At 45.1% G+C, this 576,716-nt stretch overlaps 1 protein-coding gene across 1 annotated transcript; it reads left to right on the forward strand.

The window, feature by feature from the left end:
• The first annotated feature begins 63,088 nt into the window (after positions 1-63,088).
• LOC143791853 (uncharacterized) lies at positions 63,089-302,493 on the forward strand. The gene is made up of 19 exons (XM_077279269.1): positions 63,089-63,110; positions 99,248-99,319; positions 149,710-149,829; positions 176,203-176,247; positions 178,701-178,745; positions 180,534-180,578; positions 182,012-182,056; positions 185,565-185,609; positions 188,218-188,262; positions 196,956-197,000; positions 198,270-198,314; positions 233,785-233,832; positions 253,856-253,900; positions 261,660-261,740; positions 274,288-274,332; positions 275,900-275,932; positions 282,401-282,486; positions 292,772-292,843; positions 301,958-302,493. Exons 2-18 carry the CDS (start codon positions 99,289-99,291, stop codon positions 292,841-292,843), a joined length of 921 nt encoding a protein of 306 aa, XP_077135384.1. The 5' UTR covers positions 63,089-63,110; positions 99,248-99,288; the 3' UTR covers positions 301,958-302,493.
• Positions 302,494-576,716: the final 274,223 nt, after the last annotated feature.

The raw sequence follows: 576,716 nt of genomic DNA on the forward strand, positions 1-576,716 counted from the left end.
AACCCCAGAGCAGAGACTCAGAGGCCCGGTACCGGGTACCCCTCGGCCCTGCGGCAGTGGGGGCGCCACATGTACTCTGACCATGTCTCTGTGGGAGTACTTTACTTTGAAAAATCCTCTGAGGGGGTGCTCTTCAAAATAGCCTTTGTGGGTGTACTCTGCAAAACACCCCCAAAACATTGTGAGTGGAAAATAGAACAAAGAAACTGCGATGGAGTGGATGCGGCTCGTATACTTCTATATTCAGCTAAAAGTATGAACAAGTCCTGTCAGATAAAACCACCTCTACTTGTTCAGGCTTCACCATTCATCCAACGGTACTCGGGTCTACAAAATTACACAGAACGTCTGTCGCCTGCTTGCACAGGAAAGTGCTTCATTTGGGCACATAGCAGACACAGATTGGCCAGGGAGTCTCTCTCCCTGCAGCAGCTACTTGACCACCACCAGCAACACGGCCACATCTCCTATCTGATGCTCTCATTGTTGTCAAGTAAAAAAAATTGAAGATTATTACACTGCCTGTATACATAGAGAGAGTGGTCAGCAGACTACTGTTTTCAGAGTACCCCCCAAATAAACAGTGTTGGCTACCTCCTCCTCCTACTCCTCTTCCACCTACAAGGTCCTCTCCACCTTATCCTCCATTTGGACCTCCGGTTCCTGATTCAAAATTATAATCTTTTATTTTATTCTCAGTTATTTTAAATCATTTTCCTAGCCACACTTATTTTAAGGACAAATGTCCTGCTCTTATCCCCATTTAGCTTCTTTTTGCCGCAACTTAGACTTTGGTCCAACTATTTTACAGCCATTTTTCAGCACTGACGTTCGGGTCCCCATTGACTTGAATGGGGTTTGGAGTCCAGATCAAGTTAGAGTTCTCAACTGCACCTTTCAAAAAGTCAACCAGAACCTGAACATCAACAGATTTGCTCATCATTAGATCTTTTATATGTGAACATAAAAACCTGTGCCGATTGACGAATTAGCAGGTGTTCACTTTTATAAACCATACATTTGTATGTTACAATATGTAATAACAAGCATATCAGAGCATTTTCTATAAATGTGATATCCTAAACTTCTGACCTATTGGGGGTGTGTGAGGTCTTGAGTGGAGAAATTTTCATCTATGTTATTATATTACTACAGTACTAGTTAATACTGTCACCTAGTGTACACATACACAAAAAGCTCATGTGAATATAAGTCCTGTCTTTGGGATGCATTTTTTTTACTGTTAAACAAGAATATGACGACTGTCAGGACATTGTCAAAATAATTTGCTAAATATTTACGCTGCTTAAGAAATTTCCTAAGCTTGTCCTAACATAGGTCAATCTTACACATTATATATTTGATAGGTCCTGGTGCCAAGTTGCTTTCACTCTCTAACTACAAATACGTCTACTTTGGGGTATTACATGAAATTGATTGATGTTTTTCTTTTTTATTATACAACTGTGATATATAATGGTAGATCGGCTCACTCAGCTGCTTAACGAAGTAGTCACAGGAATGGTTTTCGCTAAAATTTTCAACTGGTTTATTAAAACAGGCTTCATAAACCAGTGCAAACCAAATAAATAGCCATTCAGTCTTCTTGACATAAACAAAAAGAATAGCACTCACTGTAGTCCTTATAGTGGGGTTCGCCCACACAGGAAACAATTTTCAGCTCTGTTTACTAAGGCTGGGGTCACACTTGCATGTGCAATGCGAGAAACTCACGTGAGTCTCTCATCAATACCCGCACTGCCGCCAACACTCGGGACCAGAGCAAAAAAATAAAACTGTTCCAAAATTGTGCTGATGTAAATTAGACATGTGGAAATGTTACTTATTATGTATTTTGTGTGACATATCTGTGTGATTTAAGGGCATGAAAATTCAAAGTTGGAAAATTGTAAAATTTTCGCCAAATTAGAGTTTTTTTCACAAATCCTCATAAAGGGACAGTGGTCAGAATTGTAAAATTTGGCTTGGTCATTAACGTGCAAACCACCCTCTAAGGGTTAACAGAAATAAACACATGAAATAGATCACTCTGTTTGTAATGACTCGATATAATATATGAGTTTAATTTTTTGTTTTGAAGGACTGAAATAAATTAACTTTTTAATAATACTCTATTTTAGTGAGTACTTATGTGTGTGTCTATCTATCTATCTATCTATCTATCTATCTATCTATCTATCTATCTATCTATCTATTTATATACACACTACCGCACAAAAGTTTAGGGTCACCCAGACAATTTTGTGTTTTCCATGAAAACTCATACTTTTATCATACCTCCTAACTTTCAAGGAAGGGAAAGAGGGACAAATTTTAGGCCACACATCTGACCACACCCATTTCACAACTAGTCACGCCCCAACCACACCCATTTAGCACTTCTGATCACAATGTTTCGTAAACAATAATTACAAACAAAAAAACATGGCCACACAGTGCTGCATACTGTATAATGGCCACACATGATGCTCCATACTGTATAATGGCCACACATGATGCTCCATACTGTATAATGGCCACACATGATGCTGCATACTGTAAAATGGCCCCAAGTGATGCTGCGTACAGAGTACTGGCCCCACGTGATGCTCCATACAGTATAATGGGCCCACATGATGCTGCATACTGTTTAATGGCCACACATGATGCTCCATACTGTATAATGGCTCCACATGATGCTCCATACTGCATATTGGCTACACAGTGCTCCATACTGTATAATGGCCACACAGTGCTCCATACTGTATAATGGCCACACATGATGATCCATACTGTATAATGGCCACATTATGCTCCATACTGTATAATAGCCCCACATGATGCTGCGTACTATATAATGGCCACATGATGCTGCGTACTGTATAATGGCCACACATGATGCTCCATACTGTATAATGGCCACACATGATGCTCCATCCTGTATAATGGCCACACATGATGCTTTATACTGTATATTGGCCACACAGCGCGCCATACTGTATAATGGCCACACATGATGCTCCATACTGTATAATGGCCACATGATGCTCCATACTGTATAATGGCCACACATGATGCTCCATACTGTATAATGGCCACATTATGCTCCATACTGTATAATAGCCCCACATGATGCTGCATACTGTATAATGGCCACATGATGCTGCATACTGTATAATGGCCACACATGATGCTCCATACTGTATAATGGCCACACATGATGCTCCATCCTGTATAATGGCCACACATGAGGCTTTATACTGTATATTGGCCACACAGCGCGCCATACTGTATAATGGCTACACATGATGCTCCATACTGTATAATGGCCACATGATGCTGCATACTGTATAATGGCCACACATGATGCTCCATACTGTATAATGGCCACACATGATGCTCCATCCTGTATAATGGCCACACATGATGCTCCATACTGTATATTGGCCACACAGCACTCCATACTGTATAATGGCTACACATGATGCTCCATACTGTATAATGGCCACATGATGCTCCATACTGTATAATGGCCACACATGATGCTCCATACTGTATAATGGCCACATTATGCTCCATTCTGTATAATAGCCCCACATGATGCTGCGTACTGTATAATGGCCACACATGATCCTGAGTACTGTATAATGGCCACACATGATGCTCCTTACTGTATAATGGCTCCACATGATGCTCCATACTGTATAGTGGCCACACAGTGCCCATACTGTATAATGGCCACACATAATGCTTCATCTATATATATAATTGTCTAAGGGTTTTTCTGTCTGTCTGCCTGTCCTGGAAATCCCGCGTCTCTGATTGGTCGAGGCCGCCTGGGCCTCGACCAATCAGCGACGGGCACAGAATCGACGTAGATGTCATAATGGAAATCCCGCGTCTCTGATTGGTCGAGGCCGCTAGGCCTCGACCAATCAGCGACGGGCACAGTATCGACGTAGATGTCATAATGGTTGCCATGGCGACGATGATGTCATAAAGGTTCCCTCGACCAATCAGCGACGGGCACAGTCTGCTGCGAATTCTGGAATCATCATTGTCCATATACTACGGGGACATGCATATTCTAGAATACCCGATGCGTTAGAATCGGGCCACAATCTAGTACTCTATAATGGCCACATTATGCTCCATACTGTATAATAGCCCCACATGATGCTGCGTACATTATACTTGCCCCACGTGATGGTCCATATAGTATAATGGCCCCACATGATGCTTTGTACAGTATAATGGCCCCACACGATGCTGGGTACAGTATAATGGCCACACATAATGCTGGGTACAGTATAATGGCCCCACACGATGCTCCATACAGTATTATGGCCCCACACAATGCTGGGTACAGTATAATGGAAACACATGGTTACCCCACAACCATCATTGCCTTCTCCATCACTACACACACACCTTTCACCGTGCACCCTCGCAGCAGCCGGCAGCTTCCACTCCCACGGCACTGAATGGTGTCATCCAGCTGTGCCGCTGACTGCTCAAGTCACTGCAGCTGTGATACGCCACTGATAAAGACCTCTCCATGTCTCCTGTGCCAGTCAGTGTCAGAGCGAGGAGCAATATCTGCTCCGATCCGACACAGCCAGCGTCCGCTCCGTACACCTCGTACACATGCGACTCCGCTCCATACACCTCGTACACACACGACTCCGCTCCATACACCTTGCACATGCGGCTCCACTCCATACACCTCGTACACAAACGGCTCCGCTCCGTACACCTCTAACACACATGGCTCCTCCCCATGCACCCCGTACACACACGGCTCCACTTCGTACATCTCGTACACACACGGCTCCACTCCTTACACCTCGTACACACACGGCTCCACTCCGTACACCTCGTACACATGGCTCCGCTCAGTACACCTCATACACACGGCTCCTCTCCATACATTTCGTACACACACGGCTCCCCTCCGTACACCTCGTACACACACGGCTCCGCTCTATACACCTCGTACACACATGACTGCGCTCCATACACCTTGCACATGCGGCTCTGCTCCGTACACCTCGTACACACACGGCTCCGCTCCATACACATTGCACATGCTGCTCTGCTCCGTATACCTTGCACACACACGGCTCCGCTCCGTACACCTCATACACACACGGCTCCTCTCCATATATCTCTTACACACACGTCACCACTCCGAACACCTCGTACCCACACGGCTCCGCTCCATACACATTGCACACGCTGCTCCGCTCCGTATACCTTGCACACACATGGCTCCGCTCCATACACCTCATACACACACGGCTCCTCTCCATATATCTCGTACACACATGTCACCACTCCGAACACCTCGTACACACACGGCTCTGCTCCATACACATTGCACACGCTGCTCCGCTCCATATACCTTGTACACACATGGCTCTGCTCCGCACACCTTGTACACATGTGGCTTTGCTCCGTACACCTCGTACACATACGATTCTGCTCCATACACCTTTCACACTCTGCTCCGATCTTCACACCTCTTACACACGTGACTCCGCTCCGTACACGTCTTACACACATGACTCTGCTCCATACACCTTTCACACGCTGCTCCGCTCCGTACACCTCGTACACACACGGCTATGCTACATCCACACTGTAAACACCTCCTGACCTCACACATACGCTTACCCTCGTCCAGCATCATGACAACCAGCAGAGTCCTGTACACGGAGTTCCTCCCGATCATGTGACCCCTGACTCCTCCCATCCTGTGACTTCATCACAGGTCCTGTGCGCACAGAGCAGCCAATATGTGGTGTGCTGCTCTGCGGATGCAGGGACTCAGGAAGCTGACCGGGTGATATTACACACCTCCCAACCAGTGCGGGACAACTAATGTCCCACCTGGTATCGCGGGGCTGACTGTCAAAATCGGGACAGTCCCCCTGGATCCAGAAAGGTTGGGAGGTATGCTTTTATTAATCAAATTAGCTGCCAAATGAATTTAAAATGTAGTCCAGATGGGGGGCGTGGCTTGGGACTGCTATGGAGTAGAAGTGCAGCACTAGGGCTCCTGAAAGTCACTTCTTTATATCTACCAACATTGTCTCTTAAAGACCTGATACTTCAAAATCATCGATATCTCTGCACCCAGGGCCTTGGTAGGGCCACCTGGAGCCTAAAATTGCTGCATTTTTAATCAGCCCAGGCTGAAAAATAATCTGCCACGTTTGGGCCTACCACGCCACAAATCCTCACCACATGGCGATTCCTTTCCTGTTGGAGATGCCCAGCAATTAACAGCCAGACTTATCAACCATCCCTGCTGCCTAAAGCCCAGCTGAACTTCCCTGTATAGGACCACTGCCTTCTCCGCTCTATTGTTCCAGTGGTTTGGAGGCACAGAACCGGTGAGTGGCCCAGGCCTGAGTTGCGTCCTTTCGTCTGCGGCAACCTCCCGGGACAGAGCAGTAAAGTGAGGTGCCGTTGGGCTTCCACTGCGGACCAATCACCCATCCTCCCCGGCTCAAAGAAGGAGGTAACAGAAGAAGAAGATCTGCACTGGTCAACTTACCCGCGGACTCCGGTCCTAAGTAGCGCCTGTATCGAGCTGCGGGAGGTTGAGAGTCCCCGCTGTGAGTGGCGCGTCACCGGCTTCTCCCTGTTTGTGGGTGACGTGAAGGATGGGAAAGACCGGCGGCTCCCGATCATCAGTTTGGGACAGCGTTGGGTATCCTTGGGCGGCCACCACCATCACCGCAGGAGTGGTGGGAAAGACGTACAGTTACATAGCAGCCAAGGCAGGCTTCATTTTCCCCAGCACTACTCACTGCTGCAGTTACGGCACAGGGCCCTTTGGCGCACATAAGGTAGAGTGCTGGGGTCGGCTTCACCCTCAGCTTGCTGAGGAGGTCTGCTATCAGTCTCTGGCAGGATTTAATCCAGGTACTTGATTCCTTTATAATAATTGATGTGGAAACTTTAGGAGCAACATCTGCTATACAGAGAAGCATACATCTTCCTTCATTTACAATCTTTGCTGCAGATCTATATAAAATTGATAATTTTGGATGAGAACAAATAATTTCGGGACTCTCTTTTTGTGGGATCTAAAGAGTCAGACTGTATTCTCTACTGTTAAGGTGCTTAGTTTTATATAAGCATGCTCTATTCTTTCGCATAATAGCTCTCTTTTGACTATAGTGTCTATCTGTGCAAACTACTTGGACCTAACCATATACTGACTAGTGACATATAGTCATTTGCTTTGGTCAATTAGTTAACCTTTTACCTCTGAGGCTGGTTTCACACTTGTGTTTCGATCTGCAGCGTTTTAGCGCTAAAAAACGCATACGTTTTTTTTCTATACTTAACATTAAAAAACGCATGCGTTTTTTAGCGTGCGTTTTGATGCGTTTTCGACAACGCATGCGTTTTTTGACGCGTGCGTTCATTTGCAGAAATGCAACCTGTAGTAATTTCTAACTGCGTTTGTTTGCCGCAAAAAAACGCATGCGTTTATTTGTGGCAAAAAAATGCATTGCTGTCTATGTAAACGCATGCGTTTTTAAGCACATGCGTTTGCTTGCGTTAAAAACGCATGCCTTTTTATAGAAAAACACAAGAAAAAACAAGAAAAAACAAGAAAACCCTAACCCTAACCCTAAACACAAGAAAAAACAAGAAAACCCTAACCCTAACCCTAAACACAAGAAAAAACAAGAAAACCCTAACCCTAACCCTATGGTTACAAGGGATCCTAACCCTAACCCTAACCCTTAGGTTAGGATCCCTAGTAACCCTAGGGATCCTAACCCTAACCCTAGGGATCCTAACCCTAACCCTTAGGGTTAGGGTTACGATCCTAACCCTTAGGGTTAGGGTTAGGGTTAGGATCCCTAGGGTTAGGGTTAGGGTTAGGGTTAGGATCCCTAGGGTTACTAGGGATCCTAACCCTAACCCTAACCCTAACCCTAACCCTAACCCTAGCTATTTCTGTTTTTAGTGGGATTTCTAGTTGATTTTGATGATTGGCAGCTGTCACACACTTCTCAGCATGCGTTTAAAAAATGCAAACGCAGGAAAAAAACGCATGTAAACGCGGCAAAACGCCACATTTTTTTTCTGCATGCAAAAACGCATGCGTCTAAAAAAAGCGGCGTTTTGCCGCGTTTACATGCGTTTTTTCACCACATGCGTTTTTTTTAAAAAACGCTGCAGATCAAAACGCAAGTGTGAAACCAGCCTAAGTGTACTGTGGAACTTTACAAGTTATTTGTTGGCATAAGCAAATGCTTGATTCTATGCTGATATCTATTATTGCTATTTTCACAGTTCTAGCTCTCCCTTCTTAATAACTAAAAAACAGACATGGAAAGTGCTCTACCTTCATATGCTCCTTTCTATTGATCCTACAGCGACACCTAGTGTCCATACCACATAATTTGCTCTAACTCCAACAATATGCGCAAATAAACTTTCTTTCTCTTGTGCAAGCTGTGTTCACAGCATCACACGTTATAAGAAGCCTCATCATGGTTAAATCACAAAAAGAACGTGAAAGACTAGCGAATACAATATTGCAGATGAACAGAAAAAGAATACCCATGGAGACCTTGACAAATATCTAAAGAAGAAAACAGATTATTTTCATGCTCCTGCAAGACGTGCCCTTAAAAAATCTATCTCACTTGACAATATGGACGATTCTGATCTCAGTGGAGCAGACTCTGACAGCGATTCCGCACAGGAAGATGCGGCGCCCATTTCTAGAGCTTTCATGAAGAAACTAATGGCCCAAAATATGAAACCTCTTCTTGAGGAACTGTCTGGAATGCGCTCAGATCTCCAACAAATGGGCCAAAGAGTTGAAGTGTTGGAATCTGCAAATTCTGATACAGTTGATGCTTTAACCTGCTTCCACGATCAAGTCCTTAAACAACAACACCATCTCAACGTTGCTTTACTAGCAGCTGAAGATCAGGAAAACAGGAGCAGAAGGAAAAACATCCAAATAAGAGGCATCCCGGAATACTTCGCACGAGAAGCTTTAGACAAAGTAACTAAAGAAATTTTCGCCAATCTCTTGGGTCAAGAAAGAGCATCCACTATTACAATCGAGAGAGTGCATCCAGCTCTGAGACCTAAGCCAAAAGCAGAAGAGCCGCCCAGAGGTGTCATTTGTGGCCTTCTCAGCTATGTTGATACAGCAGCTATACTAGCAAGTGCCAGAGAACAAGAGAAGATCCTATATGACAACTCCCAACATCAGCTTTCTCAAGTAATCCAAAAAAGAGAAAAAAATCCAGCTTCCAAAAACTTACAAATTTATTAAGGATAAAAGGCAAAGTCCAGTCCAATCCAATAAATTACATAGTGAAGAGTAGCAAGCAACGCGTTTCGAACAATGGTATGTTCTTTCTCAAAGCTACTGCATACATGTGGCAGCAAGGTTAAATACCAGCTGCCACCAATGAGAATTACTCTGTCGATCACATGATAAACAGAGCAAATCATCTAGTTAAAAAACTTATATTTACAAAAAAACAAAAAATAACTTTAAGCAACATACAAAAAAATGAACAAAGAAAAACGCAAGAAAAACATAATACATATAATAGTTGCAATTTAGTAGTGGAACATGATCTCTCTCCGCGCATTCAGACCTGCAGGATGGCAGGTATTCAGGCAAAACATCCACTATGCTTCACGGGTCATTAAACGTCTCTTGAAATCTCCCCCTCTCGCTGATAGTTTAGGCTGCTTTCACACTAGCGTTGGTACGGGGCCGTCGCGCTGCGTCGGCCCGACGTACCGACGCATACTGTGAAGAAAATGCCCGACGTTGGCAGCGGAAGCATTCTTAAGACGCTTCCGCTGCTTCATTGTAAGGTCTGGGGAGGAGGGGGCAGAGTTTCGGCCGCGCATGTGCGGTCGAAAATGGCGGACACGACGCACAAAAAAAGTTACATGTAACTTTTTTTGTGGCGGCGGTGCGTCAAAACACGACACAACCATCGCACGACGGTTGCGACGTGTGGCACTGCGTCGCAATGCATCGGTAATGTTAGTCTATGGGGAAAAACGCATCCTAGTGACAACTTTGCAAGATGCGTTTTTTCTCCTAAACGACGTATAGCGACGTGCAGCCAAAAATGCTAGTGTGAAAGTAGCGTTAAGTTTCTCATTGCCAACGACTCGCAGAGATGCCGTGCTCCTCTGATGACAGGTAATAAAGTGCTTAGATGCAAATGACATAGATCGATTATCATTAACAGAAATAATAATATCTGTAATATGTTCAGAAATGCGAGTTTGGAGCATTCTTGTTGTGCATCCTATATAACTTAAATTACATTCTATACATTTGATCATGTAGATTACATCTTTAATACTACAATTAATGAACTGTTGTATTTTGTATTGCTGTTTACCTTCACTATCATAGAAAAAATGTGCAGTGTTAGAATGGGCACAAGTTCTGCATCTGGAAGCACCACAGCGATAGAAACCATTATAATGTAACCAGGTGCACAATGGGTTAACTGAGTTGAAAAAACTTGGAGAAAGAGTATCTGAGAGAGTGGTGGCTTTTTTTGCTACTACTTGACACCCTGACGATAAAATGGTAGAAAGTGTCTCATCTTCATACAGAATGGGATTATTTTTAAGAATCAATGATTTAATATTGTTGTATTGAAGACTATATTGAATAGAGCAAATCACTTTTTGGTTCTTAGTATTGCTACTATTTTTTTCTTTTGGTATTATCATATCACATCGTTTTTTCTTTTGAACAATTTTCCTAGCCCTATTTAGCGACCAATTAGGATATCCCCTCTCTTTTAACTTTTCACAACATGTATCTATCTCCTGTCTTAAAGCCACAGCATCACTACAATTTCTGGTGATTGTATTTAATTCACCTACTGGTATTGACTTAAAAGTGTGACTTGGGTGGCTACTAGAAGCATGTAAAATGCTGTTACCAGATAGAGGTTTGTAATACGTAGAAGTGGTGATGGTCTCATCAACAGTACCACATAGTGCAAGATCCAAGAATGCAATCGTATGGGGATCAGTACTGCATGTAAAATGAAGATTAAGCGCATTTGAGTTAAAATAACTCAGAAGCTCTGGTATGGCAGATACATTACCACTCCAAATAATGAGTGTATCATCTATGTATCTGCCATACCAGAACACATCAGACAGAAAAGGGTTATCATTAGTGTTGAGCGATACCGTCCGATACTTGAAAGTATCGGTATCGGAAAGTATCGGCCGATACCGGCAAAGTATCGGATCTAATCCGATACCGATACCCGATACCAATACAAGTCAATGGGACTCAAGTATCGGACGGTATCCCTGATGGTTCCCAGGGTCTGAAGGAGAGGAAACTCTCCTTCAGGCCCTGGGATCCATATTAATGTGTAAAATAAAGAATTAAAATAAAAAATATTGCTATACTCACCTCTCCGACGCAGCCTGGACGTCACCGAGGGAACCGGCAGCGTTGTTTGCTTAAAATGCGCGCTTTTACTTCCTTCCGTGACGTCACGGCTTGTGATTGGTCGCGTGCCGCCCATGTGGCCGCGACGCGACCAATCACAGCAAGCCGTGACGTAATTTTCAGGTCCTCAATGCCTAATTCTAGGCATTCATGATTTTAAAATTACGTTCCGGCTTGTGATTGGTCGCGTCGCGGTCACATGGGTGACGCGACCAATCACAAGCCGTGACGTCACGGGAGGCAGGAGACGCGCGCATTTTTAAAATTACGTCACGGCTTGTGATTGGTTGCGTGCCGCCCATGTGACCGCGACGCGACCAATCACAGCAAGCCGTGACGTAATTTCAGGTCCTGATGCCTATTTCTGCATTCAGGACCTGAAATTACGTCACAGCTTGCTGTCATTGGTCGCGTCGCGGTCACATGGGCGGCACGCAACCAATCACAAGCCGTGACGTAATTTTAAAAATGCGCGCGTCTCCTGCCTCCCGTGACGTCACGGCTTGTGATTGGTCGCGTCGCCCATGTGACCGCGACGCGACCAATCACAAGCCGTGACGTCACGGGAGGCAGGAGACGCGCGCATTTTTAAAATTACGTCACGGCTTGTGATTGGTTGCGTGCCGCCCATGTGACCGCGACGCGACCAATGACAGCAAGCTGTGACGTAATTTCAGGTCCTGAATGCAGAAATAGGCATCAGGACCTGAAATTACGTCACGGCTTGCTGTGATTGGTCGCGTCGCGGTCACATGGGCGGCACGCAACCAATCACAAGCCGTGACGTAATTTTAAAAATGCGCGCGTCTCCTGCCTCCCGTGACGTCACGGCTTGTGATTGGTCGCGTCACCCATGTGACCGCGACGCGACCAATCACAAGCCGGAACGTAATTTTAAAATCATGAATGCCTAGAATTAGGCATTGAGGACCTGAAAATTACGTCACGGCTTGCTGTGATTGGTCGCGTCGCGGCCACATGGGCGGCACGCGACCAATCACAAGCCATGACGTCACGGAAGGAAGTAAAAGCGCGCATTTTAAGCAAACAACGCTGCCGGTTCCCTCGGTGAGGTCCAGGCTGCGTCGGAGAGGTGAGTATAGCAATATTTTTTATTTTAATTCTTTATTTTACACATTAATGTTGTTTCGATACCGATACCCGATACCACAAAAGTATCGGATCTCGGTATCGGAATTCCGATACCCGCAAGTATCGGCCGATACCCGATACTTGCGGTATCGGAATGTTCAACACTAGTTATCATCATAATACAGAAACAGTTCCTCCCAGTAGGACTTAACCAAATTGGCTATCGAAGGTGAGTGCTTACCGCCCATAGAAACTCCCTTACATTGAAGATAAAACTGTCGATCAAAAGAAAAATAATTATGATTCATCAGAAAAAATACAGCTTGCATTATAAAATTACATAGATCATTAGTGTAGCTACTGTATTTATCTAGATGGAATTCTAACGCCTGAATAATGACATTCTGTGGTATAGACGTGTAAAGAGAAATGACATCACACCCAATCCAATGGAAATTCTCCTTCCATGTAATATTGGAGAGTTGATATAAAACATCTTTAGAATCTCTCAAAAAACCTGGAACTCGCATAACTAAAGACTGCAACAAAGAATCCACCCATTGACTAAGGTGCTCAGTCAGAGATCCTATACTATAAATAATAGGACGCATTGGAGGGGGTACAATTTCCTTATGGACTTTGGGTAAACCATATATAGTGGGGATGACAGGATGGTTAACTTTTAGATATTCCATCTGTGTTTTAGTCAGCACACCCAGTGCTACACCTTCATCCACCAGACAAAACAGCTCTTTTTTAAAAGAGACTGTGGGATCTGTGGATAATTTTTTATATGTGGTTTTATCATTTAATAAATCATTCATCTGATTTCTATATGTAACAGTATCCATCACCACAATTAGGCCACCCTTGTCTGCTTTTTTTTACAACTATTTCTTTCATATTTTTGATCTCTTGAATAGCTTTGCGCTGCTTATAATTAAGATTGCCAGTATGCTTTTTCAAGACCTGGCTCTCTCTACTTTAGTGAAGAGACAGATTCTAAGGCCCCTTCTCTCAGCCTTAAAAGCCAAAAACTTGACTTACAAATGGCTATTCCCTTTTGGACTGGCAGTAAACATAGGAGGTCGGCAGATTACAGTTCGCACTCCGGAGGACCTACAGAAAGCCTGGGAGTCACTGGACATCTCGCCAATTGACCTCCCCTCTTGGATGCCTGTTGACGCCAACTGGAGTCTGCCTCTGCTTACGAAACCACAAGAATGGTCCATAAAGAAGATGCACACTTCTCCTAAAGTCAAGAAACATGACCCCAAGAAACACCCTCCATGATCTCACATTATCTATAATGTTTCCCTCGTCCTCTTTTTCTTTTTTATGTCCATGGACTTCTGGGTATTTTTTCCCGGTCTCTATGGGCCTAATTATCATTAGGATGTTCTATTCTGCAATGTTACGTTTTTATTCTTCATTCTCATATTTTGTTCACAGCTTGGACTACCTCGCCTAAGCTTGGGTATGCTAACCCCCCCCCCCCCCCCCCCCGGCGTTAGGGGAGCTGTTATTTGTAAAAAGTTAGATGGTTATGCTGTTCTTTTCTTTTTTCAGGTACCCGGTTGAGACAGATTTCCTTACAAGACATGTCAAGTATGAGTAGTCAGGTGAGTTCAAGCTCCATCACTTTGGCTTCCTTTAACGTTAAAAGGCTAAACTCCCCTGCAAAGCGAAACCAAATCCTTACGATCTTAAAAAAACAAAACTCACAAATTATCTTTCTTCAAGAAACCCATTTCAAACTTGGCAGAAACCCCAACACATCCTTTTCCTCCTATCCCATATGGTTTAATAGCTGTAGTACATCCTCCTCTATGGGGGTTAGTATAGCATTAAGGAAAGGACTTCCATTCTCGCTCAAGGATAGCTTAAGTGACCATGAAGGTAGATATACAGTATATTTGTAAAAGGGATGTTAGCTAACACAATGGTAACTTTTGCCAATTTATATGCTCCTAACAGCCACCAGGTCCATTGGATCACAAAAACACTTGAAGTGCTACAACTATTTAAAGAGGGACTTCTGATTGTAGGAGGCGATTTCAATTTAACTTTCAACCCTGAAATAGACTCATCTAGTGTCTCATCACCTATTTCCCAGGGTCTAAGAAGAAAATTTCTAAATAACTTGAATTCATTACATCTTATAAATCCCTGGCATATTCTCCACCCTACCACAAAGGACTATACATTATTTTCCCCTCCCCATTCATCTTACCACCGAATTGACCTATTGATTCAGTCTCAGTCCTTGTGCTTAATTAAGTCTGCCAATATAGGATTGATCACAATTTCTGACCATGCTCCAATCTTTATTGCTATCACCATAAAATACCTTACCCTGTCCCGCAACATCCTGGAGATTAAACAAATCTTTATTGGACACCCCACAGAATCTTGAAAAAATAAAATCCATCATCTCACACTACTTTGAAGGAAATATCACGGAGGACATACTTACACCTAATATCTGGGAAGTGCAGAAGGTTGTACTCAAGGGTAAACTTATTTCTATTGGTTCTTATACCAAGAAACAGAGAGAAAAAGAGATTATGTCTCTTTTACACCAGATCGGTACCGCAGAGCGACTCCACAAAAGGTCCGGCACACAAAAATCTCAGGACCTCTCCTCCCTTTGCAGTGAGTTAAAAGATCTACTCAATGTTAAATCTGCAAAGATATTTATGCACTGTAGACATAGATTCTACGTCCATGGGAACAAGAGCAGTAAGCTTACTTCCCGATTGTTCAAAAGCCGAAATGAAAATAAATTTATAAAGCGTATACAGACAAGTTCTAACTCAAGGGTGGATAGGTCTGACGAGATTGCGGAGGAGTTCAGACTTTATTATGAATCCCTTTATAACTTAGACACGCCTGATCCTATGAAGTACCAATTGGCCGCGGTGGAAAGGATCCAGAATTTCTTTGCCCCTCTCTCCCTCCCAAAAGTTCAGTCCAAAGATTATACAGCTCTTCTCTCTAAAATCACTCCTAAAGAAGTTAAAGTCACCTTACAATCAATGGCTAATAACAAAACGCCAGGTCCAGATGGACTCCCTGTGGGTTACTATAATAAATTTTTGGATTTGCTCCTCTCTCAATTAGTCTCTCTACTTAAAGGTACCGTCACACTAGGCGATATCGCCAGCGATCCGTGACGTTGCAGCGACCTGGATAGCGATATCGCTGTATTTGACACGCAGCAGCGATCTGGATCCCGCTGTGAAATTGCTGGTCGCTGCTAGAAGGTCTGCACTTTATTTGGTCGCTAGGTCGCCGTGTATCGCCGTGTTTGACAGCAAAAGCAAGGATACCAGCGATATTTTACACTGGTAACCAGGGTAAACATCGGGTTACTAAGCGCAGGGCCGCGCTTAGTAACCCGATGTTTACCCTGGTTACCAGCGTAAAAGTTAAAAAAACAAACAGTACATACTCACCAGCGCGTCCCCCAGCCTCTGCTTCCTGACACTGACTGAGCGCCGGCCCTAAACTGAAAGTGAAAGCACAGCGGTGACGTCACCGCTGTGCTGTTAGGGCCGGAGCTCAGTCAGTGTCAGGAAGCAGAGGCTGGGGGACGCGCTGGTGAGTATGTACTGTTTGTTTTTTTAACTTTTACGCTGGTAACCAGGGTAAACATCGGGTTACTAAGCGTGGCCCTGCGCTTAGCAACCCGATGCTTACCCTGGTTACCCGGGGACCTCGGCATCGTTGGTCGCTGGAGAGCGGTCTGTGTGACAGCTCTCCAGCGACCAAACAGCGACGCTGCAGCGATCGGCATCGCTGTCGCTATCGCTGCAGCGTCGCTTAATGTGACGGTACCTTAACTCATTCCTGGTAGGAGATACCCCATCTAAGCAGACATTAGAGGCTCACATAACCATTATCCCTAAGGAGGGGAGAGATGGTAGCTGTCAGTATTCCGGGTTTTCTAAGTCACCTTGTGAATGATTTTGCCCTTTGTTAAGATGGAGTTTGCTGTTTTTGTCTGCCCTACTTCCTGTTCGTTTGTTTAAAACCTGGTTCAGGTGTCAGCCTCTTTGCTGGAGCATTCTGATTCTGTTCTGCTTCAGCTCAGCTGCTGGTTCTGAGTGTGTCTCTGGCTCTGGACATTTCCTGCATATGTAAGCTACACTCTCTATGTTATCATTAGTCTGCTGACTTGGAACTTAACCCTCGGTTCACTCCTTCTGGTAAGAACTGTATTTTTGGAACTTTGTTTCGGGACTGTGTGTTGCTACTGTATTTAATCCTTCATTTACTCCCCCCGGTGGGAGCTGTTGGAAACAATACCAGTATAATACTTAAATGTGAACCTGTCTCTGAACTTACCCGTGTTTATGCCACATCTGGGATCAACTTGTGAACTAGTTTCTGGACTTACCCGTGTTCATGCCACACCTGGGATGAACTTGTGAACTTGTTCTGGACTTCCCTGTGTTTACGTCATACCTGGATTTGACTCTTTCTGTGCCGACAGTGTTTGGATCTGCAGCACGTCACCTATCACACTCACCTTGCTGAGGACTCTGCCTTAAGAACTTCGCCGATTTGCTGTATATGTTTCAAGGACTTGTTTTCATTCCAGGACACTGTGGGTTATCAGTATATTGTTTTGGGTGTTATTGCTGTTGTACAAATACACTATTTTGCACTTAAGAAACCCGTCACTGTCTGTTCATTGCCCCACGCTATCAAAATCCTTGAGTTCCTACAATAGTATTACAGTAGCTTTTGTGGTAATTACAGACCTATTTCGTTACTCAACACAGATATAAAATAATGGGCAAAGATCCTTGCTTCAGGAATCAATACCGTTCTGGACTCTTTAATCCACCCTGATCAAGTTGGTTTCGTTAAAGGCCGAGAGGGTAAAGATAATGCAACAAAAATTCTCCTAGCTATTTCTCACGTGGGGCACTCTGGTATCCCTCTGACCATTCTATCAACAGATGCCAAGAAGGCCTTCGATAGAGTCAGTTGGCATTATATGGTATGCACCTTATGGAAGTTTTGACTTCCCCCCTCCTTTTGTCGATGCCATTTTGACTCTATACTCAACTCCAACCGCAAAGGTCAGAGTAAATGGGTTACTTTCAGACCCCTTCGCGATTAGAAATGGCACCAGACAGGGCTGCCCTCTCTCCCCTACCCTTTTTGTGCTGGTAATGGAGACCCTGATTCAGGAACTAAGAAAGGATGCAGCGGTTAAAGGTCTTATAATAGACCATTCTGAATCTAAGACAGCAGCCTTTGCGGATGACCTTTTACTTCTAATCTCGAACCCCAAAACAGCTTTCCCCAATCTCCTGGACTTGCTTGAAGAGTTTGGAATTGTTTCGAAATTCAAGGTCAACATGAACAAGTCCAAAGTTTTGAATATTTCGGCAACGGAGGCAGTGGTCTCGGAACTTAAAAATGGCCCTCTGAGAAACTGAAATACCTGGGTGTCTTCCTAACGGCAGATCCCTCTACTCTATACAAACATAATTTTCTCCTTTTACTAGATAAATTACAATCCTTACTCAAAATATACGGCCTGCCATACCTTTCCTGGATTGGCAGGATTAATATAATTAAATCCTATATTCGCCCCCAAATTTTCTACCTTGTGAATATGATCCCCATACCTCTCCTTAAGTCTTTTTTCTCAATTGTAAATAGACTGGTAGCTAAGAGAGCTAGACTCTGCTTCAAAATCCTCTCCCTACCAAAAAATGCTGGAGTTCTTGGCCTTCCCAACTTCAAGGCATTCTACCACGCAATCCACATGGCCCAATGGATGAATCTGGTTAAACCTAAGCCCGACCACAAAGCCTCTAACCTTGAACTTATTTTGTTAGGTAGAAAAGTGGAGATCTATCTATGGACCTCTTCTGTTCCCCCACCCCAATCAATAGATGCAATAACTAGCAACACTTTAGCTATTAGATGAGCCCTTATCCCTAATAAACTGCCACAATGCCTTTTTTTTAGATAAAATCCCTTTAAAAATTATCCCCTGGCTCACAGACTCAAATTATGTCGATGCCTTTGATTTATAGGATGCCTTGCCTAACCTACCAATCTCGCATCTTCTCTCTAACCAGATTCAGTGTGTGGATGCTTGGCCATGGGAAGCCAAAAAATGTCCTCGCGACTTCCTACAAAAACACCATGTACAACATGGATAAAGAAAAACAACTCACACTGGCGTTCACCACGCTTGAGGGTAAAAGGTCGGTGACAGGGAAAATGGATGGAGGGTTAAACGCCCTTAGCTGCTGGGATCACAAAACAGGATCTGTGCCTATCCTGGAGAAAAAGTAGAGGATAATCATAAAAGGACGGGGTGATGCCGCGATCAGGGGTTAAATGGATGTGACAAGGAGTGAATAAAATCTATGAAGAAATGCCCAGATCATGTGTGCAAATGTTCATATACATAAATGGTGCGTAGCGGGAAAGTGCTTACCCGACAAGTAGATACGCTTGTGGTCCCAATGTGGGACCCACAGAGTTGCCCAATCCGGCGACCGCTTTTGGCTGTTGCGGCATGTCCGGGGAATAAGGGAGCAGGAGTGTGTAGCAGCTGACGCGGTACCTGGGAGCCCCGGCCGAAGGCGTCCCTGGCAACCACAAGGAAAAAGATGGCTGCTAGCGCCGGCTCGCGAGTGCCTGTACTGTGACGTCACAAGAGGTACGGAGCAGCGTTGGGGCCAAAAGGAATGACTAACCAACGCGTTTCGAAGGTTCTCGGCCTTCTTCGTCAGGGTTACCGTGTGTCATTCCATCTTCTCCCTTTATACGCTTAAACTACGCCGCTACTCCGCCCACAACTCACCTCCCCACTAAAATAATTTGGGAACGCTGTGCGGGATCCTAATCGCTATAGTAGGCTAAGCACTGCGGACCAAGTAAATCAAATTTGTTATATCCAGGACGTAGCCAATTTGGACCTCTCAACTTGGCCTTCACATTAATACGTGACTATGTGTTTAAAATTGAATACTTTATTAAAGTTACATAATTAAAACCTTAACATTATAAACTATATGACACTCTTAGTGAGTGGATTATTTTGCTTGTCTTAGGTAGATATTGCCTACAGGCAAGCGTAAAACCAACAGTTAAAAGGGTAAGTAAAAACTCCCTGGAAATTAAAAAAGATTAAAAAACTTGAATGTGTGGAGGTACCTGTCCAAGAGACCGATTATTTCCGGGGTGGATAGCCTGACGGCGAATCTATCCCGGTATGTGGATACACATCTGCAAAAGTGCATGCTGCTCATCCCGGCATATTTGAAGGACACAGGGCACGTGCTACAAGTCCTAAATACTATCACGTGGAAACCACAATATCTGCTAGCAACCTTGGATATAAAATCACTATATACCGTGGTTAACCAAGAAAAAGGATGCCAAGCGGCAGGGTGTTTCCTCCATAAACTGGGGATATACCAAGATGATCAGATCCAGTTCCTCCAAGAGGGGATTACCTTCATCACAAAACATAATTACTTTATGTACGAGGATAGATTCTTCCTGCAAACATGGGGGACCGCGATGGGTACGCGGTTTGCGCCCAGTTTTGCAAATATATACGTTGCCAAGTGGGAGGAGTCCTACATATACAAAAATGGACATTTACATGAAGGTCTGATCCTGTGGCGAAGATTTATAGATGACGTGATAATCATTTGGGACGGCTCAAGGAGTGCATTGGAATTATTCTTATCTAACCTAAACATCAACGACTTCGGCCTCGAATTCACGCCTACTATAAGTTCCAACAATATCAACTTTCTGGACCTCTCTATATATATCGAGGAGGACCAATTACTTACTAAATGTTATCGGAAGGAAGTTGAGGCGAATAGCTATATCCATCTAACTAGCTGTCACCTGCCTATTTGGCTTAATAATATCCCCAAGGGTCAGTTTACAAGAGTCCGACGAAACTGTACAAATATTAAGGATTACGAAAATGAGTCAGAATACCTGACACAGCAGTTCGTGGATAAAGGATATTCCTCAACTGCACTGGAAAGAGCCAGAAATCAGGTGAGAGATATACCAAGAGACTCGCTGATAGATGGAAACAAAACCAGAGTGGGGGAGACCAGGAATATTCCAGAACAAATAAAAACCTTACCAATTATTACTCAATTCCACACTGGATATAGAAAATTTCAAGGCATCATACGCAAACATTGGGCGGTCTTATTAAGGGATAAGGTGGTGGGGGAATTTTTACCACCTTGCCCCAAGTTCATCTTTAGAAAAGCCCAAACCTTGGGAAACCTTCTTGCCCCAACAAATAAACTGGCCTTCATCTACATCTAACACCAGAATTCCCTCAAGCTCTAATATGGGGTTTACACCTTGCGGCAGATGTTTCAGTTGTATTAATACACCTTTTAAGAAAACCTGTCAGGTGCAATTCAGGGACACCAGTAATAAGAAGACTTTTAGTATTAAAAATAAAATCTCCTGTTTTTCCACAGGGGTTATATACATCATCATATTTCCATGCAATAAATTGTATGTCGGTCGGACCAAGAGGGAGCTCAGGATACGGATCAAAGAACATCTTACCAACATTCAAAAGGGATATTTGGGACACCCCTTGTCGCGACATTTTGTGGAGAACCATGGAAGAAAGATAAAAGACATATACTTCTGTGGAATCCAAAAGATCCAACCGAACCCAAGGAAAGGAGACTTCCTCAAACAGATGTCGAGAATCGAGTCTCAATGGATATTTCTACTGGATAGCCTATCCCTAAGAGGTCTCAACCATGAGTTAGAATTCTATGCCCCCTAAAGTGGGCGTCGTGGTCATAATTGATTACAACTTAGTAAAATATATGTACGCATAACGTTTCTTGAAACCTTTGGGGATAAGTAGCAAGGATTTTTTCATATTTGTAATCCTCCCCGTGGTCCCCCTCGCTTCTTCCCCTATGTAATAGACACGTAATCTATTCCCCCCTTTTTTAAACGGATCCTTTTTCCCTCTTCTCCCTTTCTCTCTTTCCTTCCTTTTCCCCCTCCCTCTCTTTAGTCCCACCCCTTCAGTAAGGATGAACACACACAATACTGAGTAGGGGTGGTAGTCTAATACCTAATATATGACGGTACTGATACTACCCTAGGTGCCCTAATTGGGTAGCCATTATTAATAGGCAGAACAATAGGGCCATGTCCATTGGACAGGTACCTCCACACATTCAAGTTTTTTAATCTTTTTTAATTTCCAAGGAGTTTTTACATACCCTTTAAACTGTTGGTTTTACGCTTGCCTGTAGGCAATATCTACCTAAGACAAGCAAAATAATCCACTCACTAAGAGTGTCATATAGTTTATAATGTTAAGGCTTTAATTATGTAACTTTAATAAAGTATTCAATTTTAAACACATAGTCACGTATTAATGTGAAGGCCAAGTTGAGGGGTCCAAATTGGCTACATCCTGGATATAACAAATTTGATTTACTTGGTCCGCAGTGCTTAGCCTACTATAGCGATTAGGATCCCGCACAGCATTCCCAAATTATTTTAGTGGGGAGGTGGGTTGTGGGCGGAGTAGTGGCGTAGTTTAAGCGTATAAAGGAAGAAGATGGAATGACACACGGTAACCCTGACGAAGAAGGCCGAGAACCTTCGAAACGCGTTGGTTAGTCATTCCTTTTGGCCCCAACGCCGCTCCGTAAATCTTGTGACGTCACAGTACAGGCACTCGCGAGCCGGCCCTAGCAGCCATCTTTTTCCTCGTGGTTGCCAGGGACGTCTTCAGCCGGGGCTCCCAGGTACCACGTCAGCTGCTACACACTCCTGCTCCCTTATTCCCCGGACATGCCGCAACAGCCAACAGCGGTCGCCGGATTGGGCAACTCTGTGGGTCCCACATTGGGACCACAAGCGTATCTACTTGTCGGGTAAGCACTTTCCCGCTACGCACCATTTATGTATATGAACATTTGCACACATGATCTGGGCATTTCTTCATAGATTTTATTCACTCCTTGTCACATCCACTTAACCACTGAGCGCGGCATCACCCCGTCCTTTTATGACCATGTACAACATATTATTTCAAAATTCAAGTCTGAAGTCAAATATAACACCGATTGGCTCTGGCTTGAATTTCTTGTCAGGCTTAAATCCCTGCCACCTAAACTTATCTCTAAACTATACGCCAACCTTATTTCTCCCTCCACCCATTTCAAACCGTTATATCTATCCTCATGGGAAACAGAACTAAATTTGTCTTTGTCTATCGAGAGACAAGACAGGTTCTGGGTAATTCACATGGTTTTTCAAGATGTATTTTGTTACAGGAAAACACCTTTAAAATCCTTTCACGCTGGTATAGAACCCCTGAAAGACTCCACCACCTAGGCCTGTCTGATTGGAGATGTTTGAAGTCAGTGGGCTCCTTTTTCCACATCTATTGGCAGTGCCCAATAATCTCTGAATACTGGGATGAAATATTTAAGTACCTCTGCCGGTTGGGTATAATTAGAAAAAATTTTACTCCCCAAGATGTCCTGCAGTCACTCCCCACAAACTCTTATAACCCTAAGAAGCACAACCTGCTCCCTCTATTGATAGCCGCAGCAAAACACTTGATCTCATTACATTGGAGACAAATTGTCATGTCAGACGCTATTCACACTAGGGCATCCGACAGACAGCGGTAATTCCACATTCGTCCACTATACGCTCAGTGGCGCCGGCTAGACTTTATCCAGGTTGTCCAGGGTTAATCTAACTGGTAATCGGGTTGGAGGCTGGGTCACGCCCATGGCCTTTAAATAGTCATTCTGGACTTTGGGTGTCGCCGATTATAGCTTGTGTCTTGTGCCTGGTGATCTCGGTCTGCAGTGGTGGTCTAGGAGAAGAAATATCGTATCTGGTGGTGTATTATCCTTTGTCATATTTCTCCTTCCTATATTTGTATTTGTTTTGCAGTGTGCACGTTATAGTGTTTTCCTGTGTTTCTGCGGCGTGGTGCATTTTTTGGTTTTCCCTGTCTGTGCTTTCTGTAGGGGTTGGTGTGTGGTCTAATCACTGGGTGGCAGGTGGAGGTTTCAGCTTAGGACTGAAACAGGAGTCAGGGTCAGGCCTGGCGGCCCAGACAAGCACACCATCAGTGTAAATTCTGGGAGAGGGACAGACAGGGTTTTCCCTAGTCTGAGGGATATCGCAGGGCAGGGGCTGACTGGCCCAGTTGGCAAAGAGGCAAATGCCCCCTGGGCCGCTCCCCCAGCAGCTGTTCAGGGCCGGCTGCCTGGTGGTGGCTACAGCCACACAGCAAATTGTGCGCAGCCATGTCTGCTGTACTGTGATGCGGCTGGCAGCAGACACAGCCGCATCACAGTTAGCGCACACGTCTGTGCTGGGGCCAGGAGCTATGCTTGGCTGTCACCTTGACGGCTGCGCAGCTACTGCTCCCTTCATGTTCTCTATACTTCCAGGTTAGGTGTTGGGCATGCGCGATGGCGTCCTCACGCACACGCTGACATGACCCTAGAAGCAGAGGCACTGCAGGGGAGCGACTGGTGAGGTAAGTATGAAGAACTTTTTGGTTTTCTTTATAAAATAAATTTAATGGTGTGTAACTGCAAGTTATGAAGTGGGGGGTGTAAGGAGGCTGCACATGATGGAATTTGGGGGTTAAAGGAGACTGCACATGATGGAGTGAGGGGGTAAGTGGGGCTGCACATGATGAAGGTTGAGTGGGGCTGTACATGATGGAGTGGGACTGCACACGATGAAGGGGAAGTGGGGCTGCACATGATAGTTTAGTGGATAAAGGAGACTGCACATGATGAAGTGGGGAGAGTGGGGCTGTACATGATGGAATGGGGCAGCACATGATGATGTGGGGGTAAGGGGGATTGCGCATGATGAAGGGGGAGTGGGGCTGCACATGAAGTGGGGGTAAGGGGGACTGCACATGATGAAGTGGGGGGTAAGGGGGACTGCACATGATGAATTGGGGGTTAAAGGGGACTGCACATGATGAAGTGGGGGTAAGGTGATCTGCATATGAAGTGGGGAGTAATGGGGACTGCACATGATAAAGTGGAGTGTAAGATGGACTGCACATGAAGTGGGGGTAAGGGTGACTGAACATGATGAAGTGGGGGGTAAGGGGACAGCACATGATGAAGTGGGGGGTAAGGGGACTGCACGTGATGAAGTGGGAGAAGGGGACTGCGGGACTGCACATGATGAAGTGTGTCTGATGGGGGACTGCTCATGATGAAATGGAAGGCGGATAGGGGGCTGCAAATGATGAAGGGGCACTGCAGATGAAGTGAGGGGGTGATAGGGGACTGCAATGAATGAAGTAAGGGGACTTCAAATTAAAGTGGGGGAACTGCAAAATGATAAATTCAGTGTGAGGGACAGGGGACAGCAATTTAATTGAAGGTGGGGGTGGGGAGAGCAAATGATCAATTGAAGAGGGGGTGGGGAGAGCAAATGATCTAGGGGAAGAACAAATAATGAATTTTAAGGGTGGGGGAGTAAATGATGTATTGAATGTGGGGTAGAGCAGTTGATAATGAATAGAGGGTGAGAGAGAAAGACATGACAATGAATTGGGGCGGGAGGGGCATGTAACTATAATGAATCGGGGTTAGGGTTAGAGTGGTAGGTACATAGTGGGGGGCGTTGAGGATGAAGTGACTGGTAATGAATTGGGGGAAAGAGTACAGGTGCTAATTAATTTATATATTAAATGGGGAAAGTGGCTATGCACAGATAGAGGTGCAACAGTGGCGGATTATAATTTATATTTGGAATGGTCGGTTAATAATAATAATGATAATTTTATTTCTATAGTGCCAACACTTTACATTTTAGAGGGGACTTGTACAGACAATGGACATTAAGCATAACAATAAACACATAGATCAACAGATACCAAAAGGAATGAGGGCCCTGCTCGCAAGCTTACAATCTATGAGGTTGCATAATAACCAATTATATATTGTTTGTGGGTTCACCTCTGTATTCAGATGTCTAGTGTACACCATGTTCCAAATTATTATGCAAATTGGATTTAAGTGTCATAAAGATTTAATTGTTTTGTTTTTCAAATAAACTCGTGGATGGTATTGTGTCTCAGGGCTCAATGGATCACTGAAATCAATCTTAAACACATGTGATCGTTAGTTTTCCAGGTGATTCTAATTAAAGAAAAACTACTTAAAATGATGTTCCACATTATAAAGCAGACCACAGGTTTCAAGCAACATGGGAAATAAAAAGGATCTCTCTGCTGCTGAAAAGCATTAAATAGTGCAATGCCTTGGTCAAAAGCATGAAAACATTAGATATTTCACGAAAATTTAAGAGTGATCATCATACTGTGAAGAGATTAGATTTGTGACTGAAACAGAGCACAGACTGAGTTCATGCAGATAAAGGCATAATGAGGAAGATTCCTGCCAGACAAATTCATTGGATAAAGAGAGCAGCTGCCAAAATACCATTACAAAGCAGCAAACAGTTATTTGAAGCTGCTGGTGCCTCTGGAGTCCCTCGAACCTCAAGGTGTATGATCCTTCAAAGGCTTGCTGTGGTGCATAAACCTACTATTCGGCCACCCCTAAAGAGTGTTCACAAGCAGAAACGGTTGCAGTGGGCTCAGACATGCATGAAGACTGATTTCCAAACAGTCTTGTTTACTGATGAGTATCGAGCAACCCTGGATGGTCCAGATGGATGGAGTAGAGGATGGTTGGTGGATGGCCACTATGTCCCAACAAGGCTGCAACGTCAGCAAGGAGATGGAGGAGTAATGTTTTGGGCTGGAATCATGGGGAAACAGCTGGAAGGGCCCTTTAAGGTACCTGAAGGTGTGAAAATGACCTCGGCAAAGTATATAGAGTTTCTGACTGACAACTTTCTTCCATGGTATAAAAATCAGAATTGTACCTTCAGGAGCAAAATTATCTTCATGCATGTCAATGCACCATCTCATGCTGCAAAGAATATCTCTGAGTCATTGGCTGCTATGGGCATAAAAGGAGATAAACTCATGGTGTGGCCACCATCTTCCCCTGACCTCAACCCTATAGAGAACCTTTGGAGTATCATCAAGCAAAAGATCTATGAGGGTGGGAGGCAGTTCACATCAAAACAGCAGCTCTGGGAGGCTATTCTGACTTCATGCAAAGAAATACAAGCAGATACTCTCCAAAAACTCACAAGTTCAATGGAGGCGAGAATTGTGAAGGTGATAACAAAGAAGGGTTCCTATGGTAACATGTGACTTGGCCTGTTAGGATGTTTTGGAGGTAAATAGCTTTTTTGTTCAGTGAATGTGACCTCTTAATGCTGCAAATTCCACAAATGAGCATTTTCAGTTCTTTAAAACAGATCAAATGTTTAGAAATTCTACTGTGCCTAATAATTTGGAACAGTGCATTTTGAGTTTTTATTCATTTTGGAGATTATACTGTTATCATTGGGAGGTTTCTCCAATAAAATTCGATGTATACTCTAACGGGTGATGACTTTTATTAGACTGACTGTCATTTGCACCGACCATTTAGGAAAATCCGAGAAAAATATAATTTGCATAATAATTTGGAACATGGTGTAGAAGAAAGGGAAAAAGTGGGGAATGTGGTCTGGAAGCCGTGCTCTAGGCAACTGTGTTATTTTATGCAGAGACGAGTGCTGACTGGAAGAAGTGATGGCAGTCTGTGCTGGATGAAAATGAAAGCAAAGATGAAGGACTTCAGCTAGAGACATCACTAGTGAGTCAGTGTATTACCTGTACACTGACACTATACACTGTATACTATACACAAAGCTCATGTGTATAATGTCACTGGCAGTGGTGATCACTGTATTACCTGTACACTGACACCTTATACAGATCTCCTGTGTATAAGGTCACCAGTGATCACTGTAGTATCTTTACACTGACCATAAATACAGAGTTCCTGTATACAATGGCACTTAGTGTTGTGCTTTTTTTAAAATTAATGATCAGTATTGTAGTATACTAGTAGTAAAAGTTGTACACTCCCTGACAGAAGTAATGTCGCTTATCCATGTTATGTAAATAAAAGCTTATAACCTGATGTTAAATTCATCCATTGGTTGTATAAATTATTATTTTGAAAGCTGAAACCTTCCAAAATGTGGTTTAGGTTAAGAAAATAAATTGACATCAATGCAGAAATATTGATCAGTTAATGGACACAGAATGGTCAGATTTTAGCAACACAAAAGTTTTGTCACCTGGTCATATAATGCACCCAATCCTAGTTTACATCCTTACCTGTGCTCAGTAAATGATCGGTTATTTAGTGTGTGTGTGTATAAAAAGAAACCTAGCACCCCAGACCTTCACTTGAACTGCAACTTGAGCTCTTGACAACATGCCAAAAATCCACCCTGCGACCAAAGCCTGGATTATCAAGAGGCTGAAGACCAGATCCACTGCAGAGGTGGCGGGCTCCTTTAATGTGTCTCAGCGTCAAGTACAAAGAATTAAAAAAAAGATTTTAAGAGACTGGAGATGTGTTTTTCAAGTCCAGATCCGGCAGACCCCGCAACACAACTGCTCAGGAGGAATGTTTGTTGGTTAGAAAATCCAAAGCAAGCCCCTCTTCCACAGCAGCAGAGCTCCAACAGGTCTGGTCACCTCAAGTCCCTGTGTCAACTAGTAAAAGTTAAATTCACCGCACGTGACACGCCTTGTTAGCAAGGCGCGGGAGCGCCGCTTGTCATAACAGACACTGCAGGTCCACACTACTGGACAGGATCTTCCATAGGCGGACATTTAGATTACAATAGAGCTTATATTGCACCGCTGGGACTTTCCGCCTTCTCTGTATATCACTATCTTAGCTGGAACAAGCGATTACGTGACAAAGGCTCTGGTTGAGCCGAAACGTTGTATATAAAAAATCACAGATGCTGTAATATTATGTTACGCTCCCAGTTTATGTATAATAAATTTATACCAGACTTTGCATAAGAAACCTAGAGAGAGTGCAGTGAATTTAACTTTTACTGTTATTCTGGGCCATTGGTCCAGAATAAGGCTGAGTGCACACCTAAACCTTTACCTGTGTCAACCAGAACAGTTTGTAGGATTCTGTCTCAAAATGGCCTCCATGGTCGAATCAGTGCCCAGAAGCCAGCACTAAACAAAAGGCAAATAAAAAACCATGTGGCATTTGTAAAGTCCCACAGCCTGCTAAATAGATGGACGCTGGAAAAGTAGCAGAAGATGGATTTCTCTTCAGTAGAATTACACCACAGCTGCCACAAACACTGCAGGAGACTTACTGGAGCCAGTATGGATCCAAAATACACCCAGAAGACAGTTAAATTTGGTGGTTGAAAGATCATGGTCTGGGGTTACATTCAGCATGGGGGTGTGCGAAACATTTGCAAGGTGGAAGGCAATATCAATAGCCTAAAATATCAAGAAGTATTAGCTACCTCTTATATTCCAAATCATAAAAGAGGTCAAATTCTGCAGCAGGATGGTGCTCCATCTCATACATCCATCTCTACAACAAAGTTCCTCCAGGCAAAAAAGATCAAGGTGCTCAAGGACTGGCCAGCCCAGTTACCAGACATGAACATCATTGAGCATGTTTGGGGAAGGATGAAAGAGGAAGCTTGGAAGACAAAACCAGAGAATCTAAATGAGCACCACAACTTCATTCACCAATGTTATGCAACATATATTTGTATTTTAAGTTAATTATTTGTCTGTGGGCAACAAAAATTTTGTCTTGCCAAAATCTGACCATTCTGTGTCCATTACCTGATCAATATTTCTGCTTTGATCATTTATTTTCTTAACCTAAATCACATTTTGGAGGGTTCCAGTTTTCAAAAGAATAACTTATACAATGAATTTAACATCAGGTTATAAGCTTTTATTTACATAACACGGATAAGCGACATAACTTCAGGGAGTGTATGGTGGCATCATTGGTCTTTGTATAGAATGTAGTTTCATGCAGAGGTAATGGTGATATTATAATATTATGTATTCTCTGTGTAGTGGAGATAGTACTAGGCACTGTATAGCTGTATTGTTGTGTGTATGTTTGTAAGTAAGCTCCGTTATGGCACCATATCTAAGCAGTAAGCTTGGTTCTGGTACTCTATCAATGTAGTAATATAGATTATGGTACTGTATGTATGTCGTAATCTCAGTTCTGCTCCAGTTTCTATGTAGCAGACTTGGTTCCATGTAGTAGACTTATTAAGCTCGGTTCTGCTCCCTTATCTCTGTAGTAAGGTCGATTCTGTTCCCATATCTCTGCAGTAAGCTCGGTTCTGCTCCCATTTCTCAGCACTAAGCTTGGTTCTGCTCCCATATCTCTGTAGTAAGCTTGGTTCTGCTCCCATATCTTTGCAGTAAACTCGGTTCTGCGTCCATATCTCTGTAGTAAGCTCGGTTCTGTTCCCATATCTCTGTAGTAAGCTCGTTTCTGCTTCCTTATCTCTGTAGTAAGCTCGTTTCTGCTCCCATATCTCTGTAGTAAGCTCGGTTCTGTTCCCCTATCTCTGTAGTATGCTTAGTTCTGCTCCCTTATCTCTGTAGTAAGCTCGTTTCTGCTGACATATCTCTGTAGTAAGCCCCGTTCTGCTCCCATATCTCTGCAGTAAGCTTGGTTCTGCTCCCATATCCTTGCTGTTAGCTCGGTTCTGCTCCCATATCTCTGTAGTAAGCTTGGTTCTGCTCCCATATCTTTGCAGTAAGCTCGGTTCGGCTCCCATATCTCAGAATCTAGTAAGTTCGGTTCTGCTCCCATATCTCTATAATAAGCTCTTTTCTGCTCCCATATTTCTGTAGTAAGCTCTGTTCTGCTCACATATCTCTGTAGTAAGCTCCGTTCTGTTCCCATATCTCTGGAGTAAGCTCAATTCTGCTCCCATATCTATGCAGCAAGCTCCGTTCAGTTCCCATATCTGTGTACCAGCCTGTTTTTAAAGCCTGTTATCTCTACTACTTTAATGCAGTGGCCAGATATAAGCAGGGAAAAGGAGGGCCACCGCAACTCGAGGGCCACTGCCTTGTGATTGCCACCCAGGCTGAAAATTGCCAGCCAGCCCCTGTCGCAGGGGCCCGGGTAATCAGCTGTAGTCTACCCAGTACCCGCATGACACAAATGTCTCCCCTTACCCTGAGTGAATGGGTAAACAAAGTTCAAAATATTTATAGGCTGGAGGAATAAATTATGGCTTCCCTGGCAACTCTATTCATCCTGTCCCACATGACTCTACCAAACGCACCTCTTACTGTAATCTGACGTTTTGCATCAATCTATGTTGCCCTAAAGCCGCAGTGATTGGACCCGAACTCTAGGTTAGTTATTCCATTTCAGCTAAGTTCTCATTATATTTTCAACTACTTGCCATGTCTCTGTCTCGATTATCATTGCCTCAAATGTTCTAATTTGTCTCAACCCTGTAGACGCTCAGGATTTCTTGTTCCTGATCTCTTGCGCTGCTAATTTCAGTTTATTTTTGCTATTTTTTATACCTGAAAGTTGTATTTTTTTAGTTAAACCTATTTCACGGACTTATATCTGTTGTTCTTTCCAATCAACGGCGGGTCTGTTCAATCTCGCTGTTCCATTATCGTGAATTATTGGAGATGTAAGTTCTTATATGTTTTTGTCTTTGTAATTTTAAAAATTCTAAATAAAGAATAATAAAAAAAAAAATCTAGTCTAGACATTGACAAGGATCGCAAAAAAGATATTTTTTTAAATAATAATTTTCTTCTTCAAACTTTGATTTCATCAAAGAATGCTCCCTTTGCAGCAATTGCAGCATTGCAGACCTTTGGCATTCTAGCAGTTAATTTGCTGAGGTAATCTGGAGAAATTTCACCCCATGCTTCCAGAAGTCCCTCTCACAAGTTGGTTTGGCTTGATGGGCACTTTTTGCGCAACATACGGTCAAGCTGCTCCCACAACAGCTCAATGGGGTTGAGATATGGTTACTGCGCTGGCCACTCCATTACAGATAGAATACCAGCTGCCTGCTTCCTCCCTAAATAGTTCTTGCATAAATTGGAGGTGTGCTTTGGGTTATTGTCCTGTTGTAGGATGAAATTGGCTCCAATCAAGCGCTGTCAACAGGGTATGGCATGGCGCTGCAAAATGGAGTGATAGCCTTCCTTATACAAAATTCCTTTTACCTTGTAAAAATCTCCCACTTTATCAGCACCAAAGCAACCACAAACCATCACATTATCTCCACCATGCTTGACAGATGGCATCAGACACTCTTCCAGCATCTTTTCAGCTGTTTTGCGTCTCAGAAAGATTCTTCTGTGTGATCCAAACACCTCAAACTTGAATTTGTCTGTCCATAACACTTTTTTCCAATCTTCCTCTGTCCAATATCTTTGTTTTTTTGCCCATATTAATCTTTTCCTTTTATTAACCAGTCTCAGATATGGCTTTTTCTTTGCCACTCTGAAGGCCAGCATCCCGGAGTCACCTTTTCACTGTAGGCATTGACACTGGCGTTTTGCATGTACTATTTAATGAAGCTGCCAGTTGAGGACCTGTGAGGCGTCGATTTCTCAAACTACAGACTCTAATGTACTTGTCTTGTTGCTCAGTTGTGCAGCGGGGCCTCCCACTTCTCTTTTTACTTTGGTTAGAGCCTGTTTGTGCTCTCCTCTGAAGGGAGTAGTACACACCGTTGTAGGAAATCTTCAGTTTCTTGGCAATTTCTCACATGGAATAGCCTTCTTTTCTAAGAACAAGAGTAGACTGTCAAGTTTTGAGAGTTTAAAGAAACCAACAAAGGTAGTGCTCCAGATTCTCAACTAGCTCAAAGGAAGGTCAGGTTTATAGGTTCTCTAATCACCAAACTGTTTTCAGCTGCGCTAACATACATGCACAAGGGTTTTCAAGGGTATTCTAACCATTAATTACCCTTCTTACACAGTTAGCAAGCACAAAGTACCATAAGAAAACTGGAGTGATGGTTGTTGGGAATGGTCCTCTATACAGTTTTGAAGATATTGCATTACAAACCAGACGTTTGCAGCTAAAATACTCATTTACCACATTAACAATGTATAGAGTGTATTTCTGAATCATTTAATGTTAGCTTCATTGGAAATAACTGTGCCTTTCTTTCAAAAATAAGGACATTTCTAAGTGACCCTAAACTTTTGAACAGTAGTGTATGTACATATACACTGCTCAAAAAAATAAAGGGAACACTAAAATACCACATCCTAGATATCACTGAATGCAATATTTCAGTTGCAAATCTTTATTCATTACATAGTGGAATGTGTTGAGAACAATAAAACATAAAAATGATGAATGTACTGTAAATCAAACTGAATATCCCATGGAGGTCTGGATTTGGAATGATACTCAAAATCAAAGTGGAAAATCAAATTACAGGCTCATCCAACTTCAGTGGAAATGCATCAAGACAAGGAAATGATGTTCAGCTGTGTGTGTTGCCTCCAATTGTCTGTATGACCTCCCTACAATACCTCGGCATGCTCCTGATGAGGTGGAGGCCCTAGAGGAGATATAGGAGGATGCAGAAGCAATAGAGGAAGTGTTAAATGTAGAGGATTGTCCTGCAAGCCTTGGGGATTACAATAATTGTGGAGCAGCGACAGCCTCCACAACCACCAGAGTCACCCAGTGCCCAGTCAGTGAGATGTAACGCCCTTGGCCATGCTTATTTGTACAAATGTCGGTGGGGAAATGCACCCTGGCAGACAGAGATTTAGAAAAGGAACGGGTGATGTTGTCTGCAACATGCTGGTGTGGTGCAGGCACAACTTTCTTAGAAAAGTAATGGAGACTGGGCAATTGGTACTGGGGGACTGTGACGGCCATCAACTTTTGGAAACCATCTGTGTCTACCAGGCGGAAAGGTAGCATTTCCATGGCCAACAGATTGGAGATGGTGGAATTCAACCCCTTAGCTTTGTTATGCGTAAGAGGAAACAGTCTTTTACATGACCACAAATGTGGAACTGTTGGCTGGCTGCAGTGCTGAGAGAGGGCGGAGTACGGTGAACTGGACAAACTGCTGGACTGTGAGAGAGGTGCAGGTGGAGATGTTACGGTGGATTGAGAAAGTTGTGATGTGATCATTTCTGAAATCGGTCAAAAACAGCAGCCATATCCACTTCCGTTACAGCTGATGGTGGGCTCTAAGTCAGCGTGACTGGAGCTGATAAAGAACCTGAGTTACTGTGGTCAAAGACCTGCGTCTCAATAGCTGGCATGATAACAGAGGAGGAGGAAGAAGCAGCAGATGTGATTGATGGGGTGGCTGATGGTTGTTGAGGTCCACTGGTCCGCATTTTAGCACAGTGGAATTCCCAAAGTAACGCATGTAGATTGCGCATTTGAAGGTTTATACATGTAGTAGTCAAATTATTGCACCTTTTACCTCTGCTCAGTTTTTCTTTGCAAAGTTGGCAGATTATGTGAGTTGGCTCATCCTTTGCAGTGTTAAAAAAGGCACAGGCTAGGCAACCCTGGCCATTCCTGCGAGCTGCAGACCCATGGATGGTGCTGGTCACAGCTACAGTTGTGGCGGAGGATGCATTGCTCGTTGTGGCTGCATCACTACGTGTCTGCGACATACAACGTGATGTAACCTCCTAGTCTTCCTCCTCAGATGACCTACTCAGCTGTGTGCCTCTATGTTCACGCCAACTTGGATCTTACACCTCATCATCATCCTCTGTGTTATCACATTCCTCGTCCTTGGAGGCACACTCCTCCTCTTTCTGCCCTGACAGCACAGTACAGTCGGCGTGAGCCTCAGATATCTAAGTCTCATCAGGATCACCTCCCCTTCCATGGGTTAACTGTTATAGTTTCCAATGGCAAGGAAACATCAGAAGCATAGAATAAACGGACAAGCTCTCGGGTGATGGAAACTAGAGCTGACCGCGATGCTAAACCTACACACCACACTAGAAGTAGCCAGGGGGCATTCCTGCGTTGTCTCTAGATGCCGCGCGCCAGCCGGAGAACTAACTACCCCTGGTAGAAGAAAACACAGTCCTGGCTTGCCTCCAGAGAATGTCCCCACAGGAGATAGCAGCCCCCCACATATAATAACGGTGAGAGCAGATGAAAAGACACACGTAGTATGAAAGCAGATTTAGCACAGAGAGGCCCGCTAACTAAATAGCAGAAAGATACAACAGAGGACTTCGCGGTCAGCTGCAAAACCCTTCAAAACACCATCCTGAAATTACCTTAACTCATGTGACAACTCATGCCACTGGAGTGGTAATTTCAGCCCAACAAGAGCTTCCAGCTGCAGAGATTCACATAAGTGCAAACTGGACAAAACATACAAAAATAGACTTAAGGACTAAAGTGTCCAACTTAGCTGAGCAGAAAACTGGGAGCAGGAACATGCAACAGAATCACTCTGGATACATTGATGGCCAGCATTAGAATGACTGAGGAGCAAGGTTAAATAGGATACTCCCACATCCTGATAGGAACAGGTGAACTGAGAAGGCAAAGCTTGCAGGACACCAGTACCACAAGAGACCACCGGGGGAGCCCACGAACCGAATCACAACAGTACCCCCCCCTTAAGGAGGGGGCACCGAACCCTCACAAGAACCACCAGGGCGATCTGGATGAGCCCTATGAAAGGCACGGACCAAATCAGAAGCATGAACATCAGAAGCTGTAACCCAAGAATTATCCTCTTGACCGTAGCCCTTCCATTTCACCAGATATTGAAGTCTCCGTCTGGAAACACGGGAGTCCAAGATTTTCTCCACCACGTACTCCAATTCACCCTCAACCAGCACAGGAGCAGGAGGCTCAACAGAAGGCACAAGTGGTACCTCATACCTCCGCAATAATGACCGATGGAAGACATTATGGATAGCAAAGGATGCTGGGAGGTCCAAACGAAAAGACACAGGGTTAAGAATTTCCAAAATCTTATAAGGACCGATGAACCGAGGCTTAAACTTAGGAGAAGAGACCCTCATAGGGACAAAACGGGAGGACAACCACACCAAGTCCCCAACACGAAGACGAGGACCAACACAACGATGGCGATTAGCAAAACGTTGAGTCCTCTCCTGGGACAACTCCAAATTGTCCACCACCTGCCCCCAAATACGATGCAACCTATCCACCATGGTATCCACTCCAGGACAATCCGAAGACTCCACCTGACCAGATGAAAAACGAGGATGGAACCCTGAATTGCAAAAGAAAGGGGAGACCAAAGTGGCAGAACTGGCCCGATTATTAAGGGCAAACTCAGCCAACGGCAAAAAGGAGACCCAGTCATCCTGATCAGCAGACACGAAACACCTCAAATAAGTCTCCAAGGTCTGATTAGTACGTTCCGTCTGGCCATTTGTCTGGGGATGAAATGCAGACGAAAAAGACAAATCAATGCCCATCCTGGCACAAAATGCCCGCCAAAATCTGGACACAAACTGGGATCCCCTGTCGGAAACGATATTCTCCGGAATACCGTGCAGCCGAACCACATTCTGAAAAAACAGGGGCACCAACTCAGATGAGGAAGGCAGCTTGGGCAAGGGCACCAAATGAACCATCTTAGAAAAGCGGTCACACACCACCCAAATGACGGACATCTTCTGAGAAACAGGGAGATCAGAAATAAAATCCATAGAGATGTGTGTCCAAGGCCTCTTAGGAACAGGCAAGGGCAACAACAACCCACTAGCCCGAGAACAACAAGGCTTGGCCCGAGCACAAACATCGCAAGACTGCACAAAAGTACGCACGTCCCGAGACAGGGAAGGCCACCAGAAGGACCTAGCCACCAAATCTCTGGTACCAAAAATTCCCGGATGACCTGCCAACGCAGAAGAATGAACCTCCGAGATGACTCTATTGGTCCACTCATCCGGCACAAACAATCTACCAGGCGGACAACGATCAGGCCGATCCGCCTGAAACTCTTGTAAAGCACGTCGCAGGTCTGGGAAGACAGCAGACAATATCACCCCATCCTTAAGTATACCCGTAGGTTTAGAATCACCACGGGAATCAGGTTCAAAACTCCTAGAAAGGGCATCCGCCTTCACATTCTTAGTACCTGGCAGATACGAAACCACAAAATTAAACCGGGAGAAAAACAACGACCAGCGCGCCTGTCTAGGACTCAGACGTCTGGCCGACTCAAGATAAATCAAATTTTTGTGATCAGTCAAGACCACCACCTGATGTTTAGCACCCTCAAGCCAATGACGCCACTCCTCGAATGCCCACTTCATCGCCAAAAGCTCCCGATTACCGACGTCATAATTTCGCTCGGCGGGCGAAAATTTTCGAGAAAAGAACGCACAAGGTCTCATCACTGAACAATCTGAACTTTTCTGCGACAAAACCGCCCCCGCTCCGATCTCGGAAGCATCAACTTCCACCTGAAAAGGAAGAGAAACATCAGGCTGGCACAACACCGGAGCAGAAGAAAAACGGCGCTTAAGCTCCCAAAAGGCCTCCACAGCAGCAGGAGACCAATCTGCAACATCAGCACCCTTTTTAGTCAAATCAGTCAAAGGCCTGACAACGCTAGAAAAACCAGTTATGAATCGACGATAAAAGTTAGCAAAGCCCAAAAATTTCTGAAGGCCCTTAAGAGAAGTCGGTTGCGTCCAGTCACAAATAGCCCGAACCTTCACAGGATCCATCTCAACAGAAGAGGGGGAAAAAATGTACCCCAAAAAAGAAATCTTCTGAACCCCAAAAACACACTTTGAACCTTTAACAAACAGAGAATTGGTCCGCAAAACCTGAAAAACCCTCCTAACTTGTTGAACATGAGATTCCCAGTCATCCGAAAAAATCAAGATATCGTCCAAATACACAATCATAAATTTATCCAGATATTCACGGAAAATATTGTGCATAAAAGACTGAAAGACCAAAGGGGCATTTGACAGACCAAAAGGCATCACCAAATACTCAAAATGGCCCTCGGGCGTATTAAATGCGGTTTTCCACTCATCCCCCTGCTTAATTCGCACCAAATTATACGCACCGCGAAGATCAATCTTAGAGAACCACTTCGCCCCCTCAATGCGAGCAAATAAATCTGTCAGCAATGGCAAAGGATACTGATACTTGACTGTGATCTTATTCAAGAGTCTATAATCAATACAAGGTCTCAAAGAACCATCGCTTTTAGCTACGAAAAAGAACCCCGCTCCAAGAGGAGACGAAGAAGGACGAATATGTCCCTTTTCCAAGGACTCCCTAATATACTCTCGCATGGCAGCATGTTCAGGTACAGACAGATTGAATAGACGACCCTTAGGAAATTTACTGCCAGGGATCAAATCTATGGCGCAATCGCAATCTCTGTGAGGAGGAAGAGAATTAAGAGTAGATTCCTCAAAAACCTCATGATAATCAGACAAAAACTCAGGAATTTCAGAGGGAATAGATGAAGCAATGGAGACCAAAGATGTGTCCCCATGATTTCCACAATAGAAGCACAAATGATTTTTGCGCCTATAAATCTGTCGTTCGCTTCTGGACAGAAAGCTATCACATTGCATACTCTGTGGTGCCTCTTCAGAAGACACCGCCAACTGGTGCACAGGTTTGCGTTCCCGTAAACGCCGATCAATCTGAATTGCCATTGTCATGGACTCATTCAGACCAGTAGGCGCAGGAAACCCCACCATGACGTCTTTTACAGCATCAGAGAGACCTTCTCTGAAAATTGCCGCCAGAGCGCACTCATTCCACTGAGTAAGCACAGACCATTTTCGAAATTTTTGGCAATATATTTCGGCTTCATCTTGCCCCTGAGAGAGGGCTATTAGGGCTTTCTCAGCCTGAATCTCCAAATTTGGTTCCTCATAAAGCAACCCCAAAGCCAGAAAAAACGCATCCACATTGAGCAACGCAGGATCCCCTGGTGCCAATGAAAATGCCCAATTTTGGGGGTCACCCCGCAGTAAAGAAATAACAATTTTTACTTGCTGGGCAGGATCTCCAGCAGAATGAGATCTCAGCGAAAGAAACAATTTACAATTGTATTTAAAATTTAGAAAACAAGATCGATCTCCAGAAAAAAACTCCGGTATTGGAATTTTAGGTTCAGACCGAGGAGCATGTAACAAAAAATCTTGTATATTCTGAACTTTAGAGGCAAGATTATTCAAATTGGTAGCCAGACTCTGGGGATCCATATTTCAACAGATAAAGTCTGAGCCATTCAGGGGTTAAGAGGAGAGGAAAACAGGAGACTGCAATTAGAGCTGGAGTGCAACTTCAGAGGAAGGAAAAAAAAAAGGTTTCACACAGTTCCTTTTCTCTCCTGCTTCAGCCTATAGATTAAACATTTGGGCTGGCCATACTGTTATGGTTTCCAATGGCAAGGAAACATCAGAAGCATAGAATAAACGGACAAGCTCTCGGGTGATGGAAACTAGAGCTGACCGCGATGCTAAACCTACACACCACACTAGAAGTAGCCAGGGGGCATTCCTGCGTTGTCTCTAGATGCCGCGCGCCAGCCGGAGAACTAACTACCCCTGGTAGAAGAAAACACAGTCCTGGCTTGCCTCCAGAGAATGTCCCCACAGGAGATAGCAGCCCCCCACATATAATAACGGTGAGAGCAGATGAAAAGACACACGTAGTATGAAAGCAGATTTAGCACAGAGAGGCCCGCTAACTAAATAGCAGAAAGATACAACAGAGGACTTCGCGGTCAGCTGCAAAACCCTTCAAAACACCATCCTGAAATTACCTTAACTCATGTGACAACTCATGCCACTGGAGTGGTAATTTCAGCCCAACAAGAGCTTCCAGCTGCAGAGATTCACATAAGTGCAAACTGGACAAAACATACAAAAATAGACTTAAGGACTAAAGTGTCCAACTTAGCTGAGCAGAAAACTGGGAGCAGGAACATGCAACAGAATCACTCTGGATACATTGATGGCCAGCATTAGAATGACTGAGGAGCAAGGTTAAATAGGATACTCCCACATCCTGATAGGAACAGGTGAACTGAGAAGGCAAAGCTTGCAGGACACCAGTACCACAAGAGACCACCGGGGGAGCCCACGAACCGAATCACAACAGTTAACGTCTGATGACGAGGGTCAGGATGCTATTCAGACCCTACTTTGTCCTGCCTCGGATCCTGGCTAAAAAAATTTGGGCATTGGTGCAGATTTCCTCCTCTTGAATCTTCAGTACACTTCTGATGACCATTTCATAGAATGTGTGAACAGCTCTTCAGACTCACCCATCTGTGTTTCCGTACAGTCAGTTGTACAGTTGGAGAGTTGTGACATGGGGGGAAGCAAGGGGAATATGGTTGCCAGCTCTGTGGACTGCACTGGGTGTAATTTTGAGGTGGAGGAAGAGTAGGAGAGGCTACTTGAAGCTGCGCTTGCTATCCACTTGAGTATAAGCTCTTTCTGGGCCTCATCAACAAGGTGAACAGCTGTGCTTCTGTCAAAGAAAGGTAGTGGAGTAGCCCATTCAGTAACAGAACTTGTCATATGTCTTTGCATTGGACGTGACTTTGTTGGTTTACTAGCGCTTTTTCTCAGTCATGTTGCTCAGATAATGTGGTAAGAGCACAGTATTAGAAACAAAAAAATAGATTTTAAACTCTATACCACCTCTGGAAACAGCTGAATTTCAGCAACATTAAATTCTAAGGTGAAATATGGCAAGCTGCTTCATGTTAGTCACAGAAGAAAGAATTGTTTGAGTGTGGATGAGGCCTGTATGACAAAGAAGATATGCTACAAACAATTTGAAAGTTAAATGTCCCCTACAATATGAAGTTAGGAACACAATATTTTTTGGTGGCTTCAGGATAAGGACTCTATAACACACTTGATGCTGCAAACTATTTGAAAGTCAGGTCTTCTACTGTATGACACTAGGAACAGAAGAATTTTTTTGTTGTCTCTGGATCAGGCCTCTGTAGCACAGTAGATTCTGCAAACTATTTGAAAGTTATGTCTCATATTGTATGACACTAGGCAGAGAAGAATTTTTTGTGGCCTCCATATCAGGCCTCTATAACAATCTAGATGCTCCAAAATATTTTAAAGTCAGGTCCCCTACTGTATGATGTTAGGCACACAATAATTTTGAGGTGGCCTCTGGATCAGGCCTCTACATCTTAATTTCAACCCACAAAATGACAAAGCGTGATACGGCAGGCTGTCTAACTTTTTGCAACTGAAAAATTATAATTTTTTTTAATGTGCATTAGGTCTGCAGACAGTTTCATATCATCACAGCACTAAATGACAAGGTGGGATACAACAGGCTCTTTCACATGTAGCTAGTTAAAACATAATATTTAGAATGCTATACTCGTGCATGGAGCACAATAGAAGCAGTGCAAAAGACATTTGTGCGATATGTGCCCTGCTGGCTTTGTCCGTGGACCTCAGTAATGGCAAAAAAAAATGCTGGAAGGTAAATTTAACAGCCACACTGGATACTAGCTAGCTACACTATCTGACTGATATACAACCGCCTAGCTAACTAGCTAAAATATGGGATACAGCAGGCTGTTTCACATTTAGCTAGTGAAAAAATATTATTTAGAATGCTACACTCGTGCATGGAGTACAATAGAAGCAGTGCAAAACACACTTGTAGACTATGTGTCCTGCTGGCTTTGTCTGTGGACAGTCAGTAATGGCAAAAAATAAAATGCTGAAAGGTAAATGTAACAGCCACACTGGAGACTAGCTAGCTATACTATCTGACTGATATACCACCGCCTATCTAACTAGCTGAAATCTTGCTGCTAACAGTGCCATAGTCAGGAGCAGCCTCTTTGTGCTCTTACAGTGTCAAAATGGCGCTAAAACAAGATGTCCGTTCTTTATATGGAGAGGTACATGTGATTTTAGCAGCCAATAATACAAGCCATGTTGTCCAGACATTGTGGGTGTTTCCTGCTCCCTGATTGGCTAGCCGCAATGTGCTTACATAAAGTTAGGAAAAAAAACCTACTGTTTACAAGAACGCCGCGCCTCTGAGCTCTGCAAACCCCCTCCCCTCATCAAACACGTGCCAAACGCTTGTGATACACCACTATTATCATTGCTAAAGTGCTGAAAATACTTTTGTGGCAACGCAAATATTTTCCAGCACTTTTTACCAAATATTACTGACTTTTTCCAATTTTATAAAATTTTGCTCGTGTTTCCTATCACAAATCCGAATGTGCCATATTCGTGCCGAATTTATGTTCAGTAATCTGGATCAAAAATTGATCAAATTAGAGGGAAAAGGCCTAAATAAAAGGCAGCATAAATGCAATAATCAGAGAAGATTGTCATTGTGGAGTTTACTGCAGACACCTGCAGAAAACAAAAGACACAGTATTTATGCAACGTGTGAACCCAGCCTTATAGACATCAAAAAGCCAGATATTGTATAGTGAATCTTACATAAAGCTGAGGTTTTGGCTGCTATGACTGTGAATAAATGAACAAAATAAATCCACAGGTCCCAACTAGAGATGAACATGAAGCACAGATGACGTCACTCCTGCCATGGCTAATCAAAAGCCACTTTGGGGACACCAGAAGGTAAGAGATTCGCGGCCTCCTTTCCAGCCGCCAGATACCACTGACCTTTATGTTGAACTGGAGTCCCACGAATCGATCCGCTCATCTCTAGTCTCAAATGACCTGAATATAGCAGGACAGTCCCGGATTTGGGTTTAAGCCCTGCAGTCTCAGGCAACTGCTGAATTTCCCTCTAGGAAATTTACCATTTCTTTCTGCTAAGATAGAAATGGTAAATAGACATGGATTGGGCTTTGGTCAATGGTGTGGTTAGAACGTGCTGTGCTGCTCGTGACACATAGTTTGTCCTTCTTTCTGTACTGACAAAGCTGGGAGCTATGCCTCAGTATTGTACATGGGAGAGAACCTGTGACAATTTCTGATGCCTTAATAATAATTCTAAGAGAAAACAAGAAAAAAAGCTGAAAATGGAGTGCTTCTGAGGAAAGAGTAGGGTAAGAAAAACAAAAGAAACACAATAGATGGATATCATGAATGTGAACAACCTGGTTAAAGCTCAATCAGTCTGTTGCTCCCAGGTCCTGACTTCTTAATGAGGTATTGTGTTGCAAGATAGTTTAAAAAAATCTAAAAGGAACACTAGCAGGAGAGTACAATAGATCTGTAAGGTGCTGGAGGGTGGTAGCCATGGTCGAGCTACTACTTAAGACGCCCTGGCACTTTACGGGGTGCATCACACTTACACACCTCTCAACCATCCCGGATCCAGCGGGACTGTCCCGATTTTGACAGTCAGCCTCGCGATCACGGGCAGGACATTAGTTGTAATATTACCCGGTCAGCTCCCTGAGTCTCTGCACCCGCAGAGCAACACACCACATATTGGCTGCTCTGTGTGCACAGGACCTGTGATGAGGTCAAAGAATGGGAGGAGTCAGGGGTCACATGATCGGGAGGACCGCCGTGTACAGGACTCTGCTGGTGGTCATGGTGCTGGATGAGGGTAAGCTTATGTGTGAGGTCAGGAGGTGTTTACAGTGTGGATGTAGCAGAGCCATGTTTGTACGAGGTGTATGGATCAGAGCAGCATGTGAAAGGAGTATGGAGTGATGTATTGTGTGTAAGAAGTGTATGGAGCCGTGTGTATGAGGTGTACAGACTGCAGCCGCATGTGTACGAGGTCTACGGATCGGAGCAGCGTGTGAAAGCTGTATGGAGCGGAGCCGTGTGTGTAAGAGGTGTACGGAGCAGAGCCGTGTATGTAAGAGGTGCACTGATCGGAGCAGCGTGTGAAAGGTGTATGGAGCAGAGTCGTGTGTGTATGAGGTGTACGGAGCAGAGTTACATGTGTACGGAGCAGAGCCGTGTGTGTACAAGGTATACGGTGGGGAGAAGAGTGTGCAATGTGTATGGAGCGGAGTCGTGTGTGTGTACGAGGTGTATGGAGTGGAGCCGTGTGTGTGCGAGGTGTACAGAGTGGAGTTGTGTGTGTACGAGATGTATGGAGAGGAGCCGTGTGTGTATGAGGTGTACGGAGCAGAGCCGTGTGTGTACGAGGTGTACGGAGCAGAGCCGCGTGTGTACGAGGTGTAGGAGCGGATGCTAGCAGTGTCAGATCGGAGCAGATATTGCCCCTCGCTCTGACACTGACTGGCACAGGAGACACGGAGAGGTCTTTATCAGGGGCGTATCACAGCTGCAGCGATGTGAGCAGTCAGCGGCGCAGCTGGATGACATAATTCAGCACCAAGGGAGTGGAAGCTGCGGGCTGCTGCGAGGGAGTGCGTTAAAAGGTGTGTGTGTAGTGATGGAGAAGGCAATGATGGGGGTGGGGTAACCATGTGTGGCCATTATACTGTACCCAGCATCATGTGGGGCCATTATACTGTACAAAGCAGCATGTGAGCCCATTATACTGTATGGACCATCATGTGGGGCCAGTATACTGTACGCAGCATCATGTGGGTCCATTATACAGTATGGAGCAAAATGTGGCCATTATACAGTATGGAGCATCATGTGTAGCCATTATACAGTAAGGAGCATCATGTGGGGCCATTATACAGTATGGAGCATCATGTGGAGCCATTATACAGTACGCAGCATCATGTGTGGCCATTATACAGTATGGAGCATCATGTGTGGCCTGTATACAGTATGGAGCATCATGTGGAGCCATTATACAGTATGGAGCATCATGTGTGGCCATTATAAAGTTTGGAGCATCATGTGTGGCCATTATACAGTATGGAGCATCATGTGTGGCCATTATACAGTATGCAGCATCATGTTGGCCTATTATACTGTATGGAGCATATCGTGGGGCCAGTACACTGTACACAGCATCATGTGTAGCCATTATACAGTAAGGAGCATCATGTGTGGCCATTATACAGTATGGAGCATCATGTGGAGCCATTATACAGTACGCAGCATCATGTGTGGCCATTATACAGTATGGAGCATCATGTGTGGCCATTATACAGTATGGAGCATCATGTGGAGCCATTATACAGTATGGAGCATCATGTGTGGCCATTATAAAGTTTGGAGCATCATGTGTGGCCATTATGCAGTATGGAGCATCATGTGTGGCCATTATACAGTATGGAGCATCATGTGGAGCCATTATACAGTATGGAGCATCATGTGTGGCCATTATACAGTATGGAGCACTGTGTGGCCATACTTTTTTTGTTTATAATTATTGTTTATGAAACATTGTGATCAGCAGTGCTAAATGGGTGTGGTTGGGGCGTGACTAGTTGTGAAATGGGTGTGGTCAGAGTGATCAGAGGCGTGGCCTAAAATTTGCCACAGCTGCACGCGCCACTAACTTTGTCCCTCTTTCCCTTCCTCAAAAGTTGGGAGGTATGCACTTGTAGGCCGCAGGCCTCAGCTGTCTCCACATCTTTGGTTACAGGAGCCGCTGCACACAGTTCAGGGGACACCAAGTTAGTCTTAAGACTCAAAGTTTATTGAACAGTTCAAGTACATAACCCTCCATTTCATGTTTCAGTAATACAGTAGATTTCCTGCTTTACTTTCCATTCTTCCTGAACTATCCCTACATCTACTGATCCTGTCAGTCCCACAGTATATCCGATATCTGTTACATTTCCCTCATGTGTTTCCACGTTCATCTTCCTCTGTACGGAAAGGATTAAGGTGCTCTCCATAGCACTTGTCTTGAGCTTTAGGCTATGTGCACACGATGCATTTTTGATGCGTTTTCACAGTGTTTTTTTACGCTCACAAATGCTCCAAAAACGCAATGGAATTCTAAAGCAAGGTAATTCAATGACAATCCTGAAGTGTTGTGCACATGATCCATAAATCTCCATCCGTATTTGCTGCATTTTATTTTCTGTAGCATGTCAATTCTTTTTGCATTTTTGCAGCATTTTAGACTCATTGGTTTCAACTGAGTTAGTCAAATCTGCAGCAAAAATGCCGGTATTTGTTAATTTGCTGCAGATTTGCTGCCAAAGATGATGCGATTTGTCAAAGAGAAATGATGTCAGAATGAGGAAGAAGAGTGTGTGGGCGGAGAATATGTGTGTGTGGATCGACCCCCAAAGGGCAGTGGGGTACTCGGTACCGGGTCCTTCGATCCTCAAGGGGGATGTCACGGTGGCTGACCCGGTCCGTGGCCCTCAGGAGGTCCGTTGTAAATGGGGAAAGGTCTTTAAAGGGGAAGTGTTCGTGACGCCACCTGTGGTATTTGGTCAGGGTGACCGACACTGCTTAGGGGTCCGCTGGGGTGATGTTATGGCAGCTAGATGGTATACCTTCCCACAGGTGAAGTGTATCCCCAGGGCTTCCCAGTGTGTTGATGGTGGATGGTGTGAGGTGCAGTGAAGAACGAGGACCCAAGGTTGCATTCTCTTTACCTTTTTACTGAAGGCTTCAACATCCACAGTCCAGAGCACAGACCACAGGGCAGGCAGAGTCCGGCCGGTTTGGAGACAAATCCAGAGTCCAGGTGGAAATCAGTAGCCTTCCTCTAGCGCCTGGGTGTTGTAGTACCTTACTGCTGAGCCTCTCATAAGGTCCTCACAACTGTTGTAGATGTTCTAGATGTTATGTCTCTTTCTCTGTCCCCCGGATAGGATAGGACAAACCCGTATGACCGGTAGCCTGAGGCTTTTTACAGGGACTCTAGCACGCCCTGGCCTCTCGTGGGTGCCACCGCGACTCCTGGGTATGGGGCGGATCAGTAACATGAAATTAGCTGTCCTGCCGGTCTCTGGAGCAAGGCATAAAGGACTGTTGCTCCCTTGGTGTTCCGGCTACCGGATCCTGTGCCTCAGAAGGAGGCAGCTTGCACAGGGCAGAACTCCTTCTGGTTTCCACTCCTTTTGCTATGACTTCGTTTCTCACCCTCTACAATACAGTTCTCTGTTTGTGTCCTTTCTTAGGGGCTGCCGCACTTGGGGCAGGTGCAGCTCCGTGTCCTTCCGTCTAAGCCTCTGACAGGATCCCACCCCTATATCACATACAGGGGCGGATTATAATAGGGTCAATTTGGGCGGTAGCCCAGGGCCCAGCGGTGTGGGGGGGCCCTCGGCTACCTCTCAGATTGCCCGCCGCCAGTCAGGGCATTACTGCCCTGACTGGCATATGGGCCCGGTGGGCAGAGAGGGGGCCCGCATCGGGCCCCGTCTCATCTGCTCACCGAGCCCCTACCGATGCTGCGGCAGTTTCACCTATTGACGTGCGGGCACATGCCCGCACGTCAATAGTTAACAACAGCTGCCAGCCAATTGGAGGCTGGCAGCTGAATTCGGCTGCAGGTGCAGCACACACGTCGCCGGCATCTGACGTCATTGTCAGTCGCCGGCGAGTGCGAGCTGCTGGAGGGAGCTCGCCGCTGGAGCATGGACAGGTGAGGAGAGCTCAGTTTTTTTTTTCTTTGCGAATGGCCAGATTGCTGGACACACTGGGGGCAATGCTGGAGAGGAGACACTGGGGCAGATTGCTGGACAGACTGGGGGCAATATTGGAGTCACTGGGGCAGAATGCTGGACACACTGGGGCAGATTGCTGGATCATGCACTGGGGGCAATATGCTGGACAGACTGGGGGCAATATGCTGGAGACACTGTGGGCAATGCTGGACACACTGGGGCATATTGATGGACAGATTGGGGCAATATTGGAGACACTGGGGCAGAATGCTGGACACACTGGGGCAGATTGCTGGACACACTGGGGCAGATTGCTGGACACACTAGGGCAGATTGCTGGACACACTGGGGGCAATATGATGGAGACACTGGGGCAGATTGCTGGACACACTGGGGCAGAATGCTGGACACACTAAGGCAGATTGCTGGACACACTGCGGGCAATGCTGGACACACTGGGGCATATTGCTGGACAGATTGGGGGCAATATTGGAGACACTGGGGCAGAATGCTGGAGACATTGGGGCAGAATGCTGGAGACACTGGGGGCAATATGCTGGACACACTGGGGGCAATATGCTGGACAGACTGGGGCAGAATGCTGGAGACACTGGGGCAGAATGCTGGAGACACTGGGTCAGAATGCTGGAGACACTGGGGGCAATATGCTGGAGACACTGGGGCAGAATGCTGGACACACTGGGGCAGATTGATGGACAGACTAGGGGCAATATTGAAGACACTGGGGCAAAATGCTGGACACACTGGGACAATATGCTGGAGACACTGGGGCAGATTGCTGGACACACTGGGGGCAATATGCTGGACACACTGGGGACAATATGCTGGACACACTGGGGCAAATTGCTGGACACACTGGGGGCAAAATGCTGGACACACTGGGGGCAATATGCTGGACACACTGGGGCAGAATGCTGGACACACTGGGGCAGAATGCTGGACACACTGGGGCAATATGCTGGAGACACTGGTGCAGAATGCTGGATACACTGGGGCATATTGCTGGACAGATTGGGGGCAATATTAGAGACACTGGGGCAGAATGCTGGACACACTGGGGCAGATTGCTTGACACTCTGGGGCAATATGCTGGACACACTGGGGGCAGGACTGGAGGCATGGGCAGAATGTAGATACAGGGCATGATTGGAGACACGGGGCAGAATGAAAGACATGGGGCAGGATAGGATCATGGGGCAGGATGAATACAATGGAGACAGATAGGGCAGGATGGGGAGATCATATGGGGTAGAATGGATACTCATGAGGGCAGTATGCGAGAACATATGGCTGGAGCCAGGAATGAGATACACGGGGCAGGATGGGGAATATTATTACCATAGGGGCTAATTAAGGGATATTATTACTGCAGTGATGTATTTATTTTATTTTTGGAGTATATTGTTTTAAATGGGGGGGCGGTCCTGTTACTGTGCAGAGTGACACTGTGTCGCCTTTTTTTCTTCATGTGGTGTAATGTAGAAGTTGGGAAAAATTAAGTAATGTGTTCTGCAAGCGGAGCTTTAGATAACTGTGTTATTTCCTGCAGAAACGAGCCCTGGCTGGAAGAAATGATGGCGGTCTGTGCTGGATGAAAGATGAAGGACTTCACCTAGAGACGTTACTGGTGAGTCAGTGTTACCTATACACTGACACTATACACTGTATACTATATACAGAGGTCCTGTGTATAATGTCACCGGTGATCACTGTATAACCTCTACACAGACACTGCATACTAAGTATAAATCTCCTGTGAATACTGGCACTTAGTGATAGTATTGTGTTTTTGTTTTTTTTTTATCACTGATCAGTATTGTAGTATTCAGTCACTATGTGGTGGTAACATGTGGTCTGGAAATGGTGTTGTGGTATTTGTCCCTTGTATGTGCTATTTGGTCACCATGTGGTGGTAATATGTGGTCTTGACATGGTGTAGCGGTATTTGTTCCTTGTATGTGATATTATTGGTCATTTTAAAAATTGAAAAATAAATCAAAATATACCTAAATTGTATTGCATATTTTAACAAATATTTAATAGGTTACAGTAGAGTAGGGCCCGGCCAAAAGTGTCTACCGTGTTATGGTGGCGGCTTACAAAATCTTTGTCACATGACCCCGTCACATGACCCCGTCACATGACCGGGGGGGCCCCACAGTGTCTGAACAGCCCGGGGCCCTGGCTACCCTTAATCCACCCCTGATCACATATGTTCCACTAAATCAAAGGGCACTTTGCATCATATACAACAAATAGATCTCACAAACTGTATGTGAGAACAAGAAGAGATCCCAAAATTCATTAAAAAAACATATTTATTGATAAATAGTTAAAATACATAAATATAAAACCAAGCAAAAAGTACTGTAGGGGACACCATAAGAGTCACCAAAAAACATGGGCTACAATTCAGGTATATGGTATCTATAAACACACAGAGTGGTACATAAAATGCAATTAAATGTGGGATACAAAATTCCCCTGATGAAATATCTGTTAATCTTGCCTGAAATAGGCCTAAGTATACCACCTACATGTAAAGAATGTGAGAACTCGCTCAAAAAAATGCAATGGATGGAAAAGGTCAATTAATAACACAGGTCAACAAAAAAATTTTTTTTTTCTGGTGTCCAAAATATTTTAATGAATTTGGGGTATTTTTGGGGTGCTGATTCTGAATATGCTATCAGTTTTGCCAGATTGGCTCAAGTTTTTGACATTTTTGGTATCTTATTTATAGCACTTGTTGGTAAATGCGACGCATCATCTAATTAATTTCTTTGGATTAGTACTTGAACTGAGCAGTTCTCAATATAGTTTTGTGTTAATTAGTGTTCTAAAAGTTTGTTCATAGCTTGATTTTTGCACTAACTTTATGTTGTTGTCTGTTTTCCAGTGAAAAGCATGAACTCATCAAGAAGAAGTTGTCTTAACGATCCAGACTCATTCTAACCAAAAAATCATCATGATGACTGTTATTTCTGTGCAGTGCAAGTGCAAGGATTCAATAAGCGTAAGAAACGAAAATGGGAGTAACATGGAATCTGCAAGAAGGCCTGTCCCTCATTGTGAAGATGTGCCTGTACCTGTGTTTACCATAAATAACAGTCATCATGATGATTTTTTGGCTCTCTCCACACCATTGGAACACCAAATTTGAAGCTTTTTCTTTGTCCTTTGCTCCATTTTCGTAATAATTCGATACATGCTTTGCACACTATGTGTGGTGCCCAAAACTTGTCTTGGTCCCCAAGCATAACCCCAAAATAGGCAAAATACACTTTTTTTACGAAGTCTGTTATGTTTCTTCTATGTTTTGGCAGTGTGTATTCACCACAAATGTAACAGAATGAGTCTGGATCGTTAAGACAACTTCTTCTTGATGAGTTCATGCTTTTCACTGGAAAACAGACAACAACATAAAGTTAGTGCAAAAATCAAGCTATGAACAAACTTTTAGAACACTAATTAACACAAAACTATATTGAGAACTGCTCAGTTCAAGTACTAATCCAAAGAAATTAATGAGATGATGCGTCGCATTTACCAACAAGTGCTATAAATAAGATACCAAAAATCTCAAAAACTTGAGCCAATCTGGCAAAACTGATAACATATTCAGAATCAGCACCCCAAAAATACCCTAAATTCGATGAAATATCTTTGGCACCAAAAATGCTGTTGACCAGTGTAATACTTGCAAAGTAGTTTGGTTACTACCACACCAAGCTCAGTAGCTTAAGGGTTAAACAATCCCCCTTAATAAGTACTCCAAATATTTTAAACTATCATCCACTATGATCCATTCTGAAGCCATTGCTGCTAGTTCCCAAATGGTCCCCTGATGAGCCCCTGTACCGAGGAAGGGGCGAAACGTGTAGGGATGGAGACATGGGATATATTATGTCACATTTATTCAGATAAGTAATCTATTTTGACCATAGTTTGTGCCTGGTATTTCGTGGCAGGATTATGCTAAGCGCTATAATATGTAGCGCGGTAGCCACGAGAGACCAGTGAAACAGTTCATGTGCATGAGGATTCTGTTTATGTTTGCTACATTGGGAAGGAGACATGGGACACATTATCTAATATATAATTGCCTAGAATACTACTTCCTGCAATTTGTGCCAACTTCCGTGGCTTTGTCCGGAGCTATTGTCCGGAGCTATTGTCCGGAGCTATTGTCCGGAGCTATTGTCCGGAGCTAATGTCCGTAGCTAATGTCCGGAACTAATGTCCGGAGATAAGTGACGTCACCAGTGTCCTACACCCAGGCAGAGCACAGTGGCCCCAGGCAGAGCACAGGGGCCCCAGGCAGAACATGGGGCCCCAGGCAGAGCACAGGGGCCCCAGGCAGAGCACAGGGGCCCCAGGCAACATATGGGGCCCCAGGCAGGGCACAGGGGCCCCAGGCAGAGCACAGGGGCCCCAGGCAGCATATGGGGCCCCAGGCAGAGCACAGGGGCCCCAGGCAGAGCACACACCAAATCGGAGGCCGAGGGGCCCCGCCAACCAAATCGGAGGCCGACGGGCCCCACCCACCAAAGCGGAGGCCGAGGGTCCCCGCCCACCAAATCGGAGGCCGAGGGTCCCCGCCCACCAAATCGGAGGCCGAGGGTCCCCGCCCACCAAATCGGAGGCCGAGGGGCCCCACCAACCAAATCGGAGGCCGAGGAGCCCCGCCCACCAAATCGAAGGTCGAGGGGCCCCGCCCACGAAAGCGGAGGCCGAGGGTCCCCGCACACCGAATCGGAGGCAGAGGGACCCCGCCCACCAAATCGGAGGCCGAGGGGCCCCGCCCACCAAAGCGGAGGCCGAGGGTCCCCGACCACCAAATCGGAGGCCGAGGGTCCCTGCCCACCAAATCGGAGGCCGAGGGGCCCCGCCCACCAAATTGGAGGCCGAGGGTCCCCGCCCACCAAATCAGAGGCCGAGAGTCCCCGCCCACCAAATCGGAGGCCGAGGGGCCCCGCCAATCAAATCGGAGGCCGAGGGGCTTCACCAACCAAATCGGAGGCCGAGGAGCCCCGCCCACCAAATCGGAGGCCGAGGAGCCCCGCCCACCACATCGGAGGCCGAGGGGCACCGCCCACCACATCGGAGGCCGAGGGTCCCCGCCCACCAAATCGGAGGCCGAGGGTCCCCGCCCACCAAATCGGAGGCCGAGGGTCCCCGCCCACCAAATCGGAGGCCGAGGGTCCCCGCCCACCAAATCGGAGGCCGAGGGTCCCCGCCCACCAAATCGAAGGCCGAGGGTCCCCGCCTACCAAATCGGAGGCCGAGGGTCCCCGCCCACCAAATCGGAGGCCGAGGGGCCCAACCAACCAAATCGGAGGCCGAGGGGCCCCGCCCACCAAATCGGAGGCCGAGGGTTCCCGCCCACCAAATCGAAGGCCGAGGGTCCCCGCCTACCAAATCGGAGGCCGAGGGTCCCCGCCCACCAAATCGGAGGCCGAGGGGCCCAACCAACCAAATCGGAGGCCGAGGGGCCCCGCCCACCAAATCGGAGGCCGAGAGTCCCCGCCCACCAAATCGGAGGATAAGGGGCCCCGCCAACCAAATCGGAGGCCGAGGGGCCCCGCCAACCAAATCGGAGGCCGAGGAGCCCCGCCCAACAAATCGAAGGCCGAGCGGCCCCGCCCACCAAATCGGAGGCCGAGAGTCCCCGCCCACCAAATCGGAGGCCGAGGGGCCCCACCAACCAAATCGGAGGCCGAGGAGCCCCGCCCACCAAATCGAAGTTCGAGGGGCCCCGCCCACGAAAGCGGAGGCCGAGGGTCCCCGCACACCAAATCGGAGGCAGAGGGACCCCGCCCACCAAATCGGAGGCCGAGGGGCCCCGCCCACCAAAGCGGAAGCCGAGGGTCCCCGACCACCAAATCAGAGGCCGAGGGTCCCTGCCCACCAAATCGGAGGCCGAGGGTCCCCGCCCACCAAATCGGAGGCCGAGGGTCCCCGCCCACCAAATCGGAGGCCGAGAGTCCCCGCCCACCAAATCGGAGGCCGAGGGGCCCCGCCAACCAAATCGGAGGCCGAGGGGCTTCGCCAACCAAATCGGAGGCCGAGGAGCCCCGCCCACCAAATCGGAGGCCGAGGAGCCCCGCCCACCAAATCGAAGGCCGAGGGGCCTGGCCCCGCCCACCAAAGCGGAGGCCGAGGGGCCCCGCCCACCACATCGGAGGCCGAGGGTCCCCGCCCACCACATCGGAGGCCGAGGGTCCCCGCCCACCAAATCGGAGGCCGAGGGTCCCCGCCCACCAAATCGGAGGCCGAGGGTCCCCGCCCACCAAATCGGAGGCCGAGGGTCCCCGCCCACCAAATCGGAGGCCGAGGGTCCCCGCCCACCAAATCGGAGGCCGAGGGGCCCCACCAACCAAATCGGAGGCCGAGGGGCCCCGCCCACCAAATCGGAGGCCGAGGGTTCCCGCCCACCAAATCGGAGGCCGAGGGGCCCCGCCCACCAAATCGGAGGCCGAGGGGCCCCGCCCACCAAATCGGAGGCCGAGGGTCCCCGCTCACCAAATCGGAGGCCGAGAGTCCCCGCCCACCAAATCGGAGGATAAGGGGCCCCGCCAACCAAATCGGAGGCCGAGGGGCCCCGCCAACCAAATCGGAGGCCGAGGAGCCCCGCCCAACAAATCGAAGGCCGAGCGGCCCCGCCCACCAAAGCAGAGGCCGAGGGGCCCGGCCCCGCCCACCAAAGCGGAGGCCGAGGGTCCCCGACCACCACATCGGAGGCCGAGGGGTCCCGCCAACCAAATCGGAGGCCGAGGGGCCCCGCCAACCAAATCGGAGGCCGAGCGGCCCCGCCCACCAAAGCGGAGGCCGAGGGGCCTGGCCCCGCCCACCAAAGCGGAGGCCGAGGGGCCCCGACCACCACATCGGAGGCCGAGGGGCCCCGCCCACCAAATCGGAGGCCGAGGGTCCCCGCCCACCAAATCGGAGGCCAAGGGTCCCCGCCCACCAAATCGGAGGCCGAGGGGCCCCGCCTACCAAATCGGAGGCTGAGGGTCCCCGCCCACCAAATCGGAGGCCGAGGGTCCCCGCCAACCAAATCGGAGGCCGAGGGGCCCCGCCCACCAAATCGGAGGCCGAGGGTCCACACCAACCAAATCGGAGGCCGAGGGGCCCCGCCCACCAGATCGAAGGCCGAGGGGCCCCGCCCACCAAAGCGGAGGCCGAGGGTCCCCGCACACCAAATCGGAGGCAGAGGGACCCCGCCCATGAAATCAGAGGCCGAGGGGCCCCGCCCACCAAAGCGGAGGCCGAGAGTCCCCGCCCACCAAATCGGAGGCCGAGGGGCCCCGCCAACCAAATCGGAGGCCGAGGAGCCCCGCCCACCAAATCGAAGGCCGAGCGGCCCCGCCCACCAAAGCGGAGGCCGAGGGTCCCCGCCCACCAAAGCGGAGGCCGAGGGTCCCCGCCCACCAAATCGGAGGCCGAGGGTCCCTGCCCACCAAATCGGAGGCCGAGGGGCCCCGCCAACCAAATCGGAGGCCGAGGGGCCCCCCGCCCACCAAATCGGAGGCCGAGGGGCCCCGCCCACCAAATCGGAGGCCGAGGGGCCCCGCCCACCAAATCGGAGGCCGAGGGGCCCCGCCCACCAAATCGGAGGATAAGGGGCCCCGCCCACCAAATTGGAGGCCGAGGGGCCCCGCCCACCAAATTGGAGGATAAGGGGCCCCGCCCACCAAATCGGAGGCCGAGGGGCCCCACCAACCAAATCGGAGGCCGAGGAGCCCCGCCCACCAAATCGAAGGCTGAGCGGCCCCGCCCACCAAATCGGAGGCAGAGGGACCCCGCCCACCAAATCGGAGGCCGAGGGGCCCCACCCACCAAAGCGGAGGCCGAGGGTCCCCGCCCACCAAATCGGAGGTCGAGGGTCCCCGCCCACCAAATCGGAGGCCGAGGGGCCCCGCCAACCAAATCGGAGGCCGAGGAGCCCCGCCCACCAAAAGTAAGAGCGGCCCCAAAAGTAAGTGCGCCCCTGGGTGCAAAAGTAAGTGCGCCCCCGGGTGCAAAAGTAAGTGCGCCCCCGGGTGCAAAAGTAAGTGCGCCCCCGGGTGCAAAAGTAAGTGCGCCCCCGGGTGCAAAAGTAAGTGCGCCCCCGGGTGCAATAGTAAGTGCGCCCCGGGTGCAAAAGTAAGTGCGCCCCCGGGTGCAAAAGTAAGTGCGCCTCCGGGTGCAAAAGTAAGTGCGCCCCCAGGTGCAAAAGTAAGCGCGCCCCTGGCCCCGGGTGCAAAAGTAAGCGCGCCCCCCTGTCCCGTGTGTGAAAAGTGCTGCTGTAAAGCTGGTAGCGCTGTTCAAGCACCATGTATTTCCTTCAGGAAATGCCCATCTAATATATAATTGCCTAGAATACTACTTCCTGCAATTTGTGCCAACTTCCGTGGCTTTGTCCGGAGCTAATGTCCGGAGATAATGTCCGGAGCTAATGTCCGGAGCTATTGTCCGGAGATAAGTGACGTCACCAGTGTCCTACACCCAGGCAGAGCACAGGGGCCCCAGGCAGCATATGAGGCCCCAGGCAGAGCACAGTGGCCCCAGGCAGAGCACAGGGGCCCCAGGCAGCATATGGGGCCCCAGGCAGAGCACAGTGGTCCCAGGCAGAGCACAGGGGCCCCAGGCAGCCTATGGGGCCCCAGGCAGAGCACAGTGGCCCCAGGCAGAGCACAGGGGCCCCAGGCAGCATATGGGGCCCCAGGCAGAGCACAGGGGCCCCAGGCAGCATATGGGGCCCCAGGCAGAGCACAGTGGCCCCAGGCAGAGCACAGGGGCCCCAGGCAGAACATGGGGCCCCAGGCAGAGCACAGGGGCCCCAGGCAGAGCACAGGGGCCCCAGGCAGCATATGGGGCCCCAGGCAGAGCACAGGGGCCCCAGGCAGCATATGGGGCCCCAGGCAGAGCACAGGGGCCCCAGGCAGAACATGGGGCCCCAGGCAGAGCACAGGGGCCCCAGGCAGAGCACAGGGGCCCCAGGCAGCATATGGGGCCCCAGGCAGAGCACAGGGGCCCCAGGCAGCATATGGGGCCCCAGGCAGAGCACAGGAGCCCCAGGCAGCATATGGGGCCCCAGGCAGAGCACAGTGGCCCCAGGCAGAGCACAGAGGCCCCAGGCAGCATATGGGGCCCCAGGCAGAGCACAGTGGTCCCAGGCAGAGCACAAGGGCCCCAGGCAGCTTATGGGGCCCCAGGCAGAGCACAGTGGCCCCAGGCAGAACATGGGGCCCCAGGCAGAGCACAGTGGCCCCAGGCAGAGCACAGGGGCCCCAGGCAGAACATGGGGCCCCAGGCAGAGCACAGGGGCCCCAGGCAGCATATGGGGCCCCAGGCAGAGCACAGGGGCCCCAGGCAGCATATGGGGCCCCAGGCAGAGCACAGTGGTCCCAGGCAGAGCACAGGGGCCCCAGGCAGCCTATGGGGCCCCAGGCAGAGCACAGTGGCCCCAGGCAGAACATGGGGCCCTATGCAGAGCACAGGGGCCCCAGGCAGAGCACAGGGGCCCCAGGCAGCATATGGGGCCCCAGGCAGAGCACAGTGGTCCCAGGTAGAGCACAGGGGCCCCAGGCAGCCTATGGGGCCCCAGGCAGAGCACAGTGGCCCCAGGCAGCATATGGGGCCCCAGGCAGAGCACAGGGGCCCCAGGCAGCATATGGGGCCCCAGGCAGAGCACAGTGGCCCCAGGCAGAGCACAGGGGCCCCAGGCAGCCTATGGGGCCCCAGGCAGAGCACAGTGGCCCCAGGCAGGACATGGGGCCCCAGGCAGAGCACAGGGGCCCCAGGCAGCATATGGGGCCCCAGGCAGAGCACAGGGGCCCCAGGCAGCATATGGGGCCCCAGGCAGAGCACAGCGATATTTTGGACCACTGTGCGGTGTTTCAGACCCCCTGTGTGATGTCTGGGGCCCTGTTCTTAAGTATATTAAAGATTAAAGTAACGTATATTAAAGTATATTATAGATCAAATTTGACACGTTTATGAGCACCATTGAGTGATATACTCAAGAATGACATAATTTTTCAACATTTTATGGTTTCAAACTGTAAACACTCAGAGTTTTTTTTACTTCAACCAGAAAACCTTAACGGTTCATAAAAAACTTGACTGTTCAGGATATGATAAAAGTCATAGTATTCTGAATCTTTAACTTATAAAGATACCTTTACATGGGGTGATTATTGGTTCCAGAGAGGCTTTCGGCCGATAATCGTACACATGGCTGGTGACAGGACAATACAATATAAACGTTCAAAGGTAAACACTGATAACATTAAAATCTAATATATAATTGCCTAGAATACTACTTCCGGCAATTTGTGCCAACTTCCGTGGCTTTGTCCGGAGATAATGTCCGGAGATAAGTGACGTCACCAGCGTCCTACACCCGCTCAGGGTGGACAAAGATATATGCCTTCGTGGTGCGTGGCACTTTTCTGATTGGTTGCCGCCTGCCGCGAGCGACCAATCAGAAATGTGCCGTACTGTCAAGAATTGTCAAGAGCTGGTGAGTGCAGCCATTTTTTGTTCTTTCTTACTATTATTTATTAATTGTATTATTCTTACATTTGAATAAATAAAGTATATATGGATTCTAGACTCCCGATTCTTTAGAATCGGGCTGCCATCTAGTGTTATATACAGGTCCTTCTCAAAAAATTAGCATATAGTGTTAAATTTCATTATTTACCATAATGTAATGATTACAATTAAACTTTCATATATTATAGATTCATTATCCACCAACTGAAATTTGTCAGGTCTTTTATTGTTTTAATACTGATGATTTTGGCATACAACTCCTGATAACCCAAAAAACCTGTCTCAATAAATTAGCATATCAAGAAAAGGTTCTCTAAACGACCTATTACCCTAATCTTCTGAATCAACTAATTAACTCTAAACACATGCAAAAGATACCTGAGGCTTTTAAAAACTCCCTGCCTGGTTCATTACTCAAAACCCCCATCATGGGTAAGGGTACTGTCACACAGTGCAATTTTGATCGCTACGACGGCACGATCCGTGACGTCGCAGCGATCGTATGATTATCGCTCCAGCGTCGTAGACTGCGGTCACACGTTGCAATCACGGCACTGGAGCGATGCCGAAGTCCCCGGGTAACCAGGGTAAACATCGGGTTTCTAAGCGCAAGGCCGCGCTTAGTAACCCGATGTTTACTGTGGTTACCAGCGTAAAAGTAAAAAAAAACAAACCGTACATGCTCACCATCTGATGTCCATCCGGTCCCTTGCCGTCCGCTTCCTGCTCTGACAGATCCGGCCGTACAGTGAGAGCAGAGTGCAGCGGTGACGTCACCGCTGTGATCTGCTCTCACTTTCCGGCCGGCAGACAGTCAGAGCGGGAAGCGGACGGCAAGGGACCGGACGGACATCAGATGGTGAGCATGTACGTTTTTTTTTTTTTTACTTTTACGCTGGTAACCACGGTAAACATCGGGTTACTAAGCGCGGCCCTGCGCTTAGTTACCCGATGTTTACCCTGGTTACCAGCGAACGCATCGCTGGATCGCTGTCACACACAACGATCCAGCGATGTCAGCGGGTGATCAAGCGACGAAAGAAAGTTCCAAACGATCTGCTACGTCGTACGATTCTCAGCAGGATCCCTGATCGCTGCTGCGTGTCAGACACTGCGATATCGTAACGATATCGCTAGAACGTCACGAATCGTACCGTCGTAGCGATCAAAATTGCACTGTGTGACGGTACCCTAAGACTAGCGACCTGACAGATGTCAAGAAGGCCATCATTGACACCCTCAAGCAAGAGGGTAAGACCCAGAAAGAAATTTCTCAACAAATAGGCTGTTCCCAGAGTGCTGTATCAAGGCACCTCAATGGTAAGTCTGTTGGAAGGAAACAATGTGGCAGAAAACGCTGTACAACGAGAAGAGGTGACCGGACCCTGAGGAAGATTGTGGAGAAGGACCGATTCCAGACCTTGGGGAACCTGAGGAAGCAGTGGACTGAGTCTGGTGTGGAAACATCCAGAGCCACCGTGCACAGGCGTGTGCAGGAAATGGGCTACAGGTGCCGCATTCCACAGGTAAAGCCACTTTTGAACCATAAACAGCGGCAGAAGCGCCTGACCTGGGCTACAGAGAAGCAGCACTGGACTGTTGCTAAGTGGTCCCAAGTACTTTTTTCTGATGAAAGCAAATTTTGCATGTCATTCGGAAATCAAGGTGCCAGAGTCTGGAGGAAGACTGGGGAGAAGGAAATGCCAAAATGCCTGAAGTCCAGTGTCAAGTACCCACAGTCAGTGATGGTGTGGGGTGCCATGTCAGCTGCTGGTGTTGGTCCACTGTGTTTCATCAAGGGCAGGGTCAATGCAACTAGCTATCAGGAGATTTTGGAGCACTTCATGCTTCCATCGGCTGAAATGCTTTATGGAGATGAAGATTTCATTTTTCAGCACGACCTGGCACCTGCTCACAGTGCCAAAACCACTGGTAAATGGTTTACTGACCATGGTATTACTGTGCTCAATTGGCCTGCCAACTCTCCTGACCTGAACCCCATAGAGAATCTGTGGGATATTGTGAAGAGAAAGTTGAGAGACGCAAGACCCAACACTCTGGATGAGCTTAAGGCCGCTATTGAAGCATCCTGGGCCTCCATAACATCTCAGCAGTGTCACAGGCTGATTGCCTCCATGCCACGCCGCATTGAAGCAGTCATTTCTGCCAAAGGATTCCCGACCAAGTATTGAGTGCATAACTGAACATTATTATTTGATGGTTTTTTTGTTTGTTATTAAAAAACACTTTTATTTGATTGGCCGGGTGAAATATGCTAATTTATTGAGACAGGTTTTTTGCGTTATCAGGAGTTGTATGCCAAAATCATCAGTATTAAAACAATAAAAGACCTGACAAATTTCAGTTGGTGGATAATGAATCTATAATATATGAAAGTTTAATTGTAATCATTATATTATGGTAAATAATGAAATTTAACACTATATGCTAATTTTTTGAGAAGGACCTGTATATTCAGTTGAACGATTGGATTGTGGTTGTAGTAGCCTATGTCTGTAAGTCCCTTATGAGAAACCAGTGAAATTTCTCATTCATTTGAAGCTTCTGTTCATGTCTGCTATGTCTTGACCAGGTCATGGTAAATATATTTTGTTGCTAATGATGGCAGCCGAACAATTTAATATGCACAAGAGCACTTTATATATCATTATTGTGGTCTCTAACTATTAAATTCTGGGAGACCTCTGCTCCTCTCTACCTTCTATTTTTTGCGTTGTACAGATTGCAGTGCGTATGTATATTTATGACAATACACAAGAACAATTTAGATCATATTTTTGTTCCCTAAGTGTATAGAGGGGATTTATAGGGCACATCCTACTGTGCATTATTCTGTGCATATATCATAGCAAGTGCAGCAATATATATTGAGCTGCTTTTTATATATTAAATTTTTTCATTTTTGTATTTTTTCACATTCACAGCGTGACCTAGGTTCTGGTTGTGTGTATGGTGTTTGGGTTTGGGCATGGGTAGACGTCAGGGTCCGACTAGGGCCAGAAGGGACAGCCGACGTTGAGTGGGGGCGCCACATCGAATCTTAGGGTGCCAACCTCTGCTGCCAGGAAGATGTGAGCCTATTAGGGAGAATAATAGGGACTTAGCCAGGAATATATTTCTTTAGTAAAAGAGTTCCTGTGGCACTCCGGCTGTAACAATACTCCGCCCAGGCCTAAGGGTTATGGTACTGGTAGTTATTATTTACTTATATTACTATCTTTTAATCATGATATATTAAAGATATTTTTAAGCATTGTTTTTTCTTTTTTTTGGTTGCCCGAGTGAAGCACAGCCAGCTTCTGCCTAACTTCCTATCCAGACCACCAGTTTTACCTAATTGTGAAGAGTGCCCTAATAAATAGGAGCATAGCTCCCCCTGGTGGACTGGAGTATGAAATGTGTTGCATGTTTGTGATATCTGGTAAAGAGATCTCCTTTATTGCCTCCAAACGTAACATCACTCCCCCCTAGAGGAAAATGATATTACTGCAACGACCAGGACCCTGGGGCACTGCATGTGTCTCTATGTGTCAGCGGAGAATATGTGTGTGTGTCTCTGTGTGTGGGTGGAGAAAATGTGCGTGTGTTTCTGTGTATGGGTGCAGAATATGTGAACACGTCTGTCTATCTTTGTGTCTGTCTGTGTGTCTGTACCCATGCAACATATGTACCCAGGCATCGTATGATGGGACTACTACTCCCATCCGGCTACATGTTTTGTCACAAATAACAGAGACAGCATGAGTTGATGATGGGAGAATAGTCTCATCATCCTACGCCTGTGTTCAATTGTAGAAAAAGAATCCAAACATTTACATATTCACATACAAAATACATAATCACCGAACACCTAATCCCCGATGCCCGTGTCTCCTGCAAACAATCAAAATTAATAAACCATCATTACTCACCTTTCCGCATAAGCCCATTTAATACTGAGTGTCCCACGTCAATCCCACCCTGCTGCCAGCGATACACTGACAGGGGGGGATCGCTCCAACAGTGTATCACTGAGCTACTGTGAGAGTTCACCGGAGTTCATCAGCTGATCAGCTCCGATGCTCCCACTTACGGCACCCCTGCGTGGGAAAGTTCTCACACAGCGGTAGTGCCATAAGTGAGAGCACCAGAGCTGATGAACTTTGGTGAACTCTCACCGCAGCTCAATGATGCGCTGCGGGAGAGATTACCTCCTGTCAGTGTATAGCTGGAAACCAGGAAGAGCGGTCACATCCCCCAATGTGACTGTTCTACATGTGAGATCGCCGTGGGACACTCTGTATTAAATGGTCTACATCGGACAGGATAGTATCATATGTTGGTTTATTATTTTTTGATTGTTTGCAGGAAACAAGGGCATCGGGGATAAGGCGTTCAGTAAGTATGGTAAATTTAGAGTCAGTAAAGGAGTCTGTGAGGTTATTTCAAATAAAGTACTTTATTATGGCCGTGTCTTTATTTAACATGTAACTATAGGATTTGTAATGGGTAGTTGTCTTATAGACGCCTCTGCATTACTGACCTGTGGGCTTGATGTCACCTGACAATACAAAGGTGACATCAGCCCCACACTTGCCACTGCTACTGGGCAAGTGGGAAGAGCGAGGCTAAGTGCCATAATTGGCACATCTATAAGATGCGCCAGTTCTGGGACGGCTGAGAGCTGATTTTTTAGCCTGAGGGAAGCCAATATCCATGGCCCCTTCCCAGGCTATTAATATCAGCCCACAGCTGTCTGCCTAGCCTTTGCTGGTTTGATTTTATAGGGTGACCTGTAAAGGCTGAGCAAACAGTTGTGAGCTGATATTAATAGCCTGGGAACCTTTGGATATTTGCTCCTTGCCAGAATATTAACATCTGCCCTCATGAGAGAGAATCAGATCACAGTAAACTGACACTCAGCTCAAACTCTGATCAGAGTTTGGACTGAGTGTCATTAGCATAATCAATCCGATTCTCTAACATGAGGGAACATATGTTCGTGTGACTGCAGCCAAATGATAATGTCCTGCTGATAAAATTGGGGTTTTATCAAAACTTCACAAGGCAGCCTAGTAAATGACACCTTGCTGGAATCAGAGTCCCTGTCTCTACAATACAATGTTCTCAGATTAGCAGGTAAAAACCTGGTGACAGATTCCCTGTAGTTTCACAATTTACTGATTTATAGAGATGAGAATGCACATTTTTAATGTCCCCTTTTCTTTTGTGTTGTAATGAAACTGGGACTTTACGAGTGCAAAAGTACAAACTAAAAACTTCCCAATGGTTTGTGTGGGTGATGAAATTAAATGTTATATTGTGGACTAGATTTTGCTGCTGTGATTCATTGGTATTCATTCTCAATAGATTCATTTTTTGTCACCTTTGTTTTTTAGTTTTGGCATACTGATGACTCAATGATGGCAAGAACATTTTTGTGGTTTCAGTAGGACATAAAGGAAGTTGTGTCTTGCAGGCTTCTTGGGTAGGTTGACACGACAGTATTAAAAAATCGGTCAGTTACATCTAGAAAATTAGGACAATGTCTGTGTGCTGCCCATATGCAATTTGTTAATTTACTTAGAGGCTATTAATTATTTCCAGGACCATTTACAGTTTCCTTTTACAGAATTGCAATGTATCCGTAAAAATTGTATGCTGTACTGTGGCATCCAATTTTTTTCTTCCACTCATAGACTTGAATGGGTGATTCTCAACCAATTTCTGTAGAAATATCTTACATGCTGCAATTTTTTAATACAATTTTTTTTAATCTGCACTGCCTCCTTGAATAACATTAGTCTGACTGTGATCCATTTATTTAACAACGGTTTTGTAATTTCAGTCCTACTCATTGCGAACACCGCTCTGATCCTCCCAGAGTCAGACCATCTCACTGAACTGCCTTGTGCAACACTTCCAGCACTGCTACATCCTCCTGTTGCTGGATAGTCTCCACTCGGCATTAGAGAGGAACAGCCAGACTCTGCAGGAATTCAAAACCACTGTGTTTTGCAGAGTTTTGCTTCCCTGACCTATCGCCTTCCAGCAGTAGATATATTAGGCAGATCTTAGCTGTAAGTCATCACCAGTTCGCCATCAAGGTGCATTATTGTTTTGACTTTCCTGTTACCGATTTGGACTGTTTACTCATTTATTATGATCTCTCTGCCCAGAGTCTGGCTTCATATTTTGAACCTGTGCTGCCTGACGTTTCCGCGGACTGTCTGACCACATCTCTGTCTTTGCCCTCTGTGCTTCGTATTTCTACCTTTGACCCGCTGGTCAGCTGCTACAGGTCCAAGGACTGTTCTGGAGTGGGACTTGATGAGTGCCCTAATGGCCCAAGCCAATACTCACCATCAAATAATCTAGTGAAGAACAGGTAGTCACTTACTTACACCCCTCCATGGAAAGCCTGGCCAGTGGCCACACCCACCCTCATCACACTTTATGTCATAATAGAACCTTTTTTTAAGTGACAATGAATGACCCTTTAAAGGGAACTTGTCAGCTGTTTCATGCTGCCAAAACCACAGGCAGCATGAATCAGAGCCTGGATGTTCAATTGCAGTCATGTATATTTTTCTCTTAAAGAGAAAGCTGTCAATGACATTTAGTGGTTCTGCGCAAAGCTGACGGGGACCGATGCCATACTATTCTCATCTACGGATATGGATCCCAGCTGGTACCTATAATGATACTTTCTCTGAAACCAAAGCATTTCAGGGAATAATATACCTGACTGCAATCATGTTGCCAGGTTTTGATTCATGTTGTCCCTGGTATTGGCTGTTATGATCCCAGTGGTAGAGGATCTCTGATATTCCGGCAAGATAGCAAAAACCTAAATACTGCTCTAGGGAGGTGGGAACTGGGCTAACCGCATACCTGATCCTAACACACACAACTAAAAGCAGCCGGTGAACGTGCCTACGTTGGTTTTAGACGTCTCGAGCCAGCCGGAGAACTGACTACCCCTAGAGGGAAAATAAGACCTCACTTGCCTCCAGAGAAATTGAACCCCAAAGAGATAGAAAGCCCCCAACAGATAATAACGGTGAGGCAAGAGGAAAACACAAACGTAGAGATGAACTAGATTCAGCAAAGTGAGGCCCACTAATCTAGATAGGCAGAAAATAGATAGTGGACTATGCGGTCAGCAGAAAACCCTACAAAAACATCCACGCTGAATATTCAAGAACCCCCACACCGACTGACGGTGCGGGGGGAGAATATCAGCCCCCTAGAGCTTCCAGCGAGCCAGAAAATCAAATGTAAGCAAGCTGGACAAAAATACAGGAAAATGCAAATGATCAAAAGTACAAAACGGACTTAGCTTTTCTTGCATGAGACAGACTGAAAGGAATCCGGAGGAGACCATATAGGTCTGGATACAATGATGCCAGGCAAGAGACTGAGTCCAGAAGAGACTTAAATAGGGAACACCCGCTGCTTAACGATACAGCTGGAGCTCAGGCCTGCAACAAGACATGCCTAACACAATACCGTTAGTGACCACCAGAGGGAGCCCAGAAACACAGTTCACAACAGTACCCCCCCCTTGAGGAGGGGTCACCGATTCCTCAGCAAGACCCCCAGGGCGATCAGGATGAGCAGCGTGAAAGGCATGAACCAAATCAGCCGCATGAACATCAGAGGCGACAACCCAGGAATTATCCTCCTGACCATAGCCTTTCCACTTAACTAAATACTGGAGTTTCCGTCTAGAGATACGAGAATCCAAAATCTTCTCCACCATGTACTCCAACTCGCCCTCAACCAAAACCGGGGCAGGAGGCTCAACAGCAGGAACCACAGGCACCACGTACCGCCGCAACAAGGACCTATGGAACACATTATGAATGGCGAATGACGCTGGAAGGTCCAAGCGGAAAGACACCGGGTTAAGGATTTCCAAAATCTTATAAGGACCGATAAAGCGAGGCTTGAACTTAGGAGAGGAGACCTTCAAAGGAACATGCCGAGAAGACAACCAAACCAAATCCCCAACACAAAGTCGGGGACCCACACCGCGGCGGCGGTTGGCAAAACGCTGGGCCTTGTCTTGTGACAATTTCAAATTGTCCACCACATGGTTCCAAATCCGCTGCAACCTATCCACCACAGAATCAACCCCAGGACAGTCAGAAGGTTCAACCTGGCCCGAGGAGAAACGAGGATGAAAACCAGAGTTGCAGAAAAAGGGCGAAACCAAAGTGGCAGAACTAGCCCGATTATTAAGGGCAAACTCGGCCAGTGGCAAAAAGGTAACCCAATCGTCCTGATCAGCAGAAACAAAACATCTCAAATAGGTCTCCAACGTCTGATTAGTTCGCTCGGTCTGGCCATTAGTCTGAGGATGAAAAGCCGACGAAAAGGACAAATCAATACCCATCTTAGCACAAAAGGATCGCCAGAATCTGGATACAAACTGGGATCCTCTGTCAGACACAATATTCTCAGGGATGCCGTGCAAACAAACCACATTCTGAAAGAACAAAGGAACCAAATCAGAGGAGGAAGGCAGCTTAGGCAAGGGCACCAAATGGACCATTTTAGAGAAACGGTCGCACACCACCCAGATGACAGACATCTTCCGAGATACCAGAAGATCCGAAATGAAATCCATGGAAATGTGCGTCCAAGGCCTCTTCGGGATAGGCAAGGGCAAAAGCAACCCGCTGGCACGAGAACAACAAGGCTTAGCCCGAGCACAAATCCCACAGGACTGCACAAAGGAACGCACATCCCGCGACAAGGAAGGCCACCAAAAGGACCTAGCCACCAAATCTCTGGTACCGAAAATCCCAGGATGCCCCGCCAACACTGAAGAATGAACCTCAGAAATAACTCTGCTGGTCCATCTGTCAGGGACAAACAGTCTCTCCGGTGGGCAACGATCAGGTCTATCAGCCTGAAACTTCTGCAGCACTCATCGCAAATCTGGGGAAATGGCAGACAAAATCACTCCCTCTCTGAGAATACCAGCCGGCTCCGAGACTCCCGGAGAGTCAGGCACAAAACTCCTAGAAAGTGTATCAGCCTTCACGTTCTTTGAACCAGGCAGGAACGAGACCACAAAGTCAAAACGGGAGAAAAACAATGACCAACGAGCCTGTCTAGGATTCAGGCGCTTGGCAGACTCGAGGTAAATTAGATTTTTATGATCAGTCAAGACCACCACACGATGTCTAGCTCCCTCGAGCCAATGACGCCACTCCTCAAATGCCCACTTCATAGCCAATAACTCCCGATTACCAACATCATAGTTCCGCTCAGCAGGCAAAAATTTTCTTGAAAAGGAGGCGCATGGCTTCATCTCGGAGCCATCAGAACTTTTTTGCGACAAAACGGCCCCTGCACCAATCTCAGAAGCATCAACTTCAACCTGGAAGGGAAGAGAGACATCCGGCTGGCACAAGACTGGCGCTGAAGTAAACCGACGCTTCAGCTCCCGAAAGGCCTTCAACGGCCGCAGGAGACCAATTAGCAACATCAGAACCCTTCTTGGTCATATCCGTCAAAGGTTTAACCACGCTAGAAAAATTTGCGATAAAACAACGGTAAAAATTAGCAAAGCCCAAGAACTTCTGCAGGCTCTTAACAGACGTGGGCTGAGTCCAGTCATGAATGGCACGGACCATGACTGGGTCCATCTCCACAGTTGAAGGGGAAAAAATAAAACCCAAAAAAGAAACCTTCTGTACCCCAAAGATACACTTTGAGCCCTTCACAAATAGAGCGTTTTCACGCAGAACCTGAAACACCATCCTGACCTGGTTCACATGGGACTCCCAATCATCAGAAAAAAACAAAATATCATCCAGATAAATAATCATAAATTTATCCAGATATTTCCGGAAGATGTGATGCATGAAGGACTGAAACACAGAAAGGGCATTAGATAGTCCAAAAGGCATCACCAGGTACTCAAAATGACCCTCGGGCGTATTAAATGCAGTTTTCCATTCATCTCCCTGCTTTATACGCACAAGGTTATACGCACCACGAAGATCTATCTTGGTGAACCAACTGGCACCCTTAATCCGAGCAAACAAATCAGACAACAATGGCAAAGGATACTGAAATTTAACCGTGATCTTATTTAGAAGACGATAATCTATACAAGGTCTCAAAGACCCGTCTTTCTTGCCCACAAAAAAGAATCCTGCACCAAGGGGAGAAGAGGATGGGCGAATATGTCCCTTCTCCAAAGACTCCTTTATATAGCTCCACATCGCGGCATGCTCTGGCACAGATAAATTAAAGAGTCGTCCCTTAGGAAATTTACTACCAGGAATCAAACCTATAGCACAATCGCAGTCCCTATGAGGGGGAAGGGCACTGGAACTGGCCTCATTAAATACATCCTGAAAGTCTGACAAAAACTCAGGGATCTCAGAAGGAGTAGAAGAAGCAATAGACACCAATGGAGAATCGCCATGAATCCCCTGACACCCCCAACTAGACACAGTCATAGCTTTCCAATCTAAAACTGGATTATGGGCCTGTAACCATGGCAGACCCAAAACGACATCATGCATTTTATGCAGTACCAGAAAACGAATCACCTCCTGATGTACAGGAGTCATGCACATGGTCACTTGCGTCCAATACTGAGGTTTATTCTCTGCCAATGGCGTAGAATCAATTCCTCTAAGAGGAATAGGATTTTCCAAAGGCTCCAGGACAAAACCACAGCGCTTGGCAAACGACAAATCCATCAGACTTAAAGCAGCACCAGAACCCACAAAAGCCATAACTGAGTAAGAAGATAATGAACAAATTAAAGTCACAGACAGAATAAACTTAGGCTGAAAAGTACCAATAGCGACAGGATTAACAATTTTTTTTAAGCGTTTAGAGCATGCTGAGATAACATGTGTTGAATCACCACAGTAAAAACACAACCCATTTTGACGTCTATGATTTTGTCGCTCGGCTCTGGTCAGAATTCTGTCACATTGCATAGAATCAGGTGACCGTTCAGACAGCACCGCCAAAGGATTAACAGATTTGCGCTCCTGCAAACGTCGATCAATTTGAATGGCCATAGCCATTGAATCATTCAGACCTGTAGGGATAGGCAACCCCACCATAACATCTTTAATGGCTTCAGAAATACCATTTCTGAAATTTGCGGCCAGAGCACACTCATTCCATTGAGTAAGCACGGACCATTTCCGAAATTTCTGACAATACACCTCAGCTTCGTCCTGACCCTGAGAGATAGCCAGCAACATCTTTTCAGCCTGATTTTCAAGATTAGGCTCCTCATAAAGCAAACCAAGTGCCAGAAAAAACGCATCAACATTTATCAATGCAGGATCTCCTGGCGCCAGAGAGAAGGCCCAATCTTGAGGGTCGCCGCGCAAGAAGGAAATTACAATCTTAACTTGCTGAGCGGAATCACCAGAGGAACGAGGTTTCAGGGACAGAAACAATCTGCAATTATTCCTAAAATTCAGGAACTTAGATCTATCTCCAAAAAACGGCTCAGGAATAGGTATTTTTGGTTCTGACATAGGGTTATGGATAACAAAATCCTGAATGCTTTGCACCCTAGCAGCAAGCTGATCCACACTAGAAGTCAGAGTCTGGATATTCATGTCTGCAGCAGAACACCAACCACTCAGAGTAAAAGGGGATGGAAGAAGCTAGGCAAACTGCAGCAACAAAAAAAACCCAAAAAACTCAGAACTTCTTTTTAATCCCGCTTCTGCGATGCATTAAACATTTTCTTTTTGGCCTGGCATACTGTTATGATCCCAGTGGTAGAGGATCTCTGATATTCCAGCAAGATAGCAAAAACCTAAATACTGCTCTAGGGAGGTGGGAACTGAGCTAACCGCATACCTGATCCTAACACACACAACTAAAAGCAGCCGGTGAACGTGCCTACGTTGGTTCTAGACGTCTCGAGCCAGCCAGAGAACTGACTACCCCTAGAGGGAAAATAAGACCTCACTTGCCTCCAGAGAAATTGAACCCCAAAGAGATAGAAAGCCCCCAACAGATAATAACGGTGAGGCAAGAGGAAAACACAAACGTAGAGATGAACTAGATTCAGCAAAGTGAGGCCCACTAATCTAGATAGGCAGAAAATAGATAGTGGACTATGCGGTCAGCAGAAAACCCTACAAAAACATCCACGCTGAATATTCAAGAACCCCCACACCGACTGACGGTGCGGGGGGAGAATATCAGCCCCCTAGAGCTTCCAGCGAGCCAGAAAATCAAATGTAAGCAAGCTGGACAAAAATACAGGAAAATGCAAATGATCAAAAGTACAAAACGGACTTAGCTTTTCTTGCATGAGACAGACTGAAAGGAATCCGGAGGAGACCATATAGGTCTGGATACAACGATGCCAGGCAAGAGACTGAGTCCAGAAGAGACTTAAATAGGGAACACCCGCTGCTTAACGATACAGCTGGAGCTCAGGCCTGCAACAAGACATGCCTAACACAATACCGTTAGTGACCACCAGAGGGAGCCCAGAAACACAGTTCACAACAATTGGCAGCATGAATGGTGTGACAGGTTGGCACTAAAGTAAGATTTTGTTCACTTTTTACTGTGTAAATTCCAGGTTACATTTTTTATCTTAAAGGGAAACCTTGTTTCTCATGTGTTTCTTTAAATGGGTAGGCCATTTTATTTGCATTTCATAAAATGGGTTGGATACATGATTTTGAGGAACTTACTAATATATAAGGATTACAGGTTCTCCTACTACACTTGTTAAGGCAGCCTTCCTTACAGAGTGCACATCGATCCTGTTCTTAAATTGGCAGTTGTAGGAGAACCATGTGACCCAGCCTGTCAATTAACCTTTTTGCTGTATTTCAACTGGAGGAGGCCGATGGACAGGTCAGATTACATGTGCTACTCACCGGTGTTGACACCAGGACCAGGCTCTACATTTCCCTCCTGCTTTTCTATGCATTGGGAGACTATGGCAACCTGGCACACTTCTGTGGCCTTATTGACCCAGCCCTTATATTCTGCTTCAGGTGTATACAGGTAGTTGGCTTCCTTGTTCTTGGATCCCTAGTACTTGACAAACCTAGCACTGTTATATCAATGGTCAACTTAACCTTGAACTCTGTGAAAATCCCAGCTCTGCTATACTTGAGGTACAGTTTTGCCACTGAACCTCCTGTGTTACTTGCTCTCCTTCTCTGGGTTACCATCACTCAGTTGATTCTGCTACTACAACACACTAGTTGTCTTGATTTCAACTCAGCATATCCAGTTGTTCTGGTTCCAGTTCTGCTCCTCCAGTTGCCATTCCGCCACATCTTACTCCATTGTTCCAACCTGATTACTTTGTTGCCTCAATACCATCTGTCTACTGTATATGAGAATTGCTCTTTTGGAACAAAGGCTTTAAAAATTCAAATCTCCAGATTTAAAAAAAACATGCTTTCCAATCAAATTCCATTTTGAGATCGAGAGCTTTGCACTCTGTGAAGAATGCTGCACTAATAAGACATACAAAGGAGGAACACCTATAATGAAGACATTTTACTAAGTGCTAAAAAAGTCATGTCCCAAACCCTTTGAGGATTTCCATGTCACTTGCCTGTTATTATAGTGCTTTGGAACAAAGCACTATACTGTTGTTCCACCGTGGTAAACTTCTTATTATAGTGCTTTGGAACAAAGCACTATACTGTTATTCCACCGTGGTAAACTTCTTCTTATTCTTATTATTCAGTCCGCACGTAATGCGGCCCGAACCGCTAAACTCACAGACTCCAGTGAGGTGTCATTTCGAAGCCAGCGTTCCTGAGAGGTGTGCTAAGTATTTTTCGTGCCGATCGGATTTGTAGTTTTTGCGCAATTTGTGTTTGAAAAAAGTCTTTCAATGCGTTTCAATAGGGAAATTGTCCCATACGTTTATAATGGGCTGGTTTCTGAGGCAATTTCTAAAAATAACTGCCACCTGGCTGATTAGCTCATTGATATGCGCAGTCAGACACAGTTACTATGCCAACGCCTATGAAGTCTACATCAGCTCACCAGGTCACAAATTTTGTCAGATAATATCAGCTCTTAAAGTGACAGTACAGCACAATTCCAAACCACTATCCTTAGTCTTATGATTATTAGACTGTGGCCCGATTCTAACTCATCGGGTATTCTAGAATATGTATGTCCACGAAGTATATTGCACAGCCACGCAGTATACAGTGCAGAGCCGCGCAGTACACAGCGCAGAGCCGCGCAGTACACAGCGCAGAGCCGCGCAGTACGCCGCGCAGTACACAGCGCAGAGCCGCGCAGTACACAGCGCAGAGCCGCGCAGTACAAAGCGCAGAGTCGCGCAGTATAAAGCGCAGAGCCGCGCAGTACACAGCGCAGAGCCGCGCAGTACACAGCGCAGAGCCGCGCAGTACACAGCGCAGAGCCGCGCAGTACAAAGCGCAGAGTCGCGCAGTATAAAGCGCAGAGCCTCGCAGTACACAGCGCAGAGCCGCGCAGTACACAGCGCAGAGCCTCGCAGTACACAGCGCAGAGCCGCGCAGTACACAGAGCAGAGCCGCGCAGTATACAGCGCAGAGCCGCGCAGTACACAGCGCAGAGCCGCGCAGTACACAGCGCAGAGCCGCGCAGTACACAGCGCAGAGCCGCGCAGTACACAGCGCAGAGCCGCGCAGTACAAAGCGCAGAGTCGCGCAGTATAAAGCGCAGAGCCGCGCAGTACACAGCGCAGAGCCGCGCAGTACACAGCGCAGAGCCGCGCAGTACACAGCGCAGAGCCGCGCAGTACAAAGCGCAGAGTCGCGCAGTATAAAGCGCAGAGCCGCGCAGTACACAGCGCAGAGCCGCGCAGTACACAGCGCAGAGCCGCGCAGTACACAGCGCAGAGCCACGCAGTATACAGTGCAGAGCCGCGCAGTACACAGCGCAGAGCCGCGCAGTACACAGCGCAGAGCCGCGCAGTACACAGCGCAGAGCCGCGCAGTACACAGCGCAGAGCCGCGCAGTACAAAGCGCAGAGTCGCGCAGTATAAAGCGCAGAGCCGCGCAGTACACAGCGCAGAGCCGCGCAGTACACAGCGCAGAGCCGCGCAGTACACAGCGCAGAGCCGCGCAGTACAAAGCGCAGAGTCGCGCAGTATAAAGCGCAGAGCCACGCAGTACACAGCGCAGAGCCGCGCAGTACACAGCGCAGAGCCGCGCAGTACACAGCGCAGAGCCGCGCAGTACACAGCGCAGAGCCGCGCAGTACAAAGCGCAGAGTCGCGCAGTATAAAGCGCAGAGCCGCGCAGTACACAGCGCAGAGCCGCGCAGTACACAGCGCAGAGCCGCGCAGTACACAGCGCAGAGCCGTGCAGTACACAGCGCAGAGCCGCGCAGTACACAGCGCAGAGCCGCGCAGTACACAGCGCAGAGCCGCGCGGTACACAGCGCAGAGCCGCGCAGTACACAGCGCAGAGCCGCGCAGTACAAAGCGCAGAGTCGCGCAGTATACAGCGCAGAGCCGCGCAGTACACAGCGCAGAGCCGCGCAGTACACAGCGCAGAGCCGCGCAGTACACAGCGCAGAGCCGCGCAGTACACAGCGCAGAGCCGCGCAGTACACAGCGCAGAGCCGCGCAGTACACAGCGCAGAGCCGCGCAGTACACAGCGCAGAGCCGCGCAGTACACAGCGCAGAGCCGCGCAGTATAAAGCGGAGAGCCGCGCAGTACACAGCGCAGAGCCGCGCAGTACACAGCGCAGAGCCGCGCAGTACACAGCGCAGAGCCGCGCAGTACACAGCGCAGAGCCGCGCAGTATACAGCGCAGAGCCGCGCAGTACACAGCGCAGAGCCGCGCAGTACAGAGCGCAGAGCCGCGCAGTATACCGCGCAGAGCCGTGCAGTGCACAGCGCAGAGCCGCGCAGTACACAGCGCAGAGCCGCGCAGTACACAGCGCAGAGCCGTGCAGTATACAGCGCAGAGCCGCGCAGTACACAGCGCAGAGCCGCGCAGTACACAGCGCAGAGCCGCGCAGTACACAGCGCAGAGCCGCGCAGTACAAAGCGCAGAGTCGCGCAGTATACAGCGCAGAGCCGCGCAGTACACAGCGCAGAGCCGCGCAGTACACAGCGCAGAGCCGCGCAGTACACAGCGCAGAGCAGCGCAGTATACAGCGCAGAGCCGCGCAGTACACAGCGCAGAGCCGCGCAGTACACAGCGCAGAGCCGCGCAGTACACAGCGCAGAGCCGCGCAGTACACAGCGCAGAGCCGCGCAGTACACAGCGCAGAGCCGCGCAGTATAAAGCGGAGAGCCGCGCAGTACACAGCGCAGAGTCGCGCAGTATAAAGCGCAGAGCCTCGCAGTACACAGCGCAGAGCCGCGCAGTATACAGCGCAGAGCCGCGCAGTACACAGCGCAGAGCCGCGCAGTACAGAGCGCAGAGCCGCGCAGTATACCGCGCAGAGCCGTGCAGTGCACAGCGCAGAGCCGCGCAGTACACAGCGCAGAGCCGCGCAGTATAAAGCGCAGAGCCGCGCAGTGTAAAGCGCAGAGCCGCGCAGTACACAGCGCAGAGCCGCGCAGTACACAGCGCAGAGCCGCGCAGTACACAGCGCAGAGCCGCGCAGTACACAGCGCAGAGCCGCGCAGTACACAGCGCAGAGCCGTGCAGTATACAGCGCAGAGCCGCGCAGTATACAGCGCAGAGCCGCGCAGTACACAGCGCAGAGCCGCCCAGTATACAGCGCAGAGCCGCGCAGTATACAGCGCAGAGCCGCGCAGTACACAGCGTAGAGCCACGCAGTATATAGCGCAGAGCCGCGCAGTATACAGCGCAGAGCCGCGTAGTATACAGCGCAGAGCCCCGCAGTATACAGTGCAGAGCCCCGCAGTATACAGCGCAGAGCCGTGCAGTACACAGTGCAGAGCCGCGCAGTACACAGCGCAGAGCCGCGCAGTATACAGCGCAGACACACGCAGTACACAGCACGGACACGCGCAGTACACAGCGCAGAGCCGCGCAGTACACAGCGCAGAGCCGCGTAGTATACAGCGAAGAGCCACGCAGTATATAGCGCAGAGCCGCACAGTACAAAGCGCAGAGCCGCGCAGTATACAGCGCAGAGCCGCGTAGTATACAGCGCAGAGCCGCGTAGTATACAGCGCAGAGCCACGCAGTATACAGCGCAGAGCCACGCAGTATACAGCGCAGAGCCACGTAGTTATACTGCCCAGTCACGTAGTATATTGTCCAGTCACATAGTATACTGCATATCCCTGTTAAAAAAAAAAAAAAGAATTAAAATAAAAAAGTTACATACTCACCTCCTGGAGCGGCCGGTATCTGATGGTTGTTGCACCTCCTAGAGCGGCCGGTACACGATGCTTGTTGCACCTGGAGTGGCCGGTACCCGATGCTTGTTGCGCGCTCCGGTCCCAAGAGTGCATTGCGGTCTCATGAGATGATGACGTAGCGGTGTTGTGAGACAGAAAGACGGAAGTGCCCTTAGACAATTATATAGTAGATTACCCCGCTCACCAAATCGGACCCCGAGGGGCCCGGCTCACCAAATCGGACCCAGAGTGACCCCGCCCACCAAATCGGACCCAGAGTGACCCCGCCCACCAAATCGGACCCAGAGTGGCTCCGCCCACCAAATCGAACCCAGAGTGACCCCTTCCACCAAATCAGACCCAGAGTGACCCCTTCCACCAAATCGGACCCAGAGTGACCTCACCCACCAAATCGGACCCTGAAGTGCCCAGCCCACCAAATGAGACCCTGAGGTGCCCAGCCCACCAAATCGGACCGAGTGACCCCACCCACCAAATTGGTCCCTAAGGTGCCCCGCCCACCAAATCGGACCCAGAGTGGCTCCGCCCACCGAATCGGACCCAGAGTGGCCGCGCCCACAGAATCGGACCAAAAGTGACCCCGCCCACCGAATCGGACCTAGATTTACCCCGCCCACAAAATCAGACCCAGATTGACCCAACCCACCAAATCGGACCGCCTGAGGGGCACCCAAGTGTGAAAGTCTTGCAGGGGCAGCCCGGGCACCATTCCAAAGCACTATCTGTAGTTCCTTCAGGAAATACCCATCTAGTTCTTATTATTATTATTCAGTCCGCACGTAATGCGGCCCGAACCGCTAAACTCACAGACTCCAGTGAGGTGTCATTTCGAAGCCAGCGTTCCTGAGAGGTGTGCTAAGTATTTTTCGTGTCGATCGGATTTGTAGTTTTGGCGCAATTTGCGTTTGAAAAAAGTGTCTCAATGCGTTTCAATAGGGAAATTTTCCAATACGTTTATAATGGGCCTGATTTCTGAGGCAATTTCTAAAAATAACTGCCACCTGGCTGATTAGCTCATTGATATGCGCAGTGAGACCCAGTTACTATGCCAACGCCTATAAACTCTACCAGCCCACCAGGTCACAAGTTTTGTCAGATAATGTCCGCTCTTAAAGTGACAGTAGAGCACAATTCCAAAACACTATCTGTAGTCTTATAATTATTGCCCCGCTCACCAAATCGGACCCAGCCCACCAAATCGGACCAGAGTGCCCCCTCTTGCCAAATCGGACCCAGAGTGGCGCCGCCCGCCAAATAGGACCCAGAGTGGCGCCGCCCAACAAATCGGACCCAGAGTGGCGCCGCCCGCCAAGTCGGACCCAGAGTGGCGCCGCCCGCCAAATCGGACCCAGAGTGGCGCCGCCCGCCAAATCGGACCCAGAGTGGCGCCGCCCGCCAAATCGGACCCAGAGTGGCGCCGCCCGCCAAATCGGACCCAGAGTGTCGCCGCCCGCCAAATCGGACCCAGAGTGGCGCCGCCCGCCAAATCGGACCCAGAGTGGCGCCGCCCGCCAAGTCGGACCCGGAGTGGCGCCGCCCGCCAAGTCGGACCCAGAGTGGCGCCGCCCGCCAAATCGGACCCGGAGTGGCGCCGCCTGCCAAATCGGACCCGGAGTGGCGCCGCCCGCCAAATCGGACCCGGAGTGGCGCCGCCCGCCAAATCGGACCCGGAGTGGCGCCGCTCCCCAAATCGGACCCAGAGTGGCGCCGCCCGCCAAATCGGACCCAGAGTGGCGCCGCCCGCCAAATCGGACCCAGAGTGGCGCCGCCTGCCAAATTGGACCCAGAGTGGCGCCGCCCGCCAAATCGGACCCAGAGTGGCGCCGCCCGCCAAATCGGACCCGGAGTGGCGCCGCCCGCCAAATCGGACCCGGGGTGGCGCCGCTCGCCAAATCGGACCCAGAGTGGCGCCGTTCGCCAAATCAGACCCAGAGTGGCGCCGCCCGCCAAATCGGACCCAGAGTGGCGCCGCCCGCCAAATCGGACCCAGAGTGGCGCCGCCCGCCAAATCGGACCCAGAGTGGCGCCGCCCGCCAAATCGGACCCAGAGTGGCGCGCCCGCCAAATCGGACCCAGAGTGGCGCCGCCCGCCAAATCGGACCGAGTGGCGCCGCCCGCCAAATCGGACCCAGAGTGGCGCCGCCCGCCAAATCGGACCCAGAGTGGCGCCGCCCGCCAAATCGGACCCGGAGTGGCGCCGCCCGCCAAATCGGACCCGGAGTGGCGCCGCCCGCCAAATCGGACCCGGAGTGGCGCCGCCCGCCAAATCGGACCCGGAGTGGCGCCGCCCGCCAAATCGGACCCGGAGTGGCGTCGCTCACCAAATCGGACCCGGAGTGGCGCCGCCCACCAAATCGGACCCGGAGTGGCGCCGCCTGCCAAATCGGACCCAGAGTGGCGCCGCCCGCCAAATCGGACCCAGAGTGGCTACAACTACCAAAACAGCGCCTGAGGGGCACCCAAGTGTGAAAGTCTTGCTGGGACAACCCGGGCACCATTCCAAAGCACTATCTGTAGTTCCTTCAGGAAATACCCATCTAGTTTTATTTTATTCTCTTCTTGCTTGTATCACTAAATATCAAACTGGAGCCCTTAGATAGCAACAGTACAAATCAAGCTAAATTGTAAACAGATTAACTTTATTGATAATAATAAAAATGTTGATAATAATGAAAATGAACAATAATAATTTTATTTATATAATGCCAACATATTCCTCAGCACTTTACAATTAACCCCTTCACCCCTGGAGCTTTTTTGTTTTTTCATTTTTGGTTTTTCGTTCCCCTCCTTCCTAGAGCCATAACTTTTTTATTTTTCCGTCAATATGGCCATGTGAGGGCTTATTTTTTGCGGGACGAGATGTACTTTTGAATAATTCTATTGGTTTTGACATTTTCCAAATGGAAAAAAAATTACAAGTGCGATGAAATTGCAAAAAAGTGCAATCTCACACTTGTTTTTTGTTTAGCTTTTTTGCTAGGTTCACCAAATGCTAAAACTGACCTGCCATTATGATTTTCCGGGTCATTACGAGTTCATAGACACTAAACATGTCTAGGTTTTCTTTTATCTGAGGCTGCCGTCACACTAGCGAGTTTTACGGACGTAAGAGCGCATAAAATACGTCCGTAAAACACGCCTAACAAACGGCCCAATTATTCCCAATGGGTCAGGTCCTATCAGCCGTATATAACGCATCCGTAATATACGCCTTTCTACGGCCATACAAAATCGCAGCATGCTGCGTTTGTCAGCGTATTGTGCAAAAAATACGCCAATGAAAGTCTAGGGGGGCGAGAAAAATACAGATTTCACACAGACCAGCAGTGTGACTTGCGAGAAATACGCAGCGGTGTTAGTGAAAAGCTGGTAATTCAATTACCGGCTTTTCATTTCTCCTTCCCCAACCCGACAGGATATGAGACATGGTTTACATACAGTAAACCATCTCATATCCCCTTTTTTTTGCATATTCCACACTACTAATGTTAGTAGTGTGTATGTGCAAAATTTGGGTGCTGTAGCTTGTAAAATAAAGGGTTAAATCGTGGAAAAAATTGGCGTGGGCTCCCGCGCAATTTTCTCCGCCAGAGTAGTAAAGCCAGTGACTGAGGGCAGATATTAATAGCCAGGAGAGGGTCCATGGTTATTGGCCCCCCTTGGCTACAAACATCTGCCCCCAGCCACCCCAGAAAAGGCACATCTGGAAGATGCACCTATTCTGGCACTTGGCCACTCTCATCCCACTCCCGTGTAGCGGTGGGATATGGGGTAATGAAGGGTTAATGTCACCTTGCTATTGTAAGGTGACATTAAGCCAGATTAATAATGGAGAGGCGTCAATTATATCACCTATCCATTATTAATCCAATTGTATGAAAGGGTTAAAAAACACACACACACGTTATTAAAAAGTATTTGAATGAAATAAACAAACAGGTTGTTTTAGTATTTTATTGCTCTCTCAATCCAGCCGGAAGACCCTTGCTTGGCAAAATAATAAACCAACAATATACATACCTTCTGATGAACTGTCAGCTCCCACGAAGTAAATCCATCTGAAGGGGTTAAATCATTTTACAGCCAGGAGCTGCGCTAAAGCACTGCTCGTGGCTGTAAAAACCCCGGGTGCTGAAAGGAAAGCTGGGTGATCTGTACTTACATTGAGTTGCGGTGAGGCGCCCTCTGGTGGATGTTCTCATGAACTGCAGCCTTGGAAAAGTTCCCACACTCGAGTTCATATGAGTTCATCCACCAGAGGGCGCCTCATCGCGACTCAATGTAAGTACAGATCACCCAGCTTTCCTTTCAGCACCCGGGGTTTTTATAAGGAAATAGGGGGACACAATAGGTAGAATGTACACACGTGGTCAAAATTGTTGGTACCCCTCGTTTAATGACAGAAAAACCCACAGTGGTCACAGAAATAACTTGAATCTGATAAAAATAATAATAAATAAAAGATCTATGAAACTGAACAAATGAAAGATGACAGTGTGAGTATGCCCAATCTCCAGACCTGAACCCCATTGAACAATTTACATTTTACTCAAAAACATAACTATAAAGAGAAAAATCAGACAAAACTGAACATTTTGCAGTGATCTCTTAATTTTTGCCTAGACATTACCACAATGAATTTTAAACAAAACAATTCAGATGCAGTTGAAGTTCAGACTTTCAGCTTTCATTTGAGGGTATCCACATTAAAATTGGATGAAGGGTTTAGGAGTTTGAGCTCCTTAACATGTGCCACCCTGTTTTTAAAGGGACCAAAAGTAATTGGACAGATTCAATAATTTTAAATAAAAATGTTCATTTCTAGTATTTGGTTGAAAACCCTTTGTTGGCAATGACTGCCTGAAGTCTTGAACTCATGGACATCACCAGACGCTGTGTTTCCTCCTTTTTGATGCTCTGCCAGGCCTTCACTGCGGTGGTTTTCAGTTGCTGTTTGTTTGTGGGCCTTTCTGTCTGAAGTTTAGTCATTAACAAGTGAAATGCATGCTCAATTGGGTTGAGATCAGGTGACTGACTTGGCCATTCAAGAACATTCCACTTCTTTGCTTTAATAGACTCCTGGGTTGCTTTGGCTTCATGTTTTGGGTCATTGTCCATCTGTAGTATGAAACGACGACCAATCAGTTTTGCTGCATTTGGCTGGATCTGAGCACACAGTATGGCTCTGAATACCTCAGAATTCATTTGGCTGCTTCTGTCCTGTGTCACATCATCAATAAACACTAGTGACCCAGTGCCACTGGCAGCCATGCATGCCCAAGCCATCACACTGCCTCCGCCGTGTTTTACAGATGATGTGGTATGCTTTGGATCATGAGCTGTACCAAGCCTTCGCCATACTTTTCTCTTTCCATCATTCTGGTAGAAGTTGATCTTGGTTTCATCTGTCCAAAGAATGTTCTTCCTGAACTGTGCTGGCTTTTTTAGATGTTTTTTAGCAAAGTCCAGTCTAGCCTTTTTATTCTTGACACTTATGAGTGGCTTGCACCGTGCAGTGAACCCTCTGTAATTACTTTCATGCAGTCTTCTCTTTATGATAGATTTGGATATTGATACGCCGTCCTCCGGGAGAGTGTTGGTCACTTGGTTGGCTGTTGTGAAGGGGTTTCTCTTCACCATGGAGATTATTCTGCGATCACCCACCACTGTTGTCTTCCGTGGGCGCCCAGGTCTTTTTGCATTGATGAGATCACCAGTGCTTTCTTTCCTTCTCAGGATGTACCAAACTGTACATTTTGCCACTCCTAATATTGTAGCAATTTCTCGGATGGGTTTTTTCTCTGTTTTCACAGCTTAAGAATGGCTTGTTTCATCATGGAGAGCACTTTTGACCGCATGTTTACTTCATAGGAAAACCTTCCAAATGCAAGCACCACACCTCAAATCAACTCCAGGCCTTTTATCTGCTTAGTTGAGAATGACATAATGAAGGGATTGCCCACACCTGTCCATGAAATAGCCTTGGAGTCAATTGTCCAATTACTTTTGGTCCCTTTAAAAAACAGGGTCGCACATGTTAAGGAGCTGAAACTCCTAAACTCTTCATCCAATTTTAATATGGATACCCTCAAATGAAAGCTAAAAGTCTGAACTTCAACTGCATCTGAATTGTTTTGTTTAAAATTAAATTGTGGTAATGTCTATAACCAAAATGAGACAAATGTTGTCTCTGTCCAAATATATATGGACCTAACTGTATATACATATATATATACACAGTGTGGGAAATAAGTATTTGATCCCTTGCTAATTTTATAAGTTTGCCCACTGATGTAGAAATGAATAGTCTATAATTTTAAGGGTGGGTTAATTTTGTCTTATCGGAGCATGCTCGGGTGTTATCCCAGGATCTGGGCGTGCTTGTATATTATGTTCGACTCCCTGCGGCTACATGATTTGCGGCTGTTAGACAACCTCAACAGATGCGAGTATTGCCTGTTCTTTTTGGGACAATTAAATCAGAAATGAATTAATCAAGATAAAATATAAAAAGCAGTATAATTTAAACCCCACTCCACCCCATCAAAAAACAAAAACTACAACCTTTTTTTGTAGGACACAGATGCTGTCTTTTCTTTTTAAAGTTCATCTTATCTTTAGATAGCTATAGATCTTATCTATAGATGAAAGTAAGTAAAGTGCCTGGCATATTTTATGACTCTTCTATGTTTCCAGAAATGCAGGAAACTAAAGGATGCTTTTGTACATTCCAATCAAGAACAGGAAGACTCTTATTAGTAGGCTTTTCGTCAATGACAAACCTAGCACAAGGACGACTTTGTATTTTGTCAACCATAGAATGTTTTATAATACATATGTCATTGCAATATAGCTTCTATCACTAAGCACCAGAATCCGTCGTTTCCTCAGCCCACAATCTACTAAAACTCTTGTGCATGCCCTCATCATCTCCCACCTCGACTACTGCAACATCCTCTTCTGTGGCCTCCCCGCTAACTCTCTTGCACCACTCCAGTCTGTCCTCAACTCTGCTGCTCGGCTAATCCACCTCTCTCCTCACTACTCCACCTGTTTCTCCTCTCTGTAAATCCCGCCACTGGCTCCCAATTCCCCAAAGAATCCAGTTCAAACTACTAACACTGATCTACAAAGCCATCCACAACCTGTCTCCTCCCTGTATCTCTGAACTAATCTCCCAAAATCTTCCCTCATGTTATCTTCGATCCTCTCAAGACCTCCTACTCTCCTCCACACTTATTCATTCTTCACACAACTGCTTCCAAGATTTCTCCCGAATATCCCCCATCCTCTGGAATTCCATGCCTCAACATGTCCGATTATCCACCACCCACAGATCCTTCAGACGGAACCTGAAAACCCATCTCTTCAGGGAAGCCTACAGCCTGCAATAACCATTCTACCACCACCCGAGCTTCCGCCTCACCACCACCAGAGCTGCCTCTTCACCACCACCAGAGCTGCCGCACCCCCGACCTTCTGTCTCTTCCCTGTCATGATCTCAATGGCAAGAGAACATAGCATAAGCATATATAGGAACTAGCTCTTGGAAGATGGGAACTGAGCTGACCATGAACTAAACCTAACGCACAACTAGCAGTGGCCGGGTAGCATGCCTACGTTGATTCTAGATGCCCAGCCCAGCCGGAGGACTAAATAAAGCTAGCAGAGGAAAATATTAGTCCTAGCTCACCTCTAGAGAAATACCCCGAAAGGAGACAGAGGCCCCCCACATGTATTGGCGGTGAGTTGAGATGAAATAACAAACGTAGTATGAAAATAGGTTTAGCAAATTTGAGGTCCACTTACTACATAGCAGAAGACAGAAAGGACACTTTCATGGTCAGCTGAAAACCCTATCAAAAACACCATCCAGAAATTACTTTAAAACTCTGGCATTAACTCATAACACCAGAGTGGCAATTCCCGTTCACAAGAGCTTTCCAGACACAGTAACGAAACTACAGCTGTGAACTGGAACAAAATGCAAAAACAAACATGGACAAGAGTCCAACTTATCTAGTAGTTGTCTAGGAGCAGGAACAAGCACAGAGAGGCTTCTGATAACATTGTTGACCGGCAAGCAACTAACAGAGCAGCAAGGTTATATAGCGACTCCCACATCTTGATGGGAACAGGTGAACAGAGAAGATGAAGACACCAGTTCAATTCCACCAGTAGCCACCGGGGGAGCCCAGAATCCAAATTCACAACAGTACCCCCCCCTCAAGGAGGGGGCACCGAACCCTCACCAGAACCACCAGGGCGATCAGGATGGGCCCTATGAAAGGCACGAACCAGATCGGAGGCATGAACATCAGATGCATTCACCCAAGAATTATCCTCCTGGCCGTATCCCTTCCACTTGACCAGATACTGGAGTCTCCGTCTGGAAACACGAGAGTCCAAAATTTTCTCCACAACGTACTCCAACTCACCCTCAACCAACACCGGAGCAGGAGGCTCAACGGAAGGCACAACCGGTACCTCATACCTGCGCAATAATGACCGATGAAAAACGTTATGAATAGAAAAGGATGCAGGGAGGTCCAAACGGAAGGAAACAGGGTTAAGAATCTCCAATATCTTATACGGGCCGATAAACCGAGGCTTAAACTTAGGAGAAGAGACCCTCATAGGGACAAAACGAGAAGACAACCACACCAAATCCCCAACAGAAAGCCGAGGACCAACACGACGGTGGCGGTTGGCAAAAAGCTGAGTCTTCTCCTGGGACAACCTCAAATTGTCCACCACCTGCCCCCAGATCTGATGCAATCTCTCCACCACAGCATCCACTCCAGGACAATCCGAAGACTCCACCTGACCAGAGGAAAATCGAGGATGAAACCCCGAATTACAGAAAAACGGGGACACCAAAGTGGCAGAGCTGGCCCGATTATTGAGAGCGAACTCCGCCAATGGCAAAAAAGCAACCCAATCATCCTGGTCAGCAGACACAAAACACCTCAGATATGTCTCCAGGGTCTGATTAATCCGCTCGGTCTGGCCATTCGTCTGAGGATGGAAAGCGGACGAAAAAGATAAATCTATGCCCATCCTAGCACAGAATGCCCGCCAAAATCTAGACACGAATTGGGTCCCTCTGTCAGAAACGATATTCTCAGGAATACCATGCAAACGAACAACATTTTGAAAAAACAGAGGAACCAACTCGGAAGAAGAAGGTAACTTGGGCAGAGGAACCAAATGGACCATCTTAGAAAAACGGTCACACACCACCCAGATGACAGACATCTTCTGAGAAACAGGCAGATCTGAAATAAAATCCATCGAGATGTGCGTCCAAGGCCTCTTAGGAATAGGCAAGGGCAACAATAATCCACTAGCCCGAGAACAACAAGGCTTGGCCCGAGCACAAACGTCACAAGACTGCACAAAGCCTCGCACATCTCGTGACAGGGAAGGCCACCAGAAGGACCTTGCCACCAAATCCCTGGTACCAAAAATGCCAGGATGACCTGCCAACGCAGAAGAATGAACCTCAGAGATGACTCTACTGGTCCAATCATCAGGAACAAACAGTTTATCAGGTGGGCAACGATCAGGTCTCTCCGCCTGAAACTCCTGCAAGGCCCGCCGCAGGTCTGGAGAAATGGCTGACAATACCACTCCATCCTTAAGGATACCTGTGGGCTCAGAGTTACCAGGCGAGTCAGGCTCAAAACTCCTAGAAAGGGCATCCGCCTTAACATTCTTAGAACCCGGTAGGTATGACACCACAAAATTAAACCGAGAGAAAAATAATGACCAGCGCGCCTGTCTAGGATTCAGGCGCCTGGCGGTCTCAAGATAAATCAAATTTTTGTGGTCAGTCAATACCACCACCTGATGTCTGGCCCCCTCAAGCCAATGGCGCCACTCCTCAAAAGCCCACTTCATGGCCAAAAGCTCCCGATTCCCAACATCATAATTCCGTATGCGGGCGAAAATTTACGGGAAAAGAAGGCACAAGGCCTCATCACGGAGCAGTCAGAACTTTTCTGCGACAACACTGCCCCAGCTCCGATCTCAGAAGCGTCGACCTCAACCTGAAAAGGTAGAGCAACATCAGGCTGACGCAACACAGGGGCAGAGGAAAAACGGCGCTTAAGCTCCCGAAAGGCCTCCACAGCATCAGGGGACCAATCAGCAACATCAGCACCCTTCTTAGTCAAATCGGTCAATGGCTTAGCAATATCCGAAAAACCAGCAATAAATCGACGATAAAAGTTAGCAAAGCCCAAAAATTTCTGAAGACTCTTAAGAGAAGAGGGCTGCGTCCAATCACAAATAGCTTGAACCTTGACAGGATCCATTTCAATGGAAGAGGGGGAAAAAATATATCCCAAAAAGGAAATCCTCTGTACCCCAAAAACACACTTAGAACCCTTCACACACAAAGAATTAGACCGCAAAACCTGAAAAACCCTCCTGACTTGCTGGACATGAGAGTCCCAGTCATCCGAAAAAATCAGAATATCATCCAGATACACAATCATAAATTTATCCAAATAATCGCGAAAAATATCATGCATAAAGGACTGGAAAACTGACGGAGCATTAGAAAGACCAAAAGGCATCACTAAATACTCAAAGTGGCCCTCGGGCGTATTAAATGCGGTTTTCCACTCATCCCCCTGCCTGATTCGCACCAAATTATACGCCCCACGAAGGTCAATCTTAGAGAACCACTTGGCCCCCTTTATGCGAGCAAACAAATCAGTCAGCAACGGCAATGGGTATTGATATTTAACAGTGATTTTATTCAAAAGCCGATAATCAATACATGGTCTCAAAGAGCCGTCTTTTTTTGACACAAAGAAAAAACCGGCTCCTAAGGGAGATGACGATGGACGAATATGTCCCTTTTCCAAGGACTCCTTTATATATTCTCGCATAGCAGCATGTTCAGGCACAGACAGATTAAATAAACGACCCTTTGGGTATTTACTACCCGGGATTAAATCTATGGCACAATCGCACTCTCGGTGCGGAGGTAACGAACCAAGCTTGGATTCTTCAAAGACGTCACGATAGTCAGACAGGAACTCAGGAATTTCAGAGGGAATGGATGATGAAATGGAAACCACAGGTACATCCCCATGAGCCCCCTTACATCCCCAGCTCAACACAGACATAGCTCTCCAGTCGAGGACTGGGTTGTGAGATTGCAGCCAAGGCAATCCTAGCACCAAATCATCATGTAGATTATACAGCACCAGAAAGCGAATAATCTCCTGGTGATCCGGATTAATACGCATAGTTACTTGTGTCCAGTATTGTGGTTTATTATTAGCCAATGGGGTGGAGTCAATCCCCTTCAGAGGAATAAGAGTCTCCAAAGGCTCTAAATCATACCCACAGCGTTTGGCAAAGGACCAATCCATAAGACTCAAAGCGGCGCCAGAGTCGACATAGGCGTCCGTGGTAATAGATGACAAAGAGCAAATCAGGGTCACAGATAGAATAAATTTAGACGGTAAGGTGCAAATGGAAACAGATTTACCAAGCTTTTTAGTGCGCTTAGAGCATGCTGATATAACATGAGTAGAATCACCACAATAGAAACACAACCCATTTTTCCGTCTAAAATTCTGCCGCTCGCTTCGGGACAGAATTCTATCACACTGCATACTCTCTGGCGACTTCTCAGTGGACACCGCCAGATGGTGCACTGGTTTGCGCTCCCGCAAACGCCTATCGATCTGAATAGCCATTGTCATGGACTCATTCAGACCCGCAGGCACAGGGAACCCCACCATAACATCCTTAATGGCATCAGAGAGACCCTCTCTGAAAGTCGCCGCCAGGGCGCACTCATTCCACTGAGTAAGCACAGACCATTTACGGAATCTTTGGCAGTAAATTTCCGCTTCATCTTGCCCCTGAGATAGGGACATCAAAGTTTTTTCTGCCTGAAGCTCCAAATGAGGTTCGTCATAAAGCAACCCCAAGGCCAGAAAAAACGCATCCACATTGAGCAACGCAGGATCCCCTGGTGTCAATGAAAAAGCCCAGTCTTGAGGGTCGCCCCGGAGCAAGGAAATCACAATCCTGACCTGCTGTGCAGGGTCTCCGGCAGAGCGAGATTTCAGAGACAAAAATAATTTGCAATTATTTCGAAAATTCTGAAACCCGGATCTATTCCCCGAGAAAAATTCCGGCAAAGGAATTCTCGGCTCAGATACAGGTGCATGACAAACAAAATCTTGCAAATTTTGTACCTTCGTGGCGAGATTATTCAAACCTGCAGTTACACTCTGAAGATCCATTACAAACAGGTGGACACAGAGCCATTCAAGGGTTAAGAGGAGGTAAGAAGCAGCTAGACAGCAATTAAGGGCTAGGCAGCAAAACTCTGAGGGGAAAAAAAAAAAAAAAAAAAAAAATTTCCCTTCAACACTTTTTTTTCTCCTGCTTCAGCCCAAACAATTAACACTTTGCGGGCCGGTCAAACTGTCATGATCTCAATGGCAAGAGAACATAGCATAAGCATATATAGGAACTAGCTCTTGGAAGATGGGAACTGAGCTGACCATGAACTAAACCTAACGCACAACTAGCAGTGGCCGGGTAGCATGCCTACGTTGATTCTAGATGCCCAGCCCAGCCGGAGGACTAAATAAAGCTAGCAGAGGAAAATATTAGTCCTAGCTCACCTCTAGAGAAATACCCCGAAAGGAGACAGAGGCCCCCCACATGTATTGGTGGTGAGTTGAGATGAAATAACAAACGTAGTATGAAAATAGGTTTAGCAAATTTGAGGTCCACTTACTACATAGCAGAAGACAGAAAGGACACTTTCATGGTCAGCTGAAAACCCTATCAAAAACACCATCCAGAAATTACTTTAAAACTCTGGCATTAACTCATAACACCAGAGTGGCAATTCCCGTTCACAAGAGCTTTCCAGACACAGTAACGAAACTACAGCTGTGAACTGGAACAAAATGCAAAAACAAACATGGACAAGAGTCCAACTTATCTAGTAGTTGTCTAGGAGCAGGAACAAGCACAGAGAGGCTTCTGATAACATTGTTGACCGGCAAGCAACTAACAGAGCAGCAAGGTTATATAGCGACTCCCACATCTTGATGGGAACAGGTGAACAGAGAAGATGAAGACACCAGTTCAATTCCACCAGTAGCCACCGGGGGAGCCCAGAATCCAAATTCACAACACTTCCCCATTATCCCATAGAATGTAAAGGTACCTTCACACTAAGCGACGCTGCAGCGATACAGACAACGATACCGATCGCTGCAGCGTCACTGTTTGGTCGCTGGAGAGCTGTCACACAGACAGCTCTCCAGCGACCAACGATGCCGAGGTCCCTGGGTAACCAGGGTAAACATCGGGTTGCTAAGCGCAGGGCCACGCTTAGTAACCCGATGTTTGCCCTGGTTACCAGTGTAAAATGTAAAAAAACAAACACTACATACTCACCTTCGCGTCCCCCGGCGTCCGCTTCCTGCACTGACTGTGAGTGCCGGCCCTAACAGCAGAGCGGTGACGTCACCGCTGTGCTGTGCTTTCACTTTACGGCCGGCGCTCAGTCAGTGCAGGAAGCGGACGCCGGGGGACGCGAAGGTGAGTATCTACTGTTTGTTTTTTTACATTTTACACTGGTAACCAGGGTAAACATCGGGTTACTAAGCGCGGCCCTGCGCTTAGTAACCCGATATTTACCCTGGTTACCATTGTAAAACATCGCTGGTATCGTTGCTTTTGCTGTCAAACACAACGATACACGGCGATCTGACGACCAAATAAAGTTCTGAACTTTAACCAATGACCAGGGATATCACAGCAGGATCCTGATCGCTGCTGCATGTCAAACACAACGATATCGCTAGCCAGGACGCTGCAACGTCACGGATCGCTAGCGATATCGTTTAGTGTGAAGGTACCTTAAGTCCGCAAGGACAGGGTCCTCTCCCCTCTGTACCAGTCTGTCATTGTAAATTTGTTTACTGTAAACAATATCTATAACTCTGTACGTAACCCCTTTTTAAGGTACAGCACCATGGAATTAATGGTGCTATATAAATAAATAATAATAATAAGCATGTGCAGATGGCTAAATATTTGTCATTTGTATTTTCTGTCAACCTCACTGAATTCCACTACATAGCAAAACCTACAACCTCTTCCAATACACCCATGTATACATGTGACTAATTGGCTGAAGATTTTGATAATCCAAAATTAGCACAAGCACATGGTTTGTAGATTAGATTGTACTGTAGATTAGACATGATGTGCAGAAAAATGTCATCTTGTATAAATGCTGTTTTATGGAATATTTTGGCATGAAATAGCATTGTAAGATAGGTAAAACTAGTTTGAGTTGTACATGGGGAGCTTTGGAATCTTGGAAAGAGAGGCTGGTTGTGTAATAACTAGAGATGGATGAAACAGCATGGGGTCACTCCATTTTTGATAACCAGCCAAGCTAAAGCAGACAACTAGGGGGTGGTATTCTCAGTCTGGGAAGGCCCATGGATATTTGACCCTCCCCAGCCTAACAATTGCAGCCCGCAGCTGCCTCAGAAAAGGCACATTCCTTAGATGCGCCAATTCTGGCACTTTGCCCAGCACTTCTCGCTTGCCCTGGTGCGTTGGCAAGCAGGATAATACTTTAGGCCAGCGTCACACTAGCAGTATTTAGTCAGTATTTTACATCAGTATTTGTAAGCCAAAACCAGGAGTGGGTGATAAATGCAGAAGTGGTGCATATGTTTCTATTATACTTTTCTTCTATTTGTTCCACTCCTGGTTTTCGCTTACAAATACTGATGTAAAATACTGACCAAATACTGATAGTGTGACCCCGGCCTTAAGGTTAAAATCAGCTTTGTACAGTCAGCTGACATGAAGCCCAGGGGTTAGTAATGCAGAGGTGTCTATCAGACGCCCCCATTACTAACCATGTAGTGAAAATTAATAAAGATATATACAGGAAAAAGTCCTTTTCTTGAACAAAACACTCCCCAACAAATCACTTCTTTTTCCCATTTATTAATGTGAAAATAAGAATAAAAAAATCAAAGTAAGCCTTACCTGTCCACCATTAATTCACAATGATAATGTCCCACAACAAACATCAACTATGCTATATTTGGTTGCATTGCTGAACGTTGACATGAGTAGCCCAGTGTGGAAGACAATATGGCCTTGTTGTGAGCGCTTGTTTTTTTGCGGGACAAATCGTCCTTTTGAACAACACCATTGATTTTAACATATAATGTACTGGGGGAAAAAAAATTCCATGGGCAGTGAAATAGCAAAAAAAGTGCAATACCACAAATTTTTTTCATTTTGTCTTTACTATGTTCACTAAATGCTAAAACAGACCTGCCATTATGACTCTATAGATCAGTGTGAGTACGCAGATGCCAAACATGTATAGGTTGTTTTCTATTTAAGTGGTAAAAAAAATAGTAAAAGAAAAGTGCTTTTTTCTAAGACTTATAACATCTCCATTTTTCAGGATCTTGAGTTTGGTGGGGGGTTTATTTTTTGCATGCCGAGAACATTTTTAAAGATACTGTTTTGGGGTAGATACTTTTTATTAAAATATCGATACCTAACATGTCTATTTTTTTGTAATTATTTTGTTTTCAATGGGCAAAAGGGGTGATTTGAAATGTTGTGTTTTTTTAAATGTTTTCATATTTTTAAAACCTTTTTTTTACTTATTTTATTTAATAGTCTCCTTAGGAAACTTGAAGCTGTGAACATCTGTGCTATACATAGCAGGGCTTCAGCTCTGCTATGTATAGCAGAAATCACGATCTCCAGTGAACATTGGTCACAAACCGGCATTCACAGGAGTATTGTAATGACAGTCACGGGGTTCTTCTGCAGAAGCCCAGCTGTCATAGCAACCAATCGGCGCCCATGATCAGGGGTGCCGATGGGTGGCCGGAAGGACACGCTTCCAGCAGGAGTGTGTCAAGAGATTGACAGCCGCGGATGGAGCGCCGATCCACAGGCAGGGGCTGACTGGCCCAGGTGGCAAAGAGGCAAATGCACCCTGGGCCGCTCCCCCAGCAGCTGTTCAGGGCCGGCTGCCTGGTGGTGGCTACAGCCACACAGCAAATTGTGCGCAGCCATGTCTGCTGTACTGTGATGCGGCTGGCAGCAGACACAGCCGCATCACAGTTAGCGCACACGTCTGTGCTGGGGCCAGGAGCTATGCTTGGCTGTCACCTTGACGGCTGCGCAGCTACTGCTCCCTTCATGTTCTCTATACTTCCAGGTTAGGTGTTGGGCATGCGCGATGGCGTCATCACGCACACGCTGACATGACCCTAGAAGCAGAGGCACTGCAGGGGAGCGACTGGTGAGGTAAGTATGAAGAACTTTTTGGTTTTCTTTATAAAATAAATTTAATGGTGTGTAACTGCAAGTTATGAAGTGGGGGGTGTAAGGAGGCTGCACATGATGGAATTTGGGGGTTAAAGGAGACTGCACATGATGGAGTGAGGGGGTAAGTGGGGCTGCACATGATGAAGGTTGAGTGGGGCTGTACATGATGGAGTGGGACTGCACACGATGAAGGGGAAGTGGGGCTGCACATGATAGTTTAGTGGATAAAGGAGACTGCACATGATGAAGTGGGGAGAGTGGGGCTGTACATGATGGAATGGGGCAGCACATGATGATGTGGGGGTAAGGGGGATTGCGCATGATGAAGGGGGAGTGGGGCTGCACATGAAGTGGGGGTAAGGGGGACTGCACATGATGAAGTGGGGGGTAAGGGGGACTGCACATGATGAATTGGGGGTTAAAGGGGACTGCACATGATGAAGTGGGGGTAAGGTGATCTGCACATGAAGTGGGGAGTAATGGGGACTGCACATGATAAAGTGGAGTGTAAGATGGACTGCACATGAAGTGGGGGTAAGGGTGACTGAACATGATGAAGTGGGGGGTAAGGGGACAGCACATGATGAAGTGGGGGGTAAGGGGACTGCACGTGATGAAATGGGAGAAGGGGACTGCGGGACTGCACATGATGAAGTGTGCCTGATGGGGGACTGCTCATGATGAAATGGAAGGCGGATAGGGGGCTGCAAATGATGAAGGGGCACTGCAGATGAAGTGAGGGGGTGATAGGGGACTGCAATGAATGAAGTAAGGGGACTTCAAATTAAAGTGGGGGAACTGCAAAATGATAAATTCAGTGTGAGGGACAGGGGACAGCAATTTAATTGAAGGTGGGGGTGGGGAGAGCAAATGATCAATTGAAGAGGGGGTGGGGAGAGCAAATGATCTAGGGGAAGAACAAATAATGAATTTTAAGGGTGGGGGAGTAAATGATGTATTGAATGTGGGGTAGAGCAGTTGATAATGAATAGAGGGTGAGAGAGAAAGACATGACAATGAATTGGGGCGGGAGGGGCATGTAACTATAATGAATCGGGGTTAGGGTTAGAGTGGTAGGTACATAGTGGGGGGCGTGGAGGATGAAGTGACTGGTAATGAATTGGGGGAAAGAGTACAGGTGCTAATTAATTTATATATTAAATGGGGAAAGTGGCTATGCACAGATAGAGGTGCAACAGTGGCGGATTATAATTTATATTTGGAATGGTCGGTTAATAATAATAATGATAATTTTATTTCTATAGTGCCAACACTTTACATTTTAGAGGGGACTTGTACAGACAATGGACATTAAGCATAACAATAAACACATAGATCAACAGATACCAATAGGAATGAGGGCCCTGCTCGCAAGCTTACAATCTATGAGGTTGCATAATAACCAATTATATATTGTTTGTGGGTTCACCTCTGTATTCAGATGTCTAGTGTACACCATGTTCCAAATTATTATGCAAATTGGATTTAAGTGTCATAAAGATTTAATTGTTTTGTTTTTCAAATAAACTCGTGGATGGTATTGTGTCTCAGGGCTCAATGGATCACTGAAATCAATCTTAAACACATGTGATCGTTAGTTTTCCAGGTGATTCTAATTAAAGAAAAACTACTTAAAATGATGTTCCACATTATAAAGCAGACCACAGGTTTCAAGCAACATGGGAAATAAAAAGGATCTCTCTGCTGCTGAAAAGCATTAAATAGTGCAATGCCTTGGTCAAAAGCATGAAAACATTAGATATTTCACGAAAATTTAAGAGTGATCATCATACTGTGAAGAGATTAGATTTGTGACTGAAACAGAGCACAGACTGAGTTCATGCAGATAAAGGCATAATGAGGAAGATTTCTGCCAGACAAATTCATTGGATAAAGAGAGCAGCTGCCAAAATACCATTACAAAGCAGCAAACAGTTATTTGAAGCTGCTGGTGCCTCTGGAGTCCCTCGAACCTCAAGGTGTATGATCCTTCAAAGGCTTGCTGTGGTGCATAAACCTACTATTCGGCCACCCCTAAAGAGTGTTCACAAGCAGAAACGGTTGCAGTGGGCCCAGACATGCATGAAGACTGATTTCCAAACAGTCTTGTTTACTGATGAGTGTCGAGCAACCCTGGATGGTCCAGATGGATGGAGTAGTGGATGGTTGGTGGATGGCCACCATGTCCCAACAAGGCTGCAACGTCAGCAAGGAGATGGAGGAGTAATGTTTTGGGCTGGAATCATGGGGAAACAGCTGGAAGGGCCCTTTAAGGTACCTGAAGGTGTGAAAATGACCTCGGCAAAGTATATAGAGTTTCTGACTGACAACTTTCTTCCATGGTATAAAAATCAGAATTGTACCTTCAGGAGCAAAATTATCTTCATGCATGTCAATGCACCATCTCATGCTGCAAAGAATATCTCTGAGTCATTGGCTGCTATGGGCATAAAAGGAGATAAACTCATGGTGTGGCCACCATCTTCCCCTGACCTCAACCCTATAGAGAACCTTTGGAGTATCATCAAGCAAAAGATCTATGAGGGTGGGAGGCAGTTCACATCAAAACAGCAGCTCTGGGAGGCTATTCTGACTTCATGCAAAGAAATACAAGCAGATACTCTCCAAAAACTCACAAGTTCAATGGAGGCGAGAATTGTGAAGGTGATAACAAAGAAGGGTTCCTATGGTAACATGTGACTTGGCCTGTTAGGATGTTTTGGAGGTAAATAGCTTTTTTGTTCAGTGAATGTGACCTCTTAATGCTGCAAATTCCATAAATGAGCATTTTCAGTTCTTTAAAACAGATCAAATGTTTAGAAATTCTACTGTGCCTAATAATTTGGAACAGTGCATTTTGAGTTTTTATTCATTTTGGAGATTATACTGTTATCATTGGGAGGTTTCTCCAATAAAATTCGATGTATACTCTAACGGGTGATGACTTTTATTAGACTGACTGTCATTTGCACCGACCATTTACGAAAATCCGAGAAAAATATAATTTGCATAATAATTTGGAACATGGTGTAGAAGAAAGGGAAAAAGTGGGGAATGTGGTCTGGAAGCCGTGCTCTAGGCAACTGTGTTATTTTATGCAGAGACGAGTGCTGACTGGAAGAAGTGATGGCAGTCTGTGCTGGATGAAAATGAAAGCAAAGATGAAGGACTTCAGCTAGAGACATCACTAGTGAGTCAGTGTATTACCTGTACACTGACACTATACACTGTATACTATACACAAAGCTCATGTGTATAATGTCACTGGCAGTGGTGATCACTGTATTACCTGTACACTGACACCTTATACAGATCTCCTGTGTATAAGGTCACCAGTGATCACTGTAGTATCTTTACACTGACCATAAATACAGAGTTCCTGTATACAATGGCACTTAGTGTTGTGCTTTTTTTAAAATTAATGATCAGTATTGTAGTATACTAGTAGTAAAAGTTGTACACTCCCTGACAGAAGTAATGTCGCTTATCCATGTTATGTAAATAAAAGCTTATAACCTGATGTTAAATTCATCCATTGGTTGTATAAATTATCATTTTGAAAGCTGAAACCTTCCAAAATGTGGTTTAGGTTAAGAAAATAAATTGACATCAATGCAGAAATATTGATCAGTTAATGGACACAGAATGGTCAGATTTTAGCAACACAAAAGTTTTGTCGCCTGGTCATATAATGCACCCAATCCTAGTTTACATCCTTACCTGTGCTCAGTAAATGATCGGTTATTTAGTGTGTGTGTGTATAAAAAGAAACCTAGCACCCCAGACCTTCACTTGAACTGCAACTTGAGCTCTTGACAACATGCCAAAAATCCACCCTGCGACCAAAGCCTGGATTATCAAGAGGCTGAAGACCAGATCCACTGCAGAGGTGGCGGGCACCTTTAATGTGTCTCAGCGTCAAGTACAAAGAATTAAAAAAAAGATTTTAAGAGACTGGAGATGTGTTTTTCAAGCCCAGATCCGGCAGACCCCGCAACACAACTGCTCAGGAGGAATGTTTGTTGGTTAGAAAATCCAAAGCAAGCCCCTCTTCCACAGCAGCAGAGCTCCAACAGGTCTGGTCACCTCAAGTCCCTGTGTCAACTAGTAAAAGTTAAATTCACCGCACGTGACACGCCTTGTTAGCAAGGCGCGGGAGCGCCGCTTGTCATAACAGACACTGCAGGTCCACACTACTGGACAGGATCTTCCATAGGCGGACATTTAGATTACAATAGAGCTTATATTGCACCGCTGGGACTTTCCGCCTTCTCTGTATATCACTATCTTAGCTGGAACAAGCGATTACGTGACAAAGGCTCTGGTTGAGCCGAAACGTTGTATATAAAAAATCACAGATGCTGTAATATTCTGTTACGCTCCCAGTTTATGTATAATAAATTTATACCAGACTTTGCATAAGAAACCTAGAGAGAGTGCAGTGAATTTAACTTTTACTGTTATTCTGGGCCATTGGTCCAGAATAAGGCTGAGTGCACACCTAAACCTTTACCTGTGTCAACCAGAACAGTTTGTAGGATTCTGTCTCAAAATGGCCTCCATGGTCGAATCAGTGCCCAGAAGCCAGCACTAAACAAAAGGCAAATAAAAAACCATGTGGCATTTGCAAAGTCCCACAGCCTGCTAAATAGATGGATGCTGGAAAAGTAGCAGAAGATGGATTTCTCTTCAGTAGAATTACACCACAGCTGCCACAAACACTGCAGGAGACTTACTGGAGCCAGTATGGATCCAAAATACACCCAGAAGACAGTTAAATTTGGTGGTTGAAAGATCATGGTCTGGGGTTACATTCAGTATGGGGGTGTGCGAAACATTTGCAAGGTGGAAGGCAATATCAATAGCCTAAAATATCAAGAAGTATTAGCTACCTCTTATATTCCAAATCATAAAAGAGGTCAAATTCTGCAGCAGGATGGTGCTCCATCTCATACATCCATCTCTACAACAAAGTTCCTCCAGGCAAAAAAGATCAAGGTGCTCAAGGACTGGCCAGCCCAGTTACCAGACATGAACATCATTGAGCATGTTTGGGGAAGGATGAAAGAGGAAGCTTGGAAGACAAAACCAGAGAATCTAAATGAGCACCGCAACTTCATTCACCAATGTTATGCAACATATATTTGTATTTTAAGTTAATTATTTGTCTGTGGGCAACAAAAATTTTGTCTTGCCAAAATCTGACCATTCTGTGTCCATTACCTGATCAATATTTCTGCTTTGATCATTTATTTTCTTAACCTAAATCACATTTTGGAGGGTTCCAGTTTTCAAAAGAATAACTTATACAACCAATGGATGAATTTAACATCAGGTTATAAGCTTTTATTTACATAACACGGATAAGCGACATAACTTCTGTCAGGGAGTGTATGGTGGCATCATTGGTCTTTGTATAGAATGTAGTTTCATGCAGAGGTAATGGTGATATTATAATATTATGTATTCTCTGTGTAGTGGAGATAGTACTAGGCACTGTATAGCTGTATTGTTGTGTGTATGTTTGTAAGTAAGCTCCGTTATGGCACCATATCTAAGCAGTAAGCTTGGTTCTGGTACTCTATCAATGTAGTAATATAGATTATGGTACTGTATGTATGTCGTAATCTCAGTTCTGCTCCAGTTTCTATGTAGCAGACTTGGTTCCATGTAGTAGACTTATTAAGCTCGGTTCTGCTCCCTTATCTCTGTAGTAAGGTCGATTCTGTTCCCATATCTCTGCAGTAAGCTCAGTTCTGCTCCCATTTCTCAGCACTAAGCTTGGTTCTGCTCCCATATCTCTGTAGTAAGCTTGGTTCTGCTCCCATATCTTTGCAGTAAACTCGGTTCTGCGTCCATATCTCTGTAGTAAGCTCGGTTCTGTTCCCATATCTCTGTAGTAAGCTCGTTTCTGCTTCCTTATCTCTGTAGTAAGCTCGTTTCTGCTCCCATATCTCTGTAGTAAGCTCGGTTCTGTTCCCCTATCTCTGTAGTATGCTTAGTTCTGCTCCCTTATCTCTGTAGTAAGCTCGTTTCTGCTGACATATCTCTGTAGTAAGCCCCGTTCTGCTCCCATATCTCTGCAGTAAGCTTCGTTCTGCTCCCATATCCTTGCTGTTAGCTCGGTTCTGCTCCCATATCTCTGTAGTAAGCTTGGTTCTGCTCCCATATCTTTGCAGTAAGCTCGGTTCGGCTCCCATATCTCTGAATCTAGTAAGTTCGGTTCTGCTCCCATATCTCTATAATAAGCTCTTTTCTGCTCCCATATTTCTGTAGTAAGCTCTGTTCTGCTCACATATCTCTGTAGTAAGCTCCGTTCTGTTCCCATATCTCTGGAGTAAGCTCAATTCTGCTCCCATATCTATGCAGCAAGCTCCGTTCAGTTCCCATATCTGTGTACCAGCCTGTTTTTAAAGCCTGTTATCTCTACTACTTTAATTCAGTGGCCAGATATAAGCAGGGAAAAGGAGGGCCACCGCAACTCGAGGGCCACTGCCTTGTGATGGCCACCCAGGCTGAAAATTGCCAGCCAGCCCCTGTCCACAGGTGACTGTTAAAGGCACATGGCAGCCGATTAAATCAGCTATCATGTGCAGAGAAAGATGTGGGCTTAGTGTTGGAGCCTGTATTAAAATCCGAGACATGACATATGATGTAAATAAATGTCATATGTTGTGAAGGGGTTTATAACTAAAAAACTATGAATACACATTAGCTTTAAATCATAAAAAACAGCAATGGAAAAAAGTTATAAATATTCAGCATGTGTTACATAGTCTGCAGCATTGCCCTAGCCTCAAGAAAAAAACATGAAAAGCTAAGAAGATAGAAAAATGTGCTTGGTCTAATTTCTATATTGTACGTTAGAAAAGATTGACAGCACAGGAAGTGGCAAAGTTGGAGTGTAAGAAATGAAACTGAGGTTACATTTTCAGTGAATTGAATAAACTTCCCTAAGTGATCGTGTTAGCATACAGTGATTGGTCATAGATTCTTTTTGTTATCAATACATTCCTAGTTACCTTAATAATCTTGTAATTTATTCTAATGCACTCTGGTGATTTCATGCATGCTAAAAAATTTGGAACTAAAAAGGTGCAAAAGTGGTTAAAGACAGGAAAAAAAATACCATTTTTGACTTGCGTAAAGTTTATTTTCGCAATTTTGATAAACTTGGCACAAAAACATCAGCGAATACCAGAAGAAGGAAAAGGGAATAATGCTGTAGATGTTACAGATCACAAAAAAGTCTTTGGCAGTTGCAGAATAGCTGTTTGTGTTAAATGGTTTAGCTTGTATAATATTTTGTATCTGTTTTAGGTTTTTATATATAAGTTGGCCTATCTGGTAGAAATTGAGACCTTTAGTTTTAAAGGTATGTGCACACGTTGAGTAAAATTTGTGCACCATTTCGGCATCTAAGGAAAAACCCAGCGGCAAAATCACACGTTTGCCGCATTTTTGGTGCAATTTTGCCAGTGTTTTTGACTGATTTGAGTGAAGTTAGTGGTGAAAAACTCACAGAGATTTGACTTGCTGCACCAAATCTGCAAGTCAGAAATAAGCAACATGTGCATGACAAGTCAGGTTTCTCATTAACTTTGCTGGCATCAAGATTGCTTCAGGTTTATGTAGAAGATCAGCAAGGAAAAAATGCACAAAAAATTTACCAAACCTGCAACATGAACACACAGCTCCCCCTCATAAGCAACATGCTTGAAGGTAAAGCTCTGGAGAAAATATGACTTAATCCTTCCTGTGGCTAATCAGACTATACACTGCTGCTCACACCCGCCTATGTGGTTGATCAAGATGTTACTTATGATTGGTTGAAAAGTTTCAGTTACATAAATTAAAAAAAAAAGCCTTTAGGTTTCAGCGCTCAGTAACAACTCTTATCTCTTGTAAAGGAAGTTCAGTGGCTTGTTTCAAAAGAAAGCAAGAATTCAAGATGACACCAATTATTTCATTTTTGTATTTAGGTAAGCATAATTATAATTCATTGTTTATTATAATTCTGAACTAACCCTATGGTAAATTAATTGTAACATATGGTATGTCTGTAAGTTTGATTTTAGTAATGTAATTTTTTTTTATTTTGCTTTGAAGATTCTTAATGATACTCGATATGAGTTAGTTTGGGTAAAATATGTTATCTACGTTCCTACAGTGATGGGGCATCTTGTACTAGATAAACCTTTCTGAAGGAACCTTGATGATCTTGCATTTGCCTTGTGAGTTTTCTGGTAGGCAAAAAAAGACATCAAATTTGTTATTTGAAATAGGCCCCAGTATTGTAGATTTGTAACCACCGCATCTCAGAGAGCAGAGAGACCACCAGGAAATATTATATTACATGTACAATAAATCAAGAAAGGTCCCAAACAAGCACATTCATATTTACAGAGCTTATAATGAAATAAAGCATGCATATTTGTCAATTTTATGAATCAATTTGTATAGGTATGTAGAGAAGTGTATGTTATAGGGAACCTTATAACAATTAGATTCCTAAGGAAAATCCACTGTATATATAAGATGGTGTAGCATCAAGGAATGGAAAACAGGATGCTAATTACAGTATGCTACTAATGAGGTGGAACCTGTTAGTAGCAGTCGCGTCTAGTACACATAATATATCTGAAATATAGTACGAATAATATGTAAAGACTAGATGGGGGCCCGATTCTAACGCATCGGGTATTCTAGAATCTGTATGTAGTTTATTCACAAAGTTTTCAGAATAATGCAATTTACAGTATTATTGAAATCCACCGCACTCCCTGTGTGGAATATCTTAGAAACAAAAGGATTTTTTGAAATTTGCTAATTTATTCAAGTGAAAAACAGAAAATCAAATGTGACAGATCAAATAGTAGGCAGTATAAGCGACTGAGTGATTGACGTTTCGACCCTCCCGGGTCTTACTCTAAAGTCGCACTTAATCCAGGATTTATGAGTGGCTCTTATGGTAATGAGGATGTTATCCCTGTAGTGTCAAGGGGCAGGTACAGTCTTTTTGATACCAAGTATGGCCTGATAGTTGATTTTTCTCTGAGTATGACCTTGCTGAGGAATAGCAGCGGTGCATCAGCGTCTTGCTGCTGTTTGCATACACGATTCAAATAGAAAGTTGGTATGTCACTGGAGACAACCTTTTTTGCAGGTGCCAATGTATCAGCCTTAAATTGCTGATAAGTTGTATGTGGTTTAATGGATTTGCCAGTTCTGGATAAAGCCTTGTAGAGGGGTAACAGCGGCGCATCTGCGTCTTGCTGGTGGACATGTAGGCTTAGTACCCTTAGTGGATGGGGGATGGCGCTCCTGCGTCCTGTGGGAAGGCATCCAAAAAATCCTTTTGTTTCTAAGATATTCCACACAGGGAGTGCGGTGGATTTCAATAATACTGATACTAGACCTTACGGTCTGTCTCACCAGCACCCCGATCTAAATTTAGAGTGCAGGCCAAATTATATTTACATTAATGCAATTTACACACAGGATTCGGCCGGCTGGCCGCGAGCATTTAGCGAAGCGTGGTTCAAATTGCCACGTAGTATATTGCCCAGCCACGTAGTTTATTGCACAGCCATGTAGTATGTAGCACAGCCCACGTAGTATATTGCTCAGCCACGTAGTATATTGCCCAGCCACGTAGTATATAGCACAGACACGTAGTATATTGCCCAGCCACGTAATATATTGCTCAGCCACGTAATATATTGCTCAGCCACGTAGTATATTGCCCAGCCACATAGTATATTGCTCAGCCACGTGGTATATAGCACAGACACGTAGTAAATAGCACAGACACGTAGTATATTGCCCAGCCACGTAATATATTGCACAGCCACGTAGTATATAGCACAGAGACATAGTATATTACACTGCCCATGCAGTATATAACACAGGCTACGTAGTATATAACACAGCGATGTAGTATATTGCCCAGCCACGTAATATATACCACAGCCACATAGTATAAAGCACAGTCACGTAATATATTGCACAGCCACATAGTATATTGCACAGCCACATAGTATATAGCACAGAGACGTAGTATATAACACAACCCATGCAGTATACAACACAGGCCACATAGTATATAGCACAGCGATGTAGTATATAGCACAGACACGTAGTTATTGCCCAGCCACGTAATATATTGCACAGCCACATAGTATATAGCACAGAGACGTAGTATATAATGCTGCCCATGCAGTATAGAGCACAGCAAGAGTGCATTGCGGTCTCGCGAGATGATAACGTAGCGGTCTCGTGAGACCGCTATGTCATCATCTCGCTAGACCGCAATGCATGGACCGGTCACCGGAGCGTCGCGAGGAGCGGGAAAGGCCTGGGCTGGATCCGGAAGGTGAGTATATAATGCTTTTTTATTTTTTTATTATTTTTAACATTAGATCCCGCGCCAATGTCGCCGATTGGTCGCGGTCAGCCAGCTCAACCAATCAGCGAAGCGTGATTTAAATCCCGCGCCAATGTCGCTGATTTGTCGTGCCAGCTGGGTGTGAGCAATCAGCGAAGTGGGATTTAAATCCCGCGCCAATGTCGCCGATTGTAGGGAGCGGCCATTTCGCGGCCTGACTGTGCCCGATGCTCACAAGAGTGCATTGCGGTCTCGCGAGATGATGACATAGCGAGACCAATGATGATGACGGCCGCGACCGATCAGCGACGCGGGATTTCCGGGACAGACAGACAAAGACAGACAGACAAACAGACGGAAGTGACCCTTAGACAATTATATAGTAGATAAGAGATGACAGGAGGAATCATGCCCTAGAGGAAGGGACTCAACCCAGGTCATAAAAATTAAAACCTCATTACATTACATTATATAAAAAGATTGGAGTATACCTGCTGGCACCTATAGCAATAGGAGAAACTTCGAAAAGGTGCAATAAGAGATGACAGGAGTATGGTAAGGCAATAATATTCTAAGCGTGCTCATCACTGTGCATTTCCTTCTCTTTTTCCCTTAGCATAACAGTTTACGTGACTGTTCATATGGCTGTGTTTTTTTGCGGACAGAGAGGTTTGCAAAAAATAACAGATGTCCAAATTTGATCAGTGTCATGTGTCAAAATTACCCATTCAAGTCTACTGTATAGGTCAGTGAGAAATCATTAACAATGCAGATTTTCAGAATCGGATCAAAAACTGATGAAAATCGGACCTTAGTTTTGCATAACAGAAAAATCACTGGCGTCTGAATGAGGCATAGATCAGTTTTTTATTTTGAAGAGTTGGATATATTTTGTTGAAAATCCAAATATAAAGGTAAAAAAAATAAACATTTTTGATGTAGATGCATAAGTGGAGATTTTGGGGTGAAAACACTAACGAGCATAGAGCATGATGCAATTCACGGAGTATTGAGGCCTGCTGGAACAATAATAACACAACTATAAAACGGAATCTGCAATGCTTTGTAAAGACTAAGGGTGAGCCCTCAGAGAATGGTGGGTTCAATATATTCCTCTCTGACAATTTTTGGTTTTGTTTTCAACAGCTTAACCCCTTAGTGACAGCCGAAAGGCCTGGAAAATCTCTGGGTCTTGGCTACTAAGGGTAGCCGAGACCTGGAGAATATGATTCGGGTCAAGTTTTACCATCCCCAGTCACGTGATCGCCGTTATTCACCAAATAACAGCGATCACAAAAAAGTCAGATTTTCCATTCATTTCTCTCTCCTCTGATATGATCTAGCATGTCAGAGCAGAGAGAAATGGGGTACCCTGATCCCCCCGGTACTTCTGCCATCCCCGGACCCTCCAACTCGATCTTCTGGCCCACCACGTCATCTTCTTGGAAGAAAATGGTGGGGGCATGATTAGTGCACCCGCCTAAATCTGCCGGCCCCTACCTGGCAACAATAGGAGATTTTTCCTATTGGTTTATTTTGATCATTGTGATAGACCCTATCACAGTGATAAAAATAGAAGAAATAGTAAATCAACCCCCCTTTAAGACCTCCTTAGCTAGATAAAAATAATAATATATATTTTTTCCATTCTTTGCAGTTAGGGTTAGGGTTGGGGTTAAGGTTAGGGTTGTGTTGGGTTAGGGTTGTGTTGGGGTTGTGCTGGGGTTGGGGTTGTGTTGAGGTTAAAGTTGTGTTGGTGTTATGGTTGTGGTGTTGAGGTTATGGTTGTGGTGTTGGGGATAGGGTTGTGTTGCGGATAGAGTTGTGTTGGGGTTGGAGTTGTAAGGTTGGGGTTACAGTTGTGTTGGGGTTACAGTTGTGTTGGGGTTACAGATGTGTTGGGAATAGAGTTGTGTTGGGGATAGAGTTGTGTTGGGGATAGAGTTGTGTTGGGGTTGGAGTTGTGTTGGGTTGGAATTGATGCTGGGGTTAGCACTGTGGTGAGGGTTAGGGTTGTGTTGGGTTTATGGTTGTAATTAGGGTTGGGATTAAGATTAGAGATGTGTTGGAGTTAGGGTTGGGGTTAGGGCTATGTTAAGGTTGGAGTAAGAATTGGGGGGTTTCCACTGTTTAGGCACATCAGGGGTGTCCAATCACGACATGGTGCCCGCCATCGATTGCAGTCAATTTTGCATTCAAAAAGTCAAACTGTGCTCCCTCCCTTCTGAGCCCTGCCATACACCCAAACAGTGGCTTTCCCCCATGTATGGGGTATCAGCATACTCAAGAGAAATTGCACAACAAATTTTGTGTCCATCTTCTACTGACACCCTTGTGAAAATAAAAAAGTTCTGTCTAAATTAAATTTTTTGTGAAAAAAAGTAAAATTTTCATTTTTTTTCTTCCACATTGCTTTAGTTCTCGTGAAGCACCTGAAGGGTTAGTAAACTTCTTGAATGTGGTTTTGCGCACATTGAGGGGTGCAGTTTTTAGAATGGTGTCATTTTTTGGTATTTACTGTCATATTGACCCTCAAAGTCACTTGAAATGTGAGGTGGTCCCTAAAAAAAAATGGTTTTATAAATTTTGTTGGAAAAATGAGAAATCGCTGGTCAACTTTTAACCCTTATAACTATTGATGATCGAATAGCTTTGGTTAGGAGGTTATCCTAATAGCTATAGTGCTTACCGAATAGCTGGATCAGTAGCCTGGATACCTGGAGTACTCCTGACAATCAGCTGTTCGGCGCCACAGCTGCATGTGTCGTGGTTGTGTGACAGTCACAACGCATGCATGGAGATCCTGTTTGGGCTCTCCTTGCTAGGCTATTAATATCAGACCTCAGCTGTCTACATAGCCTTTTGCTGATTATTAATTATAAGGGGACCCTATGTAATTTTTTTAGGGTCTCCCATTTTAATAGCTAGTAAAGGCTAAGTATACAGTTGTAAGCTGATATTAATAGCCTGGGAAGCTCTATGGGTATTACCCCTTCCCTGGCTATAAACATCAGGCCTCAACCATGGCTTTCCCTTTGCTGGTTATGAAAATTACGCGGGAGCCCACACTATTTTGTTCATAAAAATTATCTTTTATTAAATACATGTACAGTAAGCTGCACACACACTGCACTAATTAATTGTATTCATCACCTGCATCTGTATATCTACCTATTCTATGTGTTTTCACTGAATGTAATCCATCTATTCTATGCTGTCGGCTCCTGCTGATATTTTACCCTATGTGTCGCTGACATCTATATTGCTGTGTATTCTAAGTAGTGATGAGCTAATGTACTCGTTGCTCGGGTTTTCCCGAGCACGCTCGGGTGACCTCCGAGTATTTGTTAGTGTTTGGAGATTTAGTTTTCATCGTGGCAGCTGAATGATTTACAGCTACTACCCAGGCTGAGTACATGTGGGGGTTGCCTGGTTGCTAGGGAATCCCCACATGTAATCCTGCTGGCTGGTAGCTGTAAATCATTCAGCTGCCGCGATGAAAACTAAATCTCCGAGCAGTCATAAAATACTCGGAGGTCACCTGAGCGTGCTCGGGAAAACCCGAGCAACAAGTACTCGCTAATCACTAATTCTAAGTGTATATATCCTTTCTATTCTAACCTGTCACTCTGTGATTTTACTGTACGCGGCACATGAATTGATTGCTTTTCAAAGGACACCGGTACATAAAAATCGGACAGCACTCGCATGGTCCCAGTGCTGTGTGATTTTTTTTTTCTTGCACCCATATGCTTGCATTGGCAAGTCTTGGCCAAGTCTTGGTGACAGACGCAGCATGCTGCGATTTTACACACATGCCAATACGGCTGAGAAAATGAATGCTGATGTGAGCTGCCCCATAGATTAACACTGTCCTGAGTGCTATGCGATGTTTTCTCATATAGCATTCAGCCGTATTCTATGGTAGTGTGATTCCGGCCTAAGAATGACACTGCCCCCAATAACTGCAATTTGCTACTGTCATTGTAAGAGGGTCTTCAGGTCAGTTTTTACCATAAGAGTTTGGCCAATGTCAGTTTTTACCATCAGAGCTTCATTAAATTTTTCTCCAATGAAAAAAAATCTGGTGGAGGTTTCTCAAGCTCTCTCACCGGACAATACCAAGGTGACAACCCCCAAAATATGAATCCCTCTTGTCACTGCCACAGGACAAGTGGGAAGAGCCGGGCAAAGTGCCAGAATTGGCGCATTTAATAGATGCTCCTTTTCTGGGTTACTGTGGTTTGGTATATTTAGGCTGGAGGTCAATATCCATGGCCCCTTATCAATCTGAGAATACCAGCCCCTAGCTGTCTACTTTAGCTTGGCTAGTTGTCAAAAATGGGGGGGAACCCCCACATTTTTTTATTATTTATTAGTATTTATTATAATTTATTGAAATAATTTTAAAAAACAGCGTGGGGACTGCTGTATTCTTGATAATCAGCCTTGCTAACGTTGACAGCTAAGGGTTGCAGCCAGCAGCTGTCAGTTTTGCCTGGTCAGTTATCAAAAACACAGGGGAATCCACACCTTTTTTAAAAAAATATATATATTTATTTATTTATAGCGCAGGCTGGTGAATACTCCCATCAGCCGTCACCTGCTCTAGCTGTTATTTGGGACAGCAGGCGTAGGCTGTTGAGAGTAGTAGTACCATCTGCCGACACTAGTGACCGGAGGTAAACTTTTTACTATCAATCACAGCTGCGGGCTCACACTGTCATTTGACAGCATGGGAACTACAGCTGTCTGACTGGCAGTAATGATGGACCAATGGAAAAGTGGGCACCGCCAGCAATAATGGAAAGTAAAAGGGGGGTGCAACCAATGGCGCTCAAAGAGCCAATATTGGAAGGAAGAAGGAAAGCGCCTAATGCAGTGCACACACCAAAATAACTAAAATAACAAGGCTTTATTAGAAATTAAAGTGCCAACAATACATTAAAAACATTTAAAAACATAACCAAATGAATGACTGTAGAGTTATCATGGACAGACACAATAAGGCAAATACCCAGAGGTGATATAAGAAAATCAAACAAGAATAAGACCAGGAATAAGACAATAAGAAATAAGGTGAATACAAATAATTTTGTGTGAACGTGGATCACAGATATTGACTGAAAAGTGCCAAAATGTCAAGTCACTACAAATGACAGAAAAATTGTGAATTTTAATATCAATACTAAAGTGACATGACAAGACAGGCATTAATATGCACTTTGTAAAAAAAAAAAAAATTATATATATATATATATATATATATATATATATATATATATATTTTGTGATGCAGAAGTAGGATCATATGCAGTGAAACGTTAGTGCTTAGTGACCCAAGCAAGTTCAACCAAAATGTTCCTTTATTGTGTCATCCAGACCAATGGAAAATACAGAGTACACAGCTTCTTCACACAGTCCATTAGAAATACACAGTATGGCTTTAGTTTCCCTACACAGGCCAGACTTCCCTTTGTCCAGTTTCTCTGGGGCAACCGCACACTGTTACCAAGTCTCTTTACTCACGCCGTGCACCACACGCTATCCTCCGGATTGCAGCCTAGCAAACACAAGACAGCCCAGGACGCAGGGTGTCAGTCTCTTTGGTTCCTCTTGCCCCTGTGTTGTTTCACACAGGGAATGCTCTGCAGACAACTGCTCTGTCTGCTTCCAAGACCAACACTGACACACCTCCCCCTCAACTACAGGGCTTTTTAATCAGTCACTGCTTCACAATTCTAATCATAGCCACACCTGTGACTGCCATATGCCCTCATGGCCTCACTATGCCTCTGTGCGCATTCTGGAGAGCACAAACAGCGCCCCTAGCGGTAACAGGGGTCACTGCCTCACATATCCTCCCTCTTGTTCATACCTGTGGGGTTGAACATTTTTTACCCCGTATGGGCGTGAGACAGGGCATCTGCATGTCCCTGTGACATCTATGCCTGACACTACACTAAGAAACCAAAGTAGGGACCGGGACCAACGATCAGCGCATGCATCCCTCCCCTTTGCATTTCTCCTCCATTTTTCATTACAGGACCACCCACCCGTTCTCCATTACAGAAGCCAAGCCCTCTTTTCTGATTAACTGCAGATTTCGGCCAGTTTCGGGTGGTCTCAACCTTGTTTATTTTGGGTTCACTTACCCTGTGGGTCATTCTGTCACCTAAGTATCTGCTTTCGGTCCCCTGGTACCATTTCCTCTGTACCTCAGTGACTATCACGCTGTAACGCCGCAGACCGCGCTGGCAACTCTGAGCATATTTTTGACTTTAAGCAATAACCTTCGGCACTCAGTGAGAACAATTTATTGTTCAATATGCAAAATGAGAAAAAGAGGCAAAAACATCCACCAAATACAAAGGAAAAAGCAAAATGTTGGTATGTACAGATATACTTCAGCCGTGACGTTTCTGCAACAGAATGCCTTTCTCAAGCCAAATCTGTATAAGGAGGTATAGCGGTGTAGGAATCACCATGGCTGTAAAGCCTGTAAGTTCTGTGTGCCCTGGTGCAGGGTTGGACAGCTGGAGACCCTCTGTGGGGGGTATTTGGTGGATGTTTTTGCCTCTTTTTCTCACGTGCCGAAGGTTATTGCTTAAAGTCTACGATTTTTCCTTCAGAGCACCATTTTGCATTTATACAGTGAGCACCCCCTATATACTATATAACTCTGAGCATATGTCTGTACTATGTCGCACCCGAACCTGAGCCTCCCGACACTGCTGTCTAGCGAGTGCTCTATCTAATTTACCCTGACCCCCGGCCCCATCCTTGACTGGTGTCAGAGGGTTCCTCGTGCGCCTGTCCCCAGTTGCCTCCGCAACCATACACTCCTGGCTCTTCTAATACCTGCATGTTTTATACCTGCATCTCCGTGTGGGACTCTGGATCTGATCTGTCCCGACCTTACAAGGGAACACCTTCAGGGTTCAATGGGGTCCCCACAACCTCTACTTCCACAACCTCTAGGGGGAGCCCATCAGGGTTACACTCTAACCCTAAATTGGCGACTCCTGTGGCAGACCTCTTACGATGTTCAGGTTCTACACCCAAAAGGAAATCTTCAATTTCTCCTGCCATTACCTCTAAGGGGAGCCTATCAGGATTACACTCTGTCCCTAGGTTGGTAACCCCAATGGCAGGTATCTCAATATCTTTGGGTTCTGCACACAGCACAACCTTTTTCGTGAGAGGGTTGATCCTGGTCTCCCACAGGGACCAAAACAGGGGCAAATCTCTCCCCAACAGAGCCCCATATGGAAGGGTCTTTGCCACTTCCACCACATGATTAATGTCCCCACACGGTGTGGAAAAATTAACCTCCGCGGTCGGGTACTCCCGGATTTCCCTGAGGATACCAATCACCTCCACTTTCGGTACTTTGGGGTTGTCCCCGGCAACAGAGTCACTTTACTTCCCGTGTCCAGGAGAGCCTCTGTTCGGCACCCATTCACTAGTACCTGGCACAAATCTGGTTCGCTGCCGGCTGTGCCCATAGTGGTGATACAGACTGACTGGGCACACAGACTCCTGACCCGTGTTCCCGCAGTCCATGGGCTTAGATGTCACCGAACAGTTGCTAGCCCCATGCCCAGGCTCTGGTGTAACATCCTGAGTGGGTTTGTACTGTTCAGTCAATTCTATCAGCAGTTCCAGGGTGCCTAGGTCCCTCAGCCCGATCCAGTGCTGCATGGCGGCTGGCAGAGCCCTCACCATCCGGTCAGCCATGATTCTCTCCATCATCTCATACGGGGAACAGAACTCAGGATGGATCCACTCCTCCACCAATTGCAATAAGTCATTTGCTTGAAACCTGGCAGGCCGAGTCTCTACATAGTCATAATCCAATGAAAAAGAAATATAGCTGCACTGCTCAATTCTTCCAGTAAAAAAACCTTTGTCCTTTATTTCAACAATAAACTGTGGACATGGTTTGAGAGGGCAGGGCAATAGCAGAACAATCTGGTGTTGTTAATGGACTACGGCCGTTTCACGTATAACACACTTCAATGGGTCTAGATACAACTGATGGTAAGTAATTTCCTTTTTATACATTGTCACGTGACCTCTTGAAAAAAAAACAAGATTAAAACATGTGCAAAACATGAACATTGAATTAAAAACAACCACCAACCATAATTTCCACCGATCACAAATACAATCATTTTTGAAAAATTATTCTTGAAAAAGAAATCAGCAGTTATAAAAAACATGAAAAGTCCAACCTCTCATTGAGACCTATGGGGCCTTGCGCATTTGTTTTGATAATCCATTTTGCTTCCTGGCGTAATAGTATCTTATTATGTTCCCCACCATTTTTAGGGGGTTTAACTACTTCTAGCCCGGCAAAACGTAAACAATGAGGATCCGAATTATGCGCCTCCTGAACATGTTTGATAAAACGCGGCGAGCCTTTTCCTGGGGTAACAGAATTGTAATGTTCACGAAATCTTACAAACATAGATCTTATAGTTTTTCCAATATAAAAAATAAGCATGGACAAAATATCACATAAACCACAAATTTAGTCCTACATGTAATGAGATCAGAAACTCTATGTTGGATGTGTCCCACTTTTACAAATGGACCTGTCAAGTGAAAACGACAAAAATTGCAACTCTCGCATCTGAATTTGCCTTTTGGGGTGCCTGCAGTGAGCCAGCTACTCTTCTGTATGCTGTCTATACGATTCCGCACCAATAAGTCAGATAAATTATTTGTACGTCTATATGCGAATCTAGGTTTAATCATTCCAGACTTAGTTAGATCACTATCAGTTTGAAACACATGCCTATCAGTTTGAAACACATGCCAATGCTTACGAATTGACGCATGCAATACTTTATCTAAGGGAGTATGTTTGAAATTAAAATTAAATAATTTTTTATCAGGTACCGAGGAAAAACATGCGTTTCTTTGTTTAGATCTACCACATAATTCTTTGTGTGATGTCACTCACACGTAATTCAGCCTTGTTCAACATATCTAAAGGATAGCCCCTATCCAGGAACCTACCCTTTAGTTCTTCAACCTGTTGTTTAAAGCAAGCATCATTATTATTGATTTTCCTCAACCATAGCATTTGGCTAAAAGGAAGACTTCTCTTAGTATGGTCAGGATGGAAAGAGTCATACCTCAACAGTGAATTCGATGCAGTAGATTTTCTATGCACTTTAGTCAGTAAATTCCCATCACAAATATTGATCTCAACATCAAGGAAATTCAATTTATCATGCCCAAAACACGCAGTGAATTGCATATTCTCGTCATTGGTAGTATTTAAGTACCTCTCAAACCGTGTCCACAGTTTATTGTTGAAATAAAAGAAAAAGTTATTTTTACTGGAAGAATTGAGCAGTGTGGCTATATTTCTTTTTCATTGGATTGCAACTTTTGTTTTTTGAAGCCAGCACACCAAGTTCCATGCACATTTGCGGGTGAAGTCCTCGATCCAGCTGAACTCGCCGCACCAGTGAGTACACGCTTCATATCTTAGTGCTTTATTCTTGTTTTCATTGACCGAGTCTTTACATAGGACCACTGGTACACCCAATGATCGCCCCTTACCTTTGGGGTCTCTTCAGGACTTTGCTGTTTGCCCCTCACATTTGCGGTCTCCTCTTTACATCGCTGAAGCTCTGCTAGCTTCCTCTGCAGGGCCTCCTGCTCCTGCTGCTACTGCAGCTCCTGCAACTGCAGCTCTTGCTGCTGAAGAACCTCTTGCTGCAACCGCTGAAACTGCAGCATCTCTTGTTGAAGCCTTTGCTGATTGAGCACAACCTGCTCCAAAACTTCCTCCATTTCTCCAGCAGACTTGCACAACAATCTGCAGCACTCTCTGGGGTATGCCTTAGTTCACATGGCCTGCATTCTTTCCACCATATGTGATGCAGTGGTAGGACCATACCAGGGGTGGACTGGGCTGGGTGGCAGGAATGCATGTGCCCCCAGGCCGGTGCCTGAGCAGCTGCACAGGGCCGCTGGAAGACCGGCAGCGATTTTACTACATAGCGCACCATCCCTCCAGCCGGCCCTTTAAATGGTCCTGTATGCGCGCGTTTAGTTGCCCGCACTGACAAGGGCCGCGGCGGTCGGCGTCAGGGCGGGTCACAGGAGCAATGAGCACGGCCTTGGTCCTTGTTCCTGCGTGTGCTGAGTGTGCTCGTCTGCTGCTGCTGCCCTTGCCAGCGCAGGGAAGCAGGAGACCCCGCGTGCACACGGAGATATTTGAAAAGGCTGGCACGCATAGGGCGCCTCCACCTGTGTCTGACGCTGGCCGGCCTGAAGTGAGCCAGCGTCAGAAGACTGCTCTCACCAATGCTGCCTGGGATCCTCTACTGCTGAAGCTGGGACCCGACCCACCTCAGCCCTTTATCCTACTGACCCCCCCATCTCAGGGACCTGGGTAAGTCCCAAGATGATTTTTTAAATGTGTATATACAGCAGTTGCACCTATATAATGTGTAAAGACTGCTATATATACATTATATAGGTGATGCTGCTGCTGATGTATATAGATTATATAGGTGACACTGCGGTGTGTGTCTATATATTTATAAACACACACCCGTACATATATACACAGCAGTATCGCCTATATAACATATATACACATTAGTAGCCGTATTCACTATATAATGTATATAGACTGCTATGCATACATTATATAGGTTATACAGTGATTATATACAGCAATATCACCTATATAATGTGTGTGTATATATACATATATATATATCAGATTATATAGGGAATACCGCCATTGATGTGTATATTCGTTATATAGGCAATACTGGTGTATGTGTGTACATACACGCACATATATACACAGCAGTATCACCTATATATAAAGTATATACACATCATTAGTGGTATTGTCTATAGAATGTATATAGACTGCTGTATATACAATGTACAGCTGTCTATAAAAATTCTATAGGCAATACTGCTACTGATGTGTATATTCGTTATAGATGACACTGCGGACGTTGTATGTATATATACAGTACAGACCAAAAGTTTGGACACACCTTCTCATTTAAAGATTTTTCTGTATTTTCATGACTATGAAAATTGTAAATTCTAACTGAAAGCATCAAAACTGTGAAATAACACATGTGGAATTGTATACTTAACAAAAAAGTGTGAAACAACTGAAAATATGTCTTATATTCTAGGTTCTTCAAAGTAGCCACCTTTTGCTTTGATGACTGCTTTGCACACTCTTGGCATTCTCTTGATGAGCTTCAAGAGGTAGTCACCGGAAATAGTTTTCACTTCACAGGTGTGCCCTGTCAGGTTTAATAAGTGGGATTTCTTGCCTTATAAATGGGGTTGGGACCATCAGTTGTGTTGAGCAGAAGTCTGGTGGATACACAGCTGATAGTCCTACTGAATAGACTGAGCTGCTTTTTTCTTGCCATAAAACAAATTCTAAGTAAAGAAAAACGAGTGGCCATCATTACTTTAAGAAATGATGGTCAGCCAGTCCGAAAAGTTGGGAAAACTTTGAAAGTGTCCCCAAGTGCAGTTGCAAAAACCATCAAGTGCTACAAAGAAACTGGCTCACATGAGGACCGCCCCAGGAAGGGAAGACCAAGAGTCACCTCTGCTTCTGAGGATAAGTTTGTCCGAGTCACCAGCCTCAGAAATCGCAGGTTAACAGCAAATCAGATTAGAGACCAGGTCAATGCCACACAGAGTTCTAGCAGCAGACACATCTCTACAACAACTGTTAAGAGGAGACTTTGTGCAGAAGGCCTTCATGGTAAAATAGCTGCTAGAAAACCACTGCCTGCTAAGGACAGGCAACAAGCAGAAGAGACTTGTTTGGGCTAAAGAACACAAGGAATGGACATTAGACCAGTGGAAATCTGTGCTTTGGTGTGATGAGTCCAAATTTGAGATCTTTGGTTTTAACCACCGTGTCTTTGTGCGACTCAGAAATGGTGAACGGATGGACTCTACATGCCTGGTTTTCACCGTGAAGCATGGAGGAGGAGGTGTGATGGTGTGGGGGTGCTTTGCTTGTGACACTGTTGGGGATTTATTCAAAATTGAAGGCATACTGAACTAGCATGGCTACCACAGCATCTTGCAGTGGCATGCTATTCTATCCGGTTTGCGTTTAGTTGGGCCATCATTTATTTTTCAACAGGACAATAACCCCAATCACACCTCCAGGCTGTGTAAGAGCTATTTGACCAAGAAGGAAAGTGATGGGGTGCTACACCAGATGACCTGGCCTCCACAGTCACCAGACCTGAACCCAATCGAGATGGTTTGGGGCGAGCTGGACCGCAGAGTGAAGTCAAAAGGGCCAACAAATGCTAAGGATCTCTGGGAACTCCTTCAAGATTTTTGGAAGACCATTTCCGGTGACTACCTCTTGAAGCTCATCAAGAGAATGCCAAGAGTGTGCAAAGCAGTCATCAAAGCAAAAGGAGGCTACTTTGAAGAACCTAGAATATAAGACATGTTTTCAGTTGTTTCATACTTTTTTGTTAAGTATATGATTACACATGTGTTAATTCATAGTTTTGATGCCTTCAGTATGAATTTACAATTTTCATAGTCATGAAAATACAGAAAAATCTTTAAATGAGGTGTGTCCAAACTTTTGGTCTGTACTGTACATAAACACACACATATACCCAGCAGTATCACCTATATATAACGTATATACAGTAGCAGTATTTCCTATAGAATGTGCATAGACTGCTGTATATGCATTATATAGGTGATACTATAATTATATACAGCAGTAGCAGTATATATAACGTGTATATAACGTGTATCCAACATTTGCAGTATCATCTGTGTAATGTATAGACTGCTTCATATTCGTTATATAGGTGATACTGCTGTGTATAGTCGCAGTATCTATCTATCTATATAATCGTCTAAGGGTCACTTCCATCTGTTTGTCTGTCACGAAAATCCCGGCCGGCCGCGACCAATCATCGACGGGCATAGTCCGACCACGAATTGGCCCCTCCCTACTCCCCTCCAGTCAGTGCCCCCTCCCTACTCCCCTCCAGTCAGTGCCCCCATAGCGGTTTAGCAGTCCGTTAAACGGACTGCGTTACACGGCGGCATAACACGGTGTAATGCAGTCTGTTACCGCTGCTACTAACCCTGTGTTACCAACTGTTACTATTGATGCTGCCTATGCAGCATCAATAGTAAAAAGATCTAATGTTAAAAATAATAAAAAAACAAAAAATCGTGCTATTCTCACCTTCCGGTGCCTTTCCCGCTCCTTGCGACGCTCCGGTCCCAAGAATGCATTGCGGCAATGACCGGAGATGACGTAGCGGTCTCGCGAGACCGCTACATCATCACGTGTTATTGCTGCAATGCATTTTTTGGGACCAGAGCATCATGAGGAGCATCGGTAAAGGCCTGGGCTGGATCCATGGGCCGCAGGAAAGTGAGTATATAACTTTTTTATTTTAATTCTTTTTTTAACAGGAATTAGGTGCCCACATTGCTATATACTATGTGGGCTGTGTTATATACTACATGGGCTGTGTTAAATACTATGTCTCTGTGCTATATACTATGTGGCTCTGCAATATACTACGTGGCTGTGTTATATACTACGTGGGCTGTGCAATATACTACGTGGCTGTGTTTTATACTGCATGGGCTATGTTATATACTGCGTGGCTTGTGTTATATACTACGGCTCTGTGCTATATACTATATGGGCTATGCTATATACTACGTGGGCTGTGCTATATACTTTGTGACTGTTCTATATACTATGTGGCTGGGCTATATACTACGTGACTGGGCTATATACTACACGGCCTGTGTTATATACTACGTAACCTGTGTAATATACTGCATGGGCTGTGTTATATACTACTAGAATACCCGATGCATTAGGATCGGGCCACCATCTACAGTGTGTGTGTATATGTGTGTATATATATATATATATATACTTGCAGTAACAAGACCACCTGTTCCCGGCGCCGGCACCAGAGAATCCTCACAGTGCTCACGATATGAGGATTCACACATAGTGTCTGTAGACATGTAGCTTAAGATCCGAAAACCCCTTTAAGGATGGGTCGCTACTCATGGGCCACTGCTGTGTGCTTGCCCCCCAGGCTAAAATTTGCCAGCCAGCCCCTGGACCATACGCAGTGAAACGTTAGTGACCCAAGCAAGTTCAAACAAAACATTCCTTTATTGTGTTACTTCACACAGTCTATTAGCAATACACAGTAAACGGCTTCTTCATCCAGACCAATGGAAAATACAGAGTACATGGCTTCTTCACACAGTCCATTAGAAAAACACAGTAAACGGCATTAGTTTGCAGTCCTTACACAGGCTAGACTTCCCTTTGTCCAGTTTCCCTGGGGCAACAGCACATCGTTACCAAGTCTCTTTACTCATGCCGTGCACCACACACTATCCTCCAGATTGCAGCCTTGGAAACACAAAACAGCCTGGGATGCAGGGTGTCAGACTCTTTGGTTGCTCTTGGCCCTGTGTTGCTTCACAGAGGGAATGCTCTGCAGACAACTGCTCTGTCTTCTTCCAAAAAAAACACTGACATACCTCCCCCTCTACTACAGGGCTTTTTAATCAATCACTGCTTCACCATTCTAATCACAGCCACACCTGTGACTGCCATACGCCCTCATGGCCTCACTATACCTTCGTGTGCATTCTGGAGAGTACAAGCAGCACCCCCTAGCTGTAACAGGGGTCACTGCCTCACTATATATATATATATATAGATATATATATATATATATATATATATATAGATATATATATATACTCCAATTACAAGGAAAATCACACTGAAAATAACATGGCCATATGCAGGGCTGCAAAAGGATACTGTTGGATGATGTCACTGAATATATAAGAAAATGAAAGCATAACATTATTCAAACAGTGATATCATGAAACAGGTATTAAGTGCATTATTAGAACATATATCCTATAAAAAATGCAGCCTGCTCACAGGACAAATGCAGCAAAAACCACACATGAAAAATACCACAGAATAAGTCAATAAAGTTCACATATTAGAAAAACATATTTACCGCAATAAAAGTAAGTTGTGTCTGCCAGACCCAACGCGTGTCGCTACATGCAGTAGCTTTGTCAGGGGAGACTTCAGGGAGTGACAATATAATGGTAATATTAATTCTAAATCAGTACTCTGCAGACCATTTGTTAGGCATTGGGATTCTCCTGCTGCACGGGATAGATCCCAAGCATTGCCTGATGCTGTGGTCTCCCATTCAGGTCCAGCTGAGGAGTGCTGCTCAGCCGAAACATCGGTCCCAGCATCTTACTCAGGCTCATGAAATTCACTTGGTTACTGCTGGTTCTCCAGCCATGTTTATGGGAACCAGTGATATTCTGCTGCAGCCTTGCACTCCGGAGTCTAAGTCCATAGATCACCTTACTGAGCATGTCCGTGATGTGGCGTCTTCTCGTTGGTGGTCAGGCGTTAGCTGCTCTGGTGATGTAGCGTCTCCAAATTGGCCCTCGGACGATGTCACATTCGGCTGGGTGTAAGTATTTGGGGTGGACCCTAGGGTTTAAAAAGCTCTCAGTGGTGCACTAGTATCACTTATGTGTGGTGTTTGTTAGTGGATACTCTACCACTCTGTTTGCACGTGACACTCTATACACTGAGAGTTCTTACGCTGGCAGGTAGGTCTAGGACTGGGTAGCTACCCCTTGGCTTAGCATCTGTTTCCTCCATGTGTGCGGTTAGCACAGCTGAGTTACAGAGCAAGTCCAACCCTCAGGCCACACCTCTCAGGGGAAGCGTCAGGGCTTTGCACCTAGCATCACATTAGTTCTTTCCTTTGGCTCTGCATCTACTTCATTCTTGTGATTGACAGAGTTTAGTTGAAGAACGAGCGCAACACACGTGCTATCATCCCTGTGATGTTTAACAGGGTATAGTACTGAGCATATTGAGTGCAGTACCTCTCAGGGAAGTAACTGAGCTTGGTATAGTTCTGTTCATACTGTATGGAGTTAGCGCAGTCTGATTAAGGTACCGCTCACTGCTTCATTCCACTATTGTTCAATAGCAATAGCAGCAATTATACATCTCTGCACGGTGGACCCCAATTTGCGATTGCACTTTATTATTTATTTTTATTTAGTGCAATCCACCAACCCTAACAGTATGTGTGTACTGGGCAGGTTCTCAACAGTGATGCTCTTGCTAATTGTTGTCATTCATTTTCCCTGTTCATTCTCACGCGGACCAGACTGCCATGACCTCGTCTTCAATCCATAACTTGTATCTGAAAAGTATAACACAGAAAAATGTGTTGCTTAATACTTTTCCAGGACCCTCATTAAATTCTACCACCTCTACACAAACCATATAATATTATAACTAGTGATAAGCGAGTGTGCTTGTTACTCAGGTTTTCCGAGTATTCTCGGGTGTTCTCCGAGTATTTTGGGCGTGCTCATAGCTTATGTTTGAGTCACCTCAGCTGCATGATCTGCAGCTGCTAGTCAGCCTGAATACATGTGGGGATTCCCTAACAAACAAGCAATCCCATTCCCTAACAAACAAGCAATCCCATTTTCCCTAACAAACAAGCAATGCATTTGTTCAGGCTGTCCAGCAGCAGTAACGAGCACACTCTCTCATCACTAATTATGACCAGTTACCTAGATAGTAATAATGCCTTCTCTGTAACAGTGCCCTACTTTTGTACCCCACATGATAATAGTGCCCCTACACAGTGATAATGTTCCCTCTGCACTTCCTCATAGAAATAATGCTTCCCTGTGCCTTCTTAGGATGTGTGCCCATGTTTCATTTTTTATGCCGTTTTTTTGCCACAGCGGAAACGCTTAAAAACGCATTCCCATGCAATCCAATGGGATTCTGCAGTTGCTGTGCCCATGCTGCGGATTTTCCCGCTGCGGAATCGCATAGCGGTAAAATCCGCAGCAAGTTCATTATTTCTGCGGAATCGCGGCGATTCCACCGACTTAGATTGCACCATGCCCACCATGCGTAAAGTGAGCGCTTCATGTGCGGATGGTACCCAGGGTCTGGAGGAGAGGAGACTCTCCTCCAAGCCCTGGGTATCATATTCCTGTAAAAAAACAGAATTAAAATAAAAAATAGAGATATATTTACCTTCTGATGGCCCCCGGAGTCCTCCCGGCTCTCAGCGGTGCAGGCGGTGGCTTCCATTCCCAGGGATGCATTGCACGAATCACCTGAGATGACGTCGCGGTCACGCGACCGTGACGTCACAAAGGTCCTTCGCGCAAAGCATCCCTGGGAACAGAACGTAGTGGGAGCGTCGCTGAGGAGATCGGGGGCCGTCTGAAGGTGAGAATAACTATTTTTCACTTTTTAATTATTTTTAACATTCTATCTTTTACTATTGATGCTGCATAGGCAGCATTAATAGTAAAAAGTTAGTCACACTTGTCAAGCACTATGCTTGACAAGTGTGACCAACCTGTCAATCACTTTTCCAAGCGATACTTCAAATCGCTTGGAAAAACGCTTGCAAAACGCTTGTGTTTTGCGGGAAAACGCATGCGAATTCCGCATGCGTTTTACTCACGGCAGGGAGTTGCGGAGGTGCTGCAGACATTTCAGCAGCATTTCTGTAACATGGGCACATAGTTCTATAGTCCACTATAAAAATAATGTCCCCCTGTGCATCCTTTTAATAATAATTTGCCGTCAGCCTCCTTATAATAACAATCCGCCGTGACCCCTTATAATAATTACCACAAACCTTCTTATAATAATACTCCAGGGAGCGTTATTATAATAATAATGATTCCCGTATCTCCCTATCATAATAGTGAATTCCCATTGTGCCCCTTGAAAAAATAAACACACAAGCTTTGTCCCATTAAAAATAATTTAAAAAATGCACATATTTGGTACCACTACGTTCGTAATAGTATGAAATAAATTAATCCAGTCGGTAAATGGCGTAATGAGAAAATAAATCCAAGTGACGGTGTTTTTGGCCACTGCAAAATTGCAATAAAATACAATAAGAGGCAATGTAAACATCGTATCTACCCCAAAATGGTAATAGTAAAAACGTCTGCTTCGCACAAAAAAAAATGCACTCACACAGCCCCTTATCTCGAAAATTGAAAGTGTTACATGACTCGGAAAATGGCGACACAAGAAAATTTATGAATTTCTGATTTTTTTTCACCATTTTAATAAGAAAAAAAACTATTCATGTTTGGAATCTGAGTTCTCTTATTGACCTGGAGTATCGTATTGACAGGTAAGTTTTACAAAAACAAACAAAAAACAATTGTGAAATTACACTTTTTCAATTTCAATGCAATTGGAATTTTTTTCCCGTTTCCAAATTATCTCTCACAAAACAAGCCTTCATACGGCTATATTGACGGAAAAATAAAAAACTAATGGCTCTTGAAAAAAGGGGAGGAAAACTGAAAAACAGAAAATGGTTACAGCATGAATAAGTTAAAAGAACCTGTCAGTAAGAGCAACCCTCCTAAGCCATCCATTTGGGCATGCAAGTCATAAGAAGCTGAATAAAATGATACCATAATTTCTGTGATGTGATATCTTATTTCAAAGAAATGCATGTTTTTCTTATCTATAAATGAGTTGCTAAGCTCTATGGGCCAGACGCTGATCTGTATGAGAATCTGTCTACAGAGCTTATTGTAAATAAAAAGGTGTGATGTGTAATGACTGTTCTCTGTGTGTGATTATAAGGGTATGTGCACACGTTGCGGATTTTGCTGTGGATCCGCAGCGGATTTGAGGATGCTTATCTGCAGCTGCTTTCCATGCGTTGTACAGTACCATGTAAACGTATGGAAACAAAATCCGCAGTGCACATGCTGCAGAAAAAACTGCGGAAACGCAGCGTTGTTTGTTCCGCAGCATGTCAATTCTTTGTGCGGATTCCACAGCGGTTTACATCTGCTCCTCAATAGGATTCCGCAGGTGTAAAACCACAGATGGAATCTGCACAAAACCGCACAAAAACGCAGGTAAATCCGCTGCAAATCCGCGGGTAATCCATAGTGCGGTTTACCTGTGGATTTTGCAAAAATAGTGCGGAAAAATCCACACACCAATCTGCAACGTGTGCACATAGCCTAAGGGTTTGCTCACATCTGCATATAAAATCGATGAGTGCAATGTGAGAAAAAAATGCATTGCATGTTAGGCCAGTCTCACACTTCCAGATAATTCCGGTACCAGAGAAAACGGTACCAGAGTTATCCGTGTCCGTGTGCTCACGTGGCACATCAGTGTGGCACACGTGCGGCAGCCGTGTGCCGCCCGTGTGCCACCTGAGGACCACACGGACCGTGCAGGAGAGACAGCGCTACAGTAAGTGCTGTCCCCTGCATGTGGTGCTGAAGTTGGCATTCATCTCTTGTCCCCTGCTGTGCTTGCAGGAGAGAAGAGATGAAAAATCAATTTTTTTTGTTAAAAATAATGTTTGGGGGTCATAGGGGTGGAGCCGCATATTCATCACTGTAATGAGCGGTACCACCTGACCGCTCACACAGGACAGGCTGCCGGCGCTGAGAGGAGGCATTGCGGGAGTTGGGTGAGTATTTCTCTGCAAGCGGGCGGGCCCACGGGGGGTGGGAGGCGGGAGGTGACCCCCAAACTTTATTTTTAACAAAAAAAAAAATATTTTTCATCTCTTCTCTCCTGCGAGCGCAGCAGGGGACAAGAGATGAATGCTGCCTTCAGCACCACAGGCAGGGGACAGCGCTTAACTGTAGCGCTGTTTCTCCTGCAGCGGTACGTGCACACGGAGGAGAGTGCACACTGTTCTCCATGTGCATGTGTGTGGGATGCTTTGTGGACCGTGCTGCCAGAGAAAAACGGACAAGTCTCCGTGTTTTCAACATGGACACATGGTCCGTGAAAACATGGAGACATGTGCATAGACCCATTCATTTGAATGGGTCTACGTGTGTCAGTGTCTCCGGTACGTGAGAAAACTGTCACTACAAATACCGGAGACACTGACGTGTGAAACCGGCCTTAGGCAGTGTTCATCTGCAAGTTTTTCTTCATCTGGAATTGGTATAAGGAAAAAATTGCAGCATGCTGCATATGGCCTTGTGAAAAATGTAAGTCAATGTGTGCGGGAAAAAAGTTGTACAGCACACGGACCATGCATGTGCCATGCAATTTTTACACACCCATCTCATCTCAGGAAACCCGACATTTCATCAGCCGAGTACAGTAGATTCACAACGTGAACCATCAGAATAGAATAGATAGATAGAAAGATTGAGATATATAATTAGTGTAGTGTGTGTAGTTTACCGTACATGCATTTAGCCAATAAATAAATATATGAAAAAAATAGCGTGTGGTCCCCATTATTTTTATTAATCAGCTGAAGGAAAGCAGACAGTTGAGAGCTGGCCTTAATTGTCTGGAAACGGTGAAATAATGGAGCTTCCCAGGCTATTAATATCAGCTTAAAGCTCCAGCCGTATACTTAGCCATTCCAGGTTTTATAAATGACAAAAAAATGACACAGGCTATAAACATCTGCCTCCAGCTGTCCGCTTTCCCTCTGCTGGTTAATAAAATGTTGGGGGATGCCACGCCTTTTCTTTTTCCAAAAGGAATTTATTTAGTAAAAAAATGCACAGTAAACTACACACAAAGCAATAATTATATATCTTTCTCCTATTTCTGTCTCTCTCTATCTATCTATCTATCTATCTATCTATCTATCTATCTATCTATCTGTGTGTGTATGTATGTATGTATGTATATATGTGTATGTGTGTGTATGTATATGTGTATATGTATATATATATATATATCTTGAATATTTCTTTGGAAAACTATGTGTAAATGACTTAGAGAATCGCTCTATGTAAAAGCTCAGGATAAAACCGCATTGCAATCACATTCACATGTAAATCACATGTAAATCAGATGCTAAGTTTTAAAAATCAGATTATGCTCACATGAAAAATGCATGACACTTGCATGACACTCGTCCGACTTTTCAGGAACAAAATCAGACCAATTTTAAAAATGTTAGTGTGTCGTTTTGGGCGTGGCTGAATATGGCCGAGTGAAGACGTGCTTTTTGCTTCTCCTAACCATCATCCACCTAGCAATCAGTTCCAGTACCTCAGCATCGGCAAATCAAGGGCTAAAAAACAAGGACCCTGTCCTCATTCCATTCTGCATCCCCCCAGGGCAATATTGAGCCTTTTCTCATAAGGGCACAGAGACCGGACTGGACACCGTCTCCACCATCTCCCCTGGAACAGAGGGAGTCTGGAGGTCCTCACACGCAGACTGCAGTGTCTGCACTGGAACCCGGAGTAGAGCCTTCAGATCTCCAGGTAACTGGGAGGAGCAAGGAGGGTCTCCGTCAGGATCCTGCATGCAGCAGGGAGATCCCGGAAGTCCCCACTGTGCAGGGCCTGGAGGACATGGTGCCATTGCAAGATGGCCACTGCAGCAGCATTGCAGGATGTCACACACAGTGTGCAGGAGATGCTGATGAGTCAGAGCCACTGACTGCCTGATGTGCCCTCTCTGGCACACTTAATGAGGGCGTTGGATCACAAAATGAGGAGGATATGGAGTAAACTGGGATGTGGGGTGAGCAGAGGATTGATTCCCTTAATACTATAAATCTGAGACTGCAATATCAGGGGAATATACAGTCGTTGGGGTCCCCCACTTCTATGCTGGGTGAAACATCTAGCTATGCCCAAAACACCTTACACCAGGAGTCTCCTCATGCTCCCATCCCCACAACTTCCTCTCATATATCTTTTGATGAATCAAGCTTACTCACCTCAGGAATAAGGGGAGTGCAGCATTGGATGCAGATCCCAGATGAGACTCGTTCTGCTTCCCCATTAAAATGGTCCACGGGCTCGTCATGGGGGGACACATCACCACGTTCAGCAGAAAGACGCGAGGTGGTCCTAAATACTCTAAACAATGGGGTTACTATTCCTTTAAATGCTGTTGACATTTTACTAATTCAACAAAACTCTCAACCCTCTGTAACTATGAATACAGAGGGCAGGACATTAGCCTTCTGCATGCCTAATCTTTGCAACTCCACAACACAAAATTAATTCCATACAGAAAGGCCACCACCCCTCAAATACACCTATGGTGATGACAGGCTTGCGTCCTTAGCAGATTTATGGGCTCTTCTCCAGACATTCCCAACTAAAAGTGACATTTCAACCCTGACCTCTCAGGTGGTGGAGAAGTGTAAACAGCAGTTTGCACAATTCAGGTCAGATTTCTCATCTCTTAATTCTAGAGTCGATGTAATAATCCAAACTCAGGAGAGCAATGTATCAGCTATACAGGTCTTACAGGATACTGTGCACACGTAGTCCTTGCAATTATACTCACTTCAAGAAAACCTCGATTATTTAGAAAACAGAAACAGAAGAAATAATCTCCGCATCAGAGGATTACCAGAATCAGTCAATACCAAAGATATGCCATTTATACTTTTATCTATTTTCAACAACCTACTTAGACATCCTCCAGGGACCCCAATAGAAATTGATAGAGCGCACAGAGCCCTGCACCCCCCAAACCTGGATCAATCTCACACCAGGGACATCATTTGTCATATACACTTCTATGCCATTCTTCAAGTTGCGAGGAGGAAGGCCAATCTCACGTACCAAAACAAATCTATCAGAATTATGCCTGATCTCTCGTGCCATTCCCTGGCCCATGCTCAGCACTTAAACCCTTGCTGAATGTCCTGTGAAAAAAGGACATTCCCTTTCATTGGGGTTTCCTCCTCTCTCTGTCTGTCCAAAATCATTTTTTGCAGTCACCTGAGGATCTACCAACATTTCTATCCAGCTTGGGCTTGCCTAAGGTCGTTGTGCCTCACTGGCCTACTTTAGGATTTAACTCAGCTGGCCCTAGAGGCAAGGAAGGTACACCTAATGGTCTTTCCACATATTCATCCGATTCTTCGTTTCGTCCAGGCCTACCTTCCTGAACGGGGCGCCAGGGAGCAGGCGGCCATTCTCCTTTCGAACATCAAGATGCAAGAAACGTTACTCGACTTTGAATCGTCTGTGGTAAAATAACATTCAAAACTCCTTTCTCTTTTCATTTCCATAGAACCTTTGGATTCTGGAGGTTTAATTGGACATATGGTGCCCATAACATGTTTATAACCGTTAGGTTTAAATTGCCGATTACTATTATTATCACTTTTTTGTAGCAACTGACTTAAGGAGTAGCTATATATGATATTCAGCTTTTGTAACCCCCATATAGGGTGGGAACCTCTGACGTGCCCAATGTGGGCTCACACACTCCCGGTTTGGAATGTTTCCTATATAGTCTTTTTTGCAGAGGCCTTTTTTCTGCTCATATTTGTCATTTATCTGGTTAAGAATTTTTCTTCCCTAATCTTTCCAGCTCTTTTTTTCTTTGACCATGAGGACCAGGCAGCTTGGCCATCTTACATGATATCTATAGATGAAGAATCTCATATTGGTTATGAATGTCGGACCTAAATATCACTTCTCTGAATGTGATAGAATTTAACATGCCTGAAAAACGCATGCAAATCCATCACCACTTTCATAATAAAAAGGTACATATTGCATGTTTTCAGGAGACACATTTTAAGACAAACCATGCTCCTACAATTAGACACAAATATTACACATCTGGGCACTTTGCTCATAACCTGAATCTTGCTCAAAAGGAGTTGCTATAGTGATTCACAAATTGTTAATGCATTAAGTCATTAATTGTGTGGTAGATAAGGAGGCAAGATATATTATCTTAGTGTTAGTTATACACACGTGGTCAAAATTGTTGGTACTCCTCATTTAATGACAGAAAAACCCACAAGGGTCACAGAAATAACTTGAATCTGAGAAAAGTAATAATAAATAAAAGATCTATGAAAATGAACAAATGAAAGTCAGACATTGCTAATAAAACTCATGAAATAAGTCTGGACAGAAATGATGGCACCCTTAACTTAATATTTGTTGCACAACCTTTGAGGCAATCACTGCAATCAAATTATTCCTGTAACTGTCAATGAGACTTTTACACCTCTCGACAGGTATTTTGGCCCACTCGTCAAGAGCAAACTGCTCCAGTTGTCTCGTGTTTTAAGGTTACATTTTCCAGATGGCATGTTTCAGCTCTTTTCAAAGATGCTTAATAGGATTTAGGTCTGGGCTCGTAGACGGCCACTTCGGAATAGTCCAATGTTTTCCTCTTAGCCATTCTTGGGTGTTTTTATCTGTATGTTTTGGGTCATTATCCTGTTGCACAGCCATGACCTGCAACTGAGACCAAGCTTTCTGGCACTGGGCAGCGCATTTCTCTCTAGAATTCCTTGATAGTCTTGAGATTTCATTGTACCCTGCACAAATTCTAGACACCCTGTGCCACATGCAGCAAAGCAGCCCCAAAACATAACGGAGCCTCCTCCATGTTTAAGAGTAGGGACACTGTTCTTTTTTTGATATGCTTCATTTTTCCATCTGTGAACATAGAGCTGATGTACCTGGCCAAAAAGTTCCAGTTTTGTCTCATCTATCCATAGGATATTCTCCCAGAAGCTTTGTGGCTTGTCAACATGTAGTTTGGCAAATTCCAGTCTGACTTATTTATGATTTTTTTGCAATAATGGTGACCTCCCTGGTCATCTCCCATGAAGTCCACTTTGGCTCATAAAACGCCGGATGGTGCGATCTGACACTGATGTTCCTTGAGCTTGAAGTTCACCTTTAATCTGTTAGAAGTTTTTCTGAGCTATTTTGTTACCATTCATATTATCCGTCTCTTTGATTTGTCATCAATTTTCCTCCTGTGGCTATGTCCAAGGAGGTTGGCTACAGTCCCATGGATCTTACATTTCTGAATAATATGTGCGACTGTAGTCACAGGAACATCAAGCTGCTTGAAGATGGTCTTATAACTTTTACCTTTAACATGTTTGTCTATAATTTTCTTTCTAATTTCCTGAGACAACTCTTTCCTTCACTTCCTCTGGTCCATGTTGAGTGTGATACACATCCATACATCAAAGCCTCCTGATGATCCGTGAAGGTGAAACGCGTAGAGGCGTACTATGACATCTTGAGAACGATGAGTATTGCTCCTAGCTCATTGCTCCACTGCATTGTTATCCATGTACACTGACAGATTAGTTTACGTAATAACTACAAATGAGGCGGGTATCTCTATATAAATGCGGTATATCTCTGGTTATTGATTAGGGTGGCCTCTTTAAAATAATGTGCATATCATGATGACCTGTATTGGTAATGCAGTATCTTTCATCTGTCTATGTATCTTATGTGTACATGGTTAGTTTGTTTGTGCTACTGATCATTTAGTCAGTGCATACATTTATTTCTGCTTTGCTTGTTAGAGTATATCATTTTTGGCATATATATTACTTTTTGTGCCAATTTTTCTTAGCTACCCATAGGGAATTCTAGGGATAGCCGTCGCTGAGTGGGGGCGCCGTTTCCGATGCACAGTAGGGTGCCAACCTCCACAGCAAGGCAGGTATTGAGGCTAGGGAGTAATGTAGCTAGGATTTCTTTGTTCACTTTTAGCACTTTATTCTGCACTGTTTTGCACTTTGTATGTCTGTGTCTCTCACCCTATCAAAATAAATACTAAAATGTTTTTGCCTTATTTACCAATGGGCAATTTTGGTTATTGATATCTATCTACCCAATTTTTTCCTGTTGTATATCTGGGAGCCCGGCTGCGACACATTTGTAGGGCAGCAATAGGAGCTTTAGGGTGAGTCGTCGTTGCGTGGGGGCGCCAATCTCGGCTATGTGTAGGGTGCCAACCTCCACTGTTAGGTAGTAGGCATTCAGGGTCCCCCTAATAGGGTATATTTAGAGAGCATGGTTGTTAGTTATGTTATGCTTGTGGCTGTGTCTATGGTTTTAACCAATAAAAGTATTGTTTTATATAGTTAATTGAGGATTATAGGTTATTTGGTTATACTCTGATACACACCATGTCAAGAAACAGCACAGTGAGTATCTGTAACCCTATATGCAGGCCCACTCACTGATTCCAAGATTGTAGACACATGTGATGCTAGTTAGTGGACACACTATGACTTAATATGTCCCTTTTGTCACATTATTTTCAGGGGTACCATCATTTCTGTCCAGGCCTATTTCATGAGTTCTATTTTTTTTTTATTCTATGGAAGCATGGTTGAAAAGCAATGTCTGACTTTCATTTGTTCATTTTCATAGATCTTTTATTTATTAATACTTTTGTCAGATTCAAGTTATTTCTCTGACCATTGTGGTTTTTTCTGTTTTCAAACAAGGGGTACCAACAATTTTGACCACGTGTGTAAATGACCATTTATTTACAATCATAAATTTATATACCGCTAATTAGGATCAAGCCAATTTCATTGATAAGATAGCAGACAATGCCCTTCCATTAATCCAGGGTGCCGTAATATTTTGTGGAGACCTAAATGATACCCTTGACTCGGTGTTAGATAATTCTAACGGTAGATCGCATCTCTCTTATGCTGTTAGAGCCTTTTTGCAAATGCAGCTTTATGACATCTAGAGGCTCCAGCACCCATCAGATAAAGATTATAGTTTTTACTCCCAACTGCATGATTCTTATAGTAGGTTAGATTATACCCTCCTCCAACAAAATGCATTACTTTGGCTTTCAGATTCTTGTATTGGTAGCACATTTTGATCAGATCACAAACCTGTATATTGCTCACTAAAAGTACCATCCCTTACCAAAACATCAGGATCTTGGCATTTCAAGATATTATTAGATACATTTTGTGTCTTAGATATACTAACCTCCATATTTAACTTTACTGTTGATCATGGAAATGATGATACAGTCCCCACAATTAAATGGGAAGCCCTCAAGTGTGTACTTAGAGGGGTATTTAACAAACATGGGTCCCAAATCAAAAAAGAAAGAGGTCAGGCAATCAAACTAGCCTTACAGAGAGTCACTAATTTGGAGCTGATTCATAAGAAGGCCCTCTCTACTGCAACCCTCAGAGATCTTCTCAAAGCAAGATTAGAAGCAAAAAATGTACTCAATTCTTCATGTAGATATTTATTTCAATTATGTTAAAGTAGGTTCTAAAAGTTTGGTAACAAACTAGGAAGAATGTTAGCTAAAACCCTTAATGCTAATAAAACCCAAAAACAAATGTTCTCTGTATTACAAATATTCAAAATAAATTAGTTCATACCACATATAAAATCGCAGCTGTCTTCCATTCATATTATTCAAAGCTATATAACTTGCCTACATCTGCCCTACACACGGGAAATTATATTAATACAACATCCCTTTCTAAAAAATTGGAGAAAGAAACAGTAACATTTCTGGTAAACCCTTTTTCACATGAAGAACTAGAAGCCTGTGTTCGAGAACTTCCTAGCAATAAAAGTGCAGGGCATGATGGTTTCTCAGCTAAATTCTATAAAGTATTCTTTGAACAATTGAATCCGTTATTATTACAATTGTTTAATTCGATATCAGAGTCTACTTTCTTTCCTTCCAATTCCATAACAGCACATGTTGCAGTCATTCCAAAGCCAGGGAAAGACTCCAATTCATGTAGTAGGTATAGGCCCATATCTTTATTCAATGTAGATTTAAAATTATATGCCAAGTTTTCACCAATAGACTTAAATCCCACCTACCTCACTTAATACATCCAGACCAGGTGGGGTTTTGTTCCAGGAAGAGAGGCAGGAGATCACACTTTGAAAACAACAGATATTATCAACCATACACACATTCATAAAACCCCTTTACTGATCCTATCACTTGAGGCTGAAAAGGCTTTTGATAGGATCTCATGGTCTTCTCTCTCTCAAACCCAGATGCACATCAGATTGGGTCCTGTATTTACTTAAAAAATCTTAGCCCTCTATCACTCCCCCTCAGCCCAGTTAAAAATGAATGCCTCCCTTTTGGCCCCTTTTACTATAAAGAATGGTACATGACAAGGCTGCCCCCTCTCCCCAATGTCGTATATCCTGATAATGGAGCATCTTATGGAGGCCATAAGGGCTAATCCTGAAATACAGGGCATCAAATTATCTGGCTCAGAGTATAAATGTTACGCATTTGCTGATGACCTGCTAATTTATTTAACTAGTCCACATATCTCGCTTCCTTTTCTGATGTCTGAGCTGACACTTTTTAGTAGCTGGTACAATTTGAAGATCGACCTCAAAAAATCTGAAGCCATGAATATTTCCCTACCTTTGCAAATGGTGAATGTTCTGAAATCTAATTTTCCATTTAAATGGCCCTCAAATAATCATATTAACTACTTGTGCACCATTATTGCAAAAGATTTCTTAGCATTGTTTGAATTCATGAAGGAACGACCTATTTTGTCTTTTGGAACCTAGCTTATTTTAAGGGATATAACTTTTTTTTCTGTTGATATAGCTGTAGAATGACTTGTTTTATTGAATTTATTACATAACTTTTGATATATTAATTGATTTTAGTTTGTATCAGGCACAGGGTGTAGAGATCAGTGTCGGACAGGGACAAAAAAGCAGCCCTGCCACACAAATCCCAAAATCTCACCAGCCCACATACTATACTCCCCCCACCCACAATCAGTGGATTTTGCTATACTTTGTCTTGCCCCTCAACACTCCTCTTAAGGTCTCTTTCACACATCAGCATATCCTGTACGTGTGGTGACAGTTTTCACACATACTGGAGACATGTACACACGTAGACCCATTCAAATGAATGGATCTGTGCACTTGTCAGTGAGTTTCCAGGGACTGTGGGTCCGTGTGCCCCACACGTAGACATGTCCAGTTTTTACCGTCAGAACGGATGGCAGAACATCCTGCACACATGCACATGGAAACACACATTGATATCCTTCGAGTGACACGCATTGGCAGCGGGGAAGAAGCGCTACTGTGCGCTGTTCCCCGGTGGCAGGTGCTGAAGATGGCCTCATATTTCTCCCCTGCTCTGCTGGCGATCGGTGCAAGCAGAGGAGAATGATGAGTTATAATAAAGTCAGAAAAATGACAGCAGGTAGGGGCTTTTGGGACTCTTACTCCCATCATCCAACATCTGCTGCCGCTACTAACAGTGACAGCAGGAGCGGATGATCAGGGTATTCCTCAGCCACCGCCTGTTCTCTAACGAAATAAATGAATTAAAAAACTGACCTGGGTTCCCCCCTATTTTCTTAAACAACCAGGCAAAACTCACAGCTGGGGGCTGCAACCCTCAGCTGTCAGCTAAAGCAAGGTTGGTTATCAAGAACCAAGGGGTCCCCATGATGCTTTTTTAATTATTTAAATAAATAATTTTTAAAAAAGGCGTGGGGTCCCCCATTTTTGACAACCAGCCTTCCTAAAGCTCATAGCTGGAGGCTGGTATTCTCAGGCTGGTAAGGGGCCCTTGATATAAACCTCCAGCTTAAAAACAGCAGCCCACATCTGCCCAGAATAGGCACCAATTTTGGTGCTTTGCCTGGCTCTTCCCACTTGCCCTGTAGCGATGGCAAGTGGGGTTAATATTTGTGGGGTTGATGTCACCTTTGTATTGTCAGATGACATCAAGCCCAAGTAAGTGACAGGGAAGGAGCCCCTGGTCCCATGATAACAACAGTCGTGACACTGATTTTTTTTCCCCGGACCAAGTTGGTCGGAGGAAATCGCGGCACACACACACACACACTAAGAAAAAAGTATTTTAATTAAATAAAGAAACACACAGGTTTTTAATATCTTTATTGCTTGCTCAATCCAAGTGAAGCCCTCATTCATCTGTAAAAAATCCAAAATAAAAAAGCAACAATATCCCGTACCTGTCCGCCGTACAGTCAAGTCCCACGCAGTAATCCATATCTGGGGGCATATTTTTTTCTTTCTTTGTCATTGTTATGTTATTATTTTCTGATGCATTTTATTACAATTTTCCTGATGTGTTACACGCAAATGTTTCGTGAATTCACAGTCTCGCCGGCAGCTCAGTAAAATTCTAACTCGTGCGATATGCAAGTGAGCATTTCTGCTACACACAGGCTATATGATCAACGCCTGTGTGTAGCAGAGGCGATCAGTCAACTGCAGCTTCTAGTCTCCCGTGAAGACTATTGAAGCTTGTATAAAGTTAAAAAAAAAAGTTTTTAAAAATAGAAAAAAAAAAATAAAATAAAAGTTCAAATCACCCAAAAATAAAATAAACAAAAGTTCAAATCACCCCCTTTTGCTCCATTCAAAACAAAAATAATCAAATATACACATATTTGATATTTCTGAGCTCAGAATCGCCAAATCTATTAATATAAAAAAAAAATAACCCGATCGCTAAATGGCGTAACAAGAAAAAAAATTAAAAATGTCAAAATTAATTTTTTTCGGTCTCCACTACATTGCAATAAAATGCAATAATGGGCGATCAAAAGAACATATCTACAATAAAATGGTATCAATAAAAACGTCAGCTTGTGCACAAAAAATAAATCATCACACAGACCCAGATCACGAAAAGTGGAGATGCTACTGGTCTCGAAAAATGGCACCACAAAGTTTGAATTTCTTTTTCACCACTTAAATGAAAAAAAACCTAGACATGTTTGGTGTCTGTGAACTGATAATGACCTGAAGAATCATAATAGCAGGTCAGTTTTAGCATTTAGCGAACATGGTGAAAAAAACAAAACACAAACACGAAAATACCTCCGGTCATGAAGGGGCTAAAACCTTAAATAGAAGAAAAAAGCTATGTGCACATGCTGTCTTTTAGAGTTTTCGCAGTCAAAGCGTTTGAGAAAACATCCGGAAGCATTTCCTGAAGTGGGTTAACCCTCGCAACTGCTCCACCTCCAGCATCTTTTACTCCATACTAAACCCTGAAGCAATTAAAAGAAGTGACATGCTCATTCTTCAGGAGGCTCCTCCCCACTCTGTAAATATGACATCTTCCAAACTGAAGCCTGTATTTCACAAGATAGAGAGACACTAGTGGCAGTATAGCCTTCCAAAAAGACTCCTGAGGTAACTGTCAGCCAGTGTTTTCCACAAGTGGCTTCATCTTGGGAAAACTTGGTTGCACTGTGAGCACAAAGCCTAAGTGAAGTAAAGCATATGTTCAGTCATTATGCTAATGGTGAAAGAGTTTGTCACTTCTATTGATATATTCTGGGTTTGCGAACCCTGAAGTGATTAAAAGAAGAGACTTAAGATGGAACATGTGCACAGCAATGTCATTTTCAAATTGTTGTGCATTATGTTCATTTTATATGGCCTGAAAAAGACATGTTGTATAGAGACTGGGCAGAAGCCACATGAAGAATGAGCATGTCACTTCCTTTAACCCCTTCACCCCCAAGGGTGGTTTGCACGTTAATGACCGGGCCAATTTTTACAATTCTGACCACTGTCCATTTATGAGGCTATAACTCTGGAACGCTTTGACGGATCTTGGCGATTCTGACACTGTTTTCTCGTGACATATTGTTCTTCATGTTAGTGGTAAAATTTATTCGATATAACTTGCGTTTATTTGTGAAAAAAATGGAAATTTGGCGAAAATTTTGAAAATTTTGCAATTTTCCAACTTTGAATTTTTATGCCCTTAAATCACAGACATATGTCACGCAAAATACTTAATAAGTAACATTTTCCACATGTCTACTTTACATCAGTACAATTTTGGAACCAAAATTTTTTTTTGTGACGGAGTTATAAGGGTTAAAAGTTGACCAGCAATTTCTCATTTTTACAACACCATTTTTTTTTAGGGACCACATCTCATTTGAAGTCATTTTGAGGGGTCTAAATGATAGAAAATACTCAAGTGTGACACCATTCTAAAAACTGCACCCCTCAAGGTGCTCAAAACCACATTCAAGAAGTTTATTAACCCTTCAGGTGTTTCACAGGAATTTTTGAAATGTTTAAATAAAAATGAACATTTAACTTTTTTTCACACACAATTTATTTCAGCTCCAATTTGTTTTATTTTACCAAGGGTAACAGGAGAAAATGGACCCCCAAAGTTGTTGTACAATTTGTCCTGAGTACGCTGATACCCCATATGTGAGGGTAAACCACTGTTTGGGCGTATGGCAGAGCTCGGAAGGAAAGGAGCGCCATTTGACTTTTCAATGCAAAATTGACTGGAATTGAGATGGGACGCCATGTTGCGTTTGGAGAGCCCCTGATGTGCCTAAACACTGAAACCCCCTACAAGTGACACCATTTTGGAAAGTAGACCCCCTAAGGAACTTATCTTGATGTGTGGTGAGCACTTTGACCCACCAAGTGCTTCACAGAAGTTTATAATGCAGAGCCGTAAAAATAAAAAATCATATTTTTTCACAAAAATGATCTTTTCGCCCCCAATTTTTTATTTTCCCAAGGGTAAGAGAAGAAATTGGACCCCAAAAAATGTTGTGCAATTTGTCCTTAGTACGCTGATACCCCATATGTGGGTGTAAACCATTGTTTGGGCGCATGGCAGAGCTTGGAAGGGAAGGAGCGCCATTTGACTTTTCAATGCAAAATTGACTGGAATTGAGATGGGACGCCATGTTGCGTTTGGAGAGCCCCTGATGTGCCTAAACATTGAAACTCCCTACAAGTGACACCATTTTGGAAAGTAGACCCCCTAAGGAACTTATCTAGATGTGTGGTGAGCACTTTGACCCACCAAGTGCTTCACAGAAGTTTATAATGCAGAGCCGTAAAAATAAAAAATCATATTTTTTCACAAAAATTATCTTTTTGCCCCCAATTTTTTATTTTCCCAAGGGTAAGAGAAGAAATTGGACCCCAAAAAATGTTGTGCAATTTGTCCTGAGTACGATGATACCCCATATGTGGGTGTAAACCATTGTTTGGGCGCATGGCAGAGCTTGGAAGGGAAGGAGCGCAATTTGACTTTTCAATGCAAAATTGACTGGAATTGAGATGGGACGCCATGTTGCGTTTGGAGAGCCCCTGATGTGCCTAAACATTGAAACTCCCTACAAGTGACACCATTTTGGAAAGTAGACCCCCTAAGGAACTTATCTAGATGTGTGGTGAGCACTTTGACCCACCAAGTGCTTCACAGAAGTTTATAATGCAGAGCCGTAAAAATAAAAAATCATATTTTTTCACAAAAATGATCTTTTTGCCCCCAATTTTTTATTTTCCCAAGGGTAAGAGAAGAAATTGGACCCCAAAAAATGTTGTGCAATTTGTCCTGAGTACGCTGATACCCCATATGTGGGTGTAAACCATTGTTTGGGCGCATGGCAGAGCTTGGAAGGGAAGGAGCGCCATTTGACTTTTCAATGCAAAATTGACTGGAATTGAGATGGGACGCCATGTTGCGTTTGGAGAGCCCCTGATGTGCCTAAACATTGAAACTCCCTACAAGTGACACCATTTTGGAAAGTAGACCCCCTAAGGAACTTATCTAGATGTGTGGTGAGCACTTTGACCCACCAAGTGCTTCACAGAAGTTTATAATGCAGAGCCGTAAAAATAAAAAATCATATTTTTTCACAAAAATTATCTTTTTGCCCCCAATTTTTTATTTTCCCAAGGGTAAGAGAAGAAATTGGACCCCAAAAAATGTTGTGCAATTTGTCCTGAGTACGATGATACCCCATATGTGGGTGTAAACCATTGTTTGGGCGCATGGCAGAGCTTGGAAGGGAAGGAGTGCCATTTGACTTTTCAATGCAAAATTGACTGGAATTGAGATGGGACGCCATGTTGCGTTTGGAGAGCCCCTGATGTGCCTAAACATTGAAACTCCCTACAAGTGACACCATTTTGGAAAGTAGACCCCCTAAGGAACTTATCTAGATGTGTTTTGAGAGCTTTGAACCCCCAAGTGTTTCACTACAGATTATAACGCAGAGCCGTGAAAATAATTTTTATTTTTTTTCTCAAAAATGATTTTTTAGCACCATGCTTTGTATTTTTACAAGGGTAACAGAATAAATTGGACCCCAAAATTTGTTTTCCAATTTGTCCTGAGTACGCTGATACCCCATATGTGGGGGGGAACCACTGTTTGGGCGCATGACAGAGCTCGGAAGGGAAGGAGCGCCATTTGGAATGTAGACTTAAATGGATTGGTCAGCAGCCGTCACGTTGCATTTGCAGAGCCCCTGATGTACCCAAACAGTACAAACCCCCCACAAGTGACCCCATATTGGAAACTAGGCCTCCCAAGGAACTTATCTAGATGTGTTTTGAGAACTTTGAACCCCCAAGTGTTTCACTAAAGTTTATAGCGCAAAGCCGTGAAAATAAAAATTCTTTTTTTTTTTCACAAAAATGATTTTTTAGCCCCCAGTTTTGTATTTTCACAAGGGTAACAGGATAAATTGGACCCCAAAATTTGTTTTCCAATTTGTCCTGAGTACGCTGATACCCCATATGTGGGGGGGAACCACTGTTTGGGCGCATGACAGAGCTCGGAAGGGGAGGAGCGCCATTTGGAATGCAGCCTTAAATGGATTGGTCTGCAGGCGTCACGTTGCATTTGCAGAGCCCCTGATGTACCCAAACAGTACAAACCCCCCACAAGTGACCCCATATTGGAAACTAGACCTCCCAAGGAACTTATCTAGATGTGTTGTGAGAACTTTGAACCCCCAAGTGTTTCACTACAGTTTATAACGCAGAGCCGTGAAAATAAAACATCTTTTTTTTCCCACAAAAATGATTTTTAGCCCCCCAAATTTTTATTTTCCTAAGGATAACAAGACAACTTGGACCCCAGAAGTTGTTGTTCAATTTGTCCCGAGTACGCTGATAACACATATGTTGGGGTAAACCCCTTTTTGGGCGCACGGGAGAGCTCGGAAGGGAAGGAGCACTGTTTTACTTTTTCAACGCAGAATTGGCTGGAATTGAGATTGGACGCCATGTCGCGCTTGGAGAGCCCCTGATGTGCCTGGACAGTGGAAACTCCCCAATTCTACCTGAAACCCTAACCCAAACATACCCCTAACCCTAATCCCAACGGTAACCCTAACCACACCCCTAGCCCTGACACACCCATAATTCTAATCCCAACCCTAATCCAAACGTAAATGTAATCCAAACCCCAACCCTAACTTTAGCCCCAGCCCTAACTTTAGCCCCAACCCTAACTTTACCTCCAACCCTAGCCCTAACCCTAACCCTAACCCTACCCCTACCCCTAACCCTAAACGTGACTGAAATACGTGGCACTGAAATACGTGGCACTGAAATACGTGGCACTGAAATACGTGGCACTGAAATACGTGGCACTGAAATACGTGATACGTGGCACTTAAATACGTGGCACTGAAACACGTGGCACTGAAACACGTGGCACTGAAATACGTGGCACTGAAATACGTGGCACTGAAATACGTGGCACTGAAATACGTGGCACTGAAATACGTGGCACTTAAATACGTGGCACTGAAATACGTGCAACTGAAATACGTGGTACTAAAATATGTGGCACTGAAATACGTGATACGTGGCACTGAAATACGTGGCACTGAAATACGTGGCACTGAAATACGTGGCACTGAAATACGTGGCACTGAAATACGTGGCACTGAAATACGTGGCACTGAAATACGTGCAACTGAAATACGTGGTACTAAAATATGTGGCACTGAAATACGTGATACGTGGCACTGAAATACGTGATACGTGGCACTGAAATACGTGATACGTGGCACTGAAATACGTGGCACTGAAACACGTGGCACTGAAATACGTGGCACTGAAATACGTGGCACTGAAATACGTGGCACTGAAATACGTGGCACTGAAATACGTGGCACTATGACTGTCAGAAAATGTTCATTAAATGGTTAGGGGTGAGGTTAGGGGTAGAGTTAGGGTTAGGGTTTGGATCCCTTTATCACCTTGATGGTGGTGGTGGCTTTTCAGTGTGTTTTCTGTTTTTTTTCGAAAAAATGCATGCGTTTTTAACGCAAACAAACGCATGTGCTTAAAAACGCAAGAAAATACTGCAGGTTGTATTTCTGAAAATGAACGCATGCAGAAAAAAAACGCATGCGTTTGAAAACGCGACCAAACGCGTACAAAAAAACCGCATGCGTTTTCAATGTTAAATATAGGGAAAAAACGCATGCGTTTTTTTGTGCAAAAAACGCTGCAGACAAAAACCCAAGTGTGAAACCAGCGACGCTTTTTATAGCAAAAAAGTTTTTGCGTCTCCACATTTTGAGACCTATAATTTTTCCACATTTTACTCCACAGAGTCATGTGAGGTCTTGTTTTTTGCGGGACGAGTTGACGTTTTTATTGGTAACATTTTCGGACACGTGACCGTTTTTGATCGCTTTTTATTCCGATTTTTGTGAGGCAGAATGACCAAAAACCAGCTATTCATGAATTTCTTTTGGGGGAGGCATTTATACCGTTCCGCGTTTGGTAAAATTGATAAAGCAGTTTTATTCTTCGGGTCAGTACGATTACAGCGATATCTCATTTATATCATTTTTTTATGTTTTGGCGCTTTTATACGATAAAAACTAAAATATAGAAAAAATAATTATTTTGGTATCGCTTTATTCTCAGGACTATAACTTTTTTATTTTTTTGCTGATGATGCTGTATGGCAGCTTGTTTTTTGCGGGACAAGATGACGTTTTCAGCGGTACCATGGATATTTATATCAGTCTTTTTGATCGCGTGTTATTCCACTTTTTGTTCGGCGGTATGGTAATAAAGCGTTGTTTTTTGCCTCGTTTTTTTTTTTTTTTCTTACGGTGTTTACTGAAGGGGTTAACTAGTGGGGCAGTTTTATAGGTTGGGTCGTTACGGACGCGGCGATACTAAATATGTGTACTTTTATTGTTTTGTTTTTTTTATTTAGATAAAGAAATGTATTTATGGGAATAATATATATATTTTTTTTATTATTTATTTAGGAATTTTTTTTTTTTTTTTTTACACATGTGGAAAAATTTTTTTTTTACTTTTTTACTTTGTCCCAGGGGGGGACATCACACTGAATGATCTGGCAGTGTGCACAGCACTCTGCCAGATCGACGATCTGCTGTGCAGGGCTGCAGGCTTACCAAGTGTCTGCTCTGAGCAGACACTCGGTAAGCCACCTCCTTCCCTGCAGGACCCGGATGCCGCGGCCATCTTGGATCCGGGACCTGCAGCCAGGAAGGAGGTAGGAGACCCTCACAGCAACGCGATCACATCGCCCCTCCCTGCGCGATGCTTCCCTATACCGCCGGTACACTGCGATCATGTTTGATCGCGGTGTGCCGGGGGTTAATGTGCCGGGGGCGGTCCATGACCGCTCCTGGCACATAGTGCCGGATGTCAGCTGCGATATGCAGCTGACACCCAGCCGCGATCGGCCGCGCTCCCCCCGTGAGCGCCGCTGATCGGTGATGACGTACTATCCCGTCGGCGGTCATACGGGCCCACCCCACCTCGACGGGATAGTACGTCAAATGTCGGGAAGGGGTTAACAGCTTCAGGGCTCTTTCACATGTCCATGTCTCTGGGACGTGTAGTGACAGTTTTCACATGTACCATAGACACGTACACACGTAGACCCATTCCAGTGAAAGGGTCTGTGCATATATCAGTGTGTTTCCACGGACCGCGTGTCCTTGGGCAAAACACGCTGACATGTCTATTTTTTACCATCAGTATGGGCCGCAAAATGTCCCGCACACAGAGAACACACATGGATGTTATCCACGTGGCATGCACCGGCGACAGGGAAGAAGCACTATAGTAAGCCCGGGTGCTGAAGATGTTCTTATCATTCTCCATCTGCTCTGCCGGCGATCAGCGCGAGCAGGGGAGAATGAGGAGAGTTATTTTCAAGTGATAACATTGACAGCAGCTGGAGACTGATGGGACTATAACTCTCATCAGCCTACACCTGCTGCAGCTAATAACAGTGAAACAGGAGCGGCTGATGGGAGTATTCATCAGCTGGCTCCTGCGCTATAAATAAATAATTAAAACAAATCCAGCTTGGGTTCCTCTCTTTTTTCTATAACCAGCAATGGAAAGCCCACAGCTGTCAGCAAGGCTAGTTATCAAGAATAGAGGGGTCCTACACTGTTTTTCTTACTATTTAAATAAATAAGTAAAAAAAACAGCGTGGAGTCCCCCCATTTTTGACAACCAACCTTGCTAAAGCTGACAGCCTGGGACTAGTATTTCCAGGATGTAAGGGGCCATTGATATAGGCCCCCAGCCTAAAAATAGTAGCCCACAGCTGCCCAGAAAAGGCACAGCTATTAGATGCACCAATTCTGGCGCTTTGCCCGGCTCTTCCCACTTGCCCTGTAGTGGTGGCAAGTGGGGTTCATATTTATGGGGTCGATGTCACCATTGTATTGTCAGATGACATCAATCCCATGGCTTAGTAATACAGAGGCATCTAAATGGCATCTATCCATTACCAGCCTGAGAATACCAGCCCCCAGCTGTGAGCTTTAGCAAGGCAGGTTGTCAAAAATGAGGAGGACACCATGCCGTTTTAATTTATTTATTTAAATAATTAAATAAACAGCGTGGGGACTCCTCTATTCTTGACTAGCCTTAACTAGCCTTGCTGAGGCTGAAAGCTGAGGGTTGCATCCCCCAGCTGTCAGTTTTTCTTGACTGGTTATAGGAAGTAAATTGCCCGATCTATCAATATAAAAAAGTAATTAACCCGATCGGTAAACGGCATAATGAGAAAAAAATTTAAAATGCCAGAATTACCATTTTTTGGTCGCTGCTACATTGCAATAAAATGCAATAATGGGTGATCAAAACATTGTATACCAAAAGTGTATCAACAAAAATGACAGCTCGGCGAGCAAAAGATAAGCCCTCACCCACCTCCAGATCATGAAAAATGGAGACGCTACTCAGAAAATGGCGCCAAGCTATTTAGGTTTTTTAACAAATGTTGGATTTTTTTCACCACTTAAATAAAAAAGAACCTATACATGTTTAGTGCCTGTGAACTCATAATGGCCTGGATAATCATCCTGGCAGGTCAGTTTTAGCATTTAGTGACCATGGTAAAAAACAAACAAACTGTGGAATTGCACTTTTTTTTTTTTGCAATTTCACAGTACTTGGAATTGTTTTCATGTTTTCCAGTACACAATATGTTAAAACCAATAAAGTCATTAAAAAGTATAACTTGTTCCGCAAAAAAACAAGCCCTAACAAGGAAATATTGACTAAATGTTATGGCTCTGGGAAAAAGGGGAGCAAAAAACGAAAATGCAAAAATGGAAAATGGCCTGTGGGTTAAGGGGTTAAAACCTTGAAAAATTAAATCCGCCCTTACCTTGTCAAAGAATCTGTTTAAAAAGGGGGTCATCAACGCAAGACTCAACAGCATCTCCCCCTTTTCTATTGTTGTTACCACCTTTTCCTTTTCTTTTTTATAAACATCACTCCGCCCCATATGATGACTACAGAGGAGAGATAATGATTACTAAAATGCTCATATGATAGTTACTCGATCTAAGGAATTCCTAATGCTAGAATGCTCGTTTTGAGTAACGTGCATAAAGGAAGTCAGTGGGAAATCTGAGCATTATTCCTGCAGACCCTACAAAGAGGTTTGGGGGCTGTGAAAATGTTGAAATGGATGGAAAAAGTGATGAATGGAAGAAGAACAGGATGAGGAAGACCTCTGGAAGCATCTTTGACTCCCAGATAGCTGCTGTGAACAATGGTATTACACTATTACTCCACATTAAGGAATGACAAAAAACATTTTGGAGTTTAATACCACCGTTATGTACCACAGAGCACGTAATACTGTATGAATGAATAATTGAATGAAGGATAATTTTACAATGCTTTTTGGGAGTTTTATATGCCAGCAAAATGCACCCCAGACCACGGAATACTGTATGGGTGAGAAACTTATCCTAGCTAAATTTTTTAATGCTTTCTTAGAGTGTTAGATATCACAAAAATGTACCCCAGAGCACAGAATACACTATGGGTGAGTAATTCAGCCAGACTGAATTTTTATTCTCCGCTTTCCTGGTTTGAAAAAGGCATATTATGGCCGAAATGTTGCATCATCTACCTCATTTTTGTACTTTTAGTCCATTTTTAAAAACATATGGCAAAAGCTTTGTTTTATCTCTATGAGAATTCTCTGGTGCCTTGGATCTTTCTGAAATTGTCTAACACCTGATGATGTCACACAGTCATCCAATCACAGCAACGCAACAACCAAGATGGCTATGGCATTACAGTGATGAAAGGCAATTCCCGCATGCTTATTGGCTGTGTTACAGGTGCCAGACATATGGGGAGAGGATTCAAGTTTTAAATTGAGCACCGCCGAATACTCGCCGAGTGACGAGTACATTTGAGCACCCAGAATCTCAAGTGATATCTAAGTATCACCGAGCATGTTCTTTCATCCCTAGTTATGAGATATTGCAATGGGAGCAAACGTGACTAAATTTACAACTGGACACGTATTTTCAATGCCCCTCATCAAATTGCCAATATGCTCCTGTTTTTTCTCTATCTCCCTGTGGCCCCTGACTCTTTCCACTCCCAGTTCTGGACTAATTCCCACCACTTATGCCCCCAAGAATGGACTGACCATATCTATATGGTGCCAATACTTTCAGCCTAAGTCCAATATCCTTTTGGTCCCACCCAATGCTGGGGCGTATCACCTTTATTTGCCGTAATTGCTTGTCATAACGAAGCCAAGCCTGGACCCATATGTCCTATGTGTTTCCTTTTTTAGATTCCATGGAGCAAAAAATTAGAGAACAGTTCTTGTTGACAATTTAAAAAAATTGAAAAAAAAAATGTGTGGGGGTCGGCTCGTAGTTTTCATAATCAGCAGAGGGAAAGCCGACAGCTGGGGGCTGATGTTAATATTCAGGGAAAGAGACAACATTCACAAAGGTTCCCAGACCATTAATATCAGCTCACAGCCGTAAATGTCACGTTTTCTGGTTATTAAAAGCCCCCCCCAAAAATGATGTAGGGTCAGCCTATATTTAATAACCAGCTAAAGGTTGATATTAATAGCCTTGGAAGGGGCCATGGATATGGGTCCATCCCAGACTAAAAATATCAGCTCTCAGATGCCTCAGATATGGCTTGTCCATAAGATGTGCCAAATTTGGCACAAAGTTTCACTCTTCCCACTTGCCCTGGTGTGATGGCAAGAGGGGTGATTGATGTCACCTTTTGTATTGTTAGGTGACATCACGCCCAGAGGCTAGTAATGGAGAGGCGTCTATAAGATGCCCCCATTACTAACCCTATTGTCATATTGTATAAAAACACACAGCCAGAATAAAGTCCTTTAATTAAAAGAATGACACAGACTCCTTTAATTAATCTACAATGGGTATGGAAAGTATTCAGACCCCTTTAAATTTTTCACTCTTTGTTTCATTGCAGCCATTTGGTAAATTAAAAAAGTCAATTTTTTCTCATTTATGTACACTCTGCACCTCATCTTGACTAAAAAAAACCAGAAATGTAGACATTTTTGCAAATTTGTTAAAAACGAAAAACTGAAATATCACATGGTCATAAGTATTCAGACCCTTTGCTCAGTATTGAGTAGATGCACCCTTTTGAGCTAGTACAGCCATGAGTCTTCTTGGGAATAATGCAACAAGTTTTTCACACCTGTATTTGGGGATCCTCTGCCATTGTTCATTGCAGATCCTCTCCAGTTCCGTCAGGTTGGATGGTGAACATTGATGGACACCCATTTTCAGGTTTCTCCAGAGATGCTCAATTGGGTTTAGGTCAGGGCTCTGGCTGGGCCAGTCAAGAATGGTCACAGAGTTGTTCTGATGCCACTCCTTTGTTATTTTAGCTGTGTGCTTAGGGTCATTGTCCTTTTGGAAGGTGAACCCTCGGCCAAGTATGAGGTCAAGAGCACTCTGGAAGAGGTTTTAATCCAGGATATCTCTGTACTTGGCCACATTCATGTTTTCTTCAATGGCAACCAGTCGTCCTGTCCCTGCAGCTGAAAAACACCCCCATAGCATGGTACTGCCACCACCATGTTTCACTGTTGGGATTGTATTGGACAGGTGATGACCAGTGCCTAGTTTTCTTCACTCATATCGCTTAGAATTATCACCAAAAAGGTCTATGTTCATCTCATCAACCAGAGAATCTTATTTCTCATAGTCTGGGAGTCCTTCATGTGTTTTTTAGCAAACTCTATGTGGGCTTTCATATGTCTTGCACTGAGGAGAGGCTTCCATCGGGCCACTCTGCCATAAAGGCCAAACTGCTGGAGGGCTGCAGTGATAGTTGGCTTTGTGGAACTTTCTCCCATCTCCCTACTGCATCTCTGGAGCTCAGCCACAGTGATCTTGGGGTTCTTCTTTACCTCTCTCACCAAGGCTCTTCTCCTACGATTGCTCAGTTTGGCTGGATGGCTAGGTCTAGGAAGACTTCTGGTGGCCCAAACTTCTTCCATTTAAGGATTATGGAGTTCACTGTGCTCTTAGGAACCTTGAGTACTGCAGAAATTCCTTTGTAACCTTGGCCAAATCTGTGCCTTGACACAATCCTGTCTCTGAGCTCCTTGGCCAGTTCCTTTGACATCATGATTCTCATTTGGTCTGACATGTACTGTGAGCTGTGAGGTCTTATATAGACAGGTGTGTGCATTTCCAAATCAAGTCCTATCAGTTTAATTAAACACAGCTGGACTACAATGAAGGAATCCTCAAGGAGGATCACAAGGAAATGTACAGTATGTGACTTAAATATGAGTGTCTGAGCAAAGGGTCTGAATACTTATGACCATGTGATATTTCAGCTTTCTTTAATAAATTTGCAAAATAAATTTGCAAAAATGTCTACATTTCTGTTTTTCAGTCAAGATGGGGTGAAGAGTATACATTAATGAGAAAAAAATGAACTTTTTTGAATTTACCAAATGACTGCAATGAAACAAAGAGTGAAAAATTTAAAGGGGTCTGAATACTTTCTGTACCCACTGTAGATTAAACCATACTTACATCTTTGCCCAGTCCACAGAAGCTAATGTCTCCTGTAACAGAATTAAAATAATAAACAACAATATTCCTCACCTGCCCGCACAGAAGATCATAATCCACTTGTCCTGCTATATCTAGATAGCAAGCTACATTGTTGTATGATGGTACTATACAGCCTGTTATCCAGCAGAGACACTGAGCAGTATGTGCTACAGTTGCTCAGTGTATCGTGGTGTACTCCTATGCTCTGACTGAGGTCACTGCGAGTGTGAGAAAGTTCTCACATTGCGGTGCCATCAGAAAGTTTCTGGAAGTTCACGGCCAATGAATTCAGTTCAACTCACTGATATCAGCACAAGCACCATTAAAACTTTTTCTATGGTGCTCGTAATGACGTCAGTGAGTTGAGCTGAGTTCATTGGCTGTGAAAACCCAGGACCTTTCTGACAGCATTGCTAGCATGAGAAGGCTGCTCAGTGTCACTGCTGGATGGCAGGCTGTATAGTTGCATCATGCAACAATGCAGCCTGCCATCTAGATGTATCAGATCTAGACCTGTCATGGAACAAATAGAATATTAGTGTCTCCACAGACAGGTAAAGAATATTGTGGTTTATTATCTTAATTCTTTTACAGGAGACTGTGGACTGGGTGATGACGTAAGTATGGATTAATTTAGGTTCATTAAAGGAGTCTGTGTCTTTCTTCTAATTAAAGAACTTTATTCTGGCTGTGTGTTTATTTACAATATAACTATAGGATCAGTAAAGGATAGGGGTCTTATAGATGCCTCTCCATTACTAACCCATGGGTTTGATGTCACCAGACAATACAAAGGTAACATTAGCTCCACAAATATGAACCCCACTTGCCACAGCCACAGAGCAGATGGGAAAAGTCGGGCAAAGCACAAGAATTGGCACATCTAATAGATGCACCTATTCTGGGGAGCGGCTGTAAGCTGTTATTTTTAGGCTGGAAAGGCCAATATCCATGACCGCTTACCAGCCTGGGAATACCGCCCCCAGCTGTCTGCTTTAGTTTGGTTGGTTGTCAAAAATGGGGGGACCCCACGCCATTTTTTAATTATTTACTTAAATAATAAAAAAAATACGGTGTGGTGACCCCTCCATTCTTGATAACAAGGGTAGCAGCCCGCAGCTGTCACTTTTGCATGGCTGGTTATCAAAAATACAGGGGAACCCCAAGTCATTTTTTAAAATTATTTATTTATAGCGCAGCCAGTGGCTGATGAATACTCCCATCAGCCGCATGCTATCGCTGATAACAGTTGAATACAACTCTTAACATTTTCCACTCCTGGCACTGATCGCAGAACGAGCAGGGAACTGCAATGTGAGCTGTCTTCACTTCTGCACCCAGAGACGGGGAACAGCACAAACATTACTGCTGATTCCCACACTGATGACACAGTGACGTAATTCATGTGATATCAGTGTGCATGTGTGCGGGATGTTTTGCGGCTCGTGCTGCTACTGGAAACACTGACATCTGAAAGAGCCCTTAGTGAATTCGGTCACTTAACGAACTTGGCCGACGTTTGATGATTTTTAGGAAAAATATTAGGGAATCTAAACACAAGTCCGAATAAGCTAAGTTTGTGTCGAATTTAAGATTGGCACATGTCTTCAGAGCAAGTTCGTTCATCTCTACTTAGAAAGCATCATCTATGCTTTTCTTCCTCCTCTATTTTTGCTATCATCTTTTTTTATACTTGTCAAGATTAAATTTCTATAGTGGCAGTAGATAAAATATCATTTATTCGTCCTTCCAAATTTTTTCCTTTACCTCATTTTTTAAATGTGCCCCCAACGGCCCCTCAAACATACATAAACTTCCCCTTTTGCTCTGTCATCCAGCTTCACTGCATATGTTTTTTTCCTTCTCTGTTTGAACTGACACTGTTACCTCTCCCTGTGCCAACTCACTTTCTGGGCAAACGCTACCACCAATACTACCTATCCCTGCTGAGCTAACCTGATCTGCTTCCCATGATGAAGTTGGGGATATCGTGTTGTACGGGTCAGATCCAAAACGTAACAAAAGCTCCCTCACGTTACCTAATAGCTACTTAACCCTTGCAATTTCCACCTTGTTCACACCGCCAATGTGAGCCACCGAAGGAAACTCTGACTTCCCTCCTTTTCCCAAACTTGACAAACTAACATTCTGCAATGGACAATCCATAGAGCCATACTCACCAGGCTGTGCAGGTGCTGTGAGCCTGCCAGCCACAGATCCCACTTCCAGACACTCTCCAATAGTTTGTCCCGCATGGCAGCCTACTTCCTCCTACAGCCCCAGGCTAGCTACCATGATTCCTCTCAGGCAGTGGGTGCCATCCAGATGGGGGGTTAAGGCGTCTCCTGCCCTGATTTTTCAGGTGTCTTCTGGAGTGGTCCAGCTCCAAAATACTTCTCAAAAAACTCTATTTGCACATACCCTTAATTGCTATAGTTATTACTAGCTACATTATTTACAGGAGTTAAAGCCAACCAGAAGGGAAGAGCCTTTTCACATCTTAAAGGAAATCTGCACCTTTCATTAGGATGTGAAGAGCAGTTCCATGACGGGAAGTGTTTAAAGAACAAAGTGGAGGATGTAACTGAAAAATCAGCACGTGGAACACATACTCTTATGTCAATGTCTGCCATAAATACAGTGAACTAAAATATTCATTTTGTGCAACCTATCCATACAAAGTTGTTGTTCTGGAGAAATTCCAAAAATTTAGATGTGTGTTCACATTTTCACGCCACCTAGTTACAAGTATTGCAAGATTAAGGGCAAATTAGACTATGTTCCCAAGATGAGCTTTTGTTGCGCTTTTGTCAAAAAGGCTGTGTCTTACATTTCTGGAAAAGTGGATGGGATTTGGCCCACCGTGCTTCTTTTTAAGGCTATAAATCCAAAAAATAGACTGGAAGCTATATGTCATAAAATTACATGAACATTTTTGTTGATACAATATTAAATGATTCAACGTAAAACCAGTTAGTATGGGGACAGCAATATATAAAAAAATAGCCAAAAAAAGGTACACAAATTACAGGTGAATCATCACCTTTAAGAATGGAGCTGTTATTAGAATTAAAGTGAAGATTAGATATTTATAAATTTGTGGAGCAATGAAGCTTCCAACATTTTTTTTTATATATCATACATAGTGAAGTAGTCAAAATATAACAAGCCCCATAACAGTGTTTGTAATATCCTTAGATATATTCCATTATCAATCCCTATAGTAGTAACTGCCTCCACGTGATTCAGCCACAGAAAAAGTATGAAAAAGTTTTCAATTAGTGCCTAATTATGATGTATCCATAAAAGGGGGCATGATAGTAAGGAACAGGGATAGGAAACCTTAAGGAAAGTAAAGATAGTAAGTACTGTACCTTTAAATGACTGTGACACCCCTGACGCACGTTTCGTGTTTAAGCTTTTTCCAAGGGAGTGTGCATGGAAAAAGCTTAAAAGCGAAACGCGTGGAGGCAGTTACTACTATAGGGATTGATAATGGAATATATCTAAGGATATTATAAACACTGTTATGGGGCTTGCTATATTTTGACTACTTCACTATGTATGATATACAAAAAAAAATTTGGAAGCTTTATTGCTCCACAAATTTATAAATATCTAATCTTCACTTTAATTCTAATAACAGCTCCATTCTTAAAGGTGATGATTGACCTGTAATTTGTGTACCTTTTTTGGCTGTTTTTTTGCATATTGCTGCCCCATACTAACTGATTTTACGTTGAATCTTTTAATATTGTATCAATAAAAAGTTTCATGTAATTTTATGGCATATAGCTTCCAGTCTATTTTATTGATTTATGTAATGTTTGGAAGTGCCATGGATCTAGGCATGGTATATACTCTTTGAGGTTTCTTTTTAAGGCTGCATAAACTCTTCTGCGGTGCGTTTTTCAAATTCGCATTGCGTCAATTTCTCTTGCAAGTAAGCTGAATTTTTGTGCGGATTTCACCCCAGAGACTTACAATTAGATGCGGAAAATCTGCGTTTCTGCCACGGAAACACATAAAAACCGCACGTAATCTGCACCTAAGTACCTAAGCATATCAATGAAGTTTTGTCAAAGCAAAAAACAAGAAGTATCAAATACAAAGCAGCTTTATTTAAAGTATGACACCAAACTGACAAAACACATGTTAAAGAAAGCGATAAAAATGCATATAACCTACTTTTAACATAAAAAATGCGCCCAAAGTTCATCATGGGAACGTAGCCTAAAGGGCTCATTCAGTCACGCGTATAATTGGTCTGTGTTTTGTGTGTATGCAAAATGAATAGTGTATGGACAGGACACTGACCAATGCAAGTCAATGCAGTAGTTTGACATGAATGTTTCTACACTTGGACTAATGATGATCTGCATGGAAAAAAATGTCACATGTAATATTGTGATTCATATTTCTGATCAGATTCGCCCATTATAAATCAGTGGGGTGGTAAAAACAATCACATATAGTTACTGTCTGTATGGCATCCATGTTTTACAGATCCATTGCAATGATTAATATAAAAAACTGTATTTTACACTTTATTATAGGAGTTACACAGGACTTTGCTTATTTTTTCTCATGGGGCTAAGAACTTAGGTTGTTGCTAACTATCTGCCTGTTCTGCCCGACGTCGATCTTTGCCAGTTCTCTGCCCTCTCCCTGTATTTTACAAGATAGAGCGAAAGACACTTTTGTCGGCATGGCCCCTGACAATATCGCGTGAGGTAAATGTTAACCAGTGTTTTACCGAAGCAGCTTCACCTGTTCACAAGGCCTGGGTGAGGTAAAGCACTTCTTCAGTCATTATGTTAAAATGTTTTTTTCTTATTTTATTGTTATTTCTGTGAAATTAACCAGTTGTGTTATCTTTCGCTAGGTCTTCTTTTCCTTGAAGTCTCAGATTTCTCACATGTAGAAGGCTCTTTAGTCTCTTCATCAACAGTGGATCCAAATGTGGCGAGCATTACAACTGAGTTTCCTGTTTCTACAGCTGACAGTAAGAAACTAAATACATCATAAGTTAAGAGTAAGACCGCGTTCACACATTGTGACCATGGTGCAGTTTTTTCCAGCAATCTCACTAGAACTGTGCTATTATTCCCTTGCTTTTTGAAAATAGCATGAAAACAATGCGTTTTTAACATGATTGTAAAAAGAAATGGAACACCGCCGCCATGTGTTATCGCAGTCTTATGCTGCATGTAGATGACTAATAACTGGCAAATTAGTGTTTTTAAGAAAGATCGTTGCAAATAATCTGTCATGCCGGTGATCACGTGTCAAATGAAAAACATGTTTGGTGATTGGATAGTATATGCCAGCAGGACTGAGCTGGGACTAAATTTCAGCCTTGGCATTTGAAAGCACACCTGATCATGAGCCCCCTCAACCCATTTTTTTATCAGGGTCTCTATCACAAATATGATCCTCCCTGAAGTTGGAGGAAATCAAGATTAACTGCAAGACCAATAGTACCAATAATAGTGCTATACTCTATCGGGTCAAATAACACACCACATAGTACCAAACATAGTGAAGCAGTAGTGCCACCATATTGATCATTACTATTACATCTTTAAGAAGAAGAATTTGTCTACAGCGTTGTAATATCAGACAAATAATACTGCCAGACCATAAGGACATATTACCAGAATACAATAGTGATAATACTAGCATAGTGATCATTAACCTAAACTATTGTACTAAGTCTAAGATATCCAGTGAATGATAATGGTAGATACCAGTGACTCATCATTGATGTTCTTGATGATTGTAATAATTTACTTTCCCTTTAGCATTTGGCCTAGAACACCACAAACACTCCTTCCATCCATGACTCATTATTATTATTATTATTATTATTATTATTATTTGTTATTATTTATTTATATAGCACCATTGATTCCATGGTGCTGTACATGAGAAGGGGTTACATACAAGTTACAGATATCACTTACAGTAACAAACTAACAATGACAGACTGATACAGAGGGGCGAGGACCCTGCCCTTGCGGGCTTACATTCTGCAGGATTATGGGGAAGGAGACATACAGACATCTGTGGCCATTCAAGCACTTTTATTCCATTCCGCCACCTCTACACAAATGATATAGTGCTATAACCAGTGCCCTAGACAGTAATTATGTCACCACTGTTCCTCCTTATAACAATAATAATACCCAACTGCACATCATAAAAGTAAGGCCCTTCCATGCATTGTAAAATAATAATGCCCTCTTTGGCCTCCTTATAACAACTTTCCCTCTGTGCCTCCTTATAATATTGATTTTCTATTGTATCTTTTATCATTAATAATCCTCCACTGTGCCTCCTTATAATACTACCTTCCCCATTATGCCTCATAATAATGACCACCGTGCTTCCCTATAATATTCACATCTCCCACTGTGCAACCTTATACTAATTAGTCTCAGTTGTGTCTCCTTTTAAAAATCACCCCACATTGTTCATGGCCTGTGTCTGCCAAAGGATTAAAAAAAAAAAATCTGATACTCATCCCGGCTCCATTGCCGAGAGGTGATGGGCTTCTCCACTGCAGGCACTGGACTGGTGTAGGGGGCTCAATGAAGTGATGTCAGTCCACTGAAGCATCCTGTGACCCTTGTAAGTTACTAGAGAAGGGAGCTGATGGCTCTCTGCTCAGCTACAGTTGCTAACAGTATCTACGTCCTAAGGATGCTGCTGTCTGTGCAAACAGGAGATTTGCTGCTAACAGCACAACACTTTATTGGGACAGAACAGTTGCGTTAGTGATCGTTCAATTCCTACATGTATCCTTCTTCATTATAGATAATGGAGTGTGCACATAGGTCAAGTACTTAATGCAGGGGAGGGGAATTTTTTTTCTGGCAAGGGCCATTTCGACATATATACCATCCTTCAGGGGCCATGCAAAATTGTTAACTTGAAAAAAAATGCTATATTTGGTCAGACATTTAATTAACTCACCCTTAATGTGTTGGCTGAAACGGCTTCTCTTTGGCGCAGGGGTGATGTTAGGTGCTATGGATGATGTTGCTACTCGTAACTACTTTACCAGATTTGCATTGTTCCGGAGTGCAGTAAACTCTCTGTGATGATAAGTTTTGTAAAGAATTTGCAGCAGTAAGTCATACCAGACACAGAGGTATATTGCATTGCATTCTCTTCAAAGCGGAAAATTAATCACTGCTCATGTTACATTTATAGAACTAAAGCAGTGGGAGGTCTGCAGTGTACATCACATAAAAGACACTGAGACAGCTATATGTACATCACATAAAAGACACCAGTCTGGAGAATATACATCACACAGGAGGCACCAAGACTGTTGTATGTACTGTACATCAAATAGGAGACAGCAGGGCTGGAGTATTTACATCACATAAGAGGCACCAACATTGCTAAATATACATCACATAGGAGACACCAGGGCAGGAGTATATGCATCACAGGATACATGGAAATGTGGCACAGAAATCACATGAGACATGGGGCCTGCAGTGTAGACAATTACAGGAGATATGGAGCCTGCGGTATAGACATCACAGGAGACATGGGGCTGAAGTATAGACATCACAAGAGGCATGGGGCTGAAGCATAGACATCACAGGGGGCATGAGGGCTGCGGCATATACATCACAAGAAACTTGGGGCTGCCACTGTTGTTTTCTGTGCGACGGGAGCACTAACTCCACCCACAAAGTATGTCCTGACGCTGGCCAGTAATCCTTCATTGAATGTGCTGCAGTGTTCAGTAGTGGAGACTGCGTGTGTGTGTGTGTGCTCACAGAGCAAGAAGAAATGTAAGCACAGCAAACCTCAGGAATCTGGCCAGGAGTTGGAAAAAAGGTCATCTTGGGCCTAAGGTTTTCCATCCCTGCATTAATGGCTGATCTAGGCTTTTACTTCCAGTTGAGAAGTAATGTGTAACACACATAGCATAACACTGCAAAATATCCAAAGTTCTCACTTAGTATGGTCAAACCATTTCCCATAAATATGCATGTGAATATTAACAAACCATTTCCCAAATAATGACCTAATATAAGGTCAATACTGCAATACAGCACAGTAATGTTGCTATACATTGCCTAAAGAATGCTACATAGTGTCCTTTTAGGAGTACCACTTATGTGATTACCCATACAAGACCAGCGAGTTAATTAAAACTGTCTTTAAATTATTATTATTATTATTTATTGTTATAGCGCCATTTATTCCATGGCGCTTTACAAGTGAGGAGGGGTATACATAATAAAAACAAGTACAATAATCTTGAACAATACAAGTCATAACTGGTACAGGAGGAGTGAGGACCCTGCCCGCGAAGGCTCACAATCTACAAGGGATGGGTGAGAATACAGTAGGTGAGGATAGAGCTGATCGTGCAGCGGTTGGTTGATCGGTGGTTACTGCAGGTTGTAGGCTTGTCGGAAGAGGTGGATAAATGAATGCAGACACAATATTTCAGTCCATAACAATACTGCACATGTAACAGAGCCAGCTATAATGTTCATATAATAGTTAAAGCTCTAATGTCTATATACAATTTTTAAACTCACTTTTCCACAGTTGCTATATACACTGATGAGCAAAAGGGCAACAATGTTTTGAACTTTTGACTTTCTGGCTCCATATCTCACCATCCACTACTGATTTGCACATGAGACTACCATCAATATATGTATTTATAAATTATTTTTAACCATCTTGGCTATCTCATACATAAACTTCATTTGCTGTAATTTGATGTAATTTGAAGTAATGTAACTGCTTTATTACTGTCTTGCTCCTAAAAACCAACATTTTAATTATTATTATTTTGTTAATATTTTATAAATCCATCTTTGCCTGAAGTACCTGAATCCTTCTGCTCATGCTCTTGATCAAATTGAAGCATATCTCGACTGAAATCTAATCCCAGGTTTCTTCTACACATTCCCAAAGTTTGTGTATACTGCTCGACTCACTTGGTAGAGAAGATGTCTAGCAACAGATCCATAGAGGTAAGTGTTAAAAACAACTATTTATTTAAAAAAAGATTATTTTTTGGGTGTCATAAAAAATTGTAGATAAACTTGGCACACACGTGATGAGATGCAGGTGAAAATTTAATTGAAGGAGAGTACATACAAGACGTTTCGGTCATAAATTAGACCTTCATCAATGTACTAAATAAAAGAAAATTGATAACAAATAAATAAAGTATATACAATGAATTATACAACTGGTAATCTTATATAGGTCTCAACAGAAAAAGGAACAGCGTCGGACATAAATACAAACTTTATAAAGAATATAGCAATTCATTGCGGGATATGTTACCGTACTCTCCTTCAATTAAATTTTCACCTGCATCTCATCACGTGTGTGCCAAGTTTATCTACAACACTATATGGTTTGGGCACCTACTTGTGCACCACAATTAATAGAAGTGCCTACGGCTATCTTTCACATATGATAATAAAAAATGCATATTACTGGGAATGCACCAGACTGACGTGTTTTGAACCATGGTACTATTCTATGACTAAGAATAAGTACCCTATATACTCTAGTATAAGCTGACTCGAGTATAAGCCGAGGCACTAAATTTTACCACGGAAAAGCTTGGGTAAGCTTGTTGACTCTAGTATAAGCCGAGTATGCATTGTCCCCTCATCCCTGTCCTGCTATGTGTGGGTCCCCCTGTCGCTGTCCTGCTATGTGTGGCTCCCCCCATCGCTGTCCTGGTATGTGTGGCTCCCCCCGTTCTGTCCTGCTATGTGTGGCTCCCCCGTCCTGTCCTGGTATATGTGGCTCCCCCTGTTGTATGCATGGCTCCCCCGCTCCCGCAAGACTCCCCGGTCCTGCATGGCTCACCCCCCGTCCTAATCGCCCTCCTCGTGCCCTCGCTGCATCTCTTTTGTCCCAGCACAGCAGGTCTCCTGTGCTGAGCGATCACGTGGTACTGCTCATTAAGGTAATGAAAATGCTCTCCACACCTATGGGAGAGGAGATGAGTGCATATTCATTACCTTAATGAACGGTACGATGTGACCGTTCAGCACAGGAAGAGCCACCGGCGCTGGGACGGAGATGCAGCGACGGCGCAAGGAGGTTGAGTATGATGTCTTCTGTTAGCCGATCCTGCCACTACTACGCCGCTCCCCCTCCCCCGCTGGCTTTCTGGACAATGACTCATGTATAAGCCGAGGGGGGGCATTTTCAGCACAAAAAATGTGCTGAAAATCTGGGCTTATACACTAGTATATACGGCCAGTCTGGTGCTTTCCCAGGGATATGTATTTCTTACTAACATGACACAATTTATTTATTTTTTTAATTTTTTTATTCATGTTTTGAAATAGTTGTTTTTAACACTTACCTCTCTGGATCTGTTACTGGACATCTTTTCTACCAAGTTATCTTCAGTTCCTGCTGCCGACACAGGCTCTCATGTACCTGCACTACCAGGGGACTTCAGTTTATGGGTGACCTTGATAAACATTTTTTGTATGTGAATGCTCGACTCACTTGGGTATGTATACAGCTTTTTTTCAACTCTATCCACAAGTGTTTCTTTTGAGTTGAGGTCTAGGGACTGTGGGAGCCAATCCAGCACTTCTACTTTATTGTCATTGAACCATTTATTCACCAATCTTGCAGTATGATTTCGGGTCATTGTACTGCTGGAACACTGTCATCCTTTTCATACCCATAGTACTCGAATGTACAAGGTAACTTGTCTCGTAGGATACTCACATATTGCTCATCATTGAGAGCACCATCAATTCTGTTGAAGTATCCAATGCGTTTGGCTGTGAAAAGAATACATATCAGGCTTCCTCCACCAAACTTGACAGTTCCTTTAATTTATTTATCCATTAGCCCTTTTTTCTCTTGTGTCTACCAGAACCCATTTGCACCCATCAGAGCCTGGTCTATTGGCTTTTGTCTCATTGCTCCAAATCATCTATTTCAAACCTTTACTGTCCACTTTTTGTACTTTTTTTTGAAGCAACGTTTCTTTTGACGATATTGAAGAAGAGGCTTCTACACCTTTTTTCGGGCCACTATTCCAGACTTTTGTAAGGTGCATCTCACAGTGCTTCTATGGACATCTATAATCTCACTATTACGAAGCATATGAGCCACCTACACTGCATTGTTTGTCTTGCCAGAAGTGATAGACCTTGTGATGATCTACCTCCGATATTTTTGCCTGGACATCCACTTCTTGACTTTTTAATAGATAGACTTCATTTCGTATTCTGCCAACTGTCTGTAATAATTATAGGGGATAACTCAGGAGACTCTTTGCATGGAACAAGACAACTACAGGACACAGTTTTATAAGTGGTAAAGTCTATATTATCACACGGTGATTGAAACAGGTGCAGAGAGTAACTCAAGTCCACAACACTTGGTGTAAATATTAAACGCAGCTTAAACAGTCTATAGGGAACTTCAGAGGAAAATGCAATCACGCAGAAAGTCTATGAAGCACAATTATTCTTGAGGATACTTGACACGAATAAGTCCTTGTTTTAGTCCAAACACAGATAGCTATGCTTATAAGGCAGTTCATATAATATCTTAGCACAACCAGGGAGGCCTGGGTAATAGTCTCAGGTCTTTGCAGAGCAGCAACAGCTTACATGTCCAGCAAATGCAGATGGAAGTAAACATGAGCAGCAGATGAAGGAGGATTACTGGAAACTGGTGTATGCAGCAGGAACACAGCAGAGTAGCAGGATCACCACACAGGTTCACAGGAGCAGGTATACAGCCAGGGAGTCAACAGGGTCAGGAGCTGGATGCAAGGCAGAATACTCTAGCACAGACTGAAGGCTGGGGTGGAGTTTTATAGCAGGAAGACACAGTGCACATGAGACCAAAGACGCCATCTTGGAAAAGGGCAGTAATGCACAAAAGGTAATCAAAATGTTCAGAGTCCTGACATTACTCCCTCCTTAGAAGCGGCTTCAGGATGATCCTGGACCTGGTTTCTCAGGGAATCTCTGATGAAAATGAGAAATCTTCTGTTGGGCATTGATGTTTTCCACAGGTTCCCAAGAGTCTTCCTCAGGGGGATATCCCTGCCATCTTATCAGATATTGGAGCCGATTCCTGCGAATCCTGGAATCAATAATTTCCTCCACCACAAATTGTTCTTGCCCATCAATCACCACAGGCTGCGGAGTTGGCACAACATGTCCCTGGAAGGTATTAGGAGATACAGGCTTTAGTAAAGATACATGAAAAACTGGGTGTACCTTCATAGTCCTAGGCAGCTTCAGCCGGCAGGCGACAGAGCTCACATTACCATTTATCTTGAAAGGGCCAATGAATTTCTGTCCATGTTTTTGTGAAGGAACATTTAACTTCAGATTCTTAGTTGCTAACCACACGGAATCTCCTACCTTGAACATGGGTGCAGGATTACGGAATCTATCACCCGATCTCTTATAACGTTCTTGAGCTGTGGTCAGGGATTCCTTCAGAACCTCCAGATTTTGCCTCATCGCAGTCAGCCTTTCCTCCACTGACGGAACCGGAGAATTAATTGGAGACCTAGGTAAGATACATGGATGATAACCCAGATTGGCAAAGAAAGGTGTAAATTTAGTGGAGGCGCTCTGAGAATTGTTATATGAAAATTCGGCTAACGGCAGCAACTCCAACCAATCATCCTGGAGATGGCTGACATGGCATCTTAGATATTGTTCCAGCGTCTGGTTAGGTCCGCTCAGTCTGACCATTTGTCGGTGGATGGTAAGCGGAAGAGAGACAGACATTACTATTGAGTGCAGAGCAAAACCCCTTCCAGAATCTTGAAGTGAACTGTACTCCACGGTCAGAGATGATCTCATCTGGGACCCCATGCAACCGAAAGACATTCTGTATTACCAAGTTCACTGTATCTTTAGCTGAAGGGAGGCCGGTGCATGGAAAAAAATGAGCAGCTTTAGTCAGGCAATTAACTACCACAATGATTGTATTCATGCCCCCTGCTGTAGGCAGCTCCACAATAAAGTCCATTGATATAGACCCCCAAGGGTGGGACGGAACAGGTAATGGTTGTAGAAGACCTGTAGGTGCCACATGAGGAGTCTTGTAACGAGCACATACCTCGCAAGAGAGAACATAGTCCTTGGTATCCTTCAGGCAAGTTGGCCACCAGAAGAATCGGCTCAGGAACTGTTGTGTCTTCTGTACCCCCCTGTGACCAGCCAACTTGGAGTCATGTACCAACTTGAGGATCTGCAGACAGACGACCTCAGGAACGTAGATATGTCGATCTCTGAACCACATGCCACCCTTAAAGACAAGATTAATATCCACAGGTGGGTTGGCCAGAAATACATCACAGTCATAAGCCTCCCTGGACTCCTTCCACAAGTCCTGATCATGGATAACTCAGATGAAATTGGCATCAGATAGAATGGTCTTGGATGGGGCTCCAGGTACGGAATCCGCAGCATGGATTAGGGATAAAGCATCAGCCTTCCCATGCTGAGAACCTGGACAGTACGAGATAACAAAGTTAAATTGATTTAAAAATAAGTTCAAATGAGCCTGACAAGGAGAAAGACATCTAGCGGATCTAAGGAACTCTAAATTGCGATGGTCAGTTAGCACTATAATCTGTTGTGCAGGTCCTTGCAGATGATGCCTCCATTCTTTGAAAGCCGCAATAATAGCCAGCAATTCCTTGTCTCTCTCGTCGTAATTTTTCTCTGCTGAGGTTAGTCTATGGGAAAAGAAAGCACAAGGATGTAGCAGACCCTTCTCTCCAGTTTTTTGGGAGAGAATAGCCCCCAAAGCATTATCAGAAGTGTCCACCTCCACGATGAAAGAAAGTGTTGGATCTGGGTGTATCAACAGCGGTGCTGAGGTGAAACAGATCTTAAGCCGATCAAAAGCTTCTTGAGCCTGTGATGACCACTTAAAGGGCTTTTCCTTCTTTGTCAAGGAAGTAATGGGATGGACAATATCAGAAAAATTTCGAATGAAGCGTCTGTAGAAATTTGCAAAACCAATAAAACATTAGACCTCCTTAATGTTCTTGGGTACCGGCCAGTCAAGGATAGCCTGAATCTTACCAGATTCCATGTTCAGCCCCTGGGGAGAGATGATATAACCTAAGAACTGTATCTCAGAATGATGGAACTCGCATTTCTCTGACTTAATATACAGATGGTTCTCTTTCAGACATCTTAAAACAGTTTTGACATGTTCTTCATCTTCCTGTAGATAGTCAGAAAATATTAGTATATCGTCCAAATAGATCACCACAAACTGGTCCAAAAAATCTCTGAAAATGTCATTAGCAAGGTGTTGAAACGTTGCAGGGGCATTACAAAGCCCGAAGGGCATCACAAGATATTCAAAGTGTCCATACTGGCATCTGAATGCTGTCTTCCACTCACCCCCTGGACGAATAAACACCAAATTATAATCCCCACGAAGATCCAGTTTAGAGAACACCTTAGCATGGCGGACTCATTCCTTTAATTCGGGAATCAGAGGCAAAGGGTAACTGGTTCGTATGGTTACCTTATTGAGTTCCCATTAGTCAACACAGGGTCTCGGTCCCATCCTTCTTTTTTAGAAAAAATATAGGTGCCCCTGCTGGTGAGGAAGAAGGACGTATGAAGCCTTTGGCCAGATTTTAATCAATATACTCCTTTAAGGCTTGAAGCTCAGGTGCCGCCAAAGGGTATACGTTACTAAAAGGAATAGCTGCACCAGGAAGCAGCTCAATGGGACAGTCATAATTCCTGTGTGGAGGAAGTTCTGCATTCTTCTTGTCACAGATGTCAGAGAACTCTTTATATGCTGAAGGTAAAGTAAATACCTGTACAGGTGGTTCCGTAGCTGTGGACTCGGGGACAGCTTCAATTAACGCTGAGTTGCTCCTTGTTGGAAAGATAATCTCCTTGGTCTCCCAGTTGATAATTGGGTTCTGAGAATGCAACCAAGGAATGCCTAAAATCACAGGAAAATGAGAAGAAATTAGCAAGAAAGAAAGTTGCTCCTGATGATTAGGCTCCAACAAAATTTCATGGGGTACGGTCTCCTGATCCACAGGCCCAGAGATTAAAGTTGACCCATCCACTGTTTCCATGGTAATTGGAGAGGCTCTTTGCTGAATTTCAATACCATGTTCCTTGGCAAATGCAATATCCATGAAATTGCCACCTGCACCAGAGTCAAACATAGCTGCACTGGAAATCCACTGTCCTGAACACAGGATCGTAATAGGGAGAGAACAGTGAGAGTTCTTTTCCCTAAGCTCCTTTGGGGGTGAAGTCATAGAAAGTGAATGGAATACAGCGTTTAAAGGCAGGCTACATTCAGAGATGTCACATTCATCATCACAGTTGTCATATTCTCCTACCGCTGCTAGCACCTTGTTAGGCCACCTGGGACACTTGGGGAAGTTGATTAAAAAGTGGTCAGACTGACCGCAGTAGAAACATAGACTTTCACGAAGGCGATGCTCCCGGCGCTCATTACTCTCGCCCCTCTGAACGGAATTAATTTGCATGGGCACCTCCTCCACCTCCCGTGAGGTTTTACCTGCAGGCTCTTTGGAAGGAAGGGAAAAGTTAGAAATATGGTTATATGCAGCAAACTTCTCCTGCCTACGCTCAGTAAGGCGAATGTCTGTGCGCACACAATGCTGTATAAACATTTCTAGCTCTCACGATGATTCAGAGCGAGCTAATTCATCTTTTACAATACTAGACAAACCCCTTTTAAAAATAGGCAATTGTGGATAACTGTCCCAATTGGTATCTACCGCTAATCTCCTGAATTCAGTAGCATACTCAATAACAGAACGTTTAGCCTGGCGTAAAGACAATAAAGCAAATTCAGCGGTTGCACGGCGATTAGGATCATCAAACATTAATGCCATAGCGGCCAAGAAATCATCCAAGTTATTTAACCGTGGGTCACGAGACTCAATCATCGGATTCGCCCAGGCGAGCGCTCGTGAGTAGGGTTGAGCGACTTTCATTTTTTTAAGATCGAGTAGGGTTTTGGGAAACCCGATTTTGTCCAGAGTCGAGTCGAGTGCAGTCGGCCGATTATCGCTAAAAGTCGGGGATCGACCGAAACACGAAACCCAATGCAAGTCAATGGGGAAGCATAGTCGGCAGTGAGTGGAGGCCAGGAAAACACCTACAGTGCCCATTTTAATGCCAAAAACATCCATTCTTGTTTCTGAAGCTTGCCAATCTTAATTAACTGTATAATAATAGTTGGGCATAAGGAATTGGGGGAAAGTTGTGGGGGGAGTAGGGCTGGCTCAAGTTTTTCGTGGGCCCAGGAAATGCGGACTACGTCACGGCGGTGTTGCAGGGAAAGGTAAGTATTTAAAAGTTGCAAGTGCTGTGATCCTGAGCAAGCAGGGGGGGCCCACTCGTTCGCATTGCCACTGGCACAGGGCCCCTCAAAGTACGGCGGTGTGTTTGCATGGCGGGGGCGCCTCCCACCAGCAGCGACACTTTTGCGTACTCTGAGGGGCCCTGTGCCAGTGACGTCGCCAACGAGTATGCCCCCCCACCTGATGAAGGAACCTGCACTTTCATCTGCACCTTCCTCTTTGTCCCTGTGTAAGGTGGTATAACATGCGGGAAGGGGAACCTTACTTTCAGCAGGGTCAGATTCTGGCTGTGTAGAGTACAAGGGGAATGTAGTGGTCTAGGTCAATGTACCAGCAGACTCATTTAGCAGTGGCTGGGCAATGGGCAGGATGAGGAGGAAACAGATATAGGGCCAAAGAATAAAGTAGGCTACATGCAGTTCAAAATTGGTAACAGGACTAAACAGGCGGCATTGCTTTGTTCAGTGGAGTAGCAAACCCAAGAGCAGCAGACACTGTTTCAAGGGCCTAACCACACTAGTAGGCCAAATGCAGTTTAATATCTGATAGTATAGGGCGAAAGCCAGAATGTGGAAGCTCAGCTTTGTTCAGTTGAGGACAACACCAGGGAGGGGCAGACACCTTTAGTAGGCCGGAAAAGCCTATTGCATTTTTTAAAATGGTAATTTGGAGCAGAAGGTTGAAGCTCAGCTTTATTTAGTTGAGGGCAACACCAGGGAGGGGCAGAAGCCGTTAGTAGGCCCTAACCACCATTTTTTTTTTTTTTAAAACCACTTAATGAGAGCCGGAAGGTTGAAGCTCAGCTTTATTTAGTTGAGGACAACACCAGGGAGGGGCAGAAGCCGTTAGTAGGCCCTAACCACCATTTTTTTTTTAAAACCACATAATGAGAGCCGGAAGGTTGAAGCTCAGCTTTATTTAGTTGAGGACAACACCAGGGAGGGGCAGAAGCCGTTAGTAGGCCCTAACCACCATTTTTTTTTTAAAACCACTTAATGAGAGCCGGAAGGTTGAAGCTCAGCTTTATTTAGTTGAGGACAACACCAGGGAGGGGCAGAAGCCGTTAGTAGGCCCTAACCACCATTTTTTTTTTTTTTAAAACCACATAATGAGAGCCGGAAGGTTGAAGCTCAGCTTTATTTAGTTGAGGACAACACCAGGGAGGGGCAGAAGCCGTTAGTAGGCCCTAACCACCATTTTTTTTTTAAAACCACTTAATGAGAGCCGGAAGGTTGAAGCTCAGCTTTATTTAGTTGAGGACAACACCAGGGAGGGGCAGAAGCCGTTAGTAGGCCCTAACCACCATTTTTTTTTTTTAAACCACATAATGAGAGCCGGAAGGTTGAAGCTCAGCTTTATTTAGTTGAGGACAACACCAGGGAGGGGCAGAAGCCGTTAGTAGGCCCTAACCACCAATTTTTTTTTTTTTAAAACCACTTAATGAGAGCCGGAAGGTTGAAGCTCAGCTTTATTTAGTTGAGGACAACACCAGGGAGGGGCAGAAGCCGTTAGTAGGCCCTAACCACCATTTTTTTTTAAAAACCACTTAATGAGAGCCGGAAGGTTGAAGCTCAGCTTTATTTAGTTGAGGACAACACCAGGGAGGGGCAGAAGCCGTTAGTAGGCCCTAACCACCATTTTTTTTTTAAAACCACTTAATGAGAGCCGGAAGGTTGAAGCTCAGCTTTATTTAGTTGAGGACAACACCAGGGAGGGGCAGAAGCCGTTAGTAGGCCCTAACCACCATTTTTTTTTTTTAAACCACATAATGAGAGCCGGAAGGTTGAAGCTCAGCTTTATTTAGTTGAGGACAACACCAGGGAGGGGCAGAAGCCGTTAGTAGGCCCTAACCACCAATTTTTTTTTTTTAAAAACCACTTAATGAGAGCCGGAAGGTTGAAGCTCAGCTTTATTTAGTTGAGGACAACACCAGGGAGGGGCAGAAGCCGTTAGTAGGCCCTAACCAAAGTTGAAGGCCAAATGCAGTTTAATTTCTGATACTATAGGCCGAAAGCCAGAAGGTGGAAGTTCCGATTTAGACAGTGGAGGACAATTTGAATTAGGGACTGCAGACAGACTTAGTAGGCTGTCCCCTGTGGACCATGCATCCACCACATTAACCCATTGCGCCGTAATGGACACGTAATCTTCCGTGGCCATGCCTACAGGTCCATGCGTCTGTTGTCAGGTGCACCTTTGTACTCACAGATTGCCAGAGTGCATGGACAATGCGGTCTTCTACATGCTGGTGGAGGGTTGGGATGGCTTTTCTCGCAAAAGAAGTGTCGACTGGTTAGCTTGTAGCGTGGTACAGCGTAGTCCATCATGGCCTTATTAATAGTAAATAAAATATATAACTAGGCTCTATGAACTTTTAAATAGGTTCCAGGGGTACACGGGCAGCATTGGTGTGGTCAGTGGAGGAGTATTGCAAGTAGGGGCTGCAGACAGGCTATCAAAGGCCTAAAATAACAAACAGTAGGCAGTCATGGCAGTTTTACATCGGTTACATGGATACACAGGCAGGCACTCCAGGCAGCATTGTGCTCAGTGGAGGAGTATTGCAAGTAGGGGCCGCAGACAGGCTATCAAAGGCCTAAAATAACAAACAGTAGGCAGTCATGGCAGTTTTACATCGGTTACATGGATACACAGGCAGGCACTCCAGGCAGCATTGTGGTCAGTGGAGGAGTATTGCAAGTAGGGGCCGCAGACAGGCTATCAAAGGCCTAAAATAACAAACAGTAGGCAGTCATGGCAGTTTTACATCGGTTACATGGATACACAGGCAGCTAGGTGGTGAGTGGAGGAGTATTTAAAGTAAGGACCGCAGACAGGCTATCAAAGGCCTAACATAACAAACAATAGGCTCATGGCAGTTTTACAGCGGTTACATGGATACACGGGCAGGCAGCTTGGTGGTGAGTGGAGGAGTATTTAAAGTATGGACCGCAGACAGGCTTCGAAGGCCTAACACAATAAAATGGGCTGGCTGTAGGCACTTTAAAATTGGTTCCAGGGGTACACGGGCAGCAGTGGTCTGGTCAGTGGAGGACTAGTGGAAGTATGGACCGCAGACAGGCTTCGAAGGCCTAACACAATAAAATGGGCTGGCTGTAGGCACTTTAAAATTGGTTCCAGGGGTACACGGGCAGCAGTGGTCTGGTCAGTGGAGGCCTAGTGGAAGTATGGACCGCAGACAGGCTTCGAAGGCCTAACACAATAAAATGGGCTGGCTGTAGGCACTTTAAAATTGGTTCCAGGGGTACACGGGCAGCAGTGGTCTGGTCAGTGGAGGCCTAGTGGAAGTATGGACCGCAGACAGGCTTCGAAGGCCTAACACAATAAAATGGGCTGGCTGTAGGCACTTTAAAATTGGTTCCAGGGGTACACGGGCAGCAGTGGTCTGGTCAGTGGAGGCCTAGTGGAAGGAGGGACCGCAGACAGGCTTCGAAGGCCTAACACAATAAAATGGGCTGGCTGTAGGCACTTTAAAATTGGTTCCAGGGGTACACGGGCAGCAGTGGTCTGGTCAGTGGAGGCCTAGTGGAAGGAGGGACCGCAGACAGGCTTCGAAGGCCTAACACAATAAAATGGGCTGGCTGTAGGCACTTTAAAATTGGTTCCAGGGGTACACGGGCAGCAGTGGTCTGGTCAGTGGAGGCCTAGTGGAAGTATGGACCGCAGACAGGCTTCGAAGGCCTAACACAATAAAATGGGCTGGCTGTAGGCACTTTAAAATTGGTTCCAGGGGTACACGGGCAGCAGTGGTCTGGTCAGTGGAGGCCTAGTGGAAGGAGGGACCGCAGACAGGCTTCGAAGGCCTAACACAATAAAATGGGCTGGCTGTAGGCACTTTAAAATTGGTTCCAGGGGTACACGGGCAGCAGTGGTCTGGTCAGTGGAGGCCTAGTGGAAGGAGGGACCGCAGACAGGCTTCGAAGGCCTAACACAATAAAATGGGCTGGCTGTAGGCACTTTAAAATTGGTTCCAGGGGTACACGGGCAGCAGTGGTCTGGTCAGTGGAGGCCTAGTGGAAGTATGGACCGCAGACAGGCTTCGAAGGCCTAACACAATAAAATGGGCTGGCTGTAGGCACTTTAAAATTGGTTCCAGGGGTACACGGGCAGCAGTGGTCTGGTCAGTGGAGGACTAGTGGAAGGAGGGAGCGCAGAAAGGCTTCAAAGGCCTAAAATAACAAACAATAGGCTCATGGCAGTTTTACAGCGGTTACATGGATACACGGGCAGGCAGCTTGGTGGTCAGTGGAGGAGTAGGGACCGCAGACAGGCTATCAAAGGCCTAAAATAACAAACAATAGGCTCATGGCAGTTTTACAGCGGTTACATGGATACACGGGCAGGCAGCTTGGTGCTGAGTGGAGGAGTAGTGCAAGGAGTGTCTGTCCCAGTACTCCCAAAATATAAATAGATGTTAATGTCTCGCAAAACAACCAAAACAAAAAAAAAGATGGCATACTTAGGTACAGGGGTGGGCTCATCTGCTGTGTTTCTGACATAGTAATTTGGCAGTAACTATTTAATGGTGCCAATATAGGACACAGACACAGACTACTTTAAGTTGCATCATAGATGTCTACAAATTTGTATTGTCAGTGCCAGACATTGAATGATGTCAGCGAATAGACTAAAGATTGGTGGAGCTGTGCGACATAATTTTGCACGTAGTACAGCCCAGTTTGAGCTGGGGTAGGGGGGAACTCTCTTGAGGCCGGCGGGACCGCCCCAGGGCCACTCATGTTACAACGGTGTGTCTGACGTTGGGTGCGCACCACCACCGCCAGAGACACTACATTGTACTATGAGGGACCCAGTAGCAATGCCGTCAACCAAAAGCGAGCACACCCACCTCTTCAGACAAACAGCAGTCTCACGGGTGCTTGCGCCAAGTCGCGATACCACGGCCCCGTGTGGGGAGTTTGGCCATTTAGGGAGGTGTAAACATGTCGTATGCTGTACAATCTGCAGCAGCAAATTAGACATTAGAAAAGTAATTCACAGGCAAGAGCTTTTCATAGGAAAGCTAGGTGTCGGCCGGGCAAGGTGGGGCAAAAGATTTTGAAATCCAGTTGTGGTTCATTTTAATGAATGTTAGATCGTCAACATTTTGGGTAGCCAGACGAGTCCTTTTTTCGGTTAATATTGACCCTGCAGCACTGAATACTCTTTCTGATAGGACACTTGCTGCCGGGCAAGCAAGCTCCTGCAATGCATATTCTGCCAATTCTGGCCAGGTGTCTAATTTGGAGGCCCAGTAATCAAATGGGAATGACGGTTGAGGGAGAACATCGATAAGGGATGAAAAATAGTTAGTAACCATACTGGACAAATGTTGTCTCCTGTCACTTTCAATTGATGCAGCAGTACCTGTCCTGTCTGCGGTCATAGCAAAATCACTCCACAACCTGGTCAGAAAACCCCTCTGTCCAACGCCACTTCTGATGTGTGCACCCCTAACACTCCTAGTCTGCTGCCCCCTGGAGCTCGTGTGAGAACGATCACGTGCGCTGTGTGCTGGGAATGCCTGAAGCAAACGGTCAACAAGAGTTGATTGTTTGGTTGCTAATATTAGTTCCAAGTTCTCATGTGGCATAACATTTTGCAATTTGCCTTTATAGCGTGGATCAAGGAGGCAGGCCAACCAGTAATCGTCATCGTTCATCATTTTCGTAATGCGTGTGTCCCTTTGTAGGATACGTAAGGCATAATCCGCCATGTGGGCCAAAGTTCCACTTGTCAAATCTCCGGTTGTGATTGGTTGAGGGGCAGTTGCAGGCAAATCTACGTCACTTGTGTCCCTCAAAAAACCAGAACCCGGCCGTGACACGCAACCAATTTCCTGTGCCCCCGTGAAAGTTTCCGCATTAAAAATATACTCATCCCCATCATCCTCCTCGTCCTCCACCTCCTCTTCGCCCGCTACCTCGTCCTGTACACTGCCCTGACCAGACAATGGCTGACTGTCATCAAGGCTTCCCTCTTCCTCTGGTGCAGACGCCTGCTCCTTTATGTGCGTCAAACTTTGCATCAGCAGACGCATTAGGGGGATGCTCATGCTTATTACGGCGTTGTCTGCACTAACCAGCCGTGTGCATTCCTCAAAACACTGAAGGACTTGACACATGTCTTGTATCTTCGACCACTGCACACCTGACAACTCCATGTCTGCCATCCTACTGCCTGCCCGTGTATCCTCCCACAAATAAATAACAGCACGCCTCTGTTCGCACAGTCTCTGAAGCATGTGCAGTGTTGAGTTCCACCTTGTTGCAACGTCTATGATTAGGCGATGCTGGGGAAGGTTCAAAGACCGCTGATAGGTCTGCATACGGCTGGCGTGTACAGGCGAACGTCGGATATGTGAGCAAAGTGCACGCACTTTGAGGAGCAGGTCGGAGAACCCAGGATAAGTTTTCAATAAGCACTGCACCACCAGGTTTAAGGTGTGAGCCAGGCAAGGAATGTGTTTCAGTTGGGAAAGGGAGATGGCAGCCATGAAATTCCTTCCGTTATCACTCACTACCTTGCCTGCCTCAAGATCTACTGTGCCCAGCCACGACTGCGTTTCTTGTTGCAAGAACTCGGACAGAACTTCCGCGGTGTGTCTGTTGTCGCCCAAACACTTCATAGCCAATACAGCCTGCTGACGCTTGGCAGTAGCTGGCCCATAATGGGACAACTGGTGTGCAACAGTGTCATCTGCCGATGGAGTGGTTGGCCGACTGCGTTCTGTGGAAGAGCTGTAGCTTCTGCAGGAGGACGAGGAGGAGGAGGAGGGGGTGCGAACGCCTACAGCCAACTGTTTCCTAGACCGTGGGCTAGGCACAACTGTCCCTAAATTGATGTCGCCTGTGGACCCTGCATCCACCACATTCACCCAGTGTGCCGTGATGGACACATAACGTCCCTGGCCATGCCTACTGGTCCATGCATCTGTAGTCAGGTGCACCTTTGTACTCACAGATTGCCTGAGTGCATGGACGATGCGCTGTTTAACATGCTGGTGCAGGGCTGGGATGGCTTTTCTGGAAAAAAAGTGTCGACTGGGTAGCTCGTATCGTGGTTCAGCGTACTCCATCAGGGCTTTGAAAGCTTCGCTTTCAACTAACCGGTAGGGCATCATCTCTAACGAGATTAGTCTAGCTATGTGGGCGTTAAAACCCTGTGTACGCGGATGCGAGGATAAGTACTTCCTTTTTCTAACCAGAGTCTCATGTAGGGTGAGCTGGACTGGAGAGCTGTAGATCGTGGAACTTTCGGGTGTGCCGGTGGACATGGCAGACTGAGAGACGGTTGGAGACGGTATTGTTTCCGCCGGTGCCCTACATGCAATATTTCCTCCTACAAAACTGGTGATTCCCTGACCCTGACTGCTTTTGGCTGGCAAAGAAACCTGCACAGATACTGCCGGTGGTGCGGAAAATGGTGGCCTTACAGTGACGGAAGGGATGTTGCGTTGCTGACTAGCTTCATTGGCCGAGGGTGCTACAACCTTGAGGGACGTTTGGTAGTTAGTCCAGGCTTGAGAATGCATGGTGGTTAAGTGTCTATGCATGCAACTAGTATTTAGACTTTTCAGATTCTGACCTCTGCTTAAGCTAGTTGAACATTTTTGACAGATGACTTTGCGCTGATCAGTTGGATGTTGTTTAAAAAAATGCCAGACTGCACTCTTCCTAGACTCTGATCCCTTTTCAGGGATTGCAGACTGAGCTTTAACCGGATGGCAACGCTGTGCTCCAACAGGTTTTGGCTTTGACACGCGTTTTGGTCCAGATACGGGCCCGGCAGATGGAACCTGTTGCGATGTTGATGCCTGCTGCGGCCCCTCCTCCACCTCCGCTTCTGAACTACTGCCGCCTGCACCCTGTTCCCCCAATGGCTGCCAATCGGGGTCAATAACTGGGTCATCTATTACCTCCTCTTCGAGCTCGTGTGCAACTTCGTCTGTGTCACTGTGTCGGTCGGTGGTATAGCGTTCGTGGCGGGGCAACATAGTCTCATCAGGGTCTGATTGTGGATCTGTACCCTGAGAGGGCAATGTGGTGGTCTGAGTCAAAGGAGCAGCATAGTACTCTGGCTGTGGCTGTGCATCAGTGCACTCCATGTCAGAATATACTTGTAATGGGCATGGCCTGTTAAATGTTTCACTTTCTAAGCCAGGGACGGTATGTGTAAAGAGCTCCATGGAGTGACCCGTTGTGTCGCCTGCTGCATCCTTCTCTCTTGTTGTAGTTTTTGCTGAGGAGGACAAGGAAGCGACTTGTCCCTGACCGTGAACATCCACAAGCGACGCGCTGCTTTTACATTTACCAGTTTCGGAAGAGGAGGCAAAAGAGCTAGAGGCTGAGTCTGCAATGTAAGCCAAAACTTGCTGTTGCTGCTCCGCCTTTAAAAGCGGTTTTCCTACTCCCAGAAAAGAGAGCGTTCGAGGCCTTGTGTAGCCTGACGACGAAACTGGCTCCACAGCTCCAGACTTAGGTGGAATATTTTTATCCCCACGACCACCTGATGCTCCACTACCACTACCATCATTACCAGCTGACAATGAACGCCCACGACGACCTCTTGCACCAGACTTCCTCATTGTTTTAAAATCTTAACCAAAGTAACTTTATTTGTTGCTATCAAACAACTTACACGGTGAGCTATAACTTCAGTATGATTTCAATATCCCTTAACAGGTTGGTGAGACCACAAGGAAAATCAGGCACAATGTTACACACTCTGTTTTCTGTGGCACAAAATCACAGAGATGACACACACGCAGGACTGTCACTCAAGCACTAATGTCAATATTAATCTCCCACCTAATTTATTTATTTTTTTTTCTCAGGGAGACTTTAGAAACCAAATAATATTAAAAAAAAAAAAAAAAGGCTTTCTATGGCCCACAATTAGAGAGAGAGAGGTGGCACAACCAGGAGTCAAGACTGGCACACAAGCTGAAAGGGCAATATTACTCTCCCACTGTTTTTTTAGGTTTTTTTTTTTTTTTCAGGGAGAATTAGAAACCAAATAATATTAAAAAAAAAAAAAATAGGCTTTCTATGGCCCACTGAATGAGAGGGAGAGAGGTGGCACACCCAGGAGTCAAGACTGGCACACAAGCTGAAAGGGCAATATTACTCTCCCACTGTTTTTTTATGTATTTTTTGTTTTTTTCAGGGAGACTTTAGAAACCCAATAATATTTAAAAAAAAAAATAAATAGGCTTTCTATGGCCCACTGAATGAGAGGGAGAGAGGTGGCACACCCAGGAGTCAAGACTGGCACACAAGCTGAAAGGGCAATATTACTCTCCCACTGTTTTTTTAGGTTTTTTTTTTTTTTCAGGGAGACTTTAGAAACCAAATAATATTAAAAAAAAAAAAAAAAAAAAAAAAAATAGGCTTGCTATAGCCCACTGAATGAGAGATAGCACACACAGCAGTGGCACACAAGCCCTTACTGAGGCCAATATTTTTCTCCCACTGATTGATGTAGTGTTTTTGTGTTGAGGTAGAATTTAGAACACAAATCACGGAAAAAATAAATAGGCTTTCTATGGCCCACTGAATGAAAGGGAGAGAGGTGGCACACCCAGGAGTCAAGACTGGCACACAAGCTGAAAGGGCAATATTACTCTCCCACTGTTTTTTTATGTATTTTTTGTTTTTTCAGGGAGACTTTAGAAACCCAATAATATTTAAAAAAAAAAATAAATAGGCTTTCTATGGCCCACTGAATGAGAGGGAGAGAGGTGGCACACCCAGGAGTCAAGACTGGCACACAAGCTGAAAGGGCAATATTACTCTCCCACTGTTTTTTTAGGTTTTTTTTTTTTTTTCAGGGAGAATTAGAAACCAAATAATATTAAAAAAAAAAAAATAGGCTTTCTATGGCCCACTGAATGAAAGGGAGAGAGGTGGCACACCCAGGAGTCAAGACTGGCACACAAGCTGAAAGGGCAATATTACTCTCCCACTGTTTTTTTATGTATTTTTTGTTTTTTTCAGGGAGACTTTAGAAACCCAATAATATTTAAAAAAAAAAATAAATAGGCTTTCTATGGCCCACTGAATGAGAGGGAGAGAGGTGGCACACCCAGGAGTCAAGACTGGCACACAAGCTGAAAGGGCAATATTACTCTCCCACTGTTTTTTTATGTATTTTTTGTTTTTTTCAGGGAGACTTTAGAAACCCAATAATATTTAAAAAAAAAAATAAATAGGCTTTCTATGGCCCACTGAATGAGAGGGAGAGAGGTGGCACACCCAGGAGTCAAGACTGGCACACAAGCTGAAAGGGCAATATTACTCTCCCACTGTTTTTTTAGGTTTTTTTTTTTTTTCAGGGAGACTTTAGAAACCAAATAATATTAAAAAAAAAAAAAAAAAAAAAAAAAATAGGCTTGCTATAGCCCACTGAATGAGAGATAGCACACACAGCAGTGGCACACAAGCCCTTACTGAGGCCAATATTTTTCTCCCACTGATTGATGTAGTGTTTTTGTGTTGAGGTAGAATTTAGAACACAAATCACGGAAAAAATAAATAGGCTTTCTATGGCCCACTGAATGAAAGGGAGAGAGGTGGCACACCCAGGAGTCAAGACTGGCACACAAGCTGAAAGGGCAATATTACTCTCCCACTGTTTTTTTATGTATTTTTTGTTTTTTCAGGGAGACTTTAGAAACCCAATAATATTTAAAAAAAAAAATAAATAGGCTTTCTATGGCCCACTGAATGAGAGGGAGAGAGGTGGCACACCCAGGAGTCAAGACTGGCACACAAGCTGAAAGGGCAATATTACTCTCCCACTGTTTTTTTAGGTTTTTTTTTTTTTTTCAGGGAGAATTAGAAACCAAATAATATTAAAAAAAAAAAAATAGGCTTTCTATGGCCCACTGAATGAAAGGGAGAGAGGTGGCACACCCAGGAGTCAAGACTGGCACACAAGCTGAAAGGGCAATATTACTCTCCCACTGTTTTTTTATGTATTTTTTGTTTTTTTCAGGGAGACTTTAGAAACCCAATAATATTTAAAAAAAAAAATAAATAGGCTTTCTATGGCCCACTGAATGAGAGGGAGAGAGGTGGCACACCCAGGAGTCAAGACTGGCACACAAGCTGAAAGGGCAATATTACTCTCCCACTGTTTTTTTAGGTTTTTTTTTTTTTTCAGGGAGACTTTTGAAACCAAATAATATTAAAAAAAAAAAAAAAAAAAAAATATAGGCTTGCTATAGCCCACTGAATGATAGCGCACACACAGCAGTGGCACACAAGCCCTGACTGAGGCCAATATTTTTCTCCCACTGATTGATGTAGTGTTTCTGTGTTGAGGTAGATTTTAGAACACAAATCACGGAAAAAATAAATAGGCTTTCTATGGCCCACTCAGTGAGAGATGGCACACACAGGGATGGCACTGTAGCAGAAATGCCAATCTTAATCTCCCACAAAAAAAAAACAAAACAAAAAAAAAACTGTCCTACAATTACTATCTCCCTGCAGTAATGTAAGCCAGGTATGGCAGGCAGCAATAGGAGTGGACTGATGCACAAATTAAATAAAAAGTGTGGACAAACAAAAAAGATAGCTGTGCAGAAAGGAAGGAACAAGAGGATATGTGCTTTGAAAAAAGCAGTTGGTTTCCACAGTGGCGTACACACAGCAATACAGCTATCACGGAGCCTTCTAGGGCAGCCCAATGAGCTACAGCGCTGAGGGGAAAAAAAAAAAAAAATAGCTTCCACTGTTCCTGCACACCGAAGGTGGTGTTGGACAGTGGAAATCGCTGCAGCACAAGCGGTTTGGTGGTTAGTGGACCCTGCCTAACGCTCTCCCTGCTTCTGACGAAGCGGCAGCAACCTGTCCCTAAGCTCAGATCAGCAGCAGTAAGATGGCGGTCGGCGGGAACGCCCCTTTATAGCCCCTGTGACGCCGCAGACAGCAAGCCAATCACTGCAATGCCCTTCTCTAAGATGGTGGGGACCAGGATCTATGTCATCACGCTGCCCACACTCTGCGTTCACCTTCATTGGCTGAGAAATGGCGCTTTTCGCGTCATTGAAACGCGACTTTGGCGCGAAAGTCGCGTACCGCATGGCCGACAAGCACAGGGGTCGGATCGGGTTTCATGAGACGCCGACTTAGCCAAAAGTCGGCGACTTTTGAAAATGATCGACCCGTTTCGCTCAACCCTACTCGTGAGGTCAGCAGCATTATTACACACAAAACTTTGGATCTATCAGTAGGAAAACGGTCATCATGCACATCAAAATATAGCATACATTGATTCACAAAGCATCCAAATTTGTCGCGATCACCATTAAATCTGAATGGGGGCAACTTAGGTGGGCTAGCTGGTGGTTGCCCAGAGGGTAAAATCGCTTTTGCAGCTATTTGCGTGCTTATGTCCTGAAAAGGCTGTCCATACTGGGACTCTATGCCAGCAAGTTTGTTTTCCTGGGCTGCCATGTGGGTGCTTAAGTCCTGCAAAGTTTGTCCAAACACTTGTTGATTGTGTTCAAAGCTTCCAAACTTCTTTTGCAGACCTTTCAAATCTTTCTGCAGTGATCTAATTATGGAAAACACCTGCTCTAATCTGCTTTCTGCAGTCATTGTTCCAGCAGTCTCCTCTTTTCTGGCTAGAGTATCCTGTAATAATTATAGGGGACAACTCAGGAGACTCTTTTCATGGAACAAGACAACTACAGGACACAGTTTTATAAGTGGTAAAGTCTATATTATCACATGGTGATTCAAACAGGTGCAGAGAGTAACTCAAGTCCACAACACTTGGTGTAAATATTAAACGCAGCTTAAACAGTCTATAGGGAACTTCAGAGGAAAATGCAATCACGCAGAAAGTCTATGAAGCACAATTATTCTTGAGGATACTTGACACGAATAAGTCCTTGTTTTAGTCCAAACACAGATAGCTATGCTTATAAGGCAGTTCAAATAATATCTTAGCACAACCAGGGAGGCCTGGGTAATAGTCTCAGGTCTTTGCAGAGCAGCAACAGCTTACATGTCCAGCAAATGCAGATGGAAGTAAACACGAGCAGCAGATGAAGGAGGATTACTGGAAACTGGTGTATGCAGCAGGAACTCAGAGCAGAGTAGCAGGATCACCACACAGGTTCACAGGAGCAGGTATACAGCCAGGGAGTCAACAGGGTCAGGAGCTGGATTCAAAGCAGAATACTCTATCACAGACTGAAGGCTGGGGTGGAGTTTTATAGTAGGAAGACACAGTGCACATGAGACCAAAGACGCCATCTTGGAAAAGGGCAGTAATGCACAAAAGGTAATAAAAATGTTCACAGTCCTGACACTGTCATGGCACTCACATGATGCTGTTTAGCAATTTTCTTGGCCGAGAGACCACCATTGATGAGCTGGATGACGCAGATTCTCTTTCCTTGAAAAATCTTCTTCATGGCTGCTCTTCGATTTGAACCAGTGACTAGTGATGGGAAAACCTATTGATGTTCAGGTCCAGCCAAACAGTTAAAAAAAGTTTAGTTTGGTACGAGAACCGCTCTATTCTTAATTATCAACCATGCTAAAGCTACACCATTTTTAAAATTCATTTACCGTATTTTTTGGTTTATAAGACGCACTTTTTTCCCCAAATTTGGGGGGGAAATGAGGGTGCACCTTATATTGCGAATGTACCTTACTGGTACCGTTGTTGCAGGCTGCATTTTTTTCCTATTTTTCTCCTCCAAATTTGGGGTGCATCTTATAATCCAGAGTGTCTTATAAAAGAAAAATTCATTCTTTATAGTGCAGGTGCCGGCTGATGAATACTACCATCAGTGGCCGCCTGCTCTTGCAGTTATCAGTGACAGCAGATGTAGGCTGATGGGAGTAGTACTCCCCTCAGACGACGCATTTGTGACCGGAGGTAAACTTTTTGCCTCCAATTATGGCCGAACCCGAACAGTATCACGGACTTCCTGGAGAAGTCCATGTTTGGGATCCATGCCCGAGAAGTAGGTGTTTGGTATGGACTCCGAACTTTATTGTTTGGGTTCACCCATCTCTCCCAGTGACCTTTCGCTAGGAAATCAACCAAATAACACACTGAGCTATTAGGGAATGAAAGAACAGGTTGTAATTTGTAGTATACAAGAAGAAAAATATTTTTTCACCACTGGGAGCAAAACAATAACAATGCAGTGACATGACAAGAATCTATATACAGTAACATCATATGCAAAATAGTTGTAAGTCAAATTTATATATGAGGTGGCCAAGATGATTGTCTGTAAAATTATACAAGGCTCACGTTCTAACCAACAAAAAACGAACAACCAAAAATCCCTTATAGAGAGACAAACACTCTAGGGTAAATCATAAAACCAACATGAGAACACAGAGCGCAAAACAGGTCTCATAAAACATCACATTTTATTTCAATATTTTTTAAAAATGAAATATATATAATCAGATGTAAGTAAGATGCAAACAGAGTATTCCTAAAAAAGGGTGAAGCCAGTACATAAGTAGAAACTTTAAAAAAAAACAAAAACAGAAATATATATATTACAATATATGAATAGCTGGGCCTAAAAAAATGAGCCCCTAAAAATATACCCCCTAGTCAAGGACAATTGCTATGACTATTGCTAAATCCATTTTAGCAAAGAAAAAAAGAGCAAGTAAAGCACTTACATGAAGCTAAATGAAGTAAAGTTCGTATGTGCTGGCGCACCAGCCCCAACGCACGTTTCACCCAAGGCTTCGTCAGGGGGCTGTTCTTGTACACCTTGCTGTTGCTGTTCTTGTACACCAATACTTACATAGTGTACTCTTAAACGTCCTCTGCTAATTACTGTTATCAGATTTTAAGCACTGGGTGATGCCTCAAATTCAGGATGACCACTCTGATTCTTACTGGTGTGTACATTGGGGACTGTCCTTAAAATGGAATTTTACTCTGTTTTCTTTTATACATTTGTAATGCCAGGTCACAAAGAAACCACTATTATCCTCAGAGAGAAACCTACTGACAGTAAGTTTGTGAAAATTAAATCGTCTGCTAAAATATGTATAGCACAATTTGGGGAAAAGAGCAACATAACGATGGCATTTTATGACATCTTTCAGTCACATTTATATGTGTCATTTGTAACATTTTTCAATGCAGTACTTTTAATAACTCGATGCCAAACACAGGCTACAGCTGTATCAAAATGTATATTGCTGACTTTTAATTATGATTAAGCACCAAAAGACATGTTATGCTTCCCTATGGGCAGTCCTCTTTAAAGCTTTAAAGGCTATGTGTACACTAAGTCTTTTTACTGAATAAATTTACCATATTTATCTTTGGCGTGTGAGAGGGAACCCACACAAAGACGGGGAGAATATACATATGCAAGACAGCAGTGCTAACCACTGAGCCACCATTCTCAACTTCTTTTGGTCATGAGAGCACTATTCCAACGCACCAGGCTTTCTGCTATTCAGAGGATGGTGCACTCTTGAAGATTGACAGTTAAAGGGAACCTGTCAGCAGATTTTGCCGCTATAAGATGTGGCCACTGCCTTACAGGGCTTATCTACAGCATTCTGTAATGCTGTAGATGAGCCCCCCCGGTCCAACCTGCAAGTGAAGAAAAATAAGTTATATTATACTCACCCGAGGGGCGGTCCTGTGCCTTCCATCTTCTTGCAACGCCACCCTCCTGCTTCTTCATCAATCCCCAGAATCGGCTCTCCTGCACAGGCGTACTTCTCTGCCCAGTTGAGGGCATAGTAAAGTAATGCAGTGCGCAGGCGCTGGGAAAGGTCAGAGAGGCCCAGCGCCAGTTGCCCTGAAACCCCTCTTCTAAACAGGAGTCAGTCATGAGTGTGTGGTGCGGTGGAGCTCATTCTTTACTCACTGTTCCTTCAGGAAGCTGTAGCTTCATACAAGACAGGAGACCTTGGGTGCGGGCTAACAAGTCCAGCTTTATTGTGCAATTCGGTTACACACAGCTGCAGCATACATAATAAGCCATAGTCCCATTTTAGTCATGTTTCTTTAGTTTCCTGGCCCATCAGTTTTCGTCTCATTTCTGTCTGACTTATCCCTAGCCCAAACGTCCTAGCAGGCCTTAGGGACGTTCCTCCTGACATATCAGTTTCCCTGAGGAACACCATCCTTTCTTTTCTCTGTGTCTCGACTGACATCTTCCTCACAGGGGGGATAGGAGTTTGGCTCTCAATACCTCAATACCCTCTCATGACCGCAAGTCTTGTCCAGCTTTACTCTCCAATCTACTCTCCTTCATTGATTAAACTCCTCTCTAAACTTGCACTTGACTGAGTTCTAGACTCTAACTGCCCCACTAAACTAAACCTTTTGTTATAAAACTGGTCTAACCCCTCCAAACTGTGGACTAATCCCAACTCTAATCAACTAGAGTGTAGTCCAAGCTATATTCCTGTACTTAGTGTGGTTGCCCATAGTGGACAGACCTCCTACATTCCCAGAGACGGCCTTATGCAAAGCTGATAGAAGAACCAAACGCACACCAGCCATAGGAATTTAATAAAACCCTGTTTATCACGCATAGAAATATTAATATATGACTGACTACAAACAATATCATAACAACCCCCTTGTTGCCACAACATATTCATCATCCTAGCCTCACCCTACACTTGCTTTGCCAACACATCCCATCATCAGCTCTCCCCAGGAAAACTCATGTCCCAAAGTAGTTATATTTTCCTTTATGATCTTTATACCTGGCTACACTCTAGCTTCTTTTATATTATACAAAATTGTTTACTTAAGACCCGCTTGCATGAGTTAAGGAATCCTTCCTTCCGCTGAGTCCTTGCTAGGCCCCCTGCCTGAGATAAGAAATCCTGCCGCCACATAATCCTGGTTTTCTTCTTCAGAACATGCTATTTGATACCTGTTAACATGCAGGTCTGCATGCAACAGGAATATAGGTCTTTTTCTTCCCAAACAACTTCTTTTTGTGCCCTTGTTAACTTCTCCAATGTTGGGCTGGCCTCAGTACTTAACCCTGTCTGCTGCTATCTGCGCAGGTCACTACAAAGACAAAGCAACATTTGAAACAGTACAATGCATTATATAACCATGAGATCTTCAAAGGGGTGTGGGCAGCTAATGCACTCCTTTTCACTACTACAGTCATCCTTGGTAGAGGAAGAGGGGGAATGAGGCTATTTGGATCCAGTGATGTGGCTAGCTACACTGAGCTGTAAGCAGGCTCTAAAGCATAAAACCTGCTAGAGGTGCGATCTGCTTACTTAGGTAATCGGCCACTCTGAGACTGTAGGGTGGTCGGTAAACTAGGCAATGAGCAGTTATCAGAATTTAAGCAGTGGTTGATGTCTCTAATTCATTATGGGCCTGGCCACTCTAATTCTCACCGGTTTGTACAATGGAGACTCTCCTTAAAATGTAAATTTAATCTGTTTTCTTTTATACATTTCTAATGCTAGGTCACAAAGAAACTAGTGCTATTCCCAGAGAGAAAGCTACTGACAGTAAGCATGTGGAAATTTTTTTTTAAATTGTATTGTATGATAATCTATTTAGAAAATTTTGGTGACAAATAAATCCCCAAAAATATCGACCTAAATTCAACAATAACATAATGTTCCATGTGTCACGGAAAACAATCTCAGAATCACAGGGATACGTTGAAGCGTTCGAGTTATTACCTCATAAAGAGACACTGGTCAGAATTGTAAAATTTGGCCTGGTCAGGAAGGTGAAAACAGGCTTCGGTGTGAAGGAGCTAAACATTAAATAATGCCAATGCCGGCATCGCTGCATTGTCCGTCTCCCTCCTCTCGACAGGGACAGTGACATACTCACTGCCACGGCCGCTTGGCGGCATCTCCCTGTCCTGCCATTGCTCCCAGGGCCTGCACATGGCATGCATGTCTCCGGTCGGTATGCTTTTTGTGTGCGCTACTCGCTTCTTAAAGGGGTAGGGCAGCACTCTAGATTATCCCCCAGCCAATAGCTGGGAGGCATCTTGTTCTTAAGGCATCATCATGTAAGGAGATGCTTGAACAATGTTCTCTAATGTTTAGCTTGAGTTTTTCCTGCTAGTTTGCTGTCAGGTCCCTAAACCTATTCCTGAAGTGTGAACCTGAATCTCCCCTTTGTACCAGTCTGTCATTGTTAGCTTTGTTTACTGTAAGTGATATTTGTATTTTGATGTAGCCCCGTCTCATGTACAGCACCATGGAATTAATGGTGCTATATAAATAAATAATAATAATAATCAGTTCTGCCTGAACCTAATCCTGAACCCTTAACCCGTCTAGTATGTACCTGAACATATTGCCTGTTGCTATATTTGTCTTGACTGAACCTGATCCAGAATCCTGAACTGTCCTGTCGGATCCTGAACCCTGAAACATTTTGTCTTTTTCTGTACCCTGAACCATTCTGTCTGAACCAGAACCTGTTCTTTGAACCTGTATTGTCTGAAGTGAAACCAATCTGGTGATACCTGAACCCACTCTGGTGGTACCCAATCAGTACCAATATTCACCCTGTCCAGTATTCCAGAATGTGCATTGTCTCAACCAGTACCAGGATCCTGTCCTGCCAGTGAATTTGAGTCCATGTCCATGACTGCAAACCTGACCCTTGAGGTCAGCTGCTGGTGTACTGCCCTTGGAGTGTTACCTAGCGGCTACCTGTAGCTTGAGCCGAACTCCACCATCAGGAGCTCTAGCGAAAACCAAGTAGCTGCTTCGCCACTTTCTCTCCAGGGTAAGACCGGTCCGTGGCGCATGGGTCCGCGATTTGAGTGTATGACATTTTGTTCAATTTTTGCTACATAATCTGCAAAAAAAGCTCAGTGTGAACATACCCTTAATAGGTTTTCTCAACTTCTTTTCTTCAGATGTGCACTGCTTTCAGAGGGTGGTGCATTCCTGTAGATCTACAGCTTGGCTCAATAGCATAGTTGCACCACTGGTCCAAACATAGCTTTGCCTCTGCAGCAGGGTAGAAGACCAGGGGGAATAAAGCTATTTGGATCCAGTAATGTGGCCTGCTGCAATGAGCTGCAAGCAGGCTTTAAAGAATAAAACCTTCTAGTATCACAACAATCTGATTTCTTAGGTAATTGCCACTCTGAGACGGCAAGGTGGATAGTATCCTAGGCAATGAGCAATTATCAGAATTTAAGCTGTGGGTGATGCCTTCGAATTCAGGATAGCCACTCTGATTCTCACCAGTTTGTACAATGGGGACTCTCCTTAAAATGTAATTTTAATCTGTTTTCTTTTTTTTTACATTTTTAATGCTAGGTCACAAAGAAACCAGTGAGAGCCCCAAAGAGAAACCTACAGACAGTAAGTTTATGAAAATTATTTTAAACATTTTATTGTATGCTAATCTATGTAGCACATTTTGGTCACAAATAAACCCCCCAAAATATCAACCTAAATTCAACAATAACATAATGTTCCATGTGTCATGAAAAATAATCTCAGAATCACAGGGATACGTTGAAGCGTTCCAGAGTTATAACTTATTACCTCATAAAGTGACACTGGTCAGGATTGTTAAATTTGGTCTGGTCCGGAAGGTGAAAACAGGCTCAGGTGTGAAGGAGCTAAACATTAAATAATGCCAATGCCGGCATCGCTGCATTGTCAGTCTCCCTCCTCTCGACAGGGACAGTGACATACTCACTGCCATGGCCACTTGGCGGCATTTCCCTGTCCAGCCATGGCTCCTTGCTCCCAGGGCCTGCACACGGCGCACATGTCTCGCTTCTTAAAGTGGTAGGGCAGCACTCTAGATTAACCACCAGTCAATAGCTGGGAGGCATCTAGTACTTAAGGCAGTGTTCCCCAACTCCAGTCCTCAAGAGCCACCAACAGGTCGTGTTTTCAGGATTTCCTTAGTATGGCCCAGGTGATGGAATTTTTGCCTGTCTAGATGATGGAATTCTCACCTGGGCCATACTAAGGAAATCCTGAAAACATGACCCGTTGGTGGGTCTTGAGGACCGAAATTGGGGAACACTGACTTAAGGCATCATCCCCTGTAAGGAGATGCTTGAATAATGCTCTCTATAATGTTTAGCATGAGTTTGTTCCCGTTAGTTTGTTGTCAGGTCCCTAAACCTATTCCTGTATCTGTCCCAGTGTGAACCTGAACCTATTGTTGAATCAGTTCTGCCTGAACCTAATCCTGAACACTTAACCTGCCTAGTATGTACCTGAACATATTGCCTGTTGCTATATTTGTCTTGACTGAACCTGATCCAGAATCCTGAACTGTCCTGTCGGATCCTGAACCCTGAAGCATTTTGTCATTTTCTGTACACTGAACCATTCTGTCTGAACCAGATCCTGTTCTTTGAACCTGTATTGTCTGAAGTGAAACCAATCTGCTGATACCTGAACCCACTCTGGTGGTGCCCAATCAGTACCAATATTCACCCTGTCCAGTGTTCCAGAATGTCCAGTACCAGAAAAATGTCCTGCTAGTGACTTTGAGTCCATGCCCATGACTGCAAACCTGACCCTTGAGGTCAGCTGCCGCTGTACCAGAAACTGCCATTGGAGTGTTACCTATCAGCTACCTGCAGATTGAGCCTAACTCTACAATCAGGGTGGTCGGTATCCTAGGCAATGAGCAATTATCAGAATTTAAGCTGTTGGTGATGCCTCGAATTCAGGATGGCCACTCTGATTCTCACCAGTTTGTACAATGGGGACTCTCCTTAAAATGTAATTTTAATCTGTTTTCTTATTTTTTACATTTGTAATGCTAGGTCACAAAGAAACCAGTGCTAGCCCCAGAGAGAAACCTACTGACAGTAAGTTTATGAAAATTATTTTAAACATTTTATTATATGCTAATCTATGTAGCACATTTTGGTCACAAATAACCCCCCCAAAATATAGACCTAAATTCACCACTAACGTAAAGTTCAGTGTATCAAAAAGAGAGAAAGTAAAGCAGCACAGCCTATAATGGAGACTCAATCTGTACGCAGTCCTGAAGACCATAGACCCGACGATATCTGGAGGTGCTCGCGTGTAAAACAGGAGAAACCATGTAGCAGTCATAGAACAAAACGCGGCAAAACACTCACCGATCCTGTGGTAAAGGCTTTTCTTTATTGAAACATACGATGAAACATCTTCATGGCACGGGGGAGTAATGGACCCGTAGAAGCGCTGATTGTGGCGTGAAACGGCCGTCGTCCTTTCCTGCTCACCCTATCCTCTGTTTTACTCCCCCGGCGCCTGAACTTTTTCTTTCCGGGCATGAGCAGTTTACGCTGCCCTTTCGACTCACATCACATGATGGGATATCCCCCGGGCACACTACAGGTATGGCGGGCAAAATTTTAAAAACGATTATTTCAGAGGTGGAAGAGACCCCAAATAAAAGAGCCACCTTAACAGAATGCAGCATTAGTGCTGCACAAGTTGGCTCTTTTAGTTAAAAACACAAGGGGGTGACAGGTTCCCTTTAAATACACTAGCGCCCCAGACACTAGTAGATATGCATAAGAATGAACCAAAGGAAAAAGCTGCAAGGCAGATGCACAGGTCTGTGTGAAAAACTGTGAAGGTAGAAACAATTAAAAGCATAGATAAAGAAGTCTCTCCCGCTGATTCCTATGCCAAATTGCCCCTTGGTCTGGGTGCAGATGGATACTGGAATAGTTCACAAGTGAAAACAAACCTTTTAAAACAACTAAATTAGGTTTAGGTAAACTGTATATTTAAATGGTAATTTTAAATGTATAACTGTATAACGATATCAATTACCATTTAAACATACAGTTTTCCTAAACCAAGGGGCAGTCTGGCATAGGAATCAGAGTTACAGATTTCTTTATCTATATTTTTTTAACTTTTGCAAGGGTAACAGGAGAAAATGGACCATATATTATGTTGTGCAATTTCTCCTGAGCATGCCGATACCCCATGCACTTTTTGAATGTAAAATTTGCTGGCATAATTAGTGGACGCCATGTCATGTTTGGAGAGCCCCTGAAGTGGCTAAACAGTAGAAACCCTCAACACGTGACACCATTTTGAAAACTAGACCCCATAAGGAACTTATCTAGATGTGTATTGAGCACCTTGAACCCACGTAGAGCCGTGGAAATTTAAAAATCATATTTTTCCCAAATACATCTTTTTTGCCTCCATATTTTGCATTTTCTTAATGGTAACAGGAGAAATTGCTCCATACATTTTGTTTTGCAATTTCTCCCGAGTGAGCAGATACCCAATTTGTGGGGGAATACTACTGTTTGGGCGTACAGCAGGGTTCTGAAGAGAAGGAATGCCATTTGACATTTTGAATGCAAAATTTGATGGAATAATTAGCGGACGCCATGTCGCGTATGAACAGCCCCTGATGTGCCTAAAGAGTGGAACAAGCCTCCTGTTTTCGTCGCGTCACACCCGAGTTAGTAAAATCATTACAATTGGTGCTAGACATGCGGGTAGCATACCCAGCAGAGACATGCGACTGCTACAAGAAGGACTGCATGTCCTGGTTCAAGTCTATTGCAAACCAGCAAGTATTTCCAAACAAAATGGAGGACCTGCTGTAAACACGTAGGCCAGTCACAGCAGCAACAACAAGAGACCAACAGGCTGTTACAGCAGATCCAGCAGAGCCAGCAGGAGCAACAGCAGCAGCAGATGCAGCTTCTGGCAACTGCCATCCAGGTCAGCATGGATGCCCCAACCAAATCCGGCTGATGACGCCCACGTCTGGAAGGCAGTAAGATGGGCTTTGTAGAAAATGATCCCCAGGGATGATGTTGAGGCCTTCCTGACAGTGTTTGAAAGGGTCACCATGCTGAAGCTACACAATTTTTTAAAATTCATTTACCGTATTTATTTTTTATTATAAGACACACTTTTTTCCCAAAATTTGGGGGGGAAATGAGGGTGCGCCTTATAATGCGAATGTACCTTACTGGTACCATTGCTGCAGGCTGCATTTTTTTCCTATTTTCTCCTCCAAATTTGCGGTATTTATAGTGCAGGTGAAGGCTGATGAATACTACCATCAGTGGCCGCCTGCTCTTGCAGTTATCAGTGACAGCAGGCGTAGGCTGATGGGAGTAGTACTCCCCTCAGACGATGCATTGGTGACCGGAGGTAAACTTTTTGCCTCCAATCACGGCTGCAGGCTCATAATATCACCTGACAGCATGGGAGCCCCATCGCTCTGACTTGTGGCAATAATCTTGCTGCCGGTGTTTCTCATTCTGTCATGCAGATTACAGCATGAGAAACACCCTGTGTTCGGGATGCCGAACCCGAACAGTATCACGGACTTCCTGGAGAAGTCCATGTTCGGGATCCGTGCCCAAGAAGTAGGTGTTTGGTACGGACTCCGAACTTTATTGTTTGGGTTCGCCCATCTCTCCCAGTGACCTTTCGCTAGGAAATCAACCAAATAACACACTAAGCTATTAGGGAATGCAAGAACAGGTAGTAATTTGTAGTATACAAGAAGATAAAGATTTTTTTTCACCACCAGGAGCAAAACAGTAACAATGCAGTGACATGACAAGAATCTACATAAATAATCATATGCAAAATAGTTGTAAGTCAAATTTATATATGAGATGGCCAAGATGATTGTCTGTAAAATTATAGTAGGCTCACGTTCTAACCAACAAAAAACGAACAACCAAAAATCCCTTATAGAGAGACAAACACTCTAGGGTAAATCATAAAACCAACATGAGAACACAGAGTGCAAAGCAGGTCTCATAAAACATCACATTTCATTTCAATATTTTTTAAAAATGAAATATATATAATCAGATGTAAGTAAGATGCAAACAGAGTATTCCTAAAAAAGGGTGATGCCAGTACATAAGTACAAACTTTTTTTTTAAAAAAACCCAGAAATATATATATTACAATGTATGAATAGCTGGGCCTAAAAAAATGAGCCCCTAAAAATATACCTTTAGTCAAGGACAATTGCTATGACTATTGCTAAATCCATTTTAGCAAAGAAAAAAAGAGCAAGTAAAGCACTTACATGAAGCTAAATGAAGTAAAGTTCGTATGTGCTGGCGCACCAGCCCCAACGCACGTTTCACCCAAGGCTTCGTCAGGGGGCTGTTCTTGTACACCTTGCTGTTGCTGTTCTTGTACACCAACACCTACATAGTGTACTCTTAAACGTCCTCTGCTAATTACTGTTATCAGATTTTAAGCACTGGGTGATGCCTCAAATTCAGGATGACCACTCTGATTCTTACTGGTGTGTACATTGGGGACTGTCCTTAAAATGGAATTTTACTGTTTTCTTTTATACATTTGTAATGCCAGGTCACAAAGAAACCACTATTATCCTCAGAGAGAAACCTACTGACAGTAAGTTTGTGAAAATTAAATTGTCCGCTAAAATATGTATAGCACAATTTGGGGAAAAGAGCAACATAACGATGGCATTTTATGACATCTTTCAGTCACATTTATATGTGTCATTTGTAACATTTTTCAATGCAGTACTTTTAATAACTCGATGCCAAACACAGGCTACAGCTGTATTAAAATGTATATTGCTGACTTTTAATTATGATTATGCACGAAAAGGCATGTTATGCTTCCCTATGGGCAGTCCTCTTCAAAGCTTTAAAGGCTATGTGCACACTAAGTCTTTTTACTGACTATTTGGAGCAGAAAATTAGCAGAAACTGTTTTTGAGGAAGTTCTGGAAAGTTTTTGCTCAGTTTCTGCTCCAAAAGTCTCAGTGTGAACATATCCTTAATAGGTTTAAATTTACCATATTTATTTTACTCAAAGACATAATCAGTATGTCCTTGGCGTGTGAGAGGAAACCCACACAAACACGGGGAGAACATACACATGCAAGACAGCAGTGTTAACCACTGAGCCACCATTCTCAATTTCTTTTGGTCATGAGAGCACTATTCCAAGGCACCAGGCTTTCTGCTATTCAGATGATGGTGCACTCTTGAAGATTGACAGTTAAAGGGAACCTGTCAGCAGATTTTGCCGCTATAAGATGCAGCCACTGCCTTACAGGGCTTATCTACAGCATTCTATAATGCTGTAGATAAGCCCCCGGTCCGACCTGCAAGTGAAGAAAAATAAGTTATGTTAAACTCACCCGGGGGGGGGGGCGGTCCTGTGCATTCTGGTCATATAGGTGTCGCAGGTCCGGGTCTGGCGCCTTCCATCTTCTTGCGACGCCACCCTCCTGCTTCTTCATCATTCCCCGGAATCGACTCTCCTGCGCAGGCGTACTTCTCTGCCCTGTTGAGGGCAGAGTAAAGTGCTGCAGTGCGCAGGCACTGGGAAAGGTCAAAGAGGCCCAGCGCCAGTTGCCCTGAAACCCCTCTTCTAAACAGGAGTCAGTCATGAGTGTGTGGTGCGGTGGAGCTCATTCTTTACTCATTGTTCTTTCAGGAAGCTGTAGCTTCCTACAAGACAGGAGACCTTGGGTGCGGGCTAACAAGTCCAGCTTTATTGTGCAATTCGGTTACACACAGCTGCAGCATACATAATAAGCCATAGTCCCATTTTAGTCATATTTCATGGCCCGTCAGTTTTCATCTCCTTTCTGTCTGACTTATCCCTAGCCCAAACGTCCTAGCAGGCCTTAGGGACGTTCCTCCTGACATATCAGTTTCCCTGAGGAACACCATCCTTTCCTTTCTCTGTGTCTCGACTGACATCTAGCTCACAGGGGGGATAGGAGTTTGGCTCTCATTACCTCAATACCCTCTCATGACCTCAAGTCTTGTCCAGCTTTACTCTCCAATCGACTCTCCTTCATTGACTAAACTCCTCTCTAAACTTGCACTTGACTGAGTTCTAGACTCTAACTGCCCCGCTAAACTAAACCTTTTGTTATAAAACTGGTCTATCCCCTCCAAACTGTGGACTAATCCCAACTCTAATTAACTAGAGTGTAGTCCAAGATATATTCCTGTACTTAGTGTGGTTGCCCATAGTGGACAGACCTCCTACATTCCCAGAGACGGCCTTAGGCAAAGCTGATAGAAGAACCAAACGCACACCAGCCATAGGAATTTAATAAAACCCTGTTTATCACACATATAAACATTAATATATGACTACAAACAATATAATTACAACCCCCTTGTTGCCACAACATATTCATCATCCTAGCCTCACCCTACACTTGCTTTGCCAACACATCCCATCATCAGCTCTCCCCAGGAAAACTCATGTCCCAACCTAGTTATATTTTCCGTTATGATCTTTATACCTGGCTACACTCTAGCTTCTTTTCTATTATACAAAATTGTTTGCTTAAGACCCGCTTGCATGAGTTAAGAAATCCTTCCTTCCGCTGAGTCCTTGCTAGGCCCCCTGCCTGAGATAAGAAATCCTGCTGCCACATAATCCTGGTTTTCTTCTTCAGAACATGCTATTTGATACCTGTTAACATGCAGGTCTGCATGCAACAGGAATATAGGTCTTTTTCTTCCCAAACAATTTATTTTTGTGCCCTTGTTACCTTCTCCAATCTTGGGCTGGCCTCAGTACTTAACCCTGTCTGCTGCTATCTGCGCAGGTCACTACAAAGATAAAGCAATATTTGATACAGTACAATGCATTATATAACCATGAGATCTTCAAAGGGGTGTGGGCAGCTAATGCACTTCTTTACACTACTACAGGCATCTTTGGTAGAGGAAGAGGGGGAATGAGGCTATTTGGATCCAGTGATGTGGCTAGCTACATTGAGCTGTAAGCAGGCTCTAAAGCATAAAACCTGCTAGAGGTGCGATCTGCTTACTTAGGTAATCGGCCACTCTGAGACTGTAGGGTGGTCGGTAAACTAGGCAATGAGCAGTTATCAGAATTGAAGCAGTGGTTGATGCCTCAAATTCAGGATAGCCACTCTGATTCTCATCGGTTTGTACAATGGAGACTCTCCTTAAAATGTAAATTTAATCTGTTTTCTTTTATACATTTCTAATGCTAGGTCACAAAGAAACTAGTGCTATTCCCAGAGAGAAAGCTACTGACAGTAAGTATGTGGAAATTATTTTTAAAATTGTATTGTATGCTAATCTATCTAGAAAATTTTGGTGACAAATAAATCCCCAAAAATATCGACCTAAATTCAAGAATAACATAATGTTCCATGTGTCACGAAAAACAATCTCAGAATCACAGAGATACGTTGAATCATTCCAGAGTTATTACCTCATAAAGTGACACTGGTCAGTATTGTAAAATTTGGCCTAGTCAGGAAGGTGAAAACAGGCTCAGGTGTGAAGGAGCTAAACATTAAATAATGTCAATGCCGGCATTGCTGCATTGTCCATCTCCCTCCTCTCGACAGGGACAGTGACATACTCACTGCCTCAGCCGCTTGGCGGCATCTCCCTGTCCTGCCATTGCTCCCAGGGCCTGCACACAGCGCACATGTCTCAGGACAGCATGCTTATTGTGTGCGCTACTTGCTTCTTAAAGTGGTAGGGCAGCACTCTAGATTATGCCCCAGCCAATAGCTGGGAGGCATCTAGTACTTAAGGCATCATCCCCTGCAAGGAGATGCTTGAACAATGTTCTCTAATGTTTAGCTTGAGTTTGTTCCCATTAGCTTGTTGTCAGGTCCCTAAACCTATTCCTGAATCTGTCCCAGTGTGAACCTGAACCTATTGTTGAATCTCCCCTTTGTACCAGTCTGTCATTGTTAGTTTTGTATACTGTAAGTGATATTTGTATTTTGATGTAGCCCCGTCTCATGTACAGCACCATGGAATTAATGGTGCTATATAAATAAATAATAATAATAATCAGTTCTGCCTGAACCTAATCCTGGACCCTTAACCCGTCTAGTATGTACCTGAACATATTGCCTGTTGCTATATTTGTCTTGACTGAACCTGATCCAGAATCCTGAACTGTCCTGTCGGATACTGAATCCTAAAACATTTTGTCTTTTTCTGTACCCTGAACCATTCTGTCTGAACCAGAACCTGTTCTTTGAACCTGTATTGTCTGAAGTGAAACCAATCTGGTGATACCTGAACCCACTCTGGTGGTACCCAATCAGTACCAATATTTACCCTGTCCAGTATTCCAGAATGTGCACTGTCTCAACCAGTACCAGGATCCTGTCCTGCCAGTGACTTTGAGTCCATGTCCATGACTGCAAACCTGACCCTTGAGGTCAGCTGCTGGTGTACTGGGGACAGCCCTTGGAGTGTTACCTAGCGGCTACCTGTAGCTTGAGCCTAACTCCACCATCAGGAGCTCTAGTGAAAACCAAGTAGCTGCATCGCCACTTTCTCTCCAGGGTAAGACCGGTCCGTGGCGCATGTGGATCACACCCCAGGGCAGCGGGGTAATCGGTGCCAGGTACTTCGGTTCGCAGTGGGGATGCCACGGTGGCTGACCTGGTCCGTGGCCCTAAGGACATCCGTGGAAAAGGGAAAGGTCTTTAAAGGAGAAATGTTCATGATGCCACCTGTGGTATTCGGTCAGGGTGACCGACCCCAGTTTAAGGGGTCCACTGGGGTGATGTTATGGCAGCTAGATGGTATACCTCCCTGTTGTGAATTTACCTTTTGGCTCCCTCTAGTGACTACTAGTGTTTTTACTCTGGGTATGTCTATCATCCCTTGTATGCTCACCTGGGTCGTTAGGTCAGGGGTGTTGCTATACTAGCTCCCTGGACCTTCAGTTCAATGCCTGGCAACGTTGATATCAGAGCTAATCTGTAGTGCTCTTGTCTACTGATCCTGGTTCCTGCTTGATTAAGCTAAGTCTGCTTTCTTGCTTTTTGCTATTGTTTTTGTTTTGCATTTTTGTCCAGCTTGTACATAATCTGTATCCTATCCTTGCTGGAAGCTCTAGGGAGGCTGGAGTTCTCCCCCCGGGCCGTTAGACGGTTCGGGGGTTCTTGAATCTCCAGTGTGGATTTTTGTTAGGGTTTTTGTTGACCATATAAGTTATCTTACTACATTCTGCTATTAGTGAGTGGGCCTCTCTTTGCTAAACCTAGTTCATCTCTGTGTTTGTCATTTCCTCTTACCTCACCGTTATTATTTGTGGGGGGCTTGTATCCAACTTTTGGGGTCTATTCTCTGGAGGCAAGAGAGGTCTTTGTTTTCCTCTTCTAGGGGTAGTTAGTCCTCCGGCTGGCGCGAGACATCTAGCGACCAACGTAGGCATGTTCCCCGGCTACTTCTAGTGTTGGCGTTAGGAGTAGATATATGGTCAACCCAGTTACCACTGCCCTATGAGCTGGATTTTTGTACTTCGCAGACTTGCTGATATCTCTGAGACCCTCGCCATTGGGGTCATAACAGTTTGCCAGGCCAGTATTAAATGTTAAATGCATTGCAGAAGCGGGATTATAAGAAAGAAAGTTCTGAGTTTTTTTTTCTCTCTCTCATTTTTTTTTCTTTTCCCCTTTACCTCTGAGTGGCTTGTGATTGCTGCAGACATGAATGTCCAGACCTTGATTACAGGTGTGGACCAGCTTGCTGCTCGTGTGCAGGGCATACAAGATTATGTTACCAGAAATCCTATGTCAGAACCTAAGATACCGATTCCTGAACTGTTTTCCGGAGACCGATTTAAGTTTAGAAATTTCAGGAATAATTGTAAATTGTTTTTGTCCCTGAGACCCTGTTCCTCTGGAGACTCCGCTCAGCAAGTGAAAATTGTTATTTCTTTTTTACGGGGCGACCCTCAGGATTGGGCTTTCTCGCTGGCGCCAGGAGATCCGGCATTGGCTGATATTGATGCGTTATTTCTGGCGCTCGGTTTGCTTTATGAGGAACCCAATCTTGAGATTCAGGCAGAAAAAGCCTTGCTGGCTATGTCTCAGGGCCAGGACGAGGCTGAAGTGTATTGCCAAAAATTTCGGAAATGGTCCGTGCTGACCCAGTGGAACGAGTGTGCATTGGCTGCAAATTTTAGAAATGGTCTTTCCGAAGCCATTAAGAATGTGATGGTGGGTTTTCCCGTTCCCACAGGTCTGAATGATTCTATGGCCCTGGCTATTCAAATCGACCGGCGGTTGCGGGAGCGCAAAACCGCAAATTCCCTCATGGTGTTGTCTGAACAGGCACCTGAATTAATGCAATGTGATAGAATCCTGACTAGAAATGAGCGGAAAATTCATAGACGCCAGAATGGCTTGTGTTACTACTGTGGTGATTCTACACATGTTATCTCAGCATGCTCTAAACGTCTTACTAAGGTTGTTAGTCCGGTCGTCATTGGTAATTTGCAACCTAAATTTATTCTATCTGTAACTTTGATTTGCTCACTGTCATCGTATCCTGTCATGGCGTTTGTGGACTCAGGTGCTGCCCTGAGCCTTATGGATCTGTCATTTGCCAAGCGCTGCGGATTTGTTCTTGAGCCATTGGAAAATCCTATCCCTCTTAGGGGTATTGATTCTACGCCATTGGCAAAAAATAAACCGACTCCCGAACATCGGGAGGTAATACGTTTTCTTGTTCTGCATAAAATGCATGATTTGGTTGTTTTGGGTTTGCCATGGTTACAGACCCATAATCCAGTCTTGGACTGGAAGGCTATGTCAGTGTCAAGTTGGGGCTGCCATGGAATTCATGGAGATTCCCTGCCCTTGTCTATTGCTTCTTCTACGCCTTCGGAAGTTCCGGCGTATTTGTCTGATTATCAGGATGTCTTCAGCGAGTCTAAGTCCAGTGCACTGCCTCCTCATAGGGAATGTGACTGTGCAATAGATTTGATCCCTGGCAGTAAGTTTCCTAAGGGGAGACTGTTTAATCTGTCGGTACCTGAACATACCGCGATGCGTTCATATATCAAGGAGTCTCTTGAGAAGGGGCATATCCGTCCTTCTTCTTCCCCTCTTGGTGCGGGATTCTTTTTTGTGGCCAAAAAGGACGGATCTTTGAGACCTTGTATTGACTATCGGCTTTTAAATAAGATCACTGTCAAATTTCAGTATCCTTTGCCGTTGTTGTCAGATTTGTTTGCCCGGATTAAAGGTGCCAAGTGGTTCACCAAGATAGACCTTCGTGGTGCGTACAACCTTGTGCGCATTAGGCAGGGCGATGAATGGAAAACCGCATTCAATACGCCCGAAGGTCATTTTGAGTACTTGGTGATGCCATTTGGGCTCTCTAATGCACCTTCAGTTTTTCAGTCCTTCATGCATGACATTTTCCGGAAGTATCTGGATAAATTTTTGATTGTTTATCTGGATGATATTCTGTTTTTTTCTGATGATTGGGACTCGCATGTGGAGCAGGTCAGGATGGTTTTTGAGATTTTGCGTGAAAATTCTTTGTTTGTAAAAGCCTCAAAGTGTCTCTTTGGTGTACAGAAGGTTCCCTTTTTGGGGTTCATTTTTTCCCCTTCTGCTGTGGAGATGGATCCAGTCAAGGTCCGAGCTATTCATGATTGGACTCAACCCTCGTCAGTTAAGAGTCTTCAGAAGTTCTTGGGTTTTGCTAACTTCTACCGTCGTTTTATCGCAAATTTCTCTAGCGTTGTTAAACCGCTGACGGATATGACCAAGAAAGGCTCTGATGTAGCTAACTGGGCTCCTGCTGCCGTGGAGGCTTTCCAGGAGTTGAAACGCCGGTTTACTTCGGCGCCTGTTTTGTGCCAGCCTGACGTCTCACTTCCCTTTCAGGTTGAGGTGGATGCTTCGGAGATTGGGGCAGGGGCCGTTTTGTCGCAGAGAGGCCCTGGTTGCTCTACTATGAGACCTTGTGCCTTTTTCTCTAGGAAGTTTTCGCCGGCAGAGCGAAATTATGATGTGGGCAATCGGGAGTTATTGGCCATGAAGTGGGCATTTGAGGAGTGGCGTCATTGGCTCGAGGGTGCTAAGCATCGGGTGGTGGTCTTGACTGATCACAAAAATTTGATGTATCTCGAGTCTGCTAAACGCCTGAATCCTAGACAGGCCCGCTGGTCATTGTTTTTCTCCCGTTTTGACTTTGTGGTCTCGTATTTACCAGGTTCTAAGAATGTGAAGGCCGATGCTCTGTCTAGGAGCTTTGTGCCTGATGCTCCTGGAGTCGTTGAACCTGAGGGTATTCTTAAGGAAGGAGTTATCTTGTCAGCGATTTCTCCAGATCTGCGACGTGTGTTGCAGAGATTTCAGGCTGGTAGGCCTGACTCTTGTCCACCTGACAGATTGTTTGTGCCTGCTAAATGGACCAGCAGAGTCATTTCCGAGGTTCATTCCTCTGTGTTGGCAGGGCACCCGGGAATTTTTGGCACCAGAGATCTGGTGGCCAGGTCCTTTTGGTGGCCTTCCTTGTCAAGGGATGTGCGGTCATTTGTGCAGTCCTGCAGTACTTGTGCTCGAGCTAAGCCTTGCTGTTCTCGTGCCAGCGGGTTGCTCTTGCCCTTGCCTGTCCCGAAGAGACCTTGGACACACATCTCTATGGATTTCATTTCGGATCTCCCGGTGTCTAAAGGCATGTCTGTCATCTGGGTGATATGTGATCGTTTCTCCAAGATGGTCCATCTGGTTCCTTTGCCTAAGCTGCCTTCCTCTGCTGATCTGGTTCCTGTGTTCTTCCAGAACGTGGTTCGTTTGCACGGCATTCCTGAGAATATTGTGTCGGACAGAGGATCCCAGTTTGTTTCCAGGTTCTGGCGATCCTTTTGTGGTAGGATGGGCATTGATTTGTCGTTTTCGTCCGCTTTTCATCCACAGACTAATGGACAAACGGAACGAACTAATCAGACTCTGGAGGCGTATTTGAGGTGTTTTGTCTCTTCTGATCAGGATGATTGGGTGACCTTTTTGCCGTTGGCTGAATTTGCCCTTAATAATCGGGCTAGTTCTGCCACCTTGGTTTCGCCATTTTTCTGCAACTCCGGTTTCCATCCTCGTTTTTCCTCGGGACATGTGGAGCCTTCTGACTGTCCTGGAGTGGATTCTGTGGTGGATAGGTTGCAGCGGATCTGGAATCATGTGGTGGACAACTTGAAGTTGTCACAGGAGAAGGCTCAGCGTTTTGCCAATCGCCGCCGCGGTGTGGGTCCCCGACTTCGTGTTGGGGATTTGGTATGGCTGTCTTCTCGATTTGTTCCTATGAAGGTCTCCTCTCCCAAATTTAAGCCTCGATTCATTGGTCCTTACAAGATATTGGAGATCCTTAATCCTGTATCCTTTCGCCTGGATCTTCCGGTGTCGTTTGCCATTCACAACGTATTTCATAGGTCCTTGTTGCGGCGGTACGTTGTGCCTGTGGTTCCTTCTGCTGAGCCTCCTGCTCCGGTGTTGGTTGAGGGCGAGTTGGAGTACGTGGTGGAGAAGATCTTAGATTCTCGTCTCTCCAGGCGGAGGCTTCAGTACCTGGTCAAGTGGAAGGGCTATGGTCAGGAGGATAATTCCTGGGTGGTCGCCTCTGATGTGCATGCGGCCGATTTAGTTCGCGCCTTTCACGCCGCTCATCCTGATCGCCCTGGTGGTCTTGGTGAGGGTTCGGTGACCCCTCACTAAGGGGGGGTACTGTTGTGAATTTACCTTTTGGCTCCCTCTAGTGACTACTAGTGTTTTTACTCTGGGTATGTCTATCATCCCTTGTATGCTCACCTGGGTCGTTAGGTCAGGGGTGTTGCTATATTAGCTCCCTGGACCTTCAGTTCAATGCCTGGCAACGTTGATATCAGAGCTAATCTGTAGTGCTCTTGTCTACTGATCCTGGTTCCTGCTTGATTAAGCTAAGTCTGCTTTCTTGCTTTTTGCTATTGTTTTTGTTTTGCATTTTTGTCCAGCTTGTACATAATCTGTATCCTATCCTTGCTGGAAGCTCTAGGGAGGCTGGAGTTCTCCCCCCGGGCCATTAGACGGTTCGGGGGTTCTTGAATCTCCAGTGTGGATTTTTGTTAGGGTTTTTGTTGACCATATAAGTTATCTTACTACATTCTGCTATTAGTGAGTGGGCCTCTCTTTGCTAAACCTAGTTCATCTCTGTGTTTGTCATTTCCTCTTACCTCACCGTTATTATTTGTGGGGGGCTTGTATCCAACTTTTGGGGTCTATTCTCTGGAGGCAAGAGAGGTCTTTGTTTTCCTCTTCTAGGGGTAGTTAGTCCTCCGGCTGGCGCGAGACATCTAGCGACCAACGTAGGCATGTTCCCCGGCTACTTCTAGTGTTGGCGTTAGGAGTAGATATATGGTCAACCCAGTTACCACTGCCCTATGAGCTGGATTTTTGTACTTCGCAGACTTGCTGACATCTCTGAGACCCTCGCCATTGGGGTCATAACACCTCCCCACAGGTGAAGTGTATCCCCAGGACTTCCCAGTGTGTAGATGGTGGATGGTGAGAGGCACAGTGAAGAAAGAGGACACAAGGTTGCAGTCTCTTTACCTTTACTGAAGGCTTCAGCATCCACAGTCCAGAGCACCAGACCACAGGGCAGGCAGAGTCCGGCCGGTTTGGAAGCAAATCCAGAGTTCCCTTATCCAGGTAGAAATCAGAAGCCTTCCTCTAGTGCCGTGGTGTTGTAGTACTTTACTGCTAAGCCTCTCATAAGGTACTCACAGATGTCGTAGATGTTATTGGTGTTATATCTCTCTCTCTCTGTCCCCCAGATGGATAGGACAAACCTATATGAACGGTGGCTTGAGGCGTTTTACAGGGACTCTATCATGCCCCAGCCTCTCGTGGGTGCCACCTTGCCTCCTGAGCGTAGGGGCGGATCAGTAACGTGGAATTAGCTGTCCTGCCAGTCTCTGGAGCAAGGCATAAAGGACTGTTGCTCCGGCTACCGGGATCCTGCGCCTCAGAAGGAGGCAGCCTGTGTAGGGCAGAACTCCTTCTGGTATCCACTCCTTTTGCTATGACTTCTTCACCCTCTCTACAATACAATTCTCTTTAGTGTCCGTTCTTAGAAACTGCTGCACTTAGGGCAGGCACAGCTTCATTTCCTTCTGTCTCAGCCTCTGACAGGCTCACACCCCTGTCAGGGACCAACTACCTGAGCAAAGCTCAGCCAGCAACTAACTAACTTCCTCTCCAGGCAACCAGTTTTACCTAAGTGTGAAGAGTGCACTGATAAATAGGAGCATAGCTCCCCCTGGTGGCCTGGAGTATGAAATATGTTGCATGTATGTAATACCTGGATTTGGTTGTCCTTCTTTTGCCTCCAAACGTAACATCACTCCCCCATAGAGGAGAATGATATTACTGCAACGACCAGGACCCTGGGGCTCTGCACATGGGTCTGTGATTTGAGTGTACAACATTTTGTTCAATTTTTGCTACAAAATCTGCAAAAAAAAGCTCAGTTTGAACATACCCTTAATAGGTTTTCTCAACTTCTTTTCTTCAGATGTGCACTGCTTTCAGATTGTGGCGCATTTCTGTAGATCTACAGCTTGGATCAATAGAATATTTGCACCACTGGTCCAAACATAGCTTTGCCTGTGCAGCAGGTTAGAAGACCAGGGGGAATAAAGCTATTTGGATCCAGTAATGTGGCCAACTACAATGAGCTATAAGCAGGCTTTAAAGAATAAAACCTGCTAGTATCACAATCTGCTTACTTAGGTAATTGCCACTCTGAGACTGCAAGGTGGTCGGTATCCTAGGCAATGAGCAATTATCAGAATTTAAACTGTGGGTGATGCCTTCGAATTCACGATAGCCACTCTGATTATCACCAGTTTGTACAATGAAGACTCTCCTTAAAATGTAATTTTAATCTGTTTTCTTTTTTTAAAAATTTTTAATGCTAGGTCACAAAGAAACCAGTGAGAGCCCCAAAGAGAAACCTACTGACAATAAGTTTATGAAAATTATTTTAAACATTTTATTGTATGCTAATCTATGTAGCACATTTTGGTAACAAATAAACCCCCCAAAATATCGACCTAAATTCAAGAATAACATAATGTTCTATGTGTCACGAAAAACAATCTCAGAATCACAGGGATATGTTGAAGCGTTCCAGAGTTATTACTTATTACCTCATAAAGTGACACTGCTCAGAATTGTAAAATTTGGTCTGGTCAGGAAGGTGAAAACAGGCTCAGGTGTGAAGGAGCTAAACATTAAATAATGCCAATGCCGGCATCGCTGCATTGTCAGTCTCCCTCCTCTCGACAGGGACAGTGACATACTCACTGCCATGGCCACTTGGCGGCATCTCCCTGTCCAGCCATGGCTCCTTGCTCCCAGGGCCTGCACATGGCACGCATGTCTCTGGTCGGTATGCTTTTTGTGTGCGCTACTCGCTTCTTAAAGTGGTAGAGCAGCACTCTAGATTAACCACCAGCCAATAGCTGGGAGGTATCTAGTACTTAAGGCATCATCCCCTGTAACGAGATGCTTGAATAATGCTCTCTATAATGTTTATCTTTAGTTTGTTCCCATTAGTTTGTTGTCAGGTCCCTAAACCTATTCCTGAATCTGTCCCAGTGTGAACCTGAACCTATTGTTGAATCAGTTCTGCCTGAACCTAATCCTGAACGCTTAACCCGTCTAGTATGTACCTGAACATATTGCCTGTTGCTATATTTATTTTGACTGAACCTGAGACAGATTCCTGAACTATCCTGTCGGATCCTGAACCCTGAAGCATTTTGTCATTTTCTGTACCCTGAACCATTCTGTCTGAACCAGATCCTGTCCTTTTTGCCTGTATTGTCTGAAGTTAAACCAATCTGGTGATACCTGAACCCACTCTGGTGGTGCCCAATCAGTACCAATATTCACCCTGTCCAGTGTTCCAGAATGTCCAGTACCAGAAAAATGTCCTGCCAGTGACTTTGAGTCCATGTCCATGACTACAAACCTGACCCTTGAGGTCAGCTGCCGCTGTACCAGGGACTGCCATTAGAGTGTTGCCTATCGGCTACCTGCAGCTTGAGCCTAACTCCACCATCAGGGTGGTCGGTATCCTAGGCACTGAGCAATTATCAGAATTTAAGCTGTTGGTGATGCCTCGAATTCAGGATGGCCACTCTGATTCTCACCAGTTTGTACAATGGGGACTCTCCTTAAAATGTAATTTTAATCTGTTTTCTTATTTTTTACATTTGTAATGCTAGGTCACAAAGAAACCAGTGCTAGCCCCAGAGAGAAACCTACTGACAGTAAGTTTATGGAAATTATTTTAAACATTTTATTGTTTTCTAATCTATGTAGCACATTTTGGTCACAAATAAACCCCCCAAAATATAGACCTAAATTGACCACTAACATAAAGTTCAGTGTGTCACAAAAAATAATCTCAGGATCACTGAAATATGTTAAAGCGTTCCAGCAAAATTACCTCATGTAGTGACACTGGTCAGCATTGTAAAATTTGACCTGATCAGGAAGGTGAAAACAGGCTCAGGGATGAGGGGTTTTAACATTAAGATTATGTGCTGACATTTTGGAGCAACATTTTTGTGGAGTTATGAGTAAGGCTCACCGTAGCATTACTTACCAATGTTAAAGTACTTAATACATCATCCCCTGTAGGGAGATGCTTGAACAATAAAGTAAAATTTGGGCGTGAAGCCCTAGCCAGCTCTCCGACCGCCACAGGTGCTCGGAACTCCGTCAGAACTAGGCATGATCCACAACATACAAAGAGTAAATGTTCCAGCTCCTTAAAAAAATTTTTTCTTTATTGTCCAATAGTTAAAATATCATAGTAGGCACAATCCCTTGTGGATAATAGTATGCACAGAGCAGGCACTAATGATCCAGCTACGCGTTTCGATCCTACATGGATCTTTTTCACAGCTATACTTCTGATTTCTGATGGTATTTTTATACATTCAATCCTCCAATCAGGATGGTTTTGGTTAACATGTGATTTAACCCTCTATTCGTCTGCATCATTATGTGCTACAATACATTGCAACTTAACCATAAGTTTTTACATACAATATAAATAAGTAATTAAAATGTATATAGTTTTTTAATAAAATACATTCCAATGTATCCATGTAGGATCGAAACGCGTAGCTGGATCATTAGTGCCTGCTGTGTGCATACTATTATCCACAAGGGATTGTGCCTACTATGATATTTTAACTATTGGACAATAAAGAAAAAAAATTTTTAAGGAGCTGGAACAGATGCTTGAACAATACCTGGTTTAGTTTTTAGTTAAAGTTTGTTCCCGCTAGGTTGTTTTCAGGTTCCTAAAACTATTCTTGAACCTGTCCCAATCTGAACCTGAACCTAAAGATAAATCAATTCTGCACGAACCTAAACCTGAATCCTGAGCACACCTAGTCTGTACTTGAACATATTGCCTATTGTTATAATCATCCTGCCTGAACCTGATCCAGAATCCTGAACTGTCATGTCTGATTGTGAACCCTGAACCATCTTGTCTGTTTCTGTACCCTGAACCTTCTTGTCTGAAATAGAACCTGTTCCTGTTACCCATGTTGTCAAAACTGAAACCGCTCTGGCAGTACCTGAAACTGAAACTGCTCCAGTGGTACCCGAACCTGAATCTGCTCCGGCGGTACCCGAACCTGAAACTGCTCCGGCTGTACCTGAACCTGAAACAGCTAATTATCTAATTATCTCAGTAAATTATCTAATTTACTCAGATAATGACTTCGGGTTTTCATTGGCTGTAAGCCATAATCGTCAACATTAACAGAAATAAACACTTGAAATAGATCACTCTGTTTGTAATGATTCTATATAATATGAGTTTCACTTTTTGTATTGAAGAACTGAAATAAAATAACTTTTTGATGATATTCTAATATTGTGAGAAGTAGATAGATAGATAGATAGATAGATAGATAGATAGAATAAAAGCCGGCAATTCATGTGCCGCCTACAGTATAATCACAGCGTGACAAGATAGAATAGAATAGATAGAATAGATACTGTGCATAAACATAGAATACATAGATATATAGATGTCAGTGACACACACATATATAAATGTATATATATTACATAGATAGTGTAGTTCAGTGGTAGCACCCTATGAGGCAGTGACCCAGCAAAGTTCAAAACAAAACATCTCTTTAATGTTTAACTCACAGCACTACACAGTACACGATATCTTCTGGATCGCAGATGGGAACCATATCCTCCAGATTGTACTCTTCTGAGACCAGATACCGTGGGCGACTGCACCGCCGTGTACGCTGTAGGTGCCAGGCCTTTCAGCTGCTTTGGCTGTTTGGCTCAACTTGCCTGTGTTGCCTCACACAGTTGGAGCTCTGCAGAGCCTTGTGCTCTGTACTCCTGCCAACACCAGGCTGACACTGACACTGAAACTGACACACCCAAACCCTTTACTGCAGGATTTTAACTAGAATCTGTGGCCATGGGCCACATGGAAAACCTGGCCGGGAAGGAAACGGGCTGCCCCACTACCATCCTGTAGTGCGTTTAAAAAATAAAAGCCCAGAAGGTTTTCTTAAATCCACCTTGGACAAATAGTTTGCCCAAGACTAACACTTACTTTTATTCTGCATTGCAATCACAGCTACACCTGTGACTACAATGCAGTCCCATTGGCTCAATATGCCTCCGTGCGCATCCTGCGGGGAACACACAGTGACCCCTACATGTGACACTGGTCTCTGCTTCACAAAAGATAGAAGAAAAGCTGGCAATTCATCTGCTGTGTACTGTAAAATCACAGCAGGAGCCGACAGGATAGAAGATATAGATTACATACAGTAAATACATATAGAAAATATAGATATATAGATGTCAGTGACAAATACAATTATGCAGTGTGTGTGCAAATTACTGTGCATGTATTTAACCCCGAAGCCTGTTTTCATCTTCCTGAGCAGACCAATTTTTACAATTCTGACCACTGTCACTTTATGAGGTCATAACTCTGGAACGCTTCAAACTATTCCACTGATTATGAGATTGTTTTTTGTGACATATTGTACTTTATGATAGTGGTAAAATTTCCTTGATATGACTTGCGTTTATTTGTGAATAAAAATGGAAATTTGGCAAAAATGTTGAAAATTATCAAACTTAATTTTTATGCCCTTAGGTCAGCAACTTATTGCACAAAATAATTAATAAATAACTTTTCCCACATGTCCACTTTACATCAGCACAATTTTGGAAACATAATATTTTTTTGTTAGGAAGTTATAAGGGTTAAAAGTTGACCAGCAATTTCAAATTTTTACAACAAAATTTGCAAAACCTTTTTTTATGGTACACCTAACATTTGAAGTGATTTTGAGGGGCCTATACGACATAAAATGCCCCCAAATTTCACCATTTAAAAACTGCACCTCTCAAGGTACTCAAAACCACATTCAAAAAGTTTATTAACCGCTTCACCCCCAAGGGTGGTTTGCACGTTATGGACCAGGCCAATTTTTACAATTCTGACCACTGTCCCTTTATGAGGTTATAACTCTGGAACGCTTCAACGGATCCTAGTGATTCTGACACTGTTTTCTCGAGACATATTGTACTTCATGATAGTGGTAAAATTTCTTTGATATTACCTGCGTTTATTTGTGAAAAAAATGGAAATTTGGTGAAAATTTTTAAAATTTCGCAATTTTCCAAATTTGAATTTTTATGCAATTAAATCACAGTGATATGTCACACAAAATACTTAATAAGTAACATTTTCCACATGTCTACTTTACATCAGCATCATTTTGGAACCAAAATTTTTTTTTGTTAGGGAGTTATAAGGGTTAAAAGTTGACCAGCAATTTCTCATTTTTACAACACCATTTTTTTTTAGGGACCACATCTCATTTGAAGTCATTTTGAGGGGTCTATATGATAGAAAATACCCAAGTGTGACACCATTCTAAAAACTGCACCCCTCAAGGTGCTCAAAACCACATTCAAAAAGTTTATTAACCCTTCAGGTGTTTCACAGGAATTTTTGGAATGTTTAAATAAAAATGAACATTTAACTTTTTTTCACACAAAATTTAATTCAGCTCCAATTTGTTTTATTTTACCAAGGGTAACAGGAGAAAATGGACCCCAAAAGATGTTATAAAATTTTTCCTGAGTACACCGATACCCCATATGTGGGGGTAAACCACTGTTTGGGCGCATGACAGAGCTCGGAAGCGAAGGAGCACCATTTGACTTTTCAATGCAAAATTGACTGGAATTGAGATGGGACGCCATGTTGCGTTTGGAGAGCCACTGATGTGCCTAAACATTGAAACCCCCCACAAGTGACACCATTTTGGAAAGTAGACCCCCTAAGGAACTTATCTAGAGGTGTGGTGAGCACTTTGACCCACCAAGTGCTTCACAGAAGTTTATAATGCAGAACCGTAAAAATAAAAAATCATATTTTTTCACAAAAATGATCTTTTTGCCCCCAATTTTTTATTTTCCCAAGAGTAAGAGAAGAAATTGGACCCCAAAAGTTGTTGTACAATTTGTCCTGAGTACGCTGATACCCCATATGTGGGGGTAAACCACTGTTTGGGCGCATGGGAGAGCTCGGAAGGGAAGGAGCGCCGTTTGACTTTTCACTGCAAAATTGACTGGAATTGAGATGGGACGCCATGTTGCGTTTGGAGAGCCACTGATGTGCCTAAACATTGAAACCCCCCCACAAGTGACACCATTTTGGAAAGTAGACCCCCTAAGGAACTTATCTAGAGGTGTGGTGAGCACTTTGACCCACCAAGTGCTTCACAGAAGTTTATAATGCAGAGCCGTAAAAATAAAACACAAATTTTTTCCCACAAAAATTATATTTTAGCCCCCAGTTTTGTATTTTCCCGAGGGTAACAGGAGAAATTGGACCCAAAAAGTTGTTGTCCAATTTGTCCTGAGTACGCTGATACCCCATATGTGGGGGGAACCACCGTTTAAGCGCATGGAAGGGCTCGGAAGGGATGGAGCGCCATTTGGAATGCAGACTTAGATGGAATGGTCTGCAGGCGTCACATTGCGTTTACAGAGCCCCTAATGTACCTAAACAGTAAAAAAAAAACACAAGTTACACCATTTTGGAAAGTAGACCCCCTAAGGAACTCATCTAGATGTGTTGTGAGAGATTTGAACCCCTAAGTGTTTCACTACAGTTTATAACGCAGAGCCGTGCAAATAAAAAATATTTGTTTTTCCACAAAAATTATTTTTTAGCCCCCAGTTTTGTATTTTTCCAAGGGTAACAGGAGAAATTAGACCCTATATATTGTTGTCCAATTTGTCCTGAGTACGCTGATACCTGATATCTGGGGGGGAACCACCGTTTGAGTGCATGGCAGAGCTCGGAAGGGAAGGAGCATCATTTGCAATGCAGACTTAGATGGATTGGTCTGTAGGCGTCACATTGCGTTTGCAGAGCCCCTAATGTTCCTAAACAGTAGAAACCCCCCACAAGTGACCCAATATTGGAAACTAGACCCCCCAAGGAACTTATCTAGTTGTGTTGTGAGAACTTTGAACCCCCAAGTGTTTCACACTACAGTTTATAACGCAGAGCCGTGAAAATAAAAAAATAAAAAATTTCCCCCCAAAATTATTTTTTAGCCCCCAGTTTTGTATTTTCCCAAGGGTAACAGGAGAAATTGGACCCCAAAAGTTGTTGTTCAATTTGTCCTGAGTACGCTGATACCCCATATGTGGGGGGGAACCACCGTTTAAGCGCATGGAAGGGCTCGGAAGGGATGGAGCGCCATTTGGAATGCAGACTTAGATGGAATGGTCTGCAGGCGTCACATTGCGTTTGCAGAGCCCCTAATGTACCTAAACAGTAAAAAAAAAACACAAGTTACACCATTTTGGAAAGTAGACCCCCTAAGGAACTCATCTAGATGTGTTGTGAGAGATTTGAACCCCTAAGTGTTTCACTACAGTTTATAACGCAGAGCCGTGCAAATAAAAAATATTTGTTTTTCCACAAAAATTATTTTTTAGCCCCCAGTTTTGTATTTTTCCAAGGGTAACAGGAGAAATTAGACCCTATATATTGTTGTCCAATTTGTCCTGAGTACGCTGATACCTGATATCTGGGGGGGAACCACCGTTTGAGTGCATGGCAGAGCTCGGAAGGGAAGGAGCATCATTTGCAATGCAGACTTAGATGGATTGGTCTGCAGGCGTCACATTGCGTTTGCAGAGCCCCTAATGTTCCTAAACAGTAGAAACCCCCCACAAGTGACCCAATATTGGAAACTAGACCCCCCAAGGAACTTATCTAGTTGTGTTGTGAGAACTTTGAACCCCCAAGTGTTTCACACTACAGTTTATAACGCAGAGCCGTGAAAATAAAAAAATAAAAAATTTCCCCCCAAAATTATTTTTTAGCCCCAGTTTTGTATTTTCCCAATGGTAACAGGAGAAATTGGACCCCAAAAGTTGTTGTCCAATTTGTCTTGAGTACGCTGATACCCCATATGTGGGGGGAAACCACCGTTTGGGCGCATGGGAGGGCTCGGAAGGGAAGGAGCGCCATTTGGAATGCAGACTTAGATGGAATGGTCTGCAGGCGTCACATTGCGTTTGCAGAGCCCCTAATGTACCTAAACAGTAGAAACCCCCCACAAGTGACACCATTTTGGAAAGTAGACCCCCTAAGGAACTCATCTAGATGTGTTGTGAGAGCTTTGAACCCCCTTTACTCCAATGTGTTCCGAGTACGCTGATACCCCATATGTTGGGGTAAACCCCTGTTTGGGCACACGGGAGAGCTTGGAAGGGAAGGAGCACTGTTTTACTTTTTCAACGCAGAATTGGCTGGAATTGAAATGGGACGCCATGTCACGTTTGGAGAGCCCCTGATGTGCCTAAACAGTGGAAACCCCCCAATTATAACTGAAACCCTAATCCACACACACCCCTAACCCTAATCCCAATGGTAACCCTAACCACACATCTAACCCAGACACACCCCTAACCCTAATGCCAACCCTATTCCCAACCGTAAATGTAATCCAAACCCTAACCCTAACTTTAGCCCCAACCCTAACCCTAACTTTAGCCCCAACCCTAAATGTAGCCCTAGCCCTAGCCCTAACCCTAGCCCTAACCCTAGCCCTAACCCTAGCTCTAACCCTAACCCTAGCCCTAACCCTAACCCTAGCCCTAACCCTAATGGGAAAATGGAAATAAATACATTTTTTAAATTTTTTTAATTTTTCCCTAACTAAGGCTACGTTCACATTAGCGTTCTGCGCCGCATCGTCGCCGCATGCGTCATGCGCCCCTATATTTAACATGGGGGCGCATGGACATGCGTTGCACTTGCGTTTTGCGACGCATGCGTCACTGCGACGCACGCGTCATGGCGCAGAGGACGCAGCAAGTTGCATTTTTTGTGCGTACAAAATCAAGCAAAAAAAGGACGCATGCGTCGCAAAACGCAGCGTTGTGCATGCGGTGTTCCTGCGTTGTGTGTTCCGTCGCCGACGCTGCGGCGCACAACGCAAATGTTAACGTAGCCTAAGCGGGTGATGAAGGGGGGTTTGATTTACTTTTATAGCGGGTTATTTAGCGGATTTTTATGATTGGCAGCCGTCACACACTGAAAGACGCTTTTTATTGCAAAAAATATTTTTTGCGTTACCACATTTTGAGAGCTATAATTTTTCCATATTTGAGTCCACAGAGTCATGTGAGGTCTTGTTTTTTGCGGGATGAGTTGACGTTTTTATTGGTAACATGTTCGGGCACGGGAGATTTTTTGATCGCTTTTTATTCCGATTTTTGTGAGGCAGAATGACCAAAAACCAGCTATTCATTAATTTCTTTTGGGGGAGGCGTTTATACCGTTCCGCGTTTGGTGAAATTGATAAAGCAGTTTTATTCTTCGGGTCAGTACGATTACAGCGATATCTCATTTACATCATTTTTTTATGTTTTGGCGCTTTTATACGATAGAAGCTATTTTATCGAAAAAATAATTATTTTGGTATCGCTTTATTCTGAGGACTATAACTTTTTTATTTTTTCGCTGATGATGGTGCATGGCACCTCGTTTTTTGCGGGACAAGATGACGTTTTCAGCGGTACCATGGTTATTTTTATCTGTCTTTTTGATCGCGTGTTATTCCACTTTTTGATTGGCGGTATGAGAATAAAGCGTTGTTTTTTGCCTCGTTTTTTTTTTTTTTTTTAATGGTGTTCACTGAAGGGGTTAACTAGTTATGTAGTTTTATAGGTGGGGTCGTTACGGACGCGGCGATACTAAATATGTGTACTTTTATTGTTTGATTTTTTTTTAATTTAGATAGAGAAATGTATTTATGGGAATAATTTTTTTTATTTATTTATTTATTTATTTAGGATTTTTTTTTTTTTTTTACACATGTGGACATTTTTTTTTTTACTTTTTTACTTTGTCCCAGGGGGGGACATCACAGATCATTGATCTGGCAGTGTGCACAGCACTCTGCCAGATCTGCGATCTGCTGTGCAGGGCTGCAGGCTTACCCAGTGTCTGCACTGAGCAGACACTCGGTAAGCCACCTCCTTCCCTGCAGGACCCGGATGCCGCGGCCATCTTGGATCCGGGACCTGCAGCGAGGAAGGACATAGGAGACCCTCGGAGCAACGCGATCACATCGCGTTGCTCCGGGGGTCTCAGGGAAGCACGCAGGGAGCCCCCTCCCTGCGCAATGCTTCCCTATACCGCCGGTACACCGCGATCATGTTTGATCGCGGTGTGCCGGGGGTTAATGTGCCGGGGGCGGTCCGTGACCACTCCTGGCACATAGTGCCGGATGTCAGCTGCGATAGTCAGCTGACACCCGGCCGCGATCGGCCGCGCTCCCCCCGTGAGCGCGGCCGATCGTGCTGGACGTACTATTCCGTCCTTGGGAAGTAGGGCCCACCCCACATGGACGGAATAGTACGTCCAATGACAGAAAGGGGTTAATCCTTCAGGTTCTTCACAGGAATTTTTGGAATGTGGAATAAAAATATAAACATTTACTTTTCTTTCACAAAAATTTTCCTTTAGACCTATTTTTTTTTAACTTTTGGAATAATAAAAGATTGTTAAAAGAAACCTGTCACCCCCCCCCCCCCCCGGCATTTTTAACTAAAAGAGCCACCTTGTGCACAACTAATTCTGCATTCTTTCAAGGTGGCTCTTTTATTTGGGGTCCCTTCCACCTCTGAAATAATCGTTTTTATAATTTGCCCACCATACCTGTAGTCTGTCCAGGGGGTATGTCTTTCCCCCCCGGACACAAAAATGCTCCCAGCCATCAGTAGTTTGCTCCTTGCACCGGGCGCCGCCTCCTCAGGGTTCAGTTATGGCCCCGGCGCCTGAACTGTAAATTTTTTTTCCGGGCATGCGCAGTTTGCGCTGCCCTTCGACTCACATCACATAATGGGAACTTAAAGCGCAGGCGCCGGGGACATAAATGAACACAGAGGAGGCAGCACCCGGCGCATGGAGGAAATGAGTGATGGCTGGGAGGCGTTTGTGTCGGGGGGGAAAGACATGCCCCCCGGGCACAGTACAGGTATGGCAGGCAAATTATAAAAACGATTATTTCAGAGGTGGAAGAGACCCCAAATAAAAGAGCCACCTTGACAGAATGCAGCATTAGTTTTGCACAAGGTGGCTCTTTTAGTTAAAAACACAGGGGGGGTGACAGGTTCCCTTTAAATACACTAGCGCCCCAGAAAAAAACTGTGAAGGTAGAAACAATTAAAAGAATAGATAAAGAAGTCTCTCGCGCTGATTCCTATGCCAAATTGCCCCTTGGTCTGGGTGCAGATGGATACTGGAATAGTTCACAAGTGAAAACAAACCTTTTAAAACAACTAAATTAGGTTTATGAAAACTGTATATTTAAATGGTAATTTTAAATGTATAACTGTATGACGATATCAATTACCATTTAAACATACGTTTTTCCTAAACCAAGGGGTAATCTGGCATAGGAATTAGCGTGACAGATTTCTTTATCTATATTTTTTTAACTTTTGCAAGGGTAACAGGAGAAAATAGACCATATATTATGTTGTGCAATTTCTCCTGAGCATGCCGATACCCCATGCACTTTTTGAATGTAAAATTTGCTGCCATAATTAGTGGACGCCATGTCATGTTTGGAGAGCCCCTGAAGTGCCTAAACAGTAGAAACCCTCAACAAGTAACACCATTTTGGAAACTAGACCCCTTAAGGAACTTATCTAGAAGTGTATTGAGCACCTTGAACCCACAGGTGCTTCACAGATGTTTATAATGTAGAGCCATGGAAATTTAAAAATCATATTTTTCCCAAATACATCTTTTTTGGCTCCATATTTTGCATTTTCTTAATGGTAACAGGAGAAATTGCTCCATACATTTTGTTTTGCAATTTCTCCTGAGTGAGCAGATACCCATTTTTGTGGGGGAATACTACTGTTTGGGCGTACAGCAAGGCTCTGAAGAGAAGGAACGCCATTTGACATTTTGAATGCAAAATTTGATGGAATAATTAGCGGACACCATGTCGCGTTTGAACAGCCCCTGATGTGCCTAAAGAGTGGAACAAGCCTCCTGTTTTCCTCGCGTCACACCCGAGTGAGTAAAATCATTACAATTGTGCTAGACGTGCGGGTAGCATACCCAGCAGAGATTTGCGATTGCTACAAGGAGGATTGCATGTCCTGGTTCAAGTCTGTCGCAAACCAACAAGTATTACCAGACAAAATGGAGGACCTGCTGAAACACGTAGTCCAGTCACAGCAGCAACAACAAGAGACCAACAGGCTGTTGTTGCAGCAGATCCAGCAGAGCCAGCAGGAGCAACAGTAGCAGATGCAGCTTCTGGCAACTGCCATCCAGGGCAGCATGGATGCCCCAATCAAATCTGGCTGATGACACCCACGTCTGGAAGGCAGTAAGATGGGCTTTGTAGAAAATGATATGATGTTGAGGACCTTCCTGACAGTGTTTGAAAGGTTTCGCCAAGAGGGAGAAACTCCTGCCAGAGCAGTGGGCAGAGGAACTAGCACCATACTTGACGGGAGAACCCCAGAAGGCATATTGTGAAGGACTAAATTAAGAAAAATTAAAGCGGGCTTCATTTTGTGCTTTTCGACTCCATTTTGTTGTTTACAAGATAAATTCTGTTACTAGGCTAAAGTTCATAGTTATGAGACCTTGATTGTTTCTACCTGAACAAGATATGAGACTGAGGGTGTATTGTTCTATGAGACCTTGACGTACAGGCTGTTATGTTTTTTTTATGCCACGTAGACACGGCCATATATGTATTTTCCAGTTTTCCTGCATTCTTATAGGTTAAGAACTGTGAGCATGTTCTTATGTTAATTGGCTGAAGTATAATCTGCAAAAATTATAAAAGAGATGACACAATAAACGGGGGTTTAGAGATCTGCTTTTGATCCCACCAAACAGAGCTACGTCTTCGTCTGGTTATTCTTGGTTGCCGGCAATGCCCTGTGGATCAATTTGAAAATCACTGAGTCAACCTAGATGGAGTTTTCCTTCAGCTCCTAGCTCTCTGGAGCTTCGGCCACACCCCCAGCAGTCACATGCTTCAGGTCCTGTTTATCTGAAGCACACATCTTCACCGCTGCTGCCCCGCTTCACAGGTATCTTTGGGCACAGTTAGTTTTACTCAGGACATGCGCACTGGCTAAGTGAGCAAGTGCAGTCTGGTGTTCCTGACAGCTCCCAAATGTTTGAATTGTTGCACCTGGTTCAGAAGTGAGTGCAACCAGAGCCCTCTACGCCTGCGCAGATGGTAGAATAGGTGGTGATGTGTTGTGGATTCTGTTTGTGAGCTGTTTGTGAGCTCCCTCTGGTGGTTACTGCTGGTACTGGGTGACTTTGGTGGGTTGCAGCCTTTGGTTTCCACCTGTCCATCAGAGGCTGGGTGTTTCCTATTTTACCTGGCCTTTCTGTCATTCCCTTGCCGGCTATCAATGTATTCAGATGTGCTCTGTTTGGTTCCTGCCTACCTGCTCCCAGATCTTTCAGGATAAGCTAAGTGCTGATTTTCAGTTGTTGGTTTTTTGTCCAGCTTATTATGTCTCTATGCTAGCTGGTAGCTCTAGTGGACTGAGGTTCTCCCCATGTGCCATGAGTTGGCACATGGGTTCTTGTAATCTCAGGATGGTTTTTTTGATTAGGGTTTTTGCTGACCGCTCAGTCCCCTTTTGTATCGTTCTGCTTTCTAGTTTACAGCGGGCCTCAATTTGCTAAACCTATATATATCATCTCTATGTGTGTGCCTTCCTCTCATTTCACCGTCAATACATGTGGGGGGCAACTATATCTTTTGGGGTTCATTCCTCTGGAGGCAAGTGAGGTCTTTATTTTCTCTGCAGTGCTAGTTAGCTCTTAGGCTGGTGCGTGGCGTCTAGAACCAACGTAGGCACGCTCCCTGGCTATCTCTAGTTGCGTTTGTCAGGCGTAGGGCAGCGGTCAGCCCAGGTTCCATCACCCTAGAGCTCGTCCGTTATTTATTTGTACTTTGCTTGTCCTGTGCTATCCCTAGCCATTGGGATTCATGACAGTATAGCCGGCCCACAAAGTGTTAATTGTTTGGGCTGAAGCAGGAGAAAAAGAAGTGTGTAAGGGAAATTTTTTTTTTTTTTTTTTTTCCCTTCAGAGTTTTGCTGCCTAGCCCTTAATTGCTGTCTAGCTGCTTCTTACCTCCTCTTAACCCCTGAATGGCTCTGATCTTAGCTGTTTAACATGGATGTCCAGAGTTTGGCTTCCAGCCTGAGTAATCTCGCGGCAAAAGTTCAAAACATACAGGATTTTGTTGTTCACACTCCCATGTCTGAACCTAGAATTCCTATTCCAGAGTTCTTTTCTGGAGATAGATCTACCTTCCTGAATTTCAGGAACAATTGTAAATTGTTTCTTTCTTTAAAATCTCGCTCCTCTGGAGACCCTGCTCAACAGGTCAAGATTGTAATATCTTTCCTGCGGGGCGACCCTCAGAATTGGGCATTTGCATTGGCACCAGGGGATCCTGCATTGCTCAGTGTGGATGCGTTTTTTCTGGCATTGGGATTGCTCTATGAGGAACCTAACCTGGAGATTCAGGCTGAAAAGGCTTTATTAGCCCTTTCTCAGGGGCATGATGAAGCGGAAATATATTGTCAAAAATTTCGGAAATGGTCGGTGCTTACTCAGTGGAATGAGTGCGCCCTGGCTGCAAACTTCAGAAATGGTCTTTCTGAGGCCATTAAGGATATTATGGTGGGGTTCCCTACGCCTACAGGTCTGAATGAGTCTATGGCTATGGCCATTCAGATTGATTGGCGTTTACGGGAGCGCAAACCCGTGCACCAGTTGGCGGTGTCGTCTGAACAGGCACCTGAGACTATGCAATGTGATAGAATTCAGTCCAGAAGTGAACGGCAAAATTATAGGCGGAAAAATGGATTGTGTTTTTATTGTGGTGATTCAGCTCATGTTATATCAGCATGCTCTAAACACACAAAAAGGGTTGATAAATCTTTTGCCATTGGTACTCTGCAGCCCAAGTTCATTTTGTCTGTGACTCTGATTTTTTCACTGTCTTCCATTTCCGTTGATGCCTATGTGGATTCGGGCGCTGCCCTGAGTCTTATGGATTGGTCATTTGCTAAACGCTGCGGTTTTAGTCTGGAGCCTCTGGAAGTTCCTATTCCTCTGAAGGGAATTGACTCTACACCATTGGCTATGAATAAACCGCAGTATTGGACACAAGTGACCATGCGCATGACTCCCGTTCATCAGGAGGTGATTCGCTTCCTTGTACTGTATAATTTACATGATGTACTAGTGCTTGGTCTGCCATGGTTACAAACTCATAATCCTGCCCTGGACTGGAAAACAATGTCTGTGTTAAGCTGGGGATGTCAGGGGGTTCATGATGATGCACCTCCGATTTCAATCGCTTCATCTACTCCTTCTGAGATCCCTGCGTTTTTGTCTGACTATAGGGATGTTTTTGAGGAGCCTAAGCTCAATTCGCTCCCTCCTCATAGAGAGTGTGACTGTGCTATAGAATTGATTCCTGGCAGTAAGTTCCCTAAGGGTCGTTTATTTAATCTGTCACTGCCAGAGCATACTGCTATGCGGAATTATATTAAGGAGTCCTTGGAAAAGGGACATATTCGTCCATCTTCGTCCCCTCTGGGAGCAGGTTTTTTTTTCGTGGCAAAAAAAGATGGTTTCCTGAGGCCTTGTATAGATTATCGCCTTCTGAATAAGATTACAGTCAAATATCAGTATCCATTGCCATTATTGACTGATTTGTTTGCTCGCATTAAGGGGGCTAGGTGGTTCACTAAGATAGATCTTCGCGGTGCGTATAATCTGGTGCGGATAAAACAGGGTGATGAGTGGAAAACCGCATTTAATACGCCTGAGGGCCATTTTGAGTATTTGGTAATGCCTTTTGGACTCTCCAATGCTCCGTCAGTCTTTCAGTCCTTTATGCACAATATTTTCCGTGAATATCTGGATAAGTTTATGATTGTGTATTTGGATGATATTTTGGTGTTTTCTGATGACTGGGAGTCTCATGTTCTACAGGTCAGGAAGGTGTTTCAGGTTCTGCGGGCCAATTCTCTGTTTGTGAAGGGCTCAAAGTGTCTCTTCGGAGTCCAGAAGATTTCTTTTTTGGGGTACATTTTTTCTCCTTCTACTATTGAGATGGATCCCGTCAAGGTTCAGGCTATTTGTGACTGGACACAACCTACATCTGTTAAGAGCCTTCAGAAGTTCTTGGGGTTTGCTAATTTTTATCGTCGGTTTATTGCTAATTTTTCCAGTATTGTTAAACCTTTGACTGATTTGACTAAAAAGGGTGCTGATGTTGCTGATTGGTCTCCTGCGGCCATGGAGGCCTTTCAGGAACTTAAGCGCCGGTTTTCTTCTGCTCCTGTGTTGTGTCAACCAGATGTTTCACTTCCTTTTCAGGTTGAGGTTGATGCTTCCGAGATTGGAGCGGGGGCGGTTTTGTCACAGAGAAGTTCTAATGGCTCGGTGATGAAGCCATGTGCATTCTTCTCTAGAAAATTCTCGCCCTCCGAGCGCAATTATGATGTGGGTAATCGGGAGCTTTTGGCCATGAAGTGGGCATTTGAGGAGTGGCGTCATTGGCTTGAGGGTGCTAAACATCGTGTGGTGGTCTTGACTGATCACAAGAATCTCATTTACCTTGAGTCTGCCAGGCGTTTGAATCCTAGACAGGCTCGTTGGTCGTTGTTTTTTTCTCGTTTCAATTTCGTGGTTTCATACCTGCCAGGTTCAAAGAATGTGAAGGCAGATGCTCTTTCCAGGAGTTTTGTGCCTGACTCTCCTGGAGACTCTGGGCCTACTGGTATCCTTAGGGATGGGGTAATAGTGTCCGCCGTATCCCCAGACTTGCGACGTGCATTGCAGGAGTTTCAGGTGGATAAACCGGATGGTTGTCCACCAGAAAGACTGTTTGTTCCGGATGATTGGACCAGTAGAGTCATCTCCGAGGTCCATTCTTCTGTGTTGGCTGGTCATCCTGGAATATTTGGTACTAGAGACTTGGTGGCCAGGTCTTTTTGGTGGCCTTCCTTGTCTAGGGATGTGCGTACCTTTGTGCAGTCTTGTGAAGTGTGTGCTCGAGCTAAGCCTTGCTGTTCTCGGGCCAGTGGGTTGTTGTTATCCTTGCCCATCCCGAAGAGGCCTTGGACGCACATTTCCATGGATTTTATTTCTGATCTCCCGGTTTCACAGAAAATGTCCGTTATCTGGGTTGTGTGTGACCGCTTTTCTAAGATGGTTCATTTGGTGCCCTTGCCTAAGTTGCCCTCCTCCTCTGAGTTGGTCCCTTTATTTTTTCAGAACGTGGTTCGTTTGCATGGGATTCCGGAGAATATCGTTTCTGACAGGGGATCCCAGTTTGTGTCTAGATTTTGGCGGACGTTTTGTGCCAAGATGGGCATTGATTTGTCTTTCTCGTCTGCATTCCATCCTCAGACGAATGGCCAGATGGAGCGAACTAATCAGACCTTGGAAACTTATTTGAGGTGTTTTGTTTCTGCTGATCAAGATGACTGGGTTGCTTTTTTGCCACTGGCCGAATTTGCTCTTAATAATCGGGCTAGTTCTGCCACGTTGGTCTCTCCTTTTTTTTTGTAATTCGGGGTTTCATCCTCGGTTTTCCTCTGGTCAGGTGGAGTCTTCGGATTGTCCTGGAGTGGACGTGGTGGTGGACAGGCTACATCAGATTTGGAATCAGGTGGTGGACAATTTGAAGTTATCTCAGGAGAAGACTCAGCAGTTTGCTAATCGCCGTCGCCGCGTGGGTCCCCGACTTCTTGTTGGGGATTTGGTGTGGTTGTCTTCTCGTTTTGTCCCTATGAAGGTCTCTTCTCCTAAGTTCAAGCCTCGGTTCATCGGTCCTTATAGGATCTCGGAGATTCTTAACACTGTATCTTTTCGTTTGGATCTCCCAGCATCGTTTGCTATTCATAATGTGTTCCATCGGTCGTTGTTGCGGAGGTATGAGGTGCCCGTTGTTCCTTCGGTTGAGCCTCCTGCTCCGGTGCTGTTGGAGGGAGAATTGGAGTATGTTGTTGAGAAGATCTTGGATTCTCGTGTTTCCAGACGCAAACTCCAGTATTTGGTTAAGTGGAAGGGTTATGGTCAGGAGGATAATTCCTGGGTGGTCGCCTCCGATGTTCATGCGACTGATTTGGTCCGCGCCTTCCATAGAGCTCATCCTGATCGCCCTGGGGGTTCTCGTGAGGGTTCGGTGACCCCTCCTCAAGGGGGGGGTACTGTTGTGGATTCTGTTTGTGAGCTCCCTCTGGTGGTTACTGCTGGTACTGGGTGACTTTGGTGGGTTGCGGCCTTTGGTTTCCACCTGTCCATCAGAGGCTGGGTGTTTCCTATTTTACCTGGCCTTTCTGTCATTCCCTTGCCGGCTATCAATGTATTCAGATGTGCTCTGTTTGGTTCCTGCCTACCTGCTCCCAGATCTTTCAGGATAAGCTAAGTGCTGATTTTCAGTTGTTGGTTTTTTGTCCAGCTTGCTTATTATGTCTCTATGCTAGCTGGTAGCTCTAGTGGACTGAGGTTCTCCCCATGTGCCATGAGTTGGCACATGGGTTCTTGTAATCTCAGGATGGTTTTTTTGATTAGGGTTTTTTGCTGACCGCTCAGTCCCCTTTTGTATCGTTCTGCTTTCTAGTTTACAGCGGGCCTCAATTTGCTAAAGCTATATATATCATCTCTATGTGTGTGCCTTCCTCTCATTTCACCGTCAATACATGTGGGGGGCAACTATATCTTTTGGGGTTCATTCCTCTGGAGGCAAGTGAGGTCTTTATTTTCTCTGCAGTGCTAGTTAGCTCTTAGGCTGGTGCGTGGCGTCTAGAACCAACGTAGGCACGCTCCCTGGCTATCTCTAGTTGCGTTTGTCAGGCGTAGGGCAGCGGTCAGCCCAGGTTCCATCACCCTAGAGCTCGTCCGTTATTTATTTGTACTTTGCTTGTCCTGTGCTATCCCTAGCCATTGGGATTCATGACAGTGATGGACCAGTTTATGCACTCCCTGCCAAGGCCCATACAGACTTGGGTTGTCCAGTGTGATCCCCTAAATGCTGATGAACAGGTCGGACTGGTCGAGAGATACCAGGGATTGAAGGTTCCTTGGGAAGGCAGCCCACTCTATACTGGGGGTCCCATCAGGAGGTGGAGGCCCAAAAGGGGGTGGGGTGTCCAAGGTCCAAAGGGGTGGGGAGGTGGTGCTCAAGGTCCCTACAGGTGTTTGCTGGAGGTGCCACGGCCCAGGCCATATAGTTGCCCGTTATCCCCTGACTCTGGAGCAAATGGACTGCAACATAGGATGCCGATGTACATATTATGCATATCTGGCCTGCAGTGTGAATTGTCCCCCATCTAGGGGCCTCAAGTGTGTCCCGTAAAGGTGAACGGGAGGGAGGTGTCATGAATCCCAATGGCAAGGGATAGCACAGGACAAGCAAAGTACAAATAAATAACGGACGAGCTCTAGGGTGATGGAACCTGGGCTGACCGCTGCCCTACGCCTGACAAACGCAACTAGAGATAGCCAGGGAGCGTGCCTACGTTGGTTCTAGACGCCACGCACCAGCCTAAGAGCTAACTAGTACTGCAGAGAAAATAAAGACCTCACTTGCCTCCAGAGGAATGAACCCTGTTGTGAATTCTGTTTGTGGGCTCCCCCGGTGGTGTTTTATGGTAGTGCCACTTATTTGCCTTCTTCTATCCTTGATCACCTGTTGCCACCCATTAGGGGAGTTTCCTATTTAAGGCTGCTTGGCTGCTGGTCCTATGCCGGCCAACAATGTATCAGTAGCATTCTGTTGCATTCTCCTGCCTCAAGCTCCTGTTCAGCTAAGTTGAATTTTGTTTCTTGTTTATGCTATTTTTGTCCAGCTATCTGCAATGTGACTCTCTGTAGCTGGAAGCTCTTGTGGACTGAAATTGCCACTCCAGTGGCATGAGTTGTCACTGGAGTTTTAAAGTAATTTCAGGATGGTGTTTTTGAGTAGTGTTTTGAAGTTGACCGTGAAGTAACTCTTTCCTGTACTTCTGCTATCTAGAAAGCGGACCTCACTGTGCTAAATCTGCTGTTCATCCTACGTATGTCTTTTCCTCTTGACTCACCGTCAATATTTGTGGGGGGCTGCTATCTCCTTTTGGGGTTCATCTCTGGAGGTAAGGCAGGCCTATATATTCCTCTGATAGGGGTAGTTAGATCTCCGGCTGGCGCGTGGTGTCTAGGGCATCGTAGGAAACACTCCCCGGCTACTTCCAGTGTTGTGTCAGGTTCAGGTCACGGTCACTTTAGTTCCCATCACCCGAGAGCTAGTCCGTTCGTTATTTTTGATTTCCCTGCCATTGGGGAAATCATGACAGTTTGGCCGGCCTAATGTGTTAAAACTATGCACTAAAGCAGGAAAGGATGTGAAAAGGTTTTTTTTTTTTCCTTCTGTGTTTGGAATGTGCTCATTTGTACTCCTTGCTTAAACTGCAGTCTTCAGCCTTTTTTTTTTTCCTCTCCTCTTAATCTCTGAATGGCTTTGGTTACACCTGTTTGAATCATGGATCCACAGAGTTTGGTTGCAGGTTTGAATAACCTGGCTACAAAGGTCCAGAACTTACAAGATTTTGTTATACGTGCTCCAATGTCTGAACCTAAGATCCCTATGCCTGAATTTTTTACCGGAGACAGATCCCGTCTTTTGAATTTCAGAGAGAATTGTAAATTGTTTTTGTCTCTGAGATCTCACTCTGTTGGTGATCCTGCACAACAGGTTAAAATTGTTATTTCTCTATTACGGGGTGACCCACAAAGTTGGGCATTTGCATTGTCGCCAGGGGATCCTGCGTTATTAAATGTAGATGCGTTTTTTCTGGCTCTGGGGTTGCTTTATGAAGAACCTAATTTAGAGATTTTGGCTGAGAAAGCCTTGATAGCTCTTTCCCAAGGGCAAGATGAAGCTGAGATATACTGCCAAAAATTTCGTAAATGGTCGGTGCTTACTAAATGGAATGAGTGCGCACTAGCAGCTAATTTCAGAGAAGGTCTCTCTGATGCCGTGAAGGATGTCATGGTGGGGTTCCCTGTGCCTACAGGTCTGAATGATGCCATGAAATTGGCTATCCAGATTGATCGGCGTTTACGGGAGCGCAAAGCTGTGCACCATATGGCGGTATCTTCTGAGCAAAAATATGTGCACCATATGGCGGTATCTTCTGAGCAAAAGCCTGTGCACCATATGGCGGTGTCTTCTGAGCAAAAACCTGTGCACCATATGGCGGTATCTTCTGAGCAAAAACCTGTGCACCATTTGGCGGTGACCTCTGAAAAGGCACCAGAGCATATGCAATGCGATAGTGTTTTGTCTAGAGGCGAACGACAGAATTACAGGCGCAAAAATGGGTTGTGCTTCTATTGTGGAGATCCAGCTCATGTTATATCAGCATGCTCTAAACGCATAAAGAAGGTTGATAAAAAGGTTGATAAATCTTTTTCTATGGGTACCTTGCAGTCTAAATTTCTTTTGTCCGTGACATTGATTTGTACTTTATCATCTGTTACTGTGGATGCTTATGTGGATTCTGGCGCCGCACTGAGTCTCATGGATTGGTCCTTTGCCAAGCGTTGTGGGTTTGATTTAGAGCCTCTGGAGGTTTCTATTCCCTTAAAGGGTATTGATTCTACACCTTTGGCTAGCAATAAACCACAATATTGGACACAAGTGACTATGCATCTTACCCCAGACCATCAGGAGATTATTCGTTTCCTTGTGTTATATAATCTACATGACGTGTTAGTACTTGGATTACCATGGTTACAAATTCATAATCCAGTCTTGGACTGGAGACCAATGTCTGTGCTGAGCTGGGGATGTCGGGGGATTCATGGGGATGCACCTTTGGTTCCCATTTCTTCATCTACTCCCTCTGAGATCCCAGCATTTCTGTCAGATTTTTATGATGTCTTTCAGGAGCCTAAAATTGATTCTCTCCCTCCTCACAGAGAGTGTGACTGCGCTATTGAGTTGATTCCCGGTAGTAAATTTCCTAAGGGTCGCTTGTTTAATTTGTCTGTACCTGAACATACTGCTATGCGGGAGTATATCAGAGAATCTTTGGAACAGGGTCATATTCGCCCCTCTTTGTCTCCACTGGGGGCAGGGTTTTTCTTTGTGGGCAAAAAGGATGGTTCATTGAGACCTTGTATCGACTATCGACTTCTGAATAAGATTACAGTTAAATACCAGTATCCGTTACCTTTACTGACTGATCTGTTTGCTCGCATAAAGGGGGCGAAATGGTTCACTAAGATCGATCTACGTGGTGCGTATAATTTGGTGCGGATTAAGCAGGGGGATGAGTGGAAGACCGCATTTAATACGCCTGAAGGCCATTTTGAGTATTTGGTAATGCCTTTCGGTCTCGCGAATGCCCCTTCCGTTTTTCAGTCCTTTATGCACGATATTTTCCGTGAATATCTGGATAAATTTATGATTGTGTATTTGGACGATATTTAGATTTTTTCGGAGGACTGGGAATCTCATGTTCAACAGGTCAGGAGAGTTTTTCAGGTTTTGCGAGCTAATTCTCTTTTTGTGAAGGGCTCAAAGTGTATTTTTGGGGTTCAGAGAATTTCCTTTCTGGGATATATTTTTTCCCCTTCATCTATGGATATGGACCCTGTTAAGGTTCAGGCTATTTGTGATTGGATACAACCTACTTCTCTAAAAAGTCTTCAGAAATTCTTGGGATTTGCTAATTTCTATCGCCGATTCATAGCGGGTTTTTCTGCCATTGCTAAACCTTTGACTGATTTGACCAAGAAGGGTGCTGATGTTGCTAATTGGTCCTCTGCGGCTGTGGAGGCCTTTCGGGAGCTTAAGCGCCGCTTTTCTTCTGCTCCTGTGTTGCGCCAGCCTGATGTGTCGCTCCCGTTCCAGGTTGAAGTAGATGCTTCCGAGATCGGAGCAGGTGCAGTTTTGTCGCAGAAAGGTCCTGACTGCTCAGTGATGAGACCATGTGCGTTTTTCTCTCGAAAGTTTTCGCCCGCTGAGCAAAATTATGATGTTGGAAATCGGGAGCTCTTGGCCATGAAGTGGGCATTTGAGGAGTGGCGTCATTGGCTTGAGGGTGCTAGACACCAGGTGGTGGTCTTGACTGACCACAAGAATCTAATTTATCTTGAGTCAGCCAGGCGTCTGAATCCTAGACAGGCGCGCTGGTCGTTGTTTTTCTCTCGATTTAACTTTGTGGTTTCATATCTGCCTGGGTCTAAGAATGTGAGGGCGGATGCCCTCTCTAGGAGTTTTGAGCCTGACTCGCCTGGTGATTCCGAACCTACTGGCATCCTGAAGGATGGGGTGATATTGTCAGCTGTCTCCCCAGACCTGCGGCGCTCTTTGCAGGAGTTTCAGGTGGATAGGCCTGATCGCTGTCCGCCTGGTAGACTGTTTGACCCTGATGACTGGACCAGTAGAGTTATTTCGGAGGTTCACTCTTCCGCGTTGGCAGGTCATCCTGGAATTTTTGGCACCAGGGATCTGGTGTCTAGGTCCTTCTGGTGGCCTTCCTTGTCTCGAGATGTGCGTATTTTTGTGCAGTCTTGTGATGTTTGTGCTCGGGCTAAGCCCTGCTGTTCCCGGGCCAGCGGGTTGTTGTTGCCCTTGCCTATTCCTAAGAGGCCTTGGACGCACATCTCTATGGACTTTATTTCTGACCTTACTGTTTCTCGTAGGATGTCCGTCATCTGGGTGGTGTGTGACCGTTTTTCCAAGATGGTTCACTTGGTACCTTTGCCCAAATTGCCCTCTTCCTCTGAGATGGTCCCTCTATTTTTTAAGAATGTGGTGCGTTTGCATGGTATTCCTGAGAATATAGTGTCTGACAGGGGCACTCAGTTTGTGTCTAGATTTTGGCGGGCGTTCTGTGCCAGGATGGGCATCGACTTGTCTTTTTCGTCTGCATTCCATCCTCAGACTAATGGCCAGACTGAGCGTACTAATCAGACCTTGGAGACTTACTTGAGGTGTTTTGTGTCCGCTGATCAGGACGATTGGCTTGATTTTTTGCCATTGGCAGAGTTTGCCCTTAACAATCGGGCTAGTTCTGCCACTTTGGTTTCTCCATTTTTTTGTAATTCAGGGTTTCACCCTCGCTTTTCGTCCGGTCAATTGGAGTCTTCGGATTGTCCTGGAGTAGATGCTGTGGTTGATAGAATACATCAGATTTGGGGACAGGTTGTGGACAATCTGAAGTTGTCCCAGGAGAAGACTCAACAGTTCACTAATCGTCATCGGCGTGTCGGTCCTCGTCTTTGTGTTGGGGACCTGGTTTGGTTGTCTTCTCGATTTGTTCCTATGAAGGTCTCGTCTCCTAAGTTTAAGCCTCGGTTTATCGGCCCTTATAGGATTCTGGAGGTTCTCAATCCTGTGTCCTTTCGTTTGGACCTCCCAGCATCTTTTACTATTCATAATGTTTTTCATCGGTCATTATTGCGGAGGTATGAGGTGCCGGTTGTTCCTTCTGCTGATCCTCCTGCTCCTGTGCTGGTTGAGGGTGAATTGGAGTATGTGGTGGAAAAGATCTTGGACTCCCGTGTTTCCAGACGGAAACTTCAGTATCTGGTTAAGTGGAAAGGCTATGGTCAGGAGGATAATTCTTGGGTGACAGCATCTGATGTTCATGCTCCTGATTTGGTTCGTGCATTTCATAGTGCTCATCCAGATCGCCCCTGGTGGTTCTGGTGAGGGTTCGGTGCCCCCTCCTTAAGGGGGGGGGTACTGTTGTGAATTCTGTTTGTGGGCTCCCCCGGTGGTGTTTTATGGTAGTGCCACTTATTTGCCTTCTTCTATCCTTGATCACCTGTTGCCACCCATTAGGGGAGTTTCCTATTTAAGGCTGCTTGGCTGCTGGTCCTATGCCGGCCAACAATGTATCAGTAGCATTCTGTTGCATTCTCCTGCCTCAAGCTCCTGTTCAGCTAAGTTGAATTTTGTTTCTTGTTTATGCTATTTTTGTCCAGCTATCTGCAATGTGACTCTCTGTAGCTGGAAGCTCTTGTGGACTGAAATTGCCACTCCAGTGGCATGAGTTGTCACTGGAGTTTTAAAGTAATTTCAGGATGGTGTTTTTGAGTAGTGTTTTGAAGTTGACCGTGAAGTAACTCTTTCCTGTACTTCTGCTATCTAGAAAGCGGACCTCACTGTGCTAAATCTGCTGTTCATCCTACGTATGTCTTTTCCTCTTGACTCACCGTCAATATTTGTGGGGGGCTGCTATCTCCTTTTGGGGTTCATCTCTGGAGGTAAGGCAGGCCTATATATTCCTCTGATAGGGGTAGTTAGATCTCCGGCTGGCGCGTGGTGTCTAGGGCATCGTAGGAAACACTCCCCGGCTACTTCCAGTGTTGTGTCAGGTTCAGGTCACGGTCACTTTAGTTCCCATCACCCGAGAGCTAGTCCGTTCGTTATTTTTGATTTCCCTGCCATTGGGGAAATCATGACAGAACCCCAAAGGTATAGTTGCCCCCCACATGTATTGACGGTGAAATGAGAGGAAGGCACACACATAGAGATGATCTATATAGGTTTAGCAAATTGAGGCCCGCTGTAAACTAGAAAACAGAATGATACAAAAGGGGTCTGAGCGGTCAGCAAAAAACCCTAATCAAAAAAACCATCCTGAGATTACAAGAACCCATGTGCCAACTCATGGCACATGGGGAGAACCTCAGTCCACTAGAGCTACCAGCTAGCATAGAGACATAATAAGCAAGCTGGACAAAAAACCAAACAACTGAAAATCAGCACTTAGCTTATACTGAAAGATCTGGGAGCAGGTAGGCAGGAACCAAACTGAGCACATCTGAATACATTGATAGCCGGCAAAGGAATGACAGAAAGGCCAGGCTAAATAGGAAACACCCAGCCTCTGATGGACAGGTGGAACCCAGAGGCCGCAACCCACCAAAGTCACCCAGTACCAGCAGTAACCACCAGAGGGAGCCCACAAACAGAATCCACAACAGTACCCCCCCCTTGAGGAGGGGTCACCGAACCCTCACGAGAACCCCCAGGGCGATCAGGATGAGCTCTATGGAAGGCGCGGACCAAATCAGTCGCATGACCATCGGAAGCGACCACCCAGGAATTAAACTCCTGACCATAACCCTTCCACTTAACCAAATACTGGAGTTTACGTCTGGAAAAACGAGAATCCAAGATCTTCTCAACAACATACTCCAATTCTCCCTCCACCAGCACCGGAGCAGGAGGCCCAACCGAAGGAACAACGGGCACCTCATACCTCCGCAATAACGACCGATGGAACACATTATGAATAGCAAACGATGCTGGGAGATCCAAACGGAAAGATACAGGGTTAAGAATCTCCGAGATCCTATAAGGACCGATGAACCGAGGCTTGAACTTAGGAGAAGAAACCTTCATAGGGACAAAACGAGAAGACAACCACACCAAGTCCCCAACAAGAAGTCGGGGACCCGCGCGGCGACGGCGATTAGCAAACTGCTGAGTCTTCTCCTGAGATAACTTCAAATTGTCCACCACCTGATTCCAAATGTGATGTAGCCGGTCCACCACCACATCCACTCCAGGACAATCCGAAGACTCCACCTGACCAGAAGAAAAACGAGGATGAAACCCCGAATTACAAAAAAAAGGAGAGACTAAAGTAGGAGAACTAGCCCGATTATTTAGGGCAAATTCGGCCAGTGGCAAAAAGGCAACCCAGTCATCTTGATCAGCAGAAACAAAACACCTCAAATAAGTCTCCAAGGTCTGATTAGTTCGCTCCGTCTGGCCATTCGTCTGAGGATGGAATGCAGACGAGAAAGACAAATCAATGCCCATCTTAGCACAAAACGTCCGCCAAAATCTAGACACAAACTGGGATCCCCTGTCAGAAACAATATTCTCCGGAATCCCATGCAAACGAACCACGTTCTGAAAAAACAAAGGGACCAACTCAGAGGAAGAAGGCAACTTAGGCAAGGGCACCAAATGAACCATCTTAGAAAAGCGGTCACACACAACCCAGATAACGGACATTTTCTGTGAAACCGGGAGATCAGAAATAAAATCCATGGAAATGTGCGTCCAAGGCCTCTTCGGGATGGGCAAGGATAACAACAACCCACTGGCTCGAGAACAGCAAGGCTTAGCCCGAGCACACACTTCACAAGACTGCACAAAGGTGCGCACATCCCTTGACAAGGAAGGCCACCAAAAAGACCTGGCCACCAAGTCTCTAGTACCAAATATTCCAGGATGACCAGCCAACACAGAAGAATGGACCTCGGAGATAACTCTACTGGTCCAATCATCCAGAACAAACAGTCTTTCTGGTGGACAACAATCAGGTTTATCCGCCTGAAACTCCTGCAATACACGTCGCAAGTCTGGGGATACGGCGGACAATATTACCCCATCCCTAAGGATACCAGTAGGCCCAGAGTCTCCAGGAGAGTCAGGCACAAAACTCCTGGAAAGAGCATCTGCCTTCACATTCTTTGAACCTGGCAGGTATGAAACCACAAAATTGAAACGAGAAAAAAACAACGACGAACGAGCCCGTCTAGGATTCAGACTCCTGGCAGACTCAAGGTAAATGAGATTCTTGTGATCAGTCAAGACCACCACACGATGTCTAGCACCCTCAAGCCAATGACGCCACTCCTCAAATGCCCACTTCATCGCCAAAAGCTCCCGATTACCCACATCATAATTGCGCTCGGCGGGCGAAAATTTTCTAGAGAAGAATGCACATGGCTTCATCACCGAGCCATCGGAACTTCTCTGTGACAAAACCGCCCCGGCTCCAATCTCGGAAGCATCAACCTCAACCTGAAAAGGAAGTGAAACATCTGGTTGACACAACACAGGAGCAGAAGAAAACCGGCGCTTAAGTTCCCGAAAGGCCTCCACAGCCGCAGGAGACCAATTAGCAACATCAGCACCCTTCCTAGTCAAATCAGTCAAAGACCTAACAACACTGGAAAAATTAGCAATGAACCGACGATAAAAATTAGCAAACCCCAAGAACTTCTGAAGACTCTTAACAGATGTAGGTTGTGTCCAGTCACAAATCGCCTGAATCTTGACAGGATCCATCTCAATAGTAGAAGGAGAAAAAATGTACCCCAAAAAAGAAATCTTCTGGACTCCAAAGAGACACTTTGAGCCCTTCACAAACAGAGAATTGGCCCGCAAAACCTGGAACACCTTCCTGACCTGTAGAACATGAGACTCCCAGTCATCAGAAAACACCAAAATATCATCCAAATACACAATCATAAATTTATCCAGATATTCACGGAAAATATTGTGCATAAAGGACTGAAAGACTGACGGAGCATTGGAGAGTCCAAAAGGCATTACCAAATACTCAAAATGGCCCTCAGGCGTATTAAATGCGGTTTTCCACTCATCACCCTGTTTTATCCGCACAAGATTATACGCACCGCGAAGATCTATCTTAGTGAACCACCTAGCCCCCTTAATGCGAGCAAACAAATCAGTAAATAATGGCAATGGATACTGATATTTGATTGTAATCTTATTCAGAAGGCGATAATCTATACAAGGCCTCAGGGAACCATCTTTTTTTGCCACGAAAAAAAAACCTGCTCCCAGAGGGGACGAAGATGGACGAATATGTCCCTTTTCCAAGGACTCCTTAATATAATTCCGCATAGCAGTATGCTCTGGCACTGACAGATTAAATAAACGACCCTTAGGGAACTTACTGCCAGGGATTAATTCTATAGCACAGTCACAATCTCTATGAGGGGGGAGCAAATTGAGCTTAGGCTCCTCAAAAACATCCCGATAGTCCGACAAAAACGCAGGGATCTCAGAAGGAGTAGATGAAGCGATTGAAATCAGAGGTGCATTATCATGAACCCCCTGACATCCCCAGCTTAACACAGACATTGTTTTCCAATCCAGGACAGGATTATGAGTTTGTAACCATGGCAGACCAAGCACTAGTACATCATGTAAATTATACAGTACAAGGAAGCGAATCACCTCCTGATGAACGGGAGTCATGCGCATGGTCACTTGTGTCCAGTACTGCGGTTTATTCATAGCCAATGGTGTAGAGTCAATTCCCCTCAGAGGAATAGGAACTTCCAGAGGCTCCAGACTAAAACCGCAGCGTTTGGCAAATGACCAATCCATCAGACTCAGGGCAGCGCCCGAATCCACATAGGCATCGACGGAAATGGAAGACAGTGAACAAATCAGAGTCACAGACAAAATGAACTTAGGCTGCAGAGTCCCAATGGCAAAAGATTTATCAACCTTTTTTGTGCGTTTAGAGCATGCTGATATAACATGAGCTGAATCGCCACAATAAAAACACAATCCATTTTTCCGCCTATAATTTTGTCGTTCACTTCTGGACTGAATTCCATCACATTGCATAGTCTCAGGTGCCTGTTCAGAAGACTCCGCCAACTGGTGCACAGGTTTGCGCTCCCGTAAACGCCGATCAATCTGAATGGCCATAGCCATAGACTCATTCAGACCTGTAGGCGCAGGGAACCCCACCATAATATCCTTAATGGCCTCAGAAAGACCATTTCTGAAGTTAGCAGCCAGGGCGCACTCATTCCACTGAGTAAGCACCGACCATTTCCGAAATTTTTGACAATATATTTCTGCTTCATCATGCCCCTGAGAGAGGGCTAATAAAGCCTTTTCAGCCTGAATCTCCAGGTTAGGTTCCTCATACAGCAATCCCAGTGCAAGAAAAAACGCATCCACACTGAGCAATGCAGGATCCCCTGGTGCCAATGCAAATGCCCAATTCTGAGGGTCTCCCCGCAGGAAAGATATAACAATCTTGACCTGTTGAGCAGGGTCTCCAGAGGAGCGAGATTTTAAAGAAAGAAACAATTTACAATTGTTCCTGAAATTCAGGAAGGTAGATCTATCTCCAGAGAAGAACTCTGGGATAGGAATTCTAGGTTCAGACATGGGAGTGTGAATAACGAAATCCTGTATGTTTTGAACCTTTACAGTGAGATTACTCAGGCTGGAAGCCAAACTCTGGACATCCATATTAAACAGCTAAGGTCAGAGCCATTCAAGGGTTAAGAGGAGGTAAGAAGCAGCTAGACAGCAATTAAGGGCTAGGCAGCAAAACCTCTAAAGGAATAAAAAAAAAAAAAAAAAAATTTCCCCAAACACTTCTTTTTCTCCTGCTTCAGCCCAAACAATTAACACTTTGTGGGCCGGCTATACTGTCATGAATCCCAATGGCAAGGGATAGCACAGGACAAGCAAAGTACAAATAAATAACGGACGAGCTCTAGGGTGATGGAACCTGGGCTGACCGCTGCCCTATGCCTGACAAACGCAACTAGAGATAGCCAGGGAGCGTGCCTATGTTGGTTCTAGACGCCACGCACCAGCCTAAGAGCTAACTAGTACTGCAGAGAAAATAAAGACCTCACTTGCCTCCAGAGGAATGAACCCCAAAGGTATAGTTGCCCCCCACATGTATTGACGGTGAAATGAGAGGAAGGCACACACATAGAGATGATCTATATAGGTTTAGCAAATTGAGGCCCGCTGTAAACTAGAAAACAGAATGATACAAAAGGGGTCTGAGCGGTCAGCAAAAAACCCTAATCAAAAAAACCATCCTGAGATTACAAGAACCCATGTGCCAACTCATGGCACATGAGGAGAACCTCAGTCCACTAGAGCTACCAGCTAGCATAGAGACATAATAAGCAAGCTGGACAAAAAACCAAACAACTGAAAATCAGCACTTAGCTTATACTGAAAGATCTGGGAGCAGGTAGGCAGGAACCAAACTGAGCACATCTGAATACATTGATAGCCGGCAAAGGAATGACAGAAAGGCCAGGCTAAATAGGAAACACCCAGCCTCTGATGGACAGGTGGAACCCAGAGGCCGCAACCCACCAAAGTCACCCAGTACCAGCAGTAACCACCAGAGGGAGTCCACAAACAGAATCCACAACAGGGAGGTAATGGCACTACTAGACTCCAGGAGTTTAGTGACCCTGGTGAAGGCCAACCTTCCTCTCCAACTGATCCCGGGGAAAAAAGTCAGCGTTCGGTGTACACAATGTTCCTGAATTATTATGCAAATGATATTTTTCTCGGATTTTCCTAAATGGTCAGTGCAAATGACAGTCAGGCTAATAAAAGTCTTCACCCGTTAGAGTATACATCGAATTTTATTGAAGAAACCTCCCAATGATAACAGTATAATTTCCAAAATGAATAAAAACTCAAAATGCACTGTTCCAAATTATTAGGCACAGTAGAATTTCTAAACATTTGATATGTTCTAAAGAACTGAAAATGCTCATTTGTGGAATTTGCAGCCTTAGGAGGTCACATTCACTGAACAAAAAAGCTATTTAACTCCAAAACATCCTGACAGGCCAAGTTACATGATAACATAGGAGCTCTTCTTTGATATCACCTTCACAATTCTTGCATCCATTGAACTTGTGAGTTTTTGGAGAGTTTGTGCTTGTATTAATTTGCATGAAGTCAGAATAGCCTCCCAGAGCTGCTGTTTTGATGTGAACTACCTCCCACCGTCATAGATCTTTTGCTTGATGATACTCCAAAGGTTCTCTATAGGGTTGAGGTCAGGGGAAGATGGTGGCCACACCATGATTTTATCTCATTTTATGCTCATAGCAGTCAATAACTCAGAGGTATTCTTTGCAATATGAGATGGTGCATTGTCATGCATGAAGATGATTTTGCTCCTGAAGGCATGTTTCTACTTTTTATACCATGGAAGAAAGTTGTCAGTCAGAAACTCTATATACTTTGCAGAGGTCATTTTCACACCTTCAGGAACCTTAAAGGGCCCTACCAGCTGTTTCCCCATGATTCCGGCCCAAAACATGACTCCCCCACCTCCTTGCTGACGCCGCAGCCTTGTTGGGACATGGTGGCCATCCACCAACCATCCATTACTCCATCCATCTTCACCATCCAGGGTTGCTCGACACTCATCAGTAAACAAGACTGTTTGAAAATTAGTCTTCATGTATGTCTGGGCCCACTGCAACTGTTTCTGCTTGTGAACACTGTTTAGGGGTGGCCGAATAGTAGGTTTATGCACCACAGAAAGCATTTGAAGGATCCTACACCTTGAGGTTCGAGGGACTCCAGAGGCGTCAGCAGCTTCAAATATCTGTTTGCTGCTTTGTAATGGTATTTTGGCAGCTGCTCACTTAATCCAATTAATTTTTCTGGCAGAAACCGTCCTCATTATGCCTTTATCTGCATGAACTCTGTATGTGCTCTGTTTCAGTCACAGATCTCTTTACAGTATGATGATTACTCTTAAGTTTTTGTGAAATATCTAATGTTTTCATCCATTGACCAAGGCATTGCACTATTTAACGCTTTTCAGCAGCAGAGAGATCTTTTTTCTTCACCATGTTACTAGAAACCTGTGGCCTGCTTAATAATGGGGAACATCATTTTTAAGTAGTTTTCCTTTAATTAAAATCACCTGGAAAACTAATTATCACATTTGTTTAAGATTGATTTCAGTGATCCATTGAGCCCTGAGACACAATGTCATCCATGAGTTTATTTGAAAAACAAAACAATTAAATCTTTATGACACTTAAATCCAATTTGCATAATAATTTGGAACACGGTGTATACATTGTGATGCTAAGGACTACCTTATGGCTGGAGTGGTCACATGCTGGAACTCCGCTCTGCACATGATGGAAAGGCTTTTTGAGCAGAAGAGGCCAATGGTTGAGTACCAGCTCCAACACACCCTCTGGTATTCTGGTTAGCCTCCGCACATAACTGAAAAGTGGGCATGGATGTCTGACATTTATGCGGTTCTACAAGACTTTGAGAACTCCACAAAGATGGTGAGTGGAGATGACGCCATAGTCAGCGCAACTATCCCATTCCTGTGCCTAATTAAACAGTCACAGTTCACAATTAAACATGATGCTTTGCATGCGGACCTGGTGGGGATGGAGGAAGTCATAACACAGAGAGGTTGTAGCCAGCCCAGCCTCATCTCATCTGCTCAGCTGTTATGAACTGGTGGTTTAGGAGCAACATGGGACGTGCTCTGGAGGAGGTGGTACCTGTACTGACCGCAGTTCCTGAGCTTAACACAACACTAGAAGTAGCAGTGGGATGTTCCTGTCACTCCCTAGACACCTCGTCACAGCCGGAGGAATAACTACCCCTAAAGATAGAAACAGGAAAGCTATCTTGCCTCAGAGAAAATTCCCAAAGGACAGACAGCCCCCACAAATATTGACTGTGAGTGGAGAGGGAAATGACATACACATAATGAAACTAGGATGTAGCAAAGGAGGCCATTCTAGCTAGATTGATAGAACAGGACAGAATGCTGAAGGTAAGGACAGAAGGTGCGGAGGGTAAATCTGCTTCCCAGAGCTTCCAGCTTAACTGAATAAATCCATACTGACAAGCTGGACTAGAAAAAAAAACATAGAATGTGCTGAACGATTAAGTCCACGACAAGTGGAAAGCAAAAGAACAAAGCAAGGACTTATCTTTGCTGAACTGGTCAGAATATCAGGGAAATCCAAGAGAGATGTGAATCCAAGCAGGAACCATTGACAACTGGCACTAGCTGAAGGATAGAGCCAGGATAAATAGCCGAGCCAGAATAGACGATCAGTGGAAGCAGCTGCTGACTGCTAAATCCAAGGAGCAGCAGTTCCACTTAAATCCACCGGAGGGAGCCCAAGAGCAGAACTCACAAAAGTGCCACTTACAACCACCGGAGGGAGCCCAAGAGCGGAATTCACAACACTCAGCATTCATTGGGTATCAATGAGGCGGTGGAAGCTGAAGAAGAGGAAGAGGAGGAACAAGAGCTGGTGGCTAGTTCAACAGATGCTTGTAGCCATAAAACCTTCATCCCATCTCTCCTATGTGGATGGGCTGAGAATGGGAATGAGAAGGTAAATAGGGAGGAGGAGGAAATGGAAAGTCATCATCATGGTGGAGACAGGGAAGTATTGGCTGTGTGGAGCTTGGCACAATTGGTCAACTTTATGTATAGCTGCCTTTCCAGTGACCCTCTTGGTAAAAAAAAAAAGAGTACTGGTTGTTCACCCTGCTAGACCCATGCTACAAGGAGAACTTTGCATCTATTCTTCCTGCAGAAGAATATGCAACTTTTTGAGCTAAAAAACTGCAAAAAAATTATAAAGACAAAAATGTTTGATTTTATGTAGAATTCATAAAGCACATGCGCAAAAAAACATTAATGAATGCCACAGACAAATAAAAGAAAATTGACTTCAAACTCTCCGTAAATGATGAATCAGCCCAAATTCTTGTTAAAGGCTTGCTTAGTCCCCACCAAACCTTGTTTCCTACAATAGCACAATAAATGTAGAATCAGTTTGGGCAGTTTTAGTGGTGTCTGGAAGAATTTCTTATTCTTCTGAGCTGAACTGCAGTAAACTCACTGAGCTGAACTGCCAATTGGGAATGCAGCCTCAGTGATCTGCGGTAACCTCGATGATGTCATCACTGGTCACTGATGCTGCCCTCGCAGCTGCTCATTCTCCTGTGGTTTTCAGCCTGGACGGTTGCATCTTGGCACTATCGAGGTTGAAAAGTATTTATTGCAGACATGGATTACGGCGTGGGATAGAACGCTGGATAGGTGAGGGATATAGTTGTTTTTTATTTTTGTTGTATTACAGGAGACCATTGCTTCAATGGGATGGGCGTTAGGTGAATAGAACTGTTTGTTATTTTTACATAAAAAGTCAAAGTGTGTTTTGTTTTTATTTCAAATAAAGGACTTTATTCTGGCTATGTTTTTATTTAAAATATTACTATAGGATTAGAAATGAATAGGCATCTTATAGGCGCCTCCCCATTACTAAACCGTGGGCTTGATGTCACCGGACAGTACAAAGGTGACATCAACCCCACAAATATGATCCCCATTTGCCACCGCCACAGGGCAAGTGGAAATAGCCAGGCAAAGAGCCAGAATTGGCGCACCTAATAGATTTGGCTTTTCTGAGGTGGCTGCGAGCTGCTATTTTTAGGCTTGAGAGGGGCAATATCCACGGCCCTTACCAGCCTGAGAATCCCAGCTCCAGCTGTATGCTTTAGCTTGGTTGGTTGTCAAAAATGGGGGGGTGCCATTTACTTAAATAATTGAATAAAACAGTGTGGGGAGCCCTGTATTCTTAACCAGCCTTGCTAAAGCTGACAGCTGAGGATGGATCTGGGAGATGTAAGTTTTGGCATGCTGGTTATCGCAAATACAGGGGAACCCACATCATTTTTTTTATTATTTATTTTTAGCGCAGGCGCTGGCTGATAAATGCTCCTATTAGCCCGCCGCCTGCTCTAGCTGTTATTAGTTTAATAAAACTCTCAACATTGTCCTCTGCTTATGCAGACAGGGGACAATGAGGTGAGCTGTCTTCAGTACCCGGCGCCGGGGAACAGTGCGAACAGTACAGCTGATTCCCAGGCACTGGCACGTGTGATACTGATGCGGCACACAGTTGCCACATGCATGCCACACGGATTAAACGCACGCACACCCTGACACAGATATCTCCGGGACTGTTTTTTCCAGTACTGGAAATATCAGGACATGTGAAAGAGCCCTCAGACCTTGGTTTCTTTGTGTTACTAATGGCTTGCTTGGTAAAGCAATAATACGCTGCAGTATTCAGTGTAATATACAGTAAAAACAACTGCATGGTAAATTACTCTAATAGGATGAAAAAAAGGACAACAAATATGTCACAACATTTTAACAAAATAAAAAAACCCACAAAAATATGTAAAATTGTAACAGAAAAAAGCCATAACTATAACATTATCATAATATTTAAAGTTCGCTCACATTAGTGTATAAATTGGATGAGTGCAATGCGACCAATGTTATTCAATAAGTCAGTGCTGATCTGCAAGTTTTTCCTCATGTGCATTCTGGCAGAGGAAAAAAACGCAGCATGCCACGAGACACTCAATATTTCTGCAATCTGTGAGATTTGACTACTCTGAGCGTTACTGACTTCAGTGCTGTTTAGAGCCGCCGGGCCTTGTGGAGCGCAGCAGGAGCCAAGAGTGGCTGCTACTAAAAGCCTATGACTCAGAACAAGGCTTCATAGGCATTTAACGATGGAATCGGGGAACATCCTAGGAAACGCCGGACCTTTATTTTCTAATAAATTGGGGAACGAGGGATGGTGTCTTGTTTTTGCTTCTCTCTTTTTATATTTTTCAAGTATAAATTTGTGGACTATGTTGGGTTCGGTGGACTACGTCAGACCTGCCTGTTTGTTTTTTTAATAAGTTGGTGAACTCTGCTTATTTTTTCTTACTAGGTTAATAATCAGGGTGTCTGATAGACACCTCTCCATTACTAACACCAGGGCTTGATGCCAGATGTGATTTTTGACCAATCACAGCTGACATCAATCCCAATGCCCATTACCTTGATGGCCACTGCACCAGGTAATTGAGAAGAGTGAAGGCAAAGCACCAGAATTGGTGCATTTAATGAGATGCGCCACTCCTGGAGCCACTACAGGCTGCAATTTTTAGTCTGTGAAGGACCCAATAACCAAGGAACTTCCCAGCCTGATAAAATCAGCTCACAGCTGTCTGCTTTATCTTTGCTGGTCTCATAAAATAAGGGGATATCTTTCTGACTATTATATATCTAATATCTATATCTTTATATAATATTGCTTTATTACTTTTGTAAACTAGCTTTAAGTTACATAGAGCATTATAGTATGTACCAGATGATTATGTTAAAATAACATTGCATATGGATTGCATACGCATGTCATACGGATGTCACACAGATGTTAGGCGAGAAAAAAAGCACACACACGACAAAAGGTAAATCATACTGATTCTACTTCTCCATCTTTTCGGGATGAACATGGGAGCAATTTTTTATATGCTGATTGAGCGATCTCTAAAAGTGGTAATGATGCTACCTGCTTCTTATATTCAACTGCTAGATTTATGGAACTCCTGAGTTCCAAGTTTCAATGTTATTTTTAGTGTTTCATTAACCTTGTAACACAATATTTTTGTTTCTCTTGTTTATCTTTAGCAGCAGTGAGGAAAGAAGACACCATAATGACAACAATTGGGGAAAACAGTAAGTGCAAAATCAAGTTAATGGAGAAATTTATCAAGGACTGTATGCCACTCTTATGGCATAAAAGCATTCGCTGATTTTCACTTCTAATGCTTACTTTTAAAACTGACAAGAAAATTTGGCAGGAATTAGTACTACGGTATTGGGCCTTCATATGACCACAAATTTACGATCATTCACACCAGAAATTGGCATAAGTTATAGAGAAAATTCATTCTTGCTTACAATCGTCTCCAAAGATGTGCCAAATATTATTTTCAATACAATTGGATTCCATATTGCATTTGTTATATGTTAGTCAAAAGAACATAATTTTGGCATGTATCATTTCTTGCAAAGATATGTCCATACTTTTTACATGCACAAAAATACATTATTAAATAAAAATATATATTTTCTCAATACCAATATATTTTCTCAAATAAGACATGTGGCACATCCTATGCAACCTTCCACGCCTGCATCAAAATTACAATAATAACTTCCACAATTGGATGTGTTTTAATAAAATGCTCCTGTGCTGAGATAATCTTATAAATGTGCCCCTGCCATGTCTTGTGTAATGACCGTGTCTGACCCTACAGCAGGGCCAGACTGGGACTAAAATTCAGCCCTGGCATTTGAAGTTACACAGGCCCACTTGTCGCATGGTGACTGTATAATATCTTTGTACACTTGTAGGTTACAAGAAGTGAGGGGAGTGTAACACAACTATATAACATATAATTACAGCTGTATGTAGCATTACAGCTCAGTCTTATTTATTGCCTTTAGTTGCAGTACCAAGAAAAGCCGCTGCTTTACCTACATAACTGGATCTCGTAGATAATGAAGGGATTGAGACGACCAAAGGCTATGGAAACTCATTCTGATGCTCTATAAACTTTGCCTACAGCCACTTTTTTGGCTCCGCTGCGCAGCACGAGACCCGGTGGCTCTGAATAGCGGTGACATCAGTAACGTCACCGCTCTTCAGATATACTGGGTCTGGCGCTGAGCTGAAGAGCAGTATTGTTACTGCCGTCACCGCTCTTCAGAGTCGCTGGATCTCGCCAGGTCTGGGCTAGTAGTGGGGGTGTCTGATAGACACCTCTCCATTACTTACACCAGGGATTGATAGCAGCTGACATTACGCAGCTGACATCAACCCTAAAATACATTACACATACCAGAATTAAATGCTTTGGCGGCTGGGAAAAGCAGTAGAGTTAGCGCTATTCCCAGGCGCCGGGTGCTAACTACAACTGTCATTATCCTTGCCTGGTCTCCCTGCGAAGCATTTATGCTGTATTTACATGCGCTGATCTCAGGCCACTAAACGAGTGTGATCAACAATACTGAAGTCGTTCGCTTGTTTCCCGGTCTCTTTACACCAACTGAGAAAGAATGAAGAGAACATAACAATCACAATTAGATTAATCTGTCCCCATACAGTATCATGTTATCAGCAGCACAACTACAGTTTACACCGGAGATGTGCTGCCGAGAACAAGGATTTCTGTTCCCTCATAAACAATCCAATCACTCGATAAATAGGCAGCATTTTGCTTGTTTAGTATAATACACTCCCCATAGTGCTCCACATATTATGATGTGCACCTCAGTCTTCCATATAGTATAATACACTCCTCAGTCCTCCATATAGTATAATATACTCCTCAGTTCTCCATATAGTATAGTACACTCCTCAGTCCTCGATATAGTATAATACACTCCCCATAGTCCTCCATATAGTATAATACACTCCTCAGTCCTCCATATAGTATAATACACTCCCCATAGTCCTCCATATAGTATAATACACTCCTCATAGTCTTCCATATATTAAAATACACTGCAATTCCTCCATATAGTATAATACACTCCTCAGTCCTCCAAATAGTATAATCTATTCCTCAGTCCTCCAAATAGTATAATACATTCCATAGTCCTCCAAATATTATAATACACTCCTCATAGTGCTCCATATAGTATAATGCGCCGCCATTGTCATCCATGTAGTACAATTCACTTCCTATAGTATAATGCACCCCATAGTTCTTCATATAGTATAATGTATTCCCCATAGTCCTCGATACAGTATAATGCAGCCCACATATAGTATAATGATGCCATCCCAGAGTATAATGCAGCCACCCCACAGAATATATTTTTACCCCCTGAGCATAATGTAACCCCCCAGAGAATATAATGCAGCCCCATTATATAGTATAATGCAGCCCCTGCATATATAATATATGGCAGCCCCCTCATAGAGCATAATGCAGCCCCCCATAGAATATATGGTAGCCCCTCCATAGAATATAATACAGCACCCCACAGAATGTAATACAGCCCTCCCCATAGAATGTAATGCAGCCAGCCCCCATAGAATGCAATGCAGCCAGCCCCCATAGAATGTAATGCTGCACAGCCCCCATAGAATGTAATACATCACAGCCCCTATAGAATGCAATGCAGCACAGCCCCCATAGAATGTAATGCAGCACAGCCCCCATAGAATGTAATATAGCACAGCCCCCATATAATGTAATGCAGCACAGCCCCCATAGAATGTAATGCAGCACAGCCCCCATAGAATGTAATACAACACAGCTCCCATATAATGTAATGCAGCACAGCCCCCATAGAATGTAATACAGCACAGTCCCCATAGAATGTAATGCAGCACAGCCCCCATAGAATGTAATGCATCCAGCCCCCATAGAATGTAATGCATCCAGCCCCCATAGAATGTAATGCAGCAAGCCCCCATAGAATGTAATGCAGCACAGCTCCCATAGAATGTAATGCAGCCCAGCCCCCATCGAATATAATGCAGCCAGCCCCCATAGAATGTAATGCAGCCAGCACCCCATAGAATGTAATGCAGCACAGCCCCCACAGAATGTAATACAGCACAGCTCCATAGAATATAATGCAGCCAGCCCTATAGAATGTAATGCAGCACAGCCCCCAATAGAATGTAATGTAGCCAGCCCCAATAGAATGTAATAAATCCCCCCATATAATCTAATACAGCACAGCCCCCATAGAATGTAATACAGCCCCCTCAATAGCCCCACAATCTAGTTATCACTCACTTATATATTAAAAAAAAACAAAAAAAAACACTCTCCTCACCTCTCTTCGTGCCCCGCGCTGCTCCCGGCTCCGGTCTCAGCAGCTGCAGTCTGCCCGCCCGACACAGAGCCGGTGCGCGATGATATGACGTCATCGCGCACCCACAGTGTCAGCTCAAGGCAGAGCGGGGAATGATGGGAGAGGGAGCGTCAGAAGACGCTCTCTCCTCCATCATTGCATTCAACTGTACCGGCGTCATAAACGCCGGTATAGTTGAATGTGGCGGCGACGACTGCCACTGTCCCTTCTGGCATTTGCCAGAACTGCCCGATGACCAGTCTGGCCCTGCCCTATAGGGACATCGTCTGATCATACCACAGCTCCTGGGCAGGGGAGGAAGGAAAAAAGTACAGTTATATGAAAAAGTTTGGGCACCCCTATCAATCTTAAGCTTAATGTTTTATAAAAATTGTTTTTTTTGCAACAGCTATTTCAGTTTCATATATCTAATAACTGTTGGACACAGTAATGTTTCTGCCTTGAAATGAGGTTTATTTTACTAACAGAAAATGTGCAATCTGCATTCAAACAAAATTTGACAGGTGCATAAGTATGGGCACCCTTATCATTTTCTTGTTTTAAATACTCCTACCTACTTTTTACTGACTTACTAACGCACTTTTTTTGGTTTTGCAACCTCATTGAGCTTTGAACTTCATAGCCAGGTGTATGCAATCATGAGAAAAGCTACTTAAAGTGGCCCCTGCAAGTTGTTCTCCTGTTTGAATCTCCTTTGAAGAGTGGCATCATGGGCTCCTCAAAACAACTGTCAAATGATCTGAAAACAAAGATTATTCAACATAGTTGTTCAGGGGAAGGATACAAAAAGCTGTCTCAGAGATTTAACCTGTCAATTTTCACTGTGAGGAACATAGTAAGGAAATGGAAGAACACAGGTACAGATCTTGTTAAAGCCAGAAGTGGCAGGCCAAGAAAACATCAGAAAGGCAGAGAAGAAGAATGGTGAGATCAGTCAAGGACAATCCTCAGACCACCTCCAGAGAGCTGCAGCATCGACTTGCTGCAGATGGTGTCACTGTGCATCGGTCAACTATACAATGCACTTTGCACAAGGAGAAGCTGTATGGGAGAGTGATGCGAAAGAAGCCATTTCTGCAAGCACGCCACAAACAGAGTCGGCTGAGGTATGCAAAAGCACATTTGGTGAAGCCAATTTCTTTTTGGAAGAAGGTCCTGTCGACTGATGAAACCAAGATTGAGTTGTTTGGTCATACAAAAAGGCGTTATGCATGACGGCAAAAAAACAGTGCGTTGTATAGTTGACCGATGCACAGTGACACCATCTGCAGCAAGTTGATGCTGCATCTCTCTGGAGGTGGTCTGAGGATTGTCCTTGACTGATTTCACCATTCTTCTTCTCTGCCTTTCTGATGTTTTTCTTGGCCTGCCGCTTCTGGCCTTAACAAGAACTGTACCTGTGTTCTTCCATTTCCTTACTATGTTCCTCACAGTGGAAATTGACAGGTTAAATCTCTGAGACAGCTTTTTGTATTCTTCCCCTGAACAACTATGTTGAATAATCTTTGTTTTCAGATCATTTGACAGTTGTTTTGAGGAGCCCATGATGCCACTCTTCAGAGGAGATTCAAACAGGAGAACAACTTGCAAGTGGCCACTTTAAGTAGCTTTTCTCATGATTGCATACACCTGGCTATGAAGTTCAAAGCTCAATGAGGCTACAAAACCAAAAAAAGTGCTTTAGTAAGTCAGTAAAAAGTAGGTAGGAGTATTTAAAACAAGAAAATGATAAGGGTGCCCATACTTATGCACCTGTCAAATTTTGTTTGAATGCAGATTGCACATTTTCTGTTGGTACAATAAACCTCATTTCAAGGCAGAAACTTTACTGTGTCCAACAGTTAACCCCTTCCCGACATTTGACGTACTATCCCGTCGAGGTGGGGTGGGCCCGTATGACCGCCGACGGGATAGTACGTCATCACCGATCAGCGGCGCTCACGGGGGGAGCGCGGCCGATCGCGGCCGGGTGTCAGCTGCATATCGCAGCTGACATCCGGCACTATGTGCCAGGAGCGGTCACGGACCGCCCCCGGCACATTAACCCCCGGCACACCGCGATCAAACATGATCGCAGTGTACCGGCGGTATAGGGAAGCATCGCGCAGGGAGGGGGCTCCCTGCGGGCTTCCCTGAGACCCCCGGAGCAACGCGATGTGATCGCGTTGCTGCGAGGGTCTCCTACCTCCTTCCTGGCTGCAGGTCCCGGATCCAAGATGGCCGCGGCATCCGGGTCCTGCAGGGAAGGAGGTGGCTTACCGAGTGTCTGCTCAGAGCAGACACTTGGTAAGCCTGCAGCCCTGCACAGCAGATCGTCGATCTGGCAGAGTGCTGTGCACACTGCCAGATCAATGATCTGTGATGTCCCCCCCTGGGACAAAGTAAAAAAGTAAAAAAAAATTTTTTCCACATGTGTAAAAAAAAAAAAAAAAAAAATCCTAAATAAATAATAATAAAAAAAAATATATTATTCCCATAAATACATTTCTTTATCTAAATAAAAAAAACAAAACTATAAAAGTACACATATTTAGTATCGCCGCGTCCGTAACGACCCAACCTATAAAACTGCCCCACTAGTTAACCCCTTCAGTAAACACCGTAAGAAAAAAAAAAAAAAAACGAGGCAAAAAACAACGCTTTATTACCATACCGCCGAACAAAAAGTGGAATAACACGCGATCAAAAAGACTGATATAAATATCCATGGTACCGCTGAAAACGTCATCTTGTCCCGCAAAAAACAAGCCGCCATACAACATTATCAGCAAAAAAATAAAAAAGTTATAGTCCTGAGAATAAAGCGATACGAAAATAATTATTTTTTCTATATTTTAGTTTTTATCGTATAAAAGCGCCAAAACATAAAAAAATGATATAAATGAGATATCGCTGTAATCGTACTGACCCGAAGAATAAAACTGCTTTATCAATTTAACCAAACGCGGAACGGTATAAACGCCTCCCCCAAAAGAAATTCATGAATAGCTGGTTTTTGGTCATTCTGCCTCACAAAAATCGGAATAAAAAGCGATCAAAAACGGTCACGTGTCCGAAAATGTTACCAATAAAAACGTCAACTCGTCCCGCAAAAAACAAGACCTCACATGACTCTGTGGAGCAAAATGTGGAAAAATTATAGGTCTCAAAATGTGGAGACGCAAAAACTTTTTTGCTATAAAAAGCGTCGCTGGTTTCACACTTGCGTTTTTGTCTGCAGCGTTTTTTGCACAAAAAAACGCATGCGTTTTTTCCCTATATTTAACATTGAAAACGCATGCGGTTTTTTTGTACGCGTTTGGTCGCGTTTTCAAACGCATGCGTTTTTTTTCTGCATGCGTTCATTTTCAGAAATACAACCTGCAGTATTTTCTTGCGTTTTTAAGCACATGCGTTTGTTTGCTTTAAAAACGCATGCATTTAAACACACTGAAAAGCCACCCACCACCATCAAGGTGATAAAGGGATCCAAACCCTAACCCTAACTCTACCCCTAACCTCACCCCTAACCGTTTAATGAACATTTTCTGACAGTCATAGTGCCACGTATTTCAGTGCCACGTATTTCAGTGCCACGTATTTCAGTGCCACGTGTTTCAGTGCCACGTATTTCAGTGCCACGTATCACATATTTCAGTGCCACGTATCACGTATTTCAGTGCCACGTATCACGTATTTCAGTGCCACATATTTTAGTACCACGTATTTCAGTGCCACGTATTTCAGTGCCACGTATTTCAGTGCCACGTATTTCAGTGCCACGTATTTCAGTGCCACGTATTTCAGTGCCACGTATCACGTATTTCAGTGCCACGTATTTCAGTGCCACGTATCACGTATTTCAGTGCCACGTATTTCAGTGCCACGTATCACGTATTTCAGTGCCACGTGTTTCAGTGCCACGTATTTAAGTGCCACGTATCACGTATTTCAGTGCCACATATTTCAGTGCCACGTATTTCAGTGCCACGTATCACGTATTTCAGTGCCACGTATTTCAGTGCCACGTATTTCAGTGCCACGTATTTCAGTGCCACGTATTTCAGTGCCACGTATTTCAGTGCCACGTATTTCAGTGCCACGTATTTCAGTGCCACGTATTTCAGTGCCACGTATCACATATTTCAGTGCCACGTATTTCAGTGCCACGTATCACGTATTTCAGTGCCACGTGTTTCAGTGCCACGTATTTAAGTGCCACGTATCACGTATTTCAGTGCCACGTATTTCAGTGCCACGTATTTCAGTGCCACGTATTTCAGTGCCACGTATTTCAGTGCCACGTATTTCAGTGCCACGTATTTCAGTCACGTTTAGGGTTAGGGTTAGGGGTAGGGTTAGGGTTAGGGTTAGGGCTAGGGTTGGAGGTAAAGTTAGGGTTGGGGCTAAAGTTAGGGTTGGGGCTAAAGTTAGGGTTAGGGTTTGGATTACATTTACGTTTGGATTAGGGTTGGGATTAGAATTATGGGTGTGTCAGGGCTAGGGGTGTGGTTAGGGTTACCGTTGGGATTAGGGTTAGGGGTGTGTTTGGGTTAGGGTTTCAGGTAGAATTGGGGAGTTTCCACTGTCCAGGCACATCAGGGGCTCTACAAGCGCGACATGGCGTCCAATCTCAATTCCAGCCAATTCTGCGTTGAAAAAGTAAAACAGTGCTCCTTCCCTTCCGAGCTCTCCCGTGCGCCCAAAAAGGGGTTTACCCCAACATATGTGTTATCAGCGTACTCGGGACAAATTGAACAACAACTTCTGGGGTCCAAGTTCTCTTGTTATCCTTAGGAAAATAAAAATTTGGGGGGCTAAAAATCATTTTTGTGGGAAAAAAAAGATGTTTTATTTTCACGGCTCTGCGTTATAAACTGTAGTGAAACACTTGGGGGTTCAAAGTTCTCACAACACATCTAGATAAGTTCCTTGGGAGGTCTAGTTTCCAATATGGGGTCACTTGTGGGGGGTTTGTACTGTTTGGGTACATCAGGGGCTCTGCAAATGCAACGTGACGCCTGCAGACCAATCCATTTAAGGCTGCATTCCAAATGGCGCTCCTTCCCTTCCGAGCTCTGTCATGCACCCAAACAGTGGTTCCCCCCCACATATGGGGTATCAGCGTACTCAGGACAAATTGGACAACAACTTTTGGGGTCTAATTTATCCTGTTACCCTTGTGAAAATACAAAACTGGGGGCTAAAAAATCATTTTTGTGAAAAAAAAAAAGAATTTTTATTTTCACGGCTTTGCGCTATAAACTTTAGTGAAACACTTGGGGGTTCAAAGTTCTCAAAACACATCTAGATAAGTTCTTTGGGAGGTCTAGTTTCCAATATGGGGTCACTTGTGGGGGGTTTGTACTGTTTGGGTACATCAGGGGCTCTGCAAATGCAACGTGACGGCTGCTGACCAATCCATTTAAGTCTGCATTCCAAATGGCGCTCCTTCCCTTCCGAGCTCTGTCATGCGCCCAAACAGTGGTTCCCCCCCACATATGGGGTATCAGCGTACTCAGGACAAATTGGAAAACAAATTTTGGGGTCCAATTTATTCTGTTACCCTTGTAAAAATACAAAGCTGGGTGCTAAAAAATCATTTTTGAGAAAAAAAATAAAAATTATTTTCACGGCTCTGCGTTATAATCTGTAGTGAAACACTTGGGGGTTCAAAGCTCTCAAAACACATCTAGATAAGTTCCTTAGGGGGTCTACTTTCCAAAATGGTGTCACTTGTAGGGAGTTTCAATGTTTAGGCACATCAGGGGCTCTCCAAACGCAACATGGCGTCCCATCTCAATTCCAGTCAATTTTGCATTGAAAAGTCAAATGGCGCTCCTTCCCTTCCAAGCTCTGCCATGCGCCCAAACAATGGTTTACACCCACATATGGGGTATCAGCGTACTCAGGACAAATTGCACAACATTTTTTGGGGTCCAATTTCTTCTCTTACCCTTGGGAAAATAAAAAATTGGGGGCGAAAAGATCATTTTTGTGAAAAAATATGATTTTTTATTTTTATGGCTCTGCATTATAAACTTCTGTGAAGCACTTGGTGGGTCAAAGTGCTCACCACACATCAAGATAAGTTCCTTAGGGGGTCTACTTTCCAAAATGGTGTCACTTGTATGGGGTTTCAGTGTTTAGGCACATCAGGGGCTCTCCAAACGCAACATGGCGTCCCATCTCAATTCCAGTCAATTTTGCATTGAAAAGTCAAATGGCGCTCCTTCCCTTCCAAGCTCTACCATGCGCCCAAACAATGGTTTACACCCACATATGGGGTATCAGCGTACTCAGGACAAATTGCACAACATTTTTTGGGGTCCAATTTCTTCTCTTACCCTTGGGAAAATAAAAAATTGGGGGCAAAAAGATCATTTTTGTGAAAAAATATGATTTTTTATTTTTACGGCTCTGCATTATAAACTTCTGTGAAGCACTTGGTGGGTCAAAGTGCTCACCACACATCTAGATAAGTTCCTTAGGGGGTCTACTTTCCAAAATGGTGTCACTTTTAGGGAGTTTCAATGTTTAGGCACATCAGGGGCTCTCCAAACGCAACATGGCGTCCCATCTCAATTCCAGTCAATTTTGCATTGAAAAGTCAAATGGCGCTCCTTCCCTTCCAAGCTCTGCCATGCGCCCAAACAATGGTTTACACCCACATATGGGGTATCAGCGTACTCAGGACAAATTGCACAACATTTTTTGGGGTCCAATTTCTTCTCTTACCCTTGGGAAAATAAAAAATTGGGGGCGAAAAGATCATTTTTGTGAAAAAATATGATTTTTTATTTTTACGGCTCTGCATTATAAACTTCTGTGAAGCACTTGGTGGGTCAAAGTGCTCACCACACATCAAGATAAGTTCCTTAGGGGGTCTACTTTCCAAAATGGTGTCACTTGTAGGGGGTTTCAGTGTTTAGGCACATCAGGGGCTCTCCAAACGCAACATGGCGTCCCATCTCAATTCCAGTCAATTTTGCATTGAAAAGTCAAATGGCGCTCCTTCCCTTCCAAGCTCTGCCATGCGCCCAAACAATGGTTTACACCCACATATGGGGTATCAGCGTACTCAGGACAAATTGCACAACATTTTTTGGGGTCCAATTTCTTCTCTTACCCTTGGGAAAATAAAAAATTGGGGGCAAAAAGATCATTTTTGTGAAAAAATATGATTTTTTATTTTTACGGCTCTGCATTATAAACTTCTGTGAAGCACTTGGTGGGTCAAAGTGCTCACCACACATCTAGATAAGTTCCTTAGGGGGTCTACTTTCCAAAATGGTGTCACTTGTAGGGAGTTTCAATGTTTAGGCACATCAGGGGCTCTCCAAACGCAACATGGCGTCCCATCTCAATTCCAGTCAATTTTGCATTGAAAAGTCAAATGGCGCTCCTTCCCTTCCAAGCTCTGCCATGCGCCCAAACAATGGTTTACACCCACATATGGGGTATCATCGTACTCAGGACAAATTGCACAACATTTTTTGGGGTCCAATTTCTTCTCTTACCCTTGGGAAAATAAAAAATTGGGGGCAAAAAGATCATTTTTGTGAAAAAATATGATTTTTTATTTTTACGGCTCTGCATTATAAACTTCTGTGAAGCACTTGGTGGGTCAAAGTGCTCACCACACATCAAGATAAGTTCCTTAGGGGGTCTACTTTCCAAAATGGTGTCACTTGTAGGGGGTTTCAGTGTTTAGGCACATCAGGGGCTCTCCAAACGCAACATGGCGTCCCATCTCAATTCCAGTCAATTTTGCATTGAAAAGTCAAATGGCGCTCCTTTCCTTCCGAGCTCTGCCATACGCCCAAACAGTGGTTTACCCTCACATATGGGGTATCAGCGTACTCAGGACAAATTGTACAACAACTTTGGGGGTCCATTTTCTCCTGTTACCCTTGGTAAAATAAAACAAATTGGAGCTGAAATAAATTGTGTGTGAAAAAAAGTTAAATGCTCATTTTTATTTAAACATTCAAAAAATTCCTGTGAAACACCTGAAGGGTTAATAAACTTCTTGAATGTGGTTTTGAGCACCTTGAGGGGTGCAGTTTTTAGAATGGTGTCACACTTGAGTATTTTCTATCATATAGACCCCTCAAAATGACTTCAAATGAGATGTGGTCCCTAAAAAAAAATGGTGTTGTAAAAATGAGAAATTGCTGGTTAACTTTTAACCCTTATAACTCCGTCACAAAAAAAAATTTTGGTTCCAAAATTGTACTGATGTAAAGTAGACATGTGGGAAATGTTACTTATTAAGTATTTTGCGTGACATATGTCTGTGATTTAAGGGCATAAAAATTCAAAGTTGGAAAATTGCGAAATTTTCAAAATTTTCGCCAAATATTCGTTTTTTTCACAAATAAATGCAAGTTATATCGAATAAATTTTACCACTAACATGAAGTACAATATGTCACGAGAAAACAATGTCAGAATCGCCAAGATCCGTCAAAGCGTTCCAGAGTTATAGCCTCATAAAGGGACAGTGGTCAGAATTGTAAAAATTGGCCCGGTCATTAACGTGCAAACCACCCTTGGGGGTGAAGGGGTTAATAGATGTATGAAACTGAAATAGCTGTTGCAAAAAAAAACAATTTTTATAAAACATTAAGCTTAAGATTAATAGGGGTGCCCAAACTTTTTCATATAACTGTATACAGACATTACAGCAGGGGATCACAAATGATTCTTTCTGTGAAGTTAAATATTTCCCTGCCTGTTTTTAAAAAGTTTTACCTAAAAAAATCATTTGCGATCCCGTGCTGTAATGTCAGTATACTGTTTTGCGACTTCTTCTGCCCAGTAGATGTGGTATGATCAGATCATGTTCCTAAACGGTCGGACACAACCTTTACACAGTACACAGCAGGGTCACATTTATAAGATTATCTCAGCACTGAACATTTTATTTAAACACATCCAATTGTGGAACTTCCAAGATCTACTGATTAAATTAACTTTTGTTCATGGGAAACACCCTTTACGTAATGAAACGGATGGGGTGGCCTTGTGCAACTGCGAAAATACAGGAATCAGGATGTCGTCACGGACAGGAGGCAGATCAAGAGTTAACAAATTTATTAACAGATTCAACGCCACGCAGGGAGAAAATGAGTATGGGAGGCAAAAGATGTAGCAATATGGAAACTGGAGGGGAGAACAGGGTAAACAGGTATTAGGCGAATGTTCAAAAGGGGGAAGAAGAGCAAAACTTATCAGTCTGTCGGCTTCTTGATTGCAGCTTCTCGGTCTCCAACGATGGCCCCGACAACAGCGGCACGTGATGTCTCGGGGACATCCTGCATAGACGGAGGGCCGGTTCCTCGATGCAGGCAGAGAGTCTTTGCTGTACTAGACGGGTTCCCATACCCGCAGTTTCCTTGTACTGGTCTCATTTCTATATGCTGTATCGCTGGAGCGTGGCTCTGCTCCGCAGTGTATGCGGGTGGGGAGACTGTATACTCTGGCTTAGTCACAGGTGCTAGGCTAGGCCGCATGCACACAGCAGTCACTGGTCTCACATGTGAATAACCTCCCGGAACGGAGACCATCGGGCAAGTAGCTGATGTCTACCAGCAGTGGGCACAATTGCAGGGGTAGTGCTAGGTGGGACTACGCTCACGAGATGAAACGCTATCAAGGCCTGCACCTCACCCTGCTGCGCGCTCTGTCTTCCCACCAGAACTCCTGCTTTTTCCCCGCACGCAGCCTTTTTATCCCTGACTTGCCCCCTTCTGACAAGTGTAAGTTTCTTTATTTCATGTTGACACTCTTCTAGGCCTTGAACTATTTGCCGCCAAACAAATCGATCTTGGCTATATCGGTTAGGGGGTATGCCAGCTGTTGCTCTTTCGGAGCACAGTAAGTCAGAAAGAGTAGTTGAGCCTATTTGTGTAGTAGAATCAGGCTGTACAGGTGAGGATGGGGGTAAACCTATTTACTCTGGGGTGGCCGCTTCGGGCACTGCAGGCATTTGTCTCTCTGCTAGATCTACCGGAGGTTGTTTGGGGAGGTTGTTTGGGGGCTTCTCGGTCTCCAACGATGGCACCGACAACAGCGGCATGTGATGTCTCGGGGTCATCCTGGATAGACGGAGGTCCGGTTCCTCGATGCAGGCAGAGAGACTTTGCTGTTCTAGATGGGTTCCCGTACTCGCGGTTTCCTCGTTCTGGTCTCAGTTCTATATGCGGTATCGCTGGAGCATGGCTCTGCTCCACGGTGTATGCGGGTGAGGAGTCGGTATGCTCTGGCTCAGTCACAGGTGCTAGGCCAGGCCATTGACATGCAGCAGTCACTGGTTTCATGTGTGAATCACCTCCCGGAACGCAGGCCATCGGGCAAGTAGCTGTCTGATGTCCGCGAGCAGTGGGCACATTTACAGGGGTAGTGTTAGGTGGGTTTACGCTCACGAGATGCTCTGCTTTCAAGGCCTGCACCTCAGCCCTTTTTATCCTTGACCCGCCCCTGCTGACCCTTGTATGGACTGCACATCTTATGTATGATCTGGTTTATGGGACAGTCCTACAAAAAATAAGAATGTTGTCAATAGAGATAAGCAAAACAATTCTCAAGACTTTGGTCCATGTTGTGAATTTGGATTCTGGGCTCCCCCGGTGGCCGCTTGTGGAATTGGACTTGTCATCCTCTTTCCTGTTTCACCTGATTCCATCAGTAGTGGGTGTCGCTATTTAAGCTCATTTCTCTGGTGGTTTCTTGCCGGTCAACAATGTTATCTGATGCCTCTCAGTGCTTGTTCCTGCTTCTAGACAACTACTAGATAAGTTGGACTTTTGTCCATGTTTTGTTTTGCCTATTTGTTCCAGTTCACAGCTGAAGTTTTGTTACTGTGTCTGGAAAGCTCTCGTTGATCAGGGATTGCTACTCTGGCGTTATGAGTTAATGCCAGAGTTTAAGGTAATCTCTGGATGGTGTTTTGTTAGTGTTTTTCTGCTGACCATGAAAGTATACTATCTGTCTTCTGCTATCTAGTAAGCGGACCTCAAATTTGCTAAGACTATTTTCCTGCTGCGTTTGTTGTTTCATCTGAACTCACCGTCATTATATGTGGGGGGCTACTGTCTTCTTTGGAATATTTCTCTAGAGGTGAGCCAGGTCTTATATTTCCCTCTGCTAGCTATTTAGGTCTTAGGCCAGAGCTGGGCATCTAGCGATAAATAGGAAATGCTACCTGGCTATTTCTAGTTGCGCGGCAGGCTTAGTTCATGGTCAGTATAGTTCCATCTTCCGAGAGCTTGTCCCTCTATAGGCTTGCTATGATCTCTGCCTGCAGAGATCATGACAGTTTGACCGGCCAATAAAGTGTTAAAGACCCTGGTTGAGAAAGGAGAGTTATAAGAAGTCTGCTGGAATTTTTTTTTTTTTTTTTTTCCTCCTCCAGTCTGCCTTGCTGCAGTCTTTTTTCTCTCTCTCCTCCTAATCTCTGTATGCTCTGTGTGCACCTGACAATAATGGATCTCCAGAGTGTAACTGCGGGTTTGAATAATCTCATCACGAAAGTACAAAATTTACAAGATTTTGTGGTACATGCTCCGGTATCTGAGCCGAGAATTCCTTTGCCGGAGTTCTTCACAGGGAATAGAGCTAGCTTCCAGAATTTCCGAAATAATTGTAAGCTTTATTTGTCCCTGAAGTCTCGTTCAGCTGGAGACCCTGCTCAGCAGGTTAGGATTGTGATTTCCTTGCTCAGGGGTGACCCTCAAGATTGGGCCTTCTCATTGCCAGCAGGGGATCCTGCGTTACGCGATGTGGATGCGTTTTTTCTGGCCTTGGGCTTGCTTTATGAGGAACCTCATTTGGAACTTCAGGCAGAAAAAACTTTGATGGCACTATCTCAGGGGCAAGACGAAGCTGAAGTTTTCTGCCAAAAATTCCGTAAATGGTCTGTGCTTACTCAGTGGAATGAGTGCGCCTTGGCGGCAACTTTCAGAGAAGGTCTCTCTGATGCCGTTAAGGATGTTATGGTGGGGTTCCCTTTGCCTGCAGGTCTGAATGAGTCCATGACAATGGCTATTCAGATTGATAGGCGTCTGCGGGAGCGCAAACCGGTGCACCATCTGGCGGTGTCTATGGAAAAGACGCCAGAAAGTATGCAGTGTGATAGAATTCTGTCCAGGAGCGAGCGACAGAATTTTAGACGGAAGAATGGATTGTGTTTCTATTGTGGGGATTCTACTCATGTTATATCGGCATGCTCTAGGCGTACAAAGAAGCTTGATAAGTCTGTTTCCATTAGCACCTTTCAGTCTAAGTTTATTTTGTCTGTAACCCTGATTTGCTCTTTGTCATCCATTGCCACGGACGCCTATGTTGACTCTGGCGCCGCTCTGAGTCTTATGGATTGGTCCTTTGCCAATCGTTGTGGTTTTGATTTAGAGCCTTTGGAGACTCTTATTCCTCTGAAGGGGATTGACTCCACCCCATTGGCTAATAATAAACCACAATACTGGACACAAGTAACCATGCGTATCAATCCGGATCACCAGGAGATTATTCGTTTCCTGGTGCTGTATAATTTACATGACGATTTGGTACTGGGATTGCCATGGTTGCAGTCTCACAACCCAGTCTTGGACTGGAGAGCAATGTCTGTGTTGAGCTGGGGATGTAAGGGTATTCATGGGGACGTACCTTTGGTTTCTATTTCGTCGTCCATTCCCTCTGAAGTCCCTGAGTTCCTCTCTGATTATCAAGACGTCTTTGACGAACCCAAGCTTGGGTCGTTACCTCCGCACCGTGAGTGCGATTGTGCCATAGATTTGATACCGGGTTGTAAATATCCAAAGGGTCGTTTGTTTAATTTGTCTGTGCCGGAACATGCTGCTATGCGGGAATATATAAAGGAGTCTTTGGAAAAGGGACATATTCGTCCATCTTCTTCTCCCTTGGGAGCTGGGTTTTTCTTTGTCTCAAAAAAAGACGGCTCTTTGAGACCATGTATTGATTATCGGCTTCTGAATAAGATCACTGTTAAGTATCAATACCCATTGCCATTGCTTACTGATTTGTTTGCTCGTATAGAGGGTGCTAAGTGGTTCTCTAAAATTGATCTTCGTGGGGCGTATAATTTGGTGCGGATCAGGCAGGGGGATGAGTGGAAGACCGCATTTAATACGCCCGAGGGCCACTTTGAGTATTTGGTCATGCCTTTTGGTCTTTCTAATGCCCCTTCAGTTTTCCAGTCTTTTATGCATGATATTTTCCGCGATTTTCTGGATAAATTTATGATAATATATCTGGATGATATTCTGATTTTTTCTGATGACTGGGACTCTCATGTCCAGCAGGTCAGGAGAGTTTTTCAGGTTCTGCGGTCTAATTCTTTATGTGTGAAGGGGTCTAAGTGCGTTTTTGGGGTCCAGAAAATTTCCTTTTTGGGGTATATTTTTTCTCCCTCTTCCATTGAGATGGATCCCGTCAAGGTGCAAGCTATTTGTGACTGGACTCAGCCCTCCTCTCTTAAGGGTCTTCAGAGATTTTTGGGCTTTGCCAACTTTTACCGCCGATTTATTGCTGGTTTTTCGGATGTCGTTAAACCACTGACTGATTTGACCAGACAAGGCGCTGATGTTGCTAATTGGTCCCCTCATGCTGTAGAGGCCTTTCAGGAGCTTAAGCGCCGTTTTGCCTCTGCCCCTGTGTTGCGTCAGCCTGATGTGAATCTGCCTTTTCAGGTTGAGGTTGACGCTTCGGAGATCGGAGCTGGGGCAGTGTTGTCGCAGAAAGGTTCCGACTGCTCCGTCATTAGGCCTTGTGCCTTCTTTTCTCGCAAATTTTCGCCCGCAGAGCGGAATTATGATGTTGGGAATCGGGAGCTTTTGGCCATGAAGTGGGCGTTTGAGGAGTGGCGCCATTGGCTCGAGGGGGCTAGACATCAGGTGGTGGTATTGACTGACCACAAAAATTTGATTTATCTTGAGACTGCCAGACGCCTGAATCCTAGACAGGCGCGCTGGTCTTTATTTTTTTCTCGCTTTAATTTTGTGGTGTCATACCTACCGGGTTCTAAGAATGTTAAGGCAGATGCCCTTTCTAGGAGTTTTGACCCGGACTCTCCTGGTAATTCTGAACCCACAGGTATCCTTAGGGAGGGAGTAATTTTGTCGGCCGTTTCTCCTGATCTGCGGCGGTCCTTGCAAGAGTTTCAGGCGGATAGACCGGATCGTTGTCCGCCTGATAGACTGTTTGTTCCGGATGATTGGACCAGCAGAGTCATCTCTGAGGTACATTCTTCTGCATTGGCAGGTCATCCCGGAATTTTTGGTACCAGGGATTTGGTGGCAAGATCCTTCTGGTGGCCTTCTCTGTCACGAGATGTGCGAGTCTTTGTGCAGTCATGTGACGTTTGTGCTCGGGCCAAGTCTTGTAGTTCTCGGGCTAGCGGACTGCTGTTGCCCTTGCCTATTCCTAAGAGGCCTTGGACACACATCTCGATGGATTTTATTTCGGATCTGCCTGTTTCCCAGAAGATGTCTGTCATCTGGGTGGTCTGTGACCGTTTCTCTAAAATGGTCCATTTGGTTCCTCTGCCCAAGTTGCCTTCTTCTTCTGAGTTGGTTCCTCTGTTTTTTCAGAATGTTGTCCGATTGCACGGTATTCCTGAGAATATTGTTTCTGACAGAGGTACCCAATTTGTGTCTAGATTTTGGCGGGCATTCTGTGCTAGGATGGGCATAGATTTGTCTTTTTCATCTGCTTTTCACCCTCAGACTAATGGCCAGACCGAGCGGACTAATCAGACCCTTGAGACATATCTGAGGTGTTTTGTCTCTGCTGACCAGGATGATTGGGTTGCTTTTTTGCCATTGGCAGAGTTCGCCCTCAATAATCGGGCCAGTTCTTCCACCTTGGTGTCCCCGTTTTTCTGTAATTCGGGGTTTCACCCTCGATTTTCCTCCGGTCAGGTGGAATCCTCGGATTGTCCTGGAGTGGATGCGGTGGTAGAGAGATTGCATCACATCTGGGGGCAGGTTATGGACAATTTGAAGTTGTCCCAGGAGAAGACTCAGCGTTTTGCCAACCGTCATCGTCTTGTTGGTTCTCGGCTTTGTGTTGGAGATTTAGTGTGGTTGTCTTCTCGTTTTGTCCCTATGAGGGTCTCTTCTCCTAAGTTTAAACCTCGGTTCATCGGCCCTTATAGAATATTGGAGATTCTTAATCCTGTTTCTTTCCGTTTGGACCTCCCTGCGTCCTTTTCCATTCATAACGTTTTTCATCGGTCGTTATTGCGCAGGTATGAGGTACCTGTTGTACCTTCAGTTGAGCCTCCTGCTCCGGTGTTGGTTGAGGGTGAGTTGGAGTACGTTGTGGAGAAAATTTTGGACTCTCGTGTTTCCAGACGGAAACTCCAGTATCTGGTCAACTGGAAGGGTTACGGCCAGGAGGATAATTCTTGGGTCAATGCATCTGATGTTCATGCTTCTGATCTTGTTCGTGCCTTCCATAGGGCTCATCCTGGTCGCCCTGGTGGATCTGGTGAGGGTTCGGTGCCCCCTCCTTGAGGGGGGGGTACTGTTGTGAATTTGGATTCTGGGCTCCCCCGGTGGCCGCTTGTGGAATTGGACTTGTCATCCTCTTTCCTGTTTCACCTGATTCCATCAGTAGTGGGTGTCGCTATTTAAGCTCATTTCTCTGGTGGTTTCTTGCCGGTCAACAATGTTATCTGATGCCTCTCAGTGCTTGTTCCTGCTTCTAGACAACTACTAGATAAGTTGGACTTTTGTCCATGTTTTGTTTTGCCTATTTGTTCCAGTTCACAGCTGAAGTTTTGTTACTGTGTCTGGAAAGCTCTCGTTGATCAGGGATTGCTACTCTGGCGTTATGAGTTAATGCCAGAGTTTAAGGTAATCTCTGGATGGTGTTTTGTTAGTGTTTTTCTGCTGACCATGAAAGTATACTATCTGTCTTCTGCTATCTAGTAAGCGGACCTCAAATTTGCTAAGACTATTTTCCTGCTGCGTTTGTTGTTTCATCTGAACTCACCGTCATTATATGTGGGGGGCTACTGTCTTCTTTGGAATATTTCTCTAGAGGTGAGCCAGGTCTTATATTTCCCTCTGCTAGCTATTTAGGTCTTAGGCCAGAGCTGGGCATCTAGCGATAAATAGGAAATGCTACCTGGCTATTTCTAGTTGCGCGGCAGGCTTAGTTCATGGTCAGTATAGTTCCATCTTCCGAGAGCTTGTCCCTCTATAGGCTTGCTATGATCTCTGCCTGCAGAGATCATGACAGGTCCAATCACAATGGATGCACATCATGGGAGCTGGACCAGAGTAATGTGAACATACTACTACCTGTCAGCATCCTCAGTGGCTAATCTGATTAGCATGACCTGTATGACGTCATGGCTTGAAACGCGTCTTGACCTTGCTGTGGCTTACATATCAGAAGCTGCACCCAGGCTGCTGTCAGCTGTTTTAAAATTCTCAGTGCTCTTGTCTTGGCTACCATGGAGTGCTGATGTGGCTCCTTGACCATTGTGTTGTGTATTGTTTTTCTTAACTTTAGTTGCCATAAAAAGGATTGTGGACGTTTTGATAAAGGAAGAAAAGGGGAGCGAAATACATCTCATAAATACAGTCATAAGCATGAGCATGGCTTCTAATTTGCTATTAAATAATGTCATATTTTCTATTCCATTTGTCACAAACATGAAAAGGAGCATATAGTTATGGTTCACTTTAGCCTTGTGACCTATCCAATTTAAAATATTTAAATATTGAAATCTTGTGAAGACAAGCCATAACTTATGAGTAAAATATATATTTTTATTATAATTTCCTAGTTTAAATCCTATTCTTAGTAAAGTATTAACCTTGTAATAAAATATGGTGTTTCTTCTTTAGCATCAATGAGAAAAGAAGACTCCACAGTTGCTAGTGTGAAAAACAGTAAGTCCAAAATTAAGATAATAGGGAACATTATCAAAGACTGTATGCCACTTTTATGGTCTCTTTGTATTCATAAGTCATGTAACATTTTGCAGAAAAATGTGTAGCCTGTTTCTGTTTTCTGTTTCTAACTTCTCACGCCACTTTTCAAAAGAGACATGAACAATTGGTCTGGTTTAGCATGAGAGTCAAAACCTTCAGATAATAACAGATTTACTCAAATTAATGCCAGACATTGACATAAATGATAGGGCAAATCTATGCCCTGCTCTTTGCAGCTGTAGACTTCAATTTATTGTGCATGGGCAGCCGAAGATGCATCAAATTTATGAAGGGGCACAGGCCTGATCCGTCCAATTATATGCCCATAAAGATGGATTGCCCCCAGAGTAGGGCAATGGGGTACTCAGCACCGGATCCTACAGTTTAGGGGATGTCACGGTGGCCTGACAGGACAGAACTCCTTCTGGTGTTGTCTCCTTGTGCTGTGACTTCGTTTCTCACTCCCTGCAACACAATTCCTTTCTTGTCTTTTCTTAGGATGCTGCCGCACGTGGGGCAGGAGCAGCTCCGTGTCTTTCTCTCTCGTGCTAGGCCTCTGCCAGGATCCCACCCCTGACAGGGACCCTCTGTCTGCAGCTCAGATGTTCCTCCTTTCCCCCTGTCTGCCTGACAGGTGTTGCCTGGGCCGAGCCCAGTCAGCTCCTTACTGACTAGATGTTACCTGGGCGAAGCCCAGTCTGCTTCTCTCTAACTTTCTATCCAGCCCACCAGTTTTACCCAAATGTGAGGAGTGTCCTAATAGATAGAAACAAGGCTCCCCCTGGTGGACTGGAGTGTGAAGTGTGGTGTCTGTTTTGTGATACCTGGAAAGATGAACTCCTTTAGTACCATCAGAAATAATATCACTCCCCCTGGTGGAAGAGCGACATTACTGCAACGACCAGGACTCTGGGGCGCTGCACTTATACAACTGTGTCTTTTGTGTAAATGAATAAATTAAAAAGTGTAGTTAATTATGATTTTCAATAGAGGTGTGGGAATACAATTTTGGCACATGTTTGGTCATTAAGTTTTTAGCTGTTTGGAAATTTTCATACTTCTCATATGCTCAAATAATACTAAAATTATTAACTTTAAAACATTTTCTATACCCCCCAACCCTGTATATTTTCTCAAACAAATCATATGAAATATTACTCTATTAAAAAACAGTCCCATACACCAATATAAACTTTCTATATTAAAAATGCTTAAAAATGTCTGATTATGGCTAAATATATCTGACCCAAGTAGAGTAGTGGATATACGATTTTTGATACCCAACACATTCTGCTCATTCTTTCTTCTTAATAGATAAAGGAAGACCCCTGTAAGATGCCTGATTCCTTTCCAGCTCCTTCTGCTCCTGCAGTCAGACGCTGTCGCTCAAACTCTATGGCAGTGATGACATTGTTGAAAGCAGCAACAATGCAAACAGACATTTTCGACAATGAGATGTTGCAATTTGAGTGATTTTTTTTTGCCACTGATGCAATAATAAATGGCTTCCAGAGCCATAAATTGAAGTTGTAAAGCTATTTCTATACCATCCATATTGGTTAATAAGGAAAAAATACTACACTATAAATATATACTACAATTGAAAACACATCTAGGCCGGAAGTCAGAGGAGTATATGAAAAATCATCAGAGTTTAATCTAGAAAACTGAGATGATTTTTATCCATACTGTCTTCCATTTGCCATCCATGTGTCCATTTCTATGCCTCTATGACATCTATGTGCCATCTGATTTTATACATCAACAATTTAAATTGTACATGATCAAATATATTTTCTTGGGTTAAGACTTGCAATGTATCTGTAAAGATCACAAATGATCCATATGGGATTTGTTTTTTTTGACGCACCCATAGAGCAGTATAGGTGAGTATCATCCAAGAAGTGGAATGGAATAGCGCATGTCACATTCTTCGCACGTATACTTGGGCCATGCGAGAAAACTGTCATCTGGACAGTCCAATTACACTGGTCAAGTGTGCTGGTCCATTTTTACTCTGACTGCACATGTCCGTATTATATAGCCAAATGATTGAGCTTTTTGGCCCAAAAATTTAAGATTAAATTTAAAGCGTAGCTGACAGCTGTCATTTAAATTTTTATTTGATAAATTAATAGTACACATGAAAATAAGCAACTTTGTAATAAATCTTATTAGAGAGATCAGCTTCTCCCTCCTCCAGGACAGATCGCTCATTCTCAAAATTTTGCAATTTATGTGTAAAGTACATATTCTGTGAAGACAGATTTATACATTACTGAGGTGGGAGATGGCGGTTACTACTGGTAAGATTCTATATAGATGCAAAAGAGGAGGAGGGAAGAACTCTGCTACTAGCTCTTCCTTTAATCTCGCTCCTAACCACTGCATAGAAGATTACAGTTGCTACTAATAAGATACTATCTCAATCATTTAAAAATCTGTCTTCACTAAATACAAATTTTACCCAGAAACTGAGAATTTTTAGAATAAGGATTAGTCAAGAAGAAGAAAAAAAAGTAGATTTCTCTGAAAAATATATATTACAAAGTTACCGTATATATTTGAGTGTAAGCTGAGATTTCCAGCCCATTTTTTTAGGCAGGAAATGTCCCTCTCGGCTTATACTCGAGTCATTGTCCCAAGGGGTCAGCGGGGGAGCGGCAGGAGTGGCGGCTGTCACATCATACTCACCTGCTCCCGGAGTGGTTTATGCTTCTCCGATGGTCTCTGGCACCAGCAGCTCTTCCTGTGTTCAGCTGTCACGTGATACCACTCATTAAAGTAATGAATATGGATGCGCCTCCACTCCCATAGACGGAGCGCATATTCATTGCTTTAATGAGCGGTACCATGTGACAGCTGAACACAGGAACAAGCTGCCGACGTGCACCAGAGACCATCGGAGAAGCTGAGACGTGCAGACCGCGCCAGCAGGGTGAGTATGACGGGGGAGGGTGAGCCATGCGATATTCACCTGTCCCCGTACCACTGCCGTGCTCTGTCTTCCGCATCCTCTGGTTGTGACGTTCAGGACAGAGGGCGTGATGACGTGGATAGTGCGCGCCCTCTTCCAGAACAGTCACTGCAGAGACACAGAAGACACAGCGACGTGCGGCGGTGGAACAGGGACAGGTGAATATCGCAAGTGCTGGGGGTCTGAGCCAGCAGCGACTCCAGCAGCTGGCGCCCAGCGACGAGAGGTGAGTATGTCATTTTTTTTAATCGCAGCAGCATATAGGACATATTGTTCTATGGAGCATCTTATGGAGCCTTCAACCTTTATGGGGCACATTATTGTATGATACATCTTATGGGGCCTTCAACCTTTATGGGGCAAATTATTCTATGGAGCCATTATGGGGCCATTATTAACCTTTGTGCAGCATTATATGGGGCATATTTTGATATGGAGCATCTTATGGGGCCATCATTAACCTTTTATGCAGCATTATATGGGGCATATTATTCTATGGAGCATCTTATGGGGCCATAATTAACCTTTGTGCAGCATTATATGGGGCATATTTTTTGTATGGAGCATCTTATGGGGCCATCATGAACTTTATGGAGCATTATATGGGGCGTATTTTGTATGGCGCATCTTATGGGGCCCATCATAAACTGTATGGAGCATTATATGGGGCTCCTGATTCAATATGGATATTCAAAAACACTTAACCTACTGATGTCTCAATTAATTTTACTTTTATTGGTATCTATTTTTATTTTTGAAATTTACCAGTAGCTGCTGTATTTCCCACCCTAGGCTTATGCTCGAGTCATTAAGTTTTCCCAGTTTTTTGTGGCAAAATTAGGGGTCTCGGCTTATACTCGGGTCGGCTTATACTTGAGTATATACGGTACTTATTTTTATGTGTACTATTGATTCATGCAATAAAAATAAAAACAATGGTTACACTTTAAGAGGATTGAACTTGTTTGGGGTAGATTCTCACAATCCTAGTTTGCGGTCACCAGAAAACCTAGATTAATAGATATATTTTACTCCCTGTCTTCTATCTTATATGCATACTCCAAATAATACATATGCATGCAGTACCCTAAATGTATTAAAAAGATTTAAAAAAATACACCAGAAAAATTCCTTTCGTATTAGACAAAAATACTAAACAGTAAATAAACTGATCATAATTGTTATTGTTTCTAATGTAACAAACTAACCCATTAAAGTTTTCATGTTATTTTATCTGCATGCTGAATGCTGTAAATAAAACTTAAAATATAAAAGAAAAAAATATATAATTAGTTTTGTTCATCCTGCTTCCCACCTTCCCCCATCGTCACCTCCCCACATCAAAAAAAGCAAATAAAAGGCAATCAAAAAACATATGTACCCCAATATGATACCAATGAAAATTATAGCTTGTACTGGTATAAAATAATTTATGCAGTGACGCAAAAAACAAAAATTAAAAAAGTATGAAAAAGTAGTCAACTGTTCAAAAGTAGTAAACATAAAAAGACTATAACTGCTAAAAAATTGCACAATTGATCATTTTATTTTTCCATTCCACCCCCAAAAATGAATACAAATGTTTATATGCAAATTGCCTCTTCAGAGAGAAAGAGGACTTGAACTCTATATAGCGCCCCCTGTTGGAAGCAGCGATCCTACGAGTCAATCCTTTAACGAGTCTTGCAATATGACTTAGGATAAAAGTCCTATGTCATATTGCAAGACTCGTTAAAGGGTTGATTGTGACTTGTAGGATCACTATTTCCAACAGGTGGTGCTTAGTGATGAGCGAGCATGCTCGGGTTTTCTCCAAGTATTTCGGCATGCTCGGAAAAACTCGAGTAACGAGCATACTCGCTCATCACTAGTGGCGCTATATAGAGTTCAAGTCCACTTTCTCTCTGAAGAGGCAATTTGCATATAAAATTTCCCAGAGGAGCATTGCACGGTGAATAAGCCAAACACTTAGAAACCTTATATGTACCCCAGAAGCATGCCGTTTAGATGAACACAGCTATGTTGAAGAAACAAATAAAAAAATATGGGTATCAGAAGGTATGGTTGGAAAGAATAAAAAATAATGCTAATTTGCCATGTAAGGAAAAAAAATGGCTTTAGCGCAAACGGCTTAAAATAACACAATTTTGATATGTTGGGCTTACAAACTATTATTGCAGTGAAAGCACTCAAATAGCAGCTACAGGAGCAAGAATTTTGTTGTTTGGCTGTTCTGAGACAGTGAGAGGAATTATATGCGAGGGCCGTTATACAGTATATCCTATAGAATGTGCTTAGAAGTACGGCATATTGAACCCCCTGGAGTGCATAGTAATCACAGCTACAGCTATGGTTGCAATGTAAAATAAAAGTAAGGCCACATGCACATGTTCAGTATGTGCTGAGTTTTTTACCTCAGTATTTGTGAACCAAAACAAAGAGTGGAACAGTGAGAGGAAAAGTGTAATAGAAACATGTCACTACTTGTGTATGTTTCACACGCTCCTGGTTTTGGCTTACAAATTGTCATGACACAGCTGTCTAGTGACCTGGGATCAGGGGCTCCTTACTTGGCCCTAACATTAGGGGGCGCCATAGCTCGCCCTGTTCCCCAGGATACTTCAGATGGCAAAGATGCCGGGGCCTCCACCCTTACCCTATCTCCTAAGTTAGCACTTCGTTGGTCCCGTTTCCCCATCCAGGGAAGAGGGAGCGCTACTGTGCACCGCAGTACACCAACCCAACAAACAGGGCAACAAAGACAAGGGGAAACTGAAAACTCCACATGCACAAAATATTCACTCATATATAACAGAGGAATCCACCAGTGTTGTGAATTCTGCTCTTGGGCTCCCTCCGGCGGTTGTTAGTGGTAGTGCAGTTGTCTTGGGGTTGTAATCCTGGGCAGGTGTTTCTGCTGATTGCAGCTTTACTAGGTATTTAGGTGCGCAGGATCCATTACTCCTGGACAGTTGTCCATTGTTCTTGGAGGGATTGCATCTCTCTTTGGTTCCTCATGCTCTGCTGCCAATTCAGCTAAGATAAGTGTCTGTTTTTTTTGTCACTGTGCACACATGCAGTGTGCTTTGCAATTCAGTGCAATTCATTGTGTTTTTGTCCAGCTTAGACTTTGTTTGGATTTTTCAGTCATGCTGGATTCTCAGGAGTTGCAGATATACTTGCTATGTCTTTAGTTAGATGTAGTATATTTGTATTATCTGCTGTGGATATTTTTAGGATTTTAATACTGACCGCTTAGAATTCTGTCCTATCCTTTTCTATTTAGCTAGAAGTGCCTCTTTTGCTAAATTCATTTTTTCTGCTTGTGTGTGTCTTTCCTCTTATACTCACAGTCAATATTTGTGGGGGGCTGCCTATCCTTTGGGGTTCTGCTCTGAGGCAAGATAGAATTCCCATTTCCACCTATAGGGGTATTTAGTCCTCCGGCTGTGTTGAGGTGTCTAGGACATGTTAGGTACACCCCACGGCTACTTCTAGTTGCGGTGTCAGTTTAGGGTTTGCGGTCAGTACAGATTCCCACCTACTCCTGAGAAAGTCTCTCATGCGGCTCCAAGGTCACCGGATCATAACACACCAGGGTTTGCAGGAAGGGGAAGAAAGCAAAACAGGGAAGAATAAGGGATTAACAAGTGTACAAACTAATCAACAGTTGCTTATAACTCCTCCAGCACTCCTTCTCATACCAACTTCCCTCCCTCCTTTTGTCATGCAGCAAGAGCTAATTCTGACAAGGACTTGGTAATAGAGCCCAGATTTCATAGGGAAAAGGTGTGGCTAACCGAGCACAGCTGAACACAGGGATTTCGACCATGGCTGATTAAACCCTGTTCTGCAGGAAGAAATAAACACATTTAATACACCAGAGAAGTGCTTCTAAGCGGTGGAGCAGGAGCAACCAGTATACTGGCTCCGCTTCATTGTGGTAAACCCGTGACACAAATACAGAGGTAAAAAACTCACTAAATACTCTAATGTGGACTTGGTCAAGTTATTTGATCAGGTCAGATTTAGGAAAACCTGACATGGGCTTTTATTTTTGGAGAGACCTATAGGATTGGTAGTGGGATGGGTCTCTCCCTCAATTCCGGGATTTGGAGTGGCCCATATCCCATTTAAACTTTCAGGTTAGCTTTTGGTGTGTCATCATGTTTGCATGCATCTGAGCAGGGTGCTCTGTGCAGTACAGGCCTGGGTGAGTGTGAACACAGGCCAGAGAAGGCAATGCATTCGACGCACCCATGAGTGATACGGCGGTGCAGTAACCCACAGCAATATGTTTAGCACTGACTGTATTGAATGACCCAGCTGCGATCTGGAGGATAACATTTGCTTTTACTTTGTGAATTTTGAAAATACAGACTTTTAATTTGGACTAACCTGGGTCACTGCCTGCTGTAGACAAGGAAGAGAACACAACTCTCCCTGGGAACTTTATCAAAGAAAGGGGCTAGGATGGGGGATATTATTACTGGTTATGGGCCAAAACAGAGGACATTATTAAGGGATGAGGTCTAGGATTGGGGGCCAGGACAGTGGACATTATTACAGGGGTCCATTCATCTGACAAACATGCTAGTGGGGGCCCAGGTTCAAATTTTGCATCGGGGCCCATAGAACTCTAGTTATGCCACTAAATATTAACCCTTCCTTATATAATGTATCTGTAATTTTTTCTCTAAAATCTAATAATATACTGCATATTTTTATTTCACTTGACAGATTTGCCAGTAACCAGCCCAAATTCATTCATGGTTTACAGTAACCATGAAAATGAAACATCTGAAGAACAACTCATTAGTGGTAAATTTATAACAGACGAAATAATGTACAACAGATATCAATGTTCATGTGGAGATCTTTTCCACTGCTACTTGTTAATCACTCCATTACCTGATCCTTTTATGTAACCATTCAAATCAATCTAGAGCAAACAAAGCAACAAAACAAGCATGCCAATATTCTATTGTGTGCATGCAATGCTTACAGTGGATTTCTCATTATAGCAGGCTGCTATTTTTCCATGACAAATGGTAAAGAAACATATGAATGTTCATAAAAGAAGAATCGCCATAACAGTGACCACCCAATTGTCCATCATAAATAGTCACATCCAAGTTGTCTCTCATAAATAGTGCCAAACAGCCCCTCCACAAAGGCAGCAATAGTCACAATATCTCCTATTAAGTACTAACAGGCTCAGTCTTGCTCATAAATACCAACAGCCCCAAAAGCACCATCTAAGGCTCCCTTCACACATGAAACGGTCCATTTTTACTATCCGTGTGATTTTCTGTTGCCTGACTGTGTGACATCTGTGTGCCTGACCGTGTGACACGTAGAAGAAGAGAAAGCAGATGTAACGAGTCTTGTCGGAATCCCAGGACCAGTGGCTCCTTTGATGTCCCTAACGCTTGGGATGCCCCAGCTTGCCTGTTCCCCAGATTACTTCTGATGGTAAAGATGCTGGGGCCATGTACCTTGCCTTAGTTCCTGAATCTGCCCTCAGTCTGTACCCTTCCCTCACCCAGGGAAGAGGGGCGTAGTAGTGTACCGTAATACACCAACCAGACTAACAAGGTAATACAAAGAGGGATAATGAAAAATTACCAAACATACAAATATACTCACACAGACAACAAAGTAATGCACTGGAGAGAGGAGGATGGGGTTCAACTAAAGTAGGAGAAGAAAGGGAATTATCACACGCTCAAAACCTCGCAACAGTCACAGATAAACCTAGAAATGCCATTTCCAATAATAACCACCAACCAACAACCTCCAGCCATGCAGCAAAAGCTTTCTCTTACAATGAGTGCCAGCCAGGGCCTAGATAATATAGGAGATGGGAGTGACTAACAGTGAACTGCTGAGAGCCTTAAGGCAGGAAAGCTTCCAGGATCTCTCAACTGAGCAGATTAACCCCTTCACTGCTAAAAGAAACTTAGTCCATTTAATATGAAGGTGAAATGCTTCTATTCAGTTCAGGAGTAGGAGACATATGATGCTGCGGTCTTCTGGCTCCTCCCTGTCATGGTAAACCCATGACATCAGATTAGAAATTATAGATTTTTAGGCGTTAAAGATTGTGCAAATATAAAAATAGATATCCTACAGATACAGTATATAATTTCACAAGCCCACTACATATTATAAACTTGCACCCTTTAGTGCCTTTCAAGTGGAATTTATTGCTAAGGTTTTTAGGCTTGTTTAACCTAATAAATAAAAAAAAAGATGTGCGGTCTACCCTAGTTTATGAAACCAGCGAAGGTAAAGCAGACAGCTGTGAGCTGATATCATCAAGCTGGGAAAGTCCTTGGTTATTGGGTCCTTCAAAGCCTAAAATTGCCAGCCCACAGCTGAATAAGAAATGGCTCTTGACATTCTGGCGCTTTGCCTTTGCTCTTCCCAATTGCCCAGGTTACAGATGGAGCTTTTTTTTCCTGTTTACATTTTTTGCATATCATTTTTTTTTTATTTCATTAAACTGTTGTTACACATTTTTTGTCCTTTTTTCATCCTATTAGAGGAATTTAACATGCAATTGCTTTTAATTTACACTCAATATTGCAGTGTATTATTGCCTTACCAACCAAGCCATTAGTAACACAAAGAACTCTTGAATGCTTAGATGTTGCAGTCACTATTCATTAAGACAGTGATCCCCAACCAGTAGCTCGGGAGCCACATGTGGCTCGTGGGCCCATGATTTGTGGCTCGCGTCTGTCTTCCAGCTTGGTGCATTAGCACCAGGAGTAGAAAATAGTTATTAAGAACATATCTGTAGATGGTGACTTGTGTGTAGCTCTGCACCAAAGAGCACATCTAAATGGGGTGAGATAGGAAACCGTGTGACACATACCGGAATAGAAATCAGATTAGAAATTACAGATTTTTAGATGATAAAGATGTGCAATGATGAAATAGATAGATAGATAGATAGATAGATAGATAGATAGATAGATAGATAGATAGATAGATAGATAGATAGATATGGGGTAGACAGATAAAAGATCAATAGATAATAGAAAGCTAAATAGATATCTGTGAGTTATATAATTATTGTGTTACACTAGATGGCAGCCCGATTCTAAAGAATCGGGAGTCTAGAATCCATATATACTTTATTTATTCAAATGTAAGAATAATACAATTAATAAATAATAGTAAGAAAGAACAAAAAATGGCTGCACTCACCAGCTCTTGACAATTCTTGACAGTACGGCACATTTCTGATTGGTCGCTCGCGGCAGGCGGCAACCAATCAGAAAAGTGCCGCGCACCACGAAGGCATATATCTTTGTCCACCCTGAGCGGGTGTAGGACGCTGGTGACGTCACTTATCTCCGGACATTATCTCCGGACAAAGCCACGGAAGTTGGCACAAATTGCCGGAAGTAGTATTCTAGGCAATTATATATTAGATTGTCCTGTCACCAGCCATGTGTACGATTATCGGCCGAAAGCCTCTCTGGAACCAATAATCACCCCATGTAAAGGTATCTTTATAAGTTAAAGATTCAGAATACTATGACTTTTATCATATCCTGAACAGTCAAGTTTTTTATGAACCGTTAAGGTTTTCTGGTTGAAGTAAAAAAAACTCTGAGTGTTTACAGTTTGAAACCATAAAATGTTGAAAAATTATGTCATTCTTGAGTATATCACTCAATGGTGCTCATAAACGTGTCAAATTTGATCTATAATATACTTTAATATATGTTACTTTAATCTTTAATATACTTAAGAACAGGGCCCCAGACATCACACAGGGGGTCTGAAACACCGCACAGTGGTCCAAAATATCGCTGTGCTCTGCCTGGGCCCCATATGCTGCCTGGGGCCCCTGTGCTCTGCCTGGGGCCCCATATGCTGCCTGGGGCCCCTGTGCTCTGCCTGGGGCCCCTGTGCTCTGCCTGGTGCCCCATGTTCTGCCTGGGGCCCCTGTGCTCTGCCTGGGGCCACTGTGCTCTGCCTGGGGCCCCATATGCTGCCTGGGGCCCCTGTGCTCTGCCTGGGGCCCCATATGCTGCCTGGGGCCCCCGTGCTCTGCCTGGGGCCCCAGAGGCTGCCTGGGGCCCCTGAGCTCTGCCTGGGGCCCCATAGGCTGCCTGGGGCCCCTGTGCTCTACCTGGGACCACTGTGCTCTGCATGGGGCCCCATATGCTGCCTGGGGCCCCTGTGCTCTGCCTGGGGCCCCTGTGCTCTGCCTGGGGCCCCATGTTCTGCCTGGGGCCACTGTGCTCTGCCTGGGACCACTGTGCTCTGCCTGGGGCCCCATATGCTGCCTGGGGCCCCTGTGCTCTGCCTGGGGCCACTGTGCTCTGCCTGGGGCCCCATATGCTGCCTGGGGCCCCTGTGCTCTGCCTGGGGCCCCATATGCTGCCTGGGGCCCCTGTGCTCTGCCTGGGGCCCCTGTGCTCTGCCTGGGGCCCCATGTTCTGCCTGGGGCCCCTGTGCTCTGCCTGGGGCCACTGTGCTCTGCCTGGGGCCCCATAAGCTGCCTGGGGCCCCTGTGCTCTGCCTGGGGCCCCTGTGCTCTGCCTGGGGCCCCATGTTCTGCCTGGGGCCCCTGTGCTCTGCCTGGGGCCACTGTGCTCTGCCTGGGGCCCCATATGCTGCCTGGGGCCCCTGTGCTCTGCCTGGGACCACTGTGCTCTGCCTGGGGCCCCATATGCTGCCTGGGGCCCCTGTGCTCTGCCTGGGGCCACTGTGCTCTGCCTGGGGCCCCATATGCTGCCTGGGGCCCCTGTGCTCTGCCTGGGGCCCCATATGCTGCCTGGGGCCCCTGTGCTCTGCCTGGGGCCCCATGTTCTGCCTGGGGCCACTGTGCTCTGCCTGGGGCCCCTGTGCTCTGCCTGGGGCCCCATGTTCTGCCTGGGGCCACTGTGCTCTGCCTGGGGCCCCATATGCTGCCTGGGGCCCCTGTGCTCTGCCTGGGGCCCCATAGGCTGCCTGGGGCCCCTGTGCTCTGCCTGGGGCCACTGTGCTCTGCCTGGGGCCCCATATGCTGCCTGGGGCCTCTGTGCTCTGCCTGGGGCCCCATATGCTGCCTGGGGCCCCTGTGCTCTGCCTGGGGCCCCTGTGCTCTGCCTGGGGCCCCATGTTCTGCCTGGGGCCCCTGTGCTCTGCCTGGGGCCACTGTGCTCTGCCTGGGGCCCCATGTTCTGCCTGGGGCCACTGTGCTCTGCCTGGGGCCCCATAAGCTGCCTGGGGCCCCTGTGCTCTGCCTGGGACCACTGTGCTCTGCCTGGGGCCCCATATGCTGCCTGGGGCCCCTGTGCTCTGCCTGGGGCCACTGTGCTCTGCCTGGGGCCCCATATGCTGCCTGGGGCCCCTGTGCTCTGCCTGGGGCCCCATATGCTGCCTGGGGCCCCTGTGCTCTGCCTGGGGCCCCTGTGCTCTGCCTGGGGCCCCATGTTCTGCCTGGGGCCCCTGTGCTCTGCCTGGGGCCACTGTGCTCTGCCTGGGGCCCCATATGCTGCCTGGGGCCCCTGTGCTCTGCCTGGGGCCACTGTGCTCTGCCTGGGGCCCCATAGGCTGCCTGGGGCCCCTGTGCTCTGCATGGGACCACTGTCCTTTGCCTGGGGCCCCATATGCTGCCTGGGGCCCCTGTGCTCTGCCTGGGGCCACTGTGATCTGCCTGGGGCCCCATATGCTGCCTGGGGCCCCTGTGCTCTGCCTGGGTGTAGGACACTGGTGACGTCACTTATCTCCGGACATTAGCTCCGGACATTAGCTCCGGACATTAGCTCCGGACATTATCTCCGGACATTAGCTCCGGACAAAGCCACGGAAGTTGGCACAAATTGCAGGAAGTAGTATTCTAGGCAATTATATATTAGATGGGCATTTCCTGAAGGAAATACATGGTGCTTGAACAGCGCTACCAGCTTTACAGCAGCACTTTTCACACACGGGACTGGGGGGCGCGCTTACTTTTGCACCCGGGGCCGGGGGCGCGCTTACTTTTGCACCCGGGGGTGCACTTACTTTTGCACCCGGAGGCGCACTTACTTTTGCACCCGGGGGCGCACTTACTTTTGCACCCGGGGGCGCACTTACTTTTGCACCCGGGGGCGCACTTACTTTTGCACCCGGGGGCGCACTTACTTTTGCACCCGGGGGCGCACTTACTTTTGCACCCGGGGGCGCACTTACTTTTGCACCCGGGGGCGCACTTACTTTTGGGGCCGCACTTACTTTTGGTGGGCGGGGCTCCTCGGCCTCCGATTTGGTTGGTGGGGCCCCTCGTCCTCCGATTTGGTGGGTGGGGACCCTCGGCCTCAGATTTGGTGGGCGGGGACCGGCCTCCGATTTGGTGGGCGGGGACCCTCGACCTCCGATTTGGTGGGCGGGGACCCTCGGCCTCCGCTTTGGTGGGCGGGGCCCCTCGGCCTCCGATTTGGTGGGCGGGGTCCCTTTGCCTCCGATTTGGTGGGCGGGGACCCTCGGCCTCCGCTTTGGTTGGCGGGGCCCCACGGCCTCCGATTTGGTGGGCGGGGTCCCTCTGCCTCCGCTTTGGTGGGCAGGGCTGCTCGGCCTTCGATTTGGTGGGCGGGGCTCCTCGGCCTCCGATTTGGTTGGTGGGGCCCCTCGGCCTCCGATTTGGTGGGCGGGGCCCCTTATCCTCCGATTTGGTGGGCGGGGACCCTCGGCCTCCGATTTGGTGGGCGGGACCCCTCGGCCTCCGATTTGGTTGGCGGAGCCCCTCGGCCTCCGATTTGGTTGGTGGGGCCCCTCGGCCTCCGATTTGGTGGGCGGGGACCCTCGGCCTCCGATTTGGTGGGCGGGGACCCTCGGCCTCCAATTTGGTGGGCGGGGACCCTCGGCCTCCGATTTGGTGGGCGGGGACCCTCGGCCTCCGATTTGGTGGGTGGGGACCCTCGGCCTCCGATTTGGTGGGCGGGGCCCCTCGTCCTCCGATGTGGTGGGCGGGGCCCCTCGGCCTCCGCTTTGGAGGGCGGGGCCCCTTGGCCTCCGCTATGGTGGGCGGGGCCGGGCCCCTCGGCCTCCGCTTTGGTGGGCGGGGCCCCTCGGCCTCCGCTTTGGTGGGCGGGGCCGCTCGGCCTTCGATTTGGTGGGCGGGGACCCTCGGCCTCCGATTTGGTGGGCGGGGACCCTCAGCCTCCAATTTGGTGGGCGGGGACCCTCGGCCTCCGATTTGGTGGGCGGGGACCCTCGGCCTACGATTTGGTGAGTGGGGACCCTCGGCCTCCGATTTGGTGGGCGGGGCCCCTCGTCCTCCGATGTGGTGGACGGGGCCCCTCGGCCTCCGCTTTGGAGGGCGGGGCCCCTTGGCCTCCGCTTTGGTGGGCGGGGCCGGGCCCCTCGGCCTCCGCTTTGGTGGGCGGGGCCCCTCGGCCTCCGCTTTGGTGGGCGGGGCCGCTCGGCCTTCGATTTGGTGGGCGGGGCCCCTAGGCCTCCGATTTGGTTGGCGGGGCCCCTCGGCCTCCGATTTGGTTGGCGGGGCCCCTCGGCCTCCGATTTGGTTGGCGGGGCCCCTCGGCCTCCGATTTGGTGGGCGGGGACTCTCGGCCTCCGATTTGGTGGGCGGGGACCCTCGGCCTCCGATTTGGTGGGCGGGGACCCTCGGCCTCCTATTTGGTGGGCAGGGACCCTCGGCCTCCGATTTGGTGGTCGGGGACCCTCGGCATCCACTTTGGTGGGCGGGGCCCCTCGGCCTCCGATTTGGTGGGCGGGGCCCCTCGGCCTCCGATTTGGTGTGCGGGGACCCTCGGCCTCTGCTTTGGTGGGCGGGGCTCCTCGGCCTCCGATTTGGTTGGTGTGGACCCTCGGCCTCCGATTTGGTGGGCGGGGACCCTCGGCCTCCGATTTGGTGGGCGGGGACCCTCGGCCTCCGATTTGGTGGGCGGGGACCCTCGGCCTCCGATTTGGTGGGTGGGGCCCATCGGCCTCCGATGTGGTGGGCGGGGCCCCTCGGCCTCCGATTTGGTGGGCGGGGACCCCCGGCCTCCGATTTGGTGGGCGGGGCCCCTCGGCCTCCGATTTGGTGGGCGGAGACCCTCGGCCTCCGATTTGGTGGGCGGGGCCCCTCGGCCTCCGCTTTGGTGGGCGGGGCCGGGCCCCTCGGCCTCCGCTTTGGTGGGCGGGGCCGCTCGGCCTTCGATTTGGTGGGCGGGGCTCCTCGGCCTCTGATTTCGTTGGCGGTGCCCCTCGGCCTCCAATTTGGTTGGCGGGGCCCCTCGGCCTCCGATTTGGTGGGCGGGGACTCTCGGCCTCCGATTTGGTGGGCGGGGACCCTCGGCCTCCGATATGGTGGGCAGGGACCCTCAGCCTCCGATTTGGTGGTCGGGGACCCTCGGCCTCTGCTTTGGTGGGCGGGGCCCCTCGGCCTCCGATTTGGTGGGCGGGGTCCCTCTGCCTCCGATTTGGTGTGCGGGGACCCTCGGCCTCCGCTTTGGTGGGCGGGGCCCCTCGGCCTTCGATTTGGTGGGCGGGGCCCCTCGGCCTCCGATTTGGTTGGTGTGGACCCTCGGCCTCCGATTTGGTGGGCGGGGACCCTCGGCCTCCGATTTGGTGGGCGGGGACCCTCGGCCTCCGATTTGGTGGGCGGGGACCCTCGGCCTCCGATTTGGTGGGCGGGGCCCATCGGCCTCCGATGTGGTGGGCGGGGCCCCTCGGCCTCCGATTTGGTGGGCGGGGACCCCAGGCCTCCGATTTGGTGGGCGGGGCCCCTCGGCCTCCGATTTGGTGGGCGGGGACCCTCGGCCTCCGATTTGGTGGGCGGGGACCCTCGGCCTCCGATTTGGTAGGCGGGGCCCCTCGGCCTCCGATTTGGTGGGCGGGGACCCTCGGCCTCCAATTTGGTGGGCGGGGACCCTCGGCGTCCGATTTGGTGGGCGGGGACCCTCGGCCTCCGATTTGGTGGGCAGGGCCCCTCGGCCTCCGATTTGGTGGGCGGGGCCCCTCGGCCTCCGATGTGGTGGGCGGGGCCCCTTGGCCTCCGCTGTGGTGGGCGGGGCCCCTCGGCCTCCGCTTTGGTGGGCGGGGCCGGGCCCCTCGGCCTCTGCTTTGGTGGGCGGGGCCGCTCGGCCTTCGATTTTTTTGGGCGGGGCTCCTCGGCCTCCGATTTGGTTGGCGGGGCCCCTCGGCCTCCGATTTGGTTGGCGGGGCCCCTTATCCTCCGATTTGGTGGGCGGGGACCCTCGGCCTCCGATTTGGTAGGCGGGGCCCCTCGGCCTCCGATTTGGTGGGCGGGGACCCTCGGCCTCCAATTTGGTGGGCGGGGACCCTCGGCCTCCGATTTGGTGGGCGGGGACCCTCGGCCTCCGATTTGGTGGGCGGGGACCCTCGGCCTCCGATGTGGTGGTCGGGGCCCCTCGGCCTCCGCTTTGGTGGGCGGGGCCGGGCCCCTCGGCCTCCGCTTTGGTGGGCGGGGCTCCTCGGCCTCCGATTTGGTTGGCTGGGCCCCTCGGCCTCCGATTTGGTTGGCGGGCCCCCTCGGCCTCCGATTTGGTGTGTGCTCTGCCTGGGGCCACTGTGCTCTGCCTGGGGCCCCATATGCTGCCTGGGGCCCCTGTGCTCTGCCTGGGGCCCCATATGCTGCCTGGGGCCCCTGTGCTCTGCCTGGGGCCCCTGTGCTCTGCCTGGGGCCCCATGTTCTGCCTGGGGCCCCTGTGCTCTGCCTGGGGCCACTGTGCTCTGCCTGGGTGTAGGACACTGGTGACGTCACTTATCTCCGGACATTAGCTCCGGACATTAGCTCCGGACATTAGCTCCGGACAAAGCCACGGAAGTTGGCACAAATTGCAGGAAGTAGTATTCTAGGCAATTATATATTAGATGTGCAGCTTACTGAACATATATTATCCAAATAAATAAATCTAAAAAATGACATGGGGTCCTCCCATTTTTGGTAACCAGCTAAGGTAAAACAGACAGCAGTGAGCTGATATCAGGCTGGGAAGGTCTATGGTTATTGGGCTCTTCCCAACCTACAAATACCAGACCACATCCAGCCTCGAAATGCAGCATTCCATGAGATGCTTCATTTCTGTCGCTTTGCCTTCGCTCATTCAGATTGTCCAGGTGTATTGGCAATCAATGTAATGGGGTTTGGGGTTGATGTCAGCTGTAAATTGTCCAAAAACACAGCTGGCATTAAGCCCTGGTGTTAGTAATGGAAAGGTGTTTATCAGACACCCCACTACTTATCCTGTAATTAAAAAAACAGACACACACAAAAAAATACTTTATTTAAAGGGAACCTGTCACCTGAATTTGGCGGGACCGGTTTTCGGTCCGATGGGCAGTGTTTTCGGCTGTTTGATTCGCCCTTTCCTTACCCGCTGGCTGCATGCTGGCCGCAATATTGGCTTGAAGTTCATTCTCTGTCCTCCGTAGTACATGCCTGCGCAAGGCAATCTTGCCTTGCGCACGCGCAGTATGCTTTGCCCAACTGTGGGCAAAGCCGAAAAGCATTAGTGCGCATGCGCCGATGCACTATGTCCCGGAAGTATTTCGCTGTGTTCCGGGACATAGTGCACAGGCGCATGCGCACTAATGCTTTTTGGCTTTGCCCGCAGTTGGGCAAAGCATACTGCGCGTGCGCAAGGCAAGATTGCCTTGCGCAGGCATGCACTACGGAGGACAGAGAATGAACTTCAAGCCAATATTGCGGCCAGCATGCAGCCAGCAGGTAAGGAAAGGGTGAATCAAAACACCTGAAAACACCGCCCATCGGACCGAAAACCGGTCCCGCCAAATTCAGGTGACAGGTTCCCTTTAAATAAACACTTCCAGATACTTTCCCTGGTTCTCCACTTTTTGAAAAAAAATCCCAAACAAGTCTGCAGTGCTCCACCGAATCCGACATAGTCAACTCAATGGAAACCCAAAAAGAACAAACATATAAAACACAGAGAAATAAAACAGACACATTCCCTTGTTTACCACTTTATTAAAAAAAAAGTTCTCACACATTTCCGACATAGTCCAAGAGAACCCAGCAAAGTCCATTGAATTCACTGTGCAAAGACTATGGGGTCTCGTTCTGAGGCTCCATAGCCATTGCAAACATCCACTGCCAGGTCACACTGCACTGTGTGAGAATTTGCGTTTCTGAAGAGCGATGACATAATTAATATTACCGCTCATCAGAGTACCAGGTTATGCAAAGGGCAGCGTGATCCAGAACTCTCATGAGCTGTAAGGTTACTAATGCCATTGCTTTTTAGAGCCGCTGAGTCTCTAACAGTGTAGTGTGACCCGGTAGTGGCTGTTTGCAAAGACTGTGCAGTCTCAGAATGAGGCTTCATAGTATTTTCATGGAGGATTATATGGACTTTGCTGGATTCAGTGGACTACAGCGGACCTCCGTGGGATTTTTTTTTAAATAAAGTGGTGAAACAGGGAAAGTGTTGGGCAGTGTTTATTTAAATAGGTATTTTTGTGTGTTGTTTTTTTTAATTTTTAATACTGGATTAGTAATGGGGTCTCTCCATTACTAACACCACGGCTTGATGCCAGCCATGTTTTTAGACAAATTACACCTGATATCAACCCCAAGACCCATTAGCCGATTGCCAACCATTAGGGCAATCAGGAAGAGTGAAGGTGAACGGCCATAAATGGAGCATCTGATGTAATGCTCCATTTCTGAGGCAGCTGTGGGCTGGTATTTTTAGGTTGAGAAGGGCCTAATGGACCCTCCCAGTCTGATATAAGCTCAATGCAGTCTGCTTTTCTTTTCCTTGTTACCAAAAATGGGGGGAACGTCATGTCATTTTTTATACATACATGTACAGTAAGCTACACACGCAAGGCATCAAGTACAGTATATATATATATATCTCAATCACTATCTATGTATCTTCACATCATTAAAGGGAATGTCACCTAATTTTGGCCCTATAAACTGCGGCCACAGCCATCAGGGCCTTATCTACAGCATTCTGTAATGCTATAGATAAGCCCCCGATGTATCCTGAAAAACAAGTTAGATTATACTCACCCAGGGGCGGTCCCGGTGCGATCCGGTCTGATGGACATTGCAGGTCCGGCACCTCCCATCTTCATATGTTGTTATCCTCTTCTTTGTTTCCTGTCGCGGCTCCTGCACAGGCGTACTTTATCTGCCCTGTTCAGGGCAGAACAAAGTACTGCAGTGCGTAGGCGCCGGGCCTCTCTGACTTTTCCCGGCGCCTGCGTACTGCAGTACTTTGCTCTGCCCTCAACAGGGCAAACAAAAGTACGCCTGCGCAGAAGCCGCGTCAGGAAGCAAAGAAGAGGATGTCATCGTAGGAAGATGGGAGGCGCCAGACCCGGACCGCGACACCCATCGGACCGCACCTCAGCGGAACAGCCCATGGGTGAGTATAAACTAACCTCTTTTTCTTATCCTTCAGGTTACATCGGGGGCTTATCTACAGCATTACAGAATGCTGTAGCTAAGCCCCTGATGGCAGTGGCCACAGTTTATAGGGCCAAAAGAGGTGACAGATTCCCTTTAACACCTAAAAATCTTTCATTCCCATTCTGCATTCTATTCTGGTATGTGTCACATGGAGAGCACACAGATAACACACCTATATCATCCGTGTGTGGTATTTATTGTCTTCCGTGCTACCCTGGATAAACTGACATGTCTACATGTTTTAACACAGACATATGCCCAGCCCCATAAAATACAATGGGTGTGTGAGTGTACGTGTGAAAAATGGAAGCCACATGTACTGAAAACTCGGACGTTTGAAGGTGGCCTTAGGAGACCTCTGAGTGTTAAATACCTATTTTCAGTGTATTAAGCGGCTTCACTGTATTGAGACTAGAAGTAACTTTATTTGCTGAAACTATTTTTTTTATAAAATGCAGCAGACTCAACAAATTTAAATTTTAAACAGTTTGATCATCTATACCATCCTTTTTTCTAATTGAAAATATTCAAACAATAATTACAAACATTGAAAACATATATACATACACTGTGCGTGAGCACACTTCAATTAATGCACATAGTTAAAAAAAAATTTGAACGTCTGCTAAAATATATTGCAATAAGGATGATCCATAACCATAACCAGATCAAATTAAATGTGGAAAAGATAGTAAACCAGGATTAGCTTGTAATGAAATCTTATTTGGGAAACATGAGTAGATAAGAGTGCACAACCCGGGATACAAAGTACAAAAAAACAAAATAGGGCCCACACACCTTAACATTTAAAAGTTGCACTTAATAATTATTATAATTACAAGTTATTTGTTTTAATATATTACTGTGTATATTTTACACACTTTTTTGCTTTGTGAATTTTTACACACTTTTGTGTAGTTAACACCTTGTATCAAAATATTTTGTTATACCTTTTTTTTACATCGACAGTCCTAGAAGGAAAACCAGACACTACAATGACAACTGAAGAAGCAAGTAAGTACAAAGTTACCCTTTATTCAGATGTCAGGCTTTTTTAATCTGTTTGCTTCACACCATAATCTACTGTATGTGGCTATTTACGGTATATGTCCATTTTTCTATGTGGACTGATGACTCAAATTAGGGATGGACTGGTTTTCAGAAGTAACCAATGCACACTAACCTAAAACAAATCTTTGAAAAAATATTGCACCCCTTCCTTCTCAAATTCTCAAAAAATAGCAGAGCAAAGGGAATGGTTGAACAAATTTTACTTTGTTTGACATCGGCCCTTACCACCCACATCACAAGGAGGAAAATAAGTGGGACACGAAAACAACTAATCAGACGGTCTTGAGCCAAGTATACTGTGCCACTTCACAAGTACCAAATCAACAAATAATACCACTATACAATAACCTTGTGGTAGTAGTTGGATACTGTAAGGCTAATTCCAGTGCAGGGACTCAAACATGCTTACCGCCGTGACCGTGCGGTCACGTCCTCGTCTCTCGGCTTCCTGCTGTCTGTTCACACCACACAGACTTCCCAGCGGCACTCCTGTGTGGGCTGTTACTTAAAGACCAGGGGAGCACACGCTTGTAATTTGACAATGTCCCCAGCCAATAGCTGGGAGGCATCTTGTATAAAAGGCACCCTCCCCAATTGGGAGGTGCCTGAGCTACCCCTATATTTTCCTGAGGTGTGTGTGTAACTGTATGTTTCCAGGTCTCTTGTCCTAATCTCGTGTTCAATGGCTTGTGAAAGTATTCACTCCTCTTGGCATTTTTCATGTTTTGCTACTTCCACAACCTGGAATTTCAGGTTTTTTTTAGTGTTTGCATCAGTTCATGTAAAGGACATGCCTACAACTGTGAACATTTGGTTTTATTTTTATTATGAAGCAAACAACAAATAGGACAAAATAACTGAACACTTCAGTGTACGTAACTATTTACACTGTGTTTATGTGAACCTAGCCCTAATACAAAACATTTCTATGTTCTTACTGAGGGATACAAGATTGCACATTATATGCACATCTGCATTTTGGAGCTGCATGATACGGATACTGTACTTAAGTCGGTCCAAGCATAAAAATGATGGGGGTATAAAGATGTTGGGGCAGGTTTTTGAAAACTGTCTAAAAAATGATTTATTTTCTAAAGCAACCAATCACAGCATGGCTGTAATATTTCAAGAGCAAAATACATTTTTTAGACAGTTTCTGAAATATCCCCCTTTGTTCTATGCAGAGTTAGAATAGAAATATTGCACTATGGCATCCACTTAAAGTTTGCGTGTGATACTCAACCACTCAAACAGAACCAGATTTATAGCTCCTCAGCCTCATTTGAAAGTTTAATATTTTTGCTGTTTCCTGTTCTGGCAAGTGGAGGAGCATTTGGTCACATCACATGCCAGTTCCCATGACCCACACCCAAGGGGCGATGTCACTGCACAACAGAACTAAGCAGACTGTAAGGTTGAATTGAAAAGGTCTTGGTGTGCAAAATGTATGTCCACGTGCAAATTGAAGTTATATTTTGAAATCCTTTTGTTTATTTCTAAATTTTTGTAGAACAGAACAGATATCCTTCCAAAAAAGTCACTGGTAAGTCATTCCTTCAGTAACAAATCATTGTTATAAACAAAACATGATACAATATACACAGAATTGCCATTATATTCCGTGCTACTAATAGGGGGGAAATTTCTATATGCTGAGCATGAAGTGCCAATGTTATATACTGGTAACTCTTGTAAGAAATATGCACTTGGTATCATTGGCTTTTGTAACTGTTATTATTTGCTAATAGCATAATTACGGAGATATGAACGATGAAGATCAATGAATAATAGAGATGCGTGAGCACTAAAATGCTCGGATGCTTGAACCGAGCAATTCCTAATGCTCGAATGCTTGGTTCGAGTAAAGAGTATAATGGTAGTCAGTGGGAAATCCAAGCATTTTTCCGGCAGACCGTACAAAGAGAGGGGCAGTGAAAATGTTGAAGTAGATGGGAAAAGTGCTAAATGGAAGGAGAACAGCATAGGGAAGCCCCTGGAAGCAACTCTGACTCCCAAATTTGTACGAAGAACAATAGTGTGACACTTTTTCTCCACTTTAAGCAGTGACAGTACAAGATTCCAAATCAAATTGCATTTTACAGGAAAAAAAGTAAACATTTTTTCCTGTATACTGACTTGTATATAAGGCAAAATTTAAAAAGGATTTTTAAAAAATACATATCATTTAAGTAAAGGAAATTTATTTTTTTATTACAAAATAGGAAATTTCAGAGTAATGTATGAAGGAAGGAAGAGCTGTCAAAAATTAGGGTCTCAGGAACTTGGATACACCCTGTCTTAGACATAAAGGAGGGCCTCATGCACTTTCTGTTCAAATTGTCAGGTATTGGTAGTCCTAGACACATAAAGGCTATGCACTAAGTACAAATCCTTCAAAAAATTACAGACAGGGTCCTCCATACACCAACACTGTTGCCTGATTCAACTATTGCGAACAAAGTGTAACTGTGGTATTCCTACACTCATAAAGGCTTTGCACAAAGTGCAAAGCTAGGAAAAAAAATTATAAGTAGGGTCATCCATAGACCCTAGAAGGCAACAACTGGTGGGCCTCATTCAAATAGAACATTAAAAACATTTTATGTTCTGCTATCATCAGGTGGTGTGTAAAAGTTGTGTCTACGACAGGCTTTTTTAATTGTTATCAGAGTGAGCGTATCATCACTTTCTTTTGACAGGTGAAATCATCTGTCTGTTATGACCCCTCTGTGGCACTAAAAATATGCTCAGACAAGATGCTAGTGGCAGGGCAGCAAAACACCTCCAAGTCATAGAAGGACAGCTCATGCCAGATGTCCAGCTTACAGACCCAATAGCTGAAGGTCGCAGAGGAATTAGGTAGCACGCTGGCTTGGTCGGCCATGTATTGCTTGACCATCTTTTAAAACTTTTCCTTCCTTGTCAAAAATACCCAGTCTTGAGGGCATTGACGCTTGGGGTATGTCATGAAATTAGCCCAGGCCTTTGATAGTGTACCCCTGCCTCGCCTACTGTGCTCTAGCAAGGGTCTAGCAGGGTGAACAACCAATACTCCTTTTTTTTGCCCAAGATCCATGTAAACTGAGGGTCATGGAAAAGATAATGGTAAATAAAGTCTGCCATATATGCCAAGGTACCTACAGCAACACCTTCCTGTCTCCACCATGATGACTACTCTCCCTCTCTTCCTTCTCATTCCCCTTTTCAGCCCATCTATGTAGTAGAGACAGGATGAAGCTTGTGTGGGTACTAGCCTGTCAGCTCCTGTTCCTCCTCCTCTTCTTCAGCTTGCACCTCCTCATTGTTACCCAATCTGTGCTGAGAAGATGAGGCTGGGCAGTATCTCCCTTTCTCATGTCTTCCTCCATCTCAACCTGGTCCACATGCAAAGCTTCATGTTTATGGGTCATCAGTGAGTGTTCAAGTAGGCTCAGAAGCAGGATCGTTATGCTGATGATGGCATCATTGCCACTCACCATCGTTGTGGAGTCCTCAACGTCTTGGAGAACCTCACCAATGTCAGGCATCCACGCCCACTGTTCAGTTATTATGTGTAGAATGTGACCAGTGCTGCAGCACTGCCAGAGCGGCGGCAGCTGTAGCCGAATAGCAGAAACAGGCACTAACAAAAGCTCTGGCAAATCTGGGTGTACTTTTAGAACCCGCTGAACTACGAAGTTGAGCATGTGGGCCAAGCATGGCACATGTGTGATCTTGCCAAGCTTGACAGTTGCCACCAGGTTACGCCCATTGCAAAAAACATATATTATAGAGGTCACTACCTAATAACAAGGATCAGCCTGTAGCATGTAATATACAAGAACCATTGCAAAAACAAAGTGAGAAAGAAATATGCCATGAATACAGGGATCACCAAAAATAAAGAAAATTTTTATTAAACCATACAATAGACAAAGGCTTATTAAAAGCAGTTAAAGTAAAAAATGACTTATAGATGACAATATTAGCACAAAATTTGGCTAATTAACCAATGTATCTCCCCAACCAACCAAGAAATGATCTAAGAATAATGAATATTGAAGATGTACATCACCATGCAAAATTTACATATGTTGTCAACAGTTTAAGATGATGGCTAAATAAACCAGAAATAGTCATAATGTGAACAAATGCGGTATAAGACCTGACAAATCGGCTACAAAACATGCATAGTTTAAGTGAAAACAACGATATCCTAAGAGCAGAACATATGTATACAAAGTCCAACTGTATCCTACAAAATGAGAGATATGAAAGTGCATAAGTGCCTGCCTATCATTTGTAATGCAATAGAAAGAAAGCATATATTGTATGCTGGAAACAAGCAGCATTTGCCAGACATAGGCTATCAAGACTAATACAAATGGTCACAAGACAATACTAGTAATAGTGTCAAGAAATGAAGATTAAAAAACCTATGGATATAAAGATGAGATCACAATTCAGCAAATGGTTGGAGTAGAGTAACAGGGCAGGATGCCCAACACGTGTCACCAAAAAGCCTGTGGCTTCATCAGGGACTGTATTTTATAGAAAAAAATCATTATTTTTGCATCGCTTTATCCTGAGACCTATAAATGTTTAAATTTTCTGCTGATTGAGCTGTTTGGTGGCTTAGAATCATAGAATGGTAGAGTTGGAATGGACCTCCTGGGTCATCTGTTTTTTGCTGGACAACACAACATTTTCAGCTGTACCATTTTTATTTATATTTGTCTTTTTGATCGTCTTTTATTCCACTTTTTGTTCAGTGATATAATGATAAAGCATCCGTTTATTTTTTTTTTTTTTATTATATTTTTTTTTTAATGGTGTTCACTAAAGGGTTTAACTAGTGGGACAGATTTATAGGTCTTGTTGCTCTGGACGCGGCGATAGCAAATATGTGTATCTTTTTTTCATAAAATATTTATTTATGGGTAATATAACATGTTTTAATTATTATTTTGTGTTTTTTTTCACTTTCTACTTTTTTTACTTTGTCCAACTGTAGAACTTTCACTTTTTGCATGCTGATTGCTTGTTAAGTGTAAGAATGCAGGAGCATTCCTATGCTGTACAAACTGTAAGCGCTGCACTGACAGACAAACTTATTAGATCATGCACTGAGCATGATCTAGCAAGTTTGCTAGCTCTGGTGACCTCGATATCATCATGATGACATTGGGTCATCATAGCAACAATCGGGCCCCCACCATGAAGTTGAAGGGGGGCCATTCCATGGGTAGCGGGGTCTTTCTCCGTCTGCCTGCTTGCTAAATGCTGTGATTGATTTTGATCACAGAATTTAGGGGGTAAAGTGCCAGGAGCGGCTGTCAGAATCAGCTCCTGTGCGCGGGCGATCGCCATGACATACCCATATGTCCAAGGTCATTAAATACCTGGCGACCTGGATGTATGGATATGTCCAAGGTCATAAAGGGGTTAAGAGTTTTAACCAGGAGCATTTTGCAGCCCTCCGATTGGGCAGTGCCTAGTTTGAAGCGGATTCCATTGCATGGTACTTTAAAGACGTGACGTACACTTTTCTTCTCACACCAAAGAAGCCCAAAGCAATCAAAAATCAGAACCTGAAGTAGAATCATGTTTTCAAAACACTGAATGTATGAATAGTAAGTAGTTTTTTACTATAAATTAATCAAATCTTTCAAAGTCTTTTTAGTGATTTTCAGGTGTTTTTGAAGTGGACTGGCTTCAAAAATCTTATCGCACACATACCTTTAAAACAGAACTGTACTTTCAACAAACTTTCCATAAATTAATAGTACAAGTGATTATAAGAAACTTTATAATATATCTGATCAGAAATAGTCCCCACTTGAAGTTATCATCAACTGTGAAAAAACAGTTCAAGTCTTAGAAGTGATGGCTTACAGGTGTCATGTGTCACAGCCCACTACACTCTATGGAGAAGGGAAGGGGTGGGAAAGAGGAGCAGGAAAGGAAGAGACAGACAGAAAACCATGGTACAGAGCTCTGTAATAAATGTCTTATCGCACATCAGAGGTTGAGTCAGATTAACACAGGTCAGCTCTGCTGTATAATGTTCTCTATGTTGCAGCTAAAAAGTGAATTCCCCTCGCTGTACTGTACTGTCTTGGGGAAAATCACTGCAGCTCCTCTCCTTTCCCTACCATTACAAGTTACAGAGCATGCAGAAGGGAAAACTAGTGAGAATGCGAGATATGTTAGATAATTGCTGTAAATTGTGTTAATCCTCATGTACACATACAGGACAGCTAAAGGCCCCGTCTCACATAGCGAGATCGCTAGCGAGATCGCTGCTGAGTCACAAGTTTTGTGACGCAACAGCGACCTCCATAGCGATCTCGCTATGTGTGACACGTACCAGCGATCAGGCCCCTGCTGCGAGATCGCTGGTCGTGTCGGAATGGCCTGGACCTTTTTTTGGTCGTTGAGGCCCCGCTGACATTGCTGAATCGGTGTGTGTGACACCGATCCAGCGATGTCTTCACTGGTAACCAGGGTAAACATCGGGTTACTAAGCGCAGGGCCGCGCTTAGTAACCCGATGTTTACCCTGGTTACCAGCGTAAATGTAAAAAAAAACAAACAATACATACTCGCCTTCTGATGTCCGTCAGGTCCCTTGCCGTCTGCTTCCTGCTCTCACTGACTGCCGGCCGTACAGTGAGAAGTGAGAGCACGGCAGTGACGTCACCGCTGCGCTCTGCTCTCAGTGTACGGCGGCTCAGTCAGTCAGAGCAGGAAGCAGACGGCAAGGGACCTGGACACCGAAAGGCGAGTATGTACTGTTTGTTTTTTTTGGTAACCAGGGTAAACATCGGGTTACTAAGCGCGGCCCTGCGCTTAGTAACCCGATGTTTACCCTGGTTACCCGGGTGCTGCAGGGGGACTTCGGCATCGTTGAAGACAGTTTCAACGATGCCGAACTCGTTCCCCTGATCGTTGGTCGCTGGGGAGAGCGGTCTGTGTGACAGCTCCCCAGCGACCACACAGCGACTTACCAACGATCACGGCCAGGTCGTATCGCTGGTCGTGATCGTTGGTAAATCGCTAAGTGAGACGGGGCCTTTAGTCTGAAAAGATCTTTAATGCACAGTTACTTTTTAACCCAAATAAAAGAAAATTAAATAAAAGTCAAAGAATTACCGAAATCTCGCTATTCATTTAAGCTCCCAAACAAATCTGCAGATGAATCAGTAATTCCACTAAACGATGTTAGTGCAAATCAGATCCATAATCTGAATATGGTTGTTTTGGTGACGGGCACATGGATTTCTGCTATCCTTAGGGTTCTTGAACACGACCGTATTTTCAGTCCAAGCGCTATCCATTAAAAAAACAGATTGCACTTGGGCCAATTTTATTCAATTAGGCAGTGCAGATGACCAATTAATTTAACTTACTAACGCAGCATATAAAAAGAAAAAATCTCAGCATCTATGAGATTGCATGAGACTCACCTATTCAAGTCTGTGGTTGTGATAACAAAAATTGGATGCCACAGTATAACACATGGATACTTCGCAATTCTGTAATATTGGAAGCTGTAACTGGTCTTGTAAATGATTAAAAGCTGCTGCAAAAAAAAGAAAAATGGATTGTACATGGATGACTAGTGAGATAAAAATCATCCCATTTTTCTGGATGAGACTTGTTTTAAACAGCTGTGTCAACTTACTCTTAGGGCTCATACTCACTTGCGCAAAACTCGGATGAGTCTCGCATGTTAATACCCGGCGCTGCTGCCGGCACTCAGATCGGAGCGTGCGGCCGCATAGGAATACATGCAGCCGCACGCTCCGCTCCTCTGTGCCAGGTGAAGTGCCGGGTATTGCCGTGCGAGACTCATCCGAGTTTCGCGCAAGTGAGTATGAGCCCTAATTCAGATAAATGGAACAGTTGCAGTTTGAAAATTCACCCTTTCTTCAGAGCAGAGATATATAAGCCCGGCAGTATTATCAAATAGTGAATAGATTCATTGATTTTATTATTTTCCTTATACTCCATTTCATTTTACCTTGTAGGTATCATAATTGGATGTTTTGTGGGACTTTTCCTCTCATTTATCATCTTCGCTTTGATAACCGTACTGAGAAAGAAAAAAGTTCATGTAAGTTACATAATCCAAGCAGCAATGTGAATGGAGAGGAACCAGGCTGTAACTGGTTCCACCATCAGAAACCCTTAGAGGCAGATTAGTTAAGCATGTAACTCCACAATAAGGGCGAGTACTCCACAGTAAGGCTAGGTTCATTTTTGTACAGTGTATTCCGCTGGACGTATACGCCCAAATTGCACGCAACTTTAATGAGATGTATATGACAGCATAAAGATTAAAATGGACAAAACACTGTCAAAAATGTTCTCTTGACTGTGTTTTGTCATAGTTATGTCAAATGAAAAAACATAGTTGATCACGTTTTTTATGTTTCCAAAAAGCCATATGAAAGATTATACATTTTTTTCTCTATTACTCCATTATTCTCGATGGGAGTCGTATTGCAGTGTATAGCAGAATGTTTTAATATGCTTTAAACATACTTTTTCCTGTGTGTGTTGCTAAAAGCTAATTGATGAAAGGATTATAAAAGATATTTAAAAATATAGATGACGTTGACGTCGACATTTGGACAAATATAATTTGACAAACAGTATGGCAAGTGCTTGCATATGCTTTTGTCCTGTGCATATGTCATACGTCTGCAAGCATACAAATGTGAACGGGGCCTAAGCTTCATGTTACAGTTAAGGGTGAAGGGGAACCTTTCAAGTGTAAGCAAAGAATTGCAAACACCAGACCAGAGACAACTCTATGAAGTGGGTTTCAATTGCCCTTTGTTAATGGAAAAAATTTCTTCCCAGCACCCCATGTGGCAGTCAGAAAGAATGAATCCCAGGGATACCAAACTATCTACTGAAATCTAATAAATATGATTATATTAACCCCTTTACCCCCAAGGGTGGTTTGCACGTTAATGACCAGGCCAATTTTTACAATTCTGACCACTGTTCCTTAATGAGGTTATAATTCTGGAAAGCTTCAACGGATCCTGATGATTCTGACAATGTTTTCTCGAGACATATTTTACTTCATGATAGTGATAAAATTTCTTTGATATTACTTGCATTTATTTGTGAAAAAAATGGAAATTTGTAGAAAATTTTGTAAATTTCGCAATTTTCCAAATTTGAATTTTTATGTCCTTTCGGCTGCCGTCATACTAGCAGTATTTGGTCAGTATTTTACATCAGTATGTGTAAGCCAAAACCAGGAGTGGGTGATAAATGCAGAAGTGGTGCATATGTTTCTATTATACTTTCCCTCGGTTTGTTCCGCTTCTGGTTTTGGCTTACAAATACTGATGTAAAATACTGACCAAATACTGCTAGTTGTCATGTCGGACGCTGTTCAGACTAGGTCATCCGACAGACAGCGGTAATCCCGCTGTTGACCACTATTTGCTCATTGGCGTCTGCTAGATTTTGTCTAACTGTTCCGGGGTTAATTTACCTGATCCTCGGATTGGATGCTGGGCCATTCCCATGGCCTTTAAATAGTTCTCCTGTTCATTGGGCGTCGCCGATTATAGCTTCTCTCTTGTGCGTTGTTATCTCGGTCTGGAGTGGAGAGCTGGTTTGGAGATTCATTGCTGGTGGTGTATTTTCCTCTGTCTTATTTACTCCTTCCTATATTTGTATTTATTTTGCCCTGCACATTTATAGTGTATTCCTGAGTGACTGCGGCGTGGTGTACATTTTCCTTTATCCTTGTCTGTCCTATCTGTGGGTATTGGAATATTACCTCTTCGCTGGGTGGAGGGGGAGGTATCAGCCTAGGGTTATTACAGGAGTTAGGGTGAGGTTCAAGGCCTGGACATGCACACCATCAGTATAAACTCCAGGTAGAGGGTCAGTCAGGAGTTCCCTAGTCTGAGGGAAACTGCAGGGGCCCGGGTTTTTAGCTCTCGCTCACCTAGTTCCCCTGTGACATTATAATCGGCCCAACAACAACAAAAAATAAATAAAAGGGGTTTCTTTTTTTTTTTTGTCTTGTCATGGATCCCATGACTTCCATAACCCGCCAGTTGGAGGCGCTGTCCCTACAGGTCACTGACTTAAGGGGGGTTGTGCAGCAACAAGGACTAGCAGTAGCTAATGTGCAGGCTGGAGCGACAGGAAGAGTTGCTGAGCCTAAATTTCCTTTGCCTGAAAGATTTACTGGGGAACGCAGTAAATTTGTTTCTTTTCGTGAAGCTTGCAAACTATATTTCCGCATGCGCCCGATCTCCTCGGGTAATGAGGCTCAGCAGGTGGGTCTGGTGTTGTCTTTGTTAAGCGGGGATCCCCAAGCATGGGCGTTTTCTTTGCCATCTGATTCTGTTGCATTTGACTCTGTGGAGAGTTTTTTTTCTTCTCTTGGGACAATCTACGATGAACCTGACAGAATGGCTTTAGCAGAATCTAAGATATGCACTATTCACCAGGGGGAGCGAGTTGCAGAGGATTACTGTTCTGAATTTCATTGCTGGGCGATCGATACACAGTGGAATGATCCAGCATTGCGGAGTCAGTTTATACATGGGATTTCTGGAAGGGTTAAAAAAGCCCTTCTGATGTACGAGACTCCTGCGTCTCTAGATTCCGCCATGAGTCTGGTTGTCCGCATAGATCGTCGTTTGCGTCAGGGGGAGCATGAGACGCCACCTGTGGGAGAGGGTTTAAGTTCACGTGAGGTTGCTGCAGGTGAGCCCACGGAACCTATGCAAATCGCAGGGGTGTCACATGTCAAGCGTCAAGCTCCTGAGCTCAGGAAGCAGGGAGCCTGTTTTTACTGTGGTAAAACTGGGCATTTTATTAACATCTGTCCTCTGCTGTGTAAGAAAAACGCAATAGCGGAAAACTGCTAGGCTCAGAGGGTGTGGAGGAGTCCAATCTGAGCTTATGTATATCTTCCATGGTGGTTTCTCAATGCATGCTCCCTGCTAAGGTATTTATTGCTGGCAGTGAGCTGCCAATTACTGTTTTTGTGGATAGTGGTTCAGCCACAAATCTCATTGATGAGGAGTTTGCGCGCACAGCAGGTTTTAGGATTGAAAAACTGTCTCATCCTATCCGCGTGGTCACCATCAATGCTGCTCCTCTCTCTCAGGAGGAGATAACTGAATTTGTGGCTGAGGTGAAACTCCACATAGGAGTTCTACATTCCGAGCGGGTTACATGTAAGGTGCTCAGGAATCTTCCTGCTCAGGTGGTTTTGGGTTTTCCTTGGTTGTCTATGCACAACCCGGTAATTGACTGGAAAACTCAGGACATAATTCGGTGGAGTGAGTTCTGCCAGGAGAATTGCCTGGCCACATGTGTGGCTGCGGTGACTTCAAGCATTCCGGAGTCACTTCTAGATTTTGTGGATGTGTTCTCTGAGAAGGGTTGTTCAGAGTTGCCGCCACATCGTCCTTATGACTGTTCTATCAGGTTTAAACCAGGGGCCAAATTGCCTAAAGCAAGGATGTTTAACATCTCCGGTCCGGAGAAACAAGCGTTAAAAGATTACATTGCTGAAAGCTTGAGCAAAGGGCACATCAGGCCATCATCCTCGCCGGTGGCAGCAGGGTTCTTCTTCGTGAAGAAGAAAGATGGCGGATTATGCCCGTGTTTGGATTTCAGGGAGTTGAACCAGATTACGGTTCGTGATTCATACCCTATGCCTCTGATACCAGATTTGTTCAACCAGGTGGCAGGTGCTAAGTGGTTTACCAAGCTGGACCTCAGGGGGCGTACAACCTCATAAGAGTCCGTCAAGGTGATGAGTGGAAGACGGCTTTTAATACCCCTGAGGGTCATTTTGAAAATTTGGTTATGCCGTTTTGGTTGACTAACGCACCTGCAGTGTTCCAACATTTCATCAATGATGTATTCTCGCATGTTTTGGGGAAATTCGTTATCGTGTATCTAGATGACATCCTCATATATTCTTGCGACCGTGATGCTCATTTAGATCATGTCAGGCAGGTGTTACAGCTTCTCAGAGAGAATAAGCTGTATGCTAAACTTGAGAAATGTGTATTTTCTGTTCAAGAGTTGCCTTTCTTGGGTTATATTGTGTCTGCTTCTGGGTTTAAAATGGACGCCGCTAAGGTGCAGGCGGTGCTGCATTGGGAACGTCCTGATAACCTGAAAGCACTTCAGCGGTTCCTTGGGTTTTCTAATTACTATAGGAAATTTATCAAGGATTTTTCCATCATTGCTAAACCGCTAACTGACATGACTAAAAAGGGTACCAATTTCTCAGTTTGGCCTGAGGCTGCTGTGCGCGCATTTGAATTTCTTAAGAACAATTTTGTTTCAGCCTCCATTCTTGTGCAGCCAGACGTATCTAAACCCTTTGTTGTGGAAGTCGATGCGTCTGAGGTTGGTATGGGGGCGGTACTATCTCAAGGCTCATCTTTGAGTGGTTTACGTCCGTGCGCTTATTTCTCTAAGAAACTGTTGTCCGCCGAACGTAACTACGATATCGGCAACAGGGAGTTGTTGGCAATTAAGTTGGCCTTTGAGGAATGGTGACACTTCTTGGAGGGGTCGGTACATCAGGTTACTGTTATTACCGATCATAAGAATTTGCTGTATTTGGAGTCAGCCAAGCGTCTGTCCCCCAGGCAGGCTCGCTGGGCATTGTTTTTCACGCGGTTCAATTTTGTGGTCACTTACAGACTGGGGTCTAAAAACACTAAGGCAGATGCTCTGTCCAGGTGTTTTCCGGGGGGAGAACCTCGGGAGGATCCAGTACCCATCCTCCAAAAGGGTGTTGTGGTTTCGGCTCTCACTACCGAGGTTGAGGCTGAGATTGCCGAGGCTCAGGAGGAGGTACCATCTGAGCTCCCCGTCAACAAATCTTTTGTACCGCTTCATCTCCGCCTAAAGGTTTTGGCGGAGCATCATGATGCTGTCCTGGGTGGCCACCCAGGGGTTAGAGGTACCTTGGAGTTGGTGTCACGTCGGTTTTGGTGGCCCAAGATCCGACAGGACGTGGTCTTATACGTGTCAGCTTGTACCACGTGTGCTAGGGCTAAGACGCCTCGCTCCAGTCCTGTTGGCACACTACTTCCTCTTGAGGTACCCAGTATGCCTTGGACGGAAATCTCCATGGATTTCATCACTGATTTGCCCTCATCAGCTGGGAACACGGTCATCTTGGTGATTGTTGATCGGTTTTCAAAAATGTCGCACTTTGTGTCTTTGCCTTCGTTGCCTAACGCTAAGACTCTGGCTCAGGTGTTTGTGCAGGAGGTGGTCAGACTTCATGGGGTTCCGTCTGACATTGTGTCTGATAGGGGGTCTCAGTTTGTGGCAAAATTTTGGAGAACATTTTGCGCACGTCTGGGGATCAAGTTATCTCATTCTTCGGCGTCTCATCCTCAGTCAAATGGTCAGACTGAGCGTATGAACCAAAATTTGGAACAGTACTTACACTGTTTTGTCTCTGATAACCAGGAGGAGTGGTCTACCTTTCTTCCTTTGGCTGAGTTTGCCATCAATAATCACCGCCAGGAGTCATCTGGGGAGTCTCCGTTTTTTTGTGTTTACGGGCTACATCCTCAATTTTGTACCTTGAGTCAGAGGGGCTCTTCCGGCGTTCCGGAGGAGGACCAGTTGGGGACACAAATGTCATCAGTCTGGAGGAGAGTTAAGCAGCGCCTGTTGAGTGTGGGTGCTAGGTACAAATGTGTGGCTGACAGTAGGCGTGTGCCAGGTCCGGACCTGAGTGTGGATGACTGGGTGTGGTTATCCACAAAAAACATAAGACTCAAAATACCGTCCCTTAAATTGGGTCCACGGTTTATTGGTCCATTTAGGGTTACCGCCGTCATTAACCGTAGGGTACCGATTGGAGCTCCCTACGGTGTATAAGATACACAACGTGTTCCACAGGTCTCTTCTAAAGAAGGTGGTGGGTTCTGTGGATGCGGCACCTATGCCACCTCCAGTCTTGGTGGATGGTAATTTGGAGTTTGAAGTCTCCAAGGTGGTTGACTCTCGTGTAGTGCGTCGCACTTTACAGTACTTGGTACACTGGCGTGGTTATGGGCCTGAGGAAAGGTCCTGGGTACCAGCCTCGGACATTCATGCAGATCGGCTTGTCAGGTTTTTTCATCTTCGGCATCCAGACAAGCCGGATCCTATAAGCCGTGAGGGCCCTGGGGTCCCTCGTAGTAGGCGGGGTACTATCATGTCGGATGCTGTTCAGACCAGGTCGTCCGACAGACAGCGGTAATCCCGCTGTTGACCACTATTTGCTCATTGGCGTCTGCTAGATTTTGTCTAACTGTTCCGGGGTTAATTTACCTGATCCTCGGATTGGATGCTGGGCCATTCCCATGGCCTTTAAATAGTTCTCCTGTTCATTGGGCGTCGCCGATTATAGCTTCTCTCTTGTGCGTTGTTATCTCGGTCTGGAGTGGAGAGCTGGTTTGGAGATTCATTGCTGGTGGTGTATTTTCCTCTGTCTTATTTACTCCTTCCTATATTTGTATTTATTTTGCCCTGCACATTTATACTGTATTCCTGAGTGACTGCGGCGTGGTGTACATTTTCCTTTATCCTTGTCTGTCCTATCTGTGGGTATTGGAATATTACCTCTTCACTGGGTGGAGGGCGGAAGTATCAGCCTAGGGTTATTACAGGAGTTAGGGTGAGGTTCGAGGCCTGGACATGCACACCATCAGTGTAAACTCCAGGTAGAGGGTCAGTCAGGAGTTCCCTAGTCTGAGGGAAACTGCAGGGGCCCGGGTTTTTAGTTCTCGCTCACCTAGTTCCCCCGTGACACTAGTGTGACGGGAGCCTAAATCACATTGATATGTTACACAAAATACTTAATAAGTAACATTTCCTGCATGTCTTCTTTATATCAGCACAATTTTGGAACCAACATTTTTTTTGGTTAGGGAGTTATAAGGGTTAAAAGTTGACCAGCGATTTCTCATTTTTACATAATTTTTTTTTTAGGGACCATATCACATTTGAAGTCACTTTGAGGGGTCTATATGATGGAAAATACCAAGAAGTTATACCATTCTAAAACCTGCACCCCTCAAGGTGCTCAAAACCACATTTAACAAGTTTATTAACCCTTCAGGTGCTCCACAGGAATTTTTGGAATGTTTAAAAAAAATGAACATTTTACTTTTTTCCACAAAAAAATTACTTCAGATCCAATTTGTTTTATTTTACCAAAGGTAACATGAGAAACTAGACCCAAAAAGTTGTTGTACAATTTGTTCTGAGTACGCCGATACCCCATATGTGGGGGTAAACCACTGTTTGGAATCATGACAGAGCTCAGAAGGGAAGGAGCACCGTTTGTCTTTTTCAACGCAAAATTGGCTGGAATTGAGATAGGACGCCATGTCGCGTTTGGAGAGCCCCTGATGTGCCTAAATAGCGGAAACCCCCCAAGTGACACCATTTTGGAAAGTAGACCATCTATGGAACATCTACATGTGTGTTGTGCACTTTGAACACCCAATTCTTTCACTAAAGTTTATAATGTAGAGCCGTGAAAATTAAAAAAATCCTTTTTTTTCCACAAAAATGAGATTTTAGCCCCCAATTTTGTATTTTCCCTAGGGTATCTGGAGAAATTGGACCCCAAAAGTTGTTGTATAATTTGTGCTGAGTATGCTGATACCCCATATGTGTGAGAAAACTACTGTTTGGGTGCATGGCAGAGCTCAGAAGGAAAGAAGTAGCATTTTGGAATGCAGACTTTTATGGAATGGTCTGTGGGTGTCACGTTGCATTTGCAGAGCCCCTGATGTACCTAAACAGTAGAAACCCCCAACAAGTGACCCCATATTAGAAACTAGACCCCCAAGGAACTTATCTAGATGTGTTGTGAGAACTTTGAACAACCAAGTGTTTCACTAAAGTTTATAATGCAGAGCCGTGAAAACAAAAAATCATTTTTTCACACAAAAATGATTTTTTAGCCCCCAAATTTTTATTTTCTCAAGGGTAACAGGAGAAATTGGATCACAAAAGTTGTTGTTCAATTTTTCTTGAGTATGCTGATACCCCATATGTGGTATATATGTAAAAGCTCATTAGGGAAGGAGCATCGTTTTACTTTTTCAATGCAGAATTGGATGGAATTGAGATCTGATGTCATGTTGCGTTTGCAGAGCAACTGATATACCTAAACAGTGGAAACCCCCCCAATTCTAACTCCATCCCTAACCCCAACACACCCCTAACCCTAACCCCAACCCTATCCACACCCCTAACCCCAACACACCCTTAACCCCCAAACCCTCCTAACCCTAATCTCAAGTCTAACCACAGCCCTAACCCGAACACACCCCTAACCCTAATCCCATCCCTAACCATAACACTAACCACACCCCTAACCCTGACACACCCCTAACCCAACCGTAAATGTAATCCAAACCCTAACCCTAACTCTAGCCCCAAACCTAACTTTAGCCCCAACCCTAACCCTATCTTTAGCCCCAACCCTAACCCTAACCATAACCCTAATGGGAAAATGGAAATAAATACATTTTTTTATGTTATTATTTTTCCTTAACTAAGGCAGTGATAAAGGGGGTTTTTATTTACTATTTATAGTGGGTTTTTATAGCAGTTTTTATGTTTGGCAGGTGTCGCACACTAAAAGAGGCTTTTTATGGCAAAAAACATTTTTTGCATCACCACATTTTGAGAGCTATAATTTTTCCTTATTTTGGCCCACAGAGTCATGTGAGGTCTTGTTTTTTGCGGGACCAGATGACGTTTTTATTGGTACCATTTTCAGGCACATGACATTTTTTGATCACTTTTTATTCCGATTTTTGTTAGGCATAATGATCAAAAACCAGCAATTCATAAATTTCTTTTGGGGGGGCATTTATACTCTTCCGCGTTTGGTAAAATTGATAAAGCAGTTTTATTCTTCTGTTCAGTATGATTACAGTGATACCTCATTTATTTTTTTTTATGTTTTGGCGCTTTTATACAATAAAAACTATTTATTAGAAAAAATAATAATTTTTGCATCGCTTTATTCTGAGGGCTATAACTTTTTTATTTTTTTGCTGATGATGCTGTATGGCAGCTCGTTTTTTGCGGGGCAAGTTTTCAGCAGTACAATGTTTATTTATATCCGTCTTTTTGATCGTGCGTTATTCCACTTTTTGTTCAGCTGTATGGTGATAAAGCATTGCTTTTTGCCTCGATTTTTTTTGTGGTGTCCACTGAAGGGGTTAACATAGGGTTACAGTTTTATAGGTTGGGTCGTTAGAGACGCGGCGACACTAAATATGTGTACTTTTATTTTTTTGTTATTTACATAAAGAAATGTATTTATTGTAGCAATTTTTTTTCCTTTATTTAGGAATTTATTTTTTTTGCACGTTAATATTTTTTTTAAACTTTTTTACTTTGTCCCAGGGTGGAACATCACTGTATAGTCTCAGATCGCTGATCTGACACTTTGCAAAGCACTGTGTCAGATCAGTGATCTGATAGGCAGTGCAGGAGGCTTGCTGGCGCCTGCTCTTAGCAGGCGCTTGAAAGCCACCTCCCTGCAGGACCCCCGTGGCCACCTTGGATCCGGGGCCTGCAGGGAAAAGACAGGAGGAGACGCTCGGAACAAGGCGATCCCATCACGCTGTTCCGAGGGTCTCAGGGAAGCACGCAGGGAGCCCCCTCCCTGCACGATGCTTCCCTATGCCGCCAGAACACTGCGATCATGTTTGATCGCAGTGTTCCGGGGGTTAATGTGCCGGGAGCAGTCCATGACCGCTCCTGCCAAATAGTACTGGATGTCAGCTGTGATAATCAGCTGACAACCCGGCCACAATCGGCCGCGCTCCCCCCGTGAGCGCAGCTGATCGCATATGACGTACTATCCCGTTGATGGTCATACTAGCCCAGGTCACCTCGAAGGGATCGTATGTCTAATGTCAGAAAGGGGTTAAAGCACTACTATGATATTTTGTTTTATTTCCCAATTGGAATGGTATCATTAATGTATGTTCACTTTCTTCAGTTAAATACTTACTGGTTTCCATCTTCTGCTGTTCTCAGCTCCAATCCTATCCAATTCTGCTAGTTGTGATCTATCCAGTGTTTGCTGGGAACAGCAGAAGTCATTTCTCAATGAATGTCTATAAGAGCAGTAAGGAGGCCAGAACGAGGCTTGCATAGACTTCCACTGAGAGAATGTAACCATTAGCACTGACTTCAGTCAGGTGCTGCAGTCACAAGCTAGCAGAATGGGAAGGGAGCAACACCAGGAAGAAAAGAAAAATAATTCAGAGATTTTTTCAAGGTGAATAAAGGGAATGAATCCATTACATTTCATATAAAAAAATAGTTATTAGACGATTCTTTCTTTTCAGAGCTATTCCTTTGATCTTAAAAACAAATCTCCAGAAGAATCAGGAATTCCACTAAATGATGTTACTGCATAAGTAAGATGAAATATAATATTAATATGTCTCTTTTTCATTGTATCTTTCCTAGTAATTATTAACCCGGTTCATTACATACAGTTGTGCTCAAAATTTTACATACCCCGGCTGAATTTTTTTTCTTTCTTGGCCTTTTTTTCAGAGAATATGAATGATAACACAAAACTTTTTTCTCCACTCATGGTTAGGCTGCCGTCACATTAGCAGTATTTGGTCAGTATTTTACAACAGTATTTGTAGCCAAAACCAGGAGTGGGTGATAAATACAGAAGTGGTGCATATGTTTCTATTATACTTTTCCTCTATTTGTTCCACTCCTGGCTTTGGCTTACAAATACTGATGTAAAATACTGACCAAATACTGCTAGTGTGACGGCAGCCTTAGTGGTTGGGTGAAGTCATTTATTGTCAAACTACTGTGTTTTCTCTTTTTAAATCATAATGACATCCAAATGACACTGATCAAAAGTGCACATACCCCATTTCTTAATACTGTGTATTGCCCCCTTTAACATCAATGACAGCTTGAAGTCTTTTGTGGTAGTTGATGATGAGGTTCTTTATTTTCTCAGATGGTAAAGTTTCCACTCTTCTTGGCAAAAAGCCTCCAGTTCCTGTAAATTCCAGGGCTGTCTAGCATGAACTGCGCGCTTGAGATCTCCTCAGAGTGACTTAATGATATTGAGGTCAGGAGACTGAGATGGCCACTCCAGAACCTTCAGTTTGTTCTGCTGTAGCCAATGACAGATCAACGTTACCTTATGTTTTGGATCGTTGTCATGTTGGAACGTCCAAGTACGTCCCATGCGTAGCTTCTAGACTGAAGATTGCAAATTTGCCTCCAGTATTTGCTGATAACATGCTGCATTCATCATTCCTCCAACTTTGACCAAGTTTCCCGTGCCTTTGTAGCTCACACATCCCCAAAACATCGGCAATTCACCTCCGTGCTTTACAGCAGAAATGGTGTTCCTTTCATCATAGGCCTTGTTGACCTCTCTCCAAATGTAACGTTTATGGTTGTGGCCCAAAAGTTCAATTTTGGTCTCATCACACCAAATTACCTTGTTCCAGAAGTTTTGAGGCTTTTCTCTGTACTGTTTTGCATATTTTAGGTGAGATACTTTGTGGCATTTGCTGTTGTGAATTCTGTTCTTGGGCTCCCTCCGGTGGTGGTTTGTGATAGTGCAGTTGTCTCTGGGTTGTAATCCGGGCAGGTGTTTCTGCTGATTGCAGCTCTATTCGGTATTTAGGTGTGCTGGATTCATTAGTCAGTGCCAGTTGTCCATTGTTCTTGGAGGGTTTACATCCCTGTCTGGTTCCTTCTGCTCTGCTGCCAATTCAGCCAAGATAAGTGTCTTGTTTATTTTCCTGCAGCACACATGTAGTGTGCTTTTCAGTTCAGAACAATTTATTGTTTTGTCTTGTCCGGCTTAGACTTGTTTGGATTTTTTCAGTCATGCTGGATTCTCTGGAGATACAGATATACATTCTATGTCTTTAGTTAGATGTGGAATTTTTGTATTTTCTGCTGTGGATATTTTCAGAGTTTTAATACTGACCGCTTAGTACTCTGTCCTATCCTTTACTATTTAGCTAGAAGTGCCTCTTTTGCTAAATCCTGTTTTCAGCCTGTGTGTCTTTACTCTTATATTCACCGTCAATATTTGTGGGGGGCTGCCTATCCTTTGGGGTTTCTGCTCTGAGGCAAGATAGAATTCCCATTTCCATCTATAGGGTTATTTAGTCCTCCGGCTGTGTCGAGGTGTCTAGGATGTGTTAGGTACACCCCACGGCTACTTCTAGTTGCAGTGTCAGTTTAGGGTTGCGGTCTGTACAGGTACCACCTTCTCCAGAGAAGGTCTCATGCGGCTCCAAGGCCACCGGATCATAACAGTACAACTGGCCAACAATGAGTTAAATGCATCTCAGAAGAATGGAAAAAGGGTGTTGAGCCATTTTTTTTTCTGTAGTCTGCTTTGTCTCTCCTTCCCTCTTTTCCTCTGGGTGGCTGTGGAGTCTTGTGCTAGTATGGATGTTCAGGGATTAGCTTCTCGTGTAGACCAGCTTGCTGCTAGAATACAGGGTATTGCAGATTATATTGTGCAGACTCCGGTTTTAGAGCCTAGGATTCCTACTCCTGATTTGTTTTTTGGGGACAGGTCCAAATTTTTGAGTTTTAAAAACAACTGCAAACTGTTTTTTGCTCTGAAACCTCGTTCCTCTGGTGATCCCATTCAGCAGGTTAAAATTGTCATCTCCCTGCTGCGTGGCGATCCTCAGGATTGGGCATTTTCCCTGGAATCTGGGAATCCGGCCTTGCTTAATGTAGACGCCATTTTTCAGGCTCTAGAATTATTATATGATGAAACAAATTCTGTGGATCAAGCGGAGAAGACCTTGTTGGCCCTGTCTCAGGGTCAAGAGGCGGCTGAATTGTATTGTCAGAAATTTAGAAAATGGTCTGTGCTGACTAAATGGAATGATGATGCTTTGGCGGCAATTTTCAGAAAGGGTCTTTCTGAATCCGTTAAAGATGCTATGGTGGGGTTTCCCACGCCTGTCGGTCTAAGTGATTCTATGTCTCTGGCCATTCAGATTGATCGGCGCTTGCGTGAGCGCAGAGCTGTGCGTGCTGTGGCGTTGTCCTCAGAGCAGATGCCTGAGCCTATGCAGTGTGATAGGATTCTGTCTAGAACAGAAAAACAAGGATTCAGACGTCAGAATAGGTTGTGTTTTTATTGTGGCGATGCTTCTCATGTTATTTCAGTCTGTCCTAAGCGTACAAAGAGAATCGCCAGTTCAATTACCATCAGTACTGTACAACCTAAATTTCTGTTATCTGTGTCCCTGATCTGCTCATTGTCATCATTTTCTGTCATGGCGTTTGTGGATTCAGGCGCCGCTTTGAACTTAATGGACTTTGAATTTGCCAGGCGTTGTGGTTTCCCCTTGCAGTCTTTGCAGAATCCTATTCCTTTAAGGGGCATTGATGCTACACCTTTGGCAAAAAATAAACCCCAGTTTTGGACACAGGTGACCATGTGTATGGCGCCAGCCCATCAGGAAGATTGTCGTTTTCTGGTGTTGCATAATTTGCATGATGCTATTGTGCTGGGTTTTCCATGGTTGCAGGTACGTAATCCTGTGTTGGATTGGAAGTCTATGTCTGTGACTAGTTGGGGTTGTCAGGGGGTTCATAATGACGTTCCTTTGATGTCAATCTCCTCTCCCTCCTCTTCTGAAATTCCTGAGTTTTTGTCTGATTTTCAGGATGTATTCGATGAGCCCAAGTCCAGTTCCCTTCCACCGCATAGGGACTGTGATTGTGCTATTGACTTGATTCCAGGCTGTAAGTTTCCTAAGGGCCGACTTTTCAACCTGTCTGTGCCTGAACATGCCGCCATGCGGAGGTATGTTAAGGAGTCTTTGGAGAAAGGGCATATTCGGCCATCTTCTTCACCGTTGGGAGCGGGATTCTTTTTTGTGGCTAAGAAGATTGGCTCCTTAAGACCCTGTATTGATTATCGCCTCTTGAATAAGATCACGGTCACGGTTCAATACCCTTTACCTTTGCTTTCTGATTTGTTTGCTAGGATTAAGGGGGCTAGTTTGTTTACTAAGATTGACCTTCGGGGGGCATATAATCTTGTTCGTATTAAGCAGGGGGATGAATGGAAAACTGCGTTTAATACGCCCGAAGGCCATTTTGAATACTTTGTGATGCCCTTCGGGTTCTCTAATGCTCCATCTGTTTTTCAGTCCTTCATGCACGACATCTTCCGGACTTATCTTGATAAGTTCATGATTGTATATTTGGATGACATTTTGATATTTTCCGATGATTGGGAGTCTCATGTGGAGCAGGTCAGGATGGTATTTCAGATCCTTCGTGATAATGCTTTGTTTGTGAAGGGGTCTAAGTGTCTCTGGAGTGCAGAAGGTTTCTTTTTTGGGCTTCATTTTTTCTCCCTCAACTATTGAGATGGATCCGGTTAAGGTTCAGGCCATTCATGATTGGATTCAGCCCACATCCATGAAGAGCCTTCAGAAATTTTTGGGCTTTGCTAATTTTTATCGCCGTTTCATTGCTAACTTCTCCAGTGTGGTTAAACCTTTGACCGATTTGACGAAGAAAGGCGCTAATGTGACGAATTGGTCTTCTGCGGCTGTCTCTGCCTTTCAGGAGCTTAAACGCCGATTTACTTCGGCCCCGGTGTTGCGTCAACCGGACATTTCTCTTCCGTTTCAGGTTGAGGTTGACGCTTCTGAGATTGGGGCAGGGGCCGTTTTGTCTCAGAGGAATTCTGATGGTTCCTTGATGAAACCGTGTGCCTTCTTTTCCCGTAAGTTTTCGCCTGCTGAATGCAATTATGATGTCGGCAATCGAGAGTTGGTGGCTATGAAGTGGGCGTTTGAGGAGTGGCGACATTGGCTTGAGGGAGTTAAGCACCGTATTGTGGTCTTGACCGATCATAAAAATCTGATTTACCTCGAGTCTGCCAAGCGGCTGAATCCTAGACAGGCTCAATGGTCCCTTTTCTTTTCCCGTTTTGATTTTGTGGTCTCGTATCTTCCGGGTTCTAAGAATATTAAGGCTGATGCCCTCTCTAGGAGTTTTTTGCCTGATTCTCCTGAGGTCCTTGAACCGGTCGGCATTCTGAAAGAAGGGGTGGTCCTTTCTGCCATTTCCCCTGATTTACGATGGGTTCTTCAGGAATTCCAGGCTGACAAACCTGACCGCTGTCCAGTGGGGAAACTGTTTGTTTCTGATAGATGGACTAGTAGAGTGATTTCTGAGGTTCATTGTTCTGTGTTGGCTGGCCATCCTGGTATTTTTGGTACCAGAGATTTGGTTGGTAGGTCCTTTTGGTGGCCTTCTTTGACGCGGGATGTGCGTTCTTTTGTGCAGTCCTGTGGGACTTGTGCGCGGGTTGCTTTTGCCTTTGCCGGTCCCTGAGAGGCCCTGGACGCATATTTCTATGGATTTTATTTCAGATCTTCCGGTTTCCCAGAGGATGTCTGTTATCTGGGTGGTTTGTGACCGGTTCTCTAAGATGGTCCATTTGGTGCCTTTGCCTAAATTGCCTTCCTCTTCTGATTTGGTTCCGTTGTTTTTTCAGCATGTGGTTCGTTTGCATGGTATTCCGGAGAATATTGTATCTGACAGAGGCTCACAGTTTGTTTCTAGATTTTGGCGAGCCTTTTGTGCTAGGTTGGGCATTGATTTGTCTTTTTCCTCCGCATTTCATCCTCAGACAAATGGCCAGACCGAGCGAACTAATCAGACTTTGGAAACTTATTTGAGATGCTTTGTGTCTGCTGATCAGGATGATTGGGTTTCTTTCTTGCCATTGGCCGAGTTTGCCCCTAATAATCGGGCTAGTTCGGCTACCTTGGTTTCACCCTTCTTTTGTAATTTTGGTTTTCATCCTCGTCTTTCTTCAGGGCAGGTTGAGCCTTCCGACTGTCCTGGTGTGGATTCTGTGGTTGACAGGTTGCAGCAGATTTGGGCTCATGTGGAGGACAATTTGGTGTTGTCTCAGGAGGAGGCTCAGCTCTTTGCTAACCGTCGTCGGCGTGTTGGTTCCCGGCTTCGGGTTGGGGATTTGGTCTGGTTGTCTTCCCGTCATGTTCCTATGAATGTTTCTTCCCCTAAGTTTAAGCCTCGGTTTATTGGTCCTTATAGGATTTCTGAGATTATCAATCCGGTCTCTTTTCGTTTGGCCCTTCCGGCCTCTTTTGCCATCCATAATGTTTTCCATAGATCCTTTTTGCGGAAATATGTGGTGCCCGTTGTTCCCTCTGTTGATCCTCCTGCCCCTGTGTTGGTTGATGGGGAGTTGGAGTATGTGGTTGAGAAGATTTTGGATTCTCGTTTTTCGAGGCGGAAGCTTCAGTATGTTGTCAAATGGAAGGGTTATGGCCAGGAGGATAATTCTTGGGTTTTTGCCTCTGATGTCCATGCTGCTGATTTGGTCCGTGCCTTTCATCTGGCTCGTCCTGATCGCCCTGGGGGCTCTGGTGAGGGTTCAGTGACCCCTCTTCAAGGGGGGGGTACTGTTGTGAATTCTATTCTTGGGCTCCCTCCGGTGGTTGTTTGTGATAGTGCAGTTGTCTCTGGGTTGTAATCCGGGCAGGTGTTTCTGCTGATTGCAGCTCTATTCGGTATTTAGGTGTGCTGGATTCATTAGTCAGTGCCAGTTGTCCATTGTTCTTGGAGGGTTTACATCCCTGTCTGGTTCCTTCTGCTCTGCTGCCAATTCAGCCAAGATAAGTGTCTTGTTTATTTTCCTGCAGCACACATGTAGTGTGCTTTTCAGTTCAGAACAATTTATTGTTTTGTCTTGTCCAGCTTAGACTTGTTTGGATTTTTTCAGTCATGCTGGATTCTCTGGAGATGCAGATATACATTCTATGTCTTTAGTTAGATGTGGAATTTTTGTATTTTCTGCTGTGGATATTTTCAGAGTTTTAATACTGACCGCTTAGTACTCTGTCCTATCCTTTACTATTTAGCTAAAAGTGCCTCTTTTGCTAAATCCTGTTTTCAGCCTGTGTGTGTCTTTACTCTTATATTCACCGTCAATATTTGTGGGGGGCTGCCTATCCTTTGGGGTTTCTGCTCTGAGGCAAGATAGAATTCCTATTTCCATCTATAGGGTTATGTAGTCCTCCGGCTGTGTCGAGGTGTCTAGGATGTGTTAGGTACACCCCACGGCTACTTCTAGTTGCGGTGTCAGTTTAGGGTTGCGGTCTGTACAGGTACCACCTTCTCCAGAGAAGGTCTCATGCGGCTCCAATGCCACCGGATCATAACAATTTGCGCAGTAATGGCTTTCTTCTGGCAATTCGACCATGCAGCCCATTTTTCTTCAAGTGCCTCCTTATTGTGCATCTTGAAACAGCCATACTGCTAGTTTTCAGAGAGTCCAGCATTTCAGCTGATGTTATTTGTGGATTTTTCTTTGCATCCCTAACAATTTTCCTGGCAGTTGTGGACAAAACTTTTGTTGTTCTACCTGACCGTGGTTTTGTTTTTACAGAGCCCCTGATTTTCCCTTTGTTACATCACAGTTTGAGCACTGCTGACTGGCATTATCAGTTCCTTGGATATCTTTTTGTATCCCTTTCCTGTTTTATGCAGTTCAACTACCCTTTCCCGTAAATCCATTGACAATTCTTTTGTTTTCCCCATGACTCACAATCCAGAAACGTCAGTGGCAGGAGGAAAGATGCAAGAGTCTGTCTTGATCCCAGAAACTCACTCAGCTTTTATGCACACACACTGATTACGAGCAAACAGGTCACAGGTGAGGATGTTACCTTTAGTAGCCATTCTGTTATGATCCGGTGACCTTGGAGCCACATGAGAGACTTTCTCAGGAGTAGGTGGTACCTGTACTGACCGCAAACCCTAAACTAACACCGCAACTAGAAGTAGCCGTGGGATGTACCTAACACGTCCTAGACACCTCGACACAGCCGGAGGACTAAATACCCCTATAGATGGAAATGGGAATTCTATCTTGCCTCAGAGCAGAACCCCAGAGGATAGGCAGCCCCCCAGAAATATTGACTGTGAGTATAAGAGGAAAAAACACACGCAGGCAGAAAAACAGGATTTAGCAAAAGAGGCACTTCTAGCTAAACAGAAAAGGATAGGACAGAATTCTAAGCGGTCAGTATTAAAATCCTAAAAATATCCACAGCAGAAAATACAAATATACTACATCTAACTAAAGACATAGAAAGTATATCTGCATCTCCTGAGAATCCAGCATGACTGAAAAATCCAAACAAAGTCTAAGCTGGACAAAAACACAATGAATTGCACTGAATTGCAAAGCATACTGCATGTGTGCACAGAGACAAAAAACCAGACACTTATCTTAGCTGAATTGGCAGCAGGGCATGAGGAGCCAGAGAGAGATGCAATCCCTCCAAGTAGAATGGACAACTGGCGAGGACTCATGGATCCTGCACACCTAAATACCTAATAGAGCTGAAATCAGCAGAAACACCTGCCCAGGATTACAACCCCAAGACAACTGCACTACCACCAACAACCACCGGAGGGAGCCCAAGAGCAGAATTCACAACACCATTCAAACCCATTTGTGTCAACTTCTGTGCATGTTATCAGGACAAAATCACCAGGGTATGTGAACTTTTGGTCAGGGTCGTTTGGATGTTTGGGTTGCCATTATGATTTAAAAAGAGAAAACACAGTAGTTTGACAATAAATGGCTTCACTCAACCACTAACCATGAGTGGAGAAAAAAAATTGGCAAAATTTAAAGCAAAAATTGAACCGGGGTATGTAAACTTGTAAGCACAACTGTATGATGTAAACTTACTTCATATGCCAGCTCCCTGATTTTGAGTAGGCTGGCACACCAAACCCACATCTTTCCCCACACATGGTGGCTGATTTAATCAGCCATCATGTGCCTCTAATAGAATCGAGTGGTGTGGGGCTCTGCCTGGACTTGTTAGACTGTTAAATCCTGCTGTCAATCTCTGACAGTGGCATTAAACACAAGCTGACAAGGGTGCGTGTCATTCTACAATCTCTTAGGCTTGCCTATGACGTGATTGCAGGGTGCCGATGGGTTGCCATGACAACCAAGGGTCTGCTGAAGACCCTCATACCTGTTATTGTAAACCTTCTGTGAAAGCCAGTTTGTGGCTGGCATTCATAGGAGATTACAATTTTCAGTATACATAGCAGTGCTCAAGCGATCAGATGATTGCAGCTTCAAGTCCTCTAAGGGGACTAACAAATCAAATAAAAGTGAAAAAAGTTCAAATCCCCCTCCTTTTGCCCCATTGAAAATGAAACCATAAAAGTACACCTCAGTGCTAATGCTAACCACTGTGAATGGGCATTTGGGCACTGGAACTTGACAATGGAGCACTAGAAGGTGGCCTGCTTTAATGGATAACCTTTTTTACATCATGTGGGAAGTTGGGTATAATTCTGTAAGCGAAAAGTACAATTCCCAGTTATGCAAGTTATAGGGGAGTATTTGTGGTCACCTACCTGTTACCCTTTGCAGGAATTTATCAATTGTATTTCATGAAAATCTTTCTTCTTTTTTTTTTTTTAAGGTTGGCATGGAAATGTGTGGACCAACAATAATGAAAAGGATTTAAAAAGAAGTGGCCAAATCTTTTTTTGAGTCTGTTTTATGTGTGGATAATATAACATCAAATGAAAAAATATTTCCTTTTTTACATGTGCATAAAATGTATCCAAGAAATGTTGTTATATTGGTGGACTATTTGTTAGTTCAAAAACTTTAACCTTTACATTAGATCTATTAAATAGTCCGACCGTGATCCTCTGTCATTACAAATGTCTGAAACAGATAAGTAAGCTCAAAGATCTCTTTAATAATTAAAATACTTTGGTCTGTATTCCCCAAAGTCCAAGAACTAAAATGACTTTAGATAATGTAATTGCAGCTGATTTTATAATTTAGTGCGCTCAGAAAACCTCAGTGCAACTTGTCATTCAAAGACATATGCATAATACTGAAATTTGCAACCTAGATTTCTTAGGTTTTTTCTGACTTTGTATTGTATGTAAAATATTGTTATTCAGAGTCAGATTTGTTTTAAAGTTGTTTGCGACAAATTCCAAATTGGTCTAACTGTCATATTTGGAGTCAGGAATTAATTTCTCCTCTAATATGGGGCAATTATCATCTGTCTCTTGGGCAGACACACCGCATGTGCAGCCGGTGCAGCTGCACCGGGGACCGGAGGTGGACAGCCAGATTACTCTCATGTGCGACGGGCAGGGATGGCAGTGGAGCAGAGCTGCACTGATCCGTCCTGCTTCCTGCCTGTGCTTCCTTCAGATACAGCAGCGCAGCTGGATGACGTCACCATTCAGCACGTGGCTGTGCCAGAGAGAAATCTGCCGGCGATACAGATGCTGAGGCTGCCGGGGAACGTGTGGAGAGGTGGAGGTGAGTGGTGCTGTGTGTTTGTCTGTCTGTGTGTGGATGTGTGTGTGTGGCTGGTGTGGTTGCGGTGAACATGAAGAGAGGTGACTGTTGTGTGTGTGTAGAGGGCATTGATGGAGTGATGGAGAGTATGTGTGTGTAGAGGGCAATGATGGGGTGATGGAGAGGAGGCAATGATGTTGGAGGTGGTGGAAAGAGCAATGATGGGGTAGTGGGGGAGGAGGCAATGATGGACGTGGTGGAAAGGGCAATGATGGGGTGGTGGGGAGAAGGCAATGATGAAGGTGGTGGAAATGGCAATCACAGGGGGTGGTGGGGGAGAATACAATGATTGAGATGGTGGAAAGGGCAATAATGGGGTTGGTGGGGGAGATGGCAATGATGGAGGTAGTTGAAAGGGCAATGATGGGGGTGGTGGGGAGAAAACAATGATAGAGGTGGTGGAAAGGCAATTATGGGGGTGGTGGGGGAGAAGGTAATGATGATAGTGGTGGAAAGGAGAATGATGGGTGTTGTGGGGGAGAAGACAATGGTGATGGAGGAGGGCAATGTTTGGGATGGTGGAGAGGGCAATGATTGGGGTGGTGCAGAGGGCAAAGATGGAGGTGGTCGACAGGTCAATGATGGGGGTGGTGGAGAAGGTGATGATGGAGGTAATGGAGAGGGCAATGATGGAGGTGGGGAGAGGACAATGATGGAATGCATGGGAGAGGACAATTAGGGGTGTGGGGGATTGGGATGGCAGGAAGGGGGACTTATTATGACTTACGAATAGAGTGAGGTGGAGGAAGATGTTAGATATGGATGTAAAATTAATTGGGTGGTGGAGGAGGGTGCTAAGCCCCTGATGGCATCCTCCCCCATCTCACAATTCATTGTGATGTTATCGGGGACTTAAAATTTATTGGAGAGTGGGAGAGGAGGCGATAAGGTGCATAGGACACTTTGTAATGAACTGAAAGGTGGGAAAAGATGCTGTCAGGGACTTGTAATGAATTGGGAGATGGCAGAGGATGCTCAGTACCTGATGGCATCTTCTCCCACCCTCAAATTCATTATGATGCTATCAAGTACTTATAGTGAATGATGGGGACACAAAACAGGACTAAGGCTATGTGCACATGTTCGGGACTTGCAGAAAAAATTCTGCTGCATATCCTAATGTGTTGGCAAGGAGAAAGTTGCGTAAAATACATTTTTTTTTCCCACATTTTTGCCATGCTTTTGTTAGGTATTTTTCCCCATTAGTACAGGTAAACTATGCTGCAAGAATTGAGATGATGCAGATTTTAATCTGCTGCAAATCTGCAAGGAAAAAATAAGCAGCATGTATATGAGACTTTAGGTATCTCGTTCACTTCGCTTGTACTGTAAAACCTTGCATATATTCCTTGTGCACATAGCCTCACAGGTAATTGAGCAGAGTCACAGACTCAATATTTTATATTTTGGGGCAGCAGAGATTATAGTTAATGGGGGACACAGTGCTGCTTATCACTTTATACAGTATTTTTAATGGTGCATGGCTAATAGTTTATTAATGGTGGGGTACGTATCTGTATTCAGGGGGAGACACATGTATGTATACAATGTATGTGAACTTGTTATTTTCAGTGCTGCTAAGATCATGACAAGATGAGTTATGGCTGGGAGAAGTCGACATGAAGGTCTGACCAGGTGGAGAAGAAACAGGAGAAAGCGTCTCAAATCAGACTACACATCAGCGGTAAGTGCCTGGATGTAGATATTATTCTGCATCTGCACTGTGTAACTTGGAGTGATAATGTTATCTGTAAAATGCCTTATTCTACATTCTCACATTGGTGTGAAATATCTGTGTGCTTCCAGGTTTTTTTATTGGATGGCACACGGGCTTGTAGAGTTTTAAAGGTTTATTCACACATACATGAAATTCACGGATCTGAGAATGAGATTCGTGAGGGTCAGAGAATGTTATTGGAGCGCCCCCAGACGCAGGGCTGCGGGGTACTCGGTACCGGGCCTCTCTGTCTCAGTTCTGGGGTTGTCACGGTGGCTAGACCCGGCCCGTGACCCTGCTAAGGGGAGTCCAATGAAAGTTGTAAGTGGTGGTGCGTGGTGCAGGTCGCGATGAATAACGAGGACACAGGGTTGCAGTCTCTTTACCTCTTTACTGAAGGCTTCAAGGTCCTCAATCCAGAGTATGGTTAACAGGGCTGCAAGAGACCGGCCGGTCCGATGGCACCTCCAGAGTTCCCTTTGCAGGTGGAAATCTGTGCCTACCTTCTAGTGCCTGTGTGTTGTAGTACTTCCCTGCTGAGCACCACGGGATAGTCCTCACAACTGTTGTGTCTGTTTCTGATGTTCTTCTCCGTCCCCCAGATGATATGGAAAGGACGCACCCGTATGACGGGAAGGCCTGGAGTTCTTCCAGGACCCTAGCGTCGCCCCTCTCCCACAGTTGCCCCCTATGTCTTCTTAGGTGATTTTGGTGAGACAGCCAACCTAAAATCAACTGTCCTGCCTCTGTTTGAAGTATTGCTTGGAGCCTAATACTTCCTCGGCGTTCTGGCCACCGGCTACGCGCCTCAATAGGATGTTGCCTCGATCTTACAGCATGACTCCTACTGGTGTTATCTCCTTTTTGCTTTGATCTCGTTTCTCACTCTCCACAATAAACCTCGCTTCTTGTCCTTTCTTGAGATACTGCCGCGATGTAGTGCAGGCGCGGTTCCTTAACGTTCTTTCCTGTTCGCTAGGCCTCTGTCAGGATCCCATCCCTGACAGGAACCCCCCTGAATCTTCCCCTGCAACACCCTCTGCCACAGGATGTTGCTTGGTTCCAACCCAGTCAGCTTTCTCCCCAACTTTCTTTCTAACCCCCAGTTTTACCAGATTGTGAGGAGTGGCCTAATACATAGCGCCCTTAGCTCCCCCTGGAGGCCAGACTATGAAGTGTATTGGTGTCTGTGATACCTGGTCAGGTGAACTCCTTCAGTGCCATCAGACGTACCATCACTCCCCTTAGCGGCGGAGCATCAGTACTGCAACGACCAGGACTCTGGGGCGCTGCACTATGTTCTGATCCAATTTTGAAAATCAGCATAGCACATGCTCAATGCATCTGTAAAAGTGTTCAGCACACCAACACTGCACACAGATACAGGAATGTAGCCTTATTATGTATTGCACAGTCCCTTAGTATATAGTGTACTCACTTATTATTATAGCACAGTCCCTTAGTATATAGTGTACTCACTTATTATGTAAAACACTGTCCTTAGTTACATAGTTTCCTTTTTTATTATGTATCACACCATCCCTTATTGTGTACCATCCTCTCTAGTATATGTGCCATCCCTTATTATATAGCTTCCTCTGCTGTTATGTACAGTGCTGTCTCTTATATAGTTTATTCTTATTTTTGTTATTCACAGCGCCCTTTCTTATTGCATAGGCCCCTTTCTTGCTAGATATAAAATGACTGCTAATGGAGCAGTCGGTGACCAGAAGACCATTATACATCTAACAAGACTGAATGGCATGCAATAAAGACAGGGCTCTATATAATCCAATATGTAAGGGACGGTGCTGTACATAACAAGAAGGGGCACTGTGTAATAAGGGATGGCAATATACATAGTAAAGCAGACTATGTAATATACAGCTCTGGCAAAAAATAAGAGACCACCACATTAAAACCCTGACATGGGCAGCCCAATCTCCAGACCTGAACCCCATTGAAAACTTCTGGAATGTAATCAAGAGGATGATGGATAGTCAGACTCACAAGTCATCAAACAAAGAAGAACTGTGTACGTTTTTGCGCTATAATCAGTGTGAAGGACTAGTGGAAATATGCTAAGACGCATGAAAGCTGTGATTAACAATCATGGTTATTCCACAAAATATTGATTTCTGAACTCTTCCCGAATTACATTAGTATTGCTGCTTCTAAATGTTTATTAACTTGTTTTCTTTTTCATTATTTGAGGACTGAAAGCACTGGGTTTTTTAAGTTTTGACCATTTTTCTTTGTTAGAAAAAAATACAAACACTATTGCTTGGAAATTCAGAGACATATTGTCAGAAGTTTATAGAATAAAAGAATAATTTACATTTTACTCAAGAATATACCTATAAAGAGAAAAATCACACAAACTGAACATTTTGCAGTGGCCTCTTGTGGCCTCTGTATATGTGTGTGTGAATATATATATATATATATATATATATATATATATATATATATATATATATATACAGTGCTTCAACCATAAAGGTACCAAATGTAAATTTTGGTGGAACACAATTGTTAAGTTAAACAAAATTTATTGGTTATTTTAAATTTTTGTGGAAATTCAAAAACTCAAAAGTGAGGGGTGCAATATTGTTCAGCTCCTTTATTTTCAGTGCAGCAAACTCACTCCAAAAGTTCATTGTGGATCTCTGAATGATCCAATGTTGTCCTAAATGCCTAGTGATGATAAATATAATCCACCTATGTGTAATCAAGTCTCCGTATAAATGCACCTGCTCTGTGATAGTCTCAGGGTTCTGTTTGAAGCACAGACAGCATCATGAAGACCAAGGAACACAACACGCAGGTCCGTGATACTGTTGTGGAGAAGTTTAAAGCCAGATTTGGATACAAAATGATTTCCAAAATTTTAAACATCCCAAGGAGCACTGTGCAAGCGATCATACTGAAATGGAAAGAGTATCATACCGCTGCAAATTTACCAAGACCCGGCCATCCCTCTAAACTTTCATCTCAAACAAGGAGAAGACTGATCAGAGATGCAGCCAAGAGGCCCATGACCACTCTGGATGAACTGCAGAGATCTACAGCTGAGGTGGGACAGTCTGTCCATAGGACAACAATCAGTCATACACTGCACAAATCTGGCCTTTATGGAAGAGTGGCAAGAAGAAAGCAATTTCTCAAAGATATCCATAAAATGTGTTGTTTAAAGTGTGCAACAAGCCACCTGGGAGACACACCAAATATGTGGAAGAAGGTGCTCTGGTCAGATGAAACCAAAATCGAACCTTTTGGCAAGAATGCCAAACGATATGTTTGGCGTAAAGGCAACAGCTCATCACCCTGAACACACCATCCCCACTGTCAAACATGGTGGTGGCAGCATCATGGTTTGGGCCTGTTTTCTTCAGCAGAGACATGGAAGATAGTTAAAACTGATTGGAAGATGGATGGAGCAATATAGTGTACAGGACCATTCTTGAAGAAAACCTGTTGGAGTCTGCAAAAGACCGGAGACTGGGACCGAGATTTGTCTTCCAACAAGATAATGATCCTAAACACAAAGCAAAATCTACAATGGAATGGTTCACAAATAAACATATCCAGGTGTTAGAATGGCCAAGTCAAAGTCCAGACCTCAATCCAATCGAGAATCTGTGGAAAAAGCTGCAAACTGCTGTTCACAAACGATCTCCATCAAACCTCACTGAGCTCGAGCTGTTTGCCAAGGAAGAATGGGCAAGAATTTCAGTCTCTTGATGTACAAAACTGATAGAGACATACCCCAAGCGAATTGCAGCTGTAATCGCAGCAAAAGGTGGCGCAACAAAGTATTAAGTTAAAGGGGCCGAATAATATTGCATGCCCCACTTTTCAGTTTTTGATTTTCCAAAAAATTTTAAATAACCAATAAATTTCATTCAACTTCACAATTGTATTCCACTTGTTGTTGATTCTTCACCAAAAATTTGCATTTGGTATCTTTATGTTTGAAGCATGATATGCGGGAAAAGGTTGAAAAGTTCCAGGGGGCCGAATACTTTCGCAATGCACTATATATATATATATAGGGCATTAAAGTCCTTTTTATTTACATCTTTTTGTGCTGTTTCTCTCTCTCTATATATATATATATAGCTTTGTCGCCATAAAAGGGGAGTCCAGACACGTTTTTTGCACAGGGGCTCCAAGCTGTCAGTGTCCGCCCCTGCTCAGTGCTGTTCTCATCCTGATCTCTCTGACCGCAAGGAATGAATAAGACAGTGTAATGTGGATAAACGTCCTTGTGATTGATGTGATAGATGTACTACTATAAAATACATATTACAAACTGACAGTTTTTAACACAAAAAAAATCCCAAGGGTAAATCAATTTAGGACGAAAAAACTCATGCATATAGAAAATACTTAGATCAGAGGGGAATGAACCACCACCATGGAGTATAATCCAAAAGAATTCAATCTTTATTAAATAAATATTAAATAGTAAAAATTAATTAAAGAGGACTGCTAAACACCAAATTGCAGAGCAAAGGTTACCATATAGAATGCAAAATGTGCACAAATGTTAAACAGGCAAGTAAGTGCTACGGTGAGAGTTAGCCTATGTGAACATGGCAAATATAAAGTGCAGTAGCATATATCAAACAAGTATGGGCAATAACAGGAATAAAAGTGACAGTGCATAAAGTAAACTGATTGAAAAACGTGCACTGTGCATACATACTGATCCAAGCTGACAATGCAGCCTAAGGAATTAGGAGTGGTAGACAGAATAACTAACTGCAATGGAGGTACAGAGTGAGAACAATAGACTTACTGTAGTGAACTACAAATAGACTGCTGAAGAAAAAAGTGCAATGTGCATACAAATTGATGCAAGGAGACTATACAGCCTAATGTATCAGCGGTGGTAAACAGAATATGTAACCGCAAAAGAGGCACAAAGTGAGAACAATAGACTTACTGCATTGAAGTGAAGGTAAACAGAGCATCCCCGCCACCTCAACACACATTTCGTTAGAACTTCTTCAGGAGGCATGTGTTACTTTTTTTACTTTTTTAAGAAAAACTCATCCAATGAATGGAACCGAATGAAAGGGTGTGTGCCCAAAACGTTCAACAATGTCCAATATTTTTATAAATGATCAAATTTTCAGACAATGCAAAGCTAGGAGGGATAGCTAACACAGATAAAGGATTCAGAAGGATCTAGAAAGCTTGAATAGTGGGCTGTTATGATCCTGGTGGCAAGGATCGCAAACTGACCTGCTAAGTAACAGAAATCCTTAGGACAAGCTCTGGGAATGTGAGAGCTATACTGACCGCAACCCTGATTCTATCAATACACACTATAGGCAGCCGTGGAGCGTTACCTAAAATCCTAGATGCCTCGTCACAGCCTGAGAAACTAGCTACCCCTAGACAGAAAGCAAGCCTCACTTGCCTCAGATAAATCACCCCAAAGTTTTAGACAGACCCCCACAAATAACGGTGAGTTAAGGGGAAAACACAAACTTAGAAATGAAAACAGGTTTTTTAGCAAATGAGGCCCGCTAACACTAAATAGACAGAAGACAGCAAGGGATCTGTGCGGTCAGTATAAAATGCTATCAAAAATAATCCACGCAGAGATTACAAGAACCCCCACACCGACTCACGATGTGAGGGGCGCAACTCTGCACCCCAGAACTTCCAGCAAGCGAGAATATTACATATAAGCAAGCTGGACAGAACTCATCATATACAGAGAAACATTTTCAAGGAAATAATGAGCAAACATGAACTAGCAAGACTTAGCTTCTCAGGAGGAGACAGGTCACAAGGAAAGTCCAGAGAGATCAGAACCAGTACTGAATACAACGACAGCAGGCAAAAAGTGAAGGTCCAGGTGGAGTTAAATAGAGGCCAGACTAGCAGAAAACGAGGCAGCTGGATTCCAGCTACAGACCCGCAGTAAGCACTAAAGGCCATCAGAGGGAGCCCAAGAACAGAACTCACACAATACCACTCATGACCACAGGAGGGAGCCCGAGAACGGAATTCACAACAGTGGGCATCAACTGATAGAATGGTATTTAACATGGAGAAATGAAAGATTCTACATCTGGACAAGATAAACAAAAATTACATTTATAGAATGGGAGGAATAGAAGTAAGCAACAGCACGTGTGAAAAAGACTTGGGTATACTAATAGATCACAGACTGCACATGAGAAGTCAATAGTGTGATGCAGTAGCAAAAAAGGCAAACACAGTTCTAGGATGCATTATAAGAAGCATAGAGTCTAGATCACATGAAGTAATTATCTGCCTCTACTTCTCCTTGGTCAGGCCTCATCTGGAATACTATGTCCAGTTCTTGGCACCATGTTTAAAAAAAAAACATTGAAAAACTGCTTCAGAGAAGAGCTACCAGGATTGTGAGTGGACTGCAAAATATGTCCTACGAGGAACAGGATCTGGGAGTGTTTACCTTCCAAAAAAGAAGGCTAAGAGGAGACAACAGCTGTCTACAAATATCTGAAGGCATGTCACAGTGTAGAGGGATGATCAGTATTCTCATTGCACATGGAAACACGAGAAGCAATTGAATGAAACTGAAAGGAATAAGATACAAATCTTAGAAAAAAACTTTTTGACAGTGAGGGTATGAAATGAGTAAAAAATGGGCTGCCACAAGAGGTGGTGAGTTCTCCTTCAATGGAAGTCTTCAAACAGGCTGGACAGACATCTGTATGAAATGGTTTAGTGAATCCTGCATTGAACGGGGGGTGTGTTATGATCTGGTGGCCTAGGAGCAGCATGAATCGTACTCTGGAGAAGGTGGTACCTGTACTGACCGCAGACCCTGAACTTAACACCGCAACTAGAAGTAGCCGTGGGATGTACCTAACACTCCCTAGACACCTCGTCACAGCTGGAGGACTAAATACCCCTAGAGATAGAAAAGGGAAAACTATCTTGCCTCAGAGAAAATCCCCCAAGGATAGACAGCCCCCCACAAATATTGACTGTGAGAGGAGAGGGAAATAACATACGCAGACTGAAATCAGGATTTAGCAAAGGAGGCCGCTCTAGCTAAATAGAAAGGATAGGACAGAATACTATGCGGTCAGTATTAAAACACTAGAAAATATCCACCACAGAAAATACAAAATCTCCACATCTAACTAAAGATATGGAGGGTATATCTGCATCTCCAGAGATACCAGCTTGGCTGAACAAATCCTTATACAGACCAAGTTGGACAAGACAAAACATGGAAATGAACAGAACTATAAGGCCCACAGCATGTGGACTGCAAAAAACAAAGGCAGAACTTATCTTTGTTGAAATGAACAGCAAAGCAGGAGAGACCAGGCAAGGATGTTAATCCTCCAGGAACAATGGACAACTGGCACTAACTAAAGGGTCAAGCAAGACTAAATAGCCCAGTCAGAATTGCAAAGTGGACACACCTGATGAATGCTGCGATCCAAAGACAGCAGCGCTACCACTTATAACCACCGGAGGGAGCCCAAAAGTAGAATTCACAACAGTACCCCCCCCTTGAGGAGGGGTCACCGAACCCTCACCAGAGCCCCCAGGCCGATCAGGATGAGCCAAATGGAAGGCACGAACCAAATCGTCAGCATGAACATCGGAGGCAACAACCCAAGAATTATCCTCCTGGCCATAACCCTTCCATTTGACAAGATACTGAAGCTTCCGCCTTGAAAAACGAGAATCCAAGATCTTCTCAACCACATACTCCAACTCCCCATCAATCAACACTGGGGCAGGAGGATCAACAGAGGGAACAACGGGCACCACATATTTCTGCAACAAAGATCTATGAAAAACATTATGGATGGAAAAAGAGGCTGGAAGGGCCAAACGAAAAGACACTGGATTGATAATCTCAGAAATCCTATAAGGACCAATAAACTGAGGCTTGAACTTAGGGGAAGAAACCTTCATAGGAACATGACGGGAAGACAACCAGACCAGATCCCCAACCTGAAGCCGGGAACCAACACACCGACAATGGTTAGCAAAACGCTGAGCCTCTTCCTGAGACAACACCAAATTGTCCACCACATGAGCCCAAATTTGCTGCAACCTGTCAACCACAGAGTCCACCCCAGGACATTCAGAATGCTCAACCTGCCCTGAAGAAAAATGGGGATGAAAACCAGAATTACAAAAGAAGGGTGAAACCAAGGTAGCAGAACTAGCCCGATTATTAAGGGCAAACTCGGCCAAAGGCAAGAAAGCCACCCAATCATCCTGATCAGCAGACACAAAGCATCTCAAATAAGTTTCCAAAGTCTGATTAGTTCGCTCGGTTTGGCCATTTGTCTGAGGATGAAATGCAGAAGAAAAAGACAAATCAATGCCCAGCCTAGCACAAAAGGCCCGCCAAAACCTAGAAACAAACTGGGAACCTCTATCGGACACAATATTCTCCGGAATGCCATGCAAACGAACCACATGCTGAAAAAACAACGGAACCAACTCAGAAGAGGAAGGCAATTTAGGCAAAGGTACCAAATGAACCATCTTAGAAAACCGGTCACAAACCACCCAGATAACCGACATCCTCTGGGAAACCGGAAGATCTGAAATAAAATCCATAGAAATATGCGTCCAAGGCCTCTCAGGGACCGGCAAAGGCAAAAGCAACCCACTAGCGCGGGAGCAGCAAGGCTTGGCCCGCGCACAAGTCCCACAGGACTGCACAAAAGCACGCACATCCTGTGACAAGGAAGGCCACCAAAAGGACCTACCAACCAAATCTCTGGTACCAAAAATCCCAAGATGGCCAGCCAACACAGAACAATGAACCTCAGAAATCACTTTACTAGTCCATCTGTCCAGAACAAACAGTTTCCCCACTGGACAGCGGTCAGGTTTATCAGCCTGAAATTCCTGAAGAACCCGTCGTAAATCAGGGGAGATGGCAGAAAGAATCACCTCTTCCTTCAGAATGCCGACCGGCTCAAGGACCCGAGGAGAATCAGGCAAAAAGCTCCTAGAAAGGGCATCAGCCTTAACATTCTTAGAACCCGGAAGATACGAGACCACAAAATCAAAACGGGAGAAAAACAGGGACCATCGGGCCTGTCTAGGATTCAGCCGTTTGGCAGACTCGAGGTAAATCAGATTCTTATGATCGGTCAAGACCACAATACGGTGCTTGGCCCCCTCAAGCCAATGTCGCCACTCCTCAAATGCCCACTTCATAGCCAACAACTCACGATTGCCGACATCATAATTGCGTTCCGCAGGCGAAAACTTTCGAGAAAAGAAGGCACACGGTTTCATCAAGGAACCATCAGAATTCCTCTGAGACAAAACGGCCCCTGCCCCAATCTCAGAAGCGTCAACCTCAACCTGAAATGGAAGAGAAAAATCCGGCTGACGCAACACAGGGGCAGAAGTAAATCAGCGTTTAAGCTCCTGAAAGGCAGAAACAGCCGCAGAGGACCAATTCGTCACATCAGCGCCTTTCTTCGTCAAATCGGTCAGGGGTTTAACCACACTGGAGAAGTTGGCAATGAAACGGCGATAAAAATTAGCAAAGCCCAAAAATTTCTGAAGCCTCTTCACGGATGTGGGCTGGATCCTATCGTGAATGGCCTGAACCTTAACCGGATCCATTTCTATAGATGAGGGAGAAAAAATGAAGCCCAAAAAAGAAACCTTCTGTACTCCAAAGAGGCACTTAGACCCCTTCACAAACAAAGCATTATCACGAAGGATCTGAAATACCATCCTGACTTGTTTCACATGAGACTCCCAATTATCGGAAAAAATCAAAATATCATTAATTCCGAAAGATATCATGCATGAAGGATTGAAACACAGATGGAGCATTAGAAAGCCCGAATGGCATCACAAGATATTCAAAATGGCCTTCGGGTGTATTAAAAGCAGTTTTCCATTCGTCACCCTGCTTAATACGAACAAGATTATATGCCCCTCGAAGGTCAATCTTAGTAAACCAACTAGCCCCCTTAATCCTAGCAAACAAATCAGAAAGCAGAGGCAAAGGGTATTGGAATTTGACCGTGATCTTATTCAAGAGGCGATAATCAATACAGGGTCTCAAGGAGCCATCCTTCTTGGCAACGAAAAAAAAACCCGCTCCCAATGGCAAAGAAGATGGCCGAATATGCCCCCTCTCCAAAGACTCCTTAACATAACTCCGCATGGCGGCATGTTCTGGCACAGACAGGTTGAAAAGTCGTCCCTTAGGGAACTTACAGCCTGGAATCAAGTCAATAGCACAATCACAGTCCCTATGTGGTGGAAGGGAACTGGACTTGGGCTCATTGAATACATCCTGGAAATCTGACAAAAACTCAGGAATTTCAGAAGAGGGGGAAGAGGAAATTGACATCAAAGGAACGTCACCATGAACCCCCTGACAACCCCAACTAGTCACAGACATAGATTTCCAATCTAATACCGGATTATGCACCTGTAACCATGGGAAACCCAGCACAATAGCATCATGCAAATTATGCAACACCAGAAAACGACAATCTTCCTGATGGGCTGGCGCCATGCACATGGTCAGCTGTGTCCAAAACTGAGGTTTATTTTTAGCGAACGGTGTAGCATCAATGCCCCTCAAAGGAATAGGGTTCTGCAAAGGCTGCAAGGGGAAACCACTACGTCTGGCAAATTCTAAGTCCATTAAGTTCAAAGCGGCGCCTGAATCCACAAATGCCATGACAGAAAATGACGATAATGAGCAGATCAGGGTCACAGATAACAGAAATTTAGACTGTACAGTACTGATGGTAACGGAACTAGCGATTCTCTTTGTACGCTTAGGGCAATCAGAAATAACATGAGCAGAATCGCCGCAGTAAAAACACAACCTATTCTGACTAGGGTTGAGCGAAACGGGTCGGCCATTTTCAGAAGTCGCCGACTTTTGGCAATGTCGAGTTTCATGAAACCCGACCCGACCCCTGTGTGGGGTCGGCCATGAGGTCGGCGATCTTCTGAATCTGGTATCGGAATTCCAATACCGAGTTCCGATATGTTTGCGATATCGGGAATCGGTATCGGAATCCATATTTAAGTGTTAAATAAAGAATCAAAATAAAAAATATTGATATACTCACCCTCGGACGCGCCCTGGTACTAACCGGCAGCCTTCCTTCCTAAGAATGAGCGCGTGAATGACCTGCGGTGATGTCGCGGCTTGTGATTGGTCGCGAGCGGTCACATGGGCGGTCACGCGACCAATCACAAGCCGCGACGTCATCTAAGATCCTTCATGCGCTCATTCTTAGGAAGGAAGGCTGCAGTTTAGTACCAGGGCGCGTCCGAGGGTGAGTATATCAATATTTTTTATTTTGATTCTTTATTTTACACATTAATATGGATCCCAGGGCCTGAAGGAGAGTTTCCTCTCCTTCAGACCCTGGGAACCATAGTATCCCATTGCACTGCATTGGGTTTCGTGTTTCGGCCGATTTCACTCGACCTGACTTTTGAGAAAGTTGGGTTTCGTGAAACCTGACCCGATCCTATAAAGATAAAAGTCGCTCAACCCTAATTCTGACATCTGAATCCTTGTCGTTCAGCTCTAGACAAAATCCTATCACAATGCATAGGCTCAGGACTCCTCTCGGAAGACAACGCCATAGTGTGCACAAGTCTGCTCTCGCGCAAGCGCCGATCAATCTGAATGGCCAGAGACATAGAATCACACAGACCAGCAGGCGTGGGGAACCCCACCATAACCCCACCATAACGGATTCAGAAAGACCCTTTCTGAAAATTGCCGCCAAGGCATCCTCATTCCATTTAGTCAGCACAGACCATTTTCTAAATTTCTGGCAATATGATTCTGCCGCTTCTTGACCCTGACACAGGGCCAACAAGGTCTTCTCAGCATGAGCCACTGAATTAGGTTCATCATACAATAACCCTAGCGCCTGAAAAAAGGTGTCTACATTAAGCAAAGCCGGATTCCCAGATTCCAGGGAAAATGCCCAATCCTGAGGATCACCACGCAGCAGAGAGATGACAATTTTAACCTGCTGGATGGGATCACCAGAGGAACGGGGTTTCATAGCAAAAAACAGTTTACAGTTATTTTTAAAGCTCAAAAATTTGGACCTGTCCCCAAAAACAAATCAGGAGTTGGAATTCTAGGCTCCAAAACCGGAGTCTGAACGATATAATTGGAAATACCCTGTACTCTAGCAGCAAGTTGATCCACACGAGAAGCCAATCCCTGAATATCCATGCCAACGCCAAACTCCTGAGCCACCCAGAGGTAAAGAGGGAAGAAAAGACACAACAGACTACAGAAAAAAAAATGGCTCAGCACTTTCCTTCCCTTCTTCTGAGATGCGATTAACTCATTGTGGGCCAGTTGTACTGTTATGATCTGGTGGCCTAGGAGCAGCATGAAACGTACTCTGGAGAAGGTGGTACCTGTACTGACCGCAGAGCCTGAACTTAACACCGCAACTAGAAGTACCCGTGGGATGTACCTAACACTCCCTAGACACCTCGTCACAGCCGGAAGACTAAATACCCCTAGAGATAGAAAAGGGAAAACTAACTTGCCTCAGAGAAAATCCCCCAAGGATAGACAGCCCCCACAAATATTGACTGTGAGAGGAGAGGGAAATAACATACGCAGACTGAAATCAGGATTTAGCAAAGGAGGCCTCTCTAGCTAAATAGAAAGGATAGAACAGAGTACTATGCGGTCAGTATTAAAACACTAGAAAATATCCACCACAGAAAATACAAAATCTCCACATCTAACTAAAGATATGGAGGGTATATCTGCATCTCCAGAGATACCAGCTTGGCTGAGCAAATCCTTATACAGACCAAGCTGGACAAGACAAAACATGGAAATGAACAGAACTATAAGGCCCACAGCATGTGGACTGCAAAAAACAAAGGCAGAACTTATCTTTGTTGAAATGAACAGCAAAGCAGGAGAGACCAGGCAAGGATGTTAATCCTCCAGGAACAATGGACAACTGGCACTGACTAAAGGGTCAAGGAAGACTAAATAGCCCAGTCAGAATTGCAAAGTGGACACACCTGATGAATGCTGCGATCCAAAGACAGCAGCGCTACCACTTATAACCACCGGAGGGAGCCCAAGAGCAGAATTCACAACAGGGGTGTGACACGATGACTCCGGAGATCCCTTCCAACTCTAACATTCTATTATACTCTTCTCCGCAACTTTATCCCTGACCTTTTATGGTGTGTTTCTTGGTTTTCATGATGTTGTTTGATCCCTAATGTTCTCAAAAAACCTATTAGGCCTTCATAGAACACTTGTAGTTATACTAAGAATAAATTACACACAGGTAAATTCAATTTACTAATTATGTGACTTCTGAAGGCAATTGGCCACTCAGGATTTTATTTAGGGTTATCAGACTACACGGGGCTGAATATAAATGCACGCCACAATTTTCAGATTTATGTTTTTCAATATTTGGAAAAACCATGCATCATTTCCTTTACACTCCACAAATACTTGCTACTTTGTGTTGGTATATCACATAAAATCCCAATAAAGTATATTTAAAGAGTTTGTCCACTAATTTAGCATTGATGACCTAGTCTGTTGTGATTCGGTTCATGGGCTCCCCCGGTGGTCTCTTGTGGTACTGGTGTCCTGCAAGCTTTGCCTTCTCAGTTCACCTGTTCCTATCAGGATGTGGGAGTATCCTATTTAACCTTGCTCCTCAGTCATTCTAATGCTGGCCATCAATGTATCCAGAGTGATTCTGTTGCATGTTCCTGCTCCCAGTTTTCTGCTCAGCTAAGTTGGACACTTTAGTCCTTAAGTCTATTTTTGTATGTTTTGTCCAGTTTGCACTTATGTGAATCTCTGCAGCTGGAAGCTCTTGTTGGGCTGAAATTACCACTCCAGTGGCATGAGTTGTCACATGAGTTAAGGTAATTTCAGGATGGTGTTTTGAAGGGTTTTGCAGCTGACCGCGAAGTCCTCTGTTGTATCTTTCTGCTATTTAGTTAGCGGGCCTCTCTGTGCTAAATCTGCTTTCATACTACGTGTGTCTTTTCATCTGCTCTCACCGTTATTATATGTGGGGGGCTGCTATCTCCTGTGGGGACATTCTCTGGAGGCAAGCCAGGACTGTGTTTTCTTCTACCAGGGGTAGTTAGTTCTCCGGCTGGCGCGCGGCATCTAGAGACAACGCAGGAATGCCCCCTGGCTACTTCTAGTGTGGTGTGTAGGTTTAGCATCGCGGTCAGCTCTAGTTTCCATCACCCGAGAGCTTGTCCGTTTATTCTATGCTTCTGATGTTTCCTTGCCATTGGAAACCATAACACTAGTCTCAGGAAAGATCATCAATGTCTGTTCAGGGTCCAACAACTGCTAACAGTGTTGGCAGCTGCCGGCTAGAAATGTCCGCTTGAAGATAATCAATACAAGGCGGGTGTTTTGTACCCAGCTACGGCTACTATTTGATGATGGCCAGCTTTGCAAGTGAGCATTTCCGCTCAGCGGCCACCGACGCCGACTTCGGGAACAGATGACTGACAGGGTGCCAGGTGTCGGAGCCTGACTGATCAGACATTGATGACATATTCTAGGTCATCAATGCTAAAGTAGTGGACAACCTAATTTTGTGGGTGTAACGTTAAAAAATTGGAAAAGGTATGAACACATTTTCAAGGCACTTTACCTTCTGTGAAGTGAAGACATCAAGTATCATAATTAGTAGTTACCCAAATCTAAGGTATCCTTGGAAATTATTGTGCACGGTTGATCTTTCAATTAGAAAATAACATATACATGTTGTTAGGGCTAGCGGAACGCACCAAATTATAAGAGATGGTATAAGGTGCGTTCGCAGCGCCGGGGTCCACCGTGCAGAGATGGAACCTGCTGCTGAGTAATGACGGACTATATGGCGGTACAATGTGGATACACACACAGGTTAACTTCACCCTGTGTGAAGGAAGCAAACCCTGTTGCATCACAGGGCCACGGTACCGCACCAAGAGCGCAAGCAAGGAGTCTCAGGACTCTATCCCAAGACACAGGATTAGAGTACGTTCAGACCACTTGCGCTCGACACCGCAACTGGGGTGTCAAAGTAACAGAAAAAATAACTTAAAGCACAAGAGTGCGTGCTTTGCCGCTTTGGCGGACGCCACTAACCACCCAGACTTGGGATTGGAAAGCGCTCTATAAGCGCACGGCGCTGCACTGGCGGTTACAGCAATAGACGCTGTATCGTGTGTCTTTATGTTGACAGCTTAGCGGGTGCCAGACAGCAAGCATCCACCTTTTGAAAACAGTCATACACAAAGGAGGGGATTTTAAAGAACGACTTGCACTCATCAAAACACACACGATTCCAAATATACACTAGCCGTGTGGCCATGCGAACCTTTTATAGCTGCAGCAAGAACAGGACCTTCCCAGAAGGACCAATGGGAGTCAGCCACAGAAGAAGAACACCTTCAGGACCTTCCTAAAGGACCAATGGGATTTGCTGCAGTATCTAAGCATGTGACCCTAAATGTCCAACGAGAGATCTTGCCCTGGGCATGCTCAGAAGGGGAAAAGCAGGACTTAGTCCCAAACACGTCTGCTCGCCACTGCCCAGTACTGGCTACAATGGCAGAAGCTGGAAAGGCAGCAGTAGCCAGTCATCCAGTATGATCCTGAGCTAGATGCTGGGACCAACATCTCCGCTGAGCAGACTCCACTGCGTCTGGAGAAGAATGGGAGACCGCAGCGGAGATGATTCAAGATTTCCCCTGTGCAGAGGTGGGATCTTGACACCTAACACATGTGTTATGAACTCTAATGTATAAGGTTGTTTACCATACTCATTTCCACTGTCATACATACAGTATATGCAGATCAGATTAACATTTCTAAAAATGTAAATAATCTCTTGCACTATATTATATATGGTCCCTGAATTCTTGAGATGATTCAAGTGATATTTTAGTGTTGTTTTGAGCTGCACACACAAATTAGGCACCTGTTCCTACAAAATGTTCAGCTTTGGGAATCGTTTTAATGAGAATCATTTGAACTAATCCATTAGAGAGGTGTGCGGTAAAGTCCAATTTCCTGTGAACAGCTGCATTCTACTACCTACCATCTTCTGTAAGGCTGCTAACGTCTGAAATGATGAGCATATCTTATTAATGTAAACAGGAATATACAAAAAAATGAGATATTTAAGAAATACATATTAATGTAGTCATAGAAATTGTGCTTTGATAAAGAAAAATTCTGAAAAAATTTAAGTATACAAACATGTCCTAATGTGCAAGTGCATATAATAAATATGTCCTAGAGGTCACACTTGCCTATTTATAGACATAATTTACAGGGAGACTTGTAAATGCTATAAGCCATTTTTCTTTATCTGTATACCTAGAAGTACATTTCATGTCTCTATAACGATAGCCAAGGAGCCTCTATCCAAAGACCATCATATTGTTTTCATTTGTATTATAGGCACTGTAGACAATATTGATACATATACAGCAAGCTCCCCTTAGTTACTATCAACAATAAGTTGGAAAACTTCCTTGATATCTGCCCTATGTCTAGAAATTCCTCAACAGTATGGGACGGTAGGCAAGTATGCTTTAGTCTGTGTACAGACAAGCAAATTAAAAATTGTCTGAATTTCATCTGAAAAAAAATTGGATGGTTTTCATCAGTATTGTCATTCACATTCCATCGATATGCCACATGTATGACAACAATAATATGGCACTAGGGTGACTAATCAAAAGAAGAGCTTAGGAGGGGAGAACATAGGAGATGGTTCACCAGGCTCCTGTCTAGTGGAAACAGAGTACTGACCTGGAACATGGTCATGAAAATTGGTTAATTCCATCTCTAGCATATACTTTAATTGTAAGTTATACTGAACTCAGCTCTAGAATGGGTGAGCACCAGGAATAATCTTCCATAATCATCAAGCTCAAAATGTCTAGTGAGCAGCTCAGAGCTATGCAGTCTCCTTACTTCCTCATTTCTGGCAGGGGCAGGCTTTCATCTTTGAGTGACAGTTCTGGTGAGCAGGAGAAATGTAGTATTAGGTCAGGGTCACACTAAACGTATGGAATATTGGTCCAAGTCTCCCTGCCGAGAGTCGCACAAGTGTTCTCCGTACGGTCATCCGTGTGTAATGCGTTTGCAATGCGATCATGTGATTTTTTCGCACCTATGTATCCGTATGGCATCCGTATGCAGTGCGATTGCTATCCAATTGCAATGCGATTCTAACATGAGCTTTTACATACAGAAAGTCTCCGTTATTTACACATCGTTTTCAAAGGAAATATTCTTCAAAACACACACACACACACACACACACACACACACATATATATATATATATATATATATATATATACAGCGCTCTGGCAAAAATTAAGAGACCACCACATCAAAATCCTGTCATGGCCAGCCCAATCTCCAGACCTGAAACCCATTGAAAACCTCTGGAATGTAATCAAGAGGATGATGGATAGTCACAAGCCATCAAACAAAGAACTGCTTCCATTTTTGCGTCAGGAGCAGTGTGACAGACTGGTGGAAAGCATGCCAAGACGTATGAAAACTGTGATTAAAAATCATGGTTATTCCACAAAATATTGATTTCTGAACTGTTCCTGACTTAAACCATTAGTGTTGTTTCTAAATGATTATGAACTTATTTTGTTCGCATTATTTGAGGTCTGAAAGCACTGTTTTTTTTTAATTTTGACCATTTTTCTTTGTCAGAAAAAAAACACAAAATTATTGCTTGGAAGTTCGGAGACATGTTGTCAGAACAGTTCTTCTACTTGTTCAAAAGCCCTGTTATCTCTATGAATAAATATATTGATAGTATTGTACACTCAAGAACAAACCACTGATAGCTGAATGTGTTACATCAAAGCTTGTGCTGAGCTTCAGGCCAGGGTCACACTACCGTAGAATACAGACGAGTGCTATGCGAGAAAACATCGCATAGCCGTCCTACTAGTGTTAGTCTATGGGGCAGCTCATATCACCGTATTTTTTCTCGGACGTATTCTACATGTGTGTAAAATTGCAGCTTTTCCACATATATCGGCCGAGTCTTGCCTATGGGTGTGAGAAAACATCGGACATCACACGGACCACGGCGATTGCTGTCCAATGTTTAAAATTCTCACGGTGATCTGCTGTGAAGACACTGAGCTTGAATTGCAGTGATCTCATCACTGGCATTTTCCCATGGTCCAGAGGTCACCACAGTTCAGGCCGGCTGGGAGCTCAGCCTCACTGACGTCACCGCTAGTCACTGAAGCTGCCCTCCCAGAGTCTCATTCACCAGTGGTTTTCATCCAGGACGTCACATCATGGCACCGTCCAGGTTGAAAACTGTTTATCCCCCAGACATGGACTACGACATGGGACAGAACGACAGGATAGTATATTGTTGTTTTTTTATTTTACTTTTATTACAGGAGATCGAGGGCTTTGGTGGAATTAGGTGAGGTCGTGAGTATGGTGTAATTAAACATATTAAAGAAGTCTGTGTCTTTCTTTCAATTAAAGGACTTTTTCTGGGTGTCTGTGCTTTCTTACAATGTGACTATGGGGTTAGTAATGGGGGCGTCTTATTGACACCTCTCCATTACTAACCTCGAGGCTTGATCTCACCTGATGGTGACATCAACCCCCCCACTATTACCCCACTTGCCACCGCTACAGGGCACGTGGGAAGAGCGAGGCTAAGTGCCAGAATTGGCGCATTTTATAGATGCACCTTTTCTGGGGTGGCTGAGAGTTGATGCATGTTTTTAGCCAGGGGGCCAGTATCTATGGCCACTTCCTAGGCTATTAATATCAGTCCGCTGTCTGCATAGCCTTTGCTGGTTATGAATTATAGGGGGACCCCATGTCATTTTTTGGGGGAGTTCCCATTTTAATAGCCAGTAAAGGCTAAGTATACAGTTATGAGCTGATATTAACAGCCTGGGAAGCTCCATGGGTATTACCCCCTTTCCCAGGCTATAAACATCTGCCACCAGTCATTTGCTTTCCCTCTGCTGGTTACGAAAATTGCGCAGGAGCCTATGCCATTTTTTTTCCAAAAAATAATCTTTTATTAATTAAATACATGTACAGTAATTTGCACACACACTATACTAATTGTATTTGTCACTGACATCTATATATCTACATATTCTATTTGTATTTACTGTATGTAATCCACCTCATCTATCCTGTTGGCTCCTGCAGTGATTTTACAGAACCCGGCAGAAGAATTACCGGCTTTTCTTCTAACTATCTCTCTATGCAATATAAATACATATATGTGTATATATATATATATATATATATATATATATATATATATATATATACAGTGCCTACAAGTAGTATTCAACCCCCTGCAGATTTAGCAGGTTTACACATTTGGAATTAACTTGGCATTGTGACACTTGGACTGTAGATCAGCCTGGAAGTGTGAAATGCACTGCAGCAAAACAGAATGTTATTTCTTTGTTTATTTTTTTTTTTAATTGTGAAAAGTTTTTTCAGAGGGTCATTTATTATTCAACCCCTCAACCCACCATAATTCTGTTTGGTTCCCCTAAAGTATTAAGAAGTAGTTCAAGCACAAAGAACAATGAGCTTCACATGTTTGGATTAATTATCTCTTTTTCCAGCCTTTTCTGACTATTTAAGACCCTCCCCAAACTTGTGAACAGCACTCAAACATGGTCAACATGGGAAAGACAAAGGAGCATTCCAAGGCCATCAGAGACAAGATCGTGGAGGGTCACAAGGCTGGCAAGGGGTACAAAACCCTTTCCAAGGAGTTGGGCCTACCTGTCTCCACTGTTGGGAGCATCATCCGGAAGTGGAAGGCTTATGGAACTACTGTTAGCCTTCCACAGCCTGGACAGCCTTTGAAAGTTTCCTCCCGTGCCGAGGCCAGGCTTGTCCGAAGAGTCAAGGCTAACCCAAGGACAACAAGGAAGGAGCTCCGGGAAGATCTCATGGCAGTGGGGACATTGGTTTCAGTCAATACCATAAGTAACGTACTCCACCGCAATGGTCTCCGTTCCAGACGAGCCCGTAAGGTACCTTTACTTTCAAAGCGTCATGTCAAGGCTCGTCTACAGTTTGCTCATGATCACTTGGAGGACTCTGAGACTGACTGGTTCAAGGTTCTCTGGTCTGATGAGACCAAGATCGAGATCTTTGGTGCCAACCACACACGTGACGTTTGGAGACTGGATGGCACTGCATACGACCCCAAGAATACCATCCCTACAGTCAAGCAAGGTGGTGGCAGCATCATGCTGTGGGGCTGTTTCTCAGCCAAGGGGCCTGGCCATCTGGTCCGCATCCATGGGAAGATGGATAGCACGGCCTACCTGGAGATTTTGGCCAAGAACCTCCGCTCCTCCTACAAGGATCTTAAGATGGGTCGTCATTTCATCTTCCAGCAAGACAACGACCCAAAGCACACAGCCAAGAAAACCAAGGCCTGGTTCAAGACGCAAAAAATCAAGGTGCTGCAGTGGCCTAGTCAGTCTCCTGACCTTAACCCAATTGAAAACTTGTGGAAGGAGCTCAAGATTAAAGTCCACATGAGACACCCAAAGAACCTAGATAACTTGGAGAAGATCTGCATGGAGGAGTGGGCCAAGATAACTCCAGAGACCTGTGCCGGCCTGATCAGGTCTTATAAAAGACGATTATTAGCTGTAATTGCAAACAAAGGTTATTCCACAAAATATTAAACCTAGGGGTTGAAGAATAATTGACCTACACTTTCATGTTTAAAATTTATAAAAATTCAACTGAGCAACAAAACTTTTTGGTTTGTAAGATTTATGCATCTGTTAATAAATCCTGCTCTTGTTTGAAGTTTGAAGGCTCTAACTTATTTGCATCTTATTAAACCTGCTAAATCTGCAGGGGGTTGAATACTACTTGTAGGCACTGTATATATATATACATTATTCCATGTGTATATATCTATTCTAACTTGTCACTATACTTGTCATTATACTGTTCGCGGCAGATGTTTTGCCTGCTTTTCTTGTATCTATACAGTATAAATACATATACATATGTGTGTGTCACTGACATCTATATATCTATCTAATATATAATTGCCTAGAATACTACTTCCTGCAATTTGTGCCAACTTACGTGGCTTTGTCCGGAGCTAATGTCCTGAGATAATGTCCGGAGCTAATGTCCGGAGCTAATGTCCGGAGATAAGTGACGTCACCAGTGTCCTACACCCAGGCAGAGCACAGGGGCCCCAGGCAGCATATGGGGCCCCAGGCAGAGCACAGTGGCCCCAGGCAGAGCACAGTGGCCCCAGGCAGAGCACAGTGGTCTCAGGCAGAGCACAGGGGCCCCAGGCAGCCTATGGGGCCCCAGGCAGAGCACAGTGGCCCCAGGTAGAGCACAGTGGCCCCAGGCAGAGCACAGGGGCCCCAGGCAGCATATGGGGCCCCAGGCAGAGCACAGGGGCCCCAGGCAGCATATGGGGCCCCAGGCAGAGCACAGTGGCCCCAGGGAGAGCACAGTGGCCCCAGGCAGAGCACAGGGGCCCCAGGCAGCATATGGGGCCCCAGGCAGAGCACAGTGGCCCCAGGCAGAGCACAGTGGCCCCAGGCAGAGCACAGGGGCCCCAGGCAGAGCACAGGGGCCCCAGGCAGCATATGGGGCCCCAGGCAGAGCACAGGGGCCCCAGGCAGAGCACAGGGGCCCCAGGCAGCATATGGGGCCCCAGGCAGAGCACAGTGGCCCCGGGCAGAGCACAGTGGCCCCGGGCAGAGCACAGGGGCCCCGGGCAGAGCACAGGGGCCCCAGGCAGAGCACAGGGGCCCCAGGCAGAACATGGGGCCCCAGGCAGAGCACAGGGGCCCCAGACAGAGCACAGGGGCCCCAGGCAGCATATGGGGCCCCAGGCAGAGCACAGGGGCCCCAGGCAGCATATGGGGCCCCAGGCAGAGCACAGGGGCCCCAGGCAGCATATGGGGCCCCAGGCAGAGCACAGTGGCCCCAGGCAGAGCACACACCAAATCGGAGGCCGAGGGGCCCCGCCAACCAAATCGGAGGCCGAGGGGCCCCGCCAACCAAATCGGAGGCCGAGGGGCCCCGCCAACCAAATCGGAGGCCGAGGGGCCCCGCCAACCAAATCGGAGGCCGAGGAGCCCCGCCCACCAAATCGAAGGCCGAGCGGCCCTGCCCACCAAAGCGGAGGCTGAGGGGCCCGGCCCACCACATCGGAGGCCGAGGGGCCCGGCCCACCACATCGAAGGCCGAGGGGCCCCGCCCACCACATCGGAGGCCGAGGGGCCCCGCCCACCACATCGGAGGCCGAGGGGCCCCGCCCACCACATCGGAGGCCGAGGGGCCCCGCCCACCACATCAGAGGCCGAGGGGCCCCACCCACCACATCGGAGGCCGAGGGGCCCCGCCCACCACATCGGAGGCCGAGGGGCCCCGCCCACCACATCGGAGGCCGAGGGGCCCCGCCCACCAAATCGGAGGCCGAGGGGCCCCGCCCACCAAATCGGAGGCCGAGGGGCCCCGCCCACCAAATCGGAGGATAAGGGGCCCCGCCAACCAAATCGGAGGCCAAGGGGCCCCGCCCAACAAATCGAAGGCCGAGCGGCCCCGCCCACCACATCGGAGGCCGAGGGTCCCCGCCCACCACATCGGAGGCCGAGGGTCCCCGCCCACCAAATCGGAGGCCGAGGGTCCCCGCCCACCAAATCGGAGGCCGAGGGTCTCCGCCCACCAAATCGGAGGCCGAGGGTCCCCGCCCACCAAATCGGAGGCCGAGGGTCCCCGCCCACCAAATCGGAGGCCGAGGGTCCCCGCCCACCAAATCGGAGGCCGAGGGGCCCCACCAACCAAATCGGAGGCCGAGGAGCCCCGCCCACCAAAAGTAAGTGCGGCCCCAAAAGTAAGTGCGGCCCCAAAAGTAAGTGCGCCCCCGGGTGCAAAAGTAAGTGCGCCCCCGGGTGCAAAAGTAAGTGCGCCCCCGGGTGCAAAAGTAAGTGCGCCCCCGGGTGCAAAAGTAAGTGCGCCCCCGGGTGCAAAAGTAAGTGCGCCCCCGGGTGCAAAAGTAAGTGCGCCCCCGGGTGCAAAAGTAAGTGCGCCCCCGGGTGCAAAAGTAAGTGCGCCCCCGGGTGCAAAAGTAAGTGCGCCCCCGGGTGCAAAAGTAAGTGCGCCCCCGGGTGCAAAAGTAAGCGCGCCCCGGGTGCAAAAGTAAGCGCGCCCCCCAGTCCCGTGTGTGAAAAGTGCTGCTGTAAAGCTGGTAGCGCTGTTCAAGCACCATGTATTTCCTTCAGGAAATGCCCATCTAATATATAATTGCCTAGAATACTACTTCCTGCAATTTGTGCCAAGAAAGAACATACCAATATACATAGTTATTGATACATATTATTTATTATTTACATTATTGTTCTTAAGCAAAGAACCGTTGTTGTGGCATTTGCCACAACACGCAAAGTTGTTGTCTGATGTCTTTCATCACTCCCCTCATAAGCATGTTCATGGATCCTGTGTAACTGTACCTTAAATAACAAGAATTGTCAAGAGCTGGTGAGTGCAGCCATTTTTTGTTCTTTCTTACTATTATTTATTAATTGTATTATTCTTACATTTGAATAAATAAAGTATATATGGATTCTAGACTCCCGATTCTTTAGCATCGGGCTGCCATCTAGTGTACTCTATATGTGTATGTCTGTTCTATCTATTCTATTCTCACCTGTCAGTGTGATTTTACTGTAAGCGCACATGATTTGTACCTATCTATTTAATATACATATATATACTGTATATATATATATATATATATATATATTTATATATATATATATATACCATATATACTCGAGTATAAGCAGACCCGAGCATAAGCCGAGACCCCTAATTTTGCCACAAAAAAACTGGGAAAACTTAATGACTAGAGTATAAGCCTAGGGTGGAAAATGCAGCAGCTACCGTTAAATGTCAAAAATAAAAATAGATACCAATAAAAGTAAAATTAATTGAGACATCAGTAGGTTGTGTTTTTGTATATCCATATTGAATCAGGAGCCCCATATAATGCTCCATAAAGTTCATGATGGGCCCCATAAGATGCTCCATATTAAAATATGCCCCATACAATGCTGCACAAATGTTGATTATGGCCCCATAAGATGCTCCATAGACACATTTGCCCCGTATAATGCTCCACAAATGCTGATTATGGCCCCCATAAGATGCTCCATAGACACATTTGCCCCGTATAATGCTGCACAAATGCTGATTATGGCCCCATAAGATGCTCCATAGAGATATTTGCCCCATATAATGCTGCACATGGCCCCATAAGATGCTCCATAGACACATTTGCCCCATATAATGCTGCACAAATAGACTATTATGCCCCACATGCTGTTGCTGCAATTAAAAAAAAAAAATCACATACTGACCTCTCGTTGCTCAGGCCCTCGGCACTTGTTATAGTCACCTTCCCCGTTCCACCACTGGGCGCCGCTGTCTTCCACGTCCTCTGCACTGACTGTTCAGGCAGAGGGCGTCGTGCACACTAATCGCGTCATCGCGCCCTCTGACCTGAGCGTCACTGCAGAGGACGCGGAAGAGGGAGCGGCACTGATGGTGGAACGGGAGACAGGTGAATACCACGCACTGCTCCCCGTTATACTCACCTGCTCCTGGTGCGGTCCCTGCACGTCCCTTGTTCTCCGGGAACTGACAGCTTCCTGTTTTGAGCGGTCACTTGGTACACTCATTACAGTAATGAATATGCGGCTCCACCCCTATGGGAGTGAAGTCGGGTCCATATTCATTACTGTAATGAGCGGTACCATGTGACCGCTCAATACAGGAAGAAGCTGTCAGCGCCCGGAGAACCAGGGATGTGCAAGGACCGCGCCACGAGCAGGTGAGTATGATTAGACAGTTGCCGCCCCCCCTCCCCTGCCGACTCCTGGGAATGACTCAAGTATGAGCTGAGAAGGGCAATTTCAGCCTTAAAAATGGGCTGAAATTCTCGGCTTACACTTGAGTATATATGGTATATATATACAGTATATATATATAAAACACATTCAGCTTTCAGTGGTTTGTTCTTGAGTGTACAATACTATCAATATATTTATTCATGGAGATAACAGGGCTTTTAAGCAAGTAGAAGAACTGTTCTGAAAACAGGTGGGGGATAGTGATTTTGAAAGGTTTATAATGGCAGCGTGGAAAGAGCTAAGAGTGAGGAGGAAGGAGGTGAGCAGATTCTGTATAAAACTGCTGTGACGCTGTAAGAATCAGGCTGCACTCAGATGTCATCCGAGTGCAGTCCCATTTGAGAGAGTGGATTCAAACAGGGACAACGGAGAGTGGACCCACTGGACCGTGACGACGAACCCCTCTCGGACGAGCTGACCAGGTGGACCACCCCCTATACAGGGAGCGTTAGGGGCAGGCCCGTGAGGGACTATCGCCACGGAAGCTGGAGGGTCGACTGAGATAAGAAGGGTACACTGCAGGAACTCAGGGACCGAAGGAAACAGTGGAGGAAACAGAGGGAATGGCAAGGAACTACTGAGACAAGGGAGAAGATGGGAATACTACAGAGACACGGAGGCTGACGAGACAATATGGAGACACAGAGGCTGACGGGAGCAAGGAAATGGTAAAGGAGCCAGGCAGATACCGCAGAGAAACAGGAACTGAAGGAACAAAGCAGGAACACAGGAAAATCAGGCAGGTACTGCAGAGGAAGGAGGAGTCCCAAGGTCAGAAAGCTAGGAACGCACAGAGACCACAGGTGACCAGAAGCACTTGTAAACACAAATGATCATCAGGCACAGAGGAGCAGCAGGAAGCAGCTTATATACCAGCGTGAGGGCTACTTCCGGGTTACAGTCCTCCAGGATGACAGAGAGGACAGGAAGGAGTGCCAACAGAGGAATCAGATGTGCGCACGCGCAGAGCTGAATGCGCCGCGTGCGCGCACCCGGCGAGCTGCAGAAGCCGGGGGCGAGCGCTGCATGACAGTACCCCCGTCTTTACGCCCCTCCTTTTTAAGACTTGAAAGAAACCGGGACAAAATGCGAGGGGCCTGAATGTTCTCACGAGGCTCCCAGGACCTCTCCTCAGGACCAAAACCTTTCCAGTCAACCAAAAACAAAGTTCTCCCTCTAAGTTTTTTCATGGCTAAAATGTCCCTAACTTCAAAGACATCATCCTCGGAAACAGGCGAAGGAGAACAAAGGTTAGAAGAATGAAACTGATTAAAAACTACGGGTTTAAGGAGAGACACATGAAAAGAATTAGAAATACGCAGAGAGGCAGGCAACTTAAGTTTGTAAGAGACGTCATTAATACGAGACAAAACTTCGAATGGACCGATATAGCGAGGACCCAGCTTATGTGAAGGAATTTTGAGACGGATAAATTTAGAAGAAACCCAAACCTTGTCCCCAGGATGGAATATAGGAGAATCGAGGCGTCTTTTGTCCGCATGTCTCTTCATCCTGACTTGAGCCAACTCAAGGGCAGACTTGGTCTCCTGCCAGACCCTGGAGAACTCTCTAGACAGAAGATCAGCCGCTGGTACAGTAGAGACAGGAGGAACCGGAAGAGGAAGACCAGGATGTTGACCGTAGACGATAAAAAATGGAGATTTGTTAGTAGCTTCGCTGGAATGGTTATTGTAAGAAAACTCAGCCCATGGCAGCAAGTCAGACCAATCATTCTGATGGGAATTGGAAAAATGACGGAGATAAGTTACCAAGGTCTGATTAGTACGTTCCACCTGGCCATTGGACTGCGGATGGTAGGCCGAAGAAAAGTCAAGCGAAATGTTCATAGATTTGCAGAGGGATTTCCAGAAGCGGGCGGTGAATTGAACACCTCGGTCAGAAACAATATGTAAAGGAAGACCATGAAGACGAAAAATATGGTGAACAAAAATCTTTGCCAATTCGGGAGCAGAAGGCAAACCAGGTAGTGCAATGAAATGAGCCATCTTGGAGAAACGATCCATGACCACGAAGATGACGGTACAACCAGATGAAGAAGGCAGGTCAGTGATGAAGTCCATTGATAAATGTTGCCACGGAGTGGAGGGTACCGGTAAAGGATGCAAAAGCCCGGAAGGTAGTTGCCTGGGAATTTTATTCTTGGCACAGGAGGGACAAGAGGCGACAAAACTTTGGACGTCCTTGGACAACGTAGGCCACCAGTAATAGCGAGAGATCAGACGGAGGGTTTTTTTGAGACCTACATGTCCAGCTAATTTGGAGGCATGACCCCAAAGTAAGACGCGTTCTCTGTTCTCTTCAGCAACTAAGGTCTTACCCGGAGGCAACGAGGAAAGAGAGAGAGGAGCAACTGTGATGACTCTAGCAGGATCGATGATGTGCGCAGGTTCTTCCTCCATATCCACCGCCTGGAATGACCTAGACAGAGCGTCGGCTCTGGAGTTTTTATCTCCTGGCAGGAAGCGAAGTTCGAAGTCAAACCTGGCGAAAAACAAGGCCCACCTGGCCTGCCGAGGATTTAGTCTTTGCGCAGAGCGGATATATGCCAGATTCTTGTGATCTGTGTAAATTACAAAACGATGTAAAGCCCCCTCCAAGAGGTACCGCCACTCCTCCAATGCCAACCTGATTGCCAAAAGTTCTTTATCACCGATAGAATAATTCTTTTCAGAGGAGGAGAAGATCTTAGAGAAAAAACCACAGGGCACAAGACGACCAGAAGAGGATTTCTGCGAGAGCACAGCTCCAGCTCCAATTGCAGAAGCATCTACTTCAAGGATGAAGGGTTTATTGGCCACAGGACGATGAAGAATAGGAGCGGAGGCGAAGGCCTGCTTGATGGACCGGAAAGCCTCTTCGGCCTCAGACGACCATAGATGAGGATTGGCACCCTTCCGAATCATGGAGGAGATTGGAGCAGAAAGAGAGGAAAAGTGAGGGATAAACTGCCGATAGTAGTTAGCAAATCCAAGAAATCGCTGAATTGCTTTCACTCCAAGAGGACGTGGCCAGTTGAGCACGGCAGAAACTTTTCCTGGATCCATACACAAACCAGCGTCGGAAATGATGAAACCCAAGAAGGGAAGAGATGACTGTTCGAAGACACATTTTTCCAGTTTTGCGTACAGCCGATTCTCTCTCAAACGCTGAAGTACTTGCCGTACATCTCTTCTGTGAGTAGACAGATCTGGAGAGAACACAAGGATATCGTCCAAGTACACTACAACACAGGTGTAAAGTAGATCCCGAAAAACATCATTTACAAACTCCTGGAAGACTGCGGGTGCGTTGCATAAACCGAATGGCATAACTAAATATTCATAATGACCATCTCTGGTATTAAACGCAGTCTTCCACTCGTCACCGGAACGGATACGGACCAAATTATAAGCTCCTCTGAGATCCAATTTGGTAAAGATTCGTGCTCCACGTAGACGATCAAAGAGTTCTGGTATGAGAGGAAGTGGGTACTTGTTCTTGATCGTGATAGTGTTGAGACCCCGATAGTCTATACATGGGCGAAGAGAACCGTCCTTCTTCTTGACGAAGAAGAACCCAGCTCCTGCAGGTGAGGAGGACTTTCGAATGAAGCCTCTGGCCAGATTCTCTTGAATATATTCGGACATGGCTTGAGTTTCGGTAGGAGACAATGGGTAAATACGTCCTCGAGGTGGAGTAGAACCAGGAACAAGGTCTATCGGGCAGTCATAAGAGCGGTGCGGCGGCAAGATCTCCGCCTCCTTCTTGTTAAAGACATCCGAGAAGGCGCAATAGGCTGGAGGAATTCCCGTGGATTCCGAAGCAGACCGAAAGGAGGACGCAGGCTTGACAGGAAGCAGGCACCTGTTCAGACAAGACTGTCCCCACCGTAGAACATCTCCAGTGCGCCAGTCCAGAGTGGGTTCGTGATCTCTCAGCCAAGGAAGACCCAACAGGAAAGAATGAGACAATGAAGGTAAAACATAAAAGGCCAGTTTCTCACGATGAAGAGCTCCAATCTGAAGTTCAACTTCCTCCGTAACTAAGTTGACGGTCTCCCGCAAAGGCTGACCATCGACGGAAGCTATTTGTCTAGGAGTCTCCAAGGGTCTAACAGGTATCCCAAGCCTGTTAACAACCTCGAGCTGAACAAAGTTCCCAGCCGCTCCTGAATCAACATAAGCCTCCAGAGAAAAGTGACGGGAACCTAAATGTAGAATAACAGACAAAACCAGAGGTGGAGAGGAGTCATAACCACCTAGGAAGGCCTCTCTTACCTGTCCTAGGCGGAGGCGTTTCCCGACCTCTGAGGACAGGCGCGTAAGAGATGAGAGGCACTACCGCAGTAAAAACAGAGACCTTGTGCGAGTCTCTCCTTGCGGCGCTGCTCGGAAGACTCAAAGCGATCGACCTGCATGGGTTCAGGAGAAGATGAAGAAACCACCGGGGCTGTTTGAGAAAAAGAAGTCCCTCGAGCAATAGTGGTCTGGCGAAGAGGTCTCTTTTCTCTGGCAAGCTCGCGAGTGCGCTCCTGAAAGCGCAGATCAATGCGTATGGCCAAGGAGATAAGATCATCCAAAGAGGTGGGAGTGTCCCGTCCTGCCAGCTCATCCTTAATCCGTGAAGACAAACCACGCCAAAACGCTCCAACCAAAGCCTCATTATTCCACCCAAGGTCTGAAGACAGAGTCCGGAAACGGATGGCGTACTGAGCTACAGAGAGAGTGGCCTGGCTAAGGTTAAAGAGGGACTCTGTGGTAGAGACCAGACGTCCAGGTTCATCAAAAACCTTGCGGAAGGTATCCAGGAACGGATTGAGTTGGGAGACCAAAGGATCATTACGCTCCCAGAGGGGATTAACCCATGCCAAAGCCTCACCCTCCAAATGGGATACTATAAAAGCAACCTTAGCTCGATCGGTGGGATAAAGTAGCGGAGACAATTCAAAATGCAACTGGCATTGAATAAGAAAGCCGCGGCATGCTTTAGGATCCCCACCATACCGAGGAGGTCTAGCAAGTCGGGGCGAGGGTTGTGGCGCAGAGACAGGAGTGGAGACAGAGGCCACATTCTGGAGGGCGAGAAGCCGATCATTAATAGAGGCCAAAAAATTCGAAATATGGGACTGAGTGTCCCATTGTAGACCTAGCTCCAGCTGAAGGGCAACCAACTGCGGAGCAATACCAGGATCAGAAGGCTGTAAAGCCGCTAGGCGAGACTCCATATTTTTTAAAAACGACATGATCCTAGTCTGGTTTTCACGCAAAAAGAGTAAGTCTTTTTGAGTAGCGGAAGCTCCAGCGGGGTCCATGGCCTGATGATACTGTGACGCTGTAAGAATCAGGCTGCACTCAGATGTCATCCGAGTGCAGTCCCATTTGAGAGAGTGGATTCAAACAGGGACAACGGAGAGTGGACCCACTGGACCGTGACGACGAACCCCTCTCGGACGAGCTGACCAGGTGGACCACCCCCTATACAGGGAGCGTTAGGGGCAGGCCCGTGAGGGACTATCGCCACGGAAGCTGGAGGGTCGACTGAGATAAGAAGGGTACACTGCAGGAACTCAGGGACCGAAGGAAACAGTGGAGGAAACAGAGGGAATGGCAAGGAACTACTGAGACGAGGGAGAAGATGGGAATACTACAGAGACACGGAGGCTGACGAGACAATATGGAGACACAGAGGCTGACGGGAGCAAGGAAATGGTAAAGGAGCCAGGCAGATACCGCAGAGAAACAGGAACTGAAGGAACAAAGCAGGAACACAGGAAAATCAGGCAGGTACTGCAGAGGAAGGAGGAGTCCCAAGGTCAGAAAGCTAGGAACGCACAGAGACCACAGGTGACCAGAAGCACTTGTAAACACAAATGATCATCAGGCACAGAGGAGCAGCAGGAAGCAGCTTATATACCAGCGTGAGGGCTACTTCCGGGTTACAGTCCTCCAGGATGACAGAGAGGACAGGAAGGAGTGCCAACAGAGGAATCAGATGTGCGCACGCGCAGAGCTGAATGCGCCGCGCGCGCGCACCCGGCGAGCTGCAGAAGCCGGGGGCGAGCGCTGCATGACAACTGCTATATAGAAATCAATGGGCTGGAGTGAGGTGACTGGGATATTAGGATTTAACTTCTGTCCTGGAATTAGGAGTTAATTTCTCTCCAGCACAGACTCGGCCAGGGTCTGGGAAAGCACTAGTGGCCAAACCCCATGGAAACCAGCACTATTAAAGATAAAAGCTCTCATTCCATGATAATGACAGCCAATTGAAAAAGCAAGTTAATTTGCAAAATTTCTTATTTACATTTTAATGCGAAGTGGAATAAATAAATGAAAATTTTTATTTTTCACTAAAATACTTCTGCAGATGTGCATTTTTCATTTTGACAAGGGGTAATAGGAGAAAAGGGATCACAAAATTTATTTAAACAATTTTTTTTGTAATATTCAAATTTTTTATCCTAAATTTTGGATGGAATAGTATCAAAACAAGAAACCCCATTTTGGAACCTCAATCCCTCAAGAAAATCATCCAGGACTGTGTTAACCATGTACACATAAGTGCTTCACAGAATGCAATATTACTTGGATGTGAAAATCTAATTTTTTTTTTGTCAATGAAATATTGTTTTAGTCCCAAGCCTTTAATTGTCACAAGGACGATCAGGAAAAAATTATCCACATAATTTGCTATGCTATTTCTCCCAAATCCCATGGTACTAGGGATGAGCAAACGTGTTCTGATATACTCAGATATCACTTGATGAGGAAAGGCTCTGCTAGGCTCGGCACAGTTACGGCATTGCAAAGCTCTGCAACAGTTGTTATTGGAGGGAGAGAGTGCTTGCCCAGGTGTGTGTGTGTGCACAGTTTAATGAATCAGAGTCCAGTAATGTTGATACTAGTGCTGAAGCTGAACTATCATACTAAGGCCGGTGTCAAACTTACGAGAAAACTCGAGCGAGTATCTCGCATCAATACCTGACATTGCAGCCGGCACTTGGAGTGCTCAGCTACATAGAAATACATGCAGCCACACACTCCGGTCGCGAGTGTCGGAGGCAGTGTCAGGTATTGATGCAAGAGTCTTGCGCGAATTTCTCGCATTGCACTTGCAAGTGTGACACCAGCCTAACAGTCCTTGTAAGGGCTAATTGTGTACTTTGGTGTTTGAATCATAGAATCATAAAATCATAGAATGGTGGAGTTGGAAGGGACCTCCTGGGTCATCTGGTCCAACCCCCTGCTCAATGCAGGATTCACTAAATCATCCCAGACAGATGTCTGTCCAGCCTCTGTTTGAAGACTTCCATCGAAGGAGAACTCACCACCTCTCGTGGCATCCTGTTCCACTCATTGATCACCCTGTCAAAAAGTTTTTTCTAATATCCAATCTGTGTCTAGTCCCATTCAGTTTCATCCCATTGCTTCTAGTCTTTCCTTGGGTAAATGAGAATAACGATGATCCTTCTACAATTTGACAGCCCTTGAGATATTTGTAGACAGCTAGTAAGTCTCAGACAGGTCACAATTCTGGTCGATCTTCTCTGAACTTGCTCGAGTTTGTTGATGTCTTTTTTAAAAATGTGGTGCCCAAAACTGGCCACAGTATTCCAGATGATGGCTGACCAAAGAGGAGTAGAGGGCAATAATGACTTTATGTGAGCTAGACTGTATGCTTCTGTTAATACATCCCAGAATGCTTTTTTCATTTTTATTGCCCAGATGTAGTACTTTGCGTTTTTCCCTGTTAAAAACCATTCTGTCAGTTGCTGCCCACTGGTCCAGTTTATTTATATCTTTTTGAATCCCCTCTCTCGCTCTCCTCTAGTATTAGCTATCCTTCCTAGCTTTGTGTCATCTGAAAATTTAATCTGTGTACCCTCAATTCCTTCATCTAAAACATCGATAAAGATGTTGAACAACACAGGGCCCAGGACAGACCCTGTAGTACCCCACTTGAGACATTCTTCCAACTGGATGTGCAGCCATTTACGACCACCCTTTGGTTCCAATCACTAAGCCAGTTATGAATCCACCTAACAGTTGCCTTGTCCATTCCATACTTAGTCATTTTTTCAATAAGGATATTGATATATAATATGTCTACAGCATTTCCCTGTTCCACCCAGTCAGTGATTCTGTCATAGAAGGAAATTAAGTTAGTCTGACATGACTTATTAGTTACAAACCCATGCTGACTTTGGTTAATCTGGTTCATTTTTTTACAGGTACTTACATACATGTTGTTTAATAATTTGTTCAAAGATCTTTCCTGGTATAGAAGTCAGACCCACCGGCCTATAGTTCTCTGGGTCCACCTTCTTCCCCTTTTTGAAGATAGGAAAGACATTTGCTCTTCTCCAGTCTTCTGGGACTTCTCCTGTTCTCTAATAATTTTCAAAGATTATGGAGAGTGGTTCAAAAATTTCTTCTGCTATCTCCTTCAGTACTCTGGGGTGTAATTCATCTGGACCTGGAGACTTGAATTCATTTATGTTAGCTAAGTGTTTCCTCATTAACTTTCTGTTTATAGATATCCTGGATTCTTCTATTCCTTTAATAGGACAGTGACGATCAGTTGATGTTACATTTCCTTTCTGAGAGAAAACAGATGCAAAATAGGAGTTTAAAAGTTCAGCCTTCTCAACATCCTTTCTTACCATTTCATCATTTTCATCCTGTAAAAATCCTAAAGCATCTTTGACTTTTCTTTTACTTTTGTCATATCCTCAAAATCCTTTTTATTGCTTTTGATGTATCTTGCAAGCCTTAATTTATTGTCAGCTTTAGATAATCTGATGTGTGCCCTGTAGGTTCTGCAGACAGAATTATATTCTTCCTTAGATATGACTCCCTCTTTCCATTTGATAAACATTTATTTCTTCCTTTTTAGCATGTGTTTACGTTCTGTGTTCATCCATCTTGGGTTCCTTAAATGCTTCATATTCTTCCCTCTTTTTGGAATTGTTATTGATTGTGCTTTGAGAATCTAATTTTTCAAGATTTCCCATCCTTCCTGGACTTTTTTTCCTTAAGGATATCCAGCCATTGGATCCCTCCGATTCTCTTTCTGAGTCCCTTAAAATCTGCCTTTCTGAAATCTAACATTGAAGTCTGAGTCTTCACATGTCTTCCTCTTCTAGTTATCCGAAATTCTAAAATAGCATGATAGCTACCTCCTAGGGTCCCAGCGACTCTTACCTCCTCAACCATACCATTTCCTCCCTATTTATAAGGATTCTATCCAAGATAGCAGATCCCCTTGTTTTCTCCCCTACCTTTTGGAGGAAAGACATTACCAAACATTACCAAAAGAAAAAAGGAGCACAAAAACATCCCATAATATAAAATAGAATCAACATTTATTCAGAAAGATATCTAAAATACAACAAAAACATAATAGTAAACAAGTCAAATACAAAGTTGAATAAATAACATCACAGGTGTGAAACACAGGGTCCCCCTCTATTATAGTGGTGGGAAGGAGCAGAAAATAGCAGCAGGGTAATAAAAAGTGCAAGTGCTTATAATCGTTTTTTGTTCCCAAAAGCTCTATGAAAGCTCAATATAGACTGAAAGATGCACCACCCCAGGCTACCCACCAAACAATCAAGAAAGTGGAAAATCAAATAAAGGTGCTGCACAAAAAAGGATGGTAAAGGAAAAAAAGTGGGGTCACCCCAAAAATAACATTTGATCCAAGTAAAACACCTTAAAACGGGTCCAAAAGCTGCCAAAACACATCAAATAAGAAGCAAGCAACAAAAAGTGGCCTCAATTCACCCACAGTACATATTTTAGAATGGCATGGCAGCTATCAACCATGCATGAGGTATCAGGGTCTGGGACAGCATTTACAGTTTTGAAATGAACGTCAAATTAAGACGATGTGGGTGAGAGATTGGTGTAGGCCTGCTGTGCTGGGAGCCCTGATACCACATGCAACAGCTCAACCTGCTTTCATGCTCAGCCACACTCAAGTGGTGCAAATATCAGTTTTGTAGACTACTATTGTCAGAAAAATCTAAGGATAGTAACATGGATAGTTGACGCAAAGGAATTGGAGGCGTGCCAGTCTTGGAGGTCTACTGCTTCAGGCAACACACATGAAGGAGACCCAACCAGGAGTCTACACATTTACAAAAATTAGTGGCAGACATCAACAAAGTAGCATCAATTTCACCACAGTAGAAATAATATAATAGGGACCGACACATCTTCTACTACAGCCACACCAGCAGATGGACACCCAACCATCTTCTGATACATCTCCCTGGATGTTTATGTAGATAAAACCCTATTTTGTGCTATCTCATTATCCTTAGTATTTTTAATAAAGCTTTGGATACAGCAGAATCTGAGCACAAAAGAATGACAACCTCAGATGTGGCCAAATGTTTGGAATATGGTAGTAACAGATCAAATTTATATTTTATCATGTGTACCTCTGTAAGGAGAACAATATGTGAAAGAAAAGATGAAATGTAGCCTGATTTTGGTGGCACAATAGTAAGGCCTGTGTCACTTGCAACTGCAATGCTAGAAACTCGTGCAAGTCTCTCGCCTCAATACTAGGCACTAGGGTTGAGCGACTTTTACTTTTTTAAGATCGAGTCGGGTTTCGCGAAACCCGACTTTCTCAAAAGTCGAGTTGAGTGAAATCGGCCGATTATCGCGAAAAGTCGGGGATCAACCGAAACACGAAACCCAATGCAAGTCAATGGGGAAGCATAGTCGGCAGTGAGTGGAGGCCAGGAAAACACCTACAGTGCCCATTTTAATGGCAAAAACATCCATTCTTGTTACTGAAGCTTTTCAATCTTAATTAACTTTATAATAATAGTTAGGCATTGGAAATTGGGGGTCATTTGGCTAAAGTTGTGGGGGGTAGGGCTGGTTCAAGTTTTTAGTGGGCCCAGGAAACGTTGACTACGTCACGGCGGTGGAGCAGGGAGAGGTAAGTATTTCAACTTTGCAAGTGCTGTGATCCTGAGCAGCCGGGGGGGCCCACTCGTTCGCATTGGCACTGGCACAGGGCCCCTCAAAGTACGGCGGTGTGTTTGCACGGCGGGGGCGCCTCCCACCGGCAGTGACACTTTTGCATACTATGAGGGGCCCTGTGCCAGTGACGTCGCCAACGAGTATGCCCCCCCACCTGATGAAGGAACCTGCACTTTGATCTGCACCTTCCTCTTTGTCCCCGTGTAAGGTGGTATAGTATGCGGGAAGGGGAACCTGACTTTCAGCAGGGTCAGATTCTGGCTGTGTAGCGTGCAAGGGGAAAGTAGTGGTCTGGGTCAATGTACCAGCAGACTCATCTAGCAGTGGCTGGGCAATGGGCAGGATGAGGAGGAAACACAGATATAGGCCCAAATAATAAAGTGGGCTAAATGCAGTTAAAAATTGGTAACAGGACTAACCAGGCGGCATTGCTTTGATCAGTGGAGGACAACTGTAATGAGAGGCTGACACAGTGAGTAGGCCCAAATAAGTAAGTAGGCTAAATGCAGTTCAAAATTGGTAACAGTAGTAAACAGGCGGCACTGCTTTGTTCAGTGGAGGAGAACAGCAAGGAGCGGCAGACACCGTTAGTAGGCCCACCCAAATTAGTAGCCCAAATGCAGTTTAAAATTCTAAATACAGGCCGAAAGCCTGAAGATTGAAGCTCAGGAGAAAAGCACAGGAGAACACCAAGGCGCGGCAGACACCGTTAGTAGGCCCCAACCAAACTAGTAGGCGAAATGTAGTTTACTATCTGATATAGGCCGAAAGCCTGAAGATTGAAGCTCAGCTTTGTTCAGTGGAGGAGACAAGCAAGGGGCAGCAGACACCGTTACTAGGGCCCAACCAAATGAGTAGGCCAAATGCAGTTTAATATTTAAAATGTAGGCCGAAAGCCTGAAGATTGAAGCTCAGGAAAACCAACACAGGACAACACCAAGGTGCGGCAGACACCGTTACTAGGCCCACCCAAACTAGTAGGCCAAATGCAGTTTAAAATTCTAAATACAGGCCGAAAGCCTGAAGATTGAAGCTCAAGAAAACCAAACAGGAGAAAACCCAGGAGCGGCAGACACCGTTACTAGGCCCACCCAAACAAGTAGCCCAAATGCACTTTAACATTCTAAATACAGGCTGAAAGCCTGAAGATTGAAGCTCAGCTTTTTTCCGTGAAGGACAACACCAAGGTGCGGCAGACCCCGGTACTAGGCTCACCCAAACTAGTAGGCCAAATGCAGTTTAAAATTCTAAACACAGGCTGAAAGCCTGAAGATTGAAGCTCAGCTTTTTCAGTGGAGGACAGCGGTATTGAGTGGCGCAGACAGACAAAGGTAGTATGTGTTAAATAAAAAAGTTGGCTCTATGCAGTTTTAAATTGTTTACAGGGGTACACAGGCAGCATTGGTGTGGTCAGCGGAGGACGATTGCAAGGAGGGACCACAGACAGACTTCCTAGGCCTAAAATAAAAAAGCAGGCTCGATGCAGGTTTAAATAGGCTACAGGGGTGCACAGGCACCATTGGTGTGGTCAGCGGAGGACGATTGCAAGGAGGGACCGCAGACAGACTTCCTAGGCTTAAAATAAGAAAGCAGGCTCTATGCAGGTTTAAATAGGCTACAGGGGTACACAGGCACCATTGGTGTGGTCAGCGGAGGACAATTGCAAGGAGGGACCGCAGACAGACTTCCTAGGCCTAAAATAAAAAAGCAGGCTCTATGCAGGTTTAAATAGGCTACAGGGGTACACAGGCAGCATTGGTGTGGTCAGCGGAGGCCGATTACACCGACGGGCAGACACAGTTAGTAGGGCCAAAAAACACGAAAACCCAATGCAAGTCAATGGGGAAGCATAGTCGGCAGTGAGTGGAGGCCAGGAAAACACCTACAGTGCCCATTTTAATGGCAAAAACATCCATTCTTGTTACTGAAGCTTTTCAATCTTAATTAACTTTATAATAATAGTTAGGCATTGGAAATTGGGGGTCATTTGGCAAAAGTTGTGGGGGGTAGGGCTGGTTCAAGTTTTTAGTGGGCCCAGGAAACGTTGACTACGTCACGGCGGTGGAGCAGGGAGAGGTAAGTATTTCAACTTTGCAAGTGCTGTGATCCTGAGCAACCGGGGGGGCCCACTCGTTCGCATTGGCACTGGCACAGGGCCCCTCAAAGTACGGTGGTGTGTTTGCACGGCGGGGGCGCCTCCCACCGGCAGCGACACTTTTGCATACTATGAGGGGCCCTGTGCCAGTGACGTCGCCAACGAGTATGCCCCCCCACCTGATGAAGGAACCTGCACTTTGATCTGCACCTTCCTCTTTGTCCCCGTGTAAGGTGGTATAGTATGCGGGAAGGGGAACCTGACTTTCAGCAGGGTCAGATTCTGGCTGTGTAGCGTGCAAGGGGAATGTAGTGGTCTGGGTCAATGTACCAGCAGACTCATCTAGCAGTGGCTGGGCAATGGGCAGGATGAGGAGGAAACACAGATATAGGCCCAAATAATAAAGTGGGCTAAATGCAGTTAAAAATTGGTAACAGGACTAACCAGGCGGCATTGCTTTGATCAGTGGAGGACAACTGTAATGAGAGGCTGACACAGTGAGTAGGCCCAAATAAGTAAGTAGGCTAAATGCAGTTCAAAATTGGTAACAGTAGTAAACAGGCGGCACTGCTTTGTTCAGTGGAGGAGAACAGCAAGGAGCGGCAGACACCGTTAGTAGGCCCACCCAAATTAGTAGCCCAAATGCAGTTTAAAATTCTAAATACAGGCCGAAAGCCTGAAGATTGAAGCTCAGGAGAAAAGCACAGGAGAACACCAAGGTGCGGCAGACACCGTTAGAAGGCCCCAACCAAACTAGTAGGCCAAATGTAGTTTACTATCTGATATAGGCCGAAAGCCTGAAGATTGAAGCTCATCTTTATTCAGTGGAGGAGACAAGCAAGGGGCAGCAGACACCGTTACTAGGGCCCAACCAAACGAGTAGGCCAAATGCAGTTTAATATTTAAAATGTAGGCCGAAAGCCTGAAGATTGAAGCTCAGGAAAACCAACACAGGACAACACCAAGGTGCGGCAGACACCGTTACTAGGCCCACCCAAACTAGTAGGCCAAATGCAGTTTAAAATTCTAAATACAGGCCGAAAGCCTGAAGATTGAAGCTCAAGAAAACCAAACAGGAGAAAACCCAGGAGTGGCAGACACCGTTACTAGGCCCACCCAAACTAGTAGCCCAAATGCACTTTAACATTCTAAATACAGGCTGAAAGCCTGAAGATTGAAGCTCAGCTTTTTTCCGTGAAGGACAACACCAAGGTGCGGCAGACCCCGGTACTAGGCTCACCCAAACTAGTAGGCCAAATGCAGTTTAAAATTCTAAACACAGGCTGAAAGCCTGAAGATTGAAGCTCAGCTTTTTCAGTGGAGGACAGCGGTATTGAGTGGCGCAGACAGACAAAGGTAGTATGTGTTAAATAAAAAACTGGCTCTATGCAGTTTTAAATTGTTTACAGGGGTACACAGGCAGCATTGGTGTGGTCAGCGGAGGACGATTGCAAGGAGGGACCACAGACAGACTTCCTAGGCCTAAAATAAAAAAGCAGGCTCGATGCAGGTTTAAATAGGCTACAGGGGTGCACAGGCACCATTGGTGTGGTCAGCGGAGGACGATTGCAAGGAGGGACCGCAGACAGACTTCCTAGGCCTAAAATAAAAAAGCAGGCTCTATGCAGGTTTAAATAGGCTACAGGGGTACACAGGCACCATTGGTGTGGTCAGCGGAGGACGATTGCAAGGAGGGACCGCAGACAGACTTCCTAGGCCTAAAATAAAAAAGCAGGCTCTATGCAGGTTTAAATAGGCTACAGGGGTACACAGGCAGCATTGGTGTGGTCAGCGGAGGCCGATTACACCGAGGGGCAGACACAGTTAGTAGGGCCAAAAAAGTAATAGGCAAAATGCAGTTAAAAATCGGTTACAGGAATACGCAGGCGGCCTAGGTTGGTTCAGTGGAGGACAACTGTAAGGAGTGTCTGACACAGTTAGTAGGCCAAAATTATAAAGTGAGGTTAATGTGTCGCCACAAAAAAATTCAGAAATAAACAGGTGGCATACCTAGTGTCGACTGGGTAGGTCATAGCGTGGTACTGCGTAGGCCATCAGGGCTTTGAAAGCTTTGCTTTCAACCAACCGGTAGGGCATCATCTCTGACGAGATTAGTCTAGCAATATGGGCATTCAAACCCTGTGTACGCGAATGAGAGGCTGAGTACTTCCTTTTCCTAACGAGAGTCTCTTGTAGGGTGAGCTGGACTGGAGAGCTGCATCTGGTGGAACTAGCGGGGGTGGTGATGGACATGGCAGACTGAGAGAGGGTTGGTGATGGTATTCTTGCTGTTGACCTACATACAGTGTTTCCTACCAAGAACCTGGTGATTCCCTGACTGCTTTGGCCTTGCGATGATACCTCCACATTTGCTGCAGGTGGTGTCATAAACGGTGGGCTTACAGTGAGGGAAGGAATGTTGCGTTGCTGACTAGCTTCATTGTGAGCGGGTGCAACAATGTTACGGGACGTTTGGTAGTTAGTCCAGGCTTGCAAGTGCATGGCGGTTAAATGTCTACACTTGCAAGTTGTATTTAAATTTTTGACATTCTGACCTCTGCTAAAGGTCCTTGAGCATTTCTTACAGATCACTTTGCACTGATCATTCGGATCTTGGTTAAAAAAGTGCCAGACTGCACTCTTCCTACTATCGAATACCTTTTCAGGCATTGCACACTGTGCTACTGTAACCGGATGGCCACGCTGTCCTACAACTGTTTTTAGTTTTGACACACATTTTTGGCCAGATACGGGCCTGCCAGATAAAAGCTGTTGCGATGTTGATGCCTGCTGCGGCTCCTCCTCCTCCGCTTCAGAGCTACTGCCAGCGGCACCCTGTTCCCCCAATGGCTGACAATCGGGGTCAACAACTGGGTCATCTATCACCTCCTCTTTTATCTCCTGTGTACCTTCCTCTGTGTCACCGTGTAAGCCGGTGCTATAGAATTCAGGACGGGGCACCATAGTCTCATCAGGGTCAGATTCTGGCTCGGTACACTGCGAGGGCAATGTTGTGATCTGAGTCAATGGAACAGCATAATAATCTAGCTGTAGCTGTGCATCTGTGCACTCCATGTCCGATTCATCTTGTAATGGGCATGGCCTGTTAACACTTTCCCTTTCTAACCCAGGCACGGTATGTCTAAAGAGCTCCATTGAGTAACCTGTTGTGTCGCCTGACGCATCCTTCACTGTTGTTTTGGGGGAAGGACACAAGGAATCAACTTGTTCCTGACCGGGAGCATCCACCGACGACTGGCTACTTTTCAATTTTGAACTATCCGAAGAGGAGGCGAAAGAGCTAGAGGCAGAGTCAGCAAGGAAAGCCAAAACTTTTTCCTTCTGCTCCGGCTTTAACAGCGGTTTTCCTACTCCCAGAAAAGGTAGCGTTCGAGGCCTTGTGTAGCCGGACGATGACGCTGGCTCAACAACTCGAGACTTAGGTGCTATTTTGATTTTCCCTCTACCACCCGATGCTCCACCAGCACCACCACCACCACCATCAGCATTACCAGATGGCAATGACCGCCCACGGCCACGACCTCTTCCACCAGCCCTCCTCATTCTTGGGAAAATGTAACCAAACTAACAACCGTTATATGGTACTGAAAAACAAGGTAGAAGGTGTATGTTAACTTGTTGTTAATATAAATCTCCTTTTTTATGTGTGGGTGAGTGCTGAATAAATCAGGCCCACTGTATGACAGTATAGTTTCTGTGGCAGAAAATTACTGACAGATATACCACAGACAGTACTGGCACAGATGCACAGATTTGCCAGTATTAATCTCCCTTTTTTTATATGGGAGACTAGTGAATAAATCAGGCCTACTGTATGACAGTATAGTTTCTGTGGCAGAAAATGACTGACAAATACCACAGACAGGACTGGCGCAGATGCACAGATTTGCCAATATTAATTTCCCTTTTTTTTATATGGGAGACTAGTGAATAAATCAGGCCCACTGTATGACAGTATAGTTTCTGTGGCAGAAAATTACTGACAGATACCACAGGCAGGACTGGCGCAGATGCACAGATTTGCCAATATTAATCTCCCTTTTTTTTATATGGGAGACTAGTGAATAAATCAGGCCCACTGTATGACAGTATAGTTTCTGTGGTAGAAAATTACTGACAGATACCACAGACAGGACTGGCGCAGATGCACAGATTTGCCAATATTAATCTCCCTTTTTTTTATATGGGAGACTAGTGAATAAATCAGGCCCACTGTATGACAGTATAGTTTCTGTGGCAGAAAATGACTGACAGATACCACAGACAGGACTGGCGCAGATGCACAGATTTGCCAATATTAATCTCCCTTTTTTTTATATGGGAGACTAGTGAATAAATCAGGCCCACTGTATGACAGTATAGTTTCTGTGGTAGAAAATGACTGACAGATACCACAGACAGGACTGGCGCAGATGCACAGATTTGCCAATATTAATCTCCCTTTTTTTTTTATATGGGAGACTAGTGAATAAATCATGCCCACTGTATGACAGTATAGTTTCTGTGGCAGAAAATGACTGACAGATACTACAGACTGGACTGGCACAGATGCACAGATTTGCCAATATTAATCTCCCTTTTTTTTATATGGGAGACTAGTGAATAAATCAGGCCCACTGTATTACAGAATAGTTTCTGTGGCAGAAAATGACTGACAGATACCACAGACAGGACTGGTGCAGATGCACAGATTTGCCAATATTATTCTCCCTTTTTTTTATATGGGAGACTAGTGAATAAATCAGGCCCACTGTATTACAGAATAGTTTCTGTGGCAGAAAATGACTGACAGATACTACAGACTGGACTGGCACAGATGCACAGATTTGCCAATATTAATCTCCCTTTTTTTTATATGGGAGACTGGTGAATAAATCAGGCCCACTGTATTACAGTATAGTTTCTGTGGCAGAAAATGACTGACAGATACCACAGACAGGACTGGCGCAATTGCACAGATTTGGCAATATTAATCTCCCTTTTTAGGTGTGGGACAGTGCAGAAAAATACAGGCCCACTGTTTTACACTACACAGTTTCAGGGGCAGAAAGTGGCTTGAAGACATATATAAAAAAAAAAAAAGGGACTGTACTACAATTACTATCTCCCTACAATAATCTCAGAAAAGTATGGCAGGCAGCAATAAAAAGGACTGCTGCACACAAAAGTGTGGACAAACAAACAAGATAGCTTTGCAGAAAGGAAGGAGCAACAGGATTTATGCTTTTAAAAAAGCAGTTGGTTTGCACAGCGGCGTACAAACAGCAATGCAGCTATCAGGGAGCCTTCTAGGGCAGCCCAATAAGCCACAGAGCTGATGAAGAAAAATCTAGCCTCCACTGTCCCTGCAAAGAAAAGGTGGTGTTGGACAGTGGAAATCGCTACAGCACAAGCGGTTTGGGGGTTAATGTACCCTGCCTAACGCTATCCCTGCTTCTGACGAAGCGGCAGCAACCTCTCCCTATGCTCAGCTCGGCAGCAGTAAGATGGCGGTCGGCGTGCACGTCCCTTTATAGCCCCTGTGATGCCGCAGAAAGCAAGCCAATCACTGCCATGCCCTTCTCTAAGATGGTGGGGACCAGGACCTATGTCATCACGCTGCCCACACTCTGCGTCCACCTTCATTGGCTGAGAAATGGCGCTGAAAGCGCCATATGAAACGCGACTTTGGCGCGAAGATCGCCGACCGAATGGCCGATCCCACACTGGGGGACTTTGCCGAAAGTCAGCGATTTATGAAAATGACCGATCTGTTTCGCTCAACCCTACTAGGCACTACCACCGGCGGTTCAGACCGGAGTGTTCAGCTGCATAGAAATACATGCTGCCACACACTCCGGTTCCGAGTGCCTTCACTGCCATAAAATTACAATGTGGGACATGGAGGGCTGTATCACGTTTCGCACCAGAATTTTTTTTTCAATATTCAATTACTCATCCATAGAGTATTACATTCTTTGTGGGCAACAAAGATGGCAGAATCACCCACAACTTCTGAGGGAATGACCAGAGGCATATCTGAGCCAGAGGAAGATGGCATGACAGCGGAGGTGGCAGGAGCCTGTGGTCCGGTATTGGCTGATTTCCCAGAACCACCAAGGCCCGAACCCAGACTGCAGACTTCACCGCTGGGGATCTTGCAGACTGTGGCTAAAAGAGACAGGATTCAAGAACTGGTGAGTAGAGATGAGCGAACTTGTTTGGAAAATCCCAAATTTGGCATGAACATTGCACAATCTCATTCATGTTCGGATTATCGGGCTTTTTCCTAAAAAAATCAAGAAAAGTTGGTAAAAGTTTGATAAATGACTGAGTTTACTATGGGCTCTTTCAGAAGTCAGTGTTTCCGGTAGCAGCTTGGACCGCAAAACATCCCGCACATGTGCACACTGATGACCTATGGATAACATCCCTGTGTCATTTGTGTTACACGTACTGGAGCCTAGGAATCAGCGGTACTGTTTGTGCTGTTCCCCGGCGCCGGGTGCTTAAGTGAAGACAGCTCATATCACTGTCCCCTGCTCGCACTGTGATCAGCGCTAACAGGCAACAATATTGAGCGTTGCATTCAACTGTTAACAGTGAGAGCAGGAGGCTGCTGATGGGAGTACTTATTAACTTAACTTTGTTGTGGGAGTGTCTCCATGCCTACTTCTGCCTTTGTGGATTGTGGGTCGTCCATGAACTTTATTGACTCTGACTTGGTGTCAAATAGGGTTGAGCGAAACGGATCGTTCATTTTCATAAGTCGCCGACTTTTGGCAAAGTCGGCGTCTCATGAAACGGAGCCGATCCCTGTGTGGAGTCGGCCATGCGGTACGCGACTTTCGCGCCAAAGTCGCGCTTCAATGACGCTAAAAGCGCCATTTCTCAGCCAATGAAGGTGGACGCAGAGTGTGGGCAGCGTAATGACATAGATCTCAGTCCCCACCATCTTAGAGAAGGGCATTGTAGTGATTGGCTTGCTTTCTGCGGCATCACAGGGGCTATAAAGGGGCGTTCCCGCCGACCGCCATCTTACTGCTGCTGATGTGAGCATAGGGAGAGGTTGCTGCCGCTTCTTCAGAAGCAGGGATAGTGATAGGCAGGGTACATAAAGCTGCAAACCGCTTGTGCTGTAGCGATTTCCACTGTCCAACACCACCTTTTGTTTGCAGGGACAGTGGAAGCTAAATTTTTTTTTCCTCAGCGCTGTCGCTCATTGGGCTGCCCTAGAAGGCTCCCTGACCCTGATAGCTGCGTTGCTGTGCCTGTGTGTGTACGACGCTGTGCAAACCAACTGCTTTTTTCAAAGCACAAATCCTGTATTTCCTTCCTTTCTGCACAGCTATCTTGTGTGTTTGTCCACACTTTTGTGTGCAGCAGTCCTTTTTCTAGCTGCCTGCCATACTTTTCTGAGATAACTGCAGGGAGATAAATATTGGCAAGTCTGCCTCCGTGCCATTGCTGTGGGTGGCATCTCACTCTCATTGTGTGGCACTGAAAAAACCACTGTGATACTTGGCCATTTTTTTTTTTTGTCTAAATTCTCCCTTTTCAAAAAAAAAAAGTTAGTGGGAGATAAATCTTGGCAAGTCTGCCTCCGTGCCAGTCCTGTGTGTGGCATCTGTCTCTCATTGTGTGGCACCGAAAAAACCACTGTGTGATACTTGGCCATTTTTTTTTTTTTGTCTAAATTCTCCCTTTTCCCAAAAAAAAGTTAGTGGGAGATAAATCTTGGCAACTCTGCCTCCGTGCCATTGCTGTGGGTGGCATCTCACTCTCATTGTGTGGCACCGAAAAAAACACTGTGATACTTGGCCATTTTTTTTTTTTGTCTAAATTCTCCCTTTTCAAAAAAAAAAAGTTAGTGGGAGATAAATCTTGGCAACTCTGCCTCCGTGCCATTGCTGTGGGTGGCATCTCACTCTCATTGTGTGGCACCGAAAAAACCACTGTGATACTTGGCCATTTTTTTTTTTTTGTCTAAATTCTCCCTTTTCCAAAAAAAAAGTTAGTGGGAGATAAATCTTGGCAACTCTGCCTCCGTGCCATTGCTGTGGGTGGCATCTCACTCTCATTGTGTGGCACCGAAAAAACCACTGTGATACTTGGCCATTTTTTTTTTTGTCTAAATTCTCCCTTTTCAAAAAAAAAAAAGTTAGTGGGAGATAAATCTTGGCAAGTCTGCCTCCATGCCAGTCCTGTGTGTGGCATCTGTCTCTCATTGTGTCCCACCGAAAAGCAGTGTGTGATACTGGTCCTTTTTTTTTTTTTGGTTAAATTCTCCCTTTTCAAAAAAAAAAATAGTTAGTGGGAGATAAATCTTGGCAAGTCTGCCTCTGTGCCAGTCCTGTGTGTGGCATCTGTCTCTCATTGTGTCCCACCGAAAAGCAGTGTGTAATACTGGTCCTTTTTTTTTTTTTTTGGTTAAATTCTCCCTTTTCAAAAAAAAAAAAATTAGTGGGAGATAAATATTGGCAAGTCTGCTTGAGTGCTGCTCCTGTGTGTGCCATCTGTCTCAAATTATTGGGGCACAGAAAACCGAGTGTGTAACATTGGGCCTGATTTTCCTTTCAGTGTCAGGCACCTATAAAGGTATATATAAATTCTACAGAAGTTTGAGTTCACCTTATAAGTTGTTTTACAGTAACAAATAGCGTTACTTTGTTTACGTTTTGCAAACAATGAGGAAGTCTAGTGGAAGAGGTCGTGGCCGTGGGTGGTCATTGTCAGCTGGTAATGATGGTAGTGGTGGTGGAGCATCAGGTTGTCGTGGTAAAAGCAGTGCAGCACCTAAGTCTCGAGTTGTTGAGCCAAAAACGTCGTCTGCCTACACAAGGCCTCGAACGCTCTCTTTTCTGGGAGTAGGAAAACCACTTTTGAAGCCGGAGCAGGAGGAACAAGTATTGGCTTTCATTGCTCACTCTGCCTCTAGCTCTTTCGCCTCCTCCTCGGAAAGTGCCAAATGTCAGAGCAGTGCATCATCAGTGGATGCTCCCGGTCAGGAACAAGTCGCTTCCTTGTGTCCTTCACCCAGAACAACAGTGAAGGATGCGTCAGTCGACACAACAGGTTACTCCATGGAGCTCTTTACACATACCGTTCCTGGGTTAGACAGTGAAACAGTTAACAGGCCATGCCCATTAGAAGTTGAATCGGACATGGAGTGCACAGATGCACAGCCACAGCCAGATTACTATGCTGTTCCTTTGACTCAGACAAGAACATTGCCCTCGCAGTGTACTAAGGCAGAATCAAACCCAGCGGAGACTATGGTGCCCCGTCACGAACGCTATACCACCGGCTTACACGGTGACACAGACGAAGTTGCACACGACATAGAAGAGGAGGTCATAGATGACCCAGTTGTTGACCCCGATTGGCAGCCATTGGGGGAACAGGGTGCAGGCAGCAGTAGTTCAGAAGCGGAGGAGGAGGAGCCGCAGCAGGCATCAACATCACAACAGGTTCCATCTACAGGGCCCGTATCTGGCCAAAAACGCGTGGCAAAACCAAAACCTGTTGGAGGACAGCGTGGCCATCCGGTTAAAGAAGCTCAGTCTGCAATGCCTGAAAAGTTATCCGATAGTAGAAAGAGTGCAGTTTGGCATTTTTTTAAACAACATCCAAATGATCAGGGCAAAGTCATCTGTCAAAAATGTTCAACTACCTTAAGCAGAGGTCAGAATCTTAAAAGTCTAAATACAAGTTGCATGCATAGACATTTATCGACCATGCATTTGCAAGCCTGGAATAACTACCAAATGTCCCTAAAGGTTGCAGCACCCTCGGCCAATGAAACTAGTCAGCAACGCTACATCCCTTCCCTCACTGTAAACCCACCATTTCCCGCACCACCGGCAGTATCTGTGCAGCTTTCGTCGCCAGGCCAAAGCAGGCAGGGAATCACCAGGTTTGCAGTAGGAAACACTGCATGTAGGGCACCGGCAAGAATACCATTTCCAACCCTCTCTCAGTCTGCCATGTCCACCGGCACCACCGCTAGTTCCACGATCTCCAGCTCTCCAGTCCAGCTCAACCTACATGAGACTCTTGTTAGGAAAAGGAAGTACTCATCCTCGCATCCGCGTACACAGGGTTTGAACGCCCACATTGCTAGACTAATCTCATTAGAGATGATGCCCTACCGTGTTGAAAGCGAAGCTTTCAAAGCGCTGATGGACTATGCTGTACCACGCTACGAGCTACCCAGTCGGCACTTCTTTTCTAGAAAAGCCATCCCAGCCCTCCAACAGCATGTTAAAGACCGCATCGTCCATGCACTCAGGCAGTCTGTGACTACAAAGGTGCACCTGACAACAGATGCATGGACCAGTAGGCATGGCCAGGGACATTACGTGTCCATCACGGCACACTGGGTGAATGTGGTGGATGCAGGGTCCACAGGGGACAGCAATATTGGGACAGTTCTGCCTAGCCCACGGTCAAGGAAAGATTTGGCTGTAGGCGTTCGCCCCCCCTCCTCCTCTTCCTCCTCCTCCTGCAGAAGCGAGAGCTCGTCCACAGACCGCAGTCGCACATCCACTCCATCCGCAGCTGCCACTGTTGCACACCAGGTGTGCCATTATGGGACAGCTAGTGGCAAGCGTCAGCAGGCTGTATTGGCAATTAAGTGTTTGGGTGACAACAGACACACCGCGGAAGTTCTGTCCGAGTTCTTGCTGAATGAAACTCAGTCATGGCTGGGCACTGTACATCTTGAGGCAGGCAAGGTTGTGAGTGATAACGGAAGGAATTTCATGGCTGCCATAGCCCTTTCCCAACTGAAACACATTCCTTGCCTGGCTCACACCTTAAACCTGGTGGTGCAGTGCTTCCTGAAAAGTTACCCGGGGTTACCCGACCTGCTCCTCAAGGTGCGCAGACTTTGCTCGCATATCCGCCGTTCGCCCGTACACTCCAGCCGTATGCAGAACTATCAGCGGTCTTTGAACCTTCCCCAGCATCGCCTAATCATCGACATTTCAACAAGGTGGAACTCCACACTGCACATGCTTCAGAGACTGTGCGAACAGAGGCGTGCTGTTATGTTTTTGTGGGAGGATACACATACACGGGCAGGCAGTTGGATGGCAGACATGGAGTTGTCAGGTGTGCAGTGGTCGAAGCTACAAGACCTGTGTCAAGTCCTTCAGTGTTCTGAGGAATGCACACGGCTGGTTAGTGCAGACAACGCCATAATAAGCATGAGCATCCCCCTAATGCGACTGCTGATGCAAAGTTTGACGCACATAAAGGAGCAGGCGTCTGCACCAGAGGAAGAGGAAAGCCTTGATGACAGTCAGCCATTGTCTGGTCAGGGCCGTGTAGAGGACGCGGTAGCGGGCGAAGAGGAGGAGGAGGACGAGGAGGATGATGGGGATGAGTACTTTTTGAATGAGGAAGCTTCTCCTGGGCCAACAGAAATTAGTGGCATTGCAAGGCCGGGTTCTGTTTTTTTAAGGGAGACAAGTGACGTAGATTTGCCTGTAACAGCCCCTCCAACCAGCACAACCGCAGATTTGACAACTGGAACTTTGGCACACATGGCAGATTATGCCTTACGTACCCTGAAAAGGGACACACGCATTATTAAAATGATGAGCGATGACGATTACTGGTTGGCCTGCATCCTTGACCCTCGCTATAAAGGCAAATTGCAAAATATTATGCCACATGAGAACCTCGAACAAATATTAGCAACCAAACAAGCTACTCTTGTAGACCGTTTGATTCAGGCATTCCCAGCACACAGCGCCGGTGATGGTTCTCACACAAGCTGCAGGGGGCTACAGGGCAGAGGTGTTAGAGGTGCACAGATCAGAAGTGGCGTTGGACAGAGGGGTTTTCTGACCAGGTTGTGGAGTGATTTCGCAATGACCGCAGACAGGACAGGTACTGCAGCATCTATTCAAAGTGACAGGAGACAACATTTGTCCAGTATGGTTACTAACTATTTTTCAACCCTTATCGATGTTCTCCCTCAACCGTCATTCCCATTTGATTACTGGGCATCCAAATTAGACACCTGGCCTGAATTGGCAGAATATGCGTTGCAGGAGCTTGCTTGCCCAGCAGCTAGTGTGCTATCAGAAAGAGTATTCAGTGCTGCTGGTTCAATATTAACCGAAAAAAGGACTCGTCTGGCTACCCAAAATGTGGATGATCTCACCTTCATTAAAATGAACCACTCCTGGATTTCAAATTATTTTGCCCCACCTTTCCCGGCTGACACCTAGCTTTCCTATAAAAAGGTCTTGCTTCTGGACTGGTCTTACTGAGTCTTCCTATCTCTTAATTTGCAGCAGCTGTTTGTCCAGCATACGACATGTTTACACCTCCCCCAATGGGAAAAATCCACCCACGGGGCCGTTGTCTCGCCACTTGGCGCAAGCACCCGTTACAGTGCTGTTTGTCTGAATAGGTGGGTGTGGCCGCTTTTGGTCGACGGCACTGCCACTGGGTCCCTCATAGTACAATGTAGTGTCTCTGGCGGTGGTGGTGCGCACCCAACGTCAGACACACCGTTGTAACATGAGGGGCCCTGGGGCGGTACCGCCGGCCACAAGAGAGTCCCCCCCCAGCTCAAACTGTGCTCTACCACGTGCAAAATTATCTCGCACAGCTCCACCAATGTTTAGTCTATGCACTGACATCATTCAATGCCTGGTACTGACAAACAATACCAATTTGTTTGCATCTATGATGCTAGTTAAAGTAGTCTGGGGCAGTGTCCTAGATTGACACCAGTAAATACTAATTTACTGCCAAATTACTTTGTCATAAACTCTGCAGATGAGCCCACCCCAGTACCTAAGCATGCCACCCTTTTTTTTGCTTATAATTGTTTTGCGAGACATTAAATTTTTTTTTTTTTTGGAGTACTAACTGTGTCAGACACTCCTTGCAATCCTCCTCCACTGACCACAATACTGCCTGCCTGTGTATCCATGTAACCGATTTTAAACTGCCATGCCGGCCTATTGTTAGTTATTTTAGGCCTTTGATAGCCTGTCTGCGGCCCCTACTTGCAATCCTCCTCCACTGACCACAATACTGCCTGCCTGTGTATCCATGTAACCGATTTTAAACTGCCATGCCTGCCTATTGTTAGTTATTTTAGGCCTTTGATAGCCTGTCTGCGGCCCCTACTTGCAATACTCCTCCACTGACCACACCAATGTAGCCCGTGTACCCCTGGAACCTATTTAAAAGTTCATAGAGCCTAGTTATATATTTTAGTTACTATTAATAAGGCCATGATGGACTACGCTGTACCACGCTACAAGCTAACCAGTCGACACTTCTTTTGCGAGAAAAGCCATCCCAACCCTCCACCAGCATGTAAAAGACCGCATTGTCCATGCACTCTGGCAATCGGTGAGTACAAAGGTGCACCTGACAACAGACGCATGGACCTGTAGGCATGGCCACGGAAGATTACGTGTCCATTAAGGCGCAATGGGTTAATGTGGTGGATGCATGGTCCACAGGGGACAGCCTACTAAGTCTGTCTGCAGTCCCTAATTCAAATTGTCCTCCACTGTCTAAATCGGAGCTTCCACCTTCTGGCTTTCGGCCTATAGTATCAGATATTAAACTGCATTTGGCCTTCAACTTTGGTTACGGCCTACTAACGGTGTCTGCCCCTCCCTGGTGTTGTCCTCAACTGAATAAAGCTGAGCTTCTACCTTCTGGCTCTTTTATAAAGCTTTTTTTTTTTTTTTTTTTTTTTTAAATTGCTGGATGGGGCCTAATACCTCTGCTTGCTGCTCCCTGGTGTTTGTCCTCAACTAAATAAAGCTGAGCTTCTACCTTCTGGCTCTCATTAAGTGCTGTGTTTTAAATAAAAAAATGGTGTTTAGGGCCTACTAACGGTGTCTGCCCATGCCTGGTGTTTGTCCTCAACTGAATACAGCTGAGCTTCTACCTTCTGGTTCTCATTAAGTGCTGTGTTTTTAAAAATTGGTGGTTAGGGCCAACTAACGGTGTCTGCCCCTCCCTGGTGTTGCCCTCAACTGAATACAGCTGAGCTTCTACCTTCTGGCTTTCGGCCTATAGTATCAGATATTAAACTGCATTTGGCCTTCAACTTTGGTTACGGCCTACTAACGGTGTCTGCCCCTCCCTGGTGTTGTCCTCAACTGAATAAAGCTGAGCTTCTACCTTCTGGCTCTTTTATAAAGCTTTTTTTTTTTTTTTTTTTTTTTTAAATTGCTGGATGGGGCCTAATACCTCTGCTTGCTGCTCCCTGGTGTTTGTCCTCAACTAAATAAAGCTGAGCTTCTACCTTCTGGCTCTCATTAAGTGCTGTGTTTTAAATAAAAAAATGGTGTTTAGGGCCTACTAACGGTGTCTGCCCATGCCTGGTGTTTGTCCTCAACTGAATACAGCTGAGCTTCTAACTTCTGGCTCTCATTAAGTGCTGTGTTTTTAAAAATTGGTGGTTAGGGCCTACTAACGGTGTCTGCCCCTCCCTGGTGTTGCCCTCAACTGAATACAGCAGAGCTTCTACCTTCTGGCTTTCGGCCTATAGTATCAGATATTAAACTGCATTTGGCCTTCAACTTTGGTTACGGCCTACTAACGGTGTCTGCCCCTCCCTGGTGTTGTCCTCAACTGAATAAAGCTGAGCTTCTACCTTCTGGCTCTTTTAAAAAGCTTTTTTATTTATTTTATTTTTTTTTTTTTTTTTTTAAATTGCTGGATGGAACCTAATACCTCTGTTTGCTGCTCCCTGGTGTTTGTCCTCAACTGAATAAAGCTGAGCTTCTACCTTCTGGCTCTCATTAAGTGCTGTGTTTTAAATAAAAAAATGGTGTTTAGGGCCTACTAACGGTGTCTGCCCATGCCTGGTGTTTGTCCTCAACTGAATACAGCTGAGCTTCTACCTTCTGGCTCTCATTAAGTGCTGTGTTTTTAAAAATTGGTGGTTAGGGCCTACTAACGGTGCCTGCCCCTCCCTGGTGTTTCCCTCAACTGAATACAGCTGAGCTTCTACCTTCTGGCTTTCGGCCTATAGTATCAGATATTAAACTGCATTTGTCCTTCAACTTTGGTTACGGCCTACTAACGGTGTCTGCCCCTCCCTGGTGTTGTCCTCAACTGAATAAAGCTGAGCTTCTACCTTCTGGCTCTTTTATAAAGCTTTTTTTTTTTTTAAATTGCTGGATGGGGCCTAATACCTCTGTTTGCTGCTCCCTGGTGTTTGTCCTCAACTGAATAAAGCTGAGCTTCTACCTTCTGGCTCTCATTAAGTGCTGTGTTTTAAATAAAAAAAATGGTGTTTAGGGCCTACTAACGGTGTCTGCCCATGCCTGGTGTTTGTCCTCAACTGAATACAGCTGAGCTTCTACCTTCTGGCTTTCATTAAGTGCTGTGTTTTTAAAAATTGGTGGTTAGGGCCTACTAACGGTGTCTGCCCCTCCCTGGTGTTGCCCTCAACTGAATACAGCTGAGCTTCTACCTTCTGGCTTTCGGCCTATAGTATCAGATATTAAACTGCATTTGGCCTTCAACTTTGGTTACAGCCTACTAACGGTGTCTGCCCCTCCCTGGTGTTGTCCTCAACTGAATAAAGCTGAGCTTCTACCTTCTGGCTCTCATTAAGTGCTGTGTTTTAAATAAAAAAATGGTGTTTAGGGCCTACTAACGGTGTCTGCCCATGCCTGGTGTTTGTCCTCAACTGAATACAGCTGAGCTTCTACCTTCTGGCTCTCATTAAGTGCTGTGTTTTAAATAAAAAAATGGTGTTTAGGGCCTACTAACGGTGTCTGCCCATGCCTGGTGTTTGTCCTCAACTGAATACAGCTGAGCTTCTACCTTCTGACTCTCATTAAGTGCTGTGTTTTTAAAAATTGGTGGTTAGGGCCAACTAACGGTGTCTGCCCCTCCCTGGTGTTGCCCTCAACTGAATACAGCTGAGCTTCTACCTTCTGGCTTTCGGCCTATAGTATCAGATATTAAACTGCATTTGGCCTTCAACTTTGGTTACGGCCTACTAACGGTGTCTGCCCCTCCCTGGTGTTGTCCTCAACTGAATAAAGCTGAGCTTCTACCTTCTGGCTCTCATTAAGTGCTGTGTTTTAAATAAAAAAATGGTGTTTAGGGCCTACTAACGGTGTCTGCCCATGCCTGGTGTTTGTCCTCAACTGAATACAGCTGAGCTTCTACCTTCTGGCTCTCATTAAGTGCTGTGTTTTTAAAAATTGGTGGTTAGGGCCTACTAACGGTGTCTGCCCCTCCCTGGTGTTGCCCTCAACTGAATACAGCTGAGCTTCTACCTTCTGGCTTTCGGCCTATAGTATCAGATATTAAACTGCATTTGGCCTACTAGTGTGGTTGGGCCCTTGAAACACTGTCTGCTGCTCTTGGGTTTGCTACTCCACTGAACAAAGCAATGCCGCCTGTTTAGTCCTGTTACCAATTTTTAACTGCATTTAGCCTACTTTATTTTTTGGCCCTATATCTGTTTCCTCCTCATTCTGCCCATTGCCCAGCCACTGCTAGATGAGTCTGCTGGTACATTGACCTAGACCACTACATTCCCCTTGCACTCTACACAGCCAGAATCTGACCCTGCTGAAAGTAAGGTTCCCCTTCCCGCATGTTATACCACCTTACACAGGGACAAAGAGGAAGGTGCAGATGAAAGTGCAGGTTCCTTCATCAGGTGGGGGGGGGGCATACTCGTTGGCGACGTCACTGGCACAGGGCCCCTCAGAGTACGCAAAAGTGTCGCTGCTGGTGGGAGGCGCCCCCGCCATGCAAACACACCGCCATACTTTGAGGGGCCCTGTGCCAGTGCCAATGCGAACGAGTGGGCCCCCCCGGCTGCTCAGGATCACAGCACTTGCAAAGTTGAAATACTTACCTCTCCCTGCTCCACCGCCGTGACGTAGTCCACGTTTCCTGACCCCACTAAAGGCTTGAACCAGCCCTACCCCCCACAACTTTTGCCAAATGACCCCCAATTTCCTATGCCCAACTATTATTATAAAGTTAATTAAGATTGACAAGCTTCAGAAACAAGAATGGATGTTTTTGGCATTAAAATGGGCACTGTAGGTGTTTTCCTGGCCTCCACTCACTGCCGACTATGCTTCCCCATTGACTTGCATTGGGTTTCGTGTTTCGGTCGATCCCCGACTTTTAGCGATAATCGGCCGACTGCACTCGACTCGACTCTGGACAAAGTCGGGTTTCACAAAACCCGACTCGATCTTAAAAAAATGAAAGTCGCTCAACCCTAGTGTCAAAGTGTAAGTTAGGGACAGTTAGGCTGTAGACTCCTATTCATGTTGTTACCATTGACAAAACACCACTGGCTAAGAATGTCATCAAATGTGTTTCAGAGGAGTTTCTCCTTAAAGTGAGGAACAAATTTCATGTATTGTTATGGACAATCTGCCTGCAGGACTGGTGTTGGGGTTCCCTTGGCTACAATTACTTAATTCTGTGATAAACTGGGGATCTTGGGATATTGTTAAATGGGGTCCTAATTATAGTTAAATTTGCCTCGCTACTGTACTTGTGTCATTCATCAGTCTGGAGGGTATTCCGGAGAACCTGAAGGACTTTGAGGATGTGTTCTCTGAAAAGGAGGCTGAGGTTTTACCACCACACCGTCCATTTGATTGTGCTGTTGATCTTGTTCCCAGTGCCAAATTGCCCATAGCCTGTTTGTACAACCTTTCTGGCTCTGAGCAGGCCGCTATGAAGGGGTATATCTCTGATAACCTCCGTAAAGGGCACATTCGGCCATCTGTCTCTCCCGTGGCGGTGGGGTTCTTTTTTGTGAAGAAAAGGGTGGAGGTTTACGGCCATGCCTCGATTTTCGAGAACTGAATAAAATCGCTATAAGAAACACTTATCCCCTCCCACTTATACCCGATTTTTACAATCAATTATCAGGGGCCAGGGGGTTCTCAAAGTTGGACCTCAGGGGAGCACACAATCTCTTCCGTATGCGTGAGGGGGATGAGTGGAAAACTGCATTTCTCACCTCTGAGGGTTTGTTTGAAAATTTGGTTATGCCTTTTGGCCCGACGAACGCGCCAGCAGTGTTCCAGAATTTCATGAATCATGTTTTCTCAGATTTTATTGGGCGTTTCATGGTAGTTTATTTGGATGACATCCTCATGACATCCTCATTTATTCGTCTGACAAACAGAGTCACATGGGCCCCCTCTGGGCGGTTCTTCAAAGGGTTAGAGAGAACTCGGAGAAGTGTTCATTTTTTGCTCAAGAATTGTCCTTTCTTGGGGTCATTTTGTTTGCTGAGGGGTTTTGCATGAACCCTAGGAAGGTACAGGCTATTGTTTATTGGGTGCAACCCAGAGATCTCAAGGGTCTTCTTTTCTGGGTTTCTCTAATTATCATAGAAAATTAATTAAGGGGTTTTCTCAGGTGATCAAACCCCTCACAGATTTAACTCGTAAGGGGGCTGATCTCAAGAACTGGCAGCATTTTCTTCCTTGAAGAACTGTTTCATGACTGCCCCTGTATTAGTTCAACCTGATTTGTCTAAACCAATTATTGTAGAGCTGGACGCGTCGGAGGTGGGAGTGGGGGCTGTCTTGTCTCAGGGGCCCAACATGTTGACTAACTTAAGACCCTGTGCCTTCTTTCTGAAAAAATTTGCTCTGCTGAGAGGATTTATGATGTGGGTAAATGGGAGCTATTGGCCATTAAATTGGCGTTCAAGGAATGGAAGCAATTTTTGGAGGGGGCTGTCCATCGTATCACTGTCATTATGGATCACAAGTACCTGTCTTACATCGAGTCCATCAAACGTATAACTCCGAGACAGGTAAGGTGGTCACCTTTTTTTCCGATTTCAGTTTTCTATTGCTTTCAGACCAGGGTCCAAGAATGTTAAGGCTGATGCTTTATCTTGTAGCCTAGATCAAATATCATCTCCTGAACCTCCTTCCTCCATTCTTCAGCGTGGAGTGGTCTTGGCTGCGGTGTCTTCGGTATTGAAACAAGAGATTTGTGAGGCCCAATCTCTTGCTCCTTCATCCATACCTGAAAATAAGCTCTTTGTGCCTGTTCAGTATCGATTAAGTGTGCTTTGGGAGTTCCATGACTCGGCTATGAGTGGGCATCCTGGAATCTCGGCCACTCGTAAAGCCATCACTAGGCTATTTTGGTGGCCCTCATTGGCTTCTGCCGTCACTGGGTCTGTGTCCTCCTGTGAAACTTGTGCCCGTGCAAAAAAAACCCGTAATTGACCAGCTGGGGAATTGGTGCCACTGCCAATTCCAGATAGACCGTGGACTCATCGGTCCATGGATTTTATCACCGATCTTCCCCCTCTAATGGCAAAACTGTAAAAGGCTGGGTATCATACTGACCTTTTCATAGGCCTGCCATCCTGAGACAAACGGTCAGACTGAAAGGACCATTCAGTCTTTGGAGCACATATTACAGTGTCTTGCCATGTCTAGACAGGATGATTGGTGCTCTGCGGTACCCATGGCAGAATTTGCTTTCAATAGTTGTGTCAATCAGTCCACTGGTAGTTCCCCGTTCTTCTACAACTATGGGTTTCACCCACATTTTGGTGAGTTTTCCCGGCTGGATTCAGTGCAGCCTTCCTGCGGTTGGGGGAGGTCTGGAGGGAGGTTCAGAGAAACATTGGAGAGGCTCAGGGCAAATACAATTTTTTTGCGGATAAATTATGTTCTGTGTGGCTGGCTTACCAGGTGGGGGATAAGGTATGGTTATCCACCAAGAATATAAGATTGAGGATTCCCTCTGCTAAGTTGGGTCCCAAATCAAGTTTATTGGTCGTTATGAAATTTTAGAGGTGGTTAATACTGTGGCCTTTCGCCTGCGCTTACCTCCATCATTGTGGATCCCCAATGGGTTCCATAAGGCGCTTCTGAAGCCGTCGGTGCCTTCCTCAGGTGATCTTCCTTGCACCCACCACCTGTTGTGGTGGATGGCCAGACCGAGTATGAGGTGGAACGGGTGGTGGATTCTCGTATGCTCCGCCTTTCTCTTCAGTACTTGGTCCATTGGAAAGGTTACAGTCCTGAGGACCGGTCGTGGGTGCCAGTGTGTTCGGTCCATGTGGATCGGTTGGTCTGGGTCTTTCTCGCTCATTGTCCAGGGAAGACTGGGGGTACTGTCATGATCCAGTCCGGAGTTTGTTTTCTACGTTTCTCTCTCTGGACTGGTCATGTGGGGGTTAACCGGCTTTTTCAGTCCTCTGCAGTCTGCTGGCCAGCGTCAGTGATAGTTAATGCTTCCAGACTAGAGCATCTGACCCGTATAGCCTGGTGACCCTTCTGCCTCTGACTTCCCGTATCTGTGTGAGACCCATTCCCTATCCCTGACTTGGTGCTCATCTGGTGATTTTCCTTACAGTGTATGACCCGGCCTGATCTCTGGACCCCACCTCTTGATTTCCATCTCTGATACCTTTTTCCCTGACTGCTTTGACTTCTGGCTTGAACCCCACTTCGTCTTACATCTCACGTTTTGGATACCGCGCTCCCGTTTGGCTCTTACTTCTGGCTTGTCTCCGACTTTGTGCATTGCTGTGACCTCTGGTACTTCTGCTCCTGACAGTTTCTGACTCTGCTAGTCTGACCACTCTTCATTACCTGTGACACCTGTGCACTGCTCAGTGTTGCTATGCTGTGAATGTGCAACCTCTCTTCCCTCACCAGCACCCCCTGTTGGAGGTTGCGCTAAACTGCACTGTAGCCACATCACAGATGGGAGAGAGAGGACATGACATAATAAATTGGACAGAGGTAGGCATGAAAGTATAATGAATTGGGTATGGGAGGTACAAAATGGGTGTTGAAGATGCTGAAGTGTGACTGGTATTGAATTGGGGAAAAGAGCACAGGTGCTAATTAACTTATATATTTATTGGCTGAGTAAAGTGGCTATTTATAGTTAGTGGGGGCACAGTGGTGGATTACAATTAATATTTGGAATGGAGGGTTGCATAATAACTAATTATATATTGTGGTGTGGGCACGTCTATATTCATCTGCATAGTGTAGAAGGTGAAGAAAAAGTTGGGAATGTGATTTGGAAGCGATACTGTAGATAACTGTGTTATTTTCTGCAGAGACCAGTCCTGGCTGGAAGACGTGATTGTGATCTGTGTTGGATGAAGAACAAAAGTGAAGATGAAGGACTTCAACTAGAGAATGTTGTTGTCTTATTTTGCTTTAATTATTGTATTGTTAACGTTGTTACTTATGACTGTTGTGTTTGAAACTGTTAAACTGTAAAGCGATGCGGAATATGTTGGCGCTATATAAATAAAGATTATTATTATTATTATTACTAGAGATGTCACTGGTAAATCAGTTTGTTACCTGTACACTGATACTATACATTGTATACTGTGTACAGAGCTCATGTGCGTAATGTCACTGGTGATCCCTGTATTACCTGTACGCTAACACTATATGCAGAGCTCCTGTATATAATGTTATCGGTGATCACTGTATTACCTGTAAACTGACTCTATACTGTACAAAGCTACTGTGTACAATGTCACTTGTGATAACTATATTAAGTTTATACTGACACTATATTTGGAACTAATGTGTATAATGCCACTGGTGAACACTGTATTACCTGTACACTGACACTATATACAGAGCTTTTGTGCATAATATCACTGGTGAGCCACTGTATTACTGTACACTGACACTATACACTGCCTCCCTCGAGGGAGGGTCGGGGGACGACGTGGCTTGCAGCTCAGCGCTCTCTATTACACGGTATGTCATCAGCTATCAGCTTAGTACTTTGTATGCTCCGTTATGCTCCCCTATTTCCACTGGCTGGTTACATTTATTATATATAGGAGTGTTTGTTAATCCAGATGAAGTACTTAATTATATTTGATCTGTAGTGCTGTAGTGTGGATGCCGCCTTGTTCCCCCATCATGTAATACGGATGTTTTGCCGATTTTTAGCTCCTTACTGACTTTGTTTGACCTTTTATATTTGTATTCTAATAAAGTTTATATTTTGCACCATCTGGGACTAGTACACCGCTTTCTGTGTGATATTGCATTAGTATTGGTGTGTCCTGCACATTCCACAAATTTGGCTTCTATGTAATATGCTGCTATGACGTTGCTACAACTTTTTAGAAGCCCTATATGTTTTCCTTGTCTTCTTCTTGACACTATACACTGTATCGTATGTACTAAGCTCCGGTGTAATGGCACTGGTGATCCATGTATTACCTCTACATTGACACTATATACAGTACTCCTTTGTATAATGACACTGGTGATCACTGTATTGCCTGTACACTGACACTATGTACAGAGCTCCTGTGTATAATGTCACTGGTGATTATATTATCTTTACACTGTTACTATATACAGAGCTCCTGTGTACAATGCAACTGGTGATCACTGTATTACTGTTACACTGACACTATACACTGTATACTATGTACAGAACTCCTGTGTATAATGGCATGTATGTAATATTAGCATTGTTTTTTTTTATTACTGATCAGTACTGTAGTATTCTGTCACTATGTGGTGGTAACATACTGTATGGTCTGGTCATGGTGTGGTGGTATTTGATCCTTGTATGTGTTATTATTCGTCACTGTGTGGCGGTAATATGTATGCCGGTAATTGTGTGATGGTATTTGTTCCTTGTATGTGGTATTATTTGGTCAGTATGTGCTGGTAAAATGTGGTCTGGTCATAGTGTGGCGGTATTTGTTCACTCTATGTGGTATTATTCGTTACCTACAGTATGCGGTGGTAATATGTGGGCCAGTCATAGTATGACTATGTTTGTACCTTGTATGTGCTATTATTGGTCATTTTAAAAATTGTATGTATGCATGTGACACACTCCCTGAAAGAAAAATAAATGAAAATATACCTAAAAAGAGTATTGAATATTTTAAGAAATGTTTAATAGGACAGAGTAGATTAAGATCCGGTCAAAAGAGTCTACCTTGTTGTGGTGGCAGACTTAAATAATTATGTTGGCCAAAAGAAAAGCTGATGGCTATGTATGTGATATGATGTTTGAAGTGCAGAAGTGGAGTTTTCCAAGACAGTCTAATGTGACTGTGGGAGGTTTGAGGGGTGGAGGCCGGAGCTGAGGTAGAGCCTGGGCTTTGTCTCAAAAGGTCCAAAAATGTTGCCATTATGAGGCCCTGAATTTCCTAGTGGCAGCCCTGTGCTTGATATATGCTGCCTGTATATCGTGCAGTATGTATCAGTAGTGAGATTCACTTTCAATCTTGGACAACCTGTTTAACTGTTATTGTCAAACTCACAATTTACTTACTTTTTGCATATCTGTATTAATAGTCAAATTTTACATCCATACATGACACAACAATACAGTGCCCTATTGCAGGTGCTGAATTTTTGGATGTGTACCTACCTAGCATTTCTTATCACATATTTATGGAGAATTTGTTAAAAAATTATATACATATATACATACCAACTGTTTTACTCTACACATCAATCCGATACTGGAGTCTGCTGCCACATTTTGCTTCCTGTACTGTATGTGTTCTTACCTAGCTGGTATTTTTTGTTACATCCTTTTTGGCAAGGGTTGAATAATTGTAGTCTGAGTTAGTGTTCTGCAAAGAATGGTGTGCCTGACCACAAATCACAAAGACAGATTTTTGTTACCATTTTTTAAAATAAAATAAGATAATTTTTCGCAAACGTAGCTGCTTGAGGACAGGTTGCAGTTTTGAATGTCAACATTTATTTTAACGTACAATGTAGTAGAAAATAAATTTTAAAAATCCCACTGCGGTGAAATTGCAAAATAAAAAAACACCCAATTCCAGGTCTTGTTCTTACGGCATTCATTGTGCTATAAAAATGACCAGACAATATGATTCTCCAGGTCAGTACAAATACAGTGATCCCAAACTTGTATGTTTCTTTTTTATTTAAAGGGAATCTGTCAGTAATATCATCCCTCCTAAGCCGTCTATATGGGCATGTAGGTTATAGGAAGCTGAATAAAATGATACCTTACTATCTGCGATCTTATGTGTTATTCCAGAGAAATTCACATTTTTCTGATATGTAAATTACATCTTCCAGGCTCTAGAGAGAATGCTGCCTGGAAGACAACTCAGCCTCCAGAGTTTATTTTACATAGTAACATAGTTCAGCCTATATTCCATCATAATAAATCCCCAGATCTACGTCCTTCTACAGAACCTATTAATTGTATGATACAATATTGTTCTGCTCCAGGAACACATCCAGGCCTCTCTTGAACCCCTCAACTGAGTTCGCCATCACCACCTCCTCTGGCAAGCAATTCCAGATTCTCACTGCCCTAACAGTAAAGAATCCTCTTCTATGTTGGTGGAAAAACCTTCTCTCCTACAGACGCAAAGAATGCCCCCTGGTGCCCGTCACCTTCCTTGGTATAAACAGATCCTCAGCGAGATATTTGTATTGTCCCCTTATATACTTATACATGGTTATTAGATCGCCCCTCAGTCGTCTTTTTTCTAGACTAAATAATCCTAATTTCGCTAATCTATCTGGGTATTGTAGTTCTCCCATCCCCTTTATTAATTTTGTTGCCCTCCTTTGTACTCTCTCTAGTTCCATTATATCCTTCCTGAGCACCGGTGCCCAAAACTGGACACAGTACTCCATGTGAAGTCTAACTAGGGATTTGTACAGAGGCAGTATAATGCTCTCATCATGTGTATCCAGACCTCTTTTAATGCACCCCATGATCCTGTTTGCCTTGGCAGCTGCTGCCTGGCACTGGCTGCTCCAGGTAAGTTTATCATTAACTAGGATCCCCAAGTCCTTCTCCCTGTCAGATTTACCCAGTGGTTTCTGTTGTGAACTCTGTTTTTGGGCTCCCTCTTGTGGTCACAAGTGGTACTGTGTGAGCGTTGTCTTTGGGCTCCCTCTGGTGGCTCTTTGTGTCATTCTGCAGGTCTGAGGTTGGATCAGCTGTCTCGTTATCTGTTAGCTGGTTCCTATTTAGTTCAGCTGGACTCTCAGTGGTTGCCTGCTGTCGTTATATTCAGTGCTATTCTGATTGCTCCTGGCTACATCCGTTATCAGTCTCTCCAAGAGAAGCTAAGTTTTGTTTGCTTATTTTTGCTCATCTGTGTTCAAGATGTGTCCTAGTATATGATGTGTTTTGGTCCAGCTTGCTAATATGTGATTTCCCTGCTTGCTGGTGCTCTGGGGTGCTGAGTTGCTCCCCCCACATCGTTAGTTGGTGTGGGGGTTCTCGCATTCTCTGCGTGGATATTTTTGCATAGGGTTTTTTACTGACCGCACAGATCCCTTGCTATTTTCTGCTATCTAGCGTTAGCGGGCCTCATTTGCTTAACCTGTTTCATCTCTGCGTTTGTCTTTTCCTCTTAACTCACCGTTATTATTTGTGGGGGGCTTCTATATCTTTGGGGTATTTCTCTGAGGCAAGTGAGGTCTTACTTTCTCTTTAGGGGTAGTCAGTTTCTCAGGCCGTGAAGAGACGTCTAGGATTTCAGGAAACGTTCCACGGCTACCTTTAGTGTGTTTGGTTAGAATCAGGTTTGCGGTCAGTCCAGTTACCACATCCCCAGAGCTTGTCCTATTATCTCTGACTTAGCTGGTTAGATTTGTGATCCTAAGCCACTGGGATCATAACAGTACAGCAGGCCTGAAAAGTGTTTAATGCATCGCAGAAGTGGGATAAGAGAAGTCCTGAGTACAGTTTTTTTTTTTTTTCCTCTCCCTTTGCTGCAGTTTGTCCAGCTTCTCTCATCCCCTTAATCTCTGGGTGGCTTTGAGTTCAGCTGCAGACATGGATATTCAGAGTCTGACTTCTAGTGTGGATCATCTTGCTGCAAGGGTGCAAAGCATTCAGGATTTTGTTGTTCACAGTCCTATGTCTGAGCCAAAAGTACCTATTCCTGAGTTGTTTTCTGGAGATAGATCTAGGTTTCTGAATTTTAAGAATAATTGTAAATTATTTCTTTCTTTGAGACCTCGTTCCTCTGGTGATTCCGCTCAGCAAGTTAGAATTGTTATCTCCCTGTTACGTGGCGACCCTCAAGATTGGGCCTTCTCCCTGGCGCCGGGAGATCCTGCAATGCTGAATGTGGATGCGTTTTTTCTGGCGCTTGGATTGCTTTATGAGAAACCTAATCTTGAGAACCAGGCAGAAAGGGCCTTGCTGGCTCTCTCTCAGGGCCAGGATGAAGCTGAGGTGTATTGTCAAAAATTTCGGTGCTTACTCAATGGAATGAGTGTGCCCTGGCTGCAAATTTCAGAGAAGGTCTTTCTGAAGCCATTAAGAATGTTATGGTGGGGTTACCCACGCCTGCAAGTCTGAATGACTCAATGGCTTTGGCCATTCAGATTGATCGGCGTTTGCGGGAGCGCAAGTCTGCGCACCATCTGGCGGTGTTTTCTGAACAGAGACCTGAGTCTATGCAATGTGACCGAATTCTGACCAGAATTGAGCGGCAAAATCATAGACGTCAAAATGGGTTGTGCTTTAACTGTGGTGATTCAACTCATGTTATCTCAGCATGCTCTAAGCGCGTAAAAAAAATTGCTAAATCTGTCACCGTTGGTACTATACAGCCTAAATTCATTTTGTCTGTTACTTTAATTTGTTCTTTGTCATCCTACTCGGTTATGGCTTTTGTGGATTCAGGTGCTGCCCTGAACCTGATGGATTTGTCGTTTGCCAGGCGCTGTGGTTTTGTCCTGGAGCCTTTGGAATTCCCTATTCCACTGAGGGGTATTGAATTGATGCTACACCATTGGCTGAGAATAAGCCTCAGTATTGGACTCAAGTGACCATGTGCATGACTCCTGTACATCAGGAGGTGATTCGCTTTCTTGTGCTGCATAATCTGCATGATGTGGTCGTTTTGGGTCTGCCATGGCTGCAGGCCCATAATCCAGTTCTGGATTGGAAAGCTATGTCTGTTTCAAGTTGGGGTTGCCAGGGGATTCATGGCGATGCTCCTTTGGTGTCAATTGCTTCTTCCACTCCTTCTGAGGTCCCTGAGTTTTTGTCGGACTACCAGGATGTATTTGATGAGCCCAGATCCGGTGCCCTGCCTCCTCACAGGGATTGTGATTGTGCTATAAATTTGATTCCTGGTAGTAAGTTCCCTAAGGGACGACTTTTTAATTTGTCTGTACCAGAACATGCCGCAATGCGGAGCTATATAAAGGAGTCTTTAGAGAAGGGACATATTTGCCCGTCCTCCTCCCCTCTTGGTGCAGGATTCTTTTTTGTGGCCAAGAAGGATGGTTCTCTGAGACCTTGTATAGATTATCATCTTCTAAATAAAATCACGGTCAAATTTCAGTATCCTTTGCCATTATTATCTGATCTGTTTGCTCGGATTAAGGGGTCCAGTTGGTTCACCAAGATAGATCTTCGTGGTGCGTATAACCTTGTGCGCATTAAGCAGGGGGATGAATGGAAAACAGCATTTAATACGCCCGAAGGCCATTTTGAGTACTTGGTGATGCCTTTTGGACTCTCTAATGCTCCTTCTGTGTTCCAGTCCTTCATGCATGACATCGTCCGAGAATATCTGGATAAATTTATGATTGTGTATCTGGATGACATTTTGGTCTTTTCTGAGGACTGGGAGTCCCATGTGAAGCACGTCAGGATGGTATTTCAGGTCCTGCGTGCTAATGCCTTATTTGTGAAGGGCTCAAAATGTCTCTTCGGAGTACAGAAGGTTTCCTTTTTGGGTTTTATTTTTTCTCCTTCTACTATTGAGATGGACCCAGTCAAGGTCCAGGCTATTCATGACTGGACTCAGCCTACATCTGTTAAGAGTCTTCAGAAGTTCTTGGGTTTTGCTAATTTTTACCGTCGCTTCATTGCTAATTTTTCTGGCGTGGTTAAACTCTTGACGGATTTGACCAAGAAGGGTTCTGATGCGACTAATTAGTCTCCTGCGGCCGTGGAAGCCTTTCGGGAGCTGAAGCGCCGGTTTTCTTCGGCTCCACTTTTGTGTCAGCCTGATGTCTCTCTTCCTTTTCAGGTCGAGGTTGATGCTTCTGAGATTGGAGCAGGGGCTGTTTTGTCGCAGAGAAGCTCTGATTGCTCTGTGATGAAGCCTTGTGCTTTCTTTTCAAGAAAGTTTTCGCCTGCCGAGCGGAATTATGATGTTGGTAATCGGGAGTTGTTGGCTATGAAGTGGGCATTTGAGGAGTGGCGACATTGGCTCGAGGGAGCTAAGCATCGTGTGGTGGTCTTGACTGATCACAAAAATCTGATTTATCTCGAGTCTGCCAAGCGGCTGAATCCTAGACAGGCTCGTTGGTCGTTGTTTTTCTCCCGTTTCGATTTCGTGGTCTCGTACCTGCCTGGTTCGGAGAACGTGAAGGCTGATGCTCTTTCTAGGAGTTTTGTGCCTGACTCTCCGGGAGTTTCAGAGCCGGCTGGTATCCTCAGAGAGGGAGTGATATTGTCTGCCATTTCCCCAGATTTGCGACGAGTGCTGCAGAAATTTCGGGCGGATAGACCTGACCGTTGCCCACCAGAGAGACTGTTTGTCCCAGATAGATGGACCAGCAGAGTTATTTCCGAGGTTCATTCTTCGGTGTTGGCAGGCCTTCCTGGGATTTTTGGTACCAGGGATTTGGTGGCTAGGTCCTTCTGGTGGCCTTCCTTGTCGCGGGATGTGCGTTCCTTTGTGCAGTCCTGTGGGATTTGTGCTCGGGCTAAGCCTTGCTGTTCTCGTGCCAGCGGTTTGCTTTTGCCTTTGCCTGTCCCAAAGAGGCCTTGGACGCACATTTCCATGGATTTTATTTCGGATCTTCCAGTCTCTCAGAGAATGTCTGTCATCTGGGTGGTGTGTGATCATTTTTCCAAAATGGTCCATTTGGTGCCCTTGCCTAAGTTGCCTTCCTCCTCTGAATTGGTTCCTCTATTTTTTCAGAATGTGGTTCGCTTGCACGGCATCCCTGAAAATATTGTGTCTGACAGAGGATCCCAGTTTGTGTCCAGATTTTGGCGGATCTTTTGAGCTAAGATGGGCATTGATTTGTCTTTTTCGTCGGCCTTCCATCCTCAGACGAATGGCCAAACCGAGCGAACTAATCAGACCTTGGAAACTTATTTAAGATGTTTTGTTTCTGCTGATCAGGATGATTGGGTGACTTTTTTGCCATTGGCCGAGTTTGCCCTTAATAATCGGGCTAGTTCTGCTACTTTGGTTTCGCCTTTTTTCTGCAATTCTGGTTTTCATCCTCGTTTTTCCTCAGGTCAGGTTGAGCCTTCTGACTGTCCTGGGGTGGATTCTGTGGTGGATAGGTTGCAGCAAATTTGGAACCATGTGGTGGACAATTTGAAGTTGTCACAGGAGAAGGCTCAGCGCTTTGCCAACCGCCGTCGCGGTGTGGGTCCCCGATTTCGTGTTGGGGATTTGGTATGGCTGTCTTCTCGGTATGTTCCTATGAAGGTTTCCTCTCCTAAATTCAAGCCTCGCTTCATCGGTCCTTATAAGATTTTGGAAATCCTTAACCCGGTGTCATTTCGTTTGGACCTCCCAGCGTCGTTTGCCATTCATAACGTGTTCCATAGGTCTTTGTTGCGGAGGTATGTGGTGCCTGTGGTTCCTTCTGTTGAGCCCACTGCCCCGGTGCTGGTTGAGGTTGAGTACGTGGTGGAGAAGATCTTGGATTCTCGTATTTCGAGATGGAGGCTTCAGTATTTGGTTAAGTGGAAGGGCTATGGTCAGGAGGATAATTCCTGGGTTGTCGCCTCTGATGTTCATGCGGCCGATTTGGTTCATGCCTTCCATGTGGCTCATCCTGATCGCCCTGGGGGTTTTGATGAGGGTTCGGTGACCCCTCCTCAAGGGGGGGGGGTACTGTTGTGAACTCTGTTTTTGGGCTCCCTCTTGTGGTCACAAGTGGTACTGTGTGAGCGTTGTCTTTGGGCTCCCTCTGGTGGCTCTTTGTGTCATTCTGCAGGTCTGAGGTTGGATCAGCTGTCTCGTTATCTGTTAGCTGGTTCCTATTTAGTTCAGCTGGACTCTCAGTGGTTGCCTGCTGTCGTTGTATACAGTGCTATTCTGATTGCTCCTGGCTACATCCGTTATCAGTCTCTCCAAGAGAAGCTAAGTTTTGTTTGCTTATTTTTGCTCATCTGTGTTCAAGATGTGTCCTAGTATATGATGTGTTTTGGTCCAGCTTGCTAATATGTGATTTCCCTGCTTGCTGGTGCTCTGGGGTGCTGAGTTGCTCCCCCCACATCGTTAGTTGGTGTGGGGGTTCTCGCATTCTCTGCGTAGATATTTTTGCATAGGGTTTTTTACTGACCACACAGATCCCTTTGCTATTTTCTGCTATCTAGCGTTAGCGGGCCTCATTTGCTTAACCTGTTTCATCTCTGCATTTGTCTTTTCCTCTTAACTCACCGTTATTATTTGTGGGGGGCTTATATATCTTTGGGGTATTTCTCTGAGGCAAGTGAGGTCTTACTTTCTCTTTAGGGGTAGTCAGTTTCTCAGGCCGTGAAGAGACGTCTAGGATTTAAGGAAACGTTCCACGGCTACCTTTAGTGTGTTTGGTTAGAATCAGGTTTGCGGTCAGTCCAGTTACCACATCCCCAGAGCTTGTCCTATTATCTCTGACTTAGCTGGTTAGACTTGTGATCCTAAGCCACTGGGATCATAACAGGTTTCCCGTTCAGTGTGTAATGGTGATATTGATTCCTTCTTCCCATGTGTATAACCTTACATTTATCATTGTTAAACCTCATCTGCCACCTTTCAGCCCAAGTTTCCAACTTATCCAGATCCATCTGTAGCTGAATACTATCTTCTCTTGTATTAACTGCTTTACATAGTTTTGTATCATCTGCAAATATCAATATTTTACTGTGTAAACCTTCTACCAGATCATTAATGAATATGTTGAAGAGAACAGGTCCCAATACCGACCCCTGCGGTACCCCACTGGTCACAGTGACCCAGTTAGAGACTATACCATTTATAACCACCCTCTGCTTTCTATCACTAAGCCAGTTACTAACCCATTTACACACATTTTCCCCCAGACTAAGCATTCTCATTTTGTGTACCAACCTCTTGTGCGGCACGGTATCAAACGCTTTGGAGAAATCGAGATACACCACGTCCAATGACTCACCGTGGTCCAGCCTATAGCTTACCTCTTCATAGAAACTGATTAGATTGGTTTGACAGGAGCGATTTCTCATAAACCCAGGCTGATATGGAGTTAAACAGTTATTCTCATTGAGATAATCCAGAATAACATCCTTCAGAAACCCTTCAAATATTTTACCAACAATAGAGGTTAGACTTACTGGCCTATAATGAAGGGGAGAGTTACCAGTCTGAGACAAGTAACTACCACAGAGAGAAATGAGAAATGAAATTTGTCTTCTTGCAAACAGAATTTTTGCTTCTCTGAGCTCTTCTGTATTGCAACAATTTTGTAACCCTGTCTGCCTGTAAGTTGGAAGCTGAAACTGGGAGGAATCTGCAGATGTGTCAAGTATAATCACGCACAGCTCAGCAGTGAGATCAGGAGAGCAGAAAGCGGCCATTACTCATCGCACTGGTAACTCCCCCTTCATGTAAAATAATCTCTGGAGTCAGAGTTATCTTCCAGGCAGCATCCTTTACATAGCCAGGAAATCTTTGCTTACATAAAGTGATAAAAGATTTCTCAGCAATAAGGCATCTGATATGAGTAGAGATAGGTGAACCTGAACAATAAAGTTCAGTGTCCTTACCAAACACCTATAGTTCAGGCATGGACACAGAACACGGACTTCACCAGGAAGTCCATGTTACTGTTCGAGATTGGCCTCCCGAACACCAGGTGTATGTCACCCTGTCATGTGCATGACAGCGCGGCAAGCACTGCTTCTGATCAGCAGTAAAATCATTACCACCAGTCAGAGAGCCACAGTTTCCATGCTATCAAATGACAGCGTGAGCCGCAGCTGTGATCGGAGGTAAAAAGTTTATAAAGTTTACCTCTGGTCACTGGTGTGGGCACCTGCGCTCTACGTAAACAAATAATTTAAAAAAAAAAAGGTTCCCCTGTATTTTTGATAACCATCCAGGCAAAACTGACAGCTGGGGGCTGCAACCCTCAGCTGTCAGCATCAGCAAGGTTGGTTATCAAGAATAGACGGGTCCCTCTGCAGTTCAGGGGCCCAGCTGGGAATGCAGCCTCAGTGACCGGTGGTAACTTTGATGACATCACCGCTAGTTACTGATGCTGCGCTCGCAGCAATTCATTCTCCCAGTGGTTCTCAGCCAGGACTGTCGCATCTTGGCACCATCCAAGTTGAAAACTGTTTATCCCCAAACATGGATTACAGCATGGGACAGAACATCAGATAGGTGAGGGATAGGGTTGAGCGAAACGGGTCGTTCATTTTCAAAAGTCGCCGACTTTTGGCTAAGTCGGCGTCTCATGAAACCCGATCCGACCCCTGTGCTTGTCGGCCATGCGGTACGCGACTTTCGCGCCAAAGTCGCGTTTCAATGACGCGAAAAGCGCCATTTCTCAGCCAATGAAGGTGAACGCAGAGTGTGGGCAGCGTGATGACATAGGTCCTGGTCCCCACCATCTTAGAGAAGGGCATTGCAGTGATTGGCTTGCTGTCTGCGGCGTCACAGGGGCTATAAAGGGGCGTTCCCGCCGACCGCCATGTTACTGCTGCTGCTCTGAGCTTAGGGAGAGGTTGCTGCCGCTTCGTCAGAAGCAGGGAGAGCGTTAGGCAGGGTCCACTAACCACCAAACCGCTTGTGCTGTAGCGATTTCCACTGTCCAACACCACCTTCGGTGTGCAGGGACAGTGAAAGCAATTTTTTTTTTTTCCCTCAGCGCTGTAGCTCATTGGGCTGCCCTAGAAGGCTCCCTGATAGCTGTATTGCTGTGTGTACGCCACTGTGGAAACCAACTGCTTTTTTCAAAGCACATATCCTCTTGTTCCTTCCTTTCTGTACAGCTATCTTTTTTGTTTGTCCACACTTTTTATTTAATTTGTGCATCAGTCCACTCCTATTGCTGCCTGCCATACCTGGCTGAGATTACTGCAGGGAGATAGTAATTGTAGGACAGTCCCTGTTTTTTTTTTTTTTTTTTTTTGTGGGAGATTAAGATTGGCATTTCTGCTACAGTGCCATCCCTGTGTGTGCCATCTCTCACTGAGTGGGCCATAGAAAGCCTATTTATTTTTGTCCTTGATTTGTGTTCTAAAATCTACCTCAACACAAAAACACTACATCAATCAGTGGGAGAAAAATATTGGCCTCAGTCAGGGCTTGTGTGCCACTCCTGTGCATGCCATCTCTCATTCAGTGGGCCATAGAAAGCCTTTTTTTTTTTTTTTTTTTAATATTATTTGGTTTCTAAAGTCTCCCTGAAAATAAAAAAAAAAAAACTTAAAAAAACAGTGGGAGAGTAATATTGCCCTTTCAGCTTGTGCGCCAGTCTTGACTCCTGGGTGTGCCACCTCTCTCTCTCTAATTGTGGGCCATAGAAAGCCTATTTATTTTTTTCCTTCATTTGTGTTTTAAAATCTACCTCAACACAAAAACACTACATCAATCAGTGGGAGAAAAATATTGGCCTCAGTCAGGGCTTGTGTGCCACTCCTGTGCGTGTCATCTCTCATTCAGTGGGCCATAGAAAGCCTTTTTTTTTTGTTTTTTTTTAATATTATTTGGTTTCTAAAGTCTCCCTGAAAATAAAAAAAAAAAACTTAAAAAAACAGTGGGAGAGTAATATTGCCCTTTCAGCTTGTGCGCCAGTCTTGACTCCTGGGTGTGCCACCTCTCTCTCTCTAATTGTGGGCCATAGAAAGCCTATTTATTTTTTTCCTTCATTTGTGTTTTAAAATCTACCTCAACACAAAAACACTACATCAATCAGTGGGAGAAAAATATTGGCCTCAGTCAGGGCTTGTGTGCCACTCCTGTGCGTGTCATCTCTCATTCAGTGGGCCTTAGAAGGCTTTTTTTTTTTGTTTTTTTTTAATATTATTTGGTTTCTAAAGTGTCCCTGAAAATAAAAAAAAAAAAACTTAAAAAAACAGTGGGAGAGTAATATTGCCCTTTCAGCTTGTGCGCCAGTCTTGACTCCTGGGTGTGCCACCTCTCTCTCTCTAATTGTGGGCCATAGAAAGCCTATTTATTTTTTTCCTTGATTTGGGTTTTAAAATCTACCTTAATAAAAAAACACTACATCAATCAGTGGGAGAAAAATATTGGCCTCAGTCAGGGCTTGTGTGCCACTCCTGTGCGTGTCATCTCTCATTCAGTGGGCCATAGAAAGCCTTTTTTTTTATTTTATTTAATTATTTGGTTTCTAAAGTCTCCCTGAAAAAATAAAACATAAAAAAAAAACAGTGGGAGATTAATATTGCCCTTTCAGCTTGTGCGCCAGTCTTGACTCCTGGGTGTGCCCTCTCTCTCTCTCTAATTGTGGGCCATAGAAAGCCTATTTATTTTTTTCCTTGATTTGGGTTTTAAAATCTACCTTAATAAAAAAACACTACATCAGTCAGTGGGAGAAAAATATTGGCCTCAGTCAGGGCTTGTGTGCCACTCCTGTGCGTGTCATCTCTCATTCAGTGGGCCATAGAAAGCCTTTTTTTTTTGTTTTTTTTTAAATATTATTTGGTTTCTAAAGTCTCCCTGAAAAAAAAAAAAAAAAAACATAAAAAAACAGTGGGAGAGTAATATTGCCCTTTCAGCTTGTGCGCCAGTCTTGACTCCTGGGTGTGCCACCTCTCTCTCTGTAATTGTGGGCCATAGAAAGCCTATTTATTTTTTTCCTTCATTTGTGTTTTAAAATCTACCTCAACACAAAAACACTACATCAATCAGTGGGAGAAAAATATTGGCCTCAGTCAGGGCTTGTGTGCCACTCCTGTGCGTGTCATCTCTCATTCAGTGGGCCTTAGAAGGCTTTTTTTTTTTTGTTTTTTTTTAATATTATTTGGTTTCTAAAGTCTCCCTGAAAATAAAAAAAAAAAAACTTAAAAAAACAGTGGGAGAGTAATATTGCCCTTTCAGCTTGTGCGCCAGTCTTGACTCCTGGGTGTGCCACCTCTCTCTCTCTAATTGTGGGCCATAGAAAGCCTATTTATTTTTTTCCTTCATTTGTGTTTTAAAATCTACCTCAACACAAAAACACTACATCAATCAGTGGGAGAAAAATATTGGCCTCAGTCAGGGCTTGTGTGCCACTCCTGTGCGTGTCATCTCTCATTCAGTGGGCCATAGAAAGCCTTTTTTTTATTTTATTTAATTATTTGGTTTCTAAAGTCTCCCTGAAAAAATAAAACATAAAAAAAAAACAGTGGGAGATTAATATTGCCCTTTCAGCTTGTGCGCCAGTCTTGACTCCTGGGTGTGCCACCTCTCTCTCTCTAATTGTGGGCCATAGAAAGCCTATTTATTTTTTTCCTTGATTTGGGTTTTAAAATCTACCTTAACAAAAAAACACTACATCAATCAGTGGGAGAAAAATATTGGCCTCAGTCAGGGCTTGTGTGCCACTCCTGTGCGTGTCATCTCTCATTCAGTGGGCCATAGAAAGCCTTTTTTTTTGTTTTTTTTTAATATTATTTGGTTTCTAAAGTCTCCCTGAAAAAAAAAAAAAAAAAACATAAAAAAACAGTGGGAGATTAATATTGCCCTTTCAGCTTGTGCGCCAGTCTTGACTCCTGGGTGTGCCACCTCTCTCTCTGTAATTGTGGGCCATAGAAAGCCTAATTTTTTTTTCCTTCATTTGTGTTTTAAAATCTACCTCAACACAAAAACACTACATCAATCAGTGGGAGAAAAATATTGGCCTCAGTCAGGGCTTGTGTGCCACTCCTGTGCGTGCCATCTCTCATTCAGTGGCCATAGAAAGCCTTTTTTTTTTTTTTTTTTTTTTTTAAATATTATTTGGTTTCTAAAGTCTCCCTGAAAAAAAAAAATAAATAAATTAGGTGGGAGATTAATATTGACATTAGTGCTTGAGTGACAGTCCTGCTTGTGTGTCATCTCTGTGATTTGGTGCCACAGAAAACAGAGTGTGTAACATTGTGCCTGATTTTCCTTGTGGTCTCACCAACCTGTTAAGGGATATTGAAATCATACTGAAGTTATAGCTCACCGTGTAAGTTGTTTGACAGCAACAAATAAAGTTACTTTGGTTAAGATTTTAAAACAATGAGGAAGTCTGGTGCAAGAGGTCGTCGTGGGCGTTCATTGTCAGCTGGTAATGATGGTAGTGGTAGTGGAGCATCAGGTGGTCGTGGGGATAAAAATATTCCACCTAAGTCTGGAGCTGTGGAGCCAGTTTCGTCGTCAGGCTACACAAGGCCTCGAACGCTCTCTTTTCTGGGAGTAGGAAAACCGCTTTTAAAGGCGGAGCAGCAACAGCAAGTTTTGGCTTACATTGCAGACTCAGCCTCTAGCTCTTTTGCCTCCTCTTCAGAAACTGGTAAATGTAAAAGCAGCGCGTCGCTTGTGGATGTTCACGGTCAGGGACAAGTCGCTTCCTTGTCCTCCTCAGCAAAAACTACAACAAGAGAGAAGGATGCAGCAGGCGACACAACGGGTCACTCCATGGAGCTCTTTACACATACCGTCCCTGGCTTAGAAAGTGAAACATTTAACAGGCCATGCCCATTACAAGTACATTCTGACATGGAGTGCACTGATGCACAGCCACAGCCAGAGTACTATGCTGCTCCTTTGACTCAGACCACCACATTGCCCTCTCAGGGTACAGATCCACAATCAGACCCTGATGAGACTATGTTGCCCCGCCACGAACGCTATACCACCGACCGACACAGTGACACAGACGAAGTTGCACACGAGCTCGAAGAGGAGGTAATAGATGACCCAGTTATTGACCCCGATTGGCAGCCATTGGGGGAACAGGGTGCAGGCGGCAGTAGTTCAGAAGCGGAGGTGGAGGAGGGGCCGCAGCAGGCATCAACATCGCAACAGGTTCCATCAGCCGGGCCCGTATCTGGCCCAAAACGCGTGTCAAAGCCAAAACCTGTTGGAGGACAGCGTGGCCATCCGGTTAAAGCTCAGTCTGCAATCCCTGAAAAGGGATCCGATGCTAGGAAGAGTGCAGTCTGGCATTTTTTTAAACAACATCCAACTGATCAGCGCAAAGTCATCTGTCAAAAATGTTCAACTAGCTTAAGCAGAGGTCAGAATCTGAAAAGTCTAAATACTAGTTGCATGCATAGACACTTAACCACCATGCATTTTCAAGCCTGGACTAACTACCAAACGTCCCTTAAGGTTGTAGCACCCTCGGCCAATGAAGCTAGTCAGCAACGCAACATCCCTTCCGTCACTGTAAGGCCACCATTTTCCGCACCACCGGCAGATTCTGTGCAGGTTTCTTTGCCAGCCAAAAGCAGTCAGAGTCAGGGAATCACCAGTTTTGTAGGAGGAAATATTGCATCTAGGGCACCGGCGGAAACAATACCGTCTCCAACCGTCTCTCAGTCTGCCATGTACACCGGCACACCCGAAAGTTCCACGATCTCCAGCTCTCCAGTCCAGCTCACCCTACATGAGACTCTGGTTAGAAAAAGGAAGTACTTATCCTCGCATCCGCGTACACAGGGTTTTAACGCCCACATAGCTAGACTAATCTCGTTAGAGATGATGCCCTACCGGTTAGTTGAAAGCGAAGCTTTCAAAGCCCTGATGGAGTACGCTGAACCACGATACGAGCTACCCAGTCGACACTTTTTTTCAAGAAAAGCCATCCCAGCCCTGCACCAGCATGTTAAACAGCGCATCGTCCATGCACTCAGGCAATCTGTGAGTACAAAGGTGCACCTGACTACAGATGCATGGACCAGTAGGCATGGCCAGGGACGTTATGTGTCCATCACGGCACACTGGGTGAATGTGGTGGATGCAGGGTCCACAGGCGACATCAATTTAGGGACAGTTGTGCCTAGCCCACGGTCTAGGAAACAGTTGGCTGTAGGCGTTCGCACCCCCTCCTCCTCGTCCTCCTGCAGAAGCTACAGCTCTTCCACAGAACGCAGTCGGCCAACCACTCCATCGGCAGATGACACTGTTGCACACCAGTTGTCCCATTATGGGCCAGCTACTGGCAAGCGTCAGCAGGCTGTATTGGCTATGAAGTGTTTGGGCGACAACAGACACACCGCGGAAGTTCTGTCCGAGTTCTTGCAACAAGAAACGCAGTCGTGGCTGGGCACAGTAGATCTTGAGGCAGGCAAGGTAGTGAGTGATAACGGAAGGAATTTCATGGCTGCCATCTCCCTTTCCCAACTGAAACACATTCCTTGCCTGGCACACACCTTAAACCTGGTGGTGCAGTGCTTATTGAAAACTTATCCTGGGTTCTCCGACCTGCTCCTCAAAGTGCGTGCACTTTGCTCACATATCCGACGTTCGCCTGTACACGCCAGCCGTATGCAGACCTATCAGCGGTCTTTGAACCTTCCCCAGCATCGCCTAATCATAGACGTTGCAACAAGGTGGAACTCAACACTGCACATGCTTCAGAGACTGTGCGAACAGAGGCGTGCTGTTATTTATTTGTGGGAGGATACACGGGCAGGCAGTAGGATGGCAGACATGGAGTTGTCAGGTGTGCAGTGGTCTAAGATACAAGACATGTGTCAAGTCCTTCAGTGTTTTGAGGAATGCACACGGCTGGTTAGTGCAGACAACGCCGTAATAAGCATGAGCATCCCCCTAATGCGTCTGCTGATGCAAAGTTTGACGCACATAAAGGAGCAGGCGTCTGCACCAGAGGAAGAGGAAAGCCTTGATGACAGTCAGCCATTGTCTGGTCAGGGCAGTGTACAGGACGAGGTAGCGGGCGAAGAGGAGGTGGAGGACGAGGAGGATGATGGGGATGAGTATATTTTTAATGCGGAACCTTTCCCGGGGGCACTGGAAATTGGTTGCGTGTCACGGCCGGGTTCTGGTTTTTTGAGGGACACAAGTGACGTAGATTTGCCTGCAACTGCCCCTCAACCAATCACAACCGGAGATTTGACAACTGGAACTTTGGCCCACATGGCGGATTATGCCTTACGTATCCTAAAAAGGGACACACGCATTACGAAAATGATGAACGATGACGATTACTGGTTGGCCTGCCTCCTTGATCCACGCTATAAAGGCAAATTGCAAAATATTATGCCACATGAGAACTTGGAACTAATATTAGCAACCAAACAATCAACTCTTGTTGACCGTTTGCTTCAGGCATTCCCAGCACACAGCGCACGTGATCGTTCTCACACGAGCTCCAGGGGGCAGCAGACTAGGAGTGTTAGGGGTGCACACATCAGAAGTGGCGTTGGACAGAGGGGTTTTCTGACCAGGTTGTGGAGTGATTTTGCTATGACCGCAGACAGGACAGGTACTGCTGCATCAATTGAAAGTGACAGGAGACAACATTTGTCCAGTATGGTTACTAACTATTTTTCATCCCTTATCGATGTTCTCCCTCAACCGTCATTCCCATTTGATTACTGGGCCTCCAAATTAGACACCCGGCCAGAATTGGCAGAATATGCATTGCAGGAGCTTGCTTGCCCGGCAGCAAGTGTCCTATCAGAAAGAGTATTCAGTGCTGCAGGTTCAATATTAACCGAAAAAAGGACTCGTCTGGCTACCCAAAATGTTGACGATCTAACATTCATTAAAATGAACCACAACTGGATTTCGAAATCTTTTGCCCCACCTTGCCCGGCCGACACCTAGCTTTCCTATGAAAAGCTCTTGCCTGTGAATTACTTTTCTAATGTCTAATTTGCTGCAGCTGATTGTACAGCATACGACATGTTTACACCTCCCTAAATGGCCAAACTCCCCACACGGGGCCGTGGTATCGCGACTTGGCGCAAGCACCCGTGAGACTGCTGTTTGTCTGAAGAGGTGGGTGTGCTCGCTTTTGGTTGACGGCATTGCTACTGGGTCCCTCATAGTACAATGTAGTGTCTCTGGCGGTGGTGGTGCGCACCCAACGTCAGACACACCGTTGTAACATGAGGGGCCCTGGGGCGGTCCCGCCGGCCTCAAGAGAGTTCCCCCCTCCCCCAGCTCAAAATGTGCTGTACCACGTGCAAAATTATGTCGCACAGCTCCACCAATCTTTAGTCTATTCGCTGACATCATTCAATGTCTGGCACTGACAATACAAATTTGTAGACATCTATGATGCAACTTAAAGTAGTCTGTGTCTGTGTCCTATATTGGCACCATTAAATAGTTACCGCCAAATTACTATGTCAGAAACTCAGCAGATGAGCCCACCCCTGTACCTAAGTATGCCACCTTTTTTTTTGTTTTGGTTGTTTTGCGAGACATTAACATCTATTTATATTTTGGGAGTACTGGGACAGACACTCCTTGCAATACTCCTCCACTGACCACCAAGCTGCCTGTGTATCCATGTAACCGATGTAAAACTGCCATGAGCCTATTGTTTGTTATTTTAGGCCTTTGATAGCCTGTCTGCGGTCCCTACTTTCAATACTCCACCACTGACCACCAAGCTGCCTGCCGTGTATCCATGTAACCGCTGTAAAACTGCCATGAGCCTATTGTTTGTTATTTTAGGCCTTCGAAGCCTGTCTGCGGTCCCTCCTTCCACTAGGCCTCCACTGACCTGACCACTGCTGCCCGTGTACCCCTGGAACCAATTTTAAAGTGCCTACAGCCAGCCCATTTTATTGTGTTAGGCCTTCGAAGCCTGTCTGCGGTCCCTCCTTCCACTAGGCCTACACTGACCAGACCACTGCTGCCCGTGTACCCCTGGAACCAATTTTAAAGTGCCTACAGCCAGCCCATTTTATTGTGTTAGGCCTTCGAAGCCTGTCTGCGGTCCCTCCTTCCACTAGGCCTACACTGACCAGACCACTGCTGCCCGTGTACCCCTGGAACCAATTATAAAGTGCCTACAGCCAGCCCATTTTATTATGTTAGGCCTTGGAAGCCTGTCTGCGGTCCCTCCTTCCACTAGGCCTCCACTGACCTGACCACTGCTGCCCGTGTACCCCTGGAACCAATTTTAAAGTGCCTACAGCCAGCCCATTTTATTGTGTTAGGCCTTCGAAGCCTGTCTGCGGTCCCTCCTTCCACTAGGCCTACACTGACCAGACCACTGCTGCCCGTGTACCCCTGGAACCAATTTTAAAGTGCCTACAGCCAGCCCATTTTATTGTGTTAGGCCTTCGAAGCCTGTCTGCGGTCCCTCCTTCCACTAGGCCTCCACTGATCTGACCACTGCTGCCCGTGTACCCCTGGAACCAATTATAAAGTGCCTACAGCCAGCCTATTTTATTATGTTAGGCCTTCGAAGCCTGTCTGCGGTCCCTCCTTCCACTAGGCCTCCACTGACCTGACCACTGCTGCCCGTGTACCCCTGGAACCAATTTTAAAGTGCCTACAGCCAGCCCATTTTATTATGTTAGGCCTTGGAAGCCTGTCTGCGGTCCCTCCTTCCACTAGGCCTCCACTGACCTGACCACTGCTGCCCGTGTACCCCTGGAACCAATTTTAAAGTGCCTACAGCCAGCCCATTTTATTGTGTTAGGCCTTCGAAGCCTGTCTGCGGTCCCTCCTTCCACTAGGCCTACACTGACCAGACCACTGCTGCCCGTGTACCCCTGGAACCAATTTTAAAGTGCCTACAGCCAGCACATTTTATTATGTTAGGCCTTCGAAGCCTGTCTGCGGTCCCTCCTTCCACTAGGCCTACACTGACAAAGGTACACCTGACAACAGACACATGGACCTGTAGGCATGGCCACGGAAGGTTACGTGTCCTTTGTGGCTCAACGGGTTAATGTATTGGATGCATGGTCCACACAGGGGACAGCCTGCTAAGTCTGTCTGCAGTCCCTAATTCAAGTTGTCCTCAACTGAATAAAGCTGAGCTTCTACCTTCCGGCTCTGATTAACTGCTGTTTTTAAACACATTGGTGGTTCCGGCCTACTAACGGTGTCTGCCCCTGCCTGGTGTTGTCCTCAACTGAATACAGCTGAGCTTCAACCTTCTGCCTCTCATTAACTGCTGTTTTTTTTTTTTTTTTTAAATGGTGTTTAGGGCCTACTAACGGTGTCTGCCCCTCCCTGGTGTTGCCCTCAACTGAATAAAGCTGGGCTTCAACCTTCTGGCTCTCATTAAGTGTTTTTTAAAAAACAAAATGGTGTTTAGGGCCTACTAACGGTTTCTGCCCCTCCCTGGTGTTGCCCTCAACTGAATAAAGCTGTGCTTCAACCTTCTGGCTTTCAGCCTATAGTATCAGATATTAAACTGCATTTGGCCTTCAACTTTGGTTACGGCCTACTAACGGTGTCTGCCCCTCCCTGGTGTTGCCCTCAACTGAATAAAGCTGTGCTTCAACCTTCTGGCTCTCATTAAGTGTTTTTTAAAAAACAAAATGGTGTTTAGGGCCTACTAACGGCTTCTGCCCCTCCCTGGTGTTGCCCTCAACTGAATAAAGCTGTGCTTCAACCTTCTGGCTTTCAGCCTATAGTATCAGATATTAAACTGCATTTGGCCTTCAACTTTGGTTACGGCCTACTAACGGTGTCTGCCCCTCCCTGGTGTTGCCCTCAACTGAATAAAGCTGTGCTTCAACCTTCTGGCTCTCATTAAGTGTTTTTTAAAAAACAAAATGGTGTTTAGGGCCTACTAACGGCTTCTGCCCCTCCCTGGTGTTGCCCTCAACTGAATAAAGCTGTGCTTCAACCTTCTGGCTTTCAGCCTATAGTATCAGATATTAAACTGCATTTGGCCTTCAACTTTGGTTACGGCCTACTAACGGTGTCTGCCCCTCCCTGGTGTTGCCCTCAACTGAATAAAGCTGAGCTTCAACCTTCTGGCTCTCATTAAGTGTTTTTTAAAAAACAAAATGGTGTTTAGGGCCTACTAACGGTGTCTGCCCCTCCCTGGTGTTGCCCTCAACTGAATAAAGCTGGGCTTCAACCTTCTGGCTCTCATTAAGTGTTTTTTAAAAAACAAAATGGTGGTTAGGGCCTACTAACGGTGTCTGCCCCTCCCTGGTGTTGTCCTCAACTGAATAAAGCTGAGCTTCAACCTTCTGGCTGTCATTAAGTGTTTTTTAAAAAACAAAATGGTGTTTAGGGCCTACTAACGGTGTCTGCCCCTCCCTGGTGTTGCCCTCAACTGAATAAAGCTGTGCTTCAACCTTCTGGCTTTCAGCCTATAGTATCAGATATTAAACTGCATTTGGCCTTCAACTTTGGTTACGGCCTACTAACGGTGTCTGCCCCTCCCTGGTGTTGCCCTCAACTGAATAAAGCTGAGCTTCAACCTTCTGGCTCTCATTAAGTGTTTTTTAAAAAACAAAATGGTGTTTAGGGCCTACTAACGGTGTCTGCCCCTCCCTGGTGTTGCCCTCAACTGAATAAAGCTGGGCTTCAACCTTCTGGCTCTCATTAAGTGTTTTTTAAAAAACAAAATGGTGTTTAGGGCCTACTAACGGCTTCTGCCCCTCCTTGGTGTTGTCCTCAACTGAATAAAGCTGAGCTTCAACCTTCTGGCTCTCATTAAGTGTTTTTTAAAAAACAAAATGGTGGTTAGGGCCTACTAACGGTGTCTGCCCCTCCCTGGTGTTGCCCTCAACTGAATAAAGCTGTGCTTCAACCTTCTGGCTCTCATTAAGTGTTTTTTAAAAAACAAAATGGTGTTTAGGGCCTACTAACGGCTTCTGCCCCTCCCTGGTGTTGCCCTCAACTGAATAAAGCTGTGCTTCAACCTTCTGGCTTTCAGCCTATAGTATCAGATATTAAACTGCATTTGGCCTTCAACTTTGGTTACGGCCTACTAACGGTGTCTGCCCCTCCCTGGTGTTGCCCTCAACTGAATAAAGCTGAGCTTCAACCTTCTGGCTCTCATTAAGTGTTTTTTAAAAAACAAAATGGTGTTTAGGGCCTGCTAACGGTGTCTGCCCCTCCCTGGTGTTGCCCTCAACTGAATAAAGCTGGGCTTCAACCTTCTGGCTCTCATTAAGTGTTTTTTAAAAAACAAAATGGTGTTTAGGGCCTACTAACGGTGTCTGCCCCTCCCTGGTGTTGCCCTCAACTGAATAAAGCTGGGCTTCAACCTTCTGGCTCTCATTAAGTGTTTTTTAAAAAACAAAATGGTGGTTAGGGCCTACTAACGGTGTCTGCCCCTCCCTGGTGTTGTCCTCAACTGAATAAAGCTGAGCTTCAACCTTCTGGCTCTCATTAAGTGTTTTTTAAAAAACAAAATGCTGTTTAGGGCCTACTAACGGTGTCTGCCCCTCCCTGGTGTTGCCCTCAACTGAATAAAGCTGTGCTTCAACCTTCTGGCTTTCAGCCTATAGTATCAGATATTAAACTGCATTTGGCCTTCAACTTTGGTTACGGCCTACTAACGGTGTCTGCCCCTCCCTGGTGTTGCCCTCAACTGAATAAAGCTGAGCTTCAACCTTCTGGCTCTCATTAAGTGTTTTTTAAAAAACAAAATGGTGTTTAGGGCCTACTAACGGTGTCTGCCCCTCCCTGGTGTTGCCCTCAACTGAATAAAGCTGGGCTTCAACCTTCTGGCTCTCATTAAGTGTTTTTAAAAAAACAAAATGGTGTTTAGGGCCTACTAACGGCTTCTGCCCCTCCTTGGTGTTGTCCTCAACTGAATAAAGCTGAGCTTCAACCTTCTGGCTCTCATTAAGTGTTTTTTAAAAAACAAAATGGTGGTTAGGGCCTACTAACGGTGTCTGCCCCTCCCTGGTGTTGCCCTCAACTGAATAAAGCTGTGCTTCAACCTTCTGGCTCTCATTAAGTGTTTTTTAAAAAACAAAATGGTGTTTAGGGCCTACTAACGGCTTCTGCCCCTCCCTGGTGTTGCCCTCAACTGAATAAAGCTGTGCTTCAACCTTCTGGCTTTCAGCCTATAGTATCAGATATTAAACTGCATTTGGCCTTCAACTTTGGTTACGGCCTACTAACAGTGTCTGCCCCTCCCTGGTGTTGCCCTCAACTGAATAAAGCTGAGCTTCAACCTTCTGGCTCTCATTAAGTGTTTTTTAAAAAACAAAATGGTGTTTAGGGCCTACTAACGGTGTCTGCCCCTCCCTGGTGTTGCCCTCAACTGAATAAAGCTGGGCTTCAACCTTCTGGCTCTCATTAAGTGTTTTTTAAAAAACAAAATGGTGTTTAGGGCCTACTAACGGCTTCTGCCCCTCCCTGGTGTTGTCCTCAACTGAATAAAGCTGAGCTTCAACCTTCTGGCTCTCATTAAGTGTTTTTTAAAAAACAAAATGGTGGTTAGGGCCTACTAACGGTGTCTGCCCCTCCCTGGTGTTGCCCTCAACTGAATAAAGCTGTGCTTCAACCTTCTGGCTCTCATTAAGTGTTTTTTAAAAAACAAAATGGTGTTTAGGGCCTACTAACGGCTTCTGCCCCTCCCTGGTGTTGCCCTCAACTGAATAAAGCTGTGCTTCAACCTTCTGGCTTTCAGCCTATAGTATCAGATATTAAACTGCATTTGGCCTTCAACTTTGGTTACGACCTACTAACGGTGTCTGCCCCTCCCTGGTGTTGCCCTCAACTGAATAAAGCTGAGCTTCAACCTTCTGGCTCTCATTAAGTGTTTTTTAAAAAACAAAATGGTGTTTAGGGCCTACTAACGGTGTCTGCCCCTCCCTGGTGTTGCCCTCAACTGAATAAAGCTGGGCTTCAACCTTCTGGCTCTCATTAAGTGTTTTTTAAAAAACAAAATGGTGGTTAGGGCCTACTAACGGTGTCTGCCCCTCCCTGGTGTTGTCCTCAACTGAATAAAGCTGAGCTTCAAACTTCTGGCTCTCATTAAGTGTTTTTTAAAAAACAAAATGGTGTTTAGGGCCTACTAACGGTGTCTGCCCCTCCCTGGTGTTGCCCTCAACTGAATAAAGCTGTGCTTCAACCTTCTGGCTTTCAGCCTATAGTATCAGATATTAAACTGCATTTGGCCTTCAACTTTGGTTACGGCCTACTAACGGTGTCTGCCCCTCCCTGGTGTTGCCCTCAACTGAATAAAGCTGAGCTTCAACCTTCTGGCTCTCATTAAGTGTTTTTTAAAAAACAAAATGGTGTTTAGGGCCTACTAACGGTGTCTGCCCCTCCCTGGTGTTGCCCTCAACTGAATAAAGCTGGGCTTCAACCTTCTGGCTCTCATTAAGTGTTTTTTAAAAAACAAAATGGTGTTTAGGGCCTACTAACGGCTTCTGCCCCTCCTTGGTGTTGTCCTCAACTGAATAAAGATGAGCTTCAACCTTCTGGCTCTCATTAAGTGTTTTTTAAAAAACAAAATGGTTGTTAGGGCCTACTAACGGTGTCTGCCCCTCCCTGGTGTTGCCCTCAACTGAATAAAGCTGTGCTTCAACCTTCTGGCTCTCATTAAGTGTTTTTTAAAAAACAAAATGGTGTTTAGGGCCTACTAACGGCTTCTGCCCCTCCCTGGTGTTGCCCTCAACTGAATAAAGCTGTGCTTCAACCTTCTGGCTTTCAGCCTATAGTATCAGATATTAAACTGCATTTGGCCTTCAACTTTGGTTACGGCCTACTAACGGTGTCTGCCCCTCCCTGGTGTTGCCCTCAACTGAATAAAGCTGAGCTTCAACCTTCTGGCTCTCATTAAGTGTTTTTTAAAAAACAAAATGGTGTTTAGGGCCTACTAACGGTGTCTGCCCCTCCCTGGTGTTGCCCTCAACTGAATAAAGCTGGGCTTCAACCTTCTGGCTCTCATTAAGTGTTTTTTAAAAAACAAAATGGTGTTTAGGGCCTACTAACGGCTTCTGCCCCTCCCTGGTGTTGTCCTCAACTGAATAAAGCTGAGCTTCAACCTTCTGGCTCTCATTAAGTGTTTTTTAAAAAACAAAATGGTGGTTAGGGCCTACTAACGGTGTCTGCCCCTCCCTGGTGTTGCCCTCAACTGAATAAAGCTGTGCTTCAACCTTCTGGCTCTCATTAAGTGTTTTTTAAAAAACAAAATGGTGTTTAGGGCCTACTAACGGCTTCTGCCCCTCCCTGGTGTTGCCCTCAACTGAATAAAGCTGTGCTTCAACCTTCTGGCTTTCAGCCTATAGTATCAGATATTAAACTGCATTTGGCCTTCAACTTTGGTTACGGCCTACTAACGGTGTCTGCCCCTCCCTGGTGTTGCCCTCAACTGAATAAAGCTGAGCTTCAACCTTCTGGCTCTCATTAAGTGTTTTTTAAAAAACAAAATGGTGTTTAGGGCCTACTAACGGTGTCTGCCCCTCCCTGGTGTTGCCCTCAACTGAATAAAGCTGGGCTTCAACCTTCTGGCTCTCATTAAGTGTTTTTTAAAAAACAAAATGGTGGTTAGGGCCTACTAACGGTGTCTGCCCCTCCCTGGTGTTGTCCTCAACTGAATAAAGCTGAGCTTCAACCTTCTGGCTCTCATTAAGTGTTTTTTAAAAAACAAAATGCTGTTTAGGGCCTACTAACGGTGTCTGCCCCTCCCTGGTGTTGCCCTCAACTGAATAAAGCTGTGCTTCAACCTTCTGGCTTTCAGCCTATAGTATCAGATATTAAACTGCATTTGGCCTTCAACTTTGGTTACGGCCTACTAACGGTGTCTGCCCCTCCCTGGTGTTGCCCTCAACTGAATAAAGCTGAGCTTCAACCTTCTGGCTCTCATTAAGTGTTTTTTAAAAAACAAAATGGTGTTTAGGGCCTACTAACGGTGTCTGCCCCTCCCTGGTGTTGCCCTCAACTGAATAAAGCTGGGCTTCAACCTTCTGGCTCTCATTAAGTGTTTTTAAAAAAACAAAATGGTGTTTAGGGCCTACTAACGGCTTCTGCCCCTCCTTGGTGTTGTCCTCAACTGAATAAAGCTGAGCTTCAACCTTCTGGCTCTCATTAAGTGTTTTTTAAAAAACAAAATGGTGGTTAGGGCCTACTAACGGTGTCTGCCCCTCCCTGGTGTTGCCCTCAACTGAATAAAGCTGTGCTTCAACCTTCTGGCTCTCATTAAGTGTTTTTTAAAAAACAAAATGGTGTTTAGGGCCTACTAACGGCTTCTGCCCCTCCCTGGTGTTGCCCTCAACTGAATAAAGCTGTGCTTCAACCTTCTGGCTTTCAGCCTATAGTATCAGATATTAAACTGCATTTGGCCTTCAACTTTGGTTACGGCCTACTAACAGTGTCTGCCCCTCCCTGGTGTTGCCCTCAACTGAATAAAGCTGAGCTTCAACCTTCTGGCTCTCATTAAGTGTTTTTTAAAAAACAAAATGGTGTTTAGGGCCTACTAACGGTGTCTGCCCCTCCCTGGTGTTGCCCTCAACTGAATAAAGCTGGGCTTCAACCTTCTGGCTCTCATTAAGTGTTTTTTAAAAAACAAAATGGTGTTTAGGGCCTACTAACGGCTTCTGCCCCTCCCTGGTGTTGTCCTCAACTGAATAAAGCTGAGCTTCAACCTTCTGGCTCTCATTAAGTGTTTTTTAAAAAACAAAATGGTGGTTAGGGCCTACTAACGGTGTCTGCCCCTCCCTGGTGTTGCCCTCAACTGAATAAAGCTGTGCTTCAACCTTCTGGCTCTCATTAAGTGTTTTTTAAAAAACAAAATGGTGTTTAGGGCCTACTAACGGCTTCTGCCCCTCCCTGGTGTTGCCCTCAACTGAATAAAGCTGTGCTTCAACCTTCTGGCTTTCAGCCTATAGTATCAGATATTAAACTGCATTTGGCCTTCAACTTTGGTTACGACCTACTAACGGTGTCTGCCCCTCCCTGGTGTTGCCCTCAACTGAATAAAGCTGAGCTTCAACCTTCTGGCTCTCATTAAGTGTTTTTTAAAAAACAAAATGGTGTTTAGGGCCTACTAACGGTGTCTGCCCCTCCCTGGTGTTGCCCTCAACTGAATAAAGCTGGGCTTCAACCTTCTGGCTCTCATTAAGTGTTTTTTAAAAAACAAAATGGTGGTTAGGGCCTACTAACGGTGTCTGCCCCTCCCTGGTGTTGTCCTCAACTGAATAAAGCTGAGCTTCAAACTTCTGGCTCTCATTAAGTGTTTTTTAAAAAACAAAATGGTGTTTAGGGCCTACTAACGGTGTCTGCCCCTCCCTGGTGTTGCCCTCAACTGAATAAAGCTGTGCTTCAACCTTCTGGCTTTCAGCCTATAGTATCAGATATTAAACTGCATTTGGCCTTCAACTTTGGTTACGGCCTACTAACGGTGTCTGCCCCTCCCTGGTGTTGCCCTCAACTGAATAAAGCTGAGCTTCAACCTTCTGGCTCTCATTAAGTGTTTTTTAAAAAACAAAATGGTGTTTAGGGCCTACTAACGGTGTCTGCCCCTCCCTGGTGTTGCCCTCAACTGAATAAAGCTGGGCTTCAACCTTCTGGCTCTCATTAAGTGTTTTTTAAAAAACAAAATGGTGTTTAGGGCCTACTAACGGCTTCTGCCCCTCCTTGGTGTTGTCCTCAACTGAATAAAGATGAGCTTCAACCTTCTGGCTCTCATTAAGTGTTTTTTAAAAAACAAAATGGTGGTTAGGGCCTACTAACGGTGTCTGCCCCTCCCTGGTGTTGCCCTCAACTGAATAAAGCTGTGCTTCAACCTTCTGGCTCTCATTAAGTGTTTTTTAAAAAACAAAATGGTGTTTAGGGCCTACTAACGGCTTCTGCCCCTCCCTGGTGTTGCCCTCAACTGAATAAAGCTGTGCTTCAACCTTCTGGCTTTCAGCCTATAGTATCAGATATTAAACTGCATTTGGCCTTCAACTTTGGTTACGGCCTACTAACGGTGTCTGCCCCTCCCTGGTGTTGCCCTCAACTGAATAAAGCTGAGCTTCAACCTTCTGGCTCTCATTAAGTGTTTTTTAAAAAACAAAATGGTGTTTAGGGCCTACTAACGGTGTCTGCCCCTCCCTGGTGTTGCCCTCAACTGAATAAAGCTGGGCTTCAACCTTCTGGCTCTCATTAAGTGTTTTTTAAAAAACAAAATGGTGTTTAGGGCCTACTAACGGCTTCTGCCCCTCCCTGGTGTTGTCCTCAACTGAATAAAGCTGAGCTTCAACCTTCTGGCTCTCATTAAGTGTTTTTTAAAAAACAAAATGGTGGTTAGGGCCTACTAACGGTGTCTGCCCCTCCCTGGTGTTGCCCTCAACTGAATAAAGCTGTGCTTCAACCTTCTGGCTCTCATTAAGTGTTTTTTAAAAAACAAAATGGTGTTTAGGGCCTACTAACGGCTTCTGCCCCTCCCTGGTGTTGCCCTCAACTGAATAAAGCTGTGCTTCAACCTTCTGGCTTTCAGCCTATAGTATCAGATATTAAACTGCATTTGGCCTTCAACTTTGGTTACGGCCTACTAACGGTGTCTGCCCCTCCCTGGTGTTGCCCTCAACTGAATAAAGCTGAGCTTCAACCTTCTGGCTCTCATTAAGTGTTTTTTAAAAAACAAAATGGTGTTTAGGGCCTACTAACGGTGTCTGCCCCTCCCTGGTGTTGCCCTCAACTGAATAAAGCTGGGCTTCAACCTTCTGGCTCTCATTAAGTGTTTTTTAAAAAACAAAATGGTGGTTAGGGCCTACTAACGGTGTCTGCCCCTCCCTGGTGTTGTCCTCAACTGAATAAAGCTGAGCTTCAACCTTCTGGCTCTCATTAAGTGTTTTTTAAAAAACAAAATGGTGTTTAGGGCCTACTAACGGTGTCTGCCCCTCCCTGGTGTTGCCCTCAACTGAATAAAGCTGTGCTTCAACCTTCTGGCTTTCAGCCTATAGTATCAGATATTAAACTGCATTTGGCCTTCAACTTTGGTTACGGCCTACTAACGGTGTCTGCCCCTCCCTGGTGTTGCCCTCAACTGAATAAAGCTGAGCTTCAACCTTCTGGCTCTCATTAAGTGTTTTTTAAAAAACAAAATGGTGTTTAGGGCCTACTAACGGTGTCTGCCCCTCCCTGGTGTTGCCCTCAACTGAATAAAGCTGGGCTTCAACCTTCTGGCTCTCATTAAGTGTTTTTTAAAAAACAAAATGGTGTTTAGGGCCTACTAACGGATTCTGCCCCTCCTTGGTGTTGTCCTCAACTGAATAAAGCTGAGCTTCAACCTTCTGGCTCTCATTAAGTGTTTTTTAAAAAACAAAATAGTGGTTAGGGCCTACTAACGGTGTCTGCCCCTCCCTGGTGTTGCCCTCAACTGAATAAAGCTGTGCTTCAACCTTCTGGCTCTCATTAAGTGTTTTTTAAAAAACAAAATGGTGTTTAGGGCCTACTAACGGCTTCTGCCCCTCCCTGGTGTTGCCCTCAACTGAATAAAGCTGTGCTTCAACCTTCTGGCTTTCAGCCTATAGTATCAGATATTAAACTGCATTTGGCCTTCAACTTTGGTTACGGCCTACTAACGGTGTCTGCCCCTCCCTGGTGTTGCCCTCAACTGAATAAAGCTGAGCTTCAACCTTCTGGCTCTCATTAAGTGTTTTTTAAAAAACAAAATGGTGTTTAGGGCCTACTAACGGTGTCTGCCCCTCCCTGGTGTTGCCCTCAACTGAATAAAGCTGGGCTTCAACCTTCTGGCTCTCATTAAGTGTTTTTTAAAAATCAAAATGGTGTTTAGGGCCTACTAACGGCTTCTGCCCCTCCCTGGTGTTGTCCTCAACTGAATAAAGCTGAGCTTCAACCTTCTGGCTCTCATTAAGTGTTTTTTAAAAAACAAAATGGTGGTTAGGGCCTACTAACGGTGTCTGCCCCTCCCTGGTGTTGCCCTCAACTGAATAAAGCTGTGCTTCAACCTTCTGGCTCTCATTAAGTGTTTTTTAAAAAACAAAATGGTGTTTAGGGCCTACTAACGGCTTCTGCCCCTCCCTGGTGTTGCCCTCAACTGAATAAAGCTGTGCTTCAACCTTCTGGCTTTCAGCCTATAGTATCAGATATTAAACTGCATTTGGCCTTCAACTTTGGTTACGGCCTACTAACGGTGTCTGCCCCTCCCTGGTGTTGCCCTCAACTAAATAAAGCTGAGCTTCAACCTTCTGGCTCTCATTAAGTGTTTTTTAAAAAACAAAATGGTGTTTAGGGCCTACTAACGGTGTCTGCCCCTCCCTGGTGTTGCCCTCAACTGAATAAAGCTGGGCTTCAACCTTCTGGCTCTCATTAAGTGTTTTTTAAAAAACAAAATGGTGGTTAGGGCCTACTAACGGTGTCTGCCCCTCCCTGGTGTTGTCCTCAACTGAATAAAGCTGAGCTTCAACCTTCTGGCTCTCATTAAGTGTTTTTTAAAAAACAAAATGGTGTTTAGGGCCTACTAACGGTGTCTGCCCCTCCCTGGTGTTGCCCTCAACTGAATAAAGCTGTGCTTCAACCTTCTGGCTTTCAGCCTATAGTATCAGATATTAAACTGCATTTGGCCTTCAACTTTGGTTACGGCCTACTAACGGTGTCTGCCCCTCCCTGGTGTTGCCCTCAACTGAATAAAGCTGAGCTTCAACCTTCTGGCTCTCATTAAGTGTTTTTTAAAAAACAAAATGGTGTTTAGGGCCTACTAACGGTGTCTGCCCCTCCCTGGTGTTGCCCTCAACTGAATAAAGCTGGGCTTCAACCTTCTGGCTCTCATTAAGTGTTTTTTAAAAAACAAAATGGTGTTTAGGGCCTACTAACGGCTTCTGCCCCTCCTTGGTGTTGTCCTCAACTGAATAAAGCTGAGCTTCAACCTTCTGGCTCTCATTAAGTGTTTTTTAAAAAACAAAATGGTGGTTAGGGCCTACTAACGGTGTCTGCCCCTCCCTGGTGTTGCCCTCAACTGAATAAAGCTGTGCTTCAACCTTCTGGCTCTCATTAAGTGTTTTTTAAAAAACAAAATGGTGTTTAGGGCCTACTAACGGCTTCTGCCCCTCCCTGGTGTTGCCCTCAACTGAATAAAGCTGTGCTTCAACCTTCTGGCTTTCAGCCTATAGTATCAGATATTAAACTGCATTTGGCCTTCAACTTTGGTTACGGCCTACTAACGGTGTCTGCCCCTCCCTGGTGTTGCCCTCAACTGAATAAAGCTGAGCTTCAACCTTCTGGCTCTCATTAAGTGTTTTTTAAAAAACAAAATGGTGTTTAGGGCCTACTAACGGTGTCTGCCCCTCCCTGGTGTTGCCCTCAACTGAATAAAGCTGGGCTTCAACCTTCTGGCTCTCATTAAGTGTTTTTTAAAAAACAAAATGGTGTTTAGAGCCTACTAACGGCTTCTGCCCCTCCCTGGTGTTGTCCTCAACTGAATAAAGCTGAGCTTCAACCTTCTGGCTCTCATTAAGTGTTTTTTAAAAAACAAAATGGTGGTTAGGGCCTACTAACGGTGTCTGCCCCTCCCTGGTGTTGCCCTCAACTGAATAAAGCTGTGCTTCAACCTTCTGGCTCTCATTAAGTGTTTTTTAAAAAACAAAATGGTGTTTAGGGCCTACTAACGGCTTCTGCCCCTCCCTGGTGTTGCCCTCAACTGAATAAAGCTGTGCTTCAACCTTCTGGCTTTCAGCCTATAGTATCAGATATTAAACTGCATTTGGCCTTCAACTTTGGTTACGGCCTACTAACGGTGTCTGCCCCTCCCTGGTGTTGCCCTCAACTGAATAAAGCTGAGCTTCAACCTTCTGGCTCTCATTAAGTGTTTTTTAAAAAACAAAATGGTGTTTAGGGCCTACTAACGGTGTCTGCCCCTCCCTGGTGTTGCCCTCAACTGAATAAAGCTGGGCTTCAACCTTCTGGCTCTCATTAAGTGTTTTTTAAAAAACAAAATGGTGGTTAGGGCCTACTAACGGTGTCTGCCCCTCCCTGGTGTTGTCCTCAACTGAATAAAGCTGAGCTTCAACCTTCTGGCTCTCATTAAGTGTTTTTTAAAAAACAAAATGGTGTTTAGGGCCTACTAACGGTGTCTGCCCCTCCCTGGTGTTGCCCTCAACTGAATAAAGCTGTGCTTCAACCTTCTGGCTTTCAGCCTATAGTATCAGATATTAAACTGCATTTGGCCTTCAACTTTGGTTACGGCCTACTAACGGTGTCTGCCCCTCCCTGGTGTTGCCCTCAACTGAATAAAGCTGAGCTTCAACCTTCTGGCTCTCATTAAGTGTTTTTTAAAAAACAAAATGGTGTTTAGGGCCTACTAACGGTGTCTGCCCCTCCCTGGTGTTGCCCTCAACTGAATAAAGCTGGGCTTCAACCTTCTGGCTCTCATTAAGTGTTTTTTAAAAAACAAAATGGTGTTTAGGGCCTACTAACGGCTTCTGCCCCTCCCTGGTGTTGTCCTCAACTGAATAAAGCTGAGCTTCAACCTTCTGGCTCTCATTAAGTGTTTTTTAAAAAACAAAATGGTGGTTATGGCCTACTAACGGTGTCTGCCCCTCCCTGGTGTTGCCCTCAACTGAATAAAGCTGTGCTTCAACCTTCTGGCTCTCATTAAGTGTTTTTTAAAAAACAAAATGGTGTTTAGGGCCTACTAACGGCTTCTGCCCCTCCCTGGTGTTGCCCTCAACTGAATAAAGCTGTGCTTCAACCTTCTGGCTTTCAGCCTATAGTATCAGATATTAAACTGCATTTGGCCTTCAACTTTGGTTACGGCCTACTAACGGTGTCTGCCCCTCCCTGGTGTTGCCCTCAACTGAATAAAGCTGAGCTTCAACCTTCTGGCTCTCATTAAGTGTTTTTTAAAAAACAAAATGGTGTTTAGGGCCTACTAACGGTGTCTGCCCCTCCCTGGTGTTGCCCTCAACTGAATAAAGCTGGGCTTCAACCTTCTGGCTCTCATTAAGTGTTTTTTAAAAAACAAAATGGTGGTTAGGGCCTACTAACGGTGTCTGCCCCTCCCTGGTGTTGTCCTCAACTGAATAAAGCTGAGCTTCAACCTTCTGGCTCTCATTAAGTGTTTTTTAAAAAACAAAATGGTGTTTAGGGCCTACTAACGGTGTCTGCCCCTCCCTGGTGTTGCCCTCAACTGAATAAAGCTGTGCTTCAACCTTCTGGCTTTCAGCCTATAGTATCAGATATTAAACTGCATTTGGCCTTCAACTTTGGTTACGGCCTACTAACGGTGTCTGCCCCTCCCTGGTGTTGCCCTCAACTGAATAAAGCTGAGCTTCAACCTTCTGGCTCTCATTAAGTGTTTTTTAAAAAACAAAATGGTGTTTAGGGCCTACTAACGGTGTCTGCCCCTCCCTGGTGTTGCCCTCAACTGAATAAAGCTGGGCTTCAACCTTCTGGCTCTCATTAAGTGTTTTTTAAAAAACAAAATGGTGTTTAGGGCCTACTAACGGCTTCTGCCCCTCCCTGGTGTTGTCCTCAACTGAATAAAGCTGAGCTTCAACCTTCTGGCTCTCATTAAGTGTTTTTTAAAAAACAAAATGGTGGTTAGGGCCTACTAACGGTGTCTGCCCCTCCCTGGTGTTGCCCTCAACTGAATAAAGCTGTGCTTCAACCTTCTGGCTCTCATTAAGTGTTTTTTAAAAAACAAAATGGTGTTTAGGGCCTACTAACGGCTTCTGCCCCTCCCTGGTGTTGCCCTCAACTGAATAAAGCTGTGCTTCAACCTTCTGGCTTTCAGCCTATAGTATCAGATATTAAACTGCATTTGGCCTTCAACTTTGGTTACGACCTACTAACGGTGTCTGCCCCTCCCTGGTGTTGCCCTCAACTGAATAAAGCTGAGCTTCAACCTTCTGGCTCTCATTAAGTGTTTTTTAAAAAACAAAATGGTGTTTAGGGCCTACTAACGGTGTCTGCCCCTCCCTGGTGTTGCCCTCAACTGAATAAAGCTGGGCTTCAACCTTCTGGCTCTCATTAAGTGTTTTTTAAAAAACAAAATGGTGGTTAGGGCCTACTAACGGTGTCTGCCCCTCCCTGGTGTTGTCCTCAACTGAATAAAGCTGAGCTTCAAACTTCTGGCTCTCATTAAGTGTTTTTTAAAAAACAAAATGGTGTTTAGGGCCTACTAACGGTGTCTGCCCCTCCCTGGTGTTGCCCTCAACTGAATAAAGCTGTGCTTCAACCTTCTGGCTTTCAGCCTATAGTATCAGATATTAAACTGCATTTGGCCTTCAACTTTGGTTACGGCCTACTAACGGTGTCTGCCCCTCCCTGGTGTTGCCCTCAACTGAATAAAGCTGAGCTTCAACCTTCTGGCTCTCATTAAGTGTTTTTTAAAAAACAAAATGGTGTTTAGGGCCTACTAACGGTGTCTGCCCCTCCCTGGTGTTGCCCTCAACTGAATAAAGCTGGGCTTCAACCTTCTGGCTCTCATTAAGTGTTTTTTAAAAAACAAAATGGTGTTTAGGGCCTACTAACGGCTTCTGCCCCTCCTTGGTGTTGTCCTCAACTGAATAAAGATGAGCTTCAACCTTCTGGCTCTCATTAAGTGTTTTTTAAAAAACAAAATGGTGGTTAGGGCCTACTAACGGTGTCTGCCCCTCCCTGGTGTTGCCCTCAACTGAATAAAGCTGTGCTTCAACCTTCTGGCTCTCATTAAGTGTTTTTTAAAAAACAAAATGGTGTTTAGGGCCTACTAACGGCTTCTGCCCCTCCCTGGTGTTGCCCTCAACTGAATAAAGCTGTGCTTCAACCTTCTGGCTTTCAGCCTATAGTATCAGATATTAAACTGCATTTGGCCTTCAACTTTGGTTACGGCCTACTAACGGTGTCTGCCCCTCCCTGGTGTTGCCCTCAACTGAATAAAGCTGAGCTTCAACCTTCTGGCTCTCATTAAGTGTTTTTTAAAAAACAAAATGGTGTTTAGGGCCTACTAACGGTGTCTGCCCCTCCCTGGTGTTGCCCTCAACTGAATAAAGCTGGGCTTCAACCTTCTGGCTCTCATTAAGTGTTTTTTAAAAAACAAAATGGTGTTTAGGGCCTACTAACGGCTTCTGCCCCTCCCTGGTGTTGTCCTCAACTGAATAAAGCTGAGCTTCAACCTTCTGGCTCTCATTAAGTGTTTTTTAAAAAACAAAATGGTGGTTAGGGCCTACTAACGGTGTCTGCCCCTCCCTGGTGTTGCCCTCAACTGAATAAAGCTGTGCTTCAACCTTCTGGCTCTCATTAAGTGTTTTTTAAAAAACAAAATGGTGTTTAGGGCCTACTAACGGCTTCTGCCCCTCCCTGGTGTTGCCCTCAACTGAATAAAGCTGTGCTTCAACCTTCTGGCTTTCAGCCTATAGTATCAGATATTAAACTGCATTTGGCCTTCAACTTTGGTTACGGCCTACTAACGGTGTCTGCCCCTCCCTGGTGTTGCCCTCAACTGAATAAAGCTGAGCTTCAACCTTCTGGCTCTCATTAAGTGTTTTTTAAAAAACAAAATGGTGTTTAGGGCCTACTAACGGTGTCTGCCCCTCCCTGGTGTTGCCCTCAACTGAATAAAGCTGGGCTTCAACCTTCTGGCTCTCATTAAGTGTTTTTTAAAAAACAAAATGGTGGTTAGGGCCTACTAACGGTGTCTGCCCCTCCCTGGTGTTGTCCTCAACTGAATAAAGCTGAGCTTCAACCTTCTGGCTCTCATTAAGTGTTTTTTAAAAAACAAAATGGTGTTTAGGGCCTACTAACGGTGTCTGCCCCTCCCTGGTGTTGCCCTCAACTGAATAAAGCTGTGCTTCAACCTTCTGGCTTTCAGCCTATAGTATCAGATATTAAACTGCATTTGGCCTTCAACTTTGGTTACGGCCTACTAACGGTGTCTGCCCCTCCCTGGTGTTGCCCTCAACTGAATAAAGCTGAGCTTCAACCTTCTGGCTCTCATTAAGTGTTTTTTAAAAAACAAAATGGTGTTTAGGGCCTACTAACGGTGTCTGCCCCTCCCTGGTGTTGCCCTCAACTGAATAAAGCTGGGCTTCAACCTTCTGGCTCTCATTAAGTGTTTTTTAAAAAACAAAATGGTGTTTAGGGCCTACTAACGGATTCTGCCCCTCCTTGGTGTTGTCCTCAACTGAATAAAGCTGAGCTTCAACCTTCTGGCTCTCATTAAGTGTTTTTTAAAAAACAAAATGGTGGTTAGGGCCTACTAACGGTGTCTGCCCCTCCCTGGTGTTGCCCTCAACTGAATAAAGCTGTGCTTCAACCTTCTGGCTCTCATTAAGTGTTTTTTAAAAAACAAAATGGTGTTTAGGGCCTACTAACGGCTTCTGCCCCTCCCTGGTGTTGCCCTCAACTGAATAAAGCTGTGCTTCAACCTTCTGGCTTTCAGCCTATAGTATCAGATATTAAACTGCATTTGGCCTTCAACTTTGGTTACGGCCTACTAACGGTGTCTGCCCCTCCCTGGTGTTGCCCTCAACTGAATAAAGCTGAGCTTCAACCTTCTGGCTCTCATTAAGTGTTTTTTAAAAAACAAAATGGTGTTTAGGGCCTACTAACGGTGTCTGCCCCTCCCTGGTGTTGCCCTCAACTGAATAAAGCTGGGCTTCAACCTTCTGGCTCTCATTAAGTGTTTTTTAAAAAACAAAATGGTGTTTAGGGCCTACTAACGGCTTCTGCCCCTCCCTGGTGTTGTCCTCAACTGAATAAAGCTGAGCTTCAACCTTCTGGCTCTCATTAAGTGTTTTTTAAAAAACAAAATGGTGGTTAGGGCCTACTAACGGTGTCTGCCCCTCCCTGGTGTTGCCCTCAACTGAATAAAGCTGTGCTTCAACCTTCTGGCTCTCATTAAGTGTTTTTTAAAAAACAAAATGGTGTTTAGGGCCTACTAACGGCTTCTGCCCCTCCCTGGTGTTGCCCTCAACTGAATAAAGCTGTGCTTCAACCTTCTGGCTTTCAGCCTATAGTATCAGATATTAAACTGCATTTGGCCTTCAACTTTGGTTACGGCCTACTAACGGTGTCTGCCCCTCCCTGGTGTTGCCCTCAACTAAATAAAGCTGAGCTTCAACCTTCTGGCTCTCATTAAGTGTTTTTTAAAAAACAAAATGGTGTTTAGGGCCTACTAACGGTGTCTGCCCCTCCCTGGTGTTGCCCTCAACTGAATAAAGCTGGGCTTCAACCTTCTGGCTCTCATTAAGTGTTTTTTAAAAAACAAAATGGTGGTTAGGGCCTACTAACGGTGTCTGCCCCTCCCTGGTGTTGTCCTCAACTGAATAAAGCTGAGCTTCAACCTTCTGGCTCTCATTAAGTGTTTTTTAAAAAACAAAATGGTGTTTAGGGCCTACTAACGGTGTCTGCCCCTCCCTGGTGTTGCCCTCAACTGAATAAAGCTGTGCTTCAACCTTCTGGCTTTCAGCCTATAGTATCAGATATTAAACTGCATTTGGCCTTCAACTTTGGTTACGGCCTACTAACGGTGTCTGCCCCTCCCTGGTGTTGCCCTCAACTGAATAAAGCTGAGCTTCAACCTTCTGGCTCTCATTAAGTGTTTTTTAAAAAACAAAATGGTGTTTAGGGCCTACTAACGGTGTCTGCCCCTCCCTGGTGTTGCCCTCAACTGAATAAAGCTGGGCTTCAACCTTCTGGCTCTCATTAAGTGTTTTTTAAAAAACAAAATGGTGTTTAGGGCCTACTAACGGCTTCTGCCCCTCCTTGGTGTTGTCCTCAACTGAATAAAGCTGAGCTTCAACCTTCTGGCTCTCATTAAGTGTTTTTTAAAAAACAAAATGGTGGTTAGGGCCTACTAACGGTGTCTGCCCCTCCCTGGTGTTGCCCTCAACTGAATAAAGCTGTGCTTCAACCTTCTGGCTCTCATTAAGTGTTTTTTAAAAAACAAAATGGTGTTTAGGGCCTACTAACGGCTTCTGCCCCTCCCTGGTGTTGCCCTCAACTGAATAAAGCTGTGCTTCAACCTTCTGGCTTTCAGCCTATAGTATCAGATATTAAACTGCATTTGGCCTTCAACTTTGGTTACGGCCTACTAACGGTGTCTGCCCCTCCCTGGTGTTGCCCTCAACTGAATAAAGCTGAGCTTCAACCTTCTGGCTCTCATTAAGTGTTTTTTAAAAAACAAAATGGTGTTTAGGGCCTACTAACGGTGTCTGCCCCTCCCTGGTGTTGCCCTCAACTGAATAAAGCTGGGCTTCAACCTTCTGGCTCTCATTAAGTGTTTTTTAAAAAACAAAATGGTGTTTAGGGCCTACTAACGGCTTCTGCCCCTCCCTGGTGTTGTCCTCAACTGAATAAAGCTGAGCTTCAACCTTCTGGCTCTCATTAAGTGTTTTTTAAAAAACAAAATGGTGGTTAGGGCCTACTAACGGTGTCTGCCCCTCCCTGGTGTTGCCCTCAACTGAATAAAGCTGTGCTTCAACCTTCTGGCTCTCATTAAGTGTTTTTTAAAAAACAAAATGGTGTTTAGGGCCTACTAACGGCTTCTGCCCCTCCCTGGTGTTGCCCTCAACTGAATAAAGCTGTGCTTCAACCTTCTGGCTTTCAGCCTATAGTATCAGATATTAAACTGCATTTGGCCTTCAACTTTGGTTACGGCCTACTAACGGTGTCTGCCCCTCCCTGGTGTTGCCCTCAACTGAATAAAGCTGAGCTTCAACCTTCTGGCTCTCATTAAGTGTTTTTTAAAAAACAAAATGGTGTTTAGGGCCTACTAACGGTGTCTGCCCCTCCCTGGTGTTGCCCTCAACTGAATAAAGCTGGGCTTCAACCTTCTGGCTCTCATTAAGTGTTTTTTAAAAAACAAAATGGTGGTTAGGGCCTACTAACGGTGTCTGCCCCTCCCTGGTGTTGTCCTCAACTGAATAAAGCTGAGCTTCAACCTTCTGGCTCTCATTAAGTGTTTTTTAAAAAACAAAATGGTGTTTAGGGACTACTAACGGTGTCTGCCCCTCCCTGGTGTTGCCCTCAACTGAATAAAGCTGTGCTTCAACCTTCTGGCTTTCAGCCTATAGTATCAGATATTAAACTGCATTTGGCCTTCAACTTTGGTTACGGCCTACTAACGGTGTCTGCCCCTCCCTGGTGTTGCCCTCAACTGAATAAAGCTGAGCTTCAACCTTCTGGCTCTCATTAAGTGTTTTTTAAAAAACAAAATGGTGTTTAGGGCCTACTAACGGTGTCTGCCCCTCCCTGGTGTTGCCCTCAACTGAATAAAGCTGGGCTTCAACCTTCTGGCTCTCATTAAGTGTTTTTTAAAAAACAAAATGGTGTTTAGGGCCTACTAACGGCTTCTGCCCCTCCCTGGTGTTGTCCTCAACTGAATAAAGCTGAGCTTCAACCTTCTGGCTCTCATTAAGTGTTTTTTAAAAAACAAAATGGTGGTTATGGCCTACTAACGGTGTCTGCCCCTCCCTGGTGTTGCCCTCAACTGAATAAAGCTGTGCTTCAACCTTCTGGCTCTCATTAAGTGTTTTTTAAAAAACAAAATGGTGTTTAGGGCCTACTAACGGCTTCTGCCCCTCCCTGGTGTTGCCCTCAACTGAATAAAGCTGTGCTTCAACCTTCTGGCTTTCAGCCTATAGTATCAGATATTAAACTGCATTTGGCCTTCAACTTTGGTTACGGCCTACTAACGGTGTCTGCCCCTCCCTGGTGTTGCCCTCAACTGAATAAAGCTGAGCTTCAACCTTCTGGCTCTCATTAAGTGTTTTTTAAAAAACAAAATGGTGTTTAGGGCCTACTAACGGTGTCTGCCCCTCCCTGGTGTTGCCCTCAACTGAATAAAGCTGGGCTTCAACCTTCTGGCTCTCATTAAGTGTTTTTTAAAAAACAAAATGGTGGTTAGGGCCTACTAACGGTGTCTGCCCCTCCCTGGTGTTGTCCTCAACTGAATAAAGCTGAGCTTCAACCTTCTGGCTCTCATTAAGTGTTTTTTAAAAAACAAAATGGTGTTTAGGGCCTACTAACGGTGTCTGCCCCTCCCTGGTGTTGCCCTCAACTGAATAAAGCTGTGCTTCAACCTTCTGGCTTTCAGCCTATAGTATCAGATATTAAACTGCATTTGGCCTTCAACTTTGGTTACGGCCTACTAACGGTGTCTGCCCCTCCCTGGTGTTGCCCTCAACTGAATAAAGCTGGGCTTCAACCTTCTGGCTCTCATTAAGTGTTTTTTAAAAAACAAAATGGTGTTTAGGGCCTACTAACGGTTTCTGCCCCTCCCTGGTGTTGGCCTCAACTGAATAAAGCTGAGCTTCAACCTTCTGCCTCTCAGTAAGTGTTTTTTAAAAAACAAAATGGTGTTTAGGGCCTACTAACGGTGTCTGCCCCTCCCTGGTGTTGCCCTCAACTGAATAAAGCTGTGCTTCAACCTTCTGGCTTTCAGCCTATAGTATCAGATATTAAACTGCATTTGGCCTTCAACTTTGGTTACGGCCTACTAACGGTGTCTGCCCCTCCCTGGTGTTGCCCTCAACTGAATAAAGCTGAGCTTCAACCTTCTGGCTCTCATTAAGTGTTTTTTAAAAAACAAAATGGTGTTTAGGGCCTACTAACGGTGTCTGCCCCTCCCTGGTGTTGCCCTCAACTGAATAAAGCTGGGCTTCAACCTTCTGGCTCTCATTAAGTGTTTTTTAAAAAACAAAATGGTGTTTAGGGCCTACTAACGGCTTCTGCCCCTCCCTGGTGTTGTCCTCAACTGAATAAAGCTGAGCTTCAACCTTCTGGCTCTCATTAAGTGTTTTTTAAAAAACAAAATGGTGGTTAGGGCCTACTAACGGTTTCTGCCCCTCCCTGGTGTTGTCCTCAACTGAACAAAGCTGAGCTTCCACATTCTGGCTTTCGGCCTATACTATCAGATATTAAACTGCATTTGGCCTACTAGTGTGGTTAGGCCCTTGAAACAGTGTCTGCTGCTCTTGGGTTTGCTACTCCACTGAACAAAGCAATGCCGCCTGTTTAGTCCTGTTACCAATTTTGATCTGCATTTAGCCTACTTTATTCTTTGGCCCTATATCTGTTTCCTCCTCATCCTGCCTTTGCCCAGCCACTGCTAGATGAGTCTGCTGGTACATTGACCTAGACCACTACATTCCCCTTGTACTCTACACAGCCAGAATCTGACCCTGCTGAAAGTAAGGTTCCCCTTCCCGCATATTATACCACCTTACACAGGGACAAAGAGGAAGGTGCAGATGAAAGTGCAGGTTCCTTCATCAGGTGGGGGGGCATACTCGTTGGCGACGTCACTGGCACAGGGCCACTCAGAGTACGCAAAAGTGTCGCTGCTGGTGGGAGGCGCCCCCGCCATGCAAACACACCGCCGTACTTTGAGGGGCCCTGTGCCAGTGCCAATGCGAACGAGTGGGCCCCCCCTGCTTGCTCAGGATCACAGCACTTGCAACGTTGAAATACTTACCTCTCCCTGCTCCACCGCCATGACGTAGTCCACGTTTCCTGGGCCCACTAAAACCTTGAACCAGCCCTACCCCCCACAACTTTTGCCAAATGACCCCCAATTTCCAGTGCCCAACTATTATTATAAAGTTAATTAAGATTGACAAGCTTCAGAAAACAAGAATGGATGTTTTTGGCAGTAAAATGGGCACTGTAGGTGTTTTCCTGGCCTCCACTCACTGCCGGCTATGCTTCCCCATTGACTTGCATTGGGTTTCGTGTTTCGGTCGATCCCCGACTTTTAGCGATAATTGGCCGACTTCACTCGACTCGACTCTGGACTAAATCGGGTTTCACAAAACCAGACTCGATCTTAAAAAAATGAAAGTCGCTCAACCCTAGTGAGGGATATTGTTGTTTTATATATTTGTTTTATTACAAGAGACAATGGCTTCAATGGAATAGGGATGACATGAGTATGGTTTAATTTAGAGAGAATAATTATATGAGTCTGTGTCATTCTTTCACTTAAAGTACTTTATTCGGGCTGTGTGTTTATTTACAATATAACTATAGGATTAGTAATGGATGGGTGTCTTATAGACAAGTCACCATTACTAAGCCATGGGCTTGATGTCACTGGAAAATACAAAGGTGACATCAAACCCACAAATATGAACTCCACTTGCCACTGCAAGTGGGAAGAGCTGGTCAAAGTGCCAGAATTGGCGCATCTAATAGATGTGCCTTTTCTGGGTGGCTGCAAGCTGCTATTTTTAGGCTGGGGGGGGCAATATCCGTTAAAGTACCAGCCCCCAGTTCTCTGCTAGAACCAGCCCCTGTTCTCTGTTAGAATACCAGCCCCCAGTTCAACCAGCAAAGCTGGTAGTCAAAAATGAAGGGGAGGCCATGTCCTTTTTTTAAAATTATTTATTTAAATAATTTAAAAAAACAGCATGGGGATCCCTCTATACATGATAACCAACCTTGCTAACACTGACAGCTAAGGGTTGCAGGCCCCAGCTGTCAGTTTTGCCTGGCTGGTTGTCAAAATGCAGGGGAACCCATGCTGTTTTTTTAAATTATTTATTTAGAGCACAGACAGCGGTTGATGAATACTCCCATCAGCTCCTGCTCTCACTGTTGTTAGTGGCGGTAGTCCCATCAGCTCATGCCAGTGACCGGAGGTAAAAGTTATACCTCGGATCACAGATGTTGGCTCATAGTGTCATATGACAGCGTGGGAACCGTGGTTTTCTGACCCATGGTAATGATTTTACCGCATATCAGGAGCAGTGTTTGCTACGCTGGGGTCCAGGTTCGGGGTCGGGTGCAGCTATTGTTCTGGTACCTGAACCTGAACTTTTTTTAAAGCAGCCCCCTCGGAGTATAATGCAGCCCTGCACACAGTATAATGTAGACCCCCGTAAACACACACAGTAAGTGCAGCCTGCCGACAGTATAATGTAGCCCCCCACACACGGTATAATGCAGCCCCCCAGATACACAGTATAGTGCAGTCCCCCTACAGCATAGTACAGCCCCCATACACTTTGCAGCCCCCACACATAGTATAGTGCAGCACCAAATACAGAGTATAATGCAGCCCCACACACAGTATAATGCAGCCCCCACACATGCAGTATAGTACAGTATCCCCCCACACACTATCATACAGCACACACACACACAAAATACTTACCTCTCCTCCTCATTCCCCAGCTGCTCTGACTTCTGCAGAGCGTCTCAGTGTCTCATCAGCTCCACTGTTGGCACATGCTGAGTCAGAGGCAAGGGGGAATGATGGGAGAGGGAGCATCACATTCTTTCTCATCCATCACTGCTTCCAAATTTATCGGCAACTTTATCGGCATCTATGATGCCGATAAGTTGAATGCGCAATGTGGGGAAGGGGCAGCACTGGGTCCCTCTTACTCTAGGGACCCATAGTGGCCACTGGCTGGGGGCCCTTGGAGGAGCGGGGCCCCTAGGTGGCTGCCTGGTCTGCCTGCCCCAGCAAAATTAGAATATCATCAAAAAGTTAATTTATTTCAGTTCTTCAATACAAAAAGTGAAACTTATATGTTACATTCATTACAAATGGAGTGATGTATTTCAAGTGTTTATTTCTGTTAGTGTTGATGATTATGGCTTACAGTCAATGAAAACCCAAAAGTCATTATTTCAGTTGAGCAGTATGATGTATGATGGCCTCCATATAGTATATTGTGCCAAATAGTCCTCAATATAGTATAATACATTCCCCATAGGCCTGTATAATATAGTGCACTCCCCATAGGCCTGTATAGTATAATGCACTCCCCATAGGCCTGTATAGTATAATACACTCCCCATAGGCCTGTATAGTATAATGCAATCCCCATATGCCTGTATAGTATGATACATTCCCCAAAGACCTGTATAGTATAGTATAATGCACTCCCCATAGGGCTGTATAGTATAATGCACCCCCATAGGCCTGTATGGTATAATGCACTCCCCATAGGCCTGTACAGTATAATGCACTCCCCATAGGCAGCCAGTACAGTATAATGTACCCCCATAGGCCTGTATAGTATAATGCAATCCCCATAGGCCTGTATAGTATGATACCTTCCCCAAAGACCTGTATAGTATAATGCACTCCCTATAGGCCTGTATAGTATAATGCACTCCCCATGGACCTGTATAGTATAATACATTCCCCATAGGCCTGTATAGTGAAATGCACTCCCCATAGGACTGTATAGTATAATGCACCCCCATAGGCCTGTATGGTATAATGCACTCCCCATAGGCCTGTACAGTATAATGCACTCCCCATAGGCAGCCAGTACAGTATAATGTACCCCCATAGGCCTCTATAGTATAATGCACTCCCCATAGGCCTGTACAGTATAATGCACTCCCCATAGGCAGCCAGTATAGTATATTGCACCCCCATAGGCAGCCAGTACAGTATAATGCACCTCCATTAGGCAGTCTGTACAGTATAATGCACCCCCATTAGGCAGCCTGTATAGTATAATGCACCCCCAGTAGGCAGCCAGTACAATCTAATGCACCCAATAAAAAAAACAATACTCACCTTTCTTCCTCCTTGTTCCTGCGGTGCTCTGAGCGCCTGCTCACCTCCTGACAGTGGGCAATGGGTACCGATGTCATCGCTACCCCCTGTCAGTGTCGGCGTCGGTGACGTCAGACACTGACAGGGGGATGATGGGAAAATGAGCGTATCTCATCCCTCTCTCATCAAGCTGACCCTGTGATGACAGGCGGGGGCCCACTGCTGGCACAGAGCCCCCACCGCCTTCTCAGGGACCGCACAGCGACCGGGCAGCAGGGCATGGAGATCATGTCTCCCTGCTCTGCCGCAGAATATAACTGTATAGGCACGCTGTGCACGCTGATACAGTTACAGTAGCATAGCTCTGTGTAGGCCCCCTCAGAGCACGGGGCCCTGGGCCACCGCCCCGTCTGCCCCACTTGATAGCTACGCTACTGGGTGTTATGGAAGCCCACGTTGCTTTGAAAGCAGTCTTCAGCTCATCTGCATTGTTGGGTCTGGTGTCTCTCATTTTACTCTTGACAATACCCCATAGATTCTCTAGGGTGTTAAGGTCAGGCAAGTTTGCTAGCCAATCAAGCACAGTGATACTGTTGTTTTTAAACCAGGTATTGGTACTTTTGGCAGTGTGGACAGGTGCCAAGTCCTGCTGGAGAATTACATTTCCATCTCCAAAAAGCTTGTCTGCAGAGTGAATCATGAAGTGCTCTAAAATTTCCTGGTAGACGGCTGCGATGACTTTGGTCTTGATAAAGCACAGTGGACCTACACAAGCAGATGACATGGCTCCCCAAACCATCACGGATTGTGGATACTTTACACAACCAAGTATTGAGCCCCAACCAAGTATTGAGTGCATTTACTGAACATACATTTCAGTAGGCAAACATTTTGGATGTTAAAATAATTTTTTCAAGCTGGTGTTATAAAGTATTCTAATTTACTGAGATAATGACTTTTGTGTTTTCATTGACTGTAAGCCATAATCATCAACACTAACAGAAATAAACACTTGAAATACATCACTCCATTTGTAATGACTCTAACATCTAAGTTTCAGTTTTTGTATTGAAGAACTGAAATAAATTAACTTTTTGATGATATTCTAATTTTGCTAGATGCACCTGTATATCAAAGTAGAAAAGAGATCAAAGACTATAAAAGAGTCTTAGTCTCTAACTACTGTGTAAGGTAAACCATACCATCATAGTGATAGAGCACTGCATGTGGCAGAAGGTCAGTCTTATGCAATGAAAGTCCCCCGAGCAAGCCTACGCGAAATGCTCGTTGGGGTTGCCAGTCTTTGCGCATTTCCACATGGGTGCATTCTTTTCCCCCATTTAACTTCTGCATGTCGCTTTTTCCTGTACTTTCATTGCATAAGACAGACCTTCTGCCACATGCAATCATTTATCTATATGTATTGCAAATTGGTTTCACTAGTGCACACATAATATCTGAGGGATATTACTATGATTGTATGATTTACCTTACATAGTAGTTACTGTAGATACTAAGACTCTTCGACAGTCTTTGACCTCTTTTCCACTTTGTCTCTTTACCGTAGATACCATATGTTTGGGTTTGCATGACAACCGGGGTCTGCAGGAGACCCCTGTGGTTGTCATAGCTGGATAGCTATGGAAAAGTTGGAAAAGTTTGTTTGGTTTGTTTAGAAAAAAAGATGTCAGAAGCAATTTCATTTATATGCATAAATATATGTGTGGTCAGTGCAAAGGACTGGCGTATGACTTATTGCTTCCAAAGTCCAGACTAAGGACCAGGAGGCACTGGAAGAAAGGCAATTCTGGCAGCTAAATAGGAAAGGAATCTTCACAGTTAGAGCAGTTAGACTGCTGACTGCCCTAGAGCAAGAGGTAGTGATGGCAGACACAATAACAACTTTAAAAAAATGGCTGGATTATTTTGTCAATACATACAGTGCCTTGCAAAAGTATTCGGCCCCCTGGAACTTTTCAACCTTTTTCCACATATCATGCTTCAAACATAAAGATACCAAATGTAAATTTTTGGTGATGAATCAACAACAAGTGGAATACAATTGTGAAGTTGAACGAAATTTATTGGATATTTTACATTTTTGTGGAAATGTTAAAACTGAAAAGTGGGGCGTGCAATATTATTCTGCCCCTTTACTTTCAGTGCAGCAAACTCACTCCAGAAGTTCATTGTGGATCTCTGAATGATCCAATGTTGTCCTAAATGCCTAATGATGATAAATATAATCCACCTGTGTGTAATCAAGTCTCCGTATAAATGCACCTGCTCTGTGATAGTCTCAGAGTTCTGTTTCAAGCACAGAGAGCATCATGAATACCAAGGAACACAACAGGCAGGTCCGTGATACTGTTGTGGAGAAGTTTAAAGCCGGATTTGGATACAAAATGATTTCCAAAACTTTAAACATCCCAAGGAGCACTGCGCATGCGATCATATTGAAATGGAAGGAGTATCATACCACACCAAATCTATAAAGACCCGGCCGTCCCTGTAAGTTTCTTCTCAAACAAGGAGAAGACTGATCACAGATGCAGCCAAGAGGCCCATGATCACTCTGGATGAACTGCAGAGATCCACAGCTGAGGTGGGACAGTCTGTCCATAGGTCAACAATCAGTCGTACACTGCACAAATCTGGCCTTTATAGAAGAGTGGCAAGAAGAAAGCTATTTCTCAAAGATATCCATAGAGTGTTGTTTAAAGTTTGCAACAAGCCACCTGGGAGACACACCAAACATGTGGAAGAATGTGCTCGGTCAGATGAAACCAAAATCGAACTTTTTGGCAATAGTGCCAAACGATATGTTTGGCGTAAAGGCAACACAGCTCATCACAATGAACACACCATCCCCACTGTCAAACATGGTGGTGGCAGCAACATGGCTTGGGCCTGCTTTTCTTCAGCAGGGACAGGGAAGATGGTTAAAATTGATGGGAAGATGGATGGAGCCAAATACAGGACCATTCTTCTTATTATTATTTATTATTATAGCGCCATTTATTCCATGGCGCTTTACATATGAGGAGGGGTATACATAATAAAAACAAGTACAATAATCTTGAACAATACAAGTTACAACTGGTACGGGAGGAGAGAGGACCCTGCCCGCGAGGGCTCACAATCTACAAAGGATGGGTGAGGATACAGTAGGTGAGGGTAGAGCTGGTCGTGCAGCGGTTTGATAAATCGGTGGTTACTGCAGGTTGTAGGCTTGTTGGAAGAGGTGGGTCTTCAGGTTCTTTTTGAAGGTTTCGATGGTAGGCGAGAGTCTGATGTGTTGTGGTAGAGAGTTCCAGAGTAGGGGGGATGCATGAGAGGAATCTTGTATGCGATTGTGGGAAGAGGAGATAACAGGTGAGTAGAGAAGGAGATCTTGTGAGGATCGGAGGTTGCGTGCAGGAAAGTACCGGGAGACGAGGTCACAGATGTATGGAGGAGACAGGTTGTGGATGGCTTTGTATGTCATGGTTAGGCTTTTGTACTGGAGTCTCTGGGCAATGGGGAGCCAGTGCAGGGATTGACAGAGGGGAGAGGCCGGGGAATAGCAGGGGGACAGGTGGATTAGTCAGGCAGCAGAGTTTAGAATAGATTGGAGGGGTGCGAGAGTGTTAGAGGGGAGGCCACAGAACAGGAGGTTACAGTAGTCGAGGCGGGAGATGATGAGGGCATGGACTAGGGTTTTTGCAGATTCTTGGTTTAGGAATATACGGATCCGTGAAATATTTTTGAGTTGGAGGCTGCAGGAAGTGGAAAGGGTTTGGATATGTGGTTTGAAGGAGAGATCAGTGTCAAGGATTACCCCAAGACAATGGGCTTGTGGGACTGGGGAGAGTGGGCAGCCGTTTACTGTAATGGATAGGTTCGTTGGGGAGGTCGTGTGAGATGGGGGAAAGATGATGAATTCTGTTTTGTCCATGTTAAGTTTTAGAAATCTAGTGGAGAAGAAGGATGAAATAGCAGATAGACATTGAGGGATTCTGGTTAGTATGGTGGTGATATCTGGTCCAGAGATGTAGATCTGTGTGTCGTCAGCATAGAGATGATACTGAAAGCCGTGAGATTCTATGAGCTGTCCCATGCCAAAGGTGTAAATGGAGAAGAGCAGGGGCCCTAGAACTGAACCTTGTGGGACTCCGACAGATAGGTATTCTTGAAGAATACTTGTTGGAGTCTGCAAAAGACCTGAGACTGGGACGGAGATTTGTCCTCCAACAAGACAATGATCCCAAACATAAAGCAAAATCTACAATGGAATGGTTCACAAATAAACGTATCCAGGTGTTAGAATGGGCAAGTCAAAGTCCAAACCTCAATCCAATCGAGAATCTGTGGAAAGAGCTGAAAACTGCTGTTCACAAACGACCTCCATCAAACCTCACTGAGCTCGAGCTGTTTGCCAAGGAAGAATGGGCAAGTATTTCAGTCTCTCGATGTACAAAACTGATAGAGACATACCCCAAGTGACTTGCAGCTGTAATCGCAGCAAAAAGTGGAACAACAAAGTATTAAGTTAAAGGGAACCTGTCACCTGAATTTGGCGGGACCAGTTTTGGGTCATATGGGCGGAATTTTCAGGTGTTTGATTCACCCTTTCCTTACCCGCTGGCTGCATGCTGGCCGCAATATTGGATTGAAGTTCATTCTCTGTCCTCCGGAGTACACGCCAGCACAAGGCAATATTGCATTGCGCTGGCGTGTACTCTGGAGGACAGAGAATGAACTTCAATCTAATATTGCGGCCTGCATGCAGCCAGCGGGTAAGGAAAGGGTGAATCAAACACCCGAAAACCCCGCCCATATGCCCCAAAACCGGTCCCGCCAAATTCAGGTGACAGGTTCCCTTTGAAGGGGCCGGATAATATTGCACGCCCCACTTTTCAGTTTTTGAATTTCCACAAAAATTTAAAATAACCAATAAATTTAATTCAACTTCACAATTGTGTTCCACTTGTTGTTGATTCTTCACCAAAAATTTACATTTGGTATCTTTATGTTTGAAGCATGATATGTGGGAAAAGGTTGAAAAGTTCCAGGGGGCCGAATACTTTCGCAAGGCACTGTATAACATTGTGGGTTATAGATAATTTAGTGGCAAAATGTATAATTGGTGGAGAAAGATTGAACTTGATGGACCTAGGTCTTTTTTCAACTTATGTAGCTATGTAAGTAACATAATCCGTAATCCAAACCTCCCACTCCCGTCTCTGTGGTTTCTCTTCTGCTGCACCAGTTTGCTGGAATGTGCTATCAAACAATCCGGATAACTCCCAGTATCCACATTTTCAAGAGTGCCATAAAAATACATTTCTTTAGACAGGCCTACCGCCTTACCTCACTAATCTAACTATCCTCTGTTCTCTCTTCCACACAGTAGCACTTTGTATGTAGAATTGTACTGTTAGTGGCTGCTGACTGATTCATGCAACATAATTTCAATACCCCGATTTATTATACTGATGGCTGGACCATACATGACAAGCCCTTCATTTTAATCTTTTCCTTACCCCACCCTCGCTCCACTTGATATGATATCAACTATGTGTTACTCTATAATTTCTTATCTTGTTTGCAGAAGTACACTCTGAATTGTAAAGTGCTGAGTAATATATTGGTGCTATAGAAATAAAAGTCATTAAAATAAAGTAACCAAAAAAAAGAAAATGTGCACAGCAATGTCATTTTTACATTGTTGTGCATTATTTTCATTTTTGCTGTGCTTTTGCGGAACTTTTGCAGGGGCTTCCACCTGAAAAAATGGTGTGTGTACATAGCCTTAGAAGTGCAGCTATTTATATCCTGAGTCTGACTTAACAGGCATTACACCTCTGTCCCACTAGAGGTCAGTGGTGTAAAAGATATTTCAGACTTTGAGCTTGATCTAAGATATTGAAGAAATAACATCTCAGCTTTGCTGATCAGATTTGCATCCAAATAAATACCTTACAATATATATTTTTATCCTGTTACTTCAAACTATAGGGTAATGAATAATAATATTTGAGTAATTCAAGTTAGAAGTCGTAAAAGGACACTATTTGTTCATTCATTCATTCATTCATTTTTGACAACACCTCCGTCTCTTTATAACACATACCATGCCTGTGATATTCCTAGCCAAGAGCGACACATTATAATTTTTAAATCAGCATTCATTTAGTTGTTTCTTGTTGCATTTTCTTCCACTAATTCCTAATAAGAATGTATTTATACAGGAAAAAACTGATTAGTAAAAAAAGATATATGGATTTTTAAATTCTTAATTTTTCTTCAATTTGATTTATAATGCAAGGATTACATTGGATTAAATATTAAGCCAAATTACTCATTATATCAAGAGTTGGGAATTTTTGGTGTGTGGTTTTCCGGTTTAATAAAAAGAAATTAAATCTCAAGTACTCATTGTGCTGTGCAATAAGAAAGTCATAAAACACAAACAAGATTACATTTAGACAGTTTGGATACATAGCAGATTTCCAGGAGGGGAAATCCACTGGAAATTATGGTACCAGAGATATGGATAAGTTTCTACGAAATGTCATCTAAACAATTAGGAAAAGATTCAATGATTTGACATTTATAGCTTGACAATTTATGCTGGGGAAGTTTTACAGAAGACTTTACATTTGGTAATGTAGGGAGTGAAATCTGCAGTAACTATTATCCACACAGTAGAAGACTTACCTTCCCTGTCCATACAGTGCAGCTAAAACACCTAACTCTTCATTGAAACAGCACAAACATCAGCCGGGGTCCCATGTTGTCACAGGTGTGTCAGATGCAACAGACTGTATCTCTGCATCTGGCTGCAGATGGTCTCTGCCTTTGGCATTACAGATGCCTCCTTAATTCTTCTGTCTCTTGGACCCAGCGGCAACCTCCCTTTGGCTCTTGTTGACACACCTAGACCTGGGTGTTTATAAATCCCCAGTCTGCTGCAGAGAGTTGTTGTGATATTCACATTTTCCCTTGTGAAGGCTTGAAGCTATAGCAGTTGGCTAACTTCCTCTCTAGAGCTGTTTGAGGATGTTTGGTGTTACCTCTCTGAGTCTGCTCAAGCTAAGTTCATTCCCCTTGTCTGTCTATTTTTTTGTGGCTACCAGGTACACATGAATTGGCCAACTGCCGTTGTAGTGACCAGTACATTATGCCCAGCCCGTGCTTCTGAAGACATGCACCAGTAAATTAGGCAGGCTCTCATCACTACAGAAATGCCAAACATGTGGGTACTAAATAGGGTATAGGCACACTGGTGCTCAGAAGGGAGGGGGGGCATTTGGATTTGGAAGCGGAGAATTTGCTGAATTTCTTGAGGGGCGAGGGGCCAAGTAACAAGACAGATGAAACCCCAGATGGATCCATTCACTATAATAAGGCAGTAGAGTTACTTTGTACTCCATTTGGCCTCTGATCAGCGGATGCCTTCTTTTTAGAAGTGCATAAAACTGTTGCACTTTTATGCAATCCTTAAAAAAAAACACTGCCATATCACAGGTCCCATGGCGTCCACAATGCCTCCATCTGCCTCATTATAGGGAATCTCCCGCCGGGGGTTCTACCTGAATCACATATTTCAGAGATTTACACAGAATAAGAAATGGAAATTTGGCAAAAAGTTTGAAAATTTTGCAATTTTCAAACTTTTATTTTTTTTTCCTTTAAATCAAAGAGTCATGTCACACAAAATAGTTAATAAATAACATTTCCCACATGTCTATTTTACATCAACACAATTTTTGAAACTTTTCTTAGTTAGGACGTTATAAGGGTTAAAAGTTGACCAGCAATTTCTCACTTTTCCAACAAAATTTACAAAAACATTTTAATTTAGGGACCACATCACATTTGAAGTGGCTTTGAGGGGTCAGTATGACAGAAAATACCCAAAAGTGACACCTTTCTAAAAACTGCACTCCTCAAGGTGCTCAAAACCACATTTAAGAAGTTTATTAACGCTAGTAGATGTAGTGTATATGGACTTTTCAAAATCTTTTGATACGGTGCCACACAAAAGGTTGATACATAAAATGAGAATAATGGGGATAGGGGAAAATATGTGCAAGTGGGTTGAGAGTTGGCTCAGGGATAGGAAACAAAGGGTGGTTATTAATGGAGCACACTCGGACTGGGTCACGGTTAGTAGTGGGGTACCACAGGGGTCAGTATTGGGCCCTCTTCTTTTTAACATATTTATTAATGACCTTGTACGGGGCATTCAGAGTAGAATTTCAATATTTGCAGATGACACTAAACTCTGCAGGGTAATCAATACAGGGGAGGACAATTTTATATTATGGCAAATAAATGGCAAATGAGCTTTAATGGGGATAAATGTAAGGTCATGCACTTGGGTAGAAGTAATAAGATGTATAACTATGTGCTTAATTCTAAAACTCTGGGCAAAACCGTCAATGAAAAAGACCTGGGTGTATGGGTGGATGACAAACTCATATTCAGTGGCCAGTGTCAGGCAGCTGCTACAAAGGCAAATAAAATAATGGGATGCATTAAAAGAGGCATAGATGCTCATGAGGAGAACATAATTTTACCTCTATACAAGTCACTAGTGCGACCACACTTAGAATACTGTGCACAGTTCTGGTCTCCGATGTATAAAAAAGACATAGCTGAACTGGAGCGGGTGCAGAGAAGAGCGACCAAGGTTATTAGAGGACTGGGGGGTCTGCAATACCAAGATAGGTTATTACACTTGGGGCTATTTAGTTTGGAAAAATGAAGACTAAGGGGTGATCTTATGTTAATGTATAAATATATGAGGGGACAGTACAAAGACCTTTCTGCTGATCTTTTTAATCATAGACTGGTGACAGGGACAAGGGGGCATCCTCTACGTCTGGAGGAAAAAAGGTTTAAGCAAAATAACAGACGCGGATTCTTTACTGTAAGAGCAGTGAGACTATGGAACTCTCTGCCGTATGATGTTGTAATGAGTGACTCATTGCTTCAATTTAAGAGGGGACTGGATACCTTTCTGGAAAAGTATAATATTACAGGGTATATATATTAGATTCCTTGATAAGGCATTGATCCAGGGAACTAGTCTGATTGCCGTATGTGGGGTCGGGAAGGAATTTTTTTCCCCATGATGGAGCTTACTCTTACCACATGGGTTTTTTTTGCCTTCCCCTGGATCAACATGTTAGGGCATGCTAGGCTATGGGTTGAACTAGATGGACTTAAAGTTTTCCTTCAACCTTAATAACTATGTAACTATGTTACTATGTAGTAGTGTAGCAGAGGGTGGTCTCGTCAAACTCAATTTGACAGGTGGACCCGCCCCTATCAAAGTGTATCAAAGTGTGTAACCCCTCCCCTCCCTGTCAGCCATCTGTCCCTCCTTGTCTGCTCTCCCCTTTTGATACAGTTTGATATTGTTAATTTGATACAGTGATTATTATCCCAGTATTTGTACAGTTTGATATTGTTAATTTGATACAGTGATTATTATTGTAGTATTTGATTGTTTTTATATTAGATTGTTTCGTATTATATGTAGCTGCTGTGATATTATTCTGTAATCAGGGCAGTGTGTTTTACTTTTCGCATTATATGTAGCTGGTGTGAGAATATTCTGTAAGATGTGTTTTATTACCAATGAGCACATATAGTGCAAAATTGTGTTTTATAACACACCGGGGCAATTATATAATTTTATATCCTAGGATTCTCATTTTTACATGTGGTTTATAACACCAGTCTCATTATATGGGCACATTATGTATATGGCCATATTATAACACCCGCAAGTATGAAGCGGTGTGTTTTATACATTTATAAAAAACAAAGACACGATGTTGTAAAAGTTTAAAAGATTTTATTGTTGTAAAATAAATACATCTCAAAGACATTTCAATACTATAAAATTCTTACAGAATATAAAAAAGCAAACATTAAATAGTACAGTGATCATACATCAACACACTTCTTACAAAATAAATAAGTAAATAGTATCACAAGTATAATTAACATTACACTTCTTACAAAATAAATAATATAGTGTTACAAGCCAAGTACAGTATTTATCCAGTACATTCTTCACATCGTGAGCCACATAGTTTGTAGTATCGGAAGAGACCTTTTCTTAGGCAACAGCGTTCCATGTGTGGTGCCTAATGACGGGGAATGTAAAGATTGAATTGTACGCGTCGTTGGGGCTAGCTTCTGTGGTGTAGATACAGCGTGTGTCTCACTGCTGGAAATTTTTAATTCATCTAAAAGCTTCCTAGTAGTGGGATTACCCACAACTGTAGATGGTATATTTAGCTCGGCCATAGCCTGCATAAATGAATCCTGACCCGGTGGTAAATTTCTGCCGGTCAGAGCATGACTCTGCGTTGTACTACGTACCAAATCCAGTAAGTTAGACCCTGGTATTACGAATCCTTTGAAAATAAATTCAGCTTTATTATTCCAGGCTGTAACATTTTTATTCTGCAGTAACCTGTTTAGTAAAAATTCAGCATTCTTTTTATATCTTTGGTTTATATGGCTGACAATTTCAGCGATCTCTTGATTTTTATCAAAGTTGGTATTTGACAATTGTTGCTGATCAGGATCAGGAGTGCTAACGAGATTTAAAGCCGTTACTTCTTTTGAGCTGTGTCTCGTATGTACCAAGTAGCACTGTAGCACGGAGCTATACATTTTAATTTTCACATCATCGGGGATGTCACGACGTTGTAAAATGGCGCTAATTTCACCATCAAGGCGTCGAATAACACTGTCGCGTATGTTATCTGTAGTACCGGGTCTTAGTTTGTCTAGCTCCTGTTTGGGGACTAGATACATTTTCTCTGTATGCTCCATTATTTTCCTGCGAGCAGGCTTGTTATTATTGGAATTGCAAAAGCTAAAAGAGGGCCGATAAACCCACCGGCCTGCTTTACACTGTGTTCCAAATTATTATGCACAAAGAGTTTTTGAGTGATAAGGTTAGAATTTTTTTGTTTGTCATTTAAACTCATTAATGGTGATGTGTGTCAGGGCTCTTTATATCACTGAAAGCAATTGCAGATACCTGTGCACATTAGTTTGGCAGGTGTGTCCAAATAAAGGCAAGACTACTTAAGAAGGCTGTTCCACATTATTAAGCAGCCTACATTTTTTGCCAAAATGGGAAAGAAAAAGGATGTGTCGGCTACTGAGAAGCAACAAATTGTGGAGTATTTAGGTCAAGGCATGACTACAATCAACATTGCCAAGACACTTCATCGTGATCATCGCACAATCAAGAAGTATGTAGCTGATTCCCAGCACACACGTGTGCGTGCTGATAAAGAAAAATTGAGGATTCTTTCCAACAGGCAATTGCGTAAGGTTAAAAGAGCAGCAAGATGCAGGGTCCTTTAGAGGTTTGCAGCTGTGCGTAAGCCATCCTGTTGACCACCTCTATCCACTGCAACAAACAGAAACGGCTCCAGTGGGCCAAACGATACATGAAGACTGACTTCCAAACTGGTTTTGTTCACCGATGAGTGCCGTGCAACGCTTGATGGTCCAGATGGATGGAGTGGAGGATGGACACCCCATGAAAACACGGCTAAGGTGCCAACAAGGAGGAGGTGGAGTAATGTTTTGGGCTGGAATCATGGGGAGAGAGATTGTCGGCCCCTTTATGATCCCTGAAGGGGTAAAGATGAACTCCATAATCTATGTGGAGTTTCTAAAACAATACTTCCTGCCATGGTTCAAGAGGAAGAACCGTGTTTTCCGCAGCAAGATCGTGTTCATGCATGATAATGCACCGTCTCATGCTGCAAAAAACATCTGCATCTCTGGCTGTTATGGGCATAAAAGAGGACAAACTTATGGTGTGGCCACCATCTTCCCCTGACCTCAACCCCATTGAGAAGCTCTGGAGCATCATCAAAAGGAGTGTCTATGATGGCGGGAGGCAGTTCACATCTAAGCAACAGCTCTGGGAGGGTATTCTGTCCACATGCAAAGCAATTGAAGCAGAAACCATCCAAAAACTGACAAATTCAATGGACGAGAGAGTTCAGAAGCTTCTTTTGAACAAGGGGTCCTACGTGCAAATGTAACATCACCTAGAATAAAGTTTTCACTTGAAAACTGTTTGACTTCATTTTGTAATAAGCTGATAATGCTTATAACTTCACAATTGACCATTTTTTTGTTCAAAATAAAAAAAAAGGTTGAAAACTCTGCTGTGCATAATAATTTGGAACATGTATTTTGAGTGTTTATTTTTTTTTAAAAAGATACTGTTTTCATAGGCAGTTTTTTCCAAAACATTGCAATTATACTAGAATAGTAGATGACTGGAAAATAACAATGACTGCAATTCAGATAGGTAATTTAGAGAAAATATGAGGAAATATTATTTGCATAATAATTTGGAACACAGTGTAGTAGCCGCTTCTTTTTCTTTATGGGCTGAGATCTGTCGCTCAGGGTTCTTATAGCTTTACGCCACTTCTTTAATATGCCTTTTTGACGCTCTTTCAGCGGAATCCGGCCTTTTAAAATGTTTAAAGCAATCTCGCCTATGGCTGTAATTAAATCATTGCTTGCATTGCGCAAAATAGACTTTCTGACTGTGGGGATTGCTTTCACCAGAGTTTTTAAGAGCGCCCAGTTACGCCGGAGTCTCTCAGACATCTTTACATCACAACGCACACAGCGTAGAATGTCTGATACCGGGTAAAATTCACTTTTTAGAAGTGTTTTTCTTTTGAACATAGACGGCAGGCAACGCTGGTGGAAACAATCCGGTCCTTAATCGAAGATCCTCAGGGGTATTAGCTCTCAAATCTACAAGCAAATACCCATAAGGCTCCTGCGTGGCATCCTCAAAAGCTTCTAGGAAAAAACGTGTTTTTCCGGGATACATCTGACGAGCTAGAGTTAAAATTTGTAATTTATCTCGGGGGTTATTAAAAAGCACCATGTACTTGGTGTTTAAATTTATCGTGCGGCTTTTCTTACCCTGACAAAATATGTTTTGTACCAGGTAGAAAATGCTGAGATTTCTGTGGTGCACATACTTAGTAAAGGCTTTTTCTATCTCACAATTTTCACTAGCACTCTCCATGATATCGTCAACAATAGCCAAATTCACCTTCTCCGGTGGGAATAATTCGTCATCTACGAATGTATTCGGCAGACCCTCCACAAATCTGGCGTTGGGAAAAGAGAGAGAGATTTCATCATATAGTTTTTGCCAACACGAATAAAACCAAACAATATTATCAGGTTTCTGAGAAAAATTAGTTTCAATATTATATAGCAGTTGTTTTACAAAATAGCTCTTTCCAGAATTAGACGGTCCTGCTAGAATGCATGAGAATGGGTGTTGCAGGCGCATATCCATCACAATACTCGACTAATACCCGAAAGGCAATGTGGTGAAATCGTCTAATAGTCGCCGCTTTGTATAAACACACTTTTGTGTTTTGCGTAATGGCCGCGTCTCAATATCCCAGTACTTTTTATTTCTCACAATGGACGGCTGTTGTACGACAATACGTTTCTGAGTTTCTGTGGCAGAATTGCGCGGGTAGTCCAGAACTAGATCTTTTAGACTGTTGAAATTAATAGATTGAGAGTTACCGGCATTTAGTGTTATCCCCTTAACTTTTAAGACAGTTTTACCGGTGTTGAGTTTGTATCCGTAAGTTTTGGGGCCTGCGGATACAAATTCTGTGATGTGTGTACCATCGGGTATTTCACTGGTCAGCTCCCCCAGGTAATCGCCTAAAGGTGGCTGCCACTCACCATCTCTCTGTACAAAAATAACTGAATCTGTGTCGTGATAAAGGCACCTCTCCTGCAGCCGGTCCAGCAGCGAATAGAGCTCTAACCGAGCATACGCTGTTGTAAAACATGCTATAAAAATGTTTGTGTTTTTGTTGAGTGTGTGGTGGCCTTTTGCGTATTTCCAGTTAATGGTTGCGGTGTCATCATCAAGGAAATGTAACATCGAAATGTCATAGTATGGCAGGAACAAATACTTAAAAAGCTCATCTGGATCCCTAACAATGCTAGTACATGATAGATTAGATCTCTGAGCAAACTTTCCCCATAAAGAATTTAAGAAACGCTTGGAGATCTGTCTCTTAGCAGGATTGACAGCTATATTTTCAGGCCGTAATTGGACACCTTCTTTTTCAAGAATAGAGTCAATGTACTGCCTTTTCTTGTTGTCATCAGTACACCAGCTAGGATAACCAGAGGCCTCCTGCTTATCCCTAAGATGTAATTTAATGTAGGGAGCAAACAGATCATCAGTGGTTTTAGGAAAATGCCATATTTCATAGCTGTGCGCGATCCGATACCCTTTTTCTGTCGCCATCTGTAATGCACCAGGTGCCTGTCAGGGCACGTTCTTCATCACTATGGGCACAAATATCTGCCTGGGAGTTTACAGCGCATGTGTAGCAAAGGGGAAACATTAATTTTTTGTTGAGTTTTACCGGTAGAACTGGAAAAAATAAATCTCTCGGCGGGTAGACCTTGACTTTAGCAATGCCAAAGTATTTTTTAATGAATCCAAAATTGTCATAGATGATGTCTGGATGGCCTACAGGGTATGTTTTAGTTTTGTTTACAAAGGGGTACAGACTGGTGAAATCATAGTAATGTAAAGTCTCCCCTTCTTGCAGATGGTGGTAGAGCTTAATGGCGTTAGTTCGGCCGCCATAAAGTGCATCACGGGGGTCTAAAGGAACGGGGAATTCCATCTGGTGGAGAAATGCTTGAAGGTTAGAATCATTTTCAACCATTTCATGGTACTGTACAAAGTCATGTGTACAGGTATCACCCTCAAACTCCCAGGAGGGGTGACCACACAGCGGTGTAGCATAAATGTAATTCGGTATGTGCGTGCCTGTCTCCTGCATACATTCAAAATCATAAAAGATATAACAGTCTGACTCATCCTGTGCTACATACCTCCGCATGTAACAAAGATGAGCATCAAATTTATTTATACGGCTGCGACATACAGGACAGCGCAAACCGAATTACATTTATGCTACAACGCTGTGTGGTCACCCCTCCTGGGAGTTTGAGGGTGATACCTGTACACATGACTTTGTACAGTTCTTTACAAGCGGTAAATTTTCAGATCATACATTTATTGCCCACAATGGCGGTAGATACGACTCATACTTTATTGTTGAGGAGCTGATTTCTGAAAAACTACAGGTACAGTTGATAACCCAAGGTGGCCGTCTCTTGTGTGTAACGCTACCTGATTTGTCTATAAGGTTCATAGACTCTCTAAATTTTATCCCCATGAAACTCAGTAAATTACCACAGGCCATGGGTTTTTCAGGCGGCAAAGGACATTTTCTACACTTTTTTAATACCAGAGAAAACCAAAATTATGTAGGCCCCATACCTGATGTAAAATATTATGGGGTGGAGTACATGTCACCTGGTGAGAAGGTAGAGTTCCTGGAGTGGTATGAGACACAAGTAAATACAACTTTTGACTTCAAGGCTGAGCTAAAATCTTATTGCAAACAGGATGTTGAAATCTTGAGACACGCCTGCGAGATCTATAGAGAGGGTATTATGCAGATGACACAGAAAAATGTTAAAAAATACTGTAAGCGTCAAAAGCAAATGGTTGTAGTGAGCAGATGTGTTGATCCTTTCCAGCTCATCACCCTGGCCTCGGTGTGTATGGCAATGTACCGGTTTAAATTTCTTCCAAAAAAGACAATCGCCATTTTACCTGGTGATAATTATCACAAGGCAAAAAAGCGCTACTCGACACCCGCTATGCAATGGCTCATGTATGTAGCCCACTCCGAGAACATCGACATACAGCACGCTTTGAGAGGCGGTGAAAAACAGGTTGGGAAGTATTTTCTAGATGGTTATGCCTATGTTAACGGCCAACACATAGCCTTTGAATTTCAGGGGTGTTTTTACCACGGTTGTCCCGTGTGCTATAATGAAAATGACACGAATAAGGTCACAAACACGTCCTACGGCCAGTTATACAGGGCCGGCTCCAGGTTTTTGAGGGCCCCGGGCGAAAGAGTCTCAGTGGGCACCCCCTTTAACACATACCACGATTCATGATCGCATTTAAACACAGCCATGTAGTATATAACAGCCCACGTAGCATATAACACAGCCCACGTAGCATATAACAGCCCATATAGTTTATAGAACAGCCATGTAGTATACAGCACAGCCCACACAGTAGTATACAGCACAGCCCACACAGTAGAATACAGCACTGCCCACATAGTAGTATATAGCACTACCTACGTAGTAGTATACAGCACTGCCCACATAGTATATAGCAGCCCACGTAGTATATAACACAGCCCACATAGTATATAGCAGCCCACATAGTATATAGCAGCCCACATAGTATGTAACAAAGCCCACGTAGTAAATAACAGCCCACGTAGTATATAGCAGCCCACGTAGTATATAGCAGCCCACGAAGTATATAGCAGCCCACATAGTATATAACACAGCCAACGCAGTATATAACACAGCCCATGCAGTATATAGCAGCCACGCAGTATATAGCAGCCCATGTGACGTAGTATACAGCACAGCCCACGCAGTATATAACACAGCCAGCCATTTAGTATATACAGTCAGACTCAGTAGTCTATGCCTTTAGTCTGTATGATGCAAGTTGCAACATTTGAGATTTGGAAAGTAAAAGGGTCAGTGTTCAGTGTTCTCTTCTGACTATCTATGGGGGGATAAAATAGGGAGGGGAAATAGCTTCAGAGACCCTCAGTCTACATGATGACCTAACTCGTCAGGGTCATAAACCAGGAAAGGCCTGGTTCACAAACTCTGAATGAAGCAAGCAAAACAGCTTGGCATTAGGATGCACGCAGCAGGCCCAGGCCCAGCACTAAATCCCACATTTCTACACCCGGACTACCTCTATCAGCTGTGCTCCTCTCACTCGCTCCTTCAGCTGCACTGAGGTTTTTCTCGTTAACACTAGCATCGTTTGTGTCCTCACTATGTCCGCCATATTGCCGTGGTCGCTGATATTGGAATACGTGCAGTCTGGTCTTCGGGAAAACAGCTGCCAATATTTAGCTCTGCACACTAAACTGAAGACAAATTCCTGTTAACAAAAGCGGTAACTAAGGACTCGGTTACCAAGCTGCATGGGAGTAATAAGGTGACCATGAAACTTATCAGCTATTGGAGGACTACAAGTTCGGTATACACATCTCATTGTACGAGACAGAGACTGCTCATATATTACCGGGCTGGAAGCGCTCTGCTGTAATGTGACATGGTGATGATCTGCACATGAAGCTGCTCTGGGGGGCAGGCTGCATCCCATTCCCCCCCACCCCCGCCCCCGCAATGTGCAGCATTGGGACCGTCACCGAAGACAAGTCACTCACTCACTGCTTCACTCGGCGCCGTTACCCTTGTTGTGGACACGGAGAGGGTGCACCTCCTGAGTCCTGACTGCAGCTGCTGCTCGTCTTCTCCTGCTTGGCGCTGCCGTTGCTGGAGCCTGGACCTGTCCTGGAAGTGGAATGGAACGAACGGAATGGATGTGATCCGATGATCTTCTTCTCTGTGCTCTTCTTGCCGGCTCTTAGGATGACGAGCCGACTGGAATTGATAGGCAGATGACCCGGAAGTGACTGTCTTTGTATTGTATCCATGGTGATGGGCCGGCAGAGGTGAGTATCGCAGCTGCGTGGCGCCAGGCGCCAGCGAAACCCTTAGATCTCTGTGCCGCCTGCTTCCGAGGCGCCGTTGGGCGCCGGGGATGAGGGATTTGAATGACTGAGTAGTCTGAGTCACTGTAGTCACACACAGCAGGGATGTAGTGCACTACCATAAATGGGCCCCCCCGTCTCGCCAGGGCCCCGGCACTTGCCCGGGTACGCCGGGTGCTGACGCTGGCCCTGCAGTTATATTATACCTTTTAGCTAAAAAGCGTTACTTACAGTGCTGCGTGTACACAGTAAGAGTGATGTGGGAGCATGCGTGGAATGAAATGGTTGAAAATGATTCTAACCTTCAAGCATTTCTCCACCAGATGGAATTCCCCATTCCTTTAGACCCCCGTGATGCGCTTTATGGCGGCCGAACTAACGCCATTAAGCTCTACCACCATCTGGAAGAAGGGGAGACTTTACATTACTACGATTTCACCAGTCTGTACCCCTTTTGTAAACAAAACTAAAACATACCCTGTAGAACATCCAGACATCATCTATGACAATTTTGGATTCATTAAAAAATACTTTGGCATTGCTAAAGTCAAGGTCTACCCGCCGAGAGATTTATTTTTTCCAGTTCTACCGGTAAAACTCAACAAAAAATTAATGTTTCCCCTTTGCTACACATGGGCTGTAAACTCCCAGGCAGATATTTGTGCCCATAGTGATGAAGAATGTGCCCTGACAGGCACCTGGTGCATTATAGAGCTCGAGATGGCGATAGAAAAAGGGTATCGGATCGCGCACATCTATGAAATATGGCATTTTCCTAAAACCACTGATGATCTGTTTGCTCCCTACATTAAATTACATCTTAGGGATAAGTAGGAGGCCTCTGGTTATCCTAGCTGGTGTACTGATGACAACAAGAAAAGGCAGTACATTGACTCTTTTCTTGAAAAAGAAGGTGTCCAATTACGGCCTGAAAATATAGCTGTCAATCCTGCTAAGAGACAGATCTCCAAGCTTTTCTTAAATTCTTTATGGGGAAAGTTTGCTCAGAGATCTAATCTATCATGTTCTAGCATTGTTAGGGATCCAGATGAGGTTTTTAAGTATTTGTTCCTGCCATACTATGACATTTCGATGTTACATTTCCTTGATGATGACACCGCAACCATTAACTGGAAATACGCAAAAGGCCACCACACACTCAACAAAAACACAAACATTTTTATAGCGTGTTTTACAACAGCGTATGCTCGGTTAGAGCTCTATGCGCTGCTGGACCGGTTGCAGGAGAGGTGCCTTTATCACGACACAGATTCAGTTATTTTTGTACAGAAAGATGGTGAGTGGCAGCCGCCTTTAGGCGATTACCTGGGGGAGCTGACCAGTGAAATACCCGATGGTACACACATCACAGAATTTGTATCCGCGGGCCCCAAAACTTACGGATACAAACTCAACACCGGTAAAACTGTCTTAAAAGTTAAGGGGATAACACTAAATGTCGGTAACTCTCAATCTATTAATTTCAACAGTCTAAAAGATCTAGTTCTGGACTACCCGCGCAATTCTGCCACAGAAACTCAGAAACGTATTGCCGTACAACAGCTGTCCATTGTGAGAAATAAAAAGTACTGGGATATTGAGACGCGGCCATTACGCAAAACACAATAGTGTGTTTATACAAAGCGGCGACTATTAGACGATTTCACCACATTGCCTTTCGGGTATTAGTCGAGTATTGTGATGGATATGCGCCTGCAACACCCATTCTCATGCATTCTAGCAGGACCGTCTAATTCTGGAAAGAGCTATTTTGTAAAACAACTGCTATATAATATTGAAACTAATTTTTCTCAGAAACCTGATAATATTGTTTGGTTTTATTCGTGTTGGCAAAAACTATATGATGAAATCTCTCTCTCTTTTCCCAATGCCAGATTTGTGGAGGGTCTGCCGAATACATTCATAGATGACGAATTATTCCCACCGGAGAAGGTGAATTTGGCTATTGTTGACGATCTCATGGAGAGTGCTAGTGAAAATTGTGAGATTTTCTATCTTTACTAAGTATGTGCACCACAGAAATCTCAGCATTTTCTACCTGGTACAAAACATATTTTGTCAGGGTAAGAAAAGCCGCACGATAAATTTAAACACCAAGTACATGGTGCTTTTTAATAACCCCCGAGATAAATTACAAATTTTAACTCTAGCTCGTCAGATGTATCCCGGAAAAACACGTTTTTTCCTAGAAGCTTTTGAGGATGCCACGCGGGAGCCTTATGGGTATTTGCTTGTAGATTTGAGAGCTAATACCCCTGAGGATCTTCGCTTAAGGACCGGATTGTTTCCACCAGCGTTGCCTGCCGTCTATGTTCAAAAGAAAAACATTTCTAAAAAGTGAATTTTACCCGGTATCAGACATTCTACGCTGTGTGCGTTGTGATGTAAAGATGTCTGAGAGACTCCGGCGTAACTGGGCTCTCTTAAAAACTCTGGTGAAAGCAACCCCTGCAGTCAGAAAGTCTATTTTGCGCAATGCAAGCAATGATTTAATTACAGCCATAGGCGAGATTGCTTTAAACATTTTAAAAGGCCGGATTCTGCTGAAAGAGCGTCAAAAAGGCATATTAAAGAAGTGGCGTAAAGCTATAAGAACCCTGAGCGACAGATCTCAGCCCATAAAGAAAAAGAAGCGGCTACTAAAGCAAGCCGGCGGGTTTATCGGCCCTCTTTTAGCTTTTGCAATTCCAATAATAACAAGCCTGCTCGCAGGAAAATAATGGAGCATACAGAGAAATGTATCTAGTCCCCAAACAGGAGCTAGACAAACTAAGACTCGGTACTACAGATAACATACGCGACAGTGTTATTCGACGCCTTGATGGAGAAATTAGCGCCATTTTACAACGTCGTGACTTTCCCGATGATGTGAAAATTAAAATGTATAGCTCCGTGCTACAGCGCTACTTGGTACATACGAGACACAGCTCAAAAGAAGTAACGGCTTTAAATCTCGTTAACACTCCTGATCAGCAACAATTGTCAAATACCGACTCTGATAAAAATCAAGAGATCGCTGAAATTGTCAGCCATATAAACCAAAGATATAAAAAGAATGCTGAATTTTAACTAAACAGGTTACTGCAGAATAAAAATGTTACAGCCTGGAATAATAAAGCTGAATTTATTTTCAAAGGATCCGTAATACCAGGGTCTAACTTACCGGCTTTGGTACGTAGTACAACGTAGAGTCATGCTCTGACCGACAGAAATTTACTACCGAGTTGGGATTCATTTATGCAGGCTATGGCCGAGCTAAATATACCGTCTACAGTTGTGGGTAATCCCACTACTAGGAAGCTTTTAGATGAATTAAAAATTTCCAGCAGTGAGACACACGCTGAATCTACACCACAGAAGCTAGCCCCAACGCCGCGTACAATTCAATCTTTACATTCCCCGTCATTAGGCACCACACGTGGAACTCTGTTGCTTAAAAAAAGGTCTCTTCCAATACTACAAACTATGTGGCTCACGATGTGAAGAATGTACTGGATAAATACTGTACTTGGCTTGTAACACTATATTATTTATTTTGTAAGAAGTGTAATGTTAATTATACTTGTGATACTATTTACTTATTTATTTTGTAAGAAGTGTGTTGATGTATGATCACTATACTATTTAATGTTTGCTTTTTTATATTCTGTAAGAATTTTATAGTATTGAAATGTCTTTGAGATGTATTTATTTTACAACAGTAAAATCTTTTAAACTTTTACAGTATCATGTCTTTTGTTTTTTTAATTGTATAAAACACACCACTTCATACTTGCGGATGTTGTAATATGGCCATATACATAATGTGCCCATATAATGAGACTGGTGTTATAAACCACGTGTAAAAATGAGAATCCTAGGATATAAAATTATGTAATTGCCCCGCTGTGTTATAAAACACAATTTTGCACTATATGTGCTCATTGGTAATAAAACACATATTACAGAATAATCTCACACCAGCTACATATAATGCAAAAAATAAAACACACTGCCCTGATTACAGAATAATCTCACAGCAGCTATATATAATACGAAAAAATCTAATATAAAAACAATCAAATACTACAATAATAATCACTGTATCAAATTAACAATATCAAACTGTACAAATACTGGGATAATAATCACTGTATCAAATTAACAATATCAAACTGTATCAAAAGGGGAGAGCAGACAAGGAGGGACAGATAGCTGACAGGGAGGGGAGGGGTTACACAGTTTGATACACTTTGATAGGGGCAGGTCCACCTGTCAAATTGAGTTTGACGAGACCACCCTCTGCTACACTACTAACGCTTCAGCTGCTTCACGAGAACTAAAGCAAAACTGTTTGGAATCGATGGCGGGCACCATGTCGCGTTTGGAGACCCCCTGATGTGCCTAGTGTTGTGGATTCTGTTTTTGGGCTCCCTCTGGTGGTTACGGCTGGTACTGGGTGACTTTGGTGGGTTGCGGTCTCTGGTTTCCACCTGTCCATCAGAGGCTGGGTGTTTCCTATTTAACCTGGCCTTCCTGTCATTCCCTTGCCGGCTATCAATGTACTCAGATGTGCTCAGTTTGGTTCCTGACTACCTGCTCCCAGATCTCTCAGGATAAGCTAAGTTTTGTTTTTCAGTTGTTTGGTTTTTTGTCCAGCTTGCTAATTATGACTCTATGCTAGCTGGTAGCTCTAGTGGGCTGAGGTTCTCCCCATGTGCCATGAGTTGGCACATGGGTTCTTGTAATCTCAGGATGGTTTTTGATTAGGGTTTTTTGCTGACCGCTCAGACCCCTTTTGTATCATTCTGCTTTCTAGTTATAGCGGGCCTCATTTTGCTAAATCTATTTTCATCTCTATGTGCGTGCCTTCCTCTCATTTCACCGTCAATACATGTGGGGGGCAACTATACCTTTTGGGGTTCATTCCTCTGGAGGCAAGCTAGGTCTTTATTTCCTCTGCAGTGCTAGTTAGCTCTTAGGCTGGCGCGTGGCGTCTAGAATCAACGTAGGCACGCTCCCTGGCTATTTCTAGTTGTGTTTGTCAGGAGTAGGGCAGCGGTCAGCCCAGGTTCCATCACCCTAGAGCTCGTCCGTTATTTATGTTATTTTGCTTGTCCAGTGCGATCCCCAGCCATTGGGATCCATGACCGTATAGCCGGCCCACAAAGTGTTAATTGTTTGGGCTGAAGCAGGAGAAAAAGAAGTGTTTAAGGGAAATTTTTTTTTTTTCCCCTCAGAATTTTGCTGCCTAGCCCTTAATTGCTGTCTAGCTGCTTCTTACCTCCTCTTAACCCTTGAATGGCTCTGACCTTAGCTGTTTAACATGGATGTCCAGAGTTTGGCTTCCAGCCTGAGTAATCTTGCTGCAAAAGTTCAAAACATACAGGATTTTGTTGTTCACACTCCCATGTCTGAACCTAGAATTCCTATTCCAGAGTTTTTTTCTGGAGATAGATCTACCTTCCTGAATTTCAGGAACAATTGCAAATTGTTTCTTTCTTTGAAATCTCGCTCCTCTGGAGACCCTGCTCAGCAGGTTAAGATTGTAATATCTTTCCTGCGGGGCGACCCTCAGAATTGGGCATTTGCATTGGCACCAGGGGATCCTGCATTGCTCAGTGTGGATGCGTTTTTTCTGGCACTGGGATTGCTCTATGAGGAACCTAACCTGGAGATTCAGGCTGAAAAGGCTTTATTAGCCCTCTCTCAGGGGCATGATGAAGCGGAAGTATATTGTCAAAAATTTCGGAAATGGTCGGTGCTTACTCAGTGGAATGAGTGCGCCCTGGCTGCAAACTTCAGAGATGGTCTTTCTGAGGCCATTAAGGATATTATGGTGGGGTTCCCTGCGCCTACAGGTCTGAATGAGTCTATGGCTATGGCCATTCAGATTGATCGGCGTTTACGGGAGCGCAAACCTGTGCACCAGTTGGCGGTGTCTTCTGAACAGGCACCTGAGACTATGCAATGTGATAGAATTCAGTCCAGAAGTGAACGGCAAAATTATAGGCGGAAAAATGGATTGTGTTTTTATTGTGGTGATTCAGCTCATGTTATATCAGCATGCTCTAAACGCACAAAAAAGGTTGATAAATCTTTTGCCATTAGTACTCTGCAGTCTAAGTTCATTTTGTCTGTAACTCTGATTTGTTCACTGTCATCCATTTCCGTCGATGCCTATGTGGATTCGGGCGCTGCCCTGAGTCTTATGGATTGGTCATTTGCCAAACGCTGCGGTTTTAGTCTGGAGCCTCTGGAAGTTCCTATTCCTTTGAAGGGAATTGACTCTACACCATTGGCTATGAATAAACCGCAGTACTGGACACAAGTGACCATGCGCGTGACTCCCGTTCATCAGGAGGTGATTCGCTTCCTTGTACTGTATAATTTACATGATGTACTAGTGCTTGGTCTGCCATGGTTACAAACTCATAATCCTGTCCTGGATTGGAAAACAATGTCTGTGTTAAGCTGGGGATGTCAGGGGGTTCATGATGATGCACCTCTGATTTCAATAGCTTCATCTACTCCTTCTGAGGTCCCTGCGTTTTTGTCTGACTATCGGGATGTTTTTGAGGAGCCTAAGCTCAATTCGCTCCCTCCTCATAGGGATTGTGACTGTGCTATAGAATTAATTCCTGGCAGTAAGTTCCCTAAGGGTCGTTTATTTAATCTGTCAGTGCCAGAGCATACTGCTATGCGGAATTATATTAAGGAGTCCTTGGAAAAGGGACATATTCGTCCATCTTCGTCCCCTCTGGGAGCAGGTTTTTTTTTCGTGGCAAAAAAAGATGGTTCCCTGAGGCCTTGTATAGATTATCGCCTTCTGAATAAGATTACAGTCAAATATCAGTATCCATTGCCATTATTGACTGATTTGTTTGCTCGCATTAAGGGGGCTAGGTGGTTCACTAAGATAGATCTTCGCGGTGCGTATAATCTTGTGCGGATAAAACAGGGTGATGAGTGGAAAACCGCATTTAATACGCCTGAGGGCCATTTTGAGTATTTGGTAATGCCTTTTGGACTTTCTAATGCTCCTTCAGTCTTTCAGTCCTTTATGCACAATATTTTCCGTGAATATCTGGATAAGTTTATGATTGTGTATTTGGATGATATTTAAGGTGTTTTGTTTCTGCTGATCAAGATGACTGGGTTGCCTTTTTGCCACTGGCCGAATTTGCCCTTAATAATCGGGCTAGTTCTGTGTCATGATCTCAATGGCAAGAGATCATAGCATAAGCATATCTAGGAACTAGCTCTTGGAAGATGGGAACTGAGCTGACCATGAACTAAACCTAACACACAACTAGCAGTGGCCGGGTAGCATGCCTACGTTGATTCTAGATGCCCAGCACCAGCCGGAGGACTAAATAATGCTAGCAGAGGAAAATATTAGTCCTAGCTCACCTCTAGAGAAATACCCCAAAAGGAGACAGAGGCCCCCCACATGTATTGGCGGTGAATTAAGATGAAATAACAAACGTAGTATGAAAATAGGTTTAGCAAATTTGAGGTCCACTTACTACATAGCAGAAGACAGAAAGGACACTTTCATGGTCAGCTAAAAACCCTAATCAAAACACCATCCAGAAATTACTTTAAAACTCTGGCATTAACTCATAACACCAGAGTGGCAATTCCTGTTCACAAGAGCTTTCCAGACACAGTAACGAAACTACAGCTGTGAACTGGAACCAAAATGCAAAAACAAACATGGACAAGAGTCCAACTTATCTAGTAGTTGTCTAGGAGCAGGAACAAGCACAGAGAGGCTTCTGATAACATTGTTGACCGGCAAGCAACTAACAGAGCAGCAAGGTTATATAGCGACTCCCACATCTTGATGGGAACAGGTGAACAGAGAAGATGAAGACACCAGTTCAATTCCACCAGTAGCCACCGGGGGAGCCCAGAATCCAAATTCACAACAGTACCCCCCCCTCAAGGAGGGGGCACCGAACCCTCACCAGAACCACCAGGGCGATCAGGATGAGCCCTATGAAAGGCACGGACCAGATCGGAGGCATGAACATCAGAGGCAGTCACCCAAGAATTATCCTCCTGGCCGTATCCCTTCCACTTGACCAGATACTGGAGTCTCCGTCTGGAAACACGAGAGTCTAAGATTTTCTCCACAACGTACTCCAACTCACCCTCAACCAACACCGGAGCAGGAGGCTCAACGGAAGGCACAACCGGTACCTCATACCTGCGCAATAATGACCGATGAAAAACGTTATGAATAGAAAAGGATGCAGGGAGGTCCAAACGGAAGGAAACAGGGTTAAGAATCTCCAATATCTTATACGGGCCGATGAACCGAGGCTTAAACTTAGGAGAAGAGACCCTCATAGGGACAAAACGAGAAGACAACCACACCAAATCCCCAACACAAAGCCGAGGACCAACACGACGGTGGCGGTTGGCAAAAAGCTGAGTCTTCTCCTGGGACAACCTCAAATTGTCCACCACCTGCCCCCAGATCTGATGCAATCTCTCCACCACAGCATCCACTCCAGGACAATCCGAAGATTCCACCTGACCAGAGGAAAATCGAGGATGAAACCCCGAATTACAGAAAAACGGGGACACCAAAGTGGCAGAGCTGGCCCGATTATTGAGAGCGAACTCCGCCAATGGCAAAAAAGCAACCCAATCATCCTGGTCAGCAGACACAAAACACCTCAGATATGTCTCCAGGGTCTGATTAATCCGCTCGGTCTGGCCATTCGTCTGAGGATGGAAAGCGGACGAAAAAGATAAATCTATGCCCATCCTAGCACAGAATGCCCGCCAAAATCTAGACACGAATTGGGTCCCTCTGTCAGAAACGATATTCTCAGGAATACCATGCAAACGAACAACATTTTGAAAAAACAGAGGAACCAACTCGGAAGAAGAAGGCAACTTGGGCAGAGGAACCAAATGGACCATCTTAGAGAAACGGTCACACACCACCCAGATGACAGACATCTTCTGAGAAACAGGCAGATCTGAAATAAAATCCATCGAGATGTGCGTCCAAGGCCTCTTAGGAATAGGCAAGGGCAACAACAATCCACTAGCCCGAGAACAACAAGGCTTGGCCCGAGCACAAACGTCACAAGACTGCACAAAGCCTCGCACATCTCGTGACAGGGAAGGCCACCAGAAGGACCTTGCCACCAAATCCCTGGTACCAAAAATGCCAGGATGACCTGCCAACGCAGAAGAATGAACCTCAGAGATGACTCTACTGGTCCAATCATCAGGAACAAACAGTTTATCAGGTGGGCAACGATCAGGTCTATCCGCCTGAAACTCCTGCAAGGCCCGCCGCAGGTCTGGAGAAACGGCTGACAATACCACTCCATCCTTAAGGATACCTGTGGGCTCAGAGTTACCAGGTGAGTCAGGCTCAAAACTCCTAGAAAGGGCATCCGCCTTAACATTCTTAGAACCCGGTAGGTATGACACCACAAAATTAAACCGAGAGAAAAATAATGACCAGCGCGCCTGTCTAGGATTCAGGCGCCTGGCGGTCTCAAGATAAATCAAATTTTTGTGGTCAGTCAATACCACCACCTGATGTCTGGCCCCCTCAAGCCAATGGCGCCACTCCTCAAAAGCCCTCTTCATGGCCAAAAGCTCCCGATTCCCAACATCATAATTCCGCTCAGCGGGCGAAAATTTACGGGAAAAGAAGGCACAAGGCCTCATAACGGAGCAGTCAGAACTTTTCTGCGACAACACTGCCCCCGCTCCGATCTCAGAAGCGTCGACCTCAACCTGAAAAGGTAGAGCAACATCAGGCTGACGCAACACAGGGGCAGAGGAAAAACGGCGCTTAAGCTCCCGAAAGGCCTCCACAGCATCAGGGGACCAATCAGCAACATCAGCACCCTTCTTAGTCAAATCGGTCAATGGCTTAGCAATATCCGAAAAACCAGCAATAAATCGACGATAAAAGTTAGCAAAGCCCAAAAATTTCTGAAGACTCTTAAGAGAAGAGGGCTGCGTCCAATCACAAATAGCTTGAACCTTGACAGGATCCATTTCAATGGAAGAGGGGGAAAAAATATATCCCAAAAAGGAAATCCTCTGTACCCCAAAAACACACTTAGAACCCTTCACACACAAAGAATTAGACCGCAAAACCTGAAAAACCCTCCTGACTTGCTGGACATGAGAGTCCCAGTCATCCGAAAAAATCAGAATATCATCCAGATACACAATCATAAATCTATCCAAATAATCGCGAAAAATATCATGCATAAAGGACTGGAAAACTGACGGAGCATTAGAAAGACCAAAAGGCATCACCAAATACTCAAAGTGGCCCTCGGGCGTATTAAATGCGGTTTTCCACTCATCCCCCTGCCTGATTCGCACCAAATTATACGCCCCACGAAGGTCAATCTTAGAGAACCACTTGGCCCCCTTTATGCGAGCAAACAAATCAGTCAGCAACGGCAATGGGTATTGATATTTAACAGTGATTTTATTCAAAAGCCGATAATCAATACATGGTCTCAAAGAGCCGTCTTTTTTTGACACAAAGAAAAAACCGGCTCCTAAGGGAGATGACGATGGACGAATATGTCCCTTTTCCAAGGACTCCTTTATATATTCTCGCATAGCAGCATGTTCAGGCACAGACAGATTAAATAAACGACCCTTTGGGTATTTACTACCCGGGATTAAATCTATGGCACAATCGCACTCTCGGTGCGGAGGTAACGAACCAAGCTTGGATTCTTCAAAGACGTCACGATAGTCAGACAGGAACTCAGGAATTTCAGAGGGAATAGATGATGAAATGGAAACCACAGGTACATCCCCATGAGCCCCCTTACATCCCCAGCTCAACACAGACATAGCTCTCCAGTCGAGGACTGGGTTGTGAGATTGCAGCCAAGGCAATCCTAGCACCAAATCATCATGTAGATTATACAGCACCAAAAAGCGAATAATCTCCTGGTGACCCGGATTAATACGCATAGTTACTTGTGTCCAATATTGTGGTTTATTATTAGCCAATGGGGTGGAGTCAATCCCCTTCAGAGGAATAAGAGTCTCCAAAGGCTCTAAATCATACCCACAGCGTTTGGCAAAGGACCAATCCATAAGACTCAAAGCGGCGCCAGAGTCGACATAGGCGTCCGTGGTAATAGATGACAAAGAGCAAATCAGGGTCACAGATAGAATAAACTTAGACGGTAAGGTGCAAATGGAAACAGATTTACCAAGTTTTTTAGTGCGCTTAGAGCATGCTGATATAACATGAGTAGAATCACCACAATAGAAACACAACCCATTTTTCCGTCTAAAATTCTGCCGCTCGCTTCGGGACAGAATTCTATCACACTGCATACTCTCTGGCGATTTCTCAGTGGACACCGCCAGATGGTGCACTGGTTTGCGCTCCCGCAAACGCCTATCGATCTGAATAGCCATTGTCATGGACTCATTCAGACCCGCAGGCACAGGGAACCCCACCATAACATCCTTAATGGCATCAGAGAGACCCTCTCTGAAAGTCGCCGCCAGGGCGCACTCATTCCACTGAGTAAGCACAGACCATTTACGGAATCTTTGGCAGTAAATTTCCACTTCATCTTGCCCCTGAGATAGGGACATCAAAGTTTTTTCTGCCTGAAGCTCCAAATGAGGTTCGTCATAAAGCAACCCCAAGGCCAGAAAAAACGCATCCACATTGAGTAACGCAGGATCCCCTGGTGTCAATGAAAAAGCCCAGTCTTGAGGGTCGCCCCGGAGCAAGGAAATTACAATCCTGACCTGCTGTGCAGGGTCTCCGGCAGAGCGAGATTTCAGGGACAAAAATAATTTGCAATTATTTCGAAAATTCTGAAACCCAGATCTATTCCCCGAGAAAAATTCCGGCAAAGGAATTCTCGGCTCAGATATAGGTGCATGACAAACAAAATCTTGCAAATTTTGTACCTTCGTGGCGAGATTATTCAAACCTGCAGTTACACTCTGAAGATCCATTACAAACAGGTGGACACAGAGCCATTCAAAGGAGAGAAAAAAAAAAAAAATTTCAGCAGACTACTTATTTCTCTCCTTTCTCAGCCAAGGATTTTAACCCTTTAGTGGGCCGGTCAAACTGTCATGATCTCAATGGCAAGAGATCATAGCATAAGCATATCTAGGAACTAGCTCTTGGAAGATGGGAACTGAGCTGACCATGAACTAAACCTAACACACAACTAGCAGTGGCCGGGTAGCATGCCTACGTTGATTCTAGATGCCCAGCACCAGCCGGAGGACTAAATAATGCTAGCAGAGGAAAATATTAGTCCTAGCTCACCTCTAGAGAAATACCCCAAAAGGAGACAGAGGCCCCCCACATGTATTGGCGGTGAATTAAGATGAAATAACAAACGTAGTATGAAAATAGGTTTAGCAAATTTGAGGTCCACTTACTACATAGCAGAAGACAGAAAGGACACTTTCATGGTCAGCTAAAAACCCTAATCAAAACACCATCCAGAAATTACTTTAAAACTCTGGCATTAACTCATAACACCAGAGTGGCAATTCCTGTTCACAAGAGCTTTCCAGACACAGTAACGAAACTACAGCTGTGAACTGGAACCAAAATGCAAAAACAAACATGGACAAGAGTCCAACTTATCTAGTAGTTGTCTAGGAGCAGGAACAAGCACAGAGAGGCTTCTGATAACATTGTTGACCGGCAAGCAACTAACAGAGCAGCAAGGTTATATAGCGACTCCCACATCTTGATGGGAACAGGTGAACAGAGAAGATGAAGACACCAGTTCAATTCCACCAGTAGCCACCGGGGGAGCCCAGAATCCAAATTCACAACAGTTCTGCTACTTTGGTCTCTCCTTTCTTTTGTAATTCGGGGTTTCATCCTCGTTTTTCCTCTGGTCAGGTGGAGCCTTCGGATTGTCCTGGAGTGGACGTGGTGGTGGACAGGCTACATCAGATTTGGAATCAGGTGGTGGACAATTTGAAGTTGTCTCAGGAGAAGACTCAGCAGTTTGCGAATCGCCGTCGCCGCGTGGGTCCCCGACTTCTTGTTGGGGACTTGGTGTGGTTGTCTTCTCGTTTTGTCCCTATGAAGGTCTCTTCTCCTAAGTTCAAGCCTCGGTTCATCGGTCCTTATAAGATCTTGGAGATTCTTAACCCTGTATCTTTTCGTTTGGATCTCCCAGCATCGTTTGCTATTCATAATGTGTTCCATCGGTCGTTATTGCGGAGGTATGAGGTGCCCGTTGTTCCTTCGGTTGAGCCTTCTGCTCCGGTGCTGGTGGAGGGAGAATTGGAGTATGTTGTTGAGAAGATCTTGGATTCTCGTGTTTCCAGACGTAAACTCCAGTATTTGGTTAAGTGGAAGGGTTATGGTCAGGAGGATAATTCCTGGGTGGTCGCCTCTGTTGTTCATGCGACTGATTTGGTCCGCGCCTTCCATAGAGCTCATCCTGATCGCCCTGGGGGTTCTCATGAGGGTTCGGTGACCCCTCCTCAAGGGGGGGGTACTGTTGTGGATTCTGTTTTTGGGCTCCCTCTGGTGGTTACGGCTGGTACTGGGTGACTTTGGTGGGTTGCGGTCTCTGGTTTCCACCTGTCCATCAGAGGCTGGGTGTTTCCTATTTAACCTGGCTTTCCTGTCATTCCCTTGCCGGCTATCAATGTACTCAGATGTGCTCAGTTTGGTTCCTGACTACCTGCTCCCAGATCTCTCAGGATAAGCTAAGTTTTGTTTTTCAGTTGTTTGGTTTTTTGTCCAGCTTGCTAATTATGACTCTATGCTAGCTGGTAGCTCTAGTGGGCTGAGGTTCTCCCCATGTGCCATGAGTTGGCACATGGGTTCTTGTAATCTCAGGATGGTTTTTGATTAGGGTTTTTTGCTGACCGCTCAGACCCCTTTTGTATCATTCTGCTTTCTAGTTATAGCGGGCCTCATTTTGCTAAATCTATTTTCATCTCTATGTGCGTGCCTTCCTCTCATTTCACCGTCAATACATGTGGGGGGCAACTATACCTTTTGGGGTTCATTCCTCTGGAGGCAAGCTAGGTCTTTATTTCCTCTGCAGTGCTAGTTAGCTCTTAGGCTGGCGCGTAGCGTCTAGAATCAACGTAGGCACGCTCCCTGGCTATTTCTAGTTGTGTTTGTCAGGAGTAGGGCAGCGGTCAGCCCAGGTTCCATCACCCTAGAGCTCGTCCGTTATTTATGTTATTTTGCTTGTCCAGTGCGATCCCCAGCCATTGGGATCCATGACAGCCTAGACAGTGGAAACCCCCCAATTCTAACTCCGGCCCTAACAAAGCCCTAAACACAACCCTAACCCCAACACACCCCTATCCCTAATCCCAACCCTAACCACAACCCTAACTCCAACACAATCCCAATCCTAACCACAACCCCAACCCTAACACAACCCTAACTCCAGCTATAACCCCAAACTCTAGCCCTAACACAACTCTAACCTCAGCTCTAACCCCAACCCTAACCCCAGCTCTAACCACAACCCTAAATCTAACACAACCTTACCCCTAGCTCTAACCCCAACCCTAACACAACTCTAACCCCAGCTTTAACCCCAACCCTAACACAATCCTAACCCCAGCTCTAACCCCAACCCAAACCCTAACTGCAAACAATGGAAAAAAATTACAATTTATTTATTTAATTATTTTTATCTAACTAAGGGGCTGCAAAGGGGGGTTAATTTACTATTTTTCACATTTTGATCACTTTGGTAGGGTCTATCACAGTGATCAAAATGAATCAATAGGAAAAATCTCCTATTGTTACCGATTACTGGCCAGCAGATCTCGGTGAGCACACTATGCATACACCCACCATTTTCATCCATGAAGAAGATGTGGAAAGGTGGGGATGGAGCAGGAGGATCTGGGGGTGGAGGAGGTACCCTGGGGAGCTCAGGGGAACCCATTTCGCTCACCTCTGGTAAGCTAGATCATTTCAGAGGAGAGGGAAGTGAATGGAAAAATTGCCTTTTTTTACGTGACGGGATGGTAAAAATTGACTCAACTGAGACTTTGGAGATTTTCTGACAATGGAGGGTGCTATATACTTATTTCTCAGCGCCATTAGAAAGCGGCGCTGAGGAATAAGACTCCTTAACTACCACCGTTAAAAGGCGCATCGGCGTTAATGGGTTAAAATATTCTTTCTTTCATTATTCTGGCATCTGGCAAATATTAATAATTATGGTCATCCTAATCGGCCTAAAACTGGAAAAGTTTATTCTGATTTCTTGTCAGAAAAAAAACATGCATATGTGTCTTTTAAATCCTTGTCCCAGCTTAGCATTCAGCTGTCCCTACCCCAGGCCTTGGATTGCAAACAAAAATACCCACAGGCCCAAACACTAAACGGCACATTTCCAGACCGGTTGCCTTGGAAAGGATGCCATTTAGGGTTGTGGACACTGAGGCTTTCCACAACCTCATGGTGCTCGGTCACCAGCTGCCACTATTTTTCCTGGTATGCCGCCTTACACCAGCACATGTCCCATAACATCACATGTGCCCTGACCAATGAAGTTACTAGGAAGGTCCACTTAACAACAGACACATGGACAAATGCTTGTGGCCAGGGACGCTACATTTCCCTGATGGCACATGTGGCACCGACGCTGAGGATTGCGGGCCATAGTTCTATTAGGGTTCCCTCCATCTCCTACACCAGTTCTTTCACCTCATCCTCATGCTCCATCTCTGAATCGTCATTTTGGAGCACATTGTTGATATCAGTCGCAAGCTGGTAGCAATGCAGCACTGCCTAAGTGAAGCAGCAACAGGCTCTATGGAAACTAGTTTGTTTAGGTGACAAACAGTACACCGCCACAGAGTTTTGGAAATAACCAGACATATCTGTGGCTCTTGCCACTGAACCTACAAACAGACATGATGCAAAGTTTAAACAGATGCGGCACTCACCCAAATGTTGCAGAAATCAGTGTCTTTTATTCGCTTTATGCGACATTAGACATTTGCAGAGAGGCAGCAGGAGACAGAGAGGGGTGCGGGGAGAAGAAAGTGGACGATGGCCGTTTCACGCGGATGCGCTTCTACGGGTCCAGGAAATCCATTATGTGGATTTCTATTTTCTTGTTATATGAAGAGCACCTCCCATACATGCAAGAATAGAGCTTTGTGTTAGAAGTCTTTGGAAAAATCTGTCCTCTATAGTCACAGCCTGTGAAGATTATCCACATTACCTGGTGCCGCTCAATTCTGGATCTGTTGTTTGGTGTACAACTAGCCATGGCCGTGTGTGATAACGGCCTTAACCTGGTGGCAGCTCTGAGGCTTGGCCAGCTTGCACAAATACCATGTCTAGTCTCGTGCTGAACTACCCAGATTTGCCTGAGCTATTTTTGAAGGTATGCCACGTGTGCACCCATTTCGGCAAGTAAGCCACAGCTGCGGCTGGTCTCACAGTGCTGCAGCAGAGCTTGCAAGCGCCAGCTCACAAACTGGTGTGCAACATGACCATGTGCTGGAACTCCACATTACACATGTTTGCAAGGCTTTGTGAGCTGCAGAGGGCAGTAGTTGAATGCCAGCTACAACATGCTGTTATTCCAGGCAGCCTCTGCACATAACAACTGACAAGTGGGCATGGATGACATCTGTGAGGTTCTACAAAACTTTGAGGAATAAACCAAGATGGTAAGCAGTGATTTTGCCATAATCATTGTAACTTTACCACTTCTGTGTCAATTCAAATGCTCGCTGCTCAGAATTAAAGAGTAAGCTTTGCATGTGGACCAGGTGAAGATGGAGGAAGAAAGTACACAGGGTGATAATACCCAGCTGAGCCTCATGTCATCTTCTCAGCATGGATTGGATAATAATGAGGAGAAGCAGGCTGAAGAAGAGTAGCAACAGGAGATGGTTGCCTGTTCTACAGAGGGTACTATCCACACAAGCTTCATCCCAACTGTTTAGCGTCGATGGGCTGAAGAGGAGGAAAAGGAGAGGGAGGAGTGAGAGATGGAGAGTCTTTCTCCTGGAGGGGACAGAGAAGTATTGCCTGTTGGGAGTCTGGCACACATGGCTGACTTTATGTCCCTGCCACTGTATTTCCTGTGACCCTCACGTAACACGTATTTTGCCCAACACTGATTACGTGTTGCTGATCTTTCTCAATCTACGCTACAAGGAGAACTTTTCATCTCTCTCCTTCCTGTGGTGTATTGGGCTAGTGCAATGTTGCAATACCAGAAGGCTCTAGTCGAACAATTAGTACAAAAATTCCCATCTGACAAATGCCACTGATGGCCAAGGTCATAGCTCCTTGGATAATCAAGGAGGAGAGACTAGGCAGACACACATCAGGACCAACAAAGGCAGGGGAACACTATCAAAGGTCTTGGACAGTTTATCCCAGTTATCCCAGCACAGAAGCCCTGATGCGTGGTAGTCTGTCAAAGAGGGAAAAGTTTTGGAAGATGGTGAAGGACTGCTTAGCGAAGTGTAGCAGCATCCTACATGATTCCTCTGTGTCTTTCAACTATTGAGCATCCAAGCAGGATACATTCCAACATTCCATGAACTGTACACCTTGGAAGTGGTGGCCTGACCTGTTGCTAGCATTTTGTCAGAGTGCCACCAAGGGCATAATAACTGTCAACTGAAAATGCTGACAGGCTGACTCTTATCAAAATGAAGATGGCCTGGATTGGCCCTGACTTCTCAATCCCACAAGATGACAGCAGCAAAATATAAAGCCAATTCAAATGTTCTTTTTTTTCAGGTGTATTCCCATTGTGGTAGATTGGCTCACTCAGCTGTACACAGAGGTAGACAAGGGAACACTGTCTCTTTAAGAACGTATTTGGTTTATTAGATGCAGCATAAGTCAAGCTGAAGCACAAAGTAAACACGTCCCACTGGGAAAAAACAGCAAAACAGAACAAAATGGTAGCCCTAAGCACAATCCTTGTGTTAGCGTGGATCAGCCCACTCAGGGTTAGCAGGACCCACGGTTCAGGTATTAGAAAAACACAAACACTTATCTGGAGTGTTCCTCTCCAGACACTGAACACCCACTGCCTCTGGAGGTCAGCTACTTAAGCCCCAGACCACACCCTGGGGTGGAGATAATGTGGAAAACCTCCCACCCGCTCTATGGTTGAACACAAAAAAAGTCCTTTTAAACAAATTGGCTGTTAACTCCTTGCAACTCTTAGTGTGCTGCAGGAAAAATTCAGCACTGATGCCATTACCCTCAGCAAAACATATCTCCCCTCCAGCACTTTGCCTGTGACTTTGTCACATCATGCACACCTTCCTATCCACAAAAGGGTATGCAGTTCGTGGTTTCTTCTTTTCGTTGTCCTCCTCATCCACCATATAAACAAGGTCATCAGGCTGCCCTCACTCATAATGTGTGGCCTCGCTCCAAATTTTTAGAGGTCATCATGTAGCTCTTGTGCCAAATTTTTAGAGAGTCATCATGTGGCCCCGTCTACAAATTCTTAGAGGATCATCATGCAGCCCTCATTCCAAATTTTTAGAGGATCTCCATGCAGCCCTCACTTAAATATTTTAGAGAGTCACCATGCAGCGCACTTTCCAAATTTTTATAGGATCTCCATGCGGCCCTCACTTAAATATTTTAGAGGGTCATCATGTGACCCTTGCTCCAAATTTTTAAAAGATTATCAGGCAGCCCTCACATGCTCTTAACTTTTCCAGGGTGTATATGATTCCTTCATTCATAATTTTTTACAGGATGTTTATAAGGCCTACCTCTGCAATTCTACATATATTTATTTATGGCCCCCATTTATTGTCACGGGACATGCTTGTGGCTCCTCACTGGGCTGATAGTCCACACTGCAGGCAAGACAGGCATAGTACGAAAAGTGCCTCGCTAGGCTGCAGTCCATCTCTTTGGAGGACAAGGGACAATGGGTGGCTATACGTCCCGGACGGCGACATCTCCAGCAGAGCAAGTGTTTACCAACTGCCCATAACAACTTCTCAGCAACTTCTTGGCATCTAGGACTCCCCCCAGTGGTGGCTCTACTACCTTTTGTAATGCGGGTTTTGGCAGGGTAACCCAGTATGGGGATTCACAACCCCCTGGTTTTCTTAGGGACTTCTCAACCACCTGGAACCATTCCACTAGGCCCAGCAGTCCGTCCACATTCTAGAGATCTCCCTGGGCAACCCAGGTCTGCATGAACCTGTCCATGACAACGCGCTCAACCATCTGGGCTGGAGTGGAGGACTCCGGCTGCAACCACTTCTGTACAAGATGCAATAAACTGAACATTTGAGATCGAGGCAGTTTGTCACCATAATACTCCCAGAGGGGAACCCTTTGTGCTCTGACCGACATAGTCACTCCCGCGTGTGCCAATACTTCAGTTTTTAATTTGGCATACTCCTGTGCATCCTGTAAAGCCAAATCATAATAAGCCTTTTGGAGCTTGCCAGTTAGTTAGTGGGCCAGCACCTCTGCCCACTGCTTTGGCAGAAGCTTTTCACGCTCTGCTACTTGCTCAAAAACAGTCATAAATGCTTCCACATCATCACTCGGGGACATTTTTTGCATCGCTTGTCTTACAGGGAATCAGTCCACTCAGGGTTAGCAGGACCCACGGTTCAGGTATCAGCAAAACACAAACACTTCTCTGGAGTGTTCCTCTTCAGACACTGAAAACCCACTGCCTCTGGAGGTGATCTACTTAAGCCCCAGACCACACCCTGGGGTGGAGAAAAGGTGGACAACCTCCCACCCACTCTAAGGTTGTCCACAAAAAACTCAGCTCTTTAAACAAATTGGCTGCTAACTCCTTGCAACACTTTGTAAGCTGAAGGAAAAACGTCAGGGTTTTTAAACACTGATGTCTTTAGCCTCTTTGATACATATCTCCCCTCCAGCACTTGGCCAGAGATTTTGTCACATTTCCCCCCCCCACCTCTGCCCAAAGCAAGGGGTTTTAGCTCCTTCACTTGCTAAATAGAGAAGTCTGGACAGAGCATCTGCGATACCATGTAACATCCCAGGCCTGTGCGCCACATGAAATCTAAAGTCCTGTGGTGCTAGACACTACCTAGTCACCTGGGCAATCTTTCTCTTCTTTTCCACCATCCATCTCAGGAGCACAAGATCTGACATTAGCTAGAACTTTCTGCCTAAGGCCACTTTCTCACATCAGTTTTTTGCCATCAGTCACAATCCATTGGCTCGACGGATCGACAGATTGTGAAAAACTGATGCAACGGATTTGTTTTTTTGACTGATCCGACTAGCGGATCTAGCTAATTGGATCTTAAATAAATTGGAGCATGCTCAGTTTAAAAAAAACGGAATCTGTCCCCGGATTCCATCATTTGATGGATCCGGTGCCCATAGGCTTCCATTCGAGCAAATGACGGATGGCAATGGATCCGTTGCTGTCCGATTTTTTGACGTACACAAAAAAATTTACTTTGTCCATTGTCTCTGGCCGCCTGACAAACAATTTTTGTTGAAGGCGAATGACAGATGAAACCTGACGCCATCCATCGCAATCTGTTGCTAATACAAGTCTATGAGAAAAAAACGGATCTGGCGGCATAAGTCGCCGGATTCGCTTTTTTCAAAATTCGACGGATTGCGACTGATAGCAAAAAACTGATGCGTGAAAGGGGCCTAATTGGTAGTAAAAGGGAGTCCCACTACCTAACAATTTTAACAGAATGTTTATGAGGACATCCTTTATGCCTAATACAGGGTGTATCGGATCCCTTTTCCTTATAATTTTTGGCAGCTCTTGCCTTGTCTAAATAGGCTTTGTGAGTTTCAGAGTCCCGCCTTCATAAATTAAACAGGATCTGTCCAACCATGTCAAACACACCACATGCCCAGATAAGGTGGTAAAATGTTAAAATTGACTACCGGTGGGTGCAGTTTTATTTCCCCCTCTACTATGTCAACTATATCAACTACTGTAGTCATAGGCGATAAGGAAATACGATGAGAGATGGCCCAGCTATTAAGGGGTGAAGGAGGCATTTTTTTCTCTTTTTAATTTTGCCTTATATACAAGTAATTATACTGGAAATAATGTTTCCTAACATTTTTTTCTGTAATATCCATTTTATCACCAGTTTTAAAGTTTTTATTTTCTGTCCGTAAAAGTGGAGTAATACTCTGACAAAATTGTTCACAGCAGTGACCTGGAAGTCAGAGATCCATCCAGGCGTCTTTTCCATCCTGTTTTTATTCCATCCCAGCATCACACTTTCAACTGTATCTGCATCTTGGCCTCCTCTTTCATGCTTTTTGTGTGTCTGAGCTCTAACATCTCAGCTCAGCAGGCGCAAATGATGTCACTGCATCACGCCCACTGTGCAAAACTGTGTGAGCAGCAGAGGAATGGGGAGATGTCAGTATTTATTTATTCAAATTAATGAGTACATTGTGGGGCCATAATACTTTTTAGAGGGCCATGTAGAAGCTATTATACTATTTTTTGGGCTATGTAGGGGCCATTTTACTGTATGGAGGACTATGTGGGACCATTATACTATTTGGAGGGCTAGGTTGGGGGCTATTATATTATTTGAATAGCTGTGTTGTGGGCTGCTATACTATTTGAAGGACTATGCGAGGGCCATTTTGGTGGCCTATGTGAGGAGCTATTATACTGCTTGAAGTGCTATGTTGGGGGCCTTTAGACTATTTGAAGGGCTACGTTGTGGGATATTATACTATTTGGAAGGCTGTATTTGAGTTGTGGGGGTCATTATACTATTTGGAGGGTTATGTTAGGGGCCATTATACTGTTTGGAATGCTATATAAGGCTGTTATGTTTGATGGCTTATGTGAGGGATCATTACACTGTTTAGAGAGCTATGTGGGGGCCATTTTACTATATGCAAGCCATTATACAGTGTGGAGAGTTATGTGTGGGCCAATATACTGTTTGGAGGCTATTCGGGAGGCCTTATTACTGTTTGGAGGCCTAAAGTATGCAGGCCCTTAAACAGTGTGGAGGGTTGCATTTGTGCCATCATGTGAAGAGTGTTTGAGAGTAAGAAGAGAGTTACTTCCTTGTTCGAGTGAGTCAGTATTTCATAGTGTACTAAAGACAATGAAGACTGGGGTATTTTAACTACTCTGATATGAATTAGGTAACTGAAATCTGCATGTCCAGCAAAGGAAACATGTTTGTGATGATAATAAAAGACTATTATATCTTTTGACTAGAGCTGGACCAAACGAAGGGAGTGGAAGGGAAGGTTCACTTCTAAAACTAGTGTTGTAACCCTCTTAATTTTAACCAAAAGACTGGACAGAATTTCAAATGTATAGGTTTGGGGTCAGTTAGGTAAAATAGTGACCCAAACAAAGTAATTTTCAAATGTCTTTTAATAAGATGTTTATTAAAAGTACTAAACTTCAGGACCTCTAATTTTCATCAGCTAAGAGATAATCGTAAAAGAAACCCATCAGCTGACTGGGTGGATCAGGGAAATGCAGTAGATATAGTATATCTCGACTTCAGCAAAGCATTTGATAAAGTATCTCATATTATCCTTATTGAAAAAATGACCAAGTATGGGATTGACAAGGCTATGGTTAGGTGGATTCATAACTACCTCAGTGATCATACTCAAAAGGTGGTAATTAATGGTTGCACATCCAATTGGAAAAATATTTCAAGTTGGGTACCACAGATGATGCAATGCTAGGAGGGATAGCTAACACTAGAGAAGGCAATTAAACAATGGGCAAAAACTAATAGAATGGTATTTAACAGGGTGAAAAGCAAGATTCTACATCTGGAGAAGAAAAAGGAAAACTAGACTAGACGACAAGAGGACTAGAAGTAAGTAACAGCTTGTGTGAAAAAAAGGCTAGGGTATACTAATAGATTACAGACTGTACATGAGTCAACAATGTGATGCAGCAGCAAAAAAGGTAAACAGTTCTAGGATGTATTGAGAGAAGCATAAAGCCTAGATCACATGAAGCACTTATTCACCTTCAATTCCTCCTTGCTCAGTCCTCATATAGAATACTGTGTCCAGTTCTGGGCTCCACATTTTAAAAAAGTCATTGAAATACTGGGGCAAGTTCAGTGAAGAGCTGCCAGAATGGTGAGCGGACTGCAAAGAATGTCCTACGAGGAATGGTTAGGCTACTTTCACACATCAGGCTTTTTGCATCAGGCACAATCCGGCGAATGTTGGAAATACCATATCCGGAGTAGAATGTGAAAAACTGATGCGATGGATCCGTTTTTTCGACGGATCCGGCTAGCATATCTAGATTATTGGATAATAAAAATTTGGAGCATGCTCAGTTTAAAAAAACAGAATCTGGTGCCGGAATCAGTAATTTTCTGGATCCGGCACCTTCTGGCTCCCATAGGCTTCTATTCTAGCAAACAGCCGGAAGCGCCGGCGCTTCCGGCTTTTTTGCCGGAGACAAAAAACGTTGCTATGGACGTTTTTCCAGAAACCGGAAACAGCAGATTTGCCGAATCCGGCAAAAACCAGACGAAACGCAATGTCATCCGGCGCAGTCCGGCACTAATACAAGTCTATTGAAAAAAAAACGGATCCGGCGGCAACATTCGCCTGATCCATTTTTTTAAAATTTAGCTGGATTTAGCCTGACAGCGAAAACCTGATGTGTGAAAGTAGCCTTAAAGGATGTGGGAATCTTTAGCTTCAAAAAAGAAGGAAGTGAGGACTTAATAGATGTCTGCAAGTATCTGAAGGGAAGTCACCCTGTAGAGGGATCATCTTTATTCTCATTTGCACATGGAAACACGCGAATGAAATGGAGAAGATACATATTAGATATTAGAAAAAACTTTTTGACAGTGAGGGTGATCAATGAGTGAAACAGGGTGCCACAAGAGGTGGTGAGTCCTCCTTCAATGGAAGTATTCAAACAGAGGCTGGACAAACATCTGTCTGAGATGGTTTAGTGAATCCTGGGCTGAATTGAGCAGGAGGTTGGACACAATGACCGTTGAGATCCCTTCTAACACTAATATTCTATGATTCCATGATTCTATTTATCTGATGATTGTGGAGGCCAGTGCAAATTTGTGAATTAAACTGAGACAATACATTGCTCAAATGGGGGTCCATATCCGAGGATATACTTGCACGTGTCTCAACAAAACTGGACAGCCGTCTAGATATCTACCATGTCACCATTGAAATTCACTTTGAAGATTTGTAGTGTATAGACAAAACAGATTAATAATGTGTCTATGTTCTCTCAATTATGAAAAACACCAAAGCAAACAATTTGCACTAAACTTTTTAATCACCCTGTATTAAAATCCAATTCTTCAAATCTATTCTACTGGAGGTTTGCACCTTCTATTGTCATGATCCGGGTCGGAGTTTGCCATTTTTCCCCTGCTCCGGCCTGGTCATGGTGGGGTTAACTATTTCTGCCTTTCTTTGATTTGGGAGTGGCTATTTATTGGTTCTCTTTCTGGCAGCTTGTGTCAGTGATAGTTTTTGGCTTGCTGAGATTGCTACCTGTGAAACCCCTGTGTTCCTTTTGCCTCTGACCTCCCTTACCTGTACCTGACCTGTCTCCTGTACCTGACCTAGGTTGACTCTGGTGTGTATCCCCTCCGTTTGTGACCCAGCTAAGACTCTGACTTTGTCTCCTGCTTCCCGTTTCTGTTACCACACGCCTGTCTGGCTTTTTGAGCTTTTGGCTTACCCTGACTCCGTTCTCTGTTTCACGTCTCTGGTACCTTTGCTCCTGGCTTGTTCGGACCCTCGGCTTGTAAATTGACCACGAGTTCTGTTTTCCCCTTTAAACCATACGCTTACCGACTGTTACGGACTTGGCTTGTTTTGACCACTCTCTGTCGCAACCTGGTGGCGCAGTGCAGCGTGCACTGGGCTGCGGTGTGGTAAGTGTGACCTCTTTTTCTGTCACCCACTCTCCTTCATGGAGTCTGCACATACCTGCATTGCTGCAGCATGACATTATCACTGACCTCGAAACATTTAAAAGAGATTCACACTTTTTTTTTTTTTATTCTCTCTCTGGTCATGGATCCGCTGCATACCTTGGTTGATCAAATAACTAACTTGACACAGATGATGCAGACATTATCCATGGAGCATAGGACCTTGACTACCTCTCAGAAGCAGGTGCAGAGGGAGCTTGCAGAAACAGTTAAGATAGTCCAGGGTGTTTCCTCTCCCTCTGTCAGTAAGTCAGGTGAGATGACTGATGTTTTTCTGCACTCTCCTGAACCCTATGTTAAACTACCTGACACGTTCTCTGGTGAGAAAATTTTTTTCCACGTGTTCAAGGAGAGTTGCAAACTTTTTTTTTTCCCTTAGACCCCGATCTTCAGGGGATGAGAATCAGCGGGTAGGGATAGTTATATCTTTACTTCGGGAGGGTCCGCAGTCGTTGGCATTTTCCTTACCTCCAACCGCCCCTGAAAGAATGTCTGTGAATATGTTCTTTGATGCTCTGGGACTGATATATGATGAACCTGATCGTGTTAGACTGGCAGAGGACACAATTATGGGGCTCTCTCAGGTTAAGCTCTCAGCTGAGTGGTACTGTTCGGAGTTCCGGCGGTGGTCTTCAGAGATTTCCTGGAGCAACTCAGCTCTCAGGTGTTTGTTCCTGAGGAGACTGTCTGAACATTTAAAGGATGCTCTAGCTCTCTATCCTTCACCCAGTTCCTTGGAAGAGGCCATGACTCAGGCTGTCGGCATGGATCGGAGGTTACGAGAGAGAGGAATCATGCAACGGGAGGCTCCTTTTCTTCCTGGTAAAACAGAGTCTTTGCCACCTGTTGAGTCCGTAGAAGTGAGAGCCATCACTCTCAAAGAAAAGGAGAGGAGACGTCGGCGACTTGGCAAACTCTGTTTCTACTGTAGAGATCCCAGACATTGGAAAATTGACTGTCCTTCCTGCTCACTGACTAACAAGCGACTGAATCTGGGTGATTGTCATGGTGGTCACCCAGATTCACAGGTACCATTTTCTTCATTTTCAAATATATTGTTGAAAGTGGAACTAACTATTATGGACTGTGTTTTTTCTACCTCAGCTTTTGTGGACTGCGGGTCCTCCATGAATTTTATTGACTCCAAACTGGTGGCCACTTGCAAGTTAGGGACAGTTAGGCCGGAGACTCCCATTAAACTTGTGGCTACCGACTCTTCACCTATCACAAAGAGTGGGGTTAATTTAATTTCTGAGGAGTTTACCCTCAAGGTGGGGGCCTTACACCAGGAGCGTATATCATGCTTTGTCCTGGACAATCTCCCGGCTGGACTGGTGTTAGGTTTTCCATGGTTACAACTACATAACCCGATAATTGACTGGGGGTCCCGGGATATTGTAAAGTGGGGACCTAAATGTTCTAAATGTTGCCTTATTTCGGTGTCTGTGTCATCCGTCAGTCTCGAGGGTATTCCGGAGTACCTGAGAGACTTTGAGGATGTGTTCTCAGAAAAAGAGGCTGAGGCTTTACCACCACACCGCTCATTTGATTGTACTATAGACCTGGTTTCTAATGCTAAATTGCCCAAGGCCCGTTTATACAATCTATCTGGTCCTGAGAGATCTGCCATGAAAGAATACATCTCTGAGAGTCTTCGTAAAGGGCACATTCACCCCTCTGTATCCCCTGTGGCGACTGGGTTCTTTTTTGTTAAAAAAAGATGGTGGTCTGGGCCCATGCCTCGATTTCCGAGAGCTTAATAAGATTACTGTGAGGAACACTTATCCTCTCCCGCTTTTCCCTGATTTGTATAACCAACTGTCTGGGGCCAAGTAGTTTTCTAAATAAGACCTCAGTGGGGCATACAATCTTATCCGTATATGTGAGGGGGATGAGTGGAAAACTGCCTTTCTCACCTCAGAGGGACTGTTTGAGAATTTGGTTATGCCTTTTGGTCTGACAAATGCGCCAGCAGTTTTCTAGAATTTTATCAATCATGTCTTCTCAGACTACCATAAAGCGCCCAATGAAGTCAATCTCGATGATATTCTGGTGTACTCAATGGATAGGCAGGATCACATAGGTCATCTTCGTGCAGTTCTCCAGAGGCTCCGGGAGAACTGTCTTTTTGCTAAACCTGAGAAATGTTTATTTGTTGTTTGGGAGTTATCCTTTCTGTGGTTTATATTGTCTGCTGAGGGGTTGCGTATGGACCCTAGAAAGGTTCAGGCCATTGTTGATTGGGTGCAACCTAAAGATCTTAAGGGTCTCCAGCGTTTCTCAGGATTCGCAAATTATTATCGAAAATTTATAAAGGGATTTTCGCAGATTGTCAAACCCCTCACAGATTTAACTCAGAAAGGGTCTGATGTCAAGAATTGGTCGGCTGCTGCTGTAGCGGCCTTTTCAGCATTAAAAAAATGTTTCATGTCCACCCCTGTTTTGATTCAACCAGATCCATCGGAACCATTTATTGTAGAGGTGGACGCCTCTGAAGTGGGGGTGGGAGCGGTGTTGTCCCAGGGACCTGCCACTCTAACTAACTTAGGACCCTGTGCTTTCTTCTCTAGGAAATTCTCTCCCGCAGAAAGGAATTATGATGTGGGGAATCGAGAACTCTTGGCCATTAAATTGGCTTTTGAAGAATGGAGGCATTTTTTGGAGGGGGCTATCTATAAAATCACTGTAATTACGGACCATAAGAATCTGGCTTATATTGAGTCAGCCAAAAGACTGACTCCGAGACAGGCTAGATGGTCACTATTTTTCTCTCAGTTTCAGTTCTCTATCACCTTTTGGCCAGGTTCTAAAAACATTAAGGCTGATGCCTTGTCTAGTCTGGAACCGATGTCACCTCCTGAGCCTCCTTCCTCCATTCTTCAGCCTGGTGTGGTGGTGGCCGGGGTTTCCTCTGAGTTGGAGCGAGAGATTTGGGAGGCCCAGTCTCTTGCTCCTCTGTCTATGCCTGTGGGTAAGCTCTTTGTGCCTGTTCAACTTCGTCTCAGGGTTCTCCGAGAGTTTCATGATTCTGTTTTGAGTGGGCACCCTGGAATCGCGGCCACCCGTAGAGCGATTGCTAGGTTGTTTTGGTGGTCCTCATTGGCCTCGGATGTGGTTAGATTTGTGTCCTCCTGTTTTGTATGTGCCCAAGCTAAGAACTTGCATAATCGGCCGGCCGGGGATTTGGTGCCATTGCCAATTCCTGATAGACCATGGACCCATCTGTCCATGGATTTTATCACCGATCTTCCTCCCTCTAATGGAAAAACTGTCATTTGGGTGGTGGTGGACAGATTTAGTAAGCAGGCGCATTTTGTGCCTTTGTCAGGTTTGCCGAATGCTGAGACGCTTGCTAAGTTGTTTGTGGAACATGTGGTGCGATTGCATGGTGTGCCTTTGAATTGTGGTTTCAGATAGAGGGGTGCAGTTTGTGTCCAAGTTCTGGAGGGCTTTTTGTAAAAGACTGGGTGTCTGTTTGACCTTTTCTTCTGCTTACCATCCTGAGACTAATGGTCAGACAGAGAGAACCAATCAGTCTCTGGAACAAATTTTGCGATGTCTGGTCACTGCTCGGCACGACGATTGGTGTTTCTCTTTGCCTGTGGCTGAGTTTGCTTTTAATAATCGCATTAATCAGACAACAGGTACCTCCCCTTTCTTCTGTAACTATGGTTTCCACCCTAATTTTATGGAATTTTCCCAACTGGATTTGAAATGTCCTGGGGCTGATTTTGCGATTCAACGGTTAGGGGAGGTGTGGCAGGAAGTTAAAAAGAATATTGGCGGGGCTCAGGGTAAATATAAATTCTTTGCTGACAAAAAACGATCTGTAGGGCCTGTATTCTGGGTTGGGGATAAGGTATGGTTGTCTACCCGGAATATAAAGTTCAAGATTCCTTCAGCTACTGTATATACTCGAGTATAAGCCGACCCGAGTATAAGCCGACCCCCCTAATTTTGCCACAAAAAACTGGGAAAACTTATTGACTCGAGTATAAGCCTAGGGTGGAAAATGCAGCAGCTACCGGTGAATTTCAAAAATAAAAATAGATGCTCCATACCGTTCATTATTGCCCCATAGCTGTGCCATATAGTGCTCTGCACCATTATTGCCCCATAGCTGTGCCATATAGTGCTCTGCACCGTTCATAATTGCCCCATAGCTGTGCCATATAGTGCTCTGCACCATTATTGTCCCATAGCTGTGCCATATAGTGCTCTGCACCATTATTGCCCCATAGCTGTGCCATATAGTGCTCTGCACCATTATTGCCCCATAGCTGTGCCATATAGTGCTCTGCACCATCCATTATTGCCCCATAGCTGTGCCATATAGTGCTCTGCACCATTATTGTCCCATAGCTGTGCCATATAGTGCTCTGCACCATTATTGCCCCATAGCTGTGCCATATAGTGCTCTGCACCATTATTGTCCCATAGCTGTGCCATATAGTGCTCTGCACCATTATTGCCCCATAGCTGTGCCATATAGTGCTCTGCACCGTCCATTATTGCCCCATAGCTGTGCCATATAGTGCTCTGCACCATTATTGCCCCATAGCTGTGCCATATAGTGCTCTGCACCATTATTGCCCCATAGCTGTGCCATATAGTGCTCTGCACCGTCCATTATTGCCCCATAGCTGTGCCATATAGTGCTCTGCACCGTCCATTATTGCCCCATAGCTGTGCCATATAGTGCTCTGCACCATTATTGCCCCATAGCTGTGCCATATAGTGCTCTGCACCGTCCATTATTGCCCCATAGCTGTGCCATATAGTGCTCTGCACCGTTGCCCCATAGCTGTGCCATATAGTGCTCTGCACCGTACATTATTGCCCCATAGCTGTTGCTGCTGCTGCAATAAAAATAATAAAACACATACTCACCTGTCTTGCCTGCAGCTCCTCGGCGCCATCTTCCCGGCGTCTCTCCGCACTGACTGATCAGGCAGAGGGCAGCGCGCACACTATATGCGTCATCGCGCCCTCTGCCTGCACAGTCAGTGCAGAGAGACGCCGGGAAGATGGAGACAGCGCCCGGCGTGTGGAACGAGGACAGGTGAATACGTCATACTTACCTGCTCCCGGCGTCCTGCTCCTTCCCCTGCCTGTCTTCGGTGCCGCAGCCTCTTTCTCTATCAGCGGTCACCGGCACCGCTTCATTAGAGAAATGAATAGGCGGCTCCGCCCCTATGGGAGGTGGAGCAGCCTATTCATTTCTCTAATGAGCGGTCCCACGTGACCGCTCAGGGGAAGAGCTGCGGCACCCGGAGACCGTGGGACGGGCAGGGGGAGCGACAGGATCGCCGGGACTAGGTAAGTATGCCTCAGCGCCCTCTCCCCCTCACCCGCCGACCCTGCCACAGACCGTGACTCGAGTATAAGCCGAGGGGGCACTTTCAGCCCAAAAATTTGGGCTGAAAATCTCGGCTTATACTCGAGTATATACGGTAAGTTGGGGCCTAAGTTCGTTGGCCCTTACGAGATTATGGAGGTGGTCAACCCGGTGTCCTTTCGTTTACGTCTTCCTCCATCTTTCCGGATTCCCAACGTGTTACATAAAGCCCTTTTGAAACCGTTGGGTCCTTCCTCAGGGGAGTATCCTTCTCCTCCACCACCCGTGTCAGTGGAAGGCCAGAATGAATTTGAGGTGGAACGGATTATGGACTCCCACATGGTCCGTTGTTCCCTTCAGTACCTCATTCATTGGAAGGGTTACGGTCCTGAGGACCGGTCCTGGGTTCCGGCACGGTCAGTCCATGCGGATCAATTGGTCCGGGCATTTCACACCCGCTATCCTGGAAAACCTGGGGGTCCAGTGGCCCCCCCTGAGAGAAGGGTACTGTCATGATCCGGGTCGGAGTTTGCCATTTTTCCCCTGCTCCGGCCTGGTCATGGTGGGGTTAACTATTCCTGCCTTTCTTTGATTTGAGAGTGGCTATTTATTGGTTCTCTTGCTGGCAGCTTGTGTCAGTGATAGTTTTTGGCTTGCTGAGATTGCTACCTGTGAAACCCCTGTGTTCCTTTTGCCTCTGACCTCCCTTACCTGTACCTGACCTGTCTCCTGTACCCGATCTAGGTTGACTCTGGTGTGTATCCCCTCCGTTTGTGACCCGGCTAAGACTCTGACTTTGTCTCCTGCTTCCCGTTTCTGTTACCACATGTCTGTCTGGCTTTTTGACCTTTTGGCTTACTCTGACTCCGTTCTCTGTCTCACGTCTCTGGTAACTTTGCTCCTGGCTGGTTCGGACCCTCGGCTTGTAAATTGACCACGAGTTCTGTTTTCCCCTTTAAACCATACGCTTACCGACTGTTACAGACTTGGCTTGTTTTTACCACTCTCTGTCGCCACCTGGTGGCGCAGTGCAGCGTGCACTGGGCTGCGGTGTGGTAAGTGTGACCTCTTTTTCTGTCACCCACTCTCCTTCATGGAGTCTGCACATACCTGCATTGCTGCAGCATGACACTATATTCTGTATTATTATTAATATTCTTTGTTTTCCAGTGCTACTTGTTTTCTATATTTATCCATTCTATTAAATGAGTTATTTTACTCCAGACACCTGGAGAGTTCTTCATATTCTTTTTACTAAGGTTGGCATGAAACAGGGTTTCCTCTTTTAATAGTAACATAACAACTTGTTCAAACGATGCTTCTAAAATTTTGACCATTAATTTCAAAGAAAGTATATGGTAAGAAATTCCTGATAATTTTATACTGATATTGTTAGATTTATAGTTCCTTGACCCATCATTTTATAAAATACTGTCACAGAATGAAATCATTCACCTTGCTCATTCATGTAGTAAATTATGTGCTCTTCAAATTTCAATTATGGCTATGAAGTCAGAAAAGACGTCTACTCTAAGTCTCTTTAACTTCTAGAATTTGTTGGAATGCTAATACTATAAGAATCTAAATCAGTTGCAGGTGCAGAGCGATATTGCATTTTACTACCCTGTAGATTTCACGTCTGGTGTTTTACTAATATCTAATCTAAAAGCATAATACATTTCGGGAATCTGCACTATTTCAAAAGTCACACCCATTCATTTTGGCTATTTCTCCAAGAGGTATTCTTTCCATTTGTAAAAACGCAGCGCCAAAGAAATTTTTCAAAGAGCAAAATTTCCATCCAAAACATTTATACAATATATGAATTTTTGTGCAAGATTGTTCTGTTTACCCAGGCACCGTATACAGCGTAGAGCACATAGGAAAATATCTTGTTCTCATAAAACTGTTGAAAATTAAAACCTTAGTGATATCTGCATTTAATTTGCCCAAAGGAGAAGGAATGTCAAATACTTGCTCTTTCCTCTTTTTTTTTTTTCTTTAAGAACGAAAAAAAATATTAAAATGTGTTTCTCACATGAGTGCAAACCCAAGTATGCTTTCTTTGTGTTATTTCCAGTCCAAAAATATGATTAGATCACTACGCCTTCCAGGTCAGCGGCTCATATAGCAGGTTAAGCAATGCCTCTGTGCCACTGTTCTGTGCAGACCACCGTGATTGAAGTTTATATATTCAAACCTGAGTTAGATTGTGGCATAACCGCAAACCATTGTGCGTTATTAACAGTGGGGTTACAGTAAATGATAGACAAACACAATCTTTGCACACTAAGTCTGCTTCTCCCAATAGTAAACACATGTTATTAATGAAACATTTCAAACACATTTCCCTGCCTGCTAAATCAAATCCTTCAGCGTGACTGACAAGACTGCATTTTCCTAAGTGCACTAAACAAACAATACAAAAGGTTATTTTGGCTTTAGGAGAGAAACACTTTCATGAGATAAAAATCAGTGAGTGGTAACTTCCAGAAAGGCTAAATCAATCTCTTCTGGAAATGAAAGTGGAGCTCAGCTTAACCTGTATATGACTAGGGAAATCGATGTCATAAAGGAGGGTAAATGTCTTAATTGTTGCAAGAATATATTCAATTAATTGATTTGAAGCACTATGATGATCTCAATTACCCTGTAGTTTGTAAGCACGTGAGGGCAGGGTCCTCTACCCCTCTCTACCAGTCTTTCCGTTTTTTTTTTACTTTATTTTATATAAGTTATATGCATATAACCTTTTTCACGTATACACCACCCTGGAATAAATGGTGCTTTAACCTGTATTAACCTGTTAAATTCTTGTTTACCTGTTAAAATCTATTTAAAGGGAACCTGTCACCCCCCAAATCGACGATGAGCTAAGCCCACCAGCATCAGGGGCTTATCTACAGCATTCTGTAATGCTGTAGGTAAGCCCCGATGTATCCTGAAAGATGAGAAATAGAGGTTAGATTATACTCACCCAGGGGCGGTCCCGCTGCGGTGGGCGTTGCGGTCCGGTCCGGGTCTCCCATCTTCTTACGATGATGTCCTCTTCTTGTCTTCACTCTGCGGCTCCAGCACAGGCGTACTTTGTCTGCCCTGTTGAGGGCAGAGCAAAGTACTGCAGTGCGCAAGCGCCGCGAAAGGTCAGAGAGGCCCGGCGTCTGCGCACTGAAGTACTTTGCTCTGCCCTCAACAGGGCAGACAAAGTACGCCTGCGCCAGAGCCGCAGCATGAAGACAAGAAGAGGACGTCATCGTAAGAAGATGGGAGGCCCCGGATCGGACCGCGACGCCCATCAGCCGGACCGCAGCGGGACCGCCCCTGGGTGAGTATAATATAACCTCTTTTTCTCATCTTTCAGGCTATATCGGGGGCTTATCTACAGCATTCCAGAATGCTGTAGATAAGCCCCTGATGCCGTTGGGCTTAGCTCATCGTCGATTTTGGGGTGACAGGTTCCCTTTAAACATGGCAGGGGGTCATAACCATCCACGTGCCCATCAGTGCTCCCGTAACTTGAAGTGACTGATGGGTTTCTATGACAGCTTTTAGTCTGCTGAACAGCTCCATGCTCATCATGATGATTCCCCTATGAAAGCGAGTCTGTAGCAGGTGTTCGTAGGAGATCACAATTTTAGCTATACATACTTTGCATCGCTGTGTTCATTAAAGTCAGATCTATCGAAATTTTAAATAAATTAATCCAATAGGTAAATGGCTTTAAGAGAAAAAAATCAAAATGCCTGAATTATGTTTTTTGGGTCACCACAACATTGCTATGAATGCAATAAGGGGTGAACAAAAGAATGTATCTACCCCAAAATGGTATCAATAAAAATATCAGGTCATGTTGCAAAAAAATAAGCCACCCCACAGGACTATATGCCAAAAAAATTAAAGCATTACGAGTTTCCGAAAAAGACAACACACACAAAGTTTTACTTTTATAAATTTACACATTGTTTTTCACCACTTAAGTAAAAATACAAAAAAAACTAAAAACTATACATGTTTGGTATGTGCGCAATTGTACTGAACTGGAGAATCATATTGACAGGTCAGTTTTATAATGTACAGAATAAATAAAAAAAAATGTGAAATTGCACTTTTTTACAATTTCAACACGCTTGGAATATTTCCCCCATTCTACTGTGTGTGTCATGTGATCGCGGTTCTCTGATGGGTTGGCATGACAACCAGAGGTCACCAGCCGACCTCTCTGGTTGTCATAGCTGGATTGTTTTGAGTGCTACCCGGTGGTCGCCGCTCATAGCAAGTGAGTAATTCTACTACATAGAGGCGATCTGATCATCGCCTCTATGTAGCAGAGCCATTCAAGTTGTGTCAGCTTCTAGTCTCCCATGGAGACTTTTGAAGCATGCAAAAAGTAAAAAAAAAGTTTTCAAAAATATTGCAAAAAAAAAATAATAAAGGTTCAAATCACCCCTCTTTTTCCCATTAAAACAAAACAATAAAAAAATCAAATTTACACATATTTGGTATCGTCGCGTTCAGTACAGCCTGATCTATCAATGTTAAAAAAAGTTAACGCTATTGCTAAACAATGTAATGGGATCAAAATTCAAAACATCAGAATTACATTTTTTTGGTCGCTGCTACATTAACATAAAGTGCAATAATGGGCGATCAAAAGATTGTATCTCCACCAAAATTGTATCATTAAAAACATCAGCTTGGCGCACAAAAAAATAATCCCTCACCGAGCCCCAGATCACAAAAAATGGAGATACTACAGGTCTCAGAAAATGGTGCCATTTTTTTTTTACCTAAGTTTGGAACCTTAGAACCTAGACAAGTTTGGTGTCTTTGAACAAACAACTATGGAATTGTAATTTCACCACACTGGTAATTTTTTTCCCGTTTACCAGTACAAGATATCTTAAAACCAATGATGCTGTTCAAATGTGCAACTTGTCCCACAAAAACCAAGCCCCCACATGGCCATTTTGACCGGAAATGTAAAAAGTTATGGGAAGAAGGCTCTGGGAAGAAGGACAAGCAAAAAATGAAAATGCAAAAATGAAAATACCTCCAGTCATGAAGGGGTTAAAGAAGCACTCCTATCCAGTTGCTCATTTTGCCTTCCTACCCAGCAAATTCTACTCTTTTTCTCTGCTCTACATAGAATCAAATCTCTTGTCCATGCATTTACCATTCCCCCTTCATCTCCTGACCCAATTGCTCCCTCCTCCCTCTGCCATAGACTTTTGTAGTGACTTATGACTCATAAAGGGAAAATTGACCTCTTGTTTCTACATAGAGCTTAGAAGGATTCAGCTAGTGTCATAAGTGTGTCACACCCTGATATGACTCCTTTAGCATCTGGGATCAAATGGTCACAATATTTATTAGATAGTAGGTCCTCTTTAGGATCCACTGGTCATTTACCTTGAATTGGAGTGGATTTACTTTCATTCATTGCTGAAAGGGGTAAAGACTAGTAATGGATGAGCGCTAAAATGCTCGGGTACTCATTGCTAGGGTTGAGCAAATTGGAGTGCTCCGGTGCTTGACCCGAGCAATGAGCCCTATGTAAGTCTATGGAAAACTCGAGCATCTTTAGAGCTGCTCCCCCTGCAGTATTTAGAGGGACTAGAAATTGCAGAAATCGATGGGAACAGTGCTCAAATGACATGGGAACATCATGGGGAAGACCCCTGGAAGCATTTTTGACTCCCAGGTCACTGCTGTGAACAATGTTGTCAGAGTCTTACACCACTTTTACAGACTCACAATACAGGAGTGCCACCTGAAAGCAATGGTGCCATTAGTAGGAAGTTGGTACGCCTATACTGTTTGCCTATGCATTGAATGCAAAGCCTGCCCTGCCCCAAGTTTTGACGCACCCCAATAACCCTTTCAAGAGACGTACAGGAGGGCCACCTGAAAGCAATGTTCACATTATTAGGAGGTTTGTCCTCCCATACTGTTTGCCTATGCAGTGAATGCCACACCTTCCCCAAATTTTGATGCACCCCAATAACCCTCTGAAGAGATGTACAGGAGAGCCACCTTAAAGCAATGTTCCCATTATTAGGAAGTTGGTATTCCCATCCTGTTTGCTTATGCATTGAATGCAAGGCCTGCCCTGCCCCAAATTTTGATGCACCCCAATAACCCTTTGAAGAGACTTACAGGAGGGCCACCTGAAAGCAATGTTCCCATTATTAGGAATTTGATCCTCCCATACTGTTTGCCTATGGAGTGAATTGCAGTGTTGAGGCTGAAGAACCAGCAATGGAGAATAGCAGTGTTTATGCTGAAGAACCTGCAGTGAATTGCAGTGTTGAGGCTGAAGAACTGGCATAGGCGAATTGCAGTGTTGAGGCTGAAGAACCTGCAGTGGAGAATTGCAATGTTGAGGCTGAAGAACCTGCAGTTGAGAATTGCAATATTGAAGCTGAAGAACCTGCAGTGAATTGCAGTGTTAAGGCTGAAGAACCTGCATTGGAGAATTTTAGTGTTGAGGCTGAAGATCCTGCAGTGGAGAATTGCAATGTTGAGGCTGAACAACCTGCTGTGGAGAATTGAAATATTGAAGCTGAAGAACCTGCAGTGAATTGCAGTGTTAAGGCTGCAGAACTGGTATTGGCTAATTGCAGTGTTGAGGCTGAAGAACCTGCAGTGGAGAATTGCAATATTGAGTCTGAAGAACCTGCAGTAGAGAATTGCAATATTGAAGCTGAAGAACCTTTAGTGAATTGCAGTGTTGAGGCTGAAGAACCAGTATTGGAGAATTGCAGTTTTGAGGCTGAAGAAACTGCAGTGGAGAATTGCAATGTTGAGGCTGATGAACCTGCAGTGAAGATTTGCAGTGTTGAGGCTTAAGAACCTGCAGTGAAGAATTGGGTTGTTGTGGCTGAAGAACTTGCAGTGGAGAATTGCAATATTGAAGCTGAAGAACCTACAGTAAATTGCAGTGTTAAGGCTGAAGAACGGGCAGTGGAGAAATGTAGTGTTTATTCTGAAGAACCTGCAGTGGAGAATTTCAAAGTTGAAGCTGATGAAACTGCAGTGGAGGTTTGCATTGCTGAAGCTGAACAACGTGCAGTGGAGAACTGGATTGTTGAGGCTGAAGAATCAACAATGTAGAATTGCAATGTTGATGCTTTCCTGACGGTGTTTGAAAGGGTCGCCGAGAGGGAGAAACTCCTGCCAGAGTAGTGGGCACAGGTAGTGGCACCATATTTGATGGGGGAACCCCAGAAAGCAAACTGTTATTTAGCTTTACAGGACACTAAAGGGTATGGCAAGCTAAAAATGGAGATTCCTGCACGCTTGGGGGTAGCAATGACTCTCAGGGCTTAGCAGGTTCACAGTTGGGCGTATCACCAGGACAAACCTCCCAAATGTTTGACCTGTTGCACCTAGACCAGAAGTGGCTGCAGCCAGAGTCCTCTACACCTGCGCAGATGTAAAAACAGGTGGTTATGGATCAGTTTGTGCACTTCCTGTCGAGGCCTGTACAGACTTGGGTTGCCCAGGGTGATCCCCGGAATGCTGATGAACTGGTTGGACTGGTCGAGAGATACCAGGGGATGGACAGTTCTGTGGGAAGCAGCCCACTCCATTCTGGGGGTCCCAAAAGGGGTGGAGGCCCAAAAGGGGTGGGGTGCCCATACTGTTTGCCTGTGCAGTGAATAAAAGAGCTGCCACAAATTTGGATGCACCCCAATACCCCTTGGAAGTGACGTAGAGGAGGGCCTCATAAAACAATTTTCCCATTATTAGGAAGTGGGTCTCCCATACTGTTTGCTTATGCAGTGAATTCAATGGCTGCCAAAAATATGGACGCAACCCAATACCCCTTAGATGAGACATACATGATGGCTTAATGAAAACAATCTTACCATTCTTAGAAAGTGTGTCTCCCATAGTGTTGTTGCCTATGCAGTGAATGCAAGGGCTGCCAAAAATTTGGGCGCACCCCAATACTCCTTTTAAGAAAAATGGAGGAGGGCCTCATAAAGTCCTCTTTAGAAAGGAGCGGGTCCTCCCCATTCTTTTTGAGTGCCACAGCGCTCCTTTCTTAGTGTGACGTCACAAGTAGGTGGAGCCTAGCGGCCATTTTTTCTGTCCCGCGTTGTATCCAGGGATGCCATCGGCCGGGGCGTCCCTGGCTCTACACAAGCGCTAGAAAACCTGATACACACAGCACCGGAACCACTGGTGTCTGCTCCAAGCAAAAGATCCTGCACTCAGCATCTGTACAGCCACATCGCATGCAGGATAGCACCCTGCATTCACAGGTAAGCTAACAGCTGCGTACACTTGTCACAGTCTCTCTTGGGCCAGCGTGAGCCATAGTTGCAACTCCATCACACTCCCCCTGTTGTCACATACTGGCCCTTGGGGAGTCCTCTAGTACATTAACTATAACGCCACAAGGCAATCGGGCACAGTGTGAATCAGGTGGCTTACCACACATCTATTTGTGTGTATGTATCGACATTTCTGTGTTGTATACTTTTCATGTACCAACCCTCTAGCGCAGCATCTTTCTAGTATTATGGGTCTCCCATACTGTTTGCCTATGCAGTGAATTCAATGGCTGCCAAAAATTTGGATACACCCCAATACCCCTTAGACAAGACGTACATGATGGCTTAGTGAAAAGAATGTTACCATTATTAGAAAGTGGGTCTCCCATAGTGTTGTTGGCTATGCAGTGAATGCAAGGGCTGCCAAAAAATTGGGTGCACCCCAATACCCCTTTTAAGAGACGTAGAGGAGGGCCTCATAAAAAAAAGTTCCCTTTAGAAAGGAGCCGGTCTCCTATACTTGTAATGCCCATGTACTAAGTGTATGGGCTGACAAACATTTACCCCTGTGGGGTATACATGAACATGCTGTCTAAGCATTTTTTTGGTTCGGGCATCATAAACACCCTTTAAAAAAATTATGTGGGTGTTGCATCATGGACCACGGTCACCCTGGTGAGGATGAGGTGTAGGATGAGGATGAGGAGAAGGAGGAGGACAACAGCAAATAGCCAAAATCATGAAGTGTATACCCATGTGTGGATTTGAAAAGGTGCATGGGAATAGACCTCCCAAGAAAAGACACTGGATTTGTGTTTATGTTACGCTGCTATAATTCGGTGGTGTTGAGAAGTCTGGCCCAATCCAGCCCTTGTTCATTTTTATAAGAGTCAAGCTGTCAGCATTTTCAGTTGTCAGGATGCGCTTATCAGTTATACTTCCACCAGCGGCACTAAAAATCCGCTGTGTCAAAACTCTAGTGGCAGGGCAGGCTAGGACCCCCTAGGCATAGAGAGCCAGTTCATGTCATGTGTCAAGCTTGGATACCCAATTATTATAAGGCACAGAGGAATCACGGAGGACGTTGGTACAGTCAGCAAGGTACTCCCTCAGTATATTCTAAAACTTTGCACTCCTTGTGAGAGTACTCTGCGCCTCAGGGCCAGTGCGATGAGAGGGTCTGAGAAAACTCTCCCAGAACTTTGCCATTGTTGCCCTGCCCCTGTTAGATTGGAGTTTGTGTCTCTCTTGCCTGTACTCTTTGGTTGTCCAACGAACTGTGACATATACCGCCAGCATTTTCAGATGGGAATTTTTTAAATAATTCCGCAACAAGGGCCCTCATGAACTGCCCCATTTTAATACTGAGCAAAGGGTCTGAATACTTATGACCATGTGATATTTCAGTTTTTCTTTTTTAATAAATTTGCAAAAATTACTACATTTCTCTTTTTTTCAGTCAAGATGGGCTGCAGAGTGTTCATTAATGAGAAAATTTGAACTTGTTTGAATTTAACAAATGACTGCAATGAAACAAAGAGTGAAAAATTTAAAGGTGTCTGAATACTTTCCGTACCCACTGTACATCCCCCTAGCCATAAGATGAATACCAGAATTCATGACATTCATGACATTACATGGTGCCCTCAGTCAAAACAATTCTAAGTGAGTCAGTTTTGTATAGCACCTCTATCAGACTGAGAAGCTAAACATGAAAAAGCATCTAGATGCACAGTTTAGAGAAGACCCATAATGACCATGTCCCATTGTAAAGGAAACCATACTGCTCAGTACCCCTAGAGTCCAGAGTAACTCTGATGCCTCCTTATAGTGATTGGATCCATCAGAAGTTTCATCCGAATCACGTCATTCGTAGATTTAGGCCAGGGTCACACTTGTAACTGCAATGCGAGAAACTGGCACGAGTCTCTCGCCTCAATACCCGGCACTGCCGCCGGCACTCAGGACCGGAGTGTGCGGCTGCATGTATTTCAATGCAGCTGAATGCTCCAGACCAAAGTGCCAGTGGCAGTGTTGGGTATTGAGGTGAGGGACTCCTGCGAGTTTCTCACATTGCAGTTGCATGTGTGACCCCGGCCTTAGATGGAAACTCCCATGTAAGTGCTTAGATAGAAGCATAGAGAAAAAGGCATATGCATAAAAGAACAGGGATCACCAAATAGAGTACAATACAAAAATATTTTTATTGGGAATCACCACATACATATACGATTAAAAAACATTTAAAAGTCCCAACTTGGACAGCAAAGAAAGTATGGGTCATACAATAATGAATATAATACTCAAAAAACCTACTACATGCCACAGTGCTTGATATAACAGATACACTCAGTGTCTTTTAACCCTTAATAGAATGTTAAATATCTAGAAAAGCAACCAATTTGTGCAGGCTAATACAAATTAATGAGATGTATACATGCTGCCATTATGGAAATAACATACTATCAATACAATGCATCCCACAAAATACAGTGGGGCAAAAAAGTATTTAGTCAGTCAGGAATAGTGCAAGTTCCACCACTTAAAAAGATGAGAGGCGTCTGTTATTTACATCATAGGTAGACCTCAACTATGGGAGACAAACTGAGAAAAAAAAATCCAGAAAATCACAGTCTGTTTTTTTATCATTTTATTTGCATTTTATGGTGGAAAATAAGTATTTGGTCAGAAACAAAATTTCATCTCAATACTTTGTAATCTATCCTTTGTTGGCAATGACAGAGGTCAAACGTTTTCTGTAAGTCTTCACAAGGTTGCCACACACTGTTGTTGGTATGTTGGCCCATTCCTCCATGCAGATCTCCTCTAGAGCAGTGATGTTTTTGGCTTTTCGCTTGGCAACACGGACTTTCAACTCCCTCCAAAGGTTTTCTACAGGGTTGAGATCTGGAGACTGGCTAGGCCACTCCAGGACCTTGAAATGCTTCTTACGAAGCCACTCCTTCGTTGCCCTGGCGGTGTGCTTTGGATCATTGTCATGTTGAGAGACCTAGCCACGTTTCATCTTCAATGCCCTTGCTGATAGAAGGAGGTTTGCACTCAAAATCTCACGAAACATGGCCCCATTCATTCTTTCATGTACCCGGATCAGTCGTCCTGGACCCTTTGCAGAGAAACAGCCCCAAAGCATGATGTTTCCACCACCATGCTTTACAGTAGGTATGGTGTTTGATGGATGCAACTCAGTATTCTTTTTCCTCCAAACACGACAAGTTGTGTTTCTACCAAACAGTTCCAGTTTGGTTTCATCAGACCATAGGACATTCTCCCAAAACTCCTCTGGATCATCCAAATGCTCTCTAGCAAACTTCAGACGGGCCCGGACATGTACTGGCTTAAGCAGTGGGACACGTCTGGCACTGCAGGATCTGAGTCCATGGTGGCGTAGTGTGTTACTTATGGTAGGCCTTGTTACATTGGTCCCAGCTCTCTGCAGTTCATTCACTAGGTCCCCCCGCGTGGTTCTGGGATTTTTGCTCACCGTTCTTGTGATCATTCTGACCCCACGGGGTGGGATTTTGCGTGGAGCCCCAGATCGAGGGAGATTATCAGTGGTCTTGTATGTCTTCCATTTTCTAATTATTGCTCCCACTGTTGATTTATTCACTCCAAGCTGGTTGGCTATTGCAGATTCAGTCTTCCCAGCCTGGTGCAGGGCTACAATTTTGTTTCTGGTGTCCTTTGACAGCTCTTTGGTCTTCACCATAGTGGAGTTTGGAGTCAGAGTTTGAGGTTTGAGGGTGTGCACAGGTGTCTTTTTATACTGATAACAAGTTTAAACAGGTGCCATTACTACAGGTAATGAGTGGAGGAAAGATGAGACTCTTAAAGAAGAAGTTACAGGTCTGTGAGAGCCAGAAATCTTGATTGTTTGTTTGTGACCAAATACTTGTTTTCCACCATAAAATGCAAATAAAATGATAAAAAAACAGACAATGTGATTTTCTGGATTTTTTTTTCTCAGTTTGTCTCCCATAGTTGAGGTCTACCTATGATGTAAATTACAGACGCCTCTCATCTTTTTAAGTGGTGGAACTCGCACTATTGCTGACTGACTAAATACTTTTTTGCCCCACTGTATAGGGGTTTCCCTGCAAAACATGAATACAATCACCTGAAAAGGAGCCCAACAGGCAAAGGGATAGACACAGAGGTAGTTACTTCAGAGAGGCCATAATGGTGATGGGATAAATACTTCACCCTAATCTAGGATGTCAGTCGCCCCCCATGAAGAGAAGCAGTCAGGCCACGCGTATCGACACATAAAAGTGTCTTTCTCAAGGTCAGTGATCTCAATCTCAATGTAAGTGCTTAGCGTAGAGCACAGGACAAATGTGATCCAAAATGTTATAGAAAAATGTTCCCAACAAAAGCTTCAACTCAGTTCACAAAAAAAGCAATTCCCCACTCAGGTCTGTCATTTGTCACCGAAAAAATAGGGGGCTTCTTTGTTACTGGTAACACAAAGACTCTGGAAAAGTGAAATGGCCGATCCCAAAAGATCCAATGCCCCCTCCCTTATGAGCCCCAGTGTGCCTAAACCACATTTAGCTTCCACGTTTGGCATTTCAATAGCGATAAGAGCCCACTTAATTTACTGGTGCATGAGCTGGGCACAATAGCATATTTGTCACTACAACAGCAGTTTGCAATTTTCACTCCACTGCTGCTTGTTTCTGGAAAGCATTCACGGAGTCAAATTGCCACTACACCTGTAGATAAATTCCAAAGAAGTATAAATTCTAAATTTGGGTCTCTTGAGGGAAGATTCTGCTCTTCTAGCACTTAGCGGCTCTGTATATGGAATCCACAAACTATTCTAGGAAAATCTGTGCTCCAAGAGTCAAATTGCACTCTGTCCCTCCCGATTCTTGCCATGTGACTAAGCAGTACTTTATAGCCACATTGTCATGATTCCACACCTCAGTGTGTCTGGGATGCAGTTACCGACAGCTCAGTCATCCAGTCTGGTGCAGGGGCATTCTGAGCTGTCTGTGTTTTGATTGACAGCTTTACAGTCCAATCTGAGACTGGAAGGTGCTGGCTGTCTCCATGTGTTCCTTGTCCCAGGTGATTGCCATGGTACTTAACTGGGCTGTTAGTTGCAGACCTCTGTCAGGCATACATTCAGCTTTTGTGTGGTTTGTCTCTCTGTTCCTTGTTTTCTGTTTAATTATCTTTCATTGCCTGGATTTCTTTCTCACCATCTGTCTGTTCAACCCCTTTGCTCTGATCCTTTCGGTATTTTGACCTCAGATCGCTTTGTCTCTGAATTCTGTTTATAACGTACCCTCCTGGCTTTCGACCTTGACTCCTTGACTATCCTGACTCACGGATTATCCATGAGAAGTGACTCAGCATCACATTACGTCTGGCCTATATTTTTTCATTTTACTAGTATAGATCCTGTTCACACACTTAGTGACAAGGAAGGAAATTTATTACAGATAACTCAGGTTCTGGCTAAGGAATACAAGAGTGTGGAGTCATCACAATATCAGTTGCAGGGTCAGAAAACTATTTTTTTTTAATACCTCCTATAGCCCTCCACTGCTGGCGGGGGTTGTGATGTCAGTACCCTCTGATGTACAGTTGGTCTCTCCTAAACCTGTAATGGCCCTTCCTGATACATTTTCAAAAGTCTAGTTTAGGTTATTTATGGAGAGCTGTAGGTTATTTTTTACCCTGCACCCCCATTTATCAGGGGATGAGTTCCAGCGGGTCGGAATAATCATGTTTTTACTGCAAGGGGATCCTCAGTCCTGGGCATTTTCCTTGTCCTCACAAGCCCCAGCAGAATGGTTTTCTGTTGATGCCTTTTTGACAGTTTAGCTCTGATCTATGATAAACCCGAAAGGATCCAGGTTGCTGAGGCTAAGATCATGGGCCTGACATTGGGGGGGAGGGTTGCACAGTTTAGGAATACTGAACTGAGTTCCTGTAGTGGACCACTGAAGTTCTGTGGAACAATGCAGCTTTCAGGTATTAGTTCCACAAATTAATTTCTAAAACTCTTAAGGATGCTCTGGTATGTCATGATGCCCCTTGCTCTCTGGCTGAGGCCAAGACCCAGGCAATATGAATGGACCACAGAAGCTGTGAGAGACGTGGGGAACAGCAGGCTGCCCATTATATTTCCCCAGAGCAGTTCCATTTACTGGAGATGGAGCCATCAGAGGTTAGAGTTGTCAGTCTTTACGTTGTGGAGAAAAGACATAGACGAGATCTTGGACTCTGTATTGTGGTCTCTGGACATTTTCTCAAGAACTGTCCAACTCGTCCTCAGGCTAGCAAACAATCGGGAGAATGTTTGAGTCTGGGTGACGTCCAAGGAGGTCACCCAGACTCCCAAGTACCTTTTTCTTCCTCTGATAAAGTACTGATAAATATTGCATTATCCTTTAAAAAACAGGTGTTATCAACATTGGCATTCATTGACTGTGGGTCTGCTGCTAACTTTATTGATTCGGGACTGGTTCTGAAGTAAGGGTTAGGGACAGTTAATTTAGAAAGTTCCATTCAAATATTCGCCCTTGACAAGACACCGTTAGCCCGGAATTTGGTCAAGAGGGTAATGGTGCACTTCAAGCTCCAGGTTGGAGCACTCCAATCTGAATCCATCTCCTGTTTTCTTTTGGATAATTTAGCTTCTGGGTTGGTACTGGTATTTTCATTGTTGCAGATTCTATCCTGTTATTGATTGGTGTCAGAAGGAGATTGTTAAATGGAGCCCCAACTGTTGCAAGAATTGTCTAAAAACTGTACAAATATGCTCCGCTGAAGTGTCTGCTGGGGTACTTGAAGGAATTCTTAGAGGGGCTTATAATTTGATACACGTCCGGAAGGCTGATAAGTCGAAAACAGTGTTTTTAATGTCAGTGTCTATTTGAAAATCTTGTCATGACATTTGGGTTATCCAATGTACCTGCTGTGTTTCAAAATCTTATGAATTTTATATTTTTTCTTATTGCATTGGAAGATATGTTATTTCCCTGGATGATATTCTAATTTTCTCGATCAATTTGGACTCTCACCAGTCACCAGGAACATGTCTGTGTTATATTACAAAGGTTGAGGGAGATGAACCCAGGGAAGATGCAGGCTATAATTGATTGTGTTCAACCTTGTGATTTTAACCCCTTCCCAACCTGTGACACAGCGTATGCGTCATGAAGGTCGGTGGCAATCTGACCTGTGACACATATGCTGTGTCACAGAATGATTGCGCTCCTGCAGGTCGGGTGAAAAGGTTAACTGTAATTTCACCTGACCTGCAGGGACAGGGGGAGTGGTACTTCAGCTCTGATTGGCTGTTGAAAGTGACTGTCTCATTTTCTGTGATAGAAATATATATATCATGTAGATCTCACTTGCATGTATACCCCTCTATAATCATATATACTCATATGCTCACAGCCAATATATACATTATAATCAATGGATTAAAATGGCTGACAATGAACTGATATGAGCCAGACAGATTGTATGGGGTTTTCCATCTCTCAAAAGCAGAACAGTGTCAGATGTATTAACTGCTGATCAAATGTCTCATCTTTGTCCTACATACAGAGGTACATTTTAGTTCCTTAATCTGCAGTCATATGAGCATTAATCACAATATTCCATATATGTTTAGATAACCAATGACAGAGGAGCTAGACAATATGGTAATTAACTAACCACCCCTGACAACCCCTAACCACTCCTTTCTATGTGAAAATATAAAACTATGTATGTACAATAAAGTACCAGTATTGATGGAATGTTGTTCTGTCACAGTTGTGTACAGTCCATTCTTGATGAGCGCTCAAAATACTTAGTCTAATTGGGAGCGGCCACAGCACACACAGGGATATATTTATCCAACCCAAATATTTCCATAACATTAATGGCGCCCAACAGCGAGGCATGGATGAAACGCACACGTGGACCCACTACTGACCGGAAAGAAGGAGGTTGTAGCCGTGGCCTTGGCACAGGGGCAGGAGACTGCGCAGCTCCATAAGTAAGGTAAGAAAATGTTATCATCTTACCTGAAAGTCCCCTGTGCCCGGTCCTTGTCTATGCCTCTTGCCGGTCAGGTGTGTGGTCACCAATTCCCAGGTAGTGCAAAAAATCCGTAGCCACGAATCCAAGCCCTGGGAGGTGTCTGCGGTGTGCCGTGTATATGTTCTGTGTTTGTGTAAGATCCGGGAGAAGGAAGGAAAAGTGACTTTTGCTTTTGGTTGCTGGGTAACAGACCGCAGGAGGTCAAATCGCTCGATAAGTTATTGCAGGATTCCCGTGCATAGGAGGAACAGGTAGAGTTCCGGGGCAGGTAGTCCCATGTTCCAGGCACGGGTAGTGATAACTTAGAGGGCTACTGCAGATTCCCGTAGTGCCGGCGATCCAGTTAGGACGTCCGGACCGGGGTGGTAGATTTCCCGCTTGTTGTGCTTCTCACTCAGGCACTCAGGCGGCCCGGGCGCAGGTGCGTCCAGTGCGATTGGCAGTAGTCTGTTCCCAGCGCAACCTGCATGTGTCACAGAATTTAAAAGGGTGATTCTCCCGGACGTGTCTATCTGTATCTGTTTCTGTTTGTCAAGTATTGCTGCTTTAAGAAGCATACAATTGAAAAGAAAGTTTTGTTTTTTTTTTTTGCTTCTCTCTTGAACTTCCTCTTTTTTCAGCTGCTGAAGGAGAGATATGCATTGTAAATCACACTGTCACATCTGTTTTTTTTCTGGCTGTTTTCTTTTGCAATCTGGCTATGGTGTAGCATATATTTGTGAAGAAGTGAAGTTTAAATTGTATCCATCATTTTTGATGTGACATACGTGTTTTCAGATACGTGATTTTAGTGACATTTGATATTATTGCAATAGCATACGGAATAAAAAGAGGAAGTGTCTCTGACTGCATTTGAACGCAGAGATTCTAAAAAAAAAAATAAAAAAAAAGGAGAAGAGAAAAGCCGTTTTATTTTTTTTTACTCTCTTAAAGGGTCTTTTTCTTTTTGCGGCATTTTAAAGTTTTTTAATTAAGTTTTCCTCAATCTTCAATCTCTTTACCTTTTTACTTTTTTTTGGGAAAAAGTTTTTTTTTCTTTCCTTTTGTATTATAATTTTGAGTTTTTGGTTGTGAACTGAGTTTTTGACGGTTTTTTCTTATCGTTTTGGGTTTTTCTTAGAGTTTTATATACTCATTTTTAGAAGGTTTTTTTTTTAGTACCGTTTTTTTTTTCATTTTTGTGTGTTTTTTTATTTTTTGCTTTTGCCATGGGGAATAAAGTGGCCGAGCAACAGGAGAGTCTTTTATTTCCTGATGAGCAAACAGCCCCTAGATAGTGGCAGAACACGAAGGTGTTAAGTATGTGAAGATTTTTGGAAGGTATAAAGTACGTGAAATTCATAAGAATGGCAGACTTCAAGCTGCAGAGTGGCATGACGTAGAAGGGAAAATAAGGGAAGTTAGCTGATGTTAGATTGCTGAATACTAATACATGGTATGAAGTGGCAGCAGAGCTTACATCGTTTAGGTGGTACAGAAAGTTATGTGAGCAAACCAGGAAGTGATTTTTGTGGGTATGAGACGGGAGAATCTGCGCAGTAGGTAGTTATTTTTGCACAGTATGTGGCGCGCCCCGTCTCTCCCTACAGGGAGAAGGCATAATTGCTCCTCTCTATTATTCTTGTTGTTCTCCTCTATCCTCCTTTTTCTCTGTCAGTCTTTTCTCTCCGCATTTCTCTCTCTCTCTCTCTCCTTTCCTCTCCTCTTCCTCCACACTTTTCTCTTCTCTCTCTCCCCCTCTCTATCTCTCTCCTCCATACCCTCCATCTTCTCCTCCCTCCTTCTCCACTCCCCCACCACACCTTTCTCCTCCTTCTTTTCCTTCTCCTCACCCTCTCTCTCCCCTCCTTCTCCACTCCTCTCTTCTCCTCCCTCTCTCTCTCTTCCACACCTCCCATCTTCTCCTCCCTCTTGTCCACATTCTCTCTCTCCTCCTACTATTCCTTTGTCTCACTCATCAACCCCTCCTCCTTCTTCTTCCTCTTTTTTCCTCTTCTTTGCCAGCTGGGCCAACGCCCAATTCAAACAATATGGTGCTTACAGCACAAGGTTTCCCTCTATGCCCCTGGCACAAACCAGACATTGCCATTTGTGATATCGGGGAAAGAAGGTGAAAGCCCCCCCCTGCAGTGGGCAGCCCCCAGACATATCAGGCAGCAGACAGCTCAGCCCTGGGTGCAGAGGGGGGAGGAATGATATCAGAACGAGCTCACTGACAGATCCTCCGTTACCTCATTTCACAGTCAATAATATTGTAACTAGTGTTGAGCATTCCGATACCGCAAGTATCGGGTATCGGCCGATACTTGCGGGTATCGGAATTCCGATACCGAGATCCGATACTTTTGTGGTATCGGGTATCGGTATCGAAACAACATTAATGTAAAAATGTGTAAAAGAGAGAATTAAAATAAAAAATATTGCTATACTCACCTCTCCGACGCAGCCTGCACCTTACCGAGGGAAGCGGCAGCGTTCTTTGTTTAAAATTCGCGCTTTTCTTTCCTTTACGTGAAGTCCCGGCTTGTGATTGGTTGCGTCGCAGTCACATGGGCGACGCAACCAATCACAGCAAGCCGTGACGTAATTTCAGGTCCTTAAGGATTTTAAAATTACGTCCCGGCTTTGTGATTGGTTGCGTCGCAGTCACATGGGCGACGCAACCAATCACAAGCCGTGACGTCACGGGAGGCTGGACACGCGCGCATTTTAAAATGCGCGCGTGTCCAGCCTCCCGTGACGTCACGGCTTGTGATTGGTTGCGTCGCCCATGTGACTGCGACGCAACCAATCACAAAGCCGGGACGTAATTTTAAAATCCTTAAGGGCCTGAAATTACGTCACGGCTTGCTGTGATTGGTTGCGTCGCCCATATGACTGCGACGCAACCAATCACAAAGCCGGGACGTAATTTTAAAATCCTTAAGGACCTGAAATTACGTCACGGCTTGCTGTGATTGGTTGCGTCGCCCATGTGACTGCGACGCAACCAATCACAAAGCCAGGACTTCACGTAAGGAAAGAAAAGCGCGAATTTTAAGCAAACAACGCTGCCGGTTCCCTCGGAGAGGTGAGTATAGCAATATTTTTTATTTTAATTCTTTCTTTTACACATTAATATGGATCCCAGGGCCTGAAGGAGAGTTTCCTCTCCTTCAGACCCTGGGAACCATCAGGAATACCGTCCGATACTTGAGTCCCATTGACTTGTATTGGTATCGGGTATCGGTATCGGATTGGATCCGATACTTTGCCGGTATCGGCCGATACTTTCCGATACCGATACTTTCAAGTATCGGACGGTATCGCTCAACACTAATTGTAACCCTTAAGGTTTTACATGAACTTTGATATCACCATGTATTGATAATGTACAACTTCAGCACCGGTCACAGCTGCCTACATTCACACCAACATAGAACTATAAGCCTAATCCATCACAGCTTCAGCAAGGGGGGAGACATCCTCACATAAAAAAGCAACTTCTAAGTCCAATATCAGTCAGTGTACGACCCCAGTACAAGCTATCACAACTATTCCTCTGATGAAGATGAAGAGGGAACATCATACATGCTGTCCAGTACTAGAAAAGAAACCCACAGGCACCAAGAATGCAGGGGCAGATAGAGGCACCACCATTACACTATGTGCACTCCACCCCAAGTCAGGTGACAATCTTCCAGACCCAGGGATGCATCCCATGCCATTTTACCGAAGAAAGTAGCAGAAGCAGCAAACATATGCAGCCACCTGGAATGATCTCTGGGCCATGAATGGAAATAGAAGCAGGTGATGCACTCTGGCCAATCATGAAGGAACAATTCAAACTTCCAGCAGAATTAGATGTACACGCTTGGGAGTCAGGGCCACAGCTAATATAACAGCTCAGAGAGTGGGCCAAAGGCAGATAGGCAGGACAAGCCAAAACCAAGAGCCAAGATAAGACAGAGACTGTAAAGAAGTTTCATGGCAGAGTAATGCAAGTATTCAAAGACTTGGGCCTTACCATTCATGACCAGATACACAGGCAAATGTTGGCACAGGTCTTTGTGCATGGACTGAGACAGCCAATCAGGAAACCACTGATAGTGGCTAGGCCTAGGAACAGGTCAATAGCAGTGGACTGACCCAGAAAAAATGTTTTATGTGCGCCTAGGAGACTGTTTATTGCCGATTGTCACCAAAACTGCCGCCATTATAGCACCACAAAGAGCGCAAAGAAGGAAAAGGGTGCCGTGCTGCTGAGAACGCCAGAAGGGAAGCCAGAGGTGAAGACACTGCAAAGTGCCGATCAACACACCGGAAGAACCGCTGCAGACTCCAGAGAGGAGACACCGACCTCAATAAGGTTAGCAAAGGGGAGAAGCTATGTTGGAGCAGGGGGAAGAAGTGATGGCAGATGCAGCCACAGCCCCTGTAATGCCCCAAGACCTTGGGTTGGATGCAGCCGCCGGTCTCATGGCACCCCCGGGCCTCGCCACGAATGCACCTGCAGGCCCCGTCTTACCACCGCAGCTTCAATCAGCAGGCCGGACCCCGCTGCCGCTGCAGTACCCATCATGCTGTTGTCCACAGTAGCCAAAGGGATTGAGTCCCAACCAGGGGTGCAGAAGACAGCCCCTCTCATGGTGACCACTGACCTGGAAGCGCAACCACCCTACAAAGACAGAAAAAGTGTCAAGCGTTACATCTGTGGCAAGTTTGGCCATTACCAGAACCAGTACAAAGCACCCATGCCCTCGAAGAGACTGGACCCATGCAACCCAAGAGTTGGTCCAGAGAAACAGGTCAAGGAAGAAGTGCAGAAAGCAGTGAAGTACCCCGTCCATAGGACAGAGGCAAGCAAGCCAGGTCCTCAAGACACTACACTCCTGACATGTAAAACTTCATCTGCAAGACCAATACCTCAAATTACCCTTAAAATGGATGGCGTTGTCAGATCCAACGTGGTGCAGCCAGAAGTGTGATGACACCTGTGGAACTCGCTGATCCCACCTGCCTATCAGAATCCTCTGTGTCTCGCATGAGCATTGATGGTCAAGTCAGACATTTTCAGCTTACAAAGCCACTGAGCGTGTGCACTCAGCCAGGACACTCTATCCTGTCCCAGTTTGTGGTGTAAAGGACCTGCCACTCAACCTGCTGGGAGCGAACCTACTGCAGAAGCTGAAGGCAACCACAGAGTTCCACGAAGATGGGACAGTGACACTTTCTTCATCCCTGACCCAAGAAGAGTCATGCTGGCGGCCCTACAAGAACATTAAGCAACCGATGAGGCCTACTCAAGGAGGTACTGGACGTAGTACCAGAAAGTCTATGGTCTAAGGGACCCCAGCACGTGAGAAAACCTCAAGTTGCCCCAGTACGGGTGTCACTCAAGCCATGTACCCCATACCCTCGTAAGGCCCAGGCCAGGCCTAGAGTCAAGCTGCCTCTGACCAACTGAAGGTCTACCTGGAAATAGGAATCATTGTTCCTCGCACATCGCCTTGCAATACCCCGCTTTTCCCCGTCAAGAAAAAGACTGTAGAAGGAGAGCCAGCCAAGTTCAGAATGGTATATGACCTGAGAGCTGTGAATGACGCCACGGTGTTTGAAACTGCAATTATGCCGAATCCGCACACTCTGCTCTCAAATGTGCCTGCCACAGCAAAAGTGTTCACAGTGACCGACCTGGCTAATGTTTTCTCCAGTGTTCCCCTTCATCCGGAAGACCAGTTCCTGTTTGCCTTAATGCACCAGGGGGGACAACACACATGGACAGTGATGCCACAGTGGGCCCAGAACAGCTCTTCACGGTTCACCAAAGCAATGTCCACAGTCCTCACCAACTGGGTCGCAGAACATGCAGAAGTGACCCTGCTACAATACATGGACAATCTACTCCTTTGTGCAATTGACTTTGACACGTGTAAAGCCCATTCCTTGTATCTCCTACTCTACCTGGCGGAGCAGCACTGCAAGATCTCAAAGAACAAAGTCCAGTGGTGTCTGAAGCAAGTTACATTCCAGAGACACTGTATTGCTCACCAGGCGAAACGCCTGACAGATGACCGGAAGACCACAGTGGAGAAGATGGTTCTACAGGCCTTCCTCGGCCCCGTTCCTCCTGACTGATGCAGCCTTCAGCTCGTTCAAGAAGTTAAAAGGCACAGTAGTCTCAGCGCCAGCACTAGGCCCATCTGACTACGAGAAGCCATTCCGTCTCTACTTGATGAGAAAAGAAGGCCTTGCTACTGGAGTCCTGACACAGCTTCAGTGGGGAAAGCAGAGACTTTCGGACAACTTTTCAGCTTGCCTGGATCCAGTTGCAAGGGAAGCCTCTTCCTCCCGCATGAGAGCAGCAGTTGCAGCACACGCCCTCCTGGACAGGACTACTGACATCAGTTGAAAAACCATTGGAAATCCTGGCTCTGCATGACATCTCAGCAATCCTCAACCAAACCCAGCTAAAACATCTCTCCACCACCAGGCATCTTCGCCTCCAGTGCTCTCTACTCCTGCCCAACAATGTCACCATCTCCAGATGCACAGTCCTCAACCCGTCCACTCTCCTCCCACTCCCAAGGGGGGATACAGATATGGACCCTCAGATAAAAAGTCTGCATGGGATCTGAATTTGCTCCGGACGGATGACCATGATTGCTTCAGCATCATGCCACAGGAAACAGCAGGACTACCCAAGGTGGCAGAAGAGCCACTGACCAACCCAGAGTTGATCCTCTATGTGGATGGCTCCAGATTTGCAGATGATGAAGGAAGATTCCACACGGGATGTGCAGTGATCAGTAATCAAGAGATCCTGTGGTCCAGAAGTCTGCCGCCCAGTCTGTCAGCCCAGGAAGCAGAACTGATAGCGCTAATGAAGGCCTACCAGATGGCAGAAGACAAGACTGAGAAAATGTATACCAATTCAAGGTACTTGCATGGCATAGCACACGACTTCGGACCCATCTGGGCTGCAAGGGACTTTATAACAGCAAGGGGAACAACTGTGAAGCATCATGGAGCCATTAAGGACCTGCTGAACACACTTCAACTTCCAAAAGTGGTGGCAGTACTAAAAGTCAAAGCGCATGGAAAACTAAACACAGTAGGGGCACGAGGCAACAACATGGCGGATATGGCAGCCAAAGAAACAGTCAAGGGAAGACAATATGGACAAGTGGAAGAGGTCGTAGAGCCGGACGGCTACTACAGGATGGCTGAAGACAGGAAATCTGACAAGATGACATCCTGGGATCTGCTCAAAAAAGCTGCAAGAGCAAGCCCCAAAGGACAAGAAGGAATGCTGGATGCGGAAGTGAGCAACACATGAAGAAGGAAGGGTATACTCAATGGACTACAAACCCTGTTTACCCCAAAGCATGTACCCTATGGTGGTCCAGTGGGCACATGGGCCCACACACAGATTAAAGACACAGATGAATGATCCGATTGGTGCTTACTGGTTCGCTCCAGAAATCTCCACCCTAACAGCCAAGTTCATAAACAGCTGTCTGACCTGTGGCAAATGCAACCCTGGAAGAATGAAGAAAGTTCCCACACATCGTCTTGCCAGACCACTGTACCCCTTCCAGAGGATTCAGATAGACCACATCCAGATGCCGCCAAGTGGAGGATTCGAATATGCCCTTGTGGTCGTGGACATGTTCTCAGGATGACAGCCAGAAGCTTTCCCAGTGAATAACCAGTCAGCAAAGACTACTGCAAAGAAGCTACTCTCAGAGACGAGATATGCAGCTATGGGGTCCCAGAAGTGATAGAGAGTGACCAGGGACCCGCATTCACAGCAAACCTCACACGAGATCTAGTCAGCAGTAGGGTCAGACTTAGGCCTACACACTCCCAATCACACTACTCAGTGTTAGGCACACTCCCAGAGGCCCAGAAAAGCTGTCACTGTATGAAATTTTGTTTGTGTCTAGTCCCAGGTTAGGGGTATCCTTTCCCTTAGCAGCTGATTATGCAATATGATACTTTGTCTGCTTATGTAATTGAAATCACCAAGAAACTTGCTAACATCCATTCTCGAGTTTTTTTCTTCATTGCCAGATCCAGATTCAGTGTCCGGTATGCACTCCTCGAAGCCAGGAGACTGGGTGTTGGTGAAAAAGTTTGTAAGGAGAACACCACTCGATCCCAGATTTGATGGTCCTGTTCAAGTGCTGCTGATGACACCAAACTCTGTGAAACTGGAGGGAAGACCCGCTTGGATCCACTCATCACATTGCAAGAAAGCTCCCCTACCAGAAGATGACATCCAAGCCAGAATGATTTTGCGGCCTGACCGAATAGATGACCTACCTGATAAAGACTACACATCGCTCACTACACATGCTATTGACTAAGAGACTGATTGCAACGAACCCCCTTTAGGGACAGATCTCCTGACCGCCCATTTGCGAAAAGTCTGTACGGAGTGGGGCACAAGCGTTAGGCTTGTGTCAGTTCGCCGACAGCACAAAAGAGTTGCAGCGCTTTGGGACAGTAGGCTAGGATTAGGGCAAGTGATATCTAAGGGGGGCTTGTGATAGAAATATATATATCATGTAGATCTCACTTGCATGTATACCCCTCTATAATCATATATACTCATATGCTCACAGCCAATATATACATTATAATCAATGGATTAAAATGGCTGACAATGAACTGATATGAGCCAGACAGATTGTATGGGGTTTTCCATCTCTCAAAAGCAGAACAGTGTCAGATGTATTAACTGCTGATCAAATGTCTCATCTTTGTCCTACATACAGAGGTACATTAAATTTTAGTTCCTTAATCTGCAGTCATATGAGCATTAATCACAATATTCCATATATGTTTAGATAACCAATGACAGAGGAGCTAGACAATATGGTAATTAACTAACCACCCCTGACAACCCCTAACCACTCCTTTCTATGTGAAAATATAAAACTATGTATGTACAATAAAGTACCAGTATTGATGGAATGTTGTTCTGTCACAGTTGTGTACAGTCCATTCTTGATGAGCGCTCAAAATACTTAGTCTAATTGGGAGCGGCCACAGCACACACAGGGATATATTTATCCAACCCAAATATTTCCATAACATTTCCATCAGAGCAATCGTAATATTTCACCAATGAAAATTGGTGAAATATTACATTCCAGCTATGGCCGATGCAGCAATATCATCGGCCATGGCTGGAGACCACGATCTGCCCCCGCCGCCGATCTCCCTCCGTTCTGTCCTCTACTGTCCTCCGCTCCTCTCCATCCTCCTGTCTGCTCCCCTCGTGCTCTGATCCCACCCCAAGCTCTGGTGTCCCTCCCAGTGTCCGTCTTCTCCATGGGCGCCGCCATCTTCCAAAATGGCGGGCACATATGCAGTGCGCCCGCTGAATCTGCCGGCCGGCAGATTCATTCCAGGTACATTTTGACATTTTGATCACTGTGATAGGTTCTATCACAGTGATCAAAATAAAAAATTTTTTAAATAACCCCCCCTTTATCACCCCCATAGGTAGGGACAATGATAAAATTAAGAAAATATATTTACTTTTATTTTTCCACTAGGGTTAGGGTTAGAACTAGGGTTAGGGTTAAAATTAGGGTTAGAACTAGGGTTAGGGTTGGAATTAGGGTTAGGGTTAGAACTAGGGTTAGGGTTGCAATTAGGGTTAGGGTTGAAATTAGGGTTAGGGTAACAATTAGGGTTCGGGATGCAATTAAGGTTAGGGTTGCAATTAGGGTTAGGGTTAGAATTAGGCTATGTGCACACGGGGCGGATTTGGCTGCAGATCCGCAGTGGATAGACCGCTGCGGATCCGTAGCAGTTTTCCATCATGTTTACAGTACCATGTAAACCTATGGAAAACAAAATCCGCTGTGCCCATGGTGCGGAAAATACCATGCGGAAACTCTATGTTGTATTTTCCGCAACATGTCAATTCTTTGTGCGGATTCCGCAGCATTTTACACCTGTTCCTCAATAGGAATCCGCAGGTGAAATTATCACAAAAAACACTGGAAATCTGCGGTAAATCCACAGGTAAAACGCAGTGTTTGCGGATTTTTCCAAAACGGTGCAGAAAAATCCTCACATGAATCTGAAATGTGGGCACATAGCCTTAAGGTTAGGGTTGAATTTATAGTTAGGGTTGGAATTAGGGTTAGCATTGGAAATAGGGTTAAGATTAGGGTTAGGGGTGTGTTGGGGTTAGGGTTAGGTTTGTGGTTAGGGTTATGGTTAGGGTTGGGATTAGGGTTAGGAGTGTGTTGGGGTTAGGATTGTGGTTAGGGCTAGTGTTGGGATTAGGGTTAGGGATGTGTTGGGGTTAGGGTTGTGATTAGGGTTATGGCTAGAGTTGGGATTAGGGTTAGGGGTGTGTTTGGGTTAGTGTTGGAGTTAGAATTGAGGGGTTTCCACTGTTTAGTCACATCAGGGGTCTCCAAACGCGATTGGCACCGCCATTGATTCCAGCCAATCTTGAATTCAAAAAGTCAAATGGTGCTCCCTCCCTTCTGAGCAGTGGTTTACCCAAACATATGGGGCATAAGCGTACTCAGAAAAAATTGCACAACAACTTTGGGGGTCTAAGTTCTCCTGTTACCCTTGAGAAAATAAAAAAATGCTTGCTAAAAAATAATTTTCGAGGAAAGAAAAATGATGATTTTCACAGCTCTGCGTTATAAAATTCTGTGAAGCACTTGGGGGTTCAAAGTGCTCACCACACATCTAGATAAGTTCCTTGGGGGGTCTAGTTTCCAAAATGGGGTCACTTGTGGGGGGTTTCTACTCTTTAGGCACATCAGGGGCTCTGCAAACGCAACGTGACGCCCGCAGACCATTCCATCAAAGTCTGCATTTCAAAACATCACTACTTCCCTTCCGAGCCCCGACGTGTACCCAAACAGTGGTTTACCCCCACATATGGGGTATCAGCATACTCCAGACAAACCGGACAACAATTTTTGGGGTCGAATTTCTCCTGTTACCCTTGTGAAAATAAAAAATTGCGGGCTTAAAAAATAATTTTTGAGGCAAGAAAAATTGTTTTTTATTTTCACGGCTTTGCGTTATAAACTTCTGTGAAGCACTTGGGGGTTTAAAGTGGTCATGTCACATCTAGATTAGTTCCTTGGAAGGTCTTGTTTCCAAAATGGGGTCACTTGTGGGGGAGCTTTAATGTGTAGGCACACAGAGGCTCTCCAAACGCGACATGGTGTCCGCTAACGATTGGAGCTAATTTTTCATTCAGAAAGTCAAATGGCGCTCATTCCCTTCTGAGCCCTGCCGTGTGCCCAAACAGTGGTTTACCCTCACATATGCAGTATCTGTGTACTCAGGAGAAATTGCCCAACAAAATTTTAAGATCCATTTTATCCTGTTGCCCATGTAAAAATGAAAAAATTGAGGCTAAAAAAATTTTTTTGTGAAAAAAAAGGTACTTTTTCATTTTTACGGATCAATTTTTGAAGCACCTGGGGGTTCAAAGTGCCCACTATGCATCTAGATAAGTCCCTTGGGGGGTCTAGTTTCCAAAATGGGGTCACTTGTGGGGGAGCTCCAATCTTTAGGCACACAGTGGTTCTCCAAACACGACATGGTGTTCGCTAAAGATTGGAGCCAATTTTTCATTCAAAAAGTCAAATGGCGCTTCTTCCCTTCCGAGCCCTGTTGTGCGCCCAAACAGTGGTTCCCCCCTACATATGGGGTATCGCCGTACTCAGGATAAATTGTTCAATAACCTACAGGGTCCAGTTTCTCCTTTTACCCTTAAGAAAATAAAAAAAATGTTGCTAAAGATCATTTTTTGTGACTAAAAAGTTAAATGTTAATTTTTTCCTTCCATGTTGCTTCTGCTGATGTGAAGCACCTGAAGGGTTAATAAACTTCTTGAATGTGGTTTTGAGCACCTTGAGGGGTGCAGTTCTTATAATGGTGTCACTTTTGGGTATTTTCAGCCATATAGACCCCTCAAACGGACTTCAAATGTGAGGTGGTCCCTAAAAAAATGGTTTTGTAAATTTTGTAGTAAAAATGAGAAATCGCTGGTCAAATTTTAACTCTTATAACTTCCTAGCAAAAAAAAAAGTTTGTTTCCAAAATTGTGCTGTTGTAAAGTAGACATGTGGGAAATGTTATTTATTAACTATTTTGTGTCACATAACTCTCTGGTTTAACAATAAAAAAAAAAAAATCAAAATTTGAAAATTGCGATATTTTCAAAATTTTCGCCAAATTTCAATTTTTTTCACAAATAAACGCAAAAATTATCAACCTAAATTTACCACTACCATGAAGCCCAATATGTCCCGAAAAAACACTCTCAAAACTGCTAGGATCCGTTGAAGTATTCCTGAGTTATTACCTGATAAAGGGACACTAGTCAGAATTGCAAAAAATGGCCTGGTCATTAAGGTCAAAATAGGCTGGGTCATGAAGGGGTTAAGGCTTTGCAGCGTTTTCTGGAATTCGCTATTATAGGAAATGTATCAAAGGTTTTTCTCAGATTGCCAAACATCTTACTGATTTTACATGTAAAAGCTGAGTCACACATAACAATATCGTTAACGATATCGTTGCAACGTCACGCTTTTGGTGACGTAAGCAACGATCCCGCTAACGATCTCGTTATTTGTGACAGCGACCAACGATCAGGCCCCAGCTGGGAGATCGTTGGTCGATGGGAATGATCAGGACCTTTTTTTGGTCGCTGATCACCCGCTGTCATCGCCGATCCAGCGATGTGTTCACCTGTAACCAGGGTAAATATCGGGTTACTGAGTGCAGGGCCGCGCTTAGTAACCCGATATTTACCCTGGTTACCATTGTAAAAGTTAAAAAAAAAACAGTACATACTCACATTCTGATGTCTGTCACGTCCCCCGGCGTCCACAGGGTTGACTGTGTCAGCGCCGGCCGTAAAGCAGAGCACAGCGGTGACGTCACCGCTGTACTCTGCTTTACAGCCAGCGCTGACACATTCAGTGCAGGGATGATCTCGGCAGCAGTGCGTGCATATTAGCAGCGCTCCTGCCGAAAGCAGTTTTAACCCTGTGGATGCCGGGGGACGTGACAGACATCAGAATGTGAGTATGTACTGTTTGGTTTTTTTTTAAACTTTTACAATGGTAACCAGGGTAAATATCGGGTTACTAAGCGCGGCCCTGCACTTAGTAACACGATGTTTACCCTGGTTACCCGGGTGCTGCAGGGGGACTTCGGCATCGTTGAAGACCGTTTCAACGATGCCGAAGTCGTTCCCCTGATAGTTGGTTGCTGGAGAGAGCTGTGTGACAGCTCCCCAGCGACCACACAATGACTTACCAACGATCACGACCAGGTCGTATCGCTGGTCGTGATCGTTGGTAAGTCGTTTAGTGTAACAGTACCTTAAGAGAGCGAGTCTCAAGATTTTGTTGCCGGGTGCTATCAGTGCTTTTGAAAAAATTAAAAGAGTATTTAATTTCTGCTCCCAATCTAATCCAACCCGATCTCCGAGAACTGATTATTGTGGAGGTGGATGATTTAGAGATCGGAGTAGGGGCCCAAAAACTCTGACTAACCAGTGCTCATGCGTTTTGAGCATGGTAGCTCAGCTGTTAGCACTGTTGCTTTGCAGTGCTGGGGTCCTAGGTTCAAATCCCACCAAGGACAACATCTTCAAGGAGTTTGTATGTGCTTGTGTGGGTTTCCTCCCACATTCCAAAGACATACTGATTGTGAGCCCCATCGGGGCAATGATAATGTATGTAAAAGCGCTGCGGAATATGATAGTGCTATTTAAAAAATAAAGATTATTATTTGCAAAAAATGTTGTCTGCAGAATGAAATTATGATGCTGGGAATCGTGAGTTACTTGCTGTCAAATTGACCTTTGAGGAATGGAGGCATTTTTTGGAGGAGGTGGTTCATCCAGTTACTGTGGTCAGTAATCACAAGTATCTAGCTTACATTGAATCAGCTAAATGGATAACTCCTAGAAGGGTCAGATACTCCTTATTTTGCTCTAGGTTTAATTTTTCCATTACATTCAGGCGGGGTCTAAAAATGTCTCGATTCAGTTTCTCCTTCAGAACCTCCATCCTCCATTTTTCCTCTGGGCATTGCGGTTTCTGTAGTAACCTTAAAATAAGAAGAGGAGATCTGTAAAATCTAGTCATTAGCTCCTTCCGCTACTCCAGGGTCAAAATTATTTGTACTTGTGTACCTAAGATTGTATGTGTTACAGGAATTTCATGATTCCAACTTGAGTGGTCTTCCTGGGGTTAGTGCTACATCAGAAGCCATTGCTAGACTTTTTTTGGTGGCCGTCCATGCATAATATTAACCCCTTTCTGACATTGGACGTACTATCCCGTCGAGGTGGGGTGGGCCCGTATGTCCACCGATGGGATAGTACGTCCAGCGCGATCGGCGGTGCTCACGGGGGGAGCGCGGCCGATCGCGGCCGGGTGTCAGCTGACTATCGCAGCTGACATCCGGCACTATGTGCCAGGAGCAGTCAGAGACCGCCCCCGGCACATTAACCCCCAGCACACCACGATCAAACATGATCGCGGTGTGCCGGCGGTACAGGGAAGCAACGCGCAGGGAGGGGGCTCCCTGCGTGCTTCCCTGAGACCCCCGGAGCAACGTGATGTGATCGCGTTGCTCCGAGGGTCTCCTACCTCCTTCCTCGCTGCAGGTCCCGGATCCAAGATGGCCGTGGCATCCGGGTCCTGCAGGGAGGGAGGTGGCTTACCAAGTGCCTGCTCAGAGTAAGCGCTTGGTAAGCCTGCAGCACTGTAAGTCAGATCGGTGATCTGACAGAGTGCTATGCAAACTGTCAGATCACCGATCTGTGATGTCCCCCCCTGGGACAAGGTAAAAAAAGTAAAAAAAAAATTTCCACATGTGTAAAAAAAAATAAAAAAAAATTTTCCTAAATAAAGAAAAAAAATATATATTATTCCCATAAATACATTTCTTTATCTAAATAATAAAAAAAACAATAAAAGTGCACATATTTAGTATCGCCGCATCCGTAACGACCCCACCTATAAAACTATGTCACTAGTTAACCCCTTCAGTGAACACCGTAGGGGAAAAAAAAAACGAGGCAAAAAACAACGCTTTATTATCATACCGCCGAACAAAAAGTGGAATAACACGCGATCAAAAAGACGGATATAAATAACCATGGTACCGCTGAAAACGTCATCTTGTCCCACAAAAAACAAGCTGCCATACAGCATCATCAAAGAAAAAATAAAAAAGTTATAGTCCTCAGAATAAAGCGATGCCAAAATAATTATTTATTCTATAAAATAGTTTTTATCGTATAAAAGCGCCAAAACATAAAAAAATGATATAAATGAGGTATCGCTGTAATCGTACTGACCCGAAGAATAAAACTGCTTTATCAATTTTACCAAATGTGGAACGGTATAAACGCCTCCCCCAAAAGAATTTCATGAATAGCTGTTTTTTTGTCATTCTGCCTCACAAAAATCGGAATAAAAAGCGATCAAAAACTGTCACGTGTCCGAAAATGTTACCAATAAAAACATCAACTCGTCCCTCAAAAAACAAGACCTCACATGACTCTGTGGACCAAAATATGGAAAAATTATAGGTCTCAAAATGTGGAGACGCAAAAACTTTTTTGCCATAAAAAGCGTCTTTTAGTGTGTGACGGCTGCCAATCATAAAAATCTGCTATAAAAAATGCTATAAAAGTAAATCAAACCCCCCTTCATCACCCCCTTAGTTAGGGAAAAATAATAAAATTAAAAAAATGTATTTAATTCCATTTTCCCGTTAGGGTTAGGGCTAGGGTTAGGGCTAGGGTTAGGGTTAGGGCTAGGGTTAGGGCTAGGGTTAGGGCTAGGGTTGTGGTTAGAGCTAGGGTTAGGGTTAGGGCTAGGGCTAGGGTTAGGGCTAGGGTTAGGGTTAGGGCTAGGGTTAGGGCTAGGGTTAGGGCTAGGGTTAGGGTTAGGGCTAGGGTTAGGGTTAGGGCTAGGGTTAGGGCTAGGGTTAGGGTTGGGGCTAGGGTTGGAGCTAAAGTTAGGGTTAGGGTTGGGGCTAAAGATAGGGTTAGGGTTGGGGCTAAAGTTAGGGTTAGGGTTTGGATTACATTTACAGTTGGGATTAGGGTTGGGATTAGAGTTAGGGGTGTGTCAGGATTAGGGGTGTGGTTAGGGTTACTGTTGGGATTAGGGCTAGGGGTGTGTTTGGATTAGGGTTTCTGTTAGAATTGGAGAGTTTCCACTGTTTAGGCACATCAGGGGCGCTCCAAACTCGACATGGCGTCCGATCTCAATTCCAGCCAATTCTGCTTTGAAAAAGTAAAACAGTGCTCCTTCCCTTCCGAGCTTTCCTGTGCGCCCAAACAGGGGTTTACCCCAACATATGGGGCATCAGCGTACTCGGGACAAATTGGACAACAACTTTTGAGGTCCAAGTTCTCCTGTTACCCTTGGGAAAATACAAAACTGGGGGCTAAAAAAATCATTTTTGTGGAAAAAAATGTCTTTTATTTTCACGGCTCTGCGTTGTAAACTGTAGTGAAACACTTGGGGGTTCAAAGTTCTCACAACACATCTAGATAAGTTCCTTGGGAGGTCTTGTTTCCAATATGGGGTCAATTTTGGGGGTTTCTACTGTTTGGGTACATCAGGGGCTCTGCAAATGCAACGTGACGCCTGCAAACCAATCCATCTAAGTCTGCATTCCAAATGGCGCTCCTTCCCTCCCGAGCTCTGCCATGCGCCCAAACAGTGGTTCCCCCCCACATATGGGGTAGGAACATACTCAGGACAAATTGGACAGCAACTTTTGGGGTCCAATTTATCCTGTTACCCTTGTGAAACTACAAAACTGGGGGATAAAAAATCATTTTTGCAAAAAAAAAAAATGAATTTTTATTTTCACGGCTCTGCGTTATAAACTGTAGTGAAGCACTTGGGGGATCAAAGCTCTCAAAACACATCTAGATAAGTTCCTTAGGGGGTCTACTTTCCAAAATGGTGTCACTTGTGGGGGGGTTTAATGTTTAGGCACATCAGGGGCTCTCCAAACGCGACATGGCGTCCCATCTTAATTCCAGTCAATTTTGCATTGAAAAGTCAAATGGCGCTCCTTCCCTTCCGAGCTCTGCAATGCACCCAAACAGTCGTTTACCCCCACATGTGGGGTATCAGCGTACTCAGAACAAATTGCACAACAACTTTTGGGGTCTAATTTCTTCTCTTACCCTTGGGAAAATAAAAAATTGGGGGCAAAGATATAATTTTTGTGAAAAAATATGATTTTTTATTTTTACGGCTCTGCATTATAAACTTCTGTGAAGCACATGGTGGGTCAAAGTACTCACCACACATCTAGATGAGTTCCTTAGGGGGTCTACTTTCCAAAATGGTGTCACTTTTGGGGGGTTTCAATGTTTAGGCACATCAGGGGCTCTCCAAACGCAACATGGCGTTCCATCTCAATTCCAGTCAATTTTGCATTGAAAAGTCAAATGGCGCTCCTTCCCTTCCGAGCTCTGCGGTGCGCCCAAACAGTGGTTTACCCCCACATGTGGGGTATCAGCTTACTCAGCACAAATTGTACAACAACTTTTGGGGTCCATTTTCTCCTGTTACCCTTGGTAAAATAAAACAAATTGGAGCTGAAATAAATTTTGTGTAAAAAAAAAAGTTAAATGTTCATTTTTATTTAAACATTCCAAAAATTCCTGTGAAACACCTGAAGGGTTAATAAACTTCTTGAATGTGGTTTTGAGCATCTTGAGAGGTGCAGTTTTTAGAATGGTGTCACACTTGGGTATTTTCTGTCATATAGACCCCTCAAAATGACTTCAAATGAGATGTTGGTGTTGTAAAAATGAGAAATTGCTTGTCAACTTTTAACCCTTATAACTCCCTAAGAAAAAAAAATGTTGGTTTCTAAATTGTGCTGATGTAAAGTAGACATGTGGGAAATGTTACCTATTAAGTATTTTGTGTGACATATCTCTGTGATTTAAGGGCATAAAAATTCAAAGTTGAAAAATTGCAAAATTTTCAAAATTTTTGCCAAATTTCCATTTTTTTCACAAATAAACGCAAGTTATATTGAAGAAATTTTACCACTATCATGAAGTACAATATGTCACGAGAAAACTGTCAGAATCGCCAGGATCCGTTGAAGCATTCCAGAGTTATAACCTCATAAAGGGACAGTGGTCAGAATTGTAAAAATTGGCCCGGTCATTAACGTGCAAACCACCCTTGGGGGTGAAGGGGTTAATTTTATAGTCATAGCGGCCGAACTTCCTGGGAATTGGCTCCATTGCCAATTTCAAAAAGACCATGGACTCATTTGTCCATAGATTTCATTACAAATTTGCCTCTGTCTGGTGGGAAAACTGGGTGGTAATTGACTGATTCAGCAATCAAGCTAATTTTTTTTTTCCTTTTTCAGGATTACCTAATTCAGAGACACTCTCCATGTTGTTTATTTCTCCTATTATAAGGTTAAGGGCTCATACTCACTTGCGAGAAACTCGGATGAGTCTCACATGTTAATACCCGGCGCTGCTGCCGGCACTCAGATTGGAGCGTGCGACCGTATAGCAATGCATGCAGCCGCACGCTCTGCTCCTGAGTGCGGGGTGCAGTGCCGGGTATTGCCCTGCGATACTCATCTGAGTTTCTCGCAAGTGAGTATGAGCCCTAAATGAGATCCCTCTTAACATTGTGTCTGATAGGGGAGTACGATTTGTCTCAAAATTTTGTAAACCTTTTTGTAGTAAATTTGGAATTGACTTGTCATTTTCATCTGCTTACCACCCTGAAACCAACAATAAGACTAAGGCTGCTGTAACACTAGCAGTATTTGGTCAGTATTTTACACCAGTATTTGTAAGCCAAAACCAGGAGTGGGTGATAAATGCAGAAGTGGTGCATATGTTTCTGTTATACTTTTCCTCTAATTGTTCCACTCCTGGTTTTGGCTTACAAATACTGATGTAAAATACTGACCAAATACTGCTAGTGTGACGGCAGCCTAAGGGCTCCTTCTCACTTGCGAGAAATAAGTGCGACTCTCGCATGTTAAAACCAAGCTCTGGCGCCGGCACTCCAGAGCGGAGCGTGTGGCCGCATAGCAACACATGGAGCTGCATGCTCCGCTCTGGAGTGCCAGGGCTATGTTTTAACATGCGAGACTCGCACGTATTTCTCACAAGTGAGAAGGAGCCCTAATCTTTGGGACAAATTTTAAAGGTGCTTTTTGGTGGCTTGGCAGGAGGACTGGTCTTTGTTTTTTTCTCTTGCTGAGTTTGCCTTTAACAGTTGACTAAATCAGTCTACTGGAGCGTCACAGTTTTTCTGTAATTATTGTTTTTATCCCCATTTTGATGACCTTTCTAGGATTAGTTCTCAATGTCTTGGAGTGGAGGCTGCCATGCAGAGATTTGGGCATCCATGGTGGGAGGTTCAAAAGAATATTAGGACCGCTCAGATTTACCAAAAATGGAAGGCCAATAGAAGACATTTGATGGGTCTTGTTTTTAAGATTGGCGATATAGTTTGGTTGTCATTTAGGAACGTTAAACTTAATGTGCTGTTGGCGAAGTTGGGTCTATGTTTATTGATCCATATGAGATCCCAGAGGTAGTCACTCTGGTGGCATTCAGATTAAAGCTTCCTCCATCCCCTCACATCCCTAACGTGTTTCATAAATCCCTAAAGGACTTTGGCACTTTGGCAGTGTCTCCCTCATCCCCACCTCCTCCGGTTTTGGTTAACGGTGGCTTGGAGTATGAGGTTCAGAGGGTTGTGGATTCTTGTAGAGCCAAAACGTCCTTCAATACCTCATCCACTGGAAGCGATACAGACCAGATGAGAGATCCTGGTTCCCAGCTCGAGACGTGAAAGCCGAGTTGTTAGTCAGGGCCTTCCATCTAAAATTTCCTGGGAAGTCTGGGGGTCTGGTGGCCCCCCCCTTAGTAAAGGGAATACTGTCAAGATTCCACCCTTCATTGTGGCTATGATGCAGTCACTGATAGCTTAGTAGTCCATATGTAACAATGATTAGCGGTTTGTGAGTGGATCGCTAGCAGGAGTCCCAAGAAGGGGAAGATAGGCACCCGAATCTCTGCAGCTCCAGCCGGATACCCCCAGCAGGGGAAGTTGCTTGCAAGTGAAAAAGGAAAACCGGTCACAGGAGCGCAGGAGAGAGGACACAGACACTAGTTTGGGTTGAACCACAATGCGTTTCAACGGCATACGCTGTCTTCTACCGGTGCGCTCCTGTGACCGGTTTTCCTTTTTCACTTGCAAACTTAGTAGTCCAGTCTGATACAGGAGCCTGCTTAAGCTGTCAGTACTTTCATTGACAGCTCAGTTGTCCAGTCTGGTGCAGGGGTATGCAGAGCTGTTGGCATTTTTATTTACAGCTTGGCCATTCAATCTGAGACTGGGAGGTGCTGGCTGTCTCCAAGTGTTTATTGTTCCAGGTAGTTTCCTGGCCAGTTAACTGGGCTGTTAGTCCCAGACCTCTGCCAGATGTGCATTCAGCTTTTGTGGGGTTTATCTCTCTGTGCCTTGTGTTCTGTTTGATCTTTTCTTCCCTAACCTTGGACCTCGTTCTTACTATTCATCTAGAACAAATAGAGAAAAGTTTGTGGAGTGAACGGCACTAGAGGAGTACACTATCCAGACTTGGATACAAGTGAATCCAATTTAACAGCTTGCACGAAATCTCAGGGACCTGCATGCCTGATTTATTGCATGAACATGTAACTACTACTTCTTCATGTCAGTCCAATAAAAACAGCACGATTTATTCAGTCGCCATGACAGCACAACGAGAGAGGGGATCCGCCCTTCAGCGGAACCTCTTCAGGCAGGCCTTAAGAATAAGGTCAAAGATAAGAAGAAATCCCACTCCTGACAGGCCTATGCAGGTAGCGGGGGTCCCCTACCTCGGCCTGAACAGGATGCTGGAAGCACCACACGGGAGGGGGACTGTTTGTGTTGGTGACAGCAGGAGGAAGCAGCCTTAAGGCGGATGGGCTGGCTTCCATGGTAGCCACAGTCATACCTTGTAAGTATGGGGGTCTGTTGTTTTCTTAGTGCCGCGTTTGCTGGGGCCTCTGGGGTCTGTCCGCGGCTCACGGTGGGTGTCCACGTCGGTCCGGGGGCTGCTTCCATCCTTGTCCGCGCGTCTGCTCGCAGGGCCGCAGTCGTGACTGGAATGGGCATGTCCGGATGACGCGGCAGGCGCCGCGAGCTGATGACGCGGCCGGGCATGCGCAGTAGCGCTTTTTTCCGGCTGATGGCGGCGCCCAGCGTCTGGGTCGGGGACCGGCGCTCTCACTGGCCAACAGCGGGGGCGCGGCACGGGGAGGGAAAACCGGACCCTATTGGTAGTCGATACCAAACACGGCACCTGGAGTTCCTGCTGACCCCTATCCGGGGGCGGTACCCTGGGGGACTTACTTAAGTGGTGCACAAGGGCTGCAGAGTGTTCCTGTCCATTCCATAATGGAGTCGCCGGAAGGAACACCGCAGCTGAGCAAACAGCAGCAGCCACTTCAGCAGCTTCAGGAATTGGAAGGGCCTCAGAGGAGCTCCCGACGACGGTCTAGTGGCAGTAGTCGCGCTGGTAGAGCTAAAGGGGCTCAGATGTCGAAACCAAAGTCCTCAAGCCGTAAAGAATTACCGGCTACGAAGGTCCCCCTACTACGGTACCACTCGTTGCTGGGCTGGATAAGTATTCTACGTGAAAGTTCACTTATTGATTATATTATATTCCCTCTCTCCTTACTAGGGGAGGAAATGTGTCACTAAAGCCAAACATAGGCAGTGTGCCGAATGTGCAGAGCCACTTCCAGATGGTCTGAAGAGGAGGTTGTGTAGATCCTGTATACAACACTTAATAGAGGAGGAGACTCCTGACCTTACTTCTACGATAAGAGAAATGGTTAGGCAAGAAGTCAGAGGTTCCATGAAGTCCAGGTCTCATAAAACGGATGCCAAAAAAAGGAAGGAAGTGACATCCCCGGTATCAGACGTAGTTTCAGACTCGGATGAACTGAGTTCAGGCTCTCTCCCGTCATCTTCCTCCTCCAAGGATATGGAGTCTAGTTGGACCTGTCTGTCACTCGACAGGATTAACCACCTGGTCAAAGCGGTCAACAATACGATGGGGATTGAGGAGACCCAATCAGAGTGCTCCATTCAGGACATAATGTTTAAGGGTATAGATCAGAGATCCCGAAGGTCCTTTCCAGTAGTAGATAAGATTAAGTCGCTAATTTCAAGGGAATGGAAAAACCGAGAGGAAGGGGTCACTAAAAAAACTTTAAAAGGAGGTATCCTTTCGACGAGGAAGCATCATCATCTTGGGATAAGGTCCCGAAACTGGATGCGGCAGTGGCCAAGGCATGCAAAAAAACCTCTCTTCCTTTTGAGGATTTAGGGAATCTGAAGGACCCACTGGATAGGAAAGCTGACATCTTCCTTAAAGGGGCTTGGGAAACCCCAGCCGGATCCCTGAGACCAGCAATAGCAGCCACTTGCACAGCTCGGTCGTTGATGGTGTGGCTGGGTCACCTAGAAGATCAGCTCAAGGATAAGGTTCCCAGAAACGAGATCTTATCTTCCATGCCTATAATCCAGGATGCAGCAGCTTTCCTTTCGGACGCGTCGGCGGACTCTGTTAGGTTGGCCGCCAGATCCTCAGCTTTATCTAACGCGGCCCGGAGAGCATAGTGGATAAAATGTTGGCCAGGAGACTTACAGTCCAGAACAAAGTTATGCAGCATTCCCTGCGAAGGGGCTCATTTGTTCGGACCTGTCCTAGATGAACCCTTGGAAAAGGCAGGGGATAATAAAAACGATTCCCTTTCTTAGGAAGACCCTTTTATAGACAGGATTACAACAGAGGATGGTCTAACCACAGAAGGTCAAACAGAGATTCGAACAGAGAGTCAACCAGATATGACAGCAACAGAAGAGGTAGAGGATTTATGTTTAACCCCTCTCGGGACCCTAAAAAACCACAATGACTGGCGGACCAGGTGGGGGGTAGGCTTTTAGCCTTCTACCCGGCCTGATTACAGATAACTAATAGCCCATGGATTCTAAGTATTATTGGAGAGGGCCTAAAGTTCGATTTCCACCATATTCCTCAGGACAAATTTAAATTGACACCCATCCGTTCTTCCTCTGCAGAACAATTGGCACTGGAATCGGAGGTTCGGGAACTTCAACAGAAAAGAGTTCTGATCAAAGTTCCTACAGAAGAAAGAGGTAGGGGGTTCTATTCCCCTTTATTTCTGGTTAAAAAACCTGACGGATCTTTTCATACCATTATCAACTTGAAAGGCCTGAACAATTTTTTGTTGATTCCATCCTTCAAAATGGAGTCTGTAAAGTCGGCAATAAAGCTACTCTTTAACAATTGCTTCATGGTTGTCTTAGACCTTAAAGACGCCTACTATCATGTCCCAATACACGTAGATCATCAAAGATTTCGTAGGGTGGCGGTTTCACTGGCTGGCACAGTAGAACACTTTCAATATCAGGCACTCCCCTTTGGAGTCACGGTCGCACCCCGGGTATTCACGAAAATCATGGTAGAGGTTATGGCGCACCTGCACGTACAAAACATATTAATAATTCCATACCTAGATGATTTATTGATTGTGGGACATTCGGAATCACATTGCAAGGACAAATTAGAGAAAGTGATATTAGCATTGCACAGGTTAGGGTGGATTATCAATCTTAAAAAGTCTCGTTTACAGCCCTTAAAAACACAGGAGTTTCTGGGTCTTGTCATAGACTCTAGTCAGCACCCTGCCAGATTTAAAAGTATCTAATATCCAACAGCTAGCCACCAGAATAATTAACAATCCTTTGGTTTCCGTAAGAAGTGCGATGTCTCTCTTGGGTTCACTTACATCTTGTATTCCGGCAGTTCTCTGGGCCCAATATCACACCAGAACGCTACAATGGGACATCCTACATAATTCCCGTCGACTAGGAGCTCATCTCGACAGCAAATTTTCACTTTCTACTGAATCTATTCACTCACTTATTTGGTGGACACACATTCCAAATTTACGTAGAGGGGTCCCTTGGACAAATCATATAACTAGGATAATAACTATGGATGCTAGCCCCAAGGGATGGGGGGCACACTTAGGTGATAATTGGGTCCAAGGGCTATGGTCCCAATCAGAACAGGACTCATCCTCCAATCTAAAGGAATTGTTGGCCGTGGAACGTGCTTTGAATAGTTTTCTTATACCCCTACAGGGTCGACACTTTTAGGCTTAGGCTTTTATCAGACAACCAGGTAACCGTAGCCTACATTAATCATCAAGGAGGTACAAGATTCAGTTCACTAATGGAGGTCGCGGATCGTATATTTCAGATGGCCGAGAATCGTCTACTCTCTCTTACGGCTCTACACATAAAGGGAAAACTCAATACCATGGCCGACTATCTAAGAAGCAACAAACTCAGACAAGGGGATTGGTCACTAAATCCAACCATCTTCAATCAGATCGTACAGTTATGGGGATGTCCGGAAATAGACCTTTTTGCCAGACGAGGAAACAGAAAGTTACACCAATTCTGCTCCTTAAATCCCAGAGACAACCCGTATGCAGTAGACGCTCTCCTAATATCATGGCACTTCAGTCTCACCTATGCCTTTCCCCCTCTAAACCAAAATTCAATAGTTCTGAGGAAGATTCGGGAAGACGGGACCCGAGTAATCTTGCTAGCCCCATTCTGGCCCAGGAGGTCGTGGTTTCCTTGGCTGAGGAAAATGTCTATCAGCCAGCCATGGATTCTCCCAGAATTACCAGACCTCCTCTCCCAAGGCCCAATTCTCCATCCATGAGTAGCCAATTTACACCTAGCGGCATGGAATTTGAGAGGTCTTTGCTGAGGGGGAAGGGGTTCTCTTGGGATCTGGTAGATACGCTTCTAAAAAGTAGAAAACCCTCTACAACAAACATCTATGTTAGAGTTTGGAAAAAAATTCCTATCAAGTTCAGGGGCTCAGATTGACCAAAGGCCCTGTATAAATCAAATTCTAGAGTTTTTACAAAAGGGTCTAGAGATGGGTCTGGCCACAAGTACTCTCAGAGTTCAAGTGTCAGCTCTGGGGGCGCTATACAACTTTAACTTAGCCAGCAATCACTGGATATCCAGGTTCTTTAAGGCAGTCACTAGATCCAGGCCAGTCATTAAACAAAAAATAGTCCCTTGGGATCTAAATCTTGTTCTCTCGGCCTTAACGCGAGCCCCATTTGAACCTATTGATACTATCCCGATTAAAGTTTTATCAATTAAAACAGCCCTCTTAGTTGCACTCACGTCCGCAAGAAGGATTAGTAATCTGCAGGCACTTTCTAGACAACTACCATACATGCAGTTTAGGGAAGATAGGGTAATTATGAGACCTGATCCCCTTTATCTTCCAAAAGTTGCTTCAAAGTTTCATAGGTTGCAAGAGGTTGTCCTACCTTCTTTGTGTTCTAATCCCACTAATAATATGGAATGAGTTTCATTCCTTAGACGTAAGGAGGTGTCTCCTTAAATATATTTCAGTTTCAGATGCCTGGAAAAAAGATAACTCCATATTTTTAGCCTATCAGGGGGTTAGAAAGGGTCTTAGAGTATCTAAAAACACTTTAGCTAGGTGGATCAGGGAGGCAATCTCTCTCGCTTATTCAGCAGGTGGCATGGAGATTCCAGAAGGTATAAAAGCACACTCTACTCGGGCCGTAGCAACATCTTGGGCAGAGAGATCAGAAGTGTCGATTGAAGACATATGTAAGGCGGCCACATGGTCTTCTTCATCTACTTTCCATAGGCACTACAAATTAGATCTGGGTAGTTCTTCAGACCTCACGTTTGGGAGAAGGGTACTTGAGGCTGTTATCCCTCCCTAATTTTCCTTACTTCTCTGAAAGTCTCTCGTTGTGCTGTCATGGCGACTGAATAAATACGTAAACTACTTACCGGTAGCAGTGTTTTTTTCAGGAGCCCATGACAGCACCCTTATATTCCCTACCTTATTCTTTCTTGGATGACTCAACACTTCCGTTTTCTCCTTTAAATTCTACGTTCACTCATATAATGAATTGTACCAAAGTTTATGATGTATCTGTGTCACTAACCAAGGGGGTCCTCTCATGCTCTGGAACCAACTGATGCGGGAGAGAGGTATCACCCTTTTATGTGTGTAGGTTTCCTGTCCCTGAAGGGCGGATCTCCTCTCTCGTTGTGCTGTCATGGGATCCTGAAAAAACACTGCTACCGGTAAGTAGCTTACGTATTTCACAAGCAAAAAAGGGTGAGTGCCGCATTTCTTAGTATTCGTCTGTTTAACCACTTTGCTTTGATCCGCTATCTTCCTCTTATTTTGACCCTGACTATGCCTTTATCTCTTTCTTCTGTTTTTGATGTACTCTCCTGGATTTTGACTTTGACTATCCTGATTCAAGGCTCGTTTCTGAGAAGTGACACAATGTCACACACATTTGGGGTATTTTCACATTCAGGAGAAATTGTTTGGCAAATTTTTGTGCCAATTTTACCAATTTCGCCATGTGAAAATGTAAAATCATGTGCTAAAACAATATTTTAGTGTTAAAAATGTATTTTTTCTTCACTACTAGTGTTGAGCGATACTTTCCGATATCGGAAAGTATCGGTATCGGAAAGTATCGGCCGATACCGTCAAAATATCGGATCCAATCCGATACCGATACCCGATCCCAATGCAAGTCAATGGGACGAAAATATCGGAATTAAAATAAACCCTTTATAAACTTGTAGGTTCATTCTACATGAAGGAAAACAACTAAGAATAATGTAGGATGTATTGGGGGACGTGGCGGAGATATTAAAGGGACAGAGGTTTAGCCCAATGTAATAGAATAGCAGGATTTTTAATTTTTTTTTATGAAGTTCGGCGTTAGAAAGAATTTGACTATGTTATTTTTTTTTTTTTTATGTCAGATATTGATGTTTCACTACTTCCACGCCCTTCACCTTCTTTTTTACTTCTCCCACGCTTTCTTCTTCATTATCCTCATCATCAGCTTCTTTGACATCAACTTCTTCACCTTATTCATCTTCTTCTTCATCTTCTACCTATTATTTTTTGGGTTACATTGTTCATATTCTTTTTATTTTACTATTATCTTCATCATATTCAACTTCTTCATCATATTCTTATTTGTGACAGGCATTCCCGTAGTTGTTATCTATAAAAGTTTGAAGATTACACCTTCCGTTCTGCCTGTCACAAACCAGTTACATTTGTCCGCGTTCAGTTTGGCCTGCAGCATCAGGCTTTATCCAGGGGCACCACGAGGAGGAACGGACTCACCCCCATACACTGCTTAGTCTTCTTCTGCTTATAATTTACATAATATTTTTTTGCTCTGATATTTTGTGTTATGCTTAATGTCCTTCTGCTCTTTGTTCTGCAGCCTCTTGTTCTTCTGCTTCTCGGTCTTCCAGGTCGTCGTCGTCTCCAGGGTCGTCGTCTCCGGGGTCGTCGTCATCGGGGTGGTCTCCGGGGTCGTCGTCATCGGGGTGGTCTTCAGGGTCATCGTCTCCAGGGTCGTCGTCATCACGGTGGTTGTCGTCTCTGGTGTCGTCGTCATCTTAGGGGTGTTCTTCCGGGTCATCGTGTTTAGTCTCTTGAACTTGGAAATGTAGCAGAAGGTACAAGAAGGCTGAGAAAATGCCGAGAACCAGCTGATGGAACTGGAACTCGGATGGCTACCCGAAGGTCCAAGAGCCAATGGAACTACCGAGGACCAGCTGACGTTACTGGAACCCGGTTACTAAGCAGGAGGTACCCGTGCCTGAAAGCACTACCAAGGACCACCTGACGTTGGTGGAACTCGGATACCCAGAGGGAGGCACCTAAGCCAAAGGCTCTGCCCGGAACCAGCTGACGGTACTGGAACCAGGATGGGGAGCAGAAGGTACAAGAGCAAAAGACACTGCCGAGAACCAGCTGACGGTGCTGGAACCCGGATGGGTAGCCGAAGGTCCAAGAGCCAATGGAACTACCGAGGACCAGCTGACGTTACTGGAACCCGGTTACTAAGCAGGAGGTACCCGTGCCTGAAAGCACTACCAAGGACCACCTGACGTTGGTGGAACTCAGATACCCAGAGGGAGGCACCTAAGCCAAAGGCTCTGCCCGGAACCAGCTGACGGTACTGGAACCAGGATGGGGAGCAGAAGGTACAAGAGCAAGTGTCTGCGTGGCTTTTGCAGGACACGATGCCGGCTGCACAGCAGGGGAACAGCTGGCGGTGCTGGACCCCACTGACACATTGGCTGGTGTTTTTCTCTGTGCAGCTAGCACATCTGGGCAAAAACTGGCGGTGTGTTAGAGCCCAGGGACAGCAGGAGGAGGAGCAGGAGGAGGAGGAGCAGGGGGAGGGGAGTGTAGGCCGAAGCCTGCACTGGCGGCAGCTTTGGGTGTGTTGTGTCTGCGTGGCTTTTGCAGGACACGTTGCCGGCTACACAGCAGGGGAACAGCTGGCGGTGCTGGACCCCACTGACACATTGGCGAGGTGTTTGGCTCTGTGCAGCCAGCACTTCCGGACAGCAACTAGCGTTGTTGGAGCCCGGGCTCTGCAGGTGGAGCAGAGTGTAGGCCGAAGCCTACTTGAACCGATTTCAAAGGTCACCTTTAACCCCCCCTCAGGGGTTAGAAAGTAGAAGAGCCACAGCTTATGCAGCAGTAGTGCTGCACAAGTCAAAGGTTGCTCTTTTAATTTTTCTCCTTGCACACGCTGAATGAAACACGTATAACATTTAGCCCTTTATACAGTCAAACTGTGTAATGGAGGCGCGAGTTCCCTTTGTAATGAGACGCAGCACAGGTGTCAAGAATCCCACCTTGGTGCTGGGTGCAGCCTCCCGAGCGTTGTTATTTGCTGTACAGGAGTCTGCGCTGTCGTGTTATCCCCTGGCCTAGCGCCGTTAGCGCTGCCCATCTTCTGGCATCATGTAATGTCGGCCGGTGCGGTTCGCGATGACCATGAATCCCAGCCCCGCAGTGTCTTAACATTGTTAAAACACTGCGGGGCTGGGATTCAGGGCCTGGCGCAGCACATATGTTGGCCTCTCACACTCGGGTCCTTACACCCGCTTCAGACTGTGCGGCGTCATCTGATCCCTTATCGCATGCCACGGCCATGAAGCCGCACAGTCCGAACAAGGCGGAAGGAGAGGAGGGACAGGCGAACTGATGCACTGATCCTGCCCATCAATCACACCCTCGCAGTCCCAATAAATAAGACACCGAGGGGCGTTGTGCGGGTCAGGGCGGCCGCAGAGGCGCAGCCAGCCAAACAATGATGCCAGAAGACGGGCAGCGCTACCAAGGGGGTTGCAGCGTGTCATTACAAAGGAAAGTCACACCACCGGGACGGTTAAATGGTCACACAGAGGACACATTGCGGACGTGTTTTCAGTTCCACATGTGCGAGGAGAATACGTTTCTGAGCCACCTTGCACACATGCAGCATTACCGCTGTACAAGGTGGCTGGATAACGTAAAAACGCCTGGGGGAGGGGGGACAGGTTCCCTTCAATTTCAGTTCTTGTGTCTGCGTGGCTTTTGCAGGACACGATGCCGGCTGCACAGCAGGGGAACAGCTGGCGGTGCTGGACCCCACTGACACATTGGCTGGTGTTTTTCTCTGTGCAGCTAGCACATCTGGGCAAAAACTGGCGGTGTGTTAGAGCCCAGGGACAGCAGGAGGAGGAGCAGGAGGAGGAGGAGCAGGGGGAGGGGAGTGTAGGCCGAAGCCTGCACTGGCGGCAGCTTTGGGTGTGTTGTGTCTGCGTGGCTTTTGCAGGACACGTTGCCGGCTACACAGCAGGGGAACAGCTGGCGGTGCTGGACCCCACTGACACATTGGCGAGGTGTTTGGCTCTGTGCAGCCAGCACTTCCGGACAGCAACTAGCGTTGTTGGAGCCCGGGCTCTGCAGGTGGAGCAGAGTGTAGGCCGAAGCCTACTTGAACCGATTTCAAAGGTCACCTTTAACCCCCCCTCAGGGGTTAGAAAGTAGAAGAGCCACAGCTTATGCAGCAGTAGTGCTGCACAAGTCAAAGGTTGCTCTTTTAATTTTTCTCCTTGCACACGCTGAATGAAACACGTATAACATTTAGCCCTTTATACAGTCAAACTGTGTAATGGAGGCGCGAGTTCCCTTTGTAATGAGACGCAGCACAGGTGTCAAGAATCCCACCTTGGTGCTGGGTGCAGCCTCCCGAGCGTTGTTATTTGCTGTACAGGAGTCTGCGCTGTCGTGTTATCCCCTGGCCTAGCGCCGTTAGCGCTGCCCATCTTCTGGCATCATGTAATGTCGGCCGGTGCGGTTCGCGATGACCATGAATCCCAGCCCCGCAGTGTCTTAACATTGTTAAAACACTGCGGGGCTGGGATTCAGGGCCTGGCGCAGCACATATGTTGGCCTCTCACACTCGGGTCCTTACACCCGCTTCAGACTGTGCGGCGTCATCTGATCCCTTATCGCATGCCACGGCCATGAAGCCGCACAGTCCGAACAAGGCGGAAGGAGAGGAGGGACAGGCGAACTGATGCACTGATCCTGCCCATCAATCACACCCTCGCAGTCCCAATAAATAAGACACCGAGGGGCGTTGTGCGGGTCAGGGCGGCCGCAGAGGCGCAGCCAGCCAAACAATGATGCCAGAAGACGGGCAGCGCTACCAAGGGGGTTGCAGCGTGTCATTACAAAGGAAAGTCACACCACCGGGACGGTTAAATGGTCACACAGAGGACACATTGCGGACGTGTTTTCAGTTCCACATGTGCGAGGAGAATACGTTTCTGAGCCACCTTGCACACATGCAGCATTACCGCTGTACAAGGTGGCTGGATAACGTAAAAACGCCTGGGGGAGGGGGGACAGGTTCCCTTCAATTTCAGTTCTTGTGTCTGCGTGGCTTTTGCAGGACACGATGCCGGCTGCACAGCAGGGGAACAGCTGGCGGTGCTGGACCCCACTGACACATTGGCTGGTGTTTTTCTCTGTGCAGCTAGCACATCTGGGCAAAAACTGGCGGTGTGTTAGAGCCCAGGGACAGCAGGAGGAGGAGCAGGAGGAGGAGGAGCAGGGGGAGGGGAGTGTAGGCCGAAGCCTGCACTGGCGGCAGCTTTGGGTGTGTTGTGTCTGCGTGGCTTTTGCAGGACACGTTGCCGGCTACACAGCAGGGGAACAGCTGGCGGTGCTGGACCCCACTGACACATTGGCGAGGTGTTTGGCTCTGTGCAGCCAGCACTTCCGGACAGCAACTAGCGTTGTTGGAGCCCGGGCTCTGCAGGTGGAGCAGAGTGTAGGCCGAAGCCTACTTGAACCGATTTCAAAGGTCACCTTTAACCCCCCCTCAGGGGTTAGAAAGTAGAAGAGCCACAGCTTATGCAGCAGTAGTGCTGCACAAGTCAAAGGTTGCTCTTTTAATTTTTCTCCTTGCACACGCTGAATGAAACACGTATAACATTTAGCCCTTTATACAGTCAAACTGTGTAATGGAGGCGCGAGTTCCCTTTGTAATGAGACGCAGCACAGGTGTCAAGAATCCCACCTTGGTGCTGGGTGCAGCCTCCCGAGCGTTGTTATTTGCTGTACAGGAGTCTGCGCTGTCGTGTTATCCCCTGGCCTAGCGCCGTTAGCGCTGCCCATCTTCTGGCATCATGTAATGTCGGCCGGTGCGGTTCGCGATGACCATGAATCCCAGCCCCGCAGTGTCTTAACATTGTTAAAACACTGCGGGGCTGGGATTCAGGGCCTGGCGCAGCACATATGTTGGCCTCTCACACTCGGGTCCTTACACCCGCTTCAGACTGTGCGGCGTCATCTGATCCCTTATCGCATGCCACGGCCATGAAGCCGCACAGTCCGAACAAGGCGGAAGGAGAGGAGGGACAGGCGAACTGATGCACTGATCCTGCCCATCAATCACACCCTCGCAGTCCCAATAAATAAGACACCGAGGGGCGTTGTGCGGGTCAGGGCGGCCGCAGAGGCGCAGCCAGCCAAACAATGATGCCAGAAGACGGGCAGCGCTACCAAGGGGGTTGCAGCGTGTCATTACAAAGGAAAGTCACACCACCGGGACGGTTAAATGGTCACACAGAGGACACATTGCGGACGTGTTTTCAGTTCCACATGTGCGAGGAGAATACGTTTCTGAGCCACCTTGCACACATGCAGCATTACCGCTGTACAAGGTGGCTGGATAACGTAAAAACGCCTGGGGGAGGGGGGACAGGTTCCCTTCAATTTCAGTTCTTGTGTCTGCGTGGCTTTTGCAGGACACGATGCCGGCTGCACAGCAGGGGAACAGCTGGCGGTGCTGGACCCCACTGACACATTGGCTGGTGTTTTTCTCTGTGCAGCTAGCACATCTGGGCAAAAACTGGCGGTGTGTTAGAGCCCAGGGACAGCAGGAGGAGGAGCAGGAGGAGGAGGAGCAGGGGGAGGGGAGTGTAGGCCGAAGCCTGCACTGGCGGCAGCTTTGGGTGTGTTGTGTCTGCGTGGCTTTTGCAGGACACGTTGCCGGCTACACAGCAGGGGAACAGCTGGCGGTGCTGGACCCCACTGACACATTGGCGAGGTGTTTGGCTCTGTGCAGCCAGCACTTCCGGACAGCAACTAGCGTTGTTGGAGCCCGGGCTCTGCAGGTGGAGCAGAGTGTAGGCCGAAGCCTACTTGAACCGATTTCAAAGGTCACCTTTAACCCCCCCTCAGGGGTTAGAAAGTAGAAGAGCCACAGCTTATGCAGCAGTAGTGCTGCACAAGTCAAAGGTTGCTCTTTTAATTTTTCTCCTTGCACACGCTGAATGAAACACGTATAACATTTAGCCCTTTATACAGTCAAACTGTGTAATGGAGGCGCGAGTTCCCTTTGTAATGAGACGCAGCACAGGTGTCAAGAATCCCACCTTGGTGCTGGGTGCAGCCTCCCGAGCGTTGTTATTTGCTGTACAGGAGTCTGCGCTGTCGTGTTATCCCCTGGCCTAGCGCCGTTAGCGCTGCCCATCTTCTGGCATCATGTAATGTCGGCCGGTGCGGTTCGCGATGACCATGAATCCCAGCCCCGCAGTGTCTTAACATTGTTAAAACACTGCGGGGCTGGGATTCAGGGCCTGGCGCAGCACATATGTTGGCCTCTCACACTCGGGTCCTTACACCCGCTTCAGACTGTGCGGCGTCATCTGATCCCTTATCGCATGCCACGGCCATGAAGCCGCACAGTCCGAACAAGGCGGAAGGAGAGGAGGGACAGGCGAACTGATGCACTGATCCTGCCCATCAATCACACCCTCGCAGTCCCAATAAATAAGACACCGAGGGGCGTTGTGCGGGTCAGGGCGGCCGCAGAGGCGCAGCCAGCCAAACAATGATGCCAGAAGACGGGCAGCGCTACCAAGGGGGTTGCAGCGTGTCATTACAAAGGAAAGTCACACCACCGGGACGGTTAAATGGTCACACAGAGGACACATTGCGGACGTGTTTTCAGTTCCACATGTGCGAGGAGAATACGTTTCTGAGCCACCTTGCACACATGCAGCATTACCGCTGTACAAGGTGGCTGGATAACGTAAAAACGCCTGGGGGAGGGGGGACAGGTTCCCTTCAATTTCAGTTCTTGTGTCTGCGTGGCTTTTGCAGGACACGATGCCGGCTGCACAGCAGGGGAACAGCTGGCGGTGCTGGACCCCACTGACACATTGGCTGGTGTTTTTCTCTGTGCAGCTAGCACATCTGGGCAAAAACTGGCGGTGTGTTAGAGCCCAGGGACAGCAGGAGGAGGAGCAGGAGGAGGAGGAGCAGGGGGAGGGGAGTGTAGGCCGAAGCCTGCACTGGCGGCAGCTTTGGGTGTGTTGTGTCTGCGTGGCTTTTGCAGGACACGTTGCCGGCTACACAGCAGGGGAACAGCTGGCGGTGCTGGACCCCACTGACACATTGGCGAGGTGTTTGGCTCTGTGCAGCCAGCACTTCCGGACAGCAACTAGCGTTGTTGGAGCCCGGGCTCTGCAGGTGGAGCAGAGTGTAGGCCGAAGCCTACTTGAACCGATTTCAAAGGTCACCTTTAACCCCCCCTCAGGGGTTAGAAAGTAGAAGAGCCACAGCTTATGCAGCAGTAGTGCTGCACAAGTCAAAGGTTGCTCTTTTAATTTTTCTCCTTGCACACGCTGAATGAAACACGTATAACATTTAGCCCTTTATACAGTCAAACTGTGTAATGGAGGCGCGAGTTCCCTTTGTAATGAGACGCAGCACAGGTGTCAAGAATCCCACCTTGGTGCTGGGTGCAGCCTCCCGAGCGTTGTTATTTGCTGTACAGGAGTCTGCGCTGTCGTGTTATCCCCTGGCCTAGCGCCGTTAGCGCTGCCCATCTTCTGGCATCATGTAATGTCGGCCGGTGCGGTTCGCGATGACCATGAATCCCAGCCCCGCAGTGTCTTAACATTGTTAAAACACTGCGGGGCTGGGATTCAGGGCCTGGCGCAGCACATATGTTGGCCTCTCACACTCGGGTCCTTACACCCGCTTCAGACTGTGCGGCGTCATCTGATCCCTTATCGCATGCCACGGCCATGAAGCCGCACAGTCCGAACAAGGCGGAAGGAGAGGAGGGACAGGCGAACTGATGCACTGATCCTGCCCATCAATCACACCCTCGCAGTCCCAATAAATAAGACACCGAGGGGCGTTGTGCGGGTCAGGGCGGCCGCAGAGGCGCAGCCAGCCAAACAATGATGCCAGAAGACGGGCAGCGCTACCAAGGGGGTTGCAGCGTGTCATTACAAAGGAAAGTCACACCACCGGGACGGTTAAATGGTCACACAGAGGACACATTGCGGACGTGTTTTCAGTTCCACATGTGCGAGGAGAATACGTTTCTGAGCCACCTTGCACACATGCAGCATTACCGCTGTACAAGGTGGCTGGATAACGTAAAAACGCCTGGGGGAGGGGGGACAGGTTCCCTTCAATTTCAGTTCTTGTGTCTGCGTGGCTTTTGCAGGACACGATGCCGGCTGCACAGCAGGGGAACAGCTGGCGGTGCTGGACCCCACTGACACATTGGCTGGTGTTTTTCTCTGTGCAGCTAGCACATCTGGGCAAAAACTGGCGGTGTGTTAGAGCCCAGGGACAGCAGGAGGAGGAGCAGGAGGAGGAGGAGCAGGGGGAGGGGAGTGTAGGCCGAAGCCTGCACTGGCGGCAGCTTTGGGTGTGTTGTGTCTGCGTGGCTTTTGCAGGACACGTTGCCGGCTACACAGCAGGGGAACAGCTGGCGGTGCTGGACCCCACTGACACATTGGCGAGGTGTTTGGCTCTGTGCAGCCAGCACTTCCGGACAGCAACTAGCGTTGTTGGAGCCCGGGCTCTGCAGGTGGAGCAGAGTGTAGGCCGAAGCCTACTTGAACCGATTTCAAAGGTCACCTTTAACCCCCCCTCAGGGGTTAGAAAGTAGAAGAGCCACAGCTTATGCAGCAGTAGTGCTGCACAAGTCAAAGGTTGCTCTTTTAATTTTTCTCCTTGCACACGCTGAATGAAACACGTATAACATTTAGCCCTTTATACAGTCAAACTGTGTAATGGAGGCGCGAGTTCCCTTTGTAATGAGACGCAGCACAGGTGTCAAGAATCCCACCTTGGTGCTGGGTGCAGCCTCCCGAGCGTTGTTATTTGCTGTACAGGAGTCTGCGCTGTCGTGTTATCCCCTGGCCTAGCGCCGTTAGCGCTGCCCATCTTCTGGCATCATGTAATGTCGGCCGGTGCGGTTCGCGATGACCATGAATCCCAGCCCCGCAGTGTCTTAACATTGTTAAAACACTGCGGGGCTGGGATTCAGGGCCTGGCGCAGCACATATGTTGGCCTCTCACACTCGGGTCCTTACACCCGCTTCAGACTGTGCGGCGTCATCTGATCCCTTATCGCATGCCACGGCCATGAAGCCGCACAGTCCGAACAAGGCGGAAGGAGAGGAGGGACAGGCGAACTGATGCACTGATCCTGCCCATCAATCACACCCTCGCAGTCCCAATAAATAAGACACCGAGGGGCGTTGTGCGGGTCAGGGCGGCCGCAGAGGCGCAGCCAGCCAAACAATGATGCCAGAAGACGGGCAGCGCTACCAAGGGGGTTGCAGCGTGTCATTACAAAGGAAAGTCACACCACCGGGACGGTTAAATGGTCACACAGAGGACACATTGCGGACGTGTTTTCAGTTCCACATGTGCGAGGAGAATACGTTTCTGAGCCACCTTGCACACATGCAGCATTACCGCTGTACAAGGTGGCTGGATAACGTAAAAACGCCTGGGGGAGGGGGGACAGGTTCCCTTCAATTTCAGTTCTTGTGTCTGCGTGGCTTTTGCAGGACACGATGCCGGCTGCACAGCAGGGGAACAGCTGGCGGTGCTGGACCCCACTGACACATTGGCTGGTGTTTTTCTCTGTGCAGCTAGCACATCTGGGCAAAAACTGGCGGTGTGTTAGAGCCCAGGGACAGCAGGAGGAGGAGCAGGAGGAGGAGGAGCAGGGGGAGGGGAGTGTAGGCCGAAGCCTGCACTGGCGGCAGCTTTGGGTGTGTTGTGTCTGCGTGGCTTTTGCAGGACACGTTGCCGGCTACACAGCAGGGGAACAGCTGGCGGTGCTGGACCCCACTGACACATTGGCGAGGTGTTTGGCTCTGTGCAGCCAGCACTTCCGGACAGCAACTAGCGTTGTTGGAGCCCGGGCTCTGCAGGTGGAGCAGAGTGTAGGCCGAAGCCTACTTGAACCGATTTCAAAGGTCACCTTTAACCCCCCCTCAGGGGTTAGAAAGTAGAAGAGCCACAGCTTATGCAGCAGTAGTGCTGCACAAGTCAAAGGTTGCTCTTTTAATTTTTCTCCTTGCACACGCTGAATGAAACACGTATAACATTTAGCCCTTTATACAGTCAAACTGTGTAATGGAGGCGCGAGTTCCCTTTGTAATGAGACGCAGCACAGGTGTCAAGAATCCCACCTTGGTGCTGGGTGCAGCCTCCCGAGCGTTGTTATTTGCTGTACAGGAGTCTGCGCTGTCGTGTTATCCCCTGGCCTAGCGCCGTTAGCGCTGCCCATCTTCTGGCATCATGTAATGTCGGCCGGTGCGGTTCGCGATGACCATGAATCCCAGCCCCGCAGTGTCTTAACATTGTTAAAACACTGCGGGGCTGGGATTCAGGGCCTGGCGCAGCACATATGTTGGCCTCTCACACTCGGGTCCTTACACCCGCTTCAGACTGTGCGGCGTCATCTGATCCCTTATCGCATGCCACGGCCATGAAGCCGCACAGTCCGAACAAGGCGGAAGGAGAGGAGGGACAGGCGAACTGATGCACTGATCCTGCCCATCAATCACACCCTCGCAGTCCCAATAAATAAGACACCGAGGGGCGTTGTGCGGGTCAGGGCGGCCGCAGAGGCGCAGCCAGCCAAACAATGATGCCAGAAGACGGGCAGCGCTACCAAGGGGGTTGCAGCGTGTCATTACAAAGGAAAGTCACACCACCGGGACGGTTAAATGGTCACACAGAGGACACATTGCGGACGTGTTTTCAGTTCCACATGTGCGAGGAGAATACGTTTCTGAGCCACCTTGCACACATGCAGCATTACCGCTGTACAAGGTGGCTGGATAACGTAAAAACGCCTGGGGGAGGGGGGACAGGTTCCCTTCAATTTCAGTTCTTGTGTCTGCGTGGCTTTTGCAGGACACGATGCCGGCTGCACAGCAGGGGAACAGCTGGCGGTGCTGGACCCCACTGACACATTGGCTGGTGTTTTTCTCTGTGCAGCTAGCACATCTGGGCAAAAACTGGCGGTGTGTTAGAGCCCAGGGACAGCAGGAGGAGGAGCAGGAGGAGGAGGAGCAGGGGGAGGGGAGTGTAGGCCGAAGCCTGCACTGGCGGCAGCTTTGGGTGTGTTGTGTCTGCGTGGCTTTTGCAGGACACGTTGCCGGCTACACAGCAGGGGAACAGCTGGCGGTGCTGGACCCCACTGACACATTGGCGAGGTGTTTGGCTCTGTGCAGCCAGCACTTCCGGACAGCAACTAGCGTTGTTGGAGCCCGGGCTCTGCAGGTGGAGCAGAGTGTAGGCCGAAGCCTACTTGAACCGATTTCAAAGGTCACCTTTAACCCCCCCTCAGGGGTTAGAAAGTAGAAGAGCCACAGCTTATGCAGCAGTAGTGCTGCACAAGTCAAAGGTTGCTCTTTTAATTTTTCTCCTTGCACACGCTGAATGAAACACGTATAACATTTAGCCCTTTATACAGTCAAACTGTGTAATGGAGGCGCGAGTTCCCTTTGTAATGAGACGCAGCACAGGTGTCAAGAATCCCACCTTGGTGCTGGGTGCAGCCTCCCGAGCGTTGTTATTTGCTGTACAGGAGTCTGCGCTGTCGTGTTATCCCCTGGCCTAGCGCCGTTAGCGCTGCCCATCTTCTGGCATCATGTAATGTCGGCCGGTGCGGTTCGCGATGACCATGAATCCCAGCCCCGCAGTGTCTTAACATTGTTAAAACACTGCGGGGCTGGGATTCAGGGCCTGGCGCAGCACATATGTTGGCCTCTCACACTCGGGTCCTTACACCCGCTTCAGACTGTGCGGCGTCATCTGATCCCTTATCGCATGCCACGGCCATGAAGCCGCACAGTCCGAACAAGGCGGAAGGAGAGGAGGGACAGGCGAACTGATGCACTGATCCTGCCCATCAATCACACCCTCGCAGTCCCAATAAATAAGACACCGAGGGGCGTTGTGTGGGTCAGGGCGGCCGCAGAAGCGCAGCCAGCCAAACAATGATGCCAGAAGACGGGCAGCGTTACCAAGGAGCTTGTTGCGTGTGTCAATACAAAGTCAAATCACACCTGAGGGACGTTTTAATGGTCACAGAGGACACATTTTAGACGTGTTCACTTCAACATGGGCAAGGAGAATAAGTTTCTGAGCCACCTTGAACACATGCAGCATTACTGCTGTTCAAGGTAGCTGTAAAACATAGAAACACCTGGGGGAGGGGGGACAGGTTCCCTTCAATTTCAGTTCTTGTGTCTGCGTGGCGGTCGCAGGACACTTTGCCGGCTACACAGCAGGGGAACAGCTGGCGGTGCTGGACCCCACTGACACATTGGCTGGTGTTTTTCTCTGTGCAGCTAGCACATCTGGGCAAAAACTGGCGGTGTGTTAGAGCCCAGGGACAGCAGGAGGAGCAGGGGGAGCGGAGTGTAGGCCGAAGCCTGCACTCGAGCAAGTTGAAAGGAAACCTTTAACCCCCCCCCCCCCCAGGCGTTTGTAGCTGAAAGAGCCATTGTGTACAGCACTAATGCTGGAAAAGGTAAACTTAGCTCTTTTAATTATGGTCCTTGTACATGCGGAACCTAACATTTATGAAATGTGTCCCCACACAGCGTTAAACCGTCCGGTAGGTGGAACTTTCCTTTGTCGTGTGACGCAGCACAGCCATCATTTTTACCCCCTTGTCGCCGTTCGCCCCCTCCTCAGCGTTGTTTGAATCTGTCCCGGAGCCTGCGCTGTTAGGTTAGCCCATGGCTATGCACACATGTTGCGCTGCCCGTCTTCTGACCTCATTTGGTGTCAGGCTGGCTGCGCCTGTGCGGGTGCGTTGGCCGAGATCCCGCCTCGCAGTGTCGTCTCATGTAATCCCACCGCGGGCCTGTGATCTGTGCCCGTGCGCAGTGCATATCCTCTCCTCTCACTCCCCTCCCTACGGCTTTTTCAGACTGTGCGGTGTCACGGCCGTGGCATGCTATTAGGGACCAGCTGACATCGCACAGTCTGAAGAAGCCGTAGGGAGGGGAGTGAGAGGAGAGGATATGCACTGCGCACGGGCACGGATCACAGGCCCGCGGTGGGATTACATGAGACGACACTGCGAGGCGGGATCTCGGCCAGCGCACCCGCACAGGCGCAGCCAGCCTGACACCAAATGAGGTCAGAAGACGGGCAGCGCAACATGTGTGCATGGCCAAGGGCTAACCTAACAGCGCAGGCTCCGGGACAGATTCAAACAACGCTGAGGAGGGGGCGCACGGCGCCAAGGGGGTAAAAATGATGGCTGTGCTGCGTCACACGACAAAGGAAAGTTCCACCTACCGGACGGTGTAACGCTGTGTGGGGACACATTTCATAAGTGTTTGGTTCAGCATGTGCAAGGAGCATCACGAAAAGAGGCACTTTTTCCCTTTGCATCATCATTACTGCTGCACAAGGTGGCTCCTTCAGTAACAAACGCCTGGGGGGGGGGGGGGTCAGGTTCCCTTACATTTAACTTGTTGTGTCTGCGTGGCGGTCGCAGTACACGTTGCCGTATACACAGCAGGGGAACAGCTGGCGGTGCTGAACCCCACTAACACATTGGCGAGGTGTTTGGCTCTGTGCGTACAGCACTTCTGGACGGCAACTGGCGGTGTTGGAGCCCAGGGACGGGTGGAGGAGGAGGAGGTTGGAGGAGGTAGGAGGGATTGCCACACACACAGCAGGGGAACAGCTGACGTTACTGAACCCCAATAACAGAGGAGGGACTGTTGACTGTGCGTACAGCACTTCTGGACGGCAACTGGCGGTGTTGGAGCCCAGGGACGGGTGGAGGAGGAGGAGGTTGGAGGAGGTAGGAGGGATTGCCACACACACAGCAGGGGAACAGCTGACGTTACTGAACCCCAATAACAGAGGAGGGACTGTTGACTGTGCGTACAGCACTTCTGGACGGCAACTGGCGGTGTTGGAGCCCAGGGACGGGTGGAGGAGGAGGAGGTTGGAGGAGGTAGGAGGGATTGCCACACACACAGCAGGGGAACAGCTGACGTTACTGAACCCCAATAACAGAGGAGGGACTGTTGACTGTGCGTACAGCACTTCTGGACGGCAACTGGCGGTGTTGGAGCCCAGGGACGGGTGGAGGAGGAGGAGGTAGGAGGAGGTAGGAGGGATTGCCACACACACAGCAGGGGAACAGCTGACGTTACTGAACCCCAATAACAGAGGAGGGACTGTTGACTGTGCGTACAGCACTTCTGGACGGCAACTGGCGGTGTTGGAGCCCAGGGACGGGTGGAGGAGGAGGAGGTTGGAGGAGGTAGGAGGGATTGCCACACACACAGCAGGGGAACAGCTGACGTTACTGAACCCCAATAACAGAGGAGGGACTGTTGACTGTGCGTACAGCACTTCTGGACGGCAACTGGCGGTGTTGGAGCCCAGGGACGGGTGGAGGAGGAGGAGGTTGGAGGAGGTAGGAGGGATTGCCACACACACAGCAGGGGAACAGCTGACGTTACTGAACCCCAATAACAGAGGAGGGACTGTTGACTGTGCGTACAGCACTTCTGGACGGCAACTGGCGGTGTTGGAGCCCAGGGACGGGTGGAGGAGGAGGAGGTTGGAGGAGGTAGGAGGGATTGCCACACACACAGCAGGGGAACAGCTGACGTTACTGAACCCCAATAACAGAGGAGGGACTGTTGACTGTGCGTACAGCACTTCTGGACGGCAACTGGCGGTGTTGGAGCCCAGGGACGGGTGGAGGAGGAGGAGGTTGGAGGAGGTAGGAGGGATTGCCACACACACAGCAGGGGAACAGCTGACGTTACTGAACCCCAATAACAGAGGAGGGACTGTTGACTGTGCGTACAGCACTTCTGGACGGCAACTGGCGGTGTTGGAGCCCAGGGACGGGTGGAGGAGGAGGAGGTTGGAGGAGGTAGGAGGGATTGCCACACACACAGCAGGGGAACAGCTGACGTTACTGAACCCCAATAACAGAGGAGGGACTGTTGACTGTGCGTACAGCACTTCTGGACGGCAACTGGCGGTGTTGGAGCCCAGGGACGGGTGGAGGAGGAGGAGGTTGGAGGAGGTAGGAGGGATTGCCACACACACAGCAGGGGAACAGCTGACGTTACTGAACCCCAATAACAGAGGAGGGACTGTTGACTGTGCGTACAGCACTTCTGGACGGCAACTGGCGGTGTTGGAGCCCAGGGACGGGTGGAGGAGGAGGAGGTTGGAGGAGGTAGGAGGGATTGCCACACACACAGCAGGGGAACAGCTGACGTTACTGAACCCCAATAACAGAGGAGGGACTGTTGACTGTGCGTACAGCACTTCTGGACGGCAACTGGCGGTGTTGGAGCCCAGGGACGGGTGGAGGAGGAGGAGGTTGGAGGAGGTAGGAGGGATTGCCACACACACAGCAGGGGAACAGCTGACGTTACTGAACCCCAATAACAGAGGAGGGACTGTTGACTGTGCGTACAGCACTTCTGGACGGCAACTGGCGGTGTTGGAGCCCAGGGACGGGTGGAGGAGGAGGAGGTTGGAGGAGGTAGGAGGGATTGCCACACACACAGCAGGGGAACAGCTGACGTTACTGAACCCCAATAACAGAGGAGGGACTGTTGACTGTGCGTACAGCACTTCTGGACGGCAACTGGCGGTGTTGGAGCCCAGGGACGGGTGGAGGAGGAGGAGGTTGGAGGAGGTAGGAGGGATTGCCACACACACAGCAGGGGAACAGCTGACGTTACTGAACCCCAATAACAGAGGAGGGACTGTTGACTGTGCGTACAGCACTTCTGGACGGCAACTGGCGGTGTTGGAGCCCAGGGACGGGTGGAGGAGGAGGAGGTTGGAGGAGGCAGGAGGGATTGCCACACACACAGCAGGGGAACAGCTGACGTTACTGAACCCCAATAACAGAGGAGGGACTGTTGACTGTGCGTACAGCACTTCTGGACGGCAACTGGCGGTGTTGGAGCCCAGGGACGGGTGGAGGAGGAGGAGGTTGGAGGAGGTAGGAGGGATTGCCACACACACAGCAGGGGAACAGCTGACGTTACTGAACCCCAATAACAGAGGAGGGACTGTTGACTGTGCGTACAGCACTTCTGGACGGCAACTGGCGGTGTTGGAGCCCAGGGACAGGTGGAAAAGCAGAGGAACACAATGTAGGCCGAAGCCTGAGAAAGTCGAAAGGGAACCTTTAACCCCCCCCCAAGGCGTTTGTAGCTGAAAGAGCCAGCTTGTGCAGCACAAAAGATGCAAAAGGAAAAGGTGGCTCTTTTCATCATGCTCCTTGCAAACACAGAACTAAACACTTATAAAATGTGTCCCCTGCAACCGTAAAACCGTCCCGGATGGGGGACTTTCCTTCGTAATGTGACGCAGCCCAGCCGTCATTCCTACCCCCCCGGCGCCGCGCACCGGCTCCTCAGCGTTGTTTTATTCCGTCAAGGAGCCTGCGCTGTTATGTTATCCCGTGGCCAGGCACACTTAGCGCTGCCCGTCTTCTGGCATCATTTGGTGTCTGGATGGCTGCGCCTGTGCGGCCGCGCTGGCAGAGAGCCCGCCTCGCAGTGTCTTCTGATTTAATCCCACTGGGGGCCTGGGATCCATGGACATGCGCAGTGCATATCTGAACCTCCACCTCTCACTCATCTCCCTATGGCTTCTTCAGACTGTGCGGTGTCACGGCCGTGGCATGCTGTTAGGGACCAGCTGACACCGAACAGTCTGAAGAAGCCATAGGGAAATGAGTGAGAGGTGGAGGTTCAGATATGCACTGCGCATGTCCATGGATCCCAGGCCCCCAGTGGGATTAAATCAGAAGACACTGCGAGGCGGGCTCTCTGCCAGCGCGGCCGCACAGGCGCAGCCATCCAGACACCAAATGATGCCAGAAGACGGGCAGCGCTAAGTGTGCCTGGCCACGGGATAACATAACAGCGCAGGCTCCAGGACGGAATAAAACAACGCTGAGGAGCCGGTGCGCGGCGCCGGGGGGGTAGGAATGACGGCTGGGCTGCGTCACATTACGAAGTAAAGTCCCACCTCCGGGACGGTTTTACGGTATCAGTGGACACATTTTATAAGTGTTAAGTTCTGCGTGTGCAAGGAGCTAAACAAAAATAGCTACCTTTTCCTTGGGCAGCATTACTGCTGCACAAGGTGGCTCTTTCAGTAACAAACGCCTTGGGGGGGGGGGGACAGATTCCCTTACATTTCAGTTGTTGTGTCAGCGTGGCGGTCGCAGGACACATTGCCGGCTACACAGCTGGGGATCAGCTGACATTACTGAAACCCAATAACACTGGGTCGTATGTTTTGACTGTGCAGACGGCACGTCTGAGCCTCAACTGGCGGTGTTGGAGCCCAGGAATTTAAGTTCAGGTGGTAGAAAGATGAACACAACAGGAGACCTGGATAACGTATACAGTGACCTAATTATTCAATCAGGAGGAGGAGTGGCAAATTCCGGCGAGATCCAGGCCTTGTTCATTTTCAGGAAAGTAAGCCGGTCAACGTTATCGGAGGATAGTCGCATGCGACGGTCAGTTAGTACACCACCTGCAGCACTAAAGACACGTTCCGATAATACACTGGCCGCAGGGCAAGACAGCACCTCCAATGCATACTGGCTTAGCTCTGGCCATGTATCCAGCTTTGAGACCCAAAACTTGAAAGGGGAAGAGCCGTCTGGGAGTACAGCAAGAGGGCAAGACATGTAGTCTGTCACCATCTGACGGAACCGTTGCCTCCTGCTGACTGGAGCCGTCTGTGATGGTGTAGACTTTTGTGGCGGGCACAGAAAACTGTGCCACAGTTCGGCCATACTGGTCTTGCCTTGGGCAGAGGCACTGCTTCTGCTCCCTCTTTGTGCAGAGCCTCCACCACGGCCTGGACGCACTGAGCTGCTTTGGAATGCACTAGCAGCACTTCTCTCAGTTGGAATGGAGAAGATGATGGAATTGACCAGTGTGTCTTGGTACTCCCGCATTTTTCGCTCCCGGTTCAACGGTGTGATGAGGCTTTCTACGTTGTCCCGGTAGCGAGGATCGAGGAGGGTGAACACCCAATAATCAGACATGTTGAGAATGTGGGCGATGCGGCGGTCGTTTCTCAGGCACTGCAGCATGTAATCCACCATGTGCTGCAGACTGCCAACTGCCCAAGAAACGCTGTCCCCTGCTGGAGGCGTGATCTCTGCCCGCTCGTCATCACCCCACCCTCGCTGTACACACTGAGTACTGGACAATTGTGTAACTCCCTCCTCTGGACGGATGTCTTCCTCCTCCATTGACTCCTCCTCATCCTCCTCACAAACGGTCCCCTGCCTACGCGTTTGTGAGGAACCACGTGGCGCTGACTGTCCAGAAGATGATGGAAATGGTGAATCCTCATCCTCCACCTCTTCCACAACATCATCCCTTAGCGCTTGCAGTGATTTTTCAAGCAGGCAGATAAGGGGGACAGTCATGCTGACTAGTGCATCATCTGCACTCGCCATCCGCGTGGAATAATCAAAGGGACGCAAAACCTGGCAGACGTCATTCATAGTGGCCCACTCTGTGGTTGTGAAGTCTGTACGGCGCTGACTGCGACTTTTTTGCGCCTGAAGCAGCTGGTACTCCATTACAGCTTGCTGCTGCTCACACAACCGCTCCAACATATGTAACGTGGAATTCCACCTGGTAGGTAGGTCACATATGATGCGATGTTCCGGCAGGCGGTGTCGGCGCTGCAGAGCCGCAATGCGCGCTTTTGCCGTGCTGGAACGCCGCAAGTGAGCACACTCTAGGCGGACCTTGTGCAGCAGTGCATCAAGATCCGGATAGTCCCTCAAAAAGCTCTGCACGACCAAATTGAGCACATGTGCCAGACATGGGATGTGAGTGAGGTTGCCGAGGCCCAGAGCTGCCACCAGATTTCGGCCATTATCACACACTACCATGCCTGGCTGGAGATTCGCTGGCACAAACCACACATCGCTCTCCTGCTTGATGGCATTCCAGAGCTCCTGCGCTGTGTGGCTACGATTCCCCAAGAAAATTAATTTCAAGACGGCCTGTTGACGTTTGGCCACGGCTGTGCTCATGTCGGTCGTAACAGGTACACGTTCATCACGGGTCCATGTGGAGGTGGACTGTGACGGCTCCTGCAGCGATGATTCTGAGGAACTGGTGTAAGAGGAGGAGTCAATGCGTACAGAATGGATTCCTGCAATCCTTGGAGTGGGCAGGACACGTCCTGCGCCACTCGCACGGTCTGTACCCGGCTCAACGACATTAACCCAATGGGCAGTGAGGGAAAGGTATCGCCCCTGTCCATGTTGACTGGTCCACGCATCGGTGGTGAGGTGGACCTTGCTACTGACGGCGTTCAGTAGCGCGTGTTTTATGTGTCCCTCCACATGCTTCTGCAGGGCAGGGACGGCTTGCCTGCTGAAGTAAAAGCGGCTGGGCACTTTGTACTGTGGGACTGCCAATGACATGAAGTCACGGAAGCTGTCAGTCTCCACCAGCCTGAATGACAGCATTTCCAGTGACAGAAGTTTGGCAATGCCTGCAGTCAGAGCCTGTGCTCGTGGGTGGTTTGACGAGAAAGGCCGCCTTTTCTCCCATGCCTGTACTACCGATGGCTGTAGACTGGGCTGGGAGTGTGTGGATGACTGGGAAAGTGGCGCTGCGGGTGGAATTACAGCGGGTCTCTGGACAACAGGGGCAGAGGTTCTTCCACGGCGATCCTGGGAGGACGCCGAACCAGCTGCGTGTGAGGTAGAGGAAGAGGCAACACGAGCTGAAGAGGTGGTAGCTGCCGCTGTTGGTTGGCCTACCTCTTCAGTGTGTTTTTCTAACTCCGCCGGGTGCCTGTTGCGCACATGTTTCCACATGTTGGAGGTATTGAGGTTGCTGACATTTCGACCTCTTTTGACTTTTTGATGACACACGTTGCATCTGACATAGCAAATGTCATCTGCAACTGTGTCAAAAAAGGACCAGGCACTGCAAGTCTTGGGAGCGCCCTTTTTGGCTTTTGGAAGAGACATGCTCCTAACGGGTGCCAAAGCGGAGGCTGCAGGATCCGCAGTCTTCCCCCTCCCTCTCCCTCTTTGGGCCGTACGGGGAATCTCTTCCTCAGAGCTGCTCCCACCACCTTCCTGTCCCTCACGCCAAGATGGGTCGAGGACCTCATCATCTACACTACCCTCTGCCCCCAACTGCTCCTCCTGGGTAGTCTCAGCAGCAGAGCACGCACCAGTAAGTGGCACCTGAGTGTCATCATCAGCTGATGCGGCCTGCGATGTGGTGACCGGAGCCACTGGCCCACCCGCCTCTTCAGAGGAAGACAGAAAAAGCTGTTGGGCATCACTGCACCCTGCCTCTTCTTCCATTTCTCCAATGCTGCTTGGCTGGCCCCCTGTTTCCAAGCCAAGAGATTCAGAGAACAGAAGTAGAGACGGCTCCTGTCCTGGGCTCTCTGTCTGCCTGGGCAATTTGGCAGGTGGTGAAGAGACAGATGGCTGCTCTCCAGTGCTCTGTGTCTGAGAGGATGTGGCACTAATGGAAGTTGATGCATTAGCTGCCATCCATCCGACAACAGCTTCAATTTGTTCTTCACGCAGCAGCGGTGTACGGCGCTCGGACACAAAGCTTCGCATGAACGACTGTTGCCTGGTGAAAGTGGGTGCTGATGAGTCACCGGTGCCCGCAGCAGGCACAGAATCCCCACGTCCCCTCCCTGCTCCGCGACGGCTCCCACGCCCCCGTGCCTTACTCACTGCCTTCTTCATCTTGGTTGACTGATAAAGATAAGCAGAAAAGTACTAACGGATTTGTGTGCTTATTCCTGAGCAACTCCTCCTAACAGGTATAAGAAGCACTAATTATCTAAAGTGTGGACTAGACACAAATATGAGCTAATGTGGCCTACAGAAATGTAAAGTGGTGTAACTGGTGTGTTTGGTGAACTTTATTATTTATTTATTTTTTGGGGGCTGAACTGACAACAGATAGAGCTGCAGTCACACGGAGACCGTGCAGACAGACGTAAACGGCGCTACAAGGCCCAAAAACCCTCCTCTACTTTATCCTATGTAGTGTTTTTCCACAAATTAGCTGGAGACGGGTGGAAAGACACTAATAGGATTTTTTTGAATAAATTAGCAGCAGACTACACTATTTTGAAAAAAAAGAAAATTGATTTGGCGGTATGACGCAGTGAAAAACCCTGAGCTGGAGACAACCAGGCTATAGCTGCTCACAGATTACAGGGCGAGCTGCAGTCACACGGAGACCGTGCAGACAGCCGTAAACGGCGCTGCAAGGCCCAAAAACCCTCCTCTACTTTATCCTATGTAGTGTTTTTCCACAAATTAGCTGGAGACGGGTGGAAAGACACTAATAGGATTTTTTTAAATTAATTAGCAGCAGACTACACTACTTTGAAAAAAAAGAAAATTGATTTGGCGGTATGACGCAGTGAAAAACCCTGAGCTGGAGACAACCAGGCTACAGCTGCTCACAGATTACAGGGCGAGCTGCAGTCACACGGAGACCGTGCAGACAGCCGTAAACGGCGCTGCAAGGCCCAAAAACCCTCCTCTACTTTATCCTATGTAGTGTTTTTCCACAAATTAGCTGGAGACGGGTGGAAAGACACTAATAGGATTTTTTTAAATTAATTAGCAGCAGACTACACTACTTTGAAAAAAAAGAAAATTGATTTGGCGGTATGACGCAGTGAAAAACCCTGAGCTGGAGACAACCAGGCTACAGCTGCTCACAGATTACAGGGCGAGCTGCAGTCACACGGAGACCGTGCAGACAGCCGTAAACGGCGCTGCAAGGCCCAAAAACCCTCCTCTACTTTATCCTATGTAGTGTTTTTCCACAAATTAGCTGGAGACGGGTGGAAAGACACTAATAGGATTTTTTAAAATTAATTAGCAGCAGACTACACTACTTTGAAAAAAAAGAAAATTGATTTGGCGGTATGACGCAGTGAAAAACCCTGAGCTGGAGACAACCAGGCTACAGCTGCTCACAGATTACAGGGCGAGCTGCAGTCACACGGAGACCGTGCAGACAGCCGTAAACGGCGCTGCAAGGCCCAAAAACCCTCCTCTACTTTATCCTATGTAGTGTTTTTCCACAAATTAGCTGGAGACGGGTGGAAAGACACTAATAGGATTTTTTAAAATTAATTAGCAGCAGACTACACTACTTTGAAAAAAAAGAAAATTGATTTGGCGGTATGACGCAGTGAAAAACCCTGAGCTGGAGACAACCAGGCTACAGCTGCTCACAGATTACAGGGCGAGCTGCAGTCACACGGAGACCGTGCAGACAGCCGTAAACGGCGCTGCAAGGCCCAAAAACCCTCCTCTACTTTATCCTATGTAGTGTTTTTCCACAAATTAGCTGGAGACGGGTGGAAAGACACTAATAGGATTTTTTTGAATAAATTAGCAGCAGACTACACTACTTGGGAAAAAAAAAAAAAAAGGAACAGTATGAGGCAATGAACCACCCTCCCTGAACTGAATACAACCAACTATGGATGGCCTATGTGGCTGCACTCAGACTGGAGACTGGGCTGCACTCACACACACACACACACAGACCCTGCAGATCGCTGTGAAAACAGCGCTACAAGGCAAAAGCAAGGTGAATAGTAGGTGAACACAGCGGTTGCTAAATTAGCCTTTGGAAAGCACAAAGAAGCAAATCGCTATCTCTAAACTGTCCCTCAGTCAGCAAACAGCGTCCTGTCACTAACTGAATTCACAGCAGAGTGATCGCAAAATGGCGCCAGCGACTTTTAAACTGCATCATGACATCATTACACCAGCCAATCACAGCCTTGCCAGTAGTTTCATGCCCTCCATGCTAAACAGGATGTGCCCACACTTGGAATCAATCTCATTGGCTGAATTTCTGCTTTTTGAATCTTAGAACTTCCGATTCCGGTATCCGATACGCGGCAAGTATCGGAATCCCGGTATCGGAATTCCGATACCGCAAGTATCGGCCGATACCCGATACTTGCGGTATCGGAATGCTCAACACTATTCACTACCCAATGGTATAAAATTTTGTGACACACCTGTGGTGTCAATGTGATCATTGCACACTTAGATGAATTCATTGTGAGGTGTAGTTTGTAAAATGGGGTCACTTATGGTGGGGTTCTGCTGTTCTTGCACCTCTTCCAGTGGATCATGGCACTGCAAACCATAACGGTGAAATCTGCACTATTTTATGGCGTTCCTGAGCTTTGAACTGTGCTTAAAAGTTATTTTCCAATTACATTTAGGGTATTGGCACATTCAGGAGAAATTGCACAACTCTGAGATCCAATTTTTCCTATTATTCCTTATAAAAATTAAAAATTTGGGGCTAAAACACTATTTTACTGATAAAAATGTACCCTGAGTTTTCTGTGCCGATTTTCACCATAGACTTGTATTTGATGTGGAAAATCTGCAGGTAAAGAACGCACATGCGGTTTTAGTGCATTTGCATAAGGGAAACAAATCAAATGTGTATGTAATAACTAATTTAGTATGTCACTTAAGTATCAAAAACAAAGTATCAAAACTAGGAAGTATAAAAAACAAATTTTGCAGATGATTGTCATGTCCCATGTGTGCAGATTGGGAATGACCTGTACTTCACCTCCTGCAGCGCTAGGAAAACCGCTCTTATGCTCTTAACCACTTAAGGACCTGGGGTATTTCCATTTTTGCGTTTCCATTTTTTGCTCCCCTTCTTCCAGCGGCCATAACTTTTTTATTTTTTTTATCAATATGGCCATATGAGTAGTGTTGAGCGATACCGTCCGATACTTGAAAGTATCGGTATCGGAAAGTATCGGCCGATACCGGCAAAGTATCGGATCCAATCCGATACCGATACCCGATACCAATACAAGTCAATGGGACTCAAGTATCGGACGGTATTCCTGATGGTTCCCAGGGTCTGAAGGAGAGGAAACTCCCCTTCAGGCCCTGGGAACCATATTAATGTGTAAAATAAAGAATTAAAATAAAAAATATTGCTATACTCACCTGTCCGACGCAGCCTGGACCTCAGTGAGGGAACCGGCAGCGTTGTTTGTTTAAAATTTGCGCTTTTACTTGGTTACGTGAAGTCCCGGCTTGTGATTGGTCAGGGCGGCCATGTTGCCGGGACGCGGACCAATCACAGCAAGCCGTGACAAAATTACGTCACGGCTTGCTGTGATTGGTCCGCGTCCCGGCAACATGGCCGCCATTAACCAATCACAAGCCGTGACGTCACTGGAGGCTGGACACGCGCGCTTTTTAAAATACGCGCCTGTCCAGCCTCCCGTGACGTCACGGCTTGTGATTGGTTAATGGCGGCCATGTTGCCGGGACGCGGACCAATCACAGCAAGCCGTGACGTAATTTCGTCACGGCTTGCTGTGATTGGTCCGCGTCCCGGCAACATGGCGCCGTGACCAATCATAAGCCGGGACGTCACTGGAGGCTGGACACGCGCGCTTTTTAAAATACGCGCATGTCCAGCCTCCCGTGACGTCACGGCTTGTGATTGGTTAATGGCGGCCATGTTGCCGGGACGCGGACCAATCACAGCAAGCCGTGATGTAATTTCGTCACGGCTTGCTGTGATTGGTCCGCGTCCCGGCAACATGGCCGCCCTGACCAATCACAAGCCGGGACTTCACGTAACCAAGTAAAAGCGCGAATTTTAAACAAACAACGCTGCCGGTTCCCTTGCTGAGGTCCAGGCTGCGTCGGACAGGTGAGTATAGCAATATTTTTTATTTTAATTCTCTCTTTTACACATTATTACATTAATGTTGTTGCGATACCCGATACCCGATACCACAAAAGTATCGGATCTCGGTATCGGAAATTCCGATACAGCAAATATCGGCCGATACCCGATACTTGCAGTATCGGAATGCTCAACACTACATATGAGTGCTTGTTTTTTGTGGGACAAGTTGTACATTTGAATGGCACCATTGATTTTACCATATCGTTAATGGAAAATGGGAAAACAATTCCAAATGCGGTGAAATTGCAAAAAAAGTGCAATTCCACAATTGTTTTTTGGATTTTTTTTTTTTTTACCATGTTCACTAAATGCTAAAACTTACCTGCCAATATGATTCTCCAGGTCATTACAAGTTCACAGACTCCAAGTATGTCTAGATTCTTTTCTATGTAAGTGGTGAAAAAATACAAAGTTTCTAAAAAAAAAAAATGTTGCTATTTTCCGAAACCCGTAGCGTCTCTATTTTTCGGGATCTGTAGCCAGGTGAGGGCTTATTTTTTGCCACCAATCTGATGTTTTTATTGATACCATTTTGGTGTGTATACACTATTTTGATTGCCCGTTATTGCATTTTATTGCTATGTTGCAGCGACCAAAAAAAGCGTAATTCTGGTGTTTTGTTTTTTTCCCTCGGTATGCTGTTTACTGATACCAAATATGTGTATATTTGATTTTTTTAATTGTTTTATTTTGAATGAGGCTAATAGGGGGTCATTTGAACGTTTATAGTTTTTTAATTTTTTTTTTTTTTAACTTTTTACTTGCTTCAATAGTCTCCATGAGAGACTAGAAGCTGCGATCATCCGATCGCTTGTACTACATAGAACAGGACTGCAGTACTGCTCTATGTAGCAGAAATGCTCACTTGCTATGAGCGCTGACCGATGGGTGGTGCTCATAGCTATCTGGCTATGACAACCACAGGTGTCTTCTTCAGACTCCAGGTTGTTATGCCAACCCATCAGCGACCTGAGGTCATGTGACACGGGCGCCGATGGGCAAGGTTAATGAGGTGCTTCCTGCTCTTGCATGTTAAATGCCGCTGTCAGAGTTTGACAGCGGCATTTAACATGTTACCAGCCGTGCGTAGATCGCGATTCCACCCGCTGCTGTTAGGGGAAAATGACAGCTGATCAGATCAGGGGTTAAGGAGTTGAAGTATATTTTCTCTGAAACACAACTATTTTGGAGAATAATCTATCTGGCTGCAATCATGCAGCCAGGTTGCGATTCATGCTGCCACAGATTGGGCAGAATGAATCTTCAGACAGGTTATCTTTTGAAAAACTTAGAATTGGTGGGAAAGGGTAAATGATAGGAGAAAACTAAATTAATAAGCATCCATATTAAAAAATAAGATGTATTCTAGGAAAGAAAATATGGAGTGCATTATATATAACTCTTGACAGCTTGCTTTTCACCAGCATCCTCCATCTTAGTAAATCTTAACCCTGCATATAAATCTGGCAGAACCTAAACTCTTCATGCTTATGTCCAGTATGTTGCACAGCAAGAAAGACACTCAATGTCCTGTTTAAAAAGGTTCACGTAGTTATAGATTAATGAACTTCATTATTTACATGACTATGAGATACCGGCAGAAGGGCAATGAGTGGAATTTCTTGTATTCACAAATGTTTTTGTGCGGAGGGTGCTTGACTTGCACTGATGCTAAGTATGACGAACATACCATATCAGTAAACACAGCAGACTTGTTTCTCTGTTGCTATGTTTGTTCTATGTTTGTTCTATGTGTTTATAAGTCTTATCTAGAAGCCTGGATACACTTACTTCTATCTATGGTTTGAAGTTTATTATTCACCCTACTTTGTTTTAGAACGTGCGTCTATTAGGACTTGCTCTGCCAAATGACTGTATCTTATTGTTTAAGAACATCTTCTACAGTACACAGAGGACTTTGAGCTAATCATTTTCCCTCTTTAAAGCTCAAATTAAATTGAATGCTTGGACTATACCATATATAGAAAAGTATACAAATAAGCATGGCCATCGTATGCGGAAAACAACAGTCTAAGGCCGGCCTCACAGCGTATGTAAATATGGTCCGTTTTTTACGGCCGTAATATGCAGAAAAGTCCCCAAAATAGTGATCCGTATGTCATCCGTAGGCAGGGTGTGTCAGCGTATTATGCGCATGGCATCCTCCGTATGTAATCCGTATGGCATCCGTACTGCGATATTTTCTCGCAGGCTTGCAAAACCGACATCTAATGGATTTATGTGCTCAAATGTTCGTTAAAACATATATACAGTATATATATACAGTATATATATATATATATATATATATATATATATATATATATGTCATTGAGACACATATATATATATTCTGTATTTATATTTAATTCAGCACGATATATGTGAAAGGCCGGTAATTCAATTGCCGGCTTTTCATTTCTCCTTCCCAAACCCGACAGGATATGAGACATGGTTAACATACAGTAAACCAACTCATATCCCCTTTTTTTTGCATATTCCACACTACTAATGTTAGTAGTGTGTATGTGCAAAATTTGGGCGCTGTAGCTGCTAAAATAAAGGGTTAAATGGCGGAAAAAATTGGCGTGGGCTCCCGCACAATTTTCTCCGCCAGAGTGGTAAAGCCAGTGACTGAGGGCAGATATTAATAGCCTAGAGAGGGTCCAAGGTTATTGCCCCCCCCCCGGCTACAAACATCTGCTCCCAGCCACCCCAGAAAAGGCACATCTGGAAGATGCGCCTATTCTGGCACTTGGCCACTCTCTTCCCACTCCCGTGTAGCAGTGGGATATGGGGTAATGAAGGGTTAATGTCACCTTGCTATTGTAAGGTGACATTAAGCCAGATTAATAATGGAGAGGCGTCAATTATGACACCTATCCATTATTAATCCAATTGTATGAAAGGGTTAAAAAAGCACACACACATTATTAAAAAGTATTTTAATGAAATAAACACACAGGTTGTTTTAATATTTTATTGCTCTCTCAATCCACCTGAAGACTGAAAAATAATAAACCAACAATATACATACCTTCAGATGATCTGTCACGTCCCATGAAGTAAATCCATCTGAAGGGGTTAAATCATTTTACAGCCAGGAGCTGCGCTAATGCACTCGCTCGTGCCTGTAAACCCCCAGGTACTGAAAGGAAAGCTGAGTGATCTGTAGTTACCTTGAGTTGCGGTGAGGCGCCCTCTGCTGGATGTCCTCATATGAACTCGAGCGTGGGAACTTTTCCAAGGCTCAAATTCATGAGGAAATCCAGCAGAGGGCGGCAATTGATTTATGGTTATGAAAAATGTGCTGCAAATACTCACCATGTGCACAGAGCCTTAAAAGGGTTTTCAAAGCTTTACCAATGTAGGCTATGCTCCTAAAAAACAAAAAAACAAAAACATACTCAACTTTGGGATACAGAGCTGCCACTGTGACCATCTCCACCAAACATAAAGAGATGACATCCTACCCACCAAACACCTGACTTTGCAGACAATTAAGTATTAAGGTACCTTCACACATAACGATTTCGTAACCATAAACCATTGTATTTGCTGGAAAACGATGTGTAAAATAAGCATGCTTTGAAGCATTTTTGCAATGCGCTGAAAGAATTGACATGCTTCAAATTTGGAAAAGTGCTCTAACAGTCCTAGAAGGATAAAATATAAGCATGAGAATGACTTCAGAAATGTAATTCACTTTACTGGAACTATAAAACAGTGTGTTTTTTGTCTGTGGCAAAAAAAAAAGATGGCAAAAAAAAAGATGGCAAAAACACAGCCTGTGAAGAAGCCCAAAAGGGGGTATTGGCAAATTTTGAACTATCCATAGAACAGGTGGTAACTTCCAGTTGCTGGGAGTTTGACCAATAGAAATTCACCAATCCTGAGAACGAGGCTCTGCATAGCCCCATTTGCAAGAAGTGATACCTGAGCATGTACATCACCATTCCAGTCAATGTCTTTACGTCTGCCAGTGACAGCTTACTACAATGGATGTTCAATACTTTATCATCTGGCATGAGCCCTTTAAGATGGCTATAGTCCTTGGACTTGTGGAACTCACTGGTTCCTGTACTCCTTGGACTGTGTAACGTCACACACTGCTCTTTGGCAGTATTGCCATGCTTTTGCTTTCAGGAATGCCACCAACCGAGTCTTCTTGATTGCTCAACTGCAGCTCCATGTGTTTTTCAACTTCCGTCAGGACATTTCATATACCTGCCGGATGTGGGTCATTTATAATTTGAATCATAAGTGACTAAAATCTGGGACTTTGCTGAACTTCATAGCAGGGAGTGGGATAATCACCTACTCCATTATTGTGCTTTGTTTTGTGTTCTCTATTAGAGATGAGTGAACTTGTTCGGAAAACGTTTGCCAATCTAAAATTTGGCTTTAACGTAGCACATTCAGATTCATGTTCAGTTTCACAGAAATTCTTACTCAAAATTCAGCAAAATTCTGTCACAGTTCGATGAATCATCGCATTTCCACTAATGCTTTTGGTATTACTTTGGCTAGGATAGTGGTGCTGTATGATGAGTGGGGAGAATGGGGGGGATGTGTTTGATGAGTGGAGGGGATGTGTCCAAGGTCAGGGGAGCTGCGTAGTGTAATTTTTTTCTCTTTCTTTAATTATGTGTGTACATTAATGTGTGTACATTCCGGCAGCCAATCAGGGCGCAGAAACCATCCACAATGTCATGACACAAAGTCTTCTGTGATTGGCTGCTGAAGTCACATATCCCTGGCCATATAAAAAGCGGACATCTTTTTTGCTGGCATCATTTTCTCAATGTCACAGGGCAGAGAAGTCGCTCCTAAGGCCGGCGTCACACTAGCGAGTTTTACGGACGTAAGAGCACAGAAAATACGTCCAGAAAATACGCATTGCACACGGCCCAATGATTCTCTATGGCCCAGCTCCTATCTGCCGTATATTACGCATCCGTAATATACGGTATGTTACGGCCGTACAAAATCGCAGCATGCTGCGTTTGTCAGCGTATTGCGCAAAAAATCTGCCAATGAAAGTCTATGGGGGGCGAGAAAATTACGGATTACACACGGACCATGCGTGTGACTTGCGAGAAATACGGACCGGTGTTCTATAGAAAAGCCGGCAATTCAGTGCGGTGTACAGTAATATCACACTGACAGAATAGAATAGGTAGAATAAATCTGTACACATAGAATGTGTGCGTGTATATGGAGCGCCCCCACTGCCGCAGGGCCGAGGGGCACCCGGTACCGGGCCTCTGCATCTCAGTTCTGGGGTTGTCACGGTGGCTAGGCCCAGTCCGTGACCCTGCTGAGGGGCGTCCAGTGAAAGTTGAGAAGGTGAGGATGTTGTGGTGCAGTGTAGGTTGCGGTGAATAACGAGGACACTAGGTTGCAGTCTCTTTACCTCTTTACTGAAGGCTTCAGGATCCTCAGTCCGGAATACGGTTAACCGGGCTACTTGAGTCCGGCCGGTCCGATGGCACCTCCAGAGTTCCCTTTGCAGGTGGAAATCTGTGCCTACCTTCTAGCGCTTGTGTGTTGTAGTCCTTCCCTTATGTGCTTAGGGGATAGTCCTCACAACTGTTGTGTCTGTTTCTGAAGTTCCCTCACAACTCGATTATGATGTTCTTCTTTGTCCCCCCAGATGATATGGCTAGGATGCACCCGTATGACGGGTGGGCTTGGAGTTCTTCCGGGACCCTAAAGTCGCCCCTCTCCCGATGTTGCCCCCTGTGTCTGCTTAGGTGATTTTGGGTGAGACAGCCCGCCTAGAACTGACTGTCCTGCCATAGGTTTGAAGTAAGGCCTGGAGCTCAATACTTCCTCGGCGTTTCCGGCCACCGGCTACGCACCTCAGTAGGATGTTGCCTCGTCTTACAGCACGACTCCTACTGGTGTTTCTCCTTGTTGCGTTGATCTCGTTTCTCACTCAGCACAATAAACCTCGCTTCTTGTCCTTTCTTGGGGCACTGCCGCGATGAAGTGCAGGCGCGTTCCCGTAACGTTCTTTCTGTTCGCTAGGCCTCTGTCGGGATCCCACCCCTGACAGGGACCCCCCTGAATCTTCCCCTGCAACACCCTCTGCCACAGGATGTTGCCTGGTTCCAACCCAGTCAGCTTCTCCCTAACTTCCTATCTAACCCCCAGTTTTACCAGATTGTGAGAAGTGGCCTAATACATAGCACCCTTAGCTCCCCCTGGAGGCCAGACTGTGAAGTGTATTGGTGTCTGTGATACCTGGTCAGGTGAACTCCTTCAGTGCCATCAGACGTACCATAGCCCCCCTTAGCGGCGGAGCATCAATACTGCAACGACCAGGACTCTGGGGTGCTGCACTCCCCCCCGGTAAAATCCAGTACTCCTGGACTGGGAAGAAAACAACAATACATGTCAGCAAAAAGACATACAATTTTTGAAATGCAATAACAAGTAAATTTGAACAGAGCTTCCTTTTATGGGACGTGAGGACACTTGAACGTTACAAACATCTTTAAATATTTTAAATAACATGCTATAAATAACTTCTCATACCCAACCGGGTATTCTACTTAGTGCAATTTCTGAACAATAATTTAACATTGCCTTTAAGGACGTATGAGCTGAATCCACTAAAGACCTTCTTATAAAACACTATAAGGCTAATCAACTTTTCTTCATTTTCCACCTTTACATCTGCAGGACCGCCTGTCTATCTGCCCCAGGCCTACTGCCTCTCGCTCTGTTGCAGGACCGTCCCATTCCTCATCCGGGCCTACTGCCTTTCTGCTACTATACACAGTACAGAACTTATCAACCTTCTCTCAGTTTAGGATCGCTGAGCCATCTCTGTACGGCTCCTAGGAGGACTCACCGACTAACCCCGTACGGGTTCACTTCCTGTCCTCATTCTCTAACACATTATTAAACATTTCTTACAATTAACTAGCTAACTACATATAACTTCGACATGTAAGCATTATTCGACTTTAAGTGCTATTGGTGAACGTCCCCTTTAAGAAGGGACCAAGTCTCTGGGAGGTAGTGCAACTTCTCAAGCTGCAAGTTCGTATACAGCAAGGACTCCGGTACTGTTTCCAAGAACAGTTTCTTTGCAAAGAGTCCTTTTCTTTGTAAAATCAGTAGAGGGCACCTTTAAGAAGGTGCGAACCATTTACAATAAGTTTGTAATCATGCACTGTTCATGATCCAGCAGTTCTTTTCAACAATGATGAACAAGAAACAAAAACAAAAGCAAAAGTAGGGATCCCGGGTAAACTAAGGGATCCCTTTTAGAGTTAACCCTAATCGGTGTCTGGATTCGAAGGCTAACCCTGGCTGCAAGCTCGGTAGCCGCAACAAGGCGTACTGTGGTGATAGTAACAAGATCTGTCAAGTCCGGATCAGTCATGGTCGGGGTAACAGGTGACACCTCCTCAGGCCCACATCGTTGGACGTTCCGAGCGCACCATCCTTGTGCACTCCGGTGGCGGGTGTAAGTCACCTGATCCCCCCTTTGCAATAATGGGTCACCATATTGGTTGCGGAAGGGAGTCTTCACATTGTAACTGGTAACGAAGACGTCAGTCGGTAGTCCCGTTTCCTGTATGGAGCCCCAACCCCATTTCGGGTGAAAGGCCAGCACAGTTCCCCGCTTTACCACGTCTTTCCTGCCGTGCGCAGGCTTTGGGTGTTTCACTTTTGGCGCGTCAGTTTGTTCTGTCTCTTTTCGGTTTTTCCAGTGTAGGATCAGGCATTGTTTATATTGTTCCCAAGTGAGCACAGCAAGGGTGAGGCCTTCCTCCCGACCTCCATCTGGCCCAACCTGGGGGGTATTCCACTGGAAGATCACCCCGTCCGAGCTCATGTCTAGGGGTTCCCCCATCCTGGTTGGTAGCGGAGGCACCAGCTTCCCCATCGTGTCGGGAGTCAGCACCACCCGCTCCACTGAGAGGAAACGGTTATTGTCGGGGGGAGGAGCAGTCGCGGGAGTGGGATCGGTCATAGGAGCAGGATCGGTCGGGGGAGCAGGATCGGTCGGGGGAGTAGGGGCACCTTCCATACCTGCGCCTGATGTGATTCCACCGATGTCGATCTGTCCCGTTAACAAGGACACTGGAGTCGGCTGCAGCCCGGACCACGGCTCAAAGGAGTTCGAGTCCTTCAACTGCGGTGGGTTCGGATCCGTCTCCGGTCGGTGGGGACAACCCGGGGTCACTTCGCCGCCGCCCGGGCACTTGTTGATCATCTTCGCTGTCCGGCATTCGGCGGCAACGCATGCACCTGGCTCCGCCATTTCTCCAAGGTCGAGCTCCCTCTTCGCCTCGTTCCCGCCATTGCAAATCAGGGGGTGGTTCTCCTCTGCTTCTGGGCAGGTCATCATCTCGCAGCAATAGTCAGAGGGGGCGGTCCCCGCTTTTGGCCCCACTCTGGTAGTCTCCTCCCATGGTACGCCCTTCTTCTTCCTCTGCGCTCCCCGTGGCGCTGCAATGGCGGTGTTTTTTTGGCGGGAACTTTTGGCGGCAAGTGGCAATGCACAGTCTTTGCAATAAGTCACAGTCCAAGCACAATAAATCACAGTTCCAAGGCACACATGACCTGATTCTTCAGGCTTAAGTAGATCCTGTTTGTGACGCCAAGTTGGAGCGCCCCCACTGCCGCAGGGCCGAGAGGCACCCGGTACCGGGCCTCTGCGTCTCAGTTCTGGGGTTGTCACGGTGGCTAGGGCCGTTCTGTGACCCTGCTGAGGGGCGTCCAGTGAAAGTTGAGAAGATGATGATGTTGTGGTGCGGTGTAGGTCGCGGTGAATAACGAGGACACCAGGTTGCAGTCTCTTTACCTCTTTACTGAAGGCTTCAGGATCCCCAGTCCGGAATACGGTTAACCGGGCTACCTGAGTCCGGCTGGTCCGATGGCACCTCCAGAGTTCCCTTTGCAGGTGGAAATCTGTGCCTACCTTCTAGCGCTTGTGTGTTGTAGTCCTTCCCTGCTGTGCTTACGGGATAGTCCTCACAACTGTTGTGTCTGTTTCTGAAGTTCCCTCACAACTCGATTATGATGTTCTTTTTCGTCCCCCCAGATGATATGGCTAGGACGCACCCGTATGACGGGTGGGCTTGGAGTTCTTCCGGGACCCTAGAGTCGCCCCTCTCCCGATGTTGCCCCCTGTGTCTGCTTAGGTGATTTTGGGTGAGACAGCCTGCCTAGAACTGACTGTCCTGCCGTAGGTTTGAAGTAAGGCCTGGAGCTCAATACTTCCTCAGCGTTTCCGACCACCGGCTACGCGCCTCAGTAGGATGTTGCCTCGTCTTACAGCATGACTCCTACTGGTGTTTCTCCTTGTTGCGTTGATCTTGTTTCTCACTCAGCACAATAAACCTCGCTTCTTGTCCTTTCTTGGGGTACCGTTGCGATGAAGTGCAGGCGCGGTCCCGTAACGTTCTTTCTGTTCGCTAGGCCTCTCTCAGGATCCCACCCCTGACAGGGACCCCCCTGAATCTTCCCCTGCAACACCCTCTGCCACAGGATGTTCCCTGGTTCCAACCCAGTCAGCTTCTCCTAACTTCCTATCTAACCCACAGTTTTACCAGATTGTGAGGAGTGGCCTAATACATAGCACCCTTAGCTCCCTTTGGAGGCCAGACTGTGAAGTGTATTGGTGTCTGTGATACCTGGTCAGGTGAACTACCATAGCCCCCCTTAGCGGCGGTGCATCAATACTGCAACGACCAGGACTCTGGGGCGCTGCATATATATATATATATATATATATATATATATATATATATATATATATATATATATATATATATATATATATACAGTATATATATATATATATATATATATATATATATACATTTTTTTTTTGCATATTCCTCTTTACTAATGTAACAAGTGTCTCTGTGTAAAATTTAGGGGCTCTAGCTATTAAATTAAAGGGTTAAATCCCGGAAAAAATTGGTGTGGGCTCCCGCACAATTTTCTCCGCCAGAAAAATAGTTAGGCTTAATATTGGGTGCAGCCAGGAGGCCCAATTTGCTAATCCAAATCGTTTTGGATAAAACTGTTGCAGTGAGAAATAATAAGGCCGTATTTCCTGTAAAAAATCTTTAGGTATAACAGTGTCATTCAGGCACACTACTATCTAAGAAAATAAAAAGTGATTGTTCATTTAGTGACAAGTGACTGACAGGTGTGGGTCTGAGGTTGTTGTAACAACCCTGCCGGCATCACTGCATGGCCTTCCATTCCTCACCTGCCTGTTACATCAAATCACTCACCCAGTGCCATGCTGTGAGATCTGACTGCTGCTGGCTCCATGCCATCTGCTCCATGGCCGCTTACTCTGTGTACACTTCCTGACTGTGTGCATAGGGGAGGTGGCGCCAGCGACTCCAGATTCTTATTGAGACTGTGTGCACCTCCCTATGGTGTCCCTGGCCAATAGCCTAGAGGCCTCTGATACTTAAGGCATCCTCACCCATTGGAGGATGCCTGAGCAAACTATTTCCATAAGATAGCCTTTGCTACTGAGCTGCCAGGTCATGTCTGTTTCCTGTCTCTGAGGGCTGCAATACGCAGGCCTTTATCTGTGTTCTGTTTGTGTCTCTGTGTATGCCACATAGTGGGGCGTTGTACCCTGGTCTGAATCTGTGTTCCGTTAATTCTGTGTTTGAATTCTGGTCTATGTCCGTTCCTGTTCCTTCTTTGTTTGTTTAGCATTCTCATTCTGCTGTGTTGGCTCCACCTCCAGCTTCTCTGCTCTTGGCTCCGCCTCCAGCGGCTCCGTTCTTGGCTCTGCCCCAGCAGCTCCATCCTTAGCTCCACCTCCTCCTCTGCCTTCTCCTTCTCTGCTCTTATCTCTGCCTTCTCCTTCTCTGCTCTTATCTCTGTCTTCTCATTCTCTGCTCTTAGCTCCATCTTCTCCTTTTCTGCTCTTAGCTCCACCTCCTGCTCTTACTCCGCCTCCTGTGGTTCTGCTTTGCATCCGCTCTTGCTCTACTTCTGTTCAGTAACTTGCCATACAGGTCTCTACCTGTTTCCATATACCCTCCAGTCTGAATAGGCTCTTACCTGTTTCCACCCCCCCCCCTGTATACCAGTTCCAACCAGAGTATCAGCCCTGTCCACCTGTCTGCCAGAGTGCCAGCCGTGCCTGTCTGTCTGCCTGCCTGTATCTCTGTCAAGAACAAATCCGGCACACTGTTACTTCAAGCCAAAAAAGTGAAATAAATAAAGTATATACATACATAATTACATAGAAAGCATAAGTAAATCGATTCATATATATGGATATATTCATTACATTCATTATATGGACTTGTCTTTGACGACAGTTATCTGTGCCCACTATATATGCACGTATGATGGAGTCTTTCATTTACCTATTCATTAATTAATCAACCAATTTATATGAATCGATTAACTTATGCTTTCTATGTAATTATGTATGTACAGTATATACTTTATTTATTGGATTAGTTAATTCTTTGATGGATTGAATATAAATTTATGTTATTTTATATTTAGGTATCTCTTGATAAAGGCTTATGTAATAGCCGAAACGTTGGAATTATGATACCCGCATTATGTACCTCAAAGGTCCTTTGTTGTGCGAAATTGATTTAAATATGAAATAAAGATACAAATATTTCAAATATAATAAAATTTATTTCACTTTTTGGCTTGAAGTAACAGTGTGCCGGATTTTTTCTTGAGACTGTTCATATTTTTCCAGAGCACCTGCAATTATTACAGTGAGCTACTCCTTGATTTACTCTGTATCTCTGTCAAGCCAGTCTGCCCATCAGGGCCTCTGCCGTACCCATCTGTCAGCCAGTGTCACAGCCGTGCCTGCCTGTGTCTATTCCCCCTGTGGGATCAGCATCCACAGTCAGACTCCACCCTGGAGTGGTACCTGGTAGCTACCCACTGCACAAGTGTAACCTCACCATCGGAGGCTCCAGCGAACACCTAGGAAGCTGCTTAGTTACGCCCCTTCCAGGGAAGTCTGGTCTGAGGTCCAGTGGGGCCAATCCCCGCATGCTTGCACCAACCAGTCTGGGCGCAAGCATTACAGTTTTAAAACACCAGGTTACAAGAGGAGAAGAGTACATACAACATGAGTGGGAAAAAAAAGTATGTGGTGGAAAGGGGAATATGGTTGGTGTTCGTGTGTTAGGTGTTAATGTTAATGAAAGCTCAATGGAACAAACACTGTCTCATGCTATCCAAATACCATTGACAACATCTGTTACTGGATGAGATACTAAGCTCCCTTTCTTTGGCAGCTGCACAGTGGTATGCCTTGTAGATGAAGGCCAGAAAGAGCATGTGCTCCAGTGGAGGACAAGAGCTGAATCAAGTAGCCTTTCCTCCTCTTCCGCCACCTTAACATCAGAAGCAGTACAATTCTCTGAGGTGGCACCCCAATCACCCTTGTTTCACCACGTGACACAAATTTTCAAACGCCTAACTGACTGTGGGAAATGACAGATGGGCCATTCTGCAGAGCTGTTCACACATTCTATTTCATGTGCACCATAGGTTTGCTCCAAAGAATCACAGAATCCAGAGGAGGAAAGCTTCTGCACCAATACCCAAAATTTTTTCATGTTGGATCTGGGGCAGGACAAAGTAGGGTCAGAGCAGAATCCAGAAGCTCATCTTCAGATGTTAACCACCGGGGGTGGAAGTGATCCTGATGAGACTCAGATACCAAATGCAAGGCAGCCTGTACTGTGGTGTCAGGACAAGAATAGAGGGGTGACTCTCAGGGTGAGGAGTGTGAAAGCAGGGAGGATGATGATGAGGTTGTAGATCCCACTTGGTGTGAACCCAGAAGTATCCAGCTGAGTAGCTCAGCAGAAGAGGTTGAGGAGGAAGAAAACAAGGAAGTTACATTGCAGTTTCCCACACAAACAAGAAGTGAAGCAACCACAACCAGCACTGCATCCTCAGCCCCAACTCTGGCTGTGGCCAGCACCAGTCATGATTGTGCAGTTTGCAAGGGTGTCAAGGGTTGACTAGCCTGGGCCTTTTTTTAACTGCAAAGGATCACCCAAGAGACGTTATCTGAAGTGATGAGTGAATACATTCGGCACTATTCGTTACTCAAAATAATAGTATACTATTCGGGCTACTCTTTACTCAGCAATTAAATTCGTCTTTGCCTCAGTATATTTGAGTGACCCGCCAGTATTTTTGGTGCTTTATTTGCCGCCAATGAACATGCTGGGCTGGATTGCCAATCACAGTAATGCCAGCGTCATCTTTGGTGTGGCATTATTGTGATTGGCTGGCCTTATAGCATCATAGAGGATATTTAATGGCTACTGGTGCCATATTGTGCACATTACAGCCGAAAACAGCATAGGGAGAGCCTAGGGAGAGTGTAGTGTGAGCGTAGGAAGAGTGATAGGAGAGCATAGGATATTCATTTCAAAAAGCTCTTTTAAGACCTGAAGATTATGAATATTAGTTCTTTGTTAGGTGGAGCTAGCGAAGGGAGAGATTTAATAGGAGGGAGAGTAAAAGGCAAGCACCTAGGTGTTATCATCATTACAAGTACATGTTGCAGATCTCTGCTATTTTCCATTGTGTTGTATAGTTTTGTATTGGGAACAGACTGTGATATTAGGAGGAAATAGGGAGGGTTTCATCCACTACCATAATATACAAATCAGCTCATTTTAGAGGCAAATAATATTAGGTAGTACCAGACCCACAAAACCAAACTTTTTGGAGCTACAGTTGTGCTCAAAAGTTTACATACCCCAGCAGAATTTTTGCATTTTTGGCCTTTTTTCAGAGAATATGAATGATAACACACAAAATTTTTCTCCACTAATGGTTAGTGGTTGGGTGAAGCCATTTAATGTCAAACTACTGAAAAAAGGCCAAGAAAGCAAAAATTCTGCTGGGGTATGTAAACTTTTAAGCACAACTGTACATAATATTCCTGTGTAGCAGCCTATAAAAAATATTTTTTACAGCTAAATAATATTCCTCAGTGCCAGCACATAGTACCATCCATTATAAAAGCTAATTCCTAAATAGTATTCCTCGTCTATTGCTTAACTAGCTAATATTTATCTAGCAGTTCTGAGACTGGCGAAAAGCCTGTTGAGCTATGGAAATGTCACTATTTATCAGTAATTTCTCCGAGTCTGCTGTTGGCATGTCTCAAAAATGCGATCAAAAAAATCCCCAAAAATGTCTGTTGTTTAAATAAATAGCATATTTTTATCTAGCAGTTGTGCGACTGAGGCAATTCGTGCAGAGATAAGCAAACGTCACAATTTACCAGTGGAAATAATTTTTATTAGTCCGCTGTTGTAGTGTGTCAGCAAGGCAATATATAAAAAAATTTTTATTGGTTTAATAAATAGCATATCTTTATCTAGTATCTGTGTGACTGGCTCAATCCAGGCAGAGATAAGCAAACGTCACAATTTACCAGTGGCAATAATTTTCATTAGTCAACTGTTTCAGTGTGTCAGCAAGGAGATATAAAAAATATTCTATTGGTTTAATAAATAGCATATCTTTATCTAGCAGTTGTGCGAGCCTGCTGAGATATGCAAACGTGACCATTTAGCTGTAATTTTTGTGAGTCTGCTGTTGCTGTGTGTAATAAAGCTGATGTTTGAAAAAAATAGCCACACATTGCTAGATACAGTGAATATAACATCTCTGAGTGTACTTGTGAAAAATAAAGCCAGGAATTTATTTTTATAAGCATAACTCATTCAATATGAGAAAGGGTGATGTTAAGGGACGTGCATGTGCCCGTCCAAGGCCGTATGACAGATCAGAAGGAGACTGTATCTCCTTCTAGCTTCCTGTCAAAATTTGGTCAGCGCACTACACCACTGACGTGCCTAGACAAGTGCGAGGATGTTGTGAGTTGGATGGGAGACAAAGGCTACAGTCTGTTGACAAGCAGCACCATGAAGTCTTCCACACGGTCCATTTTCAGTAGCCAAGAGGCTAGGCCTCTGAATCCTCAACCTTGTCCTCCTTCCCACCATCAAGATTCCCAGGAAACATATGAACCCAATGATAGCCACTCTGAGGAACTGTTTACGATCGCTGATATATGTGAGGTTCTTCTAAACTTTGAGTACTGCATCAATATGGTGAACGCTAATGACACTATTATCAGGATAGCCATCCCTCTGCATTGTCTATTAAAACGTTCACTGCAGAATCTCAAAGAAGGAGCTTTAAATGCCAAGCAGGTGGCTATGGAGCAAGATTTTACAGTGGCTGATGCCAGACAGTCCAGCCTCACACAATATTCTCAGGCCACATTGAGTGATGACGAGGAGCAGGAGGATGAGGAGGAGGAGAATGAAGAGGAACAGGAGTTTTGTTCTGTGATATAGAGGGGACTCCCAATCCCAGCTTTGTGCCTGTCCATCATGGATGGCATAAGGAGGAAGAGGCTATTTGTCATGAGGAGGAGAGGATGGTTAGTGTCCTTCCTGGTAAGGACACTGAACGCTTGACTCTTTGTAGTCTGCCATACATGGTAGAGTTCATGTCAAGATGACTTTCCCAAGACCCTCGCATGAAACACATTTTGTTCAGCATGAAATACTGGCTGTGCACCTTTCTTGACCTTTCTTGGCTGCTGATGATGTCCTGATGGATAAGCACATCCAGCTGTTCTCTAAAAGTGTAGACTGCCTACCTTTCATTAAAATGAAGTCATGGATCCCCAATGACTTTTGCACCCCAGTCGCAGACTGGGCTGACTAGGCAATGGTATCGGTTTTAGTGTGCTGCATTGATTGCACATTATTGCAATTTGTGCCACCTTTGCCATGGCTTCTGTGCCTACTGTTGCTATTATGTCTGTTGTTAAACCAATTTTTTGGATTGTGGAAACTCGAAGTTCGGTCTCCATCTGGTGGGTTGCCTGTGGTGGAAGGTGTGTCAGAGGCCTATTATAATATTTCTACTCTGTGGAAATTGATGCCACTTTAGTGGTGTGTGACAATTGTTTTTTGAAATGTGGAGACACCAAGTTGGGTCTCCATCTGGTGGGTTTCCTGTGTAAGTAGGGCTCCCAGACAGGCAAGCTTGCATTTACTTTAAGTCAACTACCTGTGTTACTTTCCTTACATTTTTCTACCAATAGTACTGTATGAAACTGATGATTGTTCCATCTGAGTGTGGCTGGGAAAAAAAAATAAAAGTGTTGCATGAGGTATCAGGGCTCCCAGCTAATAAGGTTTAAACTGTTCCCTTAACCACCAGGTCCCCATTGAAACTTTAATTCAGCGCTGAGATCTCATCTCCCAAGATCTTGGTGCCGAGATCTCCATATGCGCATGCGCCACCCCCCGGCGGCCATTTTCCCAGAGTCCACCGCACAGGAAACTATGAAACTGCAGGGGGCTCTGGCCTTTCACAAGCAGCAGAGCCCCCCACAGCACCGTAGACCCACGCAGCATTGCCAGATACCCCTGCAGCACCGCTGGGCACCCCACAGTGCCAGACACATGCAGCAGCACCAGACAACAGCAGCATATCCAGACACCCAAGTGGCGTGCCACACATCGAATCATGCCCTCATCCCAGACTGCCGCATCACCCCACTCCTGCATCCTCCAGCAGCGACCCTGGGACCCCGCTTCACTGCAGTCATCACCCCTGGTAAGCAATAAGACGCATGGATTATGAGCACCACCATTTTATTAAAACAAAAATTCATATTTTTCTCCTCAAAAATTTGGGTGCGTCTTATAATCCAGAGTGTCTTATAATCTGAAAAATATGGTACTTAGAAGATAACCACACCTTACATCTAGGACAATAACAAGGTTAGCTTCTGTTTGGTCGCGTAGCGGTCGCGTGACCGCTTCACGACCAATCACAAAGCAGTGACGTCACCTAAGGTCTTTCAATCACTTGAAAGACCTTAGGTGACGTCACTGCTTTGTGATTGGTCGTGTAGCGGTCACGCGACCGCTATGGACCAATCAGAGCGCCGTGACGTCATCTAAGGCCCTTCAAGCGTGCATTTTTAGGTACAACGGCTCCCGGTTACGGCGGTAAAGTCCAGGCTGCGTCGGAGAGGTGAGTATATCCCTATTTTTTATTTTAATTCTTTCTTTTACACATTGATATTAATCCCGATACCGATTCCCGATACCACAAAAGTATCGGATCTCGGTATCAGAATTCCAATACCCGCAAGTATCGGCCGATACCCGATACTTGCGGTATCGGAATGCTCAACACTATTCAGGAGTCAACCACATGTGGATAGATTCAGTTTAGCAAAAATACTAAGTATATAGGAAAAACCTAAGGGAGAGAGATAATGTCAACCCTAAGTTTGGAATATGGAGTCACACTGGGATCCATATGGGTAAGGATCATTCCTGAGCTAGCCATCACACTTATGGCGTATTAACCTGGATCTACTCCTCAAGGAACATGTTTCCCTCGATCCTTTTACTGAAATATTTTGTGTTGACTTCCAGATTCATTATACCTGAGTCCTTTATGAATCCACCTGTCACTTAAATATTACTATTCCTACTGGTGAAAGATATTTTACTAAATGTTTTTGTTTTATGTAATAAAGATAATTTTGTATTCATTCTAAGACAGACTTGTTGACTCCATCCTTTTCAGTTTCCATGGCTAAGGTCTCTCCCTGGGACAGAGAATAAATATGGCCCCTTGGAGGTGAGGATCCGAAAGCAGGTCTATAGGGCAGTTGTATAGCCTATATTTATGACTAGTAGGCATATTGTAGTCCAGACAGAAAAAATGGAACCACTTGTGGCCCGACCAGCCATACAGGTACAAGACACTTTTCATGACAAGACTGTCCCCAACTAAGCATCTTTCCAGATCTCCAGACATGGATGGGTTCATGCATGATGAGCCATGGAAGACCCAGAAGAAGTGGATGTGACAGGCTGAGAGGCACATTGAAGGCAATCTTCTCAGAGTGCAGCATTCCTAATCCGAGCTCTACTTGCTAGATGACCACCGGAATGCCTTTGGATAGGGACTTCCCATTGACAGATGACACCAACAATGGATTCTGGAGTTGTTGAACAAGAATTTGGTAAAGCTCTACCACTGCTTGCTATATGGATGGAGGAGGCATAAGGTATTTTATGAACCATGCAGAATTGTCTATATAGGAACGGAGGGTGCCGGTTACATCAGTAAGGTCCAGGGGCCGCCGGAGGGGTGAGTATATCCATATTTTTTATTTTAATTCTTTATTTTTTACATGAATATGGATCCCAGGGCCTGAAGGAGAGTTTCCTCTCCTTCAGACCCTGGGAACCATCCAGGATACCTTCCGATACTTGTGTCCCATTCACTTGCATTGGTATCGGCGATATCCGATATTTTTTGGATATCGGTCGATACCATCCGATACAGATACCTTTGGGTATCGGAAGGTATCGCTCAACACTATTAATAAGGTAAAGGTCAATGGTTTACTATGTAATATGGAAGTAATTCAGCTTAGAACCCACTATTAGGCAAAACTGCTACAAAAACTCTACCATTCCATATGGCACATTGCCACCATGTACACTGTGTGCAGAATTATTAGGGAAGTTGCATTTTAGAGGATTATTTTTATTATTGATCAACAACTATGTTCTCAGTCAACCCAAAAGACTCATAAATATCAAAGCTTAATTTTTTTGGAAGTTGAAGTAGGTTTTTTTAGATTTGGCTATCTTAGGTGGATATCTGTTTGTGAAGGTAACTATTACTGTGCAGAATTATTAGGCAACTTAATAAAAAACAAATATATTCCCATCTCACTTGTTTATTTTCACCAGGTAAACCAATATCACCGCACAAAATTTAGAAAAAAACATTTCTGACCTGCAAAAACAAACCCCCCAAAAAATAGTGACCAATATAGCCACCTTTCTTTATGATGACACTCAACAGCCTTCCATCCATAGATTCTGTCAGTTGCTTGATCTGTTTACGATCAACATTGCATGCAGCAGCCACCACAGGATCCCAGACACTGTTCCGAGAGGTGTACCGTTTTCCCTCCCTGTAGATCTCACATTTTATGAGGGACCACAGGTTCTCTATAGGGTTCAGATCAGGTGAACAAGGGGGCAATGTCATTATTTTTTCTTCGTTGAGACCTTTACTGGCCAGTCAAACTGTGGAGTAGTTGGAGGCATGTGATGGAGCTTTGTCCTGCATGAAAATCATGTTTTTCTTGAACAATACCGACTTCTTCTTTTACCACTGCTTGAAGAAGTTGTCTTCCAGAAACTGGCAGTAGGTCTGGGAGTTAAGCTTCACTCCATCCTCAACCCGAAAAGGTCCCACAAGTTCATCTTTGATGATACCAGCCCATACCAGTACCCCACCTCCATCTTGCTGAGTCGGAGTGGAGCTCTCTGCCCTTTACTGATCCAGCCTGTGGCCCATCCATCTGGCCCATCTAGAGTCACAATCATTTCATCAGTCCATAAAATCTTTGGAAAGTCAGTCTTAAGATATTTCTTGGCCCAGTCTTGATGTTTTAACTTATGTTTCTTGTTCAAACGTGGTCGTTTTTCAGCCTTCCTTACCTTGGCCATGTCCCTGGTGTCCTGCGCAGACGCAGTGAGCGGGCATTGCGGCCAGCCAGCTTTGGAATCCCCGCCCCGCACTGTGTTATGCATTATGCAATGCGCAATGCCGTGCAGGCGCAGTGTGCAAGCCTGGCTGGGACGTCAGACGGCCAGAGCTTACTGCGTCTGCGCAGGACACCAGTACACAGCGCAGGCACCGGTTTTGAAACGATAACAGCGCTGAGGGGGCGGCGCCGAAAGCGCAGGAAGATTGGAGTGACGGCAGAGGAGCTGGTCAAGCTGGGGAGTGAGGACCCGCCTCCCTGGCTAGAGACAGGAATTGTGGCTAAGTATAAAAACGTTTTATTTGGGGTATACTTGAACCTAAAACTAAAAGAGCCACCTTGTTAGAATGCAGCATTACTGCTGCACAAGGTGGCTCTTTTAGTTTATAACGGCTGGAGGGGGGTGACAGTGGCCCTTTAAGCACACCTTATATAGGGTTTTGATGTCATTAGACAACACCCCTCCTCATTACAGAGATGCACATCACCTGATTTACTTAATTGGTAGTTGGTTCTCAAGCCTGAACAGCTTGGAGTAGGACAACATGTATAAAAAGTATCATGTGATCAAAATACAACTTGCCTTATAATTCTGTACACAGTGTATAACATTATCGCCCATTTACAGCAGCAATTTCTCCCAGCAATGGCAGAAAAACCTAACTTTGCCCATAATATAACCTAGATGATCAGGTGCAGCGTGTTGTAGAGCTTGAAATGCTTGAAATGTACATATGTGATAATAAACAACTACATTTTTCAGAAAGCAGACAAAGTGGAAATAATAGGTCTACCCTAATGTGTTTGCGTTCAGTTAGATAAACCCTGTTGAAATAAATCAACTCGTGCTAAACATTTTCTGAAGTTTCACAACATCGTTACCCAACTGACTAGTTGCCACGTGATACCAATATATCTTCCCGAATCCGGCAACTTGATTAGTCTCTGAAAGCTTTCCAGGAAAAAACTCCAACATAACTGTGAATCATTTTTATTCCAGTTGGGGCTGTGATTCCCTTCTGTTTGTTCTACCTCATTTCTTGTATTTTTTATTTATCCAACCTCCTCCAATTAATCACAGTACATAGTCCCTCAGAGAATAAATGTTTTCAAGCAAAGTATAATACTGTCATTCGGTTATAAATGCTTAAAATGAGAGAGACATTACAGGTCTATTATGTTTTAAGACCAAGGATAACATATTGGGAGCCACAGGTTCTAAATCTAAGAACAACATTAACATGATTTTCAGTTTAACTCTCTGGCAACCATCCCTGTGTTTATTTGTGGACTTCGGCTAACTGATCACATGCCATGTTTGTTCCACTCTGAAATACCAACACTTTCCACTTTGTTTTTGCTTTGTTTAAAAAAAATGCAAAATGCAGATTGTGGTCACAAATTAATCCAGAAGAATATTTACAGCTATGATACGTTGTAAATAAACACTTAACATATACAAAGCAATTTTGTGTTGTTGTCAACAGGTTTTTCATTCCTATATACTATATACTTTCTCCTTTGCAGGCAATTGAGAGTAATTTACAAAGCAGAAAAAAATTGTCAAAAAAATGCTTTATTTTACTTATATCTGTATACTCTACATTGATTTAAAGGGGACCAAAAAGCTTTTATTATTGTTCAAAATAATTCGTATTATTTCCCCTGTATATACAGCATAATCTAATAAGGCATATGGATTTTATTTATTCGGGGTCCCTGCTTAATATCCAACTAAACGAGTTAAAGCAAAGTGCATCTACAATGACGAGGGTTCATTTTTGCACATCAGCCCATTTAATTAGGAAGCTGGGCCCATGGCAGTGAGGTTAAATGAGAAAATAGGTTATTTTAATTAGACTAAAAGAATTTGAAATTATTTGTCAATACATGTTAAGGACATACTGAGATACTTGCAGCTATATTACCAATGAAACAAAAGACAATCTTACAGATAGTAATATATTTAGGATTTCATAGATATTTCCCTCAAGAACCCACGCTATGCCACATCAACAGATATATGTCACCCCGGTGACTCACACGGTTTATAACCACTGATTTACTCACTGTGTGCACCGCTCTGCTCCTCCCAGTATCAAAACATCTTGCTGAGCTGCATTAGTGCTGCTACATCCTCCTGTTGCTGGAGAGTCTCCACCCGGCTATAGGGAGATGCATCTATACTCTGAAGGAATTTAAAACCCATGTGTCCTGCTGAGCTTTGCTTCTATAGCCTATTCCATGTCAGTAGTAGATATATTAGGTAGCTCCTTCTCCCTCCACATAATTTGAGCCTGGTCTACTTGTCCCGACCTCTAACTTTCTGACCACATCTCTGTCTTCACCCTCTATGCCTCATATTCTGCCTTTGAACAAATGGTCAGCTGCTGCAGGTGTGGGGACTGCCCTAGATTGGTACCTGGTGACTACCCTAATTGCCCAAGCCTATCCTCACCATCAGAGACTCTAGTGAAGATCAAGGAGTCACTTTGTTACGCTTCTCCAGGATACGCCCGGCCAGTAGCGCAGTGGGTCCATACCCACCATTGTGACAATATATAGCTGTCAAACATTTTAATCCATTATAAAAATAACACTGTTCTTGTACATTAACCAACTTAATACCCTATGTATCCTTATTATTCAAATTTCGACTTAATTGTGTACCATTTACATAATAAAAGGGAAAAGTCAATCTAGTGCAATGCAATCTCGCATGCTTGATCAAGAGGAAAACAAAACATCACTCCCAAGGTAATTTAGCTCATGGGGTAAGCCAATTCCAGACAGTGGAAACTTTTCCCAGTTCAATTAAAGGGAATCTGTCAGCAGGATTTCACACCCTAAACTATTTAAATGTGCACATAGCTCTTTCAAAGACAAATCTAGCAATACCTTTACATGGCCAGTCTATTACTGAGAAATTAGTGTTTGCATTGGTATACAAATGAGATTGAAAATCTGAAGCCTCTGTCATTCCTGCTCTCTTTCCTGCCCAGCACAGTCTCTTCCTGCTTGACTGATTGCTCCTTTGCCTAAAGTTACACATCACGTAGGCTGTCAGTCAAGCAGGAAGAGGCAGCACTGAATTTCTTCTTATCCATGATTAAGACCATGTAGGTTGAAGCATGTAGGATTCATTCCTTGCACTGGGATTGCTCATATCTGCATATCTGTGCTTTTTAATATGATGATAAATAAACATCAAGTTTAAGAATAGTTTCTGCTGTGGTGTCTGGAGACAACTTTTCTTGCACATTGGATTTCTATACCACCGAGACCAGGGCAGCTCTGTGCGCCGATGACCAGCCAAGGAACCTGGACATAACAGGGTGGGCTGAACATTTTTCTTATTATATTGGTCATAAAATGGGGTCACTTATGGGGTTTTTTGCTGTTTTGGCACCTCATGGGCTCCCCAGTGGGTCATGGCACCTGCAAACCATAACAGTAAAATCTGGCACTCCTTCCCTTTTGAGCTCTGCCATGTGCCCAAACAGTGGCTTACCCCCACATATGGGGAATCAGCGTACTCAAGTAAAATTGCACAATAACTATAATGGTACAATTTCTTATCTTACCCTTGGCAAAATAAAAAATTGGGGGCGAAAAGATAATTTTTGTTGAAAAATTATGATTTTTTATTTTTACGGCTCTACATTATAAACTTCTATGAAGCACTTGGGGGGTTCAAAGTGCTCACCACACATCTAGATAAGTTCCATAGGGGGTCTAGTTTCCAAAATGGTGTCATTTGTGGGGGTTTATACTGCTTAGGCACATTAGGGTCTCTCCGAATGTGACATGGCATCTGATCTTAATTCGAGCCAATTTTGCGTTGAAAAAGTAAAATGGCGCTCCTTCCATTCCAAGCTCTGCCATGTGCTTAAACAGTGGTTTACCTGCACATATGGGGTATCAGCGTACTCAGGACAAATTGCACAACTCTTGTGGTCCAATTTCTTCTGTTACCCTTGGGAAAATATAAAATTGGGGGTGAAAAAAAATCATTTTTATTATTTTTTATTTTTATGGCTCTACATTATAAACGTCTGTGAAGCACATAGGGGTTTAAAGTGCTCACCACACATCTAGATAAGTTCCTTAGGGGGTCTAGTCTCCAAAATGGTGTCACTTGTGGGGGGTTTCCACTGTTTAGGCACATCAGGGGCTCTCCAAACATCACATGGCGTCCGATCTTAATTCCAGCCAATTTTGTGTTGAAAAAGTCAAACGGCACTCCTTCTCTTCCATGCTCTGCCGTGCACCAAAACAGTGATTTACCCGCACATATGGGGTATCATCGTACTCAGGACAAATTGCACAACAATATTGCGGGTCCAATATCTCCTGTTACCCTTGGGAAAATAAAAAAAAATTGGATCTGAAATAATTTTTTTGTGAAAAAAAGTTAAATGTTCAATGTTTTTTAAACATTCCAAAAATTCCTGTTAAGCACCTGAAGGGTTAATAAGCTTCTGGAATGTGGTTTTGGGCACATTGAAGGGTGCAGTTTTTAGAATGGTGTCACTTTTGGGTATATTCTATCATATAGACTCCTCAAAGTGACTTCAAATGTGATGTAGTCCCTAAAATAAAAATTGTGTTGTAAAAATGAGAAATCGCTGGTCAAATTTTAACCCTTATAACTTCATAACAAAAACAATGTTGGTTCCAAAATTGTGCTGATGTAAAGTAGACATATGGGAAATGTTACTTATTAAGTATTTTGTGTGACATATCTCTGTGATTTAAAGTCATGAAAATTCAAAGTCGGAAAATTGCGAAATTTTACAAAATGTTTGCCAAATTTCTGATTTTTTTCACAAATAAATGCAGGTAATATCAAAGAAATTTTTCCACTATCATGAAGTACAATATGTCACGAGATAACAATGTCAGAATCACCAGGATCCATGGAAGTGTTCCAGAGTTATTACCTCATAAATGGACAGTGGTGAGAATTGTAAAAATTGGCCTGGTCATTAACGTGCAAACCACCCTTGCTGGTAAAGGTGTTAAAGGGGTTTTTCCACAAAGAAAAGTTGATTTTAATCAATAGATCTTGGAATAATAATAACTTCCACATCTGGATGGGTTTAAATGAAATGTTCCCATCCTTAGATAATCTTATAAATGTGCTCCAGCTATGTCCTGTGTAATGGCTGTGTCTGACCTTACAGGAAAATGGCCTGATCATACCACAGCTCCTGGGCAGAGGAGGAAGGAAAAGAGAGTATACAAACATTACAGCAGGGGTTAACGGCTGAGTCTATGTGTAAGATAAAACATTTTCCTGCCTGTTTTTAACCCATTCTTTACTTCGCAGAAAGAATTTGCTGTGATCCCATGCTGTCCTGTCTGTATCATCTCTTTTGCTACCCTCCCCCCCCACCGTGTCCCTGTATGGTCAGATATGACTAAGTTTCTGATATATATATACAAAATATATCTCTGTGTACTGTAATCCAAACAATCACTCTGTGCTCTGTTCTTTAAACATGTATGTGCAGACCAAAAAGAGAAAAAGTTTGTAGAATGAACGGCACCAGAGGAGTACACCATCCGGACTCGGATACACGTGAATCCAATTTCACAGCCTGCACGAAATCCCAGGGTTTGAGGTGCTCAGCATAGAAAACATGTAATCTGATAAACCAATAGTAGAAAGAGATGCGGCACTCACCCTTTTTGCTTGTGAAATCGTGCTGTTTTTATTTGGACCAACATGAAAAAGTTGTTACATGTCCATGTGATACATCAGGCATACAGGAGGGTGCGGGGAGAGATGGTGGATGATGGCCGTTTCGCACAAAGTGTGCTTCGACGCGTCCAGGTGATTGATTCAAGCTCATCATTTCCTTTTAAAGGGGATTTAGACTTATATGCATAGAAATATAGTAACAAATAGATAAAACAAGGGTGAAAGTGCATTAAAAACAAGTACCGTATATACTCGAGTATAAGCCGACCCGAGTATAAGCCGACCCCCCTAATTTTGCCACAAAATACTGGGAAAACTTATTGACTCGAGTATAAGCCTAGGGTGGAAAATGCAGCAGCTACCGGTGAATTTCAAAAATAAAAATAGATGCTCCATACCATTCATTATGGCCCCATAGCTGTGCCATATAGTGCTCTGCACCATTATTGCCCCATAGCTGTGCCATATAGTGCTCTGCACCGTTGCCCCATAGCTGTGCCATATAGTGCTCTGCACCATTATTGCCCCATAGCTGTGCCATATAGTGCTCTGCACCATTATTGCCCCATAGCTGTGCCATATAGTGCTCTGCACCATTATTGCCCCATAGCTGTGCCATATAGTGCTCTGCACCATTATTGCCCCATAGCTGTGCCATATAGTGCTCTGCACCATTATTGCCCCATAGCTGTGCCATATAGTGCTCTGCACCGTCCATTATTGCCCCATAGCTGTGCCATATAGTGCTCTGTACCATTATTGCCCCATAGCTGTTGCTGCTGCTGCAATAAAAATAATAAAACACATACTCACCTGTCTTGCAGCTCCTCGGCGCCATCTTCCCGGCGTCTCTCCGCACTGACTGATCAGGCAGAGGGCGGCGCGCACACTATATGCGTCATCGCGCCCTCTGCCTGCACAGTCAGTGAGGAGAGACGCCGGGAAGATGGAGAATATGTCATACTTACCTGCTCCCGGCGTCCCGCTCCTTCCCCCTGCCTGTCTTCGGTGCCGCAGCCTCTTTCTCTATCAGCGGTCACCGGCACCGCTTCATTAGAGAAATGAATAGGCGGCTCCGCCCCTATGGGGGGTGGAGCAGCCTATTCATTTCTCTAATGAGCGGTCCCACGTGACCGCTCAGGGGAAGAGCTGCGGCACCCGGAGACCGTGGGACGGGCAGGGGGAGTGACAGGATCGCCGGGACTAGGTAAGTATGCCTCAGCGCCCTCTCCCCCTCACCCGCCGACCCTGCCACAGACCGTGACTCGAGTATAAGCCGAGGGGGCACTTTCAGCCCAAAAATTTGGGCTGAAAATCTCGGCTTATACTCGAGTATATACGGTAATCATAAATCACAAACAGACAGACGTTTATATGCAAATCTCGGGGTCCTGGCATATATATCTACTAGATCCTTATCTGTTTGCAGAACATGCCAGTTCCTACGAATCGACGAGTGTATGATATTGTCCAAATTACTAAACATAGCTAACACTATAAATCGTGCCAAAAAGTTTCAAAAGGTCGCCTAAAGTTATATATGTCTGTTTGTGATTTATGATTACTTGTTTTTAATGCACTTTCACCCTTGTTTTATCTATTTGTTGTTATATTTCTATGCATATATGTCTAAATCCCCTTTAAAAGGAAATGACGAGCAGTAATCAATCACCTGGACCCGTCGAAGCACACTTTGTGCGAAACGGCCGTCGTCCACCTTCTCTCCCCGCATCCTCCTGAATGCCTGATGTATCACATGGACATGTAACAACTTTTTCATGTCAGTCCAAATAAAAACAGCACGATTTCACAAGCAAAAAGGGTGAGTGCCGCATCTCTTTCTACTATTGGTTTATCAGATTACATGTTTTCTATGCTGAGCACCTCAAACCCTGGGATTTCATGCAGGTTGTGAAATTGGATTCACATGTATCCAAGTCCGGATGGTGTACTCCTCTGGTGCCGTTCATTCTACAAACTTTTTCTCTTTTTGGTCTGGTCAGATATGAACGTTACACAGTACATAAATTTATAAGATTATCTCAGCACAGGAACATTTAATATAAACACATCCAATTGTGGATGTTATAATTATTCCAAGATGTATTGATTAAAATTAACTTTTGCTTGTGGGAAAGCCCATTTAATGATAACGGTACAATCTGTGAGAGGCCTCTAATGAATGCGAACCGGTGATGAGAGAAGCAGGATTCTGACCCCTTTTACAGTTTAATCAGCTACAAAGGCTATTTTATTGTCTATGGTTTTGCATTCAGTTTTTTAGAAATATAAGACACTTACAATATGGCTATAAAAATACACTTTGAATCATCATTGCATGATAGTAATAAAATAAATCTACTTGCTTATCTTTAAGTTTCTTTATTCCATCTTCCATTTGTATTAGTAATATTAAATCTGTAGCTAAGATGGTAAATCTTAAAGAGTTCCTGTAATTGTAACCCCTTTACCCACGAGGGTGGTTTGCACATTAATGACCAATTTTTACAATTCTGACCATTGTCACTTTATGACGTAATAACTCTGGAACACTTCAGTGGATCCCGGTGATTCTGAGTCTGTTTTTTGTGACATATTGTACTTTATGATAGTTGTAAAATTTCTTCGGCATGACTTGCGTTTATTTGTGAAAAAATGGAAATTTGGCGAAAATTTTGAAAATTTTGCAATTTTCCAACTTTGAATTTTAATGCCCATAAATCACAGAGTTATGTCACACAAAGTAGTTAATAAATAACATTTTCCACATGTCTACTTTACATCAGCACAATTTTGGAACCCCAATTTTTTTTTTGTTAGGAAGTTATAAGGGTTAAAAGTTGGCCAGCGTTTTTTCATTTTTCCAACAAAATTTACAAAACCATTATTGTGGGACCACATCAAATTTGAAGTCACTTTTAGAGGTCTATAGGACAAAATATACCAAAAAGGGACACCATTCCTAAAGCTGCACCCCTCAGAACCATATTTAAGAAGTTTATTAACCCTTCAGGTGCTTCACAGGAATGTTTTGAAAAAAAATATATAATTTTTAACTTTTTCACAAAAAATTTACTTCAGATCTAAATTTATTTATTTTGACAAGGGTAACAGGAACAAATGGTCCCCAAAATGTGTTGTTTAATTTCTCCTGAGCATGTTGATACCACAGATGGGGGAGAAAACCAGTTTGGACGCATGGCAAAGCTCGGAAGTGAAAGAGTGCCATTTGACTTTTTGAATGCAAAATTTGCTGGAACTATTGGCAGATGCCATGTCGCATTTCGAGAGCCTCTGATGTGGCTAAACAGTGAAAATCCCCACAACTGACACCATTTTGGAAACTAGACCCCTCAGGGAACTGATTTATATGTGTGGTGAACATGTTAAGCCCTACAGGTGCTTCACAGAAGTTTATAACGTTGAGCCATAAAAATAATAAAATCACCTTTTCCTCACAAAAATTTTGTTTTAGCTCAAGTTTTTAATTTTTCTAAGGGCTAATAGAAATTTTTTTAAAACAACAAACTGAAGTCCATTTTTTCCTGAGTGCGCCAATACCATTGAGCCTTAAAAAAAACAAAAAAAGAATTTCCCCACAAATGTTGTTGCACAAAATATTGCATTGTCATAAGGGTTACAGGAGAAATTGCACCATACAATTTGTTGTTCAATTTCTCCTAGGTGCGCCGATACCCAACATGAGGAAGAAAACTACTGTTTGGGCTCTGAAGGGAAGGAGAGTCATTTGACTTTTTGAAAGTGAAATTTCCTGGAATCATAAGCGGACGTCATGTCACATTGGCAGAGCCCCTAATGTGCCGAAACAGTGCAAACCGAAGAAGCCTACACGAAACGCGCGTAGGGGCTGGCAGTCTGCTTCCACACTGCGACCAATATAAGTAAGGGTCAATCTTGGACTAACCAAATTGATTAGTTGTTCTTTAAGATGTTCACACATTATTATAATTAGCCGAAAGAACTTGATTTTTCTGGTCGGACTTCACTTTGTTTTATCAGTGTGGTTTTCTAGACTTTATTTACCTGTTGTCTTCTTGTTCTAGACACACTTTTGAATTCTAAGTGTGTCTATTTGTACTTTTGTATTTTTTTACACTATATTATGCCAGATTTTGTATAATGCTATATTTGCTCTAATTTTTATTTTTACAATAAAAACTATTTTACTGAAAAAATGATTATTTTTGCATCGCTTTATTCTGAGGAATATAACTTTTTTATTTTTCCACTGATGGAGCTGTGTGGCAGCTTGTTTTATGTGGGATAAGATAAGAGGTACAATGTTTATTTATATCACGTATTATTCCACTGTTTGTTCGTCAATATTATGATAAAGCATTGTTTTTTGCGTTGATTTTTATTTATTTATTTTTATTGTGTTCACTAAAGGGGTTAACTAGATGGACAATTTTATAGGTCGGGTTGTTGCGGACGCAGGGATACCAAATATGTATACTTTTATTGTTTATAGTTTTTTTTATTGAAATATTTATTTAGAGATACAATATCATTTGATTTTCTTATAATATTATTTGTAATTATTTAAAAAAATATTTTTACAATTACAGTATTTACTTCTTTTTTTTTTAACTTTTTTCTATTTTTTTTTACTTTGTCCCACTATGGGATAATCATTTTTTCAAGCTGATCACTTCTACAGCATGGGGATGCATGAGCATCCTCATGCTGTAGAAACTGTCAGCTCTGCACTGACAGACAAACTTGCTTATCATGCACTGGACATGCTCAGCAAGTTTCCTAGGTATGGTGACCTGTATGTCATCATGACGACATTGGGTAACCAAGGCAATAATCAGGACCCCGCATCATGCTACGGGGTCTCTGATCCAAAGGCAGAGGGGCTGTCAGCCCCAGAATGCTGCGATCGGGTTCGATTGCAGCATTTCAGGGGTTAACCCCTTTCTGACCTCAGATGGAATAGTACCTCCGAGGTAAGATCCCCTGCTTTAATGTGGGCTCCGGCGGTGAGCCCGCATCAAAGCCAGGACATGTCAGCTGATTTGAACAGCTGACATGTGCGCGCAATAACGGTGAGTGGAATCGCGATACACCCACCGCTATTAACTAGTTAAATGCCGCTGTCAAACGCTGATAGCGGCATTTAACTGCCGCTTCGGCCATCAGTCACATGATCGGGGGTCAGCGATGCGTCCGCATAGTAACCAGAGGTCTCCTTGAGACCTCTATGGTTGCTGATGCCGGCTTGCTGTGAGTGCCACCCTGTGGTCGGCACTGATAGCAAGGCTGTAATTCAGCTACATAGGAGCGATATGATGATTGCTGCTATGCAGCAGAGCCGATCAGGCTATGCCAGCTTCTATTGAAGCATGGCAAAAGTGAAAAAAAAAGTTTTAAAAAATATGAAATAAATCAAAAAAATATAAAAGTATAAATCAACCCCCTTTCGCCCCATTCACAATAAAACAATAAAAATAAAATCAAACCTACACATATTTGGTATCGCTGCATTCAGAATCACCTGATCTCTCAATAAAAAAAGGACTAACCTGATAACTAAACGGCATAGCAAGAAAAAAATTTGAAACACCAGAATTACATTTTTTTGGTCGCCGTGACATTGCATTAAAATGCAATAACGGGTGATCAAAAGATCTGCACCAAAATGAAATCACTACAAACGCCAGCTCGGCACGCAAAAAATAAGCCCTCACCCGACCCCAGATCACGAAAAATGGAGACGCTACGAGTGTCGGAAAATTGTGCAATTTTTGTTTGTTTTTTTAGCAAAGTTTGGAAATTTTTTTCACCACTTAGAAAAAAAATAACCTAGACTTGTTTGGTGTCTGTAAACTCGTAATGACCTGGAGAATCATAATGGCAGGTCAGTTTTAGCATTTAGTGAACCTAGCAAAAAAGCCAAACAAAAACACGCATGGGATTGCACTTTTTTTACAATTTCACCGCACTTGGAATTTTTTTCCCGTTTTCTAGCACACGGCATGGTAAAACCAATGATGTCATTCAAAAGTACAACTCTTCCTGCAAAAAATAAGCCCTCACATGGCCATATTGACGAAAAAATAAAAAAAACTAATGGCTCTGGAAAGGAGGGGAGCGAAAAATGAACACGGAAAAATGGAAAATCCCAAGGTCATGAAGGGGTTAAGGTGCCAGGACAAATCCTGGAACTAAGTGCCGAGTGTCAGCTGTCAGAATAAGCTGACATCCGGCGATGATTGCACCCCCCCATCCCCATGTGTGTGACCACGCGGACGTAATAATCCGTCCCTGGTTAAATAGGCCCAGGGCACATGGATAAATTATTACGTCTGATGTCAGAAAGGGGTTAAAGGAGTATTGAGATGTAAGAAAATGATATTTGTAGGAATGTTTCTGAAATACATATTTATGAACAGACTATAATTGATAGATATGAGCACTAGGTTGTGTTAAGCCAATGTTGAACTTATAACATAGAGTTTTAATTACCTGACAGAATATATTGCATTTACAGAACTATAGCTGTCCTGTATTCTCACTTTGCAGAGTTTCAGCCTCACAAGGATTTCACGATTAAATGTGTCACTAATACTATTCTTCAGAAAGTAGAGTTCAAGTAGACTGCCTATAATGTTTGGCAAGAGATCATAGACTCAAGGTCAGCAGGAAATGGATTTAATTTTATTGGGCCACACTGTCTGTAGTCATAACAGGAATCTATCAGGAAAATATGGAATTAAAAAAAATAACTTAGGCATTGCTGGAAAATTACTTGTTGGTCCTAGAAGGTCTAAAAACACAATGTCCCTGCTCTGACAGTCAAAATAGTTCAGTCCAATATGTTTAGAGGCTAAATATTCACTGAATCTTATTGAAAGAAGCACATAAAGAATATCTACAACCTATATGTATACATGGATGGAACATGGGAACAATAACAAAAAAACTAAAAATATTTAACTAAAGGACTATTGTCAAAATAGACCTATACTCAAGAAATCATAGTATTAATAAAACTACTTGTTGCATCATTCTCAAAAGACTCATGGCTGCACTAGCTCAAAAGGTGCTTCTACTCAATACTGAGCAAAGGGTCTGAATACTTATGACCATGTGATATTTCAGTTTTTCTTTCTTAATAAATTTGCAAAAATTTCTACATTTATGATTTTTTTAGTCACGATGGGGTGCAGATTGTACATTAATGAGAAAAAATGAACTTTTTTGAATTTACCAAATGGCTGCAATGAAACAAAGAGTGAAAAATTTAAAGGGGTCTGAATACTTTCCATACCCACTGTATATACACACACATGTTAATATATACTGTGTGTATATATAATAAATATACATATATTATACACTTAGTGCACAATTGTTAAGCAAGTTGTGCTGATACATACAAAATGTCAGCAGTCTTGCAGTCAAGGGCAGCATGAATCAGAGCCTTGCTGCAGGACTGCAGTCAGGTATGTTTTTCTCTGACACGCTCCGCCTGTAGTATAAAGAGCCTTTCACTATAAGAGAATTTTCATTCCATTTAATAATCTAGAGGTCTAAATTCAGATCTTCTTCAGCTTTCCTACATGTCTGTTACAATGTGAACCCTAAACCAAATCCTATAGTTTAGTTGTGTTCTTTCAAAACAAAAGAGGGTTAAAATAAATTTTGAATCACTGCTTTTTATTTGGTACTCCCTAAAATCTCTTTTACTGTTATCCTCGTGTTTACTCAGTTTAAAGAGAATCTGTCAGCAGTTTTTTGCTACCTTAGCTGACAGCAGCATTATGTAGGCAAAGAGAAGCTGAACCCAATGATGTATGACTTAAATTACTGGGTGCAGCCGTTCTGATACATTCAGAGCTTTTAGATTTAGAATGAAGCAGGGCTGAGGAAGCTGCCCCTGCCCACACCAGGCTCTATGTGTAAAAAGTCCATACACAGTGAGCTGCTTAGTTGCAGGACTAGTTGGCAATGTTAATCTCTTAGTGCTAAAACCTTCACAGTTAGTAAACAACAGCACGTACTTTGACAAGTGACACATCGCTCAATTGTGTGTTTCAGCCTCTGTCTCTTGCTATCTTCAGATTACATAATGAAAACTTTCTAACATATTCCCTTTAATACATTCAGATAATACAGAATATAGAAACAAAACGAGCATATAACCTGCTGTAAATAAAGTAATAGTGCATAAAAATAACATAGGGTACATAGTAAACATTGCTTTTGATCAAGCAAAGGGTAAAAGTCATCCCAAAAGCGACAAGATGCACCAAATCGGGATGGTCCTAACCTTTAGTATTAAGGCTATGTGCACACTTTGTGGATTGTATGCGTTTTTGCCTCGGTTTTTCACCACAAAAACCCTGCGAAAATGCATACACAACACAGCCCATTGAATTCAATGGGATTCCGCAATGCTGTGCTAATGCTACGTATTCTGCATCGTGGAAAAATCCACAGCATGCTCATTCTTTGCGCGGAATTGCAGCGATTCCGCACACATAGGAATGCTATGCCCACCATGCGCAAAGTAAGCGGATCATGTGCGGATGGTACCCGGATGTGGAGGAGAGGAGACTCTCCTCCAGGCCCTAAAAAAAGAATTAAAATAAAAATAGTTATATACTCACCTTCGGGCAGCCCCCGGATCCTGCCCAGGCCTTAGCGATGCTCCCGGCAGCTCCAGTTCCCAGTGATGCTTTACGACAATGACCTGTTATGACATAGCGGTCTTGCGTGATGCTACGTCATCTGGGGTCATTGTCGCGAGGCAACACTGGGAACGGGAGCTGCCGGGAGCATCTCGAGGAGCGGGAAGGCTGTGGGGGCCACCGGAAGGTGAGAATATAACCTATGCAATAGCATATGCAGCATCAATAGTAAAAAGTTGGTCACACTTGTCAAACACTATGTTTGACAAGTGTGACCAACCAGTCAATCAGTTTTTCAAGCGATGCTATAGATCGCTTGGAAAACGCTCGCATTCTGCAAGCTAATTACGCTTGCAAAAACGCGGGAAAACACATGTCAATTCCACATGCGTTTTACCCATGGCAGGGAGTTGCAGAATTGCTGCAGAAATTTCTGCGGCAATTCAGCAACGTGTGCACATAGCCTAAAACTTTACCATGTGTCAAAAAATGACTCGAAAAATTACCCGATTATGGACACCCAACAATGGTAAGCTATATAAAAGTAATTCCCAGCTCAAAGAAAAAGAAGCCACATTCTTATGTGCACTGATTGCAAGAACCTAAAGCAAAACCGAACGAAATGAATTGAACTGGAGTATACGGAATTTATGTCCATATTCAGGCCCTGGTCCTGCTCAGCCCTTATTCACATTGAGATTATTTTTGACACATGGTAAGGTTTTAATACCAGAGGTTAAGAACATCCCGATTGCTATGACTTCATAACGCAGTGACATGTGCAAGCCTGCACAGTCCTCTTGGCCTCATCAAAGCTGGAGTTTTGGTCCAGTGTGTGAGTCCCCAGAATTTCTGTCAAGTGGCAGCGATATGAAGAGGCGGCGATAACCGGACAAGTGACACTGAGGGTCCTGAGATGTGAGTGTAAGCATTTTTCTCATCCACATCTTTGCTAGTGTAGATTTTTGTGCTTCAATTCTACTCGCAATTTTGCTTTACTCTTACTTACTCTCGTAAGTACTACACTATAGTCTGAAAACTATACTAATGCATCTGTCAGATGGATCAGTGACTTTTTTGGTAATAGCCCTTTCCTTCATTGACCCATATATTCAGGTCAAATGATTGCAACACAATTTTGAGCTCTAGCGGCCATCTGTTTGGACAGGAAGGCGAATTGTCACATTTTGTAGGCACCTTAAAAGCAGTTGTTTACCTATGGTAAATGTACCGCATGTAAACGTTATGAAATCTGCTCATCTGGAGTCAGGACTTATGTTTTATTAAACTTTCCTCACAAGACCTCAATGCTTTAGGAAAATGACCTAAAAGGACCTGTAAAAGACAGATAAATAGAGACAGGAATGTTGCATAATAGAATTCAAAATGTTGATTAAAGACATGATAGTTATAGAGAAACAAAAGAAATGTATCCATCCACTTAATTTTAAAACATTAACTTCAATGCAATGTTTTATTAAATGCAGAATGAATTCAATTTTCCATGGCTATTTTTATACATTAGCAGGCAATGGAAAAACCTCAAGAGTATATAATTGATTTTTATGCCGTAATGCACTCAATATGGCAGAAATTCTGGGAGAGACCTCCTGGAGGTGAATAGATTACTGTTAGATTAATAAACAGCATAGTAGATTCATTGGTAAAAAAATCCAATATTGTTTTGATTTAAGAAAATGCTCATAATATCATTAACAATTAAAGGCTAGATGACATGATAAAGGAAGGAAGTATTCATGCCTATCCACTAACCCTTAAGGCGTACATGTGCTGCTGTATAGCCAACCAGCATGTAATAATATGCACACTACTAATTACCATGGTTTGTTACTGGACTGTAATTGAATTTGCTGCCCACAGATGAAGTTGGCCAAATCGAATCAAGACAAAATCAGAAAATGTCAAACTATTGATTAGGGTCAAGTACAGTGTTCAAGGCTAATAATTCACTTTGTTTTCACCACTAGACCTCCTGAAGGAATTCCATGACATATGGGGCATTTGTACTGCAGATTATTACTTCTACTGTATTTGTCACTACATCTGTACTGAGTGTGATTATATGGTTGGTGTACCTTTCTTGCCTTGTAAATTTTAAATGATTTTTTAATGCATTTATTTGATTCCTAATAGAAGAACTCCTTTGAAAGCCAAAAATATAGTTATGTATAAATAGCAAAAGGAATGCAGGCAATACTTATATATTAATCACACCAGAACAGTAAGTGTGTTGCATTAAAGGAAATCCGTCACTCCTTGGAAAACTTTTCAGCTATTACTATGGGCATACAGGTAATAGAAATGTTTCTCTAGTCTCACCTGTATGCCTCATGGTTCCTGTCTAGATGTGGAGAAATAGACTTTTTATTCATTATGTTAATGGTTTCTTCCAGACTCCGGGGCATGGGTGCCTAGAAGAAATCCAAACCTCCTCTCTTCATTATACTATCACTAGTGTTGAGCGATACCGTCCGATACTTGAAAGTATCGGTATCGGAAAGTATCGGCCGATACCGGCAAAATATCGGATCCAATCCGATACCGATACCCGATACCAATACAAGTCAATGGGACTCAGGTATCGGACGGTATCCCTGATGGTTCTCAGGGTCTGAAGGAGAGGAAACTCTCCTTCAGGCCCTGGGAACCATATAAATGTGTAAAATAAAGAATTAAAATAAAAAATATCGCTATACTCACCTGTCCGACGCAGCCGGGACCTCGGCGATTGTAAGCGGCAGCGTTGTTTCTTTAAAATTCGCGCTTTTACTTGCTTACGTGAATTCCCGGCTTCTGATTGGTCAGGGCGGCCATGTTGCCGGGACTCGGACCAATCACAGCAAGCCGTGACGAAATTACGTCACGGCTTGCTGTGATTGGTCCGCGTCCCGGCAATATGGCGCCGTGACCAATCACAAGCCGTGACGTCACGGGAGGCTGGACACGCGCGCTTTTCAAAATAAGCGCGTGTCCAGCCTCCCGTGACGTCACGGCTTGTGATTGGTTAATGGCGGCCATGTTCCTGGGACGCGGACCAATCACAGCAAGCCGTGACGTAATTTCGTCACGGCTTGCTGTGATTGGTCCGCATCCAGGCAATATGGCGCCGTGACCAATCACAAGCCGTGACGTCACGGGAGGCTGGACACGCGCGCTTTTCAAAATAAGCGCGTGTCCAGCCTCCCGTGACGTCACGGCTTGTGATTGGTTAATGGCGGCCATGTTGCCGTGACGCGGACCAATCACAGCAAGCCGTGACGTAATTTCGTCACGGCTTGCTGTGATTGGTCCGCGTCCCGGCAACATGGCCGCCCTGACCAATCAGAAGCCGGGAATTCACGTAAGCAAGTAAAAGCGCGAATTTTAAACAAACAACGCTGCCGGTTCCTTCGCTGAGGTCCCGGCTGCGTCGGACAGGTGAGTATAGCGATTTTTTTTATTTTAATTCTTTCTTTTACACCTTTTTACATTAATGTTGTTTCGATACCGATATCCGATATTACAAAAATATCGGATCTCGGTATCGGAAATTCCGATACAGCAAGTATCGGCCGATACCCGATACTTGCAGCATCGGAATGCTCAACACTAACTATCACCCCTTCCCATGAATTTCACACTCACCTGTGATGTGCAGTTGTGGTGCTTGAATTTGGCGCCAGAATCCCACGCATGCGCCCTGCACTCGCTCAACAATCTGTACCTCTTAGTCATATATTTCTAAGAGGAATGGCACCGCACAGAGTTCTAGGAAGGCATGCTCCAGAATTGTAATCTAATGAGCCATTCATATATTAACTAAAACAACAATGGCAGGATATTTGTCCACCCTTTTGAAGAGCTCATGTGCGCTTTGGATATTGGGCAGCTGCCCCAATTGTCTATATAATAATCAGCAGCCCATCATGCACATTGGTCGTGTGATGCCAGGCACATAAGTTACATAGTTACATAGTTATTATTAAGGTTGAAGGAAGACTTTAAGTCCATCTAGTTCAACCCAGAGCCTAACCTAACATGCCCTAACATGTTGATCCAGAGGAAGTTAAAAAAAAACCATGTGGCAAAGAGTAAGCTCCACATTGGGGAAAAAAATTCCTTCCTGACTCCACATACGGCAGTCAGACTAGTTCCCTGGATCAATGCCCTATCAAGGAATCTAGTGTATATACCCTGTAACATTATGCTTTTCAAGAAAGGTATCCAGTCCCCTCTTAAATTTAAGTAATGAATCACTCATTACAACATCATACGACAGAGAGTTCCATAGTCTCACTGCTCTTACAGTAAAGAATCCGCGTCTGTTATTATGCTTTCCTCCAGACGTAGAGGATGCCCCCTTGTCCCTGTCTCAGGTCTATGATTAAAAAGATCATCAGAAAGGTCTTTGTACTGTCCCCTCATATATTTATACATTAAAATAAGATCACCCCTTAGTCTTCTTTTTTCCAAACTAAATAGCCCCAAGTGTAATAACCTATCTTGGTATTGCCGACCCCCCCAGTCCTCTAATAACCTTGGTCGCTCTTCTCTGCACCCGCTCTAGTTCAGCTATGTCTTTCTTATACACCGGAGACCAGAACTGTGCACAGTATTCTAAGTGTGGTCGAACTAGTGACTTGTATAGAGGTAAAATTATGTTCTCCTCATGAGCATCCATGCCTCTTTTAATAAATCCCATTATTTTATTTGCCTTTGGAGCAGCTGCCTGACACTGGCCACTGAATATGAGTTTGTCATCTACCCATACACCCAGGTCTTTTTCATTGATGGTTTTGCCCAGAGTTTTAGAATTAAGCACATAGTTATACATCTTATTACTTCTACCCAAGTGCATGACCTTACATTTATCCCCATTAAAGCTCATTTGCCATTTATCAGCCCAAGCTTCTAGTTTACATAAATCATCCTGTAATATAAAATTGTCCTCCCCTGTATTGATTACCCTGCAGAGTTTAGTGTCATCTGCAAATATTGAAATTCTACTCTGAATGTCCCCTACAAGGTCATTAATAAATATGTTAAAAAGAAGAGGGCCCAATACTGACCCCTGTGGTATCCCACTGCTAACTGCGACCCAGTCCGAGTGTGCTCCATTAATAACCACCCTTTGTTTCCTATCCCTGAGCCAGCTCTCAACCCACTTACACATATTTTCCCCTATCCCCATTATTCTCATTTTATATATCAACCTTTTGTGTGGCACCATATCAAAAGCTTTTGAAAAGTCCATATACACTACATCTACTGGGTTCCCTTGGTCCAGTCCGGAACTTACCTCTTCATAGAAGCTGATTAAATTAGTCTGACATGAACGGTCCCTAGTAAACCCGTGCTGATACTGGGTCATGAGGTTATTCCTCTTCAGATACTCCAGTATAGCATCCCTTAGAATGCCCTCCAGGATTTTACCCACAGTAGAGGTTAAGCTTACTGGCCTATAATTTCCGAGTTCAGTTTTTGTCCCCTTTTTGAATATTGGCACCACATTTGCTATACGCCAGTCCTGTGGTACAGACCCTGTTATTATGGAGTCTTTAAAGATTAAAAATAATGGTCTATCAATGACTGTACTTAATTCCTGCAGTACTCGGGGGTGTATCCCTTCCGGGCCCGGAGATTTGTCAATTTTAGTGATTTTTAGACGCCGCTGTACTTCCTGCTGGGTTAAGCAGGTGACACTTAATGGGGAATTTTTGTTATCACTGATCATATTGTCTGCCATGGGATTTTCTTGTGTAAATACTGATGAAAAAAAGTCATTTAGCATATTGGCTTTTTCCTCATCCTCATCCACCATTTCCCCAGACTATTTTTAAGGGGGCCAACACTTTCATTTTTTAGTTTCTTACTATTTATGTAGTTAAATAATATTTTGGGATTATTTTTACTCTCTCTGGCAATGAGTCTCTATGTCTCAATTTTTGCTGCCTTGATTTGCTTTTTACAGAATTTATTTAATTTTCTGTATTTATTTAATGCCTCATCACTACCTACTTCCTTTAATTCTCTAAATGCTTTCTTTTTGTCACTTATAGTGCCCCTTACAGCTCTATTTAGCCATATTGGTTTCCTCCTATTTCTAGTATGTTTATTCCCATACGGTATATACTGTGCACAGGTCCTATCCAGGATGCTAATAAACGTCTCCCATTTTCTTTGTGTATTTTTATGTCTCAGGATATCATCCCAGTTAATTTCACCAAGATCATCTCTCATCCATTGGAAATTTGCCCTCCTGAAGTTTAGTGTCCTTGTCACCCCTCTACTGCACATCTTATTAAAGGATACATGAAAACTTATTATTTTGTGATCACTATTCCCCAAGTGACCCCCAACCCTTATATTTGCTATGCGGTCTGGCCTGTTGGTTAATATTAGGTCTAGCAGTGCCCCCCTTCTTGTTGGGTCCTGAACCAGTTGTGAAAGGTAATTGTCTCTCATAGTTGTCAAAAACCAATTACCTTTGCTGGAACTGCACGTTTCTGTTCCCCAATCTATTTCAGGGTAGTTGATGTCCCCCATAATAATGACTTCTCCTTGAGTCGCAGCTTCATCTATTTGCTTTACGAGGATATTCTCCATTGCTTCCATTATTTTTGGAGATTTATAAAAAACCCCTATCAGTAATTTATTATTTTTTCCCCCTCCCCTTATCTCCACCCACAGGAACTCTATGCAGCGCCCCAGAGTCCTGGTCGTTGCAGTACTGATGCTCCACCGCTAAGGGGAGTGTTGGTACGTCTGATGGCACTGAAGGAGTTCACCTGACCAGGTATCACAGACACCAATACACTTCACAGTCTGGCATCCAGGGGGAGCTAAGGGTGCTATGTATTAGGCCACTCCTCACAATCTGGTAAAACTGGGGGTTAGATAGGAAGTTGGACAGAAAGCTGACTGGGTTGGAACCAGGCAACATCCTGTGGCAGAGAGTGTTGCAGGGGAAGATTCAGGGGGGTCCCTGTCAGGGGTGGGATCCTGACAGAGGCCTAGCGAACAGAAAGAACATTACGGGACTGCGCCTGCACTTCATTGCGGCGGTACCCCAAGAAAGGACAAGAAGCGAAGTTTATTGTGAAGAGTGAGAAACGAGATCAACGCAACAAGGAGAAAACACCAGTAGGAGTCGTGCTGTAAGACCGAGGCAACATCCTACTGAGGTGCGTAGCCGGTGGCCGGAAATGCCGAGGAAGTATTGAGCTCCAAGAATTACTTCAAACCTACGGCAGGACAGTCAGTTATAGGCGGGCTGTCTCACCCAAATCACCTAAGCAGACATAGGGGGCACCAGTTGGAGAGGGGCGACTCTAGTGTCCCGGAAGAACTCCAGGCCTATTCGTCATGCGGGTGCGTCCTAGCCATATCATATGGGGGACGGAGAAGAACATCAGAATCAGTTGTGAGGGAACTTCAGAAACAGACACAACAGTTGTGAGGACTATCCCGTGGTGCTAAGCAGGGAAGGACTACAACACACAAGCGCTAGAAGGTAGGCACAGATTTCCACCTGCAAAGGGAACTCTGGAAGTGCCATCGGACCAGCCGGTCTCAGACAGCCCTGTTAACCGTACCCTGGATTGAGGATCCTGAAGCCTTCAGTAAAGAGGTAAAGAGACTGCAACCTGGTGTCCTCGTTATTCATCGCGACCTGCACCACACCACATCATTCTCAACTCTCACTGGACGCCCCTCAGCAGGGTCACGGACTGGGTCTAGCCACCGTGACCATCCCAGAACCGAGATGTAGAGGCCTGGTACCGGGTACCCCTCGGCCCTGCGGCAGTGGGGGTGCTCCAACTTGGCATCACGAACAGGATTCTACTCAAGCCTGAAGAATCAGGTCATGTGTGCCTTGGAACTGTGATTTATTGTGCTTGGACTGTGACTTATTGCAAAGACTGTGTATTGCCACTTGCCGCCAAAACCACCGCCATTACAGCGCTAAGGAGAGCGCAGGAGAAGAAGAAGGGCTTGGAGTGGGCGTAGACATGCTGGAGAGCGCGAAAGACAATGGCCGCCCAGTCTAAATATTTTTGTACCATGAGGACATGTCCGTCTGCGGCCGAGATCCGCCTCCTAATCCTCAATGGCGGGCGGAGGCAGAGAAAACGAAACCGCCCACGAAGGAGAAAGCGGGAAAAAGGCCAGGAAGTGACCCATGTGGAGGACGTGATGGCTGACCGCTCAGACCCAGAGTGTGGGGTGGAAGTGGAGAACTCTCCCAGCTACCGAGAGGAGTGTAGCGGTCTCGTCTCCCCAGTTGAAGTGGGTCTCCTGCAACTTGAGATGGAGGACTTAAATGAACAGCTTCTCCAGCTGCGGATGGAAGCCAAGGCCGCACCCCAGGAGATGCCAGCGGAGGAGTCCCCGACCTCGGTTCCCGCACCGCTGATCGACTTGCTGCCGACGTCTCCACCAATGTCACCGTTGGTGGGACCCACTGCGAGGGAGGACGTTCCACCGGCTGGTAAGGCCGCCGACCCTGCCCCGCTAGCAGAGGACCTGCTGATAGGCCCAGTTGCAGCGCCACCTCCCCCTGGGACCTATCGGCTCCAGCACCTCCTTCCCTGGGACCAGGCCACAGGCATAGAGCATCTCCTGAAGCCCCCGATCTCGCCAGTCACCCTGCCGGGTGCGGTCTATGCGGAGCACACGGTGTGCCACTGGGTGAACCCCGGGGCCAACTTTATGGGGTTCCCCGGGGTGGCGACCCAGGAGGGTGAGATGTGCAGGCTCTTAGCTGGGAGGAATACCAGGCCCAGCTAGAGCAGCAGTGGGAACAGAAGGAGAAAGCGTACCAGGCCGGGCTGGAGGCCATCACCAAAAAGACTTGGCGGTAAAGGATCGGGCCCACAAGGACACCACCAATCATCAGGCCCCGCGCAGGCAGGACGTTGTCATCGCCTTCATGCTCCGCGGAGGCTGGGGCTTTATTAAAGAGCCAGGCCTGTACACAGAGGTGTTTGTTAACCGGAGGGATGTCGAGTCCCACCTGAGAGAGGGTCACCCGGCTCGGGACCTCCACCCCGGGGACGAAGTTACCTACACCCGGCACTTTGGGGAGAAGGGGTGGTTCGCCTTGAACGTCCATAAGAAAAATTCCATGACACCCCCAACCAAGGTGCCCGCAAAGCAGCCCCCTGTGGTGAAGACACCCTCCCGTGACCGATCCACCATCACTACAAAGACCACGGTGGTTACTCCCACTTGCACTGTGGTGAAGACCACCACCTGCACCGTTGCTACCACCACCACTGTGGTGGCCGGAAGCCTGGCCGCGGTGGTAGCTGGTGCCCAAGTTGGCGTTGAAACCAAAACGGTGGCCACCCAGACCCCTGTCTGGGACAAGGAGGTCACCTCCTGCTCAGCCAGAACCTGAGTAAGCATAAGTGCTTTACAAACTGTATATAGTTAAATGTTCGTCTTTCTATGTGTCTTGCTGCTGCTGCAACCCGACTAGGGTTAACTCTTAAAGGGATCCCTCAGTTTACCCGGGATCCCTATTTTTCCCTTTTTGTTTTGTTTCCCGTTTATCACTGTTGAAAAGAACTGCTGGATCATGAACACTGCATGATTACAAACTTGTTGTAAATAGTTTGCACCTTCTTAAAGGTGCTCCCTTCTGGTTTTACAAGGGAAAGGACTCTTTGCAAAGAAACTGTTCCTGGAAACAGTACAGGAATCCCTGCCTTACACGAACTCGCAGCTTGAGAAGTTGCACTACCTCCAAGAGACTTGGTCCCCTCTTAAAGGGAACATTCACCAATAGCACTTAAAGCATAATGTTGCCTTAAAAGAAGTACTGATAGTATTTATATGAAAAAGTTATATGTAGTTAGTTGCTTGTAGGAAATGTTTAACAATGTGTTAAAGAATGAGGACAGGAAGTGAACCCGTACGGGGTTAATTGATGAGTCCTCCGAGGAGCCATACAGAGATGGCTCAGTGGTCTTGTGTGATAGAAATATATATATCATGTAGATCTCACTTGCATGTATACTCCTCTATAATCAAATATATACTTATATGCTCACAGCTAATATATACATTATAATCAATGGTTTAAAATGGCTGACACAAACTGAACTGATATAAGCCTGATATAACCCAGACAGATCATATGGTGTTTTTCCATCTTAAAAACAGGAAATCGGGTCAGATGTCTGAGATAATGCCTAGAATCTAGCTGAATCTTGCTGAAACGGCAGACCAACAGTGTCAGGTGTCTCCACTTTGTCCTAGACAGAGAACTCGAGTTTAGTTGCTTGATCAGCAGTCATATGAGCATTAATCACAATATTCCATATATGTTTAGATAACCAATGACAGAGGAGCTAGACAATATGGTAATTAACTAACCACCCCTGACAACCCCTAACCACTCCTTTCTATGTGAAAATATAAAACTATGTATGTACAATAAAGTATCAGTATTGATGGAATGTTGTTCTGTCACAGTTGTGTACAGTCCATTCTTGATGAGCGCTCAAAATACTCAGTCTAATTGGGAGCGGCCACAGCACACACAGGGATATATTTATCCAACCCTAATATTTCCATAACATTAATGGCCCCCAACAGCGAGGCACGGATGAACGCACGGGATCCTTCTCACCGGAGATACGGAGGTTGTGGGCGTGGCCTGGGCACAGGGACAGGAGACTGCGCAGCTCCATAAGTAAGGTAAGAAAATGTTATCATCTTACCTGAAAGTCCCCTGTGCCCGGTCCTTGTCTATGCCTCTTGCCGGTCAGGTGTGGTCACGAATTCCCAGGTAGTGTAAAAAATCCGTAGCCACGAATCCACCCTGGGAGGTGTCTGCTGTGAGCCGTGTATATGTATTTGTGTAAAATCCGAGAGAAGAAGGAAAAAGTGACTTTTGTTTGTGGTTGCTGAGAAACAGACCGCAGGATGTCAAATCGCTCGATAAGTTATTGCAGGATTCCCGTGCATAGGAGGAACACGCAGAGTTCCGGGGCAGGTAGTCCCATGATCCAGGCACGGGTAGTGATAACTTAAGAGGGCTACTGCAGATTCCCGTAGTGCCGGCGATCCAGTCAGGACGTCCGGACCGGGGTGGTAGAACCCGGGCGCAGGTGCGTCCAGTGCGATTGGCAGTAGTCTGTTCCCAGCTCAACCTGCATGTGTCACAGAATTTAAAAGGGCATCTCTCGGATTGTCTATCTGTCTGTTTGTGTCATGTACTATTGCCGCTTTAAGAGCATGAAATAGTAAGAGAAAGTTTTGGTTTTTTTTTCCTCTCTTGAACTTCCTCTTTTTCAGCTGAGAGGAGAGATATGCATTGTAAATCACACTGTCATATCTGTTTTTTTTTCTTTTTCTTTTGCAATGCTGGCTATGTGTAGCTTTTTGTGAAGAAGTTAAATTGTATCTATCATTTTTTGATGTGACCTAAAGAGATTCTAAAGGAAAAAAAAAAAAAAAAAAAAAAAAAAGAGAAAAGCCGTTTTCATTTTTAATTTTTTTTACTCTCTTAAAGGGTCTTTCTTTTTGCGGCATTTTAAAGTTTTTAATTAAGTTTTCCTCAATCTTCAATCTCTTTACCTTTTTATTTTTTATTTATTTATTTTTGAAAAAAGTTTTTTTTTTTCCTATTGTATCAAAGTTTTGAGTTTTTGGTTGTGAACTAAGTTTTTGACGGTTTTTCTTATCGTTTTGGGTTTTTCTTAGAGTTTTATATACTCATTTTTAGAAGTTTTTTTTAGTACTGTTTTTTTTCATTTTTATGTGTTTTTCATTTTTTTTTTGCTTTTGCCATGGGGAATAAAGTGGCCGAGCAACAGGAAAGTCTTTTTACTTCCTGATGAGAAAACAGCCCCTAGATAGTGACAGAATACGAAGGTATTAAGTATGTGAAGATTTTTGGAAGGTATAAAGTACGTGAAATTCATTAGAATGGCAGATTTCAAGCTGCGGAGTGGCATGACGTAGAAAGGAAAATAAGGGAAGTTAGCTGATGTTAGATTGCTGAATACTAATACATGGTATGAAGTGGCAGCAGAGCTTACATCGTTTAGGTGGTACAGAAAATTATGTGAGCAAACCAGGAAGTGATTTTTGTGGGTATGAGACAGGAGAATCTGCGCAGTCTGCTTTTAGCAGAATCCATGGTGTAGGTAGTTATTTTTGCACAGTATGTGGTGCGCCCCGTCTCTCCCTACAGGGAGAAGGCATAATTGCTCCTCTCTATTATTCTTGTTGTTCTAATCTATCCTCTTTTTCCTCTGTCAGTCTTTTCTCTCCGCACTCTCTCTCTCTCTCTCTCTCTCCTTTCCTCTTCCTCCACATTTTTTTGTCTCTTCTCTCTCTTCCCCTCTTTCTCCACTCCTCTCTTCTCCTCCCTCTCTTTCTTCCACACCTCCCATTTTCTCCTCCCTCCACCCTCCATCTTCTCCTCCCTCCTTATCCACTCCCCCACCACACCTTTCTTCTCTCTCTCTCTCCTCTCTTCACCACTCCTCTCTCTCCACCTTTCTCCTCTCTCCTCTCTCTCTATTCCTTTGTCTCACTCCTCAACCCCTCCTCCTTCTTCTTCCTCTTTTTTTTCCTCCGTGTTGCCGGCTGGGCCAACGCCCAATTCAAACAATATGGTGCTTACTTCATAAGGTTCCCTTTCCATGTCCCTGGCACAGTCTAGCCATTGCCATTTGTGATATCGGGGAAAGAAGGTGAAAAGCCCCCCCTACAGTGGGCAGCCCCAGACATATCAGGCAGCAGTCAGCTCAGCCCTGGGTGCAGAGGGGGGAGGAGTGATATCAGAACGAGCTCACTGACAGATTCTCCGTTACCTCATTTCACAGTCAACAATATTGTAACCCTTAAGGTTTTACATGAACTTTGATATCACCATGTATTGATAATGTACAGCTTCAGCACCGGTCAGAGCTGCCTACATCCACATTCACACCAACATGAAACTATAATCCTAATCCATCATAGCTTCAGCAAGGGGGGAGACATCCTCACATAAAAAAAAAAAAAAAAAAAGCAACTTCTAAGTCCAAAATCAGTCAGTGTACGACCCCAGTCACAAATATTCCTCTGATGAAGATGAAGAGGGAACATCATACATGCTGTCTAGTACTAGAAAAGAAGCCCACAGGCACCAAGAATGCAGGGGCAGATGGAGGCACCACCATTACACTATGTGCACTGCACTTCAAGTCAGGTGACAATAGTCCAGACCCAGGGATGCCATTCTACCGAAGAATGTAGCAGAAGCAGCAAACATATGCAGCCAGCTGGAATGATCTCTGGGCCATGAATGAAAATAGAAGCAGGTGATGCACTCTGGCCAATCATGAAGGAACAATTCAAACTTCCAGCAGAATCAGATGTACACGCTTGGGAGTCAGGGCCACAGCTAATTGAACAACTCAGAGAGTGGGCCAAAGGCAGATTGGCAGGACAAGCCATGACATGAGCCAAGATAAGATAGAGTCTGTAAAGAAGTTTCATTGCAGAGTAATGCAAGTATTCCAAGACTTGGGCTTCACCATTGATGACCAGATACACAGGCCTTTGGGCATGGACTGAGACAGCCAATCAGGAAACCACTGATAGTGGCTAGGCCTAGGAACAGGTCAATAGCAGTGGACTGACCCAGGAAAAATGTTTTATGTGCGCCTAGGAGACTGTTTATTGCCGATTGTCACCAAAACTGCTGCCATTATAGCACCGCAAAGAGCGCGAAGAAGGAAACGGGTGCCGTGCTGCTGAGAACGCTGGAAGGGGAGCCAGAGGTGAAGACGCTGCAAAGTGCCGACCAACACACCAGAAGAACCGCTGCAGACTCCAGAGAGGAGACACCGACCTCAATAAGGTTAGCAAAGGGGAGAAGCTATGTTGGAGCAGGGGGAAGAAGTGATGGCAGATGCAGCCACAGCCCCTGTAACGCCCCAAGACCTTGGGTTGGATGCAGCCGCCGGTCCCATGGCACCCCAGGCCTCGTCACGAATGCACCTGCAGGCCCCGTCTTACCACCGCAGCTTCAATCAGCAGGCCGGACCCCGCTGCCGCTACAGTACCCATCATGCCGTTGTCCACAGTAGCCAAAGGGATTGAGTCCCAACCAGGGGTGCAGAAGACAGCCCCTCTCATGGTGACCACTGACCTGAAAGCGCAACCACCCTACAAAGACAGAAAAAGTGTCAAGTGTTACATCTGTGGCAAGTTTGGCCATTTCCAGAACCAGTGCAAAGCACTCACGCCCCCGAAGAGACTGGACCCATGCAATCCAAGAGTTGGTCCAGAGAAACAGGTCAAGGAGGAAGTGCAGAAAGCAGTGAAGTACCCCGTCCATAGGACAGAGGCAAGCAAGCCAGGTCTGCAAGACACTACGCTCCTGACATGTAAAACTTCATCTGCAAGACCAGTACCTCAAATTACCCTTAAAATGGATGGCGTTGTCAGATCCAAAGTGGTGCAGCCAGAAGTGTGATGACACCTGTGGAACTCGCTGATCCCACCTGCCTATCAGAATCCTCTGTGTCTCGCATGGGCATTGATGGTCAAGTCAGACCTTCTCAGCTTACAAAGCCACTGAGCGTGTGCACTCAGCCGGGACACTCTATCCTGTCCCAGTTTGTGGTGTAAAGGACCTGCCGCTCAACCTGCTGGGAGTGAACCTACTGCAGAAGCTGAAGGCAACCACAGTGTTCCAGGAAGATGGGACAGTGACATTTTCTTCATCCCTGACCCGAGAAGAGTCATGCTGGCGGCCCTACAAGAACATTAAACAATCAATGAGGCCTACCCAAGGAGGTACTGGATGTAGTACCAGAAAGTCTATGGTCTAAGGGTCCCCAGCACATGAGAAAACCTCAAGTTGCCCCAGTACGGGTGTCACTCAAGCCATGTACCCCGTACCCTCGTAAGGCCCAGGCCAGGCCTAGAGTCAAGCTGCCTCTGACCAACTGAAGGTCTACCTGGAAATAGGAATCATTGTTCCTCGCAAATCGCCTTGCAATACCCCGCTTTTCCCCGTCAAGAAAAAGACTGTAAAAGGAGAGCCAGCCAAGTTCAGAATGGTATATAACCTGAGAGCTGTGAATGACACCACAGTGTTTGAAACTGCAATTATGCCGAATCCGCACACTCTGCTCTCAAATGTGCCTGCCACAGCAAAAGTGTTCACAGTGACCGACCTGGCTAATGTTTTCTTCAGTGTTCCCCCTCATCCGGAAGACCAGTTCCTGTTTGCCTTAATGCACCAGGGGGGACACCACACATGGACAGTGATGCCACAGTGGGCCCAGAACAGCCCTTCACAGTTCACCAAAGCAATGTCCACAGTTCTCACCAACTGAGTCACAGAACAAGCAGAAGTAACCCGGCTACAATACATGGACAATCTACTCCTTTGTGCAGTTGACTTTGACACGTGTAAAGCCCATTCCTTGTATCTCCTACTCTACCTGGCGGAGCAGCACTGCAAGATCTCAAAGAACAAAGTCCAGTGGTGTCTGAAGCAAGTTACGTTCCAGAGACACTGTATTGCTCACCAGGCAAAACACCTGACAGATGACCGGAAGACCACAGTGGAGAAGATGGTCCCTCCGACAACTCCAAAGGTGCTACAGGCCTTCCTTGGTCTAGTTTCATATTGCAGAGCCTGGATCCCTGATGCTTCCGTCCTAATGCAGCCTCTGTGTGAATAAAACAGCGTGACCCCGTTCCTCCAGACAGATGTGGCCTTCAGTTCGTTCAAGAAGTTAAAAGGCTCTGTAGTCTCAGCGCCAGCACTAGGCCTATCTGACTACAAGAAGCCATTCCGTCTCTACTTGATGAGAAGAGAAGGCCTTGCTACTGGAGTCCTGACACAGCTTCAGGGGGGAAAACAGAGACTTTCGGACTACTTTTCAGCTTGCCTGGATCCAGTTGCAAGGGGAGCCTCTTCCTCCCGCATGAGAGCAGCAGTTGCAGCACACGCCCTCCTGGAGAGGACTACTGACATCAGTGGAAAAACCATTGGAAATCCTGGCTCTGCATGACATCTCAGCAATCCTCAACCAAACCCAGCTAAAACATCTCTCCACCGCCAGGCATCTTCGCCTCCAGTGCTCTCTACTCCTGCCCAACAATGTCACCATCTCCAAATGCACAGTCCTCAATCCGCCCACTCTACTCCCACTCCCAAGGGGGGATACAGATACGGATCCTCAGATAAAAAGTCTGATCAAAATCGGCATGATACCTTCTGCAGGGATCTGAATTTGCTCCGGACGGATGACCATGATTGCTTCAGCATCATGCAACAGGAAACAGCAGGACTACCCAAGGTGGCAGAAGAGCCACTGACCAACCCAGAGTTGATCCTCTATGTGGATGGCTCCAGATTTGCAGATGATGAAGGAAGATTCCACACGGGAGGTGCAGCGACCAGCAATCAAGAGATCCTGTGGTCCAGAAGTCTGCCGCCCAGTCTGTCAGCCCAGGAAGCAGAACTGATAGCGCTGATGAAGGCCTACCAGATGGCAGAAGACAAGACTGAGAAAATGTTTACCGATTCAAGGTACTTGCATGGCATAGCACACGACTTCGGACCCATCTGGGCTGCAAGGGACTTCCTCACAGCAAGCGGAACAACCGTGAAGCATCATGGAGCCATTAAGGACCTGCTGAACACACTTCAACTTCCAAAAGTGGTGACAATGCTAAAAGTCAAAGCGCATGGAAAACTGAACACAGTTGGGGCACGAGGCAACAACATGGCGGATATGGCAGCCAAAGAAACAGTCAAGGGAAGACAATATGGACAAGTGGAAGAGGTCGTAGAGCCGGACGGCTACTACAGGACGGCTGAAGACAGGAAGCCTGACAAGATGACATCCTGGGATCTGCTCAAAAAAGTTGCAAGAGCAAGCCCCAAAGGACAAGATGGAATGCTGGGTGCAGAAGTGAGCAACACATGAAGAAGGAAGGGTATACTAAATGGACTACAAACCCTGTTTACCCCGAAGCATGTACCCTATGGTGGTCCAGTGGGCACATGGGCCCACACACAGATTAAAGACACAGATGAATGATCCGATTGGTGCTTACTGGTTCGCTCCAGAAATCTCCACCCTAACAGCCAAATTCATAAACAGCTGTCTAACCTGTGGCAAATGCAACACTGGAAGAATGAAGAAAGTTCCCACACATCAACTTGCCAGACCACTGTACACCCTTCCAGAGGATCCAGATAGACCACATCCAGACGCCGCCAAGTGGAGGATTCGAATATGCCCTTGTGGTCGCGGACGTGTTCTCAGGATGGCCAGAAGCTTTCCCAGTGAGGAACCAGTCAGCAAAGACTACTGCAAAGAAGCTACTCTCAGAGACGAGATATGCAGCTATGGGGTCCCAGAAGTGATAGAGAGTGACCAGGGACCTGCATTCACAGCAAACCTCACATGAGAGATCTAGTCAGCAGTAGGGTCAGACTTAGGCCTACACACTCCCAATCACACTACTCAGTGTTCAGGCACACTCCCAGAGGCCCAGAAAAGCTGTCACCATATGAAATTTTGTTTGTGTCTAGTCCCAGGTTAGGAGTATCCTTTCCCTTAGCAGCTGATTATGTAATATGATACTTTGTCTGCT

The sequence above is a fragment of the Ranitomeya variabilis genome, chromosome 1 (genome assembly GCF_051348905.1).
Source record: "Ranitomeya variabilis isolate aRanVar5 chromosome 1, aRanVar5.hap1, whole genome shotgun sequence".
NCBI lineage: Eukaryota > Metazoa > Chordata > Amphibia > Anura > Dendrobatidae > Ranitomeya > Ranitomeya variabilis.

Bases quoted from the DNA above. Each gene is read 5' to 3' on its own strand.
- LOC143791853 (XM_077279269.1), top strand. From the start codon at position 99,289: ATGACACCAATTATTTCATTTTTGTATTTAG. The intron at 178,746-180,533 runs GTAAGCATGTGG...TTTTAATGCTAG, and splicing joins CAGAGAGAAAGCTACTGACA to GTCACAAAGAAACCAGTGAG. The intron at 253,901-261,659 runs GTAAGTCCAAAA...TTCACTTGACAG, and splicing joins AGTTGCTAGTGTGAAAAACA to ATTTGCCAGTAACCAGCCCA.